The following is a 444,656-nucleotide window of genomic DNA, read 5'->3' on the forward strand; positions in this document are numbered from 1 at the left end:
GACGCTATTTAATCTACGCGAATTTTTTCATCTCTTTTAATATCTTTTTGCCCATACAGAATTCGTACGGTCATATTTTTTGCACGTAATATACGTCGATATACATATATTAACAGCTAATGTATCGTAGGATGTTATGTGCGGAGTATATTTTAAATTGAGTACACACACTGTATATATGTGATATTTCACTTCAAAGAAACAATTTTTCAAATATTGTAATTACATTGATTCAATGTTTCTGCCTTAATTTTGTAATTAAGACAGAAACGTATATATGTATATTACCGAAGGAGATTTACATTTGTAAGCAAGTGCAAACATATTCAATCGCATGTGAGCAGTCTTTCCGTATATAGAGACTCATTTTTGAGAGGAGTTAGCGAAAAATGACTAATTAATGAACCGCCCGACGTGGCATGACATTCTCGTCCTTTTTCTTCGTCATTCCGAAAAAATGTAATAATAAAAATGCAGACTACATCCGCGGCATTTCCCGTTGCTAATTTCAACATACGTAACATACGTGTGCATCTCGCGCTGACAAAGTTGAATGAGACGCACAATAATTAACGGAGTCTCAGTCCATTAGAAATTTATGTTCGGGATTAAAACGGCTAACTTCTGAACCGAAATTCTCAACCAAAAATAAAACAAATACTTAGCAACAAATTTTTAAAATGCGTCGACTAACTGTTCTAATTATGCTTAATTTAAAAAATCGTATTCTTTTTACGCGAATTAACAAGCTATTTTATCTTGGAATATTAAAATTAAAACCGTTTGACCTTAATGGAATAAATTATGATTAAATTTCTAACGAGAATTTTAACAAAAATATCGTCGCGATGATAACAATAGCGCTGGGAAATTTTTGATGCTTTACTACAATAACTATATTCCACCAACGTGCAGTGAACGTCGCGTCGGAGGTTGTCCGCTTTGATGGACAAATAAAACTGCATGTTTACAACGACAGTTACAATGCAGAAACCATTTGTACAAAGACAAAGCTTAAAAATTTGCAAGCTATATAGCATAGCGTACCGTGCACAACGAATGCTTTCCGCATAGCTGCATTCGAATAAACTGTCAAAAACGCGCGAGTGCAACGACGGCCGCAGACTTCTGCATCGCGTGTTAACGCCGCGCTGCGCCGACGTCCGTATAAAGTGTAACACGACGTTATCCGATTCGGTAGCGTAATATTCAATAATGCATACAACTTCGACCGCTTAAATGGTTGCATTTCTACCACCAGTTCCGTACTATAACCCGCACGAAGAGAACGAATTGCAACTGCGACTGACATAGAGCGTAAATTTATATCAGATTAGCCGCATTCACACCAATCATAAATAAATGACAAATAGTGCATGATAAATAGACCAATTTATCACAGTTTATAATTTTAAAAAATCTGTCAGCTAATAAACTATAGGCTGTAATTATAATCTTTACTCATTATAATAATAATTCAATACGAGATTAATAGGAATTGAAAATAAACAAGAGATAATGAGATTATATACTCTTTTTGTACCACGAACGATCATGAATTAAATTGTTACATACGACAGGTAATGCATTATTACAAAATAAATTATTTATAGACGGAATTGTCACATATGTATGTATGCAATACACAATATATTCTTATTTTTTCATGGCTTTAATTTAAGCATTGCTCAAAATAATAATTAATAATGTGATAATACACGGAATTGTACACATCAAGGTTTCCATATAACTCGAGAATATTCTTAAAAAATTGGCAAATTAAGTGAATGTAATGACGCAGTCTGAAAATCTATTTAAAAATACATTTTTACTCCATTGCTTTTCACATATTCGGGAAAGCAAAGGATTTATTTTATTACTACGACACGCGATGGCATGTCACTCAATTATTTAGCTCGCATAATTGGACTGTTATCGATGCTGTCATTAATAATGAGTAAACGCGGTATGAGTAATAACTCGATGCACTGACGTTTTGCGCAGCAAGTGTGGTTCACGATCGTTCCCAAATTAATTCGCTCAGGAACATGCACGAGCCTCCATATCCGACCGAATATTCGCATGGCTTTATTTCACACCAAGCACTGTATAATGCAAATACGCGTAGAGCACAACTCGATATGAGATCGAGTTCAGCGTCATGCATATTATAATATCATCGGTGTACATCGGACAAATTCAACGAGTTTAAAACGATCCGACAAATCGCCTGGTGTTTACTTGAATAACATCGATATTCGTATTATTTGTTTAAATAAGGAAACACGATGCTATATTTTTAAATTCTCTGTTTTTATATTTTTTTAATAATTATCGTTCAAAATATAGATATAAATTTTTCTCAATCAACTTAAACAAAATTTAATACGTTGTACATAAACGGATTTCAAGAAATTAAGGTTTTATTCTTTTTTCCTCTTCTTCTCTCGTTCTTTCTTTTATAGATACGCAAAATACTTTTTTTCACATCAAACACATTACTTTATGAGGAGAGTGATGGAAATATGTCGTCAGTAGTTCAATTCTACGTGAAAGAAGCATTCAAGATGAACGTGCTCGACCAAGCATAGACTCTCTCTCTCTCGCCATGCAATATTAAATCGTACTGCTGTTGCGCGTTGTTGGCGAACTTTGCCGTTTGATACGCTCTCCTATCTGCCGATACGTAGACACATGCGGCGATTGCTCGGGACAGCGCCGGGTATGCAACTCGGTGAATTGCATCTGCAGCTGACGGCACAAATTTACATTTGTCGCATCCCCCTCGCGAGATGTTTGCTCTCATAATAAATTTTTGCGAGTATCGCTCGTTATGCGATATAGCTGCAGCTGCTATCCTGAACAATCGCCCGCATTCTGACAGAAACCACGTTGCACGTGGCAGTTTGACGAACGCGTGCACTTGCCCGTCGATGATCTATGAGCGATTCATTCCGATTGATCTCTCGCGACAGATGCGCTCGCAATTATTCCTTCTTTACATGCCGCTTTTACTTTGGTCGGATGCATCGTTCATATGTGCATATATAAATTTTTGAAGAGATTAATGAGCGACAGTTATAATTTCGAGGAAAATCTTTTAGGGATTGGAACATGGTGCCGCTTCAATAAAAACTAATGTTGGAGTTTTTGTGTGTGCTAATAATAAAAATATAATATACAATATTTTATATTTAATTTTAACATATATATATAAGGTGCATCTAAATAAGCACAAGAAATTTTAGAAGATGATTCTTTGTTCAAAATTAAGAGGGTTTTTTTTACAGAAATATTAATTAATATCCTTTTTATTAGTGGAAAATATCCACCAAGTTTCATTATTTTAATTTATCTGAAATTTAAGAAAATAAACAAAAACTTAATTTTTACCTCCCTTTTTAGAAAAGTGTAACTCTTCAGGGAGGAATAATATAAAACTATATATTTATATAAGAAACCTCCCTTAATATTCGACAAAGAATCATCTCTTAAAATTTTTGGCTCTTATTAAGATACATCCTGGATATGTTAAAATGAAAGAAAGAAATAAAAAAGTGATGGTATAATTTCGTTTAATTTCACGTAATGGCTGGCGTAATGTCATTCGAAGAACGTCGGAAGTTTATTGATCGTGATTCTAATTCCATTTCACGGTGATGCAATTTTCAATAAGTTCCGTCGCCGTGTCGAACAGAGAGCCTCGGAACTGAATCTTTCGCGGTTTCTTCCTTTGAACAAGGAAATGTAGCGTCTTCCACGTTTGTCCTAGAAAGGCAAGAGCTACGATTTAATTCAATCTTTAGAAAGCTGTCAGGTTGAAGCGCTTTATGATAATAGCAACGGCTTCACGATTCTTTCCTCGATGGACGGATATCTGACATAGAGAAATTTCTTTTTCACCGTCGCCAGAAAATTCCATCACGATTGTATCGAAAAATGCCGTCTCTTCAATGGTATCTCTCGAGTTCATATCAAAGTGATAATATATCAATCCGTCGCGAATAACTGTTAAAACGCAGTTTCTCATGTTGTGAAAATATAATTGCTATTTTTAATGTTGGTAGCACATATATTGTGTATATAAATGTTAAAACACAAATTAATAATGCAATTCACTCATACATGCGTTCGCATCGGAATAAATAGCTTTTATAAAAGCTGCTATGTGGAACAAACTCGATGTAGGTCATAACTTAAGATATGGAGGATTCACTGTATGCTAAAATGCGCTTTTTTAAAAGTATAACGACGTATGTAAGTGCTATGATGGGTCTACGGTCATTGATTTAAAGAAACGGCAATGCAGAGGGAAAAAAGGAAAAAAAGAGGACATTCTATTATTTCTATCATGTCACCTCGCTAAACTTAATAAGCATATAATACCGGAAATGTAGAATCATATTTCTTATTAAGTTTAGCAGGATAAGATAGAAATAATAAAATTCAAATAAAAATTAAATTATCGATGGTAATAATAATAAAATAAAATTATCAGACTATATATTGATTATCGATAAAAGAAAAAGTAGAGACAAGAGAAAAATAGGAACAAGATATAGAAATCTATGAAACGTCAAAGCTTAGAAAAGAATTGCATTTTTCAAAAATGTAAAAATATTGAATGTATGATGAATAACGATTCCACGGTATTATATGCCGGTATCGCCAGAGTATGAACGTAAAATTCGAATAAGAGAACAGCAAAATCAGCATAGCCGGAGGCGGTCAAGAGACTCAAATCCACTCCTGTTGGAAATGTTTTCCGCGTCCGTGTCCCTCGCGATTTTCTATCTCTCCGGATGTGCCTTCTTCTGCCGCATTCATCCGTGCAGCTTCATGGAGTCTACGTTGAATATATTTTAAATATGAAATGTCAAACTAAAAAGAGAAACAAGAGAGAGAGAGGACCTTGCGGCTATGCAGAAACCGCTACCAAAACTCCGGACCGGCGCGTCGCGACGCCACTTACAGTCTGTTCGAAACCGGGAAAAATACGAAGTATCCAAACGATAGTTTGAATTGCTAAAGGCACTCGCCGACGGTTGTCTGCGCTCCCTTATTATTATTCGGAATATAATAAGTCGGCTGTGTTGATACGGCCGCTGATTCTGGCCGTTTGATATTTGCATACGATCCGGACGGCGCGAGCCGTCACTCGGCGTCCGCTTTTCATTAGCTCTCTCTGTTCGCGAGAGAGGGAGAGAGGCAGCTATTGAGAGAAATTTTCCGCATTTATAACAGACTTTTGTTACATGCAAGTATTCAATTAACAAATTTTTTGATAAAATTAAACGAAAAGGAAATAGTAACACATTTCATGCGCTTTCACAGGAACTAATATATCTCATACGAATAATGTTATGTTTAAATGAAATAAAAAATGAGAAAGAAAAGAGAAAGAGAGACATGTAATTTTGAAAAAAATACAAAATTCATGTTAAGTATGAAATATGTCCACCTCCTCTCCTCCCTCTCCATCATGTTTTTCGCCGGAGAAAAATTGCCTCCGACTTCCTGAAGCAATATATCAAACTGATACGCGAAAGTACACAGACACAAAACTCTCTTTATATATCCGACTTCGTAATGGAATTTAAATAGCTGCGGCGGTGACACATCGCGGGATGGTCATCTTATGGTTTCGCATGCGGTTATAGCGTGAAAAAGAACAGCGCGCGGCTATACGTATCGTCCGAACGTGCGGAATTAAAGAGCCATTTCGTCGCGGTAACCCGTCGCGTTGCTTCCGTCGCCGCGTTACACCCAAGCGTTACAAGCCGCGTTACGAACAAACGAATGGTCCAACTCTCGAGGAAACAAAGAGTTCGTACGTGCGCTAAATAAAATGGCGAACCGCACTCGTTGGGTGCTTCAAAGTGTCTTTCTTTCTCTCTCGGCGTGCGCGGGCTTGACAATTTTATCTCGTCGAGGGAGAGAGTGTGTGTCCTTTCGCGAGCTTCGCTCCTATCTGCGCAAGTTTTAAGGAGAAGAGCGCGCGATTGCAATGACTCGTGAAGAAATATTCTCTCGCGCGGAGAGAGAGAACGCGCCTTCCTCTTCTTAATTAAAACACCGTCAGCCGGTCCAGCGCCTGCGGGCAAAATATGCTTCTAATACCGATGCAACATTACAAAGTCGACTCCACCGTCGAGCCGAGGCAGGCAGCGAAAGTCGCGCGATTTTCGCACAGTGACGACGACGAAGTCTTGGAATTACTTGTAGCAGAGAGTACGAGAAGAATACTTGGGGATGTAGCGATCTTTTCTCTCCGCGCGACAAATATATTCTTTTTCAAAATACTTTGTTCTTTAAAAACGACTGTAATAATATTACAGAGAAGATATTTCTAAGCAATTAAGTTATTCATTATTTTCTTACTTTTTTACTTTTTCTAAAAATTTAATATCGACAAAAATGAAGTTATTTAATTAAAAGGTGTGAAAAAAATTAATTCCAACTCTGTCTCAATATAATTAAATGTAATTTTGTAATCTAACTTTTTCTAGTATAATTAAAAATAAACAAAGTTAAGATACTAGTTGTATATTTATTATTAATACAAAGAGAAATATTTTTAGCGATAATTTTGTAAATATAAAATAGAAACAGAATAAATGTTTATTTATTTTTATCCAACAGAGATTATGGATTAATATCAAGCTAGAAATGTCAAATATAAAAAGGTCAGAACCACCTGTATACAACTCAGTTCTTTAAAACCCTTTCCGGGTTAAACAATCAAGATTTGCGACGGTCAAAATCAGAGCTGTCAAGCTTTGACGTTTTAAGAGCGCTCAAATTTTACCTGATGAAAAGTTTTTACGACGCGGACCGCCGTATGCGGAGCAAAAGAGCGCCTTAACGCAACATCCATCCGCACTTGATACGAATTGTTAGCAATATCTTGCGGGAGTTATAGCATTCCCTTTTATCTCGATACTGCCGCGAGGGCGAACGTACACTTTCCACGACGAAGTAGTAAACGCTGAATGACTTGAGCGTGCAATCAAATCTTTTTCTACTAGCGCTATACGTCCGAAAGTTTACGCGCGCTAAACACTTTGAGAGGCAGAAGCTTCTCGTTCTTGAATAAAATTGTTATGAAAATTAATTTGAGAGAAAAACATCATTTTCTTTGTAAATGTAACAGTTAGAATAAATTTATAAAAGAAATACGATATGGTTATGCAAGATAATAATCAAAGCAAATGGTACATCTTGGCCGCAGATAACTTCAACTGCAAAAATGAACTTTATAAATTCTATTCATCGCACAGAACGAATATATAGTATTGGAAAATAAAAAAAAACTATCGTGAATATGTGCCTCAGAGTATAAGATATTATACTAGAAATTAAGAAAAGAGAGAAGCATACTGTTATAGAAATTACGTTTCTTCGTGAACACAACAAAACACAATAGACTAAGCAATCCCATAAATCTCGAGCGTTTCTCTTCGTGCTTTTATTTTTCGTAGTAACTCATTTTGAAAAATGCTGCGAAAGCCAATTCTCTTTCTCTCTTTCTCTCTCGGATCTTACAAAACTTGGATGTCACGATATTCCCCGACATCTCGCTACATTCAAAAGAAAGAGTGACCGTTTCTAATCAAAGATACACCAACGATACACGTTTGTAAAGAAAGACAAATCGTTAAAGCATCGTCAGCAGACTTAAAAAAGCTCGGGACAAAACGGAGGATAGCGATGCATCGCGTTCGTTTTGTTCTGTCAGTGGATACGGAAAAGCGACGCCCTTTCAACCACGCGCTCAAACTCCGTTCCTTCTTCCCTGACGAAGGATTTGTACGGAGCATCGGTGGAACATACCGTGCGGGAACACGTTGTAAAATAACGACCAACTATCTAAATCGATACGATCGAAAGTAACGAGGCGCCGCACGGTTGCGTCGCCTCGTAACGACCCGCGGTTGTTCCTGACGAAAAGATCATTACGTGTCTGCAGGACGAGAAGAATCTACGTGCAAAACATCAAACCTCCCCGGCAAAGTCTCCTCTTTCATCTTCGTTTGTGCTCATCGTTATTTCCTCCCCCGGCTGAATTTCGAAAAATTGAAAGAGATTGCATTCCGTGCTTAACATACGCGACCTCGCATTTCCGTTCTGCGATCAAAAATAATGTTGAGGAAAAGCTGTTGAGTTTTTTGCTTTTCTTCATTTTGTAATAAGAAACAACGCGATTATTATATAGTATTAAAATTTATTATATATATAATATTTCTTATTAGCTCACATTTTACATAATTTTAACTTTTGCATTTAAATATTCTCAATGAGAATTTAATATTGAATATATAATTTTTGTGTAACATTTAATTAGATAGAGGCTACTATAGACTGTTGAACGCGATATAAACACCTTGTCGATCTTCTTCATAAAATTTATTACGACCGTAATCAAATTGCAAAAATGCGATATCAATTAATCATAGTCTTCCAGTTTATCGACGCGTTATTAAGGTTGTTACAAAGGAAAATGCAGCGAGACTACGTATAATGACTCTTAACGGCGACTTTAATTAGTGCCACGGCAAGCATCGGCAAAGTGAGCTCGCCACGTGTAACTTAAAACCTAAAACAATGGATGTTAAACGTCTCTGCAGAGTTTTATGGTTGACTTCAACTTAATGCACCACACTTCGCCACGGCGTATGCCGCGCGTTAATGGAACCGCGGATTAAGAGGGTCGTAAATGTTGCCAGAGCAAGCTGCTGGTGCTGATAAATGGCTGGGAGAATGCTTCTTCCATGGTACAACCACAATTCAAACAGCATCGAGGAGCGCAAACACTCGTATCGATAATTCGCATATAGTTTCGCAGGGTACGAGTAAATAAGTAAGAACAAATTTGAACTTTCGATTAAATCAACGACATACTATACAACGATAGTTAAATTATGCAGGTCACAACGATAGAAAAAAATGTTATTAAATTTTTTATTATGTGATAATTATTTAATTTTATACACGCGAAAATATATTATGCCTTTGAAATAAAATTTCGAATTATTTTAGATTATTTTTATACATGAAGCGCTTTAATCTTTATTATAAGTTTGATGAAATGCGAACAATATATATGTAATCTTTAGTTAAATACCGTGAAGAGAGAGAGATTGACGATCCTGTGAATGTCGGGGAGACATGTTCCAAAGTTTTCCAGGATTCCTAGAAGCATCTAGAATAGAGCGAGCAGAGTGGGGCTCACCCGCAAATGCGATTAGCCGCGTCGGAAAGGAGCTTTAATGAAAGTTATTCGCTCTCGATCTCGTAGCAGCCCCGATACTTGCGTGAATTTAATCTGCGCCAGAACGTCTGATGAGTTTCCATCGGAAGTAGCTCGAGCTTGGGGAAAAGTGCGCAAGGATGAGACATCGAGCGGCAAATAATTCACGGGACGCTTGAAAAAGCTCCTCGATACTCGAAAGGAGGAAGTCGAAGTGGCTCCGGAGAATAAAATCCCGCTCGAGGGTAAAGCGGATACATGTTCGGGATAAATGGACGCGTAAGAGCGAGCTACATTCCTGGAATGAAGATAAGTCGGATATGCACGTACTTTCGAAGGACCGATGCCATGTGCATCGTGCAACTTCACGGATTTTTGCCTTAACGGAGCATCTTCCAATTTTTCCTTATACAGGAGGGTACTCTGAATTTTTTCGAAATAATTCCTTTAAAAATTTTTTACGAAAAAAAGGTGATAGTTATTTATTATGGAAAAAGAAATAGAGGATGAAAAATACATTTCCAGTTTTTAAAAATTTTATTATTTTTAAATCAAGCTGGATGTTTTTTTAAATATTGAAATATAAATCATATTTGTAATCACGTGTATTTTATAATATTCTATAATATTCTATAATAATATTAATTGTATTATGCAGGAAAATGTACGTGTCTTGTGGTATTAATAAGTAATGCTTTGTAGTGATTATTAAAGGAGAATATATTTATAGAGACAATTATGAAGAATTATGTATATGAACGGAACAGATATATGTATGTAGTAAATAATGATTTATTCTTGTTTACATATATTTACAACATTTCACAAAATGTTGTACGTTATAATAAGTTGTTGCATTTTAATAACCATGTTAATGCAACGCATGGACGTTTGATGATTTATTCGAAAGGACATAAAAAATGAATGCGCACGCTAACATTAATGAATATTTGAATTTAAGTTTTATTCTTTTAATTCAACCAGCAACATCATTCATTCCAAATTAAGAGCCGGAGATTTTATTGTTAATCAGTGTTTTTATGCATGCGTGTAATATGGAATTTAATTCTATACGCTATCAAACCATATATTCTCTTCTTCCTCTCTATCTCTTGTGCATTTTTTAAAAATTAAATTTTTTATTTAACAACCGACGTTTGCAATATTAAAATTTACATACACGAATTACAAGTATTTTCTAATTTTGCACAATGCATACATCGCGAAAAAGTCCAAAATTGTATTACATAAATAATAAAAATGTGCCAGTAAATATGATATTAACGATGCAATAAGATATCCATCAATACGCAGCAAAATAAATAGGTCGTCTATTGGAAAAAAAGACTAATGAAGAACCGTGATGCATCATTGTTTTTGTGAGACTGTGATTACTGAATACAACGATTCAGAGGAAAAATAGATATTAATAAAATATCAGATAGGATGATGATTTCTGCACAAGATTTGAAAAATACATAAATCTCTTTGCAGCTGAATGATGAAACGAATAAACGTAATGCGATAAAATATTTTCCACGCGCTAAAATGGCGATGTTTATCCTAAATCTTTTTTGACGGAGATCGATCTTCCATTTTACTCTGTCCTTCCTCACTGATGACTAGCATCTGTAAGAAAAATCGTCGGTTATTATACTGCCGCGCGAGAACGCGTAATGATGCTTTCCGAAGGCAAGGCGAGCACAACGGGAAATCGTTCCCTCAAGAATAATCCGGCGAGGAGATCCCGCAGATTTATCCCGCTGTGTTAGAGAGTGCCGTTTGCTTCTTCGCTCCGATAGAATTGCCGATTAGTGCAATCCTTTTTCCTCGATACTCGCTGACGTTGCAGTAATTAAACCTCGTTCAGATTATAGCTACGTCGTCGAGGGTTCGGCGCCAAGATACCGGTTAATGTACAGCTTGTAATGGGTATTTAATGCATTCTCTTAAGGTCGCAGCTAGTGTAAGCTAGTTCTGGCGTTCTTGCGAGTTGCCGTGCTGTTAATATTTATCAATCGTCGTTCAACTTTCGATAAAGTGCGCCAGATATTTAATTTTAGAGATTTTTATTTATTATATATTTATTATATGTTTTGCTGATTTAAAGTTTAAACTATATAAAAGAAATAATTATTTGAATTTTTTTATCTAATGGTTCTTTCTGTACGCTTCAACGAAACTTAAATGCAAAAGTAGAAAAAGAGAAAGAGTGATAGAATTTAAAACTATTTTAACCTAATTAAGCATTAATCGGAGCTTGTTCGGGAGCGTATTTGACCCTTTACCACGCCTGATCGCAACAGAGTGTGTCTCATGAGAAAATAAATTATTTAGAGAAGAGAGCCACATAGAGAGAGAGAGAGAGAGAGTGGCTCTCTTCACAAGAGCCATATAAAATTAAACGTTTTAACGAATGGCTGCGCAATTTCCCTCTTTCTTCCTTCTTTTCCTCTTTCGCCCTCTTGTTTCTCGGCAGTATATTTTCACTTGGAATCTTACGAGGCTCGTGATAAATGCGAATCGTAAAATGGCAAGAACAGATCTGGAGACGTAATTAAGAAACGAGGAACAGTTTCGGTGTAAGAAGAGCACGGCGTGGCACATAAATCTGCTTTTCAAATTAAATTCAGCTTTACAAATCCGTCGTGTCCGACGGTAAAAGTTACTCCATGAAAGAACGAACGTATAAGATAATCGCACTTGAGAGTGTTTTCTCGTGTCATCGGCGAGAGAATACGAAATATTATAATTTTAGTCGGGATTATCATAATTTTTATCTCGCATAAATCCATATTATTCGATCTAGCTTTGACACGCGCGTCGTCGAAATCCCGCAAATATGTAAAGCAGAATATAAAGTTTGCAACGAGAAAAATATAGGTCACACATTCCCCGTGAAAGTTATCATATATAGGTATACGTTTCGAAGAAAATATACTCCGATAATTCCAGCGTTTCGAAGTTTGATTAGAAAAAGCTCTGCTAGAGTTACGCTTTCTCCTCTAGTCATTAAATTTACGTTCCAAATGTTTTTAACGTCTCTAATGTTTCATCAACTCTGATTAGATTGTCTGAGTATGACGTCAAAGAGTCGCGTACCTAGTTTTGACAAACTATCACACGCAAGTGCTTTTCGCCCGAAAAGTAATTCAACCACGGTGCCTAATTTCGCAGTTAAATGAAATTTCGCCCCAGAGCTTTGTCCATGGAGCTTGTAGCGAGATGAAGTACCGCGATCCTGAGCACACCGGCGAATGAGGAAGATTGTTAATACTGATTTCAATGTTTAGAGCATATACCCTGTCAGAGCAAGAGCGTCGTACTTGTTGGTCATACGGTTCACTAATAATTGCTAAAAGCCCTAATTTCACTGGTCGAGAGTGTTTTCATCGTGAAACGTACGCTGAACCAAGCGACAGAGAGTAGAGATTGAATTACTTAATATATAAGTACTTACCGAAGTCTGCTTTCGTCGATCGGCAAATTCAATTTTAACGTCATATTTAAGACATATAATTAAACATAGTTTGCATGCGCATACTAAATTGTTACTTGACTTCAACATTTTATTAGATTAATACAAAGATATTATAATTTTATTTCTGTTACTTTCTAATTATTAAATAAATGCCATTATGTAGATTTCGGATATTTCTTACCCGTGAATATTTCTCTGTATTAATTATTAATTTTTGTCAACAATTCATTCAACATAATAAAATGTAAAATCTTGTCAAGTACTCGTATTAATTTTAGTTCTCTTTTTTTCAGTTTTCGTAAGTTGAAAATTTCGCGATATTTTCAGCAAATATATATATATCTTTGCACTGATACAAAAAGAAAAACATTGTTCTGCAGCTGTTGATACATCTACGATATATTTACAAATATGATAAAACTTTTCTGTACTTTCCTGTACACAGTAGTCAAGCTGAAATTTAAAATGAATATGCAAGGCAACGAGGTCACTGATTGTTTTTGTCAACCTCATCTTGCGCATTATTTACACTTATATTGACTTTCATTTCGGTCTCGGTTTGTACCTTGGTTTTCGTGGCTCGGATTAGGCGTCGTTGCTAACTCCAAAACAAACATTTGCTTATCGTTATTCGCGGATGAGTTTCTCGAAATAACACGGAACAACCATTGAGAGATCTCCGAAATGCTGTAGTGCCGCCGAAAGCTGCTACGCACAGAATTCTATGCCGAGCAAACGGGGCCGCGAGTTATCTGCCGCTTTAGATATTAATTGGGGCGATACAATTTCCACAGTCCTCTTCATATCTCGATAGATGCATTACAGTCTGTTCGTTCGTATGGATACTTATGACAGTGTGCGATGTACATGATAACTTCTGACAATGCCAACTGACACACGTACGCATCTATTGACTACCAACGTCACGGTTACGCCTATAGATCTAGAATCTAGAATATTTCGACGTACTTGCCGGCTTGTGACCGATGATTGACCTATTGTATTAGCCAAGAACTAACTGATGGAATTATCACACTGTTTGTACGAGAATCTATGCTAGAATTATGTATGTTCTGCTGATGGCACCGCTAATTGAATCTGTATTAGCTCAAAGCGCAACCGATATAAAACACTAAAAATAGGTGAATTGTAATATCGATTCACATTTTTAATAATATAATTTTAGCTCTTTGTATTATCCTATTATTACATTCTCTTTTTTACTAGATATATTTAAAATTCTATATAAAATTGTCAGTTTTTTCCGCAGCCTGTCAGTTGATATTATATATTTTAATTAAAAATTTGGGTCTGTTAAACGCATTTATAAATGCGTTGTATTATTCTTATTTTATTGCCGAAATTTATGCTTAATTATTTTTAAAAAATGTACATTGTATTTTGAGAACAAAACAAAAAAAAATGTATATTTGCCGCTCGTGAAATGGAATGTATGATCGCATGTCACATCGCAGAGTCTATCGACTTTCCGATTGGATGCGTGTCTCGTTGATGGAACTATTATACTAATGCGTCGCTACCGGTAGCATCGCGATATGACGCACGCTGGAACTGTCATTAAATTTGTTAATTCACATATAATAAACTACACCGTATATAATGCCCGACAGCGTTAATAATTACATTTGCGATGAAAATTATTACCTTCCAACGGAAAGTTTCCTCCTAGCTTCGCTTTATACGAAGATCATAATTATGGAAATAATTATACAGAGCTGAGCTTTACATCGAATAAATATATATATATATATATATATATATATATATATATATATATACACACACACACACACAGATATATATATGAATATATGTATTTTATGTATATAAAAATATTATAAATATTATAAAAGTGCTTTGAAAAGATACTTACGCTTTTACTGGTCTTGATTTTTCGACATACATGTTGTAGAAGTATGAATGTGTGAATTATTTTCTGCATGCATCTACATTTTAATTATTATTATGATAATCACGCATAATAATTAATAGAATGATAATTACAAAAATATATAAAACAATATAATATAAAATAATATGAATTAATTTAATAGAATTTATATAATAATATATGTATATGTATACATAAATATTTTTGATATCAAAAATATAATATAAAATATAATATTAATATTTTTTTATTTTTTAAATATATTATATTAATACTTATTTATGTACCTATACTTAAAATATAACCAATCGATATCAAAAGAAAGAAAACAAATACTTTAATACTTTTGATATTAGTAAATTTCGTATCGATTTTATACAATTTTGTTAAGAATAATTTTTGAACATGTATTGCTTGTTATCTTTGATTTAAATGTAATTTTATTTTTATAATATAAACATATAACAGCATTAATAAAATACTAAATTACAAAGAGCTTCGTAATACGCACTTCTACTTTATAGACACAAATATATAATACAAACTCTTTGGAGTTGAAAAGCAAAAGGGATGTTGTGGTATGATCGCGGTAGGTAAAATTTAACGAACAAGGTGATCGGCTTGTGTTACAAAGCAACGAAAGAAGAGGCGTGAAAGAATTTTCGCGCCATAAAAGGAGAGGTAATTAGCGTCTGTTGAGTCAAGTATTAATTAAAATTGTTCCTTTAAAACGCGATGTCAGCGGTAATCAAGAGCAAAGAAAAACATGGGTTAACGAGTAGCTGCGGTAAGAGAAAAAATAAAAATCTGCAATTACCAAGCAATCTAATGAAAGAATTTTATATAGCTAATATGTGTAGGTTATTTATTCGTGCTCATTCTATAAAATCTTCAGAATCAGTTTACTCATTCTTTTATTAAATGCAAATAAAAATTTCCAACGCTGTCCATTTAAGTCGGCAAAAATGTACAGATTTATGTAAAAGATTTCGATCGAGAAAGACGTCAAGTAACACTTATAATCTATCGCTTTTTCAACTCTTCTCATCTATATGTATATTTAGGCGCGAACATATATCGGCATCTATAAAAACATATATATATGTATATATATGTATATGCACATATTGTACGTGAGATCCTCGAAATACAACAAATTTCGGCGTCGTTTTAAGTTAGATGAAAGACTGGCACCGAAGATATTCTTATGATATTACATTTCTAACTCAATATATACATATACAGCAACTATATATAGGATCGTCCGTTACATCGGCGTCCGCATTCGCTAACGCGAATTATTCGCAATTGGACCAATGCGCTCCGATTACATGGTCCCATTGACAGAAGAAAAATTTGATCTTGGACGCTAATAGCGACAAGAATCGAGGGGATATCGAAGCCGTTTTCAGCGTTCTCGCGAGTGGTCCTGAAGAAGCGATGAGGTACATTTCCAGCGCAATAATACTGCCAAGCTTACTGCGAAGACACAATGCAGTCCCCTTTACTAGCGGAAACATAGTCTCGGGATATCGTCTCGGCGCGGCGCATCGTGTTCGAATCTCCGAGAGAGCTAATGCACTTTTGAACAATACATTTTTACCGGTAACCGTAACACAAGAACAAAATCCGTCTCGAAGTCGAGCCATTATAAGAGAGTTCGGGGAATAAACCTCCCTTTTCTTTCTGATAGGTAAGTTGTGCCGTTTTGAGCCTGGAAAAGCTTGGTTATATTTACGTACCTGCATAAAAGTCCTGCATCCCTTTCCTGCGCGCATGAGTTTTCAAGTTTGAGATTCTATATTCCAAAAGCCGTCAGCGCGTCAATCCTTACTTCCGAAAGTTGAATGAGTTTTATTGTTTGATGTGTACAAGGCGCAAACGTAACGTCTATTCGTCGTATAATCCAGTATACGTCGTTAAATTGTTCTCCCTTTCTTTCTCGTTATTTATATTTCGAGCTTTGTCTCTTCTTAGCTTCTGGAGTAACACATTTTATATATAGTACAACTTTTACATTGTAATATTTTGGACTATAAAATGTTGTAGAGTTAGAATTTTGATGTAATATTTGAAAAATTTTTGCAAAAATGAAACCAACCTAGAGAGAGCGAGAGAGAAAGAGAGCTTGTTAAAGGAAATCGAAACAATTAAAAACAACAATTTAATCGATTTTTCTCAATAAAAATTTCCGATATCCGCATGCATATCCTACGTAAGTGAAAATTATATATCATACCCTTAACATGTTTTTGCCTTCGTTAAAATAATCCACGCGTTTGAGATTTTCGTTCGTGTTACATTTTTTCTCACATCCTAACATATATTTCAAATTTTAGAATATAGTACAGCAGCTTTTTTTTTAAAATATATGTATTTATAATTAATAAAATTCTATTTGCGTAAAAGCCTCCGGCTCGTCTCGTGCGCGGTAATCAATAATCCGATAACAAGATTACGTCGGGATATATACCCGAGACTAGTCGCAGCCGAGACATTGTTGACAGTCGCAACGAGTGGAGCGAATGTTCGGTCTACCGAGTGCATTCAATAATTGAATAACTGCAATAACGGAAACGCGGCGTTCGTGTTCAAGGCTTTTAAGTGGAAATAGTAGACGCGATGGTTAATTTTATTATAAATGAAATACCCCCGACATATTCCGTTCGACAGTGTGCGTGTGTTTCTTTCATTTGATACATACGAATTAATTTATCGCCTATTATCACGCAATTTTGCATGACGCTACGTTCATCTAACTTATCCAAATCGTTTTAATCTTTTTCGTCAATTGTTCCAAGTTTATGGAACATTACGTGCAATAAGATTTCTTCTAGATTTTTTTAATATCGGAAAATAATATCGCGCTCGAGTCGAATTTTTTTGGATTAGCGCAATTTTTTCATTGCTGTTTCTTTTCTTCGCAATCATTGCAGAAAATGTGTTTGCTGGTAATTTTCAGGTCGAACATTATATTAATATAGCTCTTCTCCGCCTTTGCGAAATGTTCTTTCTTCGTTCGGAGGATTTTTATTTTGAAAAGTGAGGAAAGATTCCAGACGATGGAAACGGACTTGCGACTCGTCGCCGGACCGAGAAAAAAACTTGGTACTTGTTTCCGTTACTGGGACAAGATTCTAGACACTGTTCTTTTTCACGAAATGACAACGGCCTTGAAAGTACCGCGAGAATTCCATTTTCAGAAAATCGACTAATCGTTTAAGAAGTATCGTACATCAACTTTTACCTGTTGATTACGGAATAGAAGAATGTATAAACGAGTTGAGAAATTTCGTTGGACATTTCTTTGCTAATTGAAAATATTCTATCTTAATCCTCTATTAAGCTATAGAAATGTTTGCATTCGTTTTGTTCGAAAAATATAATTATATCGTTTTATACGCGATCGCATAGAACGAAATATATAATACTCGGTGCGATTGTATATAACTGCATCAACCATCATTTACCGATCTTCTTTATCCTAACATCATTCGTTTTCAATTCGTGTCTTCCAGACGACGACATCGCAATAATTGCATTTCCCGTAACGTGGATGCGCCTTATTGTTGTTAGTCATCCTGACGCTTTAACGATGTAATGGGAGAGACGTTGCGACGCGAACCATGGATGAGATTCGCGTTACTTTCGCAATGCGGATGTGTCGAATACGCGTTCGCGCAGCGAGCTGAATTCCCGGAGACAAAACCGCGAAACAGAATCTCCGCCCGCTAGTTTCGTAGGAGTTAGACGACCACGCTTAAGTTCGTGCGCATTCAACCCGGAGTGCATAGCGTCGGCTAGAATATCATCCAAAGAAGTAGGACGACCGGAAGCAGCGTCGCGGCCATTCTGTCGCCACTCCCGTGATGCATCGCCGCCGGGTGTTCTTCTGAAACAAACGCCACGCTATAATGCCGTTTTGCTCGAGCAGCTCTTAGCAGATGCTATTTAAATCGACGTTTTTCTCTCCACGAGAGTGCGAGGCTCTCACTTTGTGAGGCTATCGCCTTTCTATTCGACGGGTTACAAGCTAAGCACTTTTTTATGAGACACGTTTCTTGTACCTCTGTTACGTGTCTGAACGTTTAAAGACTCTAAGATCATTTGAAATAATGTCTTTTTTGCGATTTTCAATTTTTCTGACTACCCGTCAAGTATGACAATTTGAAGAAAAATATTTTTGGAAATGATATGCTGACTGTTGAATTGTAAATATTATTTTTGCTGGAAATACTTATTTGTTTGACCAGTCTTGTAACAGGAGATAAGTAAAAGTCATCAGAAATTATTGCTAAACTTTCAAACGTGTCTACTTGTTCAACGTCGCGGTATTTGAGTGAGTTTGCTTCGGTTTTTTTGAAGAACGTCTTACTCAAAAGAGAGAGAGAGAGAGAAAGAGGTTATAAAAGAGTTTGGATGTTTGCACGTAGCCTCCATTCTAAACGAAATTGACATTTTTCCGTTACCATTGACTACATGGACCCGCACGCTGTTAGAATGAGTGTTATTGGGCGAGCACGTGTAAAGGCCGGAGTCTCTTTCGACCGCCTTCTGAATGAGTAAACGGCTCGAAGTCACGGGCCCCTTTTCCGTTACCAGGCTGATGCCACCCCTCGGCGAGTCGAAGTTAATCGCCTGCGAAAGAAGGAGTAGAAAAAGCACATCGGGTTACTTGCCTCTGACGTGACCAGCTGCGAATAGGGCCACTCTGTGGGGAATGTAGGAGAAGGAATGTATCAGCGCTACGACGGAAATCTTCTCTTTCTCAGACTTTTTCCGAATAGACAAGAACATATTTATTTTATGACCTCCTTGCTTTTATATAAAGTATGTAGTTGTATCGTACAATCATGACTATAAAGAATATTTAAAATATTCAATCTTACATAATATAGATTCTATGTTTTATTGTGCCTGTGCAAATTTTAACTTGAATAAATAAGTTTTCAAGCAAGAGAACATTTTCCACATTAATTCTACTGAAAAAATCTTATTAAAATTCAACAAAAAGATTCAGAATTTTTTCCCGAAATTATTACTTGCTGTTTTCTATGTACTTTGTCAAATTTAATATAAAATGCAGCATTGTAAGAATTTTATTTCTTAATAATATACAATTTTATAACAGAAAATGATTAATAAATCAAAAATGATAAAATTAAACGAGTAAAATATACAAACTATATGACTGTTTTTTAGAACCAAATTTATTACATCATTTAATTGATTAGGTTTAATTAATCTCATTGGAGAATGCACAGTCACAATTATAAAAAGTTAATTTGCGCATACATATGTTGATGAAAAGATATTGATTTTAGTTAACATTAATCATAAATTCAAAAATAAGTATTACTTAGATCTCTGAATTAAAATTAAAACTGAAATAAATAAACATCTCGATTGAAGCGCAAATGAAAGGCATTAGCGAAAATATAATAAATGAGAAATTTCAATTAAATATTAAAATGATATCACGACTTTTATCGCGATCTCTTTTTTTCTTTGTAATTCGATATCCATCTATTGAAGACGATTGAAGAATCGCAATGTAAGTACGAATAATTAGTCGACTCAGAAGTTAATTACTTGCTCGTGAAAGAAGATAGAGTCGACTGTCCCTGACGTGACTAGATGGAATTCAAGGCACTTTGCGGAAAGAGGCAAAAGTGGAACGACGGTAGGTGTCTTTCTTGAGTGGCAGAAAGCATTTCGAGACAAGTTTTCCGAAAATACAACTTGAAGCGACAACCCGGTTATTCGAGTTATATACGCATTCGCAGAAATAAATGTGAGGATTTTTAAACTAAAATGTAAAAAAATTAACGTTGCGAGAGATATTTGTCTTGTAATTCACGCGACCGATTTAAAATATATACACGTCCCGCGAAACTTTTGCAATGCTCTTAAATAAATGTTTTGTCTCGTTGAAAGAGAAACCCTGTTGTTGTAAATATGGAAATATTTGTATATTGACGCAAACGCGAAAGATAGTTGTTTCTATCTTGGAATAAAATAAATATTATAGTAAACGATTTTTTTAATTGTGATTTCCTTGCGCACTGCTTGAACAGAAATACATTATTCTGTCGAAATGCGGGAAAAAGCAAGCCGTTGTCATCGTCTTTCATAAATATCGTACGCTTGAAGAAACTAAAGCTTGTTACCAGCTGAAATCGATATACGTGTCAAGCCGACGGAAACACGGATTTTTTTTAATGATCGCGAGAAACATGAAAAATGTTTCTGTTTGTTTTATGATATCTGCAGTTTGCTCGCCAACTATTATCAGTTATGAGATTTTGAGGGATTTCAACTGAAAGCGTCTCTCATGACGTGAGTTTCAAACTCGATGACAACGTGACAAGAGTGATTTTCAGCAAGTGACGAGAATACACAGGTCATAGATCAAGGTCCACTTACCTGGTGATTGTGGCTCCAAATTATCGTCGATGGAGGTTCGAGCGCGTATCTCACGTAACATGTTAAGTTTATCGTACTGTCCTTGTTGATGAACAGATCTGGACCGCCGGCTATTTCCGTTACAGGTTCTGCAATGAAACAAGATTGCACGTAAAATATTTTTCATTTTTTCTAGAGGTTTTTCTACTTCTAAAAAATGTTCTTATATATCATTTTACTTGTGTTGCAAACATTCCTTGATTTTATTGCAAACACGAATGTTCATGGTATGTGGAGATTTACTAATATTTCCTTTTGAAACATACTGTAGCAGAACCCAACAGCTGAATATAATTTTTATTGTTGTTACGAGATTGTTCCTTCTATCAATTCGCGTATCCTTTGTTCCGTAATTTTTTTAGCGATTATTTGAAGGAGAATAAAAAATTGACAATCGGAATAAAATGCAATAACCACGTAGAAGAGCGGTCGCTCGACATTATACTCGTATTCACATATTATTTCGCGAAAAATAGATTCCGCCGTAGGAAGTACCGATAAAATCAGTACCATAGGATGACTGGAAATGTTTCTGTCCGAGAAATTCTCTTTATATGCCATCGAGAAGAAATCGTTGAAAACACGAGAGGATCACGGATTCTTTTGAAGTGGTCTTCCTTATTCTCGAACTCGAGAATTATCCATATATCGATCCATATATATTTCTATCCGGTCGTATCTCGAGGTGTTAAGAGCTCGTTTAATTTTCGCGGAGCGATACAGCGTGTCCGGAATTTTTGCCCCGTCGTTTCGTAAGAATCAACGAGCGAGAAACGTAACGCCGATGTCTTTTCCCTGTTCTATCCTCTTCCCACGCCCAACTATTAAATCTTGTTGCTGGAAATACTACCTCGGCGAATCTCCGCGTCCGCGGTACACAGAATCGTTACAGTCCGTCGGCCGAGATTCTCTGAGTTTCTCGGATTCCCATTGGTGGATCTCAATTATCTGACAAACCAGTTTCGAGACTTCCTCTGCCGTTTGCTGACCGACTTGCGGCGGTACTAGGAAATCTTCATTTCCTCCTCGGGAATGCCAAAAGCGAACTCTAGTATCGTCGGCGGCGATGGCTTATTACTATTTCATAAACGAGCTCCTTTTGTTGCTCTCGCCGGCATTTATTTCTCTCCGAGCTGCGGACTATTTAACTTCTTGATGAAGTAAAACATGAGCGAATTAAGCGGTTGCCTTGTGAAGAAATTCGGAGTGTCTCTCACCCGTCTTTTACTTCGTGGCGCTTTATTTCTCGTAATAACATTTTGCAGCACGTGTAGCTTCATTTCAAGACTTACCGCGTTAAATGTAATTTGCGATACAAGACGTTGTTATAAACGAAATCGCTCGTACAGTATCTATTTCGGAATTTTATGCCTTTACCTCGCTTCCGTTTCTTCAAATGACTTCTGTCGAAAATTTTGATTTTTCTTTCTTCTTCTTTCTTCCAGAGCAAACAACATCTCGCATATTTTTCAACATTTTCAAGATAAATTTCCCCTTCAGATGTCGGTTTTCTCATTAAACAAGATCGCTCTTTGCATTCTTCACCTTTGCGAGTTTACGATTTCAGAGCGTAATTTTCTCTTGGGCTCGCACAGGCTTTGGCAGAATATCGCCGGCACTTGACAAAGTTGTGGATCGCAGAGACCACGGATTCTCCTTGGTATCGTCGTCTGAAAGTTAGAGAGAGAAGAGGAGGAAGGCAGAAAGAGAGAGAGAGAGAGAGAGCGAGAGAGAGAGAGAGAGAGCGAGAGAGAGAGAGAGAGAGGGAGAGAGAGAGAGAGAGAGAGAGAGAGAGAGAGAGAGAGAGAGAGAGAGAGAGAGAGAGAGAGAGAGAGGAGAGAGAGAGAGAGAGAGAGAGAAAGCACGAACATCGTTAAGATACGATGTTAACGAGAATACGAGGAGTTCGTCGTTAGCTGTTAAGAGAGAACGTTTTTGCTACGCTAACGATGTTACGTAAAATGGAGATCCTACGATGTTCTGGAATTCTCTTGTCGCGCTGCTCGATTGCAGGATCGCGCATATTTGTCAGTGGGCACTGTTCGTTCTGGTCGACGAAGCAGCTTTATTTTCTGTCCAGAGACACGTCCCTGGAGGATTGAGCGAACATTCCTGAAAGAGTGATACGGGACATCGTTCATTTTATTACAAATATTTCGAGAATTCAACGACTCTTCACAAATGGTAGCGCCTATTAAAAGAAACGATCAGTTATTTTGACAATTCACGTTGGCCAGTCAAGAGTAAAATCGTTGATTTTTATTTCTTTTTGATTATTATAGAGATATTTTTGACGACAAAAGAAAAAATTAACAAGTCTCTTATTTTTATACAATTAGTTTTAGAGTTGTATATAGAAAATCTTCAAAAAAGCAGCCAGTGTAAATTTGATGATAATCACATTATATTTATTCATCGTATATACTAATCGATTTTATATATCACACGATATCTTTTCAGTTTTTCTTCTTCTTTATTTTGCTAACCAGAGAAACAATCCAAGCATACGATAAAGTATCGTGCCAATATTTATCGGCGCAAATATATTCATAAGGCGTTATGCATAAGATATATGTTATATTCGACGTCAAGAATGCTTTTAAGTTTAAGATTGATCACAAATATCCTTGGCATGCTTTTGCTTTGCCAACGGATAGATATCTATGCTGGCAAAATATTCCGGAATTTTAGAAGAAGGTGAATTCAAACCGCGCGGCTGGCTTATCTTTAATCATCGATTCATCTTTGACCGATTACTGCGTCGCTTCACTCTTGAATGAAAAGTGGAAATAAATCGAGGATGGACCTCGCGTACGTGGTTTGACCGCGACTTTGTCCGCAATTGAATTACCACTTCGCCATGTTTCTCGCAAAAAATCTAACAAGCGTGGGAGATTGCGGGAATCGAAGCTTCCTCTGCGAAATACGGTTCAGATAAGGCCGAGAATTTCTCCTCCGAAAGAAAATTGTGGGTCATCCGATAATATTATCGGTGCTGTATCGTTACCAGATGCTTTGTTCGACATCGAATAAAGAAAAGAGGTGGTTTTTTTAAGTTCGTTCTGTTTCGCGATTCGGAGATAAACATATGATACGCATCTTTTGATATATATATATAACACGTAATTATTTTAATATTATATTTATTTTATTTTTTAATTATCCGTTAAACATACAATAATATTATTTATATTATACTGTACAGATTATATACCTATACAGTTCGTTATATGCATAGTGCTTGCGTTAATTTTCTTCACTAATTTTCTTCTACTAATTTTTTTGGCATAAAACAAATGGTCCATAAATTACGTCGACAGTGAGACAACTGCGTTTCAGGTACGCAGTGACGGATCATTTTTCCCACCACTCGAGACTGATGTCCATACGTTTGTAATGATCAAGGACATTAATCTGACAGACATACTGCAGCTGACGGTATATCGAGGGATAAGTCAGCGGTGGGACAAGTCCGGTATGAATGTGTGCAACCACCAAAAGAGAGAGAGAGAGAGAGGGAGAGAGAGAGAGAGAGAAAGCCGAACAATCGCAGTTACAGGAACTATGGACCTTATATGTTACGCGCCATATCGTCAGGAGTGAGAGTCGCGATTGGGCCCGCCAGCCTGTCTGTCCGTGTCCGGCATTCCTATACGCCGATAATGATCTTTCATTCGCGCCATTGCCGATGGCAATTGATTGCGCTCGAATGCAGCGATCGATGGCGGCCGCGTGGACACCGACCACTGTGTCCGGAATGTCATGTGTCCCAGGTATACACTAGTACGTATGCACGACACGCGTGCATATCCGCCGTCATGTCACACTGATTGCGCATCACTCGCCAGTATGTCACCGACGGAGCGTTGCGTGCGATTGTGCCCGATAGACGCGTCATTTACGGGAGGATAAAACGGCGATAAGGGAATATATATCTCCCGCGGTCCGAATGCGGCGAAGTAAATAATTGTTCGGGAGATTACGCTGCAGTTGCGCGTTAAGTTCTGCCGTTGCATTTCATTGTTTTCACATATACGCGACGTTATCTTTATATCATAATCCTATACTCGATATTCGTAATTGACACATTACAGATAAATTATTCAATTTAATAGATAAGATACCGTCATGTTTTATAATAGATGAGTTATTATTATATGTTCCAAACACGTGCACATATTTTACGGATTAATGTTTTATCGACGATGAGACAGCTTGACACTTCCGCCTTAATCGTTGGACACTAACGCGATCAGAATGCGTTTTCGAACATGAACCAGGGTACGCTCACCTGCATTACGATACTCCCCGTAGTGCAAGAGCCACACTCATAAGGGAACTACCGTTCAACTACCGAACAAGAGCCATTTACACAAAAGACGATGGTAATGGTAAGATTCTTAACTAGAATAGCTGCTTCAAGTTTCGGCCCCCAGGAGAAAAGCTGCTCGAGTATCTATACCCTAATAATGCGTTGTTACTGGCACTTACTTAAGCGCACTTGCGATCATTAGGAATTCTAATTGCTTTCGTAGCTGCCAATTCAACTCGCGAAATGATCGTGTTATCTCGTGGCGAGAATGGAGCGATTTTAACAGAGATGGGAAAAAAAGCGCATCCGTCTGAAAATTAAAAGTCTTGCATCCTGTCAAATAAGAACAATGTTTAAATTTTATACGATACCTTCTATATGTATAAATATAGTTCAATATTTTACAGAGAGAAAAATTTTCATCGATCAGAACTAGAGAGAGAGAAAGAGACGCGCGGTTTCAAGAATCACAATTGTACGATCATCGCGGCATTGCGCGTCCATAAATACTTTTTACAGACGTCTTTATCGGCAATTTACTCGAGCAAAACCAAACGAGCAATGGAACTGATCGGGCGATACGTTCCGTGGTATACATCGAACCCCCTCGACCGCGAAAACAATCCCGACGGGAACGTTCGATAAAAGCTCGCGGTTATTTTGAAACCGCGATCAGCTAACAAACCCGGAAAGCGTTATACCCCCACCGTGACGACGGACGTACCGATTTTATCGTCCGCGATAATCCCGCAGAATAGCATTTTCAGGCCGCGAGCAGAACCCTGGCAATCCGCGCGCGGCTTACAATGGTGTCCGGCACGACCGGCCAAGCATTACTTTCCTCAAATTCTCAATATGACATCCTTTATTTCAGCTAAACCGACCAGAAGGAGCTTGGCCACCGGCCAGAATCGGAAATCATTCGGCGCGATATTGAGCTAACGAAACTTTATTCCGACCGGTGCGCCCTGCTACGAACCGTTAATCCTTCTCTATTTTCTAGGAGAGAAACGTCTATCCACCGCCGCTACGGATGTACAGACGACGATGAGAGGATTATCGAAACCGGATTAAGCAGTGTTTCCCTAGGAATTGCCTCATCGTTATACGCATAAGGATAACCAGCGCGATCATTGAACGTTATGGTCTTGTTCGGCAACGATAACCGAATTGTCTCGATTCGCAATGAGCGGAAATGAATTATGAGAGGAAATATTTAATTATTAGATACATTATTAGATGATTAAGTAATTTTTTAAACTTTTTTAAGAATTTAAATAAAATCTAATAAAAGTTTTAAAAATATAATACTCGATTTATTGAATAATTAAATATTTTCTCTTTAATTATAGCTTATTAAGAATCAATAGCATAAATTCGATTTTTGATATATATAGAATTAGCATTTTATAAATATACAAACCAAAATAGTTTTAAAATCGATCTTTCAATTCTGAATACACTTGATAGTGTCTTGATGACGTACGTAAAAATAGTCGACCAATATCTTTTTAAATACTTAGTATTAGTGTCGTGAAGTTGCATTACTTGATAATTAAATAGTTAATATACATATACATATATAAATATGTGTTACTAATTAAAAATTAAAATTACTAATTTAATATTTTACAAAATATTGATTATATCTATTTGCAATATTTATATTTATAATAAATTATATGGTAATAACTAAAATACACTAAAGTGTACGTAGAATAATTTGTAGTTGAAAGAACGCGTATTTAAATTGCGATACGTATTATGCAAGTATTATTACACACGCAATATAAGCTATGATTAATATTTAAAGATATTAAACTGCTAAATAATTTGTTTATTATAATGAATATCAAAGAATGTCATTTAAATGATAAAATAATGAAATTGTAATATCTATTCCATACAAGTAACAGAAAATAATTGATATACATATGTGTAAAGCGTAGAATAGTTTCTTTTCTTCAGAGGAATAAGGAAGAATAACGATATCAAAGTGCAAAAATATCATTGCCTGCGTAAGGATTGTGTTGCCTTTAGTGCGATAAAAGTGTCATCGGTATCATCACTATGGCACACACCGCTGCCAAATAGTTTTCGCGCGATGATATATTCCCATCCTCGGGATATTCGAAATAGTTCAACGCCGTTATTACGCGGGGATGAATTTTCCTCCTCGCACGAAGGTGCGATTTACGGCTCGTGGATTTGACCGCGTATTTTATCATAATATAACGGTTCCTGAAAAATTGATATTGGCAAATGGGCCGTTTTAATGCAGCTGTGCTTTATTTGAAATTTTGATATAAAAAAAAAAATTAGGAAATCTTGAGAATTTTATTTTTGATACTCACATACATCACATATATCAAACTTTTATTTCTGTTTATTGCCGTAGTGTCTGGCTATATTTCGCGGATATTTCAAGTTTGTGAAATCTATTTTTCAAACTATATACGTTGACCTAACTGTCGAACGTACGAATGACAATAAAGGAATTATTGAAGACCGAATTAAACAATCTTCCAGAAATTGCACCGCCATTATACCACTATAACGATAACGGATATTCTCGATTCTCTTGATCGTCATATAAGCTTTTATCGTTATGACTTTCCTAGAGTTAGAAATATGGAACTTCACATTTCGTAAAAATTTTTCACGAAAATATGAAATCCACTCGGTGACGGTGCAATTTTTGAACAAGTGACAGTTTATTATTACTTCATGTAATATTTCGAGTCTATAATTCACATAAAAGCCGCGCCGTATGAACTGACAAGTTATTTTCGTGTCCGGAGTTTCAGAAATGAGTTTTGCTTTTTCGTGAACGCATCGATCATTTGTGTTTATCGTCTTATATGATAGATAGTTATCCATTTTAATGTGGGTGTGTTTATATCTGTTCTCTGCAAAATTTTTGTCATATTTGTGCACGAATGCACGAGGAAACAGCGAAAACAGGATTATGCAATGCTTCCTGAAAATTGGTCTCTCTTTCTCTCTCTCTCCACATACATGTGCATGTGCACACATATAAGTAACGATTAGTAGAATCCTCGTACTTATTCTACCATCGTTAAAACCGCAAGTAATCCCCATTGTAATCTCGAAAAATCTTGAAAGTATCACAATGTAACTTACAAACTAGATTAAAGTCTAACCGCCTATTAAAGACAAGATACGAATTAATGAAATTGACTTGGGGAAACAAGTTGGGCTACAATTCTATTTCGTAACGATGAAAAAAAGTTGGAATGTAATAGGGGTCAATAGAGGGGGTTGTCAATAGGATCGGAGCGAATCGACTGCTCTTGGGACGAGAAATTACTAGCTACGGTCGACTTTTAATTAGTTTCGAACTTACGAACCGGAAAAAAGAGCGATATTCAGGACGCCGATGGGCAAGCAATTAAATCGCGGTTGATTCTTCCCCACTTCTCGCCCATCGTCGCCCTTATTTCGCAATCGCACACATCATCGGTGTTGTCGATACACACCGGTGTTGGCGAGTGCCAGGAGATGTGTATCGCGGCGCGTCCGGACGATTTATTAGTAATATGCGGCACGAAAACCGTCACATAGCAACGAATTAACGAGGCGCTGTTGAAAATGCGAAACCTTTAATTTCGATGACTATAAGCTGACCGGATAGCTCCCGACCGTGCTGCAGAACGGCCTGTAATTACAAAGTAACACAGGCCGACCGGATCGTCATGATAACAATACTCCGTTGGATCTCCGCTCTTACCAGCTTGGCATTGTAATTACGGCCCGTTGCTTAAGTGCACCGTGATATTTTTGCGCGCGAGCGAAATACGAGCGGCGATCCTGTTCGAGGTGTGCGCGATACGATTTAGCGGTTTTCGTAACGATTCCTTTAAACCCCCTCCGTGTAATTACTACGGTGAATATTTTATAATGTTACGCAGAGAACAGTTAGGGGGGGACACACACATATATATTTTTCATTGCGCATTAATTAAACCGCTTAAACATATATTAGCGCGACGAGCTACCGCGCTCGTTCGAAATTCTAGCCGGAACAAAATATTCATTGACGTTTATCACGCTCTAATGCGTGTTTAATCGGTAATGAAATGAAACTATGATGTTTTGCATCGTAATATCCTTTTCTGCGATACATATACAGATACAATATACGTATTTTATACGCTCATTCTATCGCGAAACTCGCGCGTCTGGCAGCCTGTCAAGTCCCTTATTAATATTTATGAGGAGGTATCGCGACATATCGCGCAATTTCCAGCAAAACTCTAAAGCGTTTTCAATCCGGTGGAGCGTTCGCGCGCGAAGCACAGGGATTAAAGGCTTGACACCGGCGAGAGAATGACGTAAAACCGCAAGAATTCAATAAACACGACTTTATCGTCGCGACAAAAATTACCTTACGTCGCGTCGGGGCGTTCATTGACGCGCTCGTCTCTCGCTCTCTGAACGCTGAAATTGAGATAAATCGTGCACGCGTACTTCGCGGTAAACCGTACGAAGAGAGACAATATTCCGAGCGAAATTTATATCTCTTACTGGAGAGTCGAGGAGAGCCGCGGTATAACACTGACAAACAAACAAACTAGCACAAACGGGCGGTAAAGCTGACGAATATTTCGCCGAAAGAAAAGCAAGAGCGATCGTCGCTCCTGTCCCTAGACGAGTTTCCGCAAAATGAGAGAGAGAGAGAGAGAATTCTCTTTCGTTTCAATTAGTATATATGTATAATTTAACGCGTACTCACTGGATAATTAGGAAGCGACATCGTCGATTTGGAGATTCAACGTCAAGTATTTTCCCGTCCTGGGGTGGGAAGAGGATGTTTCGGGCGTACTCTCTACTCGGAGCGTTATCTATTAAATTTTGCAAATGTCTCCCCTATCCGGAATTTCATGACCGTCTCTCGAGAGTCGAATCTCCGATGCACTCGCGATCAACGTTTCGCTGTACACGAATATAGATCTCCGTAGGATTATCTTGATCCAGTTTTCTCCAAGAACCATCCCTCTCTCTCTCTCTCTCTCCACTCGTATATATTTCACTTCCTAATCCCGCCGTATGATTTGCACAGGGTTCCCACTCCGGGCCTGTATGCACGAAGGATTTCTAGGGGTAGTTTGACCCACCGGCACAGCTACTGCGCGACCGGGGGAGCGTCCCAAAACTCTGACAAATTGAATATACTACTTCGTCACCGGCGGAGCACCAACCATATTTGCATTTGCCGGCCGGCGTGGATGGCATTAATTCGCGAGCGGGTGGAGAGTGGAACAAAGTTTCTGAGACACACATAAACTGAACCGAGTTCTCTCGTTTATCGAATTGAATACTCGCCGAGACAAGGTATTACGTATACGAGCGTCATTTAAGTCGGGTAAGCTTCCGGCATTTATTATTATTACTCGCGCGAGTAATGTGCATTCTTTAGGGATCGTTTTCTCAACATGATGGCTCTCGTTGGTTAAGCGCCTCTCCTTTCGGATGATGAGTTTTTCTTCGTTTGGGATCACCGCCTGCCAGAAATATAGAGAGAGAGGTGCAGCTGCACGACGCGAGGATATAACTACGTTTATTTCTCTACCGAGTTTCATGCGACAGCGCTTCACGATAATCTTGGTAATCGCGCCTCTTAATGGACGGTGGCGGATAAATTTGCGTTTAATGGATTCGCCGACGCCTCTTTAATTTTCAAAGGACCCTCGCATACTCGAGCGCCGCAATTTCTAGCACTTATCTTGCAATAAATGCACGAAGGTCTCTCTCGCCGTTTGAGAACTCCGTGGCCGCACGGTGGAAATTTAGTAAAGAAATATACTCGATTATTATTACCGCGCGTTGCCAGTTATTAATACCACTTGCTGGAATTCTGACGTTAATGAGTTTAATGCGCTTCGCCTCGATATAATAGAGAGAACATTGGTCCACTTCACGAATATTCGAAATTCCGCGTAACAACGTGCACGCTGTTCATTAATTAATTCAATTCAACGTATTTTTGTCGGAAATATTGAACAATAGTTATATTACATAGTATGATGTACGACGCACGTCCGATCTTACGACATTTATCCGCGCAATATACGCGATGATATGATAATGCGTGGCTTCGGACGAAAGACATTAGTTTGCGCGAAAACTAATTAGCGAACACTAATTAACTGTCTAATGTGCTGGCTGGCCGGGCCACTCGGTAATGATTAAGAAACTTCCACGCGTTACTCTAAAGGTAACGTAAATTCGTTATGCTGCATGTGCATGGTTTAACTTTCGACGCACGTTTGTGACAAACGAAAACTACGGACTGCCCACTCGTCTCCTGCCGAGTCCTTCCTCCACGTTTCGAGGCTCCTTTTTCTCTCACTTCCGCTAACGTCAATGAGAAACGACTTGACCGAGTACGTGACGGTTACGAAATTGATTCACGGCGAAAGTGCTATATTGCCTTACCGGTGCCAAGAGAAGAAAAGTAGAATGCAACGTCCAAACTTGGATAACAATTGAAATCGGAGATGATACTCGATGCATCATCGTTCCTGACTTATGTAGCGCAGAAAAAGAATGATATGCTACTGTTTGGTGAATTTTTTGAAATTTTCTGAATTTTCTACGCGGGACTTTCAAGAAAATAGATATTACTTCGTTTCCGCTCTGAACGATGGTGATATCTTCTTTATCTACTCATTAAAGTTATTTCTCCTTCTGGAGCGTTTCTAATGAGCATTAAAACATGGCAATGAGTTGGGAGTTTATAATAAATAGTAGTTCTCTAATTAAAGTCAAACTCCGTGAAAAGAGAAAAAATTAAACGAAAGACTTTATACGATACAAAAGAATGACTTCGGCGAAAATAACTTGGCGCGGTCGAGAAAATCTTCCGCTTCAAGCGGAAATTCAATTAAAAAGACTTACGAAGGATCATACATATTTTACTTTTTACGAAAGAAATGAATAATTGATCGTATATGTCAATGATGACTCATTATAAATTTATTTCAGTCGACTTGGAATTTTCACACTCCGCAATCAGTTGAGAACGGTCGCGAAACGAAATTTTAAAAGAAAGGATGATAAAACGATCGTATTGAGATGTGTCGACGATAAGGCGAACGTCGCGGTGACTCTCCATGCAAATGATTCATTATTCATTATTCATTATGCCCTTCACCGACGCGCTTGCTGTAAGTTGACAGTCGTTCAATAGACATAACGAGAACAAATTGCGAACACTGCGACACTCGTCTCTCCTCTTTCGCGAAATGAACATCTCATTGTCAGTACGTTCAAGCCGATACTTGACGACGACTTAATAAGAACCAGACCGGATCTGGATGTAAATAACTCATTTGTGGACCGAGCGAATTATTTTAGTGAAAGCACTGCTCGTAGCATTTTGTGTCGAGTGTCTGCATTTGGTTATTGAATGGTCTTGCGGTCTAATAAAAAAAACTCGATGATAGAGAGAGAGAGAGAGAGAGAGAGAGAAAGGAAGAGGTAAATGAAGAGATAAAACTTTCGTGTCTTTTATCGCTTTTTTAGATGACAATGAAATGAAGTGGAAGATAGAGACGAAGATAAAGAGGAACGGTGAGCAATCCTGAGATAAAAAAGAAATAATACTAACGCGAAAAAAAAGTGATCGGCAACAAAGACGACTTTCTGGCCGTTAACGTCGATAAACGGTACAACCTTCCCGTAACGAATCGTTTCTTTCCTCGATACAGATGACAGAGATATAGCGATTGTCACGCGACCGATAACAGAAATGATGGAGGCGGACGTGCTCGCGCTCGCAAGTGATTAAAGAAGGTTGTCAAAATGAATAAATGCCGTCTTTTTCTCTCGTGCAATTAAGAAGATTCAAGATGGAGATCTCCGGGAAATGACGTTAAAGAGAAAAATTGGCATTACTAATCAAAAAGACTCGTACTGCGTTTTGCTATCCGAAAATGCTAGATTATTTTTAGAAACAATTAAAAAATAACTTCGAATGACGTATAAAAATAAATGCTGTAAAAAAAATAATTTAGTTCTCCGAAATTGTTTTTCTATTAAAAAATTTCTGCGCAATACAGATAAATAATATACAAAATAAATATGCGTGCGTGGCGCGCATTTATTGTTTTGCGAAAATACCATAGACTGCGTAATATTGATGTAAGCACGACTGGAATTTTCTTGAATTTTTCGTCAGGTATTCGACATGGTCTTTGCCCGTTGCCTCTCACGGTAAATGTCGCCCGTTTAAAAATCGAGCTTTCAAGTCAAACGACGTAAGCTCTCGACGACATCAATCGCGACAGGGAAGCACCGACGCGGTTCGGAAGCAAAAAGGAAAAGAGAGACGAGGCAGTTAAAAAAGACTCGCGCAAAGGAACCGAGATCGGTCCCTTTTCAGGCAGTCGGTGCGGATCACGATGAAATGGCGAACGAGCGCAATGTTGAAGAAGAATCGTTCGCTCCCGGAAAGGCTCAATTTGTTCCCACAATTTCACGGACATCGCGTGCCAAGAATGCCGCTGAAAGGTCGACTATTGTTTTTCGATCCGCTCCGCGCGTCGTCTGGTTCGCTTGGCGTCTTTATTAAATGGACGAAGATGGAAAGAATTCTATATCGGGTCACCCCGATCCAATCGCTCAAACATAATCTGTCTCTCTCTTTTTTGAATATTATTGCTGTCATATTGCACCCGTATCATACATTTTAATATATCTTTGATGCACAAACAAGAGCGGGTAATTAAGCATTTATTCCTGGCTACCCTGCAATTAGCTTTAGATGACTTTTTCTCGAGACTAATGAAAATGATGAAATTGCAGAATTAACCGGAAAACTGCGGAAACTTGAAAAATCTCTTTTACTGGCAAAATGTCTCAGAGAACTTTCAATTTTCTCGGATATTAAAATAATATCGTTATTTAAAAAAGAATAAAAATTATATATGTATTTTTGTTGGATTCACCTTTTAAATAAAATTTTGTAAAATGCACAATTTATCATTGTTATTTAATCATGAAATAGTTCTGAAAAAGTTGGGGAAGATTAGAAATTTTTTTCTAAGAAAGTTGGAAAACACGGAATTTAACGAAACGAAAAAATGACAAGCTTGGACTGACAGAGGAGACGAGGAGAAAAGCTAGAAGCAGGACAAGGAATAAGACATTGTGATGGATGGTAGACAGACAAGAAGAAAGTAGATTGGCCAAGTAGCCATCGATTCTTCTTTCTTGAGCCCACCCCTTTTTTCTTGGGGGAAAGACTTCATTAGCTTGGCGATAATTGAACACTTTCGTGACTCGTGTTCGCGAAACGCCCGCAGGTCTCTGACAACGTTTTCTCTCGAAGGCCAATCGCGATCAAACTTTCTCTAACTTATCGGATTGATGATCAAAGAAAGAATATTTTGATCAAGAATTTCGATTTAGATTTAATTCATATTATTCTATCGAAGTGAATTAAATGCTACAAAAAAGATATTCAGTATTTATTTGCAACAAGTAAAAATATTAATTGTCTTTTTGTTAAATTTAATCGAGTTTTCAAAGTGGCACTTTTTTACACTTTTGTACAGATTTGAATTATTCAAGAAATTATTTGCACAATTATTTTTTTAATCTATGTACTTTAATAAAGCAGATCTCTTTGGAAAAAGAGAGAATGAGAATTCCATTCTTCGTCGAGAAAAATGTCCCATAAAGAGTCAACATACATACTATAACGCACGTATAAATAGAATAATTTTTATTTGCCTTTTCTCGAAATCTTTATGTCCGAAAATGTACATTTATCTTTTACGAATCGTAAAACTTTTACTTTTTTCGCATGTTACGCACGCATGAGTGCGATTTACTTAATCTCATAGATCGTAGACAATGTCCACGTTTGTCTGCTACACGCGTCGCTGGTAATTTTTTTCCCGTAGGAACTTCCTCGCATTGATTTATAATTCTCTCGATCATCTGGCGGTTCCCACGAGGCCTACTAACTTGTAACTTCCGCCACGTGCCACGGCCTTTTGCTCTTTTCAACACTTAAAATGGCTAGCAAAGTTTGAACCAAAAGTTACGAGATTCTGCGTTTTTTCCCCGACCACTTTCACGCTGCTTGAATTATTCAGACATGACTCGATAAAAAAACTCACAAGGATATCGTCGCAATGTATTTGATTAATGATGATAAATCTAAGGATGTGCGTACAACTAAATGTGGATTTTCAAATTGCGAGATTAAATAAAATAGCTAAATTCGAATATTTGACAAGCCTTTATCAATAATGTATGCGTTCGATATTTGTTAAGTAATTTAATTTCTTCAATAGATGTTTTTTTAGATTTCTCGATTTATATAAAGACGTTTATAATCATTTAATTAAATTTGTATTATTTTAATATATTTTAAATACCACTAGGAGATGATGAGAATGTTATATCAATCGCACGAATTATTTAAACGAAGAAAATCAAATTTTGTTTAAAAATTGAAAAAATATCTCAGATAAATTAATAATGTCTTCCTTTATTCATCGGTGTTAATCTTTGAATGTCTGATGACAATAATTCATATTTAATCAATGTTAATTGTAAAGAATATTATTTTAGCGCAACCAGCACATTTACAATAAAAAAAATAATTATGTTTTTATTTCTTGTTATACAGTAATTGAAAATGATCCAAAGTGGAACTGAAATGTTTAATTTTAAACTAATAAATAATATTTAAAATTATTTAGCACTTGTTCACTCGCTCTTTTACTCTGCGTTTCTTATTAGCTCTTTAATCTATATTGACATAATTTCTTACTGATTTATTGATAAAAAAACGTTATTTAAAATTTAATCTGATGATAAGTGAAGCACTATATTCATCAGACTGGATAAGCGTTAAATTATGATGCAAAATCTCATACATCTCTATTATCGTTGAAATTATCGCTCGTTCATTTTCTATAAAGCAGTCATGACTTACCGACTATAATAAGATGAACAGGATGACCGATGGGCGGAGTGGTGGATATTTGGCACTCGTAGATACCGGAATCTTTTCGCTGGGGATATCGTATTCTGAGAATCCATTCGTCCGTATGAAGTTTATTATGCATCGCCTCGAAACGCTGATCGCTCGTGTAAGTGTAAGTACCAACTGTTAGCAAATGGATATCACGGTGCCTCACCCACGAAACCTAAACAAGGAATAAAACATCGATTATTTTTTTATTACTCGAATATCTTAAAAATATTTTAGCTTTCAAAGATCATTATCATTTTTTTTTTGTATGTAACTCGTCACGAATATAAAAGTAATCGCGACGAGTGTGCTTCAAATATTATTACAGATATACATTAAAGTATTTAACAATGGATTAGCAAAAATATGTCGTGTTCTTTCTGCAATCTAAATGCAGAAATCTTGAGTTACCGCGAGCCCCGTATTGCTAACTATCATCGCTCCTCACGCCCTGTTGCTCGTAAGATTGGACGATAAAACTTTATACTCTCCCTTTTCCTAGCCCCGAGAAATTTACGAGTGCAGTAGATTCGCCGCAGCTGGAATACTTCATGTCTTTGTTTAATGTTATATAACCTCGTGATGTATAACTACAATCTCGACGTGTAACGACGACTCCCGTACTTTGCAATTATTTATAAGCGAATAGGTGCGCAAATTTGCCTATTTAACTCCCACTAGAAGTTATGAAATACGATCCCAAGTTCAACCACGTAATGTGAAAAATACATTTTTTTAAATATTATTCACATAATTGAAAAATGATTAAATGACATTAAATTACACCATTTTATCAATTGGATCAAAATACATCTGACAATGTTGATCTTCACGAGCTTGTCGTCTACAGCGATCTGATAATGATAATACGAACAAACTTCGGAGGGTGTCAAAGTGACGTTTGCCAAGTTCGGATGATGCCGGAAAGTTTTCCGATGCCGTTAATTAAAGCATCCAACCGATGATCCGGAACCGTCATAACATCTATAATCAGGGTAATTCCCCCACGTGTTGGAAATTGCGCCGTAACGACGATCTCCGGCACTTTAATGACTTGAATAGGGTTTTTCCTCCTACCAGTTAACACATTGCACGAGTCTTCAAACTGCGCGCATAATTCGGTCATACGGATGATATCGGTGCGATTTTAACGAGAATCCATAGTCATATTCATTAAACCGTACCTGGTTGTAATATCTCCCAATGGCTAAACCGGAAACAATATATATCGCGATACGAAATATCCAGTATTTATTTATGCAAAACTAATCGCGGAAGCAGATAATTTCAGTTCTAGTTAATTAACCTTATCTCTGTAAATTCATATTATTATATACTAATTTGTGATTCATTTAATATTTAGTAATCTACCTTTGTCTAAATATCTGCATTCAAAATGCTTCAGAGATTCATTCTCATTAATTAATGCCAGGTGCGCGTTGTAAGTGAAATTCTCAATCTTCCTTTTATCAATATATGGTGACAAAGACTCAGCGAATTAAAGCTTTATTAATTTAATTAATACTCATGGAAACGGTGCATAATATTATTTTCCATCCTGCACTGTAATACATTGCGCGATAAATCATTGTGGTTGTTGATCGAAATCTAGGTCGAAACTCATGATGCGCATTTGCGCTTGAATATAATCGGAAATATAAACTGCACAAGAGCTCTCCCTCGGTTTAATACGATTATCGCTCGAATGTTCCGATGTCGCAGTTAATATGCTTCTCGCAAAAAAAAGTAGCAATCGTTCTATCCGGTTGCCGGCTGTTCCGGGGAAACTTTTTCACGTAATAAAATTTACAATACGCGTTCGCGCGCGCACGTGCACAAGAAAGAGAGAGAGAGAGAATACCGGGAGCTTTTGGTGGAAATATGCGAGTATAGATAAAATCCATGAACGCGCGCACCCCGTGACTGCCATAACGACGATTGCCGCACTTTTCTTTCTCGAATCTTTTTGCATATCGCGCGGAACCAGAGTTAATATCATGCCTAAAGTGGCGCTTATTCTTGCCACTTCTCTCTTTCGTGGCAAACCGCCCGCTACTTTTTCACGTAACTTCATCACTTTCGACTTCTTCATATCCCAGCATTTTCACACGAGTTAGGAATCTCATGTAATTTCGTCCGACCGAGGAACCGCAATTTTATTGACATTCTCCCGCAACATTAATTCGTGTGTGTGTGTGTATATTTAGAGACACGCTCGTATATATTTCAATAATAAACTGGCATCACATTAATACGATATTGTATTATCATAATCCATCCGTTTTAATGCAACATGCGATTACAATTCGCGTTTTCACTTTTCTAATATAATTTGCACGCCCTCCTCTTTACAGATAAAAACTTGGGTATTAACGAAATATATCAGACAGTACACGCGTAGTTGCGGCTAACATAAACGCAAAGACCGAGCTTTGCATAGAGATGAGCCACGGGATTAAAACTGCGACTTCCCAACCATCTTTGAAGACGCAGTCTAACAAAGGTCGTCCTTTTCTACTTAATCGCTACGATAATCCTCGAGTAGCGTCGCCGTTGATATTCGAGGTCGAGGACGCCTGAAGGTTCTGGAGTGAAAGATAAATTCTCCGAGGATCCGTGTCTGTTCTCAAGTTAATTTACCGATCTACTAGAAACGCTGATTTAACCGCGAGAACGAAAAAAAAAAATTTGTCCTACGACGCGGGTGATGAAGTCGGCTTAATTTAATCAACGGCGAAAGTTCAAGATATAAACTTGGGATTCGGATGTTTACAGTATTCCGGAGAAATCGTAGCGATAATTACATAACTCGAATAATACCACGGATGTTTCGTTCCGAGTTATTTCGCTGAGAGATTCCGCCGTTCATCTCGTTCTCTTTTTCCTCCATCAACAAATTACGATGTAAACATCATCGTTCGCAACATTCGTTGCATCTTCATCCTGTAATTTACTGGTTAATTCCGCAAACGGGAGATACAGTTCGCTTGGCATCTCGATAATGTTGTCGATGCTGGCCGCCTCCGCGTTCCCGAATCTCTTGCATTAGCTCCGGCAAGCCTATCTCGCGTTGTTCCCGGCGTGTCAGTGGTTGTGTTCACCTGCCGATATCCCGTGTCGAAATCTAAGCTGCTACTTGTAAGGCTTAAGATTTGCTCTCTGACTGAGAGATACGTAATTCCGGGAAGCGGACCGGTAATACCAACACGACACGCAATTTATCGCATTAATTCTCCGTGATTGTGTAATTATATTATTTCATCGTAATTAATTATTCGATATTGTAATTATGTATATCATTTGATTTGATTCCTCTAATTTGCTCTTTCACACACCACTCTCGCTCCGCATATAATGTTATACGAGATTTAATATATTTCTAAAAATAGAATACTTATTCTAGACTTACCGTTCTATTTCCGAGATTCTTTACTCTGCATCCCAGTTGAACAGTATCTCCGGCCAAGCCAGTGACGCTGGAGGGCATTGTGTTGTCGAAGTATGGACCAATTTTCGGCGTTATGCGTTCTTGGAAAGCGTCCACCATGGAAACGTGTGATTCGTACGCGATGCTTTCTGAAAAAAAAAAAAAAGAAACCATTTTCATTCTCTTACAAAAAAATTCTGGTGAATACAAAAATAAACACAAAATTATTTCGAATAAAGAGGACTAATTAAAAATGTCATTTTATATAATACATTTTTCTAAATTTTGATCTATCTTATCTATCATTTCGTGAGAAAATACATCTCGCTAGACGAAAAAAAAAAAGAAACAATTGGACGTAGTTATGCAATACAGAACCAGTCACTAAATTTTTCGATTTCGAGATTTTTATTGCAAATTGTACCTTTGATACATTCAGGCACAATTTGCAATAAAAATTTCAAAATCTGAAAATTTGGTGGTTGGTTCCATATTGCATAGCTGCACGTTCAATTAAAGTGGAACTGCAGTAGAATGGAGTTTTCGCGCGCACTTGATACATTTATATAATTTATACCAGAAATTTTAAATTCGGAGACGCACGATAATGCGATCGGAGGACCGTGCGAGCCTCATTAAAACAGGCAACAATAAAGTTTGAAAAATATTCCGTCGAATAACTCGTACGTATCTCGCGCCCCGCACTGCGGCAAATGCAATCCTCGCGTCCGGGTGGATACGTTCCCGCGTTTGTGGATCGTGAAAGTGTGCCGAGCACACAATCGCGGGAACGCATACGTGCGTGGATGAGCGAAGTCATGCCTATTTGCATGGAAGATGTTAGTGGCTTACATACCGCGCGTCTACGCTGATTATTATTCAAATCACGACCTCCCTGGGCGCAGATAGTTCGATGGCATCGCGAGCTGACGATCGGGAGATTCGCGCTTTAAGGTGAATTTTAGCTGACTCCGGCCGATCGATATATAAGCGTCGGCATCGACTTGTCCTTTCGGGATCGTTAATCTCGAAATTTACTCCCAAAATTTCGCGCCCCAATAATCCATGAAAATATAATTCGGCGAACTTATTATAACGTGAACTTTTATTAACTCAATTTTTTCTACGCTCGAATTATACTTCAAATACAATTATATCGCATACAAAAATAACGAAATTTTATATTTAAGATTTGTCAAGTCAAAGAGGTTGTATCGTAATTACTATTTAATTTTTGCTTTTCTAATATTAGATTTAAATTACGTTGAGCAATCTATGTTTGTGCAAACAGCTATACGTATATAAGTGAGATATTAAATTAGGGAGTACCCAAGTGAATGTAATTTCCAACGAATTTATTCGAAGAAAGCAGGGGTTAAGAGGGTTTATTTCCAATCCACTTTTCGTCGTGTCGCTATCCTATTACCGCGGTGCGCTTTAAATATGTCGTAGAGGCGGGCGTTTCTCGTTCGCATTCACGGTGGAACGATCTTTTTCACTCGGCACAGCAACAGTTTAATCGGCTCGGTGTCTCGTACTTTAATACAATATACGTTGCGCGCGACTGTTAAAACGTTAATAAACGATACGGTCGGTTGAAAGCACTTTCTTCTGCATGTCGGGACGAGCGCGGCGTCTAACTTTGATAAAGTGATAACGATTCTATGCGTTATATCTTCCAGGGCATAGAAAGAAAGAGAAAGAGAGAGAGAAGGGAGGAAGAGGGAGACAGAAATGAGTTTTGCGAGATGAAAGGCCAAACAGGAGAGGCCGAACGGCGCACCCCATCTAAGCTATTTACTGTAATAAGCTTGGCGAGCCCTCAAGAGAGGATCCTACGAAACTCGCAAATTAACCCCTTCCATTTCTATCTTACTTGCCAAAAGCCAGGGTTTAGCAAGCAGCTGAATTATTCCTATCCCTCTTACCATTTTGGGCTGCTATAAAAGTATTTTCACTTGTATAAATACATCTTTCCGAAGCTAAAGGGCTTTTCGGTACTCTTGTTTCCAACGTAGATCATTTTTTAAAATGTTTTTAAATAATTTCCTGCTCTTCATTAAGTTATATGTGATTAAGATTAAATTATATTAACAACAATTAAAATGCAAAATTATAATTTATAGTTATAAAATAATTATCTTTTTTTTTATAATTTTAGAATATAATAAATATAACAATATATGCATTTTTATAACTGTATTCTTCTATATTTCAAATCCTCCAGCACTGACATAAGGATCTTTTAATGTATCGGAGAGAAAATCGAAAAGCGCTGAAACGTCGAGTGAAAACATCGGCTCGAGAATATCTTGCACCGAGTTTGGAGAAACGTCATTTGCTCCGAAAAGTATATATACATATATTCTTAGAAAAAAAATCGATATCAGGGACTGTGCGACGAAAATCGCGGTGAGCACTTCCCAGCCGGAAAAATCGCGCGTAATCGGCGGAATAATATTCGCGCCGTTGTTCAAACAACCGGAACTCTCGGTTGAAAGCGGTGGCGAATAAAGGGGAAAAATGGTCGAGTGGAAAATAAAGTGGGTGCCCCCGTGTACTTTACGAGAAAAAGATAGAGGGAGAGAGAATGGAGAGAAAAACGTCGTCGCGAAAGACATATGTCTCGAAAATTCCTGCGAGCCGGCATGCTGTTAAAAATTCCGGAAATGGATGTATCGGTGCCAGACTGTCGCTTCCGACGTTGACGGTGACGATCGGAATCGACGGATGCGCAACGCTCGTTTCTCCCGGATTTTCGATGCATGCGGAATGCACCGGAGGCGAAACATTATTTACATCTTATGCGTTGGCAACTTCGCGAATTGGAAACCCTCAATGCGCTTTGGCTGCGACGCCTCGTGAGAAACGCCTTGCCTGCCGCTAGAAAGAGAAGTCTACACGATTCGATTGCCAACAGTAGAAAACGTTCTCTAGGATGGGATAGCTCTTGCCGTGAAACGTATTGACGCGACTTCATTATTCGAGCGAGAAAAGTCACATGCGACTGAAACTGTTGAAACCCCAACGCTTTTAATTTAATGGAATTTTTTATAATTACATAACGCTTTTATAACGTATTATATATGCTAATGTAAACGTGTCATTGTTATGTATTTTGATCACAGACAACCAAAGTGATTAAAGAAAAGACAATTTTTAATATAAAATTTCTCATATTGCCAAGCACAGTTAGTAAAATTTTGCTATAAGAAGCTACTTCTGCTTCCTATGTGTATTATCTGAAATTTAAAGTAATATATTTCGTGAAAGAGAAAATAACTCCTGTAGCAATATTCTCATAATGGCTAACAGCGCTGTTTTGAAATAATATTCGCATCGTCTTTAAAGCATGCTTGGCACGTTTGGCTGGAAAAAGCATTAAGTTAAAAGATTGAAGAATACAATAAAGAAAAGCAAAAGAAATAAAAACGAGAATTTATATATTAGTATAGGTACCCTTATTGGTATCTGTTTCAAATTTGATATTCATAACAAGCATAATTTACTTTAAAAAACATATAATTTGTTTGGTTCAATATATTATTAATAATTGCTGTATGGAATTATAACACAAAACAAATTATTTGTCAAATTAAACCAATAACAATTTGGTACTTTGATAAACAATGTTACTGTTATAATAGTAATTTAATAAAATAAATAAATGCATCTTTGTCGTACATACATATATAGAATAATATTCCAGAATTGAATATTTGAGTTTTAACATTTCTAGATAAGAGAAGTGTAAAGTCTTAATGTAAAATAAGATTTTAATTCGTCATTTTAAATTTTCGACTCGAATAATTTTTTATATTAAATATCGCAGGAAAGATTTAGCAAAAAGTATCTCGTCCAGTGCCACGCTTCGTCCTGGAAAAGAGACTACTCCTCGGAAAAAGTCGTAAGACGACTAGATCTCGCGGGAATAATATCCTCCCCTCGTTGTTCAAACAACTAGGACGAAGGGTTGAGGTAGAGTAAAGGTGGTTGGAAAAACGAGCAAGAAGTGAAAGGTAAAATGGAGAAGTCAGAGACGTGCAGCTTCGGGTACAATAGAGCATCATCTAGGAAGATGTTAGCAAAACATACATCGAATACATCGAATGTTCCGTGACAAAGTATAACATTCCGAGAGAAAGAATGACGTTCTTTCAAGACGTTTACTAAGAGATTACGAAGTTTATGACAGTTATGTCAGTGAAATAAAAATGTTATACAAATCAACGAGGATTATATATTGTAAATATGATTAATAAAATCACACACATATAGATACATATTATTATATTAAACAAGTTTTTAAATTTCCTTAAGATAATAACATAGGTATCAAAGAGGGGTTGTTAATTTTCTGAAATTTTTCAAAAGACTGTTTAAACAATAATATAATAACGAAATTTCATTATCAAGAACATATATACCTGCAAAATATATTTTTTAAAAGCGTTATTATGTACAATATTACTTCGGCATTGTTTGAAACTTAAACGGATTGCACACAGTCGACTAGCGAAGATCTGTAAACTACTTGGCGGGCTATATCATGAAAGATTATCGACGAAGAAGAAACTGTCGTTGAAAGAAGTCGTTGAACGACTTGGCGGGCCGCTTGGGAATTACGTTCTCTCTTCTTTCGTGAGTCGGCGAGGAAAAGCGATGGGAAAAGCGCGGCTAGACAGAAAAGTCGTAGAGCTCGAGATCTCGAAGTACGAGGAAATGTCCGGAATGTATGTACGTACATACATTCGAAAACCTCGAAAATACAGCAGAAATTCTGCGAAAACAGACGTCGACGATCGAGGTTGATGGATACATCACTTCCTCCCTCTCTGCCCTCTCTTTCTCCGGCTCGTGTGCATTTTAAGGGTGAAGAGGCGCGCGAAGAATGCATCACAAGTGAATGCTACTTGCGAATCTCGTGCGATTCTGCCACGGTAACACCATGAATATCGGCTTTTGCTGTCTATGAAATGCGCTCGAGTTAGTCACGTGGTGACGCATACATGGCAAACATAATAGAATTTTTTATTCCTGGAGAAAAAATTGATAAAAGGAGTTTTGTCGAAGATTTCGCAGACAAGTTTTCAAGTCTTTGCGAAAAGAAATGGATTTTCGCAAAGAATCGTTTGACGAAGAATGAATGTTATAAGAGATGATACAATCGTGCTTCAGCTCTTTCAGAATATGTATATGATGATTTTGCTGGATACGTATAGATATGTATAATATAGAAAATTGTAATTGTTTTAATTGTAATAATTGTACAGTGCATTCTTCTTTTTTTTAAGTTTTGAACGATTTACGAAAATAACTTTAAAAGTCGATGACAGTAGTGAGACATTATTGCACTGCGAATGGTTTGATGTCAATTAATATGCAAAATTGCACGGTATGCCATGGAATTTCATTAGACTTCTAGCAAGCTGAAGCTATGTGCTGTATGGCACATCAGGAAAATTATTTAGCCATTTCCTTTGGTTCTAAAACGCTAAAGCATATCGTTTTAAATAGAAATTACCGTCTAATAAGATTATTTCTTCTCATTCTCTTATCAAATCAATTGAATGACTTACGAAACACTTTTATTTACAAAAAGCGATATAAAAGCTACGTTTCTTTAAACACTATTTTCTCTCGGTCTTTTTTCACTGACACGTCGTGGATGCCTGTTCAAATAAAAGGCGAGAAAAAAGTTTGAGAGAAAATAGCAAAACTATTCTAACCATTTCTCCCATGGTTTCTCAAAATACAGTTCCGATAAAGTTCCCCCACATGGCAGCAACATTGAGAATCGATACGTTCTTTTCAGGGTATAGGGACGCCAGTGGCGATCCAATTTCACGTTCGTGCGCCGTGACCGTTCTCTCAAATTCAAGCCTCGCAGATATTACCGTAATCCTCGCATCGAGATACCATCCGCTCTGTTTGGTCGTAAGGTCGCGTTGCATCTTGCACCAGCACGTCAAGGGTGCTTCTATCCGTGTCTTTCGCGTGCTTCTACGAATGTCTACGAATAAAGTGTCGCTGTTTCTGCTTCTTGTTGTTATCATCTTCGTCCTCGTCCTGTCCCGACAACATCGTCCGCAGCTTCTCGCTATTTCCTGCAGTCTACAGCGTACTAACAGTAAAATGCAAATAAAACGCAAGTATAAATGCGCCGGGATAGCTCGTAGCGCGCGTCGACTGTTTACGAAACCACACACATTTACGTTCCGTTTTCTCTGACTGGGAATAATAGCAGACGGCAGGTTCGCGCTTAACGGCGCGAACTTTCTTCCTACGTAGTAGTAACTCGGCGGAATTTTTTTTATTCCGACTGTTAAGAACATCCGAAATCGCGCGAGTGATTCTCGCGATGCTAAGCGAAATTTCAAGCAGCGAGTTCTGCGGCTTTTCGAAACGCGCTCGATCGAGAAGCACCTAAAGTAAACCGCGATCTCCGGCTATTATAGGTACAACTACGATTACATTAATATTACGAGCGTACGTAAAGTACTCTCTCTCTCTCTCGACTCGTAGTTCTTCACTCGTCGTGAAACTTTGATGATGAAACTTTGCCCGAGCGATAATCCATAATTTGGAAATGTACTATGTAGCGCAATAGGCGCCTTATCGCATGCGAAATAACAATGGCGTTACCCGTGACAATTACGATACCTTCTCTTAATCTCTTAGAATACCAACGAGGTATTACCATCGACGATATCACTTTCTGAGCGTTTTTGCGAAGAGAGGAAAAAACAATGTGCCGTACGAAGCAGTTAAAAAGCAATGACCTGATGGTGCATATACGGATGGTCGTATTATACTTTTCTCTCTATATATTTCTCTCTCTTTCTCTTTTGATTTTTTGTTTTTTATTCGAGCTAAACGCAGCGCAGCCGTTTGGGTTTAACCTAGTTTTATGAGAGAAAGGGCAGAGCCCAAAATCACACTCGGGAATATATACTCAGCGAAGTAGAATATAGTTATGACAAAAAGGACCATGGAAAAACAGAGCAAAATGGTTATAAAATAACTGACTCATAATAATAATTTTACTTCTCGTATGTGTAATTTCATCAAATTTTTTATTATTAAATATAAAACTATTAAAACTACTAAATCTACTAAATTTAATAGAAATTAATATCATAATAAAAATTTGAAAATAATTAAGAAATGCTTTTGCTAATATATATATTTATATTATTTTGATAATATTTTATTATATTGAAATTAATTACAAAATAATTTTCTTATTTTTTTATTTTATATCATTTTCATTATATTTAAATTGTATTAATAAAATTTTTTATTGGCAATAATACAATTTGTAATTAATGACAATAAACAGTTATTGTTATGTGTGAAATATTGTATATATTTTAGTTGAAGTTTATTTCCAGTAAAAGGAGAAACTTTATAAAAATGGCAAAAGAAAATGTGACACACAGACAATTCAAATGTAATGATATAACTTTATAACTTTACCACGTAACATATGTAGATACTACACAAGGAGGAAATTGCGCTGTGTAAAAATCGCAAAGTTTTATTCTGCGCATTTTTTTTAAACTTATGACAAACATAAAAAAAGCAACTTAATATCTTACAGGCTGCAATGCAGCTAGACAGACGGTCTCAAAAGAGTTAACTCGCGGTTTTAAAAGTTTTATCCACGTCGTGGTCGAACGTGTATAACGGAGTCGAGGGGGTTTAGACGAAAAGAAAAAGAAGGCATCGATATCGATGGAAAAGCGATGAAGTACGCGAAGACATAAGGAAGAAAATATAAGATATCGGGCGTGTGGAAAATTGTCGGGCGTTCTTGCGAGCTGTTCGATATTTGCTTCACGTTTCGCTCTTTTGGTACATAGTCCTTATCAGTGTCATTACCATGTCGTATATTCCACGTGATATATATTACTTTGTTATAATTGTATTTATCACAAATTAAATTGTGATCTTCTTCTATATTAACTTAAATATAAAATAACAAAGATGTGTTTTTATAAAAATAGCTTTTTTCGTTGCTATAATTATTTATTAGCGGTTAAATTTATTTATTAATGTTATCATTATTCTCTCTCTAAAATTTCATAGTGTGATTGTTTGAGAAATTTTTTTCTTTGTTTACGTAATTATTACATAATCTGCACGGGAAACTTTAAGATACTTGAAAAGACTCATTTTTTGAAGTATCTTTATTAGTACATTCTAAAATGTAAAGAATAATATGAGCAAGAAAAGTTAACGTTTGTTTTATTTCCACCGATTGTGTCGTTGTTAATATACAGCATTTCTGCAATTTACGTGGGTGTATTGGCGTCACGCCATTTTTACGGGACAAAAAAGGCGCGTGATGGATGAAGTGTGCGCGAGCTCCCTTACGCTGCAAAATTCATTTTATCCCCGCGGCCGCGACTCGACACGGGGGTGAGCCGCAGTAGTGTAAAACATTATTCTACATTACACTTCACAAAGGTGGAGAGGACTTGGTGAATTATTCCAGCGGCTTCTTCTTGCCGGAGATGCCGGCGGCGAGGACGTTCAACACGCGTGGAATTACAGTCGCTGGAATTGCCGCACGAGTGCATTATCTTGCTTGAATTATCGCGTGTTTAATGACCAGAGTTTTGGATAAAACAAGATTTCAGACAGTCTCGCGTAGTGGCAGACAGCTTGCCGTGTTTTCAACCCAACAGTCTGTCGCGCGCGCGTTGACTTTTACTACTTACAATTAGATCCTGTCGAACGAGATCAATTTCTAAATGTTCAATTTCGTCATCTTTTGTTTTTAGTCAAATTAATTATACATATATATGTTTCTTTAATTTTATAGTGTAACGTATATGTTAAATTATTATTACAATTTTTCGAATCAATTTTTTAATCTCGAATAAAAATAGATGAATTATTGCAGCAAAGAATATCTTTTTGCAACGAATATTCCGCGTTAGGAAAAAAACAATATCTTATTTATTATCCTATCATTCTCTCTATTCTTATTTCTCACTCGAAGTAATTTATCAGATGACATTGCAAACGATGTTTGCACACCTGCTAATAAAACGCATTACATGCTTCGTCTGCATTTTAATAACGTTTCGATAAAGCACGAAATTTATTATCGTTTAAACCTACATAGATTTCTCTCTCTCTCTCTGTATGACATTTTTTCGCTTATAATAAACAATATTACATCAGTGCTCTTTTATTTTTAAGGTTCATCATCATGTTATTCAATATGAAGCTCCGTGACTTGATGTCACGTTGAAAACCCCTCGAGCCGGATAAACACATTAAAGGCAGGCACGACTTTGCGAAAGTATAAGTGACGTTTCTAAAATACCTAAACCTAAAAACGTCATAGCGATGAAGATGAAGCTTCGAGCAAAATAAAAAAGGGTGTACCTCTCCGAAAGGAGAAGAAGAGAGCTTGTTGGTCGAAGATTATTGACCCAGCACTCGTTCCACGTGCTTGAAACGAACAAGGTACGGCTTTTTGTGCGCCATAAAGTACTGACAAGTAATCTAGAAAAGGGCCGAGCTTGATTGAATCAAACCGACGACGAAGGTGACGTTGCTTGCCGAGACAGCTTCTGAAGACAAGGAGGCTGATATTAATATGAAATTGCTCCCGAGCCCTCTTGCGCGCCTTAGGGATACCTTACGCGCAAAATTACCCAGAGTTATGACGGCAATCAGGTATTTTCTAAGCCACTCGCACAGCCGCCGATCTAGAAGAAAATTTATAGGATGTGACGACGTAATCAAATTTCTTTCACAAAATTTCAATGAACATCTGCTGTCTAGTGTAACGCATGTTTCTTACATGACTAAAACGCATTTTTTTCCTTATCAGTTACATACTGTGTCGCTAATAAGCAGTATCTTTTTATTATCGTAATATTTTCGAGCGAAATATTTTTTATTAATTTTGTTCGCTTGTTCTGTTAAAAATTTAAATATTGAATTTTTATGCATTTGTATAATTTAATAAATATATTTTTATACATGTATTGCAATCATTTTTTTACATATATTGCAATTTTTTATATTTTTTATTAACAAATGATAATATAACTTTGCTTCGCGCGCGTAATTATATTCGATTAGATTAAATGAAAGGAGAAAAATGTATATATATATATATATAAAGCATGATTTATTAAGTTTGCTCTTCTAAATTATTATCATTGTTTAAACTTTTGCATTTACAAGCGCGTCAAAGAATCACGATTGAGTCTGAAGCTTTCAAGACATCAAATGAATCTATTCTGCGAGAAATAAAACGGACCTCTTATTAAGAATTTTTTCTGCTTTTTTCCATTCATGAACAAAGAGCCTAGCGATCTTAATACGTCTTTAATACTTAAAGATCGATTGACCGAATCTAACCTGGCGTTCTCTCTTTTTTTGCGAAATTTTAAGGATCTTTGCGTCGCTTGCTTTTTATCTAGTCGTATTCAGGTCTCGTTTACTAGCGCTTTCTTTTCTCAAACGTTTCCGTTTGTTACCGCGTTGCAGTGCGCGACAGAGTATAATTAAAATTTTAGCCGGAATTTCATAGCACGAATTTTAAGATACCGCATAGTCGTTTAAAAATTGCAGCGAGTAAATTTTATTTTCTCAACGCTAGGGGCTCTGAATTAATTAAAATTTTGATTCTACATATCATACGGTGCGGCTTATATTTCACTCAATTTAATTTGTTTGCTCCTGCGCACGTACTTTTAACATGTACTCATGTTAAGTGGTATTCATTTCTTTTTATATCATCCGGACTTTTTCTGCGAGAGTTATTTTCTGCATCGCTGCGTTTATGGCGAGTCATTTTTGCAAAATTTTACGCTACAAGCTATCCGAGAAATAACGATTATCAAGTTATAGTATTGGTATATCAGAGAAATTCTCATTTTTTTTCATTTTATAGGTATAAAAGTCTATTAAAAAACAAAAATTCGAAGATCCGTAAAATACTTCTTAAACAACTTTAAAAAATATCTCGATATGGTTTGCTTTCGTGATTGTTATAATAATAAAACTGTTTTAGTCAAGGGATAATTTTTATTATTGTTATTTAAAGTCCTTTAGAATATAGTTAATTTGGCACAAAAATCGAAGACGAAGGGCCAAGAAAACCCTTCAGTCACTCTTTTGAACGTTTCGCGAGGATATACGTTTCCGCTCTCTTAAGAAGAGAATATAAGAATATAAGATAGAGGAACACTATATCCCTGTGACTTTTCTATCGTGCCACGGCGACGTTGCCGCAAAATTCTCAGAGGGTAGCTACAGCAGACACAGTTTCCATACTACTTCTTTCATCTCACGGAAGAAAATTTAATTTTGTTCCCGTCAGTGTCGCGCGCGCACGCCGATATTATCGCAAACAGTTTTTATGCGATCAAAACAAAGGGGTTCGTCCTTTCTGAGGTAAAAGTATGCCACAGATAATATCTCGCTTTGGCATATTCGTATATAAAAAAAAATGAAGTGCGAACACGGAAACTGACTCGCGAATATTTTACTATACTATTTAAATTTAATATACATAATTTGTATGCAAAGAAAAATCAGATAGATTTAATATGACGTCACCCTCAGGACGAGAAAATCTATTCTTTATAAAATTATTCCTTAAAAATTGCATATTCATAGAAATACTGCGCACTTGTTGGCACAGCTCCAATATTAACAAAAGTCGAGGAAACATGATGGAAAATTAATGTCTTCCTTTAAATATTAATGCTAAAGCGAACTCGATTCCAAATTATCTATTTATACCATTATTAAAGTACATTCCGAATGGACATTGTTTATACACGTTGGGCAATATTCACTATTAGAAAGCCTCCACAAATTACATAATTACATAATACAGTTACGTACATATTTGCGAACCACGTGTATATATGCATACATGCTATTTTCCACATATTGATTGAACTATCGCGGTTATAGCATCGATATCTCTAAAAAGGAGGATATTCTATATCGATTATAGCATGATAAAACGACTACATACATATATAGATGCGATGAAAAGAAAAGAAACCGAACACTTCCGCGAGCAAAATGCGATAGTAGTATTCTTGTCGTTTACTCCGATGACAGGTGTCGATCCATATGTGTATACATAGATAATTGTTTAACGACCTGGGTCAAAAGCGGGGTTCGCGCACTTGTTCAATAAATTCGAATTTAATGATGGTATTCAGGCATACCTTACAGAGCACATTTTCCGGTATCTCTGCACACCGGTTTTATGCCTCGCCGCAATAATGCACCTACACGGATGTTTCCGACAGGAACTCATCAATGTTAACGACATTTTATGTACACGGAAATGGAATTGCCGTAACATGAAGATTCTATATCGAGTGTTGAAAATGATGTTCCTTTTGATCGCGATCTCCTCTTTACACGCGAAATAAAGTGGAGCAAGATTTTTCCTTTTTTAAATTACCTTCTATTATCTAGTGCCTCGTAAGTTTGCAAGGAGAGATTTTTATCGAGGATCAAGGATTTCGCGTTCACGCGAATAGATCATTGAGAACTTGTTCTTAATAAAACGTAACAATTATTCTCACGCTATAGCAGATAGATATAATTTGTATAAGACAATGGCAAAAGTTTTTTTTATTTATACATTTTTATTCTACATTTTGATTTTTTCGTATATCTAATAATCTTTTGTGGCATGTTATTATAGACATTCCTTTGATATTATTCTTTTCTTTATACCCAATACAAAGTGAAATTGAGGTATATATTTTCTTAGTCTCTTCTTTCGATAGAATCGATACGAATAAGAGACAGCAATGATTATAATACGATTATAATATTATAGAGAGAGAGAATAGTAATAATTATAATAATATCCATTGTATGAGTTAAAAAGCATGCGTATTTAATTTTTTTCTATAACAAATTAGCGAATAAATCTACTTTCAATAAAAGCGAGAATTTTCTCGATAGAACCGGTCGTTCAATGGAAACTGCTTCGCAACAAAGTCCCCTTTTTTCGTGATATCCCGCCATGTACTTTCAAATACTCAACTCATCATTGTCAGTGTACGGTGCATGTTAGCCGGCAAACTCATCGATAGAGCGAAGCATATTCGTCTTGCTCATCGATCTATTTTCATTCCGTACACCGCCCCTTCGAATCAACGGAATAGCTTGCTCCGTGCCAAAACAGAAGGCGCGATCCATTTTCATTTTCCCCCCAGCTTCCAACTCGCGCGGCACGACGACGATGCAACCGGAAGACGAAAAAAAAAAAATTGAAATAATGAGAGAATAAAATATGAGAAAAAGAAATAAAATAATTACGCCCGTTATTTTCTTGCACGCGTGCGCGAATGAAATATTTTGCTCGTGTCAATTAGTAAAGTTTCCGAAAGCTGAGTTTCGCACAGTTATTACTATTTTCGTTGCCTCTTCAATTACAGGTACGCTTTCGTTGCATGCTGAAACCTCGAATCCTCGCTCGCCCCATGAGAACAAATATTTGTTCTCTACCGCGAAGAGTAATGATAACTCGCAGTGGTACGTATGAATGTTATATAAACGTACGCAGTTGTGATTACGTTCTCCTCTCTAACCCGTCTGTTCGCCAAAATATAATACAGAAGTAAATAGTATTAAGCAAAAAATACGTAAAATAAAAATTCATGTCTCTTTCTTGTCAACCATTTAAATATTGCGCGCTCTATTTTTCTGTAATATTTTCAACAGTAATTATAAAAAAAGAAAGAACAGATTTTTAGTAGCGCATGATTTTCGGTTCATTTGTCTTTGTTATGATAGACTGCAAATTATTGCGTATCATAATCGTGCAATTTTTGTGCATCATTGATAGAGGCTCGTTTTCAAAATAACAAACAAGCAGTAGCAGTTTCCATGACTCGTGTAGCAAAGTTGCTGTCATCAAAGAAGTAGAAGTAAATAACAGAAGCAAATGGCTCGAAGTAGAACTGGAAACGTTGCGCTCTTAAGATTTTCAAAGAAGCTCCGATTTAATTAGACGGAATAGCCTGGAGAGACAGAGGATGGAAGGGAGGATAAGAGGAAAGAATGGGAGAAAGCTCCTTCGCGATTTCCTCATCAGAAAGACAAATGAATAGAGCGTTTCTTCGTCGGACGTAAGAGCGTGCATTTTCCTTTTAGCATCTTTAATAGATATTGTCATCGTTTTCATATGATACAGTACAAAGTGTTAATTAGGAATGTTGATATTTGTTTGTACGCTGACAGTTTTCTGAATACCTCTTTGATTAGTCTTTCAATTCAATGTGACTATTTTGATTGCTCGTTTACGATACATGCGTGTTATGAAGAATATAATAATAATTGAATTACAATTGACATTTTTTAAGAGTTTTTTACTTTAATTATTTTTATATTATATATTTTTTACAATATATTATATTAAAATATAAAGAATAGTGGTATTATACGTATGTCTCAGGAGAACTTAAAAAAAAATTATAATATATATACAATATTATTACTATAAAAATATAATGTCATCATAAGAATTTTGATTGCAAACTTTTTTCTTATTTCCTCAATTGCAAATATTATGGTGACTGGAAAAGAATTTCGCGAAACGTGTTCATGTTTCAGCGATTCATCGCAGAATTCTCTTAAAAATAGCTGTATCGCGGTGTGAATAAGTTATCTCTTCGACGAGCCATTAGGAAGTCGGAAAAAGTTCTTTCATTCTGAACTGAGAAGCGACACATACAGTGTCTGGGAATTAAGTAGCCGAAGAAAATTGCTGACAACCGCAAACGTGTCGTCGCGATAAGGTACCGGCAATCTTTAACTCATAAGCCTCTTAAGAGCTTTTGCCATTTAATTAAATGAGCGAGCACAGAAATATAAAAGAAGATTCTTTTCGTTATTTTATATACATTCAACGTATTGCGGGAACGAACTTTGAGAAGTCGCTGCCGAAGTGCAATTTGATTCTCGCGGCTTAACGCCTCTTCTGAACGTCGTATTTTTGAGAATGGTTCATAAAAGGCTCGCGTAGTTAACGCAAAATGCGGTTATATCGTTTCCACTTCTCAGCAGAATTTCTAAAGAAGTCTAGGGCGTTTCTGAATAACGCGGAGCCACTTCTATATGCGCCGTCGATTTTTATCAGACGAGGACCCCCGACGCGACGGAGAATCATTTCTCCGGGAAATATTGCATCGGGCTTTCGCATTTCCGATGTAAACTCTTTGGGATGCAAATTTTCCTTTCCTGCGTCTGCTCTGTCGTATCAGGCCTCACAGCATAATAAAGAAACGCATATATCGAAGATGAAGCGTGTTCGTCCCTCCTATCCGTCGATCAATTTGCTTTACCTTTCGCATCGTCTGTCTCTCTGTCATCAAAAAATTCCGACGACATATAACGCATATCGAGGAATTGCGAAATTTCGCTCACATATATTTTACATTAGTAAATGCGTTGACAAATTTACTTTGTATAAAACGGAACGAACGTCGGAAAGAACTAGTCTCGCAGATTGCTCTTTCTCTTACTCTTATTAGCTTTTTAAATTCCTACCGTTTTCATATTCTTACGTGTTCTCTCTACAAAGATAGGATTATATATATATATATATATATATTATTTCGTAAATGATGTAAGAAGGAATGTCGATCGATTGTGTAAATCTACTCTCGCCATCAATTTGTCAGGATTTGTTCGAAACTCAGAAATTTAAACATAAAATTGATCTCTATTCATGTTTGCGATATGTCAAATCATATTGCAATTGAAACGTGATGAATTAAAACAAAATGATAAACTATTAATTTTTCAAGAAAATAAAAAATACTGTAATTTCATTTCCATTTATTTCATTCACATATTTCGTGATAAACTTTAGATAAATTCTCTCTTGGAAAAATTAATTATTTATAATATTATTATATTTATTATTATTATTATAATATTATTTATATTTATAATATTGTTTTGATTCGTATTTTAATAATATTGCAATTGAATATTGTAATCAAAACGCAAATTCATCAATATTTTATATCCTCCTAATTCTAATAACACATGTCCGAAGTTACAATATTGATGAATCCACAATCCACAACTATATAATATGAATAATTTCAATATGCATATTATACTGAATTGAAATAAATAACAATTGACAACCATGAATTACAATTTCTATAGCTTTTATTACAAATTATATGATTGTAAATTTCATATTTAATATTTAAATCTATATAAAATATATATTTTGAAATATTTTGAGAAAAAGAGATAATAAATGGTACGGTATGCGTTTTAAATTATGAGACACTGTTGCCGTGTAAATTATGGGAATGAAGTGCTTTACAGGGAAATGAAATGGAGAGATTTCTTATAAGCCGGAAGACTGAGATGTTCTGAGGTAATGGAAAATATTGATATCGAAAGGAAGGAAAATACGATCGAGTCGAGAGAATCGAGTTTCTTTCTTTCCTTCCAGAGGAGTGGTCTCATTATAAAGACTAATGGCACGGTAGTTCGTACCGCATGAATGATGATGGAATCCTTTCTCGATATTCCTCACTCACTACTTTGAGATTAGCCAATTACTTGAAGCGCAAAACGTTTTGTTAAAGTTTTTTTTTTTTTTTTTTTTTTTACAAATGCTAATTCTCGAATTTCTACTTATTGTCCGCGTGTATATGATAAAATATTCGTATTAACTCCTGCAATGGCCCGAATAAAGAACGTTAAATCATCCTCCACGTCTTCGCCTATAACGCGACGAAATGCTCCGGCAAACTTTCTTGGGGCGAGTCGGTTACAATTATGGAAGCTCTTTTTTTAAAAAATAGAACTGTTTTATCGTTTTATGGCACCGCGCCGTCCTTTCACTTGTTGAACGCGAAAAACTCCGTGGAAAAGTCTGTAGACATGAGATATTCACTTTTCTCATAGCAAGCATATATACATATATACACGCACATACACATTTTTCTTCGACGGTGATCTTGCCGCCTTCGATGAAGGATGTTACGACGATCAGAGACCGTCATCGGCTCGCGCACGGCTGATCCCGTTATAAATTTCAAATTCGTTCGTAGAGCGCAAACCATATTTCCCGGTCTACCGCCGGAGGAGGATGGAGAAAAAGCTCGTTTGATATTGGCGATATAGCAGCACCGTAAATTGCGCTTTGATATATCATGACGCGGCCAGTGGATATTGCGCGTGCAACGTTATTCTCAGTCTGATCTATGTGTGCGCTCGTCGCCAACGGGACTTTTTGAAAAACGCCTGACAAGGTGGAAACAAAAATATTTGCGCGGCGGATTGGCCGGTGATAACGTGTAACAGTTATCGATTCGCGTTAACCGCCCAGGCTGTACTGCGAATTGATGAATTCTCACTCCGACGGAAAATCTATTAGCTGTAACCATAAATCAAAGAACGTTTACCCGCTCTCTATCTCTCTCTCTCTTTCTCTCTCTCTCTCTATCTCGCGGGATTTGGGAATTCCCTTTATCTTAGGTTAACCGCCGTAAGCAGATGTATTACGTTGTAGTTATCTCTTGCTACTGAGAGTTACTCTCGACAAACGTAAGTTATGCAAATGTGCAAAGGGCCTTTCTCACGCTCCACAGTTGGCGAAATAATTAATGCAACGCAACACCGTTATTTATTTTTCTTTCCATTTTTATGATTCAAAGTTGGCTCTATTTAAATTCGTTGATTTAATTATTTTTAAATATCTGCAACTTTGGTTCCCCCTGAGATAATTAATCTCTCGCATCACCGTCGACTTTCTACAAAGTGATGTCCACAACTGGGTCATTTGAGAAAGACGTGTAGCAGAATCAACTTCGTAAACCATATCTAATTAATGAGCAGCGCCAATTAATTAGGCAGTTTAAAGTATAATCCGTCTTTCTAGGCAGCGGAACAGTCCCGTTTCTTCGCACAACACCGCAAAAATGTTATTAACGCGAAAATTTATGCGATCCTTTCGCCTGAGCCGCGTCCGTTCCAATTTCATAAACAATAGGGGTCCCGCGTTATATTGTCAAAAGCGATAATAAATCTTTTGATTAAAATCTCGTAAAACATCCTCCGTCTAAAGAAAATTTATTTGTACACGTGTCGCACTTGTATTCGAACTGAAAATCGAACAACGAGTTTTTAATGGAGTTTGCAGCTAAACGAAGGATGGAAATGGGTCGATCACGGGGAGATCGTGGGCGAGCTAAATTAAGGGCATCGCATTTATGCGGCCGGTTCCTAATTAATTAAGTATCTCGGAAGAAAACTCGTCTTCCAAGGCTCTAGTAACGAGGGGCTTGGCGGAACCACTCAGAAATCTTAATAGCACGAGAAAAAAGGACTCTTTGTCCATTCGATTCGCTTTCCGTACAATGCGGGGAATTTTCCTCCGAGTTCATTCGCCATTAATCGCCAAGTTTGATTCCATTGTTTGTATCGGTAGTAAAATCGCGACGTTCCCTCGATCGATGTAGCACTGACGAATGCAGCGAGTTATCGAAACGTACATTGAATGCTCGCGGACTTCGCAAACGCTTCGCAGGGATAAAAGTTTGCATTTCTGAATACCCCAGTCAACGAAAGTTCGTTTCTCCTTCCCTCTTCCGTCACACTCCTTCCTTAACCGGAGCACCTACTTGTAAGAATCTTATCGAAGGCGTTACTTCGAAATGAACTTCCGATCGGATCAGAGATTTCGGGAGAAGCAAAAAAAGCACATCGTAGTGCGGCCCAAGGCCGACGAAGTCCGGGGATTTAGCCCTTTTTACGACGAAAATCGACGACGTCCGATAATCCGTTAAAGTAATGATCTTTTCTTAAGATCGATAATGACGATAATGGCTCTATGAATAACCTGGGGTTTTGCAGACCGTGAGCGATTAGATATATATATATATATCTTTCGCATATATATATATATATATATATATATATATATATGCGAAACTATATTTGAGTAGATTATTTAACATTGTAATAATTTAATTAATTATTTCGTAGAAATAAATTTTTAATTTTCTCTTCATGCCTAAAATATAGCATTATTGATCTAAATAGCAAAATACATTTAGATGTCAACATTATGTATTTAAATTGTGTCTGGAAAGTTAAAATTATCTTTCCTATATATAATATACTATATATATACAATCAACATTACGCTAGAAACAATTAAAGTTATAGTGAAAGTTACCCACAATTCAATTGATAGTTAATGTTGATTTATCTTCGACGATATATTTGAACAAAGATATTTCAAGAAGTTAAAACTTCTTTCGTAGATATTTATTTGAAAACTTTTCTCTCTCTCCTTCTTTCTTTCTCTGTCCCTGCAACAATTATATTTCTAATACTTCTTTAAGATGTAAGATGTCATTTAATAAAAAGGTCAAATGTACCTAACCGGTTAATTTCTGCAAACTCGTCAATTTATTTTTTTCTATTTCCTTTCATGTTATTATAATATTGCTCAACATCAACATACAATTTTTAATATCATTTACGAATAACATTATTACTCGCAAACACATGTGTATATGTAATTCAAAATTTATTAAATAGACGATACGATGTGCTTTGCAAAATTCGAGCGCAATCGTATTTTATTTGAACCAGTTCGAGTCTCTGCATTGCGTTCCTAATCTCAAGTATCAAAGAGAAAATCGGGATACTGCGAACTCGGATCAAGTATTTTACTTGCAGTGCCGGAAACATCGCGTCCGTTAGTTAAACTTAATCCTACGACGCAAATATTGAAGGTGAATACAAAATTACAGATTACGACGAAGCGAAGCGGCTTTCGATCTTAAGCGGCGTCGTTTGAATAAAACATCAATCTAGAGTAAATGTGAGGGTCGCGAGGTATCGAGTTTTATAATTTACGTCCCGCATATTTAACCGCAACTTCATGTATAAATTATGGTTAATCGTATTAAGCGACAGCCAAGTCAGCTGCTCGGAAAGAGCATCCGATCATAATTAACGCCGGTTACTTCGACGATGACGATGACACGATGGATGCAAATCTCTTGGCAAGTCAAAAGTATGAATCATCTTAACTGCGAGAGAGAGAGAGACCTGCATTCCGGATATGTTGAGAATCGATTTATGGATTCGGAAATAGCGAGGGAGAGATATTTCGACGCGTTACTGGAAATTGTCGCGTGCAACAGTCAGAAAATTGCCATTTAATGTAGAAAAATTTATTGACATAGTAACTATTTGACATAGTTTCCATGCGTTATTTACGCGTATATGTATAGGTATATGTATACATGTATGTGTATGCGCGTTTGCGCTCGCATGTACAGCAATTTGCTTTTTTCTCATTTTGAGCCGCGTGCCATCGGACCTCGACGTAGAACATCTACAATTTTCAATTTCCTAATGGATATGTGCGGTAGCTACACGTTACTCAGCCGCGATCATTCAGTTGGGCTGATTGAAAATTGCAGCCGCAAAGCGTATCAAGGAATCGATACGTTGACTGAGCTACTCGATAGCACATATATATCCGCTTTTGTAGCGTTGCTTATATCGTATTAGGAAGAATTTTCACGATAGTATTACAGATTATACGATTATATTCTGCCTCGAAAATTTTAGAATTAAATTTCATGTGCACAATTTTTCTACATTAAGTATAGAAAAGAATAAAAATTAAAAATACAGAGAAGAGTAAAAATAAAAAATTAAAAAAAAATTATCTATCTCTTTCTCTTTTCCTGGCAGAATCAATTAATTATTTCTGTTGTATTCTGGAATATCTCGGTTTAGTTCTGAATACTATAAAATGTTATTTTTCTTGTATAAAATAAGGATATAACGTTGCGAACATCATATTATCATGCTTTTACAATATATCTGCGAAGCGAATACATGTCAGATCACGTAAAGTATGAACTATAGTAGATAATGCGCGATGAAGCGCATAAACGAGAATAAAAAGCAAAAGAACGTTGAAGAAAATATATGTACTATAATGGCGAAGTGATAAACTTATACGGCGCGTCGCGGTGTATTTAATAAAAAATTACAATTTTTTTTACAATAAAGTATATGTAGGTTTAATGTACGCACGTAATACAATATTATATATATATATATACGTACGCACGAAAGCTATCAAAATATAACCATTTTACAGCTGTTTTCGTATAATTATTTTTTGATATTACAGAATCAATATTATATAATATTTATATTTGTTAGTAGCAAAACAAGAAAATAAAAATAAACAAAATAAAAATTGGTTCGTTAAAAAATCCAAACGAGAATGTACAGACCAGCGCAAAAGGAAAAGATTGCGTAAAATCGAAATAAAAATAATTTGATTTTGAGTTTTACATCGAAATGAATATCAATTTGTTTCTTCGATTCTTTGTCGTATAAATATTTTTTTATAATTTTGGTAATTTATATAATATAATTTACTAAAAATAAATAATCTTGTAATAAATATTCCATACACAAAAATAAAATTGCATTGTTGAATATAAATTCTCAGATTGATTTGTTAATCTATATACTACCTATTGTCAAATTTTCCCTGTACATTTATTTTGCACAATAGAGATTATTATTATTATTTTAACACAGCTAGACAACAAATAATGTATCTCATGGTAAATAAAATCATCAGGCGTGATGAATAAATGATTTGCGCGAGATTTTACGGAGCTCGGTGAAAGTCGCGCTGATACGAGTAGTAATGGTCTGATGATAGTCAGCCGGAGAGAGCGGTTTTAAAGACGTCGCTGCGCGATATTACATTGGCGGTACACTACTGCATTCCCGTTTATGATCTGCGACTAAATAACGCGGCTTGCATCTTCAAACCAGTTACACTTACCGGCAAGATCTTCACTTCTTTTCGAGATACGAGGGTTTATATACTTTTCTCAATTCGTAAACCGCGCTCGTAAAATTGGCTGGTTTCATGTGCTGTGTCGCAATCTTTAAAACATTTACAAAGTGTTCGATGTAGCGAGCACATGTGAAATAATAATAATATTAATCAATAGTAATGAGATACATTAATAATTTACACGCAATAAAAAGTGTATTTCGAGAATTGTATTCGATGAACAACTAATAAATAATTATTGTTCTACCATCGCGAATGAAATAATTGAATTTGCATTAATTGGAATATAATTGACGATGGAATGCTCTGAAGAGCGATCTGCTAGAACGAAGCATCCGTCTTGTTACTACAAATCATCGTGTTGAATAAATACAAAACCGTCGAGCGGAAAATTTATGATCCCATACGAAACATGCAACAGCATCGATTCTATCGTATCGTGCATCGCCTTAACGTACAAAAAAAATTTCTCCGAATGTGTTATCACAGCGTTACAACAACGTTCGCCGTGTTTTCCAGATGGTGTTTATCGAATGGAAAAATATGCTCGTGGCAATTCCGTTAATGGTCGCGCGGTCGGATTCGCGCATGACGTTACGTCGTAAAAGCTGTTCCATACCAAAGAGAGTATGTCAAATGCATGCTTTTTAAATGCGCTGCACGCATTTTCCTACGACGTTGTTATTCCCGCCGCAACAACATATGTCAAGTCATTGTTGTCTCTCGTATTCGTTTCTTTCTTTCGTACGGTCGTTTGCCCCAATTAACAAATAAATATGTACGCGCGTTGCAGTTCAACCATTAACTTCTTTTTGCTCCTTAACAACGGTATTGTTTTATTTATAGTTTCGAGATGCGTGTTTATTTGTTTGACGGACAACATTTTTATAGAATTTATGCAATTTATTTGATATTAAAATATACACTACGTCAGACAGATTATTTACTTGAAACTGAGTAATGTATGCATTTGTTAAAATATTTGTATTATTTAAAATATTTGATATTTTGCAAATAAAATTTTGATGTTCCAGCTCATCGCAGTATTATCTTTACGTAATGAAAATTATTTTAATTATATAAATTTATTAAAACAAAATATTTTTACATTATTCTGTGATATAAATATTTGAAAAATTTTTAATTATACACTGCTCGACTTATCTCTTTAAATAAACTAATATGCTAAATGATTTTCTATCTATTTTAGAGAGAAAATTCAACGCTTGCTTACCGTGCAGCAGTATGAAGAGAAAGAAAGTGCAGATCATCTTGAAAGGTATGCACCAACTGGTCCCATTGCCGTTATATCGTAAATTCATTCCGAGTACTTTTATAGTCCATCGTTTCCGGTACATTTCACTGCAACTGTTTCTTCAAAGTCACAACAATTCGACAAAGGCGATGTATCTTCCTAGTTGATAAAAAATAATGTCCAATGTGGAATTCACAATCAGTGACAGTTGTAACACTTACTACTTCCCCTTGTTGTTTCTTTCATTTATTATTGACAATGTTTCTCGTAAAATTAGATTAATTTAGCAAACAAAGCAACGACAGTGCTAAAATAACCACGTCATCAAATTAAGCAATAAATGAGAATATTATAATTTGTAACTTTATTTGATTAATTAAAACTGTGTATGCAAAATATGTACCTTAAATTATTTTCAACAGCTTAGCATGAGCGTAGAAATTAAAGCGAGAAAATGATCGTTCCAGTAATCAGGTTAACATCTCATATTATATACGACGATATACTTGATACTCCCAAATTATGCAGTGGACCGTCATGCGCAAGTGGTGCGCAATTACTCGGGGAAAAGTAATTACTTCCACCGCGTGATTACGATTTCAAGCGCCGACAGCAAAAACGGAGACGAGAGAACGTTTAAAGTCTATTTACACATATCCATGACGTACCTATCAGTGAGATCAGTGATAATTATTCACACATGTTCGTACAGTTTGAATTCAGTGTTTTTTCGAGATGGCTCAGTTTACGGACGAATTGGCAATGATTGCTATACAATTTTGGATGAAGAGGAAACCAATGAGTTTGAAAAAGGTGTCCATACATTTCAAATGTGATAAATCATACAGTACAGAATATTGCCGCACTAATTTAATTAATTGTTTATTATATTTATAAACCTAAAAGATATCTATATAAATATAGGCACACATTTACATTTAAGTTGTGGATTCGAATGCAAATAAAATATTATATTAATTATTTAAAATTTTACCGTAATTACGTAATGAACATATTTTATTTGCCACGAAAAAGTGATTTGCTCTGCATAAAATAATCCACAAGCAGCTTATTGCTGCACAAATATTCTTGGCAATAAACCCAATATGTCACTGTACGGACGCACTGAACTGAGACTGAACGATCCGAATATTGTACCGGATATGTGTGAACACATCCATTCCAGAACAAAGGAATGATAATTATTATCACTGATACTGATGAAAAATCACCGAACTGAACGGATGTGGCACTGATACGGATATGTGTAAATAGACCCTTTATCGCATCGCGCACGTAATGTTGTTTCTACACTACTGAAAAGTGTACGTGGTATTTGCCTTCGTGTCAAGCACGAGCAACGAAATCAACAATATGTGGGATTAAACGCACGCAACGTGCGAAAATGCGCTTCATATACTATATATATATATATATATATATATATATATATATATATATGTACACGTACATATGTATGCATATGTTTCGGTTCTCCGTTAAGTTTGCAGTAAGTGACGCGCGGCGGAATGCTCGATTGAAAACGAACGTGATATGGTTTCAATTGAATTCGCGCGTCCATTACTCGGGTGGTGGTCGGGTGTTACTGTGGGCAGCAAATCATAATCGACAGAACTAATTTGGTATGCACACAACACGACCAGGGATATTAATTTCACTTGTCATTGAATTTCAGTGAATGCATCCGCACGCGAGGCAGATACTAATATAAATTGCTCGTGTGTGCTGCAATGAGGCTGAATAAATAGTTTAATCAGAGATTGAATCATTGTCAAGGAATTGACGAATCATTGTCAAGAATTGATAGTAAAATCGCGCGATTTGCAATATTAATAATATTATGTTAATTATACTTAGCTGTCCAATATGCGTACATATAATCAAAATAATTAAATTCACATTATTATTCGATACGACTATTTAATAATGAATATTTAAAAAATTTCCATAGAATTAATGATTTATCTTCAATATGTAAAGAAACCACTTAGTTTTAATTAGAGATATATTAATTATATATAATTTTAAATAAAAAATACACTAAAAAGATTTTTTTTTTCGAAAAATAGTCAAATTACCTGAGATAAAAACACAATTCATCAACGCGATAGAGTGGAATTTAAAAATGACGATTTTTCTATATTCATAGCATTCATCACACGAAATATTCACAAAATATCGATGATGCGAAAACGACCACGTGCCCGTTTCTATTACGATTCATTATTCATCGCGTTCTCTATGCGTGAAAAATTCATTCGCCCGTGCATTCAGTCAATAGTAAAAAAAAAACACACCCATGGCTAATAAATGGATCGCGTATTTAACGATCAGTCCCGCACTCGTCAAACTGAATCGTAGAGTGTTCGAGTCTAATCTTTAAAGTCGCTCGACGCACTCGTTCGTCGTTACACCACCGAATGCATCGTTCATTATCAAGGGGAAACATCTCACGCATCTGTCGTCACGAGCACACCAGATATACCTTTTCGTCCCTTATCAACTGTCACGAACTGTGTGAATGACTGGGCGACAAGTCTCGCGTAATCACACACACAGAGAGAGAGAATAAGAAAGAGAGAGAGAGAGAAAGAGAGAGAACCGGCGCGCCACTAAATCCTTCCAGCGCAGCTGGTCCGTACTTCCACGTGGGCGAACTACAGTTCTCCTGCGAGATGCATCGTCACAAGGATCCGGCGACGCCGGTGTGTGACGTACGATCGTGCGAAAAGACTAGGTGGGACCGCGCGTTACATCCGTCCCTCTAAAACGCCGTTCATTCATCATACCGCACTCACACTAACACGTCCGGCCGCGAACACGTTCACGCATAGGTGCCAGGGGAAAAAGGGGTGAACGGAGAGGGAGGTGTCGTGCATCCAGTGTCGTGTATGCACGGTTCGCGAAAGGCCGGCAGGTGGGGGAGGTGGGATACCACGAGGGGTCGTGAGAGGAGATTGCGGGGTAGGCGAGAGATCTATAAGGGGGTAGGAAGCGAGAGGGAGAGATAGGTGCGTAAAGAGACCGGTGGGCGAAATGCTGCCGTGGTGGAGACCGCGACCCAACTGCGCCAGCGCTTAGCTAGATATCAGCCCCCGACCACCGACGTCAACTCTTACCACCACCACCGCCGCCACTCTCTCGCGCGCTGTACGATGCCCAACCATGCCGACTCTCACCCACCCGCATGCCACCCTATCATGCGCTGCTGTCCGTAGTCCTACCGTCGCGTCATCGGCCTGCTTGATTGCGAGGACGGCTCTGCTCTGGCGTCCGCGATGGTATTTCCATTGCCGCTGCGAGAGCATTGTCGCCGATGACTTTTGTGCGGTCGCGCAAACGTCACGTGCTGTTCTTGTGTTATTATTAAAGTTGTTAGTTGGATAAGGGTTGCAAGCGCGCCTAGGGGTAGGATGAAAGTACTGTTATTGCCTGTCCCGAGATTACGAATGTTGGCCGCGATATTTAACGCCGGCACCCTCGAACCATATACCGAGTATCGACTTTGAAGGAGAATTTATCGAGCTCGGAAATGTTTCTATTGCAGTTTTCGGATATTGCACTTATTATATGTAATGCTTTCTCGATGGATTTTTATTTCAGCGCGTTTGACAAAATTAAAACTAAGCATGGATAAAATAAAAATTTTTGAAACATTAGATTATGAGATTTGACGATATTATATTTATAGGAAATATGAAAGCACAAATACAATATTTTTTAAAAATTAATATTCGTTTTTAATAAACATTTTGTTAAAAAAATTGTTCTCATATTATAATATGATTAGATTTTATCGAGGATTTTTCTTATATTATGTAGAGTTCAAACTTAGCTTTATTTTGTCCGGATATTAATGTGATATTATTATCGATTATAACGATGTTGATGGTTTTCACAGTTCTCTTTTTAATCTTTCATTCCTTGCCAATAAGCCAACGGTATTCCTGCTGGCAGCGTCAGCGTTAAAGGCAATATGTACGATGGCATTTATATTAATACTCGAAGCATTGCCGGATGAGATATTATGATTGTATTCCTGTTTTTGCTTTATGGCAATTGTTAATTTACTTGTTGACTGTAAAAATCACTCAATGAATGTGCAATTTTTCTACATAAAAATGTAATATTAGAGTAAAAAATTTTGACGATGATACTTATAGTTGGATAATTTTGTAAAATATAGCAAACGGCATCAATTTCTTATAATGTTATTACCATCGTTGAGAATTTTTGTGCTTGCCATTGTAATTTCGGTTTTTTGGATTTCTAAATAAGGTATCATTATAGTAAAGCTTTTGCTGTAGCTATAACAATTATGGTGAACATTTTACTTCTCATTCTGAATCACAAAAAAGCGGATTATCCTTTTTTCTACTGCATTCGTTATATCATGCAATTTATATCGTTAGAAAACCGCGAACTTTCGCAAAGCCAGCGACTTAAAAGTTTACCCGGTAATTTTCTGAATACGAAATTCTCTCTTTCTCATCGATTATACATTTTATTTAGTTTTATCTTTCTGTTGATCCTTCCGCAAGCTCCTCTTCTACGTTGATATTCGAAGATATTCTAATGTAAAGCGCGAAACGGTATTCTCGCACCGAAATACGAGAAAGATAACAATATTAAAGAAACATGTCTCTCTCTCTCTCTCTCTCTCTCACCCTCAGAATATCATGTATCAATCATTGAGACCTTAGATGCCTCGGTTCAGCCGTGCTCTCGATCCCCTTTTATAGCGTAGTGCACAAGTCGTAAGCTCGTAAATACCGAGAAGCGCGAGAAGATGCTCGAGCGAGGGCACGGAGCAATTTTCGTCGTATCTTGCAATTTTCATGCAGCTGCAAATGGTTGTGTATGGCCCGCCCAGAAGGCGAGGCACGCTTCGCAGGTGTTTGCCGCCTGGGTGTGCCTGACGATGACCTCGTTAAAGCGCCTTTTAATCCCGTATCAAGATCATCGGCAAGCACATAGCTTTTTTTGCACAAAACTGAATTTCTTTCCAACATATTTTCCGCGATATGGATACCGAAGAAATTTTCAACTTTTATAAGCGAAGTAAAGAAGTAAAACTCGAGATAGCGACAGAAACGGTATCATCCCTCTCGCATAAAAATGAGTCGTTTGGATTAAAATGCTTAAGAGGAAAATTTTTAATCCCTTAGATGACTCACACGTCTTTCTTTTTTTTTGTTTTTGTTTCGCGCACAACATGAATATGTACGTGACTATCCATTTGAAGACAATTGCCGCAGTTTTGACACGCAAACACGATACTCCACTAGCTGTGCCAAGAAATCTGATATATCCTTTCAACCTATATGCAGTAACAATTAAGCGCATTAGCACGACCGTAGCAAATGCCACGGCGAAACTTCGCGGAAGGTATGTCGTCGTCGGAGTGGCCGTCGTCGCGGCATTAGTTGGCAGTCTTTGTGGCAGTAACTGTTTCCTGGTTTACGCGGACATTCCACTCACAGCTCCAATCCGGAAGAGCTAGGATCGTGAGGCCGACAGCGCGTTAATGCCCGCAGCTGAAAGGGATACGGATCACAGATTGCACCTCCCACGGCTGCAACATGCACTATCGATAAGCCGTTATCGCGGTGGTATCGCGCGATGCAAATTTGACACAGCATTCCGTCCTACCGCTATTATTTTCGCAATCGCGATCCTCGCTATCTTTTATCTCTAATTTTAATGTGCGATTATCTGGATTTTCTCTTGCTTTCGACTGTTGCGTCAAGTGAATTTTACGTTCGACTCGATTTCGAGAAATTCATCCGAGTAATATTTTATTTCAATTAACCATTTTTTTTTCTGTATGGTGACGTATTCGGGAATTTGAAATTATGTTTCATCAAATTTAATTTTATTCAAATTTTTATACTCGTATAATATAAAAGAATTTGCAATATTAATTAAAAAAAAAATTTCCTTTGTAACATATTTTGGTAAAATACGCGAAAACACGCCGACGTACCATGAGTAATTAATAAATATTTTCGCTGATATAGAGCAGCAAATTGGAACTAATCAGCGAGTCACGTACACGTGGATTTATCGAGATCCCGGAGAATTATGCGGGTGGTGAATGGCTTATAATCTCGCAAGATTATGCCGATATCTCCTGCAGAGAAAGGATGACGCGAGGACGACGATTCTCGTACGGAGAACATCGAGCTCCAGATCCGATTTTGACATGCCGATATGATTTGCTCCGAACATAATAAGCTTAACATTGTTATGGAAATATTACGTTACACAAGTTTGCAAACAATTAAGTATTTTCGCGCGGCGCTCACGAATCGCTTATGTGCCTGCCGATTATGATGCGATGTAATAAGTTTTACATAGAGTTTCTGTCGACGTTTCTAACAAACAAATTACGGCGCTTTCGCGAGGCTTGGATCGATGTTACGCAATATATGTTCGATGCGATGCATTACATGTTCTCGCTGCGCCTTAAAATAAATCAGGCAAGATATATAGGGCATCCTCTCTCATATCAAATTCCAATCGATTTTCATATTACATTATTATAGCAAAGTACCTTTGACAATATCAATGTAAATTTAATTTCAAGTTTAATCATCAGACGAGTAATTCATATATTTCCATAATTCCCATGAATAATTAATTATTCTAATTAGTATATATGGATTACTATCATTTAATGTATTAATATAGATGAAGATTTGTAACGACTGCGAGTTATGACAACTTTATATAAACAAGGAATGAGCTTATCTTCAAATTTCTCTCTTCATGATTTCATCATCGTTTGAACCGTACGTCAATATTTTAGAGGGAAAGAGTTAGATTTCCTCGCTGAAAATGTATTTATGAATTACTCATTCTCGCTTAATGCTTCAGCATTTTTATAAGGTAGTAATGAACGTAATGAAGTGCAGTTGCTATCTCGTTTCATCGGTTTATCCCAAAACGATGCAAAAGTATCGCTCACACGAGGCTCATTAGCATTTAGAGTGGAGAGAGATTTATTCTCTGGCTGTGATTGCTGGATCACGACACGGCATGCATAGGATTATCTTCGAGGACCTGGACAATAGTGACCTAATCCATTTATAAAGGAAACGAGGTACTTTCGTAGGGGGTGATCTCTCCAGCAGTCTCTCGTTTTTCTTGTGTCGCGCGCTACCTCGGAATTTTACGTTTTCTCTTTTGTACCTTCGAGTCACGTAAGGGTATACTAAGATATAACGACAAATCTTTTATCTCGGATGATCGGAGCTCGATATAATTCCCTACGCGTTTATTTTTCGCCAGACATGCAGTAAAACCGTTTCGCGCGATTGAATCCATGCGTTGTTAAAAAAATTGATAACCGAAAATGCATACAAATTACTGCCGTTAAACTTTACGATACATTAAGCAATTCGAGGTAACCCAGTCGATTTATTGGCGCGCATATAAACTTGCAGGGGGCTTCTTTGACAATTCAATTCTGAATCTATTATCGCATTCATTCCCAATTTAAAATTGCCACTACATGCAATTCGAGTTTCGCTAATTACTCAATACGCGCGAAAATGATCGCGTGAATAACCGTGAGCGAAGGTTTATTGCGGTTGCGAAAGTCAATATTAGCAGTAAGACCATATAATTTCGCTAGCGAAATGATTGGCAATATCGTGTAACGATACCTCACAATGTCTACAGCATATGCATACTATCATATAATTCATATCTTTAATATATACATACGAAAACAAAATATATTTAATTATATGTATATTAAAAAGCGAAAGCACAATGAATCTATTAGTATCTATTAGTATCTATTAGTATCTATTAGTATCTATTAGTGAAACGAAAACGATTTTTCAGATAGTCCTTAAAAATATAAAAAATATAAGCTTGACTGATACCCAGATGTTTTCGGTAAAATTGATAATAAAATTAAAAAATTGCAATATGCAAGAATTGGTAATTTATTTTAGAAAATGATGACTCTTGTAATAAACGGTGTCGCACCATGGATGTGCATCAGATCATCAAAGTTATTTGTGCAAACTGCTTTGCCGTGCAGCTGCTTTGTATTTGTAGCGCGCATCCGAGAACCAGCGGCGATTACATCACGGATCATGGAAATCCAGACATTCTTGGTAAACGCCATATGTCGCCAGAGACTACCGGCCGGTGGAAAGCGCGTTGCACGACAAGTTACAGCACCGGTCCCAAGCAGATTGTCGTTAGTAGTCGATGTACATATGTATGTGTTACTTGGCACCAGGCATCAATCTGCAAAGTTCTTCCTTTCGATCCCTCTATCTTCACTGCGCCATAGTTAGTCCCCCAATTAAAGATTCGTTAACCATGAATCCGAGTATATGTGAAAAAAGAGTAACACCGTACTTAAGCAACGCTCCCCCTTTTTGATGAAAATTTAATTACCATCCTCGATCCTTCCTAGGTTTGGCTAAATGCCAATGGTCCATTTCTTATGTATTCTCGCACAAGTGCACAATAAAGATCTGATTATCGCACATGCAGGGTACCCATCGTCGCGAAATTATGAGAAATTTATATACACAATGCTTGTGATATAATTTTTAGATTCTCATTAGTGGAACATATGAGTAATAAAATTATTTAATTCTGATTAAACTTTCTAAAAACAGTTTTTCACACAAAAAATATAAAAGTACAAAATCAAATCTACTAAATGTAGAAAATTCAAAAGATATAATTTCAAAAGGTTGAAAACAGATTCTTCCCTGCAATTGTAAAAATTATCTTTTTTATCTCAAATATTCTAAAATATTCGTCTATAAATTTTAAAACATTGACAATTTTTTGTTCTTTCTAATTACTTTATTATTGTATTATATTTTACAAATTTCTATTTTATTATTTCACGATTTCTTTAAATTCATGTAAAAATATTTATTATTTCACCTTTCGCTTCGAAAATTCGAGTCATCGATGGAGTTAAAAAAATCAATTTTTATTATATGACTGAACACTAGAAAAAAATCAATTTTTATTATATGACTGAACACATTTCTCGTTACGTTTGATAATGATGCGACCATAAACCGCGGGCAAATATCGCTCACAGCGCTCTCGAATACTGAAAAAAAAATCCATCGTTTCGACAGACAAGCCAGACGGCGCGACACATTATACAGTCACGTTTTCTATAGAAAACCCCCTTTACAGAGATTGTATTCGACAGAGCGGCTCGTTAATCGTCGTTCACCGGTTGAATCTTCGCTTTTTTTCACGTTTCTTTGAAACGCAGTGCCATTCACGTTCCCGATATCGACATACGCCCGCCGGCAAAAAAAAAAAAAAAAAAAAGAAAAATAGAAAAAGAAAATGTGGAACGTACATCCTGTACGGCCAACAATCGTAGAGAGAAAAGAGAGAAATGAGAGGAGAGTCAAATGGGAGGTTTTTGCGTGGAACGCGAAGGGCGTTTGATTTCGAAGGAAGAAATCAATCGTGCCTGAAAGCGCGATAGTTTTCGGCGTGAAATCAGAGCTTCGCCATATCGCGATTGCTGACAGCAATCTTCTTTTTACCAGAATTGTATCTTTTATTTTATCCACATAGAGTTCGATTGGCTGCATCGCGGTGTTGAAGGTACATAGAAAGAACGCTGTGGGTTATCAAAATTGTTTGTATTTTTTACGGTTGAAATAATATAATTCAATTACAGGTCATAATTTAATTCTATATTTTTGAAATATTTTTTTTTCATTTTTAATTTAAAATTTGAAAAATTAATTTTATATATACAATTTATTATTACTCTCTCATTTATCGGAAAAAATTGGGATCTTGTCTATGTCGCTGGTACACAAATTTTTGTGTGTATAAAATTCATCGACTGGATGAACGCTTCTTCTTCCGTTGTCGAAATAATTGGCGGCTTAGAGAATTGCTTCCGCGGCGAAGCGTATGGTCTCGATAAGCTGGCACGTAGCTTCATAACTGCTTCCTGATGCTTCGAATGCATCGCGAGTCAGGAAATTGGTGGAGGTGAGTTTGGCGACACGGGCAGGAAGCGAGAGAATCGAAAATATTGCCGCGTGTAACGAGCTGTACGTGTCCCGTGCTATCGCGTTCGACCGAAAATAAATTTGCGAAATCGAATGAAACGTTGAAAGAGACGTGTAATGGAATCTAATAGAGCAAATTTTGCCGTCCGATGTCGTCCTGCACTCACGCTATAAACGTAACACGCATCGTCGTAAAACTTTAATGGTCCGACGTTTATTGAAACAGATTCGCATGGCATAAATCCCTTCGAGACTTCGAGACTCATTTGTCGTCGTGGAATCATTAGTGTTTATTTAGCACAACGAGAAACTGATTATACTCGGACTTACAATTCAATACATATCTTTGTTATATTTTTTATCATTTTTTAGATTCTCTCAGATCACATGATTGATATCTAAAAATTCATTTGCATCTATAATGACGCAAATGCGTCAATAATAATGTCATTTTCTTGTTTCATAAAACGTGGTCAAAATTTTGCGTAGTTAAATCACACCCTCTTTCTTTTTCTATATTCGAATTATATAATATGTGATAGATATATATTTAATGATATATTATGTGATAGATATATATTTAATGATATATTATATGATAATATATTATATATAATATTTATCACGAAATATATAATTATGTATGTGTATGAACATTTTACACGAAAAGTGTAACATTGAAAATCCTATCTTTACATTGTTCGAGCACTTATAAATCTTTAGTCGCGTACAAAGTCGTACTTTAAAGAAATTGCCAAAAGACGAAGGAGTCGAGCGTTGAGAATACTGAGTTTTCCCACGGGAAAACGGCGGGGAAGCGACTCGCGGTACAGTACGTAAGAAGCCAAGAAAGAGGGAAAAGAGGACAGAGCTGAGAAAGACAAAGAGAAGTGACGAGATACGAGGACATGTTCGTCGTCCGACGTCTTCCTTTAGTTTCCGTCCGCGTACACGGAGAGAGAATAAAGAAGGAGAGCGAGAGAAGACGATCGAGAGAAGGAGAGAAGAGACGAAACCATTGTGTAGCTTTGATGCAATTCGAAAGACTCATAACTGACGTTCAAAAGGGTAGCTAACGTCCGTACGATACCTGCTTGGCCGTCGTCCAGTGCCCGGTCCTGTTAAACGAAGCGAATCTTCTGTCCGATGTCTGTTCCCCTTTTCCTCAGGGATACCATATGACCATCCACATGACCCACCATTCATCCACCGCTCTTCGTAGCACTGACACCGGCTTGTTTTCCTACTGTCGTCCTTCGTCCACAAACCCGAAACATCGCGGACGTGAGGTCATGTGTACACACACGTATACATATATGTATATAGACACAAACACACACACACAAAGGCAAGCTCTTTGGTAGCCCTACTTCTCTCAGGAATCCTTATATGCGCTCCGGAGCTGATTCGAAAGCAAATACTCCAAAGTACGAAGCTGAGAAAGCTCGCGAGACGGTCAACGTTTCTCTAGATCGTCGATCTTTCTCTCTCTCTCTCTCTCTCTCTTTCTCTGTCTCTCGGAACCTATCCACCCCTGTTTAGGAGAGGAACGTCGAGTAATTTTGTGTCGTCCATCCGTTTGTACCGGAAGCCCCGGGAATCTCCGGCCGTCGAGGTCGGGGGCGCCGATAGAACTACCTTCTTCCACGTTCTATCGGCGTTTCCGTCCGGCGCTATTATAGATAAAAGCGGCCGCCGGTAAATTGTTGTTTCGATTGGACCGCGAGCACCTTCTGTTCCATTATTTTCGACGCTCCTCCGCCGTCAGACCCCGGTGGACTTCGAAGCACTTTATCTCGAATTTTTCCATTCTGTCCGCTTCTTTATCGTCGCGTTGGCACGATTGCGAGAAACACTGCCGTCGACTTCTCTCCAGCCGGGCATTCTTCTTCCCTCCCGTCGTTACTCGTTCTTACGAACGAACGGAGACGCGCAAAGCGTGATAAATTGCCCAAAGAATTGCGATGAATATTGCACGAATTAATCCGTTTCACGCGTCTACTCGAGAAATGTCGACAAATCGTTAGTAGGATTTTTTCGAACGCGATTCGATGTTTTAGGTTTTTCTTTTTTCTTTTTTTTTTTTCTTTTTTAGATAATTCTGTAGATGATTAAGTCCCCTTTCAAGATTCGTTAACGTCGATTCTTGTTGAAATAACTCGCAAATCGCGCGCGACATCCCAAAGTGATCCCCGACAGAGAAGATATCGCGACCAATAAATCATCACGTCGTACTGTCGACGTTGCAAGCTGGCGCGAAATCAATGCTCGATCATTAACAAGATTTATACAGAGATTGACGCGTTTTTTTCCTTGCGTTTTGTCGAGCCCCACTCGGCCGTATTCAGTGCGATCCTCGGGTCCTTCCTCGTGAAAAATTAAAGATCCCGACGCAGCCGCCCTTTTTTCCCCGAGCATTTATCAAGCCCACGGAGCCGTAGAAACTGCACGAGCTGCAGAACGTAATCTTGAACAATTCGAAGAATACCGGACGATTTCCTCGTCCCATTTCTGCCGCTTCAACATTTTCGTCCGCCCGCCAGCTTCCAGGCTCCGATCGTCGTTATTATCTTTTTTAAGCGTCCCGGATCAATCTAATTTCCAATTCTCAATGCTATCGCTGGAAATTTTCGTCAATGACGCGTGCAATGCGACGGAGACTAGATTAAAAATATTTTCTCCGTAGGGGATAAGAAAAGTGGTGGCTCATTCTCTCTCGTTTGTATACGATCAGTTTTTAAAAATTAGATATCAATTGAATTTTATTCTCATTTTTCTTCAGAAAAGTTTAAATTTGAATTACACATTTTAATAAGAAAATATAAAATATCTTCTCATAATAGTATCCTTTGAAGAGAATATAAAATACTGTATAAAAAGATAAAAAATTATAAATGTCCTCTGTATAAAAGAAGCTTTCAGCACCACATGTAATGTAAAGTTAAAAGTAAAGCGCAGTGATTTCGTAATTTGAAAATTAATTATAGCGCGCCGCTCAATTATATACATATACATATAATATGTTAAAATTCCATTTAGATAACAAATTGCTATTGCGACTTAATCTGCGCGAGAAGAGTAAAATAGTTTAACTGTAATAATATAATTTTATCTCGTCGACACGCGAGCTGTACTTTGCCGACAAAATGCTCACGACGAAAATTTACAGGAACCAAATGTACGCGACTCCTTCCTTAACGTAATTGCGCTCGCGGAAACATCTGAAATACGTGTTTCATTTTCATTTGTGGAACATAATAAACACTAGTTTTAATTACCGGGATTTCGCGCGCTTAACGGCACCATTACGCGGCTGTGCGCGGCGATTTTTTTTTATGCCACTTTGTACCCGTTTGTTTCCGACGTGAATATCAAGATAATTAATCACATTTAATACCGTTGATGTTTAAAGAGGATTAGGGAAATCCTTGGAGCGCGGCTTATTATGGTAGAAATAATGAAGCATCGTGCATCTCGATCAAGTGTCGGCTGTGCAATAAGCAACTTTCCTTCGCCTGGGAATATAGTTCGCAGGAAGTTACAATAATCTTGGACCACCTGGGATATCAGACTAATTTGCTTAGGTAAGGTGTTTAAGTATCTCTGATCTCGGAGTGATTTTCAATCAAAAGCTGATTGTCACGAAAGATAATGAATATAACATGTCGTTAAGAGAGTTTGACTAAATGCTGTAATTACTAGATATATTATTAAATGAGTACCAAAGAATAGTATATAAATATTAAATTGCATAAAAAATGAAGTTTCTAAAAATAAACTGATCGTACAGTCATTGCTTTGCTTGCGAAAACCTCAATTAGCAATACTCGACCAGTTTGAAAAGCCGGTTATCGCACCTCCATTACATCTTCGGAAAGTTATCGGAGATGAGTACGTTCTTTTCGAAAAGTTTTCGCGCTGGATCCGCACAAGTTGTTAAGGCAAAAGCCCGTTATCATGCCGGTGATTACGGATCCTATAGAAAGTCACAGGGTGCGGCACGGCCGAAACTTGGCACGCGGTTGACAGGTTTACGATGACTATCGGAAAACATGAAAACGGTAAATTACAGCCGGGCATTGCGGCGCAGGCATGCCGCGCGCGTATTTTCCCGTCGCGAACTCAATAATCCGCTTGTATCGCGCACACGATGCCTCCGTCGAGCGGTCATTTGCGGCGATTGTTGTAACTGATTGATTGCGCGCGCAATTTTCGATAAAACTCTCCTTCGCGAGATTACATTTACTGTTTTAATTACGTCGCCGTATGAAAAATACGGGAGAAGGAAATGACATTTTGCTTTTATTTTTTTTTCCCTTCAAGTCGTCAATTTCGCGGAAAATATCTACTTATTATATTATTTAATATATCGATTTTCTACTTTTATCGTGTACGTAGCTTGACCTTAATAAATCAGTGGGTTTCATGAATTCTTAAGGATAGTAGACATCGAGATAATACTTATTGCGCTCCACTTGATTAATTTGAACTGAATTTTCTCAATAGTACCTTATTAATGTTTATATCTGATTTCTATGCAGTGGTCTGCAATATTTATCCTTTCCGCTCGCTACTTCGTGGCATTAAAGATCACGATATAGTATAGGAGTACAAGATGAAACAACCACAAATTGCAGTCTTGAGTTATACCAGCGAAGCGTTAACACTCCAAAGTTCGCGCATGCCGACTGTCACAATTACTCGTGCATGAAACAAACACATCGTCGGTTGCGTGGTTCACCATTGATTGCATAGCTCCGCCGATCGTATGTATATATTCTGATACGGAGGAATACGTACACGCGCGGCTGCCGGTTGTAGCTACAGCGGTCCAGTAAAACCGTCGGTTTGTTTCATGCTTCGAATTGACATATATATCTTCTCTCTCAGTAACCAGCAGCAGCGGCAGCAGCTGCAGCTCGACCGCGAGTCCGACTCGAACACATACTTGAAACTATCAGCTCGACTGTCAAACTGGAATCGATAATGTAGTCGGCCACAATGGGTGTCCGCCTCTTCTGGAGCAACTCTTGCATACGAGCGCAGAGATGGATCCGTAACTTTCCAGGGAGAATCGAAGAACTCGTGCACAGGAGAGGCTTATGCTCCGCGAGCTTATAAGAGTGTTCCGAAGTATGTACACTAGCGCATGAATTATGGACCAGGCGACGAGGGAGACATATCTTCGAGTTATGCAAAACCTGGTTCTCGATGCAGGTTCACTTTTCGATGACACGCTCGCACGTACTGTGTCTCGGCATATCTATAAAAGTTGCCCCGACTTGCTCGGACTCGGCCGTTGGGAAATAAAATTACGGGTTTCTCTCTCTCTCTCTCTCTGCTTCGCTTATAAATATATATTTATAATATGTATATAAATAACATTATAAATATATATTCATGTATTCATCAACATATATTATAAATTTTGTTACGAAAATCATAAATTATGTAATTTAATGTATAATATAATTTGTCATTGAATAATAATATTATTCGTAACCGCATTTTGAGATTTTATATGTTTCTATTTTTAATTCCATTTCATTAATTGCTTCCACTAACTGATCTTTCTCAATAAAACTGTTTGCTATTGTTATAACTAGAACAACTATTAGCAGTGAAAACACTGATCTCTCAGTTAAGAGTATATACATATATGTGTAAATATTCCTAACTACGATTTGCGATACGTAACTCTACGACAGAACAAATATTAGAAAGTCAACTTTTGCAAAAGTTTATTATTTTCCTAAAAATATTTTGAGTTTGTCGCGCATACTAAATCCAGTAGAGCAACGCGCGATACGTATCGAGAAGAAATTTGGGTTGTGCTCGGAACGAAATCAGCTCAAGCGTACCAAACTAGAGTCGATAATATAGTCATTGATGGCATAACTCCGTCGCGCGAGAAGAGATCAGTAACAACTCGCAACTTCACGGGAGAGCTTAAGAATTCGAGAAAGCCTGGGGCTTATAAGAGCCGCCTCGGCTCCGAAGTATGTACTTTGATGCATGTATTATGCACCAGAAGACGTATACGAAATGTATCTTCGGGTTATGCAAAATTTGCTATACTTGGCACAGTCTTCTCTTTCTCTTTCCCTCTCTCCCTTTTTCTCTTTTTACGTTCCTGCTTCCGCTTATTCCCGATGAAAACGCGTATACGTTCTTCATTCGCATTTCGATAAGGACATGCGTTTTTATTCCAAGTCGTATTTGATATCGGCGAGATAAAAATTTAAATTTCTTTATAAAGAAATATACTAGAGAAACCAGAGTGGAATCGTATTCTCCGTCGTGTATCTCTTCTTGAGTTATGAGTAAAAAGCTTAAGACGATAGCTTTGATTATCATAATATAAATTGCAAAAAAATAGGTATGTTGTATATTATATTTATATTTCTACCTTGTAAAATACAAAAATAAAAAATAATGCGGAATGATACAGAAAAATAATACAGAATTTATTGCATATCTTAAATGCAGTCTATGTACGTATAAATAAACATTAAATATATTATTAAATTTTATTAATTCTAAGTTTAATTATAAATGTGATTAATTTTATTTAATTAATCTGACATCAAATTTACCTAAAAATTTTAATAAATTTACTGTTCAAGAAGAGAAAAAGAGAAAGAGACAGAGAAAATTATGTATTACGTGTTATGAATAAAATGTATATTACACACACTTTCACATCCTTTGTATATTATTATTATAAAATAATGAATAATTATATATATGTTAAACTGATTAAAAAATTACTAGATGAAGAAAACAATAAGCATAATAGGCATATCATTTTTGACAGAATAATAATTATCTTCAGCCTAATATATTGATATTCAATCAAAGTATTCGATTGCTTAAGTCACTTCATAATCTAAAATACACTCAGGTCCCGATGAAATGTTAATGCAATAGAATATGCATATCAAAGCAACTATGCTTGAATCTCAACATTCTCAACCATTAACGAGACCGCTGAGTAGCAGATTGGAAGCTACTGCGCACGAAGTCGTTTTCATATGTGTATGTATGTATATACATATATATATATATATATATGCATATAATATATATATATATATATATATATATATATATATATATATAAATTGTTTCGTGTACATAATTAATACGCACGATGGCCTGGCATGGCCAGCTATCTACATAATAGTTCTAACTAGACATTGCACTTTGATCGATAGACATCGTTGATATTATAGGCGTCGCAAACGTCACGGACACCAGAGACGTCATAGACGTCGGGTCACGTATCTAATGAGCAATCGTGGCGGCTAAAGCGTTGCGATACCAACATTATCTAACCAGATTATAGCTTGCAATATCATCTAGTGAATCCGGTCGTAGTAAAATCGACCTGGTTTCTCTTGGAAGAAAAAGTAAACCTTCTGTTTCACAATTGTTTCTCAATTCAAACTGAATCGATCTATATTTTTAATCGCAGACATGATCGGATCCCTAATGAACCGATAATTTTGCTAATGACGCGTGATCAGGAACTGTTTGTTGTACATACATATATGCCTATTGACGCCACTATTTGGAGAGAGAACAGTTTGATTAACCGACGATAGACACAAGATTCTCGTGGAAATATCAAGAATTGTATCAGATGCATTGTCCTATATTCAATGAAATAAAGCAGCGCATTAGATTATTTAATTCTCCCATTTATTTGGATTAAATTATCACTTTGGTCAGCTTATTTCTTGGTCGATTTTCTAAATCGATTTATCGGAATAAACCAGTTGAGGGAGATAAACCAATTTGCAACTTAGATTCAATGCGAGATATTCGTTTTTCCGGCACGTGAAACGGAGTCAATCGAAAAATGCACTTTTCGACGCTGCCTTCTAACCGATATCGCCGGAAATGGGCGCGTCCTATCCTGAAATCTATCCACGCGAAGGGATGCCCTACGGGTTGGCGTACGGTTACTGCACCCATCCCTCTGCGAGCACTCGATGCAGAGAGACGAGTTTCTAGAAAGTTGGACAGGAGCGGCTAGTTGCACGTGCAGGCACGCGATCGAGCGGGAGATTTTTGCACGCGATCATACCGGTCGGATGAATTCCCGAACGACAACGACGCGGCCCTCCCAAGCCCGTGGGATCTGGTCGGTATGTGCGTTAACGTGACCGTATAACCATTGGCCGTTGCGGATAAAAGTATTACACGTAATGAAATCGTATCTGCGGGATTCGTAGGAACGTGGCTACCGCTGACTACGTTAACATTCAACCGTAAAGAGATTCAACTCGGTGCATGTGTGTGTGTGTCTTCATAGAAAAAAAGTTGGTTGGACAAGTTTCAGCTCCGACGAAATCAATCTGTAGTGAATATTAATTTCTCGAGAATGTCAATCAATATTTAATAATTTTCAACGGGGTTTTTCGTACTTTCTGTTTAATCAGATTCCTCGTAAAAGTATAAATTTATATAATTAATATACTTGGTAAATGATCATCGATAAAATTTACTTTAGAATATATTTACATTAATATAAGTGTAATGAAATTTAACTTTAATATTTTATTTAGAATTCTTAATACGTTATCGATTGGTATCGATTTGTCTCGTTTAATTAATTTGGTCAAAATTTAACTATCCGTGACCTAACTATCCGGCTATTTGCAGGAAATTGACGGCTATAACTCATTAGAGCGGACGCAGTATAGAAGAGCCAATAACTCGTAATGAAAGTGTATATTATATATATATATATATATATTGAAAATATATATATATATTGAAAAGAGAGGCGCGTTTGCACACACGATATTCACTTGCCACGTTATTAACTTGGTTGACCTGTATTAATCTTAATCGCTCGTTTCCAAGTTGAACTGTACCATATTTTAAACTACAAATTAAATTCCCGTTAAGAGAAGTCAATTGCAACTCACTCCGCGAGATATAAAATCATGTATTATTACGTATCGCGAGGCTTTTTTCGAGAACACACCTTGTACATTTCATACAGATAAAGCAATTGCATCCGGTATATATAATGGTTAGAAACAGGTAGTTTCAAACGATAAAATACGGAATGTATAATTGGAGGATAAATTACTACAATGTCCGCCTTTCGAAATGCGCGCAGTTTTCTCTGAATCGTAGAACAAGTCGATCGCCGAAAGCAATTACTGACCAGATATGCGCGATTATATATACGAGCGAGTGATCGATAAGAGGGTGGCTTTCGTGATAAGGGCAAAGTCCTGGCCTCTCGGCTGTGTGCTACCAATTGCTCGCACCTTTAAATTGTAGTTAACGAAAAGGATCAAAGGCTTTCGATTCTCTCGTTCGCCGATCGTGTAACTTTACTAACCGGTTTTTGCTCGGAATAATCTTATTTCCCATGGTCCATCCGAATGTTTTAACTCTTAGTAACGTATGCAAAATCCAGGCGGAAGTCATAAATATAAATAGCGAATGCAGAAGCTCTTTACTATTCGCATTTCAACGAATATACGTATATTTAATGCGCGCATGGTTCAATAATCAAAATAATCAATTCGTTAAACGAAGCGCCTTGCATTACTTATTCATCCGCAGCATGCCGTGCGTTTAATCGCGTGTCGTATCGGTAACGTAGAACGAAATACCGTATTAATTAAAGTGTACCGTAGTAATCAGCTGACAGTAATTACCTGTCGGTGTGTCTCGCATCGCGACCCAAGCTGCCAACCCTTTCTCGAGCTTTCGCTCGAAATCGGATTGCGCGAGTCTCGCGAATGTCGAGCGACCATCTTATCGTAATTAACGATATTTTCTTGTATGTACATATTGATGGGAAGCGAAAATTAATTCTCTACGAACACATCGAGAGAAGCAGTAGATCGATTAACGAATAAATTTATAAATATCTTGAAAACAAATAATTTCTGCGATGTAATCTAACGAGTTTTCTAATATCTCGTGATGAAGGAATTATCTCGAGCGTCTTATAAAATTTGCGTTCGCTCAAAGGATGAATTATTTAAACGAGAACGAATCCTCGTTGTACGATGATAGCTCTAGACGACATTTATGTCTCTCGCATTAAATGCGCTCATATTTTTTTCATTTTTTCCACTATCTTGTCGTAGAACCGACTCCCTCTCGAACGTGAGACAAATCGCGAGTCGGTGATTTATCGACACTACCGGACCACTCGAACGTTCGAGATCGCACCGGCGGTAAATTAAGCGTTTCCACAGAGCTGCAGCCCGGTAAATGGGTGACACTCGATTTGCTCGCGTAGCTTTTGGAGCACAGCCGGAGATACGATCGAAGATACGACCCAAGATTCGGCCGAGGGTGTATATTGCTATATCTATCGAAGAAGCTTCGTGCTTTACGTGGAAGGATAAATGGTATAATAATGGAGTGTTCTTTGAGATTAGTTGAAGTAGTCTCTGGAAATATCTATATTTAATATTATACTCTACCGTTGTTCTCTATAACAAAAGCAAACTTGAAAAATAGACATTTAGGAATATCTACGTGCAAAAAATTTTATAAATTTTATGTGACAACAAGGATATATATTTTATTTATTTCAAATTAAGAGATTCGTGAAAACAACTTATATTTTTAACGGTACAAATGAGTAACGAAACATTATTCTTCGTAGCAAGTTTCAATCGGATTCTAATAGAATCTGAACTGGGAAACTCAAGATCCTATTACCAAGATATTTCGTATTCAAATTCGGAAAACTCACGACAAAAGATAGTGTCCAACTGTATATTTTTACTGGCAGAAGTATCGTCGCGTGAAATTCATCGGAGAATGCGATCTTTAAAGTTTAAAGGGCAAAGCATGCCAAAGCATAGCCTTACCGCGGTTCTAGTTCAATTTATCTTTTATCACGAAACATGGATAAATAACTTCTCTTAAGGCAGTTTCCAATATTTCTTCCTACGGCCGTGCAATTTATTCTTGCAGCCAACAACCGGACGGCAATAGAGAACTGCTTGTACAAATCTGAGGCGCGGTTCACCGCGCGAGTTTAACCGGTGGGCTCGAGCTTCTCTTCGTTGTTACAAGAATACGTAACGAGTGCGGTGCTTAGCATTAAACCGACCACGCGCATAACATTAATCCGTATTACGTTGTTTTACGCGATCCTCGACGCTCAGCGGGAATAATGCGGGATTACGTTGTAAATAATTCCGCGCATTGTTACGTGAATCACGACCGCATAAGTGGAAGATCGTTTTCAATGCATTCATTTTTATTGATGACATTTATGGCTATTAAATTTTGCAAAAAATATCTTTCAAATTTTACAATCGCATAGTCTGGCTTAATTAATCGAGATAATTCCCTGCAACGAGTACACGCGCGCAATGAATAATATACAAGTTTTTTTCAGCTCTTAAAAAAACTGCGAGTTTTTCATATACAAAAATTATACGCAGAAATTTATTAATTTACAAAACACATTTCGACAATACTTTTAACAATTATATGTTTCAAGATTTATAAAAGCATATTTTTTATACGCATTCTTCAAATTTTTATACATTATGTTCGAAGTGAGCGTTGTATCTGCATCGAACATTTTTTTAAATGAATAAATACCTAGCGCATGTTGTTGTAATGTCAAATGAGTCTTAATCTCGCTCTTTCTCATCCATTTAATCCTCGGCTAAGCGAGAGCCAGCGCAGAGAGAGAGTGGCCGGTATTATTTCCTTCAAATTGTAACAAATATAACGCGAGAATACACGTACATGAGTCTCTTAAATACCAGAACGAATCTTTCCTCGCGGCTATACGATCGTTAAACATTTAAATGGATTCTCATGGTGGCTTTAGAACGAAACAAGGAACACGATGAGTAGTATACGCGACGGGGCGGCAATGTAAGAGGGCGGGGGATGAAAACGGTTTGGAGTTTCCGTAGTTTCGATATCTGCCTCCGCGAATGTTGCAGCTCGCAGCGTTCAAATATTTATCGGACACGCCTTACATACCCAAACTAAAACTCCGGATTCCGGTAGTTACGACGTTATTAATGGCCCGCTACAAAATGCTCGTAAATTTTCGTGGAATTTAACGCCGATTTTACCTTAAGCTGTGTCGGAGGTTCGCGACTGAAACTGGCAACAAAATTATTTATATTATGTTATATTGTTTTCTTATAACACACTTTTCTCGGTATATACAATTGCGATCTTTTGCAAAAAATTATTTTGATTTTATTTCATAAATTTAAGTGTGGCGTAAGACTGCTACTTCTCTACAAACGCGCATAATTAATAAATTATGCGCTGCTTGTGCGGAATACTACGCTTTCGCTGTTCCTTCATCGATCCCGCTACGCTGAGAACGATATAGAGTCTCTTATAAAGGTCGAAGACACTGGTCCCATCTACGGTATAATGTAGCGTATAAGATTTATACAAAACACCGCACAGCTTGGTGGACTTATTCCGTAAAACTTTTAATGTTTCGATAATGTGCAACGAAAAATTCATATTACAAGCAAACTTTGAAAACTTTCAAATCTCCATTGAGAAGATTTATATTAATCAAGATAGCACGAATTAAAAATAATATATAACAATATTATATATTTTTTAAAATATGTTTATCTTATATTTTATCGAGATATTTAAACTAAAAATATGTGTTTATAGCGATTTACTTTTACTTTTTCAATAATACGAACCGAGAAAAATCTTGAGAATAAATACATAAAATAACGAGATCGATACATTAATATTATTGATAATTGTCTTAATTATTTAATAATATTTTTATCGACTTTTCTACATACTAGCGTTTTAAACCTTAAAGGTGCCTTAAAGATCCTAGATGGCCCGCTGCAACTGTACGAGCTTTACGCTTCGTCTATTCGCATATATTCCCAAGCGTTCCCGAGCATACACCGACGTAAAAGCATCGAAGACGAGACGACATAGGTTAAGCTCGTCTTTTCCTCTCGCAAATAAAAAGTTGCTCTTCCGAAAGACGAACGTGGTTGTAACCGCGGATCCGTGGGTTCCCGGTGGTTTGCAGTGACGAGTTGAAAGGGGAACGCTTGAAAGCTCTGGTTTGCCCTTTGAGAGAACGGTTAATTTGCAAATACTTTGCTGGAATATCCCGTCGCATTTATTTCGAAATGTATGAAAATTGCTCGGTTGCTCTAAAGAACGAATACATCATCAGGGAATAGAGTTAAAATCGAGCTAATCTCTTTTTTTGCGTTTATGTGTTTTTTTTTTTTTTTTTTGCATTTCTATCCGACAATTTTTCATCTTTCATCATCCTACGTTTCCTACGTTAACAACCTATATTTTTTTATTATTTTATTTTTTTAATTTTCATCGATACAGGGATGGCAATATTTTTTACAAGGATTAATAATTCGTAAATGATTGCAAATCGTGCAAATAAGAATCGCAAAGACGCTACATATACGAACGTTTTCGAGTAGAAACACTCGAAACTTAAGCCATCGACGTTTACCACCGTTTTCCACCTTCCTGTCTGTGTCTCCGCATCCTCTCTCCTCTGACACTCTACCAAAATCCATTAATAAAATGGAGCAAGCGAAGCGAAATACGTCTGTATATGTATTCACGTTCGTGTTTATGTACGAGGGAAAGTGTAGAGGATGCTCTGAGCAGGCTGTAGAGAGGGATACGGAAGAGGAGAGAGTGCCAGGTAGAGACGCAGCGAGCCGCATAGCGCGAAACGGAGTATATAACGTGGATTGTGTAGATGCTCCCCATGTAGAGTATGCGCGCATAACACTTGGCATACATATATTTGTATATACATATATATATATATATATATATATATATATGTATACCAAGCATATATAAATACCAAGCATATATATATGCATATATATATATATATATGCATATATATGCGCATATATGCGTTATACGCGTAGCGCGATTCGCACTATCGTGTTCTCGGCTCGGCGCGCCACGTCGTGTCGATCCTTCTCTCGTCGTCCTCGCAATATCGAAAACAATGCGATTTTACTGCTGCGAGAGAGCGCGCGCGAGCAAAATGCACACCCCGTGACTCCACCACCTCCTCCTCGAACGAGTACGCTCTAGGGGCGCCACTAAAAAACCGCATGCAACTTTTTTTATGCACGAATAAACTGCGCGCGACTCGCTATTATCGTTACACGCGTGTTTCCGAGAGGCACGGACCGAGAAATTTTCGGCCGGAGACGGCCGCGATACGGCGCAAGTGTGTCATTAAACTTAAGCGTTTTCGTCCACCAGTTTGCATATAGTCGAAAATGGGGCTCTCCTCCGCATCCGGGCAATATTACGCGGGTATATATACCCGTGGATGTGACTGTATGTATGTGTGTGTGCTACGTGCATACGCATTAAAGCTTCTGCCGAAACTAGACATAATTAGATGAGAGTAGGATTTAAATATAGCCGCGTTACTTAAAAATATTTTACATTTTAATTCATGATAGTAGAATAATAATAATAATATACTTTCCGATCTCTCATTATTTAAACGTGTTGTTCGAAATGCGAAAGAAAATAATCGTGAAAGGATATGAAAAAAGCGCAGATGCAAAAACTGGTCTCCGTTTATGCTAGAAATTTTCCGTCTGAAACTTTTGCTTATCTCTTTATTGTCTTGCATTCGTTTTAGATATCAATCTGAATTATATAAATCATAGAGAATTATGTGATCGCTGTAAAAAATGATAGAAAAAAACAGTATGAACCGCACATGGAACGATCTTATATGATTTCACGGAATTATCTGATTCTCATTTTATACAAAACGACAATAATACATCATTGATTAAAGACGATTGATGTATTATATGCTTAACGTGACTTTGCAAACTGCCACTTAGGGGTTCTTCTTGTCAGACTGGAGATGAAAGTCTAAACATTACATTGGATTCAATCTTGAAAACGATTCTGTATAAACCATGTCTATCTGCGGTTTATTTGCGATGATATCCGTCAATCTCGACCCCATAAATTGCTCAAAATATTCAGCGAAGCTTAAAATCTCTTCGGTAAACGACGGCTGCTCAGGCCAAGCAACAGTCTCTGTCTGCCTGATTTGGTTTAACCTCGATCGAGCAGATAAGATTGAAATATAACGTCGATAATGCCAATATCTTGTTACATGCTTCAGCTGGTGTTTCGAACAACCCTGAAAACGTGGTGGACATGGCAAACCATTACTGAGCCGCATTATTTTTGCGAAATCAAATATGATATAGTGCGATATGATGAGATCGGAGATAGAGATCCATTTTCGCGATTTGTAATTTTAATAGCGATAATTACGACATACGCTTAATTATTACGATACGCGTATAATCTTTCATCTATTACGTACAGCGTAATAATAGACTACATGTAGACTGCAAACTGGAATCCATGTTAAATTATATCGGAAAATTCAAACAATTTACATCGTGACATATCTCGTTAATTTAGTCTTTTGCGTTTGTACTTTTGCTTCGCGCTCTCACCCACGAAAATAATATAATCAAAAGACATATAATATTCTTGATTTTTAATTCAACACTCAAGACTCGTCATACACGAGACAAAGACATCCGTTATGCGATTTCCATATCGACGGTCATTTTTCTTCCGCCGTGCCGATCGGCGAACGTTTAATAATTAAAAGACCATTTCAACGTGGCGTCACAAGGAGTTTTCCTAATGGAAGTCACATGGAGACTAGCAATATCGTTTACCGTCAACGTCGCTGAGGGAATCGCGCCCGCATCGAGAGAACGTAATTATTTCGCGAACGTTAACGACGTCGGAATAACGAAATCCCCATCGATTGCTCACCCTTATATATATACCTATATTGCTGGTAATTATTGTACCAGATGGAACATATATTACATAGCATTGCGTATCATTTCCATGCAATAGCGCAAAAATTTATGGAGCGGTTCAACATTAAATGTCAACATTCACAAGTGATAATACAGGAATTTGTGTGAAATTGCGAATGTCCGATGAGCAGATAAAGTCATCAGATTTGTTATTTTATCCGTTATTGGATTACAGGATCGCTAATCTGACTGAGTGTTATACGGGCTAATAACGATATATTTTGACATATATTGTATATATACATATTGCCTCTTTTGCAGTTGATATTTTGTTCAGCTTGCATTTATCTGCGTCACGCGTCATTAAGCCCAAACTTTTATGTTGCTGACGCCAGTTGAAAAGCATTATCAATGTAGAAGTTTTAAGAAAGATCTAAGAAGATGAATCAACTGTGAGAGAAACTTGATGAAACTTTTTATTTTATGCGTTTGCGCGCCATACTTTTCGCTCGAAATTCCCCTCCATCTATCGCGCGTTCGAGACTTAAAGATAAAAAGGTAACAAAATATATTTTATCGATAAGCTGATATAACACACTTTCCCGAGTTCCATGATTCCATCAATTTTCCTTCCTCTCTCTGTCTCTCTCTAATTTTTAAGCCAAGTCCTCCGCGGGCAGACGATTCACGAGATGATAATGTACATCCGGCATGGCCTCGCTATTCAGGTGCGAGGAAATCCGGTTCGTCAATAACCATCGCGTAATCGCGAGAATGCAATAGCAAATGGCGATGGCGCTCCTCGCGGCCGTTAATCGTCGAGCGCGACTGTTTCAAAAGCATTTTCGCTTTAACGTTCTCGTTAAAACGCGCTCTCTCGACTGGTCCGAGACGACGCGGCGCGACGCCGGCACGTACCGAGATGGGCGAAACTAATTTCCGCTCGGAGATGAAACAGCCACCGTCGTTTAATTCGTGCCTTAGTGTCAATGGGGGCCATTAACGCTTCATCGGGGTGTGGATATTTCGCGCGCCGTTTATCCGAGAGGCCGCTCCCTCCCTAGTTTTTAACGCGGATTCATTTCGTTTCATAACGCGCGCATGTCGATGTGCGTCGGCGCGTCGCAGCTTCTCTGCATTTTGATACCGTGATGCCCACCTCGTTCGCGTCGAATGCGCCTCGTTACGCGCCGGTTAATGATTCACGGCGCAAAACTCGACGTCGAAATTTGAACACGTCCACAGGCCATCGGCTTTGCAGTCTACTGGGAGATTACAATTCGATCATTCCGTCGCGTGTATAATAGCGAAATTACTAATTTCAATTAAATTTTTACCAAACCTTTGAATGAGTTTGTCGCCGCCAAATGAACCGTCATTGTGCGCGAGCGCGGTGTAACTAATGTACGATGTAATTAATTATCCTGACTTTTTTATTCCTCGTTGCTATTATTATACTATTGTCAAGTGATTTAATTATCTCCCGAGTTATTAATGCGAGATATCAGAGCGCTGATGTATGTGAAAAAATATGATCATTTTAAAATACACATGTATCTCCGTACAAAGAATTCGATATTGACAATTTTGAATAATTGATTAGTACAATTAGAAGGAAGAAATAATTTTCATGTTTTAATGTATAAGATACTTGAAGGATATCATGTTTTAGCAAGCAAGGACCATCGTTCGTCCTACGCAAGAAGACGTCTTCCGTGGAAAGCGCGGCTTTTCCCGGCTGGCTCACTGCATAAATGATACATAAACACTGGCATCGTAAGAGTGTACATAAGCGACGCAAAGCGCGAAGGCAGGTCTCTTCGCTTTACGTAACGAGGAAACATCTACCGGAGCTGGGCAAACAGATGTGAAAATTGGAGCCTCGGCGTTTCACCACCGGGCTTCCATCCCCTTCTTGTTGCCATCCCCCACGGTCAATAAACACCGACGCCTCTCTCTCTCTCTCTCTCTATCTTCTCTTCTCTCGTTTCTTTCTTTCTTTCTTCGTATCATTCTCCTCTTTCGGAAGTCGCCGTAGCGAATGATGGATCACCACCAAGTACGGGCACTTCGCGTATACTCACTCTGCAAATTCGCCGTAAGCGGATTTAACTCTGCTGTGTTGTGATTACGTTCGTTGCGCATATTTATTCGCGAGAGATGTTCCGGTCCGGTGCGTCTTGTAATGTACTTTATTTATCGCGTTATTTGCAGCGCTACTTTCTCCGAAACAGAACTGCAAAATGCATTTACGTATTAGGCATTATCTACGAATATTATCTACACGAAGCATCGTTAATTCTGAATTATAATCTCCTTTTCAGTTAATCTATAATGGATATTTGCTCATCCATTAAATTCGTTTTTTACGTCGTTGTAATAATGCATAATATATATATGCAATTGGCATTGTTAATCTATAATGCAAGTGATATGCATCTTAATGTAAGTGTCGTTACATTTGAATATATTTTGAAATAAAAGCATTTTCTAATTAAAACCGGTTTTTTTAACCGTGTTACTGAGATAACATTAATCAGAATATACAAAGAATCTCTCGGTATATACAGATTTTTTCAAATTTTTTTCATTTATTCACATCAAATCTCGTTGGTGCGTTGATATCATGGAAATTTAGTATCGATGAGATAGCAGTATGCGCATAAATATAAATATGCACTTTTTACTTTTATATATATGAAGCAAGAAATGCATACTATCCACACACCAACATTTTTATATTTCGCGTCGTCGTGATGCATAGAACAAACGTAAAGCAATAGTATGAAAAACAAAAGCCGTGGTGACTTTAATGTTTCGAAATCGTATTGGCTTTCCGTATAGTCGTTGTGATTGCAAAAAAGAACGTTATATTTGACATTCCGTGCTGCAATGTGAAAAAATATAAAAAGAAAGAGAAACGCATATTTTTAAAAATCTTGATTAAAATGTTGCACGGTAAAATTCTGCGTACTTCACTAAAAATTTAACAACTTACACGTTATGGGTTTTAAATATACTTCAATTAATTCCTGATGTTTTATTAATAAATTAACGTCGATGAAATTTACGGCGAATATATGCGCGCGGTGATTGCGGAAAGTTTTTCATTCGCGATATGTGTAAATGTATGATTTTCGCTTGAGTATCAATGACAGTTCCTGCGATATTGCTTAAATGAGTTTCCAACTGTCTTTCTTGTTTGCCATATGACAGCGGGGTCGCTTCTAAAATAAAGCGGATATTGGGAAATGTCATAGAGAGATCGAATCATATACTTCGCTCTGCCGATAGTTCTTCTATTGTACTACTTTGCAACGATACTCGACCGCTACTTCCTTACAAGGAATTCACCAACATGTGCTTCTGTCTTGTTGCCATTCTTCTTCTTATACCAAAATGTTCCGCAAATTCCGTTACTATACTTTCTTCATGATTTCTTCAATGTTCAACTTTCGCCATAAAACTTAATGGAAAAGATTCTAGAATTGTGGGGAACGGAGAGACTTTCTATTTAAATAAAAAAATTTGCAAAGTCAAACAGTATAAAAAAATTAGCAGAACCACATTTCAACATTCGATTAGTGATAGTATAATTGAATAAAAAGAAATTAGAAGCAAATTTACTCGTTTTTAAGCCGCAAATCAGCTTGTTTACTTCAATTTGAAATTTGAATTGTCGCGATTATTTTTATTCTTTAAGATTCGTATTGTTGTATCAACGGAAATTAATGGAAAGGATTCTAGAATTATGGAACGGAGAAACTTTCTATATAAATAAAAAAATTCTCAAAGTCAAACAGTATAAAAAAATTAGCAGACCCACATTTCCACGCACAATTAGTGATAATATAATTGAATAAAAGAAATGAGAAGCTATTACTTTTTAAGCCGTAAATCAGCTTGTTTATTTTAAATTGAAATTTGAATCGCGATTATTTTTATTCTTTAAGATTCGTATTGTCGCTGCATCAACGATGAACTTCCTGAAACCACTCGCGACTCAGGTTGCCGTTAGGCGACGTTCCGCGGTTTCTGCGTTCTCTCGGCAAGCTCTGGAAGGATAATACGGGATACAATAATGGCAATTATATGGCTCGGAGTGCCGGTAATTGCCAGACGTAACTCACGACTGCCGCGACATTCGCCGCACGCACAAAGTTCGCGAGGTGGGTTGAGGAAACTTGCCTCATAACGCGCTTACATAAGGTTGTCCTGAGCCGCGGGCGAGAAATGTGGGACAGAAATAAATTAATTCTTGTCAAATGTGGTATACACGGAGGACACGAATTACACGAAGCGGTAAAGCGCGTTAAACGCACGCGGAAACGGCTGAAACAAATGTCGAAAAGTCGTGAGTGATCTGCAACGTTATGATATCCGGCTGTTAATTGAACGATAAAATAGACGCATCTACCTATATTTTTCCATAAATATTTGTGCGCGGATATAATAAAAAAAAATTGAGAAAGTACGCTTTTAGTGGCAAATACACTCTTATCGTACCGCTCTTTTGTAGCATTAAAAAAAGTCTCTTAATTTACCAAGATTTTTAATAAAGTTTTATTATTCTCTTGATATTCTCGGTAATGCACTTTCAGAAGAAATATATATTGCATATTCGTTATTTACTGACTTTTAAGATGCTAAGATTAAGTACGTACAAATTTTATACTCTGCGTGCAGCTAAGTAATGTTCTTTGATATTTTCACAATCGAGCATTGCGATAGAGGAAGCCATTTATTTCGTTGCGTATAGTTGCATCATTCTTTGCCAATTTACGTCCCAAACAAGAACCGCATTTTTTATCAATAGAAGATCTTCGAGGCATTTATAGATAAAGGTTTCACTTACGTCATAATTTTGTCATGATTCGCGGAACTTTCACTCATGGATGGTACTTTCTATCGGATATATCTGTAAATATCCTTCAGATAATATATTTAAGATACTTATATATATATATAATAGATTTTAGGATACTTTCAACGCTAATGAATATTGTTGCAGCTTCTCTAAAATATTTTAATATATCATTAATGAGAATTCATTAATAATTATGATAATGTACAAAAGTACTTTCTACTTTATTTTACAAACTTTATATACACTGACATAAATGTCCATACTTTTAGTCTTAGTTAGTTAAAACTATATATCGGATTAAAATCTACCTTTCTCTAGTAGTGTTGGGAAAAAGATAATCTATTTAATTAATATATTTCCCGTGTGCAATGTTTAAGTTTCATCTAGTAAATGGCAGCTGAAAGGGTCGTCTCTAGCTGATAATTTCGTCTATGTGCTTTGGATTGTTGGAGAATGTTCCGGTCTGACTAAATGTCAGTGGATCTCAGATTATTCGACATATGTACACAGTATATCAGTTGCTACTTAGGAAGTTCTGGCGAACTTGCCCTGCGTTTACTCTGCTAAGATCGTGTATCCATCTACCGACACGGATATCCCTAGCTGGTGTTGCAACGTGTGAGAAAGTCATGCAAATCAAGCGTCTTGGAAGTTCTTATCTCAATGATCATAGTGTGTTTACTTAGAAACTTTGATAGATCAGTTTTCACTTCGCTACGAGAAATACTTCCGATTCGGTAAATCTTGTTAAAAGTACCATTAAAAAATATATTCGCGCGCAGCGAAAATACATTTTTATACCTATTAATTTTTTCTCTTTAATGTCGCGAGAATTAATTTTCAATTAATACTCGATAGTTCCTAAATTGTCGAGTGCCGGCAGGAGAAATTATCAAAAGAGATTGCGAGCAAGAAAGAGAGAGGAAAAAAACACCAAAAAGCTTAGCTTAACGCGACGTAGATGAAGCGTAATGCGCTATCGCGGCACGTTCATTTGAGAAAAGCACCTCCACTTAGAGAAACATTCGCAGAATTTATCCGAGGGTGGAATGTAATAATTACTTCAATCCGGATATCTCCAGCTGTTATTATCATAAATAATTGATATTATAATAAATAGATTATCCATCCGCATAATAATTATCGTGATTTTAATTTTGTTTAATTGCACAATTTATGCCTTAATAATTATTTATAGTTATAAAATGAATGATTGTGTGATAAATACTTTGATGTATATAAAAGTCGATTTTGATAGCAAACTATAATAGTATTAGATTTTTCTCTCTTTTTCTCTGCCTCAAGATTACAATGGAAATGATTTTTATACAAGAAAATGCTCTCGTTTATAATTTTTCATTCCTTTTTGCCTTACCTTTTTACCGTTACCTTATTCATACTTAAGTATGGACGGTAGTTGTTGGTTGTACGTAAATCATTTCTCCGCTTCTCTTTTCCGCTGTTGTTACGGGAGTAAAACCATTTCCTCCCGTGTTCTTTTTACTGAATGTATACCTCGTACTCGCTATATCTTCACATTTTTCTCTCCGTCGCGTATGCGAGGACGCTTTGTCGTTCTTTGACGCGTCTTTTCCTCGATATTCGTTCACCGTCACACTAACAATAAGTCTTATGCATGATTTATATTTAAGCAGCGAGTCGCAGCTTGATTATATAAAATCATGAGAAATTTATGATGCTCTATCAAAATTTTAGACTATTAAAGCTCGCGCAAGAGATTGTTCAAAGAGCGAAGGTAGAGAATTGTATACGCTGAAAACGGCAATGAAATTACTGCGCTCCGGATTATATCTATGCCCTTTAATCTGCTAGATTGGAAGATACTAAGGATGGTTGAAGTACGCTTGTAAAGGAAAAGCCGTGCAACAACAACGGCGGGTTGTATCGCAACCTGTTCGTATCCTTATTCTCCAACCGCTACATAAATTCTACAATCTTCTAACAATGTTCTTCCGCTGTGGACAAAGAAGATATCCAGATAGCTTTCCAGCAGCTGGAAAATGTTATTTCTCAAATTGTTCAGTGCGCGTTTTCTCTGTACATCCTTTTATAATCACAAAACGATTGATAACAATTTTCTAGAAAATTATATTTCGCGATTTCGATTCTCTACGATTATTTATTCATTGCTTTTTATTTTATTCTACATAGAGTTAGTCGGAAGAGAAATGATAATTTTTACTTCCTTCGAGATTTAACTCTCGACTCTTAATACAAAATTTTCGAAACATCAAGTCAAATAAAACAAACCACGAGATGTTTACATTGAAAAGGAGATACATATCTCCTTTTCTCGTGGCATAGATATCGAAGCGAAACGAAGATCTCTTCACCGAGAAAATCTTTCTCCATTTTTATGTTCCGCGCTATAAAAATGGTCAGATTGTCGTGGAGTGTTACCGGAAGATCCGCGACTTTGGACTTTCGCTGTGTGTCTGCGACGGGCAACAAAACGTACGTGGCATTCGTTACGAACGCGGTCGTTTCGACTGCGCATTATACGTTTCCGCGATAAAACTCCACGAAGAGAGCCACCGGATGGTCGTCGTTATTGTACTCTTTTAAGAAGCACAATAGCCCGTAGGTAGCTTTTCTCGGCGGCGAAGAAGATGTGCCAAGGGGCCGAAGGAACAAGATCCCTTAAAATGGCGCGCGGTTTCCGGCGTCGTCGCGATTCCTCGACAAGTCTTTTCCATCCTCCTCCGCATTCGAGAATTTTATTTTCTCGCGGACGGTTAAGTCGCGTACACAAATGGGCGCGAGCTACAAATATCACCATTAATTGGGGAGAATAATGCCGCGACGGGGATCTCTTCCACGTCGGACCCTACGTTTTCCTTATTCCACTTGATCCTGGAACCACGCACGACCATTGTATCCACCCAACGTGGTCGAGCTCGCGAGTACCCGATGTTACCAAGGAAATAGAATGGCTGCAATTAATCTCGTGCGGTACAATCGGACCAAGAAGATGCGCTTTACGTTTATTACTGCAATATCTCTCGCTCTGATGACGTTTACTCGAGCGTACGTCTATCATGTAACGTGTATTCATATATAAATATATATATATATATATATATATATATATATTTATATATATATATATATATTTATATATATATATATTTATATATATATATATATATTTATATATATTTCTTGTACAGTTTGTAACAAATTGTCGCATACAATTGTCCCTCTAATTTAAAAAAAAGAAAAAAGTCATTGTTTTTTTACGCGTAGAAATAATCGCATAGAATAAAGAAATAAAGTAAATGATATGAATCGAAAGAAATATTGCGAGTGTACGCAATATTTATGTGAATTAGTATATAGCGTATGAGAAGAAGTTGGGAATATCTCTCGCTCTGATGACGTTTACTCGAGCGTACGTCTATCATGTAACGTGTATTCATATATATATATATTTCTTGTACAGTTTGTAACAAATTGTCGCATACAATTGTCCCTCTAATTAAAAAAAAAAGAACAAAATCATTGTTTTTTTACGCGTAGAAATAATCGCATAGAATAAAGAAATAAAGTAAATGATATGAATCGAAAGAAATATTGCGAGTGTACGCAATACTTATGTGAATTAGTATATAGCGTATGAGAAGAAGTTGGAAAATCATAATATTGTATTATATAGCGCGTAAAGAATTATTTTACTATTAGTAGTACGGTAGTCGTAGATCATCGCGAAGAAGAATAGAACCATTGTGTGGTCTCCGAGAACTTCCGTTTATTCTAGTCTCGCTTCATTACGTGCGCACGCGTAAGAAATACGACTTTTCAGTTTTCGGCGAAATTTCCGGCGGAATTCGAGCGCGCGGACGGTGCAGAAACACATTGGATAACTGCCGCTTGAGAGTTTCAACTACTTCAGCAAGCAAGAAAGATATCTGTTCAAGCTCGCGCAGCAGGTGAAGGCGAAATAAGATCGAGAAAGGGGGAGGAACTCGCCCAGCAACAGCTGTTAGAAAACTTTACAGACCTTTGGGGTAAATAATCTCGAAATGGTGAGGCGCTAGTTGGAAGAGAGAAAGAGAGAAAGAAAATCTCGTTTCTCAAGATTGTCGAGTTATGATAATTCTTGCGATTCGCTACGTTGAATGTACGAATGCGACTAGAGACGATAACGAGATTATTACTAAAAAGTTTATTAATAAATTTTATATGCCATTCGTTGGCAGATTATAACACTCGTAAGGAGATTGGAAAATACAAGTCTTTCAAGTCTAAAAAATATTCAGATATAGAGATTGTGTAATAAAATATAAAATAAATGGAACAGTTAGAAAACAGGTTCTGCTCTCTAATCCTATATTTTATTTTAAAAATGCAAGTGAAAACTGCATTCATGAATGTGGATACCAGTAAATGTTTATTGTGATATTTTTTTATTCACCTAACAACGTTGTTGTTTGAAAAACAATTGTTTTTTTCTATAGTTATTGTAAAAATAAATAAATAAATAAATTGTTTTTTATCTATATCTCGTAACTAGTTGTGAATTTCCGCGAAATGATTCTGTGGAAATAAGAAACATTGAATGGATTTACAAAGAACTCTTTGATGTTCTTTCCTTCGAATGTGCTATATCGTTCTAGCCAGCATAAGTCACTTTTACAGAGAAACAATCACGTACATATTTACCTGAATATATACATATTATTCATATCTATTAGAGGTAAATTGAATATATACACTCTCTTCTTTCCACGTTTTTTCCACTTTATTGCTCTTTTCCTCCTCTCTCCTTTCCTCTCCTCTTTACTATTTTTCTCAATATTCTGCTTTTTTATCTAATAGTCTCCCTTTTAACCTCTTTTTTATAGCTCCTCAATCCTTAGCTCAGCTTCTCGCCAACAGCGAGAAACTTCGTTTTGCGGAATAGACGTTCCCAATTATTATTATGAAGGCACAGTTCCACCCACCACGTCCAATTATATCCCACGAAACTAATCCGCAACTTTCTTTGCTAAATTTTGCGCTCGCAACTCGTAATAGGATTTTGAAAGCATAACTCGGCTCCAAGCTCCCACAAGCTAGTCACGCGAACGAAATTTTTGCTGACAACGAAAAGCGGAAAAAATCGGATGACGTACATTATATAGGTGATGGGAATATTCCGGTCATTGCTCTAACTATGTTATTACTACGGAATAAAAGAATCCATACGATAATTTGCATGAATTTAAAAATAAGGAAACTCAAATTATACGAGGTTATTTTCAACGTGTTAATATACAAAATAAAAATGTTACACAATTCAAATGCAGACGAAATATGTATAATAGAAGCAAAGAATAGTTTCAAAGCAAAATCTTTTATACATAATTTAAAATCTTATATGTTATATGTAATATTTTATTTTTATTATTTTTAATTTTTTTATTCACATTTATTCTTAATAAAAATGTATTACATATAAGATATTTATTTTTGTTACCGAAATTATTGTGTAATTATCACAAAATAATTATGTAACTTACATTTTCACGAATATTTTTTTTTCTTCTCATCTTGCGAAATAAGTAAATAAAATATTATATCGTCATAATACATTTTCGCGCATACGGCTTCGAAACAAAACGCGATCTTTATATCGCGTTGTTACGCACATATCGAAAAGTTTTCGAGGGAATTTCTTTCTTGTTCTCAAGAGAAAACATACGAAATCTGCAAATAATATTCCCCGTTTTCCTTGTATCTTTTTCAATCGAATGAGTGCAAGTCGGAGCGCAGCGATATTACATAAGAGAGAACGTGCGCGGAAATATGCCTTCGTTGATACTCTGTGCGCGCGAAGGCGAGATGTTTGTGGCGCCTGGAAACTTTCACCCAAATGTTATTTTCTCATGTAGACGCCTCGACTCTCACGAATATTTACAAAAGCGTTACGCATGATTTTGACCGAGTATACTTCCAGAATCACATTTCATGAATGATCGACATACTATCAATTTTCTTACGCCAGAAAAGATAATTCGAATAATTTATAGAATGAATAAATATCGTCCTATTAATACTGTTGACATGTACCGTTAATAAATTTAATGGAGCCATACATATGACTAAAATATAGGAAATAAAATTAAAGTTCCACAAATGCAAATTTTTTATCTAACTGTAATTTTAAACTGCGCAGTAAGTATATAGGTAATTGTGTATGCAAACGTGGTTATTAATATCAGTAATCTATTATAAATATTTCCCTTATATTTAACATACATATATATATATATATACTTTTGATCAGAGAATAAAGAAGTTCCATAGACGTCACGTTCTTCTCATTAGAAATTCTTATAAACTAAAAACCTGTCAGACATTCTATATATATATTATAAAAGTATACATAAAAATCTTAAAATGATTTATGTAAATATTTAAATATATCATTCATGTGACAGCAACGTACGTGATGCAATGTATGCAACGACGAATATTACGGGCACGCATAACAAGAACAGATGAATAATCCTAATGATTTTGAGATTGTCCTCGTTCACGCAGGACTTCTGGGTGGTGGCTGCGGCGCAGAGAAGATAAGCCTCGATGTCGACTTCTGCGGTGACCGGAAATACATCTCGATCTGCCGCCGCAAGACGTTGCTGTAGCAGGTACACGCGATTTCTGTCCACTGACCACGGTCTCGATGAAATTGGCTTCAGGGATCGAAGTGCATTACGAACTCTCTCGTACTCTGCGAGAACCCTAGGAAGCAGTAAAGGTTTTATCTGCAGGACCGATCGTTTTTTTTTCCTTTCCCTCTTCCGTTAATGCCTGTCTCGCCCGATCCTCTCAAACTCTCGACTATTCGCTCGATCTTTTTTTTTTCATCTCCTCCATGGTATAATCTTTTTTTCTACTGTTTAGATAAAATCGCTTTTTTATTCGAATGTCTGTAGATTCAGTACGTACAGTGGAACGAACGAGTATTCAAGATTGATTTTCGAATAGCCAATTCAATCGCAATTGAGAAAAAAGATCGTAAAATACCATTAAGAGTGAGTGGGATAATAAAAAAACTTTCTTCGTCCGTCGCGAACTATATAATTTCCAATCCAACTTATTACGAAAGAATCGTGGCAAACTTGATGGAAGAGTTGCTTTTCAGAAGGAAGAAAATCCGAATTAAGGTAGCGGGTAAGATTTACTCCGTACGCGACCATCTGAGAGAGCAAATGAAAAAATCAGGAGAGTATTTGACAGATTAAAGGCAGAAAAGCAAAAATATTTTCGCGCTCGCAAATCAACCTACAAAAGTAATCGATTTATCTATATTACACATTTTTCCTTTCCTTTTCTTTCTTATTGCATATTTTAAAAAACATATATATAGTAATAATAAAAAAATTATTTGCTTGATATTTTAATAAAAAAAAATGTGATAAAAAATACTCTCCTGAAGAAAGAACGTTATTAGAAAGTTGGTCGGTGGTTACCGTTCCTCATTGAGCAATTCATCGAAAATAATCGAGTGCTAGCAAAGTAAATAGTAAGTCGATACTATTTACCTGAACACTCTTCAAGAGCACGTAAAGAGCGATGGGACGTCGCCTGTCAAGATTTCCTGAAAGTTTTCTCGTCGCGGCCGCGGCATCAAACCTCATTTCTCAAAGCAATCAGGCATCGAGTGACGCAACTTTTGCGATCGAGGGAAACGAGTTTTCCCATTCGAGAGAAAGACGACGCGATTTTCCTTTTCTCCGGGCGTTCTTGCGAAAGAGCCCCGGTGAACTTGTTTATGTCACTCTCTCGTGCCTAAAATTTCCGTTCCAGATAACTTTTACTTTTACGATTTTGTGGTGCGTTAAGCGAATGTATGACGCGCGACGGACCTTTCACAACGCAGAAAGTCGTGGAGACCGAATTGTATAAGCGTATTTCGCGATCGCGATCAAACTTTCGCGCGCGGGTCTCCCTCTCTCCTCATCGAAACTCGCTCGCGATAATAGAGTGAGAGTAGTTATCGGGAAGTTCGAAATTTCATGTATGCGGCTTTAACCGTTTCTTAATGCTCGCAAATGCAGCGAAGGAGGATTATCTTCGAAATGCATCGAAGTTTAATAATACTGGCTGCGATCAACGTTCCGTGATCTCTCGAATTTATAGTCGTTGCGATATTAAGCGCTGAAAATAGAATTTATATGCAACCGCGCGCGAGTTGTTATAAATAATATATTTTATTACTTCCCATATATAAATGTTATATAGATAGAATCGGGTGTAAAATTTAACGATTCTCGTCAAATGGTTGCAAAAGTAGCGCACAATTTCTATTTAAAACTGCATATTTTAATGCATGATGCGATAATCCAAACAGCAATAAGCCCAAAATTGGCGCATAAGCTATCATTAAGAAATCTTTAAGACAGCTTTAAGAAATCTTATGATATGATATCTGAAAGACATCTTAAACATATTTTAAAGATATTTTATGCGCCGATTTTGGATTTGATGCTGTCTGGAAAGCTATCTATAACTTATAAATTGAGCCGTAATGCAAAGTAATATCGCGTTATGCTCTCTTAGAAAATGACTTAATGTCTTTAATAGTGTTGCGTTCTCCGCGCAAGTTAATATCGCGAGCAAATTTAATATTGCCAGCTGTTGCAGAAGCGCTACGCGGGGCCAACTTTAAACTTAGACAATACTCCGGTAACAAGAGTAGCTTATTCGTTGCCTCTCTGCGATCAAGTATTTAATATAAGAAGCGAGTAATATAAGACTAATGGCGTAATATTTACCTAACAGAATATACCTAACTAACAACATTACGTGTCTTATTTACATTTACGTAATAATAAATTGCAAAGCAGTGATTACAAAAAAATAAGGAAAAGGAACAATCTTGACACTTTACATTTTTATAGTAAAATTAATGGCGATGGTCAAAATATAAGACTGCGTTAAATTTTCCGCGGCAACGATGACGTTGACGGAACTGTGACGATAAATTCGTGACTCGCGAAACTTCGCGATAAATTTTCACGCTCGTAGAATATACCTCTGTTTTCTCCCGCATAGAGTGAGCGCTATGTCGCAGAGTACGGATGGTAGCCATTCGAGGAGCAGCACCAAAATCCAGTGCAACGGCCCGATGGACGTCATGCCGCGGATTCCAAAAGTCGGATAGGGAAAGGTCCAGCTGGCCCGTCGATTATTCTTAATCAGCTCATCCCACGTGCAGCCCAGCGTTACCGCGTTGTAGGCCACCGGTTTCTCAGCATTTGACCTAGGCGAAAACGAGAGCGTACATACATACATGAGAGAGCGCACCCGGCGGCATTTAGTCATTTAGCATCGCGCGATAATTAACCGCTTTATATGCGGCCGAGAGAGAGTAGCAAATTCCCTTTTTATTCAGAGTTATGCGATAATATACCTAAGTTACGTATGAATATATATACGCATCTGCATTATTAATTTAGAAAGTTTATGCACTCTTGTATTTTTATAAGGTGCTCCGATTCTCCAAAGTTTTTAGGCAAATTTAAGTGATAAATTTAAGTAATCGGAAATTGGACAATGGAAAAAAATGCATTATGGTATGCACCATTTCATGTGCAGCATGCTGCCGCAGCAATTTGTTGCTATTGGTGAAGTTCAATTGAACGAACACGCAACTAGTTGATTCTAATTATTATTATTAATAATAATCAAATAATGGATTCTAAGAATAAAATAAATTATTATAAGAATATTAAAGCAAAAATCATATTTTTTAACCTTGACATAATAAGAGAACGAAGAAATATGCTCTAATAAATATTAATCACTTAATTGATTTGCTGCTGCAACATGCTGCGTATGAAAAGGCATCTTTATATTGTGCAATTCACTCAGAGCCTTGAATTTTTTTCCATACGTACGTATTAAAAGCACTTTTTACGGATATCGAGACTACAACGCATTTTCATGTTTCTTATACAATGATTAAAAGATTTTTTACTCATTATAATTAATCACATTCTGACTAATTGCTTCAAATACGAATAAAATAATCGCTAAAAAATGTGAAAAAAAAGTATAAAAAGCAAGATATAGCGCACTACGCTTTTTATAAAGTAAACACAATTAACCTATTCGCTCGGGGCAATCGTTTGGAAATATCTCAAAACAAAACAACCAAATACTTCTAGTTGAAACTACTATTAAATGTAGGACTTCTGAAGAAAGCTTGGAAAAACATAGCTATGAGTTTTATTTGATTGATTTTTTTATTGGCTGACTCAAATAAAAGCTCTTGGAATTTAAGAAGCTTGTCTCGGATATCACTGTGTGCACTAATTAAAACTTCGCATGAAATAAATAAAAGAAGTTTCATCGACAAGATGCATCGCGCACAATTTTTGATTGAAGTCCTTTCTCTCGCGAGAGCCAATATTTTCACTGCGATATTATTTTCAATATTTGTTTCACGCTGAACTTATTTTTTCTCGTCGATATGTCTAGTATGAAAATTAATGCACTCTACCTATATCTTCGGTTCAATAAATCGACTTAATACAATTTAACCATCCTCCTTCCAAGCATGAAGCGCAATTTAACTATCGATTATCTGCTCTCGTGCGCACAATCTTTATTATATATAATCATTTCTTTCGAGTAAAAAACATATCTTTTTACCGTACTTTTTACATAAGCCAAAAATATAATGCCGAAAAAAATTCAGAAGTAAACAGGAATTCGAACTTTCATTCGATCGTTGATCTAAATAAAAGGTTGCCGTAAAAAGAGTATAATAGAGTACTTTAACGACGCGCTGTAATAGCGTACATCTAAAATTTATGTTAGCTAGAGATTAGTTAAAAGCCAATGAAAATCAAACCGAAAAATTGCAATAATACAGGTACGAATAATATATAGAATACAGGTCCTGCATCACAAATTCAAGCTAAAAAATAAATCAAATAAGAAGATTAAAAAAGCTATAATATAGATTATAAAGAGATTAGAGCTTATTAAATAAATATTTTATATCTTTAGTATAAAAAGGCACGTTTTTAAATAAATTAAGTGAATCGTCTAAAAGAACTGATTGCTTTGTCTTTTCGAGATAAAAGAATATTAAATGCAGATTTAATATTATTAAACTATTAACAGATCCTGTTATGATATATGTATATAAACATACTGTTACTTAGAGCTCAAAGTAATTTAGATATTTAACATGAGAAACTTATGATATTATCAAGGCAGAAGCAACCAGGCTTTTAGCAAATTACCGAGGTGAATCTCAAACAAAAACGAAAAGAACGAATTCCGTTTTAGACAATTGAAGCGGAAGCGTTGGATACGAACAAAACACTAATAACCGTGGAAACAGCGCGCACATGTAAAACCTGTTTGTTCGTATCCAATATTTCGCATTGGAAAAACTAGATAAGCCGTGTCTGTAACAAATTTCGATTGCTTGATATGTTAAAAACTGCAATTGCGAGAGAAAGGTTTTATCTATTTTTTTTTATTAACAATTTTATTTTTTTGTTGATAAAACTAACCGTTTTTCACGGATCTCTATAAATCGAGCATTAATCGATTGCATACATGAGATTTTATACGGATTTTTGTATCAAATCACGCTCTTTAATTTCTATCGATTTTGAATTCTCTCTTTGTTTAAAAAAGAAACGAACAAATAGAACTGTCGACACTCATTATAGCCACACTATCTTTGTGTATAATAATTGTTCATTCGTATTTTATATCTCTTTACTGACACTATTCTATAAAATGATTACAAAAGTATAGGAAAAATCTTTTTTTAACAATAAGATCTCATTGAAAGAAGTGCAAGCAAGATAATTATTTTCCCGAGTAAAAATCTTTACATGTTTTTAAAATTAAAGAAAGTACACAGGTTGCGCAATAACTGTAAGAGAATAGAACGATATCGCGCTACATTCTGTTTCATGTCTCTAATTAGACGATGTTGATTATTGCTGTTCCGCAAAAGATTGCACAACACCATGCACGTGCGTACCTTTAGCAAACGGTTGACTTTCTCTTCTTAATTAAACGTTAAACGAACGTAATATTTAAGTACATCTTAATAACCCTTACGTAAATGAATATTTTAGTGCATGGTTTCCAGTGCAGAAACTAATTTATTACTGTGAAGTAAAATTAACGGCAAGTTAATTTTAATTAATGTGAAAATAAAAAGGAGATAATAAGAGGAATCAAAAAATCTTAAATTTTATTAATTGACAAATTAAGCCTCCCTTTTTCAAAATTGTCAAATGTTATTGATTTTATTAAAAAACTTTTAATTTAATTATATAATTGAAATAATTATAATTTAATTTATAAATCACGCAAAGAGACAAGATATATGAATTATCTAAATATATTTGTATAAATTTATAAATAATATCTTTTTTTTTTTACGTACATGCCCATTTCCCACGCAGCCGCTATCATCGTATTCACCGCTATATCCATTGGAATAATTTCAGCTTGAAACGCCGAATTGCCGTATGCAAAACCCGCGCCAACCATAAGGGCCGTGGGTCCTTTAAGAATCTCGACAAAGCCGGGCTTAGGTTCTTTGTAAGCCGGTCCGACAAAGGGGAACCGCACTAGGGCAACTGGTAACTCCGGAATCTTCTCGTTTTGCAAATTCTCGCTTATCTGGCCGCGATGCCTGAAGATGCTGGATGCCACGGCGATGCTCTTCAGCTTCGGTAAGTCTTGACAGTATTCCAGGACGCAGTCGTGAGGTCCGCCAGCATGAAAGACCACGCTAACCTCCTTCAACGAGGCTCTGTCTTTGTTGCTTAGGCCGAGATCCTCGTAAAGCAGATTGCCCTCGAATGTTTTCACGCGCGAAATCGCGCCGGGCACCTCCTGCCTCAGTCGCTCGTACCTGCCGGACGATAATAACACCGGTGATGCAAATCGGCTTTAGAATTTACAGCCGGGCCCGCGCTTTATCAAAATGGAGATGCGTCGTAGCGTTAAAAGAGCGCACGGAACGCGGATGCTGTTAAAAATGTAAAGCGCTGCTCCGGTGATACGCAGTTTCAAATTATGCAACGCGTCCTTGGATTTTATCTCCAGGATGCGAGATACAATTACGGGCAAAAATTAACGAGAAAAACTTAGACGCGCCATCTCGGGGGAAATTAATTATGGATGATGATACAATAATGAATATTAATCACGATAAAGAAAGGAGGAATAACACATAAATCTTATTCTATTTCGAAAATACATTTGTGATGATAATTCGTGTTTGTTTTTTTCTCTTGATGTATATTCAAAAGATACAAAAAAAAAAAATAATATATGCGAATACCTACAATAAACTCCAATTCAACGCGCTCGGTATGTTTGGATGGACCAAATGCAAACATATAGCGTAATACCTTGATGTTCCGAAGTACAGTTGCAGAGAGATTTATGCAATCAGATTCATGCACCCGGTAACTATTTTAAACGGAAATGTAGAAGGAGTCGCAAATAAGACGTGGAAAATCCGGCAAGAGCGGCCGCAGAGAGCCGAGAGCGATTTCAGCCGAACGTAATAGCGTCGAAGTAGTTGCACCTTGAACATTTCGAGCTGCTCGTTCATTTGCATTTTCTCATTTACGCGCCGGGGCGATCCTCTTTTTCAAGCAGGAGAGAAACGCAGCGATCCAATGGTAACTACGATTTCCCAGGGGAAGACAATCCTTTCGCGTGGATTTTAATTTCGTGAAATTCAAAACGCGGACGAATTTTCCGCGCGGTCGCGGATTTTCCGAGGGCGAGAAAGAGGAAAAAGAGAGGATGAGAGAGAGAGAGAGAGAGAGAGAAGAGCGCCGTGCCGCGTATACTTCATAATCTTTCTAAAGGGAGCGCGGAGGCGTGTGCTAATGAAAATAAATCTCTCTCTGCGAGCTTTAGCTCGCTTCTCTCCCTCGAGGGAGTCGCCGCACGATGCACCGACGCCGAGTTTCTCCTTCGCGTGCATCTTGCGATGCATCCGGACGATCGTTACGATGGACGAGCACGTAACGAGGCAATTGGGTTTATACGCGTCCAACTGCATTTCCTCGTCTTGATGGCATTATTATTGCGACTGTAATTTCGGCTGAGTAAGTGCGATTGCACATGTATCGGATTCTGTCACCACTTCTTCGAACCATGCAATTCGATCGTTCGCGGGTTAATAAATTAATGATTTTTTTTTCTTTAGGGAAATATCAGTGCAAATTTTGCAAATGTCAATGAAAGATTTTGGTTTATGTTATTTATACTTTAGATATTAATTTGTTATTCATGTTTTGAACAGCGGAATCACTATACGAGAATATCACATTTTTGACAGATGACGACACACAATGGTGACATTTCGAAACGAATAATGTTGACGCGGAATTTTTACGTCGAGTGCTAGACTTACATCCGAGATTACGTTTCTGTTATAAACAAATCAGGAATAGAAATATCCAATCTTTTGCAACAGTACTTTTCTATAGTCACGTAAATAAGAGTAATAACGACTTTTCGGAAAAATTTTCGAACTATGCCATTCTATCCGTCGCGGCACATGAGCATTCGTTGAAAATCTAATTCCACAATCGATTCTTGGCGTAAGGTACACCACGTTCTCGGAATTCCCGCGGAAAGCCACCGGGTGTAAAGAAAGAAAGAGAGAGGCAAGAAAAAAAGAGGAGAAAAAGAGAGAAGTGCCTTTTTCGGTTCAACGTCTTCGGGAATAAATTCGGCGCACGCTCTCGACCGGAATCGCGGGTCACAATTTAACGCTCACAAAAGCGATATCGAGCGACTAGTGCGATTTACAGGCGCTAGGTAAACGCGACGAGGGATAATATAATCCTTTCGTACCCGGGCGACGCGAATATCTTCTTCAACCGGTCCTCGATGCTGAGCCCGTCCCGGGATCTGAGAAGGACGCACACTGTGACGTTCGGCAAGCATCGCAGGATCTTCTCCAGAAGAACACGTCCCAATTCGCTGGTGACTCCCGTAAGGAGCACCGCGCGATTCGCGTACCATTCGCACAGAGACATTCTGGATGACTGGGGCCCGTTTGGAAAGAAGGCCGCTCCGACACCGCGGCGAGAGCGCGTGGCGAGTCTCGAGTTATATTCAACCAGGTAATAGTATCGTGAAAGAGAGAGGAATTTTGCGCTACTCGAGCTGTCGCATAATTTCCAGTAGAACGAGCATGACTCAGAGATTATTATATAATCAAAATAGTCTTAGCATCATGCGCAATAAAAATAACGTTCATGATACACTGATTTCTTTGCCGAATAATATAGAGAATCCTAAGGATATAAAAAATATTCAACAGATGTCGAAATATTTTAGACATATTAAAATTGACGATACTTCGGCCTTGATGTCTCTTTTTAGATTTTTGTGAAGCTGTTCAGCCTTTCTATACATAATATGTACACAAGTTAAATTAAAAAGTTTCTAGTATATTTACCTGGTATATTTTTTTACAAGTGCTTTACCTTCAAAACTGGCATGTTTTCACCGTAAGCATGTTTCTTTAGCGCAGTAAGCATTTTTTACCTCACCAGTTTTTTATCGACATGCGCACATTTTTTCGTAGTGACAACATTAAAAATCGCATGTTTTATTAATTTATTATTTTTTTAAATAATTGATATATCATCTTTTCTCTGTAAATTTTAGGAAATTAATGTTTAATTAATTGAAATTGTATATTTATGTATTTCACATAAACTCACATTCATATAAACATCAATCTCTCACGTACCTGAAATATTGCTCTATAAAGTTAGACTAGACTATAGCAATTAGATTTGATGAGACATGTCTTCATTGTTGCAAGTGGTTTGATAAACCGAGACAAAGGGATCGAATTGTCAAGGCAATACAAGGACGCCTCATCGACGTCGCTGGTAACCCAATGTAAATGAGAGCGACGTCTATCGTAGCTACGTTTACCAGGATTGCCGGTAACGTGAATCTTAAATTAGCATAGAATTCGTAGCTTTGATTGAGGTTGTTTGTAGCATTAGAAGTTAAAAAGCGGGTAATTTTCGCTTTACAAGTAAGTAATTAAAATGTCTCTTTATCATTTCATTCATTTTAATAAATAACAGTCAATATATTACATTATCAGTGTTTCCTGTTATCTAAATAAAATTATATAGATAATCATCTAGATGAAACTTTGGCGTCTTATCTTTATATAGATAATAAAAATATGTATTATCTATATCTATATCTTAGATGAAAAAAAAGTATTATTTTTACTAAATTATCTAGAATGATTCTCAGATAATTTTGGTTTAGAATAGCATATAGTATCATAGCATATAAAAATACTTATATAAATACATAAATTTTTATATCTTTTTTATAATTTACATTTTTTCTATAACTGTGTTTACACAGCAGTCTTAAAAATTATTATCTAAATGAATCGCCATATAATTTTATCTTTTACCTAGATATATTTAAAACAAAATCATCTTTATTTTATCTATAAGACGAATTTACATATTTTTATCTCACCTTTACTGTACATTATCAGGGTCACCAAAAATCGGACACTGCTCTATTGGTGATTTAGTGTCAAGTAGATAATTTCAGAAAAAAACGTATTACAGATTCGTTTATCAACAATTAATGATTATTCGTGATTCGGAAGAAAGCTCGCACTAATGTTCCAAAGCGATATTTCATTTTAAATCCTGGATGTATGATGTATACCTTTATTTGCGGTGAAAATATCTATTTATGCGAAGGCACACCCGTGACATCGGCACAATAAAATGACTATACTTCACTAACGCGATTCAGAGTCCGAAAATTGATGTTGCGACGGTCAATTGGCACAAATAGCTACGGCGCAGGAAATATTCGGGTTTTCGACACGTCCGGCTATTCGATGCGGGATTTCCCTGTAATGCTACGCTGCACCCGGCCTCGTTTTCCCATTCTTCCCTCCCTCCCCCTTCTTCCCCCTTCTTTCCTCTTCCCCATTGCAGTATTTCCATGTTTGAATATGTACATTTTTTTTGTCACGGCGCATGTTTCGTTTCATACATGTCCACGTGCGCTGTTGTTTTCAATGCCCGGGCTGCGACGAATCGCGCCGGCTCGCTGTTTACGAATAAAAAAATCAAGCCAATTTAAAGCGAACCGTGGTTTTACACGGCGGATGAAAACTCGCGAGACGCGGGTTTTTCAACGATGACGCCCCCTGAACGTCATAAAGACTGGTCAATAAACGTTAATATGCTTAATGATATCGTTTGCGTGCGCAAAGCGCAAATGGTCTCGTCGCGCGTTAATTACTTTTTCTGATGAGCTATGCAGGTCATCCACGATATTATCTGCGCTCCAAGTTCCATTATATTTATTGTATACGTCGTTAGTATGCATAATGACGGTAATATATGCTAATAATCAGAAAAATATAAAAACCGTGTATCAAGACTTTACGTGTGTATATATACGAGTATATATAACTGAAATCTGAAAAAGAAACCGATCGAAACTCTTTATGGATGTAGACGATGTAAATATATCTGGAAATATGAAGAAAAAGGAACATTGATCTTGTTTTTCGTCACAAGTTGATTGACATTATGTCAAGGTATTGTATGCACGTAAAGTCTTGTGATACACGGTTTATATATATATATATATATCTTTTTATAGAGTATACTCATTATTCGTGCGCTCTGTGCGTCATTAATAAATTTACAGTTATATAATTGCTTGAGTTATATATATATATATATATATATATATATATATATATATAACTCAAGCGATTATATAACTGTAAATTTATTAATAACGCACAGAGCGCACAAATAATGAGTATACTTCGGTAATTTTCGAAATGTCTTTGCGTGTGCAGACTTATATTTGTAATTGCGCGTAAATTAGAAACTAACATGTGTAATTGCAAGTGTAGGTGTCGAGGACGTTGAACCGAAGAAAGTACATAACGTCGGTCTTTGCGCGAGTGCAAGTGGATGGAACCGGTTTAGCGTGATGTTATATAACAGAGATTAAGATAGAATGAAAGTGCGCGCCCGCGATATCGCGATCCTCGAGATCGGCCAGCGCCGAGTTACGTAAACCTCGCCACAACAGTTTGTTTCTCCTAATCCCCCGTTTGGTACGCATTTTGTCTTGCGAGACAGAAAAATTACTGTTTGGTAGCGACTGCGTTGACCGCTCGCTTTCGTTTTGAAACCACGCAATCGCATTTTCTCCATTTACGGTTCCGCTCCGCGTCTCAATTTCTCACTTACGCGTACACATATCTATATATAAAGGCACTCGGACATTTCGGAATGTGCGAATCAGCAATTTTTCTCGTCCGATACATCGAAATCAACGACTACACCTTGATGAATGATGTTATACGTCGCGCGCTGCACTTTATGCATTTATGCATTACTTCGCGCGAAGTTTGTTTGGCGAAAAGAAACTCGGCGACACGGCTCTGCCATTCAATGAATAAAACAGCATTGCTAGATTTTTATTTTTTATTTTTTTATTTTTTCGCGTTCAATCCGCCTATATTTATCGCTCGACTTGGACGGCTTCCACGCACATGTTTCGCACACGTACGGATTTCTTCGTGCGTCGATGATATTTGTTTCATATCGTGGAATTTCGCAGTAACGGAAACGGTAAAGTATAGGTAGCACGTAACGCGTGTCACTCATCTCGTTTCTGTGTGCGAATACCGCAAAAATTGGATTGTACATGTCGCACACACACATACACGATAGGGCAACATATGGAGAATGTGCTGGCTCCAGGGATATGTTGCTTAACTGTTGGTTAATTAACGCGACGTAAATTAATTCACGAGGTTATCTAATTTAACCGATGGATTTATTTTCATCAAAATTGCTAAATGACACGATGTCTATGTATACATACAACAAAGTGCGGTGGAATAAAACTATGCAACATTAACATTTATGTCATAACAGATATCGGTATATTTTGCTCTTGACGGAATTTTAAAGATTTATGTCACATTTGGATATGCACATGTTTTTGATAAAATATTTGATTTGAATATTCTTTGGTCGGGTATTCCGCAAAACCACGAAATTATAAATGGATAAATTTTCGGAATAATTTTACTTTGCGCGAAATTAGCGAAGGTGGGCGTTATTCGCCCTTGAAGTGTTAATGCAAAGGATAATTGCTGTTCCACGAGAGTTTTAACATCTTTAAGAATTCTCGCCGGATGTTTCTTCCGAGTGTTTTGCCCGAGCTCGAGCTTATTTCACCGTTATGCTAAGCATGGAGTACGGCATACCCGAGAGCATTGTTTTTCCTTTAGCCAGGCCAAATAACCGTTAAGAGAAGCCGTTTTGTGATAGCGTACGAAACACACGGAAACGCACTATTATGCGGATAAGATTAAAATTTGAATTGTTACGGATACAAATTTCTACGCGCTGCGGTGCATCTCAAGTAGCTGAATATTTCTAAAAGATAATATATCGCAGTTTATAACGTTGCTCTGATTATCATGCACATCGTTATCAAACGATCCTATATTTGTAGCGCCCATGTTAATTTCATAATATAAACTACAACAACAACTAACAACAACAACAACACCCCTCTATGACGAGCTTTTCTCACTTAAATTACACATTAATTTCATTAAATAAGACAGCGATCGCAATATCGCAATTGTTTGTACTGCCCAAAATGCATTATCGTTTAAATAACCGCGTGATAATGCTATATTAATTTTCTACAAACTATTTAATTAGCGTGAAAATATATTTCGTGTATAACTACGCAAAATTCAATGATTAAAGCTTGCATCCGGTGTGCGCTGGAAAGTAATTAATTAATCTTTTAGTGTTAATGCGTTTTTCAGAAATAAACGAGAAGCGCGCAAGAGAAATATTTACTGCAAATAATGCTCATAATTTAGATTTAATATTGCATTTATATTCCTATTATATGTGCGTACATACTTTATATCTAAAAATTATTTTAGCATGCAAAATGTAATAGGTATTTCTAATTATCGGTTACGTGTACAATATTGCTATTATAATTTTTTGGAATTACTGTAATTAATAAAAATTATTTATAGAGGCGAATGTAAGCTCAATTGAAAATTAAAGCATTGTAATAAAAATGTTGCAATATGCAAAGATATATCTGTTGATGAAATTAACTGCATTCTTTCTTTAACAATAATTCATTAACACAATTGGATTCGTAAAAATAATACTACAGAATGTTAAAGAATTTTTAAAATATTTTTTTTTCGAGAAGAGAGAACAAAAAAAAATTGACTGAATTAAAAAATAAATAGAATAGATTTCGTTTACATGATACTATACATCAACACGGTAAAAATAAATAAAAAATTAAGTCTGTAGCCATACAGGAAGCTACTTCCGGCGGATCGGGTAATAACTCGAACAATCTTGTCGAAGAGACTTCTCGTTTTCGTTACCTTTGGTTCGCGCACACTTTGAACACTCTTCAGCACTCTGTCAATGTCCGGGCTGTGAACACACCGTTTCATCTCCTGATTATAAACGTAGCCGAGTCGACAGACGCAAGCGTAATGACCGGGCAGGTTCAGGCAACTCTCCTCGTTCAATGTACAATTGTGCGTGCCGCGAATGCATTCATTCACATCAACGCACAGCCCGAATCTGGAGGACCACTCGTGACCGGGCTGGTGACATTCGCAGCTCACATTTATCTGATTCGCTCCGAGCGCGTGGAAGTCGCGATTCTCGTCCCGATTCAGGGTGCACTTTCGATGTGCTGTAAACGAAATGCGGCGCCTCTGACAGAGGAAAGACTTCAAGTGTGGTTAATTGCGCGCGTGGCGCACGGAATGCAAATGAGCATGCGAAGCTCGACGTGCGGTGAAGCACCGGTTTGTTGTTGCGTTCGTCGTAGACAAAGCGAGAATTTCGTCTGTAAAGTTACATGCTTTTGGAGCATACTTTACGATAACATGTTTCTGATTTATCAACAAATATTACAATTGTACGGTAATATTATTTAATTAGACGAAAATTTTATAAAATTAGCGATTGACATTAATTGTCTGTTTTTAATCAACTGTATACGAGAAGAAAAAGATATGTCGTTTTCTAATCTCGTTTTTTCTAGTTTCAAGAATTATACATCACACAGTGACAGCATTTTTTTCGATGTCATAAGGCGATACGATGCGATCATTACACACGCTACATGAAATCAATTTTCAATTATTATTAGAAAATATATAAAATAATATTATATAATTAGTCGAAAATCTTATAAAATTATGCGAGAAGAAGAAAATATGTCGTTTTCTAATCTCGTCTTTTCCAGTGTCAAGAAATGTACATTCATTACACAGTAACAGTATTTTTTCGATGTAATGGGACGATAAGGCATGATCACATTACACGTTAGATGAAATTAATTTTCAACCATTAGTAGAAAATATATAAATGAGACGCGACACAGATATTTATATGTCTACGCACCTGGTTGGTTCTCAGCAAAGCAAGGATTGCGTTGCGACTGAAAACAATCTTTCATGTACCGGATGTGCTTCATAGGGCAACAATGGTCCGGGCAGAAACTGTACAGAGCGCAAGCGTACGGTTTCGTATCGTCCGCTCGTGGATCCTTGTTGTGAATGCCGTATTCATCCAGGCAGTTGGCGTGATTGTCGCAAGGCTCGCCAAAGGTGGCTAAATCCGGAATACCCAACATCGTATACCAGCACATATAATAGCTGACAGTGGTACGCCATTGAAAGCGTTCTGAAAATAGATTCGACGATCTTTTCATGTGTATGTACGTGAGATAATTGGGTATTAACCCATCATTGATTCAATTTTAATCGGAATTAAACGTCTCTTTTCCCGTTTGCCCACTATTACAGACATTGAGCGTATATTTTATTGCATGGAAAAATTATTCATCGGTGTTGAAGTATATTCATGACATATAATAAATAAATATCAAGCAAAAATTTTTCCACATATCTTTCTCTCTACGAGTTAGCTAAAAAAATAAATATGTTTTATTGTAAATTTATAAACGCTTGTATATCGCGGTATTTAGAACAAAAGCTCTTAATTAGCAGGATTACTTCAACTGCTCCATAAAAGCTCCTGCGTATTAAATTAGCACACAACATATACGCTCTCCTGGCTTGTAGCGTTAAAGGTCGGATTAAAAACATTAATAGCTGGCTACCATTTCGAGCGAGTAAATGACACGATGAAATCTGCCGCGTAGATTATTTGATCGGAGAAGCGATTTAGCTTATGTACATCAAGCTTAATGTCCCGGCGTGATTAGATGATGCTCGCGGCAAATCGATGCACTTGCCAATTGGACCCTGAAATGGAACCATGGTGAGATTGTCTCGCCTTTGGGCTGTCTGACAGTCCCTTTGAGCGGTCAGGATCTGCTCGGTATTGTTCACCAAGTTCCATTTCTGCTCCCTCATGATCGTGACGGTGTCGTCCTCGCGCCTGAGGGCCATGAGCTTAATGATCCTTTCGAGATACTTGAGACACTCGACAAAGCTCGCGTCGCAGTGCTTGCGCACCTCCCAGTGCAGGGATCTCAGGCCTGGCCTCGGGAACTCCTCGTATGGCCTGCTCGTGGCCTCTTCCACGCTTTTGCAATACCGGCGATCGTAGTCGTGGAACTTGTGGGCGCGAATAAGATAAGCCGCGTCGCGAATTATCCGGTTCTTGTCTAAGATGGAATCCGGCACGTTCGTCGACTCCGGATCCACGTCGGGTACATCGCTCACCCGTATGTTGTGATCCATAACCTGCTCTGTCAGAGGTACACTTGGCATTTCTATCCTGTCCTCTTCCTCCTCTGTCGTGTCGGGGACGATGGTAGACACGACGGTAGATTCGATTGTTGGTGGCGATAACGTGCTGGTGCTTATTGTTAGCGGTACACGAAGAGCGATGAGAGAAATATAGATGAGACGTACTACGCATTTGTCGAATTCCATCTTGAATTTTTATTCCTTGCGAAAAGCTTTTGTTTTATCATAAAGGCGGAATTTTATGTGAAATTTCGCTGTATATAACTTTATATAACTTATTTATATTTCTACTTACATGTATTTGTTCTATTTTCTCTTTTTAAGCGAATTTATTCTCCCCAAGATTTCGTCAATTTCAGAAATCTTAAAAAGAGAAAAAAAACGTTTCATGTCGTATTTATAATAAATTGTTTTTTGCGAATAAATGTATCTCGGCCAAAACTGACATTTTCCTTTCTCATCGCGTTACATGGAATATAACAGACGGGGAAGCGCGATGCATCCTATTACCTGACGCGCAGATGTGCGTTCAAATTACTTGAATCGCGAGGAAGGCGTCGTCGCGTATCCGTCTCGTTGCTTATGACGGTGAAAAGGCAAAATGAGAAGAAAAGGTGGGAAGAAGAACGAGAGTACACGGAAAAAGTTATATTAAGCCGTATCCACTACGCCCGGGCGTTATTCATCTCTCTTTCTCTCCCGACATCGTCCGACTTACGGTTTACCTGCGGGTCCTCGCCAGTGTGGGTAAGTACCCTGTTATATCTCATTCAGCCGCGGCTTTATTCGGCCGGGTGACTCCGCGACCTCCCACTCGGTGTCTTAGAGCGCGGGCTTACGGAAACTTCGTAAAGACTTGGTATAGCAACGCGTAATAAGAGGCACCTTTGCGAAAACGAGGTGAATCAACTTAGTAGTCGGCTCCCTCGAGAGCGACTTTAACCCTTTAAGAGTACTATCGACTTTACTTCGTAAAGTGTGTTTTATAGCATACGAATGCTAATGGAAATCATCTAAATAAAATTAGCTCCTCGAAATTTACATATTTTCGCGTCTTGGATTATATAAAGCAAAAGAGAAAAAGTTTATTTGATTATTTTTCACATTTCAATCGGGTATAAAAATCCAGATATCATCAATAGTAAAATTAGAAACATTAAGTGACCCAACACCGGCTGCTTTTTTATTTTATTGTGTCAGTTACAACGTTTCAACCACCGATTGTGGTCCTTTTCAAGTACTTATATATACAGAATAAATTAATTACATATGAAACACTGAAAAAACAATAATGTTTAGCCATATTATTTAACATAATAACGTATGTCGTTTGCCTTCAACACTACATGTTAACTAAATAACCAAACCACAACTAATTTAAATCAGCAAAAGAACAATAAGAAAGTCAGAGACTGTAACTGAATAAAAACAAAAATAGATGAAATTATAGTCTAAGTAAACTGTCATAAGTGTTTCTAATTTTAATCTCTTACTGGCGAGATTACAACAAAATTCTATACAAAAAAAAAAAAATAATCAATAGTATTTTCAGTTTCGATTTGTGGAAGATGAAGTTACAAATATATATATCAATTTTCAGGGTTCCAAATTGATGCGCTTCGTGAAAAGAAGGCGTCAAGTAGCACTAAGCAATCGAGTTTGATCTCCCAATGAAGCTCGCTGCTCGTAAATATAAGCGCAAATTCGCGCGCGAACAGCCGCGGGCGGATAAACTCTCGTCGAATTTCGTAGCTGGGGTCCAGCAGCGAGATCCTGAGAGATCCCGCCGAAGAAAGAGAGGGAGACTGCGGGTGCAGCCCCTAACTTCTCGCTCATCGTATATTCCAGTCAGCACTTTCGAAAGACAGAGTAACGTTCAATCAGACGGCGAAACTGGGTCAACATTTGCTCGGTGATCTGAGAAAACGGCGAAATACGCGCACGGGGACCCCGACGACCGAGTAAGAAATGTCCGTCTCCGCAGAATTTCATTTGATGCGCAAGAGCGATTCGAAAGTTTTGTCCTCTCTCTCTCCCTCCTCTCTATTCACCAACGAATGCCCCATCGTGCCGAAGGGCTGCCGTTTATCTTGGATAATGGAGAGCAAAAAGGCTCGGAGGGGTGCTTCGCGATGGTGCTTATTAATTCCTTGGCGGAGCTGACTACGGAACTACGTAGTTGGCGAATCACAACGATTGACTTCATACTCTCGATCCGCTTCCGCTCCGATTATTATCGTCGGTGTGAAAATTAAAGGAAAAACTTTGCGAATTTGTGAGAAAGAGAAAAAAAGACGTTCTGTTCTTTCTTGTGACAAAAAATAAATGTCAAAGAAAAAAAAATAAAATTAATTTGACGACGCATTTCTCAAATAGTCCGAAGCTTATTTTATCGCGCGACGAATTTAAAAAATTTAATTTCGATCATTTGTTTCTTTGCTGTGAGATTATAATCACAGTTAAACGCATACGTGCATTCTTGACATACGCATTTTTATTAATACACGTCATTGTTTTATGCGTGAAGAGTGCGTTTGAAAAAACATTCGTAAAATTCATTGAAAGTTTCGCGTATATTCTGGCGCGTATATATTTCAGCAGGAACAAGCGCTGGTATATATCTACGAATACCGAAGCTAGGAAAAATATACAAGTGGATCATATTTGCGTGGCAGCGGTTCGGGTACGAAACGGTAAAAATCCGACGTGTATAGCTTGGTACAACAATGGCGAGTGCCATTGGTCGATATGGCACGCGACCAATATCGGCACTGAGAGAAACTTCTGCAATTCCATCAATATACTGAAATGATAAATCATAATAGAGCGATGTGTGTGATTTCATCCGTCCGAAAGCTGGCTGCGCGCAATTGAAAATACAATTTGCAAAGACGGATTTATTGAAAAATCGTAGAGACTCTTAAGAGGCTTAAAGAAACGTTCACTGCAACCGTACTTCTTGCAAAAATTCTTCCCTTCTTTGTCTGTCGCAATTTTATCAAACGGATTACTAGGCAAACGTACAATTTTTATAGACCATCTCGCTGGCCAGATATCATAATAAAAAAAAAAATATGCTGAATATTCATTTCATTCGATCGACCTCTTTGGATGTAGCTTATAATTAGTCTCGTCCCTAATACAGAAATTAATTGATACTAAAAATGTCGGCGGAACGAAAGCCGCACGAGCGTGTAACTTCTTTTCGTTTAAATAATATGAAAACTTTGCTCGCGATAGCGAAGGCGATGCGAAAGAGAAACGTAACTCAAAATACGCGCGAGTAAACATTTGCTCGACAGAAGTAGAAAAGTATACACGCTGCCGTTCGCGATTCCAAGCTGGCCGCGGTATCGATTCGACTCGGAGAAGACCGCGATTGGGAAACTGTGCTGTACCATCGATCCATTTCGACTCGCGAAACGATAAACCATAATGGAGAAACTCGTTTGTCGCGCACACGCTCGAGATTACGTATCCGGAATATATCCGCGCTTTGCTGGAATAAAAATTCCAAAGGCTTTTCATACATTTCTACAGATATATAATAGAGACTCATTTTTTATTTAAACTAGCGGAAGCTCTTAACTCCGCTGTGTGAATCCTTTCTCTTGTCCTACAACTCCTCTTTTAAAATAAATTTACAGGGAGTTAAAATGACGGGGTGTAAGGCAAAAAAACATTTGTAATATACGCATAGAGAAATCACAAATATTGTAACTATACTATTTTTCAAATGTGCGAGAGACATAATATTATTTTTTAATTTTCCAATTCCTCTCTTGCAACAGCTATTTTAATTTAAAAAAAAAATATTAAACTTAATATATATATATATATACTCGTATGAGTGTATATGTGTGTACATCATAAAAAATAACAATGAATTGCTGACGCAAAAAAATTAACATTTCAGAATTTACATTATGTGCGTTTGTTGCAAATTTAATTATTTTGCTTTTTTACAGTCATTACAAGTGATTCAAGACATATTACATATTTTAATGAGACTTTCGCGTAACTTCACCCTTGCTAACTTTTTTATACTCTTTCCGCGCAAGCAGGTTAAAAAATTTGAAACAATTTTCGTGTGAACCTTATATAAACTTAGAAACACAAAGTTGAAAGGAATTTTTATTACGACTATAAGATATTCATCGCTATACACATTATATAACGTAATACTATACACGTATGTTTCGTTGATAATATTTAAAATTCGCCAAATTATACAAGCATTTTTAAAATAACAATTTTCTGATAAAATTAAATTTGTCAAAAAAAAAGTTACAGTTCAGTATATAAATGAAACTTTCTAAACATTCAAGTGATTGGACACGAGAAAACCAGCGTGCAATATTACAATGCGAACGTACGTGATGGAGTAGTAGATATATCATGGATACACATATATATATATATATATATATATATATATATATAAGCGCATCTTGCGCATATCAATTTATAACTCCGCTATAGTAAAATGTAGTTTCGAAAGAGATAAAAAAATTTTTATTTACTTTCAAGCTTGAAACTCAATTTAAAATTCCGTGATTTTTTTTCATCCGCTTCGAATGCAGAAACCGTCGATATAATCGAGATAAATTCTTCCTGATTTGAACTCCGGCATTTCCTATCGAGAGAAAGCGTGCGACTTCCATGTGTACGCAATTATGCAGAAGATGCTTCGTTCCACAGCTATAGAACCGCGTTCAACGTGCTCTCAGCACAGCCTCCTTTCTCGAGCATATCTGATGACGTTCACCCATCCTCTGCTACTCTCTCTCTCTCTCTCTCTTCCCTGTCTCTCGTTCTCTCGCTCTCGACGATTACGTAACAACACGTCACAGCTCCTCGGTAAAGTCGTCTAGAATGCCGGATACATTGATTAACAGTACAATCATCTTGCGGTAAATGCTATACCTGTCTCGCTTACTGCTTCTTGTAATTTCTTCCCGCAGCCACTCGCGCGGAAGTTTGTAGACTTTACCTTACGTTACTGGAAAGGGAAGCCGCGAGCTTCCTAAACTTTGTTAGATAATACAACGTTAATTAACTTCTCGTTTACCTATCCGACCGCTTAATGAAGCTGAACGTTCCGTATCGTTATATCTTCGATGCCTGTTATTTGCTCGCCGTCGTATAACAACGGGAGTCGAGTCACTTTCTCTAAAATATTCTCGTCTTTTTAAGAAAACTTCTTTCGAATAAAATTAGCTGCAATAAATGAGAGATGCGTATATATACGCCGCTTCTGTACGAGAGAAATTTCCAATATTAATAATTACCGCGATAATAGTGATGATGACGATAATGGAACTATCAAATTACCCGAAGAGGATTACTAAGAGGTAATGATATCGGATCTCGTTATGGAAAAGGCCACTCGACAAATTCATAAAAGCCATTCGAGATGACGCCGGGGCACACGCGTATATAAACGTCTACAAAGATCTCCCCTATAGCTCTAAAAATCCGTGAGGAAGAATAGAGCGATTACGTGAAACCTGGTTTATCGGCTATGCTCATCTACCTTCGTGCGAAAGTGGCTCGAATTAAGTACCTAAGGAGAGAGATGCTGGCTCTTAAACGAAATCCTCTTCTCAAAGCGTGGCTGACGTTCTTTCGATTCTCACGAGAGAAGAAGAATAAGAAGAAGAGGAGAACTCGAGGCGTAGAGATAAGGGCAAATAATGGTAAGTAAAAAAAAAAAACAGCGGGAGAAGGAATCCGCGGAAAGTTTAATTGCTTTCGAATATCGATGAGTGTTGTGCGGCATCGTCTAATTTGGAAGTCAATCGCTAGACGCGTTTTCCCATTGCTCGCGCGTCTTATTTACCCTCCTCCCTAAGTGAAGAAAACTCGCGATAGTCGGGCATTAGCGTGATCGAATATCCGCAAACTACCTAGCCCGGGCGCATCGCCGCGATTGAACGGTATATAGGAAGAAGTGGAACGAGGCCGAACGGCGACGACGATCGAAGCCATTATCGGGAAAAGTTATCGCTCGTCGAACAATCCTCGGGCCATGCATTCGTGCCGCACTTATCGTTTTACGAACAGGATCTCGGCGTTATGTACCAACATCACATGCTCGTGTCTTTTTAAAACAGTTTAACGGTGTCGCTGTGAGCTAACGATGGCTCAGCGATAATCTATGTAATTATCGTTGTTCTGAAAAATATTTTAAACCCTTTTTACGAAATGGAAGGCCGTTTGATTTTAATCGCGCGAGATAATCTTCACTCTCGAGATTAATCGAGACACTTGAGAGAAATAAGATCGCAATTTACAAGATAAAACATATAAGATAAGATATATATAGGAAATATTGGATTGACATCGAACAGTAATGACAAATATAAAATAAATTGCAAGTATAAATAAAAAAATATACATAGTGAATAAATAATTTCCCTAAAAATTTTAAAAATAGCTTTCGCAAACCCACTTTAATAAACAAATCTTTTGTATATTATTGATCAGTCGTGAAAAAAGGAAATTAATAATGAACCAAAAATTAATAATGAACAGAATAAAAAAAATGTTAATACCTTTCTACGAATGAAAAATATTACAGCTAAAATTTACAAACATTAAAATTATTAACACAAAACTGCGAGGTTAAGCATTTATTATTATCATCGCGGTGATCCTTTCACTAGTCCGTAATCATATTAAAATATTTTATATATTTTTTTATTTCAACAACGCATGAAAATCCCTCTCAGGATACATGTTTGTTTATACGTTATAATTCCTCCTCTATCGTAAAAGCATAATATTATACAACGTAATATTAAAATGTTTCGCTCGTATATACATATATATATTAACAAATGATGCATTTTCAAAGGATGCTAGCATCGTAATACGGCTGTTGACCCTCTTTCGACGCAGATGCTCACGAGACTAATCGCATCAACCCGATAAAATACGATTAATAATACGAGCAACAAAGACGAGCTCCGAATCTTCCATGGAAATCATGACGCGAATATCCGGCATATCGTGAATTCGCACGTAATACACGCACGATTACGCGAGGGTGCACGTGGAATTTTTTATGCTCGCCTCGATATACGAACATGCATGATTTCTATAGGATGTCTCGTCGCCGTGCTATTTTGTCGGATATTAATGGAAGCCGGCTTGATAAATGAGCTGGTCGTGGGAGACACACGAAAAGGTGGAAAAGACTCTCCGGATTCCCTTCTTTTTCTCTCTCCTTCTTCCTCTCTGTCTCTCGTTTCGCAAATAAATGTCTCCGAGCTTTAAAGAGAAGAATCGGGCTATATATAGAATGCCTATGATTAGTGACGTTTCTTCTTCCGACTTTTTTCCACAATTTTAATATTAAATATGTAGAGTTTGAATGCGCCATAAAAATTAATTAAAAATTTACACGAATATTTTTTATATTAAAAATCTAACGGAATATTATTACGAAAAAAAGCTCGATAAATCCGCATATTTGCCAAACATGTATAGTATTTTATTCCGTGTACTTCGCAATAGCGTTGCGCATTTCTCCGTAGTAGTTCCGCGAGTGCACAATAGAAGACACGCATACGAGATCCATGCTCGACTATTTTCAATTTTTAGCCGTCTCTCCCGTGGGACTCGGTTTTTGAAAGCGCGACGCGTTCCGCAACATCGAGCAAAATGGCAATGCGAAGTATTCACTTAAAAAAGATCGCATAGGTTTACGCGTTTGACATTGCGATTACGTAACGAAGTTTTCGCATGAGCGCGTACACCGCGTACGATGAGCTCTTAATGCCGGGCACGTTGCAAGCGCAAAAAGGATTAAGCTCCGATTGCTGCAAGGCTTTATTAGCTTCGCTACATATATGCGAAACGCTCATCTGTAAGTGCAATAGACGGTTTGCAATACCGACCACGTGTGCTCATCGGCCTCAGCCGCAATTACAACCTGCCAATCAGTCGGACAAATGTATTCGCCGGCTTAACTGCATTTAGAAACGCGATCATGAGCAGTAACGCTGTATATCTTAGCCCGTGTTATATTTCACTATACAGGGTGTCCGGTAACTAACGGACCAATGATTAAGAGCAAATTCTCTGGCCAATTTGAAGACGATTTTTCCTTAGCAAAAATGTTGAGAAGTCAATAATTTTCGAGTTATAAGCGATTGAAAAAAATGGGTTGTTTGAAAACTAAACGTTTTGGAGTTAAAAGTCTAACATAATTACATTCTTCAGTTGACTTCAGGTAGAGTTTACTATAATAAAATTTTAATTTGAGGCTTAGTTATAAAGATACATAATGACAAATATTGGAAAGTTATAAAAAATGATGACCTTTTTCGACATTTTTGCTGAGGAAAAATCGTTCCCAAATTGACCAAAGAATCCACTTGTAATCGTTGATCCGTTAGTTACCGGACATCATGTATAATAATTGTCATTAATAATTATTATTTATAATAATAAAGTTAATAAAATATTATACAAATATTCACACTTATTATAAGATTTATGATTGCGTTACTTTTTCTATAATCTTGCTCTAATATATAGATAAATAATAGTATTGAGATTAAGGGATATTGAGAGGATTTAAACTATATCAATATTTATATTTAAACAAAAATAATATGTATATATTTTCGCGACCTTCTCTTTCTTCTATCTTCGTACTTTTACTTGAGATAATCTTCTTTTGTATTTAGTCGTACACTATCTGTAATACGAACATCATGTCACACTTACCGAGACCCTGGGACTGGGCATTGAGATATTTTACACAAATAGATGATAGAAATGCAAAATGCAATATATGTACTTCAATAATTGTTCCTTTTACTTTTACCAAACACAATGCAAAGAAACATTTAAGTAGAGACCACAACGAAGCGTATCGCAACATTACTTCAGAAAACTCAACAGAATGTTGGGAATCACTATTTAATACAATTAAAGACAATGAAGACAGTTATATGAAGTGCAAAATTTGTGGAGTAGATTATTGTATAAGCAAACGGGAACACCTCACAGGACATTTAGATAGGATGCACAAGATAACAAAGGAAGATCACGACTTTATGGTTACACATCTTAATCAATATATCACATTTTGGCAGACACCACAATGCACAAAATGTAAAAGGATTTTTGAAGACACGCGTCTTCCTGTTTTCAAACAGCATTTTAGCCAATGTCAGGGGAATATGATGAATCTTCAAATCTAACTTTAACGAAATAATAGAAAAAGCAGTAAGTATTACAGTTTATGTTTTTCTTCATATTACTCACATATGCGTTTACGTACAATGAATAAAATTGTGTATAATATTTAACTATTCAAATATTTAGCATATGTATATCATAAATATAAATATTCAAGTCGGATGTATAAAATTTGAACTGTACAAGTATTATAAGCATTAGAATCTCAGTTTTCTTAGTTAATACTATATTAAAATGATTACTTATTGTTAGCTAATTCTAAATTTAAATTTGCCTACTATTTATTAATCTTATAGTTGGTAATTTATTATAATTCGTGATACACACAATTTGTAATAATTCGCAATTTTTCTAAGTTATGTATAAATACAAAGACTAAATAATTCAACAATTATTTTTGTTTTTGGATAATATTTGAGTGTCAAATTTTTCATAATATCGAATATTTAAGTTTTTGAAGGGACTTGAATAATAAATATGTTTCATTATTAATATAAGATTTGAATATGATTTTAAAATATTGATTAATCCAGTAATTGTTACTTTTTATTCTGTACAGATCATTCAGCAATTCAAGCACTTTAAGTTTTAAAAAAGATGCTGAAACTGTTATACCACAATAATCAGTTGCAGTAAAAAGCTGCAGTAAGAAACATTTTGAGCTTGATAATTTAAATAATTTCAAAGATGAAAAAGAAGCAAACGTATATCCCTGATGACAATCTGTATTTGTCATTTTGATATGTAACTTAGGGTAGATTTACTGAAAATTTTTATTATTATAATCATATTAAATTATTAATTATTTATATAATTATTAATTGTCATTAATAATTATCATTTGTTTGTTGTAATACCGAAAATAAAAGTTTTATAAATTGTATACATCAAATAATTTTATCAGATAACTATTATAACGTATATCTTATTTATTTTCACATTCAACTAATTTATTTCGCATTTTCCTTTTTATCAACTTGATGATTTAAATTAATTAGTTTACCAAAATTTATGTTAATCAAATATGCTCTGAGAAATTGCTATTAATAATATGTTTGCGCTTATTGTTTAATATTTGCAATTGTGTGTGTGTGTAACTCTTTATATAATCTTTCTTTAATCAATTATAAATAAATAACCGAATCATTAATGTTAAAACATGCTAAGCAGATTTAGAATGTGTATCGATATTTTTATTTAAATAAAGAATCATATGTACTTCTACGCATGGCACTTGCTACTTTCTATTAGAGTCAGTATCTAAGTATTAGAGTCAGCTTTATTTAGCCAATTATTATTAATAATTATATTATTATCAATTGATTGTAATATAGGTAATTAAAAATGAAAAAGTCTCACAAATAAAATGATTTTATTTAGTGTAATAATGTACGTCTCTTCAATTTATATTCCAACGTATATAGATTAATATGTAGGTAATCAAATAGTTAAAATTCAAAGTTTTTGAGGAAATTTAGATTTTATATCAATATTTATTTTTAAGCAAAAATAATATGTATATATTTCCGCGACCTTCTCTTTCTTTTATCTTCGTACTTTTACTTGAGATAATCTTCTTTTGTATTTAGTCGTACACTATCTGTAATACGAACATCATGTCACACTTACCGAGACCCTGGGACTGGGCATTGAGATATTTTACACAAATAAATGATAGAAATGCAAAATGCAATATATGTACTTCAATAATTGTTCCTTTTACTTTTAACAAACACAATGCAAAGAAACATTTAAGTAGAGACCACAACGAAGCGTATCGCAACATTACTTCAGAAAACTCAACAGAATGTTGGGAATCACTATTTAATACAATTAAAGACAATGAAGACAGTTATATGAAGTGTAAAATTTGTGGAGCAGATTATTGTATAAGCAAACAGGAAAACATCACAAAACATTTAAAAGGAGTGCACGATATAACAAAGGAAGATCACGACTTTATGGTTACACATCTTAATCAATATATCACATTTTGGCAGACACCACAATGCACAAAATGTAAAAGGATTTTTGAAGACACGCGTCTTCCTGTTTTCAAACAGCATTTTAGCCAATGTCAGGGGAATATGATGAATCTTCAAATCTAACTTTAACGAAATAATAGAAAAAGCAGTAAGTATTACAGTTTATGTTTTTCTTCATATTACTCACATATGCGTTTACGTACAATGAATAACATTGTGTATAATATTTAACTATTCAAATATTTAGCATATGTATATCATAAATATAAATATTCAAGTCGGATGTGTAAAATTTGAACTGTACAAGTATTATAAGCATTAGAATCTCAGTTTTCTTAGTTAATACTATATTAAAATGATTACTTATTGTTAGCTAATTCTAAATTTAAATTTGCCTACTATTTATTAATCTTATAGTTGGTAATTTATTATAATTCGTGATACACACAATTTGTAATAATTCGCAATTTTTCTAAGTTATGTATAAATACAAAGTCTAAATAATTCAACAATTATTTTTGTTTTTGGATAATATTTGAGTGTCAAATTTTTCATAATATCGAATATTTAAGTTTTTGAAGGGACTTGAATAATAAATATGTTTCATTATTAATATAAGATTTGAATATGATTTTAAAATATTGATTAATCCAGTAATTGTTACTTCTTATTCTGTACAGATCATTCAGCAATTCAAGCACTTTAAGTTTTAAAAAAGATGCTGAAACTGTTATACCACAATAATCAGTTGCAGTAAAAAGCTGCAGTAAGAAACATTTTGAGCTTGATAATTTAAATAATTTCAAAGATGAAAAAGAAGCAAACGTATATCCCTGATGACGATCTGTATTTGTCATTTTGATATGTAACTTAGGGTAGATTTACTGAAAATTTTTATTATTATAATCATATTAAATTATTAATTATTTATATAATTATTAATTGTCATTAATAATTATCATTTGTTTGTTGTAATACCAAAAATAAAAGTTTTATAAATTGTATACATCAAATAATTTTATCAGATAACTATTATAACGTATATCTTATTTATTTTCACATTCAACTAATTTATTTCGCATTTTCCTTTTTATCAACTTGATGATTTAAATTAATTAGTTTACCAAAATTTATGTTAATCAAATATGCTCTGAGAAATTGCTATTAATAATATGTTTGCGCTTATTGTTTAATATTTGCAATTGTGTGTGTGTGTAACTCTTTATATAATCTTTCTTTAATCAATTATAAATAAATAACCGAATCATTAATGTTAAAACATGCTAAGCAGATTTAGAATGTGTATCGATATTTTTATTTAAATAAAGAATCATATGTACTTCTACGCATGGCACTTGCTACTTTCTATTAGAGTCAGTATCTAAGTATTAGAGTCAGCTTTATTTAGCCAATTATTATTAATAATTATATTATTATCAATTGATTGTAATATAGGTAATTAAAAATGAAAAAGTCTCACAAATAAAATGATTTGATTTAGTATAATAATGTACGTCTCTTCAATTTATATTCCAACGTATATAGATTAATATGTAGGTAATCAAATAGTTAAAATTCAAAGTTTTTGAGGAAATTTAGATTTTATATCAATATTTATTTTTAAGCAAAAATAATATGTATATATTTCCGCGACCTTCTCTTTCTTTTATCTTCGTACTTTTACTTGAGATAATCTTCTTTTGTATTTAGTCGTACACTATCTGTAATACGAACATCATGTCACACTTACCGAGACCCTGGGACTGGGCATTGAGATATTTTACACAAATAAATGATAGAAATGCAAAATGCAATATATGTACTTCAATAATTGTTTCTTTTATCTTTACCAAACACAATGCAAAGAGACATTTAAGTAAGAACCACAACGAAGCGTATCGCAACATTACTTCAGAAAACTCAACAGAATGTTGGGAATCACTATTTAATATATTTAAAGACAATGAAGACAGTTATATGAAGTCCAGAATTTGTGAAAGAGATTTTTGTATGACCAAACAGGAAAAACTCACATAACATTTACATAAAATGCACGATATAACAAAGGAAGATCACGACTTTATGGTTACACATCTTAATTAATATATCACATTTTGGCAGACACAACAATGCACAAAATGTAAAAGGATTTTTGAAGACACGTGTCTTCCTGTTTTCAAACAGCATTTTAGCCAATGTCAGGGGAATATGATGAATCTTCAAATCTAACTTTAACGAAATAATAGAAAAAGCAGTAAGTATTACAGTTTATGTTTTTCTTCATATTACTCACATATGCGTTTACGTACAATGAATAAAATTGTGTATAATATTTAACTATTCAAATATTTAGCATATGTATATCATAAATATAAATATTCAAGTCGGATGTGTAAAATTTGAACTGTACAAGTATTATAAGCATTAGAATCTCAGTTTTCTTAGTTAATACTATATTAAAATGATTACTTATTGTTAGCTAATTCTAAATTTAAATTTGCCTACTATTTATTAATCTTATAGTTGGTAATTTATTATAATTCGTGATACACACAATTTGTAATAATTCGCAATTTTTCTAAGTTATGTATAAATACAAAGACTAAATAATTCAACAATTATTTTTGTTTTTGGATAATATTTGAGTGTCAAATTTTTCATAATATCGAATATTTAAGTTTTTGAAGGAACTTGAATAATAAATATGTTTCATTATTAATATAAGATTTGAATATGATTTTAAAATATTGATTAATCCAGTAATTGTTACTTTTTATTCTGTACAGATCATTCAGCAATTCAAGCACTTTAAGTTTTAAAAAAGATGCTGAAACTGTTATACCACAATAATCAGTTGCAGTAAAAAGCTGCAGTAAGAAACATTTTGAGCTTGATAATTTAAATAATTTCAAAGATGAAAAAGAAGCAAACGTATATCCCTGATGACGATCTGTATTTGTCATTTTGATATGTAACTTAGGGTAGATTTACTGAAAATTTTTATTATTATAATCATATTAAATTATTAATTATTTATATAATTATTAATTGTCATTAATAATTATCATTTGTTTGTTGTAATACCGAAAATAAAAGTTTTATAAATTGTATACATCAAATAATTTTATCAGATAACTATTATAACGTATATCTTATTTATTTTCACATTCAACTAATTTATTTCGCATTTTCCTTTTTATCAACTTGATGATTTAAATTAATTAGTTTACCAAAATTTATGTTAATCAAATATGCTCTGAGAAATTGCTATTAATAATATGTTTGCGCTTATTGTTTAATATTTGCAATTGTGTGTGTGTGTAACTCTTTATATAATCTTTCTTTAATCAATTATAAATAAATAACCGAATCATTAATGTTAAAACATGCTAAGCAGATTTAGAATGTGTATCGATATTTTTATTTAAATAAAGAATCATATGTACTTCTACGCATGGCACTTGCTACTTTCTATTAGAGTCAGTATCTAAGTATTAGAGTCAGCTTTATTTAGCCAATTATTATTAATAATTAAATTATTATCAATTGATTGTAATATAGGTAATTAAAAATGAAAAAGTCTCACAAATAAAATGATTTGATTTAGTATAATAATGTACGTCTCTTCAATTTATATTCCAACGTATATAGATTAATATGTAGGTAATCAAATAGTTAAAATTCAATGTTTTTGAGGAAATTTAGATTTTATATCAATATTTATTTTTAAGCAAAAATAATATGTATATATTTCCGCGACCTTCTCTTTCTTTTATCTTCGTACTTTTACTTGAGATAATCTTCTTTTGTATTTAGTCGTACACTATCTGTAATACGAACATCATGTCACACTTACCGAGACCCTGGGACTGGGCATTGAGATATTTTACACAAATAGATGATAGAAATGCAAAATGCAATATATGTACTTCAATAATTGTTCCTTTTACTTTTAACAAACACAATGCAAAGAAACATTTAAGTAGAGACCACAACGAAGCGTATCGCAACATTACTTCAGAAAACTCAACAGAATGTTGGGAATCACTATTTAATACAATTAAAGACAATGAAGACAGTTATATGAAGTGTAAAATTTGTGGAGCAGATTATTGTATAAGCAAACAGGAAAACATCACAAAACATTTAAAAGGAGTGCACGATATAACAAAGGAAGATCACGACTTTATGGTTACACATCTTAATCAATATATCACATTTTGGCAGACACCACAATGCACAAAATGTAAAAGGATTTTTGAAGACACGCGTCTTCCTGTTTTCAAACAGCATTTTAGCCAATGTCAGGGGAATATGATGAATCTTCAAATCTAACTTTAACGAAATAATAGAAAAAGCAGTAAGTATTACAGTTTATGTTTTTCTTCATATTACTCACATATGCGTTTACGTACAATGAATAAAATTGTGTATAATATTTAACTATTCAAATATTTAGCATATGTATATCATAAATATAAATATTCAAGTCGGATGTGTAAAATTTGAACTGTACAAGTATTATAAGCATTAGAATCTCAGTTTTCTTAGTTAATACTATATTAAAATGATTACTTATTGTTAGCTAATTCTAAATTTAAATTTGCCTACTATTTATTAATCTTATAGTTGGTAATTTATTATAATTCGTGATACACACAATTTGTAATAATTCGCAATTTTTCTAAGTTATGTATAAATACAAAGTCTAAATAATTCAACAATTATTTTTGTTTTTGGATAATATTTGAGTGTCAAATTTTTCATAATATCGAATATTTAAGTTTTTGAAGGGACTTGAATAATAAATATGTTTCATTATTAATATAAGATTTGAATATGATTTTAAAATATTGATTAATCCAGTAATTGTTACTTTTTATTCTGTACAGATCATTCAGCAATTCAAGCACTTTAAGTTTTAAAAAAGATGCTGAAACTGTTATACCACAATAATCAGTTGCAGTAAAAAGCTGCAGTAAGAAACATTTTGAGCTTGATAATTTAAATAATTTCAAAGATGAAAAAGAAGCAAACGTATATCCCTGATGACGATCTGTATTTGTCATTTTGATATGTAACTTAGGGTAGATTTACTGAAAATTTTTATTATTATAATCATATTAAATTATTAATTATTTATATAATTATTAATTGTCATTAATAATTATCATTTGTTTGTTGTAATACCAAAAATAAAAGTTTTATAAATTGTATACATCAAATAATTTTATCAGATAACTATTATAACGTATATCTTATTTATTTTCACATTCAACTAATTTATTTCGCATTTTCCTTTTTATCAACTTGATGATTTAAATTAATTAGTTTACCAAAATTTATGTTAATCAAATATGCTCTGAGAAATTGCTATTAATAATATGTTTGCGCTTATTGTTTAATATTTGCAATTGTGTGTGTGTGTAACTCTTTATATAATCTTTCTTTAATCAATTATAAATAAATAACCGAATCATTAATGTTAAAACATGCTAAGCAGATTTAGAATGTGTATCGATATTTTTATTTAAATAAAGAATCATATGTACTTCTACGCATGGCACTTGCTACTTTCTATTAGAGTCAGTATCTAAGTATTAGAGTCAGCTTTATTTAGCCAATTATTATTAATAATTATATTATTATCAATTGATTGTAATATAGGTAATTAAAAATGAAAAAGTCTCACAAATAAAATGATTTGATTTAGTATAATAATGTACGTCTCTTCAATTTATATTCCAACGTATATAGATTAATATGTAGGTAATCAAATAGTTAAAATTCAAAGTTTTTGAGGAAATTTAGATTTTATATCAATATTTATTTTTAAGCAAAAATAATATGTATATATTTCCGCGACCTTCTCTTTCTTTTATCTTCGTACTTTTACTTGAGATAATCTTCTTTTGTATTTAGTCGTACACTATCTGTAATACGAACATCATGTTACACTTACCGAGACCCTGGGACTGGGCATTGAGATATTTTACACAAATAAATGATAGAAATGCAAAATGCAATATATGTACTTCAATAATTGTTTCTTTTATTCTTTCCAAACACAATGCAAAGAGACATTTAAGTAAAAACCACAACGAAGCGTATTGCAACATTACTTCAGAAAACACAACAGAATGTTGGGAATCACTATTTAATACAATTAAAGACAATGAAAACAGTTATATGAAGTGCAGAATTTGTGGAAGAGATTATTGTATGACCAAACAGGAAAAACTCACACAACATTTAGATAGAGTGCACGATATAACAAAGGAAGATCACGACTTTATGGTTACACATCTTAATCAATATATCACATTTTGGCAGACACGACAATGCACAAAATGTAAAAGGATTTTTCAAGACACGCGTCTTCCTGTTTTCAAACAGCATTTTAGCCAATGTCAGGGGAATATGATGAATCTTCAAATCTAACTTTAACGAAATAATAGAAAAAGCAGTAAGTATTACAGTTTATGTTTTTCTTCATATTACTCACATATGCGTTTACGTACAATGAATAAAATTGTGTATAATATTTAACTATTCAAATATTTAGCATATGTATATCATAAATATAAATATTCAAGTCGGATGTGTAAAATTTGAACTGTACAAGTATTATAAGCATTAGAATCTCAGTTTTCTTAGTTAATACTATATTAAAATGATTACTTATTGTTAGCTAATTCTAAATTTAAATTTGCCTACTATTTATTAATCTTATAGTTGGTAATTTATTATAATTCGTGATACACACAATTTGTAATAATTCGCAATTTTTCTAAGTTATGTATAAATACAAAGACTAAATAATTCAACAATTATTTTTGTTTTTGGATAATATTTGAGTGTCAAATTTTTCATAATATCGAATATTTAAGTTTTTGAAGGGACTTGAATAATAAATATGTTTCATTATTAATATAAGATTTGAATATGATTTTAAAATATTGATTAATCCAGTAATTGTTACTTTTTATTCTGTACAGATCATTCAGCAATTCAAGCACTTTAAGTTTTAAAAAAGATGCTGAAACTGTTATACCACAATAATCAGTTGCAGTAAAAAGCTGCAGTAAGAAACATTTTGAGCTTGATAATTTAAATAATTTCAAAGATGAAAAAGAAGCAAACGTATATCCCTGATGACGATCTGTATTTGTCATTTTGATATGTAACTTAGGGTAGATTTACTGAAAATTTTTATTATTATAATCATATTAAATTATTAATTATTTATATAATTATTAATTGTCATTAATAATTATCATTTGTTTGTTGTAATACCGAAAATAAAAGTTTTATAAATTGTATACATCAAATAATTTTATCAGATAACTATTATAACGTATATCTTATTTATTTTCACATTCAACTAATTTATTTCGCATTTTCCTTTTTATCAACTTGATGATTTAAATTAATTAGTTTACCAAAATTTATGTTAATCAAATATGCTCTGAGAAATTGCTATTAATAATATGTTTGCGCTTATTGTTTAATATTTGCAATTGTGTGTGTGTGTAACTCTTTATATAATCTTTCTTTAATCAATTATAAATAAATAACCGAATCATTAATGTTAAAACATGCTAAGCAGATTTAGAATGTGTATCGATATTTTTATTTAAATAAAGAATCATATGTACTTCTACGCATGGCACTTGCTACTTTCTATTAGAGTCAGTATCTAAGTATTAGAGTCAGCTTTATTTAGCCAATTATTATTAATAATTATATTATTATCAATTGATTGTAATATAGGTAATTAAAAATGAAAAAGTCTCACAAATAAAATGATTTGATTTAGTATAATAATGTACGTCTCTTCAATTTATATTCCAACGTATATAGATTAATATGTAGGTAATCAAATAGTTAAAATTCAAAGTTTTTGAGGAAATTTAGATTTTATATCATTATTTATTTTTAAGCAAAAATAATATGTATATAGTTCCGCGACCTTCTCTTTCTTTTATCTTCGTACTTTTACTTGAGATAATCTTCTTTTGTATTTAGTCGTACACTATCTGTAATACGTGACGAACATCATGTCACACTCACCGAGAGCCTGGGACTAGGCATGGAAATATTTCATACGACAAGATGCTGAACGTGCAAAATGCATTATATGTACTAAAGACGTTGCTATCTTTAGTTTTACAAAAAGCAGTGCAAAGAGACATTTAAGGAGGGAGCACAACGAAGCGCATCGCAACATTACTTCAGAAAACTCAACAGAACGTTGGGAATCACTATTTGATACATTTCAAGACACTTATGAAGACAGTTATATGAAGTGCAAAATTTGTGGAGGAAATTATTGTATAAGCAAAACCTTATTTGACATTTTCGCTGAGGAAAAATCGTTCCCAAATTGACCAAAGAATCCATTTGTAATCGTTGGTCCGTTAGTTACCGGACACCCTGTATACTATAACGTATATAATCCTATCGATCTCTTGAGTAAGTTAACATTATTTCGCGTTGTTTGTAGGAAATAAAATTTCATACGTCAATCATCCATGTTTGTAACATAATATTCTATATTTATCATATATTTGTAACTTGAGAGTTTTGGGAAATTAAACTATGGTATAGTTTAATTTCAATTTAAATATAGACGCTGAATTCATTACATTCGATTAAAGATGTGGAATGATTTATTAGAAACTGAATGGACCGTTGATAATGCAGCAAGCAAATAGAGAATCGGCGACTTAATTATCGGAAATTGCTCCTACGCACTGCTAACGATAATAGCATTAATATAAACTGCGGCACGTATCGTAATTACGATATGCTTGCAAAAGCTCGACAACCTAAATTATTGCATGTCAAATGGAAAATGAAGCATGGAAATAAAGGATATAACTGTAAGCACGATTTGCGGGAAAAAAGTTAGCGTGTTCATAAATTTTTCAACGATATCAACGGGCAACCAATTATGTAAACGTCGCAATGTCGTTTGTATAAATTTCAATTCCGCTGGTCATTTTTTATAATCTCATTAAATCACACGATTATCAACGTCAATCTTAACAAACATATTACATCGATTAAAAAAAAATACATATAGAAAATATTCCTTTATTCCCTTATCCATTTCACTGTTATGCGGTCGTTGCATTAATTAAAAGATATACATGTGTACATGTGTGTATATTCCACCATTTACATTAATGTGTAATTGCTCGCTATTTCCAACGGTGGATTCTCAACGTTCTAATTATTAGCTCGCGATGTTTCAAATAATCTATCTCGTAGAGAAACTACTGCGCATATTAATCTCGAATGTGACTCGATTTTCGAATGGATTAAAACCAGTCGCCGTAAAATATAAAATAAAATGCGGCAGAAAAAGTCTCTCTAATTTTGTCCGACAATCACAAAAAGAAGAATTAATTTAATAAATAGAATAGATATTATATATTCATTTTCTTCGGATATTTGCTACGGAATGTTTAATAAGCTCGCGAGGGAAAATGCGACAAAAGGTGCGGAATAATCGACATACATAGGTACGTACAATATCAATTGTCGTTCAAACAACAGCCCGTCGTATCAGGAGATCCTGAAATTGTTAGGCGTACAGTATTTCCCCCGATATTAATCGGAGTTAGGGAATTAATTTCACTCCTATTACGAACGGTCGGAAAACTTGATTAGTATTCCCAGAGAGCGGCGCCGACACGCTGACGGCGGGTTTCTACGAATAGTTGGAAATCGAAGGTATAGGGTCTCGCATTTGCCATGCTATCTACCAAGTCGTTTTCATCGGGATCCACAGAGATTCCTTCTATGTTCCCTTCATTCGTTACGTATCGAGTAAATGAGACGAATAATTTTACAAAACTGTTCTTATACATATATTCAGGATAGAGTAAATTATATATCCGAAATGGCACACCTGTTAAATTTGTCTATTTATTGCTGAAATTAAACGCGGCGAGGTAGAATTTCAATAATAATTTTCGACCTCCGAGACTCATTGAATTATCTACATACTTTGGTCGAAATATATTCACCGTAACTTGAAGCAAATTTATATTGTAAAGAGGCTATAAATATACGATAAGAATAATATATGTATGTCGTTAAAAATATATATTAGAGATATACATTAATTTACGTGTTATTGAAGAAGAGAAAAAGATGTATCATTTCAAGTCGACTCCAGTTCGAGAGATAGAATCGTTTTCCTTTAACTTCGCCGGCGAGTTCTCGAAATTCCGGAATAACGGCGTGCAACGAGTCGGTCGAAAAGGGTCTTTCCTCTTGATCGAGAATCGCGACGTGAGACTACCGTCAATAATTCCGCGCGGTTTTTCCTTTTCTAAGCGGGGGCATCAATCGCAACGAAATAAATCGCGAAAAGTTGCAGCGGCTTCTCGATCTCTACGCGAGGCACAAACCGTTCGCGTTCAGGTCCGCGTCGAACTTCGCGGCTCTTGAAGACCCGAAAAGGATTTTCGCAGTCGCGTCGTGTCCTGCGCCCCAGGGACCTGCCTCCTTCGAATCAAACTTCGACGCCCGAGACGCCATTAGTATCCAACGAGTCTGCAAGTTTTCTCGCTCCATCGGCGTAGACGAGGTGAAGGAACGAGGAAGGGCTGCCTTGTGTGTGCTGGCCTTCCTTCCTATTCTTTTCAGGCTTTTTCGAGAGCTAAAGAGATCGTCCCGGTGGTGTACGTCCTCCCATTCCTTGCTGCCGAGTTTCCCCAAGACCGTCGTACAATTCCAGGTAGTGTTTTACGTGTTAACACAGAGTCGAGGTTTCTACCCAATACGATCTTGGAATGATTTAATCTTTTAAAGCAGAACAGCTCTTAGATTCGATGATCAAAAGATCGATGCAATATTAATAAGGAAATATAAACGTAGATATTTGAGAATCGCCAGACAGAATTTAAAAAAGTAAAACTCTTCTCTCGACCGTACTGGAAAATATTATTTATTAAATCACAACGTTTCGACCCTTCCTTGAGTCCTTATCAAGTGATTTGTGAAAATAAAAATAAAATTATAATTTTAAGATGTCAAGAACGAACATAGTGTCGGTTTGCCAACACGTTAAGACTCTTAGACGAGTTATGAGAGACGTCTCGCCAGTACGGTCGAGAGAAGAGTTTTACTTTATTAATAAGGAACTTTTTCGCTCCATTTGCATTTCAGTTTTAATCGTACGAGTGTTATATAGATAGATAGACGGTACGTAATAAAATTGATGATAAATTCTTGCAATCAATTTTCTTAGAAATATGTAAAAGAGAGCGTTAGATGTTCCGAGATACGATGTTATTCCATCTTCCAACGCGGCCGATCGACAGACATCCTCTTCTCATTTCTCGACGCGAACATCGCTGCGATATCCAGCAGCGTGTTATCAATCAATCGGCGGACATCCTCGTACCAGTTCGAATTTGCGGGCCGGCATTCAAGGATCATCGGTGATTCCTTGGAGTGCGGCGCTACCCTCTCTCATCAAACCCTGTCAGCATCCTCGGACTTCCCCGCTTCGAGCATCACGAATGGGTGTAACTGCGGAGCCGATTGTCCTGAATAGGCTTTCTCGCCAATCGAATCCGCCATTCGCCTCTTGGCAACCGTCGTTTCTGTCGTCGATGAAGAAAGGGAGGTGGCACAAGCCGACTGATGAAATTGAACGCGGCAGAGGCACCCTTGAAGACGTTCCATCTTTGGAACTGGCTGACATGAGCGAGCGCGGTAGTCGAGGTGTTATCCGTGAAGCACGAAATACGTAGAGAAGGAAAGGCGAGGTGACAGTGGTAGAGACGGAGGAGAAGATGTAAATGGCACGCTTCATTAACGTGAGTTACCGTCGCATCCATTATTCGCGGTAACCGGGCTGACAAGCGCGATTCCGCTCTGTCCAGAGTATTACCCGTACGGAAGCAGGACGGGAATCTCGCGGGCGCTTATTCCTCGTGTAGGTTGGAAAGAGACCGACGCGGGACCAAATTGGTACGAGCTTCTACCAAAGCCGAAGCCTGTCGCTGTCGCCCAGCTCGGTACGCTCTGCGGGTGTCGTCCCGGAAAACGTTCCGCGCGGAAGCGGCGCGTAATCGCGCGATTCCGGAGTAATGGAACCGGAAGGGAATCGCGCAGGCAGAGAAAGAGAGAGGTCGCGCACACGAGACCGTTTCGCATACCCGGCTATCCCACGTCTCGGTGATTAAGATTTTCATTAGTCTTGTTATCCGACGAGTGTGCCATATGGCGTCGACAGAACAGATATTGTCGCGACTTCGGTATTCCTCATGCTAAATGGCAATCGCAATGCGATCGAGGAATGCTTGTATTTGCACGAAGATTGATTGATCGACCGGAATTAAAGTTGCGTTTATCCAGGATTTTTCCATTCGTGAGAAAGTGTCGGGAAATATATATTTCAAAAATCGTTTACACATCTTCTGCTGTCTTTATTATCTATTATTATTCTTCTCTGCTCTTTTTGCTCATTCTTTATTTATTATTTTTCATTATTTTATGGGAAAAATGAATAATCTTATTGACAACGATGCATACGAATATTTTGTTTATTACATTGTCTTTGCAATTATATTCAGTAAGCAAGCGTGACCCGCTTTGTAATTTATATTAATGCCGAAAACGTACCGTGATACGGCATGAGTATTCACCAGCTCGGTTGAATTTCCAGCGTTCCATGGCAATATATACATTGTTACGTGGTTATATTTAATAAAGACTCGCGCGAGCACGAGCGCTGTTGTATTCCTAAGTTCAAAGTTCCTATGATTAAGATTTTCATTAATCTTGTTATTCATCGGCGTGACACGTATCGTGCCTTGCGTGCATTAGCCTGATACAATGCTTGTGACATCAAACAGACGCGATCTTTCATACCATACATAACTCTCGCAAGCCATAACGTCATATTACTTTGTCATAATGTCAACTTAGACTAGACTATACCGACTTAGTATTTGTGTAAAATAATAAATAAATATTTGTATTTATGTAATGCATATATATATATATATATACCCAAAAATGTAGACGCTGGCATGTGAGAAATGTTTTTGCTCATTTAACAATCTTACTTAATAGCAAGAAATGCTGATAAAGGATAGCCTAAAATGTCGACTTTCACGGTTTTTTCTTAACTGTGTTATTTCATGAGAATGACAAAGTTCTATGCGAATTTGTCACTTGTCGATTTTTGCAGAAATATTAGATAAAACATATTCTAGCGCCACGATCGATCAGTTCATTATCAATGTTCCTTCGATAAGAATAAATGATCTATTGCAGCTCATGAATAAGTGAATCGTGCCTGACGAGAACTAGTGAGAAAAATCGTATAAAAATATAAATTGGGAAGTTATTACCTGATTTCTCATACGACGAAATCTTTTACAGACGACGAATTGCTATTAGAGCATTGATCACCGTAAGATTTTTCTCCGATCTTATCGCACTTTAGAGTTATACAGGTCCGCACTTTTTCCCGCCCAAAAATATCTACCGAGATAAGAGGTCGAGAAACGAAGTTCGGGATCGTAAATCAGAAAACGGGGCGGTCAGTCGTGGCACAGAGCTTCATCTCGTGCATGAGCGTGATTTATGCGGTCACTATATGTGTGTGTGGCTGTGTGTATGCGTATGTGTGTTGTGTGGTTGTGGCCGCACTACGACCTCGAGCCGTCTTAGAAGTGGTTTCAGTCTGCCAGGTTACGTTATACACGTATGCCACGGATCAAACCGACGAAATTAGTAGCTCTTCCATAAATGAAAATTCCCATTATATACAAATAAAGAGGGTACCTTAAAAATTAATATTGATATTCGCGCGATGTTACTATACAGCGAAGTTTTGAAAATTAATTTTTAAAATTACTTTAAAAAAAGTAAATTTCAGAATAGCTTTCGCAACATGTAGAAATGAAATACATAATAAGATAAAATATTGAATATGCGTGAAAAGGACGAATATCTCTGACTCTCTGCCGAAAATCTCTCGAATCACCAGCTGGTTTCAAGCGCTGAAATAAATTTGTATTTTTCAATTTTTTTCTTCCTTTTTTTTATATATAGGGCGAATCCATTAAACAATCGCGAAAACAATAGTTTCTGAATGAACTCGAATCTGCAGCGTCGAGGGAAAAGGGCACAAAATGAAATTCTGATGCAATCGGTAGTGTGGAAGATCATAATGGAATTGTATTATGGAACTATTAAACCGAAAGAATACCGTCAATATCGGAACGGAACGGAAAATGGACGTTCTCTATCAAATATTCCATATTTTAATCTCGGCCGATTTACTTCCTTCCATCAACCTGACTCACAGTCACCGCTAATATTTTTCAGTAGTCTTCTGCGCCCAAAACAATCTGAATTTTATTATCGAACAATCTAATTGTGAGTGACAATATTTCAGCGACGATATACCTATCCGTCCTTTAACGTCAATATTTCGTTAAAACTACACATTTTACGCAAATATATGCGCATCGTATATTCGTTATGTTGTTCTGACGCTCGATAGGATTAAATAATGCGATTGAATAAATTTTATGAGATAAAAATTATTGTTCGACGTGAATTTCAACGTTAAATAACGTTTGTGCGATATTTCGAAATACTAATAACGCACATTCCAGCTGTGCACGGGAGCCCATCATTCTTATTTTACATTTTTCGCTTACGGGGATGCTATTTCTGAACTTCATCGCGCGATAAACTCGTGAAGCGAAATTACTATATCGTTCGAAGACGACTTAATTATTCCGGTAATTAATAACAGCGCCTTGCCGCGAGAAGCAGGCGCCGTATTATCGCTGTAATTAAACGAAACTGCGCCTCGCGCGGCAATATGTCGCCTATGAATGCGTGAAATAAGAACCGTGCCTTCTCCTACAACGACAAACTACTTATCCATCCCCGCGATATCGCCACCCTCTTTTTCCCGTGACTTACCTCGAGCTAATAGAATTCATTGGATTATGCATCGGAGGGTACTTAAATATAAGTGGTTAAGCGAATTACTCTGCACCACCCTTGGGCGATTCGAAGCCTTCCCTCGCAATACCGCACGAATATTATTATGCTAATCCATAACGCTGAAACTTTTATGGCAGCCACGATCGCGTAAACACTGCCGGCCGTTACTGCTCTCCACGGCGTCAAGTCCGCGGGAACTTTAATTAGATCGCGAATTAGCGTGCACGGTTCATTCGATTTTACAAGTATCCTCCTACCCGGGCTTGAAATGTTATACATCGTTGATAGATGCAGGCTTAAGATGCGTTATCAGTGAGTAGATTGCGCTTCTTTATGTTACAAATTGATTCAATATATCGGTATCTTTAATTAGATCTTACTCAAAATAATTTTTTCTTCCTACCCCAAATTCAATTTTTGTTTAACGTATAAAGCTGTTGCGGAACTTTAAATTGTAAACGTTACATGACGTGTTTCTTTCTTTTTTTTTTTTTTGCGGACATGTAATTATTCGGGAACGGAGAAGAGAGAGAGAGACGAGATGAAAAGGTCGGTGATTAGAGGCATGACAACGGAAACGAGAGATACTTTCTTTCTACGACAAACTTTTCTGCATTTGTCGTTTCGTTTGTATTTTCTGTTTCTGGTATTCAGATGAGTTTTGTATGAGTAATAATTCGGGCATCGCGCTATATCAAACTCACTATACTTTTTTCATTATTATATATATCCACATTTTCTGCGAGATATTCATTAATTATTATTTTAAGATTCCTCGAGAATTGTTATTTTCTTCAATAAACGAGAAGAATTTAAATTAAACTTCAACCATAGTCTCGTCTATAAAACATTATATCTATTAATTACATAGATAAAAAATGTTAATTAATTTTATATATTTATATATATCATCGTAGTCGTTATAAATGAATTGCGCCATGATAGATACTGATTTCAAACGATAATAGTAATTCATGCCGCACTTATCGATTATTCCTTTCCGATTTATATACGATTTCGCGCGCGGCATATTTCATAAATCTAGAGACCGCAAGCGGGCCGATTTCAAGCATCAACGGGGTCACAACCGTGTTGCTCGATCTTTATATCCGTAATGCGCGAGAAGAACCCGTTTGCAAATCTATGCACGATTCGATATTTTCGTTGAACGGAGAAGCGAGAAAGAGGAAAATTGCAGTTATGTTCGCCACAGCCGAGCCATCGACTTTCACTCGCTCAACCCATTACGCATATTGCAAATTTATTGGACGGGCGACAAATTTCGCGAACATGTTTGCGGGCGTATCGAGAGAGAGAAAAAGGAACAAAGAAAAAAAAACGAGAGAGAGAAAATTAATGCGCGGTTGCGAGAGCGGAACCTGATACGAATAGGGAAAAAGAGAGGAAAAAAGAGAGGAAGAACGCGGGTGTCGATGGTAAAAGGTGGGGCACAGTGTGACGGAGCCTGTCGCAATATCCTGCAACCAAAGCCAATAAATAAAAGACGGCTTGGCCGCAGAATTAAAACACATATATCACGATATTGGCCACGCGTCTCCGCATTTCCGCACTTTTTATCCTCGACGGAGCTCGCGCTTTGCCACCTCTATCTTCCTTCTGTTTCTCATTCACTCTGCATCTCTCGACGAGAGCCGATCTACGTGCCAATTTCAGCATGAAATTAATCTCGATCGAATGCTGATTGCAATATAATTTCGCGGTCACGGTGATTTCCATTCATTACGATCGTTGAAAGGTGCGAGCGTGTTATAGCGGGTAATTCGGTTTTATTTCCGTTTTAAACGTCCGATAACTCTTGGTGGTTGAACGTCTCGACGCGCTCATCGTTTATATATTAAACGAGAATTGACAGCTTGATTCACGAAAGGGATGATTCGTCATTCAATGCACATTACTTATTGAGATTTAAGCGCTGCGATGAGGCGCACCAAATAGAGGTATGGAAATTAGTCACTACGCGATTGCAAATGTAAAAAATTTCAATATTTTTCAATTCGATGATAAAATTGAATAGAATTTAATTAGAACAGTCGCAAAATACCATGAATATATATCAAATTTATTATATACAATATATACATATGTATATGTATGTATATATATAATATTTAATATAATATTTATATATCATAACGCAATATATAATATATATATATATATTTTAGATTGGTGATTATATATTAATATTTATATTGTCTTTGTGAGAGATAAATAAATACATCGCAGTAGAAAAAGATTTTAATTTGATTGCAAATTATTACGTGCAAACTAATATGAAAAAAATTCATCGGAAATTCTGGTAAAAGGAGGAGAAGGTTGGCTACATAAATAGAAAATTGTATTTCTAGAACCGAGATGAAGCAACTCGTTACACCGTCGATAAAATTACGACGAACGGGAAAAAATAACCGCGAAAGAATAAATGCGCTATAGAAAGTGCAGTGAAATAAAGAACTCCATACGAACTAGTTTAAAAAACTAGCAAGTTTAAAAATCTTGTGCTTCGCACCTGATTCCGAGCTGTAATAATATATTTCGAAATTCTCCCAGAAAGAATTCCAGACGGAAGTTTTTCTGCAAAGTTTACACATGCAAACATTACGGCATAACAAACTGAACATTTTCCATTCTATACTATACGTCTACAATTTTTATATTAAATTTTTGTACACAGTAAAGAAAAGTGTTAATTTGACTAAATTTTTCAACCAAATCACTATTTTGATAATCGAATATATATAGTAGTATTTAAGTCAAATATATGCTTTGTTAGATTTAATCAGAGATGCTGATTAATTAATTACTTTTTAAATTAATTATGACATTTAATTACAAACAGATGTAATTAAATGTAATTAAAATATTTTGAATTGACGATTAATTTTAGAAAGATTAATTAGAGATCGTTACAATGACGATTGATATAAGCTAGATTAATCGAAGATCGCTTAATTAACGATTAATATGATCGAAGTCAATTAAAGGTTATTTAATTGACAATTGATATAAACGAAATTAATCGGAGAGCGATCGATTAAATGATTAATACAAGCTAATTTAATTGAAAATTTCTCAATTAAACGATTAATATGAGTTAATTTTAATTAGAAGTACTTTAATGGACGATTGAAAAAAACAGATTCAATCGAAGACAATTCAATTGACAATTGATTTGAGCAGAAACAATTAAAAAGTATATAATTGACGATTAAATATAGCAAATTTAATGCTAATCTCGTCCATTAATGATTGACTTAAGAAAATCGATATAATTTCTCTATTTCCATTTAAATTTAAATTCAGTCATGTTATAATATCATCAATCAAACATCTTCGATTAAATTTATTTAAATTTTATTAATCGTTACACATAGTTAATTAATGGAAATAGAGAAATTATATCGATTTTCTTAAGAGATTCGCATTAAATTTGACCTCTAATTAATCTTTCTAAAATTAATCGTCAATTCAAAATATTTTAATTAAATCTGTTCATATCATTTCTTCAATTTTAAAAAATTTAATTGATATTTTGCCAACTCTGGATTTAATATGTAACATTTAATTTAAATATTTTTATATGTTGAATTAACAAAATAATAAAGATTTAGTCAAGTTAACACATTTTTTTATTACAGCGTATGCATCGTTAGAATATATCGATCATATACAATTATTCCTTACAAGAGAATAAATTGTCAATTTCCATAGGAATTTTTTATCAATTGGCTGAGGCTGACGCGAGATTCGATACGACGAGAAGAATGAAAAGTGCAAGAGAGTTCATTGACAAATACGCAATGCGGTTTCTAAGAGCAGGTATTAATGCGCCATGGAATACATAATAAAACGCGAAAGTTCCAGTTTCTCGATGAAAGCACCAAAGTCCAATAACGACTCCGTTGCATTCGTCTCTAGATTCCGTTCGAAGCGCAACGCTCGAAAGTGTTTCGCGGGTCGGGCCAAAGCAATAAAACTTTCGAAATCTCTTGAGGGTTTCGAGGACGATGTTACGTTCCGCGCAGCTTGCTCGGGAGCGTGTACAGCTCATGAATATTTAATTCCCGGTAGTGGCGAATCGAATGTTAACAGTGTGCAAAAACCGACAGCAGAGAGAGAGGACAGGGACGAATAGAGAAATGCAGGGGATATAGATAGAAACGGAGAAGGGGGTAGAATCGAAATCGTTGCTTACACAGCACTATATAGTCGATATCTAAATAGTTGCTGCAGTGCGACCGTCTGTTACGATGCCGGAGATCTCGTTCCAACAATTCATACATATACGAAAATTACGACGCTGCTGTCTCAATAAAACGCAAATTATTTTGCTTTGCATTCGTGTCGGATCGCGAAAAACGATTAATCCGGAGAAACGTAATCCAGTCTGTCTCAATTCTCATTCTGATACGTGGAGCTTATATTAAACCATGCGTAAACGTAAGAAAAAAGAATGAAAAATCGATAATCTGTTTCTGTCTTTCGATTTATTCGATTGTTTTCACATTTTTCTAGAAAATAGGAGAAAATAAGAGAGAAAAATGTTACGGTTTAAAATATTATATTTTTTGCCACATTTTATGTCTGAATATTATTGCACTTTTTTATTTTCAAGTTTATGGATAACAATGCAATGTAGAAAAGAAAAGATTTTCACAGGCTACATGTGAACACCAATAGTCTAATTAAGACGTTGCTTCTGCTTGCATCGCCTACATTCCATCACAATCGCAAACACGCATTACAACTAGTTGGAGATCAACAAAATTAATCAATAACATCAAACATTTGTTCTAATAATGCTTCGATACCGTATTTGCTAGCGGCTTATTCAATGAACAATCTTCACAAATTTTGAAACTTTTATAGAATTAAACCTATTAATCGTTATCTATACTTTTATTTTTGAAGCTTAATTCGTGAGAATACATAATAACCTTAATCGTTTATAATTTAGAAACTAATTTCATTCGTAGATATTTAATTAAGAAAAGGTCGCAAATTTAAACAGGTCAAATAATCTATTAGTAAAATTTAATATGATAAAGGTTTGAGACAGTCCGCATATAATTTGGTTGCGTGATAAAAACGATCACCCGAGTTCGATCAGAGCAAATTTAATTTTCTTCCACGCCTCTCTTTGACGCGTCGCATCCCTCGTCGAGATTGACCCGAATTACGTCAACAAACTTCTGCAGGAAACTTGTGAAACGTTAGAGAACGCGGAAGATGACATGACATAATCGATTACGCCGACACACACATCTTAACTTTTGACAAGCTGTGCTTTTAAGCTATTACATCCCAATAAGAATCCATAGTCGTTTTAAAATACTTCTTATTTTTATTTTTGTAAATTCAGAAAATGCGATTGTACTTAACATCGCATTAAGCTAAGTCAATACAATTATTTTTTATTTACTTTTTTCGATATTTTTTCTCTTCAATTTTTTTCATCTCACAATTCTTAAGTAAAAACCTCTCTAAATGATCTATAATTTACGATAAGCACAAATAGAATTTTATTTCTAAAAATAATATTTGAACATATAAAATATTTATAAATCAATATATCAGGATATATGTATTCATACGAATATACATAAAATTATAAATAGAATTCTATTTTGAATTGTATCATAAATTTGACAAATTGTCTAGAGAAACCTTAATGCAAGAGTTTAATAAGAGCACTTGTTAAAACACTATAATTTCGAGGCAGACAGCAAGTTGTTAAATCAAACTTAACTTGATGCATACCAACTTACGTCACACATAGATATACACGAGAGTGCAATAATTAGATCTCTCTGTATTATTGTATTACGTAATAGACCGAACATGTCGTCATCTGCGTCACCTTATTTCTGACAGTCACGTGGATTCGCAAACACCTAATGTGGTTACATGTACATATATATGGAAGGAAGCGAACGGTGAATTAATGTTTCGGTTTGCCGAGGAGACGGAATCGTAGCATAGTAAGTGTAGTGCTTTCGAATGTAGCGCATAGTTCCTCTAAGAACTAATTAACGAACAATTAAAATTAATTTCACGCCCGGTTGAACCGGAGTTATCCGTACGATCGGCGGTCGTCTCGGCATAGCTACAAGTCAGAGGGAACCGGGCAGCCACGAAAAGATAATTTCATGCATAAATTAGACGGAAATGTAAAAGTTCGAGATACGCAGTTATACCGCGAATGACCCAGCGCAGCAGCTTGTGGTGCGCTTCGAAATTTATTTCGCAAGATTCTTTAGCTGCAAAATATGCCTGGTTTTTTTTACATCGTCTGGGAATTTAGATCTTTAAATACCAATAAAATTTTAAATGAGAACAAATTTAAATATGTTTAAAATCAAATTAGAATAGAGCAAAGTTGAAAAGAAAAATATACAGAATCTTAAAAATATACGCGATCGGAAGAACGATTATTTTCCTTTTAATAGAATGAAATAATACTTAAAAGGAAATAATTATATAATTGCCTTCAGAAGAAAATTGATAATAATAACAAGTATCTTATTCATTTGTATTGGCAAAACGGGATTCTCTGTTTGTAGGTCAGTATTTTGCGCAAGATAAAATAGTGTCACAACTAAATGATATTGTTATAGAATGAGAACGAGAGAAAGGGAGAGCTATTAATATATTTTGAGAAATTACCGAGATTACGAACGCGCGACGTCAGCTTCTTCGGAAATGTCTTATGAGCGAGAAGGAAAAAAAGATCGCCCGATATGTTCAACCATTTCTAGAACGTTTTGAGCGGCAATGTCCTCGAGTTATGTTCCGCGGTACACGGAAAGAAGCTTATCCCGAAGATGCATATCCCGAGATGCAGCGCGTCTCGGGCACTTAACATATAAAATGGTATCTGTTTTTCAACTTTCACGCGATAAGCTCTGAATTATGGGCGTGAATACGAAACAGCCGGTCGATTATAAAGCAATTCTTTTTTCCAGAAAATCAAGAACGTTACTGCTTTCACTCTGTCGTCTTCGTTTCTAAAGTCAAGTGCTATCGACATTCTTGACGAAAGCCATAGAACGAACAAATTACTTATTTACGGTATAAATTCGATACCGTCAGGAACTTGAGAAATTTCCATGTCGATAGAAAAAACATCTGCAGTTAAAAAAAAAATAAATTGACAATGAAATTCTTCCAGCTAGACAAAAGCAGCTTTGATGTTCCGGATTATCGAACGACGCATGCGAAATGATGATTTGTCTCGTGTCTTCCTGAAAATAGACGCAGCCGTATCGGCAACCGCCTTAATCCGCAACCCTAAATCTAGTAATGGCCATCTGCGTTGTAACCCTGCCACGTGATCGTGTTACTCTGCTATTAGTCCAAAGTAGCCATTAATTATCTTGTGAAATAGCACGATCCGGACTGATCTCCTCTCGAGCGATACATCGTCCGGAAATACACATGCAGATATTTCACTATTTCGAATAATTAAATAAGTTCTTATGCTGGTCACGTACTGCTCGGTATATCTAATTATGCGACTCGTTTGTACGGCAGAATGCTAAATGTTTGACAAGTCGCGAATTCCGTCGGCGGATCATTCAGAAAGCGTCCGACAGAGACGACGACTTTGTCATTAAATTAACTTTCAATTATTAGCGTTCATATTCGTATTTCAGTTTTCAGTAAATGCAAAAAACATTGATGTGCCACTGTTAATACTGTTAATAGTAAACAAAAAAATGCAATTACACATTTTTATTAATATTTTATACAAGTTCGTGCAAATATGTGTGTGTGTGTGTGTATGCAAGAAAATTAATTAAAAACCACGGAAATTCTGATGATTAAGTATAGAATTAAATTAAGAACAGCACAGAAAAAGAAGAATGGCGCAGAATCATTAATGGAACAATTATCGTTATAACGCGGAAATGTTTTTCTACATGTAATATGCATTAAATTTCGCATATATATAGTTCAAAAGAAGAGATTTATAGTTGTTTTTTTTCATGCTGTTTAACAAGCAACTGAAAAATCATTTATGCTGCTTAAAACAAATAACAAAACAATAATAAACAAAATAAACACTTTTTACATATCTTGCTTTGTGTATATGGAATATAAACATTTGATAGAATTTCTGCATATATGAAATATAAATATTCGATAGAATTTATGTGCCGATATTGCATGAGCAATCATAAAAATACCTTTTCAACATAAAATGGATAGCAGCCAATTCGAAATAAAAAAATAGCTAGATGAAATGATCTTTATTGCGTGATTTACACAATAACTAATATCAATTTTACACATCAATCCTTTTGAGGGAATAAATTCACCATTGGCGAAATTGTATCGAATACAAAAATAATACTGGCCACTAGCGAGAGTAAAATTCGATTCACTTCGATTTTATTTGCCGATCGTAGTAGACTTTAATTCGGTTATAATAATTGTTACACGAGTATTTAATTGAATTTCGTATATCTGATACTTGATGAATGTTGCTTAACAATCGTTTCAATTTTATACGATAACAAACGCGACTACGAAATTATATACTGTAATAATTAAATTTATCATACTTCAAATGCCGCAATAGCTTTGCAGTGTGCATGGCAATATCGGATTAATTCATTGGCCGACTATACATTATTATCGAGATCAAGAGATGTTAACAGTGCCGATCCGAATTTACTCACATTGCACAAAAGTAATGATGATAATATTGTAAATAATTATAAATAATTTTTGCGCTAAGGCAATTTATGTTAAAAAAAGAGACATTGCACGTTAAAATAATGTCAAGCGACACAATGAGTTTCAGTGAGATAGCACAGTTTGCTATTCACAGCGAAATTCTATTAGCCAGTTTGAATGTTTTTACCTTAGTGTCAGTCGAGCTTCGAAATAATTACAAATTGTAATTACCCGTGCAAATCTGCGCGAAACGCGTAAATTTAATTGCTAATAATAAAACGTTTCTATTGTCAACGATTGACTCTTTGAACATTAGGTATTTACACGTTACGTCATTAATCTCCATCCGGAAATTAATGCTTAATTTAATATTTGTATCAAGCTAGCATTTTTACGTCTACATGCTTATAAAGAGAAATTTTAAACGAATAAACATATTTATAACATTTTGTCAAAGAATTTGCGCTCAAATTATAATAAATATTCTTTATAAACTCATATAGCATTCATATTGCTATCTTATATACAATTTACCAGATTTTCATGTATTCACATATTCAGACATTTTTATATGCTACCGATGGGTGCAGCTGTCAGTAATGTGGATAAAATCGATCGTGGAAACAATACCTCGAAACCGACAAATAGACTAGCGCGACGCAGGGTAGTTTGGCTATGGCCGCAAACTTTTGCCAAAAGTTAACTTTTCAAACTGTTTCTCGAGGTTCCGTCGAAAAATTCGAAACAAGAAATCGCTACACCGATCTTATCGATTACTTTGTCGAAAGTGGTTACCCGTGGATTCTCTATACATTGCGTTTGTCTTTAAACCAAACGACAGATTGATAAATCATCAATTATTATTAATTTTTGTTTTTATTATTATTAAAAATTTTACTTTAATTACCAAATTTACTATATTTTTATGTTTAACAGATTTAAAGAATTTAAATCTTGTAAGTTAATCTCTAAGCTATACTATATCTCGCGTGTTTTTAAGGAAACACACATAGGATATCTGTAAGTGAACCAGAAAAAACTTTGCGTACTAAACATTATTGTCACCCGAAATCCCCTTTTGATGTTCGAAATATACACGAGTTTTCGACCATATGTCCGATAAATACGGATTGACAGAGAAACGACGGTGGAAAAATCCACGGGGAACGCGGATTCACCTATCTCAGCATGTGCGAGCACAGCGTATTTTCTTTCACATTTAAGTCACGCCACGTGGTTATATCGGTCTCGAAGGAATCGGAGTTCGCCGGAACGGAAGATTTCCAATCCTTGACAGACGCTGGCTCGAATTCGATGTTATCGTTACGCATAGTCGAGAATTAAAGAGGAAGATAGCAAGAGATACATGTTGTACTTATGTATTATGTACATATAAGACGTTTCCTCTCTAGATGTTAGTCTTTTACTCACTTTTTTGTACAAGCAACATATACAAAATTTAATCTGTATTCTAACAACAGATTCTATATCCTCGAAATATTTTGCATTTAAATTAGACTCTAATTAGATAATTATTTTAACAATTAAAATTTTATTATTTTTATATTATTGTTATAAATTTACTTATCAATTATAAATATTTAAGAATTTTGTCAGCCATAATGTTAATAATTGTAAAAAATTTTTATTAAAATTGACAATTTAATATGACACATCAATCTTATAAATCTTAAATATATTCTATTTAAATTGCTCTCCCTAAATTGCATCAAATATTTATTTCGTTAAATAGTTGTTACCTTGATACGTTTATAAATCTTTAATTATTAAGGCACTAATTTTTCATAAAGAATGATCATATTTTGGAGGTCTAACAACTAATGTCGTACGACTGCCTTGCATACGTAGTGCACATGATATGATAGCAAAGGTTTCTTGTTATCCCAAAACATCACTATCTCAAATATAAATATTTAATGCTTTATAAAATATTTATGTCATGTCGCGAATATGCTGTTCCTGATATTTTTAATTAATTAGTAATAACGAAAAGAGCTGCATCTCATTGTTTTCCATTATCTAAATTATTCGATCTGACGATTTGAGTGTTACTCCACTTTTACAATTCAAAGATGATAATAAATTAGATATTGACGAAAAATTTAAATTGTGAAATATATTCAATAAACATTGTTAACAAAATAATTGTCGCCAATAATATAAATTACGAAATAAATTAAAATTGCTATTTTCCTATCGCTCCGATATCTACAATATTTGAAATAAATAAGTCGTACGATTAATCTATTTAAATAAATTATCTTCACATTTTTGTACGTTTATAAGTCGTTAATAGTAAAAATTAAGTAATCGCTAAAACTGATAATTAGTTAAAATTATTTAAAGATAATAATTATACTTTCTTTTGATGCTATTGCAATCCCATCTTGAAAGACAATAATATAATGACTCTAGAATCTGGAACGATTACTCGTACCTGCTGGCTTGAGAATTTCTTGCTCCGTGAGATTTCTTATGATTTATTAAGAATTATTTCTTTTTGTTAAAATATCAAATTATTTTAAAATTTATATACAATAATAATAATAATAATAATAATGATAATAATGTAATAATCAAGGTTTGAGTAAAATATATGATTTCACCATCGATTTCGCCTCTTTTTCTTTCTCTATATTTTCTCTTTTTCCTCTTGGTCGCCATCTTTCTCGCACGATTTATTTCATTGCCGGTACTAGAAGAAGCTTGCAACGTCTACGACGGATTCTTTGCGACGTGAGAATTCCGCCTCTTTGTAAAACGCCTGAAAATTCTGGCGGAAACGAGAGACCGACGGCCATACATATTACAATTCTGATACTTTTTCTGATGAAAAATCTAGGCATCGAGAAATTATCTCAGTATTTTCGGCATACAATAAAACATATATGAATATCATATACATCTTAGACTATTATCTCGCATTTTCTCTCTTCATTTACGTCTATCTAGCACATTGTTATTTCAAACTGCAATTTTGTCTCTTGTGATTCTTATAAACCAGATATATTCAATAAAAAATTTAAATAATGACTTATTCATTTCAAACGAAGTATATATATATATCATAGCTGTCGAATAATTCAAATACATTATTATAATTACTCTAACGGAGAGAGAGAGAGAGAGAGAGAGAGAGAATATTCAAAATTAAATAAATATTTAAGAGTTTCTACGTCAATCTAACAATAATGAGAGATATATTATATAAAATATGAGACATTATTTTATTATATATTTTCACGATAATAATTATTGTAGAATATATATTCATTGTCAATTTGTTTTGGTAAAATATTTCTGACAAATCAACTATAACTTATAATTATCAAAGACACATCAGAGCAATTCTAGACTTTAAAGAATTGTGCAACGTGTCACTTTAAATTTTAAGTGACTACTTAAACTTAAAGTTCATCTTAAATTTGGATTCGACCAATCGTTGTTTTCGATCTAACACTAAGTTATGCTCTATTTAAACTTTAAGTAAGGAAACTTTTGGCTTGAAATCTCGAACGTGATCAATTTTATATAATATGTATGCACTTTCTCAAAAGACGGTGGAGACAGAAAAATCTTAATGTCTCCCGTTACGAATTATTCACCGCTAACAGTATAATAAAAAAACACAAAATATTATTCTTTGCGTTCTATATTTTTGTTATTTTTTCAAAGGTACAAATAAACAACTACAACATTTTTATCATGGCAGAAACTCTCGATTGGTATCTATCATTCGTGTAAAATAATCGTTTATTTTGTCGTGTTGTAAAAATAAACAATCGTCAGAATTAAATTGAGGGTATAGATGAATCAAGCATGTTAAGAGAACATAGAAAAAAATATTGTCTCCTTTATATATGAAATATTGTTTATTCAAAAATAAATTTAAAAAAAAAAAAATATAGATATAAATTTTGAAATACAATAGTACAAAAATATATCATCTTTTTCTAGTCTAATCTTAAGCTTTTCTAGTCTAATCTATTCTAATCTTAAGCAAAAGCAAAATTGAAAGAGCCCACCCTAATAGAAGAGGAGAATCCAAATCGACGTTCATCCTGACAAGTATTGACGGCTTTTCACGCGGAGTTGTAATCTCTTCCAATTTCATGTTCTGGAGTTATTCAGCCCTTAAATCGAAATCTGTGGACGCGATTTAAACAGGAGCGGAAAAGGGGATTTAAACAGGATGCGAGAGAGGAAAGAGCACCTTTCAACCCTCATTATCACCTCTCATGCGAGAGGCATCACTCGCGCGAGACGATAAATCTCAGGTGGAAGGTAATTTATACTCAGCAATGCGATATTCCGAGCTCGTTTGACGCGGAGCCGAAAGAACGTTTCTTTCCTGCTCATTGTGATGCAGTTATTTTTCTCGCGCGAGCAGCGATCATGCTCCGCGAATAAGCAAACCATTAATAATGCTTCGCATTAATTTGCGAAGCGAACCGTACCGCACGGCGGTATTTTTCTTGGCAATTAATTCGCTCGTTACGTATCCCTTTCTTCCCATTCTCTCTCTTTCTCTCGCCCCGCTTTACGTTTCTCGAAACAGTCGATCGCGTCTTCGGACGATTAATTCTCGACGCGGATTCGCGCGAAAATGAATCGCTTTTTTCGCGCGTCATTATGCAAACGAAAATACAGCTCGCGGGGTGGCAGGTACTGTTCGGTGCAAGCGTGACCTTATACTTTTTTATATCGATCCGAATACTGTGACTGCGATGTGAACCAGCGACCAGGTCTATGACGCGACAATAAAGATGTTCTAATAAAATAACATGCAACAGGGCGTATTTGTAAAAATAATCATACTACTTGCCACAGTATATAATTTTATTTTAAATATAATAAACGAGAATTTAATAAAGTATACGTTGAAGAATGTTGTTTAATTTTACCCTTTACACCCTATACTTTATTTCCTAGAGTGCACGCGAGCATTTTGTATAAACCAGGACATATCGCATTTATTTTTCAAAATATTTGTGAAATAAACCATTTCTCTTAATCACTTATAATAGATGAAAAATATAAAAAATAAAGTTTTGCTAAAAATTATATATGACATATTTTGATCCTTTATTCTTAAAATTTTTTTATATAAAATAATTATATTATTCAGTTTCTTTATATAAATATACAAGTGCGTTCTCTTGAAATAAAATAAATAAATAAAATCTGAATTGAAATTATTTACGTCTTTCTTTAATTTATATCTTAATTTACACTTATATGTATAATATGCTTTAATTATGTATATTAAATATATTAAAGGCATCTATCAAAAGTGCAATCTATGTAAATTTGATCTAATTCATTCTAGTCTGTCTATTTTAAGGCATCGAATCTACCTACAAGCTACATAATCTACCAATCTACAACTATATATAAATTCTACAATTATATATATAAATTCGTTACCTTAAAATTAAATAAGTTTATCTCACTCACCAACACCGATGCACAACAGCGGAGTAGTTGATGTTCAAGTTACGTTGTCTCTAACATACAAACATAAAATTTAAATTATAGCAGCATTCAAATATATTATTTTACTATCTCAAAAAAATATTATCGGACACGCCGAAGCTTTATAGCTTATGTCACTCAGGAAAATCTATAAGCTATCCATTAGTGAAAGATTTTCTTCTAATCGGTTCTGAGATTATCTCGAACAATGGAACGAGCAAATTGTAACTCTCTATATATATCACAGTTAAATAAATTAAATAATAAACAAGGAAAGTAAATAATAATAACGATACTATACTAAAATAAATAATTTTATAAAAATTTTTTATTTTTTTATTTTTTTTAGAAGAGTACCTCGTCATTTCTCCTAAAAAAGTAGTTCGTGACTGTGGTGAGCTGACACGCGCGTTCGAGGGAGGATATCGAGAGGAAAAAAAAGCCGAAATTACGAGATTGTTAACTGTGCCTGACAAACGGCCCGGGTTAAAAGGCGTGCAGTGTCAATTTTCCAGATCTCCTTCAATTAGATCCACTCTCTCGGCGGAAAGAGAGAGCATTAATCCATTCTCGATGGGAGTGCGAGGTCAGGGTAGGTTTGTAATAAATGTAAAAGAAACAAAAGGAAGACGACTGGCGTACACGGCCAATTACACGGCCGTCGCCGAGCAGTGCCTGGGTAATGACGAATCCGTCGTAAGGGAAGGAACATTAATCTTATACGGTCGGGATTCGCAACAACGTCGAGGGATGAAAAATAATGTTTGCGATTACGAGTTCGCCGGCATAATGAATTTTTCCGCTACGCAATTGAATGAGAAGAGAGTGTTGAATCGTGATTTTAGACGGTGATTTCCATTGTTACGGGGCGGTTAAATCGCGGCCGCGTGCAAGCGTTTTCCGTTAATAAATCAGTCGCTAATGACGGGATCCACTGAACATCCTCATTTAACGGCGCGATCGATCGTCGATGACTGTCGCGGCTATAGTGATTATAATGAAGCGCATTACGCTGTTGCGGCTAACGCTAAATGCAATTATTAGGACATCCGACATTGTTCTCTTAACCCTTTGAGAGACAATTTAATCGTAAGCAGTTATTAAATATTTCTCTACTTATACACCGACGTGCCTCAAAACGTCGATATATCGTTCAGCTCATGACAAAAAAATAATCGCGATAGAAATTCTGATAATAACGATAATAACGGCTGACCGTGATTATTAGGAGGTTGAACACTGTAGCGGAAGCGCTTTCGATGACGCGCATTTGCTGCACTCCAAAGTGCGAGAACCGCAAATTTGCGAATTCGCGTTTACTGGCACTTGAACATCCCGGTGTGCACTCGCACACCAGTGCAACGGCACTCGCGAATGCAGACATAGCGAATTAGTAGATATACGGACTATTGGAAAAATCTCGAATCGCGCGTCACCCTATTGTATACAATCAGCGATAACGCGTCATCCGATCGCTAATCAGTTCGAAATTACACGGCGCTGCGAAATTATTGTGAAGTATCATACTGTGTCATTTGCTTTAACGTAATTAAACGGTATTTTTAGTCAAAAGCCGCACCCTGTTCAAATCGAAATACAAGCACAATGCTTAAATTACTTACAAAGAAAAAAATGTATATTTAAAAAATAAATGTTACTCAAAAATATTTTATAAAATTTTCTCTCTATTGTATTTGTATCAATTATCTAGAATAATTAAATTATAATGTTAAATAGTATAATAATTTGAATTTTCGATATTTTACAAGCGTAACATTTGTTTAAGATTTGCTTTTATATTTCTGTCACCAAAGCATTTATTTATAAGAATAAACAAAACAAAGTCTTTAATTTTTAGTAGACTCCTAAGAGAAATCATGCCAACATTCGTGCAATCGGCTAAGAAAAATACTGTCTCTGCCCGTGGGAATAAAGCGAGTCGTGATGTTTATCCTTCGCTTTTGAGAAAAGCTCGAATTGCGTCCGCTGTATTTTTCATGAAGTGGTATGGAGAGAAGCAAGATAAGAACATTATATCGTAAAATGCACTTTTAAAATGCAAGTTACAGCTTTTACTTTAATATGTAAATATTTATAAGTAACAACGCATGTGGTATAAAATATATATCATTCGATTTTTGGGAAGAGAGAATTTACCTATATTAATAAAATATTTTGATTCTGTCAAATTCGAAGATTCTTTCAAAGGAAAGTATTTTTGGCAGATAACCAAATTGTAGGCCATTATTGTACGTTTCTCGATGTCTCTTGAATCTACATAATCTTTTTGAACAGTTGAGCTATTGTATATTTTCCACGATACGCAAATATTCTCTGACAAATACTCAAACAAATATCAATAAATATTTTTACTCCACCAAAATGCAAAATATAAAAAATATGTTTGGAAAATATAATTTATATTTTGATACAAAACTCCCTTATTTATATAAAAATCTGCATAATATAGAATATATAATTATAATGTTACTGAGAATTTATAGTTGTTATGAATATTCCGCAAATTAAAAAATTGTCACAAACAAAAATAAAACAAAAAATGAAATGTATTGTTCCGTATTTATGCATTTTCAATGTACAATTATTCTAGTTTTGACAGCTTTTTCTCTAAATGTTTACGCGTTACATTTATGAAAATCATTAATTAGCGCGCAGGTGTAAATAATTAATTTCTCTCTTCGATTGTTAAATGCAAATTGTTCATCGAATACATTCAATCAATACATATTATTACAGGAAATTATTATATTTGCGATAAAAATATTGATAAATCTATAAGAAAAATTAATGTTATTATTGAAATAAACAAATTGCATTCATAAAAATAATTAATATTGATTGAAATATTTAGCAAAGTTATTTTTGCGCAAATATATCGCAGCTAACAATGAGCAGCAACATCACATCGGTGCGAACTTTTGAATATTCCCGAGAGAAGAGAAATCTGCACGGTACTCATTTTAGTTAACCGAAATGTATGCAGCGAATCTACTGACAGCGACATTGCGAATCGCGACGTACACGTAAGTTAGCTAGCTATTATCCTCGGGGAGTTGATAGATGATGTCTAACAAATATATTCATGGGACCGACAAAAGTTAATAAATATTCCTGGCTTATTTGTTCAAATTTTCTTCGCGCCTCTCTCTCTCTCTCTCTCTTTCGTAATTTTTGCATCTCGATGTTAAAGATAAAAATTTTAAATAAAGAACTCGCATGCGAGAGAGAGAAAATGGTACAGTATGATTTCCCGTTATTGAACGTGCATTTTTTACGATGTAAATACGCGATTTTTTGCTTTTATTTTTGAGGATTGCGTGTTTTGAAGCGGATGACTCACTACAATCCGAATGGGACTTTGCGTAATGTCTGATAGTATACTATAACCCGAGGTTACGATCATCACGCGCGTGAAATGGATTAGATCTATTCCGCAAAATAACAAATACAGACCGTACAAAAAATACCCGCAGATATGGGAAATGTATGTTTTGCATTTTCCATATGCGCGAGCAGTGTCCATTTACCAGCATCCGCTGGGATATGAGTATAAAGATAGCTGTTGTGTGAATATTTTCTATATGAAAGTATCGATAAAAAATTTGGTTTAATAGGATTTTGTTATAGTCGGATTATTTATGCCAGATAGTATCGCTGGCGCGCGTTAATTCGTAAACATTTAATGAAAGTTGATGGATTTTGCAATATATATACGGAAGAAATAATCTAATTCAGATATCAAAGAATCTCTTTCATTCAAAAATTAGTAGATTATTGATTAGTATTACGAAGAGTTGTCGATTATGCAAAGTATCGATTTTCCGTAGATTAATTAATTAATTTATTTATTTTTTCATGAAAAGCTTCTCATTAAGCTTCTCTAACTGATCATTAATTAATGGCCGCTGCTGTATTGATTAGCATCACTGAAATTTACATTAGAGTCGATCACTCGCGCGTGCCACAAACTTCGCCGACATCCTATTTCCGGCACGCGCCTACCAACTTAATTACTATTATCGTCCACGAGCTGATTCGATAGAAACAATTTTGATAATGGCAGTTCGTTACCGAGGATGCTCTGAAATTTCGCGTCGCAAGAAATTTCATAGCTCCGGGCGGCGCACTCGTCAACCCGATCACGTGCCACTCCACGAGACGGCCCGCTTTGTTGTCTGAAAATCCGACTAATGAAGTCTCGTTAAATCGACAGGATCGATATCACGATTCGCACGGACACCGATGTGCCCGCGCGAATTCGACGCGCGTCCCGAACAATAACGATAATATTAATAATAGTTGCGGCAACGAAATAGCAGCGCGTGCAACAACCGTGTCCCCATTAACAATATTGTTAACGAAATTCACTACAATTTCTCGTGTTGCAAGTAAAGTGCATTAATTAATGACATTTTCATGACCGCGCAGTGAACCTCATCGCTATCAGCTCGCGATCGTTAAACCAATTATGAGGATATAATAATCAGATTATTATTGTACGGTGGAACAACGAAAAAAATAGGCCGAAATATAACTATTATATTAGTTTGAAATACCGAGTAGACCGAGCATCGTATATGACATGATAACCGATATTTTCGAAGTAATCATCGTTAACGACATAATATTCCGATATTCTAATAAGACCGCAAATCATTACCGTTTGGATGAATACACGCGTGTATTCCTATTCACTGAAATCTCTATAATAAAACTTTACAGAGCGACGCAGCAAAGTATATACTATATGTGAGATGGACTAGCATATAATGTTAGGCAATAATGTCGACAAACTGATACCGTTATCAACCATGACAGTTCAAAGGAGATATTTCAATAGCACCCTTTGAATATTTCCGCAGTGCAATCCCCCAATAAGTTGCTATGACAACATCTCTCTCGTTTTACATCACACATTTCTCTTCGCAAATATCTTGCGCATAGAAAATATTCAATTTTGTAATGTTCTAATTGCATATTAAATTATGGGCGATATGAGGCAGCGAATTTGGCGTAAGGTCTTGGCCGTCTCGTCAAAGAGTCCCAAAATGAAAAACACATACCTTGAAACATATAGCAAATTGGAAAATATGGAATTATATTCGCTCTCCACTATTAATTATGCCATATTCCCACTCTGGGTCCAGATTTAATCTAGGATCGTCAGCCAATGAGCATCGTCGCTACGTGACCGAGCAAAATTAGCTCGCGCGTTGGAAATTATAACTATCGCGAAATGTTGCGCGATCCTCTGCGATTCCCCAATATTGCCAAAGGCAACAGAGACGATAGAACGCAGATGTCGTTTGTGGCATCAGGTATACGCATATTGTCTCCGACCGAGTACACTTTTATTTAGAGCTGAGAAAAGTCGTGCTTGGAGAAACGCGACATTATTTCAAAAAGCGAAGAGAGTCAAAATTAACCAGAATATATGGTACTATATAAGCGTGACAAGGAAATTAGTTTATTTTTATACAATTGTATATGTATGTTCGATGCACACGTCATAGATGTAATTATTGAATGGACGATACAGAGCGATATCTATATAACATTGCGACGTAGAGAAGTGAATGCGTCATCAACGGTTAATTTCGATTATCTCCATTCAAAAACGGTGAACCCGTGACATTCTTTTAAATGCAGTTTTTCTTAGCTGTTCTCATAATAGCCATCGTGGAAAGAAGATACGACGGTCAGAGATAATCTATGTGAAGAAAAATCAGAGATAAAACCAGAGACAGCTAATGCTGGATCGGATTAAATATGCTGCTGTGCACTTTAAATCTTTAGTTCTTAATAATACAATTGTATTATGGGACCTTCCGCAGAAATAAAACCAACTTTTACCATATCTTTTTAAATTTATCGACCTATCGCTACGTATTGAATATTGTAATTATGATTGCGGTTACTGCAATTTTTCATCGCATATACATTTATCATTAACATATATCCTGATATGTAATGAACGTATATAATAGTAATGAAATTCTTATGAGATCGATCGGTCTTGAAACAATCATGCACATTTTCTCGAAATGCACACATTTACTATTATGTAATTATCTCACGTCTAATATTTTCTAGAAATAAACATGAATACAAATCTAATCTCTGAAATTGATTTAAAGTCTTCAAAATTATTTAAATGCATCATGTTTTTATTCTGAAAAATGTATGGAATAATTATTTCGTCTATGATTGCCATGTAACCTTTCTAACGACCATCGTGCTCGACATCATAATTTATCACAAATTACAAACTGTAGTGAGAATTTAATTGCATGATAGCTGAAATTCTCTTCTGGTCGAAACCTCGGTAACGATAGTTTACTCGTAATAACTTGGTCGTGTTGCATTCTAAACTGCGGACAGCAGATTTACGAAGAAAAAGAGAACAAATGGTCGTAATATAGCTTGTGCGCAATAACATTCTGTTAACACGAGATGTTCGATGAAAATTAGATAACGGTCTCGCTAAAAGAAGCTCGAGCTTCATCTTTTTTCTCTTTCTTTTTTTTCTCTCTCTCTCTCTTTCTGCATCTGCCTCGCTTTTTTCTTGCAGTAAAAATTGTGATTTATGAAGCACGATTACGCCAATTAAATTCCTGAAAAATTACTGCACCCGACGCGAACAGCCCAAAGCACTTTAGTAACGAGCGGCGGGTCATGTTGAGAGCAATTTTATGTTGAAATTTGCTTCCTTTACAGGTACAAAGTCTAACGTGTATGAGGGTAGCTTGCGCTCAACGGTTCTTTCTCAAAGTGTCGCATAAACGTGAACGTTCCTTTAAATTGCACGTTTACATAGGCGAAAGATGGTACCAACGATGCAAAACCACCCGACAACTCCCTCGATTCTATCCTTTGAAGTTGATCCCTGGTCATGTCTATAAGATGCTAAAACTTCTACGCATGCGATACCTTCTCTAAACTCTAAATCGTTTTTTTTTCTTGAATAACACAATCACTGGTATATCGTCAATGAATTTTGGTCGCGTATAATAGTAGGTATTCAAAGCTTGAGCAAATGCAAGAGTTTAATTAGAATAAAATTATATTTGTTTTTTTTTCTCTGTATTATAATAAACTCGTGCTCTAATCTTATAAGAAGATATTAAATTATTATTTCCATAATACGCTACTTGCAACGAACTTCACATCTACATTGATATGCTCATCTACTCTTCTATCATTACAAATTCTATTATACCCTCAAACAAAATTATTATTAATTTACGTACAAGATTTCTTTCATTTCTTATTATCCCGTCATTCCTCGACGTCCACTCGCACGTAAGTGTCGCAGAAAAAAAATGGAAGAGATACAGGTGGAAAGATTACTTGCTGGAAACGAGGCGCTCGCAACGCAGCCGGTTAGAATGCAGCTCTTCAATTAAGGATAGCATCGAGCGTATGTCGCGCATTGGAATTGCCGGACCGGATTTACGCGGTTTTCAGGACGTGGCATGCACGTAGCGCGGCCGAAAGATGCAATTATACGTGGATATCCGCCGGTGGAACTCCACCGGGGTGTGAGCAACCACTCTCTACCCCTATTCCGACAAACGTGTTCGCGTGTGCAAACGATGCGCACTCGCGTGAACGCTGCGCGCATGCCGACGCACATCGAATACATGTAAACCCCGGAAACTACGTGCACGCACGCAAGAAATATACATATATATATATACTTTAAATACAAACTAGTTTATGCGTATATGTACGTACGCACACAACGACGGTGTATATGTAATACGCGTGTATACGCATATTACATATGTGCATGTGTTTGCGCAAGCTGAGTATACAACTGCTCATGCAAATATACACACACACACATATAGCTATATGCATAAATATATGTGGAATATATCCTCGAGAGATATTGTCGTGCGTGTACATATGCTAACTGGATTTCGGTGCATATACGTGCGTCGACTTGCGCGCACGCATGTGCATTCGCGATTCTCTCCTAGGGAGAGAGAGAGAGAGATTCTTCATCTCTAATTATGCGACCACTCGAATCGTTTTACGCGCAGCAGAGCTATTTTCTCAATCTCCGATATACCGTTCCATAATTTAGATAATGAATGTATAGACATATCTTTACGCGTGTAAATTGCGTTCGTAAAATTAATCTTGTTATCGAAAATGTTGAAAAGAAAATTATCGTTACGTTTCATCGTATTGAATAGATATAATATTGTATTATACATTTTATACATCGGGATGGGGTATTAACTTGATAACACAGAAAGATAATTAGAGAATAAAAATCGATCGATGCATTCGGAACTGCATGCGCCGCACTTATCGTTTAGCGAACAACGAATATATATCAACGACAGCGCATGCATTTGGTTGAACTGTAAATAATCGTTGACGCCAAAACTCACCGCGATTTACGATCCGTATTCGGCTATATTTTTCTCACAGGGTATGAATATATTTGCCTTCGCGATGTATGATAAAGCGCGATTAAAAACTAATTTATAAACTGTCTTTCTAAATTTTTGTATGACGATTATAAAGCAAAAATAATAATATGCGCATCAGATTATTTACACGGATATACGCGTATACAGAGTCAACGGTCCCCATCAGATTAGTGGCTTATTCTTCGGCAAAATTTGATAGAGAATTACATCGTCCATTTGTCCGACACTCCCAATCATTCCGCTCGAACTCATATGAATGCGTCAGCTCTCGTATTGCCTGAAATTTCCAACTACCAGATCAAACGGATTCCGCAGCCAGAGACGAGCTGGCGCAACGTCTATTCGCATGTCAAGAGTCTTCGCAGGCCGGAAACGCAGGGCCACAAGCACGCGAAACTTCTAGCCGCGCTGCGTTCGCATTCCTTCGCGAATTATCCGAACGCGCAACGTCATCCCCTCCGTGCATTCGTCCGAGGGGGATGAAATTACCGATATTATCGTATTCGCGGAGAGAAAGAGAGCACGGAAGGACGAAGCGCGCTTCATATTCATGGTAATTGCCGGGGCTGGAGATCGCGAGGCGCGTCTCGAGCGTAGTTTATAATTAATTCATTGGATTAAATTTTACGCCGTGTACCTAGTATGCATTATATCCGCGTGCGGTGCAACCCGACTCGGTGCAATAGTGCAGCGCTTTTCTCTCGCGCGTGACCCCTCTATCACTCCGGGTGTTGTACCACACCCTTAACCCAGCCTTTGGCATCGCATTTTTCTCACCCTATATCGGTGTACGTACTCGGTCCTCCCTCGCCTCTCTAACACGGATAACTCTCTGAAGATTCGCTTCGCCATCTTTCTCGCCTCCGCCGCGCCGCGCCGCGGCGAAGATGGGAGTCTTATCTCTCTTGGCGAGAGAAAACGCGACCAAAAAAGCGAGGAGCGGTATTGTAGACGCGAAGAAGCGATGGGGAAAGATAAACTAAACTTTTACGAACAAACATGGAAATGCTAGTCAGGTAGAAAGAAGAAAGTACAACGCACAAAAGGAGAGAAAGAGTAGGAGGGTGAAAATCAATTTGAGATTAAAAGTCTTGTATACATATGTTATATATGTAGGTACATTAGAGAGAGAAGAATGGAGTTATAGAGAAAGGAAAGTTTTCTCCTTAATGCGCGTACATTTACGCGCATAACCGTATTTTCATCTCGAGAACATCACAGGCATCGGTATGCCTAAATTAAATCATGAATACCGACAGCATCGCACTTGTAACTTTCCGTCTCTTTCTGACAAGCGACCCACTTCCTCCTCCTTCTCGACACGGTACGTTCCCAAGAGGAATATGGCAAAAGAGCGAATTACGAAAGTTCGTCGCACGGGGTTGAAGTTTCATTTTAGAATGACGGTTGCGTTCGTATGGAGAAACGTAGATATAGTGAACGGCTTAAACGAAAGAGCGGTACAAGAGCTTAGACGCGGCTGGTTCCGAGGACTGACACTCGCAGCGAAGCGGAAGAGCAGCGGAATTGCGAGGAGAGCGGTGGATGATTCGTTTTTCGATGTGTGTATATATATATATATATATATATATATATATATATATATATATATATATATATGTATATATATATATGTATATATATGTATATTATATGTATATATATATATATATATATATATATATATATATATAAAATCATTTCGATGTTTCTGAAGCCTCTATCCCTACCGGTGGCATCGTAAAAGAGCACCGACTCAATCGCGGAGCAAAACGACTCGAAAAGTGCGATGCAAATCGATCGATTGTCAGAGACGGGCTCGGTATTGCGACGGCTGCATCCATCGAAAAATCGGACGCATTGAATCTCGGATCACCGTCACGAGGCACCGATATTGAACACCGGTTTCATTCTTGTTCAAATTGCAGGAATTCTATCTCTTTCTCCCCTTTCTGTACGAGAGAAGCGGTGTTTTATTCGGACGCGCATAATTACTTGTTTAAAGAACGTAATTCATCTTTACCGTGTTGTTGAAGTGTCGTAATTTGGAAACTAATTATTTGCGTAATATTATATATAATTAAATTGATAAAATAATCAAAACTCTTATAAATATTTAAGTATTTGTGAAAGAAAGTTTGCGAGAATGTTTATAAAGATAGAATCATGTATAATAAATTGAAATGAATCGATTTGATATAATAAATACAAAATTAAATATGAATAGGACTTGAATTTTATCTCTGTACAAAATAAGATACGAATAGAACTAATAAGAATCTAGCCTCTTATTAATATCCCTATTGGGACTAATCTAATTTTATTAGTCCTATTAGGTCTAATCTATTCTCATTAGTCCTATTAGAACTAATCTATTCTTATTAGTCCTATTCGTATCTTAAATTATTTTGTACAAAGGTAAAATTCATAAAGAGTTGAGAGAAATTTCTGTCGTCAGAGCGACAGAAAATCCCAATAAACAATCAAGAAATTGTAAAAATGTCCGGCGCAAGGATTGCGTTTTGAAAATTTCTATGATAAAATATGCCGTCGGCGCTCGTCTTAATCAACTCGGAATAGTCGCGAGAAAGATCGGAAGTCTTGAACTGCTCGTAAACTTAGACGCTATAAAATTCAACCTGCTTGCCAGTGCGCGGGAGAGACATAAATAAATCATACGTTCATGTAAATCAACCGAAACCGTTTGCGAATTCGCGAAGTTGGATATATTATGTACACTTCTAAACTTCAAGATGTCAATTCGTATGATCCTTTCTCACGTCATTTATATATCAGAAAATTTACTATCGCGAAAATAACCGAGAGATAAATCTCCGGCAAAGAAGATAAAGATTATTTTAAACATGTGTAAATTTAACAGAAATTATTATTAAATAAAAATTGCTACTTTTCTAAGAATGTCTACATGAGTTGATCTTCGCTAAAAATAAAAATTAATTTTTTAAGTAAACAATATTATATAAACAAAAAAAATTTTATATCACATTTTCATTTTTCAAGATAGATATGTGAAAAATAATATAAATTTTATCGTTGTTTTTTATAAAAAGTCGTGTAAAACAATCTAGAATTTTATCTTATTGTTTTAAAAAATATATACCCATGCAAAAATGATATATAAATATCTGTACATGGTTTATTGTATTATATATAATATGATGTGCACTGAGCAAAATCATTTTGCTCATACGACCAATTTATCATATGTAAAGGATGAAGAAAACAACGCGCGGCATGTGATATCGGATATAGAGTATCTGAAGCGTTCGTACTTTTTGTTACAAATACTATTTTGAAGAATGATTTATGTGACATTAAGGTACACATCACTGCGGAAATTGAGAACCCGGAAAACCATCCGCCGTTATCACACTGTAAACCGTGCGAAGCTGAAGATCGCGCAGTTTCCTTATTCATCGTTTTCTTGCACAACGTCAACTAATATCGACGGATATAAGCCATCGATAAGAAAATATAAAATAAACGGCGCGCAGTATACTTTTAATATAAAACGTTTACTGAAAATGCGATTATATTTTCTCGCAGTCATATCTCCAAAATTAAAGAGAAAATAAAACCATCATTTTCAATTTAATATTTAAAATCTGTTTTCACTTAAATAACTTTTAATAGTTACGAACATTTTATAATGTTTATATTTGATTAAATAATTATATATCAAAGCAAAATCAATATGAAACGTCAATCATTTCGAAGCTTATAGCACATTCGAAAGAGGTTTCGACAGTTTAATTTTTAGCAAACAATTTTTTTCTATTGTTGATCTTAAAAAATGCTGTATCACTTGCATTTTTGGCATAAAACAACAACATAAATTTTAGAAAAAAATATTAATTATATAATAGTATAAGTTTTATTAAATATTTTTAATATTTTTTTATTTAAGTATTTTATTTAAGTTATTTTAAAATAACACCTTAAATATAATTATTTGATATAATTATATTAATGAATGATATTATATTATATTACACAATGTACATAATGTAAAATAAATCTTGTCATAGCGAGAAACGAGCATTTAATTTCTCAAATAATAAATCATTATTTATTAAATGAGTTCTAAATTAACTCTTCATCGCTACCTCTCCGGATCTCCAGTCTTTTATGTTCTTTTATGTTTTGCTTCTTCATGGCACTCATATTATGTTTACTCACAAAGATACGATTAATTACACTTGCGTATTAATCAGTAAAATATAATCGCGCGAATCTTTGCATAGCACTTCCGATATTAATTACCTGCAACACGATCCTTATTATATTACAACAGTCCTTTTGACACTTTGAAATACTTGATACTGTGCAATGTTACACAAATAGAATTAATGACAAGACGCGATAAATTGTATAAAAAATATAACGGAATTTCAATATCGCGTACGTGCGCGATACATTTCAAATATCTAATCTAACCTAATCCAAAAAATAAATATATTATTCTTATTTCCAATACATAAATTGCAAAATACATATATACTTCGAAATTAATAGTCAACAAGTTTATAAATAATTAATTGTAGTAATCGTAAATAATAATCACGTTTATAGACGCAATCTTACTATACACGGAGCGATTATTTGTTCATCGAGCTTCGACGAGCGAATAAATTTTAAGATTTATAACGCGTAATTCTATATCGTTAATTACTTTTCTGAACGCGATTTTAATAAGTATTAATTTTCTAATTATTGCAAGAGATATCCGATAATAATTAGTAAGTAGAGCGGATTTATAAGTTTTTTATTTTGATTGGTAAGTAGAGCGGATTTATAAGTTTTTTATTTTGATATCTAGAGTAATAATTATTTCTTTAATATAAAATAATTAAAAGGCCAATAAGAACCATGCGTACAGGTCGTACACGCAATATAAAAGAGATTACTAAATTAAAGTAACGAATGAATCATAAAGTTGAGTATAAATTTAATTATCTGACGTTTCGGTCCCACTTCGGGCCATTCTCAGAGACTAAAATCATACATATTTAAAGATATAACAGGATGGCCCGAAGTGGGACCGAAACGTCAGATAATTATACTCAACTTTATGATTCATTTGTTACTTTAATTTAGTAACCTCTTTAATTTTATATTGCGTGTACGACCTCTACGCATGGTTCTTATTGACCTTTTAATTGTTTTATATTCTTAATACACGTAGAATCTGTATTTATTTATTATTATTTCTTTAATATTAGAATTCGAATCTACGTTTATATTGCATTTCAAAATTTAAACCGGTTTAGATATAAACTGTTTATTTAACTTTTTGAATTAAAAACTTGTATATGATAATGCACGAGTCATAAAAATCGAGTGATTAATATAATAACAAACTGTGATGCATTAACTGTTTACTAATAAATTTAAAGTTCAAGATAATAGAATAGTTTACATAAATTTGTTATGCGTACGTGAAATTATTTTGTCACAGCAGCAATTAATTAGTATTAACCTTTGATCTTCGTGACATATAACATATTATTACATTATATGTATACATATACATATGTGTGTGTATAAAAAAATTAATTTTACGTAAAAGGATTGGATGAAATTATTATGAAGAGCTAAGATAGAAGATTTACTAATGAAACTTTACTAATGGATAATACATATTTTTAACATAAGAATACATTGATAAATTAATAATAATAGTTTTCGTGTCTCTTCGCGTCTGTTTTTTTTCCTTCTCAATAGTGATGTATGTCAATGTCCCATTGCATTGACATACATCACTATTGAGAAGGAAAAAAAACAGACGCGAAGAGACACGAAAACTATTATTATTATTAATCTATCAATGTGTTCGTATGTTAAAGATATGTATTATCCATTAGTAAAGTTTTATTAGTAAATGTTCTATCTTAGCTCTTCATAATAATTTCATCCAATCCTTTCACGTAAAATTAATTTTTTTATACACACACGTATATATATGTTATATGTCACGAAAATTAAAGGTTAATTCTTTAATGCCCCATCGCATTGACATACTATCACCATATACTTATGTAGACAAGAATAAGGATGCGTCGCTAAAATTCTTACATATATACATCTATTGACAGTAAATATATGTGATTTTGTGATTCATGTAGACTCGAGCGAATAAACAACGATTGCGTATATCATCATATTAATCTCCTCTATTAATTATTAACTTTCTCCAAATGTGATTATTCTCTCAATATTGTTATGATATTTATTATAATTAATGATTATGCATAATTACTACAATTAATGATTAAGCGTGTTGAAGCGATGTTTGTTTGAATCAATTTGAAAATATGAGCAAATTATATCTAAATCGGCGAAAATTTCAAAATACGATGCAAAATATATTTGATTCCAAATCTTAGAGAAATCATTATCGCAAATATACACACACACATACATACATATATATATATATATATATATATATATATATGTATATATATATATATATACAATATATATACACATATACATATATATTGGAATAAAACAATAATTTATAATTACAATTCTCTATTGCTCTGATTCCTATTTTAAATGATTAAATTGACTGAAATGTGTTTTGATAAATAGCATTCACATTGGCTCGCTTGGTTATAATAATCATAAAGGAGTAATTATAATAATAATGCAATATAATGATTATGGAAAATAATTACAAAAAATTTCTCACAACTGCGTTTGTGACAAACAAAATGTCAATTGGATATATTCAACACTGCGATATAAGATCATAAAATTCGGTGTTCGATTTTTTAAACATACATATAACGCATTATTGTTTACAAGCAATTTTCTTGTTATTTACGCATCGAAGCTTGAATGAGACAGGCAGTCGCTCTACATCGTCGCATTACTTACTTTAAACGTGATCGTTGGGAGTGTAAAGTTTCAAGTATTTTGTTGATAGTGCTCAAGCATAATTAATTACGATTCTATGGATAAATGTGAGTACCATGAAGAGGCAGCAAAGAAGGAACATACTTAAGAAATTGGAGACTTCAAAAAGCGATCGTGAAGTGAATAAATTATAATTTAATTTATATTCGTAATTCAAAAAATTAATCGCTAAATTATCTTCGCGACAATGATCTATTCTGTTTAAAATAATTTTGAGACAATTGATCCTGTGAGAAACTTTAAGATACATTTATGCATTTTAATATATATTGATTAATTATATTAAAATAGTCTAACTCAAAATTCTAACTCATATGCGTATATATTGTTAAAAATTTCTAGCAATTGTCTCTGTGTTTTTTATTAGAGAATAAAAACACTATTTCTTATAAGATTTTTTACAATAAAAAAAACAAAATTTATTAAAAATTAAAATCGAAAAGAACTTTATTTAATAATTCAAAGTAGTTGCACACGTATTCTTAAATATATTCTTAAAAATGAGACTGTTTTTGTTATAAAAGGATTTATTGAAAAAAAATTGTTTAATTTTTTCATATGGTACCTATCAAAAAATAAAAATTTATTTATTTAATTATAACAGTCTATAGTCACTTGTGAACATTATTCTTAATATTAATAAATTTGAAATTTTTGCTCCAAAAACCAAATGTCAAGGAGATGTCAAATCTTTATATTACGGTCAAAAAATAAATGATAATAAATGTCACTTTTGTTCAACTATGGAAATACTGTTGAAACAAGTCCTAGTAGAAACAGAGAAAAGCTAGTAGAAACCTCGTTGACAAAGTGCCACACTCGACTCGAAGAACGTTATGGAAGTGAAGTTACTTGGCAAGCTGGTTTCGCGACGTTCCTTTCCTACTACATTCAGTCTTCCCAGGAGCATTTTCTTCACAGATCCTCTGTAAGTTTGTAATGCAAATAGATTTTCAGCGATCCGATTCATCCTGCTTACTGAAGAAAACTTATCTAAAAAACTTATTTCTTTATTATTAAATTCTACGTGTTTATCTGAATATGTTTTATTTTCAATCATTGAAATCATTGCACGTCTATTGAACCATGTAAAACCTAAGAAAAAATTAAAGATGACTTCTTAATTGCGAAATTATTATGTTATTAGCGATTTTCTTTAATACTGAGTTCAAAAACAACATTTAAAAATTCGATTGTTCCAGGATACTATATATACATAGCGACGTTAAGTTTCCCTCGAGTTTAGAATACGGAGAGTAAGTCTTCTCGAGATAAAAAAAATAATCTTTAGTTAGAAAGTTGTCTTTCCAACTTCTGCGAAAGTTTATTATCAAGACCTAGTAGAAAGCGAGATTAGCGATGCCTTTTTTGTCGCCTTTTTCGAATTTTAGCGATATTCAACGGAGCATAGTAGAGGAATTTTCTAAGAAAGAATATATGTATATTATATATATATATATATATATATATATATATATGTTATTTGAAATTATCTCTCCATCTCATATACGCAACCGTCACGTATTCCTTTCTATTTGTATTACTTAAACGTACATGGAGAATTTTGCTCCTATAATAATGATATTTTGCTTCCGCGAAAAGGAAAACATGCAAGACTATGAAAAGCACGCAAAAGGTGTATATTTTTATGCATAATTCTTTATATGTGTAGCAAAAAAACCGACAGTTAAAACATTTATTCATTAAATCAATAAGTTAATGTTATTTAATAAAAAGATTAGCGTTTTTTTAATATTACCTGCAATTAACCAAATACACTCTAAAATTAAAAGTTCAGTGTATATTTATGCACATACACACAGAGAGATATCTTGCACATTTTCCTCGCGGAGTTAAGCAGTTTTGCGCGCTTTACTTTATTTCCACCTACTTTCGCAAATGTGATAAAAATGAAATAATATTACTGCGAGCAGGAGTAATATCAACTTTCGAAAGCGCTCTCGACAACCGCTTCGGTTTTCGATGTCATCCACCCCGATGTGAAATTCTTGAAGTTCGCGAAACTTGTACACGCTTGTACGATTTTATGCCATAAGAATATACGTAAATGTTGAGATGGGGAAGAGGAATACGAGGTGAACGCGTTTAGCCACAAAAGCGAACACCGAGATCCAATATCGCGAATTTATCGGATGCAAAGTCACGCGGAAAAATCGAATCCCCCGACTAAATCGAACGCGTCTGCATTCTAAGTAGTACGAGACGATCGCGGCTGAAACGCATAAAACGCAGCTCCCTTTCGACGACCGGAAACAAAACCCGATCGGTAGGAGATTCGCTGACAGAAACGCTCGTCTCGTACGTTATGGAAGGCGAAGCGACTTGTCGAGCTAGTTTGGTGCTTCGGAACTTATTTCGAACCACCTGGGAACAGGAAGAACTACATTGCTTCACCACGCGTATTCAGTCCGAGGGAAAAACACAAACAGTTTTATCGAGCATCGGTTATCAAACTTCTGTACATAAAAGCGGGTAAAGCGTTTTCGATACTACCAAAAGAGATTCGATCTGTATTTTGATAGAGATAGAGAAGAGAGAAAAAGAGAAAAAAGGAGAAAGACAGAAAATGAATAATTGGATCAAACTAATGGGTTTTATAACTATTTTATAATATTTGATACAGTACATTAATTATACGATTTGTTATAATGTAAACTGTTTATAGCTTCTATCTATAATGATTATTAATATGAATTGAATGATAAAGCTGTCAATGTATTTTAAATGAGGTATTATATATATTAGAGAGGGATTATATACTATTATTCTCAATCTTATAATATGCGTGTGCCTATTATGACACAAATAATAATTATATGACAATTATAATACAAATCAATTTATGTAACGACCGTTGTGATATAAATTAATGGATTTAAATCCTAAATATTATATTATATTGTACAATGCATATATCATTTCGTAACTAGAATACCATCAATTCAAAACTTGATAATACATTGATCGCGATAAATCGACTATGACGATGATATTGTATGATATGAGTCATGAATTTACTTTACTGCTCCCGCGAGAAATAGATATAAATCGACGTTTATGCAAACAACTTCCGCGATATGGAAGTCGCACTAATGCAATCGAACCGCGATTGTTAGTCGCTCGACGTTATCATTTTTTGCTGATTAAGCGCAATCGCTGAGCTGGTCGAAGTTTTCGGGCCGATTATATAGTGCATAGAGATCGGTGCAATTTGAACGGACGCATTGAGCGGACCGAACAAGGGGCGGTAATGGCGGATTGTCGAGTGGATGGCAGTCATCTATGTTCATCGAACGATAATGGAACATAATCGGGATGCGGCGCCCGTCGTATCAATAGGAAGTGGATGACGGCCATTTCTCTGTAACAGACGGCGATCGCGTTATTTCTTAAGACACGATCAGGATTATATTTCTAACCACGAGAATGATAATCCTCACAAAGCACGCTCTCATATCGATAACGATCATTTTCGACCGCTTCGCAATTTTTCCAATTTTCCTCGTCGATATTTTTCTAACCACAATATTTACAGCACTTGTCTAATATTAGCGTAAGCAAACATATCGCAAATATTAATTTTTTACGCACAATTTTGAAGCGAACTTCAATTCTCTGTCTATTAAACGCGACGTATTTATTCGTTACTTTTTTTTTTTTTGGCAATTTGCAAACATTTTTGATCGAAACTGAAACCAAACGATTATTGTGATGTAGCAGTGTAATAAAGAATGTCCGCGCTTTGAGCGGAAACGAGGAGAGACGATTGCATCGCTAAAAAATGGTGGTGCGCAGACAACATCGACGATTGTCGGCCATCAAACGCGGCTGGATTGTCCGTTTGTTTCCCGATCGGCCAATTCGACATCGCTTTTTTCTCATGAAAGACCTCTTTATACACACAGGCAAAAGTAGAATTTGCCGCAGTTTATTCTACGACCATTTTCTCAGCGCGATCGCGAAATCGAAGATAAATCGACTTTAGCCACATATAGAAACACTATATTGTAATAACATTAACTCAGATATGGGATCATGCGGGAGCAATGTGAATTCTGTATCGATGGTATAAAGTTTAAGTGGTGTGTGAGAATTATTCTTTTCAATATTCACATCTTCGATATTCGTTACGCCGTATTATGATATCGATACTCTTTAAAGTGTTATCGCGAGAATCGTATATACTTTAATCGTTATTACAACGATTTTATAAAATAATGACATAGAGAGATATACCGATGAGAATTCCAAAGGTTTCAGTGCATTTAAAAAAAAATTCAATTATATTATATTGATTTATTATAAAAATATGCGAACAAAATGGAATTATATATGTATTTTATATGTGCATATTGATCTTTCTCCTACTGGTTTTCTCGATTCTTGACTTCTGAGAAATTAACCATCTGCGCGGAAACAGCAGTCGCCGTGAAACGGTTATTTTACTTTCATTAAATTTTCGATTTAAGTGAGAAAAGAATTTATTGGAGATTGGCAATTGCGAACGACTTCATTATGTGACGCAAGAATTTATACACAACGTATGAAATGATAAAATGTGCTGTGTACATAGATCGTTTCTGCAAGCGCACCAAGAGAATTTATTTGATATCATTCTCGCGTTCCAGCTGCACTCGCAGCGTAATTCTCTTTCGTGCTACAAAGTGCAGAGTAGCAGTTACATTGCACGGACACTTTTGCACTGCAATGGTACGTCGCGTCGCCGCGTTTTCCTTCCTTAGGGGAATCTCCCTCTAGGAGAATCAAATCACTTTTATATCGCCATGAATTCTAAAGCAAATAAAACTTTTACCGTCGAGATAAACTGTCTCTTGTCGTGCGACAATTGCTGTATCAAGTTAATGTTTAGATATTAGGTTCCCCGCGTATCAAACACGATGATAAACACATGAGCAAGTTTAATGCAGGATAATAAAAGCTCCACCCGCCGCGCGTATTCAACTTTATAGAGATTCCACATGCAATTTTTCGCGATTCTGCTTTATACGCAGAGAAATAAATGTAATATTCGATATAATCAGAACGCGAGTGCATATCAAATAAAAGCTTTATTTTTTTTTACTACAGTCTAATTAAGAAACATTTCGAAATTAACCATACACATATTGTTGCAGGACAAAATCAAAATATAATTTAATATATCTATTTTATTGCTGTATATGATTTTTTAATTTACTACCAATACTTTTTTAATATATTTGCTTAAATTTAAAATGCCTCAACAAATCGATAGAAAGTTAATCAAGTTAATGAATAATCGATCAGTTATGCCAATCATCGAATCTTAAGATGTCAATTACGACGGTTTAAATTCAGTGTCAGATTTTTCAAAACTTATTTTTAATCTTTTAACTTATATCACCTGGATTTGTGAAAAATAGATTGATAAATCTTGGTTATTATTTCCGCAAATTTTACCGATCCGTTACATCAAATGTCCAGCGCAAATAATAATTCAGACAATGGAATTCGATAATTAACTTGACAAATTAATGAGCAATGATGAACGGTAATTAGAACAAAGTCCTTGCGATGCATATTATGAAGTAATATACATTGATGAATTTCGATACTCTATTGATTATTCATCGGTTAATATACACCTTACAATAACGCGGTGCATGTTATATTTGCTCCGTGTATGATACGATCGGTAATATTCATTATTATTTCGCTATCGATATCGTTCGAGTGACTCTTCGGTGTTCGCTATAATACACCTTTCATCGAAAACGATATCGATCTTCATTTACAATTTTGAATCATACAAGAATCCTTATTAATTAAATATCATTACTAGAATAAACTGTCTATTATTTAGAATTTAGAGAATATATGTTAAGTATACACATTAAAAATCTCTTTCCTTTCTTCCCTTTCTCTTCCTCCCTCTCTCTCTTTCTATTTAAATACTATACAAAAATACAAATGTATGCGCCTCTATGTAAATTTATGATAAAATAATTTATTACAAAATAAATATAAAAATACAACTGCAAATAAGCATACCTATAACATTTTATTAAACATACAAGAATATAACATTTTAAATAATGTTTATGAAAGAGATAATAAATATACATTTTGATTCGATATTTTTGATTCGTGTGTTTACGATATTTTAATAAAACCTAAAAATAAATATAAAGAAAAAATGTTAATAAATGTCATTTATAATTTTAAATTATATATTTCTCGTTACTAATCGAAAACTGACGTAACGAAAAGCGATGAAACTATTGCACTAAGAAGTAATCTTCATTTGCATAACAGGAGTTTTGTTATATTTAATCGTTTACGCATTGTTAATCGACCGAAAAGAGGAAAGAACGAGGATTAAATCCATCGTGACTCGAAGACGGGTATAATCCGATTTGAACACAAACGCAATAAAATCTACCTCGTTGGTTGAAACTCAAGTGCTGCGGATTCTCTACGTTCCCTGGGAACTGGGTTAGGCTAGGTTCAATCCGGGGGTTCACGCCGACTCCCGGAGGGAGATTCAAAGTGTGAGAGAGAGAGAGAGAGAGAGAATCGGCCAGAGATGGATTTTCCCGAGGTCGTGCAAAGAGTTTTTTAACCCGTTCTTAAGTTTCGACTAACTTGATCCCTCCTCTGTCCTTCGCCGTCGTTCGGCAACACTAAAATTTTTCTTCTTAACGCCGTATAATCGCCCGACGAGATTACGGAAAGCCGATGGGTAACGGCAAATTGGTGGAATGTACGAGGGCAGGGTAATGAATGTAACGTGTACCCCGTTACAACCAAGATGGCTCGTATAGCGCGCCTCTCGACGGAGAAACGATCAATAATTGATCTACTCAAGAAGTGCTCTTCGTAATTCCACTTGCCGATGAAGCCTATCCTCGGTGTATTCCCGCCCAAAGCTTGAGGTTGATCGAGGAAATGCCAGAAAATAGCAAGTATCATATCGGACTTTTAGCAATCATCGCGTTACTTTCCTTCGTGATTATCGAAAAATGTGCAATATTTGTGTTGCAAATGAAAATTTAATTATTATATAATAATTAATTATTATAATTGCTGTAATAATAACGTATACGCTTATATGCGCGAATATCGCGCTTTTGCAAATTCAAAAAGTACGCATGCATTTATTACGTATTCGTTTTTTAATTATGCTGATTTATTATTCTTTTTTCAAAAAGCAGATGCGCGTTTTATATCTCTAACAAAATTATTTAATATTATTACGTTCTCGTTTTATAATGACGCATTAACTAATAGGATGATCTGAATTTAATTACAATTAATGATCTCTTCTTTGTCAAGAGAGAATGTGAATACCTATTGTTATTCTCATATTATAATCCTATTTTATACTCTGTAGATCTTTCCTTTTAATCTAAATATCATAAAAAATGTAAAAATTTGCTTGTCCTTTATTCGAGAGAAATTCTGCGGAAATGCTAAGCCGGTAAATTTTTCTTTAATAAAAAAAAAATCTGTAATAGCTCGAGTTGTTAATCGTTCTTGAGAGAAAAAAATCGATATCGAGATCTCGGGTAAGTAGTTCGAATCGCGTTTAGTCAGGCAAAAAGAACGCTCCGTCGTAAAATCGCATTACACGCAATATCGGGTCGTCTTGGTACGATCGTGACATTTGCATGAATACCGTCTATATCGGACAACAACAATTTTATGGCGGCAATCGTCGTAGTCGAGCTAACGACGGTGCTCGTTTTCAAACGCGATTAATTCGGATGGAAGCCCTAGTTTAGGCAAACTAAATACAATAAAACATTTGCGATGAATTTAGTAATAATTGTTGGCAATTTGTATTAATGTCGGGCTTTACAAATATGCTGATATACGATGTGATAAACATTTTATCACGCTTTTATAAATAAATTTTATAGAAATTACAATGCGTACCGAAAATATGCTTGATATATGTACAATTTCTTTGAACAATCTCGTTAATAATTTTGCAATAATTTTCACATGGCAAACATTTGTCAATTAAATATCGTCCAATATATAGATATATTATCGATTCAATTATTTCATTCCGACGCAATATTAATTTTATTTTCGCCGTTGTACCAACAGTAAACTCATTTATCAGGCAGTGCGTCTTGCATGTGATCGGATATGCGTGTGCATGATGAAAAACGCCCGAACGGATCATCGGTGGTCCATATACGGCCCGCATGCGCACTTTGCGGATCCCGCATTTCGGCAGGATAATAATGGAACCGCATAATCGCGTGTTTAGCGTCTCGTCATGAGATCTGGTCCCGTAGGAATGGCGCGACTGCGGCACTGTACCGCATCACGACCCACTATTTCAAAATGATAAATTGACAGCGGACGCGTATACGCACCAATGGGAGCGATCACGCGCGTAAAATGAAATGCCTCCTAGCTCGCATCCGAGCGAAACATATGTGATATCTCGCTGCTGACTGGCCGTCAAAAAGGAAAAAAAAACGGAAATCCGCATTAACTTCGCAATTTTGATCCAAATGAGAGGAATCAGTCCCGTCGAAACTGTAAATGCGAGAGAAAGAGAGTGGACTTGAACAATTTTTGAACAAAAACCAGGGTGTCTAGTAAAATTTGAAAATGAAATTTAAAAACATTTCAAGGAAATTTGCACGATTTTTCAATTGTATAATAAAGATGTATATTTTTTTAATGTACATGAAACTGAAAACCTTATTTTCTTTCTTTATCAAGTCCGTATAATTGCATGTTAATGAAATTTAATGTATGCATTACAAATTTTCAATACAATATTCTCCTATATTATATTTAAACGCTTAAAATTTATAAATAACTTATGTGTAACATATATTTTTGGACTCCTAAATAAAAAATATATTATTTGCAAAGTAAGATAAAATATTTTTCACTCGAATAATCTCAACTGCTCTTTTTAGCTGAATGCATAGAAGTAACGAAAAAAATCAAGAATCTACGAAAAATTTAAATACATTTCCAGGATTTTTAAAGAACAAACAAAATTCCAGATCATTTCAAGGACTTGAAGGATTTCAAGAACGGCCAGACACCCTGAAAAACGCTTCCAAACGAGCTTAATAAAGAAAACGAGGTAGAATAATATTAAGGATTCTCTCACGAGCCGGAGGAGAATTTTAATTTTGGATACAATTCTTGACTCATATTTAAATTGCGCTTCCGGCCGCGATATGCAAAACCCGATCGATGAGGGTAGGCAACGTGCTTTAGTTTCGCTCGCGTTCTCTCTGGTCACGCAGTGTAAATATACGAATATTCCGCGCGCGTTTGCGTTTCGACGCCGATATATTCGCGAGCGTACAAGCGTAACGAAAAAGTTGAGCGCAGCGGCGATACAACAAATTAGTCCAATAGACAAAAGCGCGGGAATCTCGCGCTGCGATCATTTGGTTGCGTACGAATAACGAAATGCATACGGTTGTTGCGCGCGCTTATCCTCTCCACGGTATGCACGCCCGTACACGCGCGTGCAATTCTGCAGATGCACTATTTGTCTTTGGCAAACGCATCGCGCGGCGATGGAAAACGGTGGCGCGTGACGGGGTCAAGTACATCGAAACGGGCCAACGGGGGATGATAACATCGACGTGTCGCAGTTTAGACCGCCGTGCCATTGTATTGTAAATTGCACGCATGCATCCCGTGATCCTCCGAACGGATTTGTTTATGAATGCGAGCTCTCTCTCCTTCGTCGCGCGTTCATACATATTTATCCCGCGGCATTATCGACGCGTCCGTCCGCCTGTAACTAATTTGATAAATCGGCGATATTGCACCGCGGGAGCGGTTTTAATGCGAAGTGACACGACGAGAAATTAACAGCTTTTCGGTGCGAGAACTCGCTCGCGCGTTGCGCGCGAAGAGATCGATCGATATCGGCCGGTCTTTTGTGTAAAAAATTGATGAAGTAGCGGAGCGCTATTCGCAGCGATTAACTCCGCCGAGGCTTGATTGCCATCGCTCTTTCGATCGCACGTATCCCGGCACGGCTGAGCACACACTGTGTGCTCTACTGGGGTTCGGTTAGTTGCCTTAACATCCTCGGTGTAGAAAAAAAAAATTACCGCGATGACTTGCGCGTCCCGATAATATTTTCAAGAGACTTTTAATAATAATCGAAATAAACGCACAATTTTGCTGGAAATTATTATAGCTAAAGAATATATTCTGTTATAGTCGAATTTTATTAGTAGTAAAGCTGACTATGTAAATTCTTTAAATATTATTTTAATAAATTCTATACATATATTTTTGCGCGTAAAAAAAAAAGATTGATTAATTATTATTGAAAAATGGGAATTTAAATTAAAATGTTTAATATAAGAATTTTCAATTTAAAAATTTATAAAATTACATTCAAGATTAACCTTTATTAAAATTTATCACTATTTAATTAAATATATGTAAGAAATACGAAAATCAATTAGCACATATCGTTTGAATTACATTACTGCATACGGCAGACAATAACTTGCTGCACGTTCAATGACAATTATCTTCGCAACCGCGTTCTACCGAAATTAGCTTTGATTATGTACCTTATCGCAGAGACTGCCGTGATTATGCGAGGATATCTCCGCCGTTAATACAGACAAGTACTGGCTGGCGTAACAATCACGTCTCTCCTTTGAGAACTCCTTGATCTCCGATGTGGTCAAGTCGACCAAGTTTCAGACGCGCTCTCATTTAAATATCCACTGCAAGCGCAAACTGTCCGCAATCTCTTGGCGTGGGATTTCACGACCGAGTAATCGGAGTCGAGAAACTTCGGCGTGAAAATCGCGACCGCTATAGAATTCGCATGCGATCGAATTCGTGTCCATGAGTCGCCCAGACTTAGAACCGATACTACCGCGATTGTACGCGGAAGTGGATCGTAAGTGTCAATGCTCCTCCCTCTCTCTCTCTCTCTTTCCCTCAGACACAGATTGCCGCGTGTGTAATTACGCGAGTGGCGAATCAGCAAAGTTCGAAATTAAGATTAAATAATTTCTGAATTCAATTTCGAAACTGGTCAATTTAATTTAATCAACTCAACCAATCAATTAAAATTTTTAATCAACCACTCAGATACTTATGCACAAAATTCCATATACATATATAATCGAAATGCACGTATTTTTACAGAAAAAACAAGCTGAATTTTTCACGAGCTAAAATTATTGTTTTTTTTTTTTTTTTTTTAGATTAATGGTAAATATACGCAGCGCGGAATGCGTCGAAATTTCCAGCGTTAAAATGTCATACGTCGCAGCGTAGTCTAGCGTGTTGGCTATGCTCACCTATGCATATAACAGTGCAATTTTCCGCAGCGGCGTATAAAAGCCAACGCTGGAGGCGACGTTTCTCCTCGAGTCTGTAAGGCCCCAGGCGAAAAGGGGTCCGAGAGCGCATTAATTATCGTACGCCGTGCGTACGTACAGAAGTACGCGTGTTACCCGCGGTGGATTTGGTGTAATCTTGTGTAATCGCGCGTATACGCGCGGGATAACGCCAGCCAGTTTCTAGGCCGACATTAGAGTTTACTTGGCGTCCATAACGGCGGCGTGTTACCTGTCCGGAGTTAATTAACTTAATTAATGGATCGGCCACCACCCCGTCAGAGTTTGCTCGACGCTGCCCGCTCCGGGTACGCGACCGAGGCTCGGCAACAAACATCAAAGATAAATCGTCTAAGTTCCGAAAGGGGATTATTGAGAAACACATCTCGGATGAATAGAGGAGGGTGTCATCGATCGAAAGTTTCAGCTTGTCGTTCAAGTATAACTTCCGTCATTGTCTTTTTCACTCGCTTCAGAAATTGCGGAACCTTAATAACATGAACCGCTTTATTATATATACCTATATGTACATAGTACCATTTTTATCTCGAGCTTTTTTTGCAAGAGCCACGTAATTTCCGTAATTTCAAAGGCAAGGGAGAGGGAAAAAATTGAGCCTGTCTGTACAATTGCGAATCGGGTGCCGTCCAAGATCTCATTTCTTTGCCGTAATTGCCGGGACAAAGAAGCTGAGAAGTAGCTTAGCTTCGCAACCTTATTCTTCTTGAGAGAATTGCATCTTCGCTCATAACCGCAGGATATATTTCGCGCGAGTGAGGAAGAGAGCGAGGTGAAATTGCGCGACGGTTAGTGGATTCGGAGGATTTTGTCCTAAGCGCGTGTCATAAATCGAAAGTTTTCTGCTTCCCACAATCGCACGCCAAATCGGATTATGAAATTGAATAGTCCCTGACCCTGGAGAAATAAAGTAAAGAACGCGGACTAAAGGAGAGGGAGAAAGAGAGAAGGTTTATCTATCTGTCAATTTCTTTCTTGAAATTCACGCCATTCCTCCGGTACTCTGTTACTCTGTTAAATCGACGCTTTTGATCGTGATAAGCAAATAAATCGCCAAAAATTGCCCTTAGGTCGCTTTCATTTTATTTTATACGGAACGGAAAAATATTATGGCTCGCAATTTTTCGTGCAAATTCAGGGTTTAAATACGGCTCGTTGATTTTAAAGTTTGTTTGCCTGCAATGAAATTCGCATTTCGTTAAACTGTCATGAGGAAACGAGTGCTCGCGTTTAACGTTATATCCGGTGAAAACGATGCAGCTTCGCGGAATGTCTTTGCGGACGCAGTCCGTAAAACGGATAGTTATATTTTGCCAGATGTATTCATCATGAAACATGCATGTGACACTCCGCGACATTCATGTGTAAATTAATTTAACCGCTTGGAAAACAGGCGAAGAACGTCAAAGAAACCGACGTGACGCTCGTTCGGAGTACACACGCGCTTCGGATAACGACGTTACTTAAACGTAGAAAAACTTAGAGGTGCAAAATCGAGCGAGGGAAAAAACGTTTTCTCTCTCGGACGTAATTTCTGTTTCGAGAATTATTTGTCGAAACGAAAGGACGTTAATCGATAAGCCGACCTAATAAAGTCCTCGCATGACGCCCAACGCCCAACGATATTATTACTCGTATTATTATTATTATTACTCTTATACTTGACAGCCGACAGCTCAAAGTGTTTACCGCACTCGTGAAATTATTTCGTTGTAATATCGCGGCCGCACCCCGCCATCGTATAACTGCTAAAGGAACACAATTAAACTTTGAGAATAAACGGCGGGAGAGAGGCTCGCTCGGAGTGCGATTATGCAAATATTAGTTTAGTGCCGAAACTTCCGTCACGGAGTCGACACGAAGAACGGCGCTCGAATACGCAACGAGCAACTTATCGGTGGAAAAACGCGCCGCGTGATAATCGCTATTAAAACTTGGCGATAAAAGCGTCAGAAAGGAGAGAGAATTGCCGAGCAATCATCTCAGTTATGTTTATCGCGACAGACGTATTTACAAACTACGTTGCAATCTCGTTATATATACATATCCTTTTTGGTTTTTTTTCTTGGTCTCGGGAGAATGCAATTGATGGTACAGAGGCGAAGATAAGCAATTTTTTATTTTCAACAAAAATGAATTATTTGCCCCACTTTGTGATATTACTTCGCGATATATATTCGTCAATTGCAATAGCTTTCAATGCATCGGGTAATTAGCTACTAATGTTACGAAAAAAAGCAATCTAGAATTCCATAATTCGATCTTTAAATATAATTGATTTCTACTTTAGTTAGAACATATTTTTGTTAACAATTTTAAAATTTGTTTCCTACTTTCCAATCTCAATTTTCAATTTAATATTTACTTTGATATATTTTATATAGTCAAGTTATTTTTTCCAAACTATTTAATTCATAGTTTTCCCGAAAGCTCCCCTTTTTTAAATCTCCAAATGGAAAATGTTTGTTTACTCTTTATTTGGGGTGCAAAAAAATAGGAACTTAATTCCTATATAAATTAAACCTATCGAAAAATCCTCTATAAACCATAAATGTGAGAAAATTGAGGTTGAAAATAGGAACAAAATTGCAACTCGAGAATGCAATCACAAAAAGCGTGCAATTTCTACGTTATTCGCTCTTCAATAAAAAAAACGTAACAATTTTGATAAAACGTCGGAATGTCTCGGACAATTTTTAATTTCTCTCCCTTGAGAAAGTGAATCGTTCAGTTTCTCGCAGTCGGACTTTCAATTACGTTCCAAGATTCATTCCAAAGAAGATCTTTCATTTGCGAAGGCTATTGCGACCCCCGTAGTAAAGTGATGAATGCTCGCGCCGGAAGAGGAATCGGAACAGCTCGATGCGTGAGGCTCGTTTCGGTATTGATTTCCATTTGCAATCGGATGCAGAGCGGCAATGCTTATCGGATACTGCTGTCTCAGGCTGGCGCGACTCGGTTATACAGGGGCATATTTACATAGATTGCATCGGATCGAAATAAGATGAACAACCGGCGCGAGGATGTTAAGTATTTCCTCCCGGAAATCAGCTCGCTCGCAATTACATTGAATGCGCGCATATGATATCGAAATGGACATGTGTGTACAATGTGCGATATAATATACAAGGGTGTCTGACCGATAAGGTGTCACGCCGAAAATATACAAGTTGATCTTGTTATTTCGAGAGAATTTTAAAAGATTTTTCGCAAACTAAGCCTTGTGGAAATAAAATATTAACAAAATCACATTCTCCAATTAATTTCAAGTAGAGTTTACTTTAATAAAATTTTAATGTAAGATAGGAACGATATATTTAATTCGACCCAAACTAGTCAAGAAAATTTTTATTTTATTTCCACAACGTTTCGACCATCTGTTTTTGGTCCTTTTCAAGTGAAAAAGTCCGATAATCATATTGTTTAATAATCATGACAACAGTGTCAACTAACTGCGCTTTTATCAAGGAATTTTTCACTTGAAAAGGATCAAAAACAGATGGTCGAAACGTTGTGGAAATAAAATAAAAATTTTCTTGGCTAATTTGGGTCGAATTAAATATATCGTTCCTATTTTAAATACCACTAGCGACGTTTTAAGTATTGAATTTGGTTTTTTTAATGTAAGGTTTAATTATAAAGATACATGATAGCCTCTCTCGACATTTTTGCTGATGAAAAATCGTCTCCAAATAACGAGATCTGCTTGTACATTTGCGATACTTTATGTCAGACACCCTGCCTGCATATATATAGGTGTTTGCTAACACTGTTACACTTCTAATTAAAAATTGTACAAAAATATTGAATGTTAACACATCATCGATATAAAATTTAATAATTGTTATTAATCACTCAAACGAAATATTATTTGGCAAAACGGTGATCATTGTTTTCTAATTGCCTATATATATTTGAATCTTGAATGGGATCAAAATACAAAGTCATACAGGGAATGAGAAGCGTCTTCCAAAAGTCTCCAAGTACTACTTCTCCTAAACGCAGATATTACGTGCCCGATATTCTCCGCGTCTACGATCGCTTAATTGGTCGTTAACTTAACGGTTTCATAATGATGAATGGGCTAGATTGTTAAGGAGGAAGGAAAGTTTCGTGCCAAGGTTTGAAAGCGTTACAGGCAGGATATTTTGATGAAGGGGCCGAAATCCATCCAAGTAATCTGAAGAAACGCTTCGCTCGACAATCTCATCTGCAACAAAGTTTTGAAGCGGCTCGTTGTCCTCTCTCGTGCATTCGAACGCATCCAGCAGTCGCGCAAAAAACGCGATGTGCTCGTAACATTCTTTTCATCGTCCTTATAATCACATTAGCGACCTTTTGCGACTCACTCGTATGGTGAATAAGGATGAGAACGGAATGAAAATGACGAGAACAAGGGTCTGATTAAATAAAGGATGCAGGGTTACACGTTCGCGAAGTTGGCCAAGCGAGGACACGAAACTCGGTAATACCCGAATTTCCATCCGCACGCAGAGTTTTGTAATGTGTTTGGCTGTGTAACCGAGAAGCACTAGTTTCAGCTTAAACATGTGCTTGTACCGTCAGATCAATGGCCGTAAAACCGAGAGTACGCTGGAGATTGGAACAATTTTCGATCCCTTGCCAAAATGGTACAACGAAAATTGCGTTGCCGACTGTTCAATATTTCAACTGGTATTACAGAATATTCAAAGAGATAATCCTTTTAATTATATTACCCATAAAACAAATAAATAACATTACATTGTGATACTAGATAAAAATTCATTTAACGAATCAAGTGTTGATTTATACAGATATATTCCAACATCTATCTATATATATTTTTTTATATACGCATATATAATTTAGTTGTGCAATTCCGGCGCATATTCTACATGTTCTCTGTTCCTTCCACAAGAAATTTGCATTTAAAAGTTTCTTCGGTACTCTCGAGAAGCAAGAAGCGGATGGAAGACACGAGGATCATCACGAATCTAGCGCAAAAAGGACGTCGCTATCGCGATTGGAGGCTCGGAAAAGGTATATATATGACGCCGTGGAGGAACCCCTGATTGTTATTTATGGTGGACGAATTTTTCGCGTCTAGCCATGACGATATTTCAGGCAAAGTGGCGTCCAGGTAGTAGAGGGCTGGCGCGCGAAAAGCGGCCGCGTGAGCGTCCTCTCTTTTCATTGCCTCCTCCTTTTCGTTCTATCGAATCCTACGGTGTACCTTCTCTCCCTCCCCCACATCCGACAAGGGGTGGCTGCGCCTAACGCCTTCCGCTCCCGTGGGGCCGATTACATCGATCGCTTTATGATAGCGGCCTTGTTACAGGGTCTCGGTGGAATAACTTCGGGAGGAGGTTGGTAGGGAGGACCACGTAAAACGACTCCCCTCGTTCACTTCCTCGACTGCTGGAGGATGTAGGTATATCCTCGTCGACGAGAGTACTACCTCGCGAGAACCTCTCCCGGGGCCGATATACAGGGTGCCGCGTAAATCGCGAGAGAACGGCGAGGGTCGTATTTTTCTTCCGACTCTCCGACCGGATTTTCGCGCCTCGTAACGGAATCGTTCCTCGTACTCGCTTTCGAGAAGAGTTGGTTTATTTCCAGAAATTCTCTCGTACAGAGATACCGGAGATCGTCGATCACGTCCAAATGATGCAGCGTCAATCAAGCTGAATGATAGTTCGCGTGTTGTTTTAATCAGACACAATTCAAACAATAAACAAGAGAAGAGATTTCAAGCGAAAACAGATTGAGAATAAAGATTGAAAAATAAATATTTGTAATATGGAATAAGCGCTTTGCGTGCGATTAATAAGTTGAATGATTTTTTCCGAGTATGTATATCAAATTAGTTTACGTTCGTACAATGTTTCTACGTACACTTGATGCGTTATACGATCAGCAATATACAGCCACGTCCGATACGATTTACTCGATACACTGTGTACGGGCTCTATATCGTCGAGACTGATATCAAGGGGCATTAGGCAAGTTTCGAAATTGGTTAGGTAGTTATTGGTCACCGAGTAGCGGGCTGTTCTCAAGCATCTCCGAGTTCGCTATAGTTGTGTGAAATATTGTTAGCGTACCGTTCATCGATCGTACGCTTTATTCGGTCGGGCAAATGCGTTCTCAGAATCTTCGTTGCGGATGTTTTTCTCGGGCGCGAGAACGAGAAGACTCAGTGTAACGCAAGAATGATTAAGCAATTTCATTCTGCCTGCGTTACCCTTATAGAAACCGTTCTCTCGTGTCGATGTACTATTCGCCCTCAGTTTTCTTGCTTCATGGATACGACCAATATCTCCCAGCGGTCTTGTTCCGGCTTAGAGCGTATAAACCTTCACGTCTCGCTCAATATAGCCGATTGTTGCCCGCAAATGCTGGGATGTCAATATAATTTAAGCCTTGCTTCAATGCATATGTATATATCGAATAATCCTAATATATGTTAATGTTGATATATGGTCTTAGAAGGATATATGTATTTATGTAAATTGATTAAAATTTATTATATGCCGTATATATATATATCTTGATTTTTGTCACGTGTGTGTCGGTCCTAATTATTGTATTAATATTGATATCCATTACAGTGGTTGTCTAGAGGGACGCATTACATCGATCATTCTACTGCAACTTAGCTTGTGTAGAGCCCCTACGGAGCCCTTAATGCACATCGCAATGTAGGTACGTTTCGTTGTACGTCAAATATATACGCATATATATATGCGTAGTTAGTTACCCTCTGACCTCTTTTACGCAAACATATAGGCTCCTTAACGATCATTTACATATCCATTTACATATATCTTAATGTTACTGCAATTTCGTTGCTTGAATAATTCCATTTTGGACGGATCTGTATACAATTTCGCATCGCCTTACGTAATTGCTGTCTTAGGAAGATATCGAAGGCTCAACATCTGAATCCTTCGCATAATTATATACCATTTGACGCAATTAGATTCCTTCTCGGGCAAAATTAATCATTCCCGATTGATTAGCAAATTGATTTCGCTACATGAATTTATTTTTCACGCTTGAGATTCTATAAATATTCATAAATAAATCAAAAACGTTCTTGTTTTTATTATTAAAAAATTGTTATTTATTATAAAATCTCCCTCAGGCAAAAGACATGATGAATATCTAAATTTAATCGATAAGCTCGTCTGTCACGTATAACATTATCACTTTACACTTCAGGATATACAACAAACAAACGAAATTTAAGCTTAACAAATTCTTTTAGAAAAATATTTCTCTTCACGCGCCAACCTAAAGCTTCTATATCGCGAACGCTTTACACGTCCCAGATTTATGGATGCTAGCCTGTCGACATGCAGAAAAAAACCGCTGAAACTATGAGGCACATGTATTTTTTTTTGTTTACCGAAATAAAAGTACTATATTTTTAGTTACAAACAATATATCGCAATATAATCTTTTACGCATTGTTTTACAGATATTGTCCAATTAAGAGTAAAAAAAACCAGGTAGGATTAAATTTGTTTCCCCCAGTCTCTCTCTCTCTCTCTTCTTTCTCCATTTTCTGCGAGAAATATTTCTATACTTAAACTCGATGCCGCAAAAGAAGTGGTCTCATTTAGCTATAATAGCGTTAGATTAGTTATAATCATTATTATTAATTTTTAACAAGGCGTATTTCAAACAATTTTGGTTTTTGGTATTTTCGATGAAATACCATTTGCTGCGAACAAGTAATCTAGGTTTCTTACGCGATCTGCTCTTTTTTCCCACGTTGGAGGCTGAAAAACCTGCCGCCAGCAGGCATCGAGGTATTATTATTCCAAATCGATTAAGGGCGATGCATTAATCATACGAACGAAACGGATCGTAAAGAGTGTGTGCCTCATGAATGATATATAACTATTTTTCTCTCGCCCGCGTCGCTAACATACGAAATAAGAACGCAAAATAACCCTCGAGGTTGATATCTGTAAGAATTTCCTCGAATTAATATCCTGATGATGTAGTCGAGCACTCTCACGCTCTTTTCACGCATCCTTCCGCCTAACTCATTTATTCTTTTCCTCGAGGGGGAAAAAAATGTGCGTAAAGTCGCGCGTTTTTTGCTGTGAGTAATGTATGATGCCATTAAATAGATATACAACAGGCACTCCGAAGGGTAAATCTGCTCCTAGCTTTTGGGCGCGTAAAACAGCCAAGAGAGCGCTGACTCATCCTTTTCCCTGCGCGCAGCTTAAAAATATTAATCGTTCAAATTTAATTCTCTTGACATATAAAGTACGTAAATCTTTACAACTCCTTCAAATCTTTTACGGGAAAAACGAACCGTTAGTTTCATCAGACACATATGCTTTATAATCGTCATAATTCTACTAAAACGAAAACAAATAAAAATATAAATATAAACTGTTGCCGGCGGCATTAAAAGAATAAAGCAACGACTCTTCGCCATCGTGTAACAACGTTCTCGTGAAACGAGAAAAAGCGACAAAGCGCTTTTCAAGATCATTGCATCTTAGCGCAAGAATTATATTGCCGGCTTCCTGATATCCAAGTAGCACCTAAGAAGAAATCATCGCATTCCGGGGACGATGGTCGAAGATTGGTCGAGCAAAGTGGGAATGAAGAGAGCATTATAGATCATGTTTAAACAGGACTTAGTATTCAAGGTATCAACATTTTTTCCCGTCATCCCTCAGGATAATGTTTTTCTTAGGAAGCTCCGGGATAATATCTCCTTCCTAGGAATTCTCAAGACAGCAGCCATTCATCTTGCCCGTCGAGGTCGCCGCTTCTTTCTCGTCGATTCTTACTTCTAGACAGGCAATCGGAAAATAATCCTTCCGAGAGATACAAAAGACGAGACACGCGCAATAAATTCGTTCACCAGACTCGGTTCTAGAATTACTGAAATTAATACAGCTTATAGCGCAATATTAATCACACGTAGAGAACGTTGCGTGTGCATAGATTTTCGCTCGATATATATTTTACGCATTATTTGTAAAATAAAAGAGATAATAAACTGCGTTCATATACAGAAGAAGAAAATTATTTATTTTGTAATTAATTTGTTTGAAATAACACTTCGCAGTTTCGATAGCTAGTACGTGAGCAATAGTTGATATTTTATTTTTCACAAACGAGCCAATCGACTACTATATCTTGAAATGCATTTTATGAAATAAATTCTAAAATAAACTGCACAAAATATTTTCCGCTATACGAGAGATTGATGCTGTGTAACTTTTAATCGTTGACTTAAGCGATACTGATTAGCTCGAGCTCTCGTGGGATAGTAAATCGATTGACGGTGATCGGCGATTTTTAAAGCACGCTCTTTCCCAGTAAAGCCATTACGCAAATTTGCGAGACAAATATTGAATTTGAATATTTTGCAGGTTGCCGCTGAAGAGGCGGTCATCGTTGTTAATTCATCCGAAAACTGATTACGATTAACGTGATTACAGTTAATCGACATAAAATTATCGGCATTCATGCAACTGCACGCATGCAGCGGCATTTATATTTACTTATTGCATTACTACATTAATTTCCATTTTAATATATTATTTATCTAGCTTTGCATCAATATATTAATCTCAAATATTAACGAGAAATACACTGTACAGTGGGCGTTAGTTGCACCTTCGACGCGTGCACCCCATCGAGCCGATAACGTCCACCCTTTCCGCGTGGAAATTGCAGGATGCATACCCCAGGAAATCGAATGACCTCGCTCTGCAGCTAGGCTTTGAGGGAACGTCGAGGCGAAGCGAGGAAATTACGGGTGCATTCACGGGTCACGGTGCGAACTTAAGGGCGATACCGCCATGTACTGGTGGCCGCATATCGTCTCTTTTTGCTAAACGCGACGCTAACGTAAAAAGGAACTGATGATCGGGTGTGTAAGGAAAATCACATCTTGTAACGGAAATTTAATCCGGGAAAACAGGACGGCCGGTTAACTTAAATTTGCACTAACGATCTAAACTGCCAAGCTTTAGATTAGCAATTCAGTATTTCTCTCTGGAGCTTATATTGTTGTAACTATAAAACATACTAACAGAGAAAATAAATATTTGAGTTGGTGCAGTTTTTTTATTTTTAACTATACGGAAGATAGAGTCTGAAATAAGCGAATAAAATTCAAAGCTTTACGAATGTTGGAAAGTTCTTCCGTTGTTGCGAAACGGCAGTTCCGGTAAAGTTAGTTACGAGAACCATATGGTTGTGGGAAAAATAGTACACAATTCAGTCTACAATCCATATGTTTGCCAACTCTCTCGATGCGTACGATAAAATGTATATAGAAATGTCTTTGACCGGAGGAAAAAGCACGAGAGAATTGTCCGTGAAGAAAGAGAGAAAACGTCAGTTTTCTTATCACCTAATTCAATTTGCAGAAAGACCTCGTCGTCCCGTTTCTCCAGGTGCGACTCGTTCGCGTGTCATAGTCAGCTTGTCGCAAATTCCGAAAATGTGTCACTGCGCGAGTGTCGCCGCGGGCGATTCGCAAATCTCACAGTTCATACGCGAAACAGCCACTGGGAATTTCGCGGTGAGAATAGCGCGAAATTTCGCTCGTCGCGGTACGGCGAGACTTGCTCAAGTCAATCGAGAAGCTGACTAGTGTCGATATCGTCACAGTGGTAACAATCGTTTCCTCTTGTTTACTTTACACTGTGGAGTCTACTACTACTGTGCAGACAGTTTACACGCGTACGTTTACATTGGATTACACGCATTATCTACAGCAAGCGAATAGCCCAATGTGTGCCCAATTTGAGTGAAATTAGCGAGAGCCTCAATGATATTTTGAATCATTAGATGAAATGAGAGACATCGATAGAATTAGCGGATTCTCTTAACGATTAGTCAGTAAAGAAGTAAATTTCACGGTCATTTCTTTAGCTTACAATTTTCCAATTTTGTTTAATTTCTATCGTGTATAATAAAATAATTACAGGATAATCCTAGAGCTTTATCGTTAAATGAATATCTTATCTGATAACACGCACGTATCGCTATTGAATTGACAAGAAAGCTTTTTTCTCTCTCTTTCTATAATGCTTGCCAAAAAATTATACTGCAATTGTCTTTAAATTCTTTTAAATCTTTAGAAAAAAATTTTTTTTTATTATAAGAAGATTAAAAAAGTAGAATACATTGAAAAAAGAATAGCTAGAAGAGAAAGTCATTTATTTTGCCATTCAATTAATCATCCGTTTGAAAGTCGAATTAGATATATCACAATCTGTACTCGGTAGACCAATACAAACGTTGCCAAACCATAAGCTTTTGGATTCGCTCCCGTTAATGAATTTATACTCATGATCGTCGTTCAGACTGCCAAAATGTTCGGACGTTTAAAATTCTATTTGCGCAGCTGAGACGCGTTTGCAGAAACATATATATATACATATATACGGAGCGCTGAAGTACGGTCGCTGAGAAATCCCAAGAACGTGTCGCGGTCGAGATCGCCTACGGGCGACGAACCTCAATGTCGGTAAATCTCACTGCTCTCATACGGTACGAAACAACCGTCCACGGAATCCTGGCGATGGTGAGCGCGGGAGTGCGAAATTTCGGTCGCCGCGAACGTGATGCGCATAAAAAGGCGCCTCGCGACACCCTTAGCATCCTGGTTCGAGAGAGTGAGCGAGAAACAACAACCCCGGGGTTCTAGCCAGGTCTTGGTTGCATGGTGAATATTTATTTCGTCGCGGGTGAAAAGCGAGCGACGTGGAGGAAAACACGGCGTAAATTACAAAGTCAACGGGCGCGAGATCCGTCTTTCTTGCCTCCTTCTTTCGAGGAGTGACGTTACTGAAAACCGTCACCGTGCAACCAGACCAGAGTTGCACGAGTTGACAACTTTAGCCACACGCGGTAAATTACCTGCAGGCTGCTGATACGGCTAGCGAATTGTATTTCCACGGGTTGCTATATGTTCCGCGGAAATTTTATTTCTTTGATCAAATCATTGGAGAACGCAACATATATTTATAAGCGGATAATTTCACGAAGAATTAAAAATTACAGTGCCTAAAGAAACGTGAATGAAAAACAAACGGATTAATTATTTTTTTATAATAGTTTGAGATTTCACGCTGCAATATTGTTTCGAGATTCTGAAATTTAATTGATTGTAATAATGAGTTCTATATAAGAGAATTTTTAACATTGATGAGTATCAAGCTTGAACTATTATTGATTATGTCCGTGTTGAATTCAAGCTCTCGAAGACGTAGAGTATATGCGTGGGATATTGAGCAAACCGTGCTTCGCGAATAATTCCAGCAAATTCTAGTAGTTTGATCTCCTCGAAATACACTCCAACAAGTTTGATTAAGTTAAATTTGCCGTCACTTACGTCTTACCGCTATTTAGAGGCTTCATTCGTTCTAAATATTTCGCCGGCAATTCTCCCCGTCTATCCGAATTCTATTCACCCAATGCACACTCAATTCGTTTGCGCGCAATTTAAAAACAAATATTTCATCAACATACAAGTTATTCCAGTCGCGTGCTTCATCAAGTCACGATGAAATACCCATCTACACGTAAATATTTGAATTTTGCGCAATAAATACTTGTTATTTTATATACATATATATACATATGTACCATATATATATATATATATATATATATATATATATATACACACATACACATGTATAGTCACACGTATATCGTATTTAACGTGATCGTTTTCACGTTCGAACTATCGCGTAGCGACTATATATCATACTGCCACTCTCTTCCATGTTATACAACGTCGATGTTTTTAAAATAAAACCGTGTCGGCCTATTTATCGGCTGGCAGTCGATAAACCGATGCAATTCGGAACGGAAAAAACCATGTGGGATGCCTTTTTAGCACGACGCGAACGCACGGAAGGTACGGAAGGAAAACCAGCAACGTCGCGTGCGACATATCATATTCAAAAAGTATGACAGCGAATCGAAATTCCAGCATGTGCTCTCGCTCTCGCGAAATTTTTCCGGGCTCTCGCCCAGGAACGAGAGGCGAAACTTTTTGATTTAACATCATCTCGCGCAGTTACTGATGAGCTGGCGGGTATCCAGTCGCTTGAATGCTTTCTGGAGCATCTTGTCGCTATTGTGCTAGTCTGGAAGCAATCTCAATAGCTTTATATCATTTCTCTCGGTGAGAGACTCTCACTAAGGTTTTCGGAATTTTGTCGAGATTACTCGCGCATTATTGGACGCACGAAATATATTGTTCGAGCCAAAGAATTTAATTCCTCTTTAAGAGAAACGGCATTATTTTTAGCGTAGCGGAAGAAAGTAAAGCGAGTGTATGTCAAAGTTTCACGATCACGGGAAATAAAATTAGCGCGCGGCTTTGTGTTAGACGTGCGGAGAAAATCGGATGCGCTCGGTTTAACATGTACAAGAGACAGTATCTTTCGTATTGATTCCGAACTATAGTCTGAAATGAGAAAAGTCCTTTAATTGAGGGATTATTTACTTATTCGCACTCCTATATTTTCTGTTTCTTTTTAATCTGAACCCTGGAAATCTCGCGGTGTTCCATGGAAAATGCTTTGCGAAAAAAGATAATTGTCTTGAAATTTTCTTTGTAAATAAATCTGTCCAACAATATTTTTGATTTAAAAGTATCATTATCCATCAGAGAGAATAAAACAATCTACTAGTGATACAACTGATATATGTGAATAATAAAAAAAAATGTAAAGGCAACATTTACGCCGAGACAATTAGTCAAAAATATATAAATTTAATCAACATATTTTATCAACTTATCGTAACTTGAAATTTCAGTAACAACGCAGTGAAATACTCGTAAGTATCCATCTATTGAGAGAACTTGTTCTTTCGGTCTCACCCTCAGGCTGTAGGAAAGTTTCAAGCACGAAATCCCTTCGAAGGAGCGAAAGATCGCGCGATGTAGCGAATTTTTTGCTCTCTCTCTCTCTCTCTCTATCACCGCATTTACGTTTAAAAGGTCCGAAAGGGTTTCCAATTTCCATGTTTTTTGCCTGTTTAACCTGCGCTCCGAATATCCCGGGCGATCCGACTTTAAGCGATCCATCCGAACGATCGACCGTGCTACGTTATATACGTATGGATTCCGATTGTAGGACGACGGATGATAAACGACGCCGTAATGTCCCCAGCAGGCCAGGTCGTGGCCACTGCTCACTGGATGTCGGACGTTTCGCTACGTTCTTTAATTTAATCCAACCGGCGTCATTATATTACGCTTACAATATATCGCGTCTTATTATTAAAAGCCGCGCTGCTGGTGGTCGGACGAATTTCCCTGAGCGTTTCTGTCAAGACAGAAATGTATGGAGCAACACCCGCGTACCTTTGGCGTCATTCCTTACTTGGTAAAGCGCTTAAAAGAGCACTTTCTCTTTATGCTTGTTAAAAAGATTTTCTAATTATCTTGGAATAATTGTGTTGGCTGATATATATTGCAATTTCCGTAAAAATCCCTTTATAAATATGTTTTATAAAGTTAAATATAATGTTTATGAAAAAAGCTTTATAGTAATGAATATTGTAATGAGAAATAATTATGTGATTTATTTATAATGTTCATAAAAATTATCGTAATATATGGATCACAATTTTTCATGAAACAGTGACGCCAATTATTTTTTAATATCGATTAATTTAATGAATATTTGCAATTTTGACGAGTTTTATTGGTGTCTATAAAACACATATGGTGTCCAAAAAAGCAATAAAAATATGAAGTAGTATACGAAATGTGTTATCTAAATGGCCGATAAATATTACGATAACGATTTATGTCGCGAAGAAATTTATATGTCGATTTATTCAATCATCAATTGATAAAATAATGAAAGAGAGAAAGAGAGAGAAAAAGAGACAGAGTAGAGTCAAATACATAGCCTGATATTTCTAACGGGCCATTAAATAAAACGAACTCATTCTCAAAATGTCTAATCAACGTAACTTCGCTCTGTTTTTTATGAAAGCCCCCGAGCTCTCTTACCGGACGAAACTAAGCAACGCCTCTTTATTTCGCCGCCGCCGCGTAGATAAGAACGCCGCGAAATAACGGCCCTTTATTATATACGGTAATAGGCGAAGTTCAAGCCCGGAACTTAACCGCGACGTACATTTTCCTGGGGATAAGATGTTTCCTTTTACTCTCTACCCACCATAGCGACAACCCTTAGTTAAAAATAGATGGTGACTTTTCAAAGCTTCAAAATAATAACTTTGAAACATTTTCAGCAACGTAATCAAACAGTCGTATTATATACATTTAATACGACTGTTTAATTACGTTGCTGAAAATGTTTCAAAGTTATTATTTTGAAGCTTTAAATATATATATATATTCTATAAATATTTCATATCATTTGTAAATATAAAATTATTTGGATAATAGTCTCAAATTTTATTATCTATATTTAGTTTCTGTATAGATCCATTTTAGCGTTCGCCCTTTCGACGTCATCTCAGTTACAAAAATGTTTCTACGACGCGTACTCTATCCGGATTCGACGAACACATGTACAAACACTCTCTGCCTGAACACAGACTCACAGGTACAACCCGGATGCAACACAAGTCCAGCCCGATTTAAGGCAGGGATTTACGTAGATTACCGTTTTCCGCATTGAATCGTGGGATCAAATCGAAAAAAAGGGTCCATAAGGGTATACGCCGATCTCGACTCGGAGAGAGGTAAGTGCCTTCGCACGCTGATAGAATAACTAAGGGTATGTGCCGTCAACCGGAACATAATGGAGAACGCGAGCGGATATCACCGCATATCCCATGCGACTAGAATTCCAGAATGATATGATGATTCAATCTTTCCCTCCCTCACTCAGTGTCAATAACCTGGGAAATCCTCTTCTTATCGAATTCTTCTGCATGTGTGTAAATCGAAAAATATTTATTTTATAAATATGCTTGATACATATTTACTATGTGTCTCTTTTTCTATCAATCTTCTTTATTCTTTATTACATTTCCATGATATATGACACAATAATAACAATATATTAATATTAAGATATATTAATATATTGTTATTTATATTAAGATATATAATAGTAACGGTAAAAAAATATATTAAGTCCAGACAAATGCGATAAAATATCGTATGAGATCTCTATTCCTGTCACGAGTTATTTTATCGTTCTTATTCGCGCAACAAGATGCAAGGGGACTGACCTAGAACATGTAAACTCTATTCCACCCTCTGTGTCTTCTTTTCTTATTTTCTTCGTTTCCGTTTTCGTGTTCGCCTTCCAGCGCGTAGCTTCGAATTCCGCGTGTCGCTCTCGCGCTCTCCGAGAGAAATTCTACCGGGTAAACACACAATATAAAATCTCGGGGAAAAATCGGCTCGAAAAGCGTCGGGATGGCTCACCGCGCGCGGGACACGTTCTTCAAATAGAATCAACCCGGATAGACGACACCGTTCTCTCGCCGCGAACACGCTCGAGCCAGCTTTGCGGTTCTACGGATGACAAGCGGTGTCGGTTATGCGACACAAGTCCTAGGCGATCGATTGATCGATCGACCGATCGATCGTAAGTCTATTATAAACTGCCGACTAGGTAGCTGCTCATTCGAGACATAATGACCATACGATATATACATTTGTATATTACGTGTCGTTGACTCGTTGTACATAATTAACTAATGCATCAACTATAGAGATTTCATATATACTTTTTATGTCAAGCTACTTCGTCAATCATCCGAGTTGGACAGATGATGATATAGTTTTTGTTAGCGACGATAGAATATTCAAGATGATTATTACAAAAACGAATGTCTTGAACTAACAAAAAGTAGATAACACGGAGTTTATTATGAATAATAAGATTAGACAAGAGCATTTTATTAATAAAAGCGATAAGCGATATACTGTAAAAGAATATGTAATATATTTTTTTTACAGTGTAAGTAATGTTGCTACATTCGATTTTTTACTTAGTTATACGTTACGTGTATGAAGAGTGTTTCAAGAATTTAAAAATAAGATTAAACGATAAATCAGATACTCAATTTGTCAATAATGATTTTTTTTGTTAAACAACAGTCAACACTTGTGATACCTGCGTATAAATAGCAATCGATAAATCAAAAGAAAAATTCACATTACATAATTTCTCTTAGAAAATGAATATTTTGCAGGGAGCAATAACTAATTTACATAATTGTTTCGATCAAAATATGAGGTAAATTTTATTCCTCAAATATAAATATTCTACTTTATATACAATATTTTATTCAAATTAGTCCATGTATAATGAATTAATTTAAAATATAAGATATAGAATATATCCAGAGTAAAATTATATTAAACAATTTCTATTACAAAATATCAAATCAGAATGTTTTAAAATGTCAATGAAATAACTGTCACTCGACAAAAAAGTTTTAATCTGGTAAAATTATTAGGCCAATTATCCTCTATTAAACGTGGCGATAACACGATTATTTTTAATGGACATTAGATTTTATATCTGCATCACACATTAAATTTACAGATATGATTATGAAAATCTCTGTGACGATATTTCATTGACATTCTGAAACATTCTGATTTGATATTTTGTAATAGAAATTGTCTAATATAATTTTACTTTGGATATATTCTATATCCATCAGAATAAACATTTTTATTATCGCAGTTTTAATTATATCTCGTATTGTTTCGATGTTTTAAAAATTATACATCTCACAATTGAATATCGCGATTATTTTTATTTTATTTATTCATCTGCATATTTTCGCGAATTTTAAACCACGATTTATCTTCTGATTTAATTGTTGTTAATTGTTTACATTAAAGCTTTGTCTAGTTTCTTTCACGTGTCAAATATTTATTTAGAAAATCCAGCAAAATTTGCCACCAATTCAAATATTCTCTTCTACAATAAAGAAAATTGATAAATTTATTAATGATCCTCTTTGAAATAATTGTATCTATTACATAAAGTTAATAAGTTGAATTGCAAATCAATCATTATTAAATATATGATATAATTAATAATTGTTTCTAGTAAATTCAGTATTATATACATTTAAGATATTTTTGTATAATAATTGATTGATTATAATTTAATGTAATAATAGAAATGTTATATTATATTTGAACTTATATTTTGTATTTTAATATGCAAAAATCTTGTTATAAAATATTTTAAATTAAATTTTAAAAAATTTTATTAAAGTAAAAGATAATTAAAATTCATAATCAAAGTTTTATATTTCTTTGATGGTATCTTCACTTTAATGAAGACACTTGCCAAATGAGAAGATACTCTAATGAACGTGAGAGCTACGCTGACAATAACGTAGTTATCAGTAAAGATACCCATGCCTTGCAGGACAAAAGACCTGAAAAAGATATTTTGATCTCCGGATTGTGGAAATTGGAACAAAGAATTTTACTCCGAAAAATCTTTATTAACAGAAACTTGAGAAAAAAATTTGCATCGTCCGAATTCTTTTAATGTTACTTATTCTCGAAAAAAAATGAGATGATCATTTTAGATATGTACGTGTACAGCATTTATAATATTTAATTTTATAACGATGACTTGAGACTCTCTTCATTATCTCTCTTTATTATCATCATGCTTATTCTTACCTTTGTATCTCAAACCAGAAGATTAGCAGCGTTAATTAATCAACAAACAGTCTACAGTTTAACTCATAATTATCACGACAATCTCGGCCAGATTCAAGCCAAGGTTCTGCTATCGAGCGAATCGTGACCCTAATTATCCAACGAAAAATGCCTTGATTCCCGAGGAAAAAGCTTCGAATCTTGATCTGATGGAGAAGCGGCCCGACAGACAGCGCAAGTTTGTTAGCCAGTGGTCTGGCCAAGTAGCTTTCGCGAACTTCTTTAAAGGACCACCCGGCCTTATCATGAACGCGGAATTACCGCGCGGATCTCTGTAGTGTGCACGTCGCCCGGGACGATATACGCGTCGGTGTCTTGAATTTAAATTGAACGCGTCACGTACACGCGGTTGCTCGTGCATACCTATCTACCTCCCGGCATGAGGACTGTGCATCGCGTGCAGGGACTCTCGATACATGCGCACTCTCGTTGTCGTCGTCATCTTCGGAGCTGGGGGTGCAAGCCGCGCTAGCTGGCGTATTTTTCCCTGATTTTTTTTTCTTCTTTTTTAAGCAGCTCGCTCTCTCGTCGACGGTGCGGAGCTCGATCGATGATGGTTTTCGCTCGTGACTTTTCCTCCACTCGCCTCGCCCCGTTTTGGCCCGCGCGTTTTGTCACAATGGATGGAGACTGCGGATTACGTTTACGCGACATTCGGCGGAAGCGGGTGTGTATCAGTTTGTGCACGACGCTGATAAGAAAAATGAATGATCTGTGTCGCGAGAACGTGTACTCTTGTGAAACGATTCGCGAGGATTTCGTTTCACTGCCAACGGTCTGAAACGATTCGAGTCACTCGCGAATTTTGAGCGATGTAAATATTCAATGAAACATGCAAATGATAATGGATGCGCATCTATTATATTGGACAAAAAATTGTACAGCTTCTGTTTCCATAACGACGGCAGTAAAGTGTATAATGATGTTATGGAATACCAATTAAAATGCCGATGAAAAATTACCGAGAAAAAATATTGTTATAAGAAACAAGAAACTAGCACATTGATCCACGTAAATAATCAAGAAAATGAGTATTTTTAATAAAACCTTTTACTTCAATGTTTTTTTATCTGCAGTCTGCTTTTAATCGACAAATATCAAAGACGCAAAGACTATCTGCAAGAATAATAATATTTCTCTCTTTCCAATAGAAGATTGAATCCTATCATGAGACATTTTTTTACTCAACTTGAAAGCGTTCTTGCGAAATTGATATTAAATTTATTTAAAAGTTTCTTTTTTAATATCGCCTTTAATTCAGCTGACTCTGATGCATCACGGCATGCGAAAAGTTTTAAAGATGTAGCGTTGCAGAATGTGCAATCACACTTGCTGCCACATAACAGATTAATTAAGTACATAAGAAACAAAATACATATTTCTTCTAAAATAGGTTATTACACGAACATACGCCCAAATTCCTTGATAGAGAAACTTGCGGTCGACCTTGCGGTTTTCGTACGTGCTCTATATCTTGTCTCGGTTTAGCTACTGGCACGTACGTGGACATACCAACAAGATATTTCGTCTCAGACAAAAACCTTTGGATCTCGATTGCGCGATATACAATATATTCCTCGCGCATTTCTCGTTCTGCGAAAAATAAAAAGATTCCCGAGCAAGTAAGAGAGTAATCAGAGATACAGAATATTTCGCACGTCCCTAGAGTGTGTAAAATCTGTCCAAGATTAACCGGGACCATATTGCACTGCGATATGTAGACATCTCCGAGATATTCCATTAACATTCCCCGAGAGCGGCCAAAATCATCCTTAAATGTCCCAGATGGTCCGATGTGATAGCTGCAGAATACAACTGACACACTATGGTGGTGAGAAACTCGCGCTACGTTCGCATACAGGATCCACTCTCGTAATTTGCAATAATTAAGAATCTACGTGCGCGAAAAACAAATATAATTTCAGTTATAACGTTGTTTAATTCGTGAAAAATACCTACAAATTTTATTTTACTTTCCATCAAATATATTCATGTAAACACATTTATATCTCTCGTGAATCAAATAAAAAGATACTTAAAATAGCCTAATAAAATTAATGATAATGAAATGATGGCTTTTCTCTTCCGATTGCGCAGATTAAAATCGCAAGTATAAGCTTCAATCGACGAATGGCTTATAATCCTACGTCATTGACGAAGAGGCAGTTGAAGCATCACAGTCGCTCGCATTAGGGATAGCATTAGAATCGACGATAATGGTCCGGAATCGGCAGCAAGAGGCTCTGTCTGCAACTCGTAGCCGACAGACGCTCCCCTGACGGAGCCACTTCGACCATCGCTATCCATAATTTGGTGAAAAGCCGAGTTAAAGAGCGAGAGGGAGAGAGAGAGAGAGAGATAGAGGAGAGAGCAGCGTGGCTGTTCGGAACATTCACGGAATCTGGAACACACACGGACGTACGTTGTCTATTGATCTCTCTTTACGGTCGTGACTCGCCAGTCTATCTCGCAGGGAGCCTTGATCAGAAGTCCCTATGAAAGTTACGGCAGGAACGATCGTACATCGCCGCGTTATCGGTCATATCCTTGGAATTCGGAAATGTTCGGGGTAAATGCCTACTGAACCGAGGACAGACAGCGCAACATCGCCGTGAATTCCAAACTGATTGGCATTCCGTGCTGTACCGGCGAGGTCCCTTTGCGAGGGATGCGAAAATTACATCTTAAAGTCTTATCGATGGCTTCGATGCTTCCTCATCAGGCGACGAGGGGGTCTGTTCGGGTCGATTGAAATTTACGCGCTTTTGCGTCCAATCGAAATTTTCATTCCTCTGCTTACGAGTATCGGTTTTTACGGTATAACGCGCGCGAATGATGTAATGACATGCAATGTCTGTAGATTTACATATCGCGAGTGTTTGCAAGTTCGGACGAGTTGGTTTGGTTATCGCGTGTCAGATAATAAATCGTGATGAACGTTTTTTAAAGTTCACGTGCGTGGAAATATAACCATCGATCTGTCCGTATGGGTCGTGCTTTTGTCAACGATAAGCTCGCTATTGACAACAATCGAGCTGTGTGAGCTGCAAAAGCCGTACATAAAATTCACGAGAAAATCTGTCGTAAAGCTATCATATTTTTTTTTTATTTAAGTTTGTCAGCGCTATCGTATGATTATGCATATAATGTGAAAATTTATATTCTATTTAAAATGTAAAAGATTAACACATGCAAAGAGATACAATAATATAAAAATATAAAAATTTATCAAGATGTACTAGATTTTTTTACAATTTCAGAATTTATACAAGATAACATAGTTTTGTGTATTGAAAAATTATATTATCTAGCTTTAAAAAAAAAATTGTATGTATTTTTATCTATTTTTTTTTTAATCTGCTAGATCGATCTATCTCTTTAGCGACAATAAAACATGATTTAATCACGAGCAGTTTAAAAGCATAATTAAAATAATGGCTCGACGGAACAAAGCAATGAAATTATTTGCGAAATATGAGAGGAAATGGTTGAAGTAGAAAGGTGGTACATCCACTTGAAGTCGATGACAATATTCACAACACGTCGCGGCACGCACTATAATGCGCTCTTACCTCTGACAAAGCGAATGCTAATCAAGTAGTACTACTCTGCGGAGTTCTGCACGCATTAAAATTCATGGCAAATCGATATAACAATTAATCTTAGCACGCGCGGTGCATCGAATCGAACGTAGGTCGCTAATCGATATCCAATAGAAGATGATCAAGATACAAGACTCGGCATTAGAGATCAGGATACGTGTTTTCGTGACAAGGATTGCTTTATCAATTTTATCCCACGTTTGATGGATCATTCCCATTGTTTATACATTCTTACGAAGATTTATAATCCAAGAAGAGCGTTTTCTCGCGCCCCTGGCATAAGGACTCTCAACGGAACCATTACGGAAATTCTCTCTCGAAGAGATGAATTCTCTCGTAATCGCACGTCAATGTATATATATATATATATATATATATATATATATATATATATATATTATAAAGAGCCGCGAAACGGTTAATTTTCCTCAAACACAGTATGAGAATATCCTCGGAATTCTTGGCGAATTCTCGGAATGTTGAAGACGCGCGGGATATGCCTATTGATCTTTCCGCAGTGGATTTCCAAAGTAGTCGGTGACACGTGACTGCAGTCGGTACGCCGAACACGACTGAACAGATCGCGTCGGGTCCTTAACACGATAATTCCGTTCCGCTTTTTGCCCGTCTGTTCAATGCGGCGTCCGGAGTACGAATACGACATCGTGTCTATTTCTTTATCCAAGATTGCTGCGAAGTCAGGAAAAGACGAAGAGGGTTTGAAACCGATCGTCGAATGCATTCGGGAAAATCCAAGTGTTTGAAAAAGAAGATGAGAACGAAAATGAATCCGGAGTACGAAGAGATATACTCGTATACACTCCTGACGGCAATTTAATTTTTTTCAACAAACGCGTGTGCGATATGCATACGATCGTTTTCCATTTTTCATCGTTATCCGGCCTTCTCATCGACTGACAATATTTCTTCGAAACGGACGTACGGTCAGGAAGTTCGCTCGCGCTGAAACTCGCCACTCTGCTCCGAGAAATGGGTGACCCTCAGCGCGACCACCAGTCAGCACGGATAGACGACGATCAGCTCTCGGTGTTCACAGGTCGCGTAAGAAGATGACAGGGCCGGCACTCCATTATCGTTCTGTAACTCCTTTTAATTATCTCGGCCATAAGTTATAACCGGATTCGCGCTTTTTCGCGTCCTTATCGGTCCGGAGCTGCGATTTTCCCCAGCGCCGACGAGAAGAAGAGAGAGAAAAAAAAGGGGATGAGATAGGGAGCAGAAAGTGAGGAAGAGGAAAAGAGGAACAAGGTGCGGAGGAAGAATAAGAAGAATAAAAAGTAGAAAGAAGAAGAAGAAGAAGAAGAAAAAGAAAAGGGGGATGCGCGCGAGATAGGCGACAGGGTAAAAGGGTGGCGGCTCCCGCGGGGGTGGGGAAACCCTGCTCTGATATACAACCGAGCTATGGGAGGAACTCGCGCGCGCACACGCGCGGACGCGTATACCTGCACAGCTGGTCACTCACACCAACCAGCCGGAAGCGCACACAGGCGCAGTTCCACGGGCTGTACGGGGCGGCTGCGTGCTCGACGCCCGAGTGGCGCTCGCGCAATGTAGTCCCTCGGCTATCCTCGACGCGGGAGCATCGCCGTTTCGAAAGAGCCGCGACCTTCTCCCCGTTGCGTCGCGCGCGTCGCGTTCCCGTGGTGTCGGCGGTGGTGTTAGGGGGTGAAGTTCGCGCAAAAGGGGCCCGCTCGCATCGCTCGAGGACCTGTCAGCCGCGAACCCCTTTTTCGCAACGAGGGAGTGCGCGAAATTCCGCATAGCGACGACATGAAACCGCAGCCTCGTAGATTCCGTCCTCGCGCTGCTCCTCGGAGTTGACGGAATCGGTATATATACGCACGAATCTGTTCCGTTTTCCCTGGGTAGTTGGAACGTTCCCGTAGACGTTCTCCGTTTTGTTCGCGTACTCTGGAACGGGTTCCTCGAACGTTCTCCCGTGGTCCACGATGGTGCGATAGTATAGTGATGGTACAGTGAAACAGTGTCCGCACGGATGATCAAGTTGGAGGATCGTGCAATCATTAGTCGCGCGTGCCGTTTGATTAAAATTGCTTAGATCGGAGTAGAGAATGCAAAGTACGTCGGAGCAGCGTTGGACATTCTAGAATTCCGGAAAATTTTCATAATTCTTTTGTTACCGCAAAAATAACTGTTCAGCAATAAATCCATCACTGCCCACTTGGAAAATTAGAAAGCAAGTTTAAGGGAAAAGAAGAAGAAATCGACTATTATAAAGAAGAAAAAAATTAATTAAATTATCGATCATCGCAAGCGCATGCAAATTTCACCGCAAATTCCGTCCCGCAACGCTTCGCCTTGCTGAGAACAAATTCGGCGTGAAACGTCTTCAACTTCGTCTTCAACTTCGTGCTGGAAGGACCGTTTCGAACGCTTAAAGACAGTCTCTCGAGAGGTCTGCATTCAATTACCGGTGTCACCGTAAAAATATCGGCGAGAAATCGCACGGAAACGTCTCTCGCTAGGAGAAACAGACATCGAGAAGAAGTTGCAGTAGAAAAAAGAGCCACATCCGAGAGTTGTGCGGCGGCCGATGGGGAGATGTTAAAGTTAAAAGTCGCTCGTAAAACCCGTCGTCTCACGGGTACCACAACGTTGTACGAGCTTGTTTATCTCGGCCGCGATACCGGCATCAATGCAGAATTGAAAGACCAGTAAAAATCCACGCTGGATCTCTTTTTTTCTCCGTAGAGCATCGAACGAAAACGTTTTTCCGCGACGCGAAACTGCGATCGTGAAAACGAACGGATCGTATAGACTGTGATAGTGCAGGGTCTATAAAAGGAAGAAAAGGAAAAGGAGAAGACAGATTTTCTCGAGTTGCTCGTTTGCGCCTATACTATCGAAGCGACGCGTTCGAACGTTAACCCTTTGAAGGAGAGAGGGAGAGAGAGAAATTACCGAGCTCAGAAAAATGCGGTGGTGCCGCGCGCTTGGGGAAAATAACCGCGGCGGAATGATCGATGAAACGTCCGACACCTTGTGCAGATTGCATTAATAACGTCGATCAGCTTAATGCATCGCGAGCGATCTTATGGATGTCGATGTAGCGAGGAGCTCGAAGACGTCGCTTAATGTCGGACGGGATGGTCCCCCTATCGAGCAATATGGATCGTGTAGGAGTAATCTGCATCGAAAGAGCGAGTGATAACGGTGATATGAAGATTTTTTAAGTGTATGTAAAAGGCCGATAACGCGGTCCCAAAATTCAACGTTGATACGACTGACGTTAGGACACTGTGATGTGAAAAACAAGCTGTTCGCCAATCATTCAATAACGATTGTCGATGGGATGTGCACGTGAAATAATATAATAAAATTTTAAACGCCAGAATTAATTAGTTAATTTAATTCCGATTTTCCGGCTTAGCCGATGTGGTTCTTCGCGCGAAATACGTGACTCGCGAAATATCGTCATACGCCGTTATTAACGGCGTATCTCTTTCCGTAATTGGAAGAATGTGGTATCGTCATGGAATTAATCTGTGTTAGTGCGCGAATTTTATTAAGCAGTGGTCGGTTGGTTTAACCAGATTTTATCGACGAGAGGAAGAACTAATTAAAGGGCTCTGTTTAAAGTATAATAAAGCGAAATTACGTGACGTCTATTCGCGCACGAGTGGCTGTGCATGTATCTACGCTGGTACAAAGGTGGTTCTGTCCGATCCGATCGGGAATGCCACAGTCATCACGAGACGTGGTTTTATGTGTTAATGTAACTGTTTTCATCACCAATTAGCGTATCTTAAATACGACTGACATGCGTCTGAGATAGTATACCAATATGTGAATGAACCACGCCGGGGAAAAGCGATGTCTACTTCTCTTCCCACATTTGTCTGTTTTATAATTTGTTTTGGTAAGTACATTGTGTACATATTAAAAGTGAAAATAAACAGTTGAAAATCGGAGCAATTACATATTTATTGCAAATACTTTAAAAATTTATTTTTCAAATATAGTTTTACGCTATAAATACATATAATTGCTTTGATTTTACAATTAGCGTAGAGTTTCTACAATATTTGTGTTCCGATAATTAAAAATTAACATTATAATAGGATTAAGAATTAATTTATATACATATACTATATATATATATATATATATATATATATTTAGTTATTTATAATAAATAAATATATATATATATGTATGTATGTATTTAATGTGATATATTATTATAATACATATTTTAATCGCGTTTAAACGTGTATTTAAATGTATCACGAAAATCCAGGTTTACAACAGTTACGATAACAAACAGATCACGATTCTGCAACTATCGATGCGCTAATATTCGATGCATCACATTAATTGCACACGCAATTATTGAGGCACTTAATAACAGCGATATATTACATAGCTTTAGCGCCTGTACGTTATTACGTTCAAGACTCATGCACGTATGTACGTCCCAATTAATGTTTCGTGACTTAATGCAGTCAAGTCACCTATCCAAAAGCAAGGGTTGTTGATGACTGCACGATGTGTCTATATACAACAATCTGCATACATATATAATGATATGACTGCTTCTAACACGAATTTTAGTAAAAAATTCAGGAAGAGATTATAGTGATGTATTTTCAGGGGAATATATATTTTGAAATACACGTATAGTTATTAAATATTTGCATCTATCTGAAAGCATTACAATTTCTGCTGAATATTTTGAAAATTTAGGAATAAAACATAAAACTATCATGCAATATGCAACATTCTAATGAGTTCTACATGTTATAATTCAGCAGAATATGAGTAGAGTTTTATGTCGAGATAATAACAGACTTTATACTTGAAATAGCAAAGGCTGAATTAATTTGCATAATAAAATTTGTAAGATATATGTGTATAATTGAAGAGACAAAAATATGAACATTTCGTCAAACTAGCATACTTTCTTCGACACAAAGATTAATATTTTTAATAAATCAGAAATATGTTTATAATTGTTGCAAATTATTTACACATAAAAAAGAATAATATCAGTAATATGGCTCAAATAATAAATATTACGTAAGAGTTAAGAAGCCAATTAAGAGCCAAGCAATTAGTACGCTAAAGTTACATATGTCACTCAGATGCTGAAGATGGTCCAAAGCACAAAGATCGAAACGTACAAAACAAACATCAATTACAATTAAACAATCAACTTAAGCGTAATAATTACCCCGTCTGGCTCTTAATTGGTCCTTTAACTCTTACGTAATACATAAAAAAAAAGTTATTCTCTCTCTACACATATATATTTTTTTTTCTTATTTTTGATATACACACATATATGTATATATATTTTTTAACCTATGTAATAATTTTTTCCTTATGAATTCTACAAGTTTCTTTGTAACATCATTCATATGTCTTTTCTTCGAAGAATGTTGTATATTCTTTATTTTTAACATTCCATAACGCTTTGAACACACGTGTCCGTACGTTGTGCTAGAAACGGGAGGGTCGAGAATGCTCTCGGAAATACGCCAATACTTGGCACTCGGCGCAAACGACGTAGATATCTCAAACTTTCTCGTGAAAATACACGAAGCATGATTTCACAAAGTTCACGACCGAGGTACGCCAGCGATAAAAAAGTACTTTTACAAAAAAGGACAGAGTCTGCAAACTACTCATTCCAGAACTATAATCAGATATCCCCGAGATGACCGTGCAAAAGCATATCGGATAAACACGTCCGTTTAAATATTTACCGAGTATATCTACACTTATGTTAATTTTCAACGTAAAAGCAATGACAATTTGAATAAAATTTATATTAATCATCGAGATGGCGCGCAATTGTTTACGCTCCAAGCTATTTTCCGTTTTATATAAAACGTGATATGACGGCACTGCGTCGAGCACGTACTTCGAGACTTTCGCGACAAACCTAGTTTCCATCTCATTCGAATACGCGTCGAAAATAGTAAACATCTCGCCAGGATCGTATGCATGTGAAAAAGGCATTGGCTTTGATAGTGCGTGCATACTTTAATCGACCTGTATAGATAGCCACACTGCTGATTATGTCACATACATATATGTATTAAGATGTCGTTAACGCTTGAGTGACCGTACGAAGTATACTTTGGCTATTGCTGCATTTAAAGCACTATTTAGCATATCAACGTAAAAACATTGAAAAATTGAAAAATTGAAAAATAAAAAAACACATAGACGAACGTCATAATAACGATTATATGAGTCGGTTCAGAAAAGGTTATCGTATTACGTTGTCGAGATAAGGCCTGCATTGAGATTTATCGACACGTTTAAAGATCAGATTCATCGGTAAAGTTTCGGGAAGACGGAATTACAGAATTACACGCGGATTAACGCAGATGTAATTTCCGTCTCTGTTCGCCGTTGAATTCGAGTACGCTCGGAGTTTCTTGAATGCGTTTCTTGAACGAAGTCAACATCGTTGAGAAAATTCACGACAATGCTCCCATATGTCGCAAACGTATTCGCGTTCGCGACAAATGTCATAGCTCGATCAAAGCGTTTCGAAAAGAGAGAAGGGAAAAAACGTGACAGTGTAACTCTCCGTTTAATGCTATCACACACTTGATGCACTTTCCATCATGAGACGTGTGGAAGGTTTTCCATCCTCGGCCGTGCGCGTCCATTCATCCGTTTTCACACGTGATGGAGTAATTAAAAGCAACGACGGGGCGATGAATCGCGTATCGCGGCGTAGTCTGTCGTTAAAAAATTCAAATTTCAGTTTAACTACCGTCGCACCCGACCAAAAAGATGTAGTTTTAATTCGACCGCGCCGGAACATAGTGCAATTTATATTACCGCGCTGAAAAAAAATTAAAATTTGCGTGACGAGAAACATACGCGTTTAATTTTCTTAAAAATTACGCGACGAGCTAAATTAATTAATTCGAATTACACAGAGTGTGGTCCGACGATTCACGAAATAAAATAAACTTAATATTATATAACATTTAATATCTCTCCTAATTATCTCTGGTTAAAAATAAATAATTGCATTTGACTCGCTATATAATTGACTCGCTTTTCGAGCTTCGACAATCTTCTCGCCCAGAGACCAGCACGCGCTCTCTGTTCATCATGTTTCAGACGTTCATTATCTAACGACTCATTAGCAGTCTCCCTCGCTGCACTCTAATTCGTGTCAACGCGACGCGTCGTTATTAAGGCTATATCGGAGGAAGAAGGGATATTTCGCGTGACGAAAACATATCGACCGTGTTAAAATTTAACGAACCATATTACCGGATACCGTCGCTGTAACCGCGGATTATCGCGACGACGAAGCCAATGTTGGTAGAGATGCTTCTCCGACATATGTTCGCTGCTCGCTCTCATTCGCGTAGAAACGACGCCGTATAAACTCTACGTGTCAGTGTACGACGCAGTAACGTCATTGACCTCGTAGAATTTACAGCGGATTTTTATGGAGTCGAGATTTTACACGCGCTTTTCTCGTACTCGTTGACACAACACTTCTTTATTAATGGATTACTGGCATTTATACTAATGAGACACAGAGATTTGTTGACGCATAACAGGAATATTTATGCAGTATGTGTGTGTATATAAAACATTGTTTATATATTATTTGCAAAGCTACTTGCAAAGCAAACAATTGAAAAGATCAACGAGGGAATTAAAGAGAAAGAATTATGAAGAATTAAGAAGAAAATAGAGTGAGATTTGTTCGTTTATTTTTGATACATTGATTTAAAATTAGCGGCGACACACTGACAGCTGTTGGATGACAGATTCCTAGCGAGTTCGCACAAGTGAGCGCTATTTTTACTTTCATATTTCTACTTTGCGAAATATATTATAGCCGGGAGTAAAAGCGACATGAAGAGTTCTCACGATAGTTACTTACGCCCCATCTTCTTTCTATCTCGAAAGTCTCGGATATGCAGCTTGCGCTCGATGGAAGACGGAAAGTCTACTAACTTCCAGACGAGTAAAAGCAGTACATCAAGTAAATGGATAAACAGGTAGATAGATATATAGACTGAAGGGTTAGCTATGTAGATAGAAAATGAATGGATATAAGAATATACGAATAATTCGTTAGAACTTGAAGATTCGGTCCAGAAAAATCGAAATAAAAAAATAACCGCAGAACACACCCATACAATGGGTCTGCATAATGAATTCTGAAGTAAACATAAGAATGAGAGTCCCAGGGAGAAAGATTCATCAAAAACATAATATACTGAAATACGAAATTACTCGACTATTTATGAAACTTCTCTCGCAGCTGCGGACTGTTTAGCGAATATTTTCTAATTGTTCTGCAAAAGTTGGTCGAAATATGGTTGCGCTTTGAGATCTGTGAAATTAAATAAAGTTAACAATGAGTGTTAACTTTATGATATGACATTTTACTGAAGCGCAATTTACAGCGCGAGAAAGTTTTCATTATGTTACATTATTAAATTGAACTTTATGCTAACATTTAACAATTTTGGTTGTTATAAATAAAAGTGATATTAATAAAATCTTTTTTAATAATAATAAAAATGATTAAATTAATAAATGATATGTATATGAATTTAAAAAAAAAATTATATACATATATTATAAAATTAAATTTTGTATTATTCTGTTATAAATCTTTGTTCAAAATTTATTTATCTCGATTACTTAACACATCTCTATTATTGTAATATTTGAAAAAATTACTTTGCAGTATAGAGATTAGGTGTTATCGAGTAATGTTCTTAATTCTCGTGTATAATTATTCTAATATAATAATTACATTAATTAACAATCGTCATTAATAATAGCATGGTACAAATTTCTGCGGCAAATCTTCAAATAAATCAGACAACTCGGTGCAACAGACAAACTAATCTTCTTAGTTTGCCATGCATTTTCCAAATATTTCTGACAACATCGAGCGTTGCACCAATGCTATACGGACATTCTTGCGATCGCACAGCAGCTACTTTCCTGTTCTGTTCTTTTCCTTCTTCATTGTTCTTTTCCATCGAAATGTGATCGAAGAAGCTCGCACTAGCTGTCCATCGGAAAAGATAAAAAAAGAACGTTGGACAAGAGATTCCAGTGCAGGAAACAAAGTTGGCTTATCCGGCCACGAGAGGAAAATCGGTTGCAGGGTAGAGAGAGAAAGAGAAAACGACGGTCCGTGGAAATAGGATTTTGCGGCCGGTTGACCAAACCAGCCACTGTCCTTCAATGTCCGAAAGAATCTACCTTCGACTTGACGAATTACCCGTGATAATGGCTACTATTTTGTCCTTTTCGCGAAACGTTAAGGCCTGAAATAATTATAACAGTCGTGTAAAACTGTCTACACGCTCGACCTTATTCCCGTTGGGTCGGAACAGTTGTCTAGAATTTTGCCACAAGCTAGAGATAACATCGACTTAATATCTCTATGACTAAAGAGAAAAAAAAGTTACTAATAGATCGACCACATCGCTATTTTCTCTTCTATTAGTTGACGACTTGAAGTGATTCCAATTTCGGGATCGATCAGTTCGCGATGATATGCTTCTCTCCGCAGTATCAAAACGATTTCGTTGAAATTCTATCACGGGAGATCGAGAAGACGACGATGATGCGCGCGACGGGCGGATGATCGAATCCGCGCAAAAATCCGTTCCTGTGGATTCGAGCGCGAAATTAATTTCCGGCGAAAGATCATGGGTAATCCGTTGCCTATGATAAGCTTGTCCCGCAAACGCGTCTTTATATCCTCAACTATCTCTCCGCGTTTATCTTGAATCTTGAATCGATCAGATAGATCTCTGAGTTTACCTAGTGTATTTGACAGACAGGGAGCGACACCGAGAAGAGATAAAGTTGATTGTATGCTGATGATAAGAACTGAGATCTGCGAGATTGATCGCGGAAAGATTGAAAAGAAAATGCAAGTATTTGTGGATTAACCAACTTTATCTAAAAAAGTTTGAACGATTTATCAATAGCGCGACGTCCGGCTGCAAGAAAATATCACTCAAGTATTTTTCTAGTGAAATTACAAGCGACAAATTGTGACGTAAAATCAAATTATTATTTGCAATTTTGATGAAGAAAAATTATAAGCTATCAAGAGACTTCTCTTCGCCAGGAATAATAATATATGAATAATAAAATTAGATTGACTACACTGGCTTCAAATATTTAGATGAAATTTTATTTACGTTTCGATCATACGATTTGTGATCCTTTTCAAAATTCACACAAAATTCTTAACCCATATCACATCTATGGGATCAGAAGCGCGAAATTGTCAAAGATGCCGCATATCAAAAAGTCAAATTATCAAATCAAAAGCACAACGAATATAAGTTATGACATGATTCGAGTACAATAAGTTATGGCGAAACGTAAATAAAATTTCATCTAATATTTGAAGCCAGTGTAGTCAATCTAATTTTATTATCCAGAAAAAATTATAAAGTCCTAAACTATCGATACGTAAGAGAAAATCTATGCTCGTGTCTTTCGAGACAAAATTAATTTCTGGTATAACAGAATGTCTCTCAGATCCGACAATCAGGGGTGAACTTGTTTCAGCTTCCTCCCGACTCAAAGAACCATAAAACTCGATCCACCGACGGTCGTTCGAATCAATAGCAAGCTCATTGCGTCAACAACGTAATTCTCTACTTAAGGAGATTTTAATCCGATCGCTTTTCACGCGTCGTCAAAAAGTGCACTTAATCTAGTCTAAACATGAATAATCTAGTCTCTTGCATTAACCATTATAACAATTATCGCTAAGATGAAAACGTAGGTAATTTGACATACGAAAAATAATTGCATATTTTATCGTGAAAGAAAAAATAAAAATTGTCGTAACTAGTTGTTATCAGGTACTTTTACATCCGTGTAATCTAATTTGCATATAAAACAAAGTTATTAATAATTTAACGTTTTCCTTTCCTGTGTCCGTCAACGCGCGAACACATATTGCATATGCATATTTAAACATTCCGTTTTGAGTCGTAAAACGTAATAACAATTGCACAAAATTAATTCACACAACTAACAATTATTTTAAACAGTGTATAATGTACCTACGCATAAAAATAAAATTTATTTGTTATCAAAATAAAATTTATTTTATAGACACCTTAGTACACAGATCTATACAATTACTCGGAAAAGGATAAATATATGAACAATATATGATTTATCACTGCAAAAAATATCCAGTATAGTAACTATGAGTACCTAAAGCTGCTTTAGAAAAAGATATTTGTGCTACGTAATTTATATGAATGAACTAGTGTCAAATTGAATACATTGTCACAGAAATAAATACCGTCACTTTAATTCATTCATTTTCTCGGTCGGAAATTTCGATGAAAACACGCGAAAGCGGGCAAACTTTTCTCGCGTGGAGGCAACGGCAAAGTTTCCGCGGAAGAATTCGGGAAAATTAATTTCGCGAACGTAGAACGCGAATGATGTGTGAGTTCGCCTGCATCGAACACGTTCGAGGGCCGAGCCGCCTTCCATCAGAAACCACGGAAACGGACTCAATGAGTGGCAGTCTCGCGAACGAAAAGCTCGCGAACCTTACGTTAACGTCACGGAAGTGCTTCTATACCAGGGGTAAGTTTTGAAAGGCAATTATGGAAATTATTTATTATGACAATAGGCGCGCGCGCGAGGCAATGTTGGACGCCGGAAAATCCATTCGTTTACAAGTTTCGTATTATCCGCGACATATGTATATGGTACATTGCGGCCAGTATTCGAAAAGTTCGACAAAATTGGAAGTACGAAGTGCAACAGAGTGTGCTGCCGGCGGCGATTATGCTTAATCCCGCCATCGATGAAGTTTGATATTACGTGCACGTCGACGTCGCCTTTAAACTTCGTGGCGCTTACGAGCCCGGCAGCTATATTCTCCCGTTAAAGTCCGCGGATTATCCGTTGTCTTGCGGTGATGTTAAAAACGTGCAAAATGCGTCAGTTTTCTCACGCAAATGCAATTTTAAAAGAGAAAAGGAAATACCCCTCGGGTAAAGAAAAAAGATGCAATCAAGCATTAATTGTAATCAAAATCAAACAAAAGGGATTCTATTTTTATCCTACTCTATTTTTTAGATTTATTTGTCACAGCAAATATTTCTTTACTCCTTAAGAATATTAGTTTGTTATACAACCTTAATGCGTACAAAGACTTAATTAAATTACGATAAGTAATCCGAGTATCTTCAGATCTCTCTAAATATCGTCGCTATGACAAAGGGGACAATGGGGAAGTGGAACAAGTATCTCTATCCCAGTTGGAATCAACTCCGGCAACTAACAAGAGTGCACGCAATTCTGTACTAATCGCGAACTCGCCCTAAACATCGCACAGTCGGAAATTCGTGGCGCACGGCTGTCTGACTGTGTGAAGCACTTGACGAAATATAATTCGCAACTGAGAAAGTGCTTGCTGCACACGCGGCTGATCCGGAAGTGCAATTCGGAGTTGGTGATAGTTCGTGCATGCACCACGGATATCTGCGCTATTGCAGTTGTATAACTCGGCGTCTTAATCAAGAATCACGAATTTGAATGTAAGAATGCGGATTACGTGAGAATGAAGAAATTATTATCAATGTTAGACAGAGAGACGCGATTGCGTTAGAGTTACGTATCTTGAAACACCTCGCGTACAATAACATCAATGTATATAATCAAAATTTGAATTATGACAGAAATTCCACATCCATATTTCTCCTTTTATATTTTTCTCCTGAATAATAATGCTTTCCATATAACGTTATTATGCAATATAAATATGCAAATGCTTGTTTATTCAAAAGCAGCGGCATAAACATTTCACCGAAACGTATTTGGGATGCATTCATTACAGAGATAGAAAGATAATTAATTAAATTGTACTTAATAATCACATAATTGTACATCTCACTTACACGTCTACACGCATAGGCATGTAACATTTTATCATTTTAAAATTACTTAGTAGTGTTGATAAAAATATACTTAGTAGTGTTGATAAAAATATACTTAGTAGTGTTGATAAAAATTTAACAAGAAGATTTATACATATGTTTGTTTAAAGAATTGACGATAATTTTGATAATACTATATAATGAAAAGAGCGAGTCTCAACTAAATATTTAAATTGAACCGACAGAACTGACGCATACTGCTAATGATGATTTTTGCCATCCGTAAAGGTTTTCAAGCGAAATGAAAAAAGCCAGCATGGACTAGTGCGGAGACTCGTTATTTTCGCATTCGTTATTTTGCAGATGACGTTTGTCGATTTTTATGTCGTAGCGAAACGACTTTACGTCGAAAACTGTAGTTAATCAAAGGTGCCCGTTGCTAGAGTTAACGAAATCCGGAATGACTGGAAACAAAATTGGTCGGAACTAGAACTGCTTTTGCAACTCTTTTCGAGTTTTTCATTTTTCAACAAAATTTCCGCGTCAATTTATATTTTTCCCCGTATTTGTTTTTTTTTTCCGTAGCAAAATAAATATTCAATACAAAAATACAGCTTTCTCGAGACAGGGATATTTCATAAACTAATACAGAAAAAATAGATTGCATTGCGAAAGAAATTATATCGCGTGTTTCGATAGAATATTTTCCAAGTATTGCAAATTCTGGATATATATTTAATCGACGATTTAAATAAATATTGTATATGAAACATATAAAATATTGATATTACCACCGATATTTTAATCTGCGATAATCTGACAAAAACATAAAAGGATTTTGTACAGTTATTATTAGCACAGTTCCGTGTTGACTAAACTAATTTCAATGAAATAATTTTGATTTCAATAGAATAATGTCTTGTCGCGTTACGTTCTGCGTAACATTGATAAAAGATTCGCAGGAGAGAGAAAGAGATATCTTTCGAATAGCACGCGTGATATGCTTAACAACTAGAAAATGCACGTACGGTATACGTGTACACGATATCGCGCGGATTTCAGAGGAAATCCGGCTTTAACGTCGCGCTGCCGTCACGAAAAGGAACATTACCGTCACGTCAAGATATAATGTGATGTATTTAAATGGGTCCGTTCACGTACTGCCACGCGAACTTTTACCGTACGCGACTGACGTAACGCGACAATCCGTGACGTTCATGTTACATACGATCTCCAATGTGACGCGTCGCGCCGTTGTGAACGTTAACGGTCTAATGCCCGAGTTTCCGCCTTGACGCTTCGAGAGTCAAGTGGCCTCGTAGAATGCGATGCACCGTAAATCCGCCGAAAGTTGGCGGAGAGAATCCCATGGGCGCCTGTTTTCGAACTATCATTCGCAAACATGTCATATAAAAAGTTACGAGATATTCAATTATTCCGTTGCCGATCGCAACTTATTGTTACTCATATTAAAAAGGACCCAGGATCGAAATATTGATCGATTCATTTGAAATATATATATATATACAGTCTGACATAAGGTGTCACACTGAAAATATACAAGTAAATCTTGTTATTTAGAGACAATTTTTCCTCAGCAAAAATCATTGACGCATTAATCATTTTTGAGTTATAAGCGATTGAAAATAAAGGGTTTTTCGCAAAACTAAGCCTTGTGGAAAGAAAATATTAACAAAACCACATTCTCCAATTAATTTCAAGCAGAGTTTACATTAATAAAATTTTAATTTAAGGTTTAGTTATAAAGATACATGATGGCAAAAATTAGGAACATCCAAAAAATGATGGTTTTTCTCGACATTTTTACTGAGGAAAAATCATCTCCAAATAACGAGATCTACTTGTATATTTTTGGTGTGACATTTTATGTCAGGCACCCTATATATTCTTGTATGGAAAGATAGTGATTTTACTTATAAAAATAAACTATAAATTTCCTCATAAAAATAGATTAGCGCAATGACAAAAGAAATATTTCTGTTTTTCAGGTGGTATAGCGTCATGCCTAAGAAACTTTCGAACCGATTTCCTAGAGGAATGGCCAACGCCAGGCACCGGACCTCACTTCGACACCTCTATGCAATCGAACTTCACCGGACTCGTGGGGAAGACGGTGCATCTCGTGTGCAAGGTGAAGAACTTGGGGAATCGAACGGTAAGCCATCGGGAAAATCCATCGTCTGGTTCGTGACCAGGAGCGCTATATCTTAGCTCCTAGAAGCGGACAGCGCGCTGGCCAGCTACGCCACGTCTCGCTGTTGAATAATTTAAGGGTAGGGCCGCACGAACGACCTTGCGACCCTTCCTTCCTTCGCGATAGTAGCGGATACTTGAACGGCGCGTCACGTCGCCAGATTCGCCCGCTCACTCGCGCTCGTGTCTCTCTAGCCGCTCGTTAAACAATTCTTTAATCAATTAATGACCGATGGAAAGTTAAACTGTCATTTCGGCCGCAATAAAAAGGATATAAAAAGTAACACATCAGCGAGAGAGAGAAAGAGAGAAAAGGTATTTGATTTATCAAATATACAAGGAACTATTTTAATTTTGGAACTGGAAGGTTCTCTCTTATAAAAATCATAATATATTATAGATATAGATCGATCTCGTTTTAGCAAAGATTTTATAGCATTTAACTATAGTTGGTGAAATCGATTACACGAACATTTATATCTCAATCAATTAAATATATCTATTGTTATATAATCGACTGTCTAATTATAGTGATGCAGCAATCACGCGCATATATGCAACAGAAAATGAGCGCATTTCTATGAAATGCGAGCCTTGCTTATGAAATATAAAATTGTTCTTCTTACATGAAGTCCATGGCGTAGTTCGTTCAGCGTAGATGGGGGTTATTAAATAAACATTACTGTTCCTTCATCGAGCGCAGTGCCGGCGTCTCATGAAAAAGGCAAGCGATGTTAGCGTTTATGTTCCTACATTATTAACCGCTCTTCTTACGTGGGGCAAACTAAAGCAGTTTTTTTTGACATTTGTACAGCGTGTCGACGAATTGCACCTCTTTCGAAAAAGCGCTCTCTCTCTCTCTCTCTCTCTTGTACAATTCTCTAACTACACTATTAAATCATTCTTTAAATGCGAATTACTGTTTGCGTATTCTATTTAACAACAATTATTTATATTATTTGTCTCTTCCTCGTTGCGCGTTTAAATATTGCAGTTAATTCTATATCTATTATTTTTGCGATTGATTGAACGTGCTGCTGAATAAATTCGTGAATATAAAAATTAAAAAATTGCAGATTTGATTATATAAAGTAAATACAATCTAAGTAAATGCATATCTCGACCTGAAATTTTTTTAGGAACGGCACTGCGCTACTAAATCGATTTTGCATATATCGATAGTCTTTTCTCTCCTATAATTGCACATTTATTATCTCTATAGCCTAGATTTGCGTGTGCTCGTATACTAAAACCTGAGTAGTTTTCAAGAAATTACCGATATGTTTTTTTCCCTTTAGAAAGTTTCAATATCCATTGGCTACTTTTGTTTAAGTACATTACCTGATATCAAAGTTACAAAGTTAGTAGATATGAAGTATTTCATTGCTCGACGAATCGCGAATTGCAACTTTTTTCGTTCATCATCGCGGAAACGAGGTCAAAGTGTTTACTCTCGATAGGAAAGTGCGAGTACGCCCGGAACATTCGTCATTCGAGCTTACAAAAGCACCCCGTTACATTCTACGTACGCTTAATCCGTCCTTTCGAGCTTACTTTGTTGACGTGATATCGTCGGATCTGTTATGATATATGACCTGCTATCATATACCGACCGCTCTGGAAGATCAAGCGCCGCCGTTTGCGCGAAGATGCATAATTAGCAGCTGTTTATCTGGGCGAGCTAAGAAGCCGCTGCAAATACATGGCGGATGATAATAGCTTCATTAGCAAACGTATAGAGGCTCTAATCCGTTCAAGTTTGTTTGAATTCGGCTTATATTCGGCCTCTCTTCGAGAAGCGGATCGATATCGCCGCAGAATCGATCTTGTAATCTTCATTATCTCGATAGAATATGGTAAATGCAAATTAATTACCTCTAAAAAATTCTAATAAAAATTTTGAAAACTTCATGTTAAAACCACAAACTTCTATATATAAGCTATATGTAGAAGTTTGTGGTTACAACAAATGTTACTGTCATTCATTTCTTTCATCAAATTTGTTTTTGAAAGATAGATGAACTTTAGAAAAAAAAGAAAGATAGCAAAAATAGTCATGTTTTGTTTAATCATTCAACTTTGAACGTTATAACGAACAATATTTTACATTTATTTGATATTGATGAAAATAGAATATGAAATATTCCAGTCAATTTTCCTGCTCGCAATACGCTCCGCGTTGTAGAATAAATCGGTCGAGGTTGAACAATAACAATATAGCCAATCATTGAGAGACCGTAATTATCCTTTTGCATTTTCAAATATCCATTTCGTGGTCTTCCGATAATAATTAGTGATTAGCGTAGAGTTTATACGCTGCGCAAACATACGAGAACGGTTCGACGTTTCGAAAACACGCGGCTTAAACATCCACATTGAAACGTGGATTAACGATGGATTCGATGAGTAATATAAAATCTTTATTAAGCGAAGCACATAATCGCGAACACGCGGACTACGGCTTTCCATGCTTACGCCGTTTGATGTTACACACGATTCCCGTAATGATTTATGAATATTAATTGAACATTATGTAAGAGCCACCCTTTTACCCCTTCGGATATTCGAACATAATTGAACGCTGTCAACGCGCGGCTCTGTTCGCAAAATTAAACCGAACAAACAAAACGTGTTCCGGATCCACTTCCATAACGAGAGATGTCGATTATGTCGATGCGCCATGCGCGGTTTCGAACGACAAAATGGTGTGATGTTTTAGAGCACAAAACTAGTAATTATTATTTTTATTATTATATATGTATATTATAATATATATATATATATAATAAATTATAATTATTATGTATATAATAAATATAATAATAATAATACATATATATAATTATATATAATATATATATATATATATATATATATATATATATATAATTTTTGTTATTATAATTATATTATATCGTCTGGTAAAGCTTTCAGCATAAACACAAGTAAACAACAATTTATGTATCTACAAAAAGGATACGTGATATAAGTAGTTTTAAAAAAATGAATAAAATTATATTCTAAACAAAATTATTCTGCGCGATCCTCTGACAGTTAAATCCCTCAGTTTTCATAAATTGTCGTACAAATGTACTCTGCAATTTTATAACTCAAAGTGCGCGTCGTCGCTCGCTCTCACTTTGTTTCAGCCAGGCTAACTCAAATTACTACTGTCAGTAGATTCGAAGGTTTTTGTCCGTTTTCTGAAATAAAACCTAGCAACATTGCACTCGCGCATTGCTGCTTCAAAGCACTCAAGATTATTAGAAAGCGTACCGCGCGTTCGCAAAGACCGTGCTTTTTGTTTTTTTCTTGAAGCTGCGAAAAGGTATCGATGTATCCTTACATCGCGTCGATCAATCACAGTCTTTTCTTCTTCATCCAATGAAAGCTCATGAATAAAGGATCCATCAAAATAAAAAGGCTGTGAAAATTTACAGCGTTCTGTGATTATCGGCTTTAAAGTTTATTACGAATTAACATTGCATGTAAATCATTTATATTCTGCAGTCAAATATTATGTTTTATTAAATTCATTAATATTATATAATTCAAATATTTGTTAATATTAATATTATATATATATTTTAAAATATCAAATTAATGTATATTATACATGTATATAATAAATTCATAATGAAAAATAATTATTTTCCGAGACAGTCCAATACATTTATTAATGGTTAAAAAATCGGCAAATATATATCTATATTCGATATTCAAAACTGCGAAAATGCACAAAAATGCAAGATTCTCTAATAATATTTACATATACATATACAATTGAGTTCTCGTGCAACACGTGATTTGTAGTTTCGCTTTTGGTTAAGCTTATCTTAAACTCGTCATAAAGGATACAGAGAAATATCGCCGTGCATCATACAGCATTATCGCGCGGAGGTTTCGGTTGAATTTTGCCAAAACAATGCAGAGGTTAGTGCCAATGACACATGCGCGTCAAATCTCGAGCACGCGAGAACTGACACAAGTACCAAAATTCGACGCTGCGATGGGACGGTGCAAAATTTCTATCATAGTTTATAGCTGCATCGCCTCGTACAGACAAATCTAGCGAATTTAGCTATATGTGGCTTTAACGTTTCATTACTTCGATATATAGGCTTTGCTACGAATTGAACACAATATTGCCGCAGAACAGATTATCATATCAACGCTACGGAAAAGATATTCTGTATAAAATAAAAATGCAGCTTTTAGTTTAACGCGTATTTTAAAATTTGCGCTTGCTACATTGCTATTCTAACATTTTATAAATCTATTTTAATTCGATTCTGTAATTTTTAAATTGCAAAAAAGTATTGTTTCCATTTGAAATAACCGTAGTTTCCAATTTCGTCTACGCGATCGATTTTATTTGCGTCATTCCCGTTGGAGAATGTAATCCTTCTATTTTGCAAAAGCCGCGCTTTAAAGCTGCATGAAGACGGTGAATTCAAGCTGAATCCAGCTATAGTGAAACAATCGCGCCTGGAAAATCCCGCAGCGCCCAGAGTCTGTAGAATCGATTTCAATAGCCGACTATCAAAAGCCGATTTTGCATTTCGCATAGCGTGTTAGGTGAGCACGGCACGACAGTTGCGACGCCTCTGTTTTCCTCGTTCCGTTCTTCGGCGTCGGAGCGCGGCAACCCCGTCGTTTCTCGCCGGGGATGGATAGATTTTGTTTGGCTTTCAGCCGGCAACGCTAATGCCAATAACACGCTCGTGTCATCTCGAGAGCTCCAGCTGGCGCAGGTGCCGGATGCAGGACGAGCCAGGACAAAACGAATCTCTCGATGGCGACGTCACTCCCGTCGAGAGGACGTCAACCCGCGATCGGTTAATACATCGAAGCTTCCGTAAAATGATCCGAAAAGCGCGTTGTGTCCCACTCGCGATCGCGCAAATATATACTTTCACCTCTTTCGATAAAAATGAAATTAAAAACTGCATTAAACCCTTATACATTTTGAATCGTGTGAAACGACGTTATACGAAAAATCGTGAATTTTAATTATGTAAACTTTTTATATCTACTCTTTTTTTTTGCTTAAATAATGTATCAGATACGTTATTCCTCCAATCTAAAGAAATTTTCTAGACCTATCCGTCCTGATTATGTTCAAGAAGATATTGAAGTGTCCGTATTTCGCGCGCGACGACTTGAAAAATTTCCACGCAAGCATAATTAAAATGGATGCCATCGAAAAATATATTCCGTGAAAGCATTATCCTCGACGAGCCATAAGAGATAAAATATGCGAAACGAGGTGAGAATTCGATGGCTCTCACCTCGTTAGCTCGATCAATTTCACTGGCATGATGACAGAGATAATTTCATCTAGAATTAAAGGACAAAAGTTAATTACTCTGCTGGCGTTTATTCGATACGTATTTTATGAGCCACGATATCGATAAGTTAAAATTTGGAACAACTCATTAAATTTTCCGCAGAAATGTATTATTATTATGCCCAAAAATCATTTGCAAAAATTTTATTAAATTAAAAATTAATGAGCAATAATAAACACAATATACGTTTACAATAAGTAACTAATAAGTAATGAGCGATTTGCTTGTGTATAACGGTTAATTTATCGCGTACATAATGAGCAGAATTATTTATGTATATTTCCAATTTGATAAAATTGCACTTTGTTAAACCAACTTATATTACAATCTCTCGATAAAGTCTCGTTAATTTTTTTTCAAACCGTTGAAATATCAATAGCAAATAAAATCAATCATGTGCGCGAATGTCGGCCGTTGTGCGGTTGTCGCCAATTTCCAGAGTTAATTAGGGTCAATCAAATGTAAATGCTACTCAAGAGAATGCAGTCGATGAAATTGCATTAACAATCTATTGGCTTCGCCCACGTTTCCTACGTGCGGATGCGGTGAAACTAGTGCATTTCATTATGTGCACTAAAACTCCAATGAAACTTACGTGCGTTAATTTTTCTCTTTGCAATACACAATAAGTTAAATTTCAGGCAAATTTAATTCATTTTTTTTTCTTTAGTTTAAAACATGTCACTGATTTTAACAGTAAAAATTCACCAGCAGGGATACAAGATAATATTAAACAAACAAATATAATTGATTTTTGACAGTTGACTTTTGATTTATTTGTCAAATAATGTATTATGCAAACAACACCGTGGGCAACGCCATAAGGTAGATAAATATCCTGTAGGATAGACAACGTGTGATAGATGTTGACAGTTCACTTATATATTGTAGATACATAAACATACGTACACACATACATAACTATATAGGTGTATATATAATACTTCATTGTCAGTTGATTCTTGATAATAAAAAAATGTCGATGTACTTTTTGCTGCAAGTATCAAATTTTATTTCTATTTTTGTATTATAATTTCATAATAATAAAATTGTGTACATGTGGGAAAAGCATATAAAATTTATTATTTAAAAGTATGAAAATTGTTGCTGCTTTTTCGTAATGAGGATTGAATTTCGATATGTGTTGTGTATTTCATATTAATGAGACTCTGATTGAGTAAAGATTGTGTAATTTAACAACTTGAATGAAAGAATAGAATGTGAATAATTTTATTTGATGCGAGAACTAATTATCATTGCTTTTGAAAAATGCAAAGAATGCACTTCTCCCAAGTTTGAACAATATGAACAAAAGTATTAGAAATAGAATTTTTACAAAACCAAAATGTTACTTGAATGACACTTGCATAAACCAATACCTATTTGATGAATTGATTTGAAAATGAGCGATTAAAAACATCTTTTAGAGACGCTTCTAAATAAAAACTTAATGAATGCTATTTGTTAAACACTTTTAATAAATATTTATATTAATTCAATAATAGCACGCGCCTTTGTATGTTATATATATATAGTTTCTTAAATTTTACAATTTAATTAATTAGACAAAAACAAAAATTTTTGTTTTATTATTATTAATAATAAAACGCAAAAAAGATATAATTGTTAAAAAGTATTAATTATTATTAATATTTCTGAAATATAATAATGACTAATTTTTTAAATGTAATTATCAATAATGACATCTTTTTTCTGTTAGGTTTCCTGGGTGAGGCATCGAGATATACATTTGCTAACGGTTGGTCGTTACACCTATACCAGCGATCAACGTTTCGAGGCACTACACTCTCCTCATACGGAGGATTGGACCCTGAGGATACGATATCCTCAGCGCAAGGACTCCGGGATTTATGAGTGCCAAATATCAACGACCCCGCCAATCGGCCATCCCGTATATCTCACGATAGTCGGTAAGTAAATAAATGTTTTATAACAATTAATTGTATAGCATTAATTTGATTTTGAGTCTGAAAAATCGAATCTGACGACGGGCTTTTATATAAATGGTCGGAAAATATATTATACTCGATATTATAATAATGATCTTATCTGCGAAAATTGTGCGAACACGTAATTTTCTTCAAGGTAAAGTTTTCAGACTGTTGACGGAACTCTTAGACAAAATTGTATTTCATTCTAAAAGATATATTTATATATAGATATTAATTTCGAAATAAATTTCACAGAAACGTGCTTGATTCAAACGTTTCACTCGATGAAATATAACTTTGAAAGTTTTCCGCTAGCTTGAAGAAAATACAGAGCTTCTCTGTAATTGCTTCGCACAATACAAACTTTGTTTAATTAACATATCAAACAGAATTTTTATTTATAATTAATTCAAGGTACAAATAGTAAAATTTAGAAATGCTATATAATTAAAATATTTAATTTTTTCTTTTTGTTTTTTTATACAATTAAATGTGATAAACAAATTTTTAAGCAATCTTTAATCAATATTAGCGAAAAATCAAATAAATATCGTGCATATTATATTTATGCGTACATAAAAATTGTAATTAAATTTTTGAATACCAAATTTAAGAAGTTTCAAAAATATTTGTATCAAATATAAGTGCCTCATAAGTAAGCGCCTGAAAGGTGCGTCTTGCATTTATATTCAAGTAAAGCGTGTAATGAGGTCATATATCCTTGAAGATATATCGTTAATGACCCTCGTGATACTTTAAACAGACCGTACAGGCAAAGAGAGGATCTTATCGACACGACTTGACCCAAAAGCTCTCCCTACGACATAGAACGGGCTCCGTGCTGTGTGTCGCGCGATAAAAATATTGAATACATATGCGCCAAGATTTATATCGCCTGGTTACGGTCGTTTAACCGATCCACCTGCACGATCGTCAAGGAGCTACAAGGCCGCCTCGAGCTGTGATCGCCCTTCTTGTTTTAGAGCCGGTAACCATTATAGTCGGAGGGCCGGATCTCTTCGTCAATAAGGGCAGTACCATCAACCTGACGTGTGTCGTAAAGTACGCTCCTGAGCCACCCCCGGCGATGACTTGGAGTCATAACGCGGAAGTGAGTGTTGCCTCCGCAAATAAATCCTTGAGAAATGACAGAATTGTCACAAAAGCGAAAAATCTTTCAGTTTTAACGATTCTGACATTCTGAGTTCTAAACTCGGTAGTAAAATTTTTAGAATAGAACTCTGTTAAAATCCCAATTTAAGAAAATCGAGAATCTTCAAGACGCTAATAGGATCCAATTCCGCTCTCATTTGTTACATGTAAGATTATTTTTTACGTGAATTTTTTTGGAGGAGGATACAATTGCTGCAAAATTAATAAATTAAAATGAATTTAACAGAATTCATCTGTCTAAGCAAAGATTAGTCTTAAGATTTTCAGCACAAGTATGCTCGGATGAGAATTTCAAGCTTTAAGGATTTGATGTTCTCTATTTCTGATTTTCCGCAATTTATCTCGTAGCGAATCTCGTTCTTTGCCGTGTCGACAACAGACGCGCATGATTAATACGGTCCGTTGACGCGTATTTTCTTCGCGATGTTGGGAAATGCATTTTAATGCTTTTAATGCCATTTTGTGCTAACAAAAGTTACATCGTAAACGCGCATTGTGCAAGAGACACATAAAGAGCGCATTACGCGCGCCGCGGAACTCTAATATTGACGAACTCGTTAAAATAATTTTGCAGCACAAACGTTCGCGGCGTCCGTCGCGCGATTTTATATTATTACAATGACAAGATAATTATAAATTCCCCTTTGCGCAATGCCGATATTTTGCAATTCCACGTATGATATCGGTCGAGCAGAGATAATTCTGCCCGCATTAATGAGACGTTTCGTGCATGTATGCATGTATAGTATTGTACATATATATATATAACATATATACGAACGACTCTCGGATTAAAAACTCTCGTAAGCTGGCCGATGGGAAAAAAACAATAATTTCTCGGCTGATTGGCGATATATTGGTACGTCATCGATACGCGCTGCACTCGACCGGCTGCTCTACGTGCTTTTACTAGAATGAAACAGCGGGTAACGCAATTTTCGCAAGGCACTATCGCGCACGTTGATCAAAGTAAAACGCGAAATACATGGAAGATCGCTCGCTCGCGCGTTTGGGGTAGCCAAGGAACGAAATTATTTTCCGATTAATCCTTCACGGTTTTCGATTTGCGGATAATCATTTATTCCGTAATGCAGATATACACGGCGAAACGGTTCCGCCGTCTCGCACGAAGCGTTACAAAGCGAGTTAGCTTTTTATATAGAAAAAAAAGGGATGGAAATAGGAAGAGGAGAGAAAGAAGAAAAACCGGAAGAAGAAACGCGGTAGATATTTTTCCGTTCTGTGCAAGTTCTACGCGTGTCTATCCTCAAAGGGAATACATAAGAAACGTATATACGTGCTCCCCTACTATTCTTTACCTTGTACCTCGAAGGAAGATGCCTTTTATCTTTCGCCAAAGAGGCTTCATTGCGTTGTCGGTTGTAAGAATGGGGATTCCAGGGGAAATGTAAAGAAACAGGCGCGGATTCTTTGAAAGAATGATTGCGGATAAGACGCATACGACGACGCCGCGCCTACACGTTCAATATTAGGCGACACGAATCAAAAGAAGAGTTACAGTTCTCTTATATTTCCGTTATTACCGGTTAGCCTGAAGCTACAATGTCTCAGAGCTCAGAATTTTCAGAAACTTACAATAGTAGAGTTTAGTCAGACGCTATCTCATTTCCGACACGCGAATTCGTAGAGAAGACTATAGAGCTATCGATTTAATTTTCTGTTGAATTATTTATTGATTTCTAGAAGAGTATAGGAACTTTTATTACTAAGATTATATATGTATTTGTGTCTGTATCAAATTTTAGACAGATGAAAATTATATATGATATAATCTATTCAAACTAAATCTATTCATTCTCATTAATAATTCTGTACATATAATTATGTATGTTATACATCAAATGATGTTATCATTGTTATTATTATTATTAGCTTATTATTAAATATGCAAATGTAATACCTCTATCGTTGTTAGTTTCTGCCTAATTATGTCACTGTGTTTTGTTCTTCAATTAATCGCAAACACATCAAGCATGTAATTTCATAATTTTGAGAAAGAAATTTACGTGTATGTTGTGATTTTGCCCAGGTTATCAATTTCGATTCGCCGCGCGGTGGTATCAGCCTCGTCACGGAAAAAGGACCCGAGACGACGAGTCGTTTGATGATCCAGAAAGCCGTGCCAAGCGACTCCGGGATCTATCGATGTGAGCCGAGCAACGCGAATCCCAGTAGTATAAAGGTGCACGTTGTCAACGGTGAGTTGAAGTTTATGTATATACATATATAAGAACGTGTCTTAAACACACATAATTTTAAGCACATATAAGAAGCACGTATAAAGAAAATGCATATATATTCCGATTGTATGCATCAATTCATAATAAAGCACATATTTCCTATTTTCCATGTGCATATTTTACGTTATAAAATTGTGTTATTATATTTCAACGAATCCTTATTTTCGCGTAATATATAACCTGTTTTTCTTCATTCTGTTTTTCAATTTTCCAATGTCGATGCGAAATTTTTTTTCCAATTTCTGACCAGCATTTTGCGGGCTTCCGGTAAATTGGAAAAAAAATCGAGAGATCCAAGCGGCTTTACTGCAATTACAACGAATCGAGAGAAATGGCGCCCGTTGCGTGAAGAGCTGCGGAGAAGTAACATTGATTGACTTCTCTGTAAATATTGCAAGCTCCGAATGTACCTAGCAAGTCGCGCGTTAAGCCTGAAATCGATGGCTGCGGCGATTGCTCGAACGTGGAACACCGCGAATAAACCTCCCGTACATGAAGCTGCGAAATGCGGTGGATTTCGGAATCTTGTTTTCCTTTTTCCCATCTTTTTTTTGTTAATTCGTTTCTCTCGTCAAACGGGGATTCATTCACCGCGAGATGCGTCGATTCGCGATGACAAAGCGATTTAAAGCCTGATTTTCTCGCGGAATCTCGCGCAATTTCCGAGCGCGTCCAGTTACGGGGGGAAATAAAATCAAATGAAAGCAGATTGTTTCGTCTATCCTGAAAGACGAAGCTTTCTCGTTTTGCTCGTAACTTGATATATTTTTCAAGCGGATGGAATTTACGAGTTTGCTTCTTGCAGCTGCATGCAATCAAGCGCACGATGCGACTTCACGTAAAGCTTACAAGTTAATTGCACGAACTGTTTTATCGTCCCTCTCTAAATTTTATATTTCTATTCCGCGATCTAATTCATCGCTTTAGCGAAGAAAAATTAAGATATTTTAATAGGAAAAGATTTATGATGTAAATGTGTGACCGTTTGAAAAAAATTAAACATTAATTGTTCTAGAAATGAGAATCATAAACATTATATATTTCATTCCGAAACTCAATTCATTTATCTCTTTATATTAATTACCTGTTCCAATACGTGACGAATGATCGATCTGCCATAATCAAAGAGCGAGTATATTAATTATAAATTTGAAGCATTAACCACATTTAGAGCAACAGTTGATGGATGAGACGGTCCACTAATATATAACGATATACGTATGACAGGATAGTATGTTATTGTCACCATATCAATATTATTCATCGACATTATTTTTGTACACGCCGCGCGCATACATGTTTTTTTTTTTCAAAATTCGATACTAAATTACATCTTTTTTGAAATATTTTTTCATATGCAACATTTGCCTGTTTTTGTGCTAAAAACAAACCTGCATATACAATATATTTAAAATTTTAAAAAGTTCGTTAATGCACGAACGTTTTATTTGTTTGGTAAAAGCCACATACGTTACATTTACAAAAAGCTCGTTTCAAATCATGTTGCACTCATGTTGCATTCATGTTGCAATTTAACTTATATCATTTAAATTTAATTAAATGCATTATTAATTTCCGACTTGCAAGTTTATATCGGTTTTTGATGAAATCTGTTATTTACTATTTTCATATAGAGGAGGAAAAAAGACAGGGAACAAGAAGAGAATTAATTACTTAAATTTGACACAATACAATATTATCATAAGATTGATAAATATCAATTGTCGTTATAAATTCCGCAAATATTCAAACCAAACTGTATACTGCCTCTTCTATCCGTCATGATTTTATAAAATTATACAGAATTGTACATGTGATTCAGATGTAATTCAGTTACACTATTCACAGACACTGAAATCACCATGTCGAATCGATAAAAATGTTTGTTACAGAGGAACATCCTGCAGCGATGCATCACGGGGATGGAAGCTCGTCGTACAGCAAGACACAGCCGATTTGTTTTATAATTTTAGTGATAGCTAATATAATGTTTATATAAGGCGAGAAGTACAGAAACACACTTACCCCGACACACATGATGAAACGAGGAGCGCGATCGCCGAGAATCGCGATTTGCCTATTTAACGTCGTTAACGTTTCTTGGATAAATATTTGTGCAGGGTAAACAGAACATTTACCATTTACATTAAAAAAGAAGAGAGAAAAAAAACTTCCGTGACCAAAGAGGATTTTCAAATATCAGCACGGCACAATAATCGTTAAGAGCGTAGTATTTTGTTAACATATATCATCAAGAACGAATAACTTACGACGTCAAAATTTATTGTATTATTTGTAAATAAATTTATTGTATGTACATATCACACAATAAAACGATTGTCTTTATCTTGATCGTCTTGGTTCTTGAATGATATAAATTTGCCGAATCATCGTAACCTTTTCTTATCAAATCATAATCATTCTCATCTTTTTTATTCTCTTATATGAGAAGAATATTATTGCATAATAATGTTCCTATGCGCTGGATAAATAATAGTTTTCCTTATCTATGTTCTTGGAAAATACAGATGCGAGATTATGTCGCCAATTTTTCTCAAAGGTGTTACCTCGATTGCGATAGAAAAAGTTTGCCTCGTTATATATTTCGAGAAAGTTTCACTATATTTAATAGAGCGCAACTAGCGCATCTTCATGCCGTTCTGATTTTCCTCGGGATTGCAGAAAGAAGAAACACGGACGAGCGCGGACACCGCCGCTAATGACAACATTAATTACACGCGCTATCTCGTGCTCGTTAATTCTGGCGCGGCGCTAAATTTAGCTTGAAAAAAATACGTGCACGTAAATTCCGCGTTCAATCGCACAGTAGTGCGATCTCGATTAATCAGAAACGAAAGCCTCCCATACCTGTTCGCGTCTATCTCGTCTTAAATACTTATTTTATCTTAATAGCATTTTAGTGTCAAATTCATCCGAGACACTAACAGAGACAAAAGTACCAAAAATAAAAAAAATTTATGCAGCAGTATCTCCCGAATTAGATAGTAGCTTTAAGATTGTCGCAATTGGATTCTTCAGAGGTCGAAGGGATCTCTTGACGTTTGCGGATTGCTCCCATGATGCCGACCAAACGGACGTCACGTCAATTGGCCACCGTGCGTCATGTTGTATTCAAGTGGTCAATAAGGTCAACGTTCGGCTTTCCCGAGCGTAGAATAGGGAAGGACGGCCCTTGCAGGTTGCTGCTTACTCCAGGGACCGCAAATGTTTGCCCTCTTTTCTTTCCCGGCTCCGGCTCCGGTCGCTCGTACGTACAGTGTCATCGACTTGCCGGCCACGGAAAGGCAAGAATGGAGGTAAGGTTGAAAGTCGGGTATGTTCTACTTGTAAACCAGATAAAAGTCACCCCGTGTCAGCGCAAGCATTCACCGGTCCGCGTCCATTATCATTGAAAACATTGGGCAAAGAGATCGAAAAATTTTCCATCGCGCTACGAAATCACTCTTAACTAGACTCGCGATGATAGAGTTTGCAGAAAACAAATTAACAGATTGGGAGAATCGTGCACTACCTCATGTATCTCTTTGTATCGGTTTATCACTACGGAAAAGTGGGAAGATATTATATCTTTGTATGCCTCGTTATATTTTTAATTCCAATTTTAATATTTTATTCATTTATTTAATTTATATATTTAATATTTTCATCATATTTGCATTAATAAGTTTCCAAACGATATTTAAATTTCAATATGAGTGAAAAAGTTTTATAAATTTCTCTTAGAATTCATTTGCATCCAATACTTTTGAAGGTAAAAAATTGTATTTTTCTATTTACTTTAATTATTGAGAAATCAATTTAAGCTTATACCATTTTTTCAATATATTATTATTACAGGAATTAATATAACGATTCGTTTATATAAATATTTTTACTTGATACGATCAGACTATACAGAGATTCGAGAAATTCAATATTTGGAGATGAATTGAAAGCGAGACCATCGTAATTTTATTATTTAATAAAAAAGATCAGAAAAAAATATATTAAAGCTTTTTTAGGAAAGAAAGAATATGGAATTCAATAATAAAAAGCCATTCATATGGAGGGATAAAGAATCGGGAGAATAGAATTATCTTCAGCCTGCAGATTGAAATATTCAGGAATTTTGGGGAAAAGCTTATTATAAAATACCATAATTCATATAAAGCTCTATTGTTTAAATTTTATTAATAATCATACAAAAGAATTTTAGCTTTCATATCCAACATGTTTACTTGACTTTAATAATTTAATCTCTATACATTATTTAACATTTAAATAATGTATAGATATTAAACTAGATATTAAATTTAAATGTTAAAACATTCTATAATCATATATGTATTACAAAAAGATCTGAGAAATATATTTAAAAGATAAATTTGCTTTCACCTTTGCTACCGACAACGTATATAATATGTATAAATATATGTATATATAATACGTATGTATTTTGTTTTATAGAACAGTGTTGCAAATTAGAAAACTAAAAACAATTTTATTGAATGCAAAAGAATTATTTCAGAGTTAATTCTATTATCTTTCTTAAAATAATATTAATCGAGAAGATACAATCAAAATACATAAAAGATATAATCGACACAATCAGGTGTTTGACCATTTCAGGCTCGATAATTGCGCCCGGGAAATCTCGCTAACGCGGTTAATTCCATGCGTAAATCCATCACGTAGGGCACGTGGCGCTTATCGGCGTTACGTCGCCACGAATTATGGCTACCGTTATCACCCTAGCAAGCTGAGAGAGAGCAAAAGAGAGAGAGAGAGAGAGAGAGAATCGTCTGAACGAAGCATAACTCGTCTAATCGCAGGACTGCGGTTGTCGATACTCGCGATTTCTGAACTTGATGCGAGAGAAGTGTCGATAGCAGGCTATCATTTTCGTTATCGTTCATCTACGTTCATCCTTGTTCGTCACTGTGGAAGAACTTTCTTCCAAACACGAGACTTGACAACTTTAGTACCCGGATCGCGGCAATTCCTCTACTCACTCTTCACCAAACTCTGCAACACGTTGAAGCAGAGGCGTTCCATTACCCTGAAGCTAAGCGGGTGCGTATACCGAGGATTAATGTTAATCTCGATGAGCCGGGCTGACATATCTTCGACCAGCATGAAATCGCCATATAATTCGAAGCTGCAACGGCATTTCTCCATATAACTCTGCGCTGCATCATCAAGAACAATGGCCTCCACCATTCTCGGATAAATCAGACCGTAATTCACCCTCATAGTCCTTCATGGTCTTCGAAAATCAAGCATAATCGCATAATGATTTATCGATCAAATTGTTTTCTAATTAGAACGGATGGCTTCTGTGACTTGAAGGTAAAAATACAAATGTCTCGCATGTAAGTGAGTTTCTTCTAATTGTAACTACATAACACTATTATTTTAATTTCAAAGCGGTAATACTTTGTCTCTATATCAGATTAAAATCATTAAAAATATCGAATTGTATTATATATTATATTTTGGAATCTCCATCTAATTTTTATGTCAGTTGACAATATAAATGAATAAATCAATATGTCATTATATAAATTAAAACAATAAAACCAATTACATTTTGTTTGTAATATGAAAAAATGTCCTGTTTCAGCTTTAAATACAAAATCAGTCACTCAATGTCGTAACATATCATACCACAGTTTGATACTTGCATAACTAAAATATGAAAGATGCATTACACCGAAGTGATTTAAGTGTGTTTTTAATTCAGATAAAACAAAGCGAGTTGAATAAAATATAATTTGTATGCATTGGACAATTTTAACGGAAAAAGCTTTGATTGTGCGGTAAATTGAAACATTTATGATATATATGTGATGAAGAGGGAGATCTACTCAACTTTAATAATCAAAACAAAAGCTCGTATTTCATTGAATAGTGCAATTATTATAAATAAACTATGGCTTCACACAAACAACCATATCTGCTTTTAATTCGATCAGTTATTAAAATACGTAAATAATTTAAATAAAAATATTATAATATGTACATATATATATATATATATATATATATATGTGTGTGTGTGTGTGTGTAATATATAAATATAAAGTATATATATCATATGATGTAGGAATATATAAAAAAAAATTTCATAATTCAAGCAGAAATTAGCCATCAATAAAGTATTAGTAAACGATGTAATACTATCGTAAAAAACAAATTATAAATTTTCACAACAAAATCAAATAACATTTAATTAACGATCAAACATTTATCAAGATCAAACACATGAAAATATATTTTAAAAAATCATATATGTAAAATTAAAAAATATAAAAATATTACAGAAAAATATATCGGTATTCATGCGAGAACAATAAAATGTTTTCGTTTTTAGTCTATATCTCAATATCTATCCAGATACTCTAATCCTCGATATCAGAACTGTCATTAAGATGCCATCTGGCTTATCCGCTTCGACACAGATAACTGACGACAAAGACATTATTGTCAAAATGGAACGACAGTGGAATCTTCAGATCAGATGAATGCATTTCCTGTCTCGAGAACGATCTCTTTCGAGTGATCTAAAACGCAAACAGATATATCAGCACACTGATGTCATTCTCAAGGAACATTGCAAATAATATATTTCTGTTTTATTCAATAACTCGAACATCGAACATATACATCGTGAAAAATCCAGTTCAATTTGTTATCCGAGAAAGAGAAAGCGGAAAGAATACAGCAAGGCCATTATCATCGACATCCGAACAAATGCGTTCTACGAAGAAGACGTATTTGCATACGAGTCCTCAATTTCCCTGGAATGTCCCGGAAATCGAACAAAATGGATAATTGCAACGTCTCGTGCGTACGTGAAATCACTTTAAATATTCGTTCAATTTCTCCAAATCAATTTCTTATCATTGATCACGTATTGATCTACTGCTGGCGAGTTTGTCGGGAAATCCTGCAACGCTGTCTGCATCTCTTCTCGCCGTCATACTTTTCCTGGACGGCAGTATTGCAAATATGGATCGCTTCGTGATAGAGAGAAAATATACGGTTTCGAAAACCTAAAAGCATTTCTCCGGGTAGAAAACGAGAGAAATTCTAATTTTCAATTAAGTGACGCATTATAACAATAATTAATATATAATAATATAACAATTTTATATATTTTCTATTATATCATTTTAATTAAACTCTAACGAGGATTCTCACACCTAAGCAAACTTTGACATAGTTTATAAAAAGACAATGAAAGAAAAATATCTTCTTATATTACAATTTGATGCAAAATGAATTACTGAAACAACACATCGCGAGGAGGAAAATATCCATCACTTTGTAATCATTATATTATATTGAAATATGATTTCATAGAATATTTTAAAGTATGCATCTGATAAATGAAACGTTAATTTTTCAAGCACTTGTGTAAAAATGATTATATCATTATATACGATATAATCGTTCGTCGACCTTTTTCTCGATACCCGCGGGATACCCTTCAGATTATGGGACATAACAATGCAATTGCCGCAGCATAGATGGTTGGGCTTCAAAATCCAAATGCCTCTCATACCGCTCATCTCGTATTGCAGATCGACGGTCTTTAATTTCTCCAAAGTCGCGACGGCGACCAGAGAGCATCCCTATGAGCGAGCGATATTGATATCGATTTATGCGGGAGAATATCAGGCTTGTGAGGTCGCGGCTACCAACGAAGTGGATCGACTTTAATTCCGGAAAGTTCGAATAAATTCATCTGCCGGCGAATTGGATCTCCCGTCGCGGAGCCACATTTCGACGGTCGGCGAAGCGAAATTAATTTAATGAAATCACGGAGAACGTCTCGATCGGAGAAGATCGCGAGAAAGAGAAAAGAGGGGAGGAGAGGAAAAGAGGGGGGGGAGGGATAGATAATCAGACGACGTCAAATTTCAAGAAACTATATCCTCGCTTACTTACTTTCCTCTACAGAGAAAGATAGGTCGGGACGGCGTAATGAAAAAGATGAAGAAGGCGTGAGAAATTTGCCGCCTGCTGGGACATGAACAACCTCGAATGTGCATGTTGCTTTACTTTTAACGTAGTTAATAACGTAGTTAGAAATTGCGATAAAAACGTATTTGACATCTTCTAATTGACATGCGACCTTTTAAAATTGCTGATGTAATAAACAGATTTCTCTCTATCTTTTTTAGAAGATTAATAATTTAATCACCTAAACGAAATTTGACAGATCGTAATAAAATTGGGCAATTATGCAAAATGGAACATGACAAAAACAAATTGCCTGACATGTAACAAGAAAATAGACAAAATCAATAAGTAAACATCAGAAGTTAAGGATCTCATATGTCTTTCCTGCACTTCTGTACGGCTTAACGTTTCGTTATCAGCACTTTAATTTTGTTTCATCAGTTAAGAGTTAACGGTATCATGCGGCAGCATCTCAGAACATGTTTAATGCAAGGATGTTTTCGTGCGCCTTGAATAATTAACACAGTTTGGTTTTGTTGCCTACGCTACCACGTAATCGCGTCTATTATTAGCGCGAATCAGGGAATCGCGTAATAAACACGCCATTCTAACACAATCGATTGTTTAAAATATAATACGCTTCTTTATCTAAAGAAAAGCGTTATTTTTCTTCGAAAATCATGGTTTTTACATATAAAGTGCCAACATTATCGAATTAAGTAAAACAAAATACGTAACAGTTGGGATATTGCTACAACTCTGGAAACGTCTGATATTAAATGCTCTCTGTTGATTTAATTGAAATCCACATATCAGCGAGATGATTGCCTCATCGTTATTTCGTAATAATAATGGAACAAGATATATTATCAGAAATATAATATTTTGGACCGGTGAATTTAAATTGTGATCTAATATTTTGTTATATAAAATCAAATATTTAGTTCATTGATATTAATGGATTTCTTCCTTTATTATACTCGATACCTCAATTAATTTAATGCTGAAACATATTGCGAGAAACTGAAATGAAACGTGCACAAATGTATATTATTATTAATCGGCAGCAATTTCTCGCGATAATCCAACATTAAATTAATTAATATGAAAGCACAGAAGAGGGAAAAAAACTACAATAGCTAATTACAATTGGATTTTTTCACGTCATACTTGCATACTGAAAAATATAAGAATTATTTTCACGCGTTTATTATTTGTATTGCAGTTTGTTGCGCGAATCCTGAAGATCTTCGTAATTTTTTTTAGACCAGTTTTCAAGAGCGGTTCCCTGTGAAGCACCGCCACGATCGAAGATCAAAAGATTCCATACCACAACGATAAACTTTTCGCAGTCCTCTCGCGGTTCTTCCGAATCGATCATCAAGATCGCGTCTGCGCTTATAGAGCAAACGAGCCACTTGAGCAGGGACCGAAGACGCGGTCAATCGAAAGTCCTCCACGAAGACTCGTCGATCTATGGTGAAGTTGTAACCGCGCGGGAACAGAACGCTCGACACGTTCTCCTCGTACAGCCGGTCCTCCAGCGAGCACGTCATTCCAAGGTACACACGTGCGGCAATTTGAGAATGTTCTACATATGGTGTGCTACGCGAGGGTGCGATGATTCCGACGCGATTCCTGCGTTTATTGCGAAATGGTAGTAATGCCGACCGAGAGCGGGAATTCAAAGGGTCGCGGGGATTCAAACGAAATGGTATTTTCATATAACAGTTGGTCGTTCGACAACTACATGATGGGAATAGAAAGCGATAATGTTTGCTATAAGTCCATTTGGAGCATGTAAGCAATATCCGAGGCTCAGGAAAATATTCTTGAAACATTTACGTTTCCCATTCACCGCGAGGGAATCCGGTTTAGTTAGAGAAGAGTACTTTCGAAGTATAAACGAAACCTATTAAACAGAACGTTATATCGGCTTTGCGACATTAGGTACTCGACGAAGTTGTTTCTACAATTCCACACAAAGTCGAACTACCTGTGCCATAGGAAGGCAAAAATCACGAGTCTCTCCTGTTCCATCTGTTTGCGTGATATCGCCCAGGGAGTGAGCTTCTAAATTAGCCGCGGTGCCTAATCGTCGAAACACACAGAAAATGGTAGACATTAGCGACGATATTTCATTCTCTGGCGACTAACGGCTACGTATTCCACCGACAGTGGGCATTAAGTTTATCGTCCGCAAATAATCTAATGCCGTATGGCAGCGTTCTTGTTCTCGTCGACTTGTACTTTTGCACCCAGCTCAACGTCTCAAGCGCTTCCATTCAACCTTGACAGCTCGCTCCTATTCCGTATCTCAGCGTTGATGTTAATTACGGAAATGTATGACGACACTTAATAATCGTAAAAGCTAGTTAAAAGGTTTAAATAATTTAACACGATCTCTCTAGCAATCAACGGGAATATCAATCATAATATTACATCATACAAAGAAATTAGAATATAATTTCTCGGAATACAATTTTCTTAAGAACACGCAAGATGATGAAAACCGTCTTGCTACTCGGTCAACTAATTTCAAGAAAGTTACCATTACAGCGTTTTCCACTTTCGCCTTGATTTTCCAGTAAACTTCCCTCTCTCCATTCCTCTTTACAGTTACCGCGACCACGTCTCGCGATGGTCGTTAAGTCCGATGGATCTCTATTTGAGGTTTCTTGGATACAACACGAGCAACGCGCATATAGGAATTCGCGCACACACCGCACTCGAATTCCGGCAAACCGCTAATGGTGCCGCTCTCATTGTCATCCAAAAGCGTCCACTTCGGGCACGTCATCATCCTCGGATACGGATGTGGATCGATGGTGAGGATTCATCGCGCTGTTCTTCCTCTCTCTCTCTCTCTCGGGAGATCGGCCGAGGAAGGAGAGAAGGCAATTTCCAACTGGATTGAAACTTCTTATCTCGGTACGTGGACTCCATTGTGAGGATCGGTTGGTCCGCGACGTCGCTCCCTCCTAATGTCCCCGAGCAAGCAATGTTAAATTGCTGCGATTTATCGTAATTTGTCAACGTAACTCGTCATTTATAATTATCAGACAGCTGACGTGGCTCGCGTGAACTAACGCTACCGGTCCCCTTCCATGCGGTGGCAGCAATAATGCGACTTCGACTTCGGGAGGGGAATTAAACTGGGACTTGGGCGATATCTCAGTCACTCGATTAACGGCTAATTGCGTTCATTTCGTGTGCAAGGGTCGCGAATAGCGAGCGACCGCACCGTCTACCGTATGTATTTCGACGAAATGCCTCGTCGAAAATTAATCCGAGAAATCCAACCCCGTCTCCTTTCCGCGAGGTAATATGTTTAACGAACTATGCAAACAATTTTAGGGTCTGTTATATGTCCGACGACGATCGGCGCCCGTCGCGTTATCGAAGGACCCAGCTAAGCTTACACAGTTATGTAGAAAATGTGGCTTAAATATAAGTTAAATATAATATAATTAAAATCAAATAAATATTGATTTTAAATCTGCTCTCATAATTGAAGTGAAAGCCCGGTTTTATCGCACTAGCTTAACCATTTGTAGATCAATGAATAGAGAAATTTATTTCTATATGTGTATATGTTTGTGAATATCTTTTTATATGACCGCGAATAATAGACAATAAACATCTTTTTATATTAGTAATTTTTATATTTACATGCCATAAATATTTGACATAAATATTATATGTGATGCTCATAACAACCATCATAATGACAAGGATGATGAGTACGATTAATGACACCTTCAAGGTAAATTTACCATCCGGATGACTTTGTCATGAGCAGAATCCTAATGTTCGTAACGCACGTGAGACAGGAGGAAAACGATCCCACATATATAACGACGATAAATCTCTCGGAGAGAATGAAGATCGTCGGGGATTAAATGGCCGTCGCGCGTTAATAAATATAATAGTTAAAATAATTGTTGAAAATATTTCGCGTCGTTGATCCAAATTATATAAATACTAATAATATCTCAAGCAAGACAAGCACACAATTGTTCGAAGATTATTCAGAATCTTTAAAGTTCTAAAATCCGTTGCATGTCGACTTAAGATTAAATTATGGATACCATTTCAAACGGCGACGAATCGTACGAGAGATTTTTACGACGACTCCGATTTGGTCTGCAGGATTTAGCTCATAAATTTTATATGCCAGAAGTGTGCGAATTCAGTGCAGGTAGATTTCAATCGTATAGTAACGAGCAAGTTTCTTCCTCTGTTCGTATGTTCGTGTCATCACCGATAAGTGGTTAGATTTCGGTCCCTATTTTGTTGAATATTTTATTAATTCCTCCCACACATACCACTACACTTTTCAGAAACTTTTCGGAGCGAAACTCGTTAAACCGAATCTTTCGGGATAAAACGCACGTTTTAGGCGAAAAAAAGTCAAAAGTTTTGCATATCATAAAAATTTCGCATAGTATGTTGAGATATATATACACTATACATATGTACTTCCTTTCATATATATATCTTTTCAATTGAATAAATCGCATTTAACAGCTGCATTAAAAAATATGGAAACGTAGAACTATAAGAACGAGTTATAATCGTATTTTAAACGATGTCATGAAACTACTGTAAAAATCAGATTAAATTATATTTTCACACGTTTGACACATTAAAAAATATTGAAATATGCAAAATGCCAAATTAAGGATTTTTTTATGTCTTAAGTTTATGAGCAAAATATCTCGTTATACAAGAAAAAAGTTAATTCACATTTGTAAATAGATAAATGGAGAATAATTTGCGTGTGTAAATTTGTAGTAAATTCCAAGAGTTGGAAATTAACTATTAGAAAATTAATGCAAAAGTGGGTCACGCGATACACTATTTTTGACGCTCTCAGAGTGAATCGTGAAATTCAAGATTGGAATAGAATGTTCCGAATGAAAATCAGAGAGTTTTCGAGAAAGCATTACAATGCCCAAATTGAATTTCATAATCAAATTTCAGACTCCTTCGACGCTTTAAATATGGGGCGTGAAAATTCGCGGAAATAAACGTTCAAAGCGTGTTTTACCGCGCGTAGATTTATGACACCGTTCTCCCTACCGTATTTATTTTCGCCCCAAACCCATATACACATATCCACTGTGCCCCGCACATAAATTCCATATCTTGCTTCAATATTTTATCGCTGTCGGATTAAAACAGCGCGAGATCCAATATGAAATGTTTTCGCGCGCCGCATGCGAAAATGCGTTACATCGACGTGAAACGCAAAATAATAAAACAAATCCATTAAGCGCACCTCGCTATTTTTATCACCGAAAATGGTCTTTTTCATCCTTCCATCTCTGACATCAAAATGTATGAAAGTAAGCCCATTAAAAAAAGAGAGAGAGAGAGAGAGAGAGAGAGAGAGAGAGAGAAATTCACTCGCGGCAATCGCGGTTCCCCGGCTTTACACACCGAATCTTTTCGCGAGGCAATTACTATCGATAACACGGGATTATAACGATTCGTTGGGAAACCCGACGGATCAGCGTCGCGATTCGGCAGGGATTTTCGAGGTAAGTGCTTAATTCTATTTTAACTAATATATCTCGTGAGATTCTTCTCCTCGTCGCCCCATTCTCGTTCGCTATATATATATATATATATATATATATATATAATTAGAATAATGGAAGTCTAACAGACAAAAAGCTCGAGAAAAAGAGAAAAATTTTTATATGAATGAGGATATAATTGCGAAAGAAAGTATGTGTATGTAGAAAGAGGTTTAAAAGCACTCTTGGTACTTTAAGTGATCAGAGAGAGTAGTATACCAGGTTATATTTAATGGGTTAGTTAACCCGCTCTCGTGCTCTCGTAGTCTTGTATCGTTTCTCGACGCAATGCGTCTCGAAGCGCAGTGCGACATGATGAGATTAGCAAAACAACATTCTCGACTCTGCTCGTCGGGTCCGTCATTACCGTAATGTACGTCTCAGGGTAAAAACGAGCTATCTTGCGCTGGGGATTAGACGAGAAACTCGAATCGCGAACCTTGAATCGGAAATAAACGCATATGCATTCAGTTCATCTCATTGCAGTTGACTTGACAAAAAAGAATTCCATCGTAGTTCTTTCGACGCGGTTTAGCGGAAAAACCGATAGTTAATTTTCAGCTAAGTATCGTATCCGAGAAGTTCTTAGCGCGACCATGTAAAACACCGACGTGTTTATCTTGAAACTAATTTTTCCCTATACCATTAGCCGTGATAACATCGATGGGTAATGTTGCTTACCCTTCTCTCAGCCCGAGATATCGTGCTTTTTCAATTATACGTTAGCTTATCACCCGCTTTTCGAAAATGTCGGATAATAATGATTATTATCACACGCTACGGCAGTGTCGATAATTAGTAAACGAATTACGTAGTTAACTTACAATTTCGTTGCGCATGCACGACACCCCGAGCTCGGTGTGTACCGTGGCGAGCGACGTGCCGTGCAAGCAAAATAGCTGTAAATTACCGAAACATAACTTCGCGGTCTATGGACACCGTCACGTTTATTAAGCTAATGCGCGCGTTTTCGGTCGAAAAACTTAATCCAACGCAGACGCCGGGCTTGTGGTCCCTTCACTTAACGAAGTAACTGGCATAACTCGTGCATTTCACCTAATTACGCGTGACTGCTGACTCGCCTAATATTAGCAAGTCTAATGTCAAGTCAGTTACATAGTCATGTGTAACACGTAAGTAACAAGGTATATCTTCTCTGTTAGAAGATTATATTTGAATAATGATAATACTCAAAAGAATAGGAAAGAGATGAGGATGTGAATAACTTAAGAATATAAATATTTCTCTGAGAACTCTCTGGAGAAAGAAATCCGTGAATGAAACAAAGTACGGATAATCCGGAACGTATCCTTTATATATCATCTCGTTGACCCTTTCTCGCGTAATCCGCGCACGGAAAGATGGATATAACATCCCCGATTCACAAAGAGCAAGGCGAATAATCGGTCTACCACACATGAGAATTGCGTCTCGGCAATGGTGGAGGAGCAATTCTCTTTATCCGTGTAAGAGCGTGTTACACGAATGGGAGCAACGTGCAATGGTAAAACCAACCGGTCGACGCGACGGCGCACGCTTCGATGCCGGAAAGGCAAAGCTACAAGAGCCGCCCTTAGCCGCGATATGTCATTCGCGATGAAATAACGTAACGACGTTCGTTCTCGCGTTACGTGCCGCTACCGCAACACTGGCTTCACAACGAAACATAATTCCGCGCGACTGCGAGAGCGCGATCGATATGGGTGTCGCAGGTAAACATCACAGTCTACTCAGTTGTGTAACCCAGGTCCGGCACGGATTTAAATCGATGTAACTTTGAATTCAATTCCCCGACACGCGAAATTCACTTTACGTCCATCATCGTCGATGATGGAACAAATTCTTTACATTTTATTAAAATTTGAATATATGGTATATATATATTTATATATATATATATTTCATTTCTTACTCCAAAATAATTTATTATTCATATAGATATGCGGTCGTAAAACGATCAATGATTGTAAATTAGGAAGAATTTTGTTGTCAAACTTTTAAAGAGGGGTAAAACCTTTTCCATAATATATTATCTATGTTTTAATTTTTTCAGTAACAAACCACTTTGCGTCTTTATAAGCGACGAAAAACTCGCTTCAAACTTCTTCAAGTTTTGCCGGCTAACAAGGAAGAAATTGCGACTCTCGCGACAAAGTAAAGGCAGGATCGGGAACGAGTTACCGAGTTGGCCGGATTGAATTCGCTCGAAGGAGGCAAAGCTTGATTCCAAATTGGTTCAGCTTGTGAATACAAAGCTCCTGAATATTCAGAGATGGCCATAGATATCTTCAACGAAGCGAGCAAGGAATAAACAAAAAAAACAGTATCGGTACGAAGAATCAGTTTTGAGCACACGATGAAATCGTCAGGGCTGTCTGTCGGAGGCAATACTTTGGAAAAAAAGGTCACGTACAACGGCGCCGATTTAATCGTAAATTAGGTAGGAAGGGTTCAGCCAAGCCTGTCGGTTGGCTTTGGTCATAAATCAAGATTGCTCACTCGTGACCCGCGGGTGAGTAGATTGTCGATCGACTTCCCCTTCTAAGTCTGGCCGGTATTTCTCGTTGTGGATCACTTCGCATTAAAGTTACATTGTAAAAAGTTCTCTCTTCAAGAGTAAGTTAATATCAAGAAATAAAATATTTTATATATTTTTGTATTATAATATAATACAAAATGATATTAATATTATGCTATTATTTATAAAGAAAAGATGAAATAGAAGAAATTCTTCACATTTTCTCATGAAATTATCTTCATAAAAAAAGACGATGTTAGTTGATAAAAGTATTTTGCGTTGAGTATTAAAAAAATCAAATAAACGATCATTTGGCATATCAAAAATAGATTCTGGAGGTGAAAATTCTATTTGACAGAACGTATCTCTCCCTCATTACGGACGTGTCGTCTCCTCACATTTATTGTTATTACAGGAGCACGTCCCTGTCTCCATTGCCGCGGCTATAACGAAAAATGATGAAGAACGGGGCGGATAACAGGACGAGAAGATACTAATACCGCTAATCTCCCGTGGCACACGATGCACGCTGACGTCGTCGTGGTTCATGATGCGACGGAACGTAATTTTCGGCGGAACGAGCGGCGCGACAGCCTGGGTCGCCGCTGATGGCAGTGGCGGTCGCGCGGCGGTTTAAGACGAAACTTTATGGCATTACAATGCGGGTTAATGGAATTATCGGATTATCCTATCCATCTATAGTACTCGAGCCCGCGCCCTCGAGTACAGAAGTCGACTAATCGTGGCCGGATATCGCCCCAGCTGGGACGAACGAATGTATCGTCGCCACTTCGTCGACGGTGCTCGTTTAACGGAGAAACTGGATAAGGGCAATTTGCAAGTCGGTTAATAGTCACGCAGTATAAGCTCGACCGGGCGTGGGATTTCTAATCCTCCTATAGGAGGAGAGCCAAAGACACCGTAATTGTTCCGGTAAAAGCTCGCTCCCCTCCGGAATTCTCCCCAATGCATTTTCGCTATTTTCTCTCATTCTCTTATATGGATCCAATTTAATAACAACCTTTAATGGCATTCCGGCATCTTTCATTGTCTGAAAATGACGATGGTGTTTAAAATAATACGGTAAAGGTTTAAACGCGTGCCATGAAATTTTACTTTTTTACTTTTCTCTTCGACGATGGTATTAAAATTGAAGGAATTGTTGAAATAAAAGCATACAAAAGTAGTGCGATATAAATGACTCTTCCGATGTTCAATATGATAATTAACTTTATGTTTCCATTACTATTTCCATTCACATCTCAATTGAAGTAACATTGCAGATATTGCATCTGTTAAAGTGTCAGCTACTTTGCAACTCTGAGTAATACTTACCTTCAATTTAGAACAATACGCCGTGGATAATGAATTCCTTCAGTGCTGGATCTGCGTCTTAGAGTTATAACAAGTACCGTTGAAAGCAACAAAAATAACTTAAATAAAATTAAAAACTCTGATAGCACATCTCGTGAATATGACCTACATTTTATCTTCAAAATTTGATCAAACACATTTTATTCTCATAAATTACTGTATCTTATTGCGCGTTTTACCTAACAACTCGCAAATTCCAAAAATAATATATTGCCAGTATTTGGTCAGTTAACGCAAACTTCTTCTTTATCCGCGAATATTTGCAGCTTTAATCAACGCGCTATATGGTACGTTTTCGTTCGCGTAATGTACCTACTTACTTTGACTGTGTTTTTATGGCATCGATATAATAAACACACAACTTTTCATGACAGAGCTTCAAGCGCTACTAAGATGACAAGGATATACAAAAGACGTTGTATGACCGTGGGTAGATTCATACATGATCGTTTATTGTTTAGTTATCGCGTTTGTTACATTTGTCCCGCGTTACTTTTATCCCTGGTCTCCCCTACTTAACCAGTTAACGCAAACTTCTTCTTTATCCGCGAATATTTGTAGCTTTAATCAACGCGCTATGTGGTTACGTTTTCGTTCGCGTAATGTATATTACGACATAATACCGCGAAAAAAGGGAGGGAAAAAAAAAAGAAAAATCGAAGTCTATATATCTTCTACCAAGAAATCATTTTGTACCACTATAGCAATAACTCGCGCGTCGTAGAGGGACTTAGCAGCTGATCCTAGTAACTCCCGGAGTGCCCGCCCCCTCGATGGATAATATCACGTCAGCTTTAGGAAGACGCGAAAATCCAATTCTCGCCTCCACCCTTCGTTTCACCGTCTCATTCTCACCTACCCTCCTCCATTCCTCTCTCTCTCTCTCTTTCTCCCGTTCTTCTACTTTCCTACGACACAGCTCTACCTCCGGCCACGAAAGATATTGAATCACCGTCCGGAAAGAATACGGAGTTCCTCTGTCTCGGGGGTTTCATAACTCTAGAATGCTTTCACTGGAAATCAGAGACAAAGCGCAGCGTGACCGGTGAAGTCGATGGTGCCGGAGTTTCGGGTTGAAATGCCCGCTTTAACTTTGCGACACGCTGCACTCCTGCAAAATCCTGGTCACGCGCCGATCTTACGTGAACCGCCCTTTCTTACTGCTGTGGTTGGCGCAATCCGGAAAAAGAAACATACGAAAGCTCTCCGAGCATGATTGTGTCCTGAGGGACGATGGGGTTTCTAATTGCGAGCTTTAACGACAATCCGCTGCACCGACGCGACACTCCACCGAAGTGGAGTAAAATGAATTTCGCGTTAGAAAGGAGAGCTGGAATCATGTATTATGTAGTGGAACAATTATCTTCGAATAAATTGACAGTCGTAATTTTCAAAGTATTATTCGAAAAGAAATTATATATCAACTTAACATTTTTCATATTTTTTTTTAATCTAATGTAGAAACTTGGCAAAATTGATTTCGACGTAACTAGCAATTTTATTCAATACTTTTACGACGTTTCGATTATTTGGTTGTGGTCCTTATCAAGTGAGAATTCCATCAATTAAAATGAGATTAACGCAACATAAAAGCGATCTTATTTAAAATTAATAGTTAAAAGAGAAACACGTCCCATTGCTATGATGTTTCGTCAACGACTAAACATGACTAAACAGGTCGTCCAATATTAATTTTGATTGATCTAATGTAGAAAGGAGAAAGAACAATAATAGAGATAAAAATAAAATCAAATAAATTAAAGATACACTTCTTGTCTTCAGTGAATCATAGAATAATTTTAAAATTTTAAAAACGCGAACGAATTAATGATATCGCTGCTATGAAATAATAGCGTTTTTCAGTCCATCCGCAGCGTCTCCCTATAAATGGCAACAAAATCGAAGTCGACGCGGAGACTTCTTGTGTGTCTACCAATACCGCATCGCGGAAAATACTTTTGTGCAATTCGCGACAAAGTCGCACATTACACGCAGTTCTCTTTGAGACTGTTCTTCCGCCCGAAATGTTCCGCTTTGACTTTCGTTGCTCTCACTCACGTATATAAACTCGAAACTGGTCGCTAAACTTCTCAACTGCCGCGCTGCTGTTTGGTGAATAGTCATGAATTAAATATCACTCCGTATGTCTATCCGTGAGACCGCAATATCCGTGAGACCACCACACAGAAATTATTTTAAAGTCAAATTTAAACCCCGGCAGTTTTCGAATTAAATGAAAGAAGATTCGATACACCATTATTTGTACCTGTCTTACGAATTTTATATTTTGTATGGTTCCAATATATAAAATCTAATATTAGTTATAAACAATATAATTGAAATTATTGCAAATATCAATCACACTAAAAATCCTTTTCTCTTCTAATATAGTCTTTATCAATACATAAAAATTAAATATTAAAATATAAAGTTAGATGTTAAAAATACAAAGTTAGTTAAATATTAAAATATAAAATTGAAACGATTCTTCGCTGTTGACCAATAGATATGCAAGGCGATTGGTCTGAGATGCCAAGTTATGCGACATTTGAGCATGATTATCGTTTTAACAAGTCCTTTTCCCCGATATTTCAAGTGTGTGTTGCGAAGTCTGAATACCAAATGTCATTTGGTATTCAGACTTCGCAACACACACTTGAAATATCGGGGAAAAGGACTTGTTAAAACGATAATCATGCTCAAATGTCGCATAACTTGGCATCTCAGACCAATCGCCTTGCATATCTATTGGTCAACAGCGAAGAATCGTTTCAATTTTATATTTTAATATTTAACTAACTTTGTATTTTTAACATCTAACTTTATATTTTAATATTTAATTTTTATGTATTGATAAAGACTGTAGTGCAGTCGAAACGTTTACAATTTATTTCATTCATTTTAATATTATATTTTCATACTTTACTTAATCTTATGAATGCAATTAAGTATTTATATCTCTTTAAGTAGATGTTTTTGCTTGATCTAATTTAGTAATCTCGTTGAAACACGTCGCACAGAAAAGGAAATAATCTTACAACAGTTGGTATTCATAATTCATTCGCATTTATTTCTTGCTTTTTGCTTTCCGTCGTATATTACTCCGTAAAAATGTACTCGGAGAAAATCGCCAGCGATTCGAATTCCTCGAGGTCGGTATGCGTGGCTGTTTTGTCGAATTAAATTCCGCTTGAGCGCCCTTCCGACGCTTTCCGTACGTCTTTACACAAAAAAAAGAAAAGAAAAAAGAAAAAAGCGGAAGCACCGTCTTCCATTTCGCAAGACGATGGTGTCCCGTTTCTTTTATTACATCCCTTAAACGTCGGCGTAAAAGGCTCGATTCCTCTTCGTATAACGTAAAAAAAGTACAGTAAAGTTAATTATTTTTCCTGCCTATCCGCCTTCCGTATCTCTACGCGAGGAAGAATCCTCTTACGGCTAATTACGTGAGAAAAACATACTCCGTTTCTTCCCGGTAACCCGTATTCTTACTCCGTAACTATCCTCCCGAAATAAGCGGTATTTGTAATCATCTTATCTTCAGAATCTCCAAGGGAGAGACAAACAACCGTGCTGTTATTCTTGTAATTGTACATTCTGCATTCCGACTCGAATCGTATCGGCGCCGTCGTTGCACCGAAGACAAACGTCTTCTCGAGGATCTAGCTCTAGCTCGCGTCTCGTGAGATTTTCTTCGTGACGCACAACAAGAAACCCCGGGCAAACAAGACACCCACGGATGTAATCGCTCGCCTCATTAGCAGCCACGGTCGGCCAAGGATGAAGAGCGTCTTTCGCGCGAAGAAGTATTCACCGTCGACGGGCAATTAGCTACTTATGCATTTTTCAGAGCCGTCACATTAATCTCCACTCGTAACAAATGCCCGACAAGGCACCGGGCTATAGTTACAAAGCGAGTAATAGCGAGCTGTCAGCTCCGATTTAACGATCCGTATACCGGTGCAGACACCGTGTATCGTATATATTTGCGTTTCGACAAAAAAGTAACGCGTGAAAATATTTACCTTAGCGATTTTTATACATACATTTCATAATATTATTGTTAAATATCGAAGCAGCGATACATCAATTTAAACTTTCAATAGAGATAACATTCTCTTTTTTTTGGTCAAAATGCACTCGTCGAACTTATTCGCTAGTTTCCTTGCCGAAATAATTTCGCAAGTCAGGTCTCGCGCTGCGCGTCTTAAAAAAATTCTTCACTCGAAAAGATGACATGAAATTCTAGAAAGTTCCGCCAATGCGATCGTAAAGATTTATATCGAAGATAGAAAAGCTGTATGTACACGCATTACTATAGTTCGTAATAACGCTGTTAACTCCACGTCCTTAAAGATTATCGTGACGGTATCAAAGTATTTACCCGTGATGGTATATACTTATTTCTCGAGAAAGCAAACGTTACAAAGATATACGGAGCACTTCCATTTAATGATAGGCTCGATATGAGATCGATATACCGAACGACGCGAGATCGATACATTCGCTTGCAAAGTGAACAAAGGGAGACGCGCCACGCAATTCGGAAGTATCGTCTACGCTTATTATCGCCAAGCGTTCGCTTCGTCCCGACGTTACAAGAAAATTATTACCAATTTCCTTTATTACTGGCATTTTCGCCTACTCTCCCGTTAACGTAATAAAACCTGATCACCGTGGCAACTACCATCATAACTATGACATTCTACATGTTTCATTCGCAAAGTACCTTCAGTTGTGTTTACTATAATATGATCTTGAATGCGATGCTGAAAACACGTTGATTGCCATATAAATTGCAATTGATTTTGCACAAGTTTAAATGCACATCGATTTTATATTATCAGTGATCGCGATTTTTTAAATCATGAAAATTATTATTTAGATCTTATTAAAACATTTACATACATTATTGATCTTTGAATATTGAAAGAGGAAACACCAATGTCTCTACAAACTTTATAGAGATGGAAAGATGATAAGCGTTCATTGATATATACCTATGTATATATATATGTAAAAAGATATTTGGACAGAAATTTAGCGGATAATATTTAGCGTGTAGTATATGAATAAATCGATGCAAACTTGGACGTCAATGTCAGTCGATGCATTGAGAGAAAAGTTTGTAGTGATCGATAGGGATTGTTGGCGTTTACGGCTGGCATAACCGAAATATTACCTTATTTCCATGCATTTATGCAGCGTGAAGACTGTGACACATCGTGTACATACAACTATAGTTTATAAAAAGTATACTATGAAAAATACTCAAAAAAAAAAAACATTAATGGATTAATAACTGTACGAAAATTTGTAACGCTTATTTTACGAAATATTAATAATAAACTGTCAGTCGCCATCTCGAATAAATATCGCAAATAATGACAAATTAAAAAACTCTTTCTCTATAAAAAGAAACTGTTCATAATTGTTGAAAAATATAATAATTCGAACTTTATGAAAGCAAAGTCTTTTGACATTATACTTATTAATGAATTAATAAAAATTCGAAATTCCTGATCTCCTTACGGTATTCAATGAAGATATTATGAACTTGGAACCCCTGCTGTGTGCCATATGATGCGAGCAAAATGTCGCATCATATGGCGATGTATGTACGTCGCGTTGTGCGTTAAAAATCGCAGCGCATTAGTTACGATGTAACGCCTCGCGCAGACCGAGTTGCGCTGCGCTATACGCCGCAATATATATTACGACGGGAAAAATAGCCAAGCATCAATTATGCATGTAATACCACGCACTGCTGCTCTATATCGCGGTAAGCTCACGGGATAGCATAACGCAGCCGTCCACCGCGCCGCTTCCATTTGGACGTCATTCATCTGCGCTTCAGTATGGAAATCTATCCTGGAAGCTATGATAACTTTTTTCCCCGGTGACATGGAAGTTCAACTGCGACAATCTCTTAACTTCGCACGTGGTGAGATATACGCTGGGGGTACGACAGAACATATTACAAATTAACTCACGCTCTCTTGTTCTCTTTTCTTTCCTCTTTTTCCGTCAAGCGTAAAATTTCTCTGTGAAATTTTTTCTTAATTTTTGGAAAATGTAATAACCCGGACTTTTTCTGAAACACGATTCACGCCTGAATGTTTTCAAACCTGTGAACCTTCATGGAGCGCCATTTGCCATCGTTGAGATTTAAATGCCACCCATATTCGGTCCATATGAGAATACGAGGAATTCAAATGGGCAGACTACTGCATAGTACTCGTAATATCTTCGCGGCCGCATAATACGACGCATTGCTCGAACAAGCGTGTCTTGTTTCATTCACGCGGCTATTTCTAGCAAGCGTGACGCACGCTTCTCTTTGCACGCTTCCTGGCAATGGCGTCGGGCATGATAAATGTATCACCGCGTGAAAAAGCCACTGCAGTTTGCCGCATAATAACCGGCGAACCGGAGAGAAGGGACATTTAGTGCACTTAGACCGGGTGATCTATCGGCCGCGAGGCAGCCGGAGGCATCGAAGCTAGATGTACTTTTTCGGCGCGCTAACCCCATTTCCTCTGATCTATCGGCTTCTTTCGAATAGACTAGCCGTGTAATAGCTTCCTGTGGTACCGAACGGCGTCTCCCCCTTTTTCCGTCGTGCTACCGGATAAATGCCAGGATTCGCGGCACGTCGGTAATCCACGGACGATACGTGTTAACAAAATCGATACATCAAATAATTGCAGATCTAGGACATCTTATTATAAAGTTATTCTCATTCAAGATACATTTGGAATTTTCCTCAAATTTATACCTTAGAAAATAACGATTAATCATTTTCCAAAGTCAACGATCGGAAAGCGAATATTCATTGACGAACGAATTTCCAAGAATATAAAAATACAAGATAGAAAAATTGATAAAATCAGATAACATTTAAATGCCGCATTTTAATATGAAATGCCTGTAAGTTACTAATTTGGAACAGACTAGGCAAATTTCGTCGATAAATAAATTTGATCGTTAATAATGCCGCTCGGAGTTTTAAAATACTTGGATAATTTTTTAGAAGGTAAGTATGCATTATATATAAAACAGAATTTTTAGTATTCTCGTGACGTGCAAAGGATATTAATATCGATAAAGCATAAATAGTGGTATTTTAGTTTTATAATTAGTTTTCTAAAAAAAAAACTCGTCAACCATGAGTATTTTGAAATGCGTCTAAAATAAGCGACGCGATTATTGATAGCGTTATAATTATTTTTATCCGATTAGATGTACTTTCATATAAGAGATTACTCTTGTATGATAAATATAATTATAGCGGCGAAATGGCAAATATTAACGTGTCTTAACGGCGCGAGATCGATCGTTCGGCCTGCTAAACGTGCTCGTTATCCTACGATCTCTCGTTGCGTGCGTTCGCAAAATATTATGCACTCGCACATTCTCAGAAACACAACAAACGCAACACGAGTAGGCTGTATCTGAAAATAACTATACGGCATATTCGCGATCGAGGGGACAGACCTCGTTGCGTAATTTACCTCATTTACTTCCGTCGTTTTTCGAACAATAGGTAATCAACAAAGGTTGAATAAGAAAAATCTTTTTCTTATTCAAATCGCAAAAATCATATATATTATAATTTGATATAAAAAAATCAATGCTTTTGTAACGACATAATTTCATTTTGCCGTATTATGAACTGAAAATGTAAAATGTCTTTTCCAGTGTAACATCATTCTTTTTGTTTCGGAATATATATTATAGCATCCGAATTTTTTGTCACAGCATAGTACGCATGAGCAAAAATTAACATATAAGCAAATATAGTATGTTTGAAAAAAAGTTACAATCGACTCGTCGCATTTGCATAAAAATGCACGGAACGAAATTATTTCGAGTTACGATTCGAGTGATTCGCGCGCGATCGGAGCTGCGCTGTTATAACAACGATGGCACGCCTTCCTCAAGGGGTGGATTATCCGCCAACCATTAATCACACACACATACACACCGCGAATTCTTGCGAAAAGCCGGCCAAGAATACCTCGATGGGTACATGATTGATACGCTCGGGCAAATGTAGTTTAGGATAAAAGGGAGACGTACATACATTTTGAAAAAGCTTGCGAAAAGCACCAAAAAGTACTGATTCTCTCACAGAGAAAGGCTTGGTTGAAAGCGATCAAAAAGAATGTTCACAACTATATATTTTAATATTAATATAATTTTCATTATTGTGTCGAATAATCGAAAAATGCAGGCATTCTTAAATAATGAATACATATCAGAGATGTCAGATTTTGATTATTGTACAAGAGAGACGAAGATTTATGTAACACGTTCGCCAAACATTTCCCAGTTTCGAAGCGTCGATTGCTCGCTCTTGAAACATCGAACGCGTTAAAGTAGATACAGCCATCACTAGACCGTCGCAATCGTTTGCGTGTCACCTCCCTAAATATTAACACGTATGCATATATTCCCGCACAATGTCATAAAAAATATATCGCGAATTCTTATTCGACCAGAAAAAATATGGACGTTACACCCTTTTTACGATCTGTATTATCATACGCTTTTACATAATGCAATATGCACGCAACTATTTAGAGTCAATAATTTTCGTGACGAAAAAATCGATCCGTTTTAATTCCTTCTGCATGAAAGAACGTCACATTACATCGTAGTATAGAATAATTTCATTTTTATAACTTTCAAACAATGTACATAATTCTGCAATTAAAATACATTTACATATCTCTGCATTTATAAAATCTCCTATATGGTGAGAAAAGCAATTTCCTGCTACATAAGCTTGATAGTACAGAAAATCTCTTATATAAAAAATTAAATTTTGAACAGTTTGCATTAATTAAATGTAGAAAATACTACGATGTATGTATAGTTATAAAATATTCGTTTTAATTAATATCTACGTATATATAATTTTCTTCTTCGTATAGAAGTTTTTTTTTAAGTAATTGTTTCCTCTTTTATCAAACTTCTTTTTTGTCCTGTCAAACTAAATTATATGCAACTCGAAATCAAGAAATACATTTCTGATTTACCATGGAATTAATAAAAATAACCATTACATAATTCCTTTATTCGTCTCACACACACGTGTGTTTGCCTCTGTGTGCATGCATATTCTGTTGAAATAATGTTTTTACTCCTCGATTTTCATCAGATTCATTAACTAGAAAGCAGGATTAAATTCGCCCAACATGCTTTCGGTCCCAGCCGCGCGAAAACAGTCTTCGTTACATCGCGCGCTGTTTGCGCAAAAAAGAACAGTCGCAATGATCCATTTATACAGACGCGCGAAGAGGATCCGATTAAAACTGTCCCCTTCCCCTTGTTAATGTAAAGAACAAGCAAAAAAATTTCGACAATAGTGGCAGATGCGACGAGTGCGAAAACGGAAAGCCTCTCTCGAGACGCGGCGCAGTGAACCTGAAGCCTAAGAGGATTGCGAATCAGTCTCTCGCAACTTAATACTCTCATTGTCAATCGCAGTTGCAGATCAGAGATCGATCGCTCTAACGAGACGCTCGAGCGTCGATTAAAGGTCGATTAAAGGTATCGTCCTCGAAGCTGACGTCAGTGTTCGATCTGTAGGATCTTATGGCGCGCGCGATGAATGCACTCCTGCGCGTAAAAGAGATTAGGTTTAAACGAGAAGCAACTTTCTTTCAATGAACTTTTCTTTAGAGACCTTTATAGAGCTCTTGAAGCATGCGAAGCGCCGGGCAAACTTTTTTCCGCGGCCTGTTTTATCGAGATGTTGCTTGATGAAAGAAGAGCTGCGATCGGCACAACTGACAATGAGTTCCGTCCCGTCTGGTTCACGAGGAAATGTAATTAGTTGAGTGAAAGGAAGTCGATTACTTAATGCCAGTAAAAAACGAACACGACTGCTCTATTAAACCTTTTATTCGACGACGACGCGTTTTTCTTCACCTATGTCGTTTTCATAAATACGCATCAGAGCATTAATCCGAACACAAATTTTATTATCTCTATTTTAAATATATATATATATATATATATATATCCTCACTAATGCTAACGAAATCGCGCATTTTCAAACAAATTAAAATAATACAATCATCTATAATAAATAAAGAAAAAATCACAACATTAAGATTGAGTAAAGGAATTAAGAAGAAGAAAATCCGTCCAAAAGGTCTAGATGCGACACATCTTTTACGTTGGGGAATCAATAAACGAATGCGAAGCGACTTCGCAATAATGACGAGATAGTAGAAACACTGAAAACAAACAGCATGCTCGCATTCGTGTTTACTCTAGTCACATCCATTTCGACGGAGCACCAGTACTTTTATATCGGTACCGAGACTGACGAAGCACATGGGTCTAGATGGCTTTTAGCGGGTACGATAACATGCGCAAGTGAAATGGCCGCGAGATCGCCCGAATCTCCCTCTGAAATCTCCCTCGAGCTGCACGCGCAAAAATAAACTATAATTTTCATAAAGTATTTCGGCGATGCACGTGGACGACTAAAAAAAATTCCAGAAATCGGACTACCTATAAAAATACTGAAAATTCAGCAGTAGCAACAGCAACAGCAACAGCAGCAGCAGCGAGCATTACGTTGAGTACACGTATAAAGCTGCGGCCGAAAACGACCGAAGGGAACATCGAGTTACAGGCATTTGCATATTACCAACGAACTGGATGGCACAGCAGCGTCAGTCGTCGAAAACGGCAATTCGCCAAATTCTAAAGGAAAATTATACAAAACGGGATACGCGATGTAATTGAGCTTGGCGTTAGTTCTACCGAAGAATAATCGTATAACATTCTTGTGATTACAACGTTTTTATCAAGTCTTTTCGGCAAAGTGCAAAGTCCTTTTGAAGAAAGAAATTGTTGTATATGTACATATATCGTGATCATTAAAATTTTCTGCTGAGCGGTGATTTATAATTATAGAAAATAACGCCATCATATATAACTCTCTTCGCAGGTGGACTTGTTCGCGTGAAATGAATCAGCCATTCATGAACCATAAATCGACGCGACCCTTCAAGCGAGACCCGAGTCACGCTTCGTGAAACTTTTAAGACAGTTTCGCGAAGCTGCAAGATGGTGCAGACGCGGTTAATAAGACGACCAAACCGAAGGCGGAGGTGACGAAGGCGAGATTCTAGAGGGTGAGTGCTTTGAATAGGAGGTTGCCAGCAACGTAACAACGTCCCGGGCTTATGTGCTTCGCCCGATATATTATACATGTGTACGTACATAAGTGTATGTATATACATATACATATACAATATATATATATATATATACATATATGTATGCAGCATCGTCTCCCTTGTCGCGCTACAGTTCGACATAACGACCCCGGAGTAACTGGCGGGCCTCGGTTTATCTACGAGCGACGGTCGAGATTAACGAAACAAAGACCAGGAATGCGGTGTTTCTTGCCGAGAGGGTAGGTCCCAGTACGACTGTATCGGACTTTACGTGTATGCTCGCCAGGATGCGGAAGCCATGCCGATGACGTAGTTCACTAATCGCGTCGCGTCGTTTAAGCTACTTGCGAAACGTATACCGTCTCGCTCCCGCGTTGTCTCCCACGATTCTGAATTGAAAAGGAAACGTCGCGAGGGACTGTGGCTCACGTAGAGGTTGGAGCAAAACTTGGAGATTCGCAGAGTTGATAAAGGCGTACATTGAATTTCCTAGGGAAACGCGAGAGTTATAAAATTTTCGATACGTCTAGCAATTAAGAGAGATTATTTTTTTAATGTAATAAGAATATGTTTGAAACATAATTTTCAAGAGTAAAAGATATTTTTATCTCATTATTAAAAAATATACATTGAATTTCCAAGGAGAACGCAAGAGTTATAAAAATGTCGACACGTCTAGCAATTAAGAGGGACTCTTCTTTCTTTCAAATGTAATATAAATATATTTAAGAAAAATATAATATAAAGCTAAAAGATATTTTTATCTAAAAATGAAAAAATGTAAAGATTTTGGAGCAAAACTTGGACATTCGCAAAGTTGTGATAAAAACGTTGATATGTATAACTGCGTCTAAGGGTAAAAGATATTTGTCTCAAAATCTCGAAAATAATGCGACGCATTGGATTAAAAATAAGTTTAATCGAGCGCGAATCCAGGATCGTCGGCTGCTATCGTATCCCTCGTAAACTAGCCATCCTAATCTGATTTCGTCGATGACGATTTATAGTTCGTGGCGCCAGCCAGCGGATCGCCGAGCGGTTTCTCGCTCCATAGGGTGCACACTTAACCGGACACTGCGGGCGGCGAAGTTCGCGAGAGTAGGTGCACATTTTGCATCCGACTGTGCACGGTCCCTGCAGACGCAACTCTGCCTCCGGGGCTTGTAATTTTCGAACAGATGCATGTCATTATGACCAGTCTACTGACTCGCAATGCGACGCCACGTAGAAAATACGTATAACGGCACGAAATACACACAGAACATCGACGCCGTCCCATCTTCCTCCCTTCTATTTCGCCCTCGTCGTTCCCGTTCATTGTCCTTTCTTTGACGTAGAAGAAGGCGATGCCGGGAACTTCATTAAAGGTACTTTGTAAATTTTCAAACGACTTAAAATACGGGGTCTGGCGAATGGCGTTGGGCGTCTCGCGGAACTGCGTACTAATTACGAACGCTTTGGACAGAGTAGTCATTTTTCAAAGGAGGAGCTCTCGAGAAAAGCTCGCTTCGCCGAGGAATCAAGATACACTTTTACGCGCGTGCTTAATTGAACGCGTTATATCCGCTCAAGTCGCTGCTACCTTGAAAGCGAAAAGAATAAGCACTCTTGACATAATAGCAAGAAGAAAAGCAACCGTGAATTTTATACTCCAAAGAAAATGTTTCAAAGAGCGCATATTAATGCAATATTGAGATTGCTTTCGTACTACGTAGTGATGAAAAAATTATTCGAGATGAAAAGAGAGACAGTATTTTATTTCGTTAAATTTTTCTTGGATTTTTCTTAGATTTTAATATATTCGGAATATGCAGCTTAAAAATATTACAGATTAATTGTTATTTCTTGTTCCCTTTATACACAAGTTTCGTGAAATTACATGAAAGAATGAAAAATTAAAAGATACCGGATAAATTATCGCGCTTTCTTGCTACATTTGTGACTTACACGCGACTAGCTTGATACAAAATTGCCAACAGAATATCCGACTGATTTTTCGCGTTAGCGTATCTCAAGATTTTCGTAGCTAAGTAAATTTCAATCTGACACGACGTCGTATGCATCGATGACAAAGACGGACCGTTGAGCGGCGAGTTCATACCAGACTTTCTGCTGGTACAGCAGCGTAGAAATCCTCAATTTCGCGGTTCACTTGTCGAGAGGCAGCAGCGGTTTTCCTATCCGTGTATTCCTTACCCAGCCCGAAAAGAAATGGATCTCTCCTCTTGTTCCCCTTCAAGAGAGAGAGAGAGGGAGAGAGCGAGAGAATGTGTAGTTTGCCGCGCGTCAGCCTCGACGAGAGAGACGAGCCTCGAAGTCAAATTCAACAACGTGCGCAGCTTCGTCGGTATGCTTTTCATGAGCCAATTTATGCAGCTGCAATTCAAGACACGAGCAGAATCGAGCAAAATAAGGAAGCAACCGCCGGTGCAAACTGCATTCGCAATCTGCGCGCGCGACCAGATTATAAAATCATCTAGATTTTATCTCAACCGTATTATTGATAATAGAGAATATTCGTTACACAGTAACAATATCGGGAATTTTATCGGAGAACAGAAGCAATTTCGATTAAAAAAATTTATAAAAAAGTCCCTCGAACGCGAATATTCGCGAATGGAAATATTTGTTTTCGTTTACGTAAATAATTTAACGCACAACAATAATGCTCGTTAGCGAAAAAAGAATAAACAGGGCTCTCACAATTTTTTCCGCGCTTATGTTTTCATTTTCGTCTCATTGAAATATTCCCGTTGAATAAAATACATTTCGACCGCAGAGGCGCGCACGGTTGTTTCTACAGCGAAGTTATTAACTTTCCAAACTGTTGCTGCGTTTAAAGCGTTTCTTTCGCCAGAGAACGAACCCTCACTCCACATAAATAATCGAGCCGCTACCACCCCAGGAGCCACGTAGTTACAAAGTTTACAACTACCAGCGCCGTTTGGTGCCTCCGCGTACGCTTTTACCGCGTCGGATAAACAAGCTCGACATTCTAGCTCGCAGGCTCATTCGAGTTCATGAATGTGCTTTCAGGTGCCAAGCCGTGCCGCGGCGTATACATATCCATGGAATATGTATATATGTCCATGCACGCGGTGTGCTCGACGCGTTTCCTTACCTCCGGGGAGACTGGGGTATCTCGAAGAAAAGCGCGGAAAATTGGTCCAAGCGAAACTCCGGGAAAAGGTGGAAAAAAAAAATGCCTGGTTCTCTCGCCCGCGCAAACCGACTACGACAATTCACCAAACTAACGAAGCGAGCGCTAAAGCACTACCGGTAGCGTTGGTTAATTAAACGTTTCTCTCGACGTCGCATTCAATCTCCGACAGTCTTAGGAGACGCGAGCTACGACGTGTATCTCTTAGACAATCATGGAATCCACTCTCCGGAATCAATTCTCGGGGGATTCCAAATTTTCGGATGCTAAATTTTCGGGAGAAGCGAGATGGCTAAAAATTTTTGGAATCCTTAACAAGCAAATTTATCTCTCTCCTCTTGTTTTACACAATATATGTAACTTTTAGAAAATAAGAGAAACATGTATATCTTGGAGCAGAATTATTCGGTGAGAAACTAAAGTTTCATCGTTCCACATTTTCGTTGCTCGTGCTCTTCACGAATTTTGAACCGCGGTAGAAAAGAATTCTTTCAAAATAACACTAATAACGCGTAACAGAGACTGCCACGTTCTATGGTGCTTTTTTTGTGAAGCGAAAATCCGCTATTGTGTTCGACAAGTGGAGGACGCATACGACTGCTCGTTCGCTTCTCGATGAGACCCGCGGACCACTTTGGTTCCAACGACTCAGCCATTGTTCGAAAATAGAAATATAAAGTTTCACATTTTTGTTTTAATATACATATATAATATATTTATATTTATATTTATAATATAATCTATATCTTAATCGCTAAAATCTTGTATAGAATATTCAATAACATCTTAATTTATTACGCGCTTCTTTCTGCACTGCCTTTTTTTCTTCGTACATTCTGTGCAAGTTTCATAATTCTAAGAGCATCATTTATCATTATGCCATGATCAAACGAAGTTACGCGAGACGGTAAAGAAATCGCTTTGGCAAGTGTCGCCTCGTTAACGGGTATCGGAGCGTAAAGACGCGCAGACGTTGGAATCCACGGGAATGCCGAGGAAATCAGTAACCGACCGCAATTAATGTCTTAATTGCCATCGAGGAGATCAAAGGACTAATGACGCTTCGTGAAATTCCGGCAGTAATAAAAATACAAAACGCGAGCGTAGAGTCTCTATCGAAAAACATCCTAATATTCTATTTCCGTTCCTGACCTCTCTCTCTCTCTCTCTCTCTCTCTCTCTCTCTCTCTCTCTCTTGCAAGCATATTAAATTATGCAATCGACTTTGTTATGCTTGCATTTCAAATTATTTCCACACGCATTTTTCTTCGTTATCGTTATTTTTACAAAATTGAATTTAGTTTACTTTTTTTAACATTATACGCGCCTTTATTATTTTTGTCATTTTTACGATCGCAGGATTTTTAGAGGAAGCTTCAGAGCTTTTCGTATCGTCGCAGAGAGATGTTTATGTTCGCGGCGATGTAGAAATTTATCGGTCTCATCCGAGCGCCTGATACGCAAACGTCGCTAAATAATAAGAATGATTTTGCGAAGGAACGCGAATCCCCGATTTTATGGGTTTCGCCAATCGTGAATGAACCCGAGTCGTAAATTCGTCGGTATATTGACGTAAAATGAAATTTATTACGAATACGTCTTCGGTGATATGGCGTGCCGAAGTGCACAATGTATGTTGATTCCTCGAAAACGAGACTACATACATTCGTGACTGCGAAAACGAGGGAAAATAAAATTTTATAGCTCATAGTCCGCCGATACTGAACGCATCGAGAATACGGTAACCGGAAACTAACACCTTCAAAATCGAATATGATATCTCGCGATCGCTCCAAAGCACCGACTGCAAGAACAATACGTTGTTTGAATTATTCGAACGGCGATACAGCGGCTCAAAAAGCCCTGAAATATTTTTCCTGCTATTTTCCCTATATTGTTCATGTTTCTCCTATTCACGCACAGAACTTCGAAAAATAATTTTAAATTCAGAAAATTTGAAAGAGAACTTATTAAAATAACTTGGCGTCTATCTCTCTCTCTCTCTCTTTCTCTCTATTTCCCGAGAGGGCTTAATAATCATTCATTCATTTATTTATTCTTCCCTTCTTCTCCACGAAATAAAAACTCTATCTATCTTTTCCCATTTTATCGTACGCAATTTTTTTTTATAAAATCCACGTATAATTTGTGATCATGTTAGCACGCGGAACTCTCGGCTTGCAACGATGCGCCTCGTATTATTCCCAAATTGGAACTCGTTACCGGAGGTTACGCGAGGTTTGTTATTTTACGCAAACGTCGGCACAGAGGTTTAACAACGACCGGCAATGTTACGCCTGTCCAGAAACAAACACTGCGCCGAGCAAGCAACGCACAATGTGTCGTGGCTGTCGCAGCGCAGTATGGAAACGTAATCTTGAGATCCCATATGGCCTCGTGTCAAGGATGTAATTGCCGCTCGAGGGCAATCACGAGATTATCACGGACAACCCGGTTCGTTCCCGTGTCCGAGATCTCAGGGTCACTCACTCGCGCACTGTTGCCTCGCGATAGAAACAAAAGGTACCAAGAGCTCTATTAAGCCTGGTCGCTATTGGCCAGCAAAGCGCCGGTAGTTTCGGTTACCTATATGAAATACGGGTCGGCTACAAATACCGGACCTATCAATATATAGATGAGAGAGACCCTGATATTGCCGATATGGTACTACGACTTTGGACAAAGGATAACTATAACCGCCTCAGCTGACTCGGAAGGCAATCAAACCTGTATCGCATTGCCATTTTGCGATTTACTCGTTCGGAAAAATCGGAGAGCAAAACTCGATAAGTATTTTTCGAATGACCAGCGAACTTTATTAACGTCGGTCATCCCTAAAGTTCCTATACGCGAAAGCATTGACGCGATCGATGATTTATATATATATATAAATCATCGATCAGCGTCAATGCTTTCGCGTATAAAACTAAGAGTATAATTTGTGACAATTATATTATCTAAAAATAATATTTATGTAAAATTCAACACAGATGTATATTCTCTCTGCGTTATTTTTGAAATAATCATTTTTTATAAAAATAATATATATATATATATATATATTATTTTTATAAAAAATGATTATTTCAAAAATAACGCAGAGAGAATATATATATATATATATATATATATATATATATATATATATTTTTATAAAAAATGATTATTTCAAAAATAACGCAGAGAGAATATACATCTGTGTTGAATTTTACATAAATATTATTTTTAGATAATATAACTGTCACAAATTATACTCTTAGTTTTATTAAGTGAGATTTCTTATCAAAGGAGTAATATTTCTTTCAAAAGTTGGAGTGAAACGCGAGCGCGAAATTGACAGAGGACAAAAGATCGTTCTTATGAATTAGATATAACGTTGAACGCAAAGTCAAATGGCTCGACACGGTCTTCTTATTTGTAAATTCGATTTCTCGTTCCTCCGTAATAAAGCGGTATCGACAGAGAGGCGACAAAAGTGACTGACACTAGTGACGGGTGTTCGCACGGGGGTTTCAAAGTGCTTCAGCGTTTCTTCCATTACTGCGTTTCTTTGGACATAGTCGTGAAATAACGGCCGCGTAATTTTGCTTTGATATAATATCAAAGTGCATTATGCTTTCAAGATTTAAAGCAGCGTCGTATGCAATTATTTATTGTCTACTATCGGCGCACGAATAAAAGACATACTCACTTCCAGTTCCGATCAGACAGATCAGAATTCGATACAGGAGAGAAATAGAGAGTGTCCGTTTTTTTTAAATTTTAATCTCTTGTTATGCGTGACGCAGAACTGAAATTATGTAAACTAGAATATACCCGTATCTACCTATAGCCGCATTTATATCGTCTCTGTTTTAAATTTCGTGATTTGCAATTTTTGTATTTTTACGGAAGCTTCGCCGCAATTTATCATTTCACTCGCGATTCAATTTTCAATCAAGCTCTTCCCATTTCCATTGTGACCGCGTCTAGCCACGTTAAATTGAAACCTGCTTGCTCGTTGTATTTCGCTGCGTCTGACTTCTGGTTAAACTGTAAGTGAACAGAATAGAACTTTTAGTTTGCCGAACGCGCAGAGAGCTCTCCGGAGTTATAAAGATCGCAATAATACAATGTTGTCCGTAGGGTATCGTTGTCTTTATTCGAGAAACAAACTTTTACGATCCAACAGGACGGCTCGAGCGACCCCGTACAATTACAGCAGTATAATAAAGCAAGAACGGTGTAAATGATAATATTATCAAATATATATCCGCGTCTATTCTTACAAAGATACTATCTTCACAAACGCCTGCAGTTTCTCGAGTCGAAGCGATTTTTCCCCGAGGGAGAACGATTCACTCTGCGAATGCTCGCCTCAAAATGTCGACGCACCACTGACGTTTTCCCGTTGATAACTTCGACGCTTCGCTAAAGCTCCCGTTCGAAAGCTCCCGAACACTCGTGTTCTGCGACGATAATCGCCGTGAAGCGCAAAGAAGCGACGACGACGAGTGCTTCCACACTCTCGGAATTCCCCAAATAAGACGCCATACGCCGATGACTGTCGCACCTTTCTCAAAGCTCCTCGTGTGATATAAGTGTGACTTCGCTCTTGCGATGCACATCGGATGAAGAAACGAAGACGGGGTCGAGAAAGAAAGAGAGCTTTCCTTTCGCGCCATTCCAGTCGGCAAGAGGCGAAAGCCAAACAGCGACATCAGTCCTGGGCCTGAGAAAAGCTCGTGGCTTTCGATCGACGGGACTCTCAAAGCTCCGGAGCTTCTCCGGAGTCGAAGGAAGAAAAGGAAAGAGAGACCGTCGTCTTCTCTCTGGGCGATGTCTTCTCGAGAAAACGGCGTCGAATAGCTTGGAATCCATTTAACTTGAATAGCGTTCGTCGACTCCCGCTCGCAGCTCGCAAAAGTCGCCGAATCGGTCGAATAAGAAGAAATATATATCGCGATCCATCTACCATGATCGCGCGCGCTCTTCGTCTACGTCCGTGGATGTAGTTGATGCTTCTTTCGTGGCACAAGGTGACGCTGACGTTACGTCGTCAGAGTTTGCGTCGAGCGAGTTTATGCATAATCGCGAAAGTTATTATGTCATATTTGATATCCCCCTGCTCTCTCCGACGCGCGTTAAGTTACGTTATAATATATGCGATGCACGTTACAATCTATTTTACACATATTTGATAATAATTAAGTGAGTTATAATTAAGGAAATAATTAAAAGATATACAAAAAAAAATTATTGAATTCCGATGAATATTTATGTACTTCAATATTGCCTTATAAATCATTTATTTCATGAATTTAAACTAATAATATTAATTTGCTGTGAAAATATATTCATTTGATATATAAGAAAGTCCATTTCAAAACAAATCAATATTGATTTGTTTCGAATAAATCATTTATAAGGCAGTATTGAAATAAATATTTATTAATAGAATAATTATTTTTCAGTGTAAAAAATAGTTATATGAGATAAGAATGTTCTTGGTGTCGTCGACCTCTTTAAATTGTTAATGATACAGGAGAAACGTGTTCCGCACATTGATACACGTTTCATCGTCTGGACTTCTTTTTAAACTATTGTTAAACAGAACAAGCGCAAGTGTCACCGGACCGCAAACCGCGCGCGTATACTGATAGTCAAGGAAACCGAATCATTTCCGGCGTATCGTGGCATCAAAGACAGCTCGCGCCAACGGTTTCCTCCTCGTTTCTTTCCGAGTGTCGTGGAAAGAAAAGAGAAACTCGACTCTTAGCATTATGACAAGGTAATACGATGCGATGTACCAAAGGGCGCTCTCGAGAACGATAGATCTTGTCGATCTGCCGAGGCAGTTGATCGAAGGCACCATTGCCAGAATCGCTCGACAGCGGGGTGGAAGAGAGAAAGAGGGAAAGAGAAAGGGAGAAACGCGATGAAAAGAGCAGAAATTGCGATTTTCAGGTCGGCTGTTTCCAACGCCAACCCCGTCGTCTTTTTTCTCCTCCCTCGGGAATTCCGGAGGATTCGACGCTTCGGGTGGTATTTTATGTTCGGCAAACCGCGAGAGGCGACGAAGAAATCAGCAGAAACGCATTGATCGAGGAGGAAGGGACCGAGAACGTACCCTCCTACTTGAGAGTTCTCTCGAATATATAATTTGATTACCACGTCTCGTCGGAATTATTCCCGACATTTCGATTATGTATCTTCAACTCGCGCTCGACTTCGCCCATTTAACTCGGAATAAATTGCCGTTAGTCGTATTGTAAAATGGTATACGGATCCCTTCTGCTATGGGCGATCTACTTTTCATCTCGTTTATAATTCATCGCATCTTTCGTATCTCATCCCAAGTGCAGCAACGGTGGTAACGGATATCTCTTGCCTTCTTCGCTATCGTTGTTTTATCGAGAAGGTATATGCGTTTCGTCTTGCATTCAGTTGAAAGTATGCGAAAGAAAGCGCTTCGTGCCTCGTTTCGTGCAAAACGACTAACGGCGAGAGAAATGGCGCGGATCTCTGAAAAATAAAAGCAATATTGTTCCTCACAGCGAGAGAAAGCTTCTTGCGAAACAATTTTATTGTTTTATTTAACCCCCTCGCGCACACTCGCTTTTCAGGGACTATAGTGCTTTCATTAAACGCGCGCTTCGGATGTTTCATTCAGCAATTTTCGACGAAAATTCTTTTACGAGCGCGAAATTAATTGTTATCCACTTAAATATATATATATATATATATATATATATATATATATCACGACTTATATATCGCAGAGCCTGAAGAACTGTGAGTGCTCTTTTTGACGTTGATACTTTTTTTTTCTCTCACTTTGTTTTCCAGCACGGGCTATCAATTTTCGCATTTAACGGAATTTGACTTTCGCTCTTCAATTAAGAGATTCCCTCGCGTTGACGAGGCAGCTAATCATCGCACAACGCGAAAAAAACTAGACAGATAAATAACGAAAAATGCACGACCGGACACACAAGTGGTAAATTGGCCATCGGTCATCATCAGAGAGAAAAAGGACGAGCCATTGTTGTTTTTACGAGGTCAAACGCGAACGGAGAAATCAGAGATACATAAAAGCGGCCTTCCACTGTAGCGGTTTGCGGCGCTTCAAGTATACGTCGACAACCATCAATGTCGTGGATACGTTACGATGCCAACGTTTCGACATGATATCGATCCAAGAGATTACAGCCAAATTTGATCTGTTTGTACGAAAGAGAATAACTGCGATGCACAACGACGATTACATCCCCCTTAAAGCGAATGGCTATCGCGTAAACGCATATCTCCTGCCACAACCATCGAGACAACCTTAATGATCCAACCCGCGACATAAAACTACCATTGCGATGATTTATTGCGTTTTATTATCAATATATTTGCGGACTTTTTATTTTTACATTTTCCTCTTGACATTTTGATTTAACAATTTAAAGAATAAAAAATCTTCACAATTAATTGTTGATCGCCAGTGATAAATTTTAACAAATAATAAGATGCAATTTAATTCGACCAAAAACTGGCTATTTATTTATTGAAAATAAGTACACATTACGTTTTGACCCACATTGTGATCCTTTTCAAGTGTTGTTCTTATTCAGCAATTACATTAATTAAAAATAGAAACATGAAAGTTGTCCTGTCATATCGATAATCTGTTAGCTACTGTCCACACACTGATATGACAGGACAACTTTCATGTTTCTATTTTTAATTAATGTAATTGCTGAATAAGAACAACACTTGAAAAGGATCACAATGTGGGTCGAAACGTAAAAGTGTATACTTATTTTCAATAAATAAATAACCAGTTTTTGGTCGAATTAAATTGCATCTTATTATTAGTTAAAATTTAAAGAATAATTTAAAGTAACGCGTGCGAAAATAACGGGATGTAATTTTGCATATGTTACTCCGATATATTATCCATCATTTTATACCGATCTTACAAATTGCATACGTCGGCGTTATGAATATCTAATGCACGCGATGCGTTCCGTCAACCGAATATCGAAGCGGCCGAATATCGACGTCTGTGACGTTCCACCGTACACTTTCCAGCCTTACGCCTTTCACTCTTTTCGCGAAGATGAAGGGTGTGGATAAATGTATGGAGGGTCGGTGCCCTTGCAACTGGGTCATAGCTGCGCGACGCTGGCAGATCACGAGCATCCCTGACAAATATCGAAACACATCGTCCTACTCTGTCAACCGTCATATAAAAGAGTGGAGTTCACTGCCAGCATGTAGATACAGGGTGCTTCGGAATTACTGTCTGTCTCTATCCCGACTCTTGAAAAGTATCCAAACAAATGAATGATTCTCCATTCATTCGGGAAATTTAATTCAAAAATATATCAATTTTATTTTATCTGTTTATTTAAATAATTAGAAGAAAAAGATATATATGTGAAATAAAGGTAAAAAATGAAAAAAATATCTATAAATATAGATATAAATTTCTAAGTAATTTATTACGCATTACTGTTTGCTATTCCATAAATAAAAATATTTGATATTTTGTATTCCGGGGAAAAATAATTGCCTATGCAAACTGGTATATGCAAAAATGCTCTCATTCAATTTTACTTATGGCTCGTATTATATACTGTCCCCTATCCCCGCGATTCATTTATCTTCTGTACTGCGTGCAAAAGTTATATGAATAAACAGCAACTCTGAATCACCCGATATACCTGCCTCTACATACATATACTATATATATATATATATATATATATATATATATATATATTTGTACTGTATATAGCATATACGCTCGCTCAAAGTCCTGGCTGCTGTGGCTAGCCGACCAGCCGTGTTTAACGAGACACGAGCACGGCTCACGTCAGATCGGCACTACCGACACACGAACGAATGCATCACGGGCGAGTAACTAGCATGCTTTTTAAATGAAAAATCTCGCGTCGCCCGCGTTCGACGCTTCACCCGCACCATTCACCGCTCGTTTGTTCTCGCGCGTTTAAACGCTGTTGACAATCCGAGCGCTTGCGATTTGATTCATTCGCACGGAGTGTTTGATTTTCCTCAAGCTCCGTTAATTCTACTTGATATTACGTTCTAATAATTAGTTTGTAAAATGACATAGTTGCATAGTACATGCATATTGCCTAGCTGTATACTCTGTGTGTAATCTTCCGCAAACTTTATATCTTCCTTGTGACGAATGAGAAATTCTAAAAGCACGTTTCCAACAAATTGGCCCGGGCGAAGCGTCTATCGTGGATCCACTTCGCATCCACAATTCGCCGACATCACGGTGACTGACGATATTCGCAAAGTGCAGAAGGGTGCGCGTATTATTTATCCCACATGTGGGGAACGCACGTATAAGTACTCAAACCGGCAGTCACGCAAAACCCAACATCATCGGGCCTGGAGAAGATTCGCGTCGTCACGTTCCTCATCTCGAGGAAAGGAAAGAGCGAGAGAGAAAGAGAGATATTCAATGAGCTACGGAAGGAAAGACGAGTAGTTAACTTAGCTGGGCTCGACAACGGGTGAGACATGTAACGAAGGGTGAATACAAGCAAGAGACACGCAATCTCCGTAATAAGGGGGAAAGGCGTCGCAAAAATGGGATGAATAGAGGGAAGGGCCCCGGAGAATGCGACGAAGTCAGTGTCCCTCGCCTTCGCCCCGAGCGAGACCGTGTAATTAAAAAGTAGAAACGTAGACGGAAATTGTTGACGTTGGAGGCTCAGGACCGCGTCACCTCCCAGGGTTCGCGAGCGAAGCGACGCTACGTGCCGTTGTGCGACGTTCTCGAAATCCGTCCAGATGGGACCGAGGCAAGGGGGATATTTTTCTTCCTTTATTTGCTCCGCCGCGGAAAGTGAGTTCCAGACGATTAAAAACGTCGTAAAACGTAAAAAACCACATCACTCTCCGGAGAACGTTTTTCCGAGAGCCGAGCGTGGTCGTCTCTCTTTCTCTCTTCCTCTCGCTGAATCACGAACGCGGAAATACGTTTAGTTTCACGAAGTACGACCTAGATACTACTACCAGTAAAATGAAGATTCTGTTTGAATCGCCGAAAGCAAGTTTCACATTTTAAGTGTAAAGTAAAAAGAGGACCGTAAAAAAAAAGAGATCGCGAGTTAAAATACAAAACATTGTAACGCATTTTGGTTTCCACGTTTACTGTAACGTCGAATTACTAAAGAGACACGAGCAAAAAACAGATAGGGGTTCGATATTCCTTGACACGGGTCATGGATAAATCCTAATATATTGAAGCGACGATGGCGAAAGAGAGAACATTTTAATCCCCGCTGTATAAAAAAACACAAGCACCTTTCGATAACGCTCGGAAAAGTTCGCGCCAGCCCACGTTTAAATTCCCGACGATTATCTCGGCCGGTGTTTTATAGACGTGCGATCTTTACGGGCGTCGAATGCGGGCGCCCCTTTAACGACAACGACGACGATATGACGACGACGACGACGACACTCTTCTCTCTGCTCTTATCGAAAAGTTAGTGCTCGATGCCGGCAATGACGGTCCGCTCTTCAGTCTTACGGATGAGCGAGAAAAAAACTCCGGACAATTCCCACTCGTGATAATATATTAATCAGAAAGAAATATGTTTATCGGCCCTCAATATTAAGAATATAAATATGATGTTTTTTTTTAAATCGGCCAACAGAGCCAAAGCACGAAAAATTAATTATTCGGGACTGTATCTCTTGGTTTGAGATCACTAAGTTCCATATATAAATTAATCTCGAAACTTACATATGGAGAAATAGGCGCGAAAAATATAGGTCTGAAAAGTCGCTGAAGCGAGAATCGAACCCGCGTCTTTCACTTTCCGGGCGACTGCTCTTACCAACTAAGCTATTCAGACCCTTTCGATTCTATATTTTTCATTTACCTTTTAGTAGATGTTAGTAAATAACGCCGTGATTAGGCCAATGCGTGAATAAAATCAGAAAGAAATATTTTTATCGGCTCTCAATATTAAAAATATAAATATAGTGTTTTTTTAAAACGGCCAACAGAGCCAAAGCACGAATATTAATTATTCGGAACTGTATCTCTTGGTTTGAGATCACTAAGTTCCATATATAAATTAATCTCGAAACTCACATATGGAGAAATAGACGCGCCTATTCATATTTATCCATCATATTTATAATATATTAAGTCCGCGAGATAAGGTGAAAGGAAAAGCGGGAAAGAGAGAATGTGTCGCGCATAATAAATAGCAGTCTCTGGCGTTCGCGAGACAAGTCGCTAACGATGACGTTCGTTTATCACGCGCAGTCGCGGCTTTAACCCTTCATGTGTCTCGCGGGTTGCGCAAATATCCCTGCTTTTTCTATAGTCCGAGATAGTACGAGCGGAGAGAACAATAATTTTGCTTGTACAAACCGTAATTTAATATTCTCGATGCTTCACAGGAAACTATTGTGCAGACTTAAACGAGATTTTTCTCTTTTCTCTATTTTCTTTTTCTTTTTTATTATTTTTTTTTTAATTAGAACAATTAAACGCCAAAAGAGACATATAAAATTAATGAGTTTTTCGTAGAAAAATAGTACGTAAGATAAAGCTGGGGTACTATTTACATAGAAGAATGATAACAGTCATATATACCATTTATGCGGACAAATGGCATAGAGGTAAAACGCAATGTTGGTTGAATTAAATTTCATGGAACTGCAAAACGCTAATTTTCAAAAGGCGAACGAAGCGAACGTAGCGATGTACGAGCTTTCTCAATAGCATACTTTCATAGAGCAACGTCGACCGAAGGATTCCTCGTTGCGTTTGTGAAAATTGCAGTTTCGTCGTTGAAGTTGCGGTAGATTTGATTCTTATTAGCACTTAATTTTAATTTTATAACATAATCCGCGTGCGGCTACAGCTCACTCTTGTTAATCGTAATTGCGTAGTGAAAGAAAGGAAAAAAAAATAAAATAGAGTAAATAAAAAATAAAATTCTCCCAATAAAAATTGTTTGTACAAAAATATTGTTCAAATTAATGTTTGAAAAACGTAACTAACGTGATTTTTTACGATAAAATAAAAATTTTTATATTTATTTTTTATTTTTTTTAGTCACGTCACATTTTCCTATTTTATATATATAAATTTCAGTCACATAAAAGTAAAATTTCACAAGCTATATATGGTTTGCACGCTAATCATTGGGTTAACGTAAACTCAAGTAAACAGCGCAGTAGAAAATAATAGCGTTAGTCAGACCGGACGGTTCTGACTAGTCGCTTTCTACTGCACGCGGTCGTAACAAGGAGTCGTTCATCACCGGTGTTGGTGGTAAAACCGGAGACCGGACGCTGTTCGATTCATTTAGTTATGTTAACGAAGTATTAACACGCGCGATAAGAGCCGCCGTCGTGCGGAGTTAAACGATAAGTTAAGCGACGAGGGAAGAAGAAGAATAGAAAAAAAAAATAAAAAGCGAGGAGCTGCTACGCGCGGTATTTACAGCGAGCGAATCGGAAGCCTGTGCAATTTTTCTTCCAAACGGCACGTCCGAGAGGCAAACGTGCCGTCTGCGAGTTAATTTATTCCACAAGCATCGTGACGCCGATCTCTATTAACTCGTTCTCCGCTGACGGTTTAAATAACTATCGTATGCTAATGCGCGCGATATGCTCGACGATTAAATCGGCGGAACAGTGAATTAAACGAATGGAGTATAAAAAGAGAGAAAGAGAGAGAGTTTCTCATTATTAGTTCGTAATCAGACTGGAAAAATGATTGTCGAGGTCAGCAAGAAATCGCCATATCGGCCCATTCTTTGGCGTTCGCGCAGTCCATATTTCCATAGTCAAGGGGTAATTCCGGACGACTGCTCTCGCCGGCTTTAGTAAATTACTGCGACAGATGTTACGATCAGAAGAAATCTCCCCGTTTCCTGTGGAAACGCTATTTCCGAGGAGGAAATATTCTCGCGGCGCGGTAAACTTTGTTCGTCGTTTTAAATCGCGATCTACTAAATCGATCTACTATATAGGAACAAATAAGAGCGACCAGAAACACGCAACTTAATTCCGGATAACGTTGATAATGATTCGATTTATCGATCATGAAAAATGTATAATGTCCAAGACACCGACGATTACCCATTTCGTAAACCGAGAATTTCTTCCCGAGAAGAGAAGCCTGGTTCACAATTTTCGCGCCCTCTGCTCTTGAATTTTGTTTGCCGGACGATCCACCGAAATTTATACGACACGCTATAAACGTGTGCGCGAAAACAGGGAAAATGGAACGCCGACCTTGCGTTAAGATCAAAATCAGCGTAAAATCGAGTATGGCTGACGTCAGAGAATTATCTAATTTCACGCCGCGCGTATTTTTGCGCACAAACGATATGTAATTTGAATTTATGATATGCGACTGTCTAGTGTCATCAAAGTTACGTTTACTTCCATTTAAGTGAAAGGACTATTATAAAAAATATTCTGAAAGATATATGTATGTGTGTTTTCTTTATATCATATTACTAGAAATCTCTTCTCGAATGAAAGAACACATCTCGTCCCCGTCTCTTCCTTTCTTTGGGCCATTTCATTGTTTCCTTTATCTCTCACTCGACATACCAAGACGAAATATTACAAGCGAGCATCGTTTCGACGATCCCGTTTTTTATATCGTGATCCCGACCGACTTATGAACGATAGCTCGTAAGTATATATTGTGGCAAATTGTGGCAATCATGGCGTGATTATACCGTATTTCATTCGTATGTATTTCATTATTATACTTTAATTTACACTTGTACAGGGTTTGTCCGGAAAGTAATGCGTCGCATTTTTTAAAAAAGAATTTATTGATCGCATAGGTAAAACAACTTAAAATTGTTCGAAGTATGACCCTTCTGCGTCAATACATTTTTGCCAACGCGATTTCCATGCGTCATAAGATTTCTGGAACTCCTTGACTGGGATGCTGTTCAGGGAGGCCGTCGAAGTAGCTTGTACGTCGTGTGCCATTCCGCACTCTGCCTCTTTGACTCCGGATCGTACTGAAAGACCCATGACTCATCCCCAGTGATAACGTTGTTCAGGAAATTGGGATTATCTGCACAGAGTTGCTTGAGTTCTTCACAAACTTCCACTCGGTGTTGCTTTTGCGCATCGGTCAACACTCTGGGCACAAGTTTTGCGCAAATCTTCCGCATGGCCAAGTCTTCCGATACAATCTCGTGAACAATCGTTTTCGGCAAGTTCAATAATTCCGACATTAAGCGAACATTCATTCGACGGTCTGAATTCAATAATTGGCGCACACGAGTCACATTGTCGTCCGTTCGCGATGTTGACGGGCGTCCTGCGCGGGCCTCGTCGGCGACCTCCTTCCGACCTTCTCTAAACATCTTGTGCCATCTGTTTGACTGCGATTTGGAAAGGCAATCGTCCCCGAAAACTTTCTTGAGCATTTCAAAAGTTTCCAGCGGCGTCTTGTCCAGCTTCACGCAAAACTTTATCGCATAGCGTTGCTCTATCGTTCTCTCCATCACAAGTTCGACGCGACCACTAAGCAGAGGTTCACAGAATAAGCCGTCCTAACCCTCCAAGCGCATGGAAACAATTGAGCGACCTACCGTTGGAAAGCTAAGGGTACCCCCCTTCCTCCCCAACCGGTCCCATCGCTCTGCGATGTATAGTCGCGTCACAAAAAAATGCGACGCATTACTTTCCGGACAAACCCTGTATGTGTAATATGCTTATTAATTATTATGTATAATAAAAGCATGTATCAAAAGTCCAATTTATAATCTATTTTAAGGCAACGAATCTACAATCTATCTACAATCTATAGCTACAAATCAGTTGCCTCAAAATTAAATAAAAGTTCATCTCACTCACCGACACCGAAGCACAACAGCGAAGTAGTTGCCGTTCAAGCTGCGTTTGTCTGTAACATATAAATATAAAATATAAATTATAACAGCGTTCAAATTAATTATTATTTCAAAAAATTATTTTTATATATAATCTATGTAAAGGAAGATCTAAGCTATCCAGTAATAAAAGATTTTTTGAAATTCGTTCAGTAGTTTCTGAGATTACTCTGAATAATGAAACAAACAAACTTTACTTGTTTATATATTAGTATAGAGTATAAATATAGATATAGATTTCGCTAAATTTTCTTTTTTCTATACATATTTTTATTATAAAGACGTTTTACTATAATATTTTTTAACGAAATATTATATAGGGAAGAGAAATAGAGAGAGAGGGAAGGAGAGAGAGAGAGAGATGAGGGAATAGGAGAAGAGATGAGAACTCATCAAAATGTGTTATAGGTTTCCCTTTGTCTGATTGCCTATGAACTCGATAATTATCTCGATTGACGAGAGTGTGCATATGATAGCACTCTGTGCATTGACTTGCATTAACATGGTACTAATTAAATGCTACGCACAAGGATAGAAATTCTTCAACTATACAGTGAAACGTGCTCGTAAAATATATTAATACTATTATATATAGATACATATATTTTAAAGTAAAAATTATATATATATATATATATGTTTAAAAATACGTTTTATTTAATTTAAAAAATTAAATAAATATCAATAATGCTCTTTCTTTTTTCGTGATATTTTAATTTATATCTTTAAAATTATATTATAAGCATTCAGAGTGGTATTATCACAAATATAGAAGAAAGAAAGAGTATTAGTGATAAACACTTACTTATGAAAAAAAAACTAATCAAATTATATAATCGATATTTAAATTCTGCACTGTTATAATTCTATCGAACTCAGCAGCATCAATTAATGCTCAGAATAAAAATAGCATATTACAACGAACTAAATGGCCGCGTCCAAGTTTGCGTACAAAATAGAAACTTTGCGATATTTAAAGAGCACTTCATATTGTAACGCTCGTTATCTCGAATCTTAAGATATATTGGTCTGATTTATTGTGTTTTTCACACGATTTAGAGAAACGTGGACTTTGCGTTATCTGTTGTCGCTTGGTTGAACTTCTGACCTGGCTTTCGTTCGAAGAAGATCGAGAAATTTTTCCAGATGCTGAAATCTTTTTGCTTTATCTAAGAAACAACCAACGTACAGTTTCCAACTATTATATCTCATTTTTGTCGGTTTGATTCGGCCGTTATCATTGTATCACAATTGTCTCTCTTTATCTTTCTTTGTTATTTTTACTTAACATTTAATATCAATATTATACGCGGATATTTAATTTTCATGTTCATAAAATATATATATCTTGAAACTAAAATGTCTGTGCGCGATTATCGCGTACATAGAGCATGCTCGTGATATAAACGCGCCCTTATCATTACCATAAAGGCAAGAGCAGTCAGGACAAATCAGTCCATTAGCCAGAGTCCAGATTCTGGCAACATCAAACGCGGCAACAGGCACTCCTTATTCCTCGTACATCACGTGTCACGGACAGGGAATTGCGAACACTATGCAAATATCGAGCTACATAACGCGCCCTATATAAGCCGACGAAGTCCTTAAACCGTGACACGACGATCTACGAATTCCAGCAGGATAACGCGCCGCGGATTATCTTTTCGCTGATATCTCTCGGATAATTCAGGATCCCCGATACTTTTATCTATCGAGCGGGCGGATAGTTTTTTGCTTAATCTGCGCGGCATCGTCATAAAACTGTCGGCGGAGTGCAGCTTTGCTAGATAAGCATCTCGTATCTGTTGCCGACGCCGAAACTGTCGCACTCGATTATTTGTCGTCTAATCCTTCGACCGACGCCTTACACACGCCGACGATTCTGTGGTTTCCTCGTGGGTTTCGCGCAAGCTTTGTCGTTAATGCCAAATTAATCTTTCATGCGAGACGCATGAAACATTCGCTGTCAATTTGCAAGCTGTTCTCTCGCTGTTGATAATCCATACAAAGATAATATACCACGGCCGCTCATCTTCGCGTTGTATTATCAAGCATTCAGCATCAAGTGTGATCACATTCGATTGAAGTTCGTATATCGCAAAAATATAACATTTTGCAACACAGTAAAAAGATTAATATTTATATCGAGTAAAAAAATTATAACTCAAAATATAGGTACACTTTTTTTACTTTGTTAGCATATTAAATAATAATTAATCAACTTTTTATTCTCCCTTTTTTTTTCTCTAAAATTGATTAAAATATTTCATATCACCAGAAAAAAGTATTCGCGCGGAAAATATTAAAACGGAAAGTAGGTACGCGCACGGCGCCAAAGTATTAATGCACGCTCGCGGTTTCGCCGAGAATTTGCGAATTGCATCGGCGAAACGTCAGAGCCGGAGACGTACTGGGTGCGCATAGTAATTACAGCGGCGAAACCGGGTCAACTCCCGTAGTCAGCCCCCGAAAGTTCTCTTTATTTTTCTATTTTGCCTCTCCGGCGCGGCGTAACGGTCAAACTTCCGGTTTTGCGATACCTCGGAAACGTAATGAAAATGGGTGGCTTACCAGATCGCTGCCACTATTTAATAAGGCCCGAGTGCAAATATCAAAGTCTATATCTATTTATTTACTTGTCATGTAGCTACAATATTTCATTCATTCGCTATTACATCAAGAAAATTTTTTTCATTTAGAGCAAATGATGAGATGGACATAATTGCTAAATGGAATCTTTGGTCGAGTTATAACTACCTTGTGAAATGATCATCTAATGGATAGAGATATGGTCAAAAACATCAGTCTCACTCTTTTGACAATGAGCCCTAAACGAATTGCCGTAAATACCGAAAGAATTTGGGTCAGAACACTCACGTCAGATCGAATTTTAACGCAGGACTTTTTGCAGTCTAAACTAGGCAGGGTTAGTTCCATCGATATAAAGGATTTCTCGTATCTACAAATTTTTTAACCAATTAAAAACTGATTTTTACTGAGTCGATTTAAAATTTAAATCTGTTCACCTTTATTCATTCTTTACTTATAATGCCTTCTAGCGGAGAAATCGATGCTTTTTTTCACGTTGAAAAAAAAATGCTAAAAAAGTTGTAGACGTACTTTCTTAGAGCGTTTGAATTCTCCTTATTACAGGAACTTCTCAAGATTCAATCGCGTGACTAGTCTCGCGAGGCAATCACGATACTCCAAAGTTCTCAAGCAAATGCGATCTATAGAAAATGCACGTATCTATATATACATATATTGTTACGTTTTATCGATATCGATTCGCGAACTCGATTCACGCGTGGTTCGGAAAAACTCTTTCTCGACTCTGGCGAATTGCATATTCGAGGGGTACGAAAATAAATATCCGACGTTCTCTATTTGTTAACCGGATGCTCTCCGGCAGTCGGGCATAAAGATTTCCTTCCGAGTGAGATAAGGGGTTCTGAGAGCTAATTAAAGTTTTCGGGAGAATGTAGACCACCTAGTGAAGTTTCCGACAGAGTGAAAACTTGGTCGCTATCGGAGCAGGCTTCAACTCTAGAAAAGATAGGTATTCATCAGTCGTATGTCACAAAATACAATGGACGTTATCGTTGTCGATGATACGTGTTATGACAATGATCAAATAGATCGTATATGAAACAACGCAAGGACATAAGAAATTTGACAGAGCGATTAAAATGTGAACATTCAAATAAATACATTATGACACGAAAATATCTTATATAACTAAAAAATTGTCAGTATGTAGACATCACATTATTTTATTTTGAAAGAGAGAAGAAATAGTTTTTTAAAAAATTTCATTCAATATACCTTTATCGCAAATATCATCGTAAAACTCATTATAAATTACGATGCTATAACCCTCGATACACACAATAATGATGCATTGTCGAATAAACGCGATACGGTGCAACATGCTCTTCAAGGCAATTTTCATCATACACATAGTCTACCTTTTTCACAGCCGCACGTTAAATTTCGTATCTTCTCATCACGGAAGGAGGATAGGTTGTAATAACTATAAATATCGGTAGGTGTGGTCAATTTAATTTTGATTACACGGTACTCTACGAGAACCGACGTAATGAATAGGCGTTCGGGCTGATAACGTTAAATCCCGACATTCTACCTGCCGGAAAGACCCGCTAGCTTATTGTTCGGCTCACACGGCCCGCATAAATCTTCGGCTCCCTGTGGACAACTAAAGGTACTCCCTGCGAACCGAGAGAACCAGGCAACTTTCGTCGGAAACTTTCGAACGAAATTGCAAGCATCGGTCTGTACAAGACGAAGATGGGATTACTTGCCCCAATAACTAAGCCCAACTCGGCACTTCAACAAGAAAAGAAAGGGATAGACGCAAAATTTCGTACATGCGACAAAAAAAACAAGCGAATCGATATCCAAGTTCAATGATAAAGCACGTAATTTTTATTAAAATAACCAAATTTTTTTTAATTATTAAAAATTAATTACTATTAATTAATTGATAATATATTTTTTATAGATCATATATATATATATATATATATATATATATGTATAATTTATTAATATATAATTATTTTATACATAATTAGTAAATCATATATTTTATAGATTTGTTCTACAGATAATTACATGTACGATTAATGATTCGAATTAGAGGTGTTGCGTCATAAATATAATTGGGTTTATTGAACGACGACGAACGTCGAGCCTTCACCATAGGTATATCCTGGACGCAGGCCAACGTGCGAACCCTCTGATAATTGCATTCCGCTTTTCGCAATTACGCGTTAATACGCGGGGCAAAATCGAGACGTTCGTCTACTAGGCTCCGAGATCTTTTTGCGAGGCGAGGCGAATGCGCCATTGCGCCGGACGTTAAGTACGGTAATGAGTTTCAACGCATACGCCGGCCAATAGTCATCAATTATTCTGAATAATGGCATGCAAATAGGGCGCAGCGTAGGCAATTAATGTCACTATTTGTGGAGGCTTATCCCTGGTGCATAGAACGCGGCAAAGCCGCAGCGCAACGGTCCTATATTTGTCGATCGTAGGCAGGTATAACGCGACGCTCATTGGGAGAATTCGACAAACACGCGATACTGATCACGCGATACTCATTCCGCTGTGCGCAGCGTGCCCATCGCGTACGTTAGTATAATAACCTCGTCCCTCAAAACGCGCTTGTACGCGGCTTAATTGAGCCGCGGTATCCCGGAGTCGCGCGCAAAATGATGGTGCAATGATCAAATGCTATGGTACACCCTATTTCTCTTTTCCATGGCATAAATCTCGCCTATATATTATTACAATATATTACTATATATCAAGTTTGCAACAATTCTTTTTACTATTTCAATAATATTATTGAATATATAATATTAAATTATTATTAAATATATCACTTAACATTATATTATTATTATTATTATATTTAAATCACTTTGTAAATAAAACTCCACGGATTCTGGCAAATTGGATCCCTAGAACGCCATGAAATAATAAAACGAGAAATGCAAATTGCACATCGCGCATCATCATACGTCAGCGAGCGAGGTCGATCGTAAGTTCGCAAAACGTTGAAGAGAACCCCAAGTAAATCTGACTCTGCCCCGTTACTCCGACGCTCCGGTCTGCTTCGGTCCGTTTGACAGGACGCATTCACCGCAACGGCACCATTAACACACTATGCGCCCCACGGCGCCGACGGGCGCGTTCGGAGTGCGGCCCGCGTTCTGCTAATTAACGGGCCGGAAACGACCGCATAAGCGTCTCCATCGCTCGAAATAATTAGCTTGCGACGCTCTATAAATATCGTCGCGATATTATTGCGCCGCCGTCGCGGGACCAGGGTGATTACGGAGAGCGATAGAGCGTGTACGTAACTGGGTCCGGTGAATAATCAATGTCGGAAATGGCATTTAATCTCTGCCCGTCATTTCACCCCGTCGATGTCCCGCGAAATTTTATCAGCACCTCATTACGCCGGTAATTTAACGAACAATAGTAGTATACTTTAATATCCTAGCACTTTTGTTACGCGCAATTATTCTAAAGTTCTGTCATTTCTATTTATACAGAGTGGTCTGACATAATAAAGTGTCACGCCGAAAGTTGATCTCGTTACAATATTTAACGCTCGCACCCTCGCGGATGCACGTGACTTCATTCCTTTATATCTAAACTTTTGTTTTCCCTGCTCGCCTCTGCTTCCATGTAAAATAATCAACGGATCAGAATGTATATTAATTATGAAAGTACGGTGTATAACTTTAGCGAAATAATATCCGTTAAGTGCCATCATCGAAATCGGGTCACAGTCGGGTCCGGTGATCGGTGGCTTTTCGCCCATAAATTGATACCGGAGACGCGTTTCATCTCGCGCATGCGATCCGTTGGCCGAACAACGCGAGAAAATATACATTCGACAATACGTCGAATTATGATAAATTTCGTAGAGCGCAGAATTCATTATCGATAATAATTGTCAATGATTATAATTGTATACAAATATGAAATGTGTTGCCGTTCGAATTTTCATTCGGAAAATTCAAAACCTGTCCGTGCTGACGACATATGATGTTGATACATTCCACGTGCAAATTTATATAAGTGTCGAAAGAATATATCTGTAAATGACATCGATGACCGGACGCTCAATGACGTCCAATGCGCGTTTATTCAAAATTAGTTGGCGAATCTCGCGAACGATTTCTTGACATTAATCCCCGTTGCTTCTCATCTGGTCCCATCCACTCTCACCTTATTCCCGCGTCTCTTTCTCTCGTTTACTTAAATTTCGCTTATGAGACTAAAAAGTGTGCATTAACGTAATTTACGGCCCAATAAATCAGTCGCCTCGCCATCGCGGGAACAATTCCGCGGCAGGAAAAAAGGAACGGGGCTTTGGCCCGGGCAAGCGAAAATAGGAGCACGAGGATGGATTCGAGGGGGAGAAGAGAGAGTCTTCTTTTCCCGGGATCGTAATTTTATACACGCTCGCGCGTTCGTTTCTCGCGTTCCGCGCCCGCATTCCGAAAGCACGATGTATGACAAGCGTACTTACGCCGGCTGCTTTTATTACATTCGCGTGAAACGTCACCTCGCCTTTTCACGTGTAACAATCGTCGCTCGCGTATCTCCTCATTTTTTCGCCGTGCAAATTTGCGATTCGTTTATTTTTTTTTGGCGTATCAGCGTTCATAAAATATGCATAATATATTCACGAATCTATTTAAACAGCAATCCCGCATGGGTTCGATTACGGTTTTCAATCGTTGCCACGTTTATTCGATAAATTTTAATATTTTGACAGCTTAAAGCTAATATACCAGATTCTGTCTCTCTCAAATTATCACCGCGCAATATTCTAATTTGAAAATCATTTTAACGATTCGATCTTATTTTGACATTTTACTTTTTCTTACCGATTTTCTGATTTCAAATAAAAAGAGAAATACCGATGTGCAGCTTTGATTTTTTTCCTCCAGCACAAAAAAGCGAGTTAGAGTATTCAAATACCTGACAGCACGATCACTGGTCACACCACTGTTACGTCGAGCGAGCAATTAGCGCAACGGCGACAAAACCGAACGGCAATTTTTCCGACGGACGATCGAGCACCGATAGATCGCCAAATCGCCGGATTGAAAAGAGGGGGATGTTTCAAAGGGTTGAACGAGCGGACGGGCACGACGGTAGGCTCTCTCGCGGCACGACCCAATTTTCGTGAGATTGTGATCAGGCGACCGTAAAACCCCTCTATACTGGCCGGCGCGTTAGAAGGGAACAGCAGCGCAAAGAGAAAACGCCAACCCCAGCCTGGGATTCGAGCGGCTGTCCGAGCGGCCAGGTATATCGTATTTACGATATTGCCCGGCCCTTCCCGTAACTGCTTTATCGTACGACGGCCGCAGGAAATAACGGCGGCTGATAGCTTTCGTCGTCATCGGGAGCAAGAGCGAAACTTGATTTGTATCGTCGGTATATCGATTTGAGCAGCCGCGAACCTCCCGCAATATCGGCTCATCGCGACCGATCCTGTTGATCGCAGCCGTCGCGTCGTCGGCGAATCTGGTCGCGATAGGTACGAAAAAAGCTATGCAGGCGTCGTGAATATACATGCGTATCGCGGGCGTAGAAAAAAATTCGATCACCGAAATATACGGCGGGTCAAATGTCACAATCCAATCAAGCGCAGCGCGGGAATATTAATAGCATATACAACGTGTGTTTGTGCGGTATTATATGAACCGAGGATTTATAATTAAAATGTTTATTGAGAGAAATATAATGTTTGTCGGGAGGATGATTAAATATTAAAAAAATTTTTTTTTTTTTTTTTTGTAACTCGTCAACTGCGTTTTAAATTTAAATTTTTTAAGTAATCAACAATTTCTATTATTTTACGAAACACAGTAGAATTAGCTCTGTAAAGATATTAAATCAATACTCTAATTTATTCAAACCATTTTAATGGAAACATGAAAAATTATCCAACTGTTATTTGTTGGTTTTATACAAGGTTTTATCTTATAAATTTACAAAACGCACACAGGTTATACGTATAGAACAAGTCTGTATCGACAGATTCAATTTAGACGAAGAAACAAGAAAAATCGTGCGTTTCCCTTTAATAACGCTACAACATCGGCGCAGCTGACTCACATTCAAGCAGCTAGATATCGACTAGATATCGAGTTTGATAAAGGAAAACTCGTAGCACAAAATGCTGCGTTAACATCAAATTCAATAGATTATTCAGTGCAATAGATTATAGAGTGTAATATTTAAATCCCCGTAGGTATGAGCGAATTTTATTAAATACTGTCGGTATTTTATTCCCAACACGTCCGTCCGCCCGAAACAATTTCCATATATTTAAATCGACGTTCTCCGGTCTGATTTGCTTACCGTTATTTTAACGGTATAACTATTTTTCGCGCGCCTGCACGAGAGAGAGAAATGATTGAAAAATTAATTTCATATTCAAAAACGGATGAAATACACCGTGACTTGTTTTCATATGAAAAATATATTTAAAAAATATATTTAAAAAGATATTTAAAATGTAAAAAAAATATATTTTAAAAGTGTAGATGTATTAATTTCTTTTATAAGAATTATTTGATACCTTCACACACACACACACACACACATATATATATATATATATTACATATTGATATTGTGTAAAAGTAAACTTTACATTGTTGATTTATATCTGTCTCATTAATCATATTGAGCAATAATAAAAGCAAATATATAATTAATTAATATTTAATAGTAATTCTCTTTAATGTTGATCCACTATTTAATATCGATTCCACATTTGTCGAAATTAATACGAGCCATAAAGGATCAAGGAAAGTTCAAAGCATTCGGGAAACGTGCACAATGAATTTACGTTAGCTGTCCGGTAACACAAGCACGCGTGTTTCCGACAAGTCCGCAACTAGTTGCGCTATCGATTGCGTCCAACTTCCGTGGAAATTGCGGGCAGTATTTAATCGGTCGCGGCACGAAGTTTGACGATACACGGCTGATGTTAGGTCGTGAGGTTGGGGGCATCCAAAGAACGTGGCTGAAATGGAAATCCGATAACGCGATATTATCATGAGTTAAAGATTCTGAACCTTTACTTTTTCTCATCCATATATTTCTTTTTTATATAATACATATTCTTCTATTTCTTATTATATTTTTTCATATTTCTTTTGCATTTTTATTATATTTTTCTTATGCTTTTTGCGGCTAAATTATTGAAATTTATTTTCTATAAGGGTTCTCTATTGTATCGCCTATTGTTCCCTCAGGCGCATTTCCCACAGTAGTGAGTATATGGGCGTAGCAAACCTGAGGTAACCAAGCTACCAAGTGCCTAGGATTTTACCCAGCCCTTACCCAATCTCCTGGAGATACAACAAGTAATCAAAAATATATAATCGAATAGCTTTTATAATCAATTTCAAATGGTACATCAACTGTATCTGTAATTTCTTCAGTTAACATAATGTTGGATTTTTAAATTTTAATTCAATACTTCGTTTGAAGAACAAAGACTAAACTTCGCAGCGTAACATCGCGAGAAAAGTTCAATCGAATAGAGAACTGTGCACGTACACAGATATACGGAGAGGGAAATTAGAAGGAATTTGCCCGGGACCGCGACTTATTGAAATCTTAATGCATTCGTTTTTCGCAAAAGAGGTGTTGGGAGACTCGCGGTTTCTCGCTCGCGCAAGGAAGTTTACGGGAGTCGCGCAAGTGCAATTCTCACAGGCACTCTCGTAAGCATTCCCGCAGGGGAAACCAAGCTATCAAAGGTAGCGGATAAGCTTGGTAAGTGTCCCTCCCGCAGGATGGATTTGGCGTCTTCACGAAGCGCTGTTGAATTCGTGCGAGAGCGGATGCCTCCGTCTCGTCCTTAAATAAACTGCTTGTTTCTCCCTTCGAGACACTTATCACACAATTTTCATGATAAAAGCACGATAAAAATGCGCATTATATGATGTCGTTACTTAACGCGCGTAAAAATTCCTTCCCTCTATTTTATTAACGTCGAATACATTCCTTACATTCCTCCCATGTTCGCGTATATGTATCGTCATTTCAGCATACGCTGGAAAATAATATCGAACAGATTTAAAGTACGAAAACTTTCATATCCGCAATACTTGCTACATCCCTGCCATCCCTGGTATACTTTTCGTGTATGCCTTCGCGAACATTGACGCGCGGAAATCGCATGGAAGGACCAAATGGCTTTCCAATATCGAGGCTTACGTGTATCCGCGCGAGCTGTTGAAAAATACCGAAAAACAGTTTTGGTTTTGCGCAGAACACGTTAGGCTCGTTAGTTGTAACCGTCTAATGGCGTATTCAATTACGGAAATGATACAAGGGAGGGCAGGAGAACGAAAATGAATAAAGTGGAACGTGAGTATTTACGCTATTAGTATTTTATGGCTATTACGTGAAAAATATGTAACAACGGCTTATTTTTATTAAATCAAATTAATGAAAAATTCAATTTCAATTACTTATGACTTATGTCACACGATCGATAAGATGTCAATTGAGCTAAATAAAAGAATTTGAACCAGTCTCAGTGTATCTCTCGTTTCTCTCTCGCCAGTAAAAAATAATAGAGGGAAAAGACATAAAAGCTTGCTTCTCTCGATTTTATAGTTCATCCTTTTATACGAAGGATCTTGAGAGACAGTGCTATGTTGTAGTAACTAGTCGGTGACATCTGTGTACAATTTGTACTTCATAATTTTATTTCTTTTTTAGATATTTTTGTTGAAAAATGTAACCCACGATCTTACAATTCCGGCAGAATGAACTTTATTCTTCCACATGTTATTTTAAAAAATGACACAAATGACTCGGCATAAATATCTGATTGCGCGGTTCAACGACCAGTAATAAAAAAAAAGATAAACGAGTATATACACGCGTCTATAAATATTTAACAATACATTTAACGTTCAATGCCAGTTACTATAGACATTGCATTTCGCATGGCGCTGCTGGTACTTTCGACAGCGCGGAAAATCGCGGTCGCAGGCAAAACCATTCGATCATGAGGAAAATTTAAAAGAGCGGTAACGTCCGTCCATGGTTGAGCATTGCAAAATTTTGTTTCCCGGGCGTCAGTGCGAAAAATATAAAATCACACACGCTGATGACGCGTATATCCGTGAACGTGTACGATCAACCGATGTATTTAATGCCGAAATCCAAAAACACAGCAGCAATTGTATACATTATCGCTGTACTTTTCATTATGTAAACGTCACGAAAATTTAAAGTTGAAAAAATGGTACAATATTTATAGAATAATTAAAATTACTCAAAGTGATAACTTTATTAATGTATCTCGCTTGTGAATTAATTCACGCGTGACGTCAAAGAGACATGGGGGCTGAATTCGCGCGTGAATTCTCTTTTCGCCAGGAAGAGAAATACAAAAGTGCCTCAGCGAATCGCTGCTTTGAATCGCCCCTCGCGATTCGCGCACACTGAAGAAACTCGCGATGAAGAAATACGTTAGCAACCATCACCTACTCCCGTTCAACGTATATAGAAAGCGTTAACGAGCATTATACGCGTGATAGCAATTTCGGAACGCCGAGTTTTGCATTCGCGTTTGCGAGAGAAGAGCGTTTCCGGGACGAGAATATGTTTCAGGTATTCATAAAGGCGGTTCGTTAATTACGCCCGACGTCTTAAAGTAATTAACTCCAACGATCCCAGAGGCCACGGTTCCTATGGTTAATACAATTCCAGTTCGTCCTATGATTCTGCTCTTCTCCCCCCTGCGCAATTACAAGAGAATAATGATTCCCTGCTCCTGGCGATTTTCTATCCCTCGTGGGTCTTACGCGATATTCCCTATTTGGCCGAACCAGAAGGGGCGTAAACTGGTTTAAATATAATAGCGTATAAGTGGTGATAATTTTGCCGAGATAAATACAGGTTAAAATATTTCTTAGTGATGGTTGCACCAATTAACAAAATTGTGCAGAAAAGAAAATATTTAATTGATATATAAAAAATATTTAAAGATTTTTAAAATTAGCTTAGAAAACTTGACTTCGACGTAACTAGCAAATTTTATTTAATTATTTCACGACGTTTCGATCATTTGGTTGTGGTCCTTTTCAAGTGAAATTTCTACAACATAATATTACACAATAGTTTTTAACATACGAGAACTCATTTAAGTGTTAAATTAATAAAATAAATATAAATTTTATAAACATACCCATCAATTAATTTAACACTTAAATGAGTTCTCGTATGTTAAAAACTATTGTGTAATATTATGTTGTAGAAATTTCACTTGAAAAGGACCACAACCAAATGGTCGAAACGTCGTGAAATAATTAAATAAAATTTGCTAGTTACGTCGAAGTCAAGTTTTCTAAGCTTATTTTCACCACTAGCGACCAATATTAATTTTGATTAATATTAATTTTAATTGATCGTATTTTTAAAATTGTTTGCAAGTATTTATGCATGTATATATTGAATCAAATATATTGCTCTACATATTTCTTCTACGCAATAGATAAAGCTTCACTTGGTCAAGTCACGGTATTACTAACCGCAGTCGTGGCATGTATAAATCGGCGCGGATGCTTAGAGTGGCAAAGATTTGTTGCAGAGTTGCGCGGATACAGCGTACGAAATTTTGAACCGAGTTAGACGGCAAACTGTCGGCGAAATATTCCGACATGGAGAAGGATCCTGAGTCGCGCGGCTCGTTTTTCCACTCATAACTTTCCGGTTACAGTGTGTCCATTCTCGACACCGTGTAACACCGTCCATTCGTGGCAACACGCGGTGTCGAATACACGGCGTGGGCACTTTTTTGCGCACTCTCCGGATCACGTTCTGCAGAAGTGTGCGACGCAACTGTGGTGTAGAAAAGATTTATGTCTCCGTGCGCGGCAACGCGCATCCCTTGGTGAAATATTCATGCGGATAGGCGCGAAGGTTCAACACTTGACCGCCGACGAGGGAAAAAGAGCAAAAGAGAATTCCGGATTGTGTGTCTCTGTGTATGTGTTACACATCGTATGAAAATATACCTGGTGTTTCCAGCGGTGGGCAACGCGTCCCCCAAAAAAGATGAAATCACGGCGAGATATGCCATGCACGCTGGAATTTCAAGTTACACAGAGAGACGAACCGCGTGATGAAGAATGATGAAATGTTTGCGAAATGTTTTTGTTTTTTTTTTTTAGATCGCACCACATCATACAACAGAATCAACATTATCTTTAATCAGTTATAATTGAGAATTATAGTATCAATTATTAAAAATAAGTTCACATAATTTAATAAAATTATATACAATATATGGTTTAGAAAATAATTTTGAAATTGAAATTATTTAAAATTTGTAATAAATGCTTCACACATTTTTCATTTTGTAATATTTACATTTCACAACTTTCATAGTCTATTATTACAATTTTTATATAATATTCTGTTTATTAGATATAAATTTTAATATTTATATTGTAATTTATCTTCTAGATTTCTTTTTCATTATTAAACAAGCTTTGTCTACGAATTATTTACAAGTCATGTTAATGAGTCTTTCAAAGAGTTGCTGCGTTTTATCGTTCTCATAAAACTATATTTTAATTATATTTCGGTTACTATATAAGAAATTTTCAAAACATATTTTTACGATATGATATTAAATCTTCTTGAAAGATTCGCCACGTTATTTAGCATATCCTTCTGTTCTTAAGGTATTCTCTTGCATTCATGTTTTCCGACATATGTAGCTACGATAAGACAACTATGAATTTCAACAGTAAATAAGAGAACATTTTTCTCTTTCTCGAATGTTTCATGACGGAAGGATTTTGAAATAAGATAACAAGTAGACTGTGACGTTTATAAAAAAAGGATATAAATTTCAACTAACTTAATAAAACAAACTCATAGTGTAAAAACAAACGTTTCATGTATCGTATACTGGGATTGCAGATAATTATATAAAATTTGAAAAATAAACACAAAGTGGAGTGTACATTTTAATTAAAATTCAAAATGGAAAAAGTTTCCCTAAATTATAATTTTGCATACTAATGCATTTACAAAGTCTGCCTGCTTATACCTTAGTCTGCAAATAATCTTTGACTCATTATCGGATTCGAATTAGTCGCTTTGACTTTTTCTTCGCGCAATGGATATCACAATTTTTTCACGCATCTATCTAAACTATATATGTACATAATAGACATGAACTATGTTATCCTATATACAATATATACGTTGCTAGAATCGGTAATATTTATCATCAGAGTTTCTTCGTGAAAAAGAAAAGAGTTAGATACCGCGGGAAGAGACGAATACCTCCTTTGGCACAAAAGTGTGGTCGCAGATTCCGAAGAAAAAGAGCCGAGGTCCACCTACTAGATTGGCACGATTCTTCTTTCCATCGTCTACGGCCGTCCACGACGATTTCAATCGCAAGTTCACGACCCGTTTTCGCTTTGATTGTTCTCGACCGCGACGATGGTGACAATGTGAATAGATACTATGGCTATGGCATTCAGTTGACTCCGACGGAGTTAAAGCGTGATGAGAAACGTTAATGGTGAACTTGGATATGCAATTACAAAGACAGCCGGAAAATAAAGGGACTTTATTGTAAAAGTGCAATCTGTGAAAAACGTACAACTGTCGATGAGATTACGAAATTCTCTCATAGTCCTATGATTAAAGAAAAAAAAAAAAGAAAAAAAGAAGATGAAAAAAAAATGAAAAATCTCAATTACTATATCGTATCAAAAATACCATGATTACTTCAAGTTTTACTTCAAGGTTTCACTGATTTTTTAATAAGTACTCGTTATGTAATAATTCCAAATAAAATGAAGAAGGATGCGTAAAGGCGAATCAAAGCGAAATCGGAGAGCTACTTCTAAGCGTCTGAGGTCTTGACATTTACACGATGTAATTTTCCGGCGAAGAGAAACGAACGACGATGCAAAGACCGATGTGCTCTTGGGAAAGAATATCGTAGGATTCGACAGGGCCGATTGGCTGGTCATCCGGATCTCGATTCTTCCGTTCGTTCGCTCTTCTTCCTTTCGCCGCCGCAGCGATTCCAATCCCAGGATCGTGACCTGGTTCCATGTTAACTCAACCTGCGACCACGACTGTCGAGACACGTGGGCCCAGCTGGCAGTATAATCAATGACTGCGTTTCGTCTTTCTCCAGTAGAGCTGGAATACCGATAACGGCATCGTTCACGATGCCAGGACCTCTCAACGTTGTAGACTACTGATTTAAATTTACGCCATGAACTTTCGACTTGCACAAAGGTAAAAGGTTATTTAAATCTCCATTTGATCTTTTTTATAAATGAAATGATTCTACTTTTCGACAGAGCTAATGCAAAACTAAAATTAGCTTAAAGACTTTTGAGCTTTCCAAATATTTTTATATATTCCTCTTTAATCTTTATTTTCCTACCTACATTTCAAATCATTTTATAGAATTATATATTTTTGCAGGCACATCAAAAGCATTTAATAGAATAGATTTTTCCTGTAAGATCAATGTTATACATACATTAATTAGAATTAAGTTAGTATTTATATCAAAAAGACTAAAATCAACATTATAGCAATTACATTTCCTGCTCGCGTATGCTTAAAAAACATCGAGCACTCGAACACTCTCCGGCTCGTACAAACATATGCTCGTTTAAAATTAGTTTTTCCTACATACTCAACCAGCGTGAAGCAATAATTTGGCTCGGCGAAATATTTATATGGCGCGGCAGCGCGTACGAATATTGGAATTACGCGGTGAACAAAATAAAACATTAAAATTCGGCGGTGTGCATTCACGGCACGTCCTACGGAATATTACCTAGATTTTTATTCTCTTTGCTCTACGAGAATTAACGGAGATTTTCTATATCAGACTAGAGATTAAATATATATTCATCACTTAAAAATATTTTAGTTGATAGTGCACAGTAGACGAATGTAGCTCTACATGCCATAGAACGTATCTTCATGTGTGTGTGCGTGTATAAACGCGCACCTAAGTAGATTAATATTTCACCTGCCAGCTGAAGAATCCTGTCGACGAAGATTCAATAATGCATCGACACGATCCATTTGACCGAGGTTATCATATCCGTCAAATGTATAACTTCATTCCGCTGTCGAAAATTCAGAATCTGACGTATTACTTATGAAATATTATGAAAGCTCTTCAAACCTTCCAAATTTAGTAGTTTCAATAACATGCCTTCGTACGTACTTAAATCAAGAAAGAGAGAGAGAGAGAGAGAGAGAAAGAGAAATTAATTTGAAATTTTATAACAGATATTTTAAGTTTTTTGAAAATCAAAATTTGGAATAAAAATCAATCTCTTGTCTAAAGAATATTATTAAAAAATATTATATAATTTTTCTAATTCTTTAATTTCAAATTTTTATGTATTAATTAAAATTTATACAATTTTAATTTTAAAAAAAGTTTATAATTTTAATAGAAAAAAGAAAAATTATATAAATTATGTACTTTTTTCATAATAATTAAATTTTATTATATTATAATAATTTATTAAAACTAAGAGAGAAATTTCTTGATTCTTTAAGATCGAATAAAAATATTCCCTTAAAAATTGAAAATTTAATAAAATGATGATATTAAATTAATTTAGTAATAATTATAATTAGAATATAAGATATGTGTGTGTAATTGTAATGATATAACAATTGTTTTATATTGACATAAGATAAATTTTGTTTTCAGAATAAACCTTAAATTTTGCGACGATCTTATGAAACCATTAAATTAGCGATATTTAATTTAAAATACAAAATATAGAATATTTAAATATTTAGCGAAATATATTATAATAGAAAACGTTTCAAATATTTTATATAATATTTAATCTTTATAACCTACAGTGTAATATATTATAATAGAATTTAATTATTATGAAAAAACAAAGCGTAATAAAAAATGTTTCAAATATTTTATATATAATATTTAATCTTCATAATCTACAGTGTATTGACATACTACTTACTCAACCTATTGTCATTCGTATGGCAAAACTCAAGAAAAATTGTTGCTCTATACATATCGTTGAATCATTCTTCGAGAAACGCAATTATTTCCTACATTTATAATTAAAGACACGTAAGCATATGGGAACGATCGCAATTAGTCGTAGTTTCGCGAATGATAAAAATCAAGGTTACTTTTCAAAGTTGGTTATTGTTGGTGTTCTGACTCACTGACTTGAAGTACAATCTCATGTTAAACGAGGTATTAGTTCGCTAACATGAAAATTTTGCAAAACTGTCATGTAAAGTGTCTTTATTAGTTTGATAGATTAGAGAAAATCTAAGCACCATTGGACGATAGCAAATTTTGGAGTTAATTTATTTTGTTATATTATTTATTTTATTTTACACATTTATTTTTATTTATTTAGGTCATATATTTGAATTTAAATAAGAATTAAAGAAAAAAATTTATATATATTACAAATTTTAAAGGCTCTTTAATATTAAATATATATTTAAAAATAAACGAGTTATAAGATCCGAATGTGGATGTTTGTATGTCATACAGCGAAAATTAATTTATTGCTATAACTTATAATTGTGCACGGAGCATAAAATTTGCTTGGTTACCAAGACTTTATTTATAGGAATAAATCTCAATTCAAGATATTAATTCCTATATATTCCCTTCTGACCCCCCTAAAAAGATATAGACAAGAAAAATATCGATTCCAAGTCGTTGAATCGGGAAACGAACCCGAGTCTTTCGCGATTTTGGACCGATATTTTTCTTGTCTACATCTCTTTAGGGGGTCAGAGGAGAATATAGAAATTAAAATCTCGAATTGAAATTTATTCCTAAATAAAGTCTTGGCAACGTACCAAGCAAATTTCGTACCCTGTGCACAATTATAATATAGCGAAAAATTAATTTTCGTTTTATATAGTAATTATATTATTGTATATAGTATGTATATAAAATATTTCGACAAAGAAAATTATTTATTATAATAACAGTAGCGCGCTACTGTTCACATACCACGACCTCGTTATCATTTGCGTAGTGACACTCGAGTAATAAAATAATAGTATGAAACGCTCCATACATTATCAAATTCTTCTTTTAAAAGCGATCGCGACAAGTATCGGAAAATAATTAGCTATAATTACTATAATTAATAAATAATTACTTTCCATCAAATAAAACTCAAAGCGTCAGGAATATAAATTATAAATTACAAAATTTTTATCAAAAAATTTTGTAAATTTTATAAAATTATTTTGTTACAATTCTTATGATCTTTGATAATCATTCTTTCTTTAATGATGCTAAAGGTCGAATATATTTCGTCGATGCTTTCTCACTGATTTATATAATTTGTCATTCAAATTAAACTCGTATATACTAATAAAACACAAATTGCAAAATCAATTAAAATAATTAAATTAAACACATTAAATTAATAAAAAGTAGTAATAATAAGTAAACTTGATAAATTAAAAATAATATATTAATTAATAATTAATTCAAGAAATGAATAATCGTAAGATTGCATAATGAAAAGAACATAAAATGTATACGCTTATACATCTATCGATGATGATATTTAGCCGACAACGATAATTAATTGGCAATAGAAGGAGCTTTTTTCGTTTCTCGATCACTAATAAAGGTCAAAGTGGCTAAATATAACCACATGAATCAATGAAAGATAGTCCAACTGACTCGAAGAATCGATAAGCAACACAAAATAGGTGACAAATAGGTGACTAATAGGTGACTAATATTGATTAAAAGGTACGTAACAAAAAATATTTAAAATATCTAGCATACATATACATATATACGTAAAGCATATATACATAAAGCATATATATATGCATATCTAAATTTTTATGTCTTCTATTTTATCATCGTGCAATATAACACGTAATCAGGAATACTATCATATACATTCGATTAAAGCATACAATTAGGGAACATCTCAGATAATTGCAAGTTTCCGCTGGTTTAGCCAGTAAGCTATGTTAGGGCTATTAGAACCGCTCTGACTTTCTTAATCCCAGTAGCTCTAAAGATATTAGGACTATTTGAATATTAAAAGTGCTAAAAGAGAGAGAGAGAGTGAGATTATAAAATATTAATAATAAATAATTGTTAATAAATTGAAATTTATTTATGTAGGAAAAATTGTTTACAGTAAATTACGAGTATTTTTAAGAAAAAATTAAATTATTTCAATTAAATTATTTTCAGAAAAAATAAAACGCAGTATGTTTTGAAAAAATAAGAAAAGTCGTGATTTTTAACTTCTAGTTAACGTCGACAATCCAACATTTTTCGTCAGGCGTATAATTCCCCATATCGTTTCGGCCCTCATAATCCCGGCTCGCGTTTCACTATTCTACGAAAGTCTCGGATCATACAACCGGCTGCAGACAGAATCGCGAGATAAAGCCCGGGTGCGTTCGTTAAAAATTGGTGCATCCGACGTACGCGAGAGAAATGTGACGTAAGGACTCTTGATTTCGCGAAAAGCATCGAGAAAAAACTGAGAGGGATGCGACATGATCCAAAACGAATGAACGAACAAACGGGATGTCAAGTTGGTCGACGATAATAACGAGAGAGACAATCCCCAAAGCCGAGTAATTATTCAATTAAATCTGCGGCGAAAGAAGGAAGTCGAAAAAATTCATGAACAAAATGTCGGAGTGTAACGTCGGAGAATAATAAAAGTTTCGTTATGAAGCAGCGAGTTTCACAAAGGGCAGAGGGCAAAAGCGAAGCATTAAGGGCGCGCGCAGTGAATGTATACCAACTTAAATTGAACGAGTAAGTGAAAAGAAACTTCTTATCGAGCTGAAACGACAAGGCGAAACATCGTTGGCGGCATTTCGAGCTTTCCATCCTGCGCAAAATACGCGAATGGACAATCGCAAGCGCCGCGAGGGATGCAGGTCAATGTAACCGCAGCCCTCTAGGTTCTCGAACGAAAGAAACAAACTTCTCTATTTAAGACTAATACTACATTTTTTTTATAATTAACTTCAATTTTACAAAATAATTATAAAAATATTTAATATTTTTGGGAAAAAAATTATCATAATAACTCTAACAATTATATATGTCATCAATGTAAATAATTACAATAATTATATAGAATAATTATAAACTCTAATCACACACGCTTATGATTTAAAAAACAATGATGAAAAAATAGTAAAGCATGAAATTTATTGCTATTAAGCTATTATATATATATTAAAGATTATATATAAAGTATATTTATTGAAGGCTCAAATAAAGTTCAAGCGCAATCCGATGGAAAACTCTTTTAAAAATTTCCGCGTATATTATAAAATATAGAAATCTATTGTTATCGTATAATTTTTCTAAAATATATGTCGAATAATATAATTAAAGGAAAAAATTGGCGAGTATCTAAAAATAATAAAAATATTATGTGAGATATATAATAGAAATATATGCCTGTTGCTTTATCGCAATTTTGTTGACGCTTTCATAGATCTGGCGAAACAATACGAAACGCTTCGATGCGAATTAATATCGAGCACAAAGGGTGCCATATTATCTGCTTCGGGGCTTTCGGTGTACGCGCATCTGGCAGCATCCGCTTTAAGTGTTACCGTCCGATGCGCGAATGTAGACGCGTTTATCCACGAGAGTTCATCTCTTTTCCTCGTTATTCAATTCCGCTAACACGAAGCTCTATCATATTTTCCCCACGCATCGAGACGTCAACAACCGGCACCCAAACATTTTTGACGCGCGTATTATTCGCCGAGAAACGGAATCGTTTGCCTCCTACGATTCTAAGAGCGATAATTTGAAAATGACGTAAATTTGCATAAATTTTTGTTCAAAATTACTCTCGACATGGAAATAGATCATCTGCAAAATGAATATATCAGAGAGTAATATCAGACGCTATATTAAATGATTTTATATGTACGAAAAACAGAATTAAATTAAATATATATCATGTGCATAGAGTAATTAATATTTAATGTCATATAAATTAAAATACATATGTAATATATACACAATATTATATATGTACTATCTTTTTCTCTGTCTCTTTCTTTCAAATATTCATATTTATATATTGTATGCATGTGTTTTTAAATTTTTTCAAATCTATTCAATAAAAGATACAAAGAAAACAGACGAGAACCAATTTGCAATTTTCGTAAATGTGTTATAATATTGAGATATTCATCTCATATTTAATTTCAACTTGTTCATTTTGGATTTACCATACGTTATTGTTAATTATAATTATTGGAAATATAAATTTGAGACTAATAAAATTATATATACATATATAATATTATATATATGTATATACATATATCAGAATGTGCGTTAATTTATTTGTCAATGAGGATTAGTGGATTTATTGTGAAATATTGGTCATGTAATTAATATTATTATCATAATCTTCCTATAATAAAGCGGCTTATAAGTACGTTAGATGTATTGATATTTTTACTGAAAGAAGCTGATAACACAAAAATTTATTATTGTATTGTTATATTTTTTATATACTCTGTTCTATAAAAGATATATGATATAATATATTTCTCTCTCTCTCTCTCTCTCTCTCTCTCTCTCTCTCTCTCTCTTTTTCTTTATTCTTTTTATATTATAATATACATATATATTTAAATATAAACTAAAACAATAAAAATAAAATATAAAACTAATATAAAATATTATAATACAAACACAGTGATAAATCTACGCTAAAAATTTATTAATTCAATCTCGTAATAAAGTTTTAATTATTCATTTTAACAAGTAAATGCTTGACAATAAAAAAATTAATTTCAACAGCTTAATTACATGTGAGCGGAAAAAATTGCAAAAACCTTTAACGAAATACGAAAAATGGTAGACTAAACGGATTCATGAGTCCGTATCCTAGGAAAATACTTCTGGGAAAATTTAGTGTGAATCGGTATGAACACTATATAATACGGCAATGTCGTAAATTACATATAAAAAACGTGCGATGAATAATATTTTTTTTGTATATATTCGTAGGAAAACTGGCAGCCATTTGGTAATGAATCGCGCCGAATTACATGCACGCGCGTAATTGCTACTTCTACCGCCACTGTATTTCTTTCTGTTAACGAATACGCTCATTATGCTGAATATGCATCTGCGAAAATGTGTCGAGAGAGAAAGAGAAAGAGTGTGTGTGTGTATGTGTGTTTTATTCGTATATCCCGATGATTTAAGGAAAATGAGAAAAAACAGGAAATAAAATGATACATCTTAATGAGATTTGCGTTAATTTTCGTAAAAATGCAAGTACATCAATATTTATAATAATTAAAAACTTGATATCAATCGTATATAATAAACTTATAAAATGTAGATAAACGAATTAAAAACAATTCTTAATGTGCTTTCATAAAAAAGTAGAAAACAGCAAATTACAACGAAATCTACAAAATATATTCATTCTTTCTTTTATCAAAATAAAAAATTCTGATAGTATTGCATATATGCACATTTCAGTCCACTTTCTTGATATATGCAACTATTCATACGTTTTTTAACAAACCTTCCCTCTTTTCCCCCGACAGCAATATCACAGAACTTTGTAATTCGTATCATAACATGATTTGTGTATGGTATTTTTATATTGTAATTTTCAAAATATGTATATGATATATTTAATTATTGTATAATATATAACAATATTGTATATGTATATGTAGAGAGAAAGAGAGAGGGAGAGAGAGAGAGAGAGAGAGAGAGAGAGAGAGAGAGAGAGAGAGAGAGAGAATCACGAAATGTATGTAGATATGCAAAATAAATATGGTTACGTCATTGGTTTTTTTTTATTTTTTTTATTTAGATTTTATTCGATTTTTGCGCGCGCATTTTTGCAAACTAGCCTTGCGAAATAGGACGCAAAGAACAAACGCGTAGAAATGTGACATGCATTCATGCACATGCATCGTACACTTGGATGCAGTTACATTGTTGCAGTAGAACGGCCACCGGCAAAATCAAAAAGCCAGCATAAAGAGATGCTCATGGATTTTAATTGGACGAATCAGATGAGTTTAAAATATTTTCACTGATCCGCTCTCGCATACTCGCGGCACAATTATTTTCGATGCTTTTAATTACATTTCTATCAGCAGAATCATTTTTAGGCAAATTGTTGACCCGAATTATTTGCAAACTCGATTAATATTGTATACATGCATTGAGATTCGATTATGCTATAAGCATATAAAAACGTAAGAAAAGTAAAAAAAGCATGTATTTACTTTGAAGGGATCATTTAATTGTAAGTGAAACAACGCGATCGACTTTTTAAAGTAATTTATCAAATTTGATGACATAGTTTGTAGTTTTAAATTTTCTAGAAATTAAATAAAAGTTTAAATTTTATTAAATAGTATATATAAATAAAAATAATTGTTCAATTTTTTATTCGCAATTTTTAATCATTTTGTGAGAATTTGATTATTCTGTAATTATGATTCACAAATGTCGCTAAGCAACAAATAGATAAATAGATGTAACTAAATCCAAAAAGTGTCATTGTTTAAGCGGCAATATTTGCAGTGATACCCCGCGGAAATACCAACCTTTATCTCATATTTATAAGCATACAATGAAATACATATGTAAATAGGATGAAAAGCAATATTGTTGCCCTTACGGGAAGAGTGCATAATTCCAGTTGTATATTCTAGCTTGCAATATTGTAAACTCTGAAATGTGTTAGAGTAGTATTTGAAAAAACACACGGATGCGTTGTTCTATGCGAATAATGCACAATAAGCTTGTCGACGAGTATTTTTCAATGGTACTCTGGCGTTAATTCCGAGAAACATAATTAATAAAAAGCGACTTCATTCGTAATGAAGAGAAAGAAGAAAGAGAGAACGTTCCAGTATAACACTCATATAAACGAACTGACGTATTTGTAGCGTGCAGTAACAAACGAGAATTATATTGATTGCAAAACCATAGAATTCTTTGAAGCAAAATAAACTACACACACACACACATACACACACTCACGCATCGACATTTGAGATATGATGTACAATCAGACCACACTGTAGAGCGAGCTGTCAAAAACGCTTTCTCAAAGACTCGCCGCGATACATCAAATATTTAATTATCTTTTTACCGAGTTCCAAATTGAAATTTTTAATTTTAAATACAAACACAAGTTAAATTATATTCGTCAAAAAATTTCATCATGCATTTCTTTTTGTCAAGAGACATTTACAGCATTCTCTGAATACTATTATTCTTTTAAAGATAAATTTTTATTTTTCGATAATATATAACAAATTTTGCAATTATAAATGTCAATTTGCAGTTATCAATATTTTAGCACTAATTATATATATTTAAACATCTATACGCGATGTATTGTAGTTAAATAGAAAATGACGCAGCTGTCTGACCATATTGCGCTTGTTCTACTGTGCCGTTTCTATTGAATGCAACGAGAACTTATGCTTTAGCAATAATAAAACGTACTATTTATAACATCGATATCTAAATCCAAGCAACAATTTTATCCCAACAAACTCGATTGCAGAAATTTCTTTTTCTTTCGTTCGATTCTCGTGCAAACAAAGCCACGCGCGCATTCGGAATTGCATGATACAACGAGATCCCCGTCGTTTCGATTTACACAAGCGCTCTCGTTTACGCAATTTCACGGTATCTCACGCTGGCAAGTCACAGGGATCTTGTGCAGATCTCTGAAAATTCTTTTGCTACACGACGAGCAATTCCCCGACGAGCTACTTCCGTTTTGTGAAACGACGAAAGTGTTATTCGGCGAGTCCCAAGGCGTCGATTCACGAGGTGTTACTTACGCTATCGGACAATCGAGTATTCGTGACAATAACCACAATCGATAGTCATACTGTCGAAACTATTTTGATCGATCTTTCGCGAGATACTTCAAAATCGTTACATCCGAAAGTGAAAGACAAAAAGTTTTATTTCTAATCAAAAATATTCGCACGGTCAAAAAAAATTCTATACGCATAACTACTTCAATAAATAATATTACCTATATTTAATATTATATATTAAATAATATATTTAATAATATATTAATAATATATTTATATAATAATATATTTAATAATATATTTAATATTATATATTAAATATATATTTAATATATATTTATATATTTAATATTATATATTTCAAAAGCTTTCAAAATTAAAATAAAAAGATTAAGATTGTTCAGAGATTTAAAATTTCAAATCCATCAACAATCGTTAAATATTTCAACAAGATTGAGACTTTTTGAATAAAAATAAATTTATTGCTCAACACATTGTGTTTGTACAAGCGGTACCAGCGAATTTAGGGATAGACCGCTCTCTGGAGCGAAATCACCCCCGTCCGTTCTCGACTCGCAGCAATTCCGTCTCGACGCGGACCGAGAAGCGGCTCCATTTGTTTTTCGCCTGCTGAGAGAAGCAACCGTATGGGTCCCCTTAGCACTGGTGGCATACGCCTTACCCCATGCCGCGGCGCAATAAATAAAGCTGACCGATAGTGATAATATAGCGGGAGGCATTTTCAGAGCTTGCCTTATCGCGCCCCGGTATACACACCAGCTCGTACCTTTCCGTCCCGAGACAAATTGGCGAACGAGTACACGCGCCTTAAGTGTTACTAAATCTCTCGCCGCGTGGATTTATTCGGCGTGAGAGAGGGTGAGTGGCGTCGGCGGACCCTTCCATCCACACGTCTGCGAAGATAATTCAACGTTCACCCCGGCAAAAAAACGCCAAATAAAACGAGCAAATTTTCGTATTATTAAAATTTATGTGAAATTTTATAAAGCATTAAAGATAAAATGTATCATCATTTTTTTTTCACGACGTTGCGTTGTCGAATTATAAGTATAATTTTAAAAATCAACGCTTTTCGTTTTAATTTTGAGTAGGGAATAATATTTTGTAGGACACATCACGATCGGTCCAGGAGGTTTGGAAGGTAAAATAATCGGAGCGTGAGGAAACGACGTCAGATGCTGAGAGTAATTTTCGGCGGAAGCCATTAGCGCGCAAAAGGCGTGCCTCCGAGCGAACGCGCTTTGTGGCTTGCCGCATGGCATATTTCTTTCCTTCTCTCTTGCTTTCCTTAGATTATTTTTTTTTTTTTATTTCTAGGATTCCTAACAAGTCGCGATGAACGTAGTCGCGGAAATGTTTTGCAAGATAAAGAAACGACCCTTGATCTATCATCTGTGCAAGGATTAGACGGAGTAATTATGAAGCTCGTACGCCATGTGGTTGCCCTTATTTCCAAAAAACATTATACTGCCTTCTAAGCACGCTGAGTTACCATCCATCTGATTACGTTATTCGTTTATTCGGTTCCACGATCGCGTCCACGTGACGTTTGTACAGGGGAATAGACGCGAGCGCAAACAGATTTGTTCGGATAACGAAAACGACATGGGAATAGCTAGAACCGATATTACTCGAGATTCCGTCGGCTAATCCCGCGAGATGGAGATATTCGCGAATATCTTATTGCTGGTAGTCTCTCGTAAACTTTATTAAATTAAGATAATAATTTAATTTGATATGCATATGCTTATAAACGAAGAGAAGAAAATATCACGCACACTAGTGACTAAACTAGAAATCAAATCTTAAAAGTCTTCGAGTTTTTCCGATTTAGAAAATGCATAATGCTTTGTATTTAATTTGCTGCCATCTTAATATTTTTATAGTAACAATTTCCTGCATCTCCCATGAAGATATTCATATTTTATGGTATTTAAATAACATTTTTAGAAGGGTTTATTCAACTATTGTAATGTTAAAGAATATATAAACTTTCATAGAGAAAAGTAAAAACACATATTTAATTTTCTTCACTTTTTAAAGTTCGAAATCTACATTATATATATGTAGTTTAATTTAATTTATAATAAACATATGATAGTTTTTTGTCAGCTTGCAAACTACGTATTTACTTTGAATTTCTTTTGCGCATACTTGTATTCTAAATTTTTAGAAAATCCTCTTTGCATAATATATAATAATACTAAAGGAGAACTCCGTCTTTTACAATTTTACCGAAACTTTATAATATTGTGTATTTTTGTGCGTAAAACACGAATCTGTAAATTAAAATTTGCTCTTAAGTAGCAAAAGTTGCAGTGAGTTCTGTTCCCCGGAGACGGATTTTAATTTACAGATTTATGTTTTACACACAAAAATACACAATATTGTAAAATTGATTCGACAAAATCAGAGAAGATTTTTACAAAATTATTACTCAAATTTAAGTAAAAATGATGACACTCACCAGTACGATGCGCAGCAACCACGTTGTAAACTGTAAAATATAAATACATAAAAATTAGATAGTGAAAAAAATATATTTAGAATTAATATTTGAAAAAAATGAAATTATTATTTACATTGAATTTTTAATAGTATAAAAGTAGTAATAAATAATAAATAAGAAGTATTGTGCTTAAATAATTTAGAAATTAGTTAAATAAAAGTGAGATAAAAATATGTAAATTTATCTTAGATAAGATAAAGATGATTTTGTTTTAAATATTTCTAAATAAAAAAAATAAAATTATAAAGCGATTCGTCTATATAGATTATTTCCAAATGATATTATTTTTAAAACCGCTTATGCAAACACAGTTATAAAAAAATGTAAATTATAAAAGAAATATAAAAATATATTCATATATATTTATTTGTGAATTTTTTCGCTTAAATTCAACTACTTAAATATTTATATATGTATTACGAGTCTAAATCAAATTATCTGAACATTATTCTAGATAATTTAATAAAGATAAGATTTTTTCATCAAAGACCTAGATGCAGATATAGATATAATACATATTTTTATTATCTATATATAAAAATAATAAGATGACGCCAAAATTTTATCTGATTATCCGTATAATTTTATTTAGATAACAGCAAACACTATAATTGACTATAAATATATAATAAGTTACCATATATTTGATCTGCCGTTGTCCGATGCCGCCCCGGGCCTCCTCCTCGTAGAAGCACTTGCACTTTAAAACACATGCACTCGCGTTACTGTTTTCGTTCGCGACGTCCGGATTTTAGCTATCACAATTTCGACACGTTTCGGTAAAACGCGGGAAACGCGAGAGCGCGCGAATAAAACCGATTATTCGCTCCGTCCTCGCGTCCCCGCTCTTTTTTAAACTACTTATTTATCGAAGGGTCTTATTATATCAAATGATGACAACTTCCCCGCGACGCACTCGGGAGTCGCCGATATTCCCGAATTAATCACTACACACATCACGATGTCGGTACACGCGATGCGATCGAATCTAATTATAACGACGTAACGACACTAATTAATATATTAACACTCGTACTTTCACGGATCGGCGATAGGCGCGAAAAAGTTGATTGTAAAATAATGAAAAAGTGCACCAGAGAAGACGGCAGCATTCTAGATTGTGTTCAAAATACATACACTATAAAGTGAAACGCTCGATTGACCAATCAGGACAAAGGAATCCTTGCTCTCCGATTGGTCAGTCACATTCTGCACTTTCAGAAACATATTTTCGAACACGATCTAGAATGCTGCTGCCCTCTGGTACACGTTCTCATTATTCGTGACTCGTGACTAATGTTTCGCGCGTTTATCGTTCACAGTTTCGCCGGTTCACGAAAGTACAAATGTGAGTATATATTAATTAGTGTCGTTAATTAATTATTATATAAATCCGACGCGTCACGTGTACCGACATCGTAAGGTGTGTAGTGATCAATTCGGGACTCCTGATAGCGTGGCGGGAAAGTCGTTCAATGAAGCCCTGCGATAAGTAACCTTAAAAAAAGCGGTGAAGCGAGAAATTCGCGCGGGAATAAGCTTTCGCGTTTCACCGAAACACGTCGAAAATATACATCGGACAACGGTGAAGCAACTATAGGGTAAATTAATGTATTTATTATTTATTTTATTATTAATTAAATATTCTCAATATAAATGATAATGAAATGTAATTTTCGAAATATAAATTATTTTAAATATTATTTTATTAAATCTATTTTGTTAAATTATTTTAAATTTCACTATATAGTTTCCATGTATATTTATATTTTACAGTTTACAACTTCGCTGCTAGTCATTGCATCGGTGAGTCTCATCAGTTTTTACTTAAATTTTGGGTAATCATTTTATGAAAATTCTCTCCAATTTTGTTGAAGTTTTACAATATTGTATATTTTTTGCGTAAAATATGAATCTGTTAATTAAAATCCGCTCTCGAGGAATGGAACTCACTGTCATTTTTTTCCTACTTAAAAGTGTGATAATTTTAATTTATACATTCGTGTTTTACGCATAAAAATATACAATATTGTAAAGTTTCGGCAAAATCATAGAAGACGAAGCTCTCCTTCAGTATTACCTTAATTTAATATTAAATAATTGCGCACAAATTTGACCATAATTATGTGTTATTTTCCGGCATTGCAAAATGAAGAATATAAAATTTCGTCTGATACGATAGGTCAGAAATTCATAAATCAAAGAAGGAAAAATGTTTCCCAATGTCAGCAACAATAATCAAACTTTCTAGATATTGAACTTTTCTGGGGCAAACTAAAACAATAGCCATCGAATCTACAATCGTCCTAATCGTTCCGTCTACAGAAGCAATAACATGACAAAATCGATGATTTGTCCGCGAGTATCTCTATTGGAAGCGACGAAAAATCAGTCTCTTGCATGGGCAAGTCGCGTTGCGAATTACAAAAGGAATTCGTTTGGCAAACACGCCGCGGTCAATCAAGCACTATTCAACGCCCGTAATGAAATAACGTGGGACAAGCAAGGGGCTTTCGAGCGATTCGCCGGCGCGTTACGCGACGATTTGGTTAATTGACTGGCCGTTCGATGACTTTTAGCGGACAATGAAATCAGACAAGCGAAATGGATCGGTTATATGCGCAACCATCTATCTTTACAAGAAAGAAACATTTGGTTAATTATCTTAACAGAATTTTTCTGTTGCGATAACCGCGTTTTTTTATTATATATGCAACATATCTATACAAAACATACACATATATATAATATTGCATATATATATATATATATATATATATATATATATATATATGATTTTAGATTTTTGTAAAATATTCTAAAAGCGTTACAGTGTTGAGCATTATTTCTATCTCAGAAAATCGCAATACTCCTATGAACGTAATATCTAACACAAATATTTCTTCACACGTATCGCAGAACAAATATTTTTGAATATCTGCATTCCATTAACATCTCATTCCAAATTAGCATTTATTTTAACAAAATGCTTATTACGCTAGAATAACGCGAGTTGATATTTACTTTATAAATATGATTCTAGTTCTTTTAAAATATCATTTTTATTTCTTTCTTTTTTTCTCTCTCTTTATTGTCAAATTTGAATAAAAAAATAAATAAGCAAAATTAATCAATATATAATAAATAATATTAATAAATAAACATTTTTCTCGATTTAATTTAATTAATTTTCTCGATCTAAATTAAAAATTGTTGAACTGATCTAATGCTAATCGAAATAATTCAAATAATTCTTGATTAATTTGCTGCGATCTTATATATTTACTATTTGAATTCTCATACATATCCTTTATCCTTACTGTTTAATATTCACATTATAAATGCGCTTAGTAAAGTTAGAGAACATATAACTGACACATATAGGTTTGAAAGATAACATGAGGATATCTATTATACCGATATATCTGATAGCTTTAATGACAAGAGTATACATACAATGTAGAGCGATGATGAATTGCATGAGTTGCGTCATACGTCATACTCCTCTAATTTGCCTGAGTTTCTGAATAATTCTATCTCTCTATCTACTACTACTGAAATTAGATCATTTAGGTTCTCTATATTAGATACGATGACTTAAATTTTATTGAGAAATAAGAAATCCTTAATAAATCTTTGAAAAGTGACAAAGTCGGCTTTTAGTTAACTTAAACATGCTTGAGAATAGTTATTAATAATATATAAAAAAAATTAATTAAAGTTATGTATAAGTTTTGAATTATATGGATAGCCACACTGAAAAAAATTATTAAATTAATAAATATTTATTTCAATACTGTCTAATCAATTATTCATTTGAAACAAATAAATATTTATCCGTTCTAAAAATTTGTGTATATCAAATAAATATTTTTCACATCAAATCACTATTATTAATTTCAAATAAATGATTTATTAGGCAGTATTAAAATAAATATTTATTCGAATTCAATACATTTTTCGGTGCATTTCCTGTTTGTAAAGATGAATTATTATCGAATTTAGCCCAGAATCAAATGCCAAATCAAATTTTTTCGATATATTACTCGGTATACTTTACAATATCAGAAATTAATATATCAAAAAATATTTGAATCATTCAATAAGCACTTCATTTTATAGCAAAGACATTGATGAATTCGTATACGCCCGCATTACATAATATAACGCTTACGCCTAAAGAGTCGCGTCTCGCCTCATAATCCGGCAAAATACAGAAAACAGAATAATTCAATTAAAGAAGATCTACGCGAGATAATGGCGTGATGCATAAAATGCCTTCCACCGGAATGATTTCGTCCTAAACAGAGCGTCTGTTCATAAATCTCCCTCGCGACGAGACATATAACGCCGTAGAAAACGCGGCGGGAAAATATTAATGGCAAGGACACTAAAAAAGCGAGTGTCAACACACCGTCGTCGCCCACACCTTGATTCATCCTTCGGTGTATTGAGACGAGCGCAAAGATCGGTCGCACCAGCTTGCGCGGCTCATTAAAGCACAATGACGTATTCTTCGCAGGAAGCGGTCGGGTAAACCGGCGCGGCGTTATTAATGACACGTCGCGGCGCGAGCGAGTGTGTAACTCGCATAGCTCGCCGTGTAAAATGCTGCTCCGGAGTGAGGGGGAGGGGGGGAGGAAAAGAGCAAGGAAGTGCAGGGGGTCGTAATGAGAATTTAATTAACGACGCGTGCACGGCGGTGTGGATCGTCGCGCGAATGGGCAACGCGGACGAGCGTCGGGCTGCTCCGCAATAAAGCTCTCGCAATATCATAAAGAGCCGACGTTTACGGGCGCGCGTAATTTTTATGTAAATCCGTCGGTGCAATTTGTGCCGGTGGTGGTATATACGCGGAGCGTGCGCGCGCTGTAAACTTTATCGCACGACATTTACGGTAATCTTTCAATACGCGCGCGGTCGCATTTTATCAGCTCCGCGTTCTCTCGTCAAGTTTATCAAGCCTTACAATCCCATAAATTTTACGGTTAATTAAATTAGTTTTGTTCCTCCTTTTTTATGATCGTCGCGTAATGCATATATAATTACTATGTTGTGTCTGGTTATAATTATTACGAGCCACTCTTAAGCCTTATCTCAAGTATTTGCTGAAAAAATACATTATGTATCCTTCAGCGATTTTCAGGTTGAATTTATATTTGTATATCTCTATGCACCTATCTCTATTATTCCCTATTCCCTCTATAATTAAATATCTATTATATTTATAAAATATAGCCATAAAGCATGTATTAAATAAAATTGAAAAATAAAGATTTGCTGAGCGCGTACAATTCCATCTCGTGAAACAGATCCACGAGATTTAAACCGAAATTCACTATGTTGAATAATAGACGTTTCCGAGGGGGCTTCTCTCTCACTTAGCATATCGTTCATACATAAATACATAAGAGCGTACTTGGGCATGAATACACGGCTTTCCAAGCGGTCCTACCCACAGCAGGCTTCATCGTTATGCAAATATAAATATAATACGCACTGCCTATAAAACGTAAAACGATACAAAATTTCTCATATCAGTGCCGAAAGCTTTGGTATATTTTAAGTATCTTCTCTCGAATATATTTAGTAACACTAACAATACTGTGTTTACATTACAACATCGTCGAGAATTATTTTATAATTATTGTAGATAGATTTTTACTGCATATGTAAAGAAAAAAAAAGTGTTCTTTCGTAACTATATCATTTGAAAATTCTTTTTATTTTAAAATCTGCGAAAGATAGATTTTATGGTCCATTTCAGCGTCGGAAAAAATTTGTTAAGACTTCAATAACATTTAATAGCGTGCTTTGAGTATCTTTATCTCGCTGCTTCGCTGTTTGAATTCGCATTCTCGAGAGTTTGCAGACTATCTGACTGGTGAATACGTAATTAAATCTCTCACGGTCGATGAGACCGGGGCGCGTATATACGACGACTGGGGCGCAATAAAGGGCGTAATTAATTCGGCCTACGGCTTAATATATTTCAGTTGAACTCGGCGTGAAAATCATTTTTCACGCGCTTCTCTCGCGCGCGAAATATAATGCCCCTTGACTTTATTTATCGCGCAACTGGGCATACATCGCTACGCGATCTAAATCCAAGCGCGTCCGTCCGTCTCTGCGCGTCTGGTTATAAATCATATTCCCGTCTCGCTTTTTCGTCCGCTTGCTTGCGGCCTGATTAATAGCGCGGATAGAGAGTATCACGAAGTCGCTGCACCGGGCGCGAACTTTAAGATTACGGAACGGGCCGGTATGCGAATCCACGATCAGTAGTAATTGATGAGTGATTCTGATGAATATTTTTCATATCTCTCTCTCTCCTGAGAGTATTTCGAATATAAATATTTCATAAATGGTCCTGATAAAAATTTTTTACGTTGCATATATTTTCAACATTTCTTTTTCTTTTTTTTTTTTTTTTTTTTTTTTACGAAATATATGCGAAATATAATATATTTATCAGCGACGAGAAAGAGGCAGAGTTAATTTAAATTCATAGAAGTTACGCGATAATCTCATATTAATGATATTCTGGAACTTTTGTAAGCAACAACCTTTTAATGGCGCACGACAGAATATACTCAATGTACTACTACTATCTGACTGCTTTATCAAACAAGTTTGCGAAGGTAATTGGAGAAGAAGTCCCGGCACTATTTTAATTTCCTGCTGAAGACAATTGTTCGAACAAGCTACGCATTTAATTGAGAGAAATGCCGAACTGGCTCTTTCTCTCCTCCTCTCTCTCTCTCTCTCTTCCGCCTTTCCAGTCCCGAATTCCAAATAATTTCCGCCGAACGCTGGATTTTCTAGGCAATCCGCTGCAATTTGCCGAACTATGTGGCGCTTCGTGTATTCGCGGTAAAAAGACAGAGATCGCGCGAGTTTCCCTTTGGTATCGATAATAAGGAACTTTTGCATACAAAGGTCGTTGTGTTCGAAAATAGAGCGGTCGTATAATGACTAAAGTTTGTCGTAAGGACTCGCCTCCACCACGTAATAGCCGACCGACCGACCGACCTGAACGGTTAGGCGAGCCTCGCGTGGTCGAATGCTCAGCAAATCCAGGATTACGTCGAAAATCCGAAGGGTATAGAAAGCAAATCGAGGCATCGGGGCAACATCACCCCCGTGTGAAATTTGCCGAAAGTTAACTCTATAGGACCAAGCGCAGGCAACCAACTACTTTGTCCCTTCCGTTGAATTACATCCATCTTGTTTTAATTCCGCAGATAATACTTTTATAAGAGCTCATGATTTTTTCATTGAATATAATATATTTATATATTTTTTTTTCTTTATATATTAGATAATCGAGTGAAACCATCTCAGACGCAGACGGTTTCAGCTTGTGAGAAACTTAGAAATGACATATGTGTTATAAAAAGATAATATAATCTCGTTTCTTATAATTTAATAAATAAATATAATAGATCAAGAGAATATGAAAGCTTTTCTCTGTATAAAATAATACGATTCAATGTAAAAGTTTTTATTTAGATAAACTTTCTCTCCGCTCGTGTTGTGCTGGCATTCGACCCTGACACAATGATTTGCGGTTCTACTGTGCTCCGGCGTGATATCGGCCGCACGAAAGATGGAGTGTGAAAAGTTATGAGGAACAAATATTAGAACTGCGCGCATCCCTGCAACGCTCGCGGAATGGAAACGGTTATCGCGTAGCGTTCGAAACTGCTAATGCAAGCGAAACGTAATAAAGCATAACTTCCAGTCGAGTTAGATTTCTCTCCCTCCTTTAAACCCTCCTCGCACGCTCGCGCACACAACAAGTTCCAGAAGAGCGTCATTAAGGAAATTTCAGGTTCTCGCGACCGCAGTTACGCCAGCGTGTATTCCATCGCGAAACTTCTCCGCTGCGATCGTACAAGACCGTTCCTCGCGAAAATCGCGTTGAGAATGTGAAAATTCCGAATTGAAAGTCTCGGTAAAGTTCAGCATGTAACCCTGACTGAGCGCACAACGTCGTTTGTGAGAAATATAAAGCAGGATCGGTGCTCTCTCGAATGTGAAACGAATGTTTCTCTTCGATATTAGCATATCAAATGCTAAGAAATCATTTACATTATCATGAATTTATATAATAATAATAATAATTTACCATTATTAAAATTTAAAATACCTTAAAAATAACTATTGAAACCTCATAACATCTCATATGATATTTTTGAAAAAACTTGTGTTGTTTAATTCTATAATAATATCTCTCAATTGATGCATGAAAATAATAATCATTGCGACATAAAATTTGCTCGTCTCATGCGACTACCAGGAGCAAGTAATTCGTAAAATGCGGTCATATGTACGATGGTCTCTTTAAAGACTCAGCAACATGCGAGAAATATACGTCATAGCTGTAATTTAGACGTGTATGAGAAACTGTCGCGTCTGACGAGAGAATAATGCATTATGGAGAAAGCAGTGCGGCGTGCATAGTGTCGTGATAAAAACGCAATTAAAAGGGTTTGCACGATAAAATAAGACCAAGCTTTTACGGCTACGTGAATAAAGCACGGTGACTAAAATTTTGCAGTCGGACGACAATGGCGACGGAGGGCTCACGAATTATTTTCCACGTGTCTTCCCTTAAATGCATACGAAATCATAACGTATTTTTCTACAATGCTTTCAACACTATGGGCAACATTTTTCCCGTCAAGAAAGCACAATATTGACTTTATTCATAAAAACAGCAAAGGTAAAATAAAGTTTATATTCTTCTAATGGCTTTCGTATTTTTGAAAATGAGTTAAAATTAGAATGAAAAATTGACAATTAATTAATTAATGTCAGAAATAATATATGCAAACAAATATAAATGTAAAAATAATTGTAAAAATTTATAATATCTTTCATGTACGCTATTACCTACTAGAATATTGAAAATATGCGCTTATATATTCTCAAAAAGTTATTACATCCAGAACATGAAATAAATAATAATATGCTACATATAATTACATGCACTTACGATCTCGTCGTCGCGAAACTGCTCGCGAAAAAATGTTTCGCTCAAAAAAGCCAAACGCCTTTGCCCTATACGAGGAGCGCGCGCGATTATGATAAGTTACTATATTATAAAGAACAACCGAGAGTTTTCATGCTCCACTGATAAGATGGTAACAAAGCGATAGCATGAAAGCTGACCTATAATCACGGGACATTATTCTTATTATCTTTCGCCGCCGACACCGTCGACGAATACGAATTAAGCCGTAGAACATTATGAAGTATAGTCTGGCGACATTGTACGGGGGAACCTACCACACGAGCACTCTCTACGGGATTGTTATTGATCTAATTAATTATTCACGCCTCGTTCGCCGCCGCGGAGAAACAATACCGTTCTTTGAGACTCGCGAGGAACGTCTTCTATTACAATAATGCTCTATTCGAGGCGAGACGGAAATTAATAAGCTTTTTAACGATGAATAGAATACGTCGCGAAATACGAACGCGACGCTTTCAACATATTTTGCTGATCGCTCATTCATTTAATGCGAAAGGCTTTTAAAAGATAAATAAATAATGAAATCATAGTCTCACGAACAGATTCTGAGCAGATGTTGAAATAAAATTTTAATAATGTGGCGCTCTTAATTTTAATCTTATTTTAATCCATTTCCTTCGTTCTCCCAAAAAATAAAAATTAAATTTTAAAATATATAATACTATAATTATTGAAAATTTTTAATTTCTCAAACAATAAAAAGATTAATAAGGACACAAAATATAAAGAATATGTAATTGAAAAAATAATATATAAAATTTCGAGCGTAAATTTCCATTTTAATCGAAACACACCGTAGATTATCCACGTCGCGCAAAAGTGCATAAATCTGTCACTTTATGTTTAGCTTGAACTTTCGTTTAGCAAGATAATTGCTGTCAATGTTTGATAGCGTGATAAATGTCGGATAGGGATGACCTCGATGGTTGTTGAAAAATTCAGATTCTCATAAAGTCTTATAAGATTTAACTTATACCGTAGTCGCGCGACTGTTATGTAATTTTTCGTAACATGGAGGGCAATTTTGATAGCTACGAGGGATAAACATAGGCGACGCTGAACAAACCAAAAGCTTTTAAAACGCTCCCCGTGTCATTTTTACCGAGAGCGTGCGAGTACGCGCTGTCAAGCTCATCGCGTGAGCATGTTATGTAGCTTTAAATTACGGCCGACACATCGCACACATGCATTTTGCCAATTGCATTCGACAATTTACGACGAGTTACGCGTCAAATGATATATATATTCGTCCGACCCGAATAATCCACAAGACGATCCTCGATGTCGAGAAGTGGTGAATTTGCTGGTGTATTACAAATGACATTCTCTATCTGTTAATGCAGCTTGCAAGAATAAAGGCGCAAAAAAAGTGAGTATTGATTGTTCAACAATTATTATATATATGTATAATGTGAGAAAAAATTGTTAATATAATTTTTACTTTTAATAATTATATTTTACATTATTCTCTTATGAGAGAATGATCTAACATGCATCACTAATGATACTGGCACTTCTTTCTGCCATATACACGAAGATACCCTTATACGATAACCCGATGGTTTCACGGGGAATATACCCGTCCATTCATCACACTTCATCCGGAATTAATATAGATTAATCTCTTGCTAAGTAAAGGGGCGCTATTAAAAAAATTTAATAGCTATCATAAAATTATTAGAAAATACTATAAGTAAATGTGTAAGAAGAGATATAAATTACTGTTGCACCAATAATCATATGTTTGTCATTAATCTTATCTCGTAGGATTATTCCATATAAAGTTCTACATTATTCACTGAAAAATTATAGCTATCAATTTTGTAATTGTAAATTATTATAAGTTGTTGCACTTTTTTCTCACATCACAATGTCACAATTAATTTGATCGATTTTGTTAATTATCTGACGTATACAATGATTTACTGCGCGAATCGCTATAGCAAATAGGAATAATATTGCGAAGGGAAAAAGAGAAAATCCCGAGCAATATAAACGAGTAACGAGAAGCATCTAAAAGGACACCTCTCCGACGTTATACGGGTGACGATGAAATATATATAGGGTGTTTAATAAAACGTTGCACAATTAGCGAGGAAGTAATAGCTCGTGCAAAAAAATATAGAATAAAGTCTTTTACACATTTCTTTACTAATTAATATATCATGGTTTGTCGCGCGTTTTTCTAATTTTTTAATTAGAATATAATTTCTTTTTTTATAACAATTAATTATAAAATTCTAGCTTCAATTTTAATTGGAAATTTTAATTAGTAACATATCAGTAAATGTTCACAATTATTTTATTATTTAAAAAAAAGTAATGAGAAAACTAACAGCAATATATATCAACAAAAATTAACAAAAAATCAGTATTTCATTGCTAGAATTTCAATAATATAGCTTCATAGAATTAAATTAACGCAGCTTATTAAAAAAATTTATCTTTATTTTTTCACAATATTATTATCTCCTCGTCAGTTTCAGCACGATTCACTGGCTACCCCGTATATAAACGCTTCGCGCGTGCAGATGCAATCTTACCAGCAAGAAAAATCTCACCTTTGCTAGTTTAAATTGCTCAACCACACGGTGCGAACAAGATACATGGTTCTAGTAATTCGGAGTACTTCTTAACGTACAAACCGAGACTTTCTGATATCACAAATCCCCTTATACAAGTGGCGAACATAATCTCAACGATTTCTTCGGCGCAATAATAGTCATAGAGCATAAAACTCTGTGTAACTTCCCGTAAAAATCTGTATTTTTATGTTTCGATATAAAGATATAAGTATTAATTATAAACAAGAGATATACAAATAGACATTCATTGATATAAGCTTACAGTATAAAAGAAAAATTGTAGATATTCTACATAATCTCTTGTAACGTAGTTTTGTCTGATTGCCGTCTCAGAATAGGTATTACATTCGAATGGTATTTCTCTAGTAAAGCCATAGTTCCATCGATATAATTTCGTCGCGTGTACATTTCTTACAATCATCAGAAAGAAAGAAATGGCGAGCATTGGTAAAGTGAATTCGTGTGTAAAGCCTGACTGGGACTGAAAGAGGCACTCAAAGTGTTCGAGGTCCTTTAATATCACACGTCGTGACACTAGGAAATAAAGTGGAGAAGGCGGACACATTAGTCGCACGCGGGCGATCGATTTCGTATACCTATACATGGTATAACATACATTAAAAAGAAAGGGATATTTTAATTATAGAATATTTTTGAAATTGCTCAGGAAAAGTACAATTAAGATATTTAATAAAAATAAAAAGATCATATATTATCAGCAATATTTCCAAAGATTCTCTACAATGTTTTCATATCCTTTTAAATTCATTAATGTATAATAACACAAGGACCCGCAGTAGACTCGTAAAACATTACCGTACAGTTTATGTCCTCAAATGTAGATAAATACGCGCGTTTCCCGCGCGATATTCACAAAAATATAAAGATATTTCTGAATAAAGACAACAGTGTGTGTATACATATATGTATGCGCGCCGACGTATAGCAACGGTATATTCGAGGCAAAGCGATAATTTTAACGAGTGCAGGTAGAAATGCGAATATGCAACGTTGGGCAAATGGGGATGAAGTACGGACGAACGCCAGAAGAAGAAATGCGTTATTACGTGCTTACAGTATCTAGTCCCCGGTAAATATGAATGGCTTTAATATTCCGTAAGCACGAAGGCGCCACTTTTAAAGTTCATGCATATCCCGGACGTGACCAGAAAATATTATGGAAGCCACGCAAAATCCCGCCTCGTCCGCGAAGAGAAGGTCCGGGCTTCTGTCTCGAGTCTTGGTGTGAGACGAGGCTGCACACTGCACGTGGCTAAAATGAACCTGTCATGTATTTCTTGCCACGTATTTTCCACGTTGCCGGGAATCGTCATCCTCGCGCTCGCGAGACTCATCCGCTGATCAGAATCGGTGAAGAATGGTGGAATAATCATCGCGACTTCGCGTGTCAATAATAATGTTCGCTAAGCTATAAAATTTTTCAATCCCAACGAATCCGACAGAGTGAAATTGATGGATTTTATTTAGAGAGAATCTCCTCGTCCTCGACAATTGTGAGATCGATGCCAAAGAGATGATAACGTCATCGTTGCGGAAAAGGATCGTGGTGTATAACGATGAATCTAATGAAGCAAGTCAGATGTTGGCGGGGCAGTATTTAAATGCAAACGAGGTCGCGGGCGATCGGACACTCCGCCAGTTTCGTGCCCGACTGCGTGCGCCATTTGATTAACATTTTCATCACGACAGCCCGAAAACTTTGCAGAAAATCCGAGATTACAAATTTTCATTAAAAACTTTTGCGAGCGTACCCTGCGTAAGTCTGAACTATCGTCTATGGGGCGCCGCGAGGCATCTACATCGTTTCCTCGGGTTTATGTTAGGACGTGGTGTTACCATTTTGACTTTCGCAATTAATGTAGCTAATATAGATTGGTATCGTTGACAATGAACTACATTGGCAAACTGTTTCAAATTATTTGCAATGCATATATGAAAAAGCATGTATAATTTCATTTAAAAAATTAAATAGCTTTTGATCATGAATTGAACCAATTAAAAAAAATAAATCTCAAGAAAAGGTAAGAATTTGTAATGCAACAAGTAACTTAAAAACGAAAGAAGCAAGTAATAAATATTTCTTTCTCAAATATTTTCTCATACCGTCTTCAAATAATCTAATTTCTAATTCTAAATAATTGTGACGTATGAAAACGCTTGTAAATGTATATATATAAAATCCTATCGCGTGTTCCAAAGAACGATACATCTATTCTCGAATTTTTTAATAACATTATCATTAACATTATCGACACAAAATCGATAAAATGATCAGAGAAGAATGTCGCCTCGAGTAAAAATTTCTGAAAAACCTCTTGTCAAAAATGAATATCATGTATTCATGTGATGCATTCAAATTTACAAATCTATCTCGTTAGTAGATCCTATCTTAATAGAACCCGAAACAGTTCAACGTTCTCTATCGTGATTTATTGGTCACAAACAGAATTTCGAAGGGCGGCGATATGGCGCGTGTCTTATCTCGATACCGAATGCTGGTTCCGGCGAAATTCGGCGGGGATTATTGTCTTACGGCAACAATAAACGGGTCGATTCGCGGCGCATTTACATAAGGCACTTGCAGATGCGGGAAACTGGAACGAGGTCGCGTCGAATAGATAATTACCGTGAATTCGGCGCGCCCCGACGGGACTAACTAATCGCAACTCACTGCAACCGCTAACTTTCCACACGCCGCTAATGTATCATCGACCTACGCGAATTTCGAGAGCCCGGCGTGTATATGTATGTACGTGCGTTGAATACGTATGTTATATGTACAACAAGGAATGCTTTTAATCTATCTACCAGAAATATTTATAATTCATTAATTATATAGTATAGCAGCAAGAGAAACGCTACCTCCTTTGTGCATATCTATGTTTAACAATATCTAATTGCCGAATTTAATCTCAACACTTTCTTAATTATACGATTTGCCAGTAGCGATGATATATTATTCCTACACGGAGAGAATTTTCTCTTAGAATTTATCCTGAAAATCATGGTAATCATGGACAATATGGTACTGGAAGAATTTTATAAGAATTTCTCTGATTAATATTTATCACAAAAATATTAATATGTACATAGTAAATTTTAGTACGTACGTAGTAAAATTCATCGAACATAATTTATATTTTATTGTGGTAGATATATTATTATTTCTATTGTGGTAAATATTAATCAGAGAAATTCTTATAAAATTCTTTCAATACCATATTGTCCATGATTATCATGATTTTCAGGGTAAATTCTAAGAAAAAATTCTCTTTGTGTATAAATAATTATATTATCCGCTAGAGAATTGATCGATCGCCCATCCAAACGATTTTTCGGATTAATCATCGCGACACGTTTTGTAAATAATATTTATTACTCCAAAATTTACTCCAAATTTTATCCTTTTATTTCTCGAAAAATGTAAAAGATAACAAATGCAACAGCATTAATATACTTGTGAAAAAATATTCTATTATTTTCTCATTCTATTCTATACTAATAATTGAAATACTATTGTATATATCTATAAAATTATTATTATTAATTGTTAATGTTTCTATTATGATTATCAATGTATGTGTGTCTAACGGAAAAAAACGATAAAAATTGTACGATAAAAATTCATTTTCGATATTTATTAAAAAAATTTCTTTTCAAAATAAACAATTCAATTATTTTCTAATTGTGTGAGCATCACTCAATTTATTAAAACATTTTAGATATTTTCTCGCATAAGGAAATTCAAATTAAGTGTTTTCCGTATTTTTTCAAAAATTATTTTCGTAATCTAAAGCATGTAAATGATATAAAAATAGTTCACGCATTTATTCGATTAAAAAAAATGAAATAAAAACGTGTGAGCGATAAATGCGATTATTCGCATGAGTTATCATTACACGAAGCCGGGACATTTGAATTGACATCGTATCGCTGCTTTCATTCACGTCGATATAGATTGATATATCATTGGCAATTGTATTACAAAGGCGTCTAGTCGATTCTCGTAACAAATAGATGCATCCTGTCGCTAGAGAGGCGCGCACTTGACGACGCATAGCTTTTCGCTGCGTTTGCTGTCTGTAATTACATCATTGTGTCCTTACACCTGGTCGTACACATGAGCAGCCATGCAGATCATGGCAATTATCACGCTAATTACGACAGAACTAATCAAATGATCGATGCAAATCGGCTAAAATTTATGCTATCTTATTGCTTTTATTTGTTCGCGATAAGAGTATCCCTGTTTTTTTCTTTAAATAGAAAGAAATATATTAATCATATTTACATTCTCTTATTTACATTGCTCTGTGTAGATAAGATGTTTAGAATATAAGATAAATGTATATGTATATTTTGTTCGTTTTAAAAACAATTTGTAAAGAAACGCTGCTATTCATTTTTTTTTGCAAAGATAATATTATCGACACTTTATCATCAGTCCTTTCATAGCTTTTTCACACAAAATCAGCCATTATTTGTGTAGGTCATATACATTGCATATCAGCACTGACCTTAGATGCGCCTCTGCTCTCTGAGAGAGAAAATGAGATTTTTTTTCTATTCCATAAATATGCACATGTCCCTTCCTCTTATATATTACCTCTTATATAATATTCTTAAAAATCTTTATTTAACACAAAAAAAAATTCAACAGATAATAATAGAATCTCTTATCTACAACTATTCTTTTTTATCATTCTGGAATATTTATTTTTTGATTCGTTGTTGAACTCCGCTACTATAGCCATAATATACTTCGATCGTTTATACAAAGGCGCGCAGCACCGCGAAGATTCCTCATTCGTATCGTAGCCACTTATCGAGCTGTCTGCCCGCCGGAACGAGCTGTTCAGCGTGCTGTTACAAAAGGCAGGACGTATGGTATCCAGCCGGGAAGCAATTTCGGAGCGGGGATTCAACGAGGCATTCGCGCTGACGAAGAGAACGGATCACCCACGTCATCAGCATTACGCAATCGGCCTGTTCGACTTATCTCTAGAAAGCAGCATTCTTTCCTCGAGTTGCAGCATCTGATACGGAGAACCGGAAATTTGTTTTCTCCAAGAGTGATCAGGTACTATATCTTTAATATGTACAATACGTTAATTCTATCGCTGATGTTATCGCGATATTTACATATCTGGTATTAATAATAAAAATATGAATTAATCATGCGCGAAAAGGAAGGAAAAAATAGACTTATTGCAAATACTGTGCGCATCTACTGATTCAAAATAATATTCGTCAATAAAATCGATACTTGTAAAGTTAAAAATTGTTAAATGACAAATGTAGATTAATGTTTTATCAATAATCAAAGGCTATTTAATTTTAAAAATAGTAACGCGAGTAATAGAAATTTAATAAGTAAAATTCTTCGAACATGTGCAGAATTATGCAGTAATTTTCTAATTATTATTCATTAGAATTTCTCTCTATATAAAATGCAAATGGTAAAACACCTTATCTCAAACACATATAATGTCACATTACACGTTACACAATATTATATAATGTTATAGTACACGAGAAGATTATATAACACGAAGATTGAGTCATTGTATACTTATTGATAAAAACTTGCGCACGTTAAGCGCATCTATTGCAATGTTTCAATTTTACCGAAAGGTATAGAACTTTATGAGGAAACCGCGCTTTTGAGAGGAGACGAATAATCGAGAATAGCAAAAGCAATTTTAAGCTTGATTTATCGTCGATCTCCAAAGGAAATCGCGGTCCGCTTGACGCCCGCAGGGGTTCTGCAAGTGAGAAGAGAACCAGAGGTGTCCTTCTTTCCTTAATCCTAAAAGAGAAGAAGGTGCGACGCGATGAGACTGGAATTTTATTTTCGGTGAAGAGGAGATAACGATTCATCTCGAAGGCAGCTCGGCATATCGGTTTTCGATTTGCTGCCGGTAATTTTAAGGGAATGGATCGTACGGCTAAAATTTGCACTCGAATTGCTGCGATATAGCACATTGCGTTATCCGATTATGTTAGTAATCCGAAATGCGGCTATACGTGTGGTTAATCGTAGTTATATATAATTCTAGAGAGAGAGAGAGAGAGAGAATAAGATTATACAATATATATATATATATGTATATATTTCGCAAGACAAGAGGACACACATTTTGCCTTGAATAAATGTTAGATTACTGAAAAAATATGTGGAAAACGCATCTAAGTTATCGCGTATTCAAAAATCAGTAATATATATGCAAAAATGAGATAGTACTCATCAATATGATAACGTGAAATTAATAGTTCATTCAAAATGCTTGTATCATTAGAACATGTTAACAAAGCACTATCTTTATTTTCCTCATAATCATTTGTCACTCCAAGGCAAAATTTCATTACGATTACCATGAATTTCGCAAGTGAAGATTATTTTTCGATTGGATAAATTTTCATTTTAGTCGCGCGATATTCGTGATGTGGTCGAAATTTGAAGCCAAATATATCAGCGGAAAGGACGGCCTTTTATGGTTAAACAAAATACGCATTGATGCAATCTGAAGCGGCTACGCAAAGCAGCTGTCGACGAGCAATAAAGCGCGTGTTATGACGCCCGTCCGATTTCGTCCACCGTAACGTTCTATTCGGTAATTCGGATTTGCGTTCGACATGTTTGCGGAAGTTTCCGGTCGCGAGTCGCGAATTTAATCACAAATGATGAACGGCGAATTGTTTTAATGAAGACACAAAATATGTTGCTTTTGCCAGACGAGTTTATTGATTTATATATCTGAATGATCGCGCGCTCTCTATGAAAATAATAATCAAATACGGAAATAATGTTTTCAGTAGATATATGAAAATTCTCTCGATATAATATCTCTTAGTTTCGAAATTTTCGGATGATACCTGAATGAGTATCATGTAGATTGGTCCACGTTATGCTTATAGCATAAAATCGTCATAAACTACAATGTTACTCAATTGAAAAAAAAAACATCACCATTTAGTACTGAAAATCCCCAACGTATGTATGTCTCAAAATATTAATAATACTAATTAAAATAGCACAAATTAAAGATTCGAAGAATATTAAAGTTTAAAAAATAATAACCCTGGCAATAATTTAAAAATATGACTTCTATAAGAAGTGAATTTATATAATATGTTTTCTCAAACGTAAACTATCATCACTTTAAATACAAATACAATCTCTAAAATAGTTTTAGAAAGTTTAAGGGTGAGAGAAATTAATATTTTACAAAAAAAGAAATTAAAAATTTAAAAGCTTTCATAAATTTTTGTCAAAAATATGTATACCTAATATAAATATAATATAAATTTGACATATAATAGAAATGATTATTGAACTTTGTACTAAGATCTTACATAAAACATTTCATACGTCACCTTGTTTTCCATACCTCGACGATAACTAGTTGCAGTTAGGTAGTAAATATTCAATTAACATATATATTTTTAACGGAGTAACACAAAAGATAAACAGGTATTATTTATTACTTAGTCTTTAATTATCATATCGTTATTTAAATATAAAATCCTCTATTTTTGATAAATCACTTCGTTAAAAATAAAATTAAAAATGTACACAGTTAAAAAATTTGTGTTAAAAATAAATAATGTCCCAAACGGTTCACAGAAATTTTCGTGTTAATTTAATATAATATGGATATGTTAAATGGAGACACAAATATTGTAGTAATATTTTGACACGAAATAAATACAAAACTTCAAGTAATTTAAAATAAATTTTGTGTAAAATTAATATAGTTTTAATGTAAAAATTAACTAAAAATATACTAATTTTAGATTTTATTATCCCCTTATATTATAAAACAAAAAATCAACATTTTTTCTGTAAATTTGAACAGATAAATTTTGTCACTAATAAAACAGAAGATATTTATTGTGTAAAATTAAAAATAGATGCACATCATGCTATTTTTACATCTTTTTTTAGTTGTTTTAATAATTTAAGTTCAATTAACACAACAGCAATATGTTAAATTAACATGAATGTATTAAATGTTTAACACAAAAATTTTAACGGGGACCGTTTTTAACATGAAAACAAATTTTTTTACTGTATCGTATTTTTCTGCAAAATTTATCCTTTTAGTATACATAATTAGAAACAAATTTATCTTATCTATGTAAAAATGTCTTGTCGTGACTATGGAATATTGTCAATTTATAATAGATACATTTTGCTGTCAAAAAGATTATTATTAAAAAAAACTCAATCCATCTATAATATAAAAGCGTTTACATGTCAACGCTGATTTTGACATTATAAAACGATGAATCTGCAAGGGACTAGATGCAAATCGATAAATAAAGTGAAGTAAACACAGAATGTAGGATCTGCTTTGGGGATGAAGTAAAATAACAAAATGCATCTATATTTGCAAAAAAAAGCCTCTCTCTCTTCTTTTCTTTTCTTTTTTTTCTTTTTTTCTGCTTTTTTTCTTCGTAACGCATCGGCCGCATATGCAATCGATGACATCCTGCACACAGCTCAGCTGCGGTTAACGGTTCAATCGACTGATTTCTCTCAATAATATTGTGAAATTTACATCTTCCGAGTGCAATTCGAAAAAACAAATCATGCGCAATACGAACGGCATTCTCGAGATACGAACGGCAATTTTCATGCGGCGAATCTCACGATGCGCTCTCAATTATTTTCGATGCGGCGTCGTTATTATTTTCGCGGATGCTGTTCGTAAGTTATTTGCAACGCGCATCCCTCACCGTGTCTCCAAATTTGTATTTTGCACAAACGATAGAATGATTCGCCGAATTATCCGGTCGACAATGCACAATATGTCGTCCTGTTAAATAATGTGTAAATCGAACGAATTCCACCCAAAATTTGCAACGTTAAATGCGAGCGAAATAAATTTCGCGCGAATCAACGCATTTTCGCCGATGTATAGTCCATTAATATAATTCGTGCCTTTCATGTGTCATTATTAATTTTAACAATCTGCCGATAAATATACGGATTTGCATATCGATCGATTCGCATCGCGATTAACAGCAGTACTTATCCCCATTTTTAAGTTGAGAAATTTTTCATACTTACAAAAAAATATTCAAAATATATAATATTATATCTATATTTATATACAAATATACGTAGTAAAAATATGAATTATAATATAAATAAATTAAAAAATACTAAAGTAAAATTATGTTTTATATATATGTATAAACGCATGTAAGATAAAAGATGCTAATACATTTATTATCACTATATGATATTATCTCTAATCGCGCAATTGAATTAGAAGGAGCAACGTTTACAGCCTAGGCATAGAATAGGCATTCGATATCATGACAACATGAGCCGCATCCGTCTTCTATTTCTAATTGCGATGAACAGTTTATCATATGCGACACGGATTTCCGTGCTGATTGTGCCATACCTCTCTAATATAATTATATATATACCGCTGTGGATGCAGGGTGAGAATTATATCATCATCAATCGCGTTCGATACCACCGATGCATAACAAAAGTTTCACAATAGAGCATAACATTTATGCGCATTTATGAATCTTTAGAATAGAACAAATACTCATTAACACTATTTTTAATTAATTATATACTTATAAACAATTTTAACTCCCTTTTTGTTTGTTTAATATTGCATATCATTTGACGATCCATTTTCCGACATTTAAGAATATTTTTTTATATAAGGTTACATTTGGAGAATTATATTTGCTGAGACTAAAGTGTTTAACACCGAAATCACAATTTTCCAAATGACCTATTTTATAATTCTGTACATTTTGCAGCAAAAGCTATGAAAACGCACAATTCCTATTTCTTGCTTTACCGCATTGCGGAAAGTTAGTTTCACGTATTGTGCAATTTGTCAGATATACGTAAGTGTTTTAGAGCTTACAAATAAAGAATTTTACACACAACGAAAGCATCCATTTGTAATTAAGAGATGTAATCATGGCTCGAGAGTGACGTGTAAGCTTCGCAAATCTACGAAGATTTAACAGATACGTGCAAAATTGCATTCGTGCATATCCCACGGGAAATCTGCTTGCATATGCCGAAACGCAGGCGCGAATCAGCATCTGTACGTGCAAAAGGTATCGGGGCTACGCGCACCTTAGTGTTTTCAATTTCCTGCGTTTCATCGACGACGACGACGACGACGACGCCGCACAGAAGACGTAGCGGCACGTCCCGTTCATCGACGTGCGGCTACGTGACGAAAATGACGATACCACCCCGTAAATTTCGTTGCGTGTCTCGCAAAAAGCCGAGATCCCGCGGCCCGGCCGCAGCGGATAAGCAGTAGCGAAATGCAGCTGCGACAGTTTCGCACGCGAGCAACCGCGCGACACTTAACGGGAGAGACGTATCGCTTCGCTACAAAATTGAATATGTCACACTTCTCAAATCCTTATCCTTTATCTCATCCGTCGTCGTGACCTCCTACCGTCGTTTCCCATCGCCAATTACGAGGATGATGACAACAACCGACTCATCCAGGTTGAGATTACGTCTCGCGTACCAAAAATTTAACGAGAACCTGCAAATCCCTGCGTAAGACTAAATCATTCTTGCACTGCCAAATATCAAGTTGATTTTTTAATCATTTTAAAAGTTTATTGCTTCTATTTTTTTCCTACACGGGAATAATTTTCTGTTAGAATAATTTACCTTGAAAATATATCATGGTAATCGTGAAACAATATGATATTGGAAGAATTTTATAAAAGTTTTTCTGATTAATATTTGCCACAATAAAAATATATATTAATTGTACATAGTAAAATTAATAGAACATATTTTATATCTTATTGTGATAAATATTAATATTTTTATTGTGCTAAATATTAATCAGAGAAACTCGTAAAATTCTTCCAATATCATATTGTTCCATATGGTTACTATGATTTTCAGGGTAAATTCTAAGAGAAAATTCTCTCTGTGTACATGGCTTTCACTTGAGCATTAATAGAAAAAGAAATGGTCCTGCAAAACATACCCGCTTAAATTTTACCTGTCTAACGGCAGTCTAATTTCATAAAAAACACATGTAAAAAAAGAGTTGGCAGAGTGGGAAACAAAAACTTGTGTGTCGTAGATGGCGGTGTGATATTTCGTAAGGAGAGTTAATTGCAAAAAGCATCTTGCAAAAGCAAGCTACAACGTAATGAGCGTCAGATAACGTTCGATTACCGTTCGTAATTACCCTCCATTAACTTCGTAATAGTATCTGTATCGTAGTTCCGATTCAACGAAATTAAGATCCGAAGCTCAAAAGAACTCTAATCGCATAATTCTCAAAGTTGCTTACTTATCTTTATTATGCATTATAACATTTTATAACTATTAATAATCTTTCAAAATATATTATATTTTCTACAACAAAAGTTGAAAAATAAATTGATCTCTATTAGTGAGACTTACACAAGAAATCTTTGTAAAATTTTTAACGATAACGATATCTTAATGTGATGAAAAATACTACTCATTGTCTTCTTGTTACATAACTATTTGCTTCTTGCGATAGCGCATTGCAAATACTTAGTTTCATAGATATGAATCTAGTCTATTTTCTATTGCGAAAGAAAAAAATTATTTTTATTGCAGTTGAAAAAAATAAAGCTATTATATACGAGTATGCATTTAAGGACATATAGCAGAGTATATACTATTATAAAAATTGAGAAAGTAATTGCTTTTTAAAAAGAGATGAACAACAAAGAAATAAATCGGACATGATAATAAGAAATATATTCTCAATTATAAGTGTAAAGTCATTCACAGTTGCAAAATTTAAAAGAATCTTAAATATTTTTGTTAAAACTTTGTTATAATTGTTGAACAAATTAATTTTAGAAGACACACGAGATTGAAAATAACAGAGATAAATAATTGCAGAATGATAAACGTCTGTTATAATATATTTAATATAATTAGACATAACATGAGTAAACAGTTAATCTCCATCCGATTAATATCTACATTAATTGCTATCTAATTAAACTGAAACTTTACATCCGAAAGCTTATGCAGAGCAAATCTTTGGATAATACGGTCAGTTATTAAATTAATGTACTAAAGGATTAAATTACACCATATAAGTACGGCGTATTCATTAGCAAAATTTCAAGAGAAAACGATGAGAAAATCCTTAATGTCTTTCTATATAAATAAATGTTAAGTGCTAATACTTTAAAATTTATATTTTTGTCTCATTTTTTCGCGCGGTCCGAATAGCTAGTATATATATATATATATATAAAATTATTAAAATTTATAAAATCATTTTATTGTAAATAATAAATTTATATTTTAGCTCAGAAAATTTCAAAATACATATTTGTGAATATATTTGCATAAATTATAATCGGCAGCATTATACATGCCATATAAAGCATATAAAGATATTTCTACAAAATACATAAAATAGGCTTAAAAGTGCTTTTATCTCTAATAACATAAAAATTTTTAAAACATATTCTTCAAATTATATTAAATATATAATATCTGATAAATGATTATATATTTTGCATAGTTTCAATGTATTTAAAAAACATTTGCATCGAATTATTGTAAATACATTATTAGCTAAATAATTGGCAGTACAATATTGTTATATTACAAATTATGATTTCTTTCTCTTATTCATCCTTTTAAAAAATTCAGCGTACAATACAATAAATGTAACAAAGAGAGCAATATATGAGATCAATATATTTATGATTTTATAATATTGCATAAACATGTTACATGTCAACTCGTCTCATTATATGTATAATATAATAATAATGCGTATGATATAAATGCGTAGAAAGAAATACTGATTTGAAAACTATTCAAAGATGATTTCTCACATTTTACGCATTGTCAAACACAACACAGATACAAATTCTCATTTAGCAGATATTGATTTTGTTTATACTTAAAATAATAAAATGTGCATTAAAGTTAAAACCTTATTACTGATAAACTAGTGGAAACTGTTTATCACGTTATCATATGTTCTATTGTATTTGGATGGATAGACACTCCTTTATCGTGTGTGTAATTACTTCTTCAGTCTTCATCAGAATAAGGAGCGGTAAGTAACGCCAAGTTAACGGTAAGTAACTTCATTAAAGATAGTAAAATTTAATTTTTTTTTAACGATATTGATACAATACATAGTGATCAAAAAGTAAAAGTATAAAACATTGGTATTTTAAATTATAAGATTGTTGTAAATAGATGAACGGATAATTATTTTAGTCAGAAAAAATAATATACTTAATTTTACAGATTAGCTTATGCGTTCGTCGCATTACTGAAAATGCTGCGCGCTATAATTCTGATCGTCACCTTTGTTGTAGTTAATGGTAAATAAAATTCAATATATACACGCGGATCACGTTTAGCATTTTATATTTAAATGTAAAAGTTCTTTAAATTATCACAACAGTGAAATTTTTCACAAAAAATATATATTGTTTTCTTATTTGAACGTTATCAATATTGTAATGTAATAATTTTCGTTATTTATAGTGTTTTTTAAATTTCGATAAGTATACTTTGAAAAAGAAAAAGAGCCGAAAAAGCAAAATATTATAAGCAAAATATTCACAAAATTTTTGCATAAAATTGATCTATATATAATCTTCACAATTGCCGACAATTGCTCTATATATATTTTACATAGTAATTTCGAAATAGTCTCATTCTGTTGCTGCATGCTTTGTTTTACGTAACAAAAGATATGGCCTATTCATATTTATTACTTTGTCTTGTTTAAACATATTGTTTCGAAATTATATAAACATTTTGAAAAATTCTTTTAATAATGTTTTAAACTATTAATTTAAAAACTCTTGCAATCAAAACTTCTGGTTTATTAAAACAGCAGAATTTATTATGACGACAGAATTAAAATTGTTTTTTCTCGAGTATAGTGCCAATATTACTACAATTTTTTTTTCTTTTCTAAGATTTTTATTGTTTGTCGATTTGAAATTTGTCTATCTTGTAGGTGATAAATGCGCACAACGTTCGTGTGGAGATACCGGTTATGTGTGTGTCTGTAATTCGACATATTGTGACACAATAGAAGTGCCGCAAAAACTGCAACAAGATGAGTTTCTCTGGTACTTTTCTACCAAAGATGGTAAAATATTGGAATATTCCATTAACAAATTCTCTGTTGAGAATGAAGCGAAGAATAATTGTGTTCTCACATTGAACAGTAATAAGAAATACCAACAGATATCTGGATTCGGCGGAGGATTGACTGATTCTGTCGCACTGAATATTAAATCTCTCAGTAATGACACTCAAGACAAATTACTCGAGTATGTGACTAGCTTTGTTTAAGTGCAGCGATAATATCTTTCTGAAAAGCAAAGAAAAGAAAGAAAAACGTGTTGATTATATGCAGATTGAGATAATCTCATTATCTCTCTTTTGCTAGTAGAAAAGTTAATGAACATGAATTGTAGATTATCATTCTTTAGAATGAGATGAATATACTTTCACATAAAATCGAAATTGAGCAAAATGTGTTAACTGGAATATTAAAATGTGAAACCTTACAAACATTCGGAGACAAAATGATTTAACAATGGTGTATCGGATTTTATGAAATTGTCGCAAATCTATCTGACGTGATTTAATTCATTTCTCATGATTCATTTCTCATGTATAATTATTTTCAGATCATATTATGGTAAAACTGGTATCGGATATACATATTGCCGCATACCTATCGCAGGTACAGATTTCTCGACAAGAGCATATACATATGACGACGTAGCCGACGATGTTACATTAAGCAACTTTAGCCTTGTGGAAGAAGACGCCTATAAAATCCATTATCTAAAGTGTATGAAAAGAATTATGCGTAATCCAAGTGATCTAAGAATAATGACTGCTCCATGGTCTCCTCCAACCTGGATGAAAGATTCCAACCACATAAAGTTTGGTAATTATGACTCGATAAAGCACAAAATTTTTCTCGAAAAAAACAAATTTTTACAAAGCTATTAATGCTATCCCAACAACTAGATAATTTTTCAACAATAAAATATAATTGCGCAATTAATTTGTAGATATGATAATACGAGAGATAGATGAGACGTTACGATAATTAAATATAAAATACATAATGCACAATGATTCAACAGGTTGCTTAAAAAAGGAATATTATCAAACCTACGCTGATTACATCCGGAAATTCTATGATGCATACAAAATGCATGGTATAATAATGTGGGGCATGTCGCCACACAACGAACCCACAGATGGATATATGCCAATGTTTCCTTTCAATTCTATGGCTTGGTCACCCTTTCAAATGGCGATCTGGTCTGTTGACTATTTAGCTCCAACTTTATCTAAGGCTGGATACAAAGATCTTGTTTATATAGCTGTAGATGATCAACGTTGCTACTTACCAACGTATCCTGATTTAATGTTCAAAAATAAGAACGCTGAAAAATTATTCTCTGGTATTGCGGTTCATTGGTATGGAGATAACTTCTTTTCACCCTTAGTATTAACCGAAACGCATGATAAATATCCGGACAAATTTCTACTGATGACCGAAGCATGCACCGGTAAGCATAATTAATTATATTTACAAAATAAATAATAAGAATAAAAAAAGTAAAAATTTGTAATAGCTCTATTCGGGAAGTTTCTAAATATTTTCGCAATTTTCACTTGATAGGTACTTTTGCTACTAATTTTCTTGAACCAATCGTAAATTTAGGATCATGGTACCGAGGGGAACAATATATGAAAAATATAATAGAGGTATGTGAAATTAATAAATTGATACTCTAAACTGAGATATATACGTCTATTTCGTTTTTAAATATTGAGCTTGTATTAGCTAATTAAGAACGTTTTTAATATAAGTATAAAATGAGAATCTATCGAGCACATCTAACTTCAATAATCTAACTTTAAATAAATATCGAAAAATTTTTAATTTATTAGAATTCAAATAGTGTTTTGCTTAATAAGAATTTAAATATAGCATCTTATGTATAGAATTTTGTTATAATGCTGTAATTAAAATGCTATGTATTAAAGTCATCATATAAGAACAACAATAATATCATAGATACTTTTTAAGATTTTTTGTTTTAAATTTTATTGTAAAATTCACAAGAATATATTTTCAGAATTTAAGTCATTGGGTGACGGGATGGATAGACTGGAATATAGCACTCGATGAGAAAGGTGGACCAACTTGGGTTGGAAATTATGTGGATTCACCTATTATTGTAAATTCGGAGAAAGATGAGTTCTATAAACAGCCTATGTTCTATGCGATTTCTCATTTCAGCAAATTTGTGCCACGTGGCTCTTATGTAATCTCTTCTACAGAAGAGAATTGCCTCTCTAAAAAGATTCATTCGATAGCCTTCTTGACGCCCGAACAAAAAGTTATTGTCGTGATTGCTAACACGTTAGTAAATATATTTACATCACTAATTCCGACTTAATATATAATAATGATTTATTTTTAAAGGAATATAAAGAATCTTTAAGGAAAATTTCCCCATTATTTTCTAAAACTAGCATATTTTTATTTTCTTAATAATTCCTTAGAATATATAAATAATTTTTTTTCTGTTACAGAAATAATGAATCTATTCCTTTGACCATCAAAGATGAGAACACAAACAAAATAATAAATATGAATCTATTTCCAAAGTCTTTTAATACAATATCATATTTGGCATACTAATAAATATAATAATAATATAATAATTGAAACTTATATATATTGTAAGTTAGAAATGGAGCATATTTCTTCGAAATTTTTTAATTTTCTTAAAGGAAAAGGTGAAACTATTATGTACTATAATTTGCAAAACTTTTTTGCAAGGGATGAAGATACGCATTATATATATTATATGGAATTGCATGTTATAAAAGTTAATATAAATATAATCGAAATAAATATAATTAATGTAAATATTATTTACTTATTACTATATACTGTGACTTTCTAATGTATCCGCGATTTAAATATGAATCATATTTTTGAATATATGATATGAAGATATGAATATATGTATAAAAAAATTACACTTTGTATAAATGCAAAGTTATAATTGACAATATTATACGTGCAAACATATAAAAACATTTCTATATAAAATGCCTAAAATAGGCCTAAAAGTTCTTTCACCTGTAATAATATGCAAATTAAAAAAAAATATTCTTAAAAATATATTAAATAATATATGACATATGATAAATGGTTATATATTTTGCATAATTTCGATGTGTTTATAAGATATTTGTTTTACAAATAAGATATTTTTACTAAACATTAATAAACATAATCTCGTTAGCGCGGTTATAAAACAGTCTTGAACAGAACGTGTTAACTCTGATTTAAGAAAATCTAATTCTCTTTTGCTAATATAAAAGTTAGTGAATACGAGTTGTAGATTATGATTCCTTAAGATGAATATACTTCTACATAATATCAAAATTGAGCAAAACGCTAACTAGTATATTGAAATATGAAACCTAACAAACATTCAAAGACAAAATGATTTAGCAATAATGTATCAAAATTTACGAAATTGTCGCAAATTTATTTGACGAGATTTAATCTGTTTCTCATGATCAATACGTATAATTATTTTCAGGACGTATTATGGTGCCAGTGGTATCGGATATACATATTGTCGCATACCTATAGCAGGCACAGATTGCTCGACGAGAGAATATACATACGATGATGTACCCGGCGATATTACATTAAGTCATTTTAGTCTTGTAGAAGAAGACCACTATAAAATCCAGCATCTACATCATATCAAAAGAATTATGCTTAATTCAAGCGATCTAAGGATATTTACTACTTCGTGGTCTGCTCCAGTCTGGATGAAAAACACTAACAACATAAAGTGGGGTAATTATGACTCGATAAAGTACACAATTTTTATAATTTTATAAATTTTTATAAAATATCTAATGCACAATGACAGGTTACTTAAAAAAAGAATATTATCAAACCTACGCCGACTACATCCTGAAATTCTTTAACGCGTACAAAAAGTATGATATAGACATATGGAATATAACGCCCGGCAACGAGCCATTAAACGGATTAACCCCATTATCCCAATTAAATGCTATGTTATGGACACCTTCTAATGCAGCAAACTGGATCGTAAACAATTTAGCTCCAATTTTATCTAAAGCCGGATACAAAGATCTCGTTTATATCGCAATGGATGATCATCGTTTCATGTTACCATTTCATCCCGCTGCAATGTTTGAAAATGAGGAGGCTAAAAAGTTATTCTCCGGTATTGCGGTTCATTGGTATGTAGATCGACTCTTTCCAGCATCATTATTGACCAAGACGCATGATATGTTTCCGGACAAATTTCTACTGATGTCGGAGGCATGCACCGGTAAGTGTATTATTAATTATATCTCCAAAATAAATAATATAAGAATGATACAAAATTGTAATAAATTTTTTCTGGAAACCTCAAAATATTTAATTAATTTTTACCTGACAGGTACTAGTGCTACTAATCTTTTTGAACCAGCTGTAATTTTAGGATCGTGGAACCGAGGGGAACAATATATAAACGATATAATAGAGGTATACATATGTCAAATTAATAAATTTATACTGTAAACTGAATTATATACATCTATTTAATTTTCGAATATTGAATTTGCATTGAGATTAACTAATTAAGAACATTTTTAATATAAACATAAAATGAGAATCTACATCACGAACACATCTAACTTTATAATAATCCAACTTAAAACAAATAAAATTGTTTACACATATTACAAACAATTAAAATAGTGCATTGCTTAATGAATTTAAAATCTAATAGCATTATATACAAAATTTTGTTATAATGCTGTAATTATAATGCTATGTATTAAAATTTTTATACAAGAACAATAATAATATCATAGATATTTTTTAAGATATTTTTTAAATTTGATCGTAAAATTCGCGAGAATATATTTTCAGAACTTAAATCATTGGGTGTGTGGATGGATTGATTGGAATATAGCACTCGATGGAAGAGGTGGACCAAGTTGGTTTAAAAATTATATGGATTTACCTATTATTGTAAATTCGAAGAAAGATGAGTTCTATAAACAGCCTATGTTCTATGCGATTTCTCATTTCAGCAAATTTGTGCCACGTGGCTCTTATGTAATCTCTTCTATAGAAGAGAATTGCCTCTCTAAAAAGATTCATTCGATAGCCTTCTCGACGCCCGAACAAAAAGTTATTGTCGTGATTGCTAACACGTTAGTAAACATATTTACATCACTAATTCCATCTTAATATATATTAATGGTTTATTTTTGAAGGAATAATTTAAAGAATCTTTAGAGAAAATTTCCTCATTATTTTCTAAAACTATAGCATAATTTAATTTTCTTATAATTATCCAGATTCCTTTGAATATATTATATAATCAAAAATTTTTTTCTGTTACAGAAATAATAAATTTATTCCGCTGATCATCAAAGACGAGAAGATAAACAAAATAATAAATATAAATTTATCTCCGAGGTCTTTCCATACAATATCATATTTGGCATAGCAATAAATATAATAATAATATAATATTACAACTTATACATATACTATATATTTTTGTAAGTTAGAAATGGAGCATTTTTCTACTAGAAATTTTTTAGTTGTCTTAAAGCAAAAGATTAAACTATGTACTATATTTTGTTTAAAACTTGTTTACAAGGAATAAAGATAAATTGTATATTGTATGTGTATGTATATGAATTGTATATTTTATAAAAATCGAAGTAAATATAACTGATATTATTTACTGTTACTAACACACCCATTATAATGTTTTTATAATCTGTTCACAACTTAAACGTGAATCATTTTTGTGAATATATGAGTATATATGAATATATGTATAACAAAGTTACACTTTGTATAAATGCAAAGTTATAATCAACAGCATTATATGTGCCAAGCATATAAAGATATTCAGAAGATCTATAAAATGATTATATATTTTGCGTAATTTCAATGTTTATAAGATATTTGCGTCAAAATAACGTAAATACCTTATTAGCTACGTGCAACATATTTCTCAGTAATATTTTTACAATACAAATTTTGATTTCTTTCTCTTATTCACCTCTCTTAAAAAATTTAGTGTCTAATGTAATAAATATATTAAAGAAAGCAATATATGACAGCAATATATAGTATTATATAGTTTATGATTTTGATTTTATGATATAATATTATATAAATATACTTTGTATATCAATACTCTCGTCTCATTACATAATATGAATAAATGGTAGAAAAAACACTGATTAAAAAATTATTCAAAGATAATATCTCCCATTTTGTACATTGCATCCAATACGACACAGGTACAAATTCTCATTTTTTAGACTTTGGCCTTGTTTCTTAAAATAATAGAATGTGCATTACTTAAAACCTTATTACTGATAAATTTGCGGAAACACTCTATCGTATGTTATCTTACATGTTCTATATTGTATGCGCCGATAGATATGTCACTACCATAGTTACTATTCTTCAGTCACGATCAAGAACTATCAAGGAACTGGAAGTAATAGTTGTCTGTGTTAGGGATAGTGAAATTTAATAATATACTCAAGTACGATACACAGTGATTAAAACTAGTAAAAATAGAAGCATAAAATAAGAAAGCTTCCTTACTTAATTAACGGATTTCAAAATGAAAATAATCCTTCCTTCAGTCTAATCCATAAATTTAAGTAAATGTATAAATTTACATAAACCTTAAAATTTATCTGACAACGAGTAAGAAATTAATAGATTTTATTTTCTTGTCAAAAACCGTGTATTCGAAACGTGAATTATAAAGAATAAATAATGCGTTTTTGTTCACGGCTACAGAAAATGCGATAAAAATAAAAGTAAACTTACAGCAAAGTTTTTATATAATAGACATTATGAAAAAAATACGTAATGAAACACTGTCAGTCAAGTAAAAGTGATATAATATATTTATACATACATATATATATATATATATATATATATATATATATATATAATAAATTAATATCGGTGATATAATAGATAAATAAATATCAGTTATATAATAAATAAAATCAGTCTTTTGATTGATTACTCGAAGATTTTTATGATACATTTGTAATTAAAATCCTATCGCACACAGACATAGCTCACACATATCGCAAACGGATACGTAGATAATCTAAATTATAAGATTACTGGCAAAAAATGATAAACGGGCGATTCTTTTAATTAAATGATAATATATTCCTTTATGCATTTACAGATTAGCAAACGTTCGTTGCATTACTGAAAATGCTGCGCGCTATAATTCTGATCGTCGCTTTTGTCACTGTTAAAGGTAAGTAACGTTCAATATATACGCAATCGCGTTTAACATTTTATTTTTAAATATGTAAAAGTTCTTTCAATCATAACAACAAAATTTTTCACAAAAAAATTACGTATTTTATTCTCTCTTATTTGAACATTATTAATATTGTAATGTAATAATTTTCATTATTTATAGCTTTTTATGAAATTTCGATAAATATATATTTTATAAAAAAAAGAGGGAAAGACAAAAAATATTATAATTAAACATTTTTAAAACTTTTTCTTATAAAATTGGATTGTTATCTATACAATCTCGAAATAATCGCATTCTGCTTTACGTACACTGTAAAAAAATATGTAATATATTACACAAAAATATGTAAAATTACATAAATAATAAGTGTAAAATTACATGATAAATAATAGAAAATTTTATCTTTTCATTATTTATCATGTAATTTTACATTTATTATATATGTAATTTTACATATTATTAATGTAATTTTATACATTTTTTTACAGTGTAATAACAAAGATATAGCTTATTCATATATGTTTTTCTTGCTTAAAAATACTGTTACGAAATTGGGACATTTTGAAAAAATTTTTTAACAAATATTTTAAGCGATTTATTTAAACATTCTTGCATACAATACGCTAAAACTTCGAGCTGATTAAAAGAACAGAATTTAATTTAACGACAAAAATAAAATTGCTTTTTCTTAATACAGTATAGTCTCAATATCATTACAAAATTTGTGATATTTTTTAAGGTTTTCATTGCTTATCGATAAGAATTTATGCAAGATAGCTTAAGTAGCGAAATATTTAAAATTTATCTATTTTGTAGGTGATGGGTGCGCACAACGTTCGTATGGAGATGGCAGTGTGTGCGTCTGTAATGCGACATATTGTGACACAATGGAGATGCCACTACTTCAAAAAGATCAGTATCTTTCGTACAAATCTGTTAAGGGTGGTAAAATGATGGAATTTTCCATAAACACTTTCTCTACCGAAACTGAATCTAATAAAGAGAACTGTAGTAGCGTAGTTCTCACATTGGACAGTAATAAAAAGTATCAACAAACATGTGGATTCGGTGGAGCAATGACTGATGCTGCCGCAATCAATATTAGATCTCTCAGTAATGCGACTCAACACCAATTACTCGAGTATGTAAGCTTTCTTAAGTTTTATGACCTTGTTTAAGGTACAGCTGGCTTTATTTAAGTACAGCAATAATATCTCTCTGAAAAGCGAAGAAAATAAGTCGACAAGCAGCAATAAATATTAATGATATAACTAATTTTAATAAATTTTCAATATATTCTCTTTGCAAGGAACAAGCGATAGCATTATCATTATTTTATGACTTCGAACTAGATCAAAGATCGAAATTGGCCTCGTGTCATCTTATGGCGAATTCGGTTGGATGCACTAGTGCGCACTGAGTGCATATAAAGGTTTACCATACACAAAGTTTACAACAACACAAGTAATTAAAAAAGGAAAATAATTAATAGTAAGAGCTCCTACTATTAATTATTTTCCTTTTTTAATTACTTGTATCATTATGAACTTGTGTGTGATAAACCTTTATATGCACTCATTGTCAGTGTGCACTAGTGCATCCAACCAAATTCTGCTCTCCAATTTTCCCTATTTGATTTTACGAAATCAAATTTTTGAAACCTCTTTTCTTTGATATCAAGATTTTTATACGTTTAAAACTTTTTTTTATAAAAAAATCCATTTAATAATGCAAAAAATCTATTTTAAAGACAATAGACAAAACGCAAGCTTTACTACTTATATATTAATAAACATAATCTCGTTAGGGCAGTTATAAAACAGTTTTCCGAACAAAACGTATTCACTCTGTGATAATGTCATTATCTCTCTTTTTGTTAATAGATAAGCTATAATGAATACGAGTAAATTATGATTCCTTAGGATGAACATACTTTTACGTAGTATCGAAATTGAGCGAAACGCATTAACTGATAATGAAATATGAAATCTAACAAACATTCAGAGGCTAAATGATTTAGCAATATAGTACCAGATTTTACGAAATTGTCGGAAATCTATCTGACGAGATTCAATCTATTTCTCACGATCTTTACTCACGTATAATTATATTTTCACGTATAATTATATTTTCAGGTCCTATTTTGGTAAAACTGGTATTGGATATACACTTGCTCGCATCCCTATCGCGGGTACAGATTTCTCGACGAGAGGATATACATATGACGACGAATCCGGCGATGTTAAATTAAGTCAGTTTAAGCTTGCACAAGAAGACGACTATAAGATCCAGTATTTACAGCATATCAAAAGAATTATGCGTAATTCAAGCGAACTAAGGATATTCACTACTGCGTGGTCTGCTCCACCCTGGATGAAAAACACTAACAACATAAAGTGGGGTAATTATGACTCGATAAAGTACAAAATTTTTCTCAAAAAAAATCAGATTTTTTACGAAGTTATTAATGATACCGCAAGTGGATATTTTTCAGCAATAAAATGTGATTGGAAAACAAATTAAATAAATTTCTTTTTTTTAATTTGCCTTTTTTAATAAGCCTTTTTCTATTGTATTAATTTTCTTTTTTTTTAATTTGTGGATATGGCTAAGACAACGTTACAATAATTGAACATAAAATACATAATGCACAATGTGATCCAACAGGTTACTTAAAAAAGGAATATTATCAAATCTATGCTGATTACATCTTGAAATTCTTTGACGCGTACAAAGAGCGTGGTATAGACATATGGGGTATGACGCCCGGCAACGAGCCAATTGATGGATTAATCCCGGGTTTCCCTTTTAATTCTATGGCCTGGCCACCCAATGATGTAGCGAACTTTACCGTAAACTATTTAGCTCCAACTTTATCTAACGCCGGATACAAAGATCTCGTCTATATAGCAATGGATGATCAACGTTTCATGTTACCATTTTATCCCGCTGCAATGTTTGAAAATGAGGAGGCTAAAAAGTTATTCTCCGGTATTGCGGTTCATTGGTATGTAGATCGACTCTTTCCAGCTTCATTATTGACCAAGACGCATGATATGTTTCCGGACCAATTTCTACTGATGTCGGAGGCATGCACCGGTAAGTGTATTATTAATTATATCTCCAAAATAAATAATATAAGAATGATACAAAATTGTAATAACTTTTTTCGGGAATCCTCAATATATTTATATAATTTTCGTTTGACAGGTACTTTTGTGACTAATCTTTTTGAACCAAATGTAGTTTTGGGATCGTGGGAGCGAGGGGAACAATATATAAAAGATATAATAGAGGTATGTATATGTCCAATTAATAAATTTATACTGTAAACTGAAATATATACACCTATTTAGTTTTTGAATATTGACCTTGCATTTAAATTAACTATTATATTTAAGAACATCTTTAATATAAGCATAAAATGAGAATCTATTGAGTACATCTAACTTTAATAATCTAACTTAAAACAAGTTAAATTTTTTACAAATATTAAAACAGTTCAAGTAGTATATTGCTTAATGAATTTAAATCTAGCATTATATACAGAATTTTGTTATAATGCTGTAATTATAATGCTATACATTAAATTCATTATATATAAACAACAATATAGATATATTTTTTGAGATATTTTTAAATTTTATTGTAAAATTCAGGAGAATATATTTTCAGAACTTACATAATTGGGTGTGTGGATGGGTAGATTGGAATATGGCACTCAATGAGGAAGGTGGACCAAATTGGGTTGGAAATTATGTGGATTCACCTATTATTGTAAATTCAGAGAAAGATGAATTCTATAAACAGCCTATGTTCTATGCGATTTCTCATTTCAGCAGATTTGTGCCACGTGGCTCTTATGTAATCTCTTCTACAGAAGAGAATTGTCTCTCTGAAAAGATTCATTCGATAGCCTTCTTGACGCCCGAACAAAAAGTTACTGTCGTGATTGCTAACACGTTAGTAAACATATTTACACCACTAATTCCGTCTTAATATATATAAATGGTTTATTTTTAAAGGAATAATTTAAAGAATCTTTAGAGAAAATTTCCTCATTATTTTCTAAAACTATAGCATAATTTAATTTTCTTATAATTATACAGATTTCTTTGAATATATTATATAATCAATAATTTTTTTCTGTTACAGAAATAATAAATCTATTCCGCTGATCATCAAAGACAAGAACACAATAGTAAATACAAACCTAGCTCCAAAGTCTTTCCATACAATATCATATCTGGCATAGCAATAAATATAATCAGGGTTGGGAAAGTTACTTTGTAAAAGTACTAGTTACAGTTATTTCATTGAAAAAGTAACTAGTTACAGTTACAAATTACCGATTTAAAAAAATAACTCGTTGCAGTTACAAATTACCGATTTTAAAAAATAACTCGTTACAGTTACAGTTACTCAAAAAGTAACGAGTCGTTACTTTTCAGTTACTTTACAGACCATTCCTGTGACCATCAAAACCGCAAACTCAAATACAATAAGAAAAACAAACCTAATTGGAAAGTCTTTCCATTCAATATTATATACGCCATAGCAATAAATATATTAATATAATGATATTGAAACTTACATATATATTCATGTAAGTCACGAATGAAGAATATTTCTATAAAATTCTGCAGTTTTCTTGATATGGAAAGACCGAAATTGTGTACTATATTTTGTACAACTTTGTTACAAGGAATAAAAATGGATTGTATGTTGTATGGAATTATATATGTTAAAAAATATAAATATAATCTTTTAATCATTGATATATTTATGCTTTCAATATATGGTGTTATACATACTTGCAATTATGGATAGTACGTTTTCTCCCATCGTCCTATCTTTCTCTTCTTAGGATTCTTTCGTAAACATCTTGGTATATACGGTGCCTTGTGATCATCTAACCTACGTGTAAACATTTTGACGCCAAACTCCCATGGTTCTCGTTTCTTATCCATCGGACGAGTTTTATGTCGCAGAATATAGATCCTCTGCCAATCATATATTTGTGGTATTCGTCTAGAAAAAAATATGTTGCGATTATCAAATAGAAATATTTCTATTACATATTTTATTAATCTATTTTTATTAAAATAAATAGTTTGTATACAGTGTATATGAACTATTTTAATAAAAATAGATGTATATATTATACATAATTATTAAAATAATTATTTCTCATATAAATATATATTGTGTTATCATATTATTAATATTATTTACTGTTACTACATACCTGTGTCTTGGTCTGTTACACACAAGATGCTTATAATATTTCTCAAGCCAATTTCTTTTTTTATTGCCTGATGTATGGGCTATTAATTTCCTGACTTCTCCTAAATACGGTTTCATATTTACACCTACCCTTTCCTCAGGAATATTTGTATAAAACTTAATCAAAGTCTTGAGGACTTCTTCATTTAAACCATGAACCTTTTCATTTTCTATCTTATCGAATAATTTTATTGGTTCAGTGACCCAACATACGTTACGCTTTGGATTTTCATCAGCATATTCAGAGTGTACTAATGTAGTATTAAGTTGATAGACAAAAAACGACCACAGTTGCCCATTTGTTATAACTGTCTGAGTGGTTAAGGGATATGTAATATCATTAAAAGTAGAAAAACCTGAAATTTTGTATATAAATATATACATATATATATATATATAATATATATAAAATTAATAATATTCAAATTAATATTTAAAACATAAAATTAAGCATATAGATACCTTGGTAGCAAGCTTGTGACAATAACCAACTATAAGATGCTAATATTGCCTGTACTGTAAGTACTTCAGATGTATCATTATATCTTTCTGGCCTTTTTTGCAAACTTGTACAACTATGATAAGATAAGAGTCCAAATTCATTTTCATCACCAGGCCAAAATCCAGGTATATTAGTTAAATGTCTTCGACCAAGTTTATATGACAGTACCATTGGACACAACTTAAAAGTAGGTACATCCAAAGCTGGATTTTCACATTCACTTAAGGAAATAATCTCTCTCAGAGGATGCTTATATCTCAAATGCATGGCAGGCTGACCCACATATTGAACAGGCAAATCTACTGGGTCATCAATAGAATCCCTCAGAATTTTAATTCTTCTTCTATAATTTTTCCTAAAGGCAGGAGGATTTATACCACCACTAAACCAAGCTGCTTCCAATCTCGGCTCGATATCAACTTCAGTTTGTAATAAATGTGGATACGTAGAAGAGAGATGTATCAGTATTGTTCTATTAATATTTTGAATGACTGCTTGACATATATGGTTATTTATTTTTTCATTCCTTTCCAAATTCCCAATTTTTTCATCAAATTTACTAGTTTTAATCTCATGTTCTCTTCTGCAACATTCATAAAATTTATTGTAACACAATAGTAATTATAACATTCATAAAAGATAAGATAACATTAATTAATTAATTTATTTATTTATTTATATTTATTAATTAATATATTTTCGTGGTATAACATATAATAAGAAACAAATAACTTAAAATCTATGCATATCTGGAGCATAGGTAAATAAAATAAATAAAAAAAATAATTGTAAGTAGCCATTAACAATAGTCAAAAATAGACAACAGCATTTGAATAATTTTTCTTTATAACTAAAGAAATCTTTTTAAATTTGCAACAAAACATAATAGAAATATACGAACCTTCTGACACAATATTCAAAGACTATATTATCTTCCACGTCACTTTTTATTGCTTGTACAATATTATCTAACTGCTCAGTGGAAATGACATTGTTGTAGTACGCTGGAAGACCGGATTCTTTCACCACGTGCGTCCGCGTGATGTACTGTGCATGTGACAGGGAATTGTACGGTATCGTATGTTCGTTCAAGAACAGCGACTTCCAGCCGTAATAACGCGGCATATTGAGCTCGAACAATTTCTCCTCCACAGTCTGCAAGCCCTTAATCTTTTCGTGCCAAGCTTGCTTCTTCCTCTTCGAACGGGCTTTAAAGCCCGACTCCTCGATAGGTAGATACACCGGTTTCGCTGCGTCCTTGACTTCATCCTTCACTTCGCTGATAGCAGAGGTGCTATATCTCTTCTTGCTGTATCTCGTTACTGTATTAAGCAATAACTTCGGTCGAATTTGAATAAACATTTTTCTGAATGAAAATATCAGACCTAACCTGCTTGGAAGTTCCAAGCAGAAGTGACGATTCTGCTCCGATTTGAAAAAAAAAAAAAAACTGCGTTTTCAATCAAATTTCAGCTGGAAAAGAACCGACCAATCATAGTACGAAATTTTCAATCTATATTTTTGATTGGTTACCACTTACGTTACTGCCTGTACTTGATTGGTCAATAAAATTTCATCAGTGCACCTGGTAGATTTTCGAACACAACCTTTTTATGGTTCTTCATCCTTCATGCCTTCGTGTACTAAAATCTGTAAATACATCGAGGAAAGTGAAATATTGTGGTGTGTTACAACGAATGCATTATTTAGAAATTATTTGTAAAAAAAACATTCTCATATATGGATCAACTTCTTGCAATAATGGAAAAAGTGCGGAGATACGAGAAAATCGACTTTTTGGGCGAAGGACAGGTTATAAAATGTTTTTTATATTTTATTATACTGTTTTATATACTATATTTAATATTTATTATTTTATTAGAAGGTGTATTAAGGTGTATAAAATTTGTCAATTTTATACACCTTGTTTTATTCCTAATACTATATACATAAATGCTTTTTTTACTTGTGTATACACAATATATTTTTATACATATAGATTTATTTATATATCATATCTAATCTAATTACATAATTATTTACATTATATTATATTCATAATATAAATATATTATACATTTCAGTTTGCCACTGTTTACAAAGCAAAGGATGTAAAAACAAATAAAATAGTGGCTGTAAAAAAGGTTACTTTCCTTACTATAGAAAATATATTTTGTATAATTTATAGTATATAAAGTTGTATTAATCTTTTTATATTTTTAGATCAAAGTCGGAAGTCGCGCAGAAGCCAAAGATGGCATAAACAGAACTGCTCTGCGAGAAATTAAACTACTGCAAGAATTAAAACATGACAATATCATTGGCTTATTGGGTATGTGTTATTATATTATAATATAGAAACTTGATTAATAATTTATTTAAAATAAAATAATGATATTAAACTTCACAGTTTTATATAAAAATAAGTTTTTATAGTTATAAGTATATATTTTAATTTCAGATGTTTTTGGTCATAAATCAAATGTGTCATTAGTATTTGATTTTATGGACACTGATCTGGAAGTGATAATAAAGGACAGCAATATAGTCTTAACTGCAGCAAATATCAAAGCATACATGATTCAAACGCTGCAAGGCTTAGATTATCTTCATTTTAATTGGATACTTCATAGAGATTTAAAGCCAAATAATTTGCTAGTGAATTCAGAAGGTGTCCTCAAAATTGGAGATTTTGGCTTAGCAAAATTTTTTGGATCACCTAATCGTATAAATACTCATCAAGTTGTCACAAGATGGTATAGAGCACCAGAATTACTTTATGGTGCTAGACTTTATGGAACTGGAATTGATATGTGGGCAATAGGTTGTATATTAGCTGAACTTTTACTGCGAGTACCATTTTTGCCTGGTGAATCTGATTTGGATCAGCTTACTAGGATATTTCAGGTATACTTTTATCAATCTTTAGAATATATTGTTAAAAAATAATTTTAATATATATATTTTTTCTAGTCTTTATATTGAATATTTTTTCTATTATTTAGACACTGGGTACTCCAACAGATGAAACATGGCCAGGAATGAAAGAATTGCCAGATTTCATTCAATTTAAACCGTTTCCTGGAACACCATTGAAGCATATATTCACCGCTGCTGGTGATGATCTTTTGGATTTAATTGCTAGTTTCTTGAACGTGAATCCATTGGAAAGATGTACATGCGATCAGGCACTACAGATGCCATATTTCAGTAACAAACCTGCACCTACACCTGGATCTAAATTGCCTCTACCTACTACCATTAAACGTCAACGTGAAGAAAGACCTAGTTTGAAAAGAAAACTGCTCGAGTCAATAGAAGGTGCCTCTTTAGCTAAGAGATTACAATTTTAACCGATTGATATTACAAATGGCTAAATCAAGAAATCATTCACAAGGTACAAGAAATCTCAGAAGATTAGAAAAACAGAAGTTTGTGATACTGCATATGCAAGTATTATATTACATTGCAGCAGATATAAAAGTATTATATTATAATTTTTCTTCAATAATTTCTGTACGTACACGTGAAATAAACAATATGTGCTTAGAAATATTTACAAATATTCGATATAGTTTGGGACTTATATAAAACTTACAAAGTTTGATAAGAAACTAATAAAATTCTAATGTGAGTATTGAAGAAATCTCTTTTCTGAGTAGATCACAGTAAGTTTGGACAATTAATAAATGGTTGATAAAAACAAATTAATTTAAAAAAAGGAATAGGAAGAGTTGCATACAGGTAGCAATAATAACATGCACGTTGAAATATACAACGTTTTACACTGCATAATACTTTATTACTTTAAAAATGAGTAAGAAACGCTTGATGCTTGAACGATTTTATAAACTGTGAAACATCCAATTTAAAGTTTACAAGAAGCGACTAGCTAAAATCACAAACTAGTAGTATAATATTAATCTCGAGTAAATTTTTTTTTAAGCTAAAGTCGTCATCACAGAGTAAGTACAGATGCTCTGAGGATATTTCAATTCACTGATGTGTGATCATATTGTATTTATTAGCTTTTCGAAGATAAAAAGAAAAGAAGAAAACGAATTAAATTACAAAAACTTTATCGCGAAACATATATTTCACGAATTAATAAGTTTTGAATGAAAAAAACCTTTAATGTTCGTTCTGTTATCATTTTATAAATAATGTTCACACTTGATTGTACTGCATTGAAAATACCTCCAACTATTGTCAGTGTATATCCATGTTCGATATACATGTATATTATGTATTCAATATATATGTAATATATGTACATACATCTAACTGTAAATCAATACTGTTGTACTACAACAAAAATACAATTTCGTACAAGATTATTCTTAATTATATTAATGCACATATCAACACGAATTGGCTGCATTCGCATAAAGGGAAGAAACCTGTTTCTCATCATTCCGTTCCCATAATATATAAAATGCAACAATGCTATATCTTAAATTTAACAATAAAGACCGAACAAGGAGTTGAAAAGAAAAAGATAATATACATAAGCACAATTTAAGATGATAAATATTTAAATACTGAAGTAAAATTTACGCTTACGTGCGTATTCTGTACATATTCGTTCTCCAAATTAATCAATTCAGAGGTAAAAAGTTCTTGGTAACATAAATTATATAATTACTTCAATATAAGATGCGTTTGGAGATATTATTGGCCATCGTTAATTTATATATTTATAGATATACACATATCAAGTCTCGGAAGATTATTTTAATCTGTGTCAAAGCACATTTTATTTACATACTTTTCTCTTATATTGCCAATATATTACATTATTACAAGTATATAGTTTCGTTTTATTGTTATAGATTAAATCGCCAGTACATTTTGATAACAATAAGTAAATTAGAAGTAATTTAATTAGAAGTCTGACTTCAAAAAGCATCATAAAATGTGTTGAAATGATAAATTCACGTTAACAGATTCTTTTTATTTATTTTTTTCTTTTTACTGTGGTCCCCTTTCATTCGAATTGAATTATAATATCTATGTACTATCTCTGTATAACACACAGCAATTGCTCTTAAGTGTATAATATTAATATTAAGTATTGAAATTCTCAAGAAAATAAAGAAGCACGACAATCAATGGAAATAAAAAAGGTCGCGCGCGCGCGCGCGAATAATCTGTTTTAAATAAAACGATTAAGCACTAGATATGTCGTGTGATATAGAATAATCAGAATATTAAAATATTATTGAGATTTACACAAAAGATGAATATGAATTTTTCTTGCTATTATGTTGCGTCTGTTAAAAAACATAAATATAATAAAAAGAATTCAGTTTTAAAATGTATCATTACATATATTAATGGAATTATTTTTTTCATGTCTGTCTTTTCGAGAATAATTAAGAAGTATAATAGATTAAATGTTACTCGGTATTGCGATTATATTCTAATTTTGTTGTCTACGTATATTATCATACATATAGTACATAATTTTGCAATTGTATTAGATTTTATTAGCGCGTACAAGAAACATCTTAAATTTTAATTTGCGTTTGCATCTTAATATTGATTTGCGTAAGATGCGCGCCTCTGCATGGCTCTATCGAGAAATTTGTTTATTTTAACATTTATTACCACTAATGAACAGTTGGATTTAAAGAAATAAGATATTAGTTTCTATAAAAATTAATAGTAAACCTTTATATTGAAAGTAACAATGTATCAATAAAAAGTTGACATATCAAATATCAAATTTAATTATTGACAAATAATGATTTCGAGTGAAAAATATTCAAATATTTTTTATGCATGTGTATATTTATATTTCATTTAATTTTTCACATTATTGCGTTATATATTATTCCTATAAAAAATATATATAAATGAAAAAGAGAACTGTTCGCAGAAAGTGTATATATACATACATATATATATATATATATACACACACACACCACACACACACACACACACACACACACATATATATATATATATATATATATATATATATATATATATAAACTGTTTATGAGAGATACAGAATCACATAAAAACTTACTAAAATTGAAGTTTTTTTCTTCTGAAAATTCTATATCTACCAATTAATGTATAATCAATAGAGCACATGCAGCAGACAGACACATTCTGCTTTTTTTTAATTTGATTCAGTATTTGATTTGTAACATACACATAACACCTTATGCAATCAACAATACTTTATAATTATATGTTATTCTTATATGCCTTACATTAAGTAAGCACATCAATATTAATTATCAAGATCTCCAAAATTTGCATAATTTTCTCACAACGTAAACCACAACAAAATATTAATTTAGACGTAAATAGAAAGCTTTGTCTGTTTAGTTTTAAAATAAAAAAATTTAATGTATCTAAAACATACATATGTTACAAAATACATCTTTTCAGAGTTTTGATATTAATTTTGCAGATAAGGATGTTACTTGTAATATTGAATTACATCGTACATTATTACCACACGCGCTAACAATCTTGCATAAACTGATAAAAGATTATTATGAATAACATAAATATAATGAAACTAAATGTAATCAATTTTTCTAAAGAATATAAGCTATTACGTTTTTTGGTTGTACGTAATTATATACTTTTCCCGTATATGAAAAGCGACATGTTTATGCATCAATAATAAAAAATTATTGTGACAGTATGTATTTATTCATGTGTGTGTTTCGATATTGACGAAATTTATTATATAATTCTAGTGGTTTTTAATTTTTAAATATATTTATATAATTCTTGATAAGTATGTTATCTTCATCACATGCAAAAATCATTCGGCAATGCCTTATTTATTATTAGTAAACTTTATTTTCGAAATAAAATTTCTCCATTTTTAAGAAAATTTTGAAAAAGAAATGAAAAACAATTTTGTTTTTATAAATAATATACAATGGGATGTCAACATAAAACTCATCAATTATTATCATTTTAATTGAAAATGGATGTTATACTACACTTATAATTTATTTTAAGACATAAAAATTAGATATTTTATGATAAGCAAAAGAAAAACTTCAGAAGCTTGTTTGAGAGAATTCATATTTGTATTGCAAATTTCTGATGAGCATATATTTTATGATACAAAAGAGATTATTGCAAAAATTAATGAATGCCTACGGCTGTGAAACTAATAATTTAAAGTAATCTACACACTTATTTTACATTTGTTTGTTATTCACAGAAAACGAAAAGTACATCTTATATAAACGTAAACGAATGAAATTTTATGTGAGAATTTGAGACGCTCTGTATAAGTTTAACGATTAGGCACAATATTTCAAAGCAACCGAAACTTTAAAGTTCTTCATTTGAGAAAGATGGTTTGATTGTGGAAACATTTTTCCCCCCATACAGACTATTTCTCCCTAAGCTTTATGCATATTAAAAGTAGAAATACATACTCCATTGTTTCACTACTGTTTCTTCTTTTTCACTTTAATATTATATATATATATATATATTCAGTAGTCAGTCCAAGGCAAACTTTTTATCCGCGATAATGTAATACAATATAGCTATTATCTTCGTATTTCCTTTAAATCGATCTAACTATATATTACTTTCTTTTAAAAAATGTATACTTAACATTTAATATATAATATATATATCTCTTTAAAATATTTACAATCAATGCTATGATATAATATTTTAAATCGTTTGTTGTATTTATATCTTATAAAGGCAATTATCAATGTAACTACTATTTTTCTTATCGTAATATATCGTGTAAACGCGTTTTCTGTTTTTACAATAATTATGTTCATACTAGAATAATATAATACAAGAGACAAGATATTTTTTTACAAGATTTTGACACTTCTCTATATGACATTTCTGTTATATACATGAGGAGTGCATGATAATGCAAATTATTCTCTTTACCATTATTACATTAATTTTTATACTACAGTTTTTAAAATGGACCAAAAAATATAAACAGTACTAAATACTGAGAACATATTCTTCCAATCGTTTAAAACTTTCAACGAGAGAAATGCCATATATATATATATATATGTATATATATATATATATAGTGCAAAAGAATTTTATTTCAGTATTATATTTTATTAATAAATTAACAGTTCACTCATAATATATGTGTGAATAAGTAACCATAATAAATTCATCTATCCAATTATTAAACTGAAAATCAACCTTAATTTTAGATCAAATAAAATACATTTTTCGACATTTTCTATTAATACTTATTTCAATGTTGTTCTATATCAATATATGAAGAAAGAACCTAAGCACATATAATTATCATAACATTTGTTGGAAAAAACCAAAGATTGTTCACAATATGCTGAGATATTCAGAATTGTTTTCTAACATATACAAAATTCATAATAACAATTAAAAACGTTCTAATGTAGCATAAGCTATTTTTCCCATACAGTGTACATGTGATTATAAAATAATCATGTACTTAAAAACAATTGCATCAAAATATTAAATGAAATGTGTATATGTCGCATACATTTAATTAGCAAAAGTGCAAAAATATAAATGAAAAAATTATTGAACACGTGAATACATATTTAAGTCATAATTATAACAGATCCATAAATGCTTAACGTGATGTATAGACATAAATAGCATATGCTACTTCTATTATAGTGTACTCAATGTATCCCACTGGAATTTCTTATATTAAAGATTATGTGCATTTGTTTTAATATTACTATTATCGTTGTTCATAGGCATTCATTATAAATTGTATAACAGTGATTCTAATTGTTCGAAAAAATATTTTTCAAATAAATAAATGTTTAAATTAAAATGTAACATAATCACAGACATTTTTTACGAGATCCTCTCGAATACTGGATATAATATATCACTTATGCCTTTCAGTTCATGAAAATAAGAAGAAATAGAGGTACGATTTCAATGGGATACACTGGAAAATCAATAAATTCGATGCATTAAAAATTTCGACTTAACACACATTCATAACTAAATAAATTAAGAAAAATTCACTAGAATCACCTGCACTTTAGTGTCTTGCATTGAGTTCTAACTAACGATTTGAGTAATTATAAATTAATCGTGTCCAATGTGTGCGAATTTCTAGATGCACTGTTGTCCTTTGGTGATGTTGTGGCAATGTTAACTTGTTTTGTAACATTGTTCGTAAACGGCATAGAAAACTTAAAATCAGCACCATTTGGCAATTTGCGCATAATTTTTCCGGACGTGATAAGTCTGCCGAAACCTTCTTGATGAGCGAAGGCATAGCCCGAACGTAGAGATCGTCGTGTACGTCTCGTAGATGGTGTACGCAGTATATCCTGACTTTGTCGGGAACGCATTTGTGCCAGCCTCTGCTTCAGTCTGACCCTGTCGGACAATGTCGGCCTGACATCCATAAAGAAGAATCGCCACGACAGTACTGGTATAACGAGGATTATACAAGATATCACCGTTGTGAACCAAAAAGTCGCCTCCGACATAGCCTGTGAACGCAAGTTAAATGCTTAAAATACTTGAAATTTTGAAGAACTTAAAGCTCCTGGGACTCCTCGCTGACCATGTTGGAATTGTGATGTCAGAGGCGAGAAAAAAAACACGCTAAAAATTCTTAGATGCCATTATAAAATAAAAAAAATATTTCGATGACACAGCACTTCAGATGGCTTTAGTACACTCTTAAAATATCTCAAAAATTATCCTTTTCTTTTTATAATCAATCAACAGCTGTAAAATGACTGTAATATGAGACTCAGTTCAGATTGATTGTCAAGGGAAAAGAATAATTTTCGAAATATTTTAAAATGTGCTAAAGCCATCTGAAATAGTGTTTCATCAAAATATATTTTCATTTAAAAATGGTATTTAAGAGTTTTTTTAGTATGTATACTTTTTCACCTCTAATGTCAAAATCCAATATCTACGCAGCAAGGATCCAGGAGTCTTAAATAATTCGTGCAATGATACGTACCATCGTGAGGCTGCCCACGTAACTACCACCTATGACGAAGTTATAGAAGTAATCTAAAATAAAATACCAAATGAGTGAACCCCACACCATGATGTGGTTAAAAACTGTCCAATACGACGTGTCGAGGGCTATTTGAACGGTCACGACTATAACTAATATAGTAGCTACTACACTGCCCAGCAGCATGTGATCAGAAAGTACGTAACCCTTTGGTGACACCCCATCTTTGTATGTTCCTGTTAAAATATACAAAATGTGCATATATAAATGTATGTTGTTATAATTTGAAAATAAACATTAATATACAACTTTCTTAATAAGTATATGCAAAATATTTACCATAAGGTACTAAAAATAATACACAACTAGCATAAAATCCATGCAAAGCACTCCAACAAAATTCCTTCTTGTTAAAGAGTAAATTCTGCAATCCTGGTGCGTATAATTTTGGATACATTAGACTGTTCTTGTCATTAACATCCTGATCAAAAATGCCAACTGCCAAAACTGGCAACGAGGTATAAAACAGATTGTAGACAGAAATGTACATAGGATCAAATACAGTCTGCAAGAAAATATATACAAAATATGATTGTACCATTGTGTAATTTTCATTGCTTACAAGTCATTTACTACTTTCCACAATGTATTATCAGATAAATTATTAAATTCATATTTCAAATAAATCTCGACTTTGGAGCAAGCTCTTACAAAGGAGAATTATAGATCATATTCGCCTTTGAAACATCATTTTTGTTCTTTGTTTTTTCTACTTATATATCTTTCATTCATCTTATTATTATAATATAATAATAATGTAAAATTTCCAAATGTCTTACCTGTGCACTGAATCCGCAGAAGAAGGCAAACCAGATGTGGCAGAGGGTAAACGCAAAGTTTTTATAAAAAAAATACCTAAGAAATTTACTCATTCTGTAATACGACCATCTGCCATGGACCAAAAGTAATCTTTCCAAGAATCTAAATTGTCCTATCGAATAGTCCGAAGCCAATACGGCCTGCAATCCTTCCTGCCCGCTAATACCAACACCAATGTGAGCCGTTTTTATCATCGAGACATCGTTGGCTCCATCGCCAATTGCTAGAGTCACCGCGGATTTATTTTTCTTAATTAATTCGACGACCATCGCTTTCTGTAGCGGTGTTACTCGACAACAAATTACAGCTTTACCTGTAAAATTCGTACTACGTCAAATATTCATTCTAAATATGATCTAAATATGATCGATTCAGACTTACATTGACTGGACACTTCTAGAAAAAGCTGTTCCAGCTGTGGATGCAATGCATGAACTAAAGAATGTCCATTAATGACCACTGCGAATCCTGTCGAATGCTCCATTTCATGTTCATCTTGTTCATCCCTACTAGGATTGTATTCTGTATCACTGCTGTGCAAAAAAAAACAGCTTTCAAGCAAAGTATGTATAGTTATTTCAAAATAAATAACGATCTGGTATCCATTTGCTCAATTTCTTAAAAGAAAAAATAGGTAATAAATCGCTCAATCTTATTATTAATAAAAATAAGAAATTTTGAAACTTTATGTTACTAAAAATAATGCACATTAATCATAAATGATACGCAGTGCGTTGTATTAATAACTACAGATACAAGAACGTGACACAAGCAACATACTAATTATGTTAATATATGATGATTTCACTAAGATTATATTATTAAGCATACAGAAAGAGAAGGAGTGAATATCAAGCATCATGATAATTTTCGATACCTATGACTATAAATATATCACTAAATAGTAGAATACCTCAGATATGATATGTGCAGTATCTGAAAAATATCTGAAGTGTGATTTAAAAAGTCAGATTTCTACCAATCAATCTATCATTCTAAACAGCTTTAGCTTGGTTATATTGCTGATTATATTATCAACAATAATGTAGCAAGTCTCGATATCTTTGACAGTTGCAAGATATAAAAGATAATTTTTGTAATGCTTTTTAAGTATAAAAAATACTAGATAATATTATATTAAATACATGCAAATCGTTAAGTTGGATCTTTGCGATAGATATAAATAGAAGATGAGATGTACAAAACCAATGCACATACAATAATTAAGCGCTGTTACAAAGTATGATTTGTTATCACATTCTTATAATTGTCCGAAAATAAATGCCTAAAAATGTTTTTATTTCATACTTTCTAAGTAATCATTATATATTATAATTTGAACTGTGTTGCAAGATCCGCAAGATCCACTAGCTTTAAATATAAAGCATAAAAGTCTTCTGTGGTTAATTACAATAAATTCTTATATAATCGCAACAATATAAACATAGAAAGCATTACATGAAACATAGCCACATTCATTATGAGAATTTTTTTTTTTTTTTTTTTTTTTTTTTTTTAAGGAATGCGTTAATCAGAATCAGCAATAGAAGAAGTTAATAGATTGTACTCCGTCTCTTTCCTGTGCCTGACCTTTCCTTGTCCCACCTGAATGTGACGATGGAGAGAGTCGGCTGTTTTTGTTGGGTCGAGGCTGTTTTGATGGTTTCCAAATATCGCGTCAATTGTGTCTCCACGCCGTCGTAAGTCGTTGCATCTATCACGAAAACATCCGTAAGATCATCCGTCAGCAATTGACACGAGTATCCGATATTGATAGCTGTCTCTGTGAAAGTTCAATGTGATAATAAATCTGTTTTCAGCTGAACTGGCTATACTAATTCAGAGTTTATCTCTTTCTTTTCAATGTAGAGTAAAAAAAGATAAACTCTGAACTAGGATAGTTAGTTCAGTTGAAAAGAATAATCTTAATATTACTCTAACACATAATAATTATATTCTTAAAACATTTACCCTGCTTGTCACCAGTTAATACCCAAAGCTTAATACCAGCGACACTCAGATTGGCAATGGTCTGAGGTACACCGTCTTGCAATTTATCCTCAATGGCAGTAGCACCTAGCAATGACATATCTTTCTCTATCTCTTCGTAAATTGCATCCAGCTTATCGTCTCTATTCTCTTGGCTTAATGCCGCTTCTTGATGACGTTGTTTCCAATTATTGAAAAAGCTTTCGTCCAAATCCCTCACGGAAAGGCACAATGTTCTTAAACCTTCGCCTGCAAACTTATTTAAATGATCCAATGTTTTTGCCATTATTTCTTCGCTGTCCTTTTTCAATCGCTCGTAAATAACATTATCCGCTCCTTTGCAGTACAATCGAAGATGTCCGTCTTTCCTCAAAATTACAGACATTCTCTTTCGTACATTATTGAAGTCCAAAATGCAGAGTAATTCGTATATTTCCTTTCTCCCCATCACTTCGATCGTTATGCTGTTGGGCGATCTTTCCTTGAAGACAAAACCAAAATTTCTAGCAGCGGATACGAGGGCAGCTTCGTCGGGCGACTGCGCTTGGTATTCGATCTTGCCATTTTTGTCTTCCGGCATAACAGTGTGACAGAGTGCCAGCAATCTGAAAAAACTGTGGACATCCTGATTCTCTCGATTCACGGCTTCAAGCAGTGCGGGATCGTAAAACTTGAAGTCCGGTTCGTAATCCTTGTTAAACGAGAAATCCAAAGGTGGCATTGTCTGTAAAATGTACGACGAAATCTTTCAAGAATTTTGCGTTTGTTATTCACATATATTAATAACAAAGTTAGTTAGGTAGAAAGAGAAGAAAGTTAATCTTATTAACGAAAAAAATCCACTGTTGTTAAAAAACAAAATAAAAAAGCTAGACCAAAGCTAGATATTTTCATACGTATTACTCAGAATAATATACTTTGTCTCCATAAAAATAAATTCATTAATTCGTTAAAAAATACATAAGTTTATATATATATATATATATATATATATATATATATATATATATATATGAATTACCTCTGAAGCATGTATAAACTACAAGAAAATTATGAAAGAAGTTAGTCTTAACACATTAATATAGCAGAAAAAAAATAAGAGCAAACAGTAGCGTATCTATTTTATAAAGCATAAAGTTGTAACGTGCAAGAGAACACGAATGCGATACAAATATAGTTCATAAGTCATCAATACAGATATGATTGAGATACGAGTTACTTTATTGAGTGCAACAAAGATACTAGAAATGCTTTGACTTACATGATACTGTGCGTGATATAGAGTGCAATGATAAACAGATAATGTTGAATGTAATGTGTACAATCGCAATGACAAACAGATAAAAAGCGATAGCATGTACAGGTTCCGTGACAAGAGGTGCTAATTATCAACATGCGTACTGAAGACTTGTGTGGAATCTTTGGGCTGCCGTTGATGCCAGGTTCCGGTGTTGTATTGGATACTCTATCTGCTTGTTCCAGAAGACGTACATTCGGACCACTTAAGGGTGTATAAACTGGACGTACGAATTCCTGTCCGCTCTTCCATCGCATCGTCGGCATTGGAACAACAGCTTTGTCCGTCTATACATGCAGCACACACATGCTAAGTGATGTATATGAAATCTCTTGCAAAGATACGACCATGATACGTATTGAAATTATATTTACATGTATGTAACTAAAGGAAAACATCGTGTATGATTTAAAGAAATCACAATGTATATCGACACTCAGAATAATCTACAAATTATAATAAGCAATGTGTGCGAGAACATTTTCAATACTAATTGCATACTAGTGATATATGTTGTAACATGTTTTGCTAAAACAATTGCAAAAAAAGGATACATTTTATAATTTCTCGCATAATCATTATCAGTTGTAAATTATATTAAAATAATGAAAATTACAATAAAAAGGAATATATTAGAGTAATGTTATATCATTATATTAAATAATATAATGTTATATCATTCTATCATTGAATTCCCAATGCAATACGATTCCACTATATACAATAACAAAGAATTTTCAGCGGAAGCATATATGACTAAATATCTTTTTCGCGCAACATTGGAAGCATAGCTCTAAAATGCAGATAACGTTTAATTTCTCTTATCGTGTACAATATATATATAATTTTGTAATAAGTAACATGAACATGTGTAGCACGTACCCTATCGTCAGCATCGAGAATTAGAGATCTTCGCATTAATGAAAGAAACGACTCACCTCGCTCAAATCGATGATCTCGCCGGTAACTTCATCGATGATGTCGCCATAACATTTTCCTGCTACAGAACACTTGTTGAAAGTCATTATGTTCTGCGTCAATGTCCCGGTTTTATCAGAGAATATATATTCTATTTGGCCCAACTCTTCGTTTAACGTGGTAGTCCTAGCTTTAGCGTGCGTTTTTGTGGGCGCGTAGTACATTTCCTCATCCCAATTTATCAAAAACGATTGAACGAATCGAATAACTTCGACACTCACATATAAACTGATTGGCACCACTGTGTTCAATACGATTGAGTACGAAAAGAACACGAGTAGGGCGATCACTGTGGCACCGGTTATGGGCTCGCTCGGCACTAAGGAGTCCCATGGCAAATACGTTTGGAAATAACGACCTACCAGGCTTTCCCAAATACCACAGCCGACCATGCAGAATAAACATAAGGAAAGTAAAAAAAACACTATCCCGATGATGAGAAGATTCAGCAGCCTATCTATAGAGGTCCTCTTAAATTTGGTCTTCCCTGAGTTTTGCATCAATTTGGTATCCTTGCCTGCAAAGATCACCATGCCATAGCACCATTGCGTGTTCCTGAGGACGCAGCCTCGTAAAATAATCTTGTCGTTATCCAATGCGTACCTGCAATATTTGCAAAACATTAATGGCGATATATTTCACTCGATATAAATTATATATATATATATATATATATATAGATAATTAAATACACTCGATACACGCGCAAAACAAGAACTAGCTATTTCCAGTTTTTGCAAGAAACGTGATCAACCGCGGAATATTCCATTTAAGCTACACTCCGTTCTCTTTTTTTTCTTTCATTTACGATATTAAATCAATCTTACTTCTGTCCTCTCCACGTGAGAGTTCCATCAAATTTATTCAACAAATTATTCGGGGTTTCGCAAACGATCTCTCCATCGAATTGACCAATCAATTCATGATTATCCATCATCTCGGCGGTTTCGGGCAGACACTGACGACATTTCAAGTTCGTCTCCCTGTACAAATTTCACAGATTATTGCAATGGTTTATCTCTACAGATGTGTACATGTTTAATTGTGTATAATTGAGCGATTATTTAGACTGTACCCGTCCAATTCTGCTGTTTCGATATAACAGAGACCGTTCGGCTCGCTCGTCGTCAGGAGCAGAACGTCCGCTGCGACAAACTGATCGTTCTCCATTCTGATTACATCGCCCACTTGAACTTGCGACCATTTCTCCTCGCGAAGATTAGTACCCCGCAATGTTCGGGATTTTCTATTATTTACTTGAGAATCGTTGCTATGCCGTTGCTAAAAATTCATCAATTACCACACATTATTTCGCGAATATTTTATTTTTTTCTCCAGGGTGTCTACTCAAATTTTGGAGAACTGAGAATTCCCTGATTTTTAAAATTACAATTCCAATAAATGCAGATTTTTAATATAAATTTCTGTATTGTATTTCTAATGTTTCAATACATACAATTGCAAAATTATCAATGAGAAAGAAGAATGCATTTAACATTAATTTATTAATTATAAAATTAATTTGGACAATAAGAAAGTACGAGTATCATCATACCTAAACGCTAAAAATATATGCAAAAATATAAAATAAAATTATGAAACAAATATAATTTATAAACTTCTTTTAAGAAATACTAACTTATTTAAATTAATTATTTATTTAATTATTAATTATTTATTTATTTATTTATTAAATAGAGTACTAATTTATTTAAATATTACCTATTAAAACATCAAACACGTTTCTATTAAACTTATATAAAATCTTGATACTAAAAATAGATGCCAAATATTGCCAATAAAAAAATCTAATAAAAATTTAATTATATTAATATTACAAAGATATATTAGACATATATTTCTTAAGTGCTAAATAAGAGTAAGAAGTTATCAAAGAAGCAATTTTTTAAAAAATTTCCTGAATGCCAATTAAATTCCATGAGAATTCCCTGATTTTTTAAGGTAGAACAAAATTTCCTGAGAATACCAGGTTTTCAAGCTTTCTCCCAGAAGAGTATACGCCCTGTTTTCTTTTCAAAAATTTAATCATTTTTTTATCTACATATTTCTCTAAAAGACGTTTTCAAGTTTGCAACTACTTGAGATATCAGTTTTGATACTAATTTTTAATATAGAGCTCATTCGATCGTCTTTGTACATTTCCACAGAATGTGGTGAAAATAACGAGAGCAATTTAATGATAAGAAAAGAAACTTACAAAGTCGTCGTAGGCATCTTTGACGGCAGTGAGCGTGAGCACCCCTATAAGCGGTATGGCTGTGGTGATAGGGGTTAAGGAGGATATGGCGGGGATCATCTGAAGCACCAACAGGCATAGGAAGTAAAAGTTAGCGAGCCGCTGAAACTGCTCGAACAAATTCAATGGTAGGAACGTCAGAACCGAATACTTGGACGTCTTGATGTAATTATTCTGCAAAATAATAAAAATATTCGTACGTAATCTTTTTGTCATCCCCTTCAAACATTAATTTTTTTTTTCTAACAATATATAATTTTTAATTTTACACAGAGAAAATTGTCTCTTGTTTACCCTGAAAAAAAATCACGGTAATCATGGAACAATATGGTATTGGAAGAATTTTATGAGAGTTCCTCTGATTGATGTTTATCACAATAAAAAATATTAACATCTTAAGATATAAAAAATATGTTCCACTAAATTAATATGTTTTATTGTGGTAAATATTAATCAGAGAAATTCTTATACAAATTTTTTCAATACCATATTGTTCCACAATTGCCATAATTTTCAAGATAAATTTCAAGAGAAAATTCTTTCCGTGTATATTTATAAGACTCTAACAAAATAGTAAGAAATACAATATAAATAAATATAACAAGATTTTCTCTTACCGCATAATTAAACTGTGAGTTGTACTCGCGATTGTTGGCGCGAATCCGCCTCTCTGTTTCTGTAAAGATGACAAAATAAACAAAACACTTATTATGTGTACATACGCCTTTAAATTTATAAAAAAATAATCAATGATTCTCATTAAATATTTGTCATTTGCATTGCAAGTAACATAAAAATATATATATATTGCATTAAATAATTAAAGATATTAAGAAAAAAATCAATTTGTTCGCACGGATTGTACAACTAGATGAGATTATTTTATAATACAAAATGCAATTCGAACGATCGTGAAATGGAAGAGACACTGTTACTCTATTGCAGTTGAATTTTTTCGTAGTTAATCGAGTAATCTATAACGTATTGCTTTACACTCGCTCGTTATATATCTATTGCGGCAGTTCCGCATAACTGGATAAACTATTAATCGTTGGCTTGTCGTGCGAAATATTGTAAAGTCCAGCGCAGTAGTGTATTATACCTTATACCACGAAGAAACGATCAAATCGATCTTACGTAGCGGGCACACCTCACTGTCACGTATTCGTGAAAAGTACGTGGGTGTTACATATACACTCATATTTTATTTATGGAATTTAATAAATTATTCGAATGTCCAAGGTGCGGAACCTTGATAATCTTGCAAAGTAGACGTTTGCTGAAACTTGCATTAAAATAACATTGATCGTAACATTGATCGTCATACCGTTGCGTAACTCGCGCATGCACCATTCTGTCCTGCGATAATTACGTCGAGAAAAGTGATATATAAACGTAAATACAATATGTCAGTTAAATAGAACGCGTACACGGCCGGTGCCAAATCGCGACTGTGTCAAGGAATCCCTGTGTCGTGAATCCCTTTTCAAAAAAAATTTCCCCCAAAAATTATTATTATTAATAAGATACATAGTCGCGCATATAAAAATCAGATATAACAATTTCTGCAGAGCAAGAAATTCTCTCTATATGTAGCTGTATGTATCGACATTTGCCTACGACACGAAAAAAAAAAAAAAAAAAAAAAAATATATATATATATATGCACAAGTCGGAGTCTAGAGATCGCAATCATCGCTCGGGACCTTGACTGGGACCAGCGGTGCGACTCCCAGGGAAAAAGAGAAACCCCCCGTGGGAACTCACCGCTGGAGAAGAAGGACGTGCTACGACCGATGCACTCGGTGGCGGGCGGCGAATTCGGCGGCACCGACGAGGAGGACGAGGCGGCGGTGGCAGAGCGGTACCTGGTGCCCTTCCAGATCACCAGCTTGCCCAACACGGTCAGCAGGGATTCCCGTAGGGTGTTGTGCCGGCTACCGCCGCCCAGGCTGCTGCACGAGTCCCTCTTCGAGCACTCGCCCACCGCCTCGACCTCGTCGGAGGACGAGCCGAGGACGAGCGCGTGCGACCGCTGATGCTGACCACCGCTGCCGATCGTCACCTCCAGTTGCGGTTGCTGCAGCTGCAACTTGCTCCGCTGCGTTTTCCGCCGCTTCTTCCGCTTCCTGCGGCTTCCTCCGTTATTACCGACGCCGCCGCCGCCGTCGCCGTTGTTGTCCTCTTCCTCAGCCTCCTGCGTCGAACATCTGCGGCTACCTGGCTCGCTGCTCCTGGACGTCCTCGCGGTACCACGACGTAGCGACGCATCCGCTAATTCGGCCTCGTCGTCGTAATCCTTCACCTTATGGTCGCGCGACATGAATACGCTCACGTTACTCGATTCACGTTCAAGGACGGTAGAAACGATCGGTCGAGGACACGCCGTTTGGCACGATAGATGCGCTTTTTCGTGTCTAATTTTCATGATCATGGTAAAAGAATATGGGGATTTTCGTGGCTTATTACGCGTGATTTCTTTCGTAGAGAAAACCGAATGAATGGAGATCGGGGGTGCAGGATAGAGGTATGTGATGAAAAATTAATGTGTCGTGAATACAAAGGATATATGATCTCGTTAATGCGAAATTGTTAGAAAAGATCAAAATCAAGATTTTTCTTAAGACGAGCAGATTCAGGCGACTATGGTGTGATTATTTGATTTAATACTTGCCAAAGTATACAATAGGATTAAATTAGGCGCCGCCGTCTACTTCTGCAAATCTTGTTTGCGTCGACGTTTAAAAATAAATCGGCCACTTTGAGAAACCTTACAAAACTTCGCGACATTGATCTCGCAATATTGCATTTTTACTAGAAATCGCGTTGCCTAAATGAAAAACTGATCTTATTCAAATCAATTAAATGATAATTAATTTGTTAAATCTCTCGCGGGAATAATTAGCCACCATACCTAAATTTTAACTATGTAATGGTAATTAATATTTTTTAACTATAGTTTAACGGAAAATTCTCCAGCTAAAAAATATTAGCTATCATAGCTAAAATTTAGACATAATAATTAAATTTCATGTGTAATATACACGGAAAATTTTCTCTTACAATTAGAATTTATCTTGAAAATCATGGTAACCGTGTGACAGAATTTTATAAGAGCTTCTTTGATTAATATTTACACTATACAATAAAAAATATTAATTTGTACATATTAAAATTAATCAAACATATTTTATATCTTTATTGTAATAGATATTAATATTGTTTATTTTAATAAATAATAATCAGAGAAACTCTTATAAAATTATTCCAATATCATATTGTCCCACGATTATCATGATTTTCAGGGTAAATTTTAAGAGAAAATCTCTGTGTAGAAACAGTTAAAATTTATACATTACTGTTTTCTACGATAAATAAATATTCAGACGAGAATGTTGCGATAATGAAAAAAATGAATATACGCGTGCGTGTGTGTGCCTCGATTGGAGACATAACCATCGTTATAATATACTCTTCATGCGCGTAAATATCGATTGCACCGTGTGTACTACTTTGCCAGCAGTTTACCCGATTCATGTGGTGTATAAAATAAACTCGCCGAAGATCGTGGGTACTCTAGAAAACGCGTGAAAAGCAGCGCGGCGTGTATATGAGAGTATAGATCCGCGCAACACGCGTGCATGAAAACATGTCACGGACAAAATGCATCGAGACATTTTTCCGGTACTCGCGATAAAAAGCTTCAGTACATCGATAGACGTAAAAGTTAAACGACTATAAGAACTTTGTTGAGTTATAAGCCGCGAGTGCGCGTTTGTCGTCTTTGAATTTCCTTTTTTCTCTGTGAATGACGCGCGAAAGATCTCTGTCAAAGTTTAATGATGATGTGAGAATATCAAAATGCATATAATACATATGCATGAATTGTTCGATGTTGAGATGCATCTTATAATTTTCTCATAATTTTTTAACGTCAGAATAAATATATCGATTTATTGTATTATTATTGTGTTATCTAATATCTCTAGTCTAGTATTATATATATTATCTGGATTATTTTTCAGTTCTTTTCAGTTCATCCAATTCGCATGTTGACTTTACATTACGTTAAAATTCTCGGTAATAGCTAAAAACATGTACGGAGCTTGCTTGACCAAACTGTACGAAAATTCGACTGACTGGCTCAAATACTCCGATTTACTCTTGCAAGCTGGTTCGAAGTTACACGCGATGGCAATTTCATGTGTAACAAGATTGAGCTTGCATTTAAGGAAATACAAGACGGTTGTTGATGCGAAAATAAAACTTTACGAAGAAATTAGATCGTACAAAAAAAAAACTTATATTTTATATTTAAAAAAATATTTTCTATATATATTTTTCTCGTAAAAATTTGCACACTTTCCATAATTGAGATATTTACAAGTGGATTATATACATCAACGATTATATGACAAGGTAAATCAATTAGTTTAAGTATCTTTTTGACAACTAGGTATGAATGGTCTGACTGTTATGACTAATAAGATGCAATAAGAATCGAAACTGGGTAAGGATAGGGATGCATCCGTATTAATCTTGCAAATTATTAAACAGACATATGTTTCGCGGTATGTAATAACTCAATCATGTTCACCAACAAAGTCACGTTCAAAGCGCATTACTTGTCAAACAGCACGCGGGCCAGCGAACGGAAGTCTATTGCATAGTATCGAAAGTTGCATAACTCTTTAGCCTCGGTGTTGCGTACTTGAAAAGTCAAATTGCTCTTCCAACGAATTGTGTTCAATTCGCGGTAGAATAAAATCAAAAATTTTTTGCACATCTTGCGAGCGTAAAAAAATATCGAATTTTATATGCACATGTATATTATGTACTGTAATTTTTTGTAGTACTTTGTAATATTTATTGTAAAATTTATGGTATTTATCGTAAAATTTGAAAAATCTACGTATATCTAGCAAATATACATATAACATGAATTAATCAAATGTTTTTAAAAGGAGATGCAATCAACATATATTTACTGAAAAACATGCTTGACTTCTTCGCATCGTATTATGTAACAGGCTAGTGTAACTATAATTCTATAGTGTGTAATCATTAATTTTACGTAAGCACAAGTCATATGTAAAATCAGATATTTATCATAAAATACTGAAATTTGCTAATTATACACATAACAATCTTTAGAGAAAATATCATCTCTTCTTTACTTAATAAAAAATTATTCAATAATAATATAATTTATCCATTTCCTCTACATTAAAAAAAGAAAAAAATAAAATTCTAATATATCAAAAATTTCTTTCGTTTGACTTTTTTTAACGAAACAAAAAATTCTAAAATATTTTCTCTTAATCAGAAGTGTCGCATAAGACGATAAAGCAGAAGAAGTTAAGCAATTAATAATAAATTCGAATTTTCATGTATATAAATTATTCAACAATAATATAATTTATCCATTTCCTCTACATTAATATAACGTAAAAAACAAAAACCAAAAATGCTAATATATCAAAAATTTCTACTTATTTGAATCTTTTTAATGAAACAACAAAATTCTCAAAAAGTTGTCTCTAAATCAAAGATGTCGCATAAGACAATAAAGCAGAAGTTAAGCAAATGAATAATAAATAGAATTTTCATGTAAATGCAGCTGATCGTGTCAAGCATTTCGTATTTTCTCGCATCTCCTCGTTATCTCCTCCAAAGAGGAGCGATCGCTTCCTTTTGACGCGTTTCGCGGCGACTTCCGTTCGTCGCGTCCTCGAGAGGGGTTGAAGACTCACCTCGAAGACCTCGAGTTCCAGCGTGTCGACCTCGACGCTCATCGTCTATCCTACGCAAACTATAAACCCTCTATAAGGCCAACCTCTTCTGCCACCTTCTGGCACCTGAGCCACGCCGCCGCCGGCGGCGAGACGACCTCGTCCCGTCCGCTTCGCGCTTCGCCTCTTACATAGTTCTTCCACCTGGGGCCCACCACCGTCTTCTCGTCCTCGCGGATCATTGCGGGACCGCATTAGTCCGCCAGCTGGCCCCTCGTGATGCCAATTTCTCTGTACCCGGCCACAGCACCACTACTGGACTGCCTCTCGTACCGGCGATCCAGTTCTCCGATCGACATTCTTTCGTAAGGGTCGCTCGAGAAACCCCTTCGATTCTCCGCGAGAAGAAATTTCAGGGAATTCTGTCGGGTCTTCTCGGGTTCCGTAAACGCGTCACGGAAATCTGGAAGATTCGTGGAAGTTTTGCCCGTTTTGCGAAACACAAGAAACGTTCTTCCTGCGGGACGAAGTCTTCAAACATCTCCTCGATGCGAATGCTACGCCTATATTTAATGATAAATATGTGATCGTGATTGGGGAGTCGTTCGTGGGGAGAAAAGATGGTGTAGACGACGAATGAAAAAGACTGCAATTGAAATTATTCGCAACGGGATTGCCAGGACATTGCTAATCGTCCCTTGTGGTCGATTTTTGGAAACTTTCCAAGTAGAGATTAATCGTTACAATAGCGAGAGAGCACAAACTTGTAGCAAAATTCCCCCACTATTATGTTATTGCTTCTGTATTATAACTTTTTGAAAGAAATACCTATATTTATTTATATAGGTTAAACACATTTTTCCTTCGCAATTATTCGTATCAATCTTGCAACTATAAAGATTACTTCAGGTTAATACTAAATTGCCATGTATAAGAAAACAAGAAATGGTGCGTTGTTATCATTATTATATTATTATTATCGCGTTATTCTCCTTATATTTGATTATGTGGTTAAACGAGTTATCTAATTCGCCTTCCTGACGACTTTTGTTATCAAGGAAACAGGAAAACGTATAAAATTCAGTCAGATTATTGCACTTGGAATATTAATTTAGGACCAATTAATATTTAATACTGGATTGTTTTATTCAGAAATAAAAATAACAAAAATAATATTTAACTTCTTATAAAATAAAAAAAAACGTACAGACACATTTACAAAAACTGCTATTTAAAATAAGAAAAAAATTATTTTGATTTATTTAAAAGATTATTTTAAGATTATTTAGAATCATGCTTTTCGAATAAATCGTAATTCATAAATAAAACAAGAAAAATTAGCAAAAAAAACTTTTTATAGCAAATAATTATTTTACAAAATTGCACAAATGGAAAGTAAGCAAACAAATAAATAAAATAGTCAATAGATATACTAAATTGAATAGTTAAATGGGATTAATATATATGTTAAAATAATAAACACAGAAATGTCCATATTGCATTTATCGTATATGTTAAACTATTCTTAACTTGAATAGACGTTTCTCAGCCTCGTGAAAACATGTCACAGAAAAAGATTGCAACGCACACTTATCCACCCACGTGTAAGCTAAGTGCCACGTTTGTGTGTCAGTAACCGGAGATGTTCGCAATAAGCGGATGACAGCGCGGTATCCTGTTTTCTAAAGCCATTTCTCAGTAATTCTAGATAGTACGCCCATGAAATCACCTGCCTATACTATTTATGCGTAAATAATAATTGACCATTCTCGAAAGCGGCGCATTCGTTCCGCTTGCAGATCAGAATGACCCATCGGATAAGTAATAAAACGGCACAATCGTGTATCGTGAAAAGACGCCTGCATTTCCGTCCGTAACAAGTTTATCGCGAATAACGGAAGTGCAAAAAAAAAAAAAAAAAAATTTAAGACTGTTTTTCTCATAATTTTCTCATAATTTTTTAACGTCAGAATAAACATATCGATTTATTGTATTATTATTGTGTTATCTAATATCTCTAGTCTAGTATTATATATATTATCTGGATTATTTTTCAGTTCTTTTCAGTTCATCCAATTCGCATGTTGACTTTACATCACGTTAAAATTCTCGGTAATAGCTAAAAACATGTACGGAGCTTGCTTGACCAAACTGTACGAAAATTCGACTGACTGGCTCAAATACTCCGATTTACTCTTGCAAGCTGGTTCGAAGTTACACGCGATAGCAAATTCACGTGTAACAAGATTGAGCTTGCATTTAAGGAAATACAAGACGGTTGTTGACGCGAAAATAAAACTTTACGAAGAAATTAGATCATACAAAAAAACTGTCTTTTAACAATAAAATAAAAAAAATTAATTTTCCAATAAAATTTCCAATAAAGTATTAGATTTTTTTAAAAGCTATCACAAAGAATATATCTTAGAAAGAATATAAAATTATATTTATTTATGTATGTTTTAATGCAGTTAATAAATTGTATTAAATTGTATTTAATGTAATTAATAAACGCTCTGGAGAAAATATTTGTCAAAAGCAAAGTATGATTCTGTCACGTATGAGCATACGTATACTTAGAGCATATAAGTCCTTCGAAGAGCAGCGTTCAGCGCGCTCTTCGTCGTCCTTGATCTCTATTCTAGAATGATGTCATCGTTCGCCAAAGCCGCCATCAGCCTCCACCACTTCTGTTCTTGCGTCTAGCAACAAAAATACCCGGACTTCCTCCCGAAATAATGGTGAACGGATTTTACAGTGGCCGCGCGTATATTCGAGTCTGACGTTTTCAAACGTTACGACGTCAAGATGTCGAACTATCAGTCAATCGCGCCAAAAAAAGACGCAGAGTTTAAAAGGGCGGCTTTTACATAAGATATGACGATGCTCAAACGGAAAATCATTCCTGATATGTCGAAGTATTATCGAAAGAAATGAAATATATTGCTTAACGCGATACATATCCGATAACACTGAACACGTCAATAGTGGAAAAACTGACATTATATATTCAAGATTTTGCATTTAATAAAAAAAAAAAAAAAAAAAAAAAAAAAATATGATTCGACCTTTAATCCCTTGTCGAGCAATTGACTTTATTCAAATAATTTTTTTAAGTTGAATAAAAATACACTAATTATGGTATACATAAATCAATACTAATTATGAATAATAATGAAGGCAATATCTATTACGTAAAATATTAATTATTATTCATCATTCATCATTAATGTTCGTCATCATTGATGTTTCTCTCCCACATTAACAACTATGTATATATTTTCTCGATAGAACAGAGTTAAATTTAGATTTTTCTATTCTTTCAACGAAATCAGCTGTCGGTTTCCTCACTCCGAGAAATCGTAAACAAATCATCCTATACTCGCATAGCGTTAAGTATAGATTGACGGATATATACGCGGATGTGGATATACGTTCGTCATAATTAGCTCCGGATCTTCTGGCACGGTGTGACGCGCAATAGTTTACAACAGGGGCTTTCACGATCCCGTCTAGATTTTGTCTGGAAGCACCGTTTTCAGCGATAATGGAGCTGTGCGCGGGCACTCCACTTCCGTTGGTAAATGCATTAGCGTGACGATTCTCTCTTCACTGCTATATAGAGTGAACTGCTCTACTACAACGCGATAAATTACTATATTCAAATTTGTATAAATTATATTGTATAAGCATATATAAGCAGAAGATTCGTCACTGAGCTATTATCGAGTCTCCAGTTAGGTTGAGAAAATCCGTTCCATTTTTTTCGTTTTTATCCCGTATTTATAATCAAAATAATTATACAATCATTTTGATTAAATACGGGATAAAAACGAGGAAAATGGAGCGGATTTTCTCAATCCAACCAGAGACTCAATAATAGCTCAGTGACGAATCTTCTGTATAAACATCAATTAAAGTTGCGATTTAATTGATTCTCCACTTCTTCCTGGAAACAGAAGTAGAGGGATACACTTCAAAGAACATTCTGCATTATCTCGGGCACGAAAACAAAAGTTTGACCGGATCGAAAATGTGAGTGATGAAAAGGGGAAAGAGAAAGTTCCGAGCACATATCGCAATCTCGAAAGGTGTCAACTTGCGACCGAAATACATACATACATACATTTTTCCCTCTTCGCGTCACATATATTTATTTCCCTCTTGAAAAAGAATTTTACGAGCTTCGCGCACGCAAGGTTTCCCCGTTCGTTTAATCGTAAAATAACCGGGGACCGTCATCGATATATCATCTGCATCGGAACTCGATAAGAATTGAATTACATACAAAGGCGCTACGTTGTCGTTTTGTAATCGATGACTCGCGATATTGCGCCTCGAATGGCAAAATATCGATTATACATTGATAGGGGAACAATGTGAAATGAAAATAAACGTAACGCGTTCTTATCACTTGCATCATCGCATATATGACAGTTTTCGATATCCGAGATTCGTTGTGGAATTCAAAATTGACAGAGTATTTTATTGGAAGTCTTATTGTTAAATAAAATATTATTCTCCCAAAGACTTCCGATATTGAAGGAAAAATTAACACTGCGATTCAACCGTGAGATAAGACAATGCAATAGATATATTGACGCACGAGACTGATATTATCTGCATTGTCATCATTATATATAGAAATGTCTCGAAGCTATCCTAGACACTTGAATGCCTAAACATAAAACGAAGATTCGAGATAGATCCGACATACTCTTGTGATATTGTACTTTTATGCATCGTCACTTTTTGCAGCCTCTGATTGCTCGAAGATCCGTTATGCAACTCGTATCGTTTTAAGGCGAAGCCAAAGTAAAGCATTCCGAAGAACACGAGCGATATATACCAGGCTGGCTAGAGCTTTTTGCACCTTTAACCGTAGTAACGGCGATGTGTATTCGATAATTGGCACTCGACCAAGGTATCTTGTCATTCCTTTCAATTATCCAGCTTTGTTGATGATACAGCCGGTTCTGTACACCCACACGAGGAGCGCATACTGATAATGAGTCAGGCGCCTTTTTTCTGTCTTTCCCCTCCTCTTTTACCCCTTGCGACACTGCAGCTGTATGGTAATGAGAAATGCTGCGATTGTGTGTCGCACGATGATGTGATGCAGAACTCATTTGGATTAATCTAGACTACAAATCCAAATCCCTTAATGTTTCTAAAAAGCAAATATTATCTTTAAACAAGAGCATTAAAGTACTTTGGTTTCATTTTCTTATTTTTTTTTCTAAACACTCTGTTTAATTACGATTCTAGGATTTGATATGATTTTGTAAACGCGACTGAGATTAAATCTTTAAAGAGCATTATACAACTCTCTCTCTCTTTTTTTTCTCTTTCTCTCTCTAAACTGAACACTCTGTTTAATTACGATTCTACGATTTGATATAATTTTGTAAACGCGATTAAGATGAAATGCTAGATTAATTGTGAATTGTAAAATAATTTGACTATAGCAAAGCAATAATTTATTAAGACAACGTCAAGACATAACGCATAATTAATACGAAATACGAAAAATTAAGCTGCATTTAGATATATTTTAAAATAAACAGTCATTAGTCATCGTATATTACACACATTAGGACATAGGAACTACTGCCGAAAGTCGAAGGAACAACTTCGGTCAGCTCACTCTTGAATTATCGCATAATGAAACAATAATGAAGCAACCCACGCGAAATCGCAATTTCCCAGGAAACGTATACACAAAAGTGGGACGTCCAAACATCGCTGTCGGAAGTAAAAGGTCGTATGGCAATCAATGATATCATATCATCTAGATCCATCTAGGTAAAAAGTCAGAATGTATGTGACTTAAATTTTGAAAAGGGTGTATTTGCCCCCCCCCCTGCAATCAGTAAAAAAATTAAGCATTTGCTCTCCTTTTAAGTAAACACTGGAATTTATTCGCATATTTAATATATAAAAAATAAAACTAACAAAAAAATATATCAACACCCCTATTAGTACTTGTCAGTGTGTCGATTTCACTCACAACCTTTTATTAAAAAAAGATAAATAAATACATTTAAAAAAATTAAGAGCAAGAAATAAAAAATAAAAAATTTTAATCATGCTTCCTTCAAGAAAAAATCCTGCGAACGCCATATTTCCAACTAAATTAAATCGCAAAAAATATGATCTTTAATTCTTACAGCAATCTTTTCAAGATTTAAAATATTCAGGTTTCCTGTTCCTCGCTCACAGTATATCAGAAATCAGTTTTTAAATAAAATTTATTCTAACAAATGTAAATTAAAACCTAGTAAATAAAATAAAATATCTCTGTAGAGAGATGTCACATCTCGCAGACTGTAATCCAGACGTCTCAAAGACAAAGTATCTCTCGTCAGTAAAAAGGAGTAAAAATAATTTTCAAGATAATTTCCTTTGCGTAAGAGAGAGATCCATCTGGAACACCGTGGAACTTTTTTAATAAATTCCCGCGATTGTCAATATATACACGGCTGCTTTTTCTCTTCCACGTGTATATTTCTCCAGTCGGTCGATCGATCGTATCGCCGGCTGGCTACTCTCGAACTACTATCGTCTGTGTATAATTCCATCCATAGATTGACATAAACAACAATACGTTCTCGGTATGACGCAAATTTGCAATTCTAAACATTGGCACGTTGTTTATAAAAAGTTTTCTGTATTCTCGTATTTCGAAAAGTAGAGAGTTTGTTGATTTAACATGTTTAAAATATTTTTTAAAAATCGTTTTATAAGACTAAAAAAAAAGTTAGAAAAAACTATGATTGCACTTTTAATCTTTTGCTAGAAGACTCTTGTAAAAGATTTAATGTTTAAAAGTGTGTATATAATAATAATAAAAATAAACAGTATTTGCTAAAGAAATTTTTTCTTAATATGTTTTTATCTTTACTAACTCTTTTATAAGAAATCTATAAAAAGTTACCATAGAATCGATGTGTGTGTATGTGTGCATGTGTGTATATATGATAACAGAAATCTCTATAGATACTCATCATTAATAGTAGATATTGATAATACAACATAGAGATATATCAAACAATTAAATGATCATTAACCTAATGCGAAAACAAACCAGCTATGAGATATTAATAATAACTGAACTGCTTATATTCCCTACGAATGTCGAACGTTATTAGGTCGTTCTAGTTTAAGTTTTCCAGGCCAACAAGCAGTATCATCTTAAATCAGCGTCCCTACATACAGGATGTCCATTAACATTAACGGATGTCATATAACGACAAATTCTTTAACAGAATTAGATTTATAAGTGAAAAATTTATGACAATTCTCAACTTTAAAAATTTTGACAACTAAAATTTAAATTAAGTTTTTTCTTAAAACATCTAAACTTACTGACTCAACTAATTGCAACTTGACTGAAACTCAAGCTTTATCCTTGAAACCTAGCCAAAAATCTCTAATTTCTAATCCTGATTGTCATCGATGTGATGTTTCTTCTGTCAAATTATTATGCGGAAATCTATTTTAAAATTACCAACGAATGTCAGCGGTCATTATATAGCAAATAAAGACACTCTGCGTGTAACGATACCAATTTTCCATTTATTGCTAGCTAAGCGATTAAATAAGAAAAGATTAAAGTAAATTACGTTGTTACATCTATCATCCGCTAAATTAACTACTAATAACAATAACTATAGCTAATGACAACTTCTGTCCTTTTTTCTCTCATAACAAAGGATAAAAATATCCATGATGAGATGACATATTTTTTGAAAAAATATGACTTTTTAATTAGTTAATTAGTGTAATGAGTTGATTAGTGTAATAGTAGACCTTCGGTAAAAAAAGAACGAATATGTTTAAAAATCACATGAATGCATTTGCATAATTCTTCTGATAATGAAGTAAATGTTTACGCTCTTAGGAAACTCGTTTTCAGAAAAAAATTAGCTTTACTTATACGTCCATGCACAAAATGAACAATTTGTCTCCATGCTACTCCGACAATCTTATGATCGACACTGTCGATCAGCCGTTAGATACACATATAATAGAATTCTCGATAAACCGTCTATTTACCTATAGCCTTGCAATAATTCAGCCACTAGTTGATTGTCCATCTGCGTGTTTGTTATTGATCGCGTGTGCGTTCGTAAAGCACTTGTTAAATATGATTAACGACACGTGGCATGAACGACGCTCTCATTTTCGATGAGACAGCTATACAAAAAAATCTCCGAGAAAAAACGGTATGTTGTTACGCTAATTTCTTTCAGCAAATACATCCACAAGGTCAGATTATGTCCGGCCCGACCCGACCCAATAAACGTCACCATGAAAGACAAGTTAAATAACGCGGTTCGCGATACACCCTGGAAAAGATTTCTAATTAATTAAACTTCACTGCGCGTTCAAATGAAAACGCGAACTTCATCCTGTCCTATCATTCTCTGCGGTGTATCGATCGACGGGCACGCAAATGCGGCTGCAAAATCGAAAAGGTTGAGTAACCTACTTTTCATCCTGAGACGAAAGGGAAAATGCACTTTGCATTCGATAAACGCAATCGACAATCTCATTCTTTTTCGGTATTTGTCTATTTTACAAGGCAAATCAATAACAAAAGAAAAAGAAGATAAGTAAAAAAAAACAGAGATGTAAAAACAATCTTCTGTTATTTTTTTCTTGTCTTCTCAGAAAAGGTCGTGCTAAATTCACGAAGTAAGTATAAGCTTCTTTCTATCCCTTCCCTTCGTCTCTTAAATTCGGAGATATTTTCGACCACAAGGGATAATCTCTACGATTTCAATATTTCATGGTACTTTTCCATTCGTCATCCTCGAGGGAGCGACGACTTTACTACGAAGGTCTCGTCAACGTCGTTCTAACGATCGCCGTCCAGACAGAGATACAGAAAGGAGAAAAAGCGATATCAAGACCGTGAGTGAAGTAAAAAAAGCAGTAAATGAAAAAACCTCTATATATGTGAAGGACTCCCAACTATTCGATTTAATAAAAAGATTTAATCTATATTTTTCATTCAACTGGATTAAATTAATTGTTTAATTCATAGAACCGACAGATCAATAACTTAATCAGAAAAGTAAAAGTAAATCTAATGGATATTTCTTGTTCAACTAAAATTAATGAAATTTTTATTTCCAACACACAAACTTTCACGAATTAATTTCGGCTAAACAAATAACACAATAAAGGTCTAATCAACATTTCTCGCGCAAAAAGGAATAATATAATTCATCTCAGAAAATCAAATAATTTTTCCAATTAATTAATCTCTTCAATACAAAACAATAAAAATAACAATCTATACAATTCAATTATACTTTTCATCTAACTGAAAAAAATTAAATTTGTATAGTGACTATAATATATATATATATATATATATATATATATATATATTTTTTTTTTTTTCAATTAGTTTACCTTTTGACATCATGCTTTTTTTCAAGCAAAACAATTGACAAAAAATTGACTTAAATAATAGAAATATAGAAAAAAAGAAAAGGGGAGAAAAAGAATGCGAACTCGGGAAAGGAAGGAAGCGCGTGCAGCGACGACGAGGCGCGTATGAACGCCCGAGAGGCTTTTAAACGGCAATCGATCGCCGTCGCGATGAGGTCAACGTTGGTTATCCCCGAGCGAATACGAGGATCAACGCGGAAGAGAGGATCGTCGAACGACGTATCGGAATCTCCGTACAGCCGTATCAACGCCCCTGACAAATTCCCTTGATTATTACTCACGATTATTACGCAAGGATGGATGAGGATGCGATGACGTCGGTAGATACGTGACAGCGAATTCGTATCATGATACCTTCAGCATCACTGCGAAAAACGTTTACGTTGAACATCCGTAGGATTCGCTGCACGATTAAAATGAAAACGTGCAAGACGTCGACCTATGACGACGGTGAAAAGAAACGTCCAGATGGTTCCATCGTCATTATCGTCGTAACTCACAAGACGCGCGTTTCCTCTCTCTCTCTCCTTGCTCGTAGAATATATATATATATATATATATATATATATTATATATATCGAAGTCGCAAATAGATCAGCCGGTGATTGGGGCGGACACCGTTTTTCATTTCACGTTCAGCACCGGCACCGGCACTGTCACCACCACCATCATCGGCATCATCATCACCACCATCACCGTCGTAGCCAACGTCGTTACCATCACCGTCATCGTCTCGGGAGCGCACCGAGCCGCGAATCGACAACGACGACGAGTCGTTAGCGCGCGCGACAAGACGACTGCTTGATACAACGAGGAGAGCTCGCAAGCTCGTAGCACTCACACGCACCAAGGGTGTCCGCGGATCCTCTCTCTCTCGTCTTCACGGCAAGGGATCACGATGGTGCATCTCACCCGGCGATGGAAACGGAACGGTTGGTTTCGCACGGCACGGATATATACACGCACACAGGGGGCTGGCTGCCCCGTTCTCGGTGTCGAGGTTCGCGCGACCTCGAGGCGTCGTCCAATGACGGCGCCACGCGCCGCTCGGCGTCGCGACGCTGGCGATAACGGCGCGGCGAAAATTCGAGACGACGACGCCGAGCGTCGTCGATGACCACGGGGATAAAGAGGGTTGCTGCTGCACTGGCGGTGGTGAACGCGGCTGCAACCCCGGGATCGATCGAACCTGTTCACCAGCTATGTATCTCCACTACACAGATGGTACGAGCGAGTCGGAAAAGTTCCGGAACACGAGTCGGTAAAACTATTTGCATTTCGTTCTAGAAGAAACGCGCGAATGCTATAAAATAATAATGAATAAATAATAATAATTAACCAATTAATAATAAATTTAAAATAAATAAAAACTCCTTTCATACGTATACAATATACATATATTTATTCATATACGCGCGCACATGCAATATGTGATGGATATTATTTGCGTTTGTATCACTGAAATACAGATACTATCTTAGATAAAAATAGAACTGACAATTAAATGTGTAATCTTCGTGAAATGTCTTGTTTGTCAGAATTATAAGAAAGTATAAATATATTATTATAGAAATATATAACTGTTATGTGTGTTACTGTTTCCTTTGTGCACCTAGTGAGAAGATAATGAACTGACCAGTACAATTAAACAGCAGAAAATTGCCGAAATAAATGAACATTAAGGAGTTTGAAAGCAAACCTGGAGTATAATGGTATATATAAAAAAGCCACCATTCAATTTAAAAGAATAGCTCCGAAACGGAGTTAAAATTAGTAAGTAATTGAATCAATTAAAATCATTCAATATAGGTACACTTAACACGATGTATTACGTGTCGTATTATGTCTATTACGTGTACATGCTATTGTTACTAATGAGAATCATTGATGCTGACAAGTGTTATCATAACGTAGCGCGAAAAGACGAGTGTCGCCTCGACATATTAAGATGCAATAGGCGTCGTGCATCAATAAATAAAAATCACTCACCTTGCATAGGCCGCGTGGCAGCGCTGCGCGACATTGTTCGCGTAGTTTTAGGCTGTACTTTCGAGTTAGGCGCTTCTGTGGACGGAGTCTATTGATATGTTCGCCAACGCGGAAGATGACAGTCGTTAGACGACGCGATCTTCCGGCGCGACGTTGGTCGGCTGTTGTAAAGTAGACATCAAACGTGCGTCGACGTGGTATAAAAACGTGGTGCGTACAAAATTCTTCGTCTACCCGATGATCAGTGATCAGCGCCGTCGTGTTATTTCTGGACAGGATCGTCTCACTGCCAGCAGTGATCGACGATCCTCGAACGCGATTCCTCGTTCCCGGAACACGGAAGAGACGAGGACGACGGGTCGGTGGTCGTTTTTCTGTCGCGGGACACAGACGAAGAGGATCGAGGCACGTAGGTGACGAAGGAGACGGCGTTAATGAAGATAACGTTCTCCAAAGCAATGAAGGAGGCCTCCTGCTGGATACTTGACAGCGTTGACGACGTAAGGCACGGCGCGGTGGCACCGCAACAACAACGCTCAGGTTGGATATTCCGCGGCGAGATAATGGCGACAGGATATCCGGTGTGGGGGGTACGGGGGATCCTTTGGGGGTGGTGTCCATGTGGGGTGAATAGTCACCTCCGACCTTCCGTCCCACCTGCGGGCCACCTCCTCCTCCAGGACCTCCTCGTCCTCGAGGTGCCCCAGCTTTCGATGATGCCCGCGGACACCACCCTCGCACGCCGCCAAGTCTCACCGATCGGTTCCCACGTTATTAAGTTTCGTGGGTGCAGACTGTAACAAGGGAAAATTACAAAGATTAAAACTTGAAAATTGAAAATGTTGCTTGGCTCCTTTGCAATTCGCTACTATTCGCCCTAGCGAAAATCTATCCTCAAGAAATCTTCATAGAATATTTCTATAGAATATAGTAAATTTACTCCCTTTTATCCCCCTTTTGAAAAGAAACGCTCTGGTTGAAATTAAGAGACTTTTCAGGATTTCATTAAAAAATCGAAATAAAGTTCTCCACAAAAATTCAGCTTGCTCCTAAATTTTATGAAGTCAAAGTCTAATTTTACTGTACTATAGATATATAATAGTAAGATTAAAACTTGAAAATTGAAAATGTTGCTTGGCTCCTTTGCAATTCGCTACTATTCGCCCTAGCGAAAATCTATCCTCAAGAAATCTTCATAGAATATTTCTATAGAATATAGTAAATTTACTCCCTTTTATCCCCCTTTTGAAAAGAAACGCTCTGGTTGAAATTAAGAGACTTTTCAGGATTTCATTAAAAAATCGAAATAAAGTTCTCCACAAAAATTCAGCTTGCTCCTAAATTTTATGAAGTCAAAGTCTAATTTTACTGTACTATAGATATATAGTAATTGAATAATATAATATTCAAATATATATTAAAATGTGTTATTCCTTTAAGTAAAACATAAACTATACGTATTAAGATGTTTTAAGATTTTTATGTGTAAATTATACATATATACTTAAAAAATAATCAAATTATTAAGAAAGTAGAAGAGCAATTAATAAATATGTTGATTTTATTAGATAGTAAAATGAGAAAAAATATTTTAGAAAACCTCTTGGCAATATGAACAGCCCAGTCTATCTTTGTATGCATAAAGACATCATTCAGCGACGTTTGATATATAAAGCATCAAACATGCTGACGTTCCTCTAAAAGAATGCCGTGTGACAATATCGAACGGTCAAATGTATAATATTCATATGACATATTTGACAAATGTAGAATTGCGCGAATATCGAACCTAATATTACGATAAAGCAATAGCCACTCTTATAAATTATTGCATAATAAAATTCATGAATTAGTATATTATGGAATTTAAATTAAAATAAAAAGGTAATATTTTTTACATGGAGAAAATATTATAGAAATCCCAATAATTGCGAAACATACATGTAAAAAAATCAATATTTTTAGTCTATAATACTACATTTTATAAAAATGTATTGTAATTACTTAAATATTTTGATGCCCAAACAAAGGCATAATAGTTAATAAATAATGGAAAAAATGCATAATTTGCAATTTTTATAGTAATAAATTATAGTAATAAATATCTCACGATCAGTAATTACTTGTCGTTAGATTCTAGCTTTATAATAAATATAAAAGAAAATGTATTTTTTGTGTACTCAATTATTATGATTTTATAAGTTAATAATAGTCAATATTTCACATATTAACGACAATGATCCACATTTATAAATTGTTCGCACCTTTAATTACAATTTAACGTTACGCAATGCGTTCATAATTTTAATTGAATCTATATATGAAAAGACCGATTATAGCTCTTATCTTAAACATTGTGTATATGAGTTAGTAGATATGAAGAGATACTGTTTTTCTTTTTTTTTTCGAAGATTGATAAATTTATAAATCACTGTGACGTAAATCATATCTCGTTAATTTATGATAAGATATTTATCGATTAGGAATTTAACTATTTGTTTCTACAACAGCTTTATAGTTAATAAATAAATTAACGTATGATACATTTGTCGAAATGATTTATACGCTAATATTGATAGTTATAAATCCATGATGGAAATACACGTTTAATAACAATCATATCGATTATCGTTTAGTTATTTATTGAATTGTTCTTCTGATTATACTTGTTTGTAGTAACAAACTACACATGTATACAACATTAGGCTATACTATTTCTAAATAATTTCATTATCGATTACATTGAATGCTCATGTTAAATTACAGCTATCTTTAAAATATTTTGTTACCATGAACAATTCTGTCGCATTAAATAAATAATTAAACTAATATACTTTAATAAAATATTACGTGACTCTACAAAAAAAAAATAAATACGAAGAAACATGATAAGTTTTTACAGAATGTGTGTATAGCTTGATAAATGGAACATTTAATTAATTATGTGAAAATAGAATCGCGTAAAAGATCTTAATCATCAGTTATTAAAATGTTGGTTCATCATTATATTACGTACATGTAACGAATGTAATATCAAATTAAATCTGATCAATCCACGCGCGACCAAATTGCTTATCGGATAGTTAAAATGAACAAGAATTATGTTAACGGCGATCGGTCACGAAAACAAGGGCTTGATGAACATACGGAATATATGGAACGACTAAAATCCAGTTCTCAATCGCGTATCTCAAGGACGCATCGGTATAACCGGACCAACAATACATAGAGACCAATGGTCAATCGAAGCAAAGTCGCGCCAACTACCACCCTCGTTACGTATTCACGTATCCTTGATTCACAACAGCAAAGTTTTGTCGCGTCTGACGTGTCTGCGAACGGCCAGGAATCGTTTATTCACGAATAATTGTTCGCCGTTCGCGATAAGGTCCTTTTCGGAGACGTAAGTTAAAAAAACTCGCGTTATAGACTCGGCGCAGGCGACAGTTTTAAGCCTCGCGTGCGATACTTCTTCAAGAATCATGCGTGCGTTTAATCAGAGATTAGGACGAAACGATCGAGAGTTAATATTATATCACGAAAATGTATAGCGCAAATATTATCACATGATTTTCCTCTCTCAACTTCCTGTATATCATATTTTGTATTAATACCGAAATATAAGCTGTTTCGAGTTTGACTTTTTGCAATAATAAAAAGATAAAAGTATATTAACTCCCTATCTTATCTAGATTATAATCTAATTTTGATAAGTAACAGAGTCTTTTTCTGAGAAAGATATAATTAGGTCTATAAAAGATTAATTATTTTATGGAGGATAATGTCGCGCGACGTTAGAACCTCATAAAAACGTTTCATAATATCATAGAGCTTCGTATCGCGAGGTAATCGTGACGTCGTTTGAAGGTTCCAACTGTAGACATGAATGAGGCCTTAACGTATGCTTTATCGCCCGTACGATGATAATTGAGTTAACGCCGTGCGTGGCATGTGTGGAATGAAATCTGCAACCCAAGGTGGTATCGGGCACCAACTTGTGAGCGCACTTAAACTTGCCTCGCACTCGGAATTAGATCATCTAATGAATTAACGGTTAATGTAGCGTTCGTCACGGATATTCGACAAGCATCGCTAATTTCATAATAAAGATCAGATGCGGATAAAAATCAATTTCTTAGTATATTTCCTATATTTTTCGTATGCAGCTTCCATAAATTATAGGGATGGACAAATATATATTATCGATCTTTACCTCCCTCAGTATTTATGTGCCACTATATATCGGTTATTTACTCCGAATGTAAGTGTGATATATATATATAAACCCGAATATTTTTTTCGTACGAAACTTACGTTTAGATAACGTTATATAACGCGCGAAGGATTTAATTACATGCTCTGGTAAATTCTTTCCACATTTCCGTTTTAAATATACATATATATTCAAGTTATGTACGCAACTATTAATCTTAATTAAATTTAATTTTGACAAATGTCCGCATATAATTCTTACGTAGTAGAATTTATTAACGAACGTTCGCTACTTCTTGAGCAAACTTACGAATAGCTAAATTCATTTTCAACTTGCAAACTATAAAGTAATGGCAGCATGTGTAAGTAAGCACAGCTCGCCTCTCGGATCAATACTTGGAATATTTCTTTGCTCAAATGGCCGAATATTTAAAAGTTCTCGACGATCAATATCATAATGGGAAAATAATACTAATATTGTATATAATGAGTAAAAGTTAAATAAATTGAGAAATAACATTTATTGGCTTATAGCGAAACAATAGAATAGAATGAAAACGAAGGCAATTATATGAAATTACAATGTGACAATAATCTGCCATAACCACTAATAAGCATTTATACTTTATAGCTAACAACATCTCCTTTTTTTTTTTTAAATTATGCACTATATATAAATGATACAAAAGCAATCTTGAAAGTATACTTTTTAAAATTACAATTCAACAGGTATTCAATTCAAAAGTACTAAAACAAGTAAACTATTAAAATACACTCAAGAGATCTATTTCAAATAATAATAGTTTTTTTATCAACTGCCACATTTCTGTCGCAATGGTCATATTTTCTTAAGAAGTTTTTTAATTATTTAAAGAAATTTTTATTTTCCAAATATATTTTTATGGAAAAATGTAAATATTGCCAATCTAAAAAATACGTAGATTCTCATATTATTAAATAATAAATTGTCTTGTCTAGTGTAAAAGCAGGATTTATTGAGATTGTAAACATTTATATCTCCGAAAGTATTCACACATCAATACATCTCGACATATCGTAAATGTTGCACGATGATAAGAACACGTATATCTGCTGACGATGCGTCTATCATCACGAAATATAATAATAATGACAAGCAATTGAGATAATGAGAAATCTACATACTAACGTCTCAAGGATCGTTTTTCCAGTAACTCCGTTTCGATGAGCAATTTATCAAAAATTAAGAATAATGTACAGTATGTTACGAAAATGTAAATATATAAATATAATGATAAATAAATAAATGTAAAAAATATGAGTAAAATAAAATATATATGTTATGATTATGTTAAAATGTCTAATGCATGCGGAAATATTCGTTCGTTATCATGCGCGAGACGTTAGAGAGAGAGAGAGAAAGAGAGAGAGAAAGAAAAAAGTCACGAACACTCAATGAATAATGCAGATATAAAAAGCATGCTTATTCATTCTTTCAACTAAAAAGAGCTGATAGCACACGCACATGACATTTGCGCGAATAGTTTTGTACATCCCTAATATTATATTGAGGCAATATGCAAAAAAAAATACTTCCTGACAATTTCACTTAAAATTTGTAACAAATATTAAATCGCGCATAAGCATATCAATTTTCCACTCATTTTTCAATCGATCATTCTATCACTGAAATATGTAAATCTTTCTAATAAAATTATAATGTTCTTTTCCATTATTGCAAAAATAGATATATTCTTTAGAAAAATTAAACTGCAGTTTTAGGATATATACTTGTATGACAATAGTTTATACAATTTTTCATAAAAAAATAGGAACAATTAGGAATTCAATTTTTTTACAAATTATATTCTTACATATTAATTATAAAAATAACAACAAAATTAATTTAAAAATGTTTTAAATTATAAAAAATACATTTATGAAAAATCTTAAAAAAAATATAAAGTGTTTAAAAGAGAGCGGATTAATCTGGATTTTATTTTCTCGTTAGTTGACTAAAGTTGCAAATACGAAATGTACATATGACAAAGTAACATATGTATAAACTGTTGCCAGAAAATTGTTCTCTAAAAACTCGAGAGATTCATACAAGAGTGTACGTTATGATACATTGCACCACCTGTTTGCTTGTTGTATATATTCCAACAATGCAGATTAAATCTTTAATCATTTTATTTTGTTGTTGTTACGTTATTTTTTCGCCACAATCACGCATATTTCAACTTTATGAAAATGTTTCTCCTTTTATAATATCGATATTACATACAATTTTTTTAATGTCCTAAACAAATGTATTATATAATTTATTCTATATCTTCCAACTAATTTTTAATCAAAATTTAAGCTTTATTATATCAAATTTATTTATTATTTTTATTATTATTTATAAACAATATTTTGATAATTTTGTTAAAATAAAAAATTCATTACATATTATATGTATTTTAAATTTACATTATTCTGCTCTTTTCCTTCCTTCTTTTTATTTAAAATTTAAAGAATAATGAAAAAGGAAGACTTTTCTAATACAAATTCTTTTTTCCATAACAATATATAGTAAAAAGTCTACGATTTTTATCAACTTTTATAAACGATTATGACGATTGCAATAGTCGTGATGACGACTTAAGATTAAACGTTAAATTGTGTAACTATCAACCGAGAATAGATTATATATACATATATAATAGTTACGAGAGTAGAATACGAAGAGAGAGAAAAACAGCATATAGCATTAGACATCATAGTAATGCGTTCGAGCCATTTTCACAATTCACTGACATGTACTATTGCACTGTTGAATTAAAATAGACACTCGTTGAAGACGCCGTAAGCTACAATTTGTTTTTTATAATCGTAAAAAAAAAGTTCCTCATTTCGAATGCTGCGCTATGCATAGTGCGTATTGCGAATAAAGTTTGCAGTCTAAAAAATTTGAGCCAAGATTTGAAAGTTACACGTAGAGCCTATGATAAATTATGCCTCAGAAAACAAGAAAAAAATATACCGATGTTCAAAAATTAAGGAAATCATATTTTTGTACTTATAACATTACGATTATTTTGTATTTGATTTTAACACGATTTTTAACTATCATTTGCTAATACGCAAATCAATATCCTGTAGTATTTAAATTATTGTAGTATTTACATGTCATTATACATATGTATATAAATGATAATGGTTTTGAAAACTTCTAACTTAGCACATAAAAAAATATTATGTAAAACTTATTTATTATTCATAAATTAAGCAAAAAATATAAGTTCAATTTTACAAGATATATTCATAATTCTACTCAGTTTTTACTGAATCTACTTTGCAAACTAAAAGCGCCGAAGTATAGTAAAAAAGCGTCAAAAATGTCATAGAAAAAATGACGTTGTTCTTTTTGTGAAATTTGTGCCAGTGACGTAAGCTCATCGTAAGCGATATGTGAACGATGCGTACATACGTTGATGAGATCACGTTTGGCGTTTAGCCAGACTCACTGTTAAATTTTCTTCGCGGGTTGATCACTATACTTTTCAAGTATTCAGTTCTGATCATATTATCATTATAAAACAGATCAAAACTTTGACTCTGGTGAACATATCGCATATGTTTTGAAATATGCTGTAAAAATTTTCCTCTTTCTTAATAAACACATATCCAAAAAAATTGATCTTGATTGCATTGATTCTATTAAAAACCGCGTCTATGTATAATTAATAATTCATAAATAAAGCGGTGATAAATAGTTGTATAACATGTACTCAATTAAAATGCAAATTGATACTATGCATCGAGAATAACAAAATTCAATCTATCATTTGCGCAATTAAGAGAAGATTTACAGGCAAATTGTCAATAGTCGTGTTACTGTGTATCCTCGCAATTTTTACGTAATTTTCATACTAACGTAACTTGGCCCTTTGAGAAATCAAATGTATGACATAATTAAGTACTAATGTATTTCTAATTTATTATTCTAATTTTTTATTACTCTTATTAATTATCACCGATTACTTATATTAAAAACGGAAGTGTTGATTATATTAATATTATTTTTACTTTTTTATATCATTTTTATTCATTCATTATTCATTCATTCAGTATATTCATATCATTTTTACTTTAAAAAACATCTATAGTAAATTATAAATCAAGAACAGACATATCAAAATTACTAATATAAATTGCGCTCAAAAATATTGCATATAGATTTCAAAAATATTAAATTTTTATAAATGCCTCAGCATTATAATTCTACAAATTGATCAAAACAAAAAAATCAGTGTATCACATTAAATCATTTTCCTAAAAAATTACTAACAAAATATTATAATTCAGAGTTTATAGCTTATGAAATAAATTTAAAAAAATAATCGGAAACGCTTACATCGCTACAAAAGTGAATTATGTCAACACACAATTAATTTCTTTCTTTCATATATATATATATTGATATATTTCTTAATTGCCTTAACATATATATACTTTATTCTCGTGACAACATGTGAATGTTTTCAATTATTTTTAAATTTATTTTGCGACAAATAAATTAGACTATTTTGATAGAAATTAATTCAGGAAATAATTCAATGTCAAACACTGACATTTTACTTATAATCACTTTGCTGTCATATTCCATGTTGGTACATTTATAAAAATTTCATATTTTTGAAATCAAATATCTGTTTGCATTATTTTTGAGCAATTAACAATATTAATTCTGGAATATTTGTTTTTGTTTATAACTCATTATAAATATTTTTCGAAAGTAGGTATTAGCATAATGTTATGTTCGACATTCCCATCTTTAATATCAATTTCCTCTTAATTCATAAGAGCAATGAATATATATGATTAACAACAAATTTGCACTTAATTATGTCATATATATATATACAAATTAATTCCTCGTAATGAGAATACTTGTTTAATGAAGGTCCTCATGTAAACTTGCGAGCGTTTCTCGTGCATACATATATCTAAGTGTCCATAAGAGAGATTTACATAAGCATCCAAGAAAGGATAATATATCGCGCGATACAAGTGACATTGTAACGTCATCTTCATTGATCGTTCAGTGGCCACGAACAACATTGAGTAACAACGTTCTCTCAGAACGTTGTGAAAGTAATTTATTTACATCTACGAAGCGAAAATTCGATTATAATTTTCTTTTACGTAAACTAATTTTTATAAAAAATGCAAATCAGTAATTAAAAGAATATATATGTAAAATATTTTAATATATCTAATATTTTAAATTCTATAAAACATAAACACATTTATAGAACAGAATGATAATTTTCTTATTAAAAATTGAAATAATCTTATTCTCTCTAGCATACAACTCAAAGATTATAACTTTTCAATTCAATTTTGAAACTTTTAAATCTTGAATATCTTGGCAGCTATATTTAAAGTAAAAATTCTATTAAAATAAGATTTAAAAAATAACTAAATTATTGAAAAGATTTTCTTATCTTTTTGCGTTCTTGAAGCATTATTTCTGTTAAATATTTGTTTAAATTATACGACAAGTAATATTGTATATTAAATGCATCTATCATTGCGACATTCCGCTTCACAAAAATATCATAAAAATTCTAAATAATTTATAATTTATAAAAATTCCATGTTGATATAAAAATAGAGATTCGAATAGTAATTGTATATCACGTACTGTAAAATAAATCTTGATGTAAATTATTCTCATGACTTTCTTTCAGATCACGTGTTCTACGCGAAAGCGATAAACGAGTTCACGCGAACGCTCACCTTGAAGACGGCTCTTCGTCGTCATATCTTAGCATAGTAAGACTTTCATTTAGCGCGTTCGCTCGTAACTCTCGAAAGAAACTCGCCCTTTGACGTTTCTTTTTCGCACACCCACAAAATAAACGGTTCGTCCAGTGCGCGTTTCAAACAATTCGTAACTTTCTCTGACGATCGTCGCTCTCGTCTATGACATCTCGCCGGCATTGTGTCATGATGGAATTCCAGCGGAAGCTTGTCGCTCGCGCTCGAACGACTGTCGTGCTGACTCGTTTTCCCGTTTTTACTCCGCTTTCCGATATTAATATATATATATATGGATATTCTCCACGCGCCACTTCCGGCGTGCACTTGACGGCCGATTAAACCGGGATCAGGGTCACACAAAGTTCTTCGATTAAATGATCAACAGCGAGAGAAGAATGAGTTCGATCGAACTTGAGGAATTCGCTTTTCACGTCGCCGATTATTTTTTTTTTATATATATTATATCGTAAAACGCCAATTGCCAATTCCACTAGACGCTCAAAAAAGCTCGCGACCTTGCGCGACCACGATCGTTCGATTAAAAAAGCTTTTGAGCGCCGGTCAGTCGAAAGATATGATCGAATCTCTCTTTTATCGTCCCAAATATTATATTGCTGTCGGCAATGTAAATAATTCTGTTGTTCAATATTTATACAACGCTTCGATGGACTTCACCGAATACTCCGTAAATTCCCGCGACCCTCCAGTTTGAAAATGTATCGATTACCCGGTCAAAATTGACGGCGTCTTCGCGAGTGGAAAAGGCTCTTGGACCTATCGTTCGTCACTGTTCCTCGCATCCGGTCACGTACGTTAATGTTGATCGCGTGTCGCGACGTAGGAGGTAGATAACTCTCGTGCCTTACTTAAAACGGGCTCGTGCCTTACTTAAAACGGAGTCGGAGAGGTTCAACTCTTCGAAATTTGCCGGACGCGCGATAGGCCGAACCTTGCGGAGGCGCGCGCCGTGCTCGACTGACGAGGTGACTGAAACGGACGAGCGTCGCGACGTCAAAGCTCCGCGAAGCCGACGATGCGCGATGCGCCGCACATTTTCGTAACACGGAGAGATGAATAATCATCGGAAAATCGATCCATTTTTTTCATTCATTGCAATTTGTCGAATTAATACCACCGATATCGTCTTAAAACGTATATCGTGTAAGAAACAATTATCTAATTAAAATACAAGAGTATAAGGTAAAGCCACCACCTAATTTACATGACATGATCCACGTGCGTTCGATATATTTAAAATAACTTTATAAATTGTGGGTTTTATTTTTCTATGACACATTTCATCTTTGCAATAAGTACATCAGTCTTAATTATGCTAACAATAATTATAAGTGATGTCTTTTGTAACATTAATTATTTTTTTTACAATCCGCGATTTTTATATAAAGTATCAAAATATAATTTAAATAGTAAAAAAAATGATTTTTAGAATAGATTTTATAAATAAAAAATTGAAAAAAAAACAGCTAAAAAATCAAATTTTTAATTTTGACATTTGAATATAACTTTTTTTGAAAAAAAAAATATTCTCATTGTAAAATATAAAATGTATTGTTTTAGCAATTGATTATAAAATATTCGTCATGATAAAATATTTAAAACGCCACGTATAGGAGCAAAGTTCCTAAGTGCACAAAAGCGTCTCGGAAAATCGAAGCTAGGCCACTGAAAGTAACAAAGTGTTGAAATATCACTCTTAACATACTAATGACACAAATGACATTTTAGAAATGCCAATACGCGACATTTTCCCCGACATTGCCCCAAATATTACACGATGTCAATTTTAAAACTGCACATATGCATCAATGTTAAATCTATATTTTTTAATCTCTCGAGTATCATAAAATACCAGTAACAAATATCGCAAAAACCTATGTAAACTTGGCATTCTACTTTTAATAAACTAAATTTTCAATAGAGAAAATAATAGTATATAATTTAGTTAATGTTGTTTATAATTGTTTGTATATAATAATAACAATGTTACAATGATAACTAAAAAAGGGGTCGACCTTAATAACAATGTTATAATCAAAGGCATATTATATATTAAGTTCACATAAATAATAAAGAAATATTGCAACCTGCTATAAAAAGAAAGCAACAAAAAAGCAAATTTCATGAAAATTCATCAAAGATTAAGGCAAAGTATCAAGAAGAGAATTGTTTATATCTTCCACACATTGAAAGAAAATCGATTATAATTTGAACACATATAAATAATATCCTTTCTAATATATGCGTGTTGACAGCATATTAATTTAACTAATGAAGCATAAATTATCCCGTATCGTGATAGTTTGTCTTTCGTTTTTTTTTATTATGAGTCAAGATATGGTAATGACGCTTTTTTAGAAATGTCCAAAAATGTGGTGGTTGTATTATTCTATAAATTGATATATAATATTAATGAATAATTCGGTAGAGATAGAATAATGATAAGTCGTCGCGTGACAAGAAAGCTAATGAAAATCTCTCGATGACACGTGTCATCGTCACTCAACGCGAGTTTTTCAGACGCGTTTCAGCTTTTATGTCAAGACGAGCACATCAAACCCAACAGTGATGATATATCATCGCTAAGATAGCTTTGTTTGTCCGACAAAAACCGATGCTGATTTAATTAAGTCGTGTCGTCGGACAACGACTTAAGATTCGCAATCTTGCGTTCTCTCTAAAAATTTGATTTATGGATGCACTCAAAAATGAATGAAAATAAGCACGCGATTTTCGCAAAAATGGCATCCAAAGCAGTTTTGTCAAATTATACAATATCATATTAAAAATACACGTGATTCGATGGCTTGTAAAAATTCTAGTTTTACCGGTAATCTTATATATTTCGGTTTTTCTATATATTGTATTAATCTTATTTAACATATAGTCTCAATTAATTGCAAAGCACAAAAAATATAAGATAAATATTATAAGAATATTATTCAACAAAAGCATGTGTATATTTACCATTATTACAATTAGAAAGTGAACAATTAAATAAAACATCATCAAACGTTAATTTCTTAGCGTTATACATATGCTAAGAAATTAGACGTGTGTAATAAAAAATTATAGTATTGATATGTTAAAGTATTGCTTTTTAAAAACACGCGATAAATAAGCGGAAACGATAAACGATAATTCAGTTTTTTTTAATGTGTTATAACTAATTGTTAAAGAAAGAATGTTTGATATATGTAGTTATGTAGTATATCTAGAATATTATATATATATCATAAAAAAAATTTCAGACTGTCGCTTTAAATATAAATGGATGCTATCACCTCGTGTACGTAACAGCGAGTCAATCGATGAGGTATGTACAAAAGTATAGTCGATCGATTAGCTTATGGTCGTACCTACGTATTCAATCCGACGATTATTACAGCATATTGCAGAATTGCAGAACATATTTATGCCGATCTCTCGTATACGATAATTTTTACATTTACCGTTCCTTATAACGACATAAACTATACAGCTCTAAAAATATTTTGTAGTAATAAATAATCGGAATATTAAAATCATAGTAATATAATCAATGTAAGTAATAGGTATAATTAAAAGTAATTATATATACCCTACTTTTTTTTTAAACATTAATTAATATCCAATTGAAATTCAATTAATATACAATTAAATAAATTGTACTTTGTAATTATGTAATAGAATTGTATTCATGTAAATATTTAAACTTACGCATTTTAACCATCCATGAATCCAGTTATAATAAAACGACGAGCAACAAGAAAATTTTCACTTGACAAATTAGTAGAGTTTAATGGGTTTATAATCGGTCGCGAATAAAATAATCATAGAGTTACACGAATCGAACATTGTTGAATAATTAACAAAAGCAGTAATTTGGTGCACAGCTATAGTAAATATCTATTATGCGAACATATAATAGAGACGTATCTCTAACCTACGCATTTATAATGTGACCTTGCAAAATAACACCATCTTCACCCTGATATCCCACACAAAATAATATATGATGAATTTTGCTGTGCTTAGCAGAAAAGGATAAAGCGATTCACCATCAAATCGTGGTAATCAACTGCGTCATTTCCGTAATTAATTGCGTTACCGATGGCAAAAAAAAAATGGCAATCTTTCCACGCCTAATTGCGCGATTTACAGATATCGGATCGATTGTTTATCGCAATGACAGGCAAAGCTAATAATATCTATAATTTGCAATACAAACTGCTGTATATCAGAGAAATGCGAACAAACCGTTCGCAATTTAATATGTAATTGCAAACTGTGTTTATCTGTTTTAGAATGGAAAACATACTCTTCTGATTATTATACTTCCGAAATCGATTTTGATTATTATGTATTATAAATTTTAATTATCATTCACACGTGATTGATATTAATTAATATTGATTAGTATTAATATATTGTGCGATTACAATCATTACTTCCCAAAAATTAATCGAGTTTACCCAGTAATCTAATTTAAACATGAAACTTAATCACACTGCATGCTTTTATAATTTTGGCTTTAATATGAATTAATCAAATTAAATCGTATAAATCTGTATTATAAATCGTATATATCTTATGACCTTTATCAGTACTCAATTTTTAAAGAGATTTTTACGCAATAAAAATATTTTACAAATGACCACAAATATTGTAATACTCATATAAATATGCATATAATCAAAAAGTTTCAGATTGCCATTCATGACTGTATCCAATAAAGATTGTAATGCCAGAATATATCAGTGCCTAGAAAACGGCGACTTTTCAAAGTAACCGGGACAACCCCCTATGTGATGACCAAAAGGGTAGGGCCGGAGATAGGAAGGGTGTGGCAGCCAATGATAGATATTGTCCCATTTAGCTTAGCTGACGTTTATTCAAGCTAAATGCGACCTAACCTGTGGTTTCTTTATTACATGCGCGCGATAACAAAAGATTACCATCGAAACGACAAGGCAGCCGCGAAAATACAAGTCAGATTTATTTATTAACAAATTTGTTTATTGACGGTGCAATTTTATATATTTAATATATTGTTATTTATCTGTGATAAATGTGTGTGTAGTTAAAGTTTAAACATTTTTAGATAATGCTTTCTTATTTAATATAAATATAAAAAATATCTTATTTAATAAAAAATAAAATTAAAAAACTAAGGTTTATCTAAACTGCAATAGATAAAATAATTTTACGATTTCCAGTCAAACAGCATCAAATTTTGAAAATTTAATAATGTAAAAAGTCATGGATTTAGTTCTAAAACCATAATGTCTATTTAGCACCGATACATCTAAAGATCACACAATATGTCTGATTTAAATCAAGGTTTACTACTGCGTGCAAACTGATTTTATTTCAGCTATATATGTATGGTCATTTCATTTCGCGATTTTTAACATGCTAACGTAAATTACTATTTCCAATTTTCTTCTTTTATATAAGATTACGTTACACTATTTTAATACTAAGCATTAACAATAAAAATAAAATAATTTCTCTTTACGCGATACGTGTAAAAAATGTCTATACTTTATCATTTCAAGATCTTTATTTACAGATAATGTAGAACTTCTTTAAAGATACGTGTGTCTAGACTAAATTGACATCTTAAGAATAAAAACTTTCTATTATTAATTTGAAGATTATTAGGGACGGTATCCATATAAAATGTATGTGCTATTCTATTAGTTTGATCACAAATAAAAAATATATAAAAATAATATGCACTTTTATTGCAATAAAAATTTTAGCAATAGTTTGTAAAAAAGTAATGTAATGCAAATATATTATAATAAGAAATTTATAATTAAAATTAAAATACTGTCTTTAATACGATCATAAAAATAACTTTATTTTTATATTTCATGTAAATCTATTTGTTAGCTCGAATATAAAAGCATTTATAATGAATTATTTGCTGTACTGAATACATCACGTGTTTACACATGAGAATATCCGAGTCTTTTATTCGCAAAGATTAAATAAAACACTTGAAAAGAGCACTTTAAATGTAATTCAAACTCTATAATAGTAAGTGATACTTCGAATTTTATATACGATTTTATACAAGATTGTAAATGCAATTATCTTCTCAATGAATTAACTAATGGTTAAGTTCAGCTGCGTAATTCAGCAGCAGCCATTCAATCTCAATGTTCGAAATGACAATGCACATTTTCTTTTCCAACGTAAATTGTTCATTATATTTACGAAAGAATCTGATGAAGAGAGAGGTGCACCACCTAGTTTGATAAGATAAATCGATGGTATGATAAGAGTTTCGTACAGCAATATCAGAATAGAAAATTATATTTCGTTGAATGATTTTGCAATTTTTTGTATAAAGAGTAGAAACTACACGCGATAAAAAATCTTTGTGACGAGTTGTAAAAGCAAGAAGGATGAAATAAAAGTAAGGTGGAAATATAATAGAGCAACGTCCTATATTGTTTACGTGTTTAATACTTTGTATGTAATCTGTTGTTAATACTTTGCATGTAAAGTCGATCATGAAAAAACTTAACAGATGATTCTATGATCCTCAAATTCTGCTCGAATAGTCATAAGAATGCAACTGCTAATAAATCGATTAACAGATGAGAGTTACGCAACAAAATTACATAACTATTTATCATCGAATTTTCTCAATTCTCATCCAATCATTTGTCAAATTCTTAAATATGCCGTACAATATTTATATCAAATCAATTATTGAACAAGATTAGATAATTAAGTAGTTATTGAAATATTGAGAACTCACGTTCTACTTTTGCATAGAATAGACGCACCTTTATTTGACCTTATCTTATCACACGAATTAAATACGTGACACATTGATTTGTCTCTTAAAACGCTACATTTACTCTTTTCTCAAATTTTAAAATTTCTACAATTATTATATATATAACATTAAATAAAAATTGCATAAATTTTTTCTCTAAATTAAATTTAAAAAATTTCAAATTATTATTCTATAAAAACTTTTTTCTTATTTTTCTTTCCGATTCCTTACTGTTGAAAGAATTATTGCACCAAATTGACAAAGAATGCGTAAACAAGACATTTATAAAGAAACGGCATTAATAATGGAATATTCTGTATATGCATATAGTTGCGCAATATTTTTTCATAATATTCATTTCATCTCGGTATTATAGATGACTATTTAAGTGAGTCAGGTCGCGGTAATGTAACTAATGCGCATAGAAACTAGTCGCGAAAAATTGCATAATCAGTATTTGTCGGTAGTTATCGCGAGCGTTCTAGTCGACCGTCCCACTAATTAATTCCATAAGATGCCAGTTGCATTTATCTACAAGCGAAGAATGTCATCTGAGTGCGTGTGCACTAAGAACGCACCGATTGCGAGAGTCTACGCGCGTTTATAGCGCATGAATAGAAATACTTTCACTATCAAAGCACGCTAGATGCGTATCAAAAATTACCAAATATCCACTACAAAAAAATGTTTATAAATAAAAAAATTTAATAAGTAAAATCCTCATAATTAAATAATATAATATTGCTGATTGCAACATTTAAACAATTGAATTAATTATAAACAGAGATAACAATGCGAAGAAATTCATAAATGATAAATCGAAATAAAATTACTCCACATCGTTACATCTAATTGTTTATAATTATTTCATTAATATAATTGTGTTACAAATTAATACTAATTTAATTTTAATGATTATGCAATATTAATCAATAAATTTTAAGATATTATATTAGTAACAAAATCTAATAATCTTACAATTAATAACCAAGAAGAGAAATTTGGAAGTGTAATAACATCTTCAGCAGGTATTATTGCACGTTATTCTACGAATGTCTCAGTAGTAATCTGTGTTGTGTGGTTAATAATAGATTTTATCTCTGCTTCATTATCATAAATGAAATGTTTATCGATGCGCGTGCCACGCAAATTTAATAAGTACTGAGACGATGTACTACGAGATGGACATCTTGATAGTCCTAGATAACGTCGTAATTATTCATGAAAAGTCGAAACATGTTAATCTAAAGTTTCTTGTCTTCTGACAGAAAAGATGACACAATTAATTTTTTCACAATTATTAAATGCAATATGCTATTCGTAATCTTTGAAACATATATTGTACAATATACGTAATCTTTTAGATTACATTCTATACATTCTTATTGTATTTTTAATCCTAAAATATGATTTATATACATAAAAATCAAGACAGATACTACAAGAAAAAATATCACTTAATTAAAATAACAAATTTAAAGTAAAAAAACTTAAAGTTCTTATTTCTCTGAAGAAACAATTAACTCGAACTTAAGGAATAAATTTTGTTCCCTTAATATTCAGCACACTGTATAATAGACGATTACGTAAAGAAGACAACAATTCAAGATCGTGACCATCGAGTTAAAAGTTCGCGACATTGAAAATAGAATGATGCGGTTCGTCACATCGATGCGAGTTCCACGCATTCTACGCCATGGGCATTCATTGGGTCGTTACATTATTCGTTCAATACATAATGACAAACACGTTACATACGCATCCTGTCTCTATGTAATCACGCTTTACGACTTATGTGTCTAGTCCATGATTCGGTTTGAGAATTGAAAAACAAGAAGAATATGACCTGTCATTTATTGTTAAAAATACAAATATCAAACTATAATTGCCTCACATTGTTATAATAAGTATTAATATATTGTTTTAAAAATTTTGTTCTTTTTTAATGACAAATAATCAAAAAAAATATATCATAGATCAAATTATTTCTATATCGTGACATCAGCAAGTATAGAACTTCTAGAAATGTCCTTGAAGATAAAAATAAAATATTTCTGTAAAATTATTCTTATATTCGATAAACCGCGTGTTATTAACTTACGATTTGATTAACAAGATTTTATCATAATGTGTATAGTATAATAAAGGGATTACTTTAACTATAAATAAAATAAAAAATTTTTTTTAATAATAAAAAATATATTCTTTTAAATATAAAAATGTATTTTTTAAAAATAAAAAATATATTTTTTGAAAATAAAAAATATATTTTTTAAAAATAGAAAATGACACGTTCTTTTTCCCCTTTAAATTGAAAGCACCCTTACGTTGTTCGATAAACAAAAACGATTAATATAAGTTTTATATTTTAACTACTTTACAAAGAACAATTAAACAATTGTTAAATTGCTTACGATATTCCCACATGAAAAATAAGTCGAAGAAGTCAGCGCTTGGTATCGAATGAAAAATACATCGGGAGTTAAGTTGTGCAGCAGACACTTTTGTCCGTCTCTTCGACCTTTTAATGATGGTCAAGGCCGATGGTAGACATGAGAAAGTGATTGAACTACGTCATAGCGAACGATTGAACGCCTGTTAAGTACATTTCGTCATTCCTTTTACTCAAGTACATGTAGCACAAATCTTAGAACTTTCATATTACCAAACGAAAAAATATCAAATAATGCACAATTCACTGTAAAAAAATATGTAATATATTACACAAAAATATGTAAAATTACATAAATAATAAGTGTAAAATTACACGATAAATAATAGAAATGTTTACCTTTTCATTATTTATCATGTAATTTTACATTTATTATTTATGTAATTTTACATATTTTTTTAGTGTTGTTACTAATAACAAAATATAAAATTTTTTTAAAATATAGCGCAATAACTTATCATTTATGTGTAACTCTTCAAGTTAATTATTTAAAAAAATTATAATCGAAGTCTTATTGCTTATTACTTCTTGCAAAACTCGAAACAAAATTTGTATTCTATAATAAGATTATTATTTATCTACACACCATAGATTTAATAAATTTTAAAGAGCAAGATTAAACTTTAAATTTTTTGTATTTAGTAATTTCCCAGAATAATGACGACATTCGAGCAATTTTCGATATTTGAGTGCTTGACGAATTCGTAAATTAACTTCCGCGACAGATATAAATCAAGTATAAACCGTAATTTTATTTCTCGAAAATGTAAACAGCAAATGACGTGTTTTATACTCATTACGCTACAAATCAAATCACGACTTTCATATTTCTGATAAGTATGCAAGACATGACGTTCTTGTTCTCTTATGTATAGAATATCGACTAATCTCAATTTATTAATCCCTCGGGCATCGAGACAAAATAGTTTATGAGGACTGATTGTTCAAAGATGTCCTAGATAAGCAATTACGATACCGTTTCTTAATTTTGCGAATTCTAAAAAAATATGCAATGACTAATAATTTAATGGAAAATTCCAATAAGAAAATAAAAAATAATATTAATGTTAAATTATATATATATATATATATATAAATATTAATTAATTAAAATAAAATTAAATATAAAATTAATGATATTAATATTAAATAAAAGATTTAAATTTTGCTTGATGAAAATAGCAGCAAAATATTTTACTCGCAGAATTATTAAAATGATGTCTAGTAGTCAATAATCAACTTTACCGCAAGAATGTTAACCTCGATTAATGGTAATTAGAAGATATAACTAGACAGTTATAAAGTTTCAACCATATTACGTAATGTTATCAGGGTGATGAACAAAAAAAACGAGATATATATAGCACGTGCACAAACGTATCATGCAATTTTATCCTGGGGAATCTGTTGATAGGTCGTGCGAAAGCGACAGCGGGATATATAACTCCACGAATTGCACCCCTGCGCACGAGTACTAGAAATGCATTCATTATTCAAGAACATCAGGGGTGAAGAGAACCAATGTGTGTGACCTAAAGCTGTCTGCGCGATCGTTAAGCACGATAGCCGCAAGACGACGAACGTGTACTTTTTCAACACTGTGAGTAACAATCGAGGAAATTGCGGTTATTTAAGTCTTATTTACTAAAGGGGGCGTATGGTATACACATTGACTAGTGATATACAATATAATGAATGAGCATACCCACATCCATGAATGATCATTTAAAAGAATCATACAAGAAATAATCTTCTCATGAATATTTTATATAAATAATATGTATAATAAAAATTATATATGTTTTATCGTTATATTAATTATTTAAAAAATGATGCAATAAAAAATATATTTATTTAATAAAAAATTTATTAAATAAAAAATATATTTATTTGTAAAAATATAGTTATTTGTATAGGAGAGTTCAATACACAGAGTGATCTCTGTTCGTAGATTTTTCAAGAATTTATTAGCTGTTAAACAGATCGACGACTGTTTGCGAGTGCCAGTTGGGATCTTATTCTTCGGATCACTTATCGCTCTATTTGTACGGCGATTATTCACCTGGTGATAACAAAGAAGTGCCTTGTCATCGAAAAGGCGCATTCGATGACAATTCGCGAATAGAAATACGTTATATCAGTATCGCGAAGCAACAAAGCGATGACAGAGATTGCACGCCGGATTTGCATAAGCACGAGACGTATATTCTCGACTTGGCGAAAACACACGTGACGCCAACGAAGTCCGAGGTCGTCCTTACTACGCCGAGGAAATGATTTCTGCGCAAAACGAATCGAGGACGCTTTCGGAATAATTAAATTCGGAGCCGAAAATCATTGTGAAAGTGAATATAATCTCTGGTATCGTTCCATTCTCCACGTAAAAATATCAGTATTAATCAATGTTTATCGAATATTTATATTTAAATATAAATAAATCTATGAAAAATAGCAGCCTAAGAGCACTTTCAATTTTAAGTGAAAAAAGAACGTGTTGTTCAATTTTTTTAAAAACATTTTTTTTATTTAAAAAATCCATTTTTTTATTATTTAAGAAAATTCCTTTTTTATTTTTACTTTATTTATAGTTCATGTAATCTCATTATATATTTTTTTTATCATAAATAAATTGCAAAATCTTGTTAATCGCAAAAAATTGCCATCATAGCTCAATTTTAACTGTCTCTATATTACAATCTAAAATTTATCATGCCTTTAAGCTATAGTAACTAATATTTTTTAGTTATAGTTTAACGCAGAATTCTATAACTAAAAAATATTAGCTATTATAGCTAAAATAAGCATGATAATTAAATTTAATGTATAATATAGCAACACAACTAAAATTTAGCTATGGTAACTAATTTTTTTTCCGCATATGTAAATTAATATGAATGCATCTGCATTCATATTTAATACTGAATCAAATTGTAAAATCTTATTGTTAGTCTCAATTGCCACACGTGCCATATTTCTATTATAATTTTTAATTTATACGTAAAAAATCTCGGATTTATGTTCTGAAACGAAATATTAATGTACGACGGCTAAAATAAGAAAATCTCTTTTTCCTCTATTTTTCTTTTCAATCGTGACGATAATTATTGCATGCAGTATCGCAGCATGATAATTATATTATTCTTCTTTTCATTCTTTTCTATAATTGTGTATTCATGACATCTATACGCTTTTTTCCAAGCATTAACAATTTTGTATTTCGTTATATTTAAAATCTTAAAATAATCGAAAATAATTAATTATAAGGTAATTAAATTTTGTCTAATTAAGTCCAATTGAATATTGCATGCGTTTGTATTCTACGAAAAATTTTTTTGAAATGTCAGAAATCGAAAATTAATAATGTCATTTGGTTGATATTTTTCGAGAGGGAATTCAGTAGCATCATTAATCGGAGTATACACACGCAAATCTGCTGTTCGCGATTTATCAATTTGTTTTTGCTAAAGGATGTCGGGGCGACACTTGCTTTTGAGGCCCCAATCAATGAAGATCCTTAGCATTGGCCCGAGCATTAACTAGCTGGCAGACGAGCGCAACGAGAAGTCGCGATGTATCAATTTACGTCATTCGCGAACGGACAAGAGTGTGGCGAGTCACGATACAAAGAACACATGATTTTTCCTCAAGAAATGTCGCGAATAAATTTTTCGAAGAATATAAACGCACGTGACATTCACAATTAGACTTAATTAGATCAAATCTCAGTTATCTTATAATTATTTTCGATTATTTTACGGGCATTAAATAACAAATACAAAATTGCTTGAAAAAAAGTATATAAATACATAATTACATCACAGTTGAAAAATTTGTGTTAAATTTACATAACAGATATCATCCCATACGGCACAGGACCTTGCAGCAATATTGCAGCAATATTGCAATCTTGCATATTGCAATATAATATTGCAGCAATATTGCAATCTGAAATATTGCAATGCAATATTTCAGCAACATTGCTGAAATATGAATATAGAACATTGCTATAATAATGTGGTAATAATGTTGCAGCAATATTAAAAATGTACTGTTATAATTTTATAAATAGTAAAAATAATATGTATTTTTTGTTCTTACATGATTAAGATACTTTAATGCAATTTAAGTAAATTTTTAGTTTTTATTAGGTTTATAAAAAATTATTATATATCATATGTTGTGCACGTGTACATATACGTGTATATTATATACGCAGATTATTATATATGAATATATAACGTGTTATATATTAACATATTTCGTATATAAAATTTTTATATAATTTGGTTTTTTTATTGCAATATATAATAAGAATAAATTTAAATGTTGCGTATATTTTATTTTATGTAACTCATATATATACATAAATATTAAATTCTGAAATATTCTCTTTTATACTGCATGTAATATATATTTACAAACACGCACATTCTAACAATCTATGAGATATATATATCTCAGATTTAATTAGAATGTAAAAATACTACTTATAGGTCTGTTCGCGTTGACTGAACTCGCTGCATTAGTTCAGAAGTTGTCTTTTTTGCTCGACATTGTTGGAAGGAAAAAGATAACTTCTGACCTAGGGCAGCAAGTTCAGTAAACGCGATCTTACGTAAATACAAAGCATTATAATACATATATATATACATATATTATATTGCAATATTGTTGCACTATTGCATTGTAATATTGCTGCAGTATTGTATTGTAATATTGCTGCAGTATTGTATTGTAATATTGCTACAAGCGGACATTTTACCGTTGCTGCGATATTGCTGCAATGTTGCAGCAACATTTTGCAACATTGCTGCAATGTTGCAAGTTTGCAAATAAATATTGCAGCAACATTGCAGCAATATTTCTGTGCCGTATGGGATATGTTCCAAACAATCCATAGAAATTTTTGTATTAAGTTAGCATATAATATGAATAATGTTAAATAGAGACATAAATATTGTGTTAATATTTTAACACAAAATAAATGCAAAACTTCAAGTAAGTTAAAATAAATTTTGTGTAAAATTAATATAGCTTGAATGTAAAAATATGTTAATTTTAGATTTTATCATCTCTACTTATATTATAAAATAAAAAATTTTTTTCTGTAAATGTTAACAGATCAATCTTGTCGTTAATAAAACAAAACATATTTATCGTGTAAAATTAAAAATAGATGTACATTATGTTATTTTTACATCTATTTTCAGTCTGTTTTAATAATTCATTTTAATAACATTGAAGTTCAATTAACATAACAGTACTTCATATATTAAATCAATACATATGAATGTGTTATATATATATGTAACACAAAAATTTTAACGGGGATCGTTTTTTAACAAGAAAATAAATTTTCCTCGAGAAGAATGAAAAGAAAAATAATCGCAATGCTATGATATTGCAATAATTATCGTCACGATCGTGAAAAGAAAAGCAGAGGAAAAAGAGTCGTGGATCTAGCAGAGAGGAAATCATATACGTTCGTGTTTTTCCGAAAGTGGATTACACAAACGGATAGATATATAGTATAACCGCGAGAATAATATCCTTTATTTCCCATAGGAATGTCGCGTTCATTCTTTTACACACGCGAATATCACGAGACGCATATTATCAATCATCATCTTATACACAATTCATAACTTGCAAATTAGAGAGAATTAAATTTAGATGCATATTATATTACGATGCATTTTTTATGCAATATACGATTCTTTCATTATTGCATATCAGTAACATCATATTACCTAATTGCATTCCTATCGTGGAAAAAATACGTAAAACCGTCGCGACGCGAAATTTGAGGTCAATGCGTTTTGCATCTCTGCGCGATTTTTCGCGCGATATTCGCCTTGGTATTGTCACCATTTTTCGGGCACATTTAATCTTGATCTCTCTTTCCGCTCGCAAAAATGATTTGTAATTTCAAATCTGCGATCACTGCGCCGCGCATCTTTATAGCGCCAACTTCACGCTGTACATAAACGTACGAATATTGAATTAAGGTCCGATTTTTCCAACTTCTTGGTAAGTTTTACTTTACACAGATAGCATATCTTCGTCTTTTTAGAACTTATCTGAAAAGAATCCAAGCTATGCTACCTCTCAAATAAAACTTATCAAGAATTTGAAAAATTCGGCCTTTAAAAAACGCAAAATGTTTGTTTTTCAACTCCGAACAAATTCAAAATTTACATACAAAATAATTAAACACTGTTTCACGATAAATGTAATTTTTTTCACTTAATTCGTCGCATATTTTTTTCTGCATATGTAGGTGAAATCGAGACAATGAAGAAGATAAAAAAATACGTGAAAAATTTCAATTTCCCGTTTCGGGACAACGTGGGTTTTCGCGAGGGGAGAAGTCATTTGCCGGATGGTTTCTCGGTATACGAAAAACCTGTTGCTTCGGCGGCCACGCGAGTCACCGCCTCGCCGCCGGCGTAAAAAGCGGAGCTGGCGGTGACCACGTTCAGCAGAATCAACGAAATTCCGCGGACGGGATCCCGGGAGCCCGCGGCGAAGGTGAGCCGATGGTTACATAGGAGCGGGTGTCCCTCGGCTCTCTCGAATTCGCGGAAAGTGACGCGTGACGTTGGCCGTCTCACTTTTACCCGCTCTCATATCGATGTCCCGACACACGACATACATACATATATATATGAATATCACCTCAAGTACGAGCGTACCCTCGACACCGAGGCGCCCCGACACCTGTCACATGTCGCGGCGGCGACTTTGACAGCGTCGACGACGTGACATCGAGCACGCGGAAAGCGCTCTGGGCAGCCTGTTTTTCTTTTTATTCTTCTCTCCAATCAAAAAAACCGAACGCGGCCATCGGCGCGATCGCGCGCGTGACAAAAGTCGCGCGAACGCCGGTCGCGTTGCTTGACAATTTGACATTTGACAAGTACGTGGTTCAATAAGCGTGCACTTACCGTGAACGGCTAGTCCCGCTCGCAGCACGGACAACGGCACTCGGCGAACACGGCGAGGACGACATCACCCGCGTAGCACACCGGACCGGCCATATTGTTTACCGAGAAGATATTCGACTGCAACTGCCCGTGCCCGTGTCGTGTGTGCGCGGCCGTGCGCCTGCTTCCGGCAAACAAACGCTCGTGGCGCCATCTCGTTGGTATCGGGAACTAAAAAATCGATACGTTCGATACGTTCTCGTGCGCGCTCGATATTATCGTACGACGATAAAATATTTATTGAACGCATATCGACGCGTTTTTATTTACCTGTCGAGTTATATTCGTGTCAAAATATATGCGCTTTTACTCGATCAGGCTTGAACTTGTCACGTGTGTGGTAGAATTTGTTGCGAAAAGAGGTTATGTTTGTTTATTTCGAGAACTATGGGCAAAGTTAAAATAATTTCGCAGGAAAAAAAGACGCCTGAATTAAAAGAAACGCGATTCAAGGTAATACAATTTTCAATATAATTTTTTTAATAATATAATGTTTGAGTTTCTAATTAAAAAAATTTTTAAATGCAAGATTGTTTTCTCTTTTTGTTATAGAAACAAAGAAAAAGAAATAGTAATAAGAAAGAAATATTAAATTCCATATATAAAATAAATGAGTTAACGAAATCAAATGCATCTAATAAAATAGATATATTTACAAAGGTACAAAATAGTAAAAAGAAAAAGGAACACAATTCTAAAAAGGAATTTGCAAAGAATACAGAAAAACCAAATAATTCCACAGAATATTCAAAAGATGGTAAAAATCCAGACAGTAAAATAAAATACAAAAAGAACAAAAGACAAAAACCTAGTCAAACAAGTAATAATATTGCAAAAACTAATATGTCTACAGAAAAAAAAAGTAAAAAATTACAAATGTCTGCAAACAAATCAAATCACTTCAACCATAGTAAAACAAAAATTCAAAACATTGAGAAAATGAATAAAAAGAAAATAAAACAAATGTCTAGCAAAACAGAGACACAGCTAGTACAATCTGAGAAAACATTAAAACTAAATAAGTATAAAATAAAGTTACATCAATTAGAAAAAATGCTTGACGATAAATCCAAGGTAAAAAAGGTTGTGCAGCCACTTACATTGAGAGATAGAATGATGACGCAATTAAGAGCATCTAGATTTAGATTCATAAATGAAACATTGTACAACAATGAAAGCTTTCAATCTAAACAATATTTTAAAGAAGATCCTGATGCTTTTAAAGCTTATCATGATGGATATAAACAGCAGCTCGAACAATGGCCAGTAAATCCACTGGATATTATAATATCATCGATTAAAAAAATGTTTGTATCATGCTCATAAAATTTCTTTATATTATATATAAAATTTGTAAATACTATAATCTTGTTAATTACAGGCCAACAGAAAATGTGATTGCTGACTTTGGATGTGGTGAAGCACTACTTGCTGCTTCTGTTCCTCACAAAGTACATTCATTCGATTTCATTGCTCTGAATGACAAAGTGAAAGCTTGTGATATGGCTCATACTCCATTATTAATGAACAGTGTTCATGTTGTCGTATTTTGTTTATCTTTAATGGGATCTAATCTTGCCGATTATATAATTGAAGCTAACAGAGTTCTTAAAAACAAGTAAGTAATAATGTTCTTGATTGAGATAGAATAATATAAAAAATTAATGCTCTTGTTTCAATTTAGTGGTACTTTAAAAATAGCCGAAGTTGAAAGCAGATTTGAGAATGTGACAGATTTTATAAAACTACTTGCAAAGTATGGGTTTAAAAGTACATGGAAGGATTTATCTCACGACTTGTTTTATTTCATGGACTTTAAAAAAGAAGCAGATATAAACATGAAAAAGAAGAATCTCCCTTCAATTATATTAAAACCATGCTTGTATAAAAAAAGATAAAATTTGATTGTATTACTAAATAATTTTTCTACATAAAATCTTTTTTTTCATCCCTCTAAATAAATTATATACCTATATCGTACACAAGAAATTGTAATCTACGACATATGTTGATATATTACCATCTTTTAAGTATATATCGAACATATTCAGATGATTGATTTATGTGCCTGCTTAAACAATGTGTTGTTCTTCAAAACACACTGCTCTATTGGGCACAAATTATAAATATAGATAAAAGATACTTATAATATCAATTTTATGTATTACTTAACAGACATTATGTAATTATTAATAAGAAAATTTATTATAATTCTTAACTGTATAAATATATTCAATTAATTGTTTCGTTATATACGATATTGTCAATTTATATATACATAATTCAAATTACATCTATGATCCAATTTGTTTCTATAAAAGAGCTTTGACAACAAAACTTTGATAACAAAAATCATTCATTTTTATCCAAATATTTGCACCAAATCCGCAAAATTTAATTTTATACAAGATTTAAATCTTATTTGGAAAAAATTTTTAAAAATTTATTAATTATTTTTTAGAATAGCTCTACTTCTATCTGACTCATATGTATACCATCTAGTACGTCTTCCCACTCGTCTTTTAAATCCTCTGCTCTTTGCAATATTAAAAGCTAAAATTTATATGAATAACATAAACGCAAAATCGAATATTGATAGTTAATATAAATTATATAACAACTTACTTTTGCTGCAGCAGTAATTTGCTTTACTATTCTATTACTTAAATATGGAATTTTTTCCTTTATTTCTTTCGCATCAGCTTTTGCTATAGATTGTAAAGTTCGATAGCCAGCCTTGTATAGTTGACGAGCTCTACCCTATGATAAAATATGTAAAATTAGATGCATATATATATTTAATTTTATTTTTAAATATTTAAAACATAGAAATAATATAGAAATAATAATTCTTACTATTTTAACTGAGGGAAGTTCCATCAATGTTTCTAGCTCTGATGGACAACAGTAAGATAATTTTTTACTAAATGTACTCAACATCTCAGTAAATGCCCAAAACTCGGGTAGTTCCTACAAAATAATTTAAATATATATAAGATGTGCTAAAATTTTTTCTATCATATCTTTTCAAAATAATTTTGTAATAAATTATTTACCTGACAAAATCTTACAACAGAAGATGCAAACATTGAGACTGCATTTAAAAGATTTTGTATAATACCTCTATTAACTTGATATTTCTCGGCAACAAAATAAACTGAATGATGATTCCACAATTCATATACTATTAAGGTCACATAAAATCTATGAACCACCCTCTTCTCCACAGTCTGTAATCAAATTTTTTTCTAAATAAAGCAATTATTAAAGCATAATTTAAATTATTTAACAAGTAACTAATTATATATAGGTTACCTTAGGCATTATACCATCACGTATTTTATTTGCTGTAGCTTCTGTTATCCCCAAAAGTCTAGCTACTTGCATTTGATTTTCATTTAAATCCATTATCTGAAATAACAATGCAAGACATATAATAGTTGTAATATATATTGATACATATAATATTTGTAATGTATATATCTTATATATAAAATCATACAAACAATATCATTACCACATTATAATAAATACTGCCGTTGAGAGTGATTTGAGATACACTGTCATATGGTGTAACAAGATATAAGAGATGAAGATTATCAATTAAGATTAAATGCTTTTGAGCTGTTTTTAAATCTTCATATAGTGTGTATGCAGTTTTTAAATCAATTGGTCCTATAACAAGTATAACATTATTATAAAATATTACAGACACAAATATACAGCATTAATTAATGAAATTAATTAATAAAGTTAATGAAAATCTACTCAGCTCTCACCTTTCATTGCAGCATGTCCCAAATCACAAAGTTGAAATTCGGTTTCGCTTGTAAAAGTGATCATTTTTTTTCCTTTTTTGACTGGCGATTTTTCCATATGCATTGGTTCTTGAGATGGAATAACGACAGTTACATTAGGATTATCGGTATTATTACGACTTTTACTTTTTACTTTTATCACGCTACATTTTAATAACGCCGTTATCGTTTCGTCCGTGATTGCTTTCACATTAACGCCTATTCTATTTTGTTGAATACTAAGTAGAGTTGTAGCTGTCAATTTATGTAATTCAGACCTAGTTGTTGCCATGTTTAATTGTATTGCACTTAAAATCAAATTGTTGAGTCCTCTATCATTTTCTATATGTAAACTACTTAGTGAGTCATCCATTTGAGAAATCAAGAGCTCTTTCACCTGTAATATAAAAATCATTAATTCTTAAAATGAATAATTATAATGAAGATTATGTCACACTGTAAGTATATCTTATAAAAATATTTACTTTATTGATCTCAAATTTTTTGCAAATAAGTATACTTTCTCCTAAAACTCCCATACCAGCACGACCAGCCCTGCCAATCATTTGTTTATATCTACTTAAATTCAAGAACTGCTTACCAATATAAGGACTACGTAGTATTACCTAATAACAAAATTATATTATGAGCAACTATATTAATGATATTATTAGATAATGATAAAGATGATCATTTCAAATTATTTTTATGAATTACCCTTCTTGCTGGCAAATTGACACCAGCTGCTAAAGTTGATGTACAACATATTACACATAGAGTACCTTCTCTAAAGGCATCCTCTAACAAGCGACGTTCTTCGGATGTCAGACCAGAATGATGATAAGCTATACCATATTTGACAGTTTTGCACAAAATAGAACATAGATCTTCTTCAGCCTTAAGTGCATCTAACAATGTTTTCTTTTTTTCTATTTTATAATTAATCAAACTTCTGAAATGATAATTTTGGAGATTATGATACAATCATGTGTGCATTTAATATACAGTTTTCTTATAGATAATATTTAAAATAAATACAATAGAGAAACAATGTCTTACTTAGGTAAAACTTTAACTAATAATAAAGCCACATTTTCGCAGTTTTTACGACTTGAACAGAATATAAGACACGAATCATTTGGTATTACTTCCATTACCAAGCCCGCAATTCTATCTGGATCTAGCATTGCTATATCATCTGAATACTTTATAACAGGATTATTAATTTATTAGATTTCATAAAATAATAAAATATAAAAATATGAAATATGAAAAATGCAAAATAAATATAAAATAAAATATAATTAAATCACCTTGTAATCGTTATTGCTCATATTTACTAATAAATCTTCATTACTCAAATTGACTACCCAAGTATCATTTTCACATTTCACATATTCCGTTATTTCAACTGGTCGAAAATTTTGTGAATATGTATCCGCATTGAGAAACTGTGCAATTTCCTTTAAATTACCTATTGTTGCACTCATTCCAATCAAACGTATTGTATCTGTAAAAAATTAGTCAATTCTTCAAAAAAATAATTTTTAGGAAATACTTACATTTTTTATCTAATATCATTTAAATGTCTGTAATTACCACTGAAGAACATTATTTTTGTAAGAAGCCCTTCTAATGTAGCACCTCTTCCTCCAGACTCCCCAAGTAAATGTAACTCATCAATGACTATAATACCAATCTAAAATATTTTTTATATATTATATTTTTATCGAATTATGTACAATTAATTAACTAATAATGTTTCAGTTCACCTCATCTAAACGTTTTGTTTCTATTAAACTATTTACAAGTCCTAAAGCTTTCTCTATAGTACAAATGTAGATGCTATTTTTTCTTCGCCGTTTGATTGGTGGATAACGCCCTTTTGTACCAGCATATTCTTCGATTAGAAAACCTAATTTTAATGCTAATATAGCCATTGATTGGACCTATATATATATATATATATATATATATATATATATATATATGTGTATGTAAAATTGAGCTCAATTACATATATATTAAATCTTATGTAAATGTTTTTTCTTCAATATATTAATTTAAAATATACCTTTTCTTGCACCAAAGCCACATATGGGAGTATAAAAATTGTATTTTTCTTATTACATATAATTTCCCTGAACATTAATATCTCCGCAACTAAAGTTTTACCACCACTTGTTGGTAGAGCATAAATTAAATTCTTTTTACTTCTAATAGCTAACTTTAAACATTCATCTTGCCATTCTGTATAAAAAGACATGATTAAATAAATTTATATTTCTATAAAAATATATAGAAACTTTATTGATTTATATAATTGTGATATAACTTACGATATAATTCATGAATGCCCTTAATTTCTTCAATCAATTTTTTCACAGTATGTGGTAAGTCATAAAATAAAGGATACTTTGTGATGCTTAAATTTTCATTTTTTGCTGTTTTTGATCTTAATTCATTCCTTAAACGGAGTTGTTTTCTTGGTTTATTATATTCACTTAAACCTCTATATTTGGTTTTTAAAATTGGTGATCCATCTTTATTTTCATTTTCCTTAAAAGAGCTATCTTCCAAAGTATAATCAAAATTTGTAATACATAAATTTGATATATTAGTCACTTTATCTTGGCATAATATATTTTTATTTACTTCAGATAAAGATGTTTTCTCTATGCTTTGATCAAAGTTTGTGTGTGTGTCTTCTTTACAAAATGTATCAAACATATCAAAGCTAATATTACTATTTCCTGGAACAATTTCTCTTTCATTCTCGAACTGAGCAAATACTTGATTCATTAATGATTTATCTTGCCATTCATTTATGTTGGGAGAAAACGCACTTTGTAATTTGTTGAGTTCTTTTGACGCAACCATTGCATTGATTTTAACATTTTGCTTCCCTTTAGAAACTCGTGCTGCTGAGACATTTTCGGAGTAATTATGCGGAGCAAGGATGCTACTGTCAGATTCTATATTACACAATAATGTGTTATCTAACAACAACAGAGATTCAACAGAATGCGGTGACTTTTGCTTTCTGTCATTTTTCACAGATATTTTGCGGTTTTCCTTATTATATGTCACTTCCATTTGACAGAACAGCTCTTTAAAAGAGCAAATCTTCACGAATTAAATAATCCGCACTTTATAAGTGTCTCTTAAATTGCGAAAAATTTTATCGACGAATTGTTCAGGTCAATTCTACAGAGTGAACCGATATAAACCGCCAAAATTGCAAATACTTCATTTATATTCGTGTCTCGTGTACTCGAAACCATAACCTCTCTTACGATCATATGATTTGCACATCTCAACAGCAATAAGATCAGATTTCATTAATAAGTGAAAATGCCGAAGAAGAAGACCGGTCAGAGAAAAAAAGCCGAGAAGCAGAAGCTTCGACAGAAAGAAATTAGAGCGGCTAAGGAGCAAGTGGATTTAGCAAAATATCCTTGTAACTCCGTAATGGTAAGCTCGATATTAATATAAAGTTTGACGAAAATACATCATTATACATCTGAATCTTTAACTATTAATTAATTGTAATTATTTGATTAATTAATATAAATTAATATAATTATCTGATATATTAATTAAATATAACTGTCACATTCACGCTACAGGAATGTGACAAATGTAATAAGAAGCAGAAGAGTCGTGCCTTCTGTTACTTTTGTCAGAGTGTGCAACGTTTGCCCATATGCGCACACTGTGGCAAGATCAAGTGTATGTTAAAAACTGGAGACTGTGTGGTACGCCACCCTGGCATCTTCACCACAGGATTGGGAATGGTGGCAAGTAAATCCATACTTTCATCAAATTATAACAATATTGTCTCAAAATCTGTAGCAATATTATCATATAATTTTACAATCAAACATTTTAGGGAGCCATATGTGATTATTGCGAAGCCTGGGTTTGCCACGGAAGACGTTGTCTCACTTCTCATGCTTGCATTTGTCCACTGATGGATGCTGTTTGTCAGGAATGTGAGAGAGGAGTTTGGGATCACGGCGGAAGGATATTCAAGTGCTCATTCTGCGATTGCTTTTTATGCGAAGATGATCAATTTGAACATCAAGCATCCTGTCAAGTATTGGAAGCAGAAAGTTTCAAATGTAATAATTGCATTGAGTTGCACTTTTTATTCTAAATATAATTCGATTTGTGTGTATTATATATATTTAAAGGATTAAATTTTAATTCTATTTAATATTTTTAGGTCAATCATGTAATCGTTTAGGACAATATTCCTGTCTCAGATGTAAAACATGCTATTGTGAGGATCATGTTCGTAGAAAAGGTTTTAAATATGAGAAGAATAAGCCTATTCCATGTCCAAAATGCAGCTATGAGACATCACAGACTAAAGATTTGAGCATGTCCAGTAAGTATTGTCAAAGATCATTTAACTGCTTTAAATAAAAATGTATTATAAATTATCTAATTTTTTGTGTACTTCTTTTTATAGCAAGAAGTCACAAATTTGGTAGGCAAAATCAAGGTGGTCCATCAGAATCTGATGATGAAAATGGATATGATTATGGTAAATTAAGATTTTGAAACAGTCAAAAAACAGTTTTACGATTTTAAAGTATATTTTCATGTATATATTATTTTTATTTATAATTTGAGAACATCTTTGTACTTCTGTGATAGGAAATCAAGATTCGTGCTTTGGAACTAGTTATGCTAATAATGATGAAGACAATGAAGATGACGATGATGACGACGATGATGACGATTACGATGATGATGAAGATGAGGATGACGAAAATGGAGATGATGATGAATCGTCGAGTGCAGATGAAGAACAGAAAGATACTAACATACAACATACTTCAAATAGTAATACAAATAAAGCTTAACGCTTACATGTTTCAAGTTATATATTAATTAAAAAAATTAAAAAATGTTTAATGTTTTAGCAGAAACTTTAATAAAAGTAATCAGAAAAAATATAAATATTATTGAAAAGAGAATTTAAACATTTTGTAAAATATAAATTAAGTGACAATTTTTAAGTATTCATACATTTAATGCATACAATATTTAAGTTTTATAGCCTTTAAACAGTAATATATCAAAAATTTTAACATTAATTAAACAACTGAACAAATATACTGTTAAATATAAAAAGGAAATCATGAAGAAATAAACATTTACATTTATTATACATGAAATTTACGCACCTTAAATAAGAATCTTATAAAAAAAATCATACATATACAGTATAACATGTATACATTTAAATATGCGTTATACACGTAATGTAGTATATTCAGATGGGAATGCAAAAGTATGAGAACCAAGAGCACTAACACTAGGTAACAATCCAGCATTTGGTATAATGTTCCAAGATAATGTTAATGTTACATTTTTATTTCCCCTGCAAAGATAAAATATATACATATAGATGATATATTTAAAATTTACATAAATGAAAATTAATCTTATTGACATAACGATCTTCATATATTCATAATTATTCATATTCAATAAATTTTATATATTTTACCTGAGGCCTTTGCCATCATCCCAGAAATAATATTTTGTATTCATATTCTTAAAATCAAGCGCAGCATTGTCTCCACGAAGTACTATCTTATCCCATAAGACTACCTGCCAATAAAAATAAAGTTAATTTTATATAAAAGAAAATCATATAGGATACATGTCTTGTTTTGCAGACATGCAAAACAAGCCATTGCAAATTAATAAATCTGGAAACTGACCTGATTAAATTCATTGTTTTGTGTCTGATATTCTGCTGTGAGGTATAAGAACAATTGCTTAACATTCCAATTAAATAATGGAGTGAGATGTAAACAGTTTTGTAAGGTAAATATAATCAAATTTTAACACATAATACTATCTTATAAAATTCATCTCTTAGTCAAATCTATATTTTTTATGAATGAAAATAATAGTATATAAAGCCAATTAAAAAAATATAGTTTAGATTGATTTATATGAATTAATGTAATTTGATTTTAAGTAATCATAAATGTTATAGATATTTGTATAACATTATATGTAAAGGATATCAGTTTGTAAGTCAAAAGTTAAGTAGCCCAGATCATTTTTTTCCCTTGACGCACTATAATCTGGTACATTCTTTCTGTAAAACAAGACACGCTTATTATGACAATTGCATAAGATCACAACTATACAAAATCATAAGTGGAAAAACAAATTTTCGACATATTGAAAGACAAATAACGTCTGTATAATTATATATTTACGTTCAAATCGTGTAGATAAGAATTTCTGTTCTTGTAAAACATGAGATACATACAATATGGATCTTCTTAACACAAATGTATGAATAATTAAATTAACGTAAAATAAGATTGACATATTTTATCGTACTTACACAACAACTTTAACCGTATTTAGTGTCGCATTCGCTCTATAATCGATAAATACTGTTGAGAGAAAACAGCAAAATGTGAGGCAAGCTGACACACTTAATGTATATGCTAAAATAGCATTTCCACGTGTTAGAATCGTATGCATTATTATATCTTGCTATCGATGAGTATTTGTAGCGTTTCTGTCAAATTAACTTAATTACTACGTAACTTAATCGATAGAATTGTGCTTCGACAAATTTCCTAACCAACACACATTGTTTTCTCTATCGGAACGATCGGAACTCCAACGTCATCACTTCAACGTGCAGAGATTCACCGGTCTGCGTTCGTAAATAAATCCATATAAGAGAGAAACGAATAGATCGTGCGTAGTTGAAAAGAACAGACCTAATTAGTAGTGTTCCTAAATGCGTTCATAAAAGCTCGTTTAAGAATTATTTTTTAATTATATTATAAACATAAAATATACATATATGTCATATATAAATGATACGTCTATGCTATCTTATCTTTTTTTTAAATAATAATTTTCTTTACATCAATTGATTCCTTTCTGATTTATTTTGTACGTAAAAGTATATATTAAAAATTATCAAAAATTAAATTAATATATATTTTATTAAATATTTCATAGTTTATATAAAATGTAAATGTTATTTTTATCTTTATAATTTTTTATATCGAATATTGTGAGGAATTAATTTATATATGTAGAAATTATACTCTATAGAGTTTTTAATTATACATTTTCAAAAGATATTAACTACGAGCTAATTTAAATAAAAAAATAAAAAACTGTTTTTTTTGAAAAAAAATGACACATAAATAAATAAATTAATTAATAATATTCAAGCAATAAGGATAACATATATAAATAATTTTATACAATAAATTGTAATTAAAAATTATTTATATTTTATTATTATATATTAATCTTTATTTATTATTTATTTTATTTTATTATTCATATATTATATATTTTTTATTTATTATTGTTTGTATTGAATTATTATTTTAATATTATACAAATTTACACACACACCCACACAGGTGTGTAGAAATTTTTTTAAATACTACAATTGTCAAATTATTGTTATTATTTCTTATTTAGATCAATTTCCTGAGAGGGCGTTAGTGTACAGCAGATTTTTCAAAACTACGCGAGTCTGGCTGTCTTTAACAGAGTATCTCGTCGATGACGAAGGGCTGTGCGGCCCGGTTATTTGGACACGTTTGTGGTTATCAAGTTTGACAATAAACATCGCACTACGTTGTATGACTTGGAGTTAACGATTCGCCAGCATGGGTGAGTTAAAGACCGATGTTCCTCGGTATACATTTATATCGCGCCCATGTTTTTGCTCCGCAAAAATAAATGTGACACGTCGTGCGCGCGCTATATTATCTGCCACCGAGTTATCCTTATGATCTTATGTATGTACATGTATGCGAAATTCTAACGATATATATTCCTTCACAGGTGGGTTACTCAGTTATTTTCGTAACCTGCTCGGTAGCCGCGAGATGCGTATTCTGATTCTAGGTCTGGACGGCGCCGGCAAGACTACGATTTTGTACAGGTTTGCATGATAGTCTTGTAATCCACTATCAGTGACAGGCTGTCATTTGTGTTTACTTGATGTGTATCTGTCACCAAATCTTTTGACACACCCACTCACATGCATGATTTATCTTTATATTCTTAGAAGCTATTAATTTTAATTATCTGCTCTTAATTATTTATTGCATATATTAAGAATATTTGTTAATTTGTGTATAAAGTTCTAAAAACTGACTTAATTGACCAAGTATGTTTTCATTGCGTTGATGAAATTACTTGTATTTGATATAATTATATATTTGATAAAATTTGATTGAATTATGAAATATATCGAAAATAAAAAATTCTTTAACTGTTTATTAGGTTGCAGGTAGGCGAAGTAGTAACTACAATACCAACCATAGGATTCAATGTAGAACAAGTTACTTACAAAAACTTAAAATTCCAAGTATGGGATCTCGGTGGTCAAACTAGTATACGGTATGTTAAGTTTGTGTATAAAGGCTTGTTTTTGTCAAAATTAAAAAAAATTATATTTAAATTTCCACTATACATATGTATCAATTTTTTTATATTTTATAAATATTTTTATTTCAGACCATACTGGAGGTGTTACTATTCAAACACAGATGCGATAATTTATGTGGTAGATTCAGCTGACAGAGATAGAATAGGCATATCAAAAGATGAATTAATTCTCATGTTACAAGTAAGTAACATTTTTATTATGAAAAACATTGAATATTACTTTTAAAATAATAAAAAATAATGATAATGATATTTTACAAATTAATAGTCATTTCTTCAAAATATACGAATTATTCAAACTATATCTTACTTGAATAGGAAGAAGAATTACAAGGTGCAATTTTGGTGGTATTAGCGAACAAACAGGATATGGCAGGATGCCTTAGTGTTGCAGAAGTCCATCAAGCCCTCGGATTGGATGCTCTAAAAAATAGAACCTTTCAAATTTTTAAAACTTCCGCGACAAAAGGTGAAGGGCTCGATCAAGCAATGGACTGGTTGTCAAACGCGTTACAAAGTAGAAAATGATTATTATTACATCAGCATAATTCATATTCGAGCCTTACAAGGGGACTAGTCACAAGACTGTCACTTTGAACGTGTCGCCGGATTTCCACCGGACCACGATGTTCTGTTTATTTATTATAATTATTCTATTTTAAATATCTTTTGCAATTTATACAGCAAAAGTATTCACGAAATTATTGTATTCTCCATAATGCTGAATGCGCAATAAGATAATTATTTTATCTTTCTATGTGATTTAAAAAAAATAACTTTAGAGAATTCTTTCCACTTAGATTCTTCACACTAATAGATATCTCATATGTTACTGCTACATATGCATAACAATTAGTTCATAATTTGTTTAAAATAATTGTCCTATTTATTTAATCTCAATGATAAATGAACTCAAATTCAATCCATAAAATTGTAAATTATGCATTTGTAATGAGAACACATGCATATTGATATCAAATAAAATATACAATTATGAATACCAAATCGAGATAAATTTTCGAAAAAAGTTTGGCAACAAAAAGTTAACAAAAAATTTGTAAAACAAGAATAATTCAATACAAATCATATCTATGCATATAAAAATGATATTTCGATGTATCTCAAATTGTGAAATACTTTTTCCAAACATGATAAAATAAATATATAATGAAATTCATTGCGGATGGGGTACAAACATAATATCATATATCATATTACTATTTATAAAAATTACACAACATAAGTAAAATAAAGTTAAGACTACTGCGAAAATGTCGCAATATTAAAAATGATACCACCATCAAAGATATTCCATATAAGTTTCATTTTCCAAGTAATATTTTGATTTTAATTTCACTGAAATAATTTAGTTTTACGATTTTTGTAATAAATATGCCAAATAGTAAATCGTGGTTGGTGATACATTTTCTAAGTTAATATATACTTATTATATTTACTGAATAGCATATTGAATTTTGATAATTTATATACTAAAATATATTTAGCACACAATATATTTAACATATAAACAGATACTATATATTATATTATTCTATAATAAATATTTAAAACATTGAATAAATTTATGTAAATAATAATAATTTCGTTATTTGTAGGAAAATTTTCATATAACAGTAGCTTTTACAAAATAAGAACTTACCTATAAGTGATTATTTTTTTATTACCATTCTGGGATACCAAATTTTTGGATTCGTTTCGCTTTCGCAGCCATATCCATTCGAGATTTTACTCTCATGTAAAATATTGGACAATCACGACTGAAATCATATTTGAAAATAATTATTTTGAAACATTGTGCATGTTTATTATATATATATATGTATGTATGTATGTATATATATAGTTTAATACTCAAATAATTTTTATTTCTAGAAAGAATAGTATTTTAAATTAATACTAAATTAAACTAACTTGGAACATATAACTTCTTGATGGAGACTTCCTTGACATCTCTGACATTCTGTCCAAAGTCGAGAAAACTTCTCTTCTAATTTCTGTTGGGCTTGCAATTCGTTATGAAACAATTCAGCCTCTTGAGATTCACAATGCTTACACACTGCCTTATCTTCTCTGTCCGATGGCAAGACAGATTTACAACCCAAACAAGTTTCTTTTTTACGTGTGAAAGCCGCAAGGGCCCCAACTTGCGAAGTAGCAATGCATCTTGTGCGCGTATGATCACCTTTCAGAAGAAGCGATTCTGCCTTCTCACCAAGAATAGGTTCGAAGATACGTACGAGAGGTTTCGCTAATTGATTTTCTAGATAATAAGTTGTGTCTATTGGAATGCTATTCTGCAACGCGTAAACAGGATCTTCCGCCTTCTGGTATGCTGGAGTGCCTTTAGCTGCACTTGTAAATACATACGCCACTCTGTCGCCAAGTTTTGGCGCATTTCCGGCATCTCGTTTCTTCATCTTTGCCGCCAATTCGACGTGCGCTTGCTTCGCCGCGTAATCAGTCTTCGTCAATTCTTTCGTAATTACTAATTGAGAGAGATCAATACGATTACATAGAAGATCGCTGATGACTTGTTTAGCATAATCGACGGCGGCATGTGGATTCCTATATAACATTATCCATTTATATTATATTTATATACAATTAATATAGCATAAATATACATGAAGTTAAATGTTGCATAAAGTATAAAGAGATGTACCTTTCGATGAGTAATATTTGCAAACAGGTATTCATCATGTTCGCGACTAATGGACAGTTATCTCTGCGCACCGTTTCGAGACCTTTGCAATCCATTTTATCATATTTCTCAGGTTTCGTGAAATATAAACCAGCATAACGTTTCTTATTAATCAAGAGATACGGAAAGTACACTTTCTCAAATTCCAATTTTATAGGTTTGATAAATTTCGATGTCACATAATCAGCTGCTTCTTTACCGAACTTCATTGCATCTTCTATTGATTTCACACCGAACTTCACCATTACGGAATCAGTATCGCCGTATATGACCATTGCATCGTTCTTGTATCCATTGTCTATTCGAAAGTGTCCCTCTACTTCTTGCTTCGTTTGTTCTATCATAGTTCGTCCATAAGCGGTGACGCTCTGCAATTACATTTTGTTATGAATATTTTTATAATGCATATCAGAGTTCTCCTTTTGTTAAATATATTTTAGAAATATTGACAACTTACAGCAGATATTTCTAAGCATGGCAATTTTCCCATTTGTGCACCTGTGAAACCATATACCGAATTCGCTGATACCTTTAAAGCATATTGTCTACCATCGAGTACTTTTTGCTTCAACGGATCCGTTTCTTGTTTTAATTCTGCCTTTGCTTTTTTTCTGGCAGCCAATAAATTTTCCAAAATTTCAGGTAGAATTCCTTTTCTTACAGAACTTTTAATGAATAATGAATTACTGGGAGTTGTGGTAATTTGATCCTCTTGAATATTGAGCTCTTTCTTTTTAGCAACAGTTAATAACGTTGTATAACATAAATTGTGTGCCATGATAATGCTGGGGTACAGAGAACTGAAATCTAAAGTAGCTATTGGATCGTTGTAATAGCCACGTTTAGGTTCGATGACAGTAGCTCCTTCAAACTGCTCATCACTACCGTGGCCTTGATGTACTGGCATCAAATAATCTTTTTCTCGAGTCTAATAATATTAAAAAATAATTAATTTAATTATTTTCGTTGAGGCAAAAGACATCGCGGTAGGCTCTCAGCCGACATACATACAAATATATATATTGAATTAGTTTAATTAGTTTAGCATTAATAAAATAATTATTTCTTTTAGCAGTTATAAACTTATTACCTTGCGTAAAAGTTGAGAAACAACTTTGATTTGTTGGCCGCGGGTCAATAAACTAGAAATAGATACTCCTGTCACCCTTGCCATTTCCATGTAAATAATTATACACATTAATTTGTCCAATAATCTCAGAGGCAAATATGCATCTTTCAAACAATATACAGCAAGACGTCGACGTGTCTGTGCATTTCCGTTTTGTAAACTTGTAATATCTTTATGATGAACATCCTCTTTTTGTTCTTGAAGGAAATGATACGATACAGCATTTAGAGTATAAGATCTCAGTTTATAATCTCGAACCAATACCTGATACATATTTATATAATTATATTAAAGAAGTTTTAATATAAAAGAATTATGCTTATTATATGAATTATATCTTACCAGTAATAAATCAAATGGAACTCTTCCTTCAAAATTGATTGATTTGTTTTCACGACGACCCAGCTGTTTGCTTTGCAATACATGATCCTTAATAACAGACTTTATATTTTTTATTCGACCAAGGAAATTGAAATTTTTAACATTGAGATGTTGCGCGCGATTAATTAAGTATGGAAAGTCGAAATTGTTTATGTTATATCCTGTGAAAATGTCAGGATCTGATTGTCGTACAAAGTCAGCCCATTTCTTGCAAAAGAAAATATTAATAAACAACAGAATATTAAAAAACTTTTTTCTACGTTAGTAGATTTCAATAAAACTTTTTTCTGAAAGTTAAAAATATTAATTTACCTCCAACATTAAACTTTCTTTGTCAAAACTCAATACTTGAGAACCAACAATAGGTGCACAAGTATCAAGAGTAAAAATATTCCTTAAAAATGGTTCAGACTCGCCCTGCCTTATGACCATATTGGCGATTTGTATTACCGGATCATGTTTTGCTTCTGGGAAAATTCCTACAGGAAAAATTTGTAATTAGATTCATGCAATAAAATATTATATTAAAGTTAACAAAAAGAATTAAAAAAAAAACAATGGTTACCTTCACGTCCAGCGCATTCAATATCAAAACTCAGAATCCTAAATGGAGCTAATTTTGACCATTCACCTTCTGGTGCGTGAGCTATAAAGGCATCCCATGCAACATCTACTTCTAACTGACATCGTGTAGTTAGCTCCAACATATGTCCATACTGGCCACGTAATTTCCAGCTTTTTGGTTTTAATTCAATCCAAGAGCAACCAACCACTGATGTATCAACCATAAACCTGAGTAAAAATTTAAATATATATATATATATATATATATATATACACATACATACATTAATATTGCAATTTTAATAAAAATATAGAAAATATAATAGAAAAAGTACTAATATATACCTGATATCAAAATCAATGTTACTTTCAAAAGCTCTATAATGATGATTAAACGCAGTATAAACTGTATCTTGTTCTAATAATCTTTTGCAAGGTGCTATTAATTTTGGAACTGCCACTGTAATTTTCAAGAATGGTAAATTATCCTTTCCTCCATATCCATACATTGATTGTTTGTAGACTAGTTCAACTGCTAGAATGGCTTCTTGTATGTTATCAGGATTTGATTTCATATCTTTTTTTACAGCTTGATTTAAAGCTTCCTGTATTAACAAAATTCTTATATTAGTTATTAGACGCTTATATATATTTGAAATAATTTCCTTATTTAAATTAAACATATACCTTAAATGGCTTGCAATGATTGTTAGTAAAATTTGATGGTGCTGACACAAATAGATACGGACAAAAACCATGTACGTGACAGCAGATGGAATTTCCAAGTTCTGTTACACCAAACATTCTCATTATGGGCACAGGTCCCACCTTGCTACCCGGCATTCCAATTAATGGTCTACCTACATATAAATTTGATATTTTCAAATATCAAAGCTGTTTATCTTTAATAAATAAATATTAAAATAACAAAAAATAAAATTATTACCTATATAATGGTCAATTTCTATTTGCTGAAATGCTAATGTATCAATTTGTGGATTCAATGGTGGTGGAGGAGCTCTGCTCCACTTTGCAGATGTGTTTTCTTGTTCAGGTCCCTGTAATAAAATTAAGAGCTATTAATAAATAATAGATATATAATAAATAATAGATATATAATAAATAATTTGTACATATTAAACAATAAATAATATATGCAATACATATGTAAATTTTGCAAATAGTGCTCAAAAAATATGTATCATCCTCACAGTTAATTATTAATAGAATATATAGAAATAAATCATGCTCTATCATATACATATAATTAAATCATACTTCTCCAATTAGTAATGTTTCATCTAGAAAATCATCATCTCCATAATCCATAGTAGCTAATTCCGTTTCAAATGAACTGGGTTTATCTTCATCTTCATCTCTGTGTCAAAATAAAAATATTTAAAAATTCTCTTTATTATAATGAATTTTATACAAAGGTAATGTGTATATAATGTAATAAATATCCTTTTAAATTTAAACACGTAGAGATATTTATTTAATCAAAACTCATAATAAATATTGTATAAGATATAATGTTAAATTGTAGAAAATCGACAGAAACAAAAATGTAAGAAGAGGTTAATAAATGTGTTAGATTCAATAACAAAACTACTCACTCAAATTTAGCCTTTTTCACTACACCTTTAGGTGCTGAAAATGGCTTTCGACTTACTTTACTCATGTTTCTTTTCGTAAAAACGTATTTTTGCGAAAATTTATAATATTTATGAGAAATAAAATAGTGAACTACAAAGCTTTACAATCGTATGAAGTAAGAAAGGCGGGAACAAATGCTGACAATAAAAGTGCGTTCAAAAATCCTATCAACGGAATAAGTATTCAACTACCAATATTAACCAATCAGAATAAAGGAATCTTTGTGCTGATTGGTCAATCAAATATTACTTTATCCCACGAGTAGTATTTTCGAACGCGCCTCAATGATATTCGTCGTCAAATGGCGACTTCTTGCGCGTCTCGAATATTTGCTTATTTAGAGTCAAATTTCTGTAATATGTTATTTATGTATATATTTAATGCAATTCTTATTATTTTACTTAAAATTTCCATTTACAAATTAATTATAAATTTTAATAAGCAGTCTACTTGGCGCTAAAAGTGCTCCGTTCGATTCTGTGCATATAGTAAAAATTCGGCGAATAAAAATTTAAAACATAATGAAAATTCAAGAATTAAAATTAGGTACACAATGAAAATTCAAGAATAAAATTATGTACATATAGAAATTCAGCGAATTAAAATTATTTACATAAAAGAAATACGACAAATTAAAATTATATACATAATAAAAATTAGGCAAATTAAAATTATTTAGATAAAAAAAATACGGTGAATTAAAATTATGTACTTAATAGAAATTAAAAATTCAATGAATTAAAATTATGTCCATAATAGAAATTTGGAAATTAAAATTATGTACGTAATAAAAATTCGAAAATAAAAATTATGTACATAATATATAAATTCGACAAATTAAAATTATGAACATAATAGAAATTCACGAATAAAACTTGTGTACATAATAGAAATAAAAAAATTAAAATTTTGTACATAATACAATTCGGTGAATTAAAATTATGTGCATTACGAAAATTTGGCAAATTAAAATTATGTACATAATAAAATTTCGGCGAATTAAAATAAAAATAACGCTTCCCTGTCGCGATAGCCCACAACGGTGCAAAAAATAAGTATAATTATATGCATATATTATTATATATATTATTTATTGCCTATATAAATAAATAATATATTATTAATAATATATAAATTCTGTTTTTCTTTTGTTTATCTTTTGTTTATAAAGCTGTGCAAAGGAAATTCTAACTGTTAATGAAAAAAAAAATATATTTGGAATATATTTGGAATTTTAGTAAATAGAAAAAATCGATAATGATTAAAATATAAAGCTTAATATGCCTAATAATGAATTATAAAAATCAAATGTTTAACTCATATAAGCAATAATTAATATATTATTAATAATCATTTTCTATTTTCTACAATTGCTCTATTATAAATTAGTTTTTTTTTATTTACAATTAGAATTCTTCTTTACACAGCTTTATAAACAAAAAATGAACAAAAGAAAAATAGAATAACATATTTGTTCTGCACATTTATGCTATTAATATCAAAATATTAAACAAGGGAAATATTTAGTCTTTAAAAAATAATCCTAAAATAAAGCAATCGACTAATATAATACATAAAATTGGGTATCTAATTATCATATAAATTATAAAGTTCTGCAAGCATTTTACTCGAGAATCAAGCTTTTGCATCGCCAGATTCAGAATGCAAACTATCGTTATTTGATTGTGAACAATAACTAAAACGTTTAATATTAGGTGTTAGCAAACTGCTCATACGTGATTTTAAAGCCAGGTATTCCCTCAAGGGTCTCTCTACTTTCTTGTCTGTGCACTTCTTGAATTATTATTATGTCTCATAATTTTAATTTATCGAATCTTTATTATGTTGCGACATAATTTTAATTTATCGAATCTTTATTATGTCTCGATATAATTCTAATTCATCGAATTTTTATTATGTCTCGACATAATTCTAATTCATCGAATTTTTATTATGTCTCTACATAATAAAAATTCTTGAATTATTATTATTAAATTATTAAAATTATGTAAAGGTATAATAAAAATTCAATGAATTAAAATTATGTCGAGACATAATAATAATTCAAGAATTTTTATTATGTCGAGATATAATAAAAATTCGAGGAATTCAAATTATGTCGAGACATAATAAAAATTCGATGAATGAAAATTATGTCGGAACATAATAAAAATTCGATGAATTAAAATTATGTCGAGATATAATAATTCAAAAATTTTTATTATGTAAAAATGACCCAGATAGCACAAGACGTCCTATGGACGTACATTTTATATCCATTTTACGTATGTACGTCCTATGGACATGAAATGAACGTCCATTGTACATCCGATTTCGGACATCCATCAGTGACTAATATTTGGACGTCCACAGGATGTCCATCAAATTCTCTTACAGCACGAAATATTGCTAAAATATTGCATAAATATTTTATTTCATTGTATCATAATAAATATTGAAGCAACATTGTGCAAATATTATAAATTTAATATTTTATTGGAGACATTGCAAAATATACTATGCAATATTATCTTGTAATAGTTCCTTCATTTGCCGCTATGCGACGCAAGATTCGCTGTTCATCTCGCTATTAAATTTAGTTAAGAGAATTATAAAGCGCATGCAAAAAGTGGCTATTACAGTTAAATATGTTATAATTATTCTGATCAGTTTAACCTTTCTGATACTATCCCAACACAAAAAATTTAGATATTGAATTAATTGAAAAAATTGAACAAATAAAAATTCGGATAAATAAAATGCGAAAATAAGAAATATTCTGCAATATTTTATGATTAGTATAAAAATGAACTAATTTTGCATAGTCAAATTTATTATTGCTTATAAATTTCTTCTTTATGAATTTTAAATGTCATTTTCAATGATATACATGTATAATAAAGAACCAAAATATGTTTATTAAAGATTTAAAATTTATTCATAAAAGATCCAAAATTCGTCCATTAGATCCATAATTAGTTTATATGAGATTCCAAAATTCGTCCGTTAGATACATAATTTATCCATTTAAAATCCATAAATGACCAATAATGGACGACTTATGGACGTCCAGACCAGTTGCAAACGGACGTACAATGGACGTCCCTTGTACGTCCGCTGCAGGTAATCTGGACATCCGATGGATGTACACAATGTCCGGATCGGACATCCGTTGTACGTACATAGGATGTACTTGTGCTTATTGGGGACAGCCGCTCACGAAGAAAACGCTGTGACGGAATTAATCGGCATCACGGATTAAAGGCAACAATTCTTCGATACTTTCGAGTATAAATAACATGCTTTTTTTAGAAAGGGATATGATAAAGTGATCGTATTTCGAGCATTTTGTTTATCGTAAAATAATTTTTGTACAGTCCTGGGCACGTACATTAATTATCCAAAAAGGTTCTGTCCATAAAAAGACCATTTAAAAGACGTACTTCCATATTTTGAAGCTCGCTTTTTTATTTTTTAATTAGTTTCAGTCATTTAAAACGATAATCAATTTTTTCCAAATTTTAGAACCTTATGTACGAATCATTATGATAGAACCCTATGTATGAATCATTATAATAATGTTAGATATTGACGCATCATTTTTCAATATTTTTTATCAAACTGAGGATTATTTAAAAGACGTTTTCTCGTATTTTGAAGCTCGTTCTTTCATTTTTTAATTAGTTTCAGTCATTTAAGGCAATAATTATTTTTTCAAAATTTTAGGACCCAATGTACGAATCATTATGTTATAGGTACTGACGCGTCATTTTTTAATATGTTTCATTATCAAACTGAAAACCATTTAAAGAACGTATTCTCATATTTTGAAGATCGCCTTTTCATTTTTTAATTAGTTTCGGTCATTTGAAGAAATAATGATTTTTTCCAAAATTTAGGACCCAGTGTACGTATCATTATGTTAGGTCATTATTCAATATTTATTATTATCAAAGTGAGGACAATTTAAAGACTGTATTCCCATATTTTTAAGCTAGCTCTTTTATTTTTTAATTAGTTTCAGTCATTTAAAGCGATAATTAATTTTTTCCAAATTTTAGGACTCAATGTACGAATCATTCGGTTAGGTATTGACACGTCATTTTTCTATATCTTTTATTACCAAACTGAGGATCATTGAAAGGACATATTTTCACATTTTAAAGCCAGTTCTTTCATTTTTTAATTAGTTTTAGCCATTTATAGAGATAATTATTTATTCTAAAATTTAGAGCCCAGTGTACGAATCATTATGTTAAGTATTGTCACGTCATTTTTCAATATCTTTTATTATCAAACTGAGGATCATTTAAAGGCATATTCCCATATTATGAAGCTCGCTCTTTAATTTTTTAATTAGTTTAAGTCATTAAAAGTGATAATTAATTTTTTCTTTAAGACCAAATGTACGAAATATTATGTATGCCTAGAACTACGAGAACTTTTTAATAAAAAACAGAACTGTCGTAATACAATCAGCAGCCTAAATTTATGTTCAAAAATACGATTTTTTTCATTACTTTGACACTGTACGAACTGTCATTGTCATAAACGCGGTCTCGATCGCTCGAAATCGACCACCAATTATACATACATGGAAAAGCGGTAACAATATACGCGATACATATCGACACCAAACGCACATTTTTCTTTTTTCATATAGAATTATCTCGAAAAATGCTGAAACATGTTAAAAGGCACATACTAAGAAAAGCAGCAGTTGTGACTGATTATACACTGCAATAACGTCATAGGCGATAATAATATTTCTTTTAGAAAATATTTATAAAGCGAATGCATATATAAACTTTCTGATTTTGATATCATATGCTGGAAGATTGGAATCGTTAAAAAATGAAATATCTGAAAAATATTTCGCTTATAAAAATATATTACTTGCACAAAAATAGTTTAGTGTTGGCCGTTGAAAATAAAAATAGCACGTAGTCAAAAGTCAGAATTGGTCTTTAGAGAATAATTACAGATATCATGCGCAGAATAACGATAGACATGCAGTCTCTCACCATCGATCAATTTTCATTATCGATATCATATTTCGATATTCGCGGCCCGACTTCGACTTTCTGCTTTCGGCATTCGCATACCAGCGCTTTCCCCCACTCGATATCCTCGTTTTTGTGTTCCTTCGTCCTTTCCCTATCTTATATATATATTTTCGACTCCTAAATAACAGAATTATAACGGACTTCTATTTTAAGTAATCTACACGTGTGTTACATAGTTATATACATTCTCTCGTTATGGTCGTCAAAAGTATGTTAACGATAGCTTTATTGCTTATCGTAGGCCAGAGTGTTCTTCTTCAAGCTAATAAAGCAGTGAATAATACAGTAGTGGAAGAATACAAAAAAAATATATATCGGCTACCAAAATATGTCATGCCTATTCATTACGATATAAAATTAATACCACATATCGTGGAAGGTAAATTTACTTTCGATGGCGAAGAGAGCATTAACATTAAGGTATGCGAAGCGACAAACACGATCGCATTGCACACCGTAGAACTGACAATAGATGAAACGTTGACAACGTTGACTCGCAAAGAGCACGATGTAAATCCTGTTCCGGATTATGTTCGAAAACAGCATGAATATAATAGTGACACGCAAATTTTGACTATACGATTCGAGAAGCGATTGGATCCTGGAACTTACCAGCTATATTTCAAATTTACGGGTGTGATTAGTACTGTTTATCCAGGATTTTTTCAAAGCTTCTATACTGATAACGAAGGTCATAAAGTGTAAGTAATCAATAATAAAAAATTTACATATATACAAATAAAATCAATAGAAGATATAACATAAATGTAATATTTTATAAAATATATATATATATATATATATATATATATATATATATATATATAAAACATGTCTGTATAAAATAAATGTAATATTATTATAATTATATATTATTAATATATTACAAAAGAAGTAAATACATATTATATAACAAAATTTAATGAAAGAGCACTATTATCGTGTTTCTAACTGACGTAATCGCCCTTAAAAAATAATTAAATTTTATAGCAAACTGTTCCGCCACTCTCTCCGATTATTTATACGTTAAAGCAAACTACAATAAATTTACAGATGGTTGGCAGCAACACATTTCCAACCAGTTTCCGCCCGAAAGGCGTTTCCATGCTGGGACGAGCCTGCTATAAAAGCGACCTTCAAATTTTCCATAAAACATTATCCTAATTACACAGCGTTGTCGAACATGCCGTCCATACGGTCAGAGATCGATTCGGCCGATGGAAAATTGTGGACATTCTTCGAGACGACACCTATCATGTCCACCAATTTATTGGGATTTGTGATCGCCGATTATGAGTATATCTCGAATTCAAATGGTACCATGAAAATATGGGGTCCGAAGCATCTTCTTCCTTATGCTGCATATCACCTTGATATCGCTGAGAAAGCAACGCGCGAACTCGAAAGATTCACCAATAGCACCGTTCCCATGTCGAAAATGGACCACGTTTCCATTCCTCATTATTCAGGTGCAACTGAAAACTGGGGCATGATCGCCTATGAGTAAGTACATAAACATATTTCTTTTTTTAGCGAAAATAATTAATAGTAGATAATCCTTTAAAAAATCATGGAGATAATTAAATAATTATATATATTATCAAATCAAGGAGATACATTTGTATGTATAACTTATCAAGATTATTTAAACTGTACTAATAATAAAACTAGAATAAAAAGAATTTTGTTATACTTTTCAAACAATTGAAGACTTATATTGAAATAAAATAAATGCCTCAATTATTTGTTTGACAGTTAAGTAGAACATTTTTGATAAAAAAGGTGAAAAAGTAGAAGAAAATAAAGATTATTTCTTTATGTCGATTATTTCAATGTTTACAAATATGAGCATTGTAAAACATCTGCCGAAAATTATACTTATGTATATCGCGATGTAATAATATATTTTATATTATATAATCGTGGATATTTGTAATGAAAGTATTTGAAATATTTAAGGCAAAATCTACTCTTTCAAGAGAATTCGCGTTCAATAATTGACACCATGGTAATTACTCACGAATTGGCGCATCAGTGGTTTGGAAATCTAGTCAGCCCGGCTTGGTGGGATTATGTTTGGTTGAGCAAAGGCATATCGACCTATTTGCAGTTCTATATTACTGACAAAGTATTGGCAAATTTCGCGATCAAAATATATGTTTTATTAATTTTTTTCTTATTTATGATACTTTTATACTTATTAATAAACTTTTTCTTCTCAGTTTATTAAAGAATGGCGGTTGATGGACTTATTGGTGGTGGAATATGAACAACCAAAATTGTTTGAGGAGAGTGTCTATTCCCAACCGATCAACTTACGCATCACTAATCACTTGTATGTCTCCGCAGCATTCTCTAACAACATCTATACAAAATGCAAGACATTTTTTAAATATATTTATTTAACTACAATATATGTATATATATATATATATATATATATATATATATAAAGATATTATTAAATATCTATTTGAAGAAATGTGATAATTGTTATATAAAATAACTATAATATTTTTTATAAAGATCTTAATATGTTATATACAATGACAGACAGAAAAAAAGAATTATAAAGTTTAAATTGTTAAGAAATATCACACAAATTAATTTTTATAATATATTAATGTACATTTATTTTTCTACAAACGTTCGTCTTAAACAAAATACAATTATAGGTTCTAGAATTATTATATCAAGATAAATGTTATCGTACTTTGTATCGTAAATATATATTATACTTTATATTATATATATATTATAAAATATATTTACAAATTATGTTTTTTTAATCTTTTTAGCTGCTGTCCTATTGCGAATGGTATCGCATTTCTTGACGGAAGACGTGTTTCGAAATGGTTTGATAAAATATCTTCAAGCACAGTAAGTACAATTTTTTTATAATTTTGTGTATTATTATTTATTTTTAAATAAAGTATAAATTTATTTTTTAAGTTAATAGATGTAAGACAGTGTCGTAAATTTCTTCACGTATATAAAACATTTTGCTTGTACGTTTGGTCATTTAAACATTAAACTTATTTTGTGTATTTAATCACAAACATGCCTGTGTTTAAAAAATTTACATGAATAATCTAAGATTTTTAAATAAATTAATTTAGAAAAATTCAAAATATTAAATTTATATATAATAATTTTCTTAAAAAAATGTGTTAGGCAACAGAAAATGCAAAGGCTTTTAATTATCAAAAGTCTTATCTTTATCAAGTACACTTACATATTTATATTACATGCATTATTGATTTTTAGCCAATACAGTAGTGCTACACCAGACGATTTATGGAAAGCATTGCAAGATGCTCTCGACGAATCAGACGTACTGCACGATGATTTTAAAGTAAAAGAAGTGATGGATACGTGGTTGAAACAGACAGCGTATCCTGTCGTCACAATCGTTCGAAATTATGATACAGGTGTAATTAACGTGACGCAAGAGAAAGTTCAAATTTCATCTTTTAATGACACTGAAACAAACAGCGCATGGTGGATACCATTGAATTATATTACCAAAAGTAATCCGAATTCTTCGTCAACTCTGGCTACTCATTGGTTAAAACCTCAGGACGAGAGTTTAACGATCGAAGGAGTCGACATTAATGACTGGATTATTGTGAATAAGCAGTTGACAGGTATAAGTATCGTTATGTTATCAGATAAGGTACACATTAAAAAGTGTTTTAAATTTAATTCAAAATTAGATATTAAATTTTAACAATTATTAAATTTATTAAATTTTTTATATTTATTTATAATAAATTAAAAAAATGTATTCAAAATTTGATAACAAATTCTGAAATATTAATCTTTATTATATGCATTACATATTTTTAATTGCTTTTTTATTCTAAATACAGGCTATTATCGTGTTAATTATGATATAATCAATTGGAGACGAATCATTGCTTTTCTTAATTCCAACAATTACAATAAAATCCCAATTTTGAATCGTGCGCAAATAATCGACGACGTTTTTCACATGATAGTAACCGAACAGCTTGATTTTATTATTTTTCTCGAAGTTATAAATTATTTGTCGCGCGAAATCGATCCCGTCCCATGGTACCCAGCATTCCGAATCATTCACAGATTAAATTATTATTTGCGGATGCCCCATGTAGCTGCGATCTTTAAAGTAAGTTTTGCACAATTTCTCAATATATATATTAGTACTGATTAATTATCTAAATTAATAAAAAGAGGAAGAAAAAAGAGAAACATTAATATTAATTAAATTTAAATATTAATATACATAAATTATGATAATATTTTGATTGATTTTTCTAAATTAAATATATAATGATTAGTAGAATAATTATTAAAAAAAAACTATCCTTAATTAAGTTATTGCATTTTAAATTGTTTGATCATTATAAAATGTTTTTAAGCCATATTTCTTCAACTTGACGCATGAGCTATTTGAACATATTGGTTTCGACGAGCATTCTGATGATGATCCTGCGACTATAAAAATTAAGGCAGATTTCATGAAAACTGTTTGTTTATACAACATATATCCAGACATGCTTGACAAATGTCGAGCAAAAGCTACCGCTAAATTATTTGCATATTTGGAAAGTCCAAAGAACATGTGAGCTCTTATTATGTTATCTAAGAAATATGAATATGACAAATAAATTCAACAAATTTGGTTTTATCTTAAACGTCACTAAATTAGATCAGATAATGCCAATTCTCTGCATAAAATGAAAACAATTAACAATTAGATTTATATATAAAGATATTTTAAAATATATAAAAATATTTTTGAATTATATTTTTGCTTTATTAAAGGAAGATAGCATGTATGTATGTTCGAAATGATATAAGGCATAAATACTGTTGTTTTACATAATGTATAACACGCTGCTCATAAATACAGTTAATGCTATATAATTATATTATTAACATAAAAACATGTGGCATAATAATTTGCCGAACAAATTGTTTGTTAAAGAGATCAGTGATTAATAGTAAATAATTTACATTTTTGGCACATCACATTTTTTTATTAGGTATATATATATATATATATATATATATATATATATATATCATTTGAAAATCATATTGTATGATTTTTTGTGTATTAATGTTATCACAAGTCTTAAATATTTAAATTTTAATTTTGTATTATAGAAAATTATCTGACAAACAATTCATTTGCTTTGGCCTAATGCAAGCAAATGAATCTATTTGGAATCATGTTCTGCAGAAAGCAAATGAGACACGGAAATATCTCATATTTCTTGGTTGTTCGGGGAATTTAGACATCGTTGAAAGGCATATAAACTATTTGGAAAAATATTATATTTATGATCATCTTTTTACAAATATGTTGCAAAATATGTCAAATATAGATGCAACTATTGATTTGTTTATTAAGGAATTCGACAAGATTGTTGCAACGTAAGTAACTCTTTTTCATATAAAATTAATATTTTTTTAATGTACGTTTTGTCTTTCTCTTTCTGAAAAATATGTACGTGTTGATGTACGATATAATTATACTCATGCAAAGTAAAATATTTATGTGTATAAATAAGTTTTGCTTATACAATATTAATTGATGTAAATAATTATCTGCTCAAAGATAAATATAATAAGAAATATTTAATAATCATTATTAAAGCAATTTTAAATAATATATATTTTATAATAGCGGAACTGTTAAATTTATTCTTCGCCTTATTATTATGCACTGCGGGGAGGATCAAATTAATAAGGTAAAATGACATTATTATACATTGATATTATTATACTATTAGTAAAATACATTGAAGATAAAATAATACCATTTCTATATTCTTATATTATTATTATTTTATTATTTATCATATAATATTATATTATTAAAAATATTTAGTCTGTTTTTCAATGTGATAGGTATACCTTGAATTTTGAAATAATTTGTGTTGTAGATAAAAGCTTTTGCCGAACAACATGGACTTGACATAAATATGTATTTAGTTGAAAGGACAAAAGTCTTATCCAAAATTAATAATAACTTGGCCAAAATTCGTAATGCTCTCGAAAACAACCAATTCTCTGTTGCAATGCACATTACACTAAATAATGCTACATCATTAAATAGGGATGAACTTTAATAAACAAATGTGCAAATTTGAAAATATTATAAACAATAATAAAATTGTTATATATTATTATTTATAAATCTGTTATATTCTGTTTTTATAAATAATAAGTATATTTGATTATTTATCTACATATATGTATGTTTTTATTTCCCGCTTTTCAGACTTTAAACATAAATCTCTATATTACTTGAAATATATATACAATTTACATTTTATGTTGCAAATTATACATCTTAATTTTATGGTACACTTATGCTTATATGAAGTTTACAAAAAAAATGACATCTTCGATTAAAAAATCGATGGAAAACATTAAGAACCATAGGATTTGTAAAAAATTTTATTTTTTTCTATCGTAACCTATTGTTTCACATTATATATTTTCAAAGAAATGTTATCGTGTTTAATCGTTTTCTTTCATTTTCTGTTAAAATCGAATTCAATCGTTAAAATACGATAAAATTCGTATAGTAATAATTTATTGCTTTTTATCGTTTTGTTGGAATTTATCGAAAAAAATGATTAAACTTTTATCGTAATCATATATATATATACGATAAAAAAAGTTTTAAGTTTTTAAACGTACAATTAAGAATAGAAACCTATAATTGTTAATCATGCTAGATGTTAAATATCCTCTGAATGTCATCTTTTGAATGTGTGCTTTTAAGGATAAATATTTCATAATTATAAAAGAAAACGATAGAACATTTATCAATATTACGATAGATTTTCGTACATTCCGGATTAATAGCGAAAAGAAACGATAATACATTAATAATTTAATAAATAAATAAATAAATAATTTTCCAACACTAATACCTTACTTCGGATCAAAGTCCTTGTACTTTGATAGTGATTTATTCCTCGGAAGCTTAGATCTCTATATTTTTATATATAATTATTTATATGAGATAAAATGTCCTTAATATATAAGAACGTGTATTTCAAAGCTCGCTCTTTCAATTTTAATTAGTTTTAGTCATTTAAAACGATAATTAATATTTCATTAGGATCAAATGTATACGAATTATTATGTTACATATAACCAGAACAACGAAAACTTTTTAATAAAAAACAGAATTGTCGTAATACAATCAACAGCCCAAATTTATGTTTAAAAATACGATTTCTTTCATTATTTTGACACTATACAAACTGTCATTGTCATAAACGCGGTCTCGATCGCTCGAAATGAACCACCGATTATGCATACATAAAAAAGCGGTAACAATAAACGCGATACATATCGACTCCAAACGCACATTTTTCTTTTTTCATATAGGATTATCTCGAAAGATGCTGAAACATGTTAAAAGGCACATAATAAGAAAAGCAGCAGTTGTGACTGATTATACACTGCAATAACGTCATCGGCGATAATAATATTTCTTTTAAAAAATATCTTATAAAGCAGATGCATATATAAACTTTTTGATTTTGATGTCATATGCTGGAAGATTGGAATCGTTAAGAAATGAAATATCTGAAAAATATTTCGCTTATAAAAATATATTACTTGCACAAAAATAGTTTAGTGTTGGCCGTTGAAAATAATAATAGCACGTAGTCAAAAGTCAGAATTGGTCTTTAGAGAATAATTACAGATATCATGCGCAGAATAACGATAGACATGCAGTCTCTCACCATCGATCAATTTTCATTATCGATATCATATTTCGATATTCGCGGCCCGACTTCGACTTTCTGCTCTCGGCATTCGCATACCAGCGCTTTCCCCCACTCGATATCCTTGTTTTTGTGTTCCTTCGTCCTTTCCCTATCATATATATATATTTTCGACTCCTAAATAACGGAATTATAACGGACTTCTATTTTAAGTAGTCTACACGTGTGTTACATAGTTATATACATTCTCTCGTTATGGTCGTCAAAAGTATGTTAACGATAGCTTTATTGCTTATCGTAGGCCAAAGTGTTCTTCAAGCTAATGAAGTAGTGAATAATACAGTAGTGGAAGAATACAAAAAAAATATATATCGGCTACCAAAATATGTCACGCCTATTCATTACGATATAAAATTAATACCACATATCGTGGAAGGTAACTTTACTTTCGATGGCGAAGAGAGCATTAACATTAAAGTATGCGAAGCGACAAACACGATCGCATTGCACACCGTAGAACTGACAATAGATGAAACGTTGACAACATTGACTCGCAAAGAGAACGATGTAAATCCTGTTCCGGATTATGTTCAAAAACAGCATGAATATAATGATGATACGCAAATTTTGACTATACGATTCGAGGAGCGATTGGATCCTGGAACTTACCAGCTATATTTCAAATTCACGGGTGTGATTAGTACTGTTTATCCAGGATTTTTTCAAAGCTTCTATACTGATAACGAAGGTCATAAAGTGTAAGTAATCAATAATAAAAAATTTACATATATACAAATAAAATCAATAGAAGATATAACATAAATGTAATATTTTATAAAATATATATATATATATATATATATATATATATAAAACATGTCTGTATAAAATAAATGTAATATTATTATAATTATATATTATTAATATATTACAAAAGAAGTAAATACATATTATATAACAAAATTTAATGAAAGAGCACTATTATCGTGTTTCTAGCTGTCGTAATCGCCCTTAAAAAATAATTAAATTTTATAGCAATCTGTTCCGCCACTCTCTCCGATTATTTATACGTTAAAGCAAACTACAATGAATTTACAGATGGTTGGCAGCAACACATTTCCAACCAGTTTCCGCCCGAAAGGCGTTTCCATGCTGGGACGAGCCTGCTATAAAAGCGACCTTCAAATTTTCCATAAAACATTATCCTAATTACACAGCGTTGTCGAACATGCCGTCCATACGGTCAGAGATCGATTCGGCCGATGGAAAATTGTGGACATTCTTCGAGACGACACCTATCATGTCCACCAATTTATTGGGATTTGTGATCGCCGATTATGAGTACATCACGAATTCAAATGGTACCATGAAAATATGGGGTCCGAGGCATCTTCTTCCTTACGCCGCATATCCCCTTGATATCGCTGAGAAAGCAACGCGCGAACTTGAAAGATTTACCAATAGCACCGTGCGCGTGCCGAAAATGGACCACGTTTCCATTCCTCATTTTTCAGGTGATGCCACTGAAAACTGGGGTATGATCGTCTATGTGTAAGTACATAAACATATATTTTTTTTCCAGACAAAATAATTATAATAGTAGATAATCTTTTAAAAAACCACGGAGATAATTAAATGATTATATTTATTATCAAATCGAGGAAGTATATTTTTATGTATAATTTATCAAGATTATTTTTAAACTGTGCTTATATTAAAACTCTAATAAAAAGAAGACTTATATAATTATTAAAATAAAATAAATGCCTTAATTATTTGTTTGACAGTTAAAACATTTATGATAAAAAAGAAGAAAAAGCAGAGGAAAATAAAGATTATTTCTTTATGTAGATTATTTCAATGTTTACAAATATGAGCATTGTAAAATATCTGCCGAAAATTATACTTATGTATATTGCAAAGTAATAATATATTTTATATTATATAATCGTGGATATTTGTAATGAAAGTATTTGAAATATTTAAGGCAAAATCTACTCTTTCAAGAGAATTCGCGTTCAATAATTGACACCATGGTAATTACTCACGAATTGGCGCATCAGTGGTTTGGAAATCTAGTCAGCCCGGCTTGGTGGGATTATGTTTGGTTGAGCAAAGGCATATCGACTTATTTGCAGTTCTATATTACTGACAAAGTATTGGCAAATTTCGCGATCAAAATATATGTTTTATTAATTTTTTTCTTATTTATGATACTTTTATACTTATTAATGAACTTTTTTTTCTCAGTTTATTAAAGAATGGCGGTTGATGGACTTATTGGTGGTGGAATATGAACAACCAAAATTGTTTGAGGAGAGTGTCTATTCCCAACCGATCAACTTACGCATCACTAATCACTTGTATGTCTCCGCAGCATTCTCTAACAACATCTATACAAAATGCAAGACATTTTTTAAATATATTTATTTAACTACAATATATGTATATATATATATATATATATATATATATATATATATAAAGATATTATTAAATATCTATTTGAAGAAATGTGATAATTGTTATATAAAATAACTATAATATCTTTTATAAAGATCTTAATATGTTATATACAATGACAGACAGAAAAAAAGAATTATAAAGTTTAAATTGTTAAGAAATATCACACAAATCAATTTTTATAATATATTAATGTACATTTATTTTTCTACAAACGTTCGTCTTAAACAAAAAACATAATTATAGGTTCTAGAATTATTATATCAAGATAAATGTTATCGTACTTTATATCGTAAATATATATTATACTTTATATTATATATATATTATAAAATATATTTACAAATTATGTTTTTTTAATCTTTTTAGCTGCTGTCCTATTGCGAATGGTATCGCATTTCTTGACGGAAGACGTGTTTCGAAATGGTTTGATAAAATATCTTCAAGCACAGTAAGTACAATTTTTTTATAATTTTGTATTATTATTTATTTTTAAAGAAAGTATAAATTTATTTTTTAAGTTAATAGATGTAAGACAGTGTCGTAAATTTCTTCACGTATATAAAACATTTTGCTTGTACGTTTGGTCATTTAAACATTAAACTTATTTTGTGTATTTAATCACAAACATGCCTGTGTTTAAAAAATTTACATAAATAATCTAAGATTTTTAAATAAATTAATTTAGAAAAATTCAAAATATTAAATTTATATATAATAATTTTCTTAAAAAAATGTGTTAGGCAACAGAAAATGCAAAGGCTTTTAATTATCAAAAGTCTTATCTTTATCAAGTACACTTACATATCTATATTACATGCATTATTGATTTTTAGCCAATACAGTAGTGCTACACCAGACGATTTATGGAAAGCATTGCAAGATGCTCTCGACGAATCAGACGTACTGCACGATGATTTTAAAGTAAAAGAAGTGATGGATACGTGGTTGAAACAGACAGCGTATCCTGTCGTCACAATCGTTCGAAATTATGATACAGGTGTGATTAACGTGACGCAAGAGAAAGTTCAAATCTCATCTTTTAATGACACTGAAACAAACAGCGCATGGTGGATACCATTGAATTATATTACCAAAAGTAATCCGAATTCTTCGTCAACTCTGGCTACTCATTGGTTAAAACCTCAGGACGAGAGTTTAACGATCGAAGGAGTCGACATTAATGACTGGATTATTGTGAATAAGCAGTTGACAGGTATAAGTATCGTTATGTTATCAGATAAGGTACACATTAAAAAGTGTTTTAAATTTAATTCAAAATTAGATATTAAATTTAAACAATTATTAAATTTATTAAATTTTTTATATTTATTTATAAAAAATTAAAAAAATTTATTCAAAATTTGATAACAAATTCTGAAATATTAATCTTTATTATATGCATTACATATTTTTAATTACTTTTTTATTCTAAATACAGGCTATTATCGTGTTAATTATGATATAATCAATTGGAGACGAATCATTGCTTCCCTTAATTCCGACGATTACAATAAAATCCCAATTTTGAATCGTGCGCAAATAATCGACGACGTTTATCACATGATAGCAACCGAACAGCTTGATTTTATTATTTTTCTCGAAGTTATAAATTATTTGTCGCGCGAAATCGATCCCGTCCCATGGTATCCAGCATTCCGAATCATTCACATATTAAATTATTATTTGCAGATGCCTCATGTAGCTGCGATCTTTAAAGTAAGTTTTGCACAATTTAAAAATATATATTAATACTGAATAATTATCTAAATTAATAAAAAGAGGAAGAAAAAAAAATGTTAATATTAATTAAATTTAAATATTAATATACATAAATTATAATAATTTTATGATTGATTTTTCTAAATTAAATATATAATGATTAGTAGAATAATTATTAAAAAAAAAACTATCCTTAATTAAGTTATTGCATTTTAAATTGTTTGATCATTATAAAATGTTTTTAAGCCATATTTCTTCAACTTGACGCATAAGCTATTTGAACATATTGGTTTCGACGAGCATTCTGATGATGATCCTGCGACTATAAAAATTAGGGCAGATTTCATGAAAACTGTTTGTTTATACAACATATATCCAGACATGCTTGACAAATGTCGAGCAAAAGCTACCGCTAAATTATTTGCATATTTGGAAAGTCCAAAGAACATGTGAGCTCTTATTATGTTATCTAAGAAATATGAATATGACAAATAAATTCAACAAATTTGGTTTTATCTTAAACGTCACTAAATTAGATCAGATAATGCCAATTCTCTGCATAAAATGAAAACAATTAACAATTAGATTTATATATAAAGATATTTTAAAATATATAAAAATATTTTTGAATTATATTTTTGCTTTATTAAAGGAAGATAGCATGTATGTATGTTCGAAATGATATAAGGCATAAATACTGTTGTTTTACATAATGTATAACACGCTGCTCATAAATACAGTTAATGCTATATAATTATATTATTAACATAAAAACATGTGGCATAATAATTTGCCGAACAAATTGTTTGTTAAAGAGATCAGTGATTAATAGTAAATAATTTACATTTTTTGCACATCACATTTTTTTATTATATATATATATATATATATATATATATATATAATCTGAAAGTCATATGGTATGATTTTTTGTGTATTAATGTTATTACAAATAATTCAATATTTTAATTTTAATTTTGTATTATAGAATTTTACTAACTGATCAAGAATTTATTTGCTTTGGCCTTAAGCAAGCAAATGAATCTATTTGGAATCAATTTCTGCAGCAAGTAAATGGGACTCAGATGTATTTCCGCTTTCTTGGTTGTTCGGAGAATTTGGACATTGTCGAAAGACATATAGACTATTTTGAAAAATATTTTATTTATGATCATCTCTTCACAAATATGTTGCAAAATATGTCAAATACAGATGCAACTATTGATTTGTTTATTAAAAAATTTGACAAGATTGTTGCAACGTAAGTAACTCTTTTTCATATAGAAATAATATTTTCTTAATGTACGTTTTGTCTTTCTCTTTCTGAAAAATATGTACGTGTTGATGCATGATATAATTATACTCATGCAAAGCAAATTTATTTATGTGTATAAATAAGTTTTGCTTATACAATATTAATTGATGTAAATAATTATCTGCTCAAAGATAAATATAATAAAAAATATTTAATAATCATTATTAAAGCAATTTTAAATAATATATATTTTATAATAGCGGAACTGTTAAATTTATTCTTCGCCTTATTATTATGCACTGCGGGGAGGATCAAATTAATAAGGTAAAATGACATTATTATACATTGATATTATTATACTATTAGTAAAATATATTGAAGATAAAATAATACCATTTCTATATTCTTATATTATTATTATTTTATTATTTATCATATAATATTATATTATTAAAAATATTTAGTCTGTTTTTCAATGTGATAGGTATACCTTGAATTTTGAAATAATTTGTGTTGTAGATAAAAGCTTTTGCCGAACAACATGGACTTGACATAAATATGTATTTAGTTGAAAGGACAAAAGTCTTATCCAAAATTAATAATAACTTGGCCAAAATTCGTAATGCTCTCGGAAACAACCAATTCTCTGTTGCAATGCACATTACACTAAATAATGCTACATCATTAAATAGGGATGAACTTTAATAAACAAATGTGCAAATTTGAAAATATTATAAACAATAATAAAATTGTTATATATTATTATTTATAAATCTGTTATATTCTGTTTTTATAAATAATAAGTATATTTGATTATTTATCTACATATATGTATGTTTTTATTTCCCGCTTTTCAGACTTTAAACATAAATCTCTATATTACTTGAAATAATATATATACAATTTACATTTTATGTTGCAAATTATACATCTTAATTTTATGGTACACTTATGCTTATATGAAGTTTACAAAAAAAATGACATCTTCGATTAAAAAATCGATGGAAAACATTAAGAACCGATAGGATTTGTAAAAAATTTTATTTTTTTCTATCGTAACCTATTGTTTCACATTATATATTTTCAAAGAAATGTTATCGTGTTTAATCGTTTTCTTTCATTTTCTGTTAAAATCGAATTCAATCGTTAAAATACGATAAAATTCGTATAGTAATAATTTATTGCTTTTTATCGTTTTGTTGGAATTTATCGAAAAAAATGATTAAACTTTTATCGTAATCATATATATATATACGATAAAAAAAGTTTTAAGTTTTTAAACGTACAATTAAGAATAGAAACCTATAATTGTTAATCATGCTAGATGTTAAATATCGTCTGAATGTCATCTTTTGAATGTGTGCTTTT

The 444,656-nt window shown here is 34.5% G+C and overlaps 18 protein-coding genes, 6 long non-coding RNA genes and 1 other non-coding gene across 43 annotated transcripts; 15 read left to right on the top strand and 10 right to left on the bottom strand.

Annotated features, from left to right (window-relative positions):
* Positions 1-15,539: 15,539 nt before the first annotated feature.
* On the bottom strand, positions 15,540-66,084 carry LOC114933120 (zwei Ig domain protein zig-8-like). Of its 2 annotated transcripts, none has more exons than XM_029305600.2 (7): positions 65,111-66,084; positions 62,991-63,170; positions 39,844-40,010; positions 36,396-36,609; positions 21,070-21,197; positions 19,113-19,281; positions 15,540-18,532 (listed from the first exon to the last, which is right to left on the bottom strand). In XM_029305600.2, the coding sequence occupies exons 2-7, from the start codon at positions 63,112-63,114 to the stop codon at positions 18,444-18,446; spliced, it is 891 nt and encodes a 296-aa protein (XP_029161433.2). In that variant the 5' UTR covers positions 63,115-63,170; positions 65,111-66,084; the 3' UTR covers positions 15,540-18,443. The 2 variants fall into 2 exon arrangements, with proteins under 2 accessions (XP_029161433.2, XP_029161429.2); XM_029305596.2 differs by having other exon boundaries at positions 15,540-18,535.
* LOC146722666 (U5 spliceosomal RNA) lies at positions 45,444-45,582 on the bottom strand. The gene has a single exon (XR_014925018.1). It is a non-coding gene; the product is annotated as a U5 spliceosomal RNA (small nuclear RNA).
* Positions 66,085-76,530: 10,446 nt separating the features above from the next.
* Positions 76,531-79,559, top strand: LOC114933137 (uncharacterized). The gene is made up of 3 exons (XR_003820024.2): positions 76,531-76,650; positions 77,608-77,832; positions 77,957-79,559. It is a non-coding gene; the product is annotated as an uncharacterized LOC114933137 (long non-coding RNA).
* A 20,350-nt stretch (positions 79,560-99,909) lies between these two features.
* Positions 99,910-108,922, bottom strand: LOC114933112 (putative fatty acyl-CoA reductase CG5065). The gene is made up of 4 exons (XM_029305579.2): positions 108,641-108,922; positions 106,200-106,673; positions 102,810-103,037; positions 99,910-100,513 (listed from the first exon to the last, which is right to left on the bottom strand). The coding sequence occupies exons 1-4, from the start codon at positions 108,823-108,825 to the stop codon at positions 100,195-100,197; spliced, it is 1,206 nt and encodes a 401-aa protein (XP_029161412.1). The 5' UTR covers positions 108,826-108,922; the 3' UTR covers positions 99,910-100,194.
* Positions 108,923-115,555: 6,633 nt separating this feature from the next.
* Positions 115,556-307,648, bottom strand: LOC146722667 (uncharacterized). The gene is made up of 5 exons (XR_014925008.1): positions 307,311-307,648; positions 306,632-306,661; positions 278,654-278,702; positions 156,995-157,042; positions 115,556-115,581 (listed from the first exon to the last, which is right to left on the bottom strand). It is a non-coding gene; the product is annotated as an uncharacterized LOC146722667 (long non-coding RNA).
* LOC114933045 (uncharacterized) lies at positions 116,085-116,801 on the bottom strand. Its single transcript, XM_029305479.2, has one exon. The coding sequence runs from the start codon at positions 116,799-116,801 to the stop codon at positions 116,085-116,087; it is 717 nt and encodes a 238-aa protein (XP_029161312.2).
* LOC114933106 (uncharacterized) lies at positions 127,411-129,325 on the top strand. Its single transcript, XR_014925010.1, has 2 exons — positions 127,411-127,964; positions 128,497-129,325. It is a non-coding gene; the product is annotated as an uncharacterized LOC114933106 (long non-coding RNA).
* On the top strand, positions 129,748-131,431 carry LOC114933105 (uncharacterized). The gene is made up of 2 exons (XR_003820015.2): positions 129,748-130,070; positions 130,603-131,431. It is a non-coding gene; the product is annotated as an uncharacterized LOC114933105 (long non-coding RNA).
* On the top strand, positions 131,623-133,537 carry LOC146722668 (uncharacterized). The gene is made up of 2 exons (XR_014925009.1): positions 131,623-132,176; positions 132,709-133,537. It is a non-coding gene; the product is annotated as an uncharacterized LOC146722668 (long non-coding RNA).
* LOC146722669 (uncharacterized) lies at positions 133,694-135,643 on the top strand. Its single transcript, XR_014925011.1, has 2 exons — positions 133,694-134,282; positions 134,815-135,643. It is a non-coding gene; the product is annotated as an uncharacterized LOC146722669 (long non-coding RNA).
* LOC114933081 (defective proboscis extension response 8) lies at positions 207,686-234,328 on the top strand. The gene is made up of 6 exons (XM_029305527.2): positions 207,686-210,000; positions 221,035-221,201; positions 228,311-228,521; positions 229,526-229,653; positions 231,766-231,934; positions 233,869-234,328. Exons 1-6 carry the CDS (start codon positions 209,955-209,957, stop codon positions 233,973-233,975), a joined length of 828 nt encoding a protein of 275 aa, XP_029161360.1. The 5' UTR covers positions 207,686-209,954; the 3' UTR covers positions 233,976-234,328.
* Positions 307,649-316,600: 8,952 nt separating the features above from the next.
* On the top strand, positions 316,601-338,148 carry LOC114933042 (lysosomal acid glucosylceramidase-like). The gene is made up of 7 exons (XM_085484076.1): positions 316,601-317,082; positions 323,100-323,399; positions 335,972-336,237; positions 336,314-336,745; positions 336,857-336,942; positions 337,333-337,619; positions 337,813-338,148. The coding sequence occupies exons 1-7, from the start codon at positions 317,051-317,053 to the stop codon at positions 337,916-337,918; spliced, it is 1,509 nt and encodes a 502-aa protein (XP_085340202.1). The 5' UTR covers positions 316,601-317,050; the 3' UTR covers positions 337,919-338,148.
* LOC114933079 (lysosomal acid glucosylceramidase-like) lies at positions 323,334-344,514 on the top strand. 5 transcript variants are annotated; one of them, XM_085484072.1, is made up of 8 exons: positions 323,334-323,399; positions 339,653-339,727; positions 340,553-340,877; positions 341,872-342,137; positions 342,404-342,835; positions 342,947-343,032; positions 343,412-343,698; positions 343,892-344,514. In XM_085484072.1, exons 2-8 carry the CDS (start codon positions 339,682-339,684, stop codon positions 343,989-343,991), a joined length of 1,542 nt encoding a protein of 513 aa, XP_085340198.1. In that variant the 5' UTR covers positions 323,334-323,399; positions 339,653-339,681; the 3' UTR covers positions 343,992-344,514. The 5 variants fall into 5 exon arrangements, with proteins under 5 accessions (XP_085340198.1, XP_085340201.1, XP_029161358.2 ...); XM_085484075.1 differs by lacking the exon at positions 323,334-323,399 and adding an exon at positions 338,871-338,932; XM_029305525.2 differs by lacking the exon at positions 323,334-323,399 and adding an exon at positions 338,875-338,980.
* Positions 330,933-335,338, top strand: LOC114933043 (lysosomal acid glucosylceramidase-like). Of its 2 annotated transcripts, none has more exons than XM_085484071.1 (8): positions 330,933-331,410; positions 331,608-331,684; positions 332,332-332,650; positions 333,014-333,279; positions 333,482-333,913; positions 334,027-334,112; positions 334,487-334,773; positions 334,947-335,338. In XM_085484071.1, the coding sequence occupies exons 2-8, from the start codon at positions 331,639-331,641 to the stop codon at positions 335,053-335,055; spliced, it is 1,545 nt and encodes a 514-aa protein (XP_085340197.1). In that variant the 5' UTR covers positions 330,933-331,410; positions 331,608-331,638; the 3' UTR covers positions 335,056-335,338. The 2 variants fall into 2 exon arrangements, with proteins under 2 accessions (XP_085340197.1, XP_029161310.2); XM_029305477.2 differs by having other exon boundaries at positions 330,934-331,431; positions 334,947-335,337.
* mRpS30 (mitochondrial ribosomal protein S30) lies at positions 340,710-346,963 on the bottom strand. Of its 2 annotated transcripts, XM_085484070.1 has the most exons (5): positions 346,426-346,963; positions 345,485-346,107; positions 344,985-345,378; positions 344,551-344,767; positions 340,710-340,954 (listed from the first exon to the last, which is right to left on the bottom strand). In XM_085484070.1, exons 1-4 carry the CDS (start codon positions 346,884-346,886, stop codon positions 344,557-344,559), a joined length of 1,689 nt encoding a protein of 562 aa, XP_085340196.1. In that variant the 5' UTR covers positions 346,887-346,963; the 3' UTR covers positions 340,710-340,954; positions 344,551-344,556. The 2 variants fall into 2 exon arrangements, with proteins under 2 accessions (XP_085340196.1, XP_085340195.1); XM_085484069.1 differs by lacking the exon at positions 340,710-340,954 and having other exon boundaries at positions 344,497-344,767.
* A 156-nt stretch (positions 346,964-347,119) lies between these two features.
* Cdk7 (Cyclin-dependent kinase 7) lies at positions 347,120-349,861 on the top strand. The gene is made up of 5 exons (XM_029305526.2): positions 347,120-347,336; positions 347,609-347,668; positions 347,748-347,856; positions 347,986-348,431; positions 348,530-349,861. Exons 1-5 carry the CDS (start codon positions 347,265-347,267, stop codon positions 348,875-348,877), a joined length of 1,035 nt encoding a protein of 344 aa, XP_029161359.2. The 5' UTR covers positions 347,120-347,264; the 3' UTR covers positions 348,878-349,861.
* Positions 349,862-351,864: 2,003 nt separating this feature from the next.
* ATP8B (ATPase phospholipid transporting 8B) lies at positions 351,865-406,427 on the bottom strand. Of its 9 annotated transcripts, none has more exons than XM_085484063.1 (17): positions 406,281-406,427; positions 380,081-380,874; positions 368,731-369,189; positions 364,662-365,199; positions 363,512-363,570; positions 362,856-363,068; positions 361,713-361,918; positions 361,465-361,620; positions 360,598-361,240; positions 359,764-359,946; positions 358,345-359,086; positions 357,979-358,156; positions 356,755-356,903; positions 356,334-356,686; positions 355,834-356,059; positions 355,495-355,730; positions 351,865-355,009 (listed from the first exon to the last, which is right to left on the bottom strand). In XM_085484063.1, exons 3-17 carry the CDS (start codon positions 368,866-368,868, stop codon positions 354,590-354,592), a joined length of 4,440 nt encoding a protein of 1,479 aa, XP_085340189.1. In that variant the 5' UTR covers positions 368,869-369,189; positions 380,081-380,874; positions 406,281-406,427; the 3' UTR covers positions 351,865-354,589. The 9 variants fall into 9 exon arrangements, with proteins under 9 accessions (XP_085340189.1, XP_085340188.1, XP_085340187.1 ...); XM_085484062.1 differs by having other exon boundaries at positions 356,755-356,906; XM_085484061.1 differs by having other exon boundaries at positions 357,964-358,156.
* An 86-nt stretch (positions 406,428-406,513) lies between these two features.
* On the top strand, positions 406,514-408,570 carry LOC114933144 (uncharacterized). Of its 2 annotated transcripts, none has more exons than XM_085484077.1 (4): positions 406,514-406,772; positions 406,980-407,626; positions 407,701-407,937; positions 408,004-408,570. In XM_085484077.1, exons 1-4 carry the CDS (start codon positions 406,707-406,709, stop codon positions 408,215-408,217), a joined length of 1,164 nt encoding a protein of 387 aa, XP_085340203.1. In that variant the 5' UTR covers positions 406,514-406,706; the 3' UTR covers positions 408,218-408,570. The 2 variants fall into 2 exon arrangements, with proteins under 2 accessions (XP_085340203.1, XP_029161459.2); XM_029305626.2 differs by having other exon boundaries at positions 406,515-406,772; positions 406,872-407,626.
* mus301 (mutagen-sensitive 301) lies at positions 408,103-413,793 on the bottom strand. 2 transcript variants are annotated; one of them, XM_029305491.2, is made up of 15 exons: positions 412,456-413,793; positions 412,191-412,366; positions 411,889-412,065; positions 411,716-411,815; positions 411,430-411,626; positions 411,176-411,321; positions 410,834-411,068; positions 410,602-410,742; positions 410,099-410,513; positions 409,837-409,994; positions 409,635-409,730; positions 409,376-409,549; positions 409,176-409,289; positions 408,945-409,079; positions 408,103-408,872 (listed from the first exon to the last, which is right to left on the bottom strand). In XM_029305491.2, exons 1-15 carry the CDS (start codon positions 413,210-413,212, stop codon positions 408,777-408,779), a joined length of 3,117 nt encoding a protein of 1,038 aa, XP_029161324.2. In that variant the 5' UTR covers positions 413,213-413,793; the 3' UTR covers positions 408,103-408,776. The 2 variants fall into 2 exon arrangements, with proteins under 2 accessions (XP_029161324.2, XP_085340193.1); XM_085484067.1 differs by lacking the exons at positions 411,889-412,065; positions 412,191-412,366; positions 412,456-413,793 and having other exon boundaries at positions 411,430-411,646; positions 411,716-411,780.
* On the top strand, positions 412,808-415,946 carry Noa36 (zinc finger protein 330 homolog Noa36). 2 transcript variants are annotated; one of them, XM_085484080.1, is made up of 7 exons: positions 412,808-413,145; positions 413,440-413,590; positions 413,746-413,920; positions 414,013-414,240; positions 414,345-414,509; positions 414,594-414,668; positions 414,782-415,946. In XM_085484080.1, exons 2-7 carry the CDS (start codon positions 413,471-413,473, stop codon positions 414,988-414,990), a joined length of 972 nt encoding a protein of 323 aa, XP_085340206.1. In that variant the 5' UTR covers positions 412,808-413,145; positions 413,440-413,470; the 3' UTR covers positions 414,991-415,946. The 2 variants fall into 2 exon arrangements, with proteins under 2 accessions (XP_085340206.1, XP_085340205.1); XM_085484079.1 differs by having other exon boundaries at positions 412,809-413,590.
* Positions 415,270-416,819, bottom strand: Spase22-23 (Signal peptidase complex subunit Spase22-23). The gene is made up of 5 exons (XM_085484081.1): positions 416,499-416,819; positions 416,168-416,243; positions 415,858-415,944; positions 415,641-415,744; positions 415,270-415,511 (listed from the first exon to the last, which is right to left on the bottom strand). Exons 1-5 carry the CDS (start codon positions 416,639-416,641, stop codon positions 415,382-415,384), a joined length of 540 nt encoding a protein of 179 aa, XP_085340207.1. The 5' UTR covers positions 416,642-416,819; the 3' UTR covers positions 415,270-415,381.
* Positions 416,820-417,666: 847 nt separating this feature from the next.
* On the top strand, positions 417,667-419,893 carry Arl1 (ADP ribosylation factor-like 1). Its single transcript, XM_029305522.1, has 5 exons — positions 417,667-417,805; positions 417,980-418,079; positions 418,424-418,540; positions 418,658-418,769; positions 418,907-419,893. Exons 1-5 carry the CDS (start codon positions 417,802-417,804, stop codon positions 419,114-419,116), a joined length of 543 nt encoding a protein of 180 aa, XP_029161355.1. The 5' UTR covers positions 417,667-417,801; the 3' UTR covers positions 419,117-419,893.
* Positions 418,752-425,169, bottom strand: PolD1 (DNA polymerase delta 1, catalytic subunit). Its single transcript, XM_029305519.2, has 14 exons — positions 425,001-425,169; positions 424,663-424,762; positions 424,331-424,442; positions 424,072-424,244; positions 423,730-423,989; positions 423,386-423,612; positions 423,133-423,299; positions 422,782-423,027; positions 422,401-422,703; positions 421,768-422,238; positions 421,272-421,678; positions 420,521-421,174; positions 420,249-420,366; positions 418,752-419,011 (listed from the first exon to the last, which is right to left on the bottom strand). Exons 1-13 carry the CDS (start codon positions 425,063-425,065, stop codon positions 420,270-420,272), a joined length of 3,282 nt encoding a protein of 1,093 aa, XP_029161352.1. The 5' UTR covers positions 425,066-425,169; the 3' UTR covers positions 418,752-419,011; positions 420,249-420,269.
* A 5,012-nt stretch (positions 425,170-430,181) lies between these two features.
* LOC114933132 (aminopeptidase N-like) lies at positions 430,182-436,349 on the top strand. Its single transcript, XM_029305613.2, has 11 exons — positions 430,182-430,807; positions 431,160-431,609; positions 432,066-432,234; positions 432,329-432,482; positions 432,905-432,986; positions 433,374-433,753; positions 433,979-434,256; positions 434,510-434,712; positions 435,261-435,530; positions 435,784-435,847; positions 436,043-436,349. The coding sequence occupies exons 1-11, from the start codon at positions 430,302-430,304 to the stop codon at positions 436,226-436,228; spliced, it is 2,742 nt and encodes a 913-aa protein (XP_029161446.2). The 5' UTR covers positions 430,182-430,301; the 3' UTR covers positions 436,229-436,349.
* Positions 436,350-437,960: 1,611 nt separating this feature from the next.
* On the top strand, positions 437,961-444,114 carry LOC114933130 (aminopeptidase N-like). The gene is made up of 11 exons (XM_029305612.2): positions 437,961-438,606; positions 438,947-439,399; positions 439,836-440,004; positions 440,099-440,252; positions 440,681-440,762; positions 441,148-441,527; positions 441,753-442,030; positions 442,280-442,482; positions 443,022-443,294; positions 443,549-443,612; positions 443,808-444,114. The coding sequence occupies exons 1-11, from the start codon at positions 438,104-438,106 to the stop codon at positions 443,991-443,993; spliced, it is 2,745 nt and encodes a 914-aa protein (XP_029161445.2). The 5' UTR covers positions 437,961-438,103; the 3' UTR covers positions 443,994-444,114.
* Positions 444,115-444,656: the final 542 nt, after the last annotated feature.

Source organism: Nylanderia fulva, unplaced genomic scaffold (assembly GCF_048542155.1).
Source record: "Nylanderia fulva isolate GAGA-0341 unplaced genomic scaffold, ASM4854215v1 Scaffold29, whole genome shotgun sequence".
Classification (NCBI taxonomy): domain Eukaryota; kingdom Metazoa; phylum Arthropoda; class Insecta; order Hymenoptera; family Formicidae; genus Nylanderia; species Nylanderia fulva.

Excerpts from the sequence above, each read along its gene's own strand:
- LOC114933045 (XM_029305479.2), bottom strand. The coding sequence starts at position 116,801 with ATGGAATTCGACAAATGCGTAGTACGTCTCATCTATATTTCTCTCATC.
- LOC114933079 (XM_085484072.1), top strand. The coding sequence starts at position 339,682 with ATGCTGCGCGCTATAATTCTGATCGTCGCTTTTGTCACTGTTAAAG. Across the intron at positions 340,878-341,871 it reads ACTCAACACCAATTACTCGA|GTCCTATTTTGGTAAAACTG; the intron begins GTATGTAAGCTT and ends TTATATTTTCAG. Across the intron at positions 342,138-342,403 it reads CACTAACAACATAAAGTGGG|GTTACTTAAAAAAGGAATAT; the intron begins GTAATTATGACT and ends GTGATCCAACAG.
- Cdk7 (XM_029305526.2), top strand. The coding sequence starts at position 347,265 with ATGGATCAACTTCTTGCAATAATGGAAAAAGTGCGGAGATACGAGAAA. Across the intron at positions 347,337-347,608 it reads ACTTTTTGGGCGAAGGACAG|TTTGCCACTGTTTACAAAGC; the intron begins GTTATAAAATGT and ends TATACATTTCAG. Across the intron at positions 348,432-348,529 it reads AGCTTACTAGGATATTTCAG|ACACTGGGTACTCCAACAGA; the intron begins GTATACTTTTAT and ends TCTATTATTTAG.
- Spase22-23 (XM_085484081.1), bottom strand. The coding sequence starts at position 416,641 with ATGCATACGATTCTAACACGTGGAAATGCTATTTTAGCATATACATTA. Across the intron at positions 415,745-415,857 it reads AAAACAATGAATTTAATCAG|GTAGTCTTATGGGATAAGAT; the intron begins GTCAGTTTCCAG and ends TTTTATTGGCAG. Across the intron at positions 415,512-415,640 it reads GATGATGGCAAAGGCCTCAG|GGGAAATAAAAATGTAACAT; the intron begins GTAAAATATATA and ends TTATCTTTGCAG.
- LOC114933120 (XM_029305596.2), bottom strand. The coding sequence starts at position 63,114 with ATGTACCGGAAACGATGGACTATAAAAGTACTCGGAATGAATTTACGA. Across the intron at positions 21,198-36,395 it reads TGTTCATCTTATTATAGTCG|AACCTGTAACGGAAATAGCC; the intron begins GTAAGTCATGAC and ends GTTTCATTGCAG. Across the intron at positions 18,536-19,112 it reads GCGGGTCCATGTAGTCAATG|AAGAACACCCGGCGGCGATG; the intron begins GTAACGGAAAAA and ends CGTTTGTTTCAG.
- Arl1 (XM_029305522.1), top strand. Across the intron at positions 418,080-418,423 it reads AAGACTACGATTTTGTACAG|GTTGCAGGTAGGCGAAGTAG; the intron begins GTTTGCATGATA and ends ACTGTTTATTAG. Across the intron at positions 418,541-418,657 it reads GGTGGTCAAACTAGTATACG|ACCATACTGGAGGTGTTACT; the intron begins GTATGTTAAGTT and ends TTTTTATTTCAG.
- LOC114933130 (XM_029305612.2), top strand. The coding sequence starts at position 438,104 with ATGGTCGTCAAAAGTATGTTAACGATAGCTTTATTGCTTATCGTAGGC. Across the intron at positions 438,607-438,946 it reads GATAACGAAGGTCATAAAGT|ATGGTTGGCAGCAACACATT; the intron begins GTAAGTAATCAA and ends ATGAATTTACAG. Across the intron at positions 439,400-439,835 it reads TGGGGTATGATCGTCTATGT|GCAAAATCTACTCTTTCAAG; the intron begins GTAAGTACATAA and ends GAAATATTTAAG.
- LOC114933144 (XM_029305626.2), top strand. The coding sequence starts at position 406,707 with ATGGGCAAAGTTAAAATAATTTCGCAGGAAAAAAAGACGCCTGAATTA. Across the intron at positions 406,773-406,871 it reads TAAAAGAAACGCGATTCAAG|AAACAAAGAAAAAGAAATAG; the intron begins GTAATACAATTT and ends TTTTTGTTATAG. Across the intron at positions 407,627-407,700 it reads ATATCATCGATTAAAAAAAT|GCCAACAGAAAATGTGATTG; the intron begins GTTTGTATCATG and ends TGTTAATTACAG.
- Noa36 (XM_085484080.1), top strand. The coding sequence starts at position 413,471 with ATGCCGAAGAAGAAGACCGGTCAGAGAAAAAAAGCCGAGAAGCAGAAG. Across the intron at positions 413,921-414,012 it reads AGGATTGGGAATGGTGGCAA|CCATATGTGATTATTGCGAA; the intron begins GTAAATCCATAC and ends CATTTTAGGGAG. Across the intron at positions 414,241-414,344 it reads GGAAGCAGAAAGTTTCAAAT|GTCAATCATGTAATCGTTTA; the intron begins GTAATAATTGCA and ends TAATATTTTTAG.
- mus301 (XM_029305491.2), bottom strand. The coding sequence starts at position 413,212 with ATGGAAGTGACATATAATAAGGAAAACCGCAAAATATCTGTGAAAAAT. Across the intron at positions 411,816-411,888 it reads AAACAAAACGTTTAGATGAG|ATTGGTATTATAGTCATTGA; the intron begins GTGAACTGAAAC and ends AAAATATTTTAG. Across the intron at positions 409,080-409,175 it reads AACTTCCCTCAGTTAAAATA|GGTAGAGCTCGTCAACTATA; the intron begins GTAAGAATTATT and ends ATTTTATCATAG.
- LOC114933042 (XM_085484076.1), top strand. The coding sequence starts at position 317,051 with ATGCAGCTTGCAAGAATAAAGGCGCAAAAAAA. Across the intron at positions 317,083-323,099 it reads AGAATAAAGGCGCAAAAAAA|GCGCGCAGCACCGCGAAGAT; the intron begins GTGAGTATTGAT and ends GTTTATACAAAG. Across the intron at positions 336,238-336,313 it reads CACTAACAACATAAAGTGGG|GTTACTTAAAAAAAGAATAT; the intron begins GTAATTATGACT and ends GCACAATGACAG.
- LOC114933043 (XM_085484071.1), top strand. The coding sequence starts at position 331,639 with ATGCTGCGCGCTATAATTCTGATCGTCACCTTTGTTGTAGTTAATG. Across the intron at positions 331,685-332,331 it reads CACCTTTGTTGTAGTTAATG|GTGATAAATGCGCACAACGT; the intron begins GTAAATAAAATT and ends TCTATCTTGTAG. Across the intron at positions 332,651-333,013 it reads ACTCAAGACAAATTACTCGA|ATCATATTATGGTAAAACTG; the intron begins GTATGTGACTAG and ends AATTATTTTCAG.
- LOC114933081 (XM_029305527.2), top strand. The coding sequence starts at position 209,955 with ATGTCTACTTCTCTTCCCACATTTGTCTGTTTTATAATTTGTTTTG. Across the intron at positions 228,522-229,525 it reads CGTATATCTCACGATAGTCG|AGCCGGTAACCATTATAGTC; the intron begins GTAAGTAAATAA and ends TTCTTGTTTTAG. Across the intron at positions 231,935-233,868 it reads AAAGGTGCACGTTGTCAACG|AGGAACATCCTGCAGCGATG; the intron begins GTGAGTTGAAGT and ends TGTTTGTTACAG.
- LOC114933132 (XM_029305613.2), top strand. The coding sequence starts at position 430,302 with ATGGTCGTCAAAAGTATGTTAACGATAGCTTTATTGCTTATCGTAGGC. Across the intron at positions 430,808-431,159 it reads GATAACGAAGGTCATAAAGT|ATGGTTGGCAGCAACACATT; the intron begins GTAAGTAATCAA and ends ATAAATTTACAG. Across the intron at positions 432,235-432,328 it reads AGTTCTATATTACTGACAAA|TTTATTAAAGAATGGCGGTT; the intron begins GTATTGGCAAAT and ends TTTTCTTCTCAG.
- mRpS30 (XM_085484070.1), bottom strand. The coding sequence starts at position 346,886 with ATGTTTATTCAAATTCGACCGAAGTTATTGCTTAATACAGTAACGAGA. Across the intron at positions 346,108-346,425 it reads TTTGAATATTGTGTCAGAAG|AAGAGAACATGAGATTAAAA; the intron begins GTTCGTATATTT and ends TGAATGTTGCAG. Across the intron at positions 345,379-345,484 it reads GTCACAAGCTTGCTACCAAG|GTTTTTCTACTTTTAATGAT; the intron begins GTATCTATATGC and ends ACAAAATTTCAG.
- PolD1 (XM_029305519.2), bottom strand. The coding sequence starts at position 425,065 with ATGAGTAAAGTAAGTCGAAAGCCATTTTCAGCACCTAAAGGTGTAGTG. Across the intron at positions 423,990-424,071 it reads ATCATTGCAAGCCATTTAAG|GAAGCTTTAAATCAAGCTGT; the intron begins GTATATGTTTAA and ends TTGTTAATACAG. Across the intron at positions 423,300-423,385 it reads TGAATGCGCTGGACGTGAAG|GAATTTTCCCAGAAGCAAAA; the intron begins GTAACCATTGTT and ends TTTTTCCTGTAG.
- LOC114933112 (XM_029305579.2), bottom strand. The coding sequence starts at position 108,825 with ATGTCTCTGTGCGAATGGTACGCGAATCGCGCGGTGCTCCTTACGGGA. Across the intron at positions 106,674-108,640 it reads AAGATATTCGCGTCGCCCGG|GTACGAGCGACTGAGGCAGG; the intron begins GTACGAAAGGAT and ends ATCGTCCGGCAG. Across the intron at positions 100,514-102,809 it reads CTATGCGGGAGAAAACAGAG|GGTTCTCGCAGAGTACGAGA; the intron begins GTATATTCTACG and ends ACTGCTTCCTAG.
- ATP8B (XM_085484058.1), bottom strand. The coding sequence starts at position 368,868 with ATGATCCGCGAGGACGAGAAGACGGTGGTGGGCCCCAGGTGGAAGAAC. Across the intron at positions 361,241-361,464 it reads CTCACGTGGAGAGGACAGAA|GTACGCATTGGATAACGACA; the intron begins GTAAGATTGATT and ends CAAATATTGCAG. Across the intron at positions 356,907-357,963 it reads TTCAGGTGGGACAAGGAAAG|CAGTGATACAGAATACAATC; the intron begins GTCAGGCACAGG and ends TTTTTTGCACAG.